A 576,716-nucleotide genomic window follows, 5' to 3' on the forward strand; every position below is an offset into this window, starting at 1 on the left:
AACTGAGACATATTTGAACACGTCTCCCGATCACACGGTTGATCATACTCTGGGTTCCACATGCATGTTTTAGCTGAAGGAAGAATCCCTTAAACCTGGAGAGTTGAGACCCGTGGAATGAGTACCATGCAATATGACTTCAAAGGGTCTTCATTTGCTCACCGAACCTCTCCAATCCTATCACTGCTGCGTTTATGCCCCTGTACACATGCTTGATTCTCTTTCGGAGACATAGCAATCCATAGGTTTTAAGATACTTACTAGTCAGGTACATTCTTAGGCGTTTAATATGGGGTGTTGTGTCCATTTCGTTGAGCAAGGAGTAGCTCTTGTCTATTACATATCTGGCATAAGGAACTTTATCTGTGCTCATTTCAATCTCTGGTTTTATGCAGCACCCCAACTCACCTTTCCCCTTAAGCAAGCATAAGTTGGTTTTCTACATTTGAGACCCTGTTCTGTTTTGTAATTCAGTTCCTGTGTAGCCAAGTTTACATTCCGTGTATTAGTGATATCTTATGATGTTTCTTTTTCTGTGTGACTTATTTCAGTTAGAATCATCATACCTGAATCCACTCATTATGCTGCTATGGGCCTGATGACATAGATTTCATTGCCGAGTGATATTGCATTGTATGTAAGTACCAGAACTTCTTTATCCATTTTTCGCTTTCTGCGATATTGAACTTGTACCGTAAACGAGGTTCTTGTAAACAGAGCCATCCCAAACTTTGGGGTGGCTGTGTCTTTTTGATTTTAATTTCCCTAAGCTATAGGACCATAAGTGGAAGTGCCCTAGGCTCTGTTGCTTTGTTTTTTAGTTGTTTCAGGAAACACCATACACTTCTCCCCAGTGGTTGTTGGCAATTTACCTCCCGTCCATTAGCATAACAAGGCTCCCAGTTCTCCATGGCCTGTCCTGCCTTTCTGGATTTTACACTTTTTTCAGATGGCCCTTTTGAATGGGGGGCAAGTGAGACTTCATTGTAGTGCAGATTTCCTTTGCAAGCTTGCTTGGTTGGCCGAAAAGGGCGTATGCGTTTTTTCCTGAATATATTCAGGAAAAAACGCATACGCCCTTTTTGGCCAAGTGAATCATTGTTGACGTTCTGCCTCTTTTCCTATGCTTTAAATGCAATTCCAGTCTACCTCCTGAAATCGGTTTCCTGCAATTCTGCCTTGCTTTCAATGCCTCTTCATAGCCTTACCTCAATATATTTTTTGAATATATTTGGCCTTTATAACTCTGCAGGTTTTTGAATTGCAGTGGCCCTTAGCTCCATTTTTCAGCTCTTATTTTTTTGATCTTGCCTCATAACCACAGGATTCCTTCAGGCCCTATTTTTCTTCTGGGGCACCTTGCTGTGCCTTTGGTTTATTCTTCTTACTGATGTGAAATTAGAGAGACATGTGCCCATTGAAACCGCTACAGCTAGTTTCTCACTGGTTCCCCCTATTCCCATTCATCTTCCGCACTAACTGTAGACTGTGCGATACCAGAACTTAAAGGCATTGACTCTCCATGTGGGGATGTTTTTAGTAAAGCAGCTGGAATGTCGATCCGGAGTCCCAGGAGAGGAAAAATGAGGTGCATTTTAGAAACCTTTCCCGATCCTATGGTATACCAGTCGCTGGGTTTCCCAAGCATGGTTTAGCTGTAGGAAGATTCCCTTCAACCTGGAGTGTTGGGACCCTTGGAATGAGTAGCATGAAGTATTGCATTAAACTTTTGGCAGTTGCTCACCAAAGCTCACCAATCCTCTCATCCCCAAGTGTCCAGCCTTATGTCTTATCCAGCTGTGGGTTTACATGTGGTCAATCCAGGTTGCATCACAGCCCCTGAGCGAATTTTGTAAGAATTTTTCTCTCTTTCATTGTTTCTGCGTTTTGTTTTTAAAATTTATTTCTATAATGGGGTTTAGCTCATTTTCACTGCTGTGTTTGTGCCGCTCTGCACACATTTGATTCCCTTATGGAGATATATCAATACATGGGTTTTAAGATTCTTATTACTCAGATATATTTCTCTGCAGTGTATAGGGTGTGTTGAGGCCAGTTCATTGAGCAAGGTGTAGATCTTGTCTAATATCTATTTGGTTTATTGAACGGTATCTGTGCTAATTTCAAACTCTGGTTTTATGCATCACCCCACCTCTCCTTTCCCCTTAAGCTGACATAAGTGTGTTTTCTAAATGTGAGACACTGTTCTGTTCTGTAATTCATTTCTTGTGCAGCCATATTTACCCTCCCTCTATAAGTGATATCTTATGATATGTTTCTTTTTCTGTTTGACTTATTTCAAGTAGTATTATCGGACCTAAATCCACTCTTTATCCTTCTACTAACCTTATTACATTGATTTCATGGTGAAGAGATATTCCATTGTACATAAGTACCACATCTTCTTTATCCATTGTTCTCTTTCCTGGGATATTTAAGGTGTACTGAAGTTGAGGTTCTTGTAAACAGAGTAGCCCTAAACTGTGGTGTGCTTGTGTCTTGTTGATTTTTAGACTTCCCTAGATATACTCCCATGATTGGAAGTGTCCTATGCTCTGTAGCTCTGTTTTTTAGATGATTTAGGAACCACCATACACTTCTCCAGAGTGGCTCTCGGCAGTTCACACACTGCCCATCAGCGTATAAAGGCTCCCTGTTCTCCATGGCCTGTCCTGCATTTCTGGTTTTTACAATTTTTTAGGATGGCCCTTTTGACCGGTGGGAAATGAGACTTCTTTGTTGTGCACATTTGCATTGCTTGCTTGCTTCGTTGCCCATAAAGTGCGTATGCGTTTTTTCCTGGATATAATCAGGAAAAAACGCATACGCCCTTTTGGGTCAACTGCATCATTGTCGAAATTCTGCCGCTTTTCATGTGCTTTAAAGACGAGTCCAATCTATCTCTTGAAATCTGTTTCTTGCAATTCTGTCTTGCATTCAGATCCTCTTCTTTGCCTTACCTCAACATATTTTTGGACGTTAGTTTTCATTTATAACTCTGCAGGTTTGTGAATTGCAGTGACCCTGAGCTCCATTTTTTAAGTTGCTCTTTTGTGAGCTGGCCTCAAACCCGCAGGATTGCTTCAGGCCCTATTTTGGCTCCGGCGAGGCGGGCTGAGCCTTTTTTCAATTCTTATTCTTAATGGGAAATTAGAGTGATATGTGCCCGTCCAAACCCCTACAACTATTCTCTCATTGGTTCCCCCTCTTCCCGTTCATCCTCCTCACAATTTGCAAAATGTGTGAAACAGAAGTTGAAATGTGCTGATTCTCCAAGTGGGGAGATTCTAAGTAACGTGGCTGGAATGGTGAACAGGAGCACCAGGAGAGGATAAATGAGCTGCATTTTAGACACATCTCCCGATCACATGGTGTACAGTCCTCTGGGTTTTCCATGCATGTTTTAGCTGTAGGAAGATCCCTTGAACCTGCAGATGTGGGACCCATTGAATGGGTACCAGGTAGTATTACTTTAAAGGGTGTGCATTTCCTCACCCAACCTCACATTTCTCTTAGTGCAAACAGTTTCCAGCCTTATGTCTCATCCTGCTGTGGGTCTAGATGTGTTCAATCCATGTTGCATCACCGTCCCTGAGGAAAAGTTGTAAGAGGTTTTCTCTGTCTCTCTGTCGTTTATTTTTTCAATTTATTACTATATTGGTTACAGCTGATTTTCAAAGCTCTGTTTCTTGCTGCTGTACATCCACTTGATTCACGTACAGAGAGACATCAGTAAATTCTTTTTCAGATTCTTACCAGTCGTATATATTCTTTTCCGGTGACTTGAGTGTGCTGAGTGCAGTTCTTTCAGCTACCGTGTAGGTCTTGTTGATTATCAGTTTGGTATTTGGAATGGTATCTTTGCTAATTTCAACCTCCTGGATGATGCCTCACCCCTCCCCACCTTTCCCGTTTAGCAGCCTTATGCGTGTTTTCTACATATTTGACTATGTTTTTGTTTTGTAATTTATTTCATGTGTAGCCATTTTGGATTCCACCTTTAAGTGATATCTTATGATATGTGTCTTTTTCTTTTTGAATTATGTCACTTAGAATGATCATACGTAACTCCTCCAGAGTTGTTACAACTGGCCATATTTCATTGATTTCCAGGCTGAATAATATTCCACTCTACCTAAGTACCACATCTCTATCCATTTTTTCTCTCCAGAGACATTTAAGTTATATCCTAGTCGAGGATCTTTTAAACAGAGAGGGGGTAAACATTGGGGTGCCTGTGTCCTCTCGATTTTTGTTTTTCCCAAGATATACGCCCATGAGTGCAAGTGCCCTATGCTCTGTAGCTCATTTTTTAGATGCTTTAGTAAACACAATACACTTCTCCAGAATGGCCGTTGGCAATATACATTTCCACTATAAGTCTCACAGGGCTCCCTCTTCTCCTTGCCCTGTCCTGCATTTCTGTTGTTTATGCTTTATGAGGATGGCTCTTCTGACTGATGCGAAGTGATATCTTTTGTAGTATTGACTTCCAGTGCCCACCTCTTTGGTTGGCTAAAAAAGTGTATGCCCTTTTCTTGAATATATACAGAAAAAAACGCATACACCCTTTTTGGCCAACTGCAATGTTGGCAATGTTGGCAATGTTCAGCTCCTTTTCTTGTGCTTAATGGCGAGTCCTTTCTACCTCCTCAAATCCCTTTCCTGCCATTCTCCCTTGCTTACAAGTCCTTTTCTCTGACTTTCCTCAAGACATTTTTCAGTGATAGATATTTTCAACTCTGCAGTTTCGTGAATTTTACTGCCCCTGAGTTCCATTGTTCAACTTGTGTTTATGGGAACTGGTCACAAAGCAGTGGGATTTCCTCAAGCCCTATACTGTTTCCATGGGCAACCCTAGCCTTTGGTCAATTCGTCTTCCTGATTGGAAATTAGAGTGACATGTGCCTGTCTGAACACCTAGGACTTGTCTCTCATTGTTCCTCATCCTTCCGCTTCATCCTCTGGACAAATTCCAAACTGTACGCAACAGGATGTTGACAGTGCTGACCTCTCCAAGTGGGGAGACTGTTAGTAAAGACGCCGGAGGGGTGAACCCGAGCACCAGGAGATGAGGAGATGAGATGCCTTTTCCAAACTCTTCCCGATCAGACGGTATACCATCCTCTGGGTGTGACAGACATGTTTTAGCAGTAGGAAGAGTCCCATTCATGTAAGGAGAACACCAGGGCTTTTTCAAAATCAGTGTCTCCCCGAAACCCAAACTGGGGAATTTTTTAAGCTACGGCTACACATATGTTCATTAAGGGCCTTGGGAAGTAGGCAGAGTCCAAACTTTAGATGATTGAAGTCTTCAGGGTCCGAAGCACTCACCACCAGCTTCCCTTAGGTTACACTTTAACTGTCATTGATAGATGATGTCAATAAAAATATCTATCCTTTTTCAGATTATTTCCCCTTATAGGTTATTGCAAAATGTTGAGTGTAGTTCCCTGTGCTATACAGTAGTTCCTTGTTGATGATCTATTTTATACATAGCAGTGTGTATGTGTTAATCCCAAACTGTTAATTTATCCCTCCTCCCACCTTTCCCCTTTGGTAATAATAAATTATAAGATTTTATACTTCTCAGAAATGGGGGAGCTGAAAGAGCGGTATCATTTTCAATGGAAAAGCATTTAAAACAAGATTGAAGCTTTAACCAAGATTATTAGATGTACATCCTTGGAAAGAAATCACTTCGTTTCTCTAATATTGACCTGACAAATAAGACAAACCTTTTCACTGAACTTGCTTATAATAAAGTGATGGAAATATCAAATGGAAGTGTTAGAAACATCTTATTTTACCCGAGCCTTATACACTGTTCTATGTTAACTACAGTTTGGCTCACACATCTGTTCATTGAGGTTACAATAGTCTCAATTTCTGTTACTGATCCTCCAGAGTGGACCCCAACAAGTGTCCCCCTGCCCAGTGTCATTGGGGCCAACAGATCGAGACTGAGTTTGGTTCACAAGCAAAGGAAACTTTATATTTTGATCAGAGAATGGAGAGGTGAGAGCATGCACTACCCCGTGGGCTGTGGGCTGGGCTGCTGTGTAGAGATCCTGTCAGAGTCAGTAGGAGGGAGGGGGCGGAGCTCTCGAGGGCCGGGTTGGCTGCAGCTCAGGCTCTATATCGCGGAGTCTGCACTGGGCCCCAGGAGCTGAGGTGTCGTCCCAGCCATTCTGCACTAGGAAATCTGGTCTGAAGTGCCGGGTGTGGAACCTCTGCATGCGGGACCCTAGGAGCACATGAAATTAGACAAAGCACAAAGGATAAAAAAGGTTAGACTTGACTTTATTGCCCAGATTCTATTTTTATCTCCCAGGGATTTTTAATGGGCTTTGCTGGGGACAAACCCCTCCTCTGCCTTTTGTCCCGTTCCTCATTCTTGGAGTGCTGAGGGTGCAGACCCTTCTTCTGTAACTGCTGAGTGCTGAGTTGGGAGCCCTCATACACGGGGGCGAGGGTCAGAGCTTCTCCCCAGCAGCCTCCAGGTGACGTTGATTGTCCCCAGGCCCCCTGCCTCCCTGCTCGTCCACCTGAGCACCAGCATTGGAAGTGTTATAGATTCTAATGACCTTTAAGGGTCCAGGAAAGAGATGTGCAGAGACGCTGTGGGGGCCGGTTTCACCCCGCCCCACATTTGTTTGGCCACCTTAGGCTGACCGTTTCTGCCAGCCTAGATGCTCTGACCAGTAGTCTGCGCTTTCTTCAATTAGGCCCCTGAATTAACGTACAAACAGCACCAGGTGTCAGAGCCCTGCCCGCTCAACTCCCAGACAGTCCAGGGTCAGTGGTGATCAAGGACCATGATGGCCACTGAGTCAACAGCCTTTTGAAGTAAACAGGAGTCCAGCCGGTCTTATTGGCCACCATCATCACGGTGTCTGTAGGCTTTTCTATGGTGACAGTGTGGTATACGGTTCCCCCGCCAAGATTATTAGCTCCCCTCTGGGTGCAGTAAGTCCTGCAAGCAGTAGTCTACTCTTTTGGGACACACTCTTGTTGTTTTATGAGAGAAACTCCAGGTCAAGTGATGTTCACACGAGTCGTCATGGTGCCCTGTTGCCCCCGGTTATCTCTCTGGATGTTGGAGTTGGAGGGCCTCCTCACTCGAGGTTGGTGTGCCCACGGAGCGAACCCTGCAACTTCAGGGCATGGTTGGTGGTTAGGATCACCACGTGGGGTCCTTTTCCCTTAGGAGGGAGGTGGCCTTTTGGGCTGCTGATTTCCAGGTTTTTAGATACTGCCAGTATCTTGGCCAGATGTGGCAGTGGGCCAAACCCCTTGGTGACCGTAGTTTATCCTACCTGGATGGCATTCTTGCATTGTTCCATTTCAAGTGGTCCCAGTTTTTGCACTAATTCTCCAATGGCGATTCACCTTTCACCGGGAATGTAAAGGTCAAAGGGTTTAGCTAAATTAGGGAGTTCCAGGGCAAGGGTCTGAATTGACTGCTCTTTCCATTCTTGAAAGGCCACTTCTGGATTCTATTCAAAAGGATCATCATCTTTTCCTTTCAGTGTTTCATATAGAGGCCCAGCTAGTAGACTGTAGTTAGGGATCCAGAAGCAGCAAACCCTGGCCTCCCCAGGAACCCCTAAGCTGTCTTCTAGTTTTAGAAAGGGGTAAGGCTGCAAATGGTTTCTTCCCTTTCCTGGGATGGGCTTCTCCGACCTTCTGTGAGAATGAAGCCCAGGCAGGTCACCGCAGTCTGTGATATTTGAGCTTTTTCTTGGACTTCTATCCTTTATTGGCTTGGTAGTTCAGAGGCCTCCTTAGTAGGGCTGGCGATCAGAATGTCGTCTGCGTACTGAAGGAGGATTTCCTTTTCCAGAGGTAGAACTTTTAGGTCTTTAGCTAAGCTTTCCCCAAAGATGGTGTGGGAATTTTTGCACCCTTGGGGCAAGACGGCCCGGAAGTATTGTTTTAGTTGTACGTTGAGTCCTGCCACTCACAAGCCAAAATTTCTTGTGACTCTGGGACTAATGGAATACAAAAGAAGGCATCATTGAAGACTAATACAGAATACCATGTCCTGGTGGTTGGTAGAATGACCAGCAGGGTGTAGGAATTAGGAGCAGCTGGAGGTATATCCTCGGTGGCTTCACTGACTGTCCTGACATCCTTTACCAGGTCCCCAGCAGCCCATGGGGCTCTCGTGGTCAGACCAATCCCAGAATATGGAGCTCACCTGGGCAGGTACCCCACCCCCACCCCAGCCCACGGGGCTCTTGTGGTCAGGCCCCTCCCAGGATACAGAGCTACCCTTGCAGGTACCGTGGCAGGGCTGGGCACACAGGAACTGTGTACATAGCCCTCATTGCAGAGCACCCCCAGCTCACCTGTCGCTCAGAGCTGACACAGAGCACCTCAGAGCAGGACTTGAACTAACAAACAGCAGCTGCGACAGGTCTGTGACCCTGGGCATCACTCTGTGCGGCCTCCCTCCACCTGGTCTTCCAGAGACTTCCACTGCACCCGGGGCACCAGGCCTCTGTCTCCAACCACCACCCACCCCTCCTCTCCCTGACTCCTGGGTTCCTCTCATTAGGAGAGGGTTTTCTTGAAGTTGTCTCCCACTCATGGGCCAGATAAAATGATTAGAAAACAAGCCAAAGCTGCAGCCCCTTGTCTATCCTGACTCTCAGGAGCCCACACCTGTTCCTTGGACCTGGCCGGTTCAGCAAGTTCCATTTTCTGCAACTGTGAGCCCCTGAGGGGTGATGATTGGCTGACCTGGGCAGCCTTACCGTGCCGGCCAGCCCTCCCCAGGTGTGCCTGGGTTGAGATCAATATAAATACCACTCCAGGCAGCAAGAGCCCCTGCAGCCGTGCCTGACGCCATTTTCTCTGCCCTGTCAGCAGTCTCGGGGCTGGGCTGGTGGGAGGGAGTGAGAGGCCACGGCTTTGTGGGTGGCCCAGTGTGAGTGGGGCTCTGCTGGACTTTCTGCAGCAGTTGCCAGGCTGCCACCTGCTAAAGAAGAGGATGTGTCACCCATACCTGCTGCTGGAATTTCTCCCTGGGCAGAGGTGAGGAAGGAAAAAAGCAGTGGGGGCAGGGACAGGACGGGTATCTCAGGCAGGGAAATGGAAATCTTCCAGAAGAGCACCCAGGGCCAGGACCATCCTGGCTGGCCTGCAGGCACCAAGTCGGCCGGCATGCTGTCACTCGTGTGGCTCTATGGCCCTTCCTCTAGGCTTTCAAGTCCTTGTATATATTCAGGTGTTTTACCTGGGACGGGTGGGAATAGTTCAGCAGCAACTGGCCTGGGGCTCAGCTCACGTTTACTCACAGATGCCTCGGCACGGTGCCCCAGCTTTGCAATGAGGACGCTTGTTGCGTGGGGGCTTCTGGCTGAATGGGAGACGATTCCCCACCACTGGCCAACTTCAGAATTGTTTACAACTGGAGCAAGTGCCCTGATACGGTTTTCCTCTGTGGAACTGGTGGGTTCTGTGTTTTTTTTCTCTTTTTCGTTTTTGGTTCAAGGTAGATTTTATTCCTCTTTTTTGTATTTACAGATATAAGCATGGAAATAATTTATTCATATAAATACATGTATGTGAAGGGAATAATTGTTTTTACTGTTTTATTTTTTAAATTTTATTTCTTTCTAATTTTGAATTTTATTTTATATTTTTATACAGCAGGTTCTTATTGGTTATCTATTTTATACATATAAATGTATACATGCCAATCCCAGTCTCTCAACTCCTCCCACCACCACCCCCCCAACAGCTTTCCCCCTTGTTGTCCATACGTTTGTTGTCTACATCTGTTGCTCTATTTATGCCTTGCAAAATGGTTAATCTGTACAGTTTTTCTAGGTTCCACATATATGCATGAATATACAAGATTTGTTTTTCTCTTTCTGACTTACTTCACTCTGTATGACAGTCTCTAGATCCATCGACGTCTCTACAAATGACCCAATTTCATTCCTTTTCATGGCTTAGTAATATTCCATTTTATATATGTACCACAGCTTTATGCATTCGTCTGTCTGTGGGCATTTAGGTTGCTTCCATTACCTCGATATTGTAAAGAGTGAGGCAATGAACATTGCGGTGAATGTCTCTTTTTGATTTATGGTTTTGTCTGGGTATATGTCCAGTACTGGGATTGCTGTATCATATGGTAATTCTATTGTTAGTTTCTTAAGAAACTCCATATTGTTCTCCATAGTGACTGTATCAATTTATATTCCCAACAATAGTGGAAGAGGGTTCCTTTTCTCCACACCCTTTCCAGCATTTTTTGTTTGTAGATTTTCTGATGATGCCCATTCTATCAGGTGTGAGGTGATACCTCATTGTGGAGTCCATTTTGTTGAGCAAGGGGTAGGTCTTGTCTATTACATATTTGGCTGATGGAACGGTATCTGTGCTAAATTCAAACTCTGGTTTTATGCAGCACCCCAACTCACCTTCCCCCTTAAGCAAGCATAAGTTGGTTTTCTAAACTTGAGACCCTGTTCTGTTTTGTAACTCAGTTCATGTGTAGCCAAGTTCACATTCCGTGTATTAGTGATACCTTATGATGTTTCTTTTTCTGTGTCACTTTTTTCACTTAGAATCACCGTGCCTCAATCCACTCATTATGCTGGTACGGGCCTGGTGACATAGTTTTCATTGCTGAGAGGTATTCTGTTGTACGTAAGTACCGCAACTTCTTTATCCATTATTTGCTATCTGGCATATTTAACTTGTGCTACAGAAGAGGTTCCTGTAAACAGAGCCGTCCCAAATTTTGGGGTGGCTGTGTCTTTTTGAATTTAATTTGCCTAAGCTATAGGACCATAAGTGGAAGTGCCCTAGGCTCTGTTGCTTTGTTTTTTAGATGTTTCAGGAAACACCATACACTTCTCCCGAGTGGCTGTTGGCAATTTACATCCCGCCCATCAGCATAACAAGGCTCCCAGTTCTCCATGGCCTGTCCTGCCTTTCTGGATTTTACACATTTTTCAGATGGCCCTTTTGACCGGGGGAAGTGAGACTTCATTGTAGTGCAGATTTCCTTTGCAAGCTTGCTTGTTTGGCCAAAAAGGGCATATGCGTTTTTTCCTGAATATATTCAGGAGAAAATGCATATGCCCTTTTTGGCCAAGTGCATCATTGTGGACGTTCTGCCTCTTTTCCTATGCTTTAAATGCAATTCCAGTCTACCTCCTGAAATCGGTTTCCTGCAATTCTGCCCTGCTTTCAAGTCCTCTTGGCAGCCTTACTTCAGTATATTTTTGGACGATAGCTGTCATTTATAACTCTGCAGGTTTGTGAATTACAGTGCCCCTGAGCTCCTTTCTTCAACTCGCTTTCTTGTGAGCTGGCCGCAACACCGCAGGATTGCTTCAGGCCCTAATCTGGTTCCGGCACAGCACGCTGAGCCTTTGGTTAATTCCTCTTCATGGTGGGAAATGAGAGTTAAATTTGCCCATCCAGACACCTCCAGCTAGTCTCTCATTGGTTCTCCCTATTCCTGTTCATCTTCCGCAGAAATTGCAAACTGGGCCAAACAGGAGGTTAAAGGCACTGACTCTCCAAGTTGGGAGAGTGTTAGTAAAGCGTCTGGAATGTTGCACTTGAGTACCAGGGGACAAGAACTGAGACATATTGGAACACGTCTCCCGATCACACGGTTGATCATACTCTGGGTTCCACATGCATGTTTTAGCTGAATGAAGAATCCGTTAAACCTGGAGAGTTGAGACCCGTGGAGTGGGTACCACGCAATATGACTTCAAAAGGTCTTCATTTGCTCACCGAACCTCTCCAAACCTATCACTCCTGCGTTTATGCCCCTGTACACACGCTTGATTCTCTTTCGGAGACATAGCAATCCATAGGTTTTAAGATACTTCCTAGTCAGGTACATTCTTAGGCGTTTAATATGGGGTGTTGAGTGCATTTCGTTGAGCAAGGAATAGCTCTTGTCTATTACATATTTGGCTTAAGGAACTTTATCTGTGCTCATTTCAAATCTGGTTTTATGCAGCACCACAACTCCCCTTTCCCCTTAAGCAAGCATAAGTTGGTTTTCGAAATTTGAGACCCTGTTCTGTTTTGTAATCCAGTTCCTGTGTAGCCAAGTTTACATTCCGTGTATTAGTGATATCTTATGATGTTTCTTTTTCTGTGTGACTTATTTCATTGAGAATCATTATACCTGAATCCACTCATTATGCTGTTACGGGCCTGATGACATAGATTTCATTGCTGAGTGATATTGCATTGTACGTAAGTACCACAACTTCTTTATCCATTTTTCACTCTCTGCGATATTGAACTTGTACCGTAAACGAGGTTTTTGTAAACAGAGCCGTCCCAAACTTTGGGGTGGCTGTGTCTGTTTGATTTTAATTTCCCTAAGCTATAGGACCATAAGTGGAAGTGCCCTAGGCTCTGTTGCTCTGTTTTTTAGATGTTTCAGGAAACACCATACACTTCTCCCGAGTGGCTGTTGGCAATTTACATCCCGCCCATCAGCATAACAAGGCTCCCAGTTCTCCATGGCCTGTCCTGCCTTTCTGGATTTTACACTTTTTTCAGATGGCCCTTTTGACCGGGGGGAAGTGCGACTTCATTGTAGTTCAGATTTCCTTTGCAAGCTTGCTTGGTTGGCCAAAAAGGGCGTATGCGTTTTTTCCTGAATATATTCAGGAAAAAACGCATACGCCCTTTTTGGCCAAGTGCATCATTGTGGACGTTCTGCCTCTTTTCCTATGCTTTCAATGCAATTCCAGTCTACCTCCTGAAATCGGTTGCCTGCAATTCTGCCCCGCTTTCAAGTCCTCTTGGCAGCCTTACTTCAGTATATTTTTGGACGATAGCTGTCATTTATAACTCTGCAGGTTTGTGAATTACAGTGCCCCTGAGCTCCTTTCTTCAACTCGCTTTCTTGTGAGCTGGCCGCAACACCGCAGGATTGCTTCAGTCCCTAATCTGGTTCCGGCACGGCACGCTGAGCCTTTGGTTAATTCCTCTTCCTGGTGGGAAATGAGAGTTAAATTTGCCCGTCCAGACACCTCCAGCTAGTCTCTCATTGGTTCTCCCTATTCCTGTTCATCTTCCGCAGAAATTGCAAACTGGGCCAAACAGGAGGTTAAAGGCACTGACTCTCCAAGTCGGGAGAGTGTTAGTAAAGCATCTGGAATGTTGCACCCGAGTACCAGGGGACGAAAACTGAGACATATTGGAACACGTCTCCCGATCACATGGTTGATCATACTCTGGGTTCCACATGCATGTTTTAGCTGAAGGAAGAATCCGTTAAACCTGGAGAGTTGAGACCCGTGGAATGGGTACCATGCAATATGACTTCAAAGGGTCTTCATTTGCTCACCGAAACTCTCCACTCCTTTCACTGCTGCGTTTACGCCCCTGTACACACGATTGATTCTCTTTCGGAGACATAGCAATCCATAGGTTTTAAGATACTTACTAGTCAGGTACATTCTTAGGCGTTTAATAGGGGGTGTTGAGTCCATTTCGTTGAGCAAGGTGTAGCTCTTGTCTATTACATATTTGGCTTAAGGGACTTTATCTGTGCTCATTTCAAATCTGGTTTTATGTAGCACCCCAACTCACCTTTCCCCTTAAGCAAGCATAAGTTGGTTTTCTCAATTTGAGACCCTGTTCTGTTTTGTAATTCAGTTCCTGTGTAGCCAAGTTTACATTCCGTGTATTAGTGATATCTTATGATGTTTCTTTTTCTGTGTGACTTATTTCATTGAGAATCATTATACCTGAATCCACTCATTATGCTGTTACGGGCCTGATGACATAGATTTCATTGCTGAGTGATATTGCATTGTACGTAAGTACCAGAACTTCTTTATCCATTTTTCACTTTCTGCGATATTGAACTTGTACCGTAAACGAGGTTCTTGTAAAGAGGGCCATCCCAAACTTTGGGGTGGCTGTGTCTTTTTGATTTTAATTTCCCTAAGCTATAGGACCATAAGTGGAAGTGCCCTAGGCTCTGTTGCTTTGTTTTTTAGATGTTTCAGGAAACACCATACACTTCTCCCCAGTGGCTGTTGGCAATTTACATCCCGCCCATCAGCATAACAAGGCTCCCAGTTCTCCATGGCCTGTCCTGCCTTTCTGGGTTTTACACTTTTTTCAGATGGCCCTTTTGACTGGGGGGAAGTGAGACTTCATTGTAGTTCAGATTTCCTTTGCAAGCTTGCTTGGTTGGCCAAAAAGGGCGTATGCGTTTTTTCCTGAATATATTCAGGAAAAAACGCATACGCCCTTTTTGGCCAAGTGCATCATTGTGGACGTTCTGCCTCTTTTCCTATGCTTTCAATGCAATTCCAGTCTACCTCCTGAAATCGGTTGCCTGCAATTCTGCCCCGCTTTCAAGTCCTCTTGGCAGCCTTACTTCAGTATATTTTTGGACGATAGCTGTCATTTATAACTCTGCAGGTTTGTGAATTACAGTGCCCCTGAGCTCCTTTCTTCAACTCGCTTTCTTGTGAGCTGGCCGCAACACCGCAGGATTGCTTCAGTCCCTAATCTGGTTCCGGCACGGCACGCTGAGCCTTTGGTTAATTCCTCTTCCTGGTGGGAAATGAGAGTTAAATTTGCCCGTCCAGACACCTCCAGCTAGTCTCTCATTGGTTCTCCCTATTCCTGTTCATCTTCCGCAGAAATTGCAACCTGGGCCAAACAGGAGGTTAAAGGCACTGACTCTCCAAGTCGGGAGAGTGTTAGTAAAGCATCTGGAATGTTGCACCCGAGTACCAGGGGACGAAAACTGAGACATATTGGAACACGTCTCCCGATCACATGGTTGATCATACTCTGGGTTCCACATGCATGTTTTAGCTGAAGGAAGAATCCGTTAAACCTGGAGAGTTGAGACCCGTGGAATGGGTACCATGCAATATGACTTCAAAGGGTCTTCATTTGCTCACCGAAACTCTCCACTCCTTTCACTGCTGCGTTTACGCCCCTGTACACACGATTGATTCTCTTTCGGAGACATAGCAATCCATAGGTTTTAAGATACTTACTAGTCAGGTACATTCTTAGGCGTTTAATAGGGGGTGTTGAGTCCATTTCGTTGAGCAAGGTGTAGCTCTTGTCTATTACATATTTGGCTTAAGGGACTTTATCTGTGCTCATTTCAAATCTGGTTTTATGTAGCACCCCAACTCACCTTTCCCCTTAAGCAAGCATAAGTTGGTTTTCTAAATTTGAGACCCTGTTCTGTTTTGTAATTCAGTTCCTGTGTAGCCAAGTTTACATTCCGTGTATTAGTGATATCTTATGATGTTTCTTTTTCTGTGTGACTTATTTCATTGAGAATCATTATACCTGAATCCACTCATTATGCTGTTACGGGCCTGATGACATAGATTTCATTGCTGAGTGATATTGCATTGTACGTAAGTACCAGAACTTCTTTATCCATTTTTCACTTTCTGCGATATTGAACTTGTACCGTAAACGAGGTTCTTGTAAAGAGGGCCATCCCAAACTTTGGGGTGGCTGTGTCTTTTTGATTTTAATTTCCCTAAGCTATAGGACCATAAGTGGAAGTGCCCTAGGCTCTGTTGCTTTGTTTTTTAGATGTTTCAGGAAACACCATACACTTCTCCCCAGTGGCTGTTGGCAATTTACATCCCGCCCATCAGCATAACAAGGCTCCCAGTTCTCCATGGCCTGTCCTGCCTTTCTGGGTTTTACACTTTTTTCACATGGCCCTTTTGACCGGGGGGAAGTGAGACTTCATTGTAGTTCAGATTTCCTTTGCAAGCTTGCTTGGTTGGCCAAAAAGGGCGTATGCGTTTTTTCCTGAATATATTCAGGAAAAAACGCATACGCCCTTTTTGGCCAAGTGCATCATTGTGGACGTTCTGCCTCTTTTCCTATGCTTTAAATGCAATTCCAGTCTACCTCCTGAAATCGGTTGCCTGCTATTCTGCCCCGCTTTCAAGTCCTCTTGGCAGCCTTACTTCAGTATATTTTTGGACGATAGCTGTCATTTATAACTCTGCAGGTTTGTGAATTACAGTGCCCCTGAGCTCTTTTCTTCAACTCGCTTTCTTGTGAGCTGGCCGCAACACCACAGGATTGCTTCAGGCCCTAATCTGGTTGCGGCACGGCACGCTGAGCCTTTGGTTAATTCCTCTTCCTGGTGGGAAATGACAGTTAAATTTGCCCGTCCAGACACCTCCAGCTAGCCTCTCATTGGTTCTCCCTATTCCTGTTCATCTTCCGCAGAAATTGCAAACTGGGCCAAACAGGAGGTTAAAGGCACTGACTCTCCAAGTCGGGAGAGTGTTAGTAAAGCGTCTGGAATGTTGCACCCGAGTACCAGGGGACAAGAACTGAGATATATTGGAACACGTCTCCCGATCACATGGTTGATCATACTCTGGGTTCCACATGCATGTTTTAGCTGAAGGAAGAATCCCTTAAACCTGGAGAGTTGAGACCCGTGGAATGGGTACCATGCAATATGACTTCAAAGGGTCTTCATTTGCTCACCGAAACTCTCCAATCCTATCACTCCTGCGTTTATGCCCCTGTACACACGCTTGATTCTCTTTCGGAGACATAGCAATCCATAGGTTTTAAGATACTTAGTAGTCACGTACATTCTTAGGCGTTTAATATGGGGTGTTGAGTGCATTTCATTGAGCAAGGAGTAGCTCTTGTCTATTCCATATTTGGCTTAAGGAACTTTATCTGTGCTCATTTCAATCTCTGGTTTTATGCAGCACCCCAACTCACCTTTCCCCTTAAGCAGGCATATGTTGGTTTTCTACGTTTGAGACCCTGTTCTGTTTGTAATTCAGTTCCTGTGTAGCCAAGTTTACATTCCATGTATTAGTGATATCTTATGATGTTTCTTTTTCTGTGTGACTTATTTCAGTTAGAATCATCATACCTGAATCCACTCATTATGCTGCTACGGGCCTGATGACATAGATTTCATTGCTGAGTGATATTGCATTGTACGTAAGTACCACAACTTCTTTATCCAGTTTTCACTTTCTGCGATATTGAACTTGTTCCGTAAACGAGGTTCTCGTAAACAGAGCCATCCCAAACTTTGGGGTGGCTGTGTCTTTTTGATTTTAAATTCCCTAAGCTATAGGACCATAAGTGGAAGTGCCCTAGGCTCTGTTGCTCTGTTTTTTAGATGTTTCAGGAAACACCATACACTTCTCCCGAGTGGCTGTTGGCAATTTACATCCCGCCCATCAGCATAACAAGGCTCCCAGTTCTCCATGGCCTGTCCTGCCTTTCTGGATTTTACACTTTTTTCACATGGCCCTTTTGACTGGGGGGAAGTGAGACTTCATTGTAGTGCAGATTTCCTTTGCAAGCTTGCTTGGTTGGCCAAAAAGGGCGTATGCGTTTTTTCCTGAATATATTCAGGAAAAAACGCATATGCCCTTTTTGGCCAAGTGCATCATTGTCGACGTTCTGCCTCTTTTCCTATGCTTTCAATGCAATTCCAGTCTACCTCCTGAAATCGGATTCCTGTAATTCTGCCCCGCTTTCAAGTCCTCTTGGCAGCCTTACTTGAGTATATTTTTGGACGATAGCTGTCATTTATAACTCTGCAGTTTGTGAATTACAGTGCCACTGAGCTCCTTTCTTCAACTCGTTTTCTTGTGAGCTGGCCGCAACACCGCAGGATTGCTTCAGGTCCTAATCTTGTTCCGGCACAGCACGCTGAGCCTTTGGTTAATTCCTCTTCATGGTGGGAAATGAGAGTTAAATTTGCCCCTCCAGACACCTCCAGCTAGTCTCTCATTGGCTCTCCCTATTCCTGTTCATCTTTTGCAGAAATTGCAAACTGGGCCAAACAGGAGGTTAAAGGCACTGACTCTCCAAGTCGGGAGAGTGTTAGTAAAGCATCTGGAATGTTGCACCCGAGTACCAGGGGACGAGAACTGAGACATATTGGAACACGTCTCCCGATCACACGGTTGATCATACTCTGGGTTCCACATGCATGTTTTAGCTGAAGGAAGAATCCCTTAAACCTGGAGAGTTGAGACCCGTGGAATGGGTACCATGCAATATGACTTCAAAGGGTCTTCCTTTGCTCACCGAACCTCTCCAATCCTATCACTGCTGCTTTTATGCCCCTGTGCACACGCTTGATTGTCTTACGGAGACATAGCAATCCATAGGTTTTAAGATACTTACTAGTCAGGTACATTCTTAGGCGTTTAATATGGGGTGTTGAATCCATTTCGTTGAGCAAGGAGTAGCTCTTGTCTATTCCATATTTGGCTTAAGGAACTTTATCTGTGCTCATTTCAATCTCTGGTTTTATGTAGCACCCCAACTCACCTTTCCCCTTAAGCAAGCATAAGTTGGTTTTCTAAATTTGAGACCCCCTTCTGTTTTGTAATCCAGTTCCTGTGTAGCCAAGTTTACATTCCATGTATTAGTGATATCTCATGATGTTTCTTTTTCTGTGTGACTTATTTCAGTTAGAATCATCATACCTGAATCCACTCATTATGCTGCTACGGGCCTGATGACATAGATTTCCTTGCTGAGTGATATTGCATTGTACGTAAGTACCACAACTTCTTTATCCATTTTTCGCTTTCTGTGAGATTGAACTTGTACTGTAAACGAGGTTCTTGTAAACAGAGCCGTCCCAAAGTTTGGGGTGGCTGTGTCTTTTTGATTTTAATTTCCCTAAGCTATAGGACCATAAGTAGAAGTGCCCTAGGCTCTGTTGCTTTGTTTTTTAGATGTTTCTGGAAACACCATACACTTCTCTCGAGTGGCTGTTGGCAATTTACATCCCGCCCATCAGCATAACAAGGCTCCCAGTTCTCCATGGCCTGTCCTGCCTTTCTGGATTTTACACTTTTTTCAGATGGCCCTTTTCACCGGGGGGAAGTGAGACTTCATTGTAGTGCAGATTTCCTTTGCAAGCTTGCTTGGGTGGCCAAAAAGGGCGTATGCGTTTTTTCCTGAATATATTCAGGAAAAAACGCATACGGCCTTTATGGCCAAGTGCATCATTGTGGACGTTCTGCCTCTTTTCCTATGCTTTAAATGCAATTCCAGTCTACCTCCTGAAATCGGTTGCCTGCTTTCTGCCCCGCTTTCAAGTCCTCTTGGCAGCCTTACTTCAGTATATTTTTGGACGATAGCTGTCATTTATAACTCTGCAGGTTTGTGAATTACAGTGCCCCTGAGCTCCTTTCTTCAACTCGCTTTCTTGTGAGCTGGCCGCAACACCGCAGGATTGCTTCAGGCCCTAATCTGGTTCCGGCACGGCACGCTGAGCCTTTGGTTAATTCCTCTTCCTGGTGGGAAATGAGAGTTAAATTTGCCCGTCCAGACACCTCCAGCTAGTCTCTCATTGGTTCTCCCTATTCCTGTTCATCTTCCGCAGAAATTTCAAACTGGGCCAAACAGGAGGTTAAAGGCACTGACTCTCCAAGTCGGGAGAGTGTTAGTAAAGCGTCTGGAATGTTGCACCCGAGTACCAGGGGACGAGAACTGAGACATATTGGAACACGTCTCCCGATCACACGGTTGATCATACTCTGGGTTCCACATGCATGTTTTAGCTGAAGGAAGAATCCCTTAAACCTGGAGAGTTGAGACCCGTGGAATGGGTACCATGCAATATGACTTCAAAGGGTCTTCATTTGCTCACCGAACCTCTCCACTCCTATCACTGCTGCGTTTACGCCCCTGTACACATGATTGATTCTCTTTCGGAGACATAGCAATCCATAGGTTTTAAGATACTTACTAGTCAGGTACATTCTTAGGCGTTTAATATGGGGTGTTGAGTCCATTTCGTTGAGCAAGGAGTAGCTCTTGTCTATTCCATATTTGGCTTAAGGAACTTTATCTGTGCTCATTTCAAATCTGGTTTTATGTAGCACCCCAACTCACCTTTCCCCTTAAGCAAGCATGTTGGTTTTCTAAATTTGAGACCCTCTTCTGTTTTGTAATCTAGTTCCTGTGTAGCCAAGATTACATTCCGTGTATTAGTGATATCTTATGATGTTTATTTTTCTGTGTGACTTATTTCAGTTAGAATCATCATACCTGAATCCACTCATTATGCTGCTACGGGCCTGATGACATAGATTTCATTGCTGAGTGATATTGCATTGTACGTAAGTACCACAACTTCTTTATCCATTTTTCACTCTCTGCGATATTGAACTTGTACCGTAAACGAGGTTTTTGTAAACAGAGCCGTCCCAAACTTTGGGGTGGCTGTGTCTGTTTGATTTTAATTTCCCTAAGCTATAGAACCATAAGTGGAAGTGCCCTAGGCTCTGTTGCTTTGTTTTTTAGATGTTTCCGGAAACACCATACACTTCTCCCCAGTGGCTGTTGGCAATTTACATCCCGCCCATCAGCATAACAAGGCTCCCAGTTCTCCATGGCCTGTCCTGCCTTTCTGGATTTTACACTTTTTTCAGATGGCCCTTTTGACCGGGGGGAAGTGAGACTTCATTGTAGTGCAGATTTCCTTTGCAAGCTTGCTTGGTTGGCCAAAAAGGCCGTATGCGTTTTTTCCTAAATATATTCAGGAAAAAACGCATACGCCCTTTTTCGCCAAGTGCATCATTGTCGACGTTCTGCCTCTTTTCCTATGCTTTAAATGCAATTCCAGTCTACCTCCTGAAATCGGTTTCCTGTAATTCTGCCCCGCTTTCAAGTCCTCTTGGCAGCCTTACTTCAGTATATTTTTGGACGATAGCTGTCATTTATAACTCTGCAGGTTTGTGAATTACATTGACCCTGAGCTCCTTTCTTCAACTCGCTTTCTTGTGAGCTGGCCGCAACACCGCAGGATTGCTTCAGGCCCTAATCTGGTTCTGGCACGGCACACTGAGCCTTTGGTTAATTCCTCTTCTGGTTGGAAATGAGAGGTAAATTTGCCCGTCCAGACACCTCCAGCTAGTCTCTCATTGGTTCTCCCTATTACTGTTCATCTTCCGCAGAAATTGCAAACTGGGCCAAACAGGAAGTTAAAGGCACTGACTCTCCAAGTCGGGAGAGTGTTAGTAAAGCGTCTGGAATGTTGCACCCGAGTAGCAGGGGACGAGAACTGAGACATATTTGAACACGTCTCCCAATCACACGGTTGATCATACTCTGGGTTACACATAAATGTTTTACCTGAAGGAAGAATCCCTTAAACCTGGAGAGTTGAGACCCATGGAATGGGTACCATGCAATATGACTTCAAACGGTCTTCATTTACTCACTGAACCTCTCCAATCCTATCACTGCTGCGTTTATGCCCCTGTACACACGCTTGATTCTCTTACGGAGACATAGCAATCCATAGGTTTTAAGATACTTACTGGTCAGGTACATTCTTAGGCATTTAATATGGGGTGTTGAGTCCCTATCTTTGAGCAAGGAGTAGCTCTTGTCTAATACATATTTGGCTTAAGGAACTATATCTGTGCTCATTTCAATCTCTGGTTTTATGCAGCACCCCAACTCACCTTTCCCCTTAAGCAAGCATGTTGGTTTTCTAAATTTGAGACCCTCTTCTGTTTTGTAATCCAGTTCCTGTGTAGCCAAGTTTACGTTCCGTGTATTAGTGATATCTTATGATGTTGCTTTTTCTGTGTGACTTATTCCAGTTAGAATTTTCATACTGAATCCACTCATTATGCTGCTATGGCCCAGATGACATAGATTTCATTGCTGAGTGATATTGTATTGTCCGTAAGTACCACAACTTCTTAATCCATTTTTCACTTTCTGCGATATTGAAATTGTACCGTAAACGAGGTTCTTGTAAACAGAGCCGTCCCAAACTTTGGGGTGGCTGTGTCTGTTTGATTTTAATTTCCCTAAGCTATAGGACCATAAGTGGAAGTCCCTTAGGCTCTGTTGCTCTGTTTTTTAGATGTTTCAAGAAATACCATACACTTCTCCTGAGTGGCTGTTGGCAATTTACATGCCGCCCATCAGCATAACAAGGCTCCCAGTTCTCCATGGCCTGTCCTGCCTTTCTGGATTTTACACTTTTTTCAGATGGCCCTTTTTACCAGGGGGAAGTGAGACTTCATTGTAGTGCAGATTTCCTTTGCAAGCTTGCTTGGTTGGCCAAAAAGGGCGTATGCGTTTTTTCCTGAATATATTCAGGAAAAAACGCATACGCCCTTTTTGGCCAAGTGCATCATTGTCGACGTTCTGCCTCTTTTCCTATGCTTTCAATGCAATTCCAGTCTACCTCCTGAAATCTGTTTCCTGCAGTTCTGCCCCACTTTCAAGTCCTCTTGGCAGTCTTACTTCAGTACATTTTTGGATGATAGCTATGATTTACAACTCTGCAGGTTTGTGAATTACAGTGCCCCTGAGCTCCTTTCTTCAACTCGTTTTCTTGTGAGCTGGCAGCAACACCGCAGGATTGCTTCAGGCCCTAATCTGGTTGCGGCACGGCACGCTGAGCCTTTGGTTAATTCCTCATCCTGGTGCGAAATGAGAGTTAAATTTGCTCGTCCAGACACCTCCAACTAGTCTCTCATTAGTTCTCCCTATTCCTGTTCATCTTCCACAGAAATTGCAAACTGGGCCAAAAAGGAGGTTAAAGGCACTGACTCTCCAAGTCGGGAGAGTGTTAGTTAAGCATCTGGAATGTTGCACCTGAGTACCAGGGGATGAAAACTGAGACATATTTGAACACGTCTCCCGATCACACGGTTGATCATACTCTGGGTTCCACATGCATGTTTTAGCTGAAGGAAGATTCCCTTAAACATGGAGAGTTGAGACCCGTGGAATGGGTACCATGCAGTATGACTTCAAAGGGTCTTCATTTGCTCACCGAACCTCTCCAATCCTATCACTGCTGCGTTTATACCCCTGTACACACGCTTGATTCTCTTTCGGAGACATAGCAATCCATAGGTTTTAAGATACTTACTAGTCAGGTACATTCTTAGGCGTTTAATATGGGGTGTTGAGTCCATTTCGTTGAGCAAGGAGTAGCTCTTGTCTATTCCATATTTGGCTTAAGGAACTTTATCTGTGCTCATTTCAATCTCTGGTTTTATGCAGCACCCCAACTCACCTTTCCCCTTAAGCAAGCATAAGTTGGTTTTCTACATTTGAGACCCTGTTCTGTTTTGTAATCCAGTTCCTGTGTAGCCAAGTTTACATTCCGTGTATTAGTGATATCTTATGATATTTCTATTTCTTTGTGACTTATTTCAGGTAGAATCATCATACCTGAATCCACTCATTATGCTGCTATGGGCCTGATCACATAGATTTCATTGCTGAGTGATATCGCATTGTACGTAAGTACCACAACTTCTTTATCCATTTTTCGCTTTCTGCGATATTGAACTTGTACCGTAAACGAGGTTCTTGTAAACAGAGCCGTCCCAAACTTTGGGGTGGCTGTGTCTTTTTGATTTTAATTTCCCTAAGCTATAGGACCATAAGTGGAAGTGCCCTAGGCTCTGTTGCTTTGTTTTTTAGATGTTTCAGGAAACACCATACACTTCTCCCGAGTGGCTGTTGGCAATTTACATCCCGCCCATCAGCATAACAAGGCTCCCAGTTCTCCATGGCCTGTCCTGCCTTTCTGGATTTTACACTTTTTTCAGATGGCCCTTTTGACCGGGGGGAAGTGAGACTTCATTGTAGTGCAGATTTCCTTTGCAAGCTTGCTTGGTTGGCCAAAAAGGGCGTATGCGTTTTTTCCTGAATATATTCAGGAAAAAACATATACGTCCTTTTTGGGCAAGTGCATCATTGTGGACGTTCTGCCTCTTTTCCTATGCTTTCAATGCAATTCCAGTCTACCTCCTGAAATCGGTTTCCTGCAATTCTGCCCCGCTTTCAAGTCCTCTTGGCAGCCTTACTTCAGTATATTTTTGGACGATAGCTGTCATTTATAACTCTGCAGGTTTGTGAATTACAGTGCCCCTGAGCTCCTTTCTTCAACTCGCTTTCTTGTGAGCTGGCCGAAACACCGCAGGATTGCTTCAGGTCCTATTCTTGTTCCGGCACAGCACGCTGAGCCTTTGGTTAATTCCTCTTCATGGTGGGAAATGAGAGTTAAATTTGCCCATCCAGACACCTCCAGCTAGTCTCTCATTGGCTCTCCCTATTCCTGTTCATCTTCTGCAGAAATTGCAAATTGTGGCAAACAGGAGGTTAAAGGCACTGACTCTCCAAGTCGGGAGAGTTTTAGTAAAGCGTCTGGAATGTTGCACCCGAGTACCAGGGGCCGAGAACTGAGACATATTGGAACACGTCTCCCGATCACTCGGTTGATCATACTCTGGGTTCCACATGCATGTTTTAGCTGAAGGAAGAATCCCTTAAACCTGGAGAGTTGAGACCCGTGGAATGGGTACCATGCAATATGACTTCAAAGGGTCTTCCTTTGCTCACCGAACCTCTCCAATCCTATCACTGCTGCTTTTATGCCCCTGTACACACGCTTGATTCTCTTACGGAGACATAGCAATACATAGGTTTAAAGATACTTACTAGTCAGGTACATTCTTAGGCGTTTAATATGGGGTGTTGAATCCATTTCGTTGAGCAAGGAGTAGCTCTTGTCTATTCCATATTTGGCTTAAGGAACTTTATCTGTGCTCATTTCAATCTCTGGTTTTATGTAGCACCCCAACTCACCTTTCCCCTTAAGCAAGCATAAGTTGCTTTACTAAATTTGAGACCCTGTTCTGTTTTGTAATCCAGTTCCTGTGTAGCCAAGTTTACATTCCATGTATTAGTGATATCTCATGATGTTTCTTTTTCTGTGTGACTTATTTCAGTTAGAATCATCATACCTGAATCCACTCATTATGCTGCTACGGGCCTGATGACATAGATTTCATTGCTGAGTGATATTGCATTGTACGTAAGTACCACAACTTCTTTATCCATTTTTCGCTTTCTGTGAGATTGAACTTGTACTGTAAACGAGGTTCTTGTAAACAGAGCCGTCCCAAAGTTTGGGGTGGCTGTGTCTTTTTGATTTTAATTTCCCTAAGCTATAGGACCATAAGTAGAAGTGCCCTAGGCTCTGTTGCTTTGTTTTTTAGATGTTTCTGGAAACACCATACACTTCTCTCGAGTGGCTGTTGGCAATTTACATCCCGCCCATCAGCATAACAAGGCTCCCAGTTCTCCATGGCCTGTCCTGCCTTTCTGGATTTTACACTTTTTTCAGATGGCCCTTTTCACCGGGGGGAAGTGAGACTTCATTGTAGTGCAGATTTCCTTTGCAAGCTTGCTTGGGTGGCCAAAAAGGGCGTATGCGTTTTTTCCTGAATATATTCAGGAAAAAACGCATACGGCCTTTATGGCCAAGTGCATCATTGTGGACGTTCTGCCTCTTTTCCTATGCTTTAAATGCAATTCCAGTCTACCTCCTGAAATCGGTTGCCTGCTATTCTGCCCCGCTTTCAAGTCCTCTTGGCAGCCTTACTTCAGTATATTTTTGGACGATAGCTGTCATTTATAACTCTGCAGGTTTGTGAATTACAGTGCCCCTGAGCTCCTTTCTTCAACTCGCTTTCTTGTGAGCTGGCCGCAACACCGCAGGATTGCTTCAGGCCCTAATCTGGTTCCGGCACGGCACGCTGAGCCTTTGGTTAATTCCTCTTCCTGGTGGGAAATGAGAGTTAAATTTGCCCGTCCAGACACCTCCAGCTAGTCTCTCATTGGTTCTCCCTATTCCTGTTCATCTTCCGCAGAAATTTCAAACTGGGCCAAACAGGAGGTTAAAGGCACTGACTCTCCAAGTCGGGAGAGTGTTAGTAAAGCGTCTGGAATGTTGCACCCGAGTACCAGGGGACGAGAACTGAGACATATTGGAACACGTCTCCCGATCACACGGTTGATCATACTCTGGGTTCCACATGCATGTTTTAGCTGAAGGAAGAATCCCTTAAACCTGGAGAGTTGAGACCCGTGGAATGGGTACCATGCAATATGACTTCAAAGGGTCTTCATTTGCTCAGCGAACCTCTCCAATCCTATCACTGCTGCGTTTACGCCCCTGTACACATGATTGATTCTCTTTCGGAGACATAGCAATCCATAGGTTTTAAGATACTTACTAGTCAGGTACATTCTTAGGCGTTTAATATGGGGTGTTGAGTCCATTTCGTTGAGCAAGGAGTAGCTCTTGTCTATTCCATATTTGGCTTAAGGAACTTTATCTGTGCTCATTTCAAATCTGGTTTTATGTAGCACCCCAACTCACCTTTCCCCTTAAGCAAGCATGTTGGTTTTCTAAATTTGAGACCCTGTTCTGTTTTGTAATCTAGTTCCTGTGTAGCCAAGATTACATTCCGTGTATTACTGATATCTCATGTTGTTTCTTTTTCTGTGTGACTTATTTCAGTTAGAATCATCATACCTGAATCCACTCATTATGCTGCTACGGGCCTGATGACATAGATTTCATTGCTGAGTGATATTGCATTGTACGTAAGTACCACAACTTCTTTATCCATTTTTCGCTTTCTGCGATATTGAACTTGTACCGTAAACGAGGTTCTTGTAAACAGAGCCGTCCCAAACTTTGGGGTGGCTGTGTCTTTTTGATTTTAATTTCCCTAAGCTATAGGACCATAAGTGGAAGTGCCCTAGGCTCTGTTGCTTTGTTTTTTAGATGTTTCAGGAAACACCATACACTTCTCCCGAGTGGCTGTTGGCAATTTACATCCCGCCCATCAGCATAACAAGGCTCCCAGTTCTCCATGGCCTGTCCTGCCTTTCTGGATTTTACACTTTTTTCAGATGGCCCTTTTGACCGGGGGGAAGTGAGACTTCATTGTAGTGCAGATTTCCTTTGCAAGCTTGCTTGGTTGGCCAAAAAGGGCGTATGCGTTTTTTCCTGAATATATTCAGGAAAAAACATATACGTCCTTTTTGGGCAAGTGCATCATTGTGGACGTTCTGCCTCTTTTCCTATGCTTTCAATGCAATTCCAGTCTACCTCCTGAAATCGGTTTCCTGCAATTCTGCCCCGCTTTCAAGTCCTCTTGGCAGCCTTACTTCAGTATATTTTTGGACGATAGCTGTCATTTATAACTCTGCAGGTTTGTGAATTACAGTGCCCCTGAGCTCCTTTCTTCAACTCGCTTTCTTGTGAGCTGGCCGAAACACCGCAGGATTGCTTCAGGTCCTATTCTTGTTCCGGCACAGCACGCTGAGCCTTTGGTTAATTCCTCTTCATGGTGGGAAATGAGAGTTAAATTTGCCCATCCAGACACCTCCAGCTAGTCTCTCATTGGCTCTCCCTATTCCTGTTCATCTTCTGCAGAAATTGCAAATTGTGGCAAACAGGAGGTTAAAGGCACTGACTCTCCAAGTCGGGAGAGTTTTAGTAAAGCGTCTGGAATGTTGCACCCGAGTACCAGGGGCCGAGAACTGAGACATATTGGAACACGTCTCCCGATCACTCGGTTGATCATACTCTGGGTTCCACATGCATGTTTTAGCTGAAGGAAGAATCCCTTAAACCTGGAGAGTTGAGACCCGTGGAATGGGTACCATGCAATATGACTTCAAAGGGTCTTCCTTTGCTCACCGAACCTCTCCAATCCTATCACTGCTGCTTTTATGCCCCTGTACACACGCTTGATTCTCTTACGGAGACATAGCAATACATAGGTTTAAAGATACTTACTAGTCAGGTACATTCTTAGGCGTTTAATATGGGGTGTTGAATCCATTTCGTTGAGCAAGGAGTAGCTCTTGTCTATTCCATATTTGGCTTAAGGAACTTTATCTGTGCTCATTTCAATCTCTGGTTTTATGTAGCACCCCAACTCACCTTTCCCCTTAAGCAAGCATAAGTTGCTTTACTAAATTTGAGACCCTGTTCTGTTTTGTAATCCAGTTCCTGTGTAGCCAAGTTTACATTCCATGTATTAGTGATATCTCATGATGTTTCTTTTTCTGTGTGACTTATTTCAGTTAGAATCATCATACCTGAATCCACTCATTATGCTGCTACGGGCCTGATGACATAGATTTCATTGCTGAGTGATATTGCATTGTACGTAAGTACCACAACTTCTTTATCCATTTTTCGCTTTCTGTGAGATTGAACTTGTACTGTAAACGAGGTTCTTGTAAACAGAGCCGTCCCAAAGTTTGGGGTGGCTGTGTCTTTTTGATTTTAATTTCCCTAAGCTATAGGACCATAAGTAGAAGTGCCCTAGGCTCTGTTGCTTTGTTTTTTAGATGTTTCTGGAAACACCATACACTTCTCTCGAGTGGCTGTTGGCAATTTACATCCCGCCCATCAGCATAACAAGGCTCCCAGTTCTCCATGGCCTGTCCTGCCTTTCTGGATTTTACACTTTTTTCAGATGGCCCTTTTCACCAGGGGGAAGTGAGACTTCATTGTAGTGCAGATTTCCTTTGCAAGCTTGCTTGGGTGGCCAAAAAGGGCGTATGCGTTTTTTCCTGAATATATTCAGGAAAAAACGCATACGGCCTTTATGGCCAAGTGCATCATTGTGGACGTTCTGCCTCTTTTCCTATGCTTTAAATGCAATTCCAGTCTACCTCCTGAAATCGGTTGCCTGCTATTCTGCCCCGCTTTCAAGTCCTCTTGGCAGCCTTACTTCAGTATATTTTTGGACGATAGCTGTCATTTATAACTCTGCAGGTTTGTGAATTACAGTGCCCCTGAGCTCCTTTCTTCAACTCGCTTTCTTGTGAGCTGGCCGCAACACCGCAGGATTGCTTCAGGCCCTAATCTGGTTCCGGCACGGCACGCTGAGCCTTTGGTTAATTCCTCTTCCTGGTGGGAAATGAGAGTTAAATTTGCCCGTCCAGACACCTCCAGCTAGTCTCTCATTGGTTCTCCCTATTCCTGTTCATCTTCCGCAGAAATTTCAAACTGGGCCAAACAGGAGGTTAAAGGCACTGACTCTCCAAGTCGGGAGAGTGTTAGTAAAGCGTCTGGAATGTTGCACCCGAGTACCAGGGGACGAGAACTGAGACATATTGGAACACGTCTCCCGATCACACGGTTGATCATACTCTGGGTTCCACATGCATGTTTTAGCTGAAGGAAGAATCCCTTAAACCTGGAGAGTTGAGACCCGTGGAATGGGTACCATGCAATATGACTTCAAAGGGTCTTCATTTGCTCAGCGAACCTCTCCACTCCTATCACTGCTGCGTTTACGCCCCTGTACACATGATTGATTCTCTTTCGGAGACATAGCAATCCATAGGTTTTAAGATACTTACTAGTCAGGTACATTCTTAGGCGTTTAATATGGGGTGTTGAGTCCATTTCGTTGAGCAAGGAGTAGCTCTTGTCTATTCCATATTTGGCTTAAGGAACTTTATCTGTGCTCATTTCAAATCTGGTTTTATGTAGCACCCCAACTCACCTTTCCCCTTAAGCAAGCATGTTGGTTTTCTAAATTTGAGACCCTGTTCTGTTTTGTAATCTAGTTCCTGTGTAGCCAAGATTACATTCCGTGTATTAGTGATATCTTATGATGTTTATTTTTCTGTGTGACTTATTTCAGTTAGAATCATCATACCTGAATCCACTCATTATGCTGCTACGGGCCTGATGACATAGATTTCATTGCTGAGTGATATTGCATTGTACGTAAGTACCACAACTTCTTTATCCATTTTTCACTCTCTGCGATATTGAACTTGTACCGTAAACGAGGTTTTTGTAAACAGAGCCGTCCCAAACTTTGGGGTGGCTGTGTCTTTTTGATTTTAATTTCCCTAAGCTATAGAACCATAAGTGGAAGTGCCCTAGGCTCTGTTGCTTTGTTTTTTAGATGTTTCAGGAAACACCATACACTTCTCCCGAGTGGCTGTTGGCAATTTACATCCCGCCCATCAGCATAACAAGGCTCCCAGTTCTCCATGGCCTGTCCTGCCTTTCTGGATTTTACACTTTTTTCAGATGGCCCTTTTGACCGGGGGGAAGTGAGACTTCATTGTAGTGCAGATTTCCTTTGCAAGCTTGCTTGGTTGGCCAAAAAGGCCGTATGCGTTTTTTCCTAAATATATTCAGGAAAAAACGCATACGCCCTTTTTCGCCAAGTGCATCATTGTCGACGTTCTGCCTCTTTTCCTATGCTTTAAATGCAATTCCAGTCTACCTCCTGAAATCGGTTTCCTGTAATTCTGCCCCGCTTTCAAGTCCTCTTGGCAGCCTTACTTCAGTATATTTTTGGACGATAGCTGTCATTTATAACTCTGCAGGTTTGTGAATTACATTGACCCTGAGCTCCTTTCTTCAACTCGCTTTCTTGTGAGCTGGCCGCAACACCGCAGGATTGCTTCAGGCCCTAATCTGGTTCTGGCACGGCACACTGAGCCTTTGGTTAATTCCTCTTCTGGTTGGAAATGAGAGGTAAATTTGCCCGTCCAGACACCTCCAGCTAGTCTCTCATTGGTTCTCCCTATTACTGTTCATCTTCCGCAGAAATTGCAAACTGGGCCAAACAGGAAGTTAAAGGCACTGACTCTCCAAGTCGGGAGAGTGTTAGTAAAGCGTCTGGAATGTTGCACCCGAGTAGCAGGGGACGAGAACTGAGACATATTTGAACACGTCTCCCAATCACACGGTTGATCATACTCTGGGTTCCACATAAATGTTTTACCTGAAAGAAGAATCCCTTAAACCTGGAGAGTTGAGACCCGTGGAATGGGTACCATGCAATATGACTTCAAACGGTCTTCATTTACTCACTGAACCTCTCCAATCCTATCACTGCTGCGTTTATGCCCCTGTACACACGCTTGATTCTCTTACGGAGACATAGCAATCCATAGGTTTTAAGATACTTACTCGTCAGGTACATTCTTAGGCATTTAATATGGGGTGTTGAGTCCATTTCGTTGAGCAAGGAGTAGCTCTTGTCTATTCCATATTTGGCTTAAGGAACTTTATCTGTGCTCATTTCAATCTCTGGTTTTATGTAGCACCCCAACTCACCTTTCCCCTTAAGCAAGCATAAGTTGCTTTACTAAATTTGAGACCCTGTTCTGTTTTGTAATCCAGTTCCTGTGTAGCCAAGTTTACATTCCATGTATTAGTGATATCTCATGATGTTTCTTTTTCTGTGTGACTTATTTCAGTTAGAATCATCATACCTGAATCCACTCATTATGCTGCTACGGGCCTGATGACATAGATTTCATTGCTGAGTGATATTGCATTGTACGTAAGTACCACAACTTCTTTATCCATTTTTCGCTTTCTGTGAGATTGAACTTGTACTGTAAACGAGGTTCTTGTAAACAGAGCCGTCCCAAAGTTTGGGGTGGCTGTGTCTTTTTGATTTTAATTTCCCTAAGCTATAGGACCATAAGTAGAAGTGCCCTAGGCTCTGTTGCTTTGTTTTTTAGATGTTTCTGGAAACACCATACACTTCTCTCGAGTGGCTGTTGGCAATTTACATCCCGCCCATCAGCATAACAAGGCTCCCAGTTCTCCATGGCCTGTCCTGCCTTTCTGGATTTTACACTTTTTTCAGATGGCCCTTTTCACCGGGGGGAAGTGAGACTTCATTGTAGTGCAGATTTCCTTTGCAAGCTTGCTTGGGTGGCCAAAAAGGGCGTATGCGTTTTTTCCTGAATATATTCAGGAAAAAACGCATACGGCCTTTATGGCCAAGTGCATCATTGTGGACGTTCTGCCTCTTTTCCTATGCTTTAAATGCAATTCCAGTCTACCTCCTGAAATCGGTTGCCTGCTATTCTGCCCCGCTTTCAAGTCCTCTTGGCAGCCTTACTTCAGTATATTTTTGGACGATAGCTGTCATTTATAACTCTGCAGGTTTGTGAATTACAGTGCCCCTGAGCTCCTTTCTTCAACTCGCTTTCTTGTGAGCTGGCCGCAACACCGCAGGATTGCTTCAGGCCCTAATCTGGTTCCGGCACGGCACGCTGAGCCTTTGGTTAATTCCTCTTCCTGGTCGGAAATGAGAGTTAAATTTGCCCGTCCAGACACCTCCAGCTAGTCTCTCATTGGTTCTCCCTATTCCTGTTCATCTTCCGCAGAAATTGCAAACTGGGCCAAACAGGAAGTTAAAGGCACTGACTCTCCAAGTCGGGAGAGTGTTAGTAAAGCGTCTGGAATGTTGCACCCGAGTAGCAGGGGACGAGAACTGAGACATATTTGAACACGTCTCCCAATCACACGGTTGATCATACTCTGGGTTCCACATAAATGTTTTACCTGAAGGAAGAATCCCTTAAACCTGGAGAGTTGAGACCCGTGGAATGGGTACCATGCAATATGACTTCAAACGGTCTTCATTTACTCACTGAACCTCTCCAATCCTATCACTGCTGCGTTTATGCCCCTGTACACACGCTTGATTCTCTTACGGAGACATAGCAATCCATAGGTTTTAAGATACTTACTGGTCAGGTACATTCTTAGGCATTTAATATGGGGTGTTGAGTCCCTATCTTTGAGCAAGCAGTAGCTCTTGTCTAATACATATTTGGCTTAAGGAACTTTATCTGTGCTCATTTCAATCTCTGGTTTTATGCAGCACCCCAACTCACCTTTCCCCTTAAGCAAGCATGTTGGTTTTCTAAATTTGAGACCCTCTTCTGTTTTGTAATCCAGTTCCTGTGTAGCCAAGTTTACATTCCGTGTATTAGTGATATCTTATGATGTTGCTTTTTCTGTGTGACTTATTCCAGTAAGAATCATCATACTGAATCCACTCATTATGCTGCTATGGCCCAGATGACGTAGATTTCATTGCTGAGTGATATTGCATTGTCCGTAAGTACCACAACTTCTTAATCCATTTTTCACTTTCTGCGATATTGAAATTGTACCGTAAACGAGGTTCTTGTAAACAGAGCCGTCCCAAACTTTGGGGTGGCTGTGTCTGTTTGATTTTAATTTCCCTAAGCTATAGGACCATAAGTGGAAGTCCCTTAGGCTCTGTTGCTCTGTTTTTTAGATGTTTCAAGAAACACCATACACTTCTCCTGAGTGGCTGTTGGCAATTTACATCCCGCCCATCAGCATAACAAGGCTCCCAGTTCTCCATGGCCTGTCCTGCCTTTCTGGATTTTACACTTTTTTCAGATGGCCCTTTTTACCAGGGGGAAGTGAGACTTCATTGTAGTGCAGATTTCCTTTGCAAGCTTGCTTGGTTGGCCAAAAAGGGCGTATGCGTTTTTTCCTGAATATATTCAGGAAAAAACGCATACGCCCTTTTTGGCCAAGTGCATCATTGTGGACGTTCTGCCTCTTTTCCTATGCTTTCAATGCAATTCCAGTCTACCTCCTGAAATCTGTTTCCTGCAGTTCTGCCCCACTTTCAAGTCCTCTTGGCAGTCTTACTTCAGTACATTTTTGGACGATAGCTATGATTTATAACTCTGCAGGTTTGTGAATTACAGTGCCCCTGAGCTCCTTTCTTCAACTCGCTTTCTTGTGAGCTGGCCGCAACACCGCAGGATTGCTTCAGGCCCTAATCTGGTTCCGGCACGGCACGCTGAGCCTTTGGTTAATTCCACTTCCTGGTGGGAAATGAGAGTTAAATTTGCCCGTCCAGTCACCTCCAGCTAGTCTCTCATTGGTTCTCCCTATTCCTGTTCATCTTCCGCAGAAATTGCAAACTGGGCCAAACAGGAGGTTAAAGGCACTGACTCTCCAAGTCGGGAGAGTGTTAGTAAAGCATCTGGAATGTTGCACCCGAGTACCAGGGGTCGAAAACTGAGACATATTTGAACATGTCTCCTGATCACACGGTTGATCATACTCTGGGTTCCACATGCATGTTTTAGCTGAAGGAAGAATCCCTTAAACCTGGAGAGTTGAGACCCGTGGAATGGGTACCATGCAATATGACTTCAAAGGGTCTTCATTTGCTCACCGAACCTCTCCAATCCTATCACTGCTGCTTTTATGCCCGTGTATACATGCTGGATTCTCTTTCACAGACATAGCTATCTATAGGTTTTAAGATACTTACTAGTCAGGTACATTCTTAGGCATTTAATATGGGGTGTTGAGTCCATTTCGTTGAGCAAGGAGAAGCTCTTGTCTATTCTATATTTGACTTAAGGAACTTTATCTGTGCTCATTTCAATCTCTGGTTTTATGCAGCACCCCAACTCACCTTTCCCCTTAAGCAAGCATGTTGGTTTTCTAAATTTGAGACCCTGTTCTGTTTTGTAATCCAGTTCCTGTGTAGCCAAGTTTACATTCCGTGTATTAGTGATATCTTATGATGTTTCTTTTTCTGTGTGACTTATTTCAGTTAGAATCATCATACCTGAATCCACTCATTATGCTGCTATGGGCCTGATGACAGATTTCATTGCTGAGTGATATTGCATTGTACGTAAGTACCACAACTTCTTTATCCATTTTTCACTCTCTGCGATATTGAACTTGTACCGTAAACGAGGTTTTTGTAAACAGAGCCGTCCCAAACTTTGGGGTGGCTGTGTCTGTTTCATTTTAATTTCCCTAAGCTATAGGACCATAAGTGGAAGTGCCCTAGGCTCTGTTGCTCTGTTTTTTAGATGTTTCAGGAAACACCATACACTTCTCCGGAGTGGCTGTTGGCAATTTACATCCCGCCCATCAGCATAACAAGGCTCCCAGTTCTCCATGGCCTGTCCTGCCTTTCTGGATTTTACACTTTTTTCAGATGGCCCTTTTGACCGGGGGGAAGTGCGACTTCATTGTAGTGCAGATTTCCTTTGCAAGCTTGCTTGGTTGGCCAAAAAGTGCGTATGCGTTTTTTCCTGAATATATTCAGGAAAAAACGCATACGCCCTTTTTCGCCAAGTGCATCATTGTCGATGTTCTGCCTCTTTTCCTATGCTTTAAATGCAATTCCAGTCTACCTCCTGAAATCGGTTTCCTGCAATTCTGCCTTGCTTTCAATGCCTCTTCATAGCCTTACCTCAATATATTTTTTGAAAATACTTGGCCTTTATAACTCTGCAGGTTTTTGAATTGCAGTGGCCCTTAGCTCCATTTTTCAGCTCTTATTTTTGTGATCTTGCCTCATAACCACAGGATTCCTTCAGGCCCTATTCTTCTTCTGGGTCACCTTGCTGTGCCTTTGGTTTATTCTTCTTACTGATGTGAAATTAGAGTGACATGTGCCCATTGAAACCGCTACAGCTAGTTTCTCACTGGTTCCGCCTATTCCCATTCATCCTCCGCACTAACTGCAGACTGTGCGATACCAGAACTTAAAGGCATTGACTCTCCATGTGGGGATGTTGTTAGTAAAGCGGCTGGAATGTCGATCCGGAGTCCCAGAAGAGGAAAAATGAGGTGCATTTTAGAAACCTTTCCCGATCCTATGGTATACCAGTCGCTGGGTTTCCCAAGCATGGTTTAGCTGTAGGAAGATTCCCTTCAACCTGGAGTGTTGGGACCCTTGGAATGAGTAGCATGAAGTATTGCATTAAACTTTTGGCAGTTGCTCACCAAAGCTCACCAATCCTCTCATCCCCAAGTGTCCAGCCTTATGTCTTATCCAGCTGTGGGTTTATATGTGGTCAATCCAGGTTGCATCACAGCCCCTGAGCAAATTTTGTAAGAATTTTTCTCTCTTTCATTGTTTCTGTGTTTTGTTTTTAAAATTTATTTCTATAATGGGGTTTAGCTCATTTTCACTGCTGTGTTTGTGCCGCTCTGCACACACTTGATTCCCTTATGGAGATATATCAATACATGGGTTTTAAGATTCTTGTTACTCAGATATATTTCTCTGCGGTGTATAGGGTGTGTTGAGGCCAGTTCATTGAGCAAGGTGTAGATCTTGTCTAATATCTATTTGGTTTATTGAACGGTATCTGTGCTAATTTCAAACTCTGGTTTTATGCATCACCCCACCTCTCCTTTCCCCTTAAGCTGACATAAGTGTGTTTTCTAAATGTGAGACACTGTTCTGTTCAGTAATTCATTTCTTGTGCAGCCATATTTACCCTCCCTCTATAAGTGATATCTTATGATATGTTTCTTTTTCTGTTTGACTTATTTCAAGTAGTATTATCGGACCTAAATCCATTCTTTATCCTTCTACTAACCTTATTACATTGATTTCATGGTGAAGAGATATTCCATTGTACATAAGTACCACATCTTCTTTATCCATTGTTCTCTTTCCTGGGATATTTAAGGTGTACTGAAGTTGAGGTTCTTGTAAACAGAGTAGCCCTAAACTGTGGTGTGCTTGTGTCTTGTTGATTTTTAGACTTCCCTAGATATACTCCCATGATTGGAAGTGTCCTATGCTCTGTAGCTCTGTTTTTTAGATGATTTAGGAACCACCATACACTTCTCCAGAGTGGCTCTCGGCAGTTCGCACACTGCCCATCAGCGTATAAAGGCTCCCTGTTCTCCATGGCCTGTCCTGCATTTCTGTTTTTTACAATTTTTTAGGATGGCCCTTTTGACCGGTGGGAAATGAGACTTCTTTGTTGTGCACATTTGCATTGCTTGCTTGCTTCGTTGCCCATAAAGTGCGTATGCGTTTTTTCCTGGGTATAATCAGGAAAAAACGCATACGCCCTTTTGGGCCAACTGCATCATTGTCGAAATTCTGCCGCTTTTCATGTGCTTTAAAGACGAGTCCAATCTATCTTTTGAAATCTGTTTCTTGCAATTCTGTCTTGCATTCAGATCCTCTTCTTTGCCTTACCTCAACATATTTTTGGACGTTAGTTTTCATTTATAACTCTGCAGGTTTGTGAATTGCAGTGACCCTGAGCTCCATTTTTTAAGTTGCTCTTTTGTGAGCTGGCCTCAAACCCGCAGGATTGCTTCAGGCCCTATTTTGGCTCCGGCGAGGCGGGCTGAGCCTTTTTTCAATTCTTATTCTTAATGGGAAATTAGAGTGATATGTGCCCGTCCAAACCCCTACAACTATTCTCTCATTGGTTCCCCCTCTTCCCGTTCATCCTCCTCACAATTTGCAAAATGTGTGAAACAGAAGTTGAAATGTGCTGATTCTCCAAGTGGGGAGATTCTAAGTAACGTGGCTGGAATGGTGAACAGGAGCACCAGGAGAGGATAAATGAGCTGCATTTTAGACACATCTCCCGATCACATGGTGTACAGTCCTCTGGGTTTTCCATGCATGTTTTAGCTGTAGGAAGATCCCTTGAACCTGCAGATTTGGGACCCATTGAATGGGTACCAGGTAGTATTACTTTAAAGGGTGTGCATTTCCTCACCCAACCTCACATTTCTCTTAGTGCAAACAGTTTCCAGCCTTATGTCTCATCCTGCTGTGGGTCTAGATGTGTTCAATCCATGTTGCATCACCATCCCTGAGGAAAAGTTGTAAGAGGTTTTCTCTGTCTCTCTGTCGTTTATTTTTTTCAATTTATTACTATATTGGTTACAGCTGATTTTCAAAGCTCTGTTTCTTGCTGCTGTACATCCACTTGATTCACGTACAGAGAGACATCAGTAAATTCTTTTTCAGATTCTTACCAGTCGTATATATTCTTTTCCGGTGACTTGAGTGTGCTGAGTGCAGTTCTTTTAGCTACCGTGTAGGTCTTGTTGATTATCAGTTTGGTATTTGGAATGGTATCTTTGCTAATTTCAACCTCCTGGATGATGCCTCACCCCTCCCCACCTTTCCCGTTTAGCAGCCTTATGCGTGTTTTCTACATATTTGTCTATGTTTTTGTTTTGTAATTTATTTCATGTGTAGCCATTTTGGATTCCACCTTTAAGTGATATCTTATGATATGTGTCTTTTTCTTTTTGAATTATGTCACTTAGAATGATCATACGTAACTCCTCCGGAGTTGTTACAACTGGCCATATTTCATTGATTTCCAGGCTGAATAATATTCCACTCTACCTAAGTACCACATCTCTATCCATTTTTTCTCTCCAGAGGCATTTAAGTTATATCCTAGTCGAGGATCTTTTAAACAGAGAGGGGGTAAACATTGGGGTGCCTGTGTCCTCTCGATTTTTGTTTTTCCCAAGATATACGCCCATGAGTGCAAGTGCCCTATGCTCTGTAGCTCATTTTTTAGATGCTTTAGTAAACACAATACACTTCTCCAGAATGGCCGTTGGCAATATACATTTCCACTATAAGTCTCACAGGGCTCCCTCTTCTCCTTGCCCTGTCCTGCATTTCTGTTGTTTACGCTTTATGAGGATGGCTCTTCTGACTGATGCGAAGTGATATCTTTTGTAGTATTGACTTCCAGTGCCCACCTGTTTGGTTGGCTAAAAAAGTGTATGCCCTTTTCTTGAATATATACACAAAAAACGCATACACCCTTTTTGGCCAACTGCAATGTTGGCAATGTTCAGCTCCTTTTCTTGTGCTTAATGGCGAGTCCTTTCTACCTCCTCAAATCCCTTTCCTGCCATTCTCCCTTGCTTACAAGTCCTCTTCTCTGACTTTCCTCAAGACATTTTTCAGTGATGGATATTTTCAACTCTGCAGTTTCGTGAATTTTACTGCCCCTGAGTTCCATTGTTCAACTTGTGTTTATGGGAACTGGCCACAAAGCAGCGGGATTTCCTCAAGCCCTATACTGTTTCCATGGGCAACCCTAGCCTTTGGTCAATTCGTCTTCCTGATTGGAAATTAGAGTGACATGTGCCTGTCTGAACACCTAGGACTTGTCTCTCATTGTTCCTCATCCTTCCGCTTCATCCTCTGGACAAATTCCAAACTGTACGCAACAGGATGTTGACAGTGCTGACCTCTCCAAGTGGGGAGACTGTTAGTAAAGACGCTGGAGGGGTGAACCCGAGCACCAGGAGATGAGGAGATGAGATGCCTTTTCCAAACTCTTCCCGATCAGACGGTATACCATCCTCTGGGTGTGACAGACATGTTTTAACAGTAGGAAGAGTCCCATTCATGTAAGGAGAACACCAGGGCTTTTTCAAAATCAGTGTCTCCCCGAAACCCAAACTGGGGAATTTTTTAAGCTACGGCTACACATATGTTCATTAAGGGCCTTGGGAAGTAGGCAGAGTCCAAACTTTAGATGATTGAAGTCTTCAGGGTCAGAAGCACTCACCACCAGCTTCCCTTAGGTTACACTTTAACTGTCATTGATAGATGATGTCAATAAAAATATCTATTCTTTTTCAGATTATTTCCCCTTATAGGTTATTGCAAAATGTTGAGTGTAGTTCCCTGTGCTATACAGTAGTTCCTTGTTGATGATCTATTTTATACATAGCAGTGTGTATGTGTTAATCCCAAACTGTTAATTTATCCCTCCTCCCACCTTTCCCCTTTGGTAATAATAAATTATAAGATTTTATACATCTCAGAAATGGGGGAGCTGAAAGAGAGGTATCATTTTCAATGGAAAAGCATTTAAAACAAGATTGAAGCTTTAACCAAGATTATTAGATGTACATCCTTGGAAAGAAATCACTTCGTTTCTCTAATATTGACCTGACGAATAAGACAAACCTTTTCACTGAACTTGCTTATAATAAAGTGATGGAAATATCAAATGGAAGTGTTAGAAACATCTTATTTTACCCGAGCCTTATACACTGTTCTATGTTAACTACAGTTTGGCTCACACATCTGTTCATTGAGGTTACAATAGTCTCAATTTCTGTTACTGATCCTCCAGAGTGGACCCCAACAAGTGTCCCCCTGCCCAGTGTCATTGGGGCCAACAGATCGAGACTGAGTTTGGTTCACAAGCAAAGGAAACTTTATATTTTGATCAGAGAATGGAGAGGTGAGAGCATGCACTACCCCACGGGCTGTGGGCTGGGCTGCTGTGTAGAGATCCTGTCAGAGTCAGTGGGAGGGAGGGGGCGGAGCTCTCGAGGGCCGGGTTGGCTGCAGCTCAGGCTCTATATCGCGGAGTCTGCACTGGGCCCCAGGAGCTGAGGTGTTGACCCAGCCGTTCTGCACTAGGAACTCTGGTCTGAAGTGCCGGGTGTGGAACCTCTGCATGCGGGACCCTAGGAGCACATGAAATTAGACAAAGCACAAAGGATAAAAAAGGTTAGACTTGACTTTATTGCCCAGATTCTATTTTTATCTCCCAGGGATTTTTAATGTGCTTTGCTGGGGACAAACCCCTCCTCTGCCTTTTGTCCCGTTCCTCATTCTTGGAGTGCTGAGGGTGCAGACCCTTCTTCTGTAACTGCTGAGTGCTGAGTTGGGAGCCCTCATACCCGGGGTCGAGGGTCAGAGCTTCTCCCCAGCAGCCTCCAGGTGACGTTGATTGTCCCCAGGCCCCCAGCCTCCCTGCTCGTCCACCTGAGCACCAGCATTGGAAGTGTTATAGATTCTAATGACCTTTAAGGGTCCAGGAAAGAGATGTGCAGAGACGCTGTGGGGGCCGGTTTCACCCCGCCCCACATTTGTTCGGCCACCTTAGGCTGACCGTTTCTGCCAGCCTAGATGCTCTGACCAGTAGTCTGCGCTTTCTTCAATTAGGCCCCTGAATTAACGTACAAACAGCACCAGGTGTCAGAGCCCTGCCCGCTCAACTCCCAGACAGTCCAGGGTCAGTGGTGATCAAGGACCATGATGGCCACTGAGTCAACAGCCTTTTGAAGTAAACAAGAGTCCAGCCGGTCTTATTGGCCACCATCATCACGGTGTCTGTAGGCTTTTCTATGGTGACAGTGTGATATACGGTTCCCCCGCCAAGATTATTAGCTCCCCTCTGGGTGCAGTAAGTCCTGCAAGCAGTAGTCTACTCTTTTGGGACACACTCTTGTTGTTTTATGAGAGAAACTCCAGGTCAAGTGATGTTCACACGAGTCGTCATGGTGCCCTGTTGCCCCCGGTTATCTCTCTGGATGTTGGAGTTGGAGGGCCTCCTCACTCGAGGTTGGTGTGCCCACGGAGCAAACCCTGCAACTTCAGGGCATGGTTGGTGGTTAGGATCACCACGTGGGGTCCTTTTCCCTTAGGAGGGAGGTGGCCTTTTGGGCTGCTGATTTCCAGGTTTTTAGATACCGCCAGTATCTTGGCCAGATGTGGCAGTGAGCCAAGCCCCTTGGTGACCGTAGTTTATCCTACCTGGATGGCATTCTTGCATTGTTCCATTTCAAGTGGTCCCAGTTTTTGCACTAATTCTCCAATGGCGATTCACCTTTCACCGGGAATGTAAAGGTCAAAGGGTTTAGCTAAATTAGGGAGTTCCAGGGCAAGGGTCTGAATTGACTGCTCTTTCCATTCTTGAAAGGCCACTTCTGGATTCTATTCAAAAGGATCATCATCTTTTCCTTTCAGTGTTTCATATAGAGGCCCAGCTAGTAGACTGTAGTTAGGGATCCAGAAGCAGCAAACCCTGGCCTCCCCAGGAACCCCTAAGCTGTCTTCTAGTTTTAGAAAGGGGTAAGGCTGAAAATGGTTTCTTCCCTTTCCTGGGATGGGCTTCTCCGATCTTCTGTGAGAATGAAGCCCAGGCAGGTCACCGCAGTCTGTGATATTTGAGCTTTTTCTTGGACAACTTCTATCCTTTATTGGCTTGGTAGTTCAGAGGCCTCCTTAGTAGGGCTGGCGATCAGAATGTCGTCTGCGTACTGAAGGAGGGTTTCCTTTTCCAGAGGTAGAACTTTTAGGTCTTTAGCTAAGCTTTCCCCAAAGACGGTGTGGGAATTTTTGCACCCTTGGGGCAAGACGGCCCGGAAGTATTGTTTTAGTTGTATGTTGAGTCCTGCCACTCACAAGCCAAAATTTCTTGTGACTCTGGGACTAATGGAATGCAAAAGAAGGCATCATTGAAGACTAATACGGAATACCATGTCCTGGTGGTTGGTAGAATGACCAGCAGGGTGTAGGAATTAGGAGCAGCTGGAGGTATATCCTCGGTGGCTTCACTGACTGTCCTGACATCCTTTACCAGGTCCCCAGCAGCCCATGGGGCTCTCGTGGTCAGACCAATCCCAGAATATGGAGCTCACCTGGGCAGGTACCCCACCCCCACCCCAGCCCACGGGGCTCTCGTGGTCAGGCCCCTCCCAGGATACAGAGCTACCCTTGCAGGTACCGTGGCAGGGCTGGGCACACAGGAACCGTGCACATAGCCCTCATTGCAGAGCACCCCCAGCTCACCTGTCGCTCAGAGCTGACACAGAGCACCTCAGAGCAGGACTTGAACTAACAAACAGCAGCTGCGACAGGTCTGTGACCCTGGGCATCACTCTGTGTGGCCTCCCTCCACCTGGTCTTCCAGAGACTTCCACTGCACCCGGGGCACCAGGCCTCTGTCTCCAACCACCACCCACCCCTCCTCTCCCTGACTCCTGGGTTCCTCTCATTAGGAGAGGGTTTTCTTGAAGTTGTCTCCCACTCATGGGCCAGATAAAATGATTAGAAAACAAGCCAAAGCTGCAGCCCCTTGTCTATCCTGACTCTCAGGATCCCACACCTGTTCCTTGGACCTGGCCGGTTCAGCAAGTTCCATTTTCTGCAATTGTGAGCCCCTGAGGGGTGATGATTGGCTGACCTGGGCAGCCTTACCGTACTGGCCAGCCCTCCCCATCTGTGCCTGTGTTGAGATCAATATAAATACCACTCCAGGCAGCAAGAGCCCCTGCAGCCGTGCCTGACGCCATTTTCTCTGCCCCGTGAGCAGTCTCGGGGCTGGGCTGGTGGGAGGGAGGGAGAGGCCATGGCTTTGTGGGTGCCCAGTGTTAGTGGGGCTCTGCTGGACTTTCTGCAGCAGTTGCCAGGCTGCCACCTGCTAAAGAAGAGGATGTGTCACCCATACCTGCTGCTGGAATTTCTCCCTGGGCAGAGCTGGGGAAGGAAAAATGCAGTGGGGGCAGGGACAGGACGGGTATCTCAGGCAGGGAAATGGAAATCTTCCAGAAGAGCACCCAGGGCCAGGACCATCCTGGCTGGCCTGCAGGCACCAAGTCGGCCGGCATGCTGTCACTCGTGTGGCTCTATGGCCCTTCCTCTAGGCTTTCAAGTCCTTGTATATATTCAGGTGTTTTACCTGGGACGGGTGGGAATAGTTCAGCAGCAACTGGTCTGGGGCTCAGCTCACATTTACTCACAGATGCCTCGGCACGGTGCCCCAGTTTTGCAGTGAGGACGCTTGTTACGTGGGGGCTGCTGGCTGAATGGGAGACGATTCCCCACCACTGACCAACTTCAGAATTGTTTACAACTGGAGCAAGTGCCCTGATACGGTTTTCCTCTGTGGAACTGGTGGGTTCTGTGTTTTTTTTCTCTTTTTCGTTTTTGGTTCAAGGTAGATTTTATTCCTCTTTTTTGTATTTACAGATATAAGCATGGAAATAATTTATTCATATAAATACATGTATGTGAAGGGAATAATTGTTTTTTCTGTTTTATTTTTTAAATTTTATTTCTTTCTAATTTTGAATTTTATTTTATATTTTTATACAGCAGGTTCTTATTGGTTATCTATTTTACACATATAAATGTATACATGCCAATCCCAGTCTCTCAACTCCTCCCACCACCACCCCCCCAACAGCTTTCCCCCCTTGTTGTCCATACATTTGTTGTCTACATCTTTTACTCTATTTATGCCTTGCAAAATGGTTAATCTGTACAGTTATTCTAGGTTCCACATATATGCATGAATATACAAGATTTGTTTTTCTCTTTCTGACTTACTTCACTCTGTATGACAGTCTCTAGATCCATCGACGTCTCTACAAATGACCCAATTTCATTCCTTTTCATGGCTTAGTAATATTCCATTTTATATATGTACCACAGCTTTATGCATTCGTCTGTCTGTGGGCATTTAGGTTGCTTCCATTACCTCGATATTGTAAATAGTGATGCAATGAACATTGCGGTGAATGTCTCTTTTTGATTTATGGTTTTGTCTGGGTATATGTCCAGTACTGGGATTGCTGTATCATATGGTAATTCTATTGTTAGTTTCTTAAGAAACTCCATATTGTTCTCCATAGTGACTGTATCAATTTATATTCCCAACAATAGTGGAAGAGGGTTCCTTTTCTCCACACCCTTTCGGACATTTTTTGTTTGTAGAATTTCTGATGATACCCATTCTATCAGGTATGAGATGATACCTCATTGTTGAGTCCATTTTGTTGAGCAAGGGGTAGGTCTAGTCTATTACATATTTGGCTTATGGAACGGTATCTGTGTTAAATTCAAACTATGGTTTCATGCAGCACCCCAACTCACCTTCCCCCTTAAGCAAGCATAAGTTGGTTTTCTAAACATGAGACCCTGTTCTGTTTTGTAACTCAGTTCATGTGTAGCCAAGTTCACATTCCTTGTATTAGTGATATCTTATGATGTTTCTTTTTCTGTGTGACTTATTTCCGTTAGAATCATCATACCTGAATCCACTCATTATGCTGCTACCGGCCTGATGACATAGATTTCATTGCTGAGTGATATTACATTGTACGTAAGTACCACAACTTCTTTATCCATTTTTCACTTTCTGCGATATTGAACTTGTACCGTAAACGAGGTTCTTGTAAACAGAGCCGTCCCAAACTTTTGGGTGGCTGTGTCTTTTTGATTTTAATTTCCCTAAGCTATAGGACCATAAGTGGAAGTGCCCTAGGCTCTGTTGCTTTGTTTTTTAGATGTTTCAGGAAACACCATACACTTCTTCTGAGTGGCTGTTGGCAATTTACATCCCGCCCATCAGCATAAAAAGGCTCCCAGTTCTCCATGGCCTGTCCTGCCTCTCTGGTTTTTACACTTATTTCAGATGGCCCTCTTGACCGGGGGGAAGTGAGACTTCATTGTAGTGCAGATTTCCTTTGCAAGCTTGCTTGGTTGGCCAAAAAGGGCGTATGCGTTTTTTCCTGAATATATTCAGGAAAAAACGCAAACACACTTTTTGGCCAAGTGCATCATTGTGGACGTTCTGCCTCTTTTCCTATGCTTTAAATGCAATTCCAGTCTATCTCCTGAAATCGGTTTCCTGCAATTCTGCCCCGCTTTCAAGTCCTCTTGGCAGCCTTACTTCAGTATATTTTTGGACGATAGCTGTCATTTATAACTCTGCAGGTTTGTGAATTACAGAGCCCCTGAGCTCCTTTCTTCAACTTGCTTTCTTGTGAGCTGGCCGCAACACCGCACGATTGCTTCAGGCCCTAATCTGGTTCCGGCATGGCACGCTGAGCCTTTGGTTAATTCCTCTTCCTGGTGGGAAATGAGAGTTAAATTTGCCCGTCCAGACACCTCCAGCTAGTCTCTCATTGGTTCTCCCTATTCCTGTTCATCTTCCGCAGAAATTGCAAACTGGGCCAAACAGGAGGTTAAAGGCACTGACTCTCCAAGTCAGGAGAGTGTTAGTAAAGCGTCTGGAATGTTGCACCCGAGTACCAGGGGATGAAAACTGAGACATAATTGAACACGTCTCCCGATCACACGGTTGATCATACTATTGGCTCCACATGCATGTTTCAGCTGAAGGAAGAATCCCTTAAACCTGGAGAGTTGAGACCCGTGGAATGGGTACCATGCAATATGACTTCAAAGGGTCTTCATTTGCTCACCGAACCTCTCCAATCCTATCACTGCTGCGTTTATGCCCCTGTACACACGCTTGATTCTCTTTTGGAGACATAGCAATCCATAGGTTTTAAGGTACTTACTAGTCATGTACATATTTAGGCGTTTAATATGGGGTGTTGAGTCCATTTCGTTGAGCAAGGAGTAGCTCTTGTCTATTCCATATTTGGCTTAAGGAACTTTATCTGTGCTCATTTCAATCTCTGGTTTTATGCAACACCCCAACTCACCTTTCCCCTGAAGCAAGCATAAGTTGGTTTTCTACATTTGAGACCCTCTTCTGTTTTGTAATCCAGTTCCTGTGTAGCCAAGTTTACATTCCGTGTATTAGTGATATCTTATGATGTTTCTTTTTCTGTGTGACTTATTTCAGTTAGAATCATCATACCTGAATCCACTCATTATGCTGCTATGGGCCTGATGACATAGATTTCATTGCTGAGTGATATTCCATTGTACGTAAGTACCACAACTTCTTTTTCCATTTTTCACTTCCTGCGATATTGAACTTGTACCGTAAACGAGGTTCTTGTAAACAGAGCCGTCCCAAACTTTGAGGTGGCTGTGTCTTTTTGATTATAATTTCCCTAATCTATAGGACCATAAGTGGAAGTGCCCTAGGCTCTGTTGCTTTGTTTTTTAGATGTTTCAGGAAACACCATACACTTCTCCCGAGTGGCTGTTGGCAATTTACATCCCGCCCATCAGCATAACAAGGCTCCCAGTTCTCCATGGCCTGTCCTGCCTTTCTGGATTTTACACTTTTTTCAGATGGCCCTTTTGACCGGGGGGAAGTGAGACTTCATTGTAGTGCAGATTTCCTTTGCAAGCTTGCTTGGTTGGCCAAAAAGGGCGTATGTTTTTTCCTGAATATATTCAGGAAAAAACGCATACGCCCTTTTTGGCCAAGTGCATCATTGTCGACGTTCTGCCTCTTTTCCTATGCTTTAAATGTAATTCCAGTCTACCTCCTGAAATCGGTTTCCTGCAATTCTGCCTTGCTTTCAATGCCTCTTCATAGCCTTACCTCAATATATTTTTTGAAAATACTTGGCCTTTATAACTCTGCAGGTTTTTGAATTGCAGTGGCCCTTAGCTCCATTTTTCAGCTCTTATTTTTGTGATCTTGCCTCATAACCACAGGATTCCTTCAGGCCCTATTCTTCTTCTGGGGCACCTTGCTGTGCCTTTGGTTTATTCTTCTTACTGATGTGAAATTAGAGTGACATGTGCCCATTGAAACCGCTACAGCTAGTTTCTCACTGGTTCCCCCTATTCCCATTCATCCTCCGCACTAACTGCAGACTGTGCGATACCAGAACTTAAAGGCATTGACTCTCCATGTGGGGATGTTGTTAGTAAAGCGGCTGGAATGTCGATCCGGAGTCCCAGGAGAGGAAAAATGAGGTGCATTTTAGAAACCTTTCCCGATCATATGGTATACCAGTCGCTGGGTTTCCCAAGCATGGTTTAGCTGTAGGAAGATTCCCTTCAACCTGGAGTGTTGGGACACTTGGAATGAGTAGCATGAAGTATTGCATTAAACTTTTGGCAGTTGCTCACCAAAGCTCACCAATCCTCTCATCCCCAAGTGTCCAGCCTTATGTCTTATCCAGCTGTGGGTTTATATGTGGTCAATCCAGGTTGCATCACAGCCCCTGAGCAAATTTTGTAAGAATTTTTCTCTCTTTCATTGTTTCTGTGTTTTGTTTTTAAAATTTATTTCTATAATGGGGTTTAGCTCATTTTCACTGCTGTGTTTGTGCCGCTCTGCACACACTTGATTCCCTTATGGAGATATATCAATACATGGGTTTTAAGATTCTTATTACTCAGATATATTTCTCTGCGGTGTATAGGGTGTGTTGAGGCCAGTTCATTGAGCAAGGTGTAGATCTTGTCTAATATCTATTTGGTTTATTGAATGGTATCTGTGCTAATTTCAAACTCTGGTTTTATGCATCACCCCACCTCTCCTTTCCCCTTAAGCTGACATAAGTGTGTTTTCTAAATGTGAGACACTGTTCTGTTCAGTAATTCATTTCTTGTGCAGCCATATTTACCCTCCCTCTATAAGTGATATCTTATGATATGTTTCTTTTTCTGTTTGACTTATTTCAAGTAGTATTATCGGACCTAAATCCACTCTTTATCCTTCTACTAACCTTATTACATTGATTTCATGGTGAAGAGATATTCCATTGTACATAAGTACCACATCTTCTTTATCCATTGTTCTCTTTCCTGGGATATTTAAGGTGTACTGAAGTTGAGGTTCTTGTAAACAGAGTAGCCCTAAACTGTGGTGTGCTTGTGTCTTGTTGATTTTTAGACTTCCCTAGATATACTCCCATGATTTGAAGTGTCCTATGCTTTGTAGCTCTGTTTTTTAGATGATTTAGGAACCACCATACACTTCTCCAGAGTGGCTCTCGGCAGTTCGCACACTGCCCATCAGCGTATAAAGGCTCCCTGTTCTCCATGGCCTGTCCTGCATTTCTGGTTTTTACAATTTTTTAGGATGGCCCTTTTGACCGGTGGGAAATGAGACTTCTTTGTTGTGCACATTTGCATTGCTTGCTTGCTTCGTTGCCCATAAAGTGCATATGCGTTTTTTCCTGGGTATAATCAGGAAAAAACGCATACGCCCTTTTGGGCCAACTGCATCATTGTCGAAATTCTGCCGCTTTTCATGTGCTTTAAAGACGAGTCCAATCTATCTTTTGAAATCTGTTTCTTGCAATTCTGTCTTGCATTCAGATCCTCTTCTTTGCCTTACCTCAACATATTTTTGGACGTTAGTTTTCATTTATAACTCTGCAGGTTTGTGAATTGCAGTTACCCTGAGCTCCATTTTTTAAGTTGCTCTTTTGTGAGCTGGCCTCAAACCCGCAGGATTGCTTCAGGCCCTATTTTGGCTCCAGCGAGGCGGGCTGAGCCTTTTTTCAATTCTTATTCTTAATGGGAAATTAGAGTGATATGTGCCCGTCCAAACCCCTACAACTATTCTCTCATTGGTTCCCCCTCTTCCCGTTCATCCTCCTCACAATTTGCAAAATGTGTGAAACAGAAGTTGAAATGTGCTGATTCTCCAAGTGGGGAGATTCTAAGTAACGTGGCTGGAATGGTGAACAGGAGCACCAGGAGAGGATAAATGAGCTGCATTTTAGACACATCTCCCGATCACATGGTGTACAGTCCTCTGGGTTTTCCATGCATGTTTTAGCTGTAGGAAGATCCCTTGAACCTGCAGATTTGGGACCCATTGAATGGGTACCAGGTAGTATTACTTTAAAGGGTGTGCATTTCCTCACCCAACCTCACATTTCTCTTAGTGCAAACAGTTTCCAGCCTTATGTCTCATCCTGCTGTGGGTCTAGATGTGTTCAATCCATGTTGCATCACCATCCCTGAGGAAAAGTTGTAAGAGGTTTTCTCTGTCTCTCTGTCGTTTATTTTTTTCAATTTATTACTATATTGGTTACAGCTGATTTTCAAAGCTCTGTTTCTTGCTGCTGTACATCCACTTGATTCACGTACAGAGAGACATCAGTAAATTCTTTTTCAGATTCTTACCAGTCGTATATATTCTTTTCCGGTGACTTGAGTGTGCTGAGTGCAGTTCTTTTAGCTACCGTGTAGGTCTTGTTGATTATCAGTTTGGTATTTGGAATGGTATCTTTGCTAATTTCAACCTCCTGGATGATGCCTCACCCCTCCCCACCTTTCCCGTTTAGCAGCCTTATGCGTGTTTTCTACATATTTGACTATGTTTTTGTTTTGTAATTTATTTCATGTGTAGCCATTTTGGATTCCACCTTTAAGTGATATCTTATGATATGTGTCTTTTTCTTTTTGAATTATGTCACTTAGAATGATCATACGTAACTCCTCCGGAGTTGTTACAACTGGCCATATTTCATTGATTTCCAGGCTGAATAATATTCCACTCTACCTAAGTACCACATCTCTATCCATTTTTTCTCTCCAGAGGCATTTAAGTTATATCCTAGTCAAGGATCTTTTAAACAGAGAGGGGGTAAACATTGGGGTGCCTGTGTCCTCTCGATTTTTGTTTTTCCCAAGATATACGCCCATGAGTGCAAGTGCCCTATGCTCTGTAGCTCATTTTTTAGATGCTTTAGTAAACACAATACACTTCTCCAGAATGGCCGTTGGCAATATACATTTCCACTATAAGTCTCACAGGGCTCCCTCTTCTCCTTGCCCTGTCCTGCATTTCTGTTGTTTACGCTTTATGAGGATGGCTCTTCTGACTGATGCGAAGTGATATCTTTTGTAGTATTGACTTCCAGTGCCCACCTCTTTGGTTGGCTAAAAATGTGTATGCCCTTTTCTTGAATATATACACAAAAAAACGCATACACCCTTTTTGGCCAACTGCAATGTTGGCAATGTTCAGCTCCTTTTCTTGTGCTTAATGGCGAGTCCTTTCTACCTCCTCAAATCCCTTTCCTGCCATTCTCCCTTGCTTACAAGTCCTCTTCTCTGACTTTCCTCAAGACATTTTTCAGTGATGGATATTTTCAACTCTGCAGTTTCGTGAATTTTACTGCCCCTGAGTTCCATTGTTCAACTTGTGTTTATGGGAACTGGCCACAAAGCAGCGGGATTTCCTCAAGCCCTATACTGTTTCCATGGGCAACCCTAGCCTTTGGTCAATTCGTCTTCCTGATTGGAAATTAGAGTGACATGTGCCTGTCTGAACACCTAGGACTTGTCTCTCATTGTTCCTCATCCTTCCGCTTCATCCTCTGGACAAATTCCAAACTGTACGCAACAGGATGTTGACAGTGCTGACCTCTCCAAGTGGGGAGACTGTTAGTAAAGACGCTGGAGGGGTGAACCCGAGCACCAGGAGATGAGGAGATGAGATGCCTTTTCCAAACTCTTCCCGATCAGACGGTATACCATCCTCTGGGTGTGACAGACATGTTTTAGCAGTAGGACGAGTCCCATTCATGTAAGGAGAACACCAGGGCTTTTTCAAAATCAGTGTCCCCGAAACCCAAACTGGGGAATTTTTTAAGCTACGGCTACACATATGTTCATTAAGGGCCTTGGGAAGTAGGCAGAGTCCAAACTTTAGATGATTGAAGTCTTCAGGGTCAGAAGCACTCACCACTAGCTTCCCTTAGGTTACACTTTAACTGTCATTGATAGATGATGTCAATAAAAATATCTATTCTTTTTCAGATTATTTCCCCTTATAGGTTATTGCAAAATGTTGAGTGTAGTTCCCTGTGCTATACAGTAGTTCCTTGTTGATGATCTATTTTATACATAGCAGTGTGTATGTGTTAATCCCAAACTGTTAATTTATCCCTCCTCCCACCTTTCCCCTTTGGTAATAATAAATTATAAGATTTTATACATCTCAGAAATGGGGGAGCTGAAAGAGAGGTATCATTTTCAATGGAAAAGCATTTAAAACAAGATTGAAGCTTTAACCAAGATTATTAGATGTACATCCTTGGAAAGAAATCACTTCGTTTCTCTAATATTGACCTGACAAATAAGACAAACCTTTTCACTGAACTTGCTTATAATAAAGTGATGGAAATATCAAATGGAAGTGTTAGAAACATCTTATTTTACCCGAGCCTTATACACTGTTCTATGTTAACTACAGTTTGGCTCACACATCTGTTCATTGAGGTTACAATAGTCTCAATTTCTGTTACTGATCCTCCAGAGTGGACACCAACAAGTGTCCCCCTGCCCAGTGTCATTGGGGCCAACAGATCGAGACTGAGTTTGGTTCACAAGCAAAGGAAACTTTATATTTTGATCAGAGAATGGAGAGGTGAGAGCATGCACTACCCCGTGGGCTGTGGGCTGGGCTGCTGTGTAGAGATCCTGTCAGAGTCAGTGGGAGGGAGGGGGCGGAGCTCTCGAGGGCCGGGTTGGCTGCAGCTCAGGCTCTATATCGCGGAGTCTGCACTGGGCCCCAGGAGCTGAGGTGTCGACCCAGCCATTCTGCACTAGGAACTCTGGTCTGAAGTGCCGGGTGTGGAACCTCTGCATGCGGGACCCTAGGAGCACATGAAATTAGACAAAGCACAAAGGATAAAAAAGGTTAGTCTTGACTTTATTGCCCAGATTCTATTTTTATCTCCCAGGGATTTTTAATGGGCTTTGCTGGGGACAAACCCCTCCTCTGCCTTTTGTCCCGTTCCTCATTCTTGGAGTGCTGAGGGTGCAGACCCTTCTTCTGTAACTGCTGAGTGCTGAATTGGGAGCCCTCATACCCGGGGGCGAGGGTCAGAGCTTCTCCCCAGCAGCCTCCAGGTGACGTTGATTGTCCCCAGGCCCCCTGCCTCCCTGCTCGTCCACTTGAGCACCAGCATTGGAAGTGTTATAGATTCTAATGACCTTTAAGGGTCCAGGAAAGAGATGTGCAGAGACGCTGTGGGGGTCGGTTTCACCCCGCCCCACATTTGTTCGGCCACCTTAGGCTGATCGTTTCTGCCAGCCTAGATGCTCTGACCAGTAGTCTGCGCTTTCTTCAATTAGGCCCCTGAATTAACGTACAAACAGCACCAGGTGTCAGAGCCCTGCCCGGTCAACTACCAGACAGTCCAGGGTCAGTGGTGGTCAAGGACCATGATGGCCACTGAGTCAACAGCCTTTTGAAGTAAACAGGAGTCCAGCCAGTCTTATTGGCCACCATCATCACAATGTCTGTAGGCTTTTCTATGGTGACAGTGTGATATACGGTTCCCCCGCCAAGATTATTAGCTCCCCTCTGGGTGCAGTAAGTCCTGCAAGCAGTAGTCTACTCTTTTGGGACACACTCTTGTTGTTTTATGAGAGAAACTCCAGGTCAAGTGATGTTCACACGAGTCGTCATGGTGCCCTGTTGCCCCCGGTTATCTCTCTGGATGTTGGAGTTGGAGGGCCTCCTCACTCGAGGTTGGTGTGCCCACGGAGCGAACCCTGTAACTTCAGGGCATGGTTGGTGGTTAGGATCACCACGTTGGGTCCTTTTCCCTTAGGAGAGAGGTGGCCTTTTGGGCTGCTGATTTCCAGGTTTTTAGATACCGCCAGTATCTTGGCCAGATGTGGCAGTGGGCCAAGCCCCTTGGTGACCGTAGTTTATCCTACCTGGATGGCATTCTTGCATTGTTCCATTTCAAGTGGTCCCAGTTTTTGCACTAATTCTCCAATGGCGATTCACCTTTCACCGGGAATGTAAAGGTCAAAGGGTTTTGCTAAATTAAGGAGTTCCAGGGCAAGGGTCTGAATTGACTGCTCTTTCCATTCTTGAAAGGCCACTTCTGGATTCTATTCAAAAGGATCATCATCTTTTCCTTTCAGTGTTTCATATAGAGGCCCAGCTAGTAGACTGTAGTTAGGGATCCAGAAGCAGCAAACCCTGGCCTCCCCAGGAACCCCTAAGCTGTCTTCTAGTTTTAGAAAGGGGTAAGGCTGAAAATGGTTTCTTCCCTTTCCTGGGATGGGCTTCTCCGACCTTCTGTGAGAATGAAGCCCAGGCAGGTCACCGCAGTCTGTGATATTTGAGCTTTTTCTTGGACAACTTCTATCCTTTATTGGCTTGGTAGTTCAGAGGCCTCCTTAGTAGGGCTGGCGATCAGAATGACATCTGCGTACTGAAGGAGGGTTTCCTTTTCCAGAGGTAGAACTTTTAGGTCTTTAGCTAAGCTTTCCCCAAAGATGGTGTGGGAATTTTTGCACCCTTGGGGCAAGACGGCCCGGAAGTATTGTTTTAGTTGTATGTTGAGTCCTGCCACTCACAAGCCAAAATTTCTTGTGACTCTGGGACTAATGGAATGCAAAAGAAGGCATCATTGAAGACTAATACGGAATACCATGTCCTGGTGGTTGGTAGAATGACCAGCAGGCTGTAGGAATTAGGAGCAACTGGAGGTATATCCTCGGTGGCTTCACTGACTGTCCTGACATCCTTTACCAGGTCCCCAGCAGCCCATGGGGCTCTCGTGGTCAGACCAATCCCAGAATATGGAGCTCACCTGGGCAGGTACCCCACCCCCACCCCAGCCCACGGGGCTCTTGTGGTCAGGCCCCTCCCAGGATACAGAGCTACCCTTGCAGGTACCGTGGCAGGGCTGGGCACACAGGAACCGTGCACATAGCCCTCATTGCAGAGCACCCCCAGCTCACCTGTCGCTCAGAGCTGACACAGAGCACCTCAGAGCAGGACTTGAACTAACAAACAGCAGCTGCGACAGGTCTGTGACCCTGGGCATCATTCTGTGTGGCCTCCCTCCACCTGGTCTTCCAGAGACTTCCACTGCACCCGGGGCACCAGGCCTCTGTCTCCAACCACCACCCACCCCTCCTCTCCCTGACTCCTGGGTTCCTCTCATTAGGAGAGGGTTTTCTTGAAGTTGTCTCCCACTCATGGGCCAGATAAAATGATTAGAAAACAAGCCAAAGCTGCAGCCCCTTGTCTATCCTGACTCTCAGGAGCCCACACCTGTTCCTTGGACCTGGCCAGTTCAGCAAGTTCCATTTTCTGCAACTGTGAGCCCCTGAGGGGTGATGATTGGCTGACCTGGGCAGCCTACCATGCCGGCCAGCCCTCCCCAGGTGTGCCTGGGTTGAGATCAATATAAATACCACTCCAGGCAGCAAGAGCCCCTGCAGCCGTGCCTGACGCCATTTTCTCTGCCCTGTCAGCAGTCTCGGGGCTGGGCTGGTGGGAGGGAGTGAGAGGCCACGGCTTTGTGGGTGGCCCAGTGTGAGTGGGCCTCTGCTGGACTTTCTGAAGCAGTTGCCAGGCTGCCACCTGCTAAAGAAGAGGATATGTCACCCATACCTGCTGCTGGAATTTCTCCCTGGGCAGAGGTGAGGAAGGAAAAAAGCAGTGGGGGCAGGGACAGGACGGGTATCTCAGGCAGGGAAATGGAAATCTTCCAGAAGAGCAGGGCCAGAACCATCCTGGCTGGCCTGCAGGCACCAAGTCGGCCGGCATGCTGTCACTTGTGTGGCTCTATGGCCCTTCCTCTAGGCTTTCAAGTCCTTGTATATATTCAGGTGTTTTACCTGGGACGGGTGGGAATAGTTCAGCAGCAACTGGCCTGGGGCTCAGCTCACGTTTACTCACAGATGCCTCGGCACGGTGCCCCAGCTTTGCAATGAGGACGCTTGTTGCGTGGGGGCTGCTGGCTGAATGGGAGACGATTCCCCACCACTGACCAACTTCAGAATTGTTTACAACTGGAGCAAGTGCCCTGATACGGTTTTCCTCTGTGGAACTGGTGGGTTCTGTGTTTTTTTTCTCTTTTTCGTTTTTGGTTCAAGGTAGATTTTATTCCTCTTTTTTGTATTTACAGATATAAGCATGGAAATAATTTATTCATATAAATACATGTATGTGAAGGGAATAATTGTTTTTTCTGTTTTATTTTTTAAATTTTATTTCTTTCTAATTTTGAATTTTATTTTATATTTTTATATAGCAGGTTCTTATTGGTTATTTATTTTACACATATAAATGTATACATGCCAATCCCAGTCTCTCAACTCCTCCCACCACCACCCCCCCAACAGCTTTCCCCCCTTGTTGTCCATACATTTGTTGTCTACATCTGTTGCTCTATTTATGCCTTCCAAAATGGTTAATCTGTACAGTTTTTCTAGGTTCCACATATATGCATGAATATACAAGATTTGTTTTTCTCTTTCTGACTTACTTCACTCTGTATGACAGTCTCTAGATCCATCGACGTCTCTACAAATGACCCAATTTCATTCCTTTTCATGGCTTAGTAATATTCCATTTTATATATGTACCACGGCTTTATGCATTCGTCTGTCTGTGGGCATTTAGGTTGCTTCCATTACCTCGATATTGTAAAGAGTGAGGCAATGAACATTGCGGTGAATGTCTCTTTTTCATTTATGGTTTTGTCTGGGTATATGTCCAGTACTGGGATTGCTGTATCATATGGTAATTCTATTGTTAGTTTCTTAAGAAACTCCATATTGTTCTCCATAGTGACTGTATGAATTTATATTCCCAACAATAGTGGAAGAGGGTTCCTTTTCTCCACACCCTTTCCAGCATCTTTTGATTGTAGATTTTCTGATGATGCCTATTTTATCAAGTGTGAGGTGATACCTCATTGTTGAGTCCATTTTGTTGAGCAAGGGGTAGGTCTTGTCTATTACATATTTGGCTTATGGAACGGTATCTGCGCTAAATTCAAACTCTGGTTTTATGCAGCACCCCAACTCACCTTCCCCCTTAAGAAAGCATAAGTTGGTTTTCTAAACTTGAGACCCTGTTCTGTTTTGTAACTCAGTTCATGTGTAGCCAAGTTCACATTCCGTGTATTAGTGATATCTTATGATGTTTCTTTTTCTGTGTGACTTATTTCAGTTAGAATCATCATACCTGAATCCACTCATTATGCTGCTACCGGCCTGATGACATAGATTTCATTGCTGAGTGATATTGCATTGTACGTAAGTACCACAACTTCTTTATCCATTTTTGACTTTCTGCGATATTGAACTTGTACCGTAAACGAGGTTCTTGTAAACAGAGCCGTCCCAAACTTTGGGGTGGCTGTGTCTTTTTTATTTTAATTTCCCTAAGCTATAGGACCATAAGTGGAAGTGCCCTAGGCTCTGTTGCTTTGTTTTTTAGATGTTTCAGGAAACACTATACACTTCTCCCGAGTGGCTGTTGGCAATTGACATCCCGCCCATCAGCATAAAAAGGCTCCCAGTTCTCCATGGCCTGTCCTGCCTTTCTGGTTTTTACACTTATTTCAGATGGCCCTTTTGACCGGGGGGAAGTGAGACTTCATTGTAGTGCAGATTTCTTTGCAAGCTTGCTTGGTTGGCCAAAAAGTGCGTATGCGTTTTTTCCTGAATATATTCAGGAAAAAACGCATACGCACTTTTTGGCCAAGTGCATCATTGTGGACGTTCTGCCTCTTTTCCTATGCTTTAAATGCAATTCCAGTCTACCTCCTGATATCGGTTGCCTGCAATTCTGCCCCGCTTTCAAGTCCTCTTGGCAGCCTTACTTCAGTATATTTTTGGACGATAGCTGTCATTTATAACTCTGCAGGTGTGTGAATTACAGTGCCCCTGAGCTCCTTTCTTCAACTCGTTTTCTTGTGAGCTGGCCGCAACACCGCAGGATTGCTTCAGGCCCCAATCTGGTTCTGGCACGGCATGCTGAGCCTTTGGTTAATTCCTCTTCCTGGTGGGAAATGAGAGTTAAATTTGCCCGTCCAGACACCTCCAGCTTGTCTCTCATTGGTTCTCCCTATTCCTGTTCATCTTCTGCAGAAATTGCAAACTGGGCCAAACAGGAGGTTAAAGGCACTGACTCCTCAAGTTGGGAGAGTGTTAGTAAAGCATCTGGAATGTTGCAACCGAGTACCAGTGGAGGAAAACTGAGACATATTGGAACACGTCTCCCGATCACACAGTTGATCATACTCTGGGTTCCAAATGCATGCTTTGGCTGAAGGAAGAATCCCTTAAACCTGAAGAGTTGAGACCCGTGGAATGGGTACCATGCAATATGACTTCAAAGGGTCTTCATTTGCTCACCGAACCTCTCCAATCCTATCACTGCTGCGTTTATGCCCCTGTACACACGCTTGATTCTCTTTCGGAGACATAGCAATCCATAGGTTTTAAGATACTTACTAGTCAGGTATATTCTTAGGCGTTTAATATGGGGTGTTGAGTCCACTTCGTTGAGCAAGGAGTAGCTCTTGTCTATTCCATATTTGGCTTAAGGAGCTTTATCTGTGCTCATTTCAATCTCTGGTTTTATGCAGCACCCCAACTCACCTTTCCCCTTAAGCCAGCATAAGTTGGTTTTCTAAATTTGAGACCCTCTTCTGTTTTGTAATCCAGTTCCTGTGTAGCCAAGTTTACATTCCGTGTATTAGTGATATCTTATGATGTTTCTTTTTCTGTGTGACTTATTTCAGTTAGAATCATCATACCTGAATCCACTCATTATGCTGCTACAGGCTTGATGACATAGTTTTCATTGCTGAGTGATATTGCATTGTACGTAAGTACCACAACTTCTTTATCCATTTTTCACTTTCTGCGATATTGAACTTGTACCGTAAACGAGGTTCTTGTAAACAGAGCTGTCCGAAACTTTGGGGTGGCTTTTCCTTTTTGATTTTAATTTCCCTAAGCTATAGGACCATAAGTGGACGTGCCCTAGGCTCTGTTGCTTTGTTTTTTAGATGTTTCAGGAAACACCATACACTTCTCCAAAGTGGCTGTTGGCAATTTACATCCCGCCCATCAGCATAACAAGGCTCCCAGTTCTCCATGGCCTGTCCTGCCTTTCTGGATTTTACACTTCTTTCAGATGGCCCTTTTGACAGGGGGAAGTGAGACTTCATTGTAGTGCAGATTTCCTTTGCAAGCTTGCTTGGTTGGCCAAAAAGGGCGTATGCGTTTTTTCCTGAATATATTCAGGAAAAAACGCATACGCCCTTTTTGGCCAAGTGCATCATTGTGGACGTTCTGCCTCTTTTCCTATGCTTTAAATGCAATTCCAGTCTACCTCCTGAAATGGGTTTCCTGCAATTCTGCCCCGCGTTCAAGTCCTCTTGGCAGCATTACTTCAGTATATTTTTGGACGATAGCTGTCATTTATAACTCTGCAGGTTTGTGAATTACAGTGCCCCTGAGCTCCTTTCTTCAACTCGCTTTCTTGTGAGCTGGCCGCAACACCGCAGGATTGCTTCAGGCCCTAATCTGGTTCCGGCACGGCACGCTGAGCCTTTGGTTAATTCCTCTTCCTGGTGGGAAATGAGAGTTAAATTTGCCCGTCCAGACACCTCCAGCTAGTCTCTCATTGGTTCTCCCTATTCCTGTTCATCTTCCGCAGAAATTGCAAACTGGGCCAAACAGGAGGTTAAAGGCACTGACTCTCCAAGTCAGGAGAGTGTTAGTAAAGCCTCTGGAATGTTGCACCCGAGTACCAGGGGATGAAAACTGAGATATATTTGAACACGTCTCCCGATCACACGGTTGATCATACTCTGGGTTCCACATGCATGTTTTAGCTGAAGGAAGAATCCCTTAAACCTGGAGAATTGAGACCCGTGGAATGGGTACCATGCAATATGACTTCAAAGGGTCTTCATTTGCTCACTGAACCTCTCCAATCCTATCACTGTTGCGTTTATGCCCATGTACACACGCTTGATTCTCTTTCAGAGACATAGCAATCCATAGGTTTTAAGATACTTACTAGTCAGGTACATTCTTAGGCGTTTAATATGGGGTGTTGAGTCCATTTCGTTGAGCAAGGAGTAGCTCTTGTCTATTCCATATTTGGCTTAAGGACCTTTATCTGTGCTCATTTCAATCTCTGGTTTTATGCAGCACCCCAACTCACCTTTCCCGTTAAGCCAGCATAAGTTGGTTTTCTAAATTTGAGACCCCCTTCTGTTTTGTAATCCAGTTCCTGTGTAGCCAAGTTTACATTCCGTGTATTAGTGATATCTTATGATGTTTCTTTTTCTGTGTGACTTATTTCAGTTAGAATCATCATACCTGAATCCACTCATTATGCTGCTACGGGCCTGATGACATAGATTTCATTGCTGAGTGATATTGCATTGTACGTAAGTACCACAGCTTATTTATCCATTTTTTAACTTTCTGTGATATTGAACTTGTACCGTAAACACGGTTCTTGTAAACAGAGCCGTCCCAAACTTTGGGGTGGCTGTGTCTTTTTGATTTTAATTTCCCTAAGCTATAGGACCATAAGTGGAAGTGCCCTAGGCTCTGTTGCTTTGTTTTTTAGATGTTTCAGGAAACACCATACACTTCTCCCAAGTGGCTGTTGGCAATTTACATCCTGCCCATCAGCATAACAATGCTCCCAGTTCTCCATGGCCTGTCCTGCCTTTCTGGATTTTACACTTTATTCAGATGTCCCTTTTGACCGGGGGGAAGTGAGACTTCATTGTAGTGCAGATTTCCTTTGCAAGCTTGCTTGGTTGGCCAAAAAGGGCGTATGCGTTTTTCCCTGAATATATTCAGGAAAAAACGCAGACGCCCTATTTGGCCAAGTGCATCATTGTCGACGTTCTGTCTCTTTTCCTATGCTTTCAATGCAATTCCAGTCTACCTCCTGAAATCGGTTTCCTGCAATTCTACCCCGCTTTCAAGTCCTCTTGGCAGCCTTACTTCAGTATATTTTTGGACGATAGCTGTCATTTATAACTCTGCAGGTTTGTGAATTACAGTGTCCCTGAGCTCCTTTCTTCAACTCGCTTTCTTGTGAGCTGGCAGCAACACCACAGGATTGCTTCAGGCCCTAATCTGGTCCTGGCACGGCACGCTGAGCCTTTGGTGAATTCCTCTTCCTGGTGGGAAATGAGAGTTAAATTTGCCCGTCCAGACACCTCCAGCTAGTCTCTCATTGGTTCTCCCTATTCCTGTTCATCTTCCGCAGAAATTGCAAACTGGGCCAAACAGGAGGTTAAAGGCACTGACTCTCCAAGTCAGGAGAGTGTTAGTAAAGCATCTGGAATGTTGCAGCCGAGTACCAGGGGACGAAAACTGAGACATATTGGAACACGACTCCCGATCACACGGTTGATCATAGTCTGGGTTCCACATGCATGTTTTAGCTGAAGGAAGAATCCCTTAAACCTGGAGAGTTGAGACCCGTGGAATGGGTACCATGCAATATGACTTCAAAGGGTCTTCATTTGCTCACCGAACCTCTCCAATCCTATCACTGCTGCGTTTATGCCCCTGTACACACGCTTGATTCTCTTTCAGAGACATAGCAATCCATAGGTTTTAAGATACTTACTAGTCAGGTACATTCTTAGGCGTTTAATATGGGGTGTTGAGTCCATTTCGTTGAGCAAGGAGTAGCTCTTGTCTATTCCATATTTGGCTTAAGGAACTTTATCTGTGCTCATTTCAATCTCTGGTTTTATGCAGGACCCCAACTCACCTTTCCCCTTAAGCCAGCATAAGTTGGTTTTCTAAATTTGAGACCCTCTTCTGTTTTGTAATCCAGTTCCTGTGTAGCCAAGTTTACATTCCGTGTATTAGTGATATCTTATGATGTTTCTTTTTCTGTGTGACTTATTTCAGTTAGAATCATCATACCTGAATCCACTCATTATGCTGCTACAGGCCTGATGACATAGTTTTCATTGCTGAGTGATATTGCATTGTACGTAAGTACCACAATTTCTTTATCCATTTTTCACTTTCTGCGATATTGAACTTGTACCGTAAACGAGGTTCTTGTAAACAGAGCTGTCCGAAACTTTGGGGTGGCTTTTCCTTTTTGATTTTAATTTCCGTAAGCTATAGGACCATAAGTGGAAGTGCCCTAGGCTCTGTTGCTTTGCTTTTTAGATGTTTCAGGAAACACCATACACTTCTCCCGAGTGGTTGTTGGCAATTTACATCCCGCCCATCAGCATAACAAGGCTCCCAGTTCTCCATGGCCTGTCCTGCCTTTCTGGATTTTACACTTTTTTCAGATGGCCCTTTTGACAGGGGGAAGTGAGACTTCATTGTAGTGCAGATTTCCTTTGCAAGCTTGCTTGGTTGGCCAAAAAGGGCGTATGCGTTTTTTCCTGAATATATTCAGGAAAAAACGCATACGCCCTTTTTGGCCAAGTGCATCATTGTGGACGTTCTGCCTCTTTTCCTATGCTTTAAATGCAATTCCAGTCTACCTCCTGAAATGGGTTTCCTGAAATTCTGCCCCGCGTTCAAGTCCTCTTGGCAGCATTACTTCAGTATATTTTTGGACGATAGCTGTCATTTATAACTCTGCAGGTTTGTGAATTACAGTGCCCCTGAGCTCCTTTCTTCAACTCGCTTTCTTGTGAGCTGGCCGCAACACCGCAGGATTGCTTCAGGCCCTAATCTGGTTCTGGCACGGCACGCTGAGCCTTTGGTTAATTCCTCTTCCTGGTGGGAAATGAGAGTTAAATTTGCCCATCCAGACACCTCCAGCTAGTCTCTCATTGGTTCTCCCTATTCCTGTTCATCTTCCGCAGAAATTGCAAACTGGGCCAAACAGGAGGTTAAAGGCACTGACTCTCCAAGTCAGGAGAGTGTTAGTAAAGCATCTGGAATGTTGCACCCGAGGACCAGGGGACGAAAACTGAGATATATTTGAACACGTCTCCCAATCACACGGTTGATCATACTCTGGGTTCCACATGCATGTTTTAGCTGAAGGAAGAATCCCTTAAACCTGGAGAATTGAGACCCGTGGAATGGGTACCATGCAATATGACTTCAAAGGGTCTTCATTTGCTCACTGAACCTCTCCAATCCTATCACTGCTGCGTTTATGCCCCTGTACACACGCTTGATTCTCTTTCAGAGACATAGCAATCCAAAGGTTTTAAGATACTTACTAGTCAGGTACATTCTTAGGCGTTTAATATGGGGTGTTGAGTCCATTTCGTTGAGCAAGGAGTAGCTCTTGTCTATTCCATATTTGGCTTAAGGAACTTTATCTGTGCTCATTTCAATCTCTGGTTTTATGCAGCACCCCAACTCACCTTTCCCGTTAAGCCAGCATAAGTTGGTTTTCTAAATTTGAGACCCCTTCTGTTTTGTAATCCAGTTCCTGTGTAGCCAAGTTTACATTCCGTGTATTAGTGATATCTTATGATGTTTCTTTTTCTGTCTGACTTATTTCAGTTAGAATCATCATACCTGAATCCACTCATTATGCTGCTACGGGCCTGATGACATAGATTTCATTGCTGAGTGATATTGCATTGTACGTAAGTACCACAACTTCTTTATCCATTTTTCACTTTCTGTGATATTGAACTTGTACCGTAAACACGGTTCTTGTAAACAGAGCCGTCCCAAACTTTGGGGTGGCTGTGTCTTTTTGATTTTAATTTCCCTAAGCTATAGGACCATAAGTGGAAGTGCCCTAGGCTCTGTTGCTTTGTTTTTTAGATGTTTCAGGAAACACCATACACTTCTCCCAAGTGGCTGTTGGCAATTTACATCCTGCCCATCAGCATAACAAGGCTCTCAGTTCTCCATGGCCTGTCCTGCCTTTCTGGATTTTACACTTTATTCAGATGGCCCTTTTGACCGGGGGGAAGTGAGACTTCATTGTAGTGCAGATTTCCTTTGCAAGCTTGCTTGGTTGGCCAAAAAGGGCGTATGCGTTTTTTCCTGAATATATTCAGGAAAAAACGCATACGCCCTATTTGGCCAAGTGCATCATTGTCGACGTTCTGTCTCTTTTCCTATGCTTTCAATGCAATTCCAGTCTACCTCCTGAAATCGGTTTCCTGCAATTCTGCCCCGCTTTCAAGTCCTCTTGGCAGCCTTACTTGAGTATATTTTTGGACGATAGCTGTCATTTATAACTCTGCAGGTTTGTGAATTACAGTGCCCCTGAGCTCCTTTCTTCAACTCGCTTTCTTGTGAGCTGGCCGCAACACCGCAGGATTGCTTCAGGCCCTAATCTGGTTCTGGCACGGCACGCTGAGCCTTTGGTGAATTCCTCTTCCTGGTGGGAAATGAGAGTTAAATTTGCCCGTCCAGACACCTCCAGCTAGTCTCTCATTGGTTCTCCCTATTCCTGTTCATCTTCCGCAGAAATTGCAAACTGGGCCAAACAGGAGGTTAAAGGCACTGACTCTCCAAGTCGGGAGAGTGTTAGTAAAGCATCTGGAATGTTGCACCCGAGTACCAGGGGACGAAAACTGAGACATATTGGAACACGTCTCCCGATCACACGGTTGATCATAGTCTGGGTTCCACATGCATGTTTTAGCTGAAGGAAGAATCCCTTAAACCTGGAGAGTTGAGACCCGTGGAATGGGTACCATGCAATATGACTTCAAAGGGTCTTCATTTGCTCACCGAACCTCTCCAATCCTATCACTGCTGCGTTTATGCCCCTATACACACACTTGATTCTCTTTCAGAGACATAGCAATCCATAGGTTTTAAGGTACTTACTAGTCAGGTACATTCTTAGGCGTTTAATATGGGGTGTTGAGTCCATATCGTTGAGCAAGGAGTAGCTCTTGTCTATTCCATATTTGACTTAAGGAACTTTATCTGTGCTCATTTCAATCTCTGGTTTTATGCAGCACCCCAACTCACCTTTCCCCTTAAGCAAGCATGTTGGTTTTCTAAATTTGAGACCCTCTTCTGTTTTGTAATCCAGTTCCTGTGTAGCCAAGTTTACATTCCGTGTATTAGTGATATCTTATGATGTTTCTTTTTCTGTGTGACTTATTTCAGTTAGAATCATCATACCTGAATCCACTCATTATGCTGCTACAGGCCTGATGACATAGTTTTCATTGCTGAGTGATATTGCATTGTACGTAAGTACCACAACTTCTTTATCCATTTTTCACTTTCTGCGATATTGAACTTGTACCGTAAACGAGGTTCTTGTAAACAGAGCTGTCCGAAACTTTGGGGTGGCTTTTCCTTTTTGATTTTAATTTCCGTAAGCTATAGGACCATAAGTGGAAGTGCCCTAGGCTCTGTTGCTTTGTTTTTTAGATGTTTCAGGAAACACCATACACTTCTGCCGAGTGGCTGTTGACAATTTACATCCCGCCCATCAGCATAACAAGGCTCCCAGTTCTCCATGGCCTGTCCTGCCTTTCTGGATTTTACACTTTTTTCAGATGGCCCTTTTGACCGGGGGAAGTGAGACTTCATTGTAGTGCAGATTTCCTTTGCAAGCTTGCTTGGTTGGCCAAAAAGGGCGTATGCGTTTTTTCCTGAATATATTCAGGAAAAAACGCATACGCCCTTTTTGGCCAAGTGCATCATTGTGGACGTTCTGCCTCTTTTCCTATGCTTTAAATGCAATTCCAGTCTACCTCCTGAAATGGGTTTCCTGCAATTCTGCCCCGCGTTCAAGTCCTCTTGGCAGCCTTACTTCAGTATATTTTTGGACGATAGCTGTCATTTATAACTCTGCAGGTTTGTGAATTACAGTGCCCCTGAGCTCCTTTCTTCAACTCGCTTTCTTGTGAGCTGGCCGCAACACCGCAGGATTGCTTCAGGCCCTAATCTGGTTCCGGCACGGCACGCTGAGCCTTTGGTTAATTCCTCTTCCTGGTGGGAAATGAGAGTTAAATTTGCCCGTCCAGACACCTCCAGCTAGTCTCTCATTGGTTCTCCCTATTCCTGTTCATCTTCCGCAGAAATTGCAAACTGGGCCAAACAGGAGTTTAAAGGCACTGACTCTCCAAGTCGGGAGAGTGTTAGTAAAGCCTCTGGAATGTTGCACCCGAGTACCAGGGGACGAAAACTGAGATATATTTGAACACGTCTCCCGATCACACGGTTGATCATACTCTGGGTTCCACATGCATGTTTTAGCTGAAGGAAGAATCCCTTAAACCTGGAGAATTGAGACCCGTGGAATGGGTACCATGCAATATGACTTCAAAGGGTCTTCATTTGCTCACTGAACCTCTCCAATCCTATCACTGCTGCGTTTATGCCCCTGTACACACGCTTGATTCTCTTTCAGAGACATAGCAATCCATAGGTTTTAAGATACTTACTAGTCAGGTACATTCTTAGGCGTTTAATATGGGGTGTTGAGTCCATTTCGTTGAGCAAGGAGTAGCTCTTGTCTATTCCATATTTGGCTTAAGGAACTTTATCTGTGCTCATTTCAATCTCTGGTTTTATGCAGCACCCCAACTCACCTTTCCCGTTAAGCCAGCATAAGTTGGTTTTCTAAATTTGAGACCCCCTTCTGTTTTGTAATCCAGTTCCTGTGTAGCCAAGTTTACATTCCGTGTATTAGTGATATCTTATGATGTTTCTTTTTCTGTGTGACTTATTTCAGTTAGAATCATCATACCTGAATCCACTCATTATGCTGCTACGGGCCTGATGACATAGATTTCATTGCTGAGTGATATTGCATTGTACGTAAGTACCACAACTTCTTTATCCATTTTTCACTTTCTGCGATATTGAACTTGTACCGTAAACGAGGTTCTTGTAAACAGAGCCGTCCCAAACTTTGGGGTGGCTGTGTCTTTTTGATTTTAATTTCCCTAAGCTATAGGACCATAAGTGGACGTGCCCTAGGCTCTGTTGCTTTGTTTTTTAGATGTTTCAGGAAACACCATACACTTCTCCCAAGTGGCTGTTGGCAATTTACATCCCGCCCATCAGCATAACAAGGCTCCCAGTTCTCCATGGCCTGTCCTGCCTTTCTGGATTTTACACTTTATTCAGATGGCCCTTTTGACCGGGGGGAAGTGAGACTTCATTGTAGTGCAGATTTCCTTTGCAAGCTTGCTTGGTTGGCCAAAAAGGGCGTATGCGTTTTTTCCTGAATATATTCAGGAAAAAACGCATACGCCCTTTTTGGCCAAGTGCATCATTGTCGACGTTCTGTCTCTTTTCCTATGCTTTCAATGCAATTCCAGTCTACCTCCTGAAATCGGTTTCCTGCAATTCTACCCCGCTTTCAAGTCCTCTTGGCAGCCTTACTTGAGTATATTTTTGGACGATAGCTGTCATTTATAACTCTGCAGGTTTGTGAATTACAGTGCCCCTGAGCTCCTTTCTTCAACTCGCTTTCTTGTGAGCTGGCCGCAACACCGCAGGATTGCTTCAGGCCCTAATCTGGTTCTGGCACGGCACGCTGAGCCTTTGGTGAATTCCTCTTCCTGGTGGGAAATGAGAGTTAAATTTGCCCGTCCAGACACCTCCAGCTAGTCTCTCATTGGTTCTCCCTATTCCTGTTCATCTTCCGCAGAAATTGCAAACTGGGCCAAACAGGAGGTTAAAGGCACTGACTCTCCAAGTCGGGAGAGTGTTAGTAAAGCATCTGGAATGTTGCACCCGAGTACCAGGGGACGAAAACTGAGACATATTTGAACACGTCTCCCGATCACACGGTTGATCATAGTCTGGGTTCCACATGCATGTTTTAGCTGAAGGAAGAATCCCTTAAACCTGGAGAGTTGAGACCCGTGGAATGGGTACCATGCAATATGACTTCAAAGGGTCTTCATTTGCTCACCGAACCTCTCCAATCCTATCACTGCTGCGTTTATGCCCCTATACACACACTTGATTCTCTTTCAGAGACATAGCAATCCATAGGTTTTAAGGTACTTACTAGTCAGGTACATTCTTAGGCGTTTAATATGGGGTGTTGAGTCCATATCGTTGAGCAAGGAGTAGCTCTTGTCTATTCCATATTTGACTTAAGGAACTTTATCTGTGCTCATTTCAATCTCTGGTTTTATGCAGCACCCCAACTCACCTTTCCCGTTAAGCCAGCATAAGTTGGTTTTCTAAATTTGAGACCCTCTTCTGTTTTGTAATCCAGTTCCTGTGTAGCCAAGTTTACATTCCGTGTATTAGTGATATCTTATGATGTTTCTTTTTCTGTGTGACTTATTTCAGTTAGAATCATCATACCTGAATCCACTCATTATGCTGCTACAGGCCTGATGACATAGTTTTCATTGCTGAGTGATATTGCATTGTACGTAAGTACCACAACTTCTTTATCCATTTTTCACTTTCTGCGATATTGAACTTGTACCGTAAACGAGGTTCTTGTAAACAGAGCTGTCCGAAACTTTGGGGTGGCTTTTCCTTTTTGATTTTAATTTCCGTAAGCTATAGGACCATAAGTGGAAGTGCCCTAGGCTCTGTTGCTTTGTTTTTTAGATGTTTCAGGAAACACCATACACTTCTGCCGAGTGGCTGTTGACAATTTACATCCCGCCCATTAGCATAACAAGGCTCCCAGTTCTCCATGGCCTGTCCTGCCTTTCTGGATTTTACACTTTTTTCAGATGGCCCTTTTGACCGGGGGAAGTGAGACTTCATTGTAGTGCAGATTTCCTTTGCAAGCTTGCTTGGTTGGCCAAAAAGGGCGTATGCGTTTTTTCCTGAATATATTCAGGAAAAAACGCATACGCCCTTTTTGGCCAAGTGCATCATTGTGGACGTTCTGCCTCTTTTCCTATGCTTTAAATGCAATTCCAGTCTACCTCCTGAAATCGGTTTCCTGCAATTCTGCCCCGCGTTCAAGTCCTCTTGGCAGCCTTACTTCAGTATATTTTTGGACGATAGCTGTCATTTATAACTCTGCAGGTTTGTGAATTACAGTGCCCCTGAGCTCCTTTCTTCAACTCGCTTTCTTGTGAGCTGGCCGCAACACCGCAGGATTGCTTCAGGCCCTAATCTGGTTCCGGAACGGCACGCTGAGCCTTTGGTTAATTCCTCTTCCTGGTGGGAAATGAGAGTTAAATTTGCCCGTCCAGACTCCTCCAGCTAGTCTCTCATTGGTTCTCCCTATTCCTGTTCATCTTCCGCAGAAATTGCAAACTGGGCCAAACAGGAGGTTAAAGGCACTGACTCTCCAAGTCAGGAGAGTGTTAGTAAAGCCTCTGGAATGTTGCACCCGAGTACCAGGGGACGAAAACTGAGATATATTTGAACACGTCTCCCGATCACACGGTTGATCATACTCTGGGTTCCACATGCATGTTTTAGCTGAAGGAAGAATCCCTTAAACCTGGAGAATTGAGACCCGTGGAATGGGTACCATGCAATATGACTTCAAAGGGTCTTCATTTGCTCACTGAACCTCTCCAATCCTATCACTGCTGCGTTTATGCCCCTGTACACACGCTTGATTCTCTTTCAGAGACATAGCAATCCATAGGTTTTAAGATACTTACTAGTCAGGTACATTCTTAGGCGTTTAATATGGGGTGTTGAGTCCATTTCGTTGAGCAAGGAGTAGCTCTTGTCTATTCCATATTTGGCTTAAGGAACTTTATCTGTGCTCATTTCAATCTCTGGTTTTATGCAGCACCCCAACTCACCTTTCCCGTTAAGCCAGCATAAGTTGGTTTTCTAAATTTGAGACCCCCTTCTGTTTTGTAATCCAGTTCCTGTGTAGCCAAGTTTACATTCCGTGTATTAGTGATATCTTATGATGTTTCTTTTTCTGTGTGACTTATTTCAGTTAGAATCATCATACCTGAATCCACTCATTATGCTGCTACGGGCCTGATGACATAGATTTCATTGCTGAGTGATATTGCATTGTACGTAAGTACCACAACTTCTTTATCCATTTTTCACTTTCTGCGATATTGAACTTGTACCGTAAACGAGGTTCTTGTAAACAGAGCCGTCCCAAACTTTGGGGTGGCTGTGTCTTTTTGATTTTAATTTCCCTAAGCTATAGGACCATAAGTGGACGTGCCCTAGGCTCTGTTGCTTTGTTTTTTAGATGTTTCAGGAAACACCATACACTTCTCCCAAGTGGCTGTTGGCAATTTACATCCCGCCCATCAGCATAACAAGGCTCCCAGTTCTCCATGGCCTGTCCTGCCTTTCTGGATTTTACACTTTATTCAGATGGCCCTTTTGACCGGGGGGAAGTGAGACTTCATTGTAGTGCAGATTTCCTTTGCAAGCTTGCTTGGTTGGCCAAAAAGGGCATATGCGTTTTTTCCTGAATATATTCAGGAAAAAACGCATACGCCCTTTTTGGCCAAGTGCATCATTGTCGACGTTCTGTCTCTTTTCCTATGCTTTCAATGCAATTCCAGTCTACCTCCTGAAATCGGTTTCCTGCAATTCTGCCCCGCTTTCAAGTCCTCTTGGCAGCCTTACTTGAGTATATTTTTGGACGATAGCTGTCATTTATAACTCTGCAGGTTTGTGAATTACAGTGCCCCTGAGCTCCTTTCTTCAACTCGCTTTCTTGTGAGCTGGCCGCAACACCGCAGGATTGCTTCAGGCCCTAATCTGGTTCTGGCACGGCACGCTGAGCCTTTGGTGAATTCCTCTTCCTGGTGGGAAATGAGAGTTAAATTTGCCCGTCCAGACACCTCCAGCTAGTCTCTCATTGGTTCTCCCTATTCCTGTTCATCTTCCGCAGAAATTGCAAACTGGGCCAAACAGGAGGTTAAAGGCACTGACTCTCCAAGTCGGGAGAGTGTTAGTAAAGCATCTGGAATGTTGCACCCGAGTACCAGGGGACGAAAACTGAGACATATTTGAACACGTCTCCCGATCACACGGTTGATCATAGTCTGGGTTCCACATGCATGTTTTAGCTGAAGGAAGAATCCCTTAAACCTGGAGAGTTGAGACCCGTGGAATGGGTACCATGCAATATGACTTCAAAGGGTCTTCATTTGCTCACCGAACCTCTCCAATCCTATCACTGCTGCGTTTATGCCCCTATACACACACTTGATTCTCTTTCAGAGACATAGCAATCCATAGGTTTTAAGGTACTTACTAGTCAGGTACATTCTTAGGCGTTTAATATGGGGTGTTGAGTCCATATGGTTGAGCAATGAGTAGCTCTTGTCTATTCCATATTTGACTTAAGGAACTTTATCTGTGCTCATTTCAATCTCTGGTTTTATGCAGCACCCCAACTCACCTTTCCCGTTAAGCCAGCATAAGTTGGTTTTCTAAATTTGAGACCCTCTTCTGTTTTGTAATCCAGTTCCTGTGTAGCCAAGTTTACATTCCGTGTATTAGTGATATCTTATGATGTTTCTTTTTCTGTGTGACTTATTTCAGTTAGAATCATCATACCTGAATCCACTCATTATGCTGCTACAGGCCTGATGACATAGTTTTCATTGCTGAGTGATATTGCATTGTACGTAAGTACCACAACTTCTTTATCCATTTTTCACTTTCTGCGATATTGAACTTGTACCGTAAACGAGGTTCTTGTAAACAGAGCTGTCCGAACTTTGGGGTGGCTTTTCCTTTTTGATTTTAATTTCCGTAAGCTATAGGACCATAAGTGGAAGTGCCCTAGGCTCTGTTGCTTTGTTTTTTAGATGTTTCAGGAAACACCATACACTTCTGCCGAGTGGCTGTTGACAATTTACATCCCGCCCATCAGCATAACAAGGCTCCCAGTTCTCCATGGCCTGTCCTGCCTTTCTGGATTTTACACTTTTTTCAGATGGCCCTTTTGACCGGGGGAAGTGAGACTTCATTGTAGTGCAGATTTCCTTTGCAAGCTTGCTTGGTTGGCCAAAAAGGGCGTATGCGTTTTTTCCTGAATATATTCAGGAAGAAACGCATACGCCCTTTTTGGCCAAGTGCATCATTGTGGACGTTCTGCCTCTTTTCCTATGCTTTAAATGCAATTCCAGTCTACCTCCTGAAATCGGTTTCCTGCAATTCTGCCCCGCGTTCAAGTCCTCTTGGCAGCCTTACTTCAGTATATTTTTGGACGATAGCTGTCATTTATAACTCTGCAGGTTTGTGAATTACAGTGCCCCTGAGCTCCTTTCTTCAACTCGCTTTCTTGTGAGCTGGCCGCAACACCGCAGGATTGCTTCAGGCCCTAATCTGGTTCCGGCACGGCACGCTGAGCCTTTGGTTAATTCCTCTTCCTGGTGGGAAATGAGAGTTAAATTTGCCCGTCCAGACACCTCCAGCTAGTCTCTCATTGGTTCTCCCTATTCCTGTTCATCTTCCGCAGAAATTGCAAACTGGGCCAAACAGGAGGTTAAAGGCACTGACTCTCCAAGTCAGGAGAGTGTTAGTAAAGCCTCTGGAATGTTGCACCCGAGTACCAGGGGATGAAAACTGAGATATATTTGAACACGTCTCCCGATCACACGGTTGATCATACTCTGGGTTCCACATGCATGTTTTAGCTGAAGGAAGAATCCCTTAAACCTGGAGAATTGAGACCCGTGGAATGGGTACCATGCAATATGACTTCAAAGGGTCTTCATTTGCTCACTGAACCTCTCCAATCCTATCACTGTTGCGTTTATGCCCATGTACACACGCTTGATTCTCTTTCAGAGACATAGCAATCCATAGGTTTTAAGATACTTACTAGTCAGGTACATTCTTAGGCGTTTAATATGGGGTGTTGAGTCCATTTCGTTGAGCAAGGAGTAGCTCTTGTCTATTCCATATTTGGCTTAAGGACCTTTATCTGTGCTCATTTCAATCTCTGGTTTTATGCAGCACCCCAACTCACCTTTCCCGTTAAGCCAGCATAAGTTGGTTTTCTAAATTTGAGACCCCCTTCTGTTTTGTAATCCAGTTCCTGTGTAGCCAAGTTTACATTCCGTGTATTAGTGATATCTTATGATGTTTCTTTTTCTGTGTGACTTATTTCAGTTAGAATCATCATACCTGAATCCACTCATTATGCTGCTACGGGCCTGATGACATAGATTTCATTGCTGAGTGATATTGCATTGTACGTAAGTACCACAACTTCTTTATCCATTTTTCACTTTCTGCGATATTGAACTTGTACCGTAAACGAGGTTCTTGTAAACAGAGCCGTCCCAAACTTTGGGGTGGCTGTGTCTTTTTGATTTTAATTTCCCTAAGCTATAGGACCATAAGTGGACGTGCCCTAGGCTCTGTTGCTTTGTTTTTTAGATGTTTCAGGAAACACCATACACTTCTCCCAAGTGGCTGTTGGCAATTTACATCCCGCCCATCAGCATAACAAGGCTCCCAATTCTCCATGGCCTGTCCTGCCTTTCTGGATTTTACACTTTTTTCAGATGGCCCTTTTGACCGGGGGGAAGTGAGACTTCATTGTAGTGCAGATTTCCTTTGCAAGCTTGCTTGGTTGGCCAAAAAGGGCGTATGCGTTTTTTCCTGAATATATTCAGGAAAAAACGCATACGCCCTATTTGGCCAAGTGCATCATTGTCGACGTTCTGTCTCTTTTCCTATGCTTTCAATGCAATTCCAGTCTACCTCCTGAAATCGGTTTCCTGCAATTCTGCCCCGCTTTCAAGTCCTCTTGGCAGCCTTACTTCAGTATATTTTTGGACGATAGCTGTCATTTATAACTCTGCAGGTTTGTGAATTACAGTGCCCCTGAGCTCCTTTCTTCAACTCGCTTTCTTGTGAGCTGGCCGCAACACCGCAGGATTGCTTCAGGCCCTAATCTGGTTCCGGCACGGCACGCTGAGCCTTTGGTGAATTCCTCTTCCTGGTGGGAAATGAGAGTTAAATTTGCCCGTCCAGACACCTCCAGCTAGTCTCTCATTGGTTCTCCCTATTCCTGTTCATCTTCCGCAGAAATTGCAAACTGGGCCAAACAGGAGGTTAAAGGCACTGACGCTCCAAGTCGAGAGAGTGTTAGTAAAGCATCTGGAATGTTGCACCCGAGTACCAGGGGACGAAAACTGAGACATATTGGAACACGTCTCCCGATCACACGGTTGATCATAGTCTGTGTTCCACATGCATGTTTTAGCTGAAGGAAGAATCCCTTAAACCTGGAGAGTTGAGACCCGTGGAATGGGTACCATGCAATATGACTTCAAAGGGTCTTCATTTGCTCACCGAACCTCTCCAATCCTATCACTGCTGCGTTTATGCCCCTGTACACATGCTTGATTCTCTTTCAGAGACATAGCAATCCATAGGTTTTAAGATACTTACTAGTCAGGTACATTCTTAGGCGTTTAATATGGGGTGATGAGTCCATTTCGTTGAGCAAGGAGTAGCTCTTGTCTATTCCATATTTGGCTTAAGGAACTTTATCTGTGCTCATTTCAATCTCTGGTTTTATGCAGCACCCCAACTCACCTTTCCCGTTAAGCCAGCATAAGTTGGTTTTCTAAATTTGAGACCCCCTTCTGTTTTGTAATCCAGTTCCTGTGTAGCCAAGTTTACATTCCGTGTATTAGTGATATCTTATGATGTTTCTTTTTCTGTGTGACTTATTTCAGTTAGAATCATCATACCTGAATCCACTCATTATGCTGCTACAGGCCTGATGACATAGTTTTCATTGCTGAGTGATATTGCATTGTACGTAAGTACCACAACTTCTTTATCCATTTTTCACTTTCTGCGATATTGAACTTGTACCGTAAACGAGGTTCTTGTAAACAGAGCTGTCCGAACTTTGGGGTGGCTTTTCCTTTTTGATTTTAATTTCCGTAAGCTATAGGACCATAAGTGGAAGTGCCCTAGGCTCTGTTGCTTTGTTTTTTAGATGTTTCAGGAAACACCATACACTTCTGCCGAGTGGCTGTTGACAATTTACATCCCGCCCATCAGCATAACAAGGCTCCCAGTTCTCCATGGCCTGTCCTGCCTTTCTGGATTTTACACTTTTTTCAGATGGCCCTTTTGACCGGGGGAAGTGAGACTTCATTGTAGTGCAGATTTCCTTTGCAAGCTTGCTTGGTTGGCCAAAAAGGGCGTATGCGTTTTTTCCTGAATATATTCAGGAAAAAACGCATACGCCCTTTTTGGCCAAGTGCATCATTGTGGACGTTCTGCCTCTTTTCCTATGCTTTAAATGCAATTCCAGTCTACCTCCTGAAATCGGTTTCCTGCAATTCTGCCCCGCGTTCAAGTCCTCTTGGCAGCCTTACTTCAGTATATTTTTGGACGATAGCTGTCATTTATAACTCTGCAGGTTTGTGAATTACAGTGCCCCTGAGCTCCTTTCTTCAACTCGCTTTCTTGTGAGCTGGCCGCAACACCGCAGGATTGCTTCAGGCCCTAATCTGGTTCCGGCACGGCACGCTGAGCCTTTGGTTAATTCCTCTTCCTGGTGGGAAATGAGAGTTAAATTTGCCCGTCCAGACACCTCCAGCTAGTCTCTCATTGGTTCTCCCTATTCCTGTTCATCTTCCGCAGAAATTGCAAACTGGGCCAAACAGGAGGTTAAAGGCACTGACTCTCCAAGTCAGGAGAGTGTTAGTAAAGCCTCTGGAATGTTGCACCCGAGTACCAGGGGATGAAAACTGAGATATATTTGAACACGTCTCCCGATCACACGGTTGATCATACTCTGGGTTCCACATGCATGTTTTAGCTGAAGGAAGAATCCCTTAAACCTGGAGAATTGAGACCCGTGGAATGGGTACCATGCAATATGACTTCAAAGGGTCTTCATTTGCTCACTGAACCTCTCCAATCCTATCACTGTTGCGTTTATGCCCCTGTACACACGCTTGATTCTCTTTCAGAGACATAGCAATCCATAGGTTTTAAGATACTTACTAGTCAGGTACATTCTTAGGCGTTTAATATGGGGTGTTGAGTCCATTTCGTTGAGCAAGGAGTAGCTCTTGTCTATTCCATATTTGGCTTAAGGACCTTTATCTGTGCTCATTTCAATCTCTGGTTTTATGCAGCACCCCAACTCACCTTTCCCGTTAAGCCAGCATAAGTTGGTTTTCTAAATTTGAGACCCCCTTCTGTTTTGTAATCCAGTTCCTGTGTAGCCAAGTTTACATTCCGTGTATTAGTGATATCTTATGATGTTTCTTTTTCTGTGTGACTTATTTCAGTTAGAATCATCATACCTGAATCCACTCATTATGCTGCTACGGGCCTGATGACATAGATTTCATTGCTGAGTGATATTGCATTGTACGTAAGTACCACAACTTCTTTATCCATTTTTCACTTTCTGCGATATTGAACTTGTACCGTAAACGAGGTTCTTGTAAACAGAGCCGTCCCAAACTTTGGGGTGGCTGTGTCTTTTTGATTTTAATTTCCCTAAGCTATAGGACCATAAGTGGACGTGCCCTAGGCTCTGTTGCTTTGTTTTTTAGATGTTTCAGGAAACACCATACACTTCTCCCAAGTGGCTGTTGGCAATTTACATCCCGCCCATCAGCATAACAAGGCTCCCAATTCTCCATGGCCTGTCCTGCCTTTCTGGATTTTACACTTTTTTCAGATGGCCCTTTTGACCGGGGGGAAGTGAGACTTCATTGTAGTGCAGATTTCCTTTGCAAGCTTGCTTGGTTGGCCAAAAAGGGCGTATGCGTTTTTTCCTGAATATATTCAGGAAAAAACGCATACGCCCTATTTGGCCAAGTGCATCATTGTCGACGTTCTGTCTCTTTTCCTATGCTTTCAATGCAATTCCAGTCTACCTCCTGAAATCGGTTTCCTGCAATTCTGCCCCGCTTTCAAGTCCTCTTGGCAGCCTTACTTCAGTATATTTTTGGACGATAGCTGTCATTTATAACTCTGCAGGTTTGTGAATTACAGTGCCCCTGAGCTCCTTTCTTCAACTCGCTTTCTTGTGAGCTGGCCGCAACACCGCAGGATTGCTTCAGGCCCTAATCTGGTTCCGGCACGGCACGCTGAGCCTTTGGTGAATTCCTCTTCCTGGTGGGAAATGAGAGTTAAATTTGCCCGTCCAGACACCTCCAGCTAGTCTCTCATTGGTTCTCCCTATTCCTGTTCATCTTCCGCAGAAATTGCAAACTGGGCCAAACAGGAGGTTAAAGGCACTGACGCTCCAAGTCGAGAGAGTGTTAGTAAAGCATCTGGAATGTTGCACCCGAGTACCAGGGGACGAAAACTGAGACATATTGGAACACGTCTCCCGATCACACGGTTGATCATAGTCTGTGTTCCACATGCATGTTTTAGCTGAAGGAAGAATCCCTTAAACCTGGAGAGTTGAGACCCGTGGAATGGGTACCATGCAATATGACTTCAAAGGGTCTTCATTTGCTCACCGAACCTCTCCAATCCTATCACTGCTGCGTTTATGCCCCTGTACACATGCTTGATTCTCTTTCAGAGACATAGCAATCCATAGGTTTTAAGATACTTACTAGTCAGGTACATTCTTAGGCGTTTAATATGGGGTGATGAGTCCATTTCGTTGAGCAAGGAGTAGCTCTTGTCTATTCCATATTTGGCTTAAGGAACTTTATCTGTGCTCATTTCAATCTCTGGTTTTATGCAGCACCCCAACTCACCTTTCCCGTTAAGCCAGCATAAGTTGGTTTTCTAAATTTGAGACCCCCTTCTGTTTTGTAATCCAGTTCCTGTGTAGCCAAGTTTACATTCCGTGTATTAGTGATATCTTATGATGTTTCTTTTTCTGTGTGACTTATTTCAGTTAGAATCATCATACCTGAATCCACTCATTATGCTGCTACGAGCCTGATGACATAGATTTCATTGCTGAGTGATATTGCATTGTACGTAAGTACCACAACTTCTTTATCCATTTTTCACTTTCTGCGATATTGAACTTGTACCGTAAACGAGGTTCTTGTAAACAGAGCCGTCCCAAACTTTGAGGTGGCTGTGTCTTTTTGATTTTAATTTCCCTAAGCTATAGGACCATAAGTGGACATGCCCTAGGCTCTGTTGCTTTGTTTTTTAGATGTTTCAGGAAACACCATACACTTCTCCCAAGTGGCTGTTGGCAATTTACATCCCGCCCATCAGCATAACAAGGCTCCCAGTTCTCCATGGCCTGTCCTGCCTTTCTGGATTTTACACTTTTTTCAGATGGCCCTTTTGACCGGGGGAAGTGAGACTTCATTGTAGTGCAGATTTCCTTTGCAAGCTTGCTTGGTTGGCCAAAAAGGGCGTATGCGTTTTTTCCTGAATATATTCAGGAAAAAACGCATACGCCCTTTTTGGCCAAGTGCATCATTGTGGACGTTCTGCCTCTTTTCCTATGCTTTCAATGCAATTCCAGTCTACCTCCTGAAATGGGTTTCCTGCAATTCTGCCCCGCGTTCAAGTCCTCTTGGCAGCCTTACTTCAGTATATTTTTGGACGATAGCTGTCATTTATAACTCTGCAGGTTTGTGAATTACAGTGCCCCTGAGCTCCTTTCTTCAACTCGCTTTCTTGTGAGCTGGCCGCAACACCGCAGGATTGCTTCAGGCCCTAATCTGGTTCCGGCACGGCACGCTGAGCCTTTGGTTAATTCCACTTCCTGGTGGGAAATGAGAGTTAAATTTGCCCGTCCAGACACCTCCAGCTAGTCTCTCATTGGTTCTCCCTATTCCTGTTCATCTTCCGCAGAAATTGCAACCTGGGCCAAACAGGAGGTTAAAGGCACTGACTCTCCAAGTCAGGAGAGTGTTAGTAAAGCATCTGGAATGTTGCACCCGAGTACCAGGGGATGAAAACTGAGATATATTTGAACACGTCTCCCGATCACACGGTTGATCATACTCTGGGTTCCACATGCATGTTTTAGCTGAAGGAAGAATCCCTTAAACCTGGAGAATTGAGACCCGTGGAATGGGTACCATGCAATATGACTTCAAAGGGTCTTCATTTGCTCACTGAACCTCTCCAATCCTATCACTGCTGCGTTTATGCCCCTGTACACACGCTTGATTCTCTTTCAGAGACATAGCAATCCATAGGTTTTAAGATACTTACTAGTCAGGTACATTCTTAGGCGTTTAATATGGGGTGTTGAGTCCATTTCGTTGAGCAAGGAGTAGCTCTTGTCTATTCCATATTTGGCTTAAGGAACTTTATCTGTGCTCATTTCAATCTCTGGTTTTATGCAGCACCCCAACTCACCTTTCCCCTTAAGCCAGCATAAGTTGGTTTTCTAAATTTGAGACCCCCTTCTGTTTTGTAATCCAGTTCCTGTGTAGCCAAGTTTACATTCCGTGTATTAGTGATATCTTATGATGTTTCTTTTTCTGTGTGACTTATTTCAGTTAGAATCATCATACCTGAATCCACTCATTATGCTGCTACGGGCCTGATGACATAGATTTCATTGCTGAGTGATATTGCATTGTACGTAAGTACCACAACTTCTTTATCCATTTTTCACTTTCTGCGATATTGAACTTGTACCGTAAACGAGGTTCTTGTAAACAGAGCTGTCCCAAACTTTGGCGTGGCTGTGTCTTTTTGATTTTAATTTCCCTAAGCTATAGGACCATAAGTGGAAGTGCCCTAGGCTCTGTTTCTTTGTTTTTTAGATGTTTCAGGAAACACCATACACTTCTCCCGAGTGGCTGTTGGCAATTTACATCCCGCCCATCAGCATAACAAGGCTCCCAGTTCTCCATGGCCTGTCCTGACTTTCTGGATTTTACACTTTTTTCAGGTGGCCCTTTTGACCGGGGGAAGTGAGACTTCATTGTAGTGCAGATTTCCTTTGCAGGCTTGCTTGGTTGGCCAAAAAGGGCGTATGTGTTTTTTCCTGAATATATTCAGGAAAAAACGCATACGCCCTTTTTGGCCAAGTGCATCGTTGTGGACGTTCTGCCTCTTTTCCTATGGTTTAAATGCAATTCCAGTCTACCTCCTGAAATCGGTTTCCTGCAATTCTGCCCCACTTTCAAGTCCTCTTGGCAGCCTTACTTCAGTATGTTTTTGGAGGATAGCTGTCATTTATAACTCTGCAGGTTTGTGAATTACAGTGCCCCTGAGCTCCTTTCTTCAACTCGTTTTCTTGTGAGCTGGCCGCATCACCACACGATTGCTTCAGGCCCTAATCTGGTTCTGGCACGGCACGCTGAGCCTTTGGTTAATTCCTCTTCCTGGTCGGAAATGAGAGTTAAATTTTCCCATCCAGACACCTCCAGCTAGTCTCTCATTGGTTCTCCTATTCCTGTTCATCTTCCGCAGAAATTGCAAACTGGGCCAAACAGGAGGTTAAAGGCACTGACTCTCCAAGTCGGGAGAGTGTTAGTAAAGCATCTGGAATGTTGCAACCGAGTACCAGGGGATGAGAACTGAGACATACCGGAACACGTCTCCCGATCACACGGTTGATCATACTCTCGGTTCCACATGCATGTTTTAGCTGTAGGAAGAATCCCTTAAACCAGGAGAGTTGAGACCCGTGGAATGGGTACCGTGCAATATGACTTCAAAGGGTCTTCATTTGCTCACCGAACCTCTCCAATCCTATCACTGCTGCGTTTATACCCCTGTACACACGCTTGATTCTCTTTTGGAGGCATAGCAATCCATAGGTTTTAAGATACTTACTAGTCAGGTACATTCTTAGGCGTTTAATATGGGGTGTTGAGTCCATTTCGTTGAGCAAGGAGTAGCTCTTGTCTATTCCATATTTGGCTTAAGGAACTTTATCTGTGCTCATTTCAATCTCTGGTTTTATGCAGCACCCCAACTCACCTTTCCCCTTAAGCAAGCGTAAGTTGGTTTTCTACATTTGAGACCCTCTTCTCTTTTGTAATCCAGTTCCTGTGTAGCCAAGTTTACATTCCGTGTATTAGTGATATCTTATAATGTTTCTTTTTCTCTGTGACTTATTTCAGTTAGCATCATCATACCTGAATCCACTCATTATGCTGCTACGGGCCTGATGACATAGATTTCATTGCTGAGTGGTATTGCATTGTATGTCAGTACCAGAACATCTTTATCCATTTTTCACTTTCTGCGATATTGAACTTGTACCGTAAACGAGATTCTTGTAAACAGAGCCATCCCAAACTTTGGGGTGGCTGTGTCTTTTTGATTTTAATTTCCCTAAGCTATAGGACCATAAGTGGAAGTGCCCTAGGTTCTGTTGCTTTATTTTTTAGATGTTACAGGAAACACCATACACTTCTCCCGAGTGGCTGTTGGCAATTTACATTCCGCCCATCAGCATAACAAGGCTCCCAGTTCTCCATGGCCTGTCCTGCCTTTCTGGATTTTACACTTTTTTCAGATGGCCATTTTGACCGGGGGGAAGTGAGACTTCATTGTAGTGCAGATTTCCTTTGCAAGCTTGCTTGGTTGGCCAAAAAGGGCGTATGCGTTTTTTCCTGAATATATTCAGGAAAAAACGCATACGCCCTTTTTGGCCAAGTGCATCATTGTGGACGTTCTGCCTCTTTTCCTATGCTTTAAATGCAATTCCAGTCTACCTCCTGAAATCGGTTTCCTGCAATTCTGCCCCGCTTTCAAGTCCTCTTGGCAGCCTTACTTCAGTATGTTTTTGGAGGATAGCTGTCATTTATAACTCTGCAGGTTTGTGAATTACAGTGCCCTGAGCTCCTTTCTTCAACTCGCTTTCTTGTGAGCTGGCCGCAACACCGCAGGATTGCTTCAGGCCCTAATCTGGTTCCGGCACGGCACGCTGAGCCTTTGGTGAATTCCTCTTCCTGGTGGGAAATGAGAGTTAAATTTGCCCGTCCAGACACCTCCAGCTAGTCTCTCATTGGTTCTCCCTATTCCTGTTCATCTTCCGCAGAAATTGCAAACTGGGAGAAACAGGAGGTTAAAGGCACTGACTCTCCAAGTCGGGAGAGTGTTAGTAAAGCATCTGGAATGTTGCACCCGAGTACCAGGGGACGAAAACTGAGACATATTGGAACACGTCTCCCGATCACACGGTTGATCATAGTCTGGGTTCCACATGCATGTTTTAGCTGAAGGAAGAATCCCTTAAACCTGGAGAGTTGAGACCCGTGGAATGGGTACCATGCAATATGACTTCAAAGGGTCTTCATTTGCTCACCGAACCTCTCCAATCCTATCACTGCTGCGTTTATGGCCCTATACACACACTTGATTCTCTTTCAGAGACATAGCAATCCATAGGTTTTAAGATACTTACTAGTCAGGTACATTCTTAGGCGTTTAATATGGGGTGTTGAGTCCATTTCGTTGAGCAAGGAGTAGCTCTTGTCTATTCCATATTTGGCTTAAGGAACTTTATCTGTGCTCATTTCAATCTCTGGTTTTATGCAGCACCCCAACTCACCTTTCCCCTTAAGCCAGCATAAGTTGGTTTTCTAAATTTGAGACCCTCTTCTGTTTTGTAATCCAGTTCCTGTGTAGCCAAGTTTACATTCCGTGTATTAGTGATATCTTATGATGTTTCTTTTTCTGTGTGACTTATTTCAGTTAGAATCATCATACCTGAATCCACTCATTATGCTGCTACGGGCCTGATGACATAGTTTTCATTGCTGAGTGATATTGCATTGTACGTAAGTACCACAACTTCTTTATCCATTTTTCACTTTCTGCGATATTGAACTTGTACCATAAACGAGGTTCTTGTAAACAGAGGTGTCCGAAACTTTGGGGTGGCTTTTCCTTTTTGATTTTAATTTCCGTAAGCTATAGGACCATAAGTGGAAGTGCCCTAGGCTCTGTTGCTTTGTTTTTTAGATGTTTCAGGAAACACCATACACTTCTCCTGAGTGGCTGTTGGCAATTTACATCCCACCCATCAGCATAACAAGGCTCCCAGTTCTCCATGGCCTGTCCTGCCTTTCTGGATTTTACACTTTTTTCAGATGGCCCTTTTGACCGGGGGGAAGTGAGACTTCATTGTAGTGCTGATTTCCTTTGCAAGCTTGCTTGGTTGGCCAAAAAGGGCGTATGCGTTTATTCCTGAATATATTCAGGAAAAAACGCATACGCCCTTTTTGGCCAAGTGCATCATGTCGACGTTCTGCCTCTTTTCCTATGCTTTAAATGCAATTCCAGTCTACCTCCTGAAATGGGTTTCCTGCAATTCTGCCCCGCGTTCAAGTCCTCTTGGCAGCCTTACTTCAGTATATTTTTGGACGATAGCTGTCATTTATAACTCTGCAGGTTTGTGAATTACAGTGCCCCTGAGCTCCTTTCTTCAACTCGCTTTCTTGTGAGCTGGCCGCAACACCGCAGGATTGCTTCAGGCCCTAATCTGGTTCCGGCACGGCACGCTGAGCCTTTGGTTAATTCCTCTTCCTGGTGGGAAATGAGAGTTAAATTTGCCCGTCCAGACACCTCCAGCTAGTCTCTCATTGGTTCTCCCTATTCCTGTTCATCTTCCGCAGAAATTGCAAACTGGGCCAAACAGGAGGTTAAAGGCACTGACTCTCCAAGTCGGGAGAGTGTTAGTAAAGCATCTGGAATGTTGCACCCGAGTACCAGGGGACGAAAACTGAGACATATTGGAACACGTCTCCCGATCACACGGTTGATCATAGTCTGGGTTCCACATGCATGTTTTAGCTGAAGGAAGAATCCCTTAAACCTGGAGAGTTGAGACCCGTGGAATGGGTACCATGCAATATGACTTCAAAGGGTCTTCATTTGCTCACTGAACCTCTCCAATCCTATCACTGCTGCGTTTATGCCCCTGTACACACGCTTGATTCTCTTTCAGAGACATAGCAATCCATAGGTTTTAAGATACTTACTAGTCAGGTACATTCTTAGGCGTTTAATATGGGGTGTTGAGTCCATTTCGTTGAGCAAGGAGTAGCTCTTGTCTATTCCATATTTGGCTTAAGGAACTTTATCTGTGCTCATTTCAATGTCTGGTTTTATGCAGCACCCCAACTCACCTTTCCCGTTAAGCCAGCATAAGTTGGTTTTCTAAATTTGAGACCCCCTTCTGTTTTGGAATCCAGTTCCTGTGTAGCCAAGTTTTCATTCCGTGTATTAGTGATATCTTATGATGTTTCTTTTTCTGTGTGACTTATTTCAGTTAGCATCATCATACCTGAATCCACTCATTATGCTGCTACGGGCCTGATGACATAGATTTCATTGCTGAGTGGTATTGCATTGTATGTCAGTACCAGAACATCTTTATCCATTTTTCACTTTCTGCGATATTGAACTTGTACCGTAAACGAGATTCTTGTAAACAGAGCCATCCCAAACTTTGGGGTGGCTGTGTCTTTTTGATTTTAATTTCCCTAAGCTATAGGACCATAAGTGGAAGTGCCCTAGGCTCTGTTGCTTTATTTTTTAGATGTTACAGGAAACACCATACACTTCTCCCGAGTGGCTGTTGGCAATTTACATTCCGCCCATCAGCATAACAAGGCTCCCAGTTCTCCATGGCCTGTCCTGCCTTTCTGGATTTTACACTTTTTTCAGATGGCCATTTTGACCGGGGGGAAGTGAGACTTCATTGTAGTGCAGATTTCCTTTGCAAGCTTGCTTGGTTGGCCAAAAAGGGCGTATGCGTTTTTTCCTGAATATATTCAGGAAAAAACGCATACGCCCTTTTTGGCCAAGTGCATCATTGTGGACGTTCTGCCTCTTTTCCTATGCTTTAAATGCAATTCCAGTCTACCTCCTGAAATCGGTTTCCTGCAATTCTGCCCCGCTTTCAAGTCCTCTTGGCAGCCTTACTTCAGTATGTTTTTGGAGGATAGCTGTCATTTATAACTCTGCAGGTTTGTGAATTACAGTGCCCCTGAGCTCCTTTCTTCAACTCGCTTTCTTGTGAGCTGGCCGCAACACCGCAGGATTGCTTCAGGCCCTAATCTGGTTCTGGCACGGCACGCTGAGCCTTTGGTGAATTCCTCTTCCTGGTGGGAAATGAGAGTTAAATTTGCCCGTCCAGACACCTCCAGCTAGTCTCTCATTGGTTCTCCCTATTCCTGTTCATCTTCCGCAGAAATTGCAAACTGGGAGAAACAGGAGGTTAAAGGCACTGACTCTCCAAGTCGGGAGAGTGTTAGTAAAGCATCTGGAATGTTGCACCCGAGTACCAGGGGACGAAAACTGAGACATATTGGAACACGTCTCCCGATCACACGGTTGATCATAGTCTGGGTTCCACATGCATGTTTTAGCTGAAGGAAGAATCCCTTAAACCTGGAGAGTTGAGACCCGTGGAATGGGTACCATGCAATATGACTTCAAAGGGTCTTCATTTGCTCACCGAACCTCTCCAATCCTATCACTGCTGCGTTTATGGCCCTATACACACACTTGATTCTCTTTCAGAGACATAGCAATCCATAGGTTTTAAGATACTTACTAGTCATGTACATTCTTAGGCGTTTAATATGGGGTGTTGAGTCCATTTCGTTGAGCAAGGAGTAGCTCTTGTCTATTCCATATTTGGCTTAAGGAACTTTATCTGTGCTCATTTCAATCTCTGGTTTTATGCAGCACCCCAACTCACCTTTCCCCTTAAGCCAGCATAAGTTGGTTTTCTAAATTTGAGACCCTCTTCTGTTTTGTAATCCAGTTCCTGTGTAGCCAAGTTTACATTCCGTGTATTAGTGATATCTTATGATGTTTCTTTTTCTGTGTGACTTATTTCAGTTAGAATCATCATACCTGAATCCACTCATTATGCTGCTACGGGCCTGATGACATAGTTTTCATTGCTGAGTGATATTGCATTGTACGTAAGTACCACAACTTCTTTATCCATTTTTCACTTTCTGCGATATTGAACTTGTACCATAAACGAGGTTCTTGTAAACAGAGGTGTCCGAAACTTTGGGGTGGCTTTTCCTTTTTGATTTTAATTTCCGTAAGCTATAGGACCATAAGTGGAAGTGCCCTAGGCTCTGTTGCTTTGTTTTTTAGATGTTTCAGGAAACACCATACACTTCTCCTGAGTGGCTGTTGGCAATTTACATCCCACCCATCAGCATAACAAGGCTCCCAGTTCTCCATGGCCTGTCCTGCCTTTCTGGATTTTACACTTTTTTCAGATGGCCCTTTTGACCGCGGGGAAGTGAGACTTCATTGTAGTGCAGATTTCCTTTGCAAGCTTGCTTGGTTGGCCAAAAAGGGCGTATGCGTTTTTTCCTGAATATATTCAGGAAAAAACGCATACGCCCTTTTTGGCCAAGTGCATCATGTCGACGTTCTGCCTCTTTTCCTATGCTTTAAATGCAATTCCAGTCTACCTCCAGAAATGGGTTTCCTGCAATTCTGCCCCGCGTTCAAGTCCTCTTGGCAGCCTTACTTCAGTATATTTTTGGACGATAGCTGTCATTTATAACTCTGCAGGTTTGTGAATTACAGTGCCCCTGAGCTCCTTTCTTCAACTCGCTTTCTTGTGAGCTGGCCGCAACACCGCAGGATTGCTTCAGGCCCTAATCTGGTTCCGGCACGGCACGCTGAGCCTTTGGTGAATTCCTCTTCCTGGTGGGAAATGAGAGTTAAATTTGCCCGTCCAGACACCTCCAGCTAGTCTCTCATTGGTTCTCCCTATTCCTGTTCATCTTCCGCAGAAATTGCAAACTGGGCCAAACAGGAGGTTAAAGGCACTGACTCTCCAAGTCGGGAGAGTGTTAGTAAAGCATCTGGAATGTTGCACCCGAGTACCAGGGGACGAAAACTGAGACATATTGGAACACGTCTCCCGATCACACGGTTGATCATAGTCTGGGTTCCACATGCATGTTTTAGCTGAAGGAAGAATCCCTTAAACCTGGAGAGTTGAGACCCGTGGAATGGGTACCATGCAATATGACTTCAAAGGGTCTTCATTTGCTCACTGAACCTCTCCAATCCTATCACTGCTGCGTTTATGCCCCTGTACACACGCTTGATTCTCTTTCAGAGACATAGCAATCCATAGGTTTTAAGATACTTACTAGTCAGGTACATTCTTAGGCGTTTAATATGGGGTGTTGAGTCCATTTCGTTGAGCAAGGAGTAGCTCTTGTCTATTCCATATTTGGCTTAAGGAACTTTATCTGTGCTCATTTCAATCTCTGGTTTTATGCAGCACCCCAACTCAGCTTTCCCCTTAAGCCAGCATAAGTTGGTTTTCTAAATTTGAGACCCCCTTCTGTTTTGTAATCCAGTTCCTGTGTAGCCAAGTTTACATTCCGTGTATTAGTGATATCTTATGATGTTTCTTTTTCTGTGTGACTTATTTCAGTTAGAATCATCATACCTGAATCCACTCATTATGCTGCTACGGGCCTGATGACATAGATTTCATTGCTGAGTGATATTGCATTGTACGTAAGTACCACAACTTCTTTATCCATTTTTCACTTTCTGCGATATTGAACTTGTACTGTAAACGAGGTTCTTGTAAACAGAGCCATCCCAAACTTTGGGGTGGCTGTGTCTTTTTGATTTTAATTTCCCTAAGCTATAGGACCATAAGTGGACGTGCCCTAGGCTCTGTTGCTTTGTTTTTTAGATGTTTCAGGAAACACCATACACTTCTCCCAAGTGGCTGTTGGCAATTTACATCCCACCCATCAGCATAACAAGGCTCCCAGTTCTCCATGGCCTGTCCTGCCTTTCTGGATTTTACACTTTTTTCAGATGGCCCTTTTGACCGGGGGGAAGTGAGACTTCATTGTAGTGCAGATTTCCTTTGCAAGCTTGCTTGGTTGGCCAAAAAGGGCGTATGCGTTTTTTCCTGAATATATTCAGGAAAAAACGCATATGCCCTTTTTGGCCAAGTGCATCATTGTGGACGTTCTGCCTCTTTTCCTATGCTTTAAATGCAATTCCAGTCTACCTCCTGAAATGGGTTTCCTGCAATTCTGCCCCGCGTTCAAGTCCTCTTGGCAGCCTTACTTCAGTATATTTTTGGACGATAGCTGTCATTTATAACTCTGCAGGTTTGTGAATTACAGTGCCCCTGAGCTCCTTTCTTCAACTCGCTTTCTTGTGAGCTGGCCGCAACACCGCAGGATTGCTTCAGGCCCTAATCTGGTTCCGGCACGGCCGCTGAGCCTTTGGTTAATTCCTCTTCCTGGTGGGAAATGAGAGTTAAATTTGCCCGTCTAGACACCTCCAGCTAGTCTCTCATTGGTTCTCCCTATTCCTGTTCATCTTCCGCAGAAATTGCAAACTGGGCCAAACAGGAGGTTAAAGGCACTGACTCTCCAAGTCGGGAGAGTGTTAGTAAAGCATCTGGAATGTTGCACCCGAGTACCAGGGGACGAAAACTGAGATATATTTGAACACGTCTCCCGATCACACGGTTGATCATAGTCTGGGTTCCACATGCATGTTTTAGCTGAAGGAAGAATCCCTTAAACCTGGAGAGTTGAGACCCGTGGAATGGGTACCATGCAATATGACTTCAAACGGTCTTCATTTGCTCACTGAAACTCTCAAATCCTATCACTGCTGCGTTTATGCCCCTGTACACACGCTTGATTCTCTTTCAGAGACATAGCAATCCATAGGTTTTAAGATACTTACTAGTCAGGTACATTCTTAGGCGTTTAATATGGGGTGTTGAGTCCATTTCGTTGAGCAAGGAGTAGCTCTTGTCTATTCCATATTTGGCTTAAGGAACTTTATCTGTGCTCATTTCAATCTCTGGTTTTATGCAGCACCCCAACTCACCTTTCCCGTTAAGCCAGCATAAGTTGGTTTTCTAAATTTGAGACCCCCTTCTGTTTTGTAATCCAGTTCCTGTGTAGCCAAGTTTACATTCCGTGTATTAGTGATATCTTATGATGTTTCTTTTTCTGTGTGACTTATTTCAGTTAGAATCATCATACCTGAATCCACTCATTATGCTGCTACGGGCCTGATGACATAGATTTCATTGCTGAGTGATATTGCATTGTACGTAAGTACCACAACTTCTTTATCCATTTTTCACTTTCTGTGATATTGAACTTGTACCGTAAACGAGGTTCTTGTAAACAGAGCAGTCCCAAACTTTGGGGTGGCTGTGTCTTTTTGATTTTAATTTCCCTAAGCTATAGGACCATAAGTGGAAGTGCCCTAGGCTCTGTTGCTTTGTTTTTTAGATGTTTCAGGAAACACCATACACTTCTCCCGAGTGGCTGTTGGCAATTTACATCCCGCCCATCAGCATAACAAGGCTCCCAGTTCTCCATGGCCTGTCCTGCCTTTCTGGATTTTACACTTTTTTCAGATGGCCCTTTTGACCGGGGGGAAGTGAGAGTTCATTGTAGTGCAGATTTCCTTTGCAAGCTTGCTTGGTTGGCCAAAAAGGGCGTATGCGTTTTTTCCTGAATATATTCAGGAAAAAACGCATACGCACTTGTTGGCCAAGTGCATCATTGTGGACGTTCTGCGTCTTTTCCTATGCTTTAAATGCAATTCCAATCTACCTCCTGAAATCGGTTTCCTGCAATTCTACCCCGCTTTCAAGTCCTCTTGGTAGCCTTACCTCAGTATATTTTTGGACGATAGCTGTCATTTATAACTCTGCAGGTTTGTGAATTACAGTGCCCCGAGCTCCTTTCTTCAACTCGCTTTCTTGTGAGCTGGCCGCAACACCGCAGGATTGCTTCAGGCCCTAATCTGGTTCCGGCACGGCACGCTGAGCCTTTGGTTAATTCCTCTTCCTGGTGGGAAATGAGAGTTAAATTTGCCCGTCCACACACCTCCAACTAGTCTCTCATTGGTTCTCCCTATTCCTGTTCATCTTCCGCAGAAACTGCAAACTGGGCCAAACAGGAGGTTAAAGGCACTGACTCTCCAAGTCGGGAGAGTGTTAGTAAAGCGTCTGGAATGTTGCACCCGAGTACCAGGGTACGAGAACTGAGACATACTTGAACACGTCTCACGATCACATGGTTGATCATACTCAGGGTTCCACATGCATGTTTTAGCTGAAGGAAGAATCCCTTAATCCTGGAGAGTTGAGACCCTTGGAATGTGTACCATGCAATATGACTTCAAAGGGTCTTCATTTGCTCACCGAACCTCTCCAATCCTATCACTGCTGCGTTTATGCCCCTTTACACACGCTTGATTCTCTTTTGGAGACATAGCAATCCATAGGTTTTAAGATACTTACTAGTCAGGTACATTCTTAGGCGTTTAATATGGAGTGTTGAGTCCATTTCGTTGAGCAAGGAGTAGCTCTTGTCTATTCCATATTTGGTTTAATGAATTTTATCTGTGCTCATTTCGATCTCTGGTTTTATGCAGCACCCCAACTCACCTTTCCCCTTAAGCCAGCATAAGTTGGTTTTCTAAATTTGAGACCCTCTTCTGTTTTGTAATCCAGTTCTTGTGTAGCCAAGTTTACATTCCGTGTATTAGTGATATCTTATGATTTTTCTTTTTCTGTGTGACTTATTTCAGTTAGAATCATCATACCTGAATCCACTCATTATGCTGCTACGGGCCTGATGACATAGATTTCATTGCTGAGTGATATTGCATTGTACGTAAGTACCACAACTTCTTTATCCATTTTTCACTTTCTGCGATATTGTACTTGTACCGTAAACGAGGTTCTTGTAAACAGAGCCGTCCCAATTTTGGGGTGGCTGTGTCTTTTTGATTTTAATTTCCCTAAGCTATAGGACCATAAGTGGAAGTGCGCTAGACTCTGTTGCTTTGTTTTTTAGATGTTTCAGGAAACACCATACACTTCTACAGAGTGGCTGTTGGCAATTTACATCCCACCCATCAGCATAACAAGGCTCCCAGTTCTCCATGGCCTGTCCTGCCTTTCTGGATTTTACACTTTTTTCAGATGGCCCTTTTGACCAGGGGGAAGTGAGACTTCATTGTAGTGCAGATTTCCTTTGCAAGGTTGCTTGGTTGGCCAAAAAGGGCGTATGCGTTTTTTCCTGAATATATTCAGGAAAAAATGCATACGCCCTTTTTGGCCAAGTGCATCATTGTCGACGTTCTGCCTCTTTTCCTATGCTTTAAATGCAATTCCAGTCTACCTCCTGAAATGGGTTTCCTGCAATTCTGCCCCGCGTTCAAGTCCTCTTGGCAGCCTTACTTCAGTATATTTTTGGACGATAGCTGTCATTTATAACTCTGCAGGTTTGTGAATTACAGTGCCCCTGAGCTCCTTTCTTCAACTCGCTTTCTTGTGAGCTGGCCACAACACCGCAGGATTGCTTCAGGCCCTAATCTGGTTCCGGCACGGCACGCTGAGCCTTTGGTTAATTCCTCTTCCTGGTGGGAAATGAGAGTTAAATTTGCCCGTCCACACACCTCCAGCTAGTCTCTCATTGGTTCTCCCTATGCCTGTTCATCTTCCGCAGAAATTGCAAACTGGGCCAAACAGGAGGTTAAAGGCACTGACTCTCCAAGTCGGGAGAGTGTTAGTAAAGCATCTGGAATGTTGCACCCGAGTACCAGGGGACGAAAACTGAGATATATTTGAACACGTCTCCCGATCACACGGTTGATCATAGTCTGGGTTCCACATGCATGTTTTAGCTGAAGGAAGAATCCCTTAAACCTGGAGAGTTGAGACCCGTGGAATGGGTACCATGCAATATGACTTCAAAGGGTCTTCATTTGCTCACCGAACCTCTCCAATCCTATCACTGCTGCGTTTATGCCCCTGTACACACGCTTGATTCTCTTTCAGAGACATAGCAATCCATAGGTTTTAAGATACTTACTAGTCAGGTACATTCTTAGGCGTTTAATATGGGGTGTTGAGTCCATTTCGTTGAGCAAGGAGTAGCTCTTGTCTATTCCATATTTGGCTTAAGGAACTTTATCTGTGCTCATTTCAATCTCTGGTTTTATGCAGCACCCCAACTCACCTTTCCCGTTAAGCCAGCATAAGTTGGTTTTCTAAATTTGAGACCCCCTTCTGTTTTGTAATCCAGTTCCTGTGTAGCCAAGTTTACATTCCGTGTATTAGTGATATCTTATGATGTTTCTTTTTCTGTGTGACTTATTTCAGTTAGAATCATCATACCTGAATCCACTCATTATGCTGCTACGGGCCTGATGACATAGATTTCATTGCTGAGTGATATTGCATTGTACGTAAGTACCACAACTTCTTTATCCATTTTTCACTTTCTGTGATATTGAACTTGTACCGTAAACGAGGTTCTTGTAAACAGAGCAGTCCCAAACTTTGGGGTGGCTGTGTCTTTTTGATTTTAATTTCCCTAAGCTATAGGACCATAAGTGGAAGTGCCCTAGGCTCTGTTGCTTTGTTTTTTAGATGTTTCAGGAAACACCATACACTTCTCCCGAGTGGCTGTTGGCAATTTACATCCCGCCCATCAGCATAACAAGGCTCCCAGTTCTCCATGGCCTGTCCTGCCTTTCTGGATTTTACACTTTTTTCAGATGGCCCTTTTGACCGGGGGGAAGTGAGAGTTCATTGTAGTGCAGATTTCCTTTGCAAGCTTGCTTGGTTGGCCAAAAAGGGCGTATGCGTTTTTTCCTGAATATATTCAGGAAAAAACGCATACGCACTTGTTGGCCAAGTGCATCATTGTGGACGTTCTGCGTCTTTTCCTATGCTTTAAATGCAATTCCAATCTACCTCCTGAAATCGGTTTCCTGCAATTCTACCCCGCTTTCAAGTCCTCTTGGTAGCCTTACCTCAGTATATTTTTGGACGATAGCTGTCATTTATAACTCTGCAGGTTTGTGAATTACAGTGCCCCGAGCTCCTTTCTTCAACTCGCTTTCTTGTGAGCTGGCCGCAACACCGCAGGATTGCTTCAGGCCCTAATCTGGTTCCGGCACGGCACGCTGAGTCTTTGGTTAATTCCTCTTCCTGGTGGGAAATGAGAGTTAAATTTGCCCGTCCACACACCTCCAACTAGTCTCTCATTGGTTCTCCCTATTCCTGTTCATCTTCCGCAGAAACTGCAAACTGGGCCAAACAGGAGGTTAAAGGCACTGACTCTCCAAGTCGGGAGAGTGTTAGTAAAGCATCTGGAATGTTGCACCCGAGTACCAGGGTACGAGAACTGAGACATACTTGAACACGTCTCACGATCACATGGTTGATCATACTCAGGGTTCCACATGCATGTTTTAGCTGAAGGAAGAATCCCTTAATCCTGGAGAGTTGAGACCCTTGGAATGTGTACCATGCAATATGACTTCAAAGGGTCTTCATTTGCTCACCGAACCTCTCCAATCCTATCACTGCTGCGTTTATGCCCCTTTACACACGCTTGATTCTCTTTTGGAGACATAGCAATCCATAGGTTTTAAGATACTTACTAGTCAGGTACATTCTTAGGCGTTTAATATGGAGTGTTGAGTCCATTTCGTTGAGCAAGGAGTAGCTCTTGTCTATTCCATATTTGGTTTAATGAATTTTATCTGTGCTCATTTCAATCTCTGGTTTTATGCAGCACCCCAACTCACCTTTCCCCTTAAGCCAGCATAAGTTGGTTTTCTAAATTTGAGACCCTCTTCTGTTTTGTAATCCAGTTCTTGTGTAGCCAAGTTTACATTCCGTGTATTAGTGATATCTTATGATTTTTCTTTTTCTGTGTGACTTATTTCAGTTAGAATCATCATACCTGAATCCACTCATTATGCTGCTACGGGCCTGATGACATAGATTTCATTGCTGAGTGATATTGCATTGTACGTAAGTACCACAACTTCTTTATCCATTTTTCACTTTCTGCGATATTGTACTTGTACCGTAAACGAGGTTCTTGTAAACAGAGCCGTCCCAATTTTGGGGTGGCTGTGTCTTTTTGATTTTAATTTCCCTAAGCTATAGGACCATAAGTGGAAGTGCGCTAGACTCTGTTGCTTTGTTTTTTAGATGTTTCAGGAAACACCATACACTTCTACAGAGTGGCTGTTGGCAATTTACATCCCACCCATCAGCATAACAAGGCTCCCAGTTCTCCATGGCCTGTCCTGCCTTTCTGGATTTTACACTTTTTTCAGATGGCCCTTTTGACCAGGGGGAAGTGAGACTTCATTGTAGTGCAGATTTCCTTTGCAAGGTTGCTTGGTTGGCCAAAAAGGGCGTATGCGTTTTTTCCTGAATATATTCAGGAAAAAATGCATACGCCCTTTTTGGCCAAGTGCATCATTGTGGACGTTCTGCCTCTTTTCCTATGCTTTAAATGCAATTCCAGTCTACCTCCTGAAATGGGTTTCCTGCAATTCTGCCCCGCGTTCAAGTCCTCTTGGCAGCCTTACTTCAGTATATTTTTGGACGATAGCTGTCATTTATAACTCTGCAGGTTTGTGAATTACAGTGCCCCTGAGCTCCTTTCTTCAACTCGCTTTCTTGTGAGCTGGCCACAACACCGCAGGATTGCTTCAGGCCCTAATCTGGTTCCGGCACGGCACGCTGAGCCTTTGGTTAATTCCTCTTCCTGGTGGGAAATGAGAGTTAAATTTGCCCGTCCACACACCTCCAGCTAGTCTCTCATTGGTTCTCCCTATGCCTGTTCATCTTCCGCAGAAATTGCAAACTGGGCCAAACAGGAGGTTAAAGGCACTGACTCTCCATGTCGGGAGAGTGTTAGTAAAGCATCTGGAATGTTGCACCCGAGTACCAGGGGACGAAAACTGAGATATATTTGAACACGTCTCCCGATAACACGGTTGATCATACTCTGGGTTCCACATGCATGTTTTAGCTGAAGGAAGAATCCCTTAAACCTGGAGAATTGAGACCTGTGGAATGGGTACCATGCAATATGACTTCAAAGGGTCTTCATTTGCTCACTGAACCTCTCCAATTCTATCACTGCTGCGTTTATGTCCCTGTACACATGCTTGATTCTCTTTCAGAGACATAGCAATCCATAGGTTTTAAGATACTTACTAGTCAGGTACATTCTTAGGCGTTTAATATGGGGTGTTGAGTCCATTTCGTTGAGCAAGGAGTAGCTCTTGTCTATTCCATATTTGGTTTAAGGAACTTTATCTGTGCTCATTTCAATGTCTGGTTTTATGCAGCACCCCAACTCACCTTTCCCCTTAAGCCAGCATAAGTTGGTTTTCTAAATTTGAGACCCTCTTCTGTTTTGTAATCCAGTTCCTGTGTAGCCAAGTTTACATTCCGTGTATTAGTGATATCTTATGATGTTTCTTTTTCTGTGTGACTTATTTCAGTTAGAATCATCATACCTGAATCCACTCATTATGCTGCTACGGGCCTGATGACATAGATTTCATTGCTGAGTGATATTGCATTGTACGTAAGTACCACAACTTCTTTATCCATTTTTCACTTTCTGCGATATTGAACTTGTACCGTAAACGAGGTTCTTGTAAACAGAGCCATCCCAAACTTTGGGGTGGCTGTGTCTTTTTGATTTTAATTTCCCTAAGCTATAGGACCATAAGTGGACGTGCCCTAGGCTCTGTTGCTTTGTGTTTTAGATGTTTCAGGAAACACCATACACTTCTCCCGAGTGGCTGTTGGCAATTTACATCCCGCCCATCAGCATAACAAGGCTCCCAGTTCTCCATGGCCTGTCCTGCCTTTCTGGATTTTACACTTTTTTCAGATGGCCCTTTTGACCGGGGGAAGTGAGACTTCATTGTAGTGCAGATTTCCTTTGCAAGCTTGCTTGGTTGGCCAAAAAGGGCGTATGCGTTTTTTCCTGAATATATTCATGAAAAAACGCATACGCCCTTTTTGGCCAAGTGCATCATTGTGGACGTTCTGCCTCTTTTCCTATGCTTTAAATGCAATTCCAGTCTACCTCCTGAAATCGGTTTCCTGCAATTCTGCCCCGCTTTCAAGTCCTCTTGGCAGCCTTACTTCAGTATGTTTTTGGAGGATAGCTGTCATTTATAACTCTGCAGGTTTGTGAATTACAGTGCCCCTGAGCTCCTTTCTTCAACTCGCTTTCTTGTGAGCTGGCCGCAACACCGCAGGATTGCTTCAGGCCCTAATCTGGTTCCGGCACGGCACGCTGAGCCTTTGGTTAATTCCTCTTCCTGGTGGGAAATGAGAGTTAAATTTGCCCGCCCAGACACCTCCAGCTAGTCTCTCATTGGTTCTCCCTATGCCTGTTCATCTTCCGGAGAAATTGCAAACTGGGCCAAACACGAGGTTAAAGGCACTGACTCTCCAAGTCGGGAGAGTGTTAGTAAAGCATCTGGAATGTTGCACCCGAGTACCAGGGGACGAAAACTGAGACATATTTGAACACGTCTCCCGATAACATGGTTGATCATACTCTGGGTTCCACATGCATGTTTTAGCTGAAGGAAGAATCCCTTAAACCTGGAGAATTGAGACCTGTGGAATGGGTACCATGCAATATGACTTCAAAGGGTCTTCATTTGCTCACTGAACCTCTCCAATTCTATTACTGCTGCGTTTATGCCCCTGTACACACGCTTGATTCTCTTTCAGAGACATAGCAATCCATAGGTTTTAAGATACTTACTAGTCAGGTACATTCTTAGGCGTTTAATATGGGGTGTTGAGTCCATTTCGTTGAGCAAGGAGTAGCTCTTGTCTATTCCATATTTGGCTTAAGGAACTTTATCTGTGCTCATTTCAATCTCTGCTTTTATGCAGCACCCCAACTCACCTTTTCCGTTAAGCCAGCATAAGTTGGTTTTCTAAATTTGAGACACCCTTCTGTTTTGTAATCCAGTTCCTGTGTAGCCAAGTTTACATTCCGTGTATTAGTGATATCTTATGATGTTTCTTTTTCTGTGTGACTTATTTCAGTTAGAATCATCCTACCTGAATCCACTCATTATGCTGCTACGGGCCTGATGACATAGATTTCATTGCTGAGTGATATTGCATTGTACGTAAGTACCACAACTTCTTTATCCATTTTTCACTTTCTGCGATATTGAACTTGTACCGTAAACGAGGTTCTTGTAAACAGAGCCGTCCCAAACTTTGGGGTGGCTGCGTCTTTTTGATTTTAATTTCCCTAAGCTATAGGACCATAAGTGGAAGTGCCCTAGGCTCTGTTTCTTTGTTTTTTAGATGTTTCAGGAAACACCATACACTTCTCCCGAGTGGCTGTTGGCAATTTACATCCCGCCCATCAGCATAACAAGGCTCCCAGTTCTCCATGGCCTGTCCTGCCTTTCTGGATTTTACACTTTTTTCAGATGGCCCTTTTGACCGCGGGGAAGTGAGACTTCATTGTAGTGCAGATTTCCTTTGCAAGCTTGCTTGGTTGGCCAAAAAGGGCGTATGCGTTTTTTCCTGAATATATTCAGGAAAAAACGCATACGCACTTTTTGGCCAAGTGCATCATTGTGGACGTTCTGCGTCTTTTCCTATGCTTTAAATGCAATTCCAATCTACCTCCTGAAATCGGTTTCCTGCAATTCTACCCCGCGTGCAAGTCCTCTTGGCAGCCTTACTTCAGTATATTTTTGGACCATAGCTGTCATTTATAACTCTGCAGGTTTGTGAATTACAGTGCCCCTGAGCTCCTTTCTTCAACTCGCTTTCTTGTGAGCTGGCCGCAACACCGCAGGATTGCTTCAGGCCCTAATCTGGTTCCGGCACGGCACGCTGAGTCTTTGGTTAATTCCTCTTCCTGGTGGGAAATGAGAGTTAAATTTGCCCGTCCACACACCTCCAACTAGTCTCTCATTGGTTCTCCCTATTCCTGTTCATCTTCCGCAGAAACTGCAAACTGGGCCAAACAGGAGGTTAAAGGCACTGACTCTCCAAGTCGGGAGAGTGTTAGTAAAGCATCTGGAATGTTGCACCCGAGTACCAGGGTACGAGAACTGAGACATACTTGAACACGTCTCACGATCACATGGTTGATCATACTCAGGGTTCCACATGCATGTTTTAGCTGAAGGAAGAATCCCTTAATCCTGGAGAGTTGAGACCCTTGGAATGTGTACCATGCAATATGACTTCAAAGGGTCTTCATTTGCTCACCGAACCTCTCCAATCCTATCACTGCTGCGTTTATGCCCCTTTACACACGCTTGATTCTCTTTTGGAGACATAGCAATCCATAGGTTTTAAGATACTTACTAGTCAGGTACATTCTTAGGCGTTTAATATGGAGTGTTGAGTCCATTTCGTTGAGCAAGGAGTAGCTCTTGTCTATTCCATATTTGGTTTAATGAATTTTATCTGTGCTCATTTCAATCTCTGGTTTTATGCAGCACCCCAACTCACCTTTCCCCTTAAGCCAGCATAAGTTGGTTTTCTAAATTTGAGACCCTCTTCTGTTTTGTAATCCAGTTCTTGTGTAGCCAAGTTTACATTCCGTGTATTAGTGATATCTTATGATTTTTCTTTTTCTGTGTGACTTATTTCAGTTAGAATCATCATACCTGAATCCACTCATTATGCTGCTACGGGCCTGATGACATAGATTTCATTGCTGAGTGATATTGCATTGTACGTAAGTACCACAACTTCTTTATCCATTTTTCACTTTCTGCGATATTGTACTTGTACCGTAAACGAGGTTCTTGTAAACAGAGCCGTCCCAATTTTGGGGTGGCTGTGTCTTTTTGATTTTAATTTCCCTAAGCTATAGGACCATAAGTGGAAGTGCGCTAGACTCTGTTGCTTTGTTTTTTAGATGTTTCAGGAAACACCATACACTTCTACAGAGTGGCTGTTGGCAATTTACATCCCACCCATCAGCATAACAAGGCTCCCAGTTCTCCATGGCCTGTCCTGCCTTTCTGGATTTTACACTTTTTTCAGATGGCCCTTTTGACCAGGGGGAAGTGAGACTTCATTGTAGTGCAGATTTCCTTTGCAAGGTTGCTTGGTTGGCCAAAAAGGGCGTATGCGTTTTTTCCTGAATATATTCAGGAAAAAATGCATACGCCCTTTTTGGCCAAGTGCATCATTGTGGACGTTCTGCCTCTTTTCCTATGCTTTAAATGCAATTCCAGTCTACCTCCTGAAATGGGTTTCCTGCAATTCTGCCCCGCGTTCAAGTCCTCTTGGCAGCCTTACTTCAGTATATTTTTGGACGATAGCTGTCATTTATAACTCTGCAGGTTTGTGAATTACAGTGCCCCTGAGCTCCTTTCTTCAACTCGCTTTCTTGTGAGCTGGCCACAACACCGCAGGATTGCTTCAGGCCCTAATCTGGTTCCGGCACGGCACGCTGAGCCTTTGGTTAATTCCTCTTCCTGGTGGGAAATGAGAGTTAAATTTGCCCGTCCACACACCTCCAGCTAGTCTCTCATTGGTTCTCCCTATGCCTGTTCATCTTCCGCAGAAATTGCAAACTGGGCCAAACAGGAGGTTAAAGGCACTGACTCTCCATGTCGGGAGAGTGTTAGTAAAGCATCTGGAATGTTGCACCCGAGTACCAGGGGACGAAAACTGAGATATATTTGAACACGTCTCCCGATAACACGGTTGATCATACTCTGGGTTCCACATGCATGTTTTAGCTGAAGGAAGAATCCCTTAAACCTGGAGAATTGAGACCTGTGGAATGGGTACCATGCAATATGACTTCAAAGGGTCTTCATTTGCTCACTGAACCTCTCCAATTCTATCACTGCTGCGTTTATGTCCCTGTACACATGCTTGATTCTCTTTCAGAGACATAGCAATCCATAGGTTTTAAGATACTTACTAGTCAGGTACATTCTTAGGCGTTTAATATGGGGTGTTGAGTCCATTTCGTTGAGCAAGGAGTAGCTCTTGTCTATTCCATATTTGGTTTAAGGAACTTTATCTGTGCTCATTTCAATGTCTGGTTTTATGCAGCACCCCAACTCACCTTTCCCCTTAAGCCAGCATAAGTTGGTTTTCTAAATTTGAGACCCTCTTCTGTTTTGTAATCCAGTTCCTGTGTAGCCAAGTTTACATTCCGTGTATTAGTGATATCTTATGATGTTTCTTTTTCTGTGTGACTTATTTCAGTTAGAATCATCATACCTGAATCCACTCATTATGCTGCTACGGGCCTGATGACATAGATTTCATTGCTGAGTGATATTGCATTGTACGTAAGTACCACAACTTCTTTATCCATTTTTCACTTTCTGCGATATTGAACTTGTACCGTAAACGAGGTTCTTGTAAACAGAGCCATCCCAAACTTTGGGGTGGCTGTGTCTTTTTGATTTTAATTTCCCTAAGCTATAGGACCATAAGTGGACGTGCCCTAGGCTCTGTTGCTTTGTGTTTTAGATGTTTCAGGAAACACCATACACTTCTCCCGAGTGGCTGTTGGCAATTTACATCCCGCCCATCAGCATAACAAGGCTCCCAGTTCTCCATGGCCTGTCCTGCCTTTCTGGATTTTACACTTTTTTCAGATGGCCCTTTTGACCGGGGGAAGTGAGACTTCATTGTAGTGCAGATTTCCTTTGCAAGCTTGCTTGGTTGGCCAAAAAGGGCGTATGCGTTTTTTCCTGAATATATTCATGAAAAAACGCATACGCCCTTTTTGGCCAAGTGCATCATTGTGGACGTTCTGCCTCTTTTCCTATGCTTTAAATGCAATTCCAGTCTACCTCCTGAAATCGGTTTCCTGCAATTCTGCCCCGCTTTCAAGTCCTCTTGGCAGCCTTACTTCAGTATGTTTTTGGAGGATAGCTGTCATTTATAACTCTGCAGGTTTGTGAATTACAGTGCCCCTGAGCTCCTTTCTTCAACTCGCTTTCTTGTGAGCTGGCCGCAACACCGCAGGATTGCTTCAGGCCCTAATCTGGTTCCGGCACGGCACGCTGAGCCTTTGGTTAATTCCTCTTCCTGGTGGGAAATGAGAGTTAAATTTGCCCGCCCAGACACCTCCAGCTAGTCTCTCATTGGTTCTCCCTATGCCTGTTCATCTTCCGGAGAAATTGCAAACTGGGCCAAACACGAGGTTAAAGGCACTGACTCTCCAAGTCGGGAGAGTGTTAGTAAAGCATCTGGAATGTTGCACCCGAGTACCAGGGGACGAAAACTGAGACATATTTGAACACGTCTCCCGATAACATGGTTGATCATACTCTGGGTTCCACATGCATGTTTTAGCTGAAGGAAGAATCCCTTAAACCTGGAGAATTGAGACCTGTGGAATGGGTACCATGCAATATGACTTCAAAGGGTCTTCATTTGCTCACTGAACCTCTCCAATTCTATTACTGCTGCGTTTATGCCCCTGTACACACGCTTGATTCTCTTTCAGAGACATAGCAATCCATAGGTTTTAAGATACTTACTAGTCAGGTACATTCTTAGGCGTTTAATATGGGGTGTTGAGTCCATTTCGTTGAGCAAGGAGTAGCTCTTGTCTATTCCATATTTGGCTTAAGGAACTTTATCTGTGCTCATTTCAATCTCTGCTTTTATGCAGCACCCCAACTCACCTTTTCCGTTAAGCCAGCATAAGTTGGTTTTCTAAATTTGAGACACCCTTCTGTTTTGTAATCCAGTTCCTGTGTAGCCAAGTTTACATTCCGTGTATTAGTGATATCTTATGATGTTTCTTTTTCTGTGTGACTTATTTCAGTTAGAATCATCCTACCTGAATCCACTCATTATGCTGCTACGGGCCTGATGACATAGATTTCATTGCTGAGTGATATTGCATTGTACGTAAGTACCACAACTTCTTTATCCATTTTTCACTTTCTGCGATATTGAACTTGTACCGTAAACGAGGTTCTTGTAAACAGAGCCGTCCCAAACTTTGGGGTGGCTGCGTCTTTTTGATTTTAATTTCCCTAAGCTATAGGACCATAAGTGGAAGTGCCCTAGGCTCTGTTTCTTTGTTTTTTAGATGTTTCAGGAAACACCATACACTTCTCCCGAGTGGCTGTTGGCAATTTACATCCCGCCCATCAGCATAACAAGGCTCCCAGTTCTCCATGGCCTGTCCTGCCTTTCTGGATTTTACACTTTTTTCAGATGGCCCTTTTGACCGCGGGGAAGTGAGACTTCATTGTAGTGCAGATTTCCTTTGCAAGCTTGCTTGGTTGGCCAAAAAGGGCGTATGCGTTTTTTCCTGAATATATTCAGGAAAAAACGCATACGCACTTTTTGGCCAAGTGCATCATTGTGGACGTTCTGCGTCTTTTCCTATGCTTTAAATGCAATTCCAATCTACCTCCTGAAATCGGTTTCCTGCAATTCTACCCCGCGTGCAAGTCCTCTTGGCAGCCTTACTTCAGTATATTTTTGGACCATAGCTGTCATTTATAACTCTGCAGGTTTGTGAATTACAGTGCCCCTGAGCTCCTTTCTTCAACTCGCTTTCTTGTGAGCTGGCCGCAACACCGCAGGATTGCTTCAGGCCCTAATCTGGTTCCGGCACGGCACGCTGAGCCTTTGGTTAATTCCTCTTCCTGGTGGGAAATGAGAGTTAAATTTGCCCGTCCAGACACCTCCAGCTAGTCTCTCATTGGTTCTCCCTATTCCTGTTCATCTTCCGCAGAAATTGCAAACTGGGCCAAACAGGAGGTTAAAGGCACTGACTCTCCAAGTCGGGAGAGTGTTAGTAAAGCGTCTGGAATGTTGCTCCCGAGTACCAGGGGATGAAAACTGAGACATATTTGAACACGTCTCCCGATCACATGTTTGATCATACTCTGGGTTCCACATGCATGTTTTAGCTGAAGGAAGAATCTCTTAATCCTGGAGAGTTGAGACCCGTGGAATGGGTACCATGCAATATGACTTCAAAGGGTCTTCATTTGCTCACTGAACCTCTCCAATCCTATCACTGCTGCGTTTATGCCCCTGTATACACGCTTGATTCTCTTTCAGAGACATAGCAATCCATAGGTTTTAAGATACTTACTAGTCAGGTACATTCTTAGGCGTTTAATATGGGGTGTTGAGTCCATTTCGTTGAGCAAGGAGTAGCTCTTGTCTATTCCATATTTGGCTTAAGGAACTTTATCTGTGCTCATTTCAATCTCTGGTTTTATGCAGCACCCCAACTCACCTTTCCCGTTAAGCCAGCATAAGTTGGTTTTCTAAATTTGAGACCCCCTTCTGTTTTGTAATCCAGTTCCTGTGTAGCCAAGTTTACATTCCGTGTATTAGTGATATCTTATGATGTTTCTTTTTCTGTGTGACTTATTTCAGTTAGAATCATCCTACCTGAATCCACTCATTATGCTGCTACGGGCCTGATGACATAGATTTCATTGCTGAGTGATATTGCATTGTACGTAAGTACCACAACTTCTTTATCCATTTTTCACTTTCTGTGATATTGAACTTGTACCGTAAACGAGGTTCTTGTAAACAGAGCAGTCCCAAACTTTGGGGTGGCTGTGTCTTTTTGATTTTAATTTCCCTAAGCTATAGGACCATAAGTGGAAGTGCCCTAGGCTCTGTTGCTTTGTTTTTTAGATGTTTCAGGAAACACCATACACTTCTCCCGAGTGGCTGTTGGCAATTTACATCCCGCCCATCAGCATAACAAGGCTCCCAGTTCTCCATGGCCTGTCCTGCCTTTCTGGATTTTACACTTTTTTCAGATGGCCCTTTTGACCGGGGGGAAGTGAGAGTTCATTGTAGTGCAGATTTCCTTTGCAAGCTTGCTTGGTTGGCCAAAAAGGGCGTATGCGTTTTTTCCTGAATATATTCAGGAAAAAACGCATACGCACTTGTTGGCCAAGTGCATCATTGTGGACGTTCTGCGTCTTTTCCTATGCTTTAAATGCAATTCCAATCTACCTCCTGAAATCGGTTTCCTGCAATTCTACCCCGCTTTCAAGTCCTCTTGGTAGCCTTACCTCAGTATATTTTTGGACGATAGCTGTCATTTATAACTCTGCAGGTTTGTGAATTACAGTGCCCCGAGCTCCTTTCTTCAACTCGCTTTCTTGTGAGCTGGCCGCAACACCGCAGGATTGCTTCAGGCCCTAATCTGGTTCCGGCACGGCACGCTGAGCCTTTGGTTAATTCCTCTTCCTGGTGGGAAATGAGAGTTAAATTTGCCCGTCCACACACCTCCAACTAGTCTCTCATTGGTTCTCCCTATTCCTGTTCATCTTCCGCAGAAACTGCAAACTGGGCCTAACAGGAGGTTAAAGGCACTGACTCTCCAAGTCGGGAGAGTGTTAGTAAAGCGTCTGGAATGTTGCACCCGAGTACCAGGGTACGAGAACTGAGACATACTTGAACACGTCTCACGATCACATGGTTGATCATACTCAGGGTTCCACATGCATGTTTTAGCTGAAGGAAGAATCCCTTAATCCTGGAGAGTTGAGACCCTTGGAATGTGTACCATGCAATATGACTTCAAAGGGTCTTCATTTGCTCACCGAACCTCTCCAATCCTATCACTGCTGCGTTTATGCCCCTTTACACACGCTTGATTCTCTTTTGGAGACATAGCAATCCATAGGTTTTAAGATACTTACTAGTCAGGTACATTCTTAGGCGTTTAATATGGGGTGTTGAGTCCATTTCGTTGAGCAAGGAGTAGCTCTTGTCTATTCCATATTTGGTTTAATGAATTTTATCTGTGCTCATTTCAATCTCTGGTTTTATGCAGCACCCCAACTCACCTTTCCCCTTAAGCCAGCATAAGTTGGTTTTCTAAATTTGAGACCATCTTCTGTTTTGTAATCCAGTTCTTGTGTAGCCAAGTTTACATTCCGTGTATTAGTGATATCTTATGATTTTTCTTTTTCTGTGTGACTTATTTCAGTTAGAATCATCATACCTGAATCCACTCATTATGCTGCTACGGGCCTGATGACATAGATTTCATTGCTGAGTGATATTGCATTGTACGTAAGTACCACAACTTCTTTATCCATTTTTCACTTTCTGCGATATTGTACTTGTACCGTAAACGAGGTTCTTGTAAACAGAGCCGTCCCAATTTTGGGGTGGCTGTGTCTTTTTGATTTTAATTTCCCTAAGCTATAGGACCATAAGTGGAAGTGCGCTAGACTCTGTTGCTTTGTTTTTTAGATGTTTCAGGAAACACCATACACTTCTCCAGAGTGGCTGTTGGCAATTTACATCCCACCCATCAGCATAACAAGGCTCCCAGTTCTCCATGGCCTGTCCTGCCTTTCTGGATTTTACACTTTTTTCAGATGGCCCTTTTGACCAGGGGGAAGTGAGACTTCATTGTAGTGCAGATTTCCTTTGCAAGGTTGCTTGGTTGGCCAAAAAGGGCGTATGCGTTTTTTCCTGAATATATTCAGGAAAAAATGCATATGCCCTTTTTGGCCAAGTGCATCATTGTCGACGTTCTGCCTCTTTTCCTATGCTTTAAATGCAATTCCAGTCTACCTCCTGAAATGGGTTTCCTGCAATTCTGCCCCGCGTTCAAGTCCTCTTGGCAGCCTTACTTCAGTATATTTTTGGACGATAGCTGTCATTTATAACTCTGCAGGTTTGTGAATTACAGTGCCCCTGAGCTCCTTTCTTCAACTCGCTTTCTTGTGAGCTGGCCACAACACCGCAGGATTGCTTCAGGCCCTAATCTGGTTCCGGCACGGCACGCTGAGCCTTTGGTTAATTCCTCTTCCTGGTGGGAAATGAGAGTTAAATTTGCCCGTCCACACACCTCCAGCTAGTCTCTCATTGGTTCTCCCTATGCCTGTTCATCTTCCGCAGAAATTGCAAACTGGGCCAAACAGGAGGTTAAAGGCACTGACTCTCCAAGTCGGGAGAGTGTTAGTAAAGCATCTGGAATGTTGCACCCGAGTACCAGGGGACGAAAACTGAGATATATTTGAACACGTCTCCCGATAACACGGTTGATCATACTCTGGGTTCCACATGCATGTTTTAGCTGAAGGAAGAATCCCTTAAACCTGGAGAATTGAGACCTGTGGAATGGGTACCATGCAATATGACTTCAAAGGGTCTTCATTTGCTCACTGAACCTCTCCAATTCTATCACTGCTGCGTTTATGTCCCTGTACACATGCTTGATTCTCTTTCAGAAACATAGCAATCCATAGGTTTTAAGATACTTACTAGTCAGGTACATTCTTAGGCGTTTAATATGGGGTGTTGAGTCCATTTCGTTGAGCAAGGAGTAGCTCTTGTCTATTCCATATTTGGTTTAAGGAACTTTATCTGTGCTCATTTCAATGTCTGGTTTTATGCAGCACCCCAACTCACCTTTCCCCTTAAGCCAGCATAAGTTGGTTTTCTAAATTTGAGACCCTCTTCTGTTTTGTAATCCAGTTCCTGTGTAGCCAAGTTTACATTCCGTGTATTAGTGATATCTTATGATGTTTCTTTTTCTGTGTGACTTATTTCAGTTAGAATCATCATACCTGAATCCACTCATTATGCTGCTACGGGCCTGATGACATAGATTTCATTGCTGAGTGATATTGCATTGTACGTAAGTACCACAACTTCTTTATCCATTTTTCACTTTCTGCGATATTGAACTTGTACCGTAAACGAGGTTCTTGTAAACAGAGCCATCCCAAACTTTGGGGTGGCTGTGTCTTTTTGATTTTAATTTCCCTAAGCTATAGGACCATAAGTGGACGTGCCCTAGGCTCTGTTGCTTTGTGTTTTAGATGTTTCAGGAAACACCATACACTTCTCCCGAGTGGCTGTTGGCAATTTACATCCCGCCCATCAGCATAACAAGGCTCCCAGTTCTCCATGGCCTGTCCTGCCTTTCTGGATTTTACACTTTTTTCAGATGGCCCTTTTGACCGGGGGAAGTGAGACTTCATTGTAGTGCAGATTTCCTTTGCAAGCTTGCTTGGTTGGCCAAAAAGGGCGTATGCGTTTTTTCCTGAATATATTCATGAAAAAACGCATACGCCCTTTTTGGCCAAGTGCATCATTGTGGACGTTCTGCCTCTTTTCCTATGCTTTAAATGCAATTCCAGTCTACCTCCTGAAATCGGTTTCCTGCAATTCTGCCCCGCTTTCAAGTCCTCTTGGCAGCCTTACTTCAGTATGTTTTTGGAGGATAGCTGTCATTTATAACTCTGCAGGTTTGTGAATTACAGTGCCCCTGAGCTCCTTTCTTCAACTCGCTTTCTTGTGAGCTGGCCGCAACACCGCAGGATTGCTTCAGGCCCTAATCTGGTTCCGGCACGGCACGCTGAGCCTTTGGTTAATTCCTCTTCCTGGTGGGAAATGAGAGTTAAATTTGCCCGCCCAGACACCTCCAGCTAGTCTCTCATTGGTTCTCCCTATGCCTGTTCATCTTCCGGAGAAATTGCAAACTGGGCCAAACAGGAGGTTAAAGGCACTGACTCTCCAAGTCGGGAGAGTGTTAGTAAAGCATCTGGAATGTTGCACCCGAGTACCAGGGGACGAAAACTGAGACATATTTGAACACGTCTCCCGATAACATGGTTGATCATACTCTGGGTTCCACATGCATGTTTTAGCTGAAGGAAGAATCCCTTAAACCTGGAGAATTGAGACCCGTGGAATGGGTACCATGCAATATGACTTCAAAGGGTCTTCATTTGCTCACTGAACCTCTCCAATTCTATTACTGCTGCGTTTATGCCCCTGTACACACGCTTGATTCTCTTTCAGAGACATAGCAATCCATAGGTTTTAAGATACTTACTAGTCAGGTACATTCTTAGGCGTTTAATATGGGGTGTTGAGTCCATTTCGTTGAGCAAGGAGTAGCTCTTGTCTATTCCATATTTGGCTTAAGGAACTTTATCTGTGCTCATTTCAATCTCTGGTTTTATGCAGCACCCCAACTCACCTTTTCCGTTAAGCCAGCATAAGTTGGTTTTCTAAATTTGAGACCCCCTTCTGTTTTGTAATCCAGTTCCTGTGTAGCCAAGTTTACATTCCGTGTATTAGTGATATCTTATGATGTTTCTTTTTCTGTGTGACTTATTTCAGTTAGAATCATCCTACCTGAATCCACTCATTATGCTGCTACGGGCCTGATGACATAGATTTCATTGCTGAGTGATATTGCATTGTACGTAAGTACCACAACTTCTTTATCCATTTTTCACTTTCTGCGATATTGAACTTGTACCGTAAACGAGGTTCTTGTAAACAGAGCCATCCCAAACTTTGGGGTGGCTGTGTCTTTTTGATTTTAATTTCCCTAAGCTATAGGACCATAAGTGGACGTGCCCTAGGCTCTGTTGCTTTGTGTTTTAGATGTTTCAGGAAACACCATACACTTCTCCCGAGTGGCTGTTGGCAATTTACATCCCGCCCATCAGCATAACAAGGCTCCCAGTTCTCCATGGCCTGTCCTGCCTTTCTGGATTTTACACTTTTTTCAGATGGCCCTTTTGACCGGGGGAAGTGAGACTTCATTGTAGTGCAGATTTCCTTTGCAAGCTTGCTTGGTTGGCCAAAAAGGGCGTATGCGTTTTTTCCTGAATATATTCATGAAAAAACGCATACGCCCTTTTTGGCCAAGTGCATCATTGTGGACGTTCTGCCTCTTTTCCTATGCTTTAAATGCAATTCCAGTCTACCTCCTGAAATCGGTTTCCTGCAATTCTGCCCCGCTTTCAAGTCCTCTTGGCAGCCTTACTTCAGTATGTTTTTGGAGGATAGCTGTCATTTATAACTCTGCAGGTTTGTGAATTACAGTGCCCCTGAGCTCCTTTCTTCAACTCGCTTTCTTGTGAGCTGGCCGCAACACCGCAGGATTGCTTCAGGCCCTAATCTGGTTCCGGCACGGCACGCTGAGCCTTTGGTTAATTCCTCTTCCTGGTGGGAAATGAGAGTTAAATTTGCCCGCCCAGACACCTCCAGCTAGTCTCTCATTGGTTCTCCCTATGCCTGTTCATCTTCCGGAGAAATTGCAAACTGGGCCAACAGGAGGTTAAAGGCACTGACTCTCCAAGTCGGGAGAGTGTTAGTAAAGCATCTGGAATGTTGCACCCGAGTACCAGGGGACGAAAACTGAGACATATTTGAACACGTCTCCCGATAACATGGTTGATCATACTCTGGGTTCCACATGCATGTTTTAGCTGAAGGAAGAATCCCTTAAACCTGGAGAATTGAGACCCGTGGAATGGGTACCATGCAATATGACTTCAAAGGGTCTTCATTTGCTCACTGAACCTCTCCAATTCTATTACTGCTGCGTTTATGCCCCTGTACACACGCTTGATTCTCTTTCAGAGACATAGCAATCCATAGGTTTTAAGATACTTACTAGTCAGGTACATTCTTAGGCGTTTAATATGGGGTGTTGAGTCCATTTCGTTGAGCAAGGAGTAGCTCTTGTCTATTCCATATTTGGCTTAAGGAACTTTATCTGTGCTCATTTCAATCTCTGGATTTATGCAGCACCCCAACTCACCTTTTCCGTTAAGCCAGCATAAGTTGGTTTTCTAAATTTGAGACCCCCTTCTGTTTTGTAATCCAGTTCCTGTGTAGCCAAGTTTACATTCCGTGTATTAGTGATATCTTATGATGTTTCTTTTTCTGTGTGACTTATTTCAGTTAGAATCATCCTACCTGAATCCACTCATTATGCTGCTACGGGCCTGATGACATAGATTTCATTGCTGAGTGATATTGCATTGTACGTAAGTACCACAACTTCTTTATCCATTTTTCACTTTCTGCGATATTGAACTTGTACCGTAAACGAGGTTCTTGTAAACAGAGCCGTCCCAAACTTTTGGGTGGCTGCGTCTTTTTGATTTTAATTTCCCTAAGCTATAGGACCATAAGTGGAAGTGCCCTAGGCTCTGTTTCTTTGTTTTTTAGATGTTTCAGGAAACACCATACACTTCTCCCGAGTGGCTGTTGGCAATTTACATCCCGCCCATCAGCATAACAAGGCTCCCAGTTCTCCATGGCCTGTCCTGCCTTTCTGGATTTTACACTTTTTTCAGATGGCCCTTTTGACCGCGGGGAAGTGAGACTTCATTGTAGTGCAGATTTCCTTTGCAAGCTTGCTTGGTTGGCCAAAAAGGGCGTATGCGTTTTTTCCTGAATATATTCAGGAAAAAACGCATACGCACTTGTTGGCCAAGTGCATCATTGTGGACGTTCTGCGTCTTTTCCTATGCTTTAAATGCAATTCCAATCTACCTCCTGAAATCGGTTTCCTGCAATTCTACCCCGCGTGCAAGTCCTCTTGGCAGCCTTACTTCAGTATATTTTTGGACGATAGCTGTCATTTATAACTCTGCAGGTTTTTGAATTACAGTGCCCCTGAGCTCCTTTCTTCAACTCGCTTTCTTGTGAGCTGGCCGCAACACCGCAAGATTGCTTCAAGCCCTAATCTGGTTCCGGCACGGCACGCTGAGCCTTTGGTTAATTCCTCTTCCTGGTGGGAAATGAGAGTTAAATTTGCCCGTCCAGACACCTCCAGCTAGTCTCTCATTGGTTCTCCCTATTCCTGTTCATCTTCCGCAGAAATTGCAAACTGGGCCAAACAGGAGGTTAAAGGCACTGACTCTCCAAGTCGGGAGAGTGTTAGTAAAGCATCTGGAATGTTGCACCCGAGTACCAGGGGACGAAAACTGAGATATATTTGAACACGTCTCCCGATCACACGGTTGATCATACTCTGGGTTCCACATGCATGTTTTAGCTGAAGGAAGAATCCCTTAAACCTGGAGAATTGAGACCCGTGGAATGGGTACCATGCAATATGACTTCAAAGGGTTTTCTTTTGCTCACTGAACCTCTGCAATCCTATCACTGCTGCGTTTATGCCCCTGTACACACGCTTGTTTCTCTTTCAGAGACATAGCAATCCATAGGTTTTAAGATACTTACTAGTCAGGTACATTCCTAGGCGTTTAATATGGGGTGTTGAGTCCATTTCGTTGAGCAAGGAGTAGCTCTTGTCTATTCCATATTTGGCTTAAGGAACTTAATCTGTGCTCATTTCAATCTCCGGTTTTATGCAGCACCCCAACTCACCTTTCCCGTTAAGCCAGCATAAGTTGGTTTTCTAAATTTGAGACCCTCTTCTGTTTTGTAATCCAGTTCCTGTGTAGCCAAGTTTACATTCCGTGTATTAGTGATATCTTATGATGTTTCTTTTTCTGTGTGACTTATTTCAGTTAGAATCGTCATACCTGAATTCACTCATTATGCTGCTACGGGCCTGATGACATAGATTTCATTGCTGAGTGATATTGCATTGTACGTAAGTACCACAACTTCTTTATCCATTTTTCACTTTCTGCGATATTTAACTTGTACCATAAAGGAGGTTCTTGTAATCTGAGCCGTCCCAAACTTTGGGGTGGCTGTGTCTTTTTGATTTTAATTTCCCTAAGCTATAGGACCATAAGTGGAAGTGCCCTAGGCTCTGTTTCTTTGTTTTTTAGATGTTTCAGGAAACACCATACACTTCTCCCCAGTGGCTGTTGGCAATTTACATCCCGCCCATCAGCATAACAAGGCTCCCAGTTCTCCATGGCCTGTCCTGCCTTTCTGGATTTTACACTTTTTTCAGATGGCCCTTTTGACCGGGGGAAGTGAGACTTCATTGTAGTGCAGATTTCCTTTGCAAGCTTGCTCGGTTGGCCAAAAAGGGCGTATGCGTTTTTTCCTGAATATATTCATGAAAAAACGCATACGCCCTTTTTGGCCAAGTGCATCATTGTGGACGTTCTGCCTCTTTTCCTATGCTTTAAATGCAATTCCAGTCTACCTCCTGAAATCGGTTTCCTGCAATTCTGCCCCGCTTTCAAGTCCTCTTGGCAGCCTTACTTCAGTATGTTTTTGGAGGATAGCTGTCATTTATAACTCTGCAGGTTTGTGAATTACAGTGCCCCTGAGCTCCTTTCTTCAACTCGCTTTCTTGTGAGCTGGCCGCAACACCGCAGGATTGCTTCAGGCCCTAATCTGGTTCCGGCACGGCACGCTGAGCCTTTGGTTAATTCCTCTTCCTGGTGGGAAATGAGAGTTAAATTTGCCTGTCCAGACACCTCCAGCTAGTCTCTCATTGGTTCTCCCTATTCCTGTTCATCTTCCGCAGAAATTGCAAACTGGGCCAAACAGGAGGTTAAAGGCACTGACTCTCCAAGTCGGGAGAGTGTTAGTAAAGCGTCTGGAATGTTGCACCCAAGTACCAGGGGATGAAAACTGAGACATATTTGAACACGTCTCCTGATCACATGGTTGATCATACTCTGGGTTCCACATGCATGTTTTAGCTGAAGGAAGAATCCCTTAATCCTGGAGAGTTGAGACCCGTGGAATGGGTACCATGCAATATGACTTCAAAGGGTCTTCATTTGCCCACCGAACCTCTCCAATCCTATCACTGCTGCGTTTATGCCCCTGTACACACGCTTGATTCTCTTTCAGAGACATAGCAATCCATAGGTTTTAAGATACTTACTAGTCAGGTACATTCTTAGGCGTTTAATATGGGGTGTTTAGTCCATTTCGTTGAGCAAGGAGTAGCTCTTGTCTATTCCATATTTGGTTTAAGGAACTTTATCTGTGCTCATTTCAATGTCTGGTTTTATGCAGCACCCCAACTCACCTTTCCCGTTAAGCAAGCATAAGTTATTTTTCTAAATTTGAGACCCTCTTCTGTTTTGTAATCCAGTTCCTGTGTAGCCAAGTTTACATTCCGTGTATTAGTGATATCTTATGATGTTTCTTTTTCTGTCTGACTTATTTCAGTTAGTATCATCATACCTGGATCCACTCATTATGCTGCTACGGGCCTGATGACATAGATTTCATTGCTGAGTGATATTGCATTGTACGTAAGTACCACAACTTCTTTATCCATTTTTCACTTTCTGCGATATTGAACTTGTACCGTAAACGAGGTTCTTGTAAACAGAGCCGTCCCAAAGTTTGGGGTGGCTGTGTCTTTTTGATTTTAATTTCCCTAAGCTATAGGACCATAAGTGGAAGTGCCCTAAGCTCTGTTGCTTTGTTTTTTAGATGTTTCAGGAAACACCATACACTTCTCCCCAGTGGCTGTTGGCAATTTACATCCCGCCCATCAGCATAACAAGGCTCCCAGTTCTCCATGGCCTGTCCTGCCTTTCTGGATTTTACACTTTATTCAGATGGCCCTTTTGACCAGGGGGAAGTGAGACTTCATTGTAGTGCAGATTTCCTTTGCAAGCTGGCTTGGTTGGCCAAAAAAGGCGTATGCGTTTTTTCCTGAATATATTCAGGAAAAAACGCATACGCACTTTTTGGCCAAGTGCATCATTGTGGACGTTCTGCCTCTTTTCCTATGCTTTAAAAGCAATTCCTGTCTACCTCCTGAAATGGGTTTCCTGCAATTCTGCCCCGCGTTCATGTCCTCTTGGCAGCCTTACTTCAGTATATTTTTGGACGATAGCTGTCATTTATAACTCTGCAGGTTTGTGAATTACAGTGCCCCTGAACTCCTTTCTTCAAGTCGCTTTCTTGTGAGGTGGCCGCAACACCGCAGGATTGCTTCAGGCCCTAATCTGGTTCCGGCACGGCACGCTGAGCCTTTGGTTAATTCCTCTTCCTGGTGGGAAATGAGAGTTAAATTTGCCCGTCCAGACACCTCCAGCTAGTCTCTCATTGGTTCTCCCTATTCCTGTTCATCTTCCACAGAAATTGCAAACTGGGCCAAACAGGAGGTTAAAGGCACTGACTCTCCAAGTCGGGAGAGTGTTAGTAAAGCATCTGAAATGTTGCACCCGAGTACCAGGGGACGAAAACTGAGATATATTTGAACACGTCTCCCGATCACACGGTTGATCATACTCTGGGTTCCACATGCATGTTTTAGCTGAAGGAAGAATCCCTTAAACCTGGAGAGTTGAGAACCGTGGAATGGGTACCACGCAATATGACTTCAAAGGGTCTTCATTTGCTCACCGAACCTCTCCAATCCTATCACTGCTGCCGTTATGCCCCTGTACACACGCTTGATTCTCTTTCAGAGACATAGCAATCCATAGGTTTTAAGATACTTACTAGTCAGGTACATTCTTAGGCGTTTAATATGGGGTGTTGAGTCCATTTCGTTGAGCAAGGAGTAGCTCTTGTCTATTCCATATTTGGCTTAAAGAACTTTCTCTGTGCACATTTCAATCTCTGGTTTTATGCAGCACGCCAACTCTCCTTTCCCTTAAGCAAGCATAAGATGGTTTTCTCAATTTGAGACCCTGTTCTGTTTTGTAATCCACTTCCTGAGTAGCCAAGTTTACATTCCGTGTATTAGTGACATCTTATGATGTTTCTTTTTCTGTGTGACTTATTTCAGTTAGAATCATCATACCTGAATCCACTCATTATGCTGCTACGGGCCTGATGACATAGATTTCATTGCTGAGTGATATTGCATTGTATGTAAGTACCACAACTTCTTTATCCATTTTTCACTTTCTGCGATATTGAACTTGTACCGTAAACGAGGTTCTTGTAAACAGAGCCATCCCAAACTTTGGGGTGGCTGTGTCTTTTTGATTTTAATTTCCCTAAGCTATAGGACCATAAGTGGAAGTGCCCTAGGCTCTGTTGCTTTGTTTTTTAGATGTTTCAGGAAACACCATACTCTTCTCCCCAGTGGCTGTTGGCAATTTACATCCCGCCCATCAGCATAACAAGGCTCCCAGTTCTCCATGGCCTGTCCTGCCTTTCTGGATTTTACACTTTTTTCAGATGCCCCCTTTGACCGGGGGGAAGTGAGACTTCATTGTAGTGCAGATTTCCTTTGCAAGCTTGCTTGGTTGGCCAAAAGGGGCGTATGCTTTTCTTCCTGAATATATTCAGGAAAAAACGCATACGCCCTTTTTGGCCAAGTGCATCATTGTGGACGTTCTGCGTCTTTTCCTATGCTTTAAATGCAATTCCAGTCTACCTCCTGAAATCGGTTTCCTGAAATTCTGCCCTGCATTCAAGACCTCTTGGCAGCCTTACTTCAGTATATTTTTCGACGATAGCTGTCATTTATAACTCTGCAGGTTTGTGAATTACAGTGCCCCTGAGCTCCTTTCTTCAACTCGCTTTCTTGTGAGCTGGCCGCAACAGCGCACGATTGCTTTAGGCCCTAATCTGGTTCCGGCACGGCACGCTGAGCCTTTGGTTAATTCCTCTTCCTGGTCGGAAATGAGAGTTAAATTTGCCCGTCCAGACACCTCCAGCTAGTCTCTCATTGGTTCTCCCTATTCCTGTTCATCTTCCGCAGAAATTGCAAACTGGGCCAAACAGGAGGTTAAAGGCACTGACTCTCCAAGTCGGGAGAGTGTTAGTAAAGCATCTGGAATGTTGCACCCGAGTACCAGGGGATGAGAACTGAGACATACTGGAACACGTCTCCCGATCACACGGTTGATCATACTCTGGGTTCCACATGCATGTTTTAGCTGTAGGAAGAATCCCTTAAACCTGGAGAGTTGAGACCCGTGGAATGGGTACCGTGCAATATGACTTCAAAGGGTCTTCATTTGCTCACCGAACCTCTCCAATCCTATCACTGCTGCGTTTATGCCCGTGTACACACGCTTGATTCTCTTTCGGAGACATAGCAATCCATAGGTTTTTTTTTTTTTTTTTTTTTTTTTTTGCGGTACTTGGACCTCTCACTCCTGTGGCCTCTCCCGTTGCGGAGCACAGGCTCCGGACGCGCAGGCTCAGCGGCCATGGCTCACGGGCCCAGCCGCTCCGCGGCATGTGGGATCTTCCCGGACCGAGGCACGAACACATGTCCCCTGCATCGGCAGGCGGACTCTCAACCACTGCGCCACGAGTGAAGCCCAATCCATAGGTTTTAAGATACTTACTAGTCAGGTACATTCTTAGGCGTTTAATATGTGGTGTTGAGTCCATTTCGTTGAGCAAGGAGTAGCTCTTGTCTATTCCATATTTGGCTTAAGGAACTTTATCTGTGCTCATTTCAGTCTCTGGTTTTATGCAGCACCCCAACTCACCTTTCCCCTTAAGCAAGCATAAGTTGGTTTTCTACATTTGAGACCCTGTTCTGTTTTGTAATCCAGTACCTGTGTAGCCAAGTTTACATTCCGTGTATTAGTGATATCTTATGATGTTTCCTTTTCTGTGTGACTTATTTCAGTTAGAATCATCATACCTGAATCCACTCATTATGCTGCTATGGGCCTGATGACATAGATTTCATGGCTGAGTGATATTGCATTGTACGTAAGTACCACAACTTCTTTATCTATTTTTCACTTTCTGCGATATTGAACTTGTACCGTAAACGAGGTTCTTGTAAACAGAGCTGTCCCTAACTTTGGGGTGGCTGTGTCTTTTTGATTTTAATTTCCCTAAGCTATAGGACCATAAGTGGAAGTGCCCTAGGCTCTATTGCTTTGTTTTTTAGATGTTTCAGGAAACACCATACACTTCTCCCGAGTGGCTGTTGGCAATTTACATCCCGTCCATCAGCATAACAAGGCTCCCAGTTCTCCATGGCCTGTCCTGCCTTTCTGGATTTTACACTTTTTTCAGATGGCCCTTTTGACCGGGGGAAGTGAGACTTCATTGTAGTGCAGATTTCCTTTGCAAGCTTGCTTGGTTGGCCAAAAAGGGCGTATGTGTTTTTTCATGAATATATTCAGGAAAAAACTCATATGCCTTTTTTGGCCAAGTGCATCATTGTGGACGTTCTGCCTCTTTTCCTATGCTTTCAATGCAATTCCAGTCTACCTCCTGAAATCAGTTTCCTGCAATTCTGCCCCGCTTTCAAGTCCTCTTGGCAGCCTTACTTCAGTATAATTTTGGACGAAAGCTGTCATTTATAACTCTGCAGGTTTGTGAATTACAGTGCCCCTGAGCTCCTTTCTTCAACTCGCTTTCTTGTGAGCTGGCCGCAACACCGCAGGATTGCTTCAGGCCCTAATCTTGTTCCGGCACGGCATGCTGAGCCTTTGGTTAATTCCTCTTCCTGGTGGGAAATGAGAGTTAAATTTGCCCGTCCAGACACCTCCAGCTAGTCTCTCATTGGTTCTCCCTATTCCTGTTCATCTTCCGCAGAAATTGCAAACTGGGCCAAACAGGAGGTTAAAGGCACTGACTCTCCAAGTCGGGAGAGTGTTAGTAAAGCATCTGGAATGTTGCACGCGAGTACCAGGGGACGAGAACTGAGACATATTGGAACACGTCTCCCGATCACATGGTTGATCATACTCTGGGTTCCACATGCATGTTTTAGCTGAAGGAAGAATCCCTTAAACCTCGACAATTGAGACCCGTGGAATGGGTGCCATGCAATATGACTTCAAAGGGTCTTCATTTGCTCACCAAACCTCTACAATCCTATCACTGCTGCGTTTATGCCCCTTTACACATGCTTCATTCTCTTTCAGAGACATAGCAATCCATAGGTTTTAAGATACTTACTAGTCAGGTACATTCTTAGGCGTTTAATATGGGGTGTTGAGTCCATTTCATAGAGCAAGGAGTAGCTCTTGTCTATTCCATATTTGGCTTAAGTAACTTTATCTGTGCTCATTTCAATCTCTGGTTTTATGCAGCACCCCAACTCACCTGTCCCCTTAAGCAAGCATAAGTTGGTTTTCTAAATTTGAGACCCTGTTCTGTTTTGTAATCCACTTCCTGTGTAGCCAAGTTTACATTCCGTGTATTAGTGATATCTTATGATGTTTCTTTTTCTGTGTGACTTATTTCACTTAGAATCATCATACCTGAATCCACTCATTATGCTGCTACGGGCCTGATGACATAGATTTCATTGCTGAGTGATATTGCATTGTACGTCAGTACCACAACTTTTTTATCCATTTTTTGTTTCTGCGATATTGAACTTGTACCGTAAACGAGGTTCTTGTAAACAGAGCCGTCCCAAACTTTGGGGTGGCTGTGTCTTTTTGATTTTAATTTCCCTAAGTTATAGGACCATAAGAGGATGTGCCCTAGGCTCTGTTCGTTTGTTTTTTAGATGTTTCAGGAAACACCATACAGTTCTCCCAGGTGGCTGTTGGCAATTTACATCCTGCCCATCAGCATAACAAGGCTCCCAGTTCTCCATGGCCTGTCCTGCCTTTCTGGATTTTAAACTTTTTTCAGATGGCCCTTTTTACTGGGGGGAAGTGAGACTTCATTGTAGTGCAGATTTCCTTTGCAAGCTTGCTTGGTTGGCCATAAAGGGCGTATGTGTTTTTTCCTGAATATATTCAGGAAAAAACGCATACGCCCTTTTTGGCCAAGTGCATCATTGTGGACGTTCTGCCTCTTTTCCTATGCTTTCAATGCAATTCCAGTCTACCTCCTGAAATCGGTTTCCTGCAATTCTGCCCCGCTTTCAAGTCCTCTTGGCAGCCTTACTTCAGTATATTTTTGGACGATAGCTGTCATTTATAACTCTGCAGGTTTGTGAATTACAGTGCCCCTGAGCTCCTTTCTTCAACTCGCTTTCTTGTGAGCTGGCCGCAACACCGCAGGATTGCTTCAGGCCCTAATCTGGTTCCGGCACGGCACGCTGAGCCTTTGGTTAATTCCTCTTCCTGGTGGGAAATGAGAGTTAAATTTGCCCGTCCAGACACCTCGAGCTAGTCTCTCATTTGTTCTCCCTATTCCTGTTCATCTTCCGCAGAAATTGCAAACTGGGCCAAACAGGAGGTTAAAGGCACTGACTCTCCAAGTCGGGAGAGTGTTAATAAAGCATCTGGAATATTGCACCCGAGTAACAGGGGATGAGAACTGAGACATATTTGAACACGTCTCCCGATCACACGGTTGATCATACTCTGGGTTCCACATGCATGTTTTAGCTGAAGGAAGAATCCCTTAAACCTGGAGAATTGAGACCCGTGGAATGGGTACCATGCAATATGACTTCAAAGGGTCTTCATTTGCTCACCGAACCTCTCCAATCCTATCACTGCTGCGTTTATTCCCCTGTACACATGCTTGATTCTCTTTCGGAGACATAGCAATCCATAGGTTTTAAGATACTTACTAGTCAGGTACATTCTTAGGCGTTTAATATGGGGTGTTGAGTCCATTTCGTTGAGCAAGGAGTAGCTCTTGTCTATTCCATATTTGGCTTAAGGATCTTTATTTGTGCTCATTTCAATCTCTGGTTTTATGCAGCACCTCAACTCAACTTTCCCCTTAAGCAAGCATAAGCTGGTTTTCTAAATTTGAGACCCTGTTCTGTTTTGTAATTTAGTTCCTGTGTAGCCAAATTTACATTCCATGTATTAGTGATATCTTATGATGTTTCTTTTTCTGTGTGACTTATTTCAGTTAGAATCATCATACCTGAATACACTCATTATGCTGCTACGGGCCTGATGACATAGATTTCATGGCTGAGTGATATTGCATTGTACATAAGTACCACAACTTCTTTATCCATTTTTCACTTTCTGCGATATTGAACTTGTTCCGTAAACGAGGTTCTTGTAAACAGAGCTGTCCCAATTTTTGGCGTGGCTGTGTCTTTTTGATTTTAATTTCCCTAAGCTATACGACCATAAGTGGAAGTGCCCTAGGCTCTGTTGCTTTGTTTTTTAGATGTTTCAGGAAACACCATACACTTCTCCCCAGTGGCTGTTGGCAAATTACATCCCTTCCATCAGCATAACAAGGCTCCCAGTTCTCCATGGCCTGTCCTGCCTTTCTGGATTTTACACTTTTTTCAGATGGCCCTTTTGGGCGGGGTGAAGTGAGACTTCATTGTAGTGCAGATTTCCTTTGCAAGCTTGCTTGGTTGGCCAAAAAGGGCGTATGCATTTTTTCCTGAATATATTCAGGAAAAAACTCATACGCCCTTTTTGGCCAAGTGCATCATTGTGGACGTTCTGCCTCTTTTCCTATGCTTTCAATGCAATTCCAGTCTACCTCCTGAAATCGGTTTCCTGCAATTCTGCCCCGCTTTCAAGTCCTCTTGGCAGCCTTACTTCAGTATATTTTTGGACGATAGCTGTCATTTATAACTCTGCAGGTTTGTGAATTACAGTGCTCCTGAGCTCCTTTCTTCAACTCGCTTTCTTGTGAGCTGGCCGCAACACCGCAGGATTGCTTCAGGCCCTAATCTGGTTCCGGCACGGCACGCTGAGCCTTTGGTTAATTCCTCTTCCTGGTGGGAAATGAGAGTTAAATTTGCCCGTCCAGACACCTCCAGCTAGTCTCTCATTGGTTCTCCCTATTCCTGTTCATCTTCCGCATAAATTGCAAACTGGGCCAAACAGGAGGTTAAAGGCACTGACTCTCCAAGTCGAGAGAGTGTTAGTAAAGCGTCTGGAATGTTGCACCCGAGTACCAGGGGACGAGAACTGAGACATATTTGAACACGTCTCCCGATCACATGGTTGATAATACTCTGGGTTCCACATGCATGTTTTAGCTGAAAGAAGAATCCCTTAAACCTGGAGAGTTGAGACCCGTGGAATGGGTACCATGCAATATGACTTCAAAGGATCTTCATTTGCTCACCGAACCTCTCCAATCCTATCACTGCTGCGTTTATGCCCCTGTACACATGCTTGATTCTCTTTCGGAGACAGAGTAATCCATAGGTTTTAAGATACTTACTAGTCAGGTACATTCTTAGGCGTTTAATATGGTGTGTTGTGTCCATTTCGTTGAGCAAGGAGTAGCTCTTGTCTATTCCATATTTGGCTTAAGGAACTTTATCTGTGCTCATTTCAATCTCTGGTTTTATGCAGCACCCCAACTGACCTTTCCCCTTAAGCAAGCATAAGTTGGTTTTCTAAATTTGAGACCCTCTTCTGTTTTGTAATTCAGTTCCTGTGTAGTCAAGTTTACATTCTGTGTATTAGTGATATCTTATGATGTTTCTTTTTCTGTTTGCCTTATTTCAGTTGAAATCATCATAGCTGAATCCACTCATTATGCTGCTACGGGCCTGTTGACATACATTTGATTGCTGAGTGATATTGCATTGTACGTAAGTACCACAACTTCTTTGTCCATTTTTCACTTTCTGCGATATTGAACTTGTACCGTATACGAGGTTCTAGTAAACAGAGCCGTCCCAAACTTTGGGGTGGCTGTGTCTTTTTGAGTTTAATTTCCCTAAGCTATAGGACCATAAGTGGAAGTGCCCTAGGCTCTGTTGCTTTGTTTTTAGATGTTTCAGGACACACCATACACTTCTCCTGAGTGGCTGTTGGCAATTTACATCCCGCCCATCAGCATAACAAGGCTCCCAGTTCTCCATGGCCTGTCCTGCCTTTCAGGATTTTACACTTTTTTCAGATGGCCCTTTTGACCGGGGGAAAGTGAGACTTCATTGTAGTGCAGATTTCCTTTGCAACCTTGCTTGGTTGGCCAAAAAGTGCGTATGCGTTTTTTCCTGAATATATTCAGGAAAAAACGCATAAGCCCTTTTTGGCCAAGTGCATCATTGTCGACATTCTGCCTCTTTTCCTATGCTTTAAATGCAATTCCAGTCTACCTTCTGAAATCACTTTCCTGCAATTCTGCCCCGCTTTCAAGTCCTCCTGGCAGCCTTACTTCAGTATATTTTTGGAAGATAGCTGTCATTTATAACTCTGCAGGTTTGTGAATTACAGTGTCCCTGAGCTCCTTTCTTTAACTCGCTTTCTTGTGAGCTGGCCGCAACACCGCAGGATTGCTTCAGGCCCTAATCTGTTTCCGGCATGGCACGCTGAGCCTTTGGTTAATTCCTCTTCCTGGTGGGAAATGAGAGTTAAAATTGCCCGTCCAGACACCTCCAGCTAGTCTCTCATTGGTTCTCCCTATTCCTGTTCATCTTCGGCAGAAATTGCAAACTGGGCCAAACAGGAGGTTAAAGGCACTGAGTCTCCAAGTGGGGAGAGTGTTAGTTAAGCGTCTGGAATGTTGCACCCGAGTACCAGGGGTCGAAAACTGAGACATATTAGAACACGTCTCCCGATCACACCGTTGATCATACTGTGGGTTCCACATGCATGTTTGAGCTGAAGGAAGAATCCTTTAAACCTGGAGAGTTGAGACCCGTGGAATGGGTACCATGCAATATGACTTCAAAGGGTCTTCATTTGCTCACCGAAACTCTCCAATCCTATCACTGCTGCGTTTATGCCCCTGTACACACGCTTGATTCTCTTTCGGAGACATAGCAATCCATAGGTTTTAAGATACTTACTAGTCATGAACATTCTTAGGCGTTTAATATGGGGTGTTGAGTCCATTTCGTTGAGCAAGGAGTAGCTCTTGTCTATTCCATATTTGGCTTAAGGAACTTTATCTGTGCTCATTCCAATCTCTGGTTTTATGCAGCACCCCAACTCACCTTTCCCCTTAAGCAAGCATAAGTTGGTTTTCTAAATTTGAGACCCTGTTCTGTTTTGGAATTCAGTTCCTGGGTAGCCAAGTTTACATTCCGTGTATTAGTGATATCTTATGATGTTTCTTTTTCTGTGTGACTTATTTCAGTTAGAATCATCATACCTGAATCCACACATTATGCTGCTACGGGCCTGATGACATAGATTTCATTACTGAGTGATATTGCATTGTAAGTAAGTACCACAACTTCTTTATCCATTTTTCACTTTCTGCGATATTGAACTTGTACCGTAGACGAGGTTCTTGTAAACAGAGCCGTCCCAAACTTTGGGGTGGCTGTGTCTTTTTGATTTTAATTTCCCTAAGCTATAGGACCATAAGTGGAAGTGCCCTAGGCTCTGTTGCTTTGTTTTTTACATGTTTCAGGAAACATCATACACTTCTCCCGAGTGGCTGTTGGCAATTTACATCCCGCCCATCAGCATAAAAAGGCTCCCAGTTCTCCATGGCCTGTCCTGCCTTTCTGGATTTTACACTTTTTTCAGTTGGCCCTTTTGACCGGGGGGAAGTGAGACTTCATTGTAGTGCAGATTTCCTTTGCAAGCTTGCTTGGTTGGCCAAAAAGGGCGTTTGCGTTTTTTCCTGAATATATTCAGGAAAAAACGCATACGCCCTTTTTGGCCAAGTGCATCATTGTCGACGTTCTGCCTCTTTTCCTATGCTTTCAATGCAGTTGCAGTCTACCTCTTGAAATCGGTTTCCTGCAATTCTGCCCCGCTTTCAAGTCCTCTTGGCAGCCTTACTTCAGTATATTTTTGGACGATAGCTGTCATTTATAACTCTGCAGATTTGTGAATTACAGTTCCCCTGAGCTCCTTTCTTCAACTCGCTTTCTTGTGAGCTGGTCGCAACACCGCAGGATTGCTTCAGGCCCTAAACTGGTTCTGGCACGGCACGCTGAGACTTTGGTTAATTCCTCTTCCTGGTGGGAAATGAGAGTTAAATTTGCCCGTCCAGACACCTCCAGCTAGTCTCTCATTGGTTCTCCCTATTCCTGTTCATCTTCCGCAGAAATTGCAAACTGGGCCAAACAGGAGGTTAAAGGCACTGACTCTCCAAGTCGGGAGAGTGTTAGTAAAGCGTCTGGAATGTTACACCCGAGTACCAGGGGAGGAGAACTGAGACATATTAGAACACGTCTCCTGATCACACGGTTGATCATACTCTGGGTTCCACATGCATGTTTTAGCTGAAGGAAGAATCCCTTAAACCTGGAGAGTTGAGACCCGTGGAATGGGTACCATGCAATATGACTTCAAAGGGTCTTCATTTGCTCACCGAACCTCTCCAATCCTATCACTGCTGCGTTTATGCCCCTGGAAACACGCTTGATTCTCTTTCGGAGACATAGCTATCCATAGGTTTTAAGATACTTACTAGTCAGGTACATTCTTAGGCGTTTAATATGGGGTGTTGAGTGCATTTCGTTGAGCAAGGAGTAGCTCTTGTCTATTCCATATTTGGCTCAAGGAACTTTATCTGTGCTCATTTCAATCTCTGGTTTTATGCAGCACCCCAACTCACCTTTCCCCTTAAGCAAGCGTAAGTTGGTTTTCTAAATCTGAAACCCTGTTCTGTTTTGTAATTCAGTTCCTGTGTAGCCAAGTTTACATTCCGTGTATTAGTGATATCTTATGATGTTTCTTTTTCTGTGTGACTTATTTCAGTTAGAATCATCATACCTGAATCCAGTCACTGTGCTGCTACGGGCCTGATGACATAGATTTCATTGCTGAGTGATATTGCATTGTACATAAGTACGACAACTTCTTTATCCATTTTTCACTTTCTGTGATATTGAACTTGTACCATAAACGAGGTTCTTGTAAACAAAGCCGTCCCAAACATAGGTGTGGCTGTGTCTTTTAGATTTTAATTTCCCTAAGCTATAGGACCATAAGTGGAAGTGCCCTAGGCTCTGTTGCTTTGTTTCCTAGATGTTTCAGGAAACACCATACACTTCTCCCCAGTGGCTGTTGGCAATTTACATCCCGCCCATCAGCATAACAAGGCTCCCAGTACTCCATGGCCTATCCTGCCTTTCTGGATTTTACACATTTTTCAGATGGCCCTTTTAACCGGGGGAAGTGAGACTTCATTGTAGTGCAGATTTCCTTTGCAAGCTTGCTTGGTTGGCCAAAAAGGGCGTATGCGTTTTTTCCTGAATATATTCAGGAAAAAACGCATACGCCATTTTTGGCCAAGTACATCATTGTCGACCTTCTGCCTCTTTTCCTATGCTTTAAATGCAATTCCAGTGTACCTCCTGAAATCGGTTTCCTGCAATTCTGCCCCGCTTTCAAGTCCTCTTGGCAGCCTTACTTCAGTATATTTTTGGACGATAGCTGTCATTTATAACTCTGCAAGTTTGGGAATTACAGTGCCCCTGAGCTCCTTTCTTCAACTCGCTTTCTTGTGAGCTGGCCGCAACACCACAGGATTGCTTCAGGCCCTAATCTGGTTCTGGCACGGCACGCTGAGCCTTTGGTTAATTCCTCTTCCTGGTGGGAAATGAGAGTTAAATTTGCCCGTTCAGACACTTCCAGCTAGTCTCTCACTGGTTTTCCCTATTCCTGTTCATCTTGCGCAGAAATTGCAAACTGGGCCAAACAGGAGGTTAAAGGCACTGACTCTCCAAGTCGGGAGAGTGTTAGGAAAGTGTCTGGAATGTTGCACCTGAGTACCAGGGGACGAGAACTGAGACATATTTGAACACGTCTCCCTATCACATGGTTGATCATACTCTGAGTTCCACATGCATGTTTTAGCTGAAGGAAGAATCCCTTAAACCTGGAGAGTTGAGACCCGTGGAATGGGTACCATGCAATATGACTTCAAAGGGTCTTCATTTGCTCACCGAACCTCTCCAATCCTATCACTGCTGCGTTTATGCCTCTGTACACATGCTTGATTCTCTTTCGGAGACATAGCAATCCATAGGTTTTAAGATACTTACTAGTCAGGTACATTCTTAGGCGTTTAATATGGGGTGTTGAGTGCATTTCGTTGAGCAAGGAGTAGCTCTTGTCTATTCCATATTTGGCTCAAGGAACTTTATCTGTGCTCATTTCAATCTCTGGTTTTATGCAGCACCCCAACTCACCTTTCCCCTTAAGCAAGCGTAAGTTGGTTTTCTAAATCTGAAACCCTGTTCTGTTTTGTAATTCAGTTCCTGTGTAGCCAAGTTTACATTCCGTGTATTAGTGATATCTTATGATGTTTCTTTTTCTGTGTGACTTATTTCAGTTAGAATCATCATACCTGAATCCAGTCACTGTGCTGCTACGGGCCTGATGACATAGATTTCATTGCTGAGTGATATTGCATTGTACATAAGTACGACAACTTCTTTATCCATTTTTCACTTTCTGTGATATTGAACTTGTACCATAAACGAGGTTCTTGTAAACAAAGCCGTCCCAAACATAGGTGTGGCTGTGTCTTTTAGATTTTAATTTCCCTAAGCTATAGGACCATAAGTGGAAGTGCCCTAGGCTCTGTTGCTTTGTTTCCTAGATGTTTCAGGAAACACCATACACTTCTCCCCAGTGGCTGTTGGCAATTTACATCCCGCCCATCAGCATAACAAGGCTCCCAGTACTCCATGGCCTATCCTGCCTTTCTGGATTTTACACATTTTTCAGATGGCCCTTTTAACCGGGGGAAGTGAGACTTCATTGTAGTGCAGATTTCCTTTGCAAGCTTGCTTGGTTGGCCAAAAAGGGCGTATGCGTTTTTTCCTGAATATATTCAGGAAAAAACGCATACGCCATTTTTGGCCAAGTACATCATTGTCGACCTTCTGCCTCTTTTCCTATGCTTTAAATGCAATTCCAGTGTACCTCCTGAAATCGGTTTCCTGCAATTCTGCCCCGCTTTCAAGTCCTCTTGGCAGCCTTACTTCAGTATATTTTTGGACGATAGCTGTCATTTATAACTCTGCAAGTTTGGGAATTACAGTGCCCCTGAGCTCCTTTCTTCAACTCGCTTTCTTGTGAGCTGGCCGCAACACCACAGGATTGCTTCAGGCCCTAATCTGGTTCTGGCACGGCACGCTGAGCCTTTGGTTAATTCCTCTTCCTGGTGGGAAATGAGAGTTAAATTTGCCCGTTCAGACACTTCCAGCTAGTCTCTCACTGGTTTTCCCTATTCCTGTTCATCTTGCGCAGAAATTGCAAACTGGGCCAAACAGGAGGTTAAAGGCACTGACTCTCCAAGTCGGGAGAGTGTTAGGAAAGTGTCTGGAATGTTGCACCTGAGTACCAGGGGACGAGAACTGAGACATATTTGAACACGTCTCCCTATCACATGGTTGATCATACTCTGAGTTCCACATGCATGTTTTAGCTGAAGGAAGAATCCCTTAAACCTGGAGAGTTGAGACCCGTGGAATGGGTACCATGCAATATGACTTCAAAGGGTCTTCATTTGCTCACCGAACCTCTCCAATCCTATCACTGCTGCGTTTATGCCTCTGTACACATGCTTGATTCTCTTTCGGAGACATAGCAATCCATAGGTTTTAAGATACTTACTAGTCAGGTACATTCTTAGGCGTTTAATATGGGGTGTTGAGTCAATCTCGTTGAGCAAGGAGTAGCTCTTGTCTATTCCATATTTGGCTTAAGGAACTTTATCTGTGCTCATTTCAATCTCTGGTTTTATGCAGCACCCCAACTCACCTTTCCCCTTAAGCAAGCATAAGTTGGTTTTCTAAATTTGAGACCCTGTTCTGTTTTGTAATCCAGTTCCTGTGTAGCCAAGTTTACATTCCGTGTATTAGTGATATCTCATGATGTTTCTCTTTCTGTGTGACTTATTTCAGTTAGAATCATCATACCTGAATGCACTCATTATGCTGCTACGGGCCTGATGACATAGATTTCATTGCTGAGTGATATTGCATTGTACGTAAGTACCACCACTTCTTTATCCATTTTTCGCTTTCTGCGATATTGAACGTGTTCCGTAAACGAGGTTCTTGTAAACAGAGCCGTCCCAAACTTTGGGGTGGCTGTGTCTTTTTGATTTTAATTTTCCTAAGCTATAGGACCATAAGTGGAAGTGCCCTAGGCTCTGTTGCTTTGTTTTTTAGATGTTTCAGGAAACACCATACACTTCTCCCCAGTGGCTGTTGGCAAATTACATACCGCCCATCAGCATAACAAGGCTCGCAGTTCTCCATGGCCTGTCCTGCCTTTCTGGATTTTACACTTTTTTCAGATGGCCCTTTTGACCGGGGGGAAGTGAGACTTCATTGTAGTGCAGATTTCCTTTACAAGCTTGCTTGGTTGCCCAAAAAGCACGTATGCGTTTTTTCATGAATATATTCAGGAAAAAACGCATACGCCCTTTTTGGCCAAGTGCATCATTGTCGACGTTCTGCCTCTTTTCCTATGCTTTAAATGCAATTCCGGTCTACCTCCTGAAATCGGTTTCCTGCAATTCTGCCTTGCTCTCAATGCCTCTTCATAGCCTTCCCTCAATATATTTTTTGAAAATAGTTGGCCTTTATAACTCTGCATGTTTTTGAATTGCAGTGGCCCTTAGCTCCATTTTTCAGCTCTTATTTTTGTGATCTTGCCTCATAACCACAGGATTCCTTCAGGCCCTATTCTTCTTCTGGGTCACCTTGCTGTGCCTTTGGTTTATTCTTCTTACTGATGTGAAATTAGAGTGACATGTGCCCATTGAAACCACTACAGCTAGTTTCTCACTTGTTCGCCCCATTCCCATTCATCCTCCGCACTAACTGCAGACTGTGCGGTAGCAGAACTTAAAGACATTGACTCTCCATGTGTGGATATTGTTAGTAAAGCGGCTGGAATGTCGATCCGGAGCCCCAGGGGAGGAAAAATGAGGTGTGTTTTAGAAACCTTTCCCGATCATATGGTATACCAGTCACTGGGTTTCCCAAGCATGGTTTAGCTGCAGGAAGATTTCCTTCAACCTGGAGTGTTGGGACCCTTGGAATGAGTAGCATGAAGTATTGCATTAAACTTTTGGCAGTTGCTCACCAAAGCTCACCAATCCTCTCAGCCCCAAGTGTCCAGCCTTATGTCTTATCCAGCTGTGGGTTTATATGTGGTCAATCCAGGTTGCATCACAGCCCCTGAGCAAATTTTGTAAGAATTTTTCTCTCTTTCATTGTTTCTGCGTTTTGTTTTTAAAATTTATTTCTATAATGGGGTTTAGCTCATTTTCACTGCTGTGTTTGTGCCGCTCTGCACACACTTGATTCCCTTATGGAGATATATCAATACATGGGTTTTAAGATTCTTATTACTCAGATATATTTCTCTGCAGTGTATAGGGTGTGTTGAGGCCAGTTCATTGAGCAAGGTGTAGATCTTGTCTAATATCTATTTGGTTTATTGAACGGTATCTGTGCTAATTTCAAACTCTGGTTTTATGCATCACCCCACCTCTCCTTTCCCCTTAAGCTGACATAAGTGTGTTTTCTAAATGTGAGACACTGTTCTGTTCTGTAATTCATTTCTTGTGCAGCCATATTTACCCTCCCTCTATAAGTGATATCTTATGATATGTTTCTTTTTCTGTTTGACTTATTTCAAGTAGTATTATCGGACCTAAATCCACTCTTTATCCTTCTACTAGCCTTATTATATTGATTTCATGGTGAAGAGATATTCCATTGTACATAAGTACCACACCTTCTTTATCCATTGTTCTCTTTCCTGGGATATTTAAGGTGTACTGAAGTTGAGGTTCTTGTAAACAGAGTAGCCCTAAACTGTGGTGTGCTTGTGTCTTGTTGATTTTTAGACTTCCCTAGATATACTCCCATGATTGGAAGTGTCCTATGCTCTGTAGCTCTGTTTTTTAGATGATTTAGGAACCACCATACACTTCTCCAGAGTGGCTCTCGGCAGTTCACACACTGCCCATCAGTGTATAAAGGCTCCCTCTTCTCCATGGCCTGTCCTGCATTTCTGGTTTTTACAATTTTTTAGGATGGCCCTTTTGACCGGTGGGAAATGAGACTTCTTTGTTGTGCACATTTGCATTGCTTGCTTGCTTCGTTGCCCATAAAGTGCATATGCGTTTTTTCCTGGATATAATCAGGAAAAAACGCATACGCCCTTTTGGGCCAACTGCATCATTGTCGAAATTCTGCCGCTTTTCATGTGCTTTAAAGACGAGTCCAATCTATCTCTTGAAATCTGTTTCTTGCAATTCTGTCTTGCATTCAGATCCTCTTCTTTGCCTTACCTCAACATATTTTTGGACGTTAGTTTTCATTTATAACTCTGCAGGTTTGTGAATTGCAGTGACCCTGAGCTCCATTTTTTAAGTTGCTCTTTTGTGAGCTGGCCTCAAACCCGCAGGATTGCTTCAGGCCCTATTTTGGCTCCGGCGAGGCGGGCTGAGCCTTTTTTCAATTCTTATTCTTAATGGGAAATTAGAGTGATATGTGCCCGTCCAAACCCCTACAACTATTCTCTCATTGGTTCCCCCTCTTCCCGTTCATCCTCCTCACAATTTGCAAAATGTGTGAAACAGAAGTTGAAATGTGCTGATTCTCCAAGTGGGGAGATTCTAAGTAACGTGGCTGGAATGGTGAACAGGAGCACCAGGAGAGGATAAATGAGCTGCATTTTAGACACATCTCCCGATCACATGGTGTACAGTCCTCTGGGTTTTCCATGCATGTTTTAGCTGTAGGAAGATCCCTTGAACCTGCAGATTTGGGACCCATTGAATGGGTACCAGGTAGTATTACTTTAAAGGGTGTGCATTTCCTCACCCAACCTCACATTTCTCTTAGTGCACACAGTTTCCAGCCTTATGTCTCATCCTGCTGTGGGTCTAGATGTGTTCAATCCATGTTGCATCACCGTCCTTGAGGAAAAGTTGTAAGAGGTTTTCTCTGTCTCTCTGTCGTTTATTTTTTTCAATTTATTACTATATTGGTTACAGCTGATTTTCAAAGCTCTGTTTCTTGCTGCTGTACATCCACTTGATTCACGTACAGAGAGACATCAGTAAATTCTTTTTCAGATTCTTACCAGTCGTATATATTCTTTTCCGGTGACTTGAGTGTGCTGAGTGCAGTTCTTTTAGCTACCGTGTAGGCCTTGTTGATTATCAGTTTGGTATTTGGAATGGTATCTTTGCTAATTTCAACCTCCTGGATGATGCCTCACCCCTCCCCACCTTTCCCGTTTAGCAGCCTTATGCGTGTTTTCTACATATTTGACTATGTTTTTGTTTTGTAATTTATTTCATGTGTAGCCATTTTGGATTCCACCTTTAAGTGATATCTTATGATATGTGTCTTTTTCTTTTTGAATTATGTCACTTAGAAAGATCATACGTAACTCCTCCGGAGTTGTTACAACTGGCCATATTTCATTGATTTCCAGGCTGAATAATATTCTACTCTACCTAAGTACCACATCTCTATCCATTTTTTCCCTCCAGAGACATTTAAGTTATATCCTAGTTGAGGATCTTTTAAACAGAGAGGGGGTAAACATTGGGGTGTCTGTGTCCTCTCGATTTTTGTTTTTCCCAAGATATACGCCCATGAGTGCAAGTGCCCTATGCTCTGTAGCTCATTTTTTAGATGCCTTAGTAAACACAATACACTTCTCCAGAACGGCCGTTGGCAATATACATTTCCACTATAAGTCTCACAGGGCTCCCTCTTCTCCTTGCCCTGTCCTGCATTTCTGTTGTTTACGCTTTATGAGGATGGCTCTTCTGACTGATGCGAAGTGATATCTTTTGTAGTATTGACTTCCAGTGCCCACCTGTTTGGTTGGCTAAAAAAGTGTATGCCCTTTTCTTGAATATATACAGAAAAAAACGCATACACCATTTTTGGCCAACTGCAATGTTGGCAATGTTCAGCTCCTTTTCTTGTGCTTAATGGCGAGTCCTTTCTACCTCCTCAAATCCCTTTCCTGCCATTCTCCCTTGCTTACAAGTCCTTTTCTCTGACTTTCCTCAAGACATTTTTCAGTGATGGATATTTTCAACTCTGCAGTTTCGTGAATTTTACTGCCCCTGAGTTCCATTGTTCAACTTGTGTTTATGGGAACTGGTCACAAAGCAGTGGGATTTCCTCAAGCCCTACACTGTTTCCATGGGCAACCCTAGCCTTTGGTCAATTCGTCTTCCTGATTGGAAATTAGAGTGACATGTGCCTGTCTGAACACCTAGGACTTGTCTCTCATTGTTCCTCATCCTTCCGCTTCATCCTCTGGACAAATTCCAAACTGTACGCAACAGGATGTTGACAGTGCTGACCTCTCCAAGTGGGGAGACTGTTAGTAAAGACGCTGGAGGGGTGAACCCGAGCACCAGGAGATGAGGAGATGAGATGCCTTTTCCAAACTCTTCCCGATCAGACGGTATACCATCCTCTGGGTGTGACAGACATGTTTTAGCAGTAGGAAGAGTCCCATTCATGTAAGCAGAACACCAGGGCTTTTTCAAAATCAGTGTCTCCCCGAAACCCAAACTGGGGAATTTTTTAAGCTACGGCTACACATATGTTCATTAAGGGCCTTGGGAAGTAGGCAGAGTCCAAACTTTAGATGATTGAAGTCTTCAGGGTCAGAAGCACTCACCACCAGCTTCCCTTAGGTTACACCTTAACTGTCATTGATAGATGATGTCAATAAAAATATCTATTCTTTTTCAGATTATTTCCCCTTATAGGTTATTGCAAAATGTTGAGTGTAGTTCCCTGTGCTATACAGTAGTTCCTTGTTGATGATCTATTTTATACATAGCAGTGTGTATGTGTTAATCCCAAACTGTTAATTTATCCCTCCTCCCACCTTTCCCCTTTGGTAATAATAAATTATAAGATTTTATACTTCTCAGAAATGGGGGAGCTGAAAGAGAGGTATCATTTTCAATGGAAAAGCATTTAAAACAAGATTGAAGCTTTAACCAAGATTATTAGATGTACATCCTTGGAAAGAAATCACTTCGTTTCTCTAATATTGACCTGACAAATAAGACAAACCTTTTCACTGAACTTGCTTATAATAAAGTGATGGAAATATCAAATGGAAGTGTTAGAAACATCTTATTTTACCCGAGCCTTATACACTGTTCTATGTTAACTACAGTTTGGCTCACACATCTGTTCATTGAGGTTACAATAGTCTCAATTTCTGTTACTGATCCTCCAGAGTGGACCCCAACAAGTGTCCCCCTGCCCAGTGTCATTGGGGCCAAAAGATCGAGACTGAGTTTGGTTCACAAGCAAAGGAAACTTTATATTTTGATCAGAGAATGGAGAGGTGAGAGCATGCACTACCCCGTGGGCTGTGGGCTGGGCTGCTGTGTAGAGATCCTGTCAGAGTCAGTGGGAGGGAGGGGGCGGAGCTCTCGAGGGCCGGGTTGGCTGCAGCTCAGGCTCTATATCGCGGAGTTTGCACTGGGCCCCAGGAGCTGAGGTGTCGACCCAGCCATTCTGCACTAGGAAATCTGGTCTGAAGTGCCGGGTGTGGAACCTCTGCATGCGGGACCCTAGGAGCACATGAAATTAGACAAAGCACAAAGGATAAAAAAGGTTAGACTTGACTTTATTGCCCAGATTCTATTTTTATCTCCCAGGGATTTTTAATGGGCTTTGCTGGGGACAAACCCCTCCTCTGCCTTTTGTCCCGTTCCTCATACTTGGAGTGCTGAGGGTGCAGACCCTTCTTCTGTAACTGCTGAGTGCTGAGTTGGGAGCCCTCATACCCGGGGGCGAGGGTCAGAGCTTCTCCCCAGCAGCCTCCAGGTGACGTTGATTGTCCCCAGGCCCCCTGCCTCCCTGCTCGTCCACCTGAGCACCAGCATTGGAAGTGTTATAGATTCTAATGACCTTTAAGGGTCCAGGAAAGAGATGTGCAGAGACGCTGTGGGGGCCGGTTTCACCCCACCCCACATTTGTTTGGCCACCTTAGGCTGACCGTTTCTGCCAGCCTAGATGCTCTGACCAGTAGTCTGCGCTTTCTTCAATTAGGCCCCTGAATTAACGTACAAACAGCACCAGGTGTCAGAGCCCTGCCCGCTCAACTCCCAGACAGTCCAGGGTCAGTGGTGATCAAGGACCATGATGGCCACTGAGTCAACAGCCTTTTGAAGTAAACAGGAGTCCAGCCGGTCATATTGGCCACCATCATCACGGTGTCTGTAGGCTTTTCTATGGTGACAGTGTGATATACGGTTCCCCTGCCAAGATTATTAGCTCCCCTCTGGTTGCAGTAAGTCCTGCAAGCAGTAGTCTACTCTTTTGGGACACACTCTTGTTGTTTTATGAGAGAAACTCCAGGTCAAGTGATGTTCACACGAGTCGTCATGGTGCCCTGTTGCCCCCGGTTATCTTTCTGGATGTTGGAGTTGGAGGACCTCCTCACTCGAGGTTGGTGTGCTCACGGAGCAAACCCTGCAACTTCAGGGCATGGTTGGTGGTTAGGATCACCACGTGGGGTCCTTTTCCCTTAGGAGGGAGGTGGCCTTTTGGGCTGCTGATTTCCAGGTTTTTAGATACCGCCAGTATCTTGGCCAGATGTGGCAGTGGGCCAAACCCCTTGGTGACCGTAGTTTATCCTACCTGGATGGCATTCTTGCATTGTTCCATTTCAAGTGGTCCCAGTTTTTGCACTAATTCTCCAATGGCGATTCACCTTTCACCGGGAATGTAAAGGTCAAAGGGTTTAGCTAAATTAGGGAGTTCCAGGGCAAGGGTCTGAATTGACTGCTCTTTCCATTCTTGAAAGGCCACTTCTGGATTCTATTCAAAAGGATCATCATCTTTTCCTTTCAGTGTTTCATATAGAGGCCCAGCTAGTAGACTGTAGTTAGGGATCCAGAAGCAGCAAACCCTGGCCTCCCCAGGAACCCGTAAGCTGTCTTCTAGTTTTAGAAAGGGGTAAGGCTGAAAATGGTTTCTTCCCTTTCCTGGGATGGGCTTCTCCGACCTTCTGTGAGAATGAAGCCCAGGCAGGTCACCGCAGTCTGTGATATTTGAGCTTTTTCTTGGACAACTTCTATCCTTTATTGGCTTGGTAGTTCAGAGGCCTCCTTAGTAGGGCTGGCGATCAGAATGTCGTCTCCGTACTGAAGGAGGATTTCCTTTTCCAGAGGTAGAACTTTTAGGTCTTTAGCTAAGATTTCCCCAAAGATGGTGTGGGAATTTTTGCACCCTTGGGGCAAGAGGGCCCAGAAGTATTGTTTTAGTTGTATGTTGAGTCCTGCCACTCACATGCCAAAATTTCTTGTGACTCTGGGACTAATGGAATACAAAAGAAGGCATCATTGAAGACTAATACAGAATACCATGTCCTGGTGGTTGGTAGAATGACCAGCAGGGTGTAGGAATTAGGAGCAGCTGGAGGTATATCCTCGGTGGCTTCACTGACTGTCCTGACATCCTTTACCAGGTCCCCAGCAGCCCATGGGGCTCTCGTGGTCAGACCAATCCCAGAATATGGAGCTCACCTGGGCAGGTACCCCACCCCCACCCCAGCCCACGGGGCTCTCATGGTCAGGCCCCTCCCAGGATACAGAGCTACCCTTGCAGGTACCGTGGCAGGGCTGGGCACACAGGAACTGTGCACATAGCCCTCATTACAGAGCACCCCCAGCTCACCTGTCGCTCAGAGCTGACACAGAGCACCTCAGAGCAGGACTTGAAGTAACAAACAGCAGCTGCGACAGGTCTGTGACCCTGGGCATCACTCTGTGCGGCCTCCCTCCACCTGGTCTTCCAGAGACTTCCACTGCACCCGGGGCACCAGGCCTCTGTCTCCAACCACCACCCACCCCTCCTCTCCCTGACTCCTGGGTTCCTCTCATTAGGAGAGGGTTTTCTTGAAGTTGTCTCCCACTCATGGGCCAGATAAAATGATTAGAAAACAAGCCAAAGCTGCAGCCCCTTGTCTATCCTGACTCTCAGGAGCCCACACCTGTTCCTTGGACCTGGCCGGTTCAGCAAGTTCCATTTTCTGCAACTGTGAGCCCCTGAGGGGTGATGATTGGCTGACCTGGGCAGCCTTACCGTGCCGGCCAGCCCTCCCCAGGTGTGCCTGGGTTGAGATCAATATAAATACCACTCCAGGCAGCAAGAGCCCCTGCAGCCGTGCCTGACGCCATTTTCTCTGCCCTGTCAGCAGTCTCGGGGCTGGGCTGGTGGGAGGGAGTGAGAGGCCACGGCTTTGTGGGTGGCCCAGTGTGAGCGGGGCTCTGCTGGACTTTCTGCAGCAGTTGCCAGGCTGCCACCTGCTAAAGAAGAGGATGTGTCACCCATACCTGCTGCTGGAATTTCTCCCTGGGCAGAGGTGGGGAAGGAAAAAAGCAGTGGGGGCAGGGACAGGACGGGTATCTCAGGCAGGGAAATGGAAATCTTCCAGAAGAGCACCCAGGGCCAGGACCATCCTGGCTGGCCTGCAGGCACCAAGTCGGCCGGCATGCTGTCACTCGTGTGGCTCTATGGCCCTTCCTCTAGGCTTTCAAGTCCTTGTATATATTCAGGTGTTTTACCTGGGACGGGTGGGAATAGTTCAGCAGCAACTGGCCTGGGGCTCAGCTCACGTTTACTCACAGATGCCTCGGCACGGTGCCCCAGCTTTGCAATGAGGACGCTTGTTGCGTGGGGGCTGCTGGCTGAATGGGAGACGATTCCCCACCACTGACCAACTTCAGAATTGTTTACAACTGGAGCAAGTGCCCTGATACGGTTTTCCTCTGTGGAACTGGTGGGTTCTGTGTTTTTTTTCTCTTTTTCGTTTTTGGTTCAAGGTAGATTTTATTCCTCTTTTTTGTATTTACAGATATAAACATGGAAATAATTTATTCATATAAATACATGTATGTGAAGGGAATAATTGTTTTTTCTGTTTTATTTTTTAAATTTTCTTTTTAATTTTGAATTTTATTTTATATTTTTATACAGCAGGTTCTTATTGGTTATCTATTTTATACATATAAGTGTATACAGGCCAATCCCAGTCTCTCAACTCCTCCCACCACCACCGTCCCAACAGCTTTCCCCCCTTGTTGTCCATACGTTTGTTGTCTACATCTGTTGCTCTATTTATGCCTTGCAAAATGGTTAATCTGTACAGTTTTTCTAGGTTCCACATATATGCATGAATATACAAGATTTGTTTTTCTCTTTCTGACTTACTTCACTCTGTATGACAGTCTCTAGATCCATCGACATCTCTACAAAACCCAATTTCATTCCTTTTCATGGCTTAGTAATATTCCATTTTATATATGTACCACAGCTTTATGCATTCGTCTGTCTGTGGGCATTTAGGTTGCTTCCATTACCTCGATATCGTAAAGAGTGAGGCAATGAACATTGCGGTGAATGTCTCTTTTTGATTTATGGTTTTGTCTGGGTATATGTCCAGTACTGGGATTGCTGTATCATATGGTAATTCTATTGTTAGTTTCTTAACAAACTCCATATTGTTCTCCATAGTGACTGTATCAATTTATATTCCCAACAATAGTGGAAGAGGGTTCCTTTTCTCCACACCCTTTCCAGCATTTTTTGTTTGTAGATTTTCTGATGATGCCCATTCTATCAGGTGTGAGGTGATACCTCATTGTGGAGTCCATTTTGTTGAGCAAGGGGTAGGTCTTGTCTATTACATATTTGGCTTATGGAACGGTATCTGTGCTAAATTCAAACTCTGGTTTTATGCAGCACCCCAACTCACCTTCCCCCTTAAGCAAGCATAAGTTGGTTTTCTAAACTTGACACCCTGTTCTGTTTTGTAACTCAGTTCATGTGTAGCCAAGTTCACATTCCGTGTATTAGTGATGTCTTATGATATTTCTATTTCTGTGTGACTTATTTCAGTTAGAATCATCATACCTCAATGCACTCATTATGCTGCTACGGGCCTGATGACATTGATTTCATTGCTGAGTGATATTGCATTGTACGTAAGTACCACAGATTCTTTATCCATTTTTCACTTTCTGCGATATTGAACTTGTACCGTAAATGAGTTTCTTGTAAACAGAGCCATCCCAAACTTTGGCGTGGCTGTGTCTTTTTGATTTTAATTTCCCTAAGCTATAGGACCATAAGTGGAATTGCCCTAGGCTCTGTTGCTTTGTTTTTTAGATGTTTCAGGAAACACCATACACTTCTCCCGAGTGGCTGTTGGCATTTCACATCCCGCCCATCAGCATAACGAGGCTCCCAGTTCTCCATGGCCTGTCCTGCCTTTCTGGATTTTACACCTTTTTCAGATGGCCCTTTTGACCGGGGGAAGTGAGACTTCATTGTAGTGCAGATTTCGTTTGCAAGCTTGCTTGGTTGGCCACAAAGCGCGTATGCGTTTTTTCCTGAATATATTCAGGAAAAAACGCATACGCCCTTTTTGGCCAAGTGCATCATTGTGGACGTTCTGCCTCTTTTCCTATGCTTTCAATGCAATTCCAGTCTACCTCCTGAAATCGGATTCCTGCAATTCTGCCCCGCTTTCAAGTCCTCTTGGCAGCCTTACTTCAGTATATTTTTGGACGATAGCTGTCATTTATAACTCTGCAGGTTTGTGAATTACAGTGCCCCTGGGCTCCTTTCTTCAACTCACTTTCTTGTGAGCTGGCCGCAACACCGCAGGATTGCTTCAGGTCCTAATCTGGTTCCGGCACGGCACGCTGAGCCTTTGGTTAATTCCACTTCCTGGTGGGAAATGAGAGTTAAATTTGCCCGTCCAGACACCTCCAGCTAGTCTCTCATTGGTTCTCCCTATTCCTGTTCATCTTCCGCAGAAATTGCAAACTGGGCCAAACAGGAGGTTAAAGGCACTGACTCTCCAAGTCGGGAGAGTGTTAGTAAAGCATCTGGAATGTTGCACCCGAGTACCAGGGGACGAAAACTGATTCATATTTGAACACGTCTCCCGATCACACGGTTGATCATACTCTGGGTTCCACATGCATGTTTTAGCTGAAGGAAGAATCCCTTAAACCTGGAGAGTTGAGACCCGTGGAATGGGTACCATGCAATATGACTTCAAAGGGTCTTCATTTGCTCACCGAACCTCTCCAATCCTATCACTGCTGCGTTTATGCCCCTGTACACACGCTTGATTCTCTTTCGGAGACATAGCAATCCATAGGCTTTAAGATACTTACTAGTCAGGTACATTCTTAGGCGTTTAATATGGGGTGTTGAGTCCATTTCGTTGAGCAAGGAGTAGCTCTTGTCTATTCCATATTTGGCTTAAGGAACTTTATCTGTGCTCATTTCAATCTCTGGTTTTATGCAGCACCCCAACTCACCTTTCCCCTTAAGCAAGCATAAGTTGGTTTTCTTCATCAGAGACCCTCTTCTGTTTTGTAATCCAGTTCCTGTGTAGCCAAGTTTACATTCCGTGTATTAGTGATGTCTTATGATGTTTCTATTTCTGTGTGACTTATTTCAGTTAGAATCATCATACCTGAATCCACTCATTATGCTGCTATGGGCCTGATGATATAGATTTCATTGCTGAGTGATATTGCATTGTACGTAAGTACCACAATTTCTTTATCCAGTTTTCACTTTCTGCGATATTGACTTGTACCGTAAACGAGGTTCTTGTAAACAGAGCCGTCCCAATCTTTGGCGTGGCTGTGTCTTTTTGATTTTAATTTCCCTAAGCTATAGGACCATAAGTGGAAGTCCCGTAGGCTCTGTTGCTTTGTTTTTTAGATGTTTCAGGAAACACCATACACTTCTCCCGAGTGGCTGTTGGCAATTTACATCCCGCCCATCAGCATAACAAGGCTCCCAGTTCTCCATGGCCTGTCCTGCCTTTCTGGATTTTACACTTTTTTCAGATGGCCCTTTTGACCGGGGGGAAGTGAGACTTCATTGTAGTGTAGATTTCCTTTGCAAGTTTGCTTGGTTGGCCAAAAAGGGCGTATGCGTTTTTTCCTGTATATATTCAGGAAAAAACGCATACGCCCTTTATGGCCAAGTGCATCATTGTGGACGTTCTGCCTCTTTTCCTATGCTTTAAATGCAATTCCAGTCTACCTCCTGAAATCGGTTTCCTGCAATTCTGCCCTGCATTCAAGTCCTCTTGGCAGCCTTACTTCTGTATATTTTTGGACGATAGCTGTCATTTATAACTCTGCAGGTTTGTGAATTACAGTGCCACTGAGCTCCTTTCTTCAACTCGCTTTCTTGTGAGCTGGCCGCAACACCGCAGGATTGCTTCAGGCCCTAATCTGGTTCCGGCATGGCACGCTGAGCCTTTGGTTAATTCCTCTTCCTGGTGGGAAATGAGAGTTAAATTTGCCCGTCCAGACACTTCCAGCTAGTCTCTCATTGGTTCTCCCTATTCCTGTTCATCTTCCGCAGAAATTGCAAACTGGGCCAAACAGGATGTTAAAGGCACTGACTCTCCAAGTCGGGAGAGTGATAGTAAAGCATCTGGAATGTTGCACCCGAGTACCAGGGGATGAAAACTGAGACATATTTGAACACGTCTCCCGATCACACGGCTGATCATACTCTGGGTTCCACATGCATGTTTTAGGTGAAGGAAGAATCCCTTAAACCTGGAGAGTTGAGACCCGTGGAATGGGTACCATGCAATATGACTTCAAAGGGTCTTCATTTGCTCACCGAACCTCTCCAATCCTATCACTGCTGCGTTTATGCCCCTGTACACACGCTTGATTCTCTTTCGGAGACATAGCAATCCATAGGTTTTAAGATACTTACTAGTCAGGTACATTCTTAGGTGTTTAATATGGGGTGTTGAGTCCATTTCGTTGAGCAAGGAGTAGCTCTTGTCTATTCCATATTTGGCTTAAGGAACTTTATCTGTGCTCATTTCAATCTCTGGTTTTATGCAGCACCCCAACTCACCGTTCCCCTTAAGCAAGCATAAGTTTGTTTTCTACATTTGAGAACCTGTTCTGTTTTGTAATCCAGTTCCTGTGTAGCCAAGTTTACATTACGTGTATTAGTGATATCTTATGATGTTTCTTTTTCTGTGTGACTTATTTCAGTTAGAATCATCATACCTGAATCCACTCATTATGCTGCTATGGGCCTGTTGACATAGATTTCATTGCTGAGTGATATTGCATTATACGTAAGTACCCCAATTTCTTTATCCATTTTTCACTTTCTGTGATATTGAACTTGTACTGTAAATGAGGTTCTTGTAAACAGAGCAGTCCCAATCTTTGGCGTGGCTGTGTCTTTTTTATTTTAATTTCCCTAAGCTATAGGACCATAAGTGGAAGTGCCCTAGGCTCTGTTTCTCTGTTTTTTAGATGTTTCAGGAAACACCATACACTTCTCCCGAGTGGCTGTTGGCAATTTACATCCCGCCCATCAGCATAACAAGGCTCCCAGTTCTCCATGGCCTGTCCTGCCTTTCTGGATTTTACACTTTTTTCAGATGGCCCTTTTGACCGGGGGGAAGTGAGACTTCATTGTAGTGCAGATTTCCTTTGCAAGCTTGCTTGGTTGGCCAAAAAGCGCGTATGCGTTTTTTCCTGAATATATTCAGGAAAAAACGCATACGCCCTTTTTGGCCAAGTGCATCATTGTGGACGTTCTGCCTCTTTTCCTATGCTTTCAATGCAATTCCAGTCTACCTCCTGAAATCGGTTGCCTGCAATTCTGCCCCGCTTTCAAGTCCTCTTGGCAGCCTTACTTCAGTATATTTTTGGACGATAGCTGTCATTTATAACTCTGCAGGTTTGTGAATTACAGTGCCCCTGAGCTCCTTTCTTCAACTCGCTTTCTTGTGAGCTGGCCGCAACACCACAGAATTGCTTCAGGCCCTAATCTGGTTCCGGCACGGCACGCTGAGCCTTTGGTTAATTCCTCTTCCTGTTGGGAAATGAGAGTTAAATTTGCCCGTCCAGACACCTCCAGCTAGTCTCTCATTGGTCCTCCCTATTCCTGTTCATCTTCCGCAGAAATTTCAAACTGGGCAAAACAGGAGGTTAAAGGCACTGACTCTCCAAGTCGGGAGAGTGTTAGTAAAGTATCTGCAATATTGCACCCGAGTACCAGGGGACGAAAGCTGAGACATATTTGAACACGTCTCCCGATCACACGATTGATCATACTCTGGGTTCCACATGCATGTTTTAGCTGAAGGAAGAATCCCTTAAACCTGGAGAGTTGAGACCCGTGGAATGGGTACCATGCAATATGACTTCCAAGGGTCTTCATTTGCTCACCGAACCTCTCCAATCCTATCACTGCTGCCGTTATGCCCCTGTACACACGCTTGATTCTCTTTCAGAGCCATAGTAATCCATAGGTTTTAAGATACTTACTAGTCAGGTACATTCTTAGGCGTTTAATATGGGGTGTTGAGTCCATTTCATTGAGCAAGGAGTAGCTCTTGTCTATTCCATATTTGGCTTAAGGAACTTTATCTGTGCTCATTTCAATCTCTGGTTTTATGCAGCACCCCAACTCACCTTTCCCCTTAAGCAAGCATAAGTTGGTTTTCTAAATTTGAGACACTGTTCTGTTTTGTAATTCAGTTCCTGTGTAGCCAAGATTACATTCCGTGTATTAGTGATATCTTATGATGTTTCTTTTTCTGTGTGACTTATTTCAGTTAGAATCATCATACCTGAATCCACTCATTATGCTGCTTCGGGCCTGATGACATAGATTTCATTGCTGAGTGATATTGCATTGTACGTAAGTTCCACAACTTCCTTATCCATTTTTCACTTTCTGCGATCTTGAACTTGTACCGTAAACGAGGTTCTTGTAAACAGAGCCGTCCCAAACTTTGGGGTGGCTGTGTCTTTTTGAGTTTAATTTCCCTAAGCTATAGGACCATAAGTGGAAGTGCCCTAGGCTCTGTTTCTCTGTTTTTTAGATGTTTCAGGAAACACCATACACTTCTCCCGAGTGGCTGTTGGCAATTTACATCCCGTCCATCCACATAACAAGGCTCCCAGTTCTCCATGGCCTGTCCTGCCTTTCTGGATTTTAAACTTTTTTCACATGGCCCTTTTGACCCGGGGGAAGTGAGACTTCATTGTAGTGCAGATTTCCTTTGCAAGCTTGCTTGGTTGGCCAAAAAGGCCGTATGCGTTTTTTCCTGAATATATTCAGGAAAAAACGCATATGCCCTTTTTGGCCAAGTGCATCATTGTGGACTCTCTGCCTCTTTTCCTATGCTTTAAATGCAATTCCAGTCTACCTCCTGAAATCGGTTTCCTGCAATTCTGCCCCGCTTTCAAGTCCTCTTGGCAGCCTTACTTCAGTATATTTTTGGACGATAGCTGTCATTTATAACTCTGCAGGTTTGTGAATTACAGTGCCCCTGAGCTCCTTTCTTCAACTCGCTTTCTTGTGAGCTGGCCGCAACACCGCAGGATTGCTTCAGGCCCTAATCTGGTTCCGGCACGGCACGCTGAGCCTTTGGTTAATTCCACTTCTTGGTGGGAAATGAGAGTTAAATTTGCCCGTCCACTCACCTCCAGCTAGTCTCTCCTTGGTTCTCCCTATTCCTGTAAATCTTCCCTAGAAATTGCAAACTGGGCCAAACAGGAGGTTAAAGGCACTGACTCTGCAAGTCGGGAGAGTGTTAGTAAAGCATCTGGAATGTTGCACCCGAGTACCAGGGGTCGAAAACTGAGACATATTTGAACACGTCTCCCGATCACATGGTTGATCATACTCTCGGTTCCACATACATGTTTTAGCTGAAGGAAGAATCCCTTAAACCTGGAGAGTTGAGACCCGTGGAATGGGTACCATGCAATATGACTTCAAAGGGTCTGCATTTGCTCACCGAACCTCTCCAATCCTATCACTGCTGCGTTTATGCCCCTGTACACACGCTTGATTCTCTTTCGGAGACATAGCAATCCATAGGGTTTAAGATACTTACTAGTCAGGTACATTCTTAGGCGTTTAATATGGGGTGTTGAGTCCATTTTGTTGAGCAAGGAGTAGCTCTTGTCTATTCCATATTTGGCTTAAGGAACTTTATCTGTGCTCATTTCAATCTCTGGTTTTATGCAGCACCCCAACTCACCTTTCCCCTTAAGCAAGCATAAGTTGGTTTTCTACATTTGAGACCCTGTTCTGTTTTGTAATCCAGTTCCTGTGTAGCGAAGTTTACATTCCGTGTATTAGTGATGTCTTATGATATTTCTATTTCTGTGTGACTTATTTCAGTTAGAATCATCATACCTCAATGCACTCATTATGCTGCTACGGGCCTGATGACATAGATTTCATTGCTGAGTGATATTGCATTGTACGTAAGTACCACAGATTCTTTATCCATTTTTCACTTTCTGCGATATTGAACTTGTACCGTAAATGAGGTTCTTGTAAACAGAGCCATGCCAAACTTTGGCGTGGCTGTGTCTTTTTTATTTTAATTTCCCTAAGCTATAGGACCATAAGTGGAAGTGCCCTAGGCTCTGTTGCTCTGTTTTTTAGATGTTTCAGGAAACACCATACACTTCTCCCCAGTGGCTGTTGGCAATTTACATCCCGCCCATCAGCATAACAAGGCTCCCAGTTCTCCATGGCCTGTCCTGCCTTTCTGGATTTTACACTTTTTTCAGATGGCCCTTTTGACCGGGGGGAAGTGAGACTTCATTGTAGTGCAGATTTCCTTTGCAAGCTTGCTTGGTTGGCCAAAAAGTGCGTATTCGTTTTTTCCTGAATATATACAGAAAAAAACGCATACGCCCTTTTTGGCCAAGTGCATCATTGTGGACGTTCTGCCTCTTTTCCTATGCTTTAAATGCAATTCCAGTCTACCTCCTGAAATCGGTTGCCTGCAATTCTGCCCCGCTTTCAAGTCCTCTTGGCAGCCTTACTTCAGTATATTTTTGGACGATAGCTGTCATTTATAACTCTGCAGGTTTGTGAATTACAGTGCCCCTGAGCTCCTTTCTTCAACTCGCTTTCTTGTGAGCTGGCCGCAACACCGCAGGATTGCTTCAGGCCCTAATCTGGTTCCGGCACGGCACGCTGAGCCTTTGGTTAATTCCTCTTCCTGGTGGGAAATGAGAGTTAAATTTGCCCGTCCAGACACCTCCAGCTAGTCTCTCAATGGTTCTCCCTATTCCAGTTCATCTTCCGCAGAAATTGCCAAATGGGCCAAACAGGAGGTTAAAGGCACTGACTCTCCAAGTCAGGAGAGTGTTAGTAAAGCATCTGTAATTTTGCACCCGAGTACCAGGGGACGAAAACTGAGACATCTTTGAACACGTCTCCCGATCACACGGTTGATCATACTCTGGGTTCCACATGCATGTTTTAGCTGAAGGAAGAATCCCTTAAACATGGAGAGTTGAGACCCGTGGAATGGGTACCATGCAATATGACTTCAAAGGGTCTTCATTTGCTCACCGAACCTCTCCAATCCTATCACTGCTGCATTTATTCCCCTGTACACACGCTTGATTCTCTTTCGGAGACATAGCAATCTATAGGTTTTAAGATACTTACTAGTCGGGTACATTCTTAGGCGTTTAATATGGGGTGTTGAGTCCATTTCGTTGAGCAAGGAGTAGCTCTTGTCTATTCCATATTTGGCTTAAGGAACTTTATCTGTGCTCATTTCAATCTCTGGTTTTATACAGCACCCCAACTCACCTTTCCCCTTAAGCCAGCATAAGTTGGTTTTCTAAATTTGAGACCCTGTTCTGTTTTGTATTTCAGTTCCTGTGTAGCCAAGTTTACATTCCGTGTATTAGTGATATCTTATGATGTTTCTTTTTCTGTGTGACATATTTCAGTTAGAATCATCATACCTGAATCCACTCATTATGCTGCTACGGGCCTAATTACATAGATTTCATTGTTGAGTGATATTGCATTGTACGTAAGTACCACAATTTCTTTATCCATTTTTCATTTTCTGCGATATTGAACTTGTACTTTAAAGGAGGTTCTTGTAAACAGAGCTGTCGCAAACATTGGGGTGTTGGTGTCTTTTTGAATTTAATTTACCTAAGCTATAGGACCATAAGTGGAAGTGCCCTAGCCTCTGTTGCTTTGTTTTTTAGATGTTTCAGGAAACACCATACACTTCTCCCGAGTGGCTGTTGGCAATTTACATCCCGCCCATCAGCATAACAAGGCTCCCAGTTCTCCATGGCCTGTCCTGCCTTTCTGGATTTTACACTTTGTTCAGATGGCCCTTTTGACCCGGGGGAAGTGAGACTTCATTGTAGTGCAGATTTCCTTTGCAAGCTTGCTTTGTTGGCCAAAAAGTGCGTATGAGTTTTTTCCTGAATATATTCAGAAAAAAACGCATACGCCCTTTTTGGCCAAGTGCATCATTGTGGACGTTCTGCCTCTTTTCCTATGCTTTAAATGCAATTCCAGTCTACCTCCTGAAATCGGTTTCCTGCAATTCTGCCCCGCTTTCAAGTCCTCTTGGCAGCCTTACTTCAGTATATTTTTGGACGATAGCTGTCCTTTATAACTCTGTAGGTTTGTGAATTACAGTGCCCCTGAGCTCCTTTCTTCAACTCGCTTTCTTGTGAGCTGGCCGCAACACCACAGGATTGCTTCAGGGCCTAATGTGGTTCTGGCACGGCACGCTGAGCTTTCCGTTAATTCCTCTTCCTGGTGGGAAATGAGAGTTAAATTTGTCCGTCCAGACACCTCCAGCTAGTCTCTCCTTGGTTTTCCCTATTCCTGTTCATCTTCCCTAGAAATTGCAAACTGGGCCAAACAGGAGGTTAAAGGCACTGACTCTCCAAGTCGGGAGAGTGTTAGTAAAGCATCTGGAATGTTGCACCCGAGTACCAGGGGACAAAAACTGAGACATATTTGAACACGTCTCCCGATCACACGGTTGATCATACTCTGTGTTCCACATGCATGTTTTAGCTGAACGAAGAATCCCTTAAACCTGGAGAGTTGAGACCCGTGGAATGGGTACCATGCAATATGACTTCAAAGGGTCTTCATTTGCTCACCGAACCTCTCCAATCCTATCACTGCTGCCATTATGCCCCTGTACACAAGCTTGATTCTCTTTCAGAGACATAGTAATCCATAGGTTTTAAGATACTTACTAGTCAGCTACATTCTTAGGCGTTTAATATGGGGTGTTGAGTTTATCTCGTTGAGCAAGGAGTAGCTCTTGTCTATTCCATATTTGGCTTAAGGAACTTTATCTGTGCTCATTTCAATCTCTGGTTTTATGCAGCACCCCAACTCACCTTTCCCCTTAAGCAAGCATAAGTTGGTTTTCTAAATTTGAGACCCTCTTCTCTTTGTAATTCAGTTCCTGTGTAGCCAAGTTTACATTCCGTGTATTAGTGATATCTTATGATGTTTCTTTTTCTGTGTGACTTATTTCAGTTAGAATCATCATACCTGAATCCACTCATTATGCTGCTATGGGCCTGATGACATAGATTTCATTGCTGAGTGATATTGCATTTTACGTAAGTACCACAACTTCTTTATCCATTTTTCACTTTCTGCGATATTGAACTTGTACTGTAAATTAGTTTCTTGTAAACAGAGCCGTCCCAAACTTTGGGGTGGCTGTGTCTTTTTGATTTTAATTTCCCTAAGCTATAGGACCATAAGTGGAAGTGCCCTAGGCTCTGTTGCTTTGTTTTTAGATGTTTCAGGAAACACCATACACTTCTCCCCAGTGGCTGTTGGCAAATTACATCCCACCCATCAGCATAACAAGGCTCCCAGTTCTCCATGGCCTGTCCTGCCTTTCTGGATTTTACACTTTTTTCAGATGGCCCTTTTTACCGGGGGGAAGTGAGACTTCATTGTAGTGCAGATTTCTTTGCAAGCTTGCTTGGTTGGCCAAAAAGGGCGTATGCGTTTTTTCCTGAATATATTCAGGAAAAAACGCATACGCCCTTTTTGGCCAAGTGCATCATTGTCGACGTTCTGCCTCTTTTCCTATGCTTTAAATGCAATTCCAGTCTACCTCCTGAAATTGGTTTCCTGCAATTCTGCCCCGCTTTCAAGTCCTCTTGGCAGCCGTACTTCAGTATATTTTTGGACGATAGCTGTCATTTATAACTCTGCAGGTTTGTGAATTACAGTGCCCCTGAGCTCCTTTCTTCAACTCGCTTTCTTGTGAGCTGGCCGCAACACCGCAGGATTGCTTCAGGCCCTAATCTGGTTCCGGCACGGCACGCTGAGCCTTTGGTTAATTCCTCTTCCTGGTGGGAAATGAGAGTTAAATTTGCCCGTCCAGACACCTCCAGCTAGTCTCTCATTGGTTCTCCCTATTCCTGTTCATCTTCTGCAGAAATTGCAAACTGGGCCAAACAGGATGTTAAAGGCACTGACTCTCCAAGTCGGGAGATTGTTAGTAAAGCATCTGGAATATTGCACCCGAGTACCAGGGGACGAGAACTGAGACATATTTGAACACGTCTCCCAATCACATGGTTGATCATACTCTGGGTTCCACATGCATGTTTTAGCTGAAGGAAGAATCCCTTAAACATGGAGAGTTGAGACCCGTGGAATGGGTACCATGCAATATGACTTCAGAGGGTCTTCATTTGCTCACCGAACCTCTCCAATCCTATCACTGCTGCCGTTATGCCCCTGTACACATGCTTGATTCTCTTTCAGAGCCATAGTAATCCATAGGTTTTAAGATACTTACTAGTCAGGTACATTCTTAGGCGTTTAATATGGTGTGTTGAGTCCATTTCGTTGAGCAAGGAGTAGCTCTTGTCTATTCCATATTTGGCTTAAGGAACTTTATCTGTACTCATTTCAATGTCTGGTTTTATGCAGCACCCCAACTCACCTTTCCCCTTAAGCAAGCATAAGTTGGTTTTCTAAATTTGAGACCCTGTTCTGTTTTGTAATTCAGTTCCTGTGTAGCCAAGATTACATTCCGTGTATTAGTGATATCTTATGATGTTTCTTTTTCTGTGTGACTTATTTCAGTTAGAATCATCATACCTGAATCCACTCATTATGCTGCTATGGGCCTGATGACATAGATTTCATTGCTGAGTGATATTGCATTGTACGTAAGTACCACAACTTCTTTATCCATTTTTCACTTTCTGCGATATTGAACTTGTACCGTAAACGAGGTTCTTGTAAACAGAGCCGTCCCAAACTTTGGGGTGGCTGTGTCTTTTTTATTTTAATTTCCCTAAGCTATAGGGCCATAAGTGGAAGTGCCCTAGGCTCTGTTGCTTTGTTTTTAGATGTTTCAGGAAACACCATACCCTTCTCAGGAGTGGCTGTTGGCAATTTACATTCCACCCATCAGCATAACAAGGCTCCCAGTTCTCCATGGCCTGTCCTGCCTTTCTGGATTTTACACTTTTTTCAGATGGCCCTTTTGACCGGGGGGAAGTGAGACTTCATTGTAGTGCAGATTTCCTTTGCAAGCTTGCTTGGTTGGCCAAAAAGGGCGTATGCGTTTTTTCCTGAATATATTCAGGAAAATGCGCATACGCCCTTTTTAGCCAAGTGCATCACTGTCGACGTTCTGCCTCTTTTCCTATGCTTTAAATGCAATTCCAGTCTACCTCCTGAAATCGGTTTCCTGCAATTCTGCCCCGTTTTCAAGTCCTCTTGGCAGCCTTACTTCAGTATATTTTTGGACGATAGCTGTCATTTATAACTCTGCAGGTTTGTGAATTACAGTGCCCCTGAGCTCCTTTCTTCAACTCGCTTTCTTGTGAGCTGGCCGCAACACCGCACGATCGCTTCAGGCCCTAATCTGGTTCCGGCACGGCACGCTGAGCCTTTGGTTAATTCCTCTTCCTGGTGGAAATGAGAGTTAAATTTGCCCGTCCAGACACCTCCAGCTAGTCTCTCATTGGTTCTCCCTATTCCTGTTCATCTTCCGCAGAAATTGCAAACTGGGCCAAACAGGAGGTTAAAGGCACTGACTCTCCAAGTCGGGAGAGTGTTAGTAAAGTGTCTGGAATGTTGCACCCGAGTACCAGGGGACGAAAACTGAGACATATTAGAACACGTCTCCCGATCACATGGTTGATCATACTCTGGGTTCCACATGCATGTTTTAGCTGAAGGAAGAATCCCTTAAACCTGGAGAGTTGAGACCCGTGGAATGGGTACCATGCAATATGCCTTCAAAGGGTCTTCATTTGCTCACCTAACCTCTCCAATCCTATCACTGCTACGTTTATGCCCCTGTACATATGCTTGATTCTCTTTCGGAGACATAGCAATCCATAGGTCTTAAGATACTTACTAGTCAGGTACATTCTTAGGCGTTTAATATGGGGTGTTGAGTTCATTTCGGTCAGCAAGGAGTAGCTCTTGTCTATTCCATATTTGGCTTAAGGAACTTTATCTGTGCTCATTTCAGTCTCTGGTTTTATGCAGCACCCCAACTCACCTTTCCACTTAAGCAAGCATAAGTTGGTTTTCTAAATTTGAGACCCTGTTCTGTTTTGTAATCCAGTTCCTGTGTAGCCAAGATTACATTCCGTGTATTAGTGATGTCTTATGATGTTTCTTTTTCTGTGCGACTTATTTCAGTTAGAATCATCATACCCGAATCCACTCATTATGCTGCTACGGGCCTGATGACATAGATTTCATTGCTGAGTGATATTGCATTGTACGTAAGTACCACAACTTCTTTATCCATTTTTCACTTTCTGCGATATTTAACTTGTACTGCAAACGAGGTTCTTGTAAACAGAGCTGTCCCAAACTTTGTGGTGGCTGTTTCTTTTTGATTTTAATTTCCCTAAGCTATAGGACCATAAGTGGAAGTGCCCTAGGCTCTGTTGCTTTGTTTTTTAGATGTTTCAGGAAACACCATACACTTCTCCCCAGTGGCTGTTGGCAATTTACATCCCGCCCATCAGCATAACAAGGCTCCCAGTTCTCCATGGCCTGTCCTGCCTTTCTGGATTTTACACTTTATTCAGATGGCCCTTTTGACAGGGGGGAAGTGAGACTTCATTGTAGTGCAGATTTCCTTTGCAAGCTTGCTTGGTTGGCAAAAAAGGGCGTATGCATTTTTTCCTGAATATATTCAGGAAAAAACGCATACGCCCTTTTTGCCCAAGTGCATCATTGTGGACGTTCTGCCTCTTTTCCTATGCTTTCAATGCAATTCCAGTCTACCTCCTGAAATCGGTTTCCTGCAATTCTGCCCCGCTTTCAAGTCCTCTTGGCAGCCTTACTTCAGTATATTTTTGGACGATAGCTGTCATTTATAACTCTGCAGCTTTGTGAATTACAGTGTCCCTGAGCTCCTTTCTTCAACTCGCTTTCTTGTGAGCTGGCCGCAACACCGCAGGATTGCTTCAGGCCCTAATCTGGTTCCGGCACGGCACGCTGAGCCTTTGGTTAATTCCTCTTCCTGGTGGGAAATGAGAGTTAAATTTGTCCGTCAAGACACCTCCAGCTAGTCTCTCATTGGTTCTCCCTATTCCTGTTCATCTTCCGCAGAAATTGCAAATTGGCCAAACAGGATGTTAAAGGCACTGACTCTCCAAGTCGGGAGAGTGTTAGTAAAGCATCTGGAATGTTGCGCCCGAGTACCAGGGGATGAAAACTGAGACATATTTTAACACTTCTCCCGATCACACGGTTGATCATACTCTGGGTTCCACATGCATGTTTTAGCTGAAGGAAGAATCCCTTAAACCTGGGGAGTTGAGACCCGTGGAATGGGTACCATGCAATATGACTTCAAAGGGTCTTCATTTGCTCACCGAACCTCTCCAATCCTATCACTTCTGTGTTTATGCCCCTGTACACACGCTTGATTCTCTTTCGGAGACATAGCAATCCATAGGTTTTAAGATATTTACTAGTCAGGTACATTCTTAGGCGTTTAATATGGGGTGTTGAGTCCATTTCGTTGAGCAAGGAGTAGCTCTTGTCTATTCTATATTTGGCTTAAGGAACTTTATCGGTGCTCATTTCAATCTCTGGTTTTATGCAGCACCCCAACTCACCTTTCCGCTTAAGCAAGCATAAGTTGGTTTTCTACATTTGAGACCCTGTTCTGTTTTGTAATCCACTTCCTGTGTAGCCAAGTTTACATTCCGTGTATTAGTGATGTCTTATGATGTTTCTATTTCTGTGTGACTTATTTCAGTTAGAATCATCATACCTGAATCCACTCATTATGATGCTACGGGCCTGATGACATAGATTTCATTGCTGAGTGATATTGCATTGTACGTAAGTACCACAAATTCTTTATCCATTTTTCGCTTTCTGCGATATTGAACGTGTACCGTAAACGAGGTTCTTGTAAAGAGAGCCGTCCCAAACTTTGGGGTGGCTGTGTCTTTTTGATTTTAATTTCCCTACGCTATAGGATCATAAGTGGAAGTGCCCTAGGCTCTGTTGCTTTGTTTTTTCGATGTTTCAGGAAACACCATACACTTCTCCCGAGTGGCTGTTGGCAATTTACATCCCGCCCATCAGCATAACAAGGCTCCCAGTTCTCCATGGCCTGTCCTGCCTTTCTGGATTTTACAGTTTTTTCAGATGGCCCTTTTGACCGGGGGGAAGTGAGACTTCATTGTAGTGCAGATTTCCTTTGCAAGCTTGCTTGGTTGGACAAAAAGGGCGTATGCATTTTTTCCTGAATATATTCAGGAAAAGACGCATATGCCCTTTTTGGCCAAGTGCATCATTGTGGACGTTCTGCCTCTTTTCCTATGCTTTAAATGCAAATCCAGTGTACGTCCTGAAATTGGTTTCCTGCAATTCTGCCGCGCTTTCAACTCCTCTTGGCAGCCTTACTTCAGTATATTTTTGGACGATAGCTGTCATTTATAACTCTGCAGGTTTGTGAATTACAGTGCCCCTGAGCTCCTTTCTTCAACTCGCTTTCTTGTGAGCTGGCCGCAACACCGCAGGATTGCTTCAGGCCCTAATCTGGTTCCGGCACGGCACGCTGAGCCTTTGGTTAATTCCTCTTCCTGGTGGGAAATGAGAGTTAAATTTGTCCGTCAAGACACCTCCAGCTAGTCTCTCATTGGTTCTCCCTATTCCTGTTCATCTTCCGCAGAAATTGCAAACTGGGCCAAACAGGAGGTTAAAGGCACTGACTCTCCAAGTCGGAAGAGTGTTAGTAAAGCATCTGGAATATTGCACCCGAGTACCAGGGGAGGAGAACTGATACATATTTGAACACGTCTCCCAATCACACGGTTGATCATACTCTGGGTTCCACATGCATGTTTTAGCTGAAGGAAGAATCCCTTAAACCTTGAGAGTTGAGACCCGTGGAATGGGTACCATGCAATATGACTTCAAAGGGTCATCATATGCTCACCGAAACTCTCCAATCCTATCACTGCTGCCGTTATGCCCCTGTACACACGCTTGATTCTCTTTCAGAGCCATAGTAATCCATAGGTTTTAAGATACTTACTAGTCAGGTACATTCTTAGGCGTTTAATATGGGGTGTTGAGTCCATTTCGTTGAGCAAGGAGTAGCTCTTGTCTATTCCATATTTGGCTTAAGGAACTTTATCTGTGCTCATTTCAATCTCTGGTTTTATGCAGCACCCCAACTCACCTTTCCCCTTAAGCAAGCATATGTTTGTTTTCTAAATTTGAGACACTGTTCTGATTTGTAATTCAGTTCCTGTGTAGCCAAGATTACATTCCGTGTATTAGTGATATCTTATGATTCTTTTTCTGTGTGACTTATTTCAGTTAGAATCATCATACCTGAATCCACTCATTATGCTGCTACGGGCCTGATGACATAGCTTTCATTGCTGAGTGATATTGCATTGTACGTAAGTACCACAACTTCTGTATCCATTTTTCACTTTCTGCGATATTGAACTTGTACTGTAAATGAGGTTCTTGTAAACAGAGCCGTCCCAAACTTTGGGGTGGCTGTGTCTTTTTGATTTTAATTTCCCTAAGCTATAGGACCATAATTGGAAGTGCCCTAGGCTCTGTTGCTCTGTTTTTTAGATGTTTCAGGAAACACCATACACTTCTCCCGAGTGGCTGTTGGCAATTTACATCCCGCCCTTCAGCATAACAAGGCTCCCAGTTCTCCATGGCCTATCCTGCGTTTCTGGATTTTACACTTTTTCCAGATGGCCCTTTTGACCGGGGTGAAGTGAGACTTCATTGTAGTGCAGATTTCCTTTGCAAGCTTGCTTGGTTGGCCAAAAAGGGCGTATGCGTTTTTTCCTGAATATGTTCAGGAAAAAACGCATACGCCCTTTTTGGCCAAGTGCATCATTGTGGACGTTCTGCCTCTTTTCCTATGCTTTCAATGCAATTCCAGTCTACCTCCTGAAATCGGTTTCCTGCAATTCTGCCCCGCTTTCAAGTCCTCTAGGCAGCCTTACTTCAGTATATTTTTGGACGATAGCTGTCATTTATAACTCTGCACTTTTGTGAATTACAGTGCCCCTGAGCTCCTTTCTTCAACTCGCTTTCTTGTGAGCTGGCCGCAACACCGCAGGATTGCTTCAGGCCCTAATCTGGTTCCGGCAAGGCACGCTGAGCCTTTGGTTAATTCCTCTTCCTGGTGGGAAATGAGAGGTAAATTTGCCCGTCCAGACACCTCCAGCTAGTCTCTCATTGGTTCTCCCTATTCCTCTTCATCTTCCGCAGAAATTGCAAACTGGGCCAAACAGGAGGTTAAAGACACTGACTCTCCAAGTGGGGAGAGTGTTAGTAAAGCATCTGGAATATTGCACCCGAGTACCAGGGGACGAGAACTGAGACATATTTGAACACGTCTCCCAATCACACGGTTGATCATACTCTGGGTTCCACATGCATGTTTTAGCTGAAGGAAGAATCCCTTAAACCTGGAGAGTTGAGACCCGTGGAATGGGTACCATGCAATATGACTTCAAAGGGTCTTCATTTGCTCACCGAACCTCTCCAATCCTATCACTGCTGCGTTTATGCCCCTGTACACACACTTGATTCTCTTTTGGAGACATAGCAATCTACAGTATTTAAGATACTTACTAGTCAGGTACATTCTTAGGCGTTTATTATGGGGTGTTGAGACCATTTCGTTGAACAAGGAGTAGCTCTTGTCTATTCCATATTTGGCTTAAGGAACTTTCTCTGTGCTCATTTCAGTCTCTGGTTTTATGCAGAACCCCAACTCACCTTTCCCCTTAAGCAAGCATAAGTTGGTTTTCTACATTTGAGACCCTGTTCTGTTTTGTAATCTAGTTCCTGTGTAGCCAAGTTTACATTCCCTGTATTAGTGATATCTTATGATGTTTCTTTTTCTGTGTGACTTATTTCAGTTAGAATCATCATACCTGAATACACTCATTATGCTGCTACGGGCCTGATGACATAGATTTCATTGCTGAGTGATATTGCATTGTACGTAAGTACCACAAATTCTTTATCCATTTTTCACTTTCTGCGATATTGAACTTGTACCGTAAACGAGGTTCTTGTAAACAGAGCCGTCCCAAACTTTGGGGTGGCTGTGTCTTTTTGATTTTAATTTCCCTAAGCTATAGGACCATAAGTGGAAGTGCCCTAGGCTCTGTTGCTTTGTTTTTTAGATGTTTCAGGAAACACCATACACTTCTCCCGAGTGGCTGTTGGCAATTTACATCCCGCCCATCAGCATAACAAGGCTCCCAGTTCTCCATGGCCTGTCCTGCCTTTCTGGATTTTACACTTTTTTCAGATGGCCCTTTTGACCGGGGGGAAGTGAGACTTCATTGTAGTGCAGATTTCCTTTGCAAGCTTGCTTGGTTGGCCAAAAAGGGCGTATGCGTTTATTCCTGAATATGTTCAGGAAAAAACGCATACTCCCTTTTTGTCCAAGTGCATCATTGTGGACGTTCTGCCTCTTTTCCTATGCTTTCAATGCAATTCCAGTCTACCTCCTGAAATCGGTTTCCTGCAATTCTGCCCCGCTTTCAAGTCCTCTTGGCACCTTACTTCAGCAAATTTTTGGACGATAGCTGTCATTTATAACTCTGCAGGTTTGTGAATTACAGTGCCCCTGAGCTCCTTTCTTCAACTCGTTTTCTTGTGAGCTGGCCGCAACACCGCAGGATTGCTTCAGGCCCTAATCTGGTTCCGGCACGGCACGCTGAGCCTTTGGTTAATTCCTCTTCCTGGTGGGAAATGAGAGTTAAATTTGCCCGTCCAGACACCTCCAGCTAGTCTCTCATTGGTTCTCCCTATTCCTGTTCATCTTCCGCAGAAATTTCAAACTGGGCCAAACAGGAGGTTAAAGGCACTGACTCTCCAAGTCGGGAGAGTGCTAGTAAAGCATCTGGAATGTTGCACCCGAGTACCAGGGGACGAAAACTGAGACATATTTGAACACGTCTCCCGATCACACGGTTGATCATACTCTGGGTTCCACATGCATGTTTTAGGTGAAGGAAGAATCCCTTAAACCTGGAGAGTTGAGACTCGTGGAATGAGAACCATGCAATATGACTTCAAAGGGTCTTCATTTGCTCACCGAACTTCTCCAATCCTATCACTGCTGCGTTTATGCCCCTGTACACACGCTTGATTCTCTTTTGGAGACATAGCAATCTATAGGATTTAAGATACTTACTAGTCAGGTACATTCTTAGGCGTTTAATATGGGGTGTTGAGACCATTTCGTTGAGCAAGGAGTAGCTCTTGTCTATTCCATATTTGGCTTAAGGAACTTTATCTGTGCTCATTTCAGTCTCTGGTTTTATGCAGCACCCCAACTCACCTTTCCCCTTAAGCAAGCATAAGTTGGTTTTCTACATTTGAGACCCTGTTCTGTTTTGTAATCCAGTTCCTGTGTAGCCAAGTTTACATTCCGTGTATTAGTGATGTCTTATGATATTTCTATTTCTGTGTGACTTATTTCAGTTAGAATCATCATACCTGAATCCACTCATTATGCTGCTACGGGCCTGATGACATAGATTTCATGCTGAGTGATATTGCATTGTACGTAAGTACCACAACTTCTTTATCCATTTTTCCCTTTCTGCGATATTGAACTTGTACCGAAAACGAGGTTCTTGTAAACAGAGCCGTCCCAAACTTTGTGGTGGCTGTGTCTTTTTGATTTTAATTTCCCTAAGCTATAGGACCATAAGTGGAAGTGCCCTAGGCTCTGTTGCTTTGTTTTTTAGATGTTTCAGGAAACACCATACACTTCTCCCAAGTGGCTGTTGGCAATTTATATCATGCCCATCAGCATAACAAGGCTCCCAGTTCTCCATGGCCTGTCGTGCCTTTCTGGATTTTACACTTTTTTCACATTGCCCTTTTGACTGGGGGGAAGTGAGACTTCATTGTAGTGCAGAATTCCTTTGCAAGCTTGCTTGGTTAGCCAAAAAGGGCGTATGCGTTTTTTCCTGAATATATTCAGGAAAAAACGCATACGCCCTTTTTGGCCAAGTGCATCATTGTCGACGTTCTGCCTCTTTTCCTATGCTTTCAATGCAATTCCAGTGTACCTCCTGAAATTGGTTTCCTGCAATTCTTCCCCGCTTTCAAGTCCTCTTGGCAGCCTTACTTCAGTATATTTTTGGACGATAGCTGTCATTTATAACTCTGCAGGTTTGTGAATTACAGTGCCCCTGAGCTCCTTTCTTCAACTCGCTTTCTTGTGAGCTGGCCGCAACACCGCAGGATTGCTTCAGGCCCTAATCTGGTTCCGGCATGGCACGGTGAGCCTTTGGTTAATTCCTCTTCCTCTTGGGAAATGAGAGTTAAATTTGCCCGTCCAGACACCTCCAGCTAGTCTCTCATTGGTTCTCCCTATTCCTGTTCATCTTCCGCAGAAATTGCAAACTGGGCCAAACAGAAGGTTAAAGGCACTGACTCTCCAAATCGGGAGAGTGTTAGTAAAGCGTCTGGAATATTGCACCCGAGTACCAGGGAACGAAAACTGAGACATATTTGAACACGTCTCCTGATCACACGGTTGATCATACTCTGGGTTCCACATGCATGTTTTAGCTGAAGGAAGAATCACTTAAACCTGGAGAGTTGAGACCCGTGGAATGGGTACCATGAAATATGACTTCCAAGGGTCTTCATTTGCTCACCGAACCTCTCCAATCCTATCACTGCTGCGTTTATGCCCCTGTACACACGCTTGATTCTCTTTCGGAGACATGGCAATCCATAGGTTTTAAGATACTTACTAGTCAGGTACATTCTTAGGCATTTAATATGGGGTGTTGAGTCCATCTCGTTGAGCAAGGAGTAGCTCTTGTCTATTCCATATTTGGCTTAAGGAACTTTATCTGTGCTCATTTCAATCTCTGGTTTTATGCAGCACCCAAACTCACCTTTCCCCTTAAGCAAGCATAAGTTGGTTTTCTAAATTTGAGACCCTGTTCTGTTTTGTAATTTAGTTCCTGTGTAGCCAAGTTTACATTCCCTGTATTAGTGATATCTTATGATGTTTCTTTTTCTGTGTGACTTATTTCAGTTAGAATCATCATACCCGAATCCACTCATTATGCTGCTATGGGCCTGATGACATAGATTTCATTGCTGAGTGATATTGCATTGTACGTAAGTACCACAACTTCTTTATCCATTTTTCGCTTTCTGCGATATTGAACTTGTACCGTAAACGAGGTTCTTGTAAACAGAGCCGTCCCAAACTTTGGGGTGGCTGTGTCTTTTTGATTTTAATTTCCCTAAGCTATAGGACCATAAGTGGACGTGCCCTAGGCTCTGTTGCTTTGTTTTTTAGATGTTTCAGGAAACACCATACACTTCTCCCAAGTGGCTGTTGGCAATTTACATCCCGCCCATCAGCATAACAAGGCTCCCAGTTCTCCATGGCCTGTCTTGCCTTTCTGGATTTTACACTTTTTTCAGATGGCCCTTTTGACTGGGGGGAAGTGAGACTTCATTGTAGTGCAGATTTCCTTTGCAAGCTTGCTTGGTTGGCCAAAAAGGGCGTATGCATTTTGTCCTGAATATATTCAGGAAAAAACGCATACGCCCTTTTTGGCCAAGTGCATCATTGTCGACGTTCTGCCTCTTTTCCTATGCTTTCAGTGCAATTCCAGTCTACCTCCTGAAATCGGTTTCCTGCAATTCTGCCCCGCTTTCAAGTCCTCTTGGCAGCCTTACTTCAGTATATTTTGGGACGATAGCTGTCATTTATAACTCTGCAGGTTTGTGAATTACAGTGCCCCTGAGCTCCTTTCTTTAACTCGCTTTCTTGTGAGCTGGCCGCAACCTCGCAGGATTGCTTCAGGCCTTAATCTGGTTCCGGCACGGCACGCTGAGCCTTTGGTTAATTCCTCTTCCTGGTGGGAAATGAGAGTTAAATTTGCCTGTCCAGACACCTCCAGCTAGTCTATCATTGGTTCTCCCTATTCCTGTTCATCTTCCGCAGAAATTGCAAACTGGGCCAAACAGGAGTTTAAAGGCACTGACTCTCCAAGTCAGGAGAGTGTTAGTAAAGCGTCTGGAAAGTTGCACCCGACTACCAGGGGACGAGAACTGAGACATATTGGAACACGTCTCCCGATCACACGGTTGATTATACTCTGGGTTCCACATGCATGTTTTAGCTGAAGGAAGTATCCTTTAAACCTGGAGAGTTGAGACCCGTGGAATGGGTACCATGCAATATGACTTCAAAGGGTCTTCATTTGCTCACCGAACCTCTCCAATCCTATCACTGCTGCCTTTATGCCCCTGTACACATGCTTGATTCTCTTTCGGAGACATGGCAATCCATAGGTTTTAAGATACTTACTAGTCAGGTACATTCTTAGGTGTTTAATATGGGGTGTTGAGTCAATCTCGTTGAGCAAGGAGTAGCTCTTGTCTATTCCATATTTGGCTTAAGGAGCTTTATCTGTGCTCATTTCAATCTCTGGTTTTATGCAGCACCCCAACTCACCTTTCCCCTTAAGCAAGCATAAGTTGGTTTTCTACATTTGAGACCCTGTTCTGTTTTGTAATCCACTTCCTGTGTAGCCAACTTTACATTCCGTGTATTAGTGATATCTTATGATGTTTCTTTTTCTCTGTGACTTATTTCAGTTAGAATCATCATACCTGTATCCACTCATTATGCTGCTACGGGTCTGATGACATAGATTTCATTGCTGAGTCATATTGCATTGTACGTAAGTACCACAACTTCTTTATCCGTTTTTCACTTTCTGCGATATTGAACTTGTACCGTAAACGAGGTTCTTGTAAACAGAGCAGTCCCAAACTTTGGGGTGGCTGTGTCTTTTTGATTTTAATTTCCCTAAGCTATAGGACCATAAGTGGAAGTGCCCTAGGCTCTGTTGCTTTGTTTTTTCGATGTTTCAGGAAACACCATACACTTCTCCCAAGTGGCTGCTGGCAATTTTTATCCCGCCCATCAGCATAACAAGGCTCCCAGTTCTCCATGGCCTGTCCTGCCTTTCTGGATTTTACAGTTTTTTCAGATGGCTCTTTTGATCGGGGGGAAGTGAGACTTCATTGTAGTGCAGATTTCCTTTGCAAGCTTGCTTAGTTGGCCAAAAAGGGCGTATGCGTTTTTTCCTGAATATATTCAGGAAAAAACGCATATGCCCTTTTTGGCCAAGTGCATCATTGTCGACGTTCTGCCTCTTTTCCTATGCTTTAAATGCAATTCCAGTCTACCTCCTGAAATCCGTTTCCTGCAATTCTGCCTTGCTTTCAAAGCCTCTTCATAGCCTTACCTCAATATATTTTTTGAATATAGTTGGCCTTTATAACTCTGCAGTTTTTTGAATTGCAGTGGCCCTTAGCTCCATTTTTCAGCTCTTATTTTTGTGATCTTGCCTCATAACCTCAGGATTCCTTCAGGCCCTATTCTTCTTCTGGGGCACCTTGCTGTGCCTTTGGTTTATTCTTCTTACTGATGTGAATTTAGAGTGACATGTGCCCATTGAAACCGCTACAGCTAGTTTCTCACTGGTTCCCCCTATTCCCATTCATCCTCCGCACTAACTGCAGACTGTGCGATACCAGAACTTAAAGGCATTGACTCTCCATGTGGGGATGTTTTTAGTAAAGCGACTGGAATTTTGATCCAGAGTCCCAGGAGAGGAAAAATGAGGTGCATTTTGGAAACCTTTCCTGATCATATGGTATACCATTCGCTGGGTTTCCCAAGCATGGTTTAGCTGTAGGAAGATTCCCTTCAACCTGGAGTGTTGGGACCCTTGGAATGAGTAGCATGAAGTATTGCATTAAACTTTTGGCAGTTGCTCACCAAAGCTCACCAATCCTCTCATCCCCAAGTGTCCAGCCTTATGTCTTATCCAGCTGTGGGTTTACATGTGGTCAATCCAGGTTGCATCACAGCCCCTGAGCAAATTTTGTAAGAATTTTTCTCTCTTTCATTGTTTCTGCGTTTTGTTTTTAAAATTTATTTCTATAATGGGGTTTAGCTCATTTTCACTGCTGTGTTTGTGCCGCTCTGCACACACTTGATTCCCTTATGGAGATATATCAATACATGGGTTTTAAGATTCTTATTACTCAGATATATTTCTCTGCGGTGTATAGGGTGTGTTGAGGCCAGTTCATTGAGCAAGGTGTAGATCTTGTCTAATATCTATTTGGTTTATTGAATGGTATCTGTGCTAATTTCAAACTCTGGTTTTATGCATCACCCCACCTCTCCTTTCCCCTTAAGCTGACATAAGTGTGTTTTCTAAATGTGAGACACTGTTCTGTTCTGTAATTCATTTCTTGTGCAGCCATATTTACCCTCCCTCTATAAGTGATATCTTATGATATGTTTCTTTTTCTGTTTGACTTATTTCAAGTAGTATTATCAGACCTAAATCCACTCTTTATCCTTGTACTAACCTTATTACATTGATTTCATGGTGAAGAGATATTCCATTGTACATAAGTACCACATCTTCTTTATCCATTGTTCTCTTTCCTGGGATATTTAAGGTGTACTGAAGTTGAGGTTCTTGTAAACAGAGTAGCCCTAAACTGTGGTGTGCTTGTGTCTTGTTGATTTTTAGACTTCCCTAGATATACTCCCATGATTGGAAGTGTCCTATGCTCTGTAGCTCTGTTTTTTAGATGATTTAGGAACCACCATACACTTCTCCAGAGTGGCTCTCGGCAGTTCACACACTGCCCATCAACGTATAAAGGCTCCCTCTTCTCCATGGCCTGTCCTGCATTTCTGGTTTTTACAATTTTTTCGGATGGCCCTTTTGACCGGTGGGAAATGAGACTTCTTTGTTGTGCACATTTGCATTGCTTGCTTGCTTCGTTGCCCATAAAGTGCATATGCGTTTTTTCCTGGATATAATCAGGAAAAAACACATACGCCCTTTTGGGCCAACTGCATCATTGTCGAAATTCTGCCGCTTTTCATGTGCTTTAAAGACGAGTCCAATCTATCTCTTGAAATCTGTTTCTTGCAATTCTGTCTTGCATTCAGATCCTCTTCTTTGCCTTACCTCAACATATTTTTGGACGTTAGTTTTCATTTATAACTCTGCAGGTTTGTGAATTGCAGTGACCCTGAGCTCCATTTTTTAAGTTGCTCTTTTGTGAGCTGGCCTCAAACCCGCAGGATTGCTTCAGGCCCTATTTTGGCTCCGGCGAGGCGGGCTGAGCCTTTTTTCAATTCTTATTCTTAATGGGAAATTAGACTGATATGTGCCCGTCCAAACCCCTACAACTATTCTCTCATTGGTTCCCCCTCTTCCCGTTCATCCTCCTCACAAGTTGCAAAATGTGTGAAACAGAAGTTGAAATGTGCTGATTCTCCAAGTGGGGAGATTCTAAGTAACGTGGCTGGAATGGTGAGCAGGAGCACCAGGAGAGGATAAATGAGCTGCATTTTAGACACATCTCCCGATCACATGGTGTACAGTCCTCTGGGTTTTCCATGCATGTTTTAGCTGTAGGAAGATCCCTTGAACCTGCAGATTTGGGACCCATTGAATGGGTACCAGGTAGTATTACTTTAAAGGGTGTGCATTTCCTCACCCAACCTCACATTTCTCTTAGTGCAAACAGTTTCCAGCCTTATGTCTCATCCTGCTGTGGGTCTAGATGTGTTCAATCCATGTTGCATCACCGTCCCTGAGGAAAAGTTGTAAGAGGTTTTCTCTGTCTCTCTGTCGTTTATTTTTTTCAATTTATTACTATATTGGTTACAGCTGATTTTCAAAGCTCTGTTTCTTGCTGCTGTACATCCACTTGATTCACGTACAGAGAGACATCAGTAAATTCTTTTTCAGATTCTTACCAGTCGTATATATTCTTTTCCGGTGACTTGAGTGTGCTGAGTGCAGTTCTTTCAGCTACCGTGTAGGCCTTGTTGATTATCAGTTTGGTATTTGGAATGGTATCTTTGCTAATTTCAACCTCCTGGATGATGCCTCACCCCTCCCCACCTTTCCCGTTTAGCAGCCTTATGCGTGTTTTCTACATATTTGACTATGTTTTTGTTTTGTAATTTATTTCATGTGTAGCCATTTTGGATTCCACCTTTAAGTGATATCTTATGATATGTGTCTTTTTCTTTTTGAATTATGTCACTTAGAATGATCATACGTAACTCCTCCGGAGTTGTTACAACTGGCCATATTTCATTGATTTCCAGGCTGAATAATATTCCACTCTACCTAAGTACCACATCTCTATCCATTTTTTCTCTCCAGAGACATTTAAGTTATATCCTAGTCGAGGATCTTTTAAACAGAGAGGGGGTAAACATTGGGGTGCCTGTGTCCTCTCGATTTTTGTTTTTCCCAAGATATACGCCCATGAGTGCAAGTGCCCTATGCTCTGTAGCTCATTTTTTAGATGCTTTAGTAAACACAATACACTTCTCCAGAATGGCCGTTGGCAATATACATTTCCACTATAAGTCTCACAGGGCTCCCTCTTCTCCTTGCCCTGTCCTGCATTTCTGTTGTTTACGCTTTATGAGGATGGCTCTTCTGACTGATGCGAAGTGATATCTTTTGTAGTATTGACTTCCAGTGCCCACCTGTTTGGTTGGCTAAAAAAGTGTATGCCCTTTTCTTGAATATATACAGAAAAAAACGCATACACCCTTTTTGGCCAACTGCAATGTTGGCAATGTTCAGCTCCTTTTCTTGTGCTTAACGGCGAGTCCTTTCTACCTCCTCAAATCCCTTTCCTGCCATTCTCCCTTGCTTACAAGTCCTTTTCTCTGACTTTCCTCAAGACATTTTTCAGTGATGGATATTTTCAACTCTGCAGTTTCGTGAATTTTACTGCCCCTGAGTTCCATTGTTCAACTTGTGTTTATGGGAACTGGCCACAAAGCAGCGGGATTTCCTCAAGCCCTATACTGTTTCCATGGGCAACCCTAGCCTTTGGTCAATTCGTCTTCCTGATTGGAAATTAGAGTGACATGTGCCTGTCTGAACACCTAGGACTTGTCTCTCATTGTTCCTCATCCTTCCGCTTCATCCTCTGGACAAATTCCAAACTGTACGCAACAGGATGTTGACAGTGCTGACCTCTCCAAGTGGGGAGACTGTTAGTAAAGACGCTGGAGGGGTGAACCCGAGCACCAGGAGATGAGGAGATGAGATGCCTTTTCCAAACGCTTCCCGATCAGACGGTATACCATCCTCTGGGTGTGACAGACATGTTTTAGCAGTAGGAAGAGTCCCATTCATGTAAGGAGAACACCAGGGCTTTTTCAAAATCAGTGTCTCCCCGAAACCCAAACTGGGGAATTTTTTAAGCTACGGCTACACATATGTTCATTAAGGGCCTTGGGAAGTAGGCAGAGTCCAAACTTTAGATGATTGAAGTCTTCAGGGTCAGAAGCACTCACCACCAGCTTCCCTTAGGTTACACCTTAACTGTCATTGATAGATGATGTCAATAAAAATATCTATTCTTTTTCAGATTATTTCCCCTTATAGGTTATTGCAAAATGTTGAGTGTAGTTCCCTGTGCTATACAGTAGTTCCTTGTTGATGATCTATTTTATACATAGCAGTGTGTATGTGTTAATCCCAAACTGTTAATTTATCCCTCCTCCCACCTTTCCCCTTTGGTAATAATAAATTATAAGATTTTATACTTCTCAGAAATGGGGGAGCTGAAAGAGAGGTATCATTTTCAATGGAAAAGCATTTAAAACAAGATTGAAGCTTTAACCAAGATTATTAGATGTACATCCTTGGAAAGAAATCACTTCGTTTCTCTAATATTGACCTGACAAATAAGACAAACCTTTTCACTGAACTTGCTTATAATAAAGTGATGGAAATATCAAATGGAAGTGTTAGAAACATCTTATTTTACCCGAGCCTTATACACTGTTCTATGTTAACTACAGTTTGGCTCACACATCTGTTCATTGAGGTTACAATAGTCTCAATTTCTGTTACTGATCCTCCAGAGTGGACCCCAACAAGTGTCCCCCTGCCCAGTGTCATTGGGGCCAACAGATCGAGACTGAGTTTGGTTCACAAGCAAAGGAAACTTTATATTTTGATCAGAGAATGGAGAGGTGAGAGCATGCACTACCCCGTGGGCTGTGGGCTGGGCTGCTGTGTAGAGATCCTGTCAGAGTCAGTGGGAGGGAGGGGGCGGAGCTCTCGAGGGCTGGGTTGGCTGCAGCTCCGGCTCTATATCGCAGAGTCTGCACTGGGCCCCAGGAGCTGAGGTGTCGACCCAGCCATTCTGCACTAGGAAATCTGGTCTGAAGTGCCGGGTGTGGAACCTCTGCATGCGGGACCCTAGGAGCACATGAAATTAGACAAAGCACAAAGGATAAAAAAGGTTAGACTTGACTTTATTGCCCAGATTCTATTTTTATCTCCCAGGGATTTTTAATGGGCTTTGCTGGGGACAAACCCCTCCTCTGCCTTTTGTCCCGTTCCTCATTCACCACCATCATCACGGTGTTTGTAGGCTTTTCTATGGTGACAGTGTGATATATGGTTCCCCCGCCAAGATTATTAGCTCCCCTCTCGGTGCAGTAAGTCCTGCAAGCAGTAGTCTACTCTTTTGGGACACACTCTTGTTGTTTTATGAGAGAAACTCCAGGTCAAGTGATGTTCACACGAGTCGTCATGGTGCCCTGTTGCCCCAGGTTATCTCTCTGCATGTTGGAGTTGGAGGGTCTCCTCACTCGAGGTTGGTGGGCCCACGGAGCGAACCCTGCAACTTCAGAGCATGGTTGGTGGTTAGGATCACCACGTGGGGTCCTTTTCCCTTAGGAGGGAGGTGGCCTTTTGGGCTGCTGATTTCCAGGTTTTTAGATACCGCCAGTATCTTGGCCAGATGTGGCAGTGGGCCAAGCCCCTTGGTGACCGTAGTTTATCCTACCTGGATGGCATTCTTGCATTGTTCCATTTCAAGTGGTCCCAGTTTTTGCACTAATTCTCCAATGGCGATTCACCTTTCACCGGGAATGTAAAGGTCAAAGGGTTTAGCTAAATTAGGGAGTTCCAGGGCAAGGGTCTGAATTGACTGCTCTTTCCATTCTTGAAAGGCCACTTCTGGATTCTATTCAAAAGGATCATCATCTTTTCCTTTCAGTGTTTCATATAGAGGCCCAGCTAGTAGACTGTAGTTAGGGATCCAGAAGCAGCAAACCCTGGCCTCCCCAGGAACCCCTAAGCTGTCTTCTAGTTTTAGAAAGGGGTAAGGCTGCAAATGGTTTCTTCCCTTTCCTGGGATGGGCTTCTCCGACCTTCTGTGAGAATGAAGCCCAGGCAGGTCACCGCAGTCTGTGATATTTGAGCTTTTTCTTGGACAACTTCTATCCTTTATTGGCTTGGTAGTTCAGAGGCCTCCTTAGTAGGGCTGGTGATCAGAATGTCGTCTGCATACTGAAGGAGGATTTCCTTTTCCAGAGGTAGAACTTTTAGGTCTTTAGCTAAGCTTTCCCCAAAGATGGTGTGGGAATTTTTGCACCCTTGGGGCAAGACGGCCCGGAAGTATTGTTTTAGTTGTACGTTGAGTCCTGCCACTCAGAAGCCAAAATTTCTTGTGACTCTGGGACTAATGGAATACAAAAGAAGGCATCATTGAAGACTAATACAGAATACCATGTCCTGGTGGTTGGTAGAATGACCAGCAGGGTGTAGGAATTAGGAGCAGCTGGAGGTATATCCTCGGTGGCTTCACTGACTGTCCTGACATCCTTTGCCAGGTCCCCAGCAGCCCATGGGGCTCTCGTGGTCAGACCAATCCCAGAATATGGAGCTCACCTGGGCAGGTACCCCACCCCCACCCCAGCCCACGGGGCTCTTGTGGTCAGGCCCCTCCCAGGATACAGAGCTACCCTTGCAGGTACCGTGGCAGGGCTGGGCACACAGGAACTGTGCACATAGCCCTCATTGCAGAGCACCCCCTGCTCACCTGTCGCTCAGAGCTGACACAGAGCACCTCAGAGCAGGACTTGAACTAACAAACAGCAGCTGCGACAGGTCTGTGACCCTGGGCATCACTCTGTGCGGCCTCCCTCCACCTGGTCTTCCAGAGACTTCCACTGCACCCGGGGCACCAGGCCTCTGTCTCCAACCACCACCCACCCCTCCTCTCCCTGACTCCTGGGTTCCTCTCATTAGGAGAGGGTTTTCTTGAAGTTGTCTCCCACTCATGGGCCAGATAAAATGATTAGAAAACAAGCCAAAGCTGCAGCCCCTTGTCTATCCTGACTCTCAGGAGCCCACACCTGTTCCTTGGACCTGACCGGTTCAGCAAGTTCCATTTTCTGCAACTGTGAGCCCCTGAGGGGTGATGATTGGCTGACCTGGACAGCCTTACCGTGCCGGCCAGCCCTCCCCAGGTGTGCCTGGGTTGAGATCAATATAAATACCACTCCAGGCAGCAAGAGCCCCTGCAGCCGTGCCTGACGCCATTTTCTCTGCCCTGTCAGCAGTCTCGGGGCTGGGCTGGTGGGAGGGAGTGAGAGGCCACGGCTTTGTGGGTGGCCCAGTGTGAGCGGGGCTCTGCTGGACTTTCTGCAGCAGTTGCCAGGCTGCCACCTGCTAAAGAAGAGGATGTGTCACCCATACCTGCTGCTGGAATTTCTCCCTGGGCAGAGGTGAGGAAGGAAAAAAGCAGTGGGGGCAGGGACAGGACGGGTATCTCAGGCAGGGAAATGGAAATCTTCCAGAAGAGCACCCAGGGCCAGGACCATCCTGGCTGGCCTGCAGGCACCAAGTCGGCCGGCATGCTGTCACTCGTGTGGCTCTATGGCCCTTCCTCTAGGCTTTCAAGTCCTTGTATATATTCAGGTGTTTTACCTGGGACGGGTGGGAATAGTTCAGCAGCAACTGGCCTGGGGCTCAGCTCACGTTTACTCACAGATGCCTTGGCACGGTGCCCCAGCTTTGCAATGAGGACGCTTGTTGCGTGGGGGCTGCTGGCTGAATGGGAGACGATTCCCCACCACTGACCAACTTCAGAATTGTTTACAACTGGAGCAAGTGCCCTGATACGGTTTTCCTCTGTGGAACTGGTGGGTTCTGTGTTTTTTTTCTCTTTTTCGTTTTTGGTTCAAGGTAGATTTTATTCCTCTTTTTTGTATTTACAGATATAAGCATGGAAATAATTTATTCATATAAATACATGTATGTGAAGGGAATAATTGTTTTTTCTGTTTTATTTTTTAAATTTTATTTCTTTCTAATTTTGAATTTTATTTTATATTTTTATACAGCAGGTTCTTATTGGTTATCTATTTTATACATATAAATGTATACATGCCAATCCCAGTCTCTCAACTCCTCCCACCACCACCCCCCCAACAGCTTTCCCCCCTTGTTGTCCATACGTTTGTTGTCTACATCTGTTGCTCTATTTATGCCTTGCAAAATGGTTAATCTGTACAGTTTTTCTAGGTTCCACATATATGCATGAATATACAAGATTTGTTTTTCTCTTTCTGACTTACTTCACTCTGTATGACAGTCTCTAGATCCATCGACGTCTCTACAAATGACCCAATTTCATTCCTTTTCATGGCTTAGTAATATTCCATTTTATATATGTACCACAGCTTTATGCATTCGTCTGTCTGTGGGCATTTAGGTTGCTTCCATTACCTCGATATTGTAAAGAGTGAGGCAATGAACATTGCGGTGAATGTCTCTTTTTGATTTATGGTTTTGTCTGGGTATATGTCCAGTACTGGGATTGCTGTATCATATGGTAATTCTATTGTTAGTTTCTTAACAAACTCCATATTGTTCTCCATAGTGACTGTATCAATTTATATTCCCAACAATAGTGGAAGAGGGTTCCTTTTCTCCACACCCTTTCCAGCATTTTTTGTTTGTAGATTTTCTGATGATGCCCATTCTATCAGGTGTGAGGTGATACCTCATTGTGGAGTCCATTTTGTTGAGCAAGGGGTAGGTCTTGTCTATTACATATTTGGCTTATGGAACGGTATCTGTGCTAAATTCAAACTCTGGTTTTATGCAGCACCCCAACTCACCTTCCCCCTTAAGCAAGCATAAGTTGGTTTTCTAAACTTGACACCCTGTTCTGTTTTGTAACTCAGTTCATGTGTAGCCAAGTTCACATTCCGTGTATTAGTGATACCTTATGATGTTTCTTTTTCTGTGTGACTTTTTTCACTTAGAATCACCGTGCCTCAATCCACTCATTATGCTGGTACGGGCCTGGTGACATAGATTTCATTGCTGAGAGGTATTCTGTTGTACGTAAGTACCGCAACTTCTTTATCCATTATTTGCTATCTGGCATATTTAACTTCTGCTACAGAAGAGGTTCCTGTAAACAGAGCCGTCCCAAATTTTGGGGTGGCTGTGTCTTTTTGATTTTAATTTCCCTAAGCTATAGGACCATAAGTGGAAGTGCCCTAGGCTCTGTTGCTTTGTTTTTTAGATGTTTCAGGAAACACCATACACTTCTCCCCAGTGCCTGTTGGCAATTTACATCCCGCCCATCAGCATAACAAGGCTCCCAGTTCTCCATGGCCTGTCCTGCCTTTCTGGATTTTACACTTTTTTCAGATGGCCCTTTTGACCGGGGGGAAGTGAGACTTCATTGTAGTGCAGATTCCCTTTGCAAGCTTGCTTGTTTGGCCAAAAAGGGCGTATGCGTTTTTTCCTGAATATATTCAGGAAAAAACGCATACGCCCTTTTTGGCCAAGTGCATCATTGTCCACGTTCTGCCTCTTTTCCTATGCTTTCAATGCAATTCCAGTCTACCTCCTGAAATCGGTTTCCTGCAATTCTGCCCCGCTTTCAAGTCCTCTTGGCAGCCTTACTTCAGTATATTTTTGGACGATAGCTGTCATTTATAACTCTGCAGGTTTGTCAATTACAGTGCCCCTGAGCTCCTTTCTTCAACTCGCTTTCTTGTGAGCTGGCCGCAACACCGCAGGATTGCTTCAGGCTCTAATCTAGTTCCGGCACGGCACGCTGAGCCTTTGGTTAATTCCTCTTCCTGGTGGGAAATGAGAGTTAAATTTGCCCGTCCAGACACCTCCAGCTAGTCTCTCATTGGTTCTCCCTATTCCTGTTCATCTTCCGCAGAAATTGCAAACTGGGCCAAACAGGAGGTTAAAGGCACTGACTCTCCAAGTCGGGAGAGTGTTAGTAAAGCGTCTGGAAAGTTGCACCCGAGTACCAGGGGACGAGAACTGAGACATATTGGAACACGTCTCCCGATCACATGGTTGATTATACTCTGGGTTCCACATGCATGTTTCACCTGAAGGAAGTATCCCTTAAACCTGGAGAGTTGAGACCCGTGGAATGGGTACCATGCAATATGACTTCAAAGGGTCTTCGTTTGCTCACCGAACCTCTCCAATCCTATCACTGCTGCGTTTATGCCTCTGTACACATGCTTGATTCTCTTTCAGAGACATGGCAATCCATAGGTTTTAAGATACTTACTAGTCAGGTACATTCTTAGGCGTTTAATATGGGGTGTTGAGTCCATTTCATTGAGCAAGGAGTAGCTCTTGTCTATACCATATTTGGCTTAAGGAACTTTATCTGTGCTCATTTCAATCTCTGGTTTTATGCAGCACCCCAACTCACCTTTCCCCTTAAGCCAGCATAAGTTGGTTTTCTAAATTTGAGACCCTGTTCTGTTTTGTAATTGAGTTCCTATGTAGCCAAGTTTACATTCCGTGTATTAGTGATATCTTATGATGTTTCTTTTTCTGTGTGACTTATTTCAGTTAGAATCATCATACCTGAATCCACTCATTATGCTGCTATGGGCCTGATGACATAGATTTCATTGCTGAGTGATATTGCATTGTCCGTAAGTACCACAACTTCTTTATCCATTTTTCACTTTCTGCGATATTGAACTTGTACCGTAAATGATGTACTTGTAAACAGAGCCGTCCCAAATTTGGGGTGGCTGTGTCTTTTTGATTTTAATTTCCGTAAGCTATAGGACCATAAGTGGAAGTGCCCTATGCTCTGTTGCTTTGTTTTTTAGATGTTTCAGGAAACACCATACACTTCTCCCGAGTGGCTGTTGGCAATTTACATCCCGCCCATCAGCATAACAAGGCTCCCAGTTCTCCATGGCCTGTCCTGCCTTTCTGGATTTTACACTTTTTTCAGATGGCTCTTTTGATCGGGGGGAAGTGAGACTTCATTGTAGTGCAGATTTCCTTTGCAAGCTTGCTTGGTTGGCCAAAAAGGGCGTATGCGTTTTTTCCTGAATATATTCAGGAGAAAACGCATACGCCCTTTTTGGCCAAGTGCATCATTGTTGACGTTCTGCCTCTTTTCCTATGCTTTGAATGCAATTCCAGTCTACCTCCTGAAATCGGTTGCCTGCAATTCTGCCCCCCTTTCAAGTCCTCTTGGCAGCCTTACTTCAGTATATTTTTGGACGATAGCTGTCATTTATAACTCTGCAGGTTTGTCAATTACAGTGCCCCTGAGCTCCTTTCTTCAACTCGCTTTCTTGTGAGCTGGCCGCAACACCGCAGGATTGCTTCAGGCTCTAATCTAGTTCCGGCACGGCACGCTGAGCCTTTGGTTAATTCCTCTTCCTGGTGGGAAATGAGAGTTAAATTTGCCCGTCCAGACACCTCCAGCTAGTCTCTCATTGGTTCTCCCTATTCCTGTTCATCTTCCGCAGAAATTGCAAACTGGGCCAAACAGGAGGTTAAAGGCACTGACTCTCCAAGTCGGGAGAGTGTTAGTAAAGCGTCTGGAAAGTTGCACCCGAGTACCAGGGGACGAGAACTGAGACATATTGGAACACGTCTCCCGATCACATGGTTGATTATACTCTGGGTTCCACATGCATGTTTCACCTGAAGGAAGTATCCCTTAAACCTGGAGAGTTGAGACCCGTGGAATGGGTACCATGCAATATGACTTCAAAGGGTCTTCGTTTGCTCACCGAACCTCTCCAATCCTATCACTGCTGCGTTTATGCCTCTGTACACATGCTTGATTCTCTTTCAGAGACATGGCAATCCATAGGTTTTAAGATACTTACTAGTCAGGTCCATTCTTAGGCGTTTAATATGGGGTGTTGAGTCCATTTCATTGAGCAAGGAGTAGCTCTTGTCTATACCATATTTGGCTTAAGGAACTTTATCTGTGCTCATTTCAATCTCTGGTTTTATGCAGCACCCCAACTCACCTTTCCCCTTAAGCCAGCATAAGTTGGTTTTCTAAATTTGAGACCCTGTTCTGTTTTGTAATTGAGTTCCTATGTAGCCAAGTTTACATTCCGTGTATTAGTGATATCTTATGATGTTTCTTTTTCTGTGTGACTTATTTCAGTTAGAATCATCATACCTGAATCCACTCATTATGCTGCTACGGGCCTGGTGACATAGATTTCATTGCTGAGTGATATTGCATTGTCCCTAAGTACCACAACTTCTTTATCCATTTTTCACTTTCTGCGATATTGAACTTGTACCGTAAATGAGGTTCTTGTAAACAGAGCCGTCCCAAACTTTGGGGTGGCTGTGTCTTTTTGATTTTAATTTCCCTAAGCTATAGGACCATAAGTGGAAGTGCCCTAGGCTCTGTTGCTCTGTTTTTTCGATGTTTCAGGAAACACCATACACTTCTCCCGAGTGGCTGTTGGCAATTTACATGCCGCCCATCAGCATAACAAGGCTCCCAGTTCTCCATGGCCTGTCTTGCCTTTCTGGATTTTACACTTTTTTCAGATGGCCCTTTTGACCGGTGGGAAGTGAGACTTCATTGTAGTGCAGATTTCCTTTGCAAGCTTGCTTGGTTGGCCAAAAAGGGCGTATGCGTTTTGTCCTGAATATATTCAGGAAAAAACGCATACGCCCTTTTTGGCCAAGTGCATCATTGTCGACGTTCTGCCTCTTTTCCTATGCTTTAAATGCAATTCCAGTCTACCTCCTGAAATCGGTTTCCTGCAATTCTGCCCCGCTTTCAAGTCCTCTTGGCAGCCTTACTTCAGTATATTTTGGGACGATAGCTGTCATTTATAACTCTGCAGGTTTGTGAATTACAGTGCCCCTGAGCTCCTTTCTTCAACTCGCTTTATTGTGAGTTGGCCGCAACACCGCAGGATTGCTTCAGGCCTTAATCTGGTTCCCGCACGGCACGCTGAGCCTTTGGTTAATTCCTCTTCCTGGTGGGAAATGAGAGTTAAATTTGCCCGTCCAGACACCTCCAGCTAGTCTCTCACTGTTTCTCCCTATTCCTGTTCATCTTCCGCAGAAATTGCAAACTGGGCCAAACAGGAGTTTAAAGGCACTGACTCTCCAAGTCAGGAGAGTGTTAGTAAAGCATCTGGAAAGTTGCACCCGAGTACCAGTGGACGAGAACTGAGACATATTGGAACACGTCTCCCGATCACACGGTTGATTATACTCTGGGTTCCACATGCATGTTTTAGCTGAAGGAAGTATCCTTTAAACCTGGAGAGTTGAGACCCGTGGAATGGGTACCATGCAATATGACTTCAAAGGGTCTTCATTTGCTCACCGAACCTCTCCAATCCTATCACTGCTGCATTTATGCCCCTGTACACACACTTGATTCTCTTTCAGAGACATGGCAATCCATAGGTTTTAAGATACTTACTAGTCAGGTACATTCTTAGGTGTTTAATATGGGGTGTTGAGTCAATCTCGTTGAGCAAGGAGTAGCTCTTGTCTATTCCATATTTGGCTTAAGGAACTTTATCTGTGCTCATTTCAATCTCTGGTTTTATGCAGCACCCCAACTCACCTTTCCCCTTAAGCAAGTATAACTTGGTTTTCTACATTTGAGACCCTGTTCTGTTTTGTAATCCACTTCCTGTGTAGCCAAGTTTACATTCCGTGTATTAGTGATATCTTATGATGTTTCTTTTTCTGTGTGACTTATTTCATTTAGAATCATCATACCTGAATCCACTCATTATGCTGCTACGGGTCTGATGACATAGATTTCATTGCTGAGTCATATTGCATTGTACGTAATTACCACAACTTCTTTATCCGTTTTTCACTTTCTGCGATATTGAACTTGTACCGTAAACGAGGTTTTTGTAAACAGAGCAGTCCCAAACTTTGGGGTAGCTCTGTCTTTTTTATTTTAATTTCCCTAAGCTATAGGACCATAAGTGGAAGTGCCCTAGTCTCTGTTGCTTTGTTTTTTCGATGTTTCAGGAAACACCATACACTTCTCCCGAGTGGCTGTTGGCAATTTTTATCCCGCCCATCAGCATAACAAGGCTCCCAGTTCTCCATGGCCTGTCCTGCCTTTCTGGATTTTACACTTTTTTCAGATGGCTCTTTTGATCGGGGGGAAGTGAGACTTCATTGTAGTGCAGATTTCCTTTGCAAGCTTGCTTGGTTGGCCAAAAAGGGCGTATGCGTTTTTTCCTGAATATATTCAGGAAAAAACGCATACGCCCTTTTTGGCCAAGTGCATCATTGTCGACGTTCTGCCTCTTTTCGTATGCTTTAAATGCAATTCCAGTCTACCTCCTGAAATCCGTTTCCTGCAATTCTGCCTTGCTTTCAAAGCCTCTTCATAGCCTTACCTCAATATATTTTTTGAATATAGTTGGCCTTTATAACTCTGCAAGTTTTTGAATTGCAGTGGCCCTTAGCTCCATTTTTCAGCTCTTATTTTTGTGATCTTGCCTCATAACCACAGGATTCCTTCAGGCCCTATTCTTCTTCTGGGGCACCTTGCTGTGCCTTTGGTTTATTCTTCTTACTGATGTGAATTTAGAGTGACATGTGCCCATTGAAACCGCTACAGCTAGTTTCTCACTGGTTCCCCCTATTCCCATTCATCCTCCGCACTAACTGCAGACTGTGCGATACCAGAACTTAAAGGCATTGACTCTCCATGTGGGGATGTTTTTAGTAAAGCGGCTGGAAGGTTGATCCAGAGTCCCAGGAGAGGAAAAATGAGGTGCATTTTAGAAACCTTTCCTGATCATATGGTATACCATTCGCTGGGTTTCCCAAGCATGGTTTAGCTGTAGGAAGATTCCCTTCAACCTGGAGTGTTGGGACCCTTGGAATGAGTAGCATGAAGTATTGCATTAAACTTTTGGCAGTTGCTCACCAAAGCTCACCAATCCTCTCATCCCCAAGTGTCCAGCCTTATGTCTTATCCAGCTGTGGGTTTACATGTGGTCAATCCAGGTTGCATCACAGCCCCTGAGCAAATTTTGTAAGAATTTTTCTCTCTTTCATTGCTTCTGCGTTTTGTTTTTAAAATTTATTTCTATAATGGGGTTTAGCTCATTTTCACTGCTGTGTTTGTGCCGCTCTGCACACACTTGATTCCCTTATGGAGATATATCAATACATGGGTTTTAAGATTCTTATTACTCAGATATATTTCTCTGCGGTGTATAGGGTGTGTTGAGGCCAGTTCATTGAGCAAGGTGTAGATCTTGTCTAATATCTATTTGGTTTATTGAACAGTATCTGTGCTAATTTCAAACTCTGGTTTTATGCATCACCCCACCTCTCCTTTCCCCTTAAGCTGACATAAGTGTGTTTTCTAAATGTGAGACACTGTTCTGTTCTGTAATTCATTTCTTGTGCAGCCATATTTACCCTCCCTCTATAAGTGATATCTTATGATATGTTTCTTTTTCTGTTTGACTTATTTCAAGTAGTATTATCAGACCTAAATCCACTCTTTATCCTTGTACTAACCTTATTACATTGATTTCATGGTGAAGAGATATTCCATTGTACATAAGTACCACATCTTCTTTATCCATTGTTCTCTTTCCTGGGATATTTAAGGTGTACTGAAGTTGAGGTTCTTGTAAACAGAGTAGCCCTAAACTGTGGTGTGCTTGTGTCTTGTTGATTTTTAGACTTCCCTAGATATACTCCCATGATTGGAAGTGTCCTATGCTCTGTAGCTCTGTTTTTTAGATGATTTAGGAACCACCATACACTTCTCCAGAGTGGCTCTCGGCAGTTCACACACTGCCCATCAGCGTATAAAGGCTCCCTCTTCTCCATGGCCTGTCCTGCATTTCTGGTTTTTACAATTTTTTAGGATGGCCCTTTTGACCGGTGGGAAATGAGACTTCTTTGTTGTGCACATTTGCATTGCTTGCTTGCTTCGTTGCCCATAAAGTGCGTATGCGTTTTTTCCTGGATATAATCAGGAAAAAACGCATACGCCCTTTTGGGCCAACTGCATCATTGTCGAAATTCTGCCGCTTTTCATGTGCTTTAAAGACGAGTCCAATCTATCTCTTGAAATCTGTTTCTTGCAATTCTGTCTTGCATTCAGATCCTCTTCTTTGCCTTACCTCAACATATTTTTGGACGTTAGTTTTCATTTATAACTCTGCAGGTTTGTGAATTGCAGTGACCCTGAGCTCCATTTTTTAAGTTGCTCTTTTGTGAGCTGGCCTCAAACCCGCAGGATTGCTTCAGGCCCTATTTTGGCTCCGGCGAGGCGGGCTGAGCCTTTTTTCAATTCTTATTCTTAATGGGAAATTAGACTGATATGTGCCCGTCCAAACCCCTACAACTATTCTCTCATTGGTTCCCCCTCTTCCCGTTCATCCTCCTCACAAGTTGCAAAATGTGTGAAACAGAAGTTGAAATGTGCTGATTCTCCAAGTGGGGAGATTCTAAGTAACGTGGCTGGAATGGTGAACAGGAGCACCAGGAGAGGATAAATGAGCTGCATTTTAGACACATCTCCCGATCACATGGTGTACAGTCCTCTGGGTTTTCCATGCATGTTTTAGCTGTAGGAAGATCCCTTGAACCTGCAGATTTGGGACCCATTGAATGGGTACCAGGTAGTATTACTTTAAAGGGTGTGCATTTCCTCACCCAACCTCACATTTCTCTTAGTGCAAACAGTTTCCAGCCTTATGTCTCATCCTGCTGTGGGTCTAGATGTGTTCAATCCATGTTGCATCACCGTCCCTGAGGAAAAGTTGTAAGAGGTTTTCTCTGTCTCTCTGTCGTTTATTTTTTTCAATTTATTACTATATTGGTTACAGCTGATTTTCAAAGCTCTGTTTCTTGCTGCTGTACATCCACTTGATTCACGTACAGAGAGACATCAGTAAATTCTTTTTCAGATTCTTACCAGTCGTATATATTCTTTTCCGGTGACTTGAGTGTGCTGAGTGCAGTTCTTTCAGCTACCGTGTAGGCCTTGTTGATTATCAGTTTGGTATTTGGAATGGTATCTTTGCTAATTTCAACCTCCTGGATGATGCCTCACCCCTCCCCACCTTTCCCGTTTAGCAGCCTTATGCGTGTTTTCTACATATTTGACTATGTTTTTGTTTTGTAATTTATTTCATGTGTAGCCATTTTGGATTCCACCTTTAAGTGATATCTTATGATATGTGTCTTTTTCTTTTTGAATTATGTCACTTAGAATGATCATACGTAACTCCTCCGGAGTTGTTACAACTGGCCATATTTCATTGATTTCCAGGCTGAATAATATTCCACTCTACCTAAGTACCACATCTCTATCCATTTTTTCTCTCCAGAGACATTTAAGTTATATCCTAGTCGAGGATCTTTTAAACAGAGAGAGGGTAAACATTGGGGTGCCTGTGTCCTCTCGATTTTTGTTTTTCCCAAGATATACGCCCATGAGTGCAAGTGCCCTATGCTCTGTAGCTCATTTTTTAGATGCTTTAGTAAACACAATACACTTCTCCAGAATGGCCGTTGGCAATATACATTTCCACTATAAGTCTCACAGGGCTCCCTCTTCTCCTTGCCCTGTCCTGCATTTCTGTTGTTTACGCTTTATGAGGATGGCTCTTCTGACTGATGCGAAGTGATATCTTTTGTAGTATTGACTTCCAGTGCCCACCTGTTTGGTTGGCTAAAAAAGTGTATGCCCTTTTCTTGAATATATACAGAAAAAAACGCATACACCCTTTTTGGCCAACTGCAATGTTGGCAATGTTCAGCTCCTTTTCTTGTGCTTAACGGCGAGTCCTTTCTACCTCCTCAAATCCCTTTCCTGCCATTCTCCCTTGCTTACAAGTCCTTTTCTCTGACTTTCCTCAAGACATTTTTCAGTGATGGATATTTTCAACTCTGCAGTTTCGTGAATTTTACTGCCCCTGAGTTCCATTGTTCAACTTGTGTTTATGGGAACTGGCCACAAAGCAGCGGGATTTCCTCAAGCCCTATACTGTTTCCATGGGCAACCCTAGCCTTTGGTCAATTCGTCTTCCTGATTGGAAATTAGAGTGACATGTGCCTGTCTGAACACCTAGGACTTGTCTCTCATTGTTCCTCATCCTTCCGCTTCATCCTCTGGACAAATTCCAAACTGTACGCAACAGGATGTTGACAGTGCTGACCTCTCCAAGTGGGGAGACTGTTAGTAAAGACGCTGGAGGGGTGAACCCGAGCACCAGGAGATGAGGAGATGAGATGCCTTTTCCAAACGCTTCCCGATCAGACGGTATACCATCCTCTGGGTGTGACAGACATGTTTTAGCAGTAGGAAGAGTCCCATTCATGTAAGGAGAACACCAGGGCTTTTTCAAAATCAGTGTCTCCCCGAAACCCAAACTGGGGAATTTTTTAAGCTACGGCTACACATATGTTCATTAAGGGCCTTGGGAAGTAGGCAGAGTCCAAACTTTAGATGATTGAAGTCTTCAGGGTCAGAAGCACTCACCACCAGCTTCCCTTAGGTTACACCTTAACTGTCATTGATAGATGATGTCAATAAAAATATCTATTCTTTTTCAGATTATTTCCCCTTATAGGTTATTGCAAAATGTTGAGTGTAGTTCCCTGTGCTATACAGTAGTTCCTTGTTGATGATCTATTTTATACATAGCAGTGTGTATGTGTTAATCCCAAACTGTTAATTTATCCCTCCTCCCACCTTTCCCCTTTGGTAATAATAAATTATAAGATTTTATACTTCTCAGAAATGGGGGAGCTGAAAGAGAGGTATCATTTTCAATGGAAAAGCATTTAAAACAAGATTGAAGCTTTAACCAAGATTATTAGATGTACATCCTTGGAAAGAAATCACTTCGTTTCTCTAATATTGACCTGACAAATAAGACAAACCTTTTCACTGAACTTGCTTATAATAAAGTGATGGAAATATCAAATGGAAGTGTTAGAAACATCTTATTTTACCCGAGCCTTATACACTGTTCTATGTTAACTACAGTTTGGCTCACACATCTGTTCATTGAGGTTACAATAGTCTCAATTTCTGTTACTGATCCTCCAGAGTGGACCCCAACAAGTGTCCCCCTGCCCAGTGTCATTGGGGCCAACAGATCGAGACTGAGTTTGGTTCACAAGCAAAGGAAACTTTATATTTTGATCAGAGAATGGAGAGGTGAGAGCATGCACTACCCCGTGGGCTGTGGGCTGGGCTGCTGTGTAGAGATCCTGTCAGAGTCAGTGGGAGGGAGGGGGCGGAGCTCTCGAGGGCTGGGTTGGCTGCAGCTCGGGCTCTATATCGCAGAGTCTGCACTGGGCCCCAGGAGCTGAGGTGTCGACCCAGCCATTCTGCACTAGGAAATCTGGTCTGAAGTGCCGGGTGTGGAACCTCTGCATGCGGGACCCTAGTAGCACATGAAATTAGACAAAGCACAAAGGATAAAAATGGTTAGACTTGACTTTATTGCCCAGATTCTATTTTTATCTCCCAGGGATTTTTAATGGGCTTTGCTGGGGACAAACCCCTCCTCTGCCTTTTGTCCCGTTCCTCATTCACCACCATCATCACGGTGTCTGTAGGCTTTTCTATGGTGACAGTGTGATATATGGTTCCCCCGCCAAGATTATTAGCTCCTCTCTGGGTGCAGTAAGTCCTGCAAGCAGTAGTCTACTCTTTTGGGACACACTCTTGTTGTTTTATGAGAGAAACTCCAGGTCAAGTGATGTTCACACGAGTCGTCATGGTGCCCTGTTGCCCCAGGTTATCTCTCTGCATGTTGGAGTTGGAGGGTCTCCTCACTCGAGGTTGGTGGGCCCACGGAGCGAACCCTGCAACTTCAGGGCATGGTTGGTGGTTAGGATCACCACGTGGGGTCCTTTTCCCTTAGGAAGGAGGTGGCCTTTTGGGCTGCTGATTTCCAGGTTTTTAGATACCGCCAGTATCTTGGCCAGATGTGGCAGTGGGCCAAGCCCCTTGGTGACCGTAGTTTATCCTACCTGGATGGCATTCTTGCATTGTTCCATTTCAAGTGGTCCCAGTTTTTGCACTAATTCTCCAATGGCGATTCACCTTTCACCGGGAATGTAAAGGTCAAAGGGTTTAGCTAAATTAGGGAGTTCCAGGGCAAGGGTCTGAATTGACTGCTCTTTCCATTCTTGAAAGGCCACTTCTGGATTCTATTCAAAAGGATCATCATCTTTTCCTTTCAGTGTTTCATATAGAGGCCCAGCTAGTAGACTGTAGTTAGGGATCCAGAAGCAGCAAACCCTGGCCTCCCCAGGAACCCCTAAGCTGTCTTCTAGTTTTAGAAAGGGGGTAAGGCTGCAAATGGTTTCTTCCCTTTCCTGGGATGGGCTTCTCTGACCTTCTGTGAGAATGAAGCCCAGGCAGGTCACCGCAGTCTGTGATATTTGAGCTTTTTCTTGGACAACTTCTATCCTTTATTGGCTTGGTAGTTCAGAGGCCTCCTTAGTAGGGCTGGCGATCAGAATGTCGTCTGCGTACTGAAGGAGGATTTCCTTTTCCAGAGGTAGAACTTTTAGGTCTTTAGCTAAGCTTTCCCCAAAGATGGTGTGGGAATTTTTGCACCCTTGGGGCAAGACGGCCCGGAAGTATTGTTTTAGTTGTACGTTAAGTCCTGCCACTCACAAGCCAAAATTTCTTGTGACTCTGGGACTAATGGAATACAAAAGAAGGCATCATTGAAGACTAATACAGAATACCATGTCCTGGTGGTTGGTAGAATGACCAGCAGGGTGTAGGAATTAGGAGCAGCTGGAGGTATATCCTCGGTGGCTTCACTGACTGTCCTGACATCCTTTGCCAGGTCCCCAGCAGCCCATGGGGCTCTCGTGGTCAGACCAATCCCAGAATATGGAGCTCACCTGGGCAGGTACCCCACCCCCACCCCAGCCCACGGGGCTCTTGTGGTCAGGCCCCTCCCAGGATACAGAGCTACCCTTGCAGGTACCGTGGCAGGGCTGGGCACACAGGAACTGTGCACATAGCCCTCATTGCAGAGCACCCCCTGCTCACCTGTCGCTCAGAGCTGACACAGAGCACCTCAGAGCAGGACTTGAACTAACAAACAGCAGCTGCGACAGGTCTGTGACCCTGGGCATCACTCTGTGCGGCCTCCCTCCACCTGGTCTTCCAGAGACTTCCACTGCACCCGGGGCACCAGGCCTCTGTCTCCAACCACCACCCACCCCTCCTCTCCCTGACTCCTGGGTTCCTCTCATTAGGAGAGGGTTTTCTTGAAGTTGTCTCCCACTCATGGGCCAGATAAAATGATTAGAAAACAAGCCAAAGCTGCAGCCCCTTGTCTATCCTGACTCTCAGGAGCCCACACCTGTTCCTTGGACCTGACCGGTTCAGCAAGTTCCATTTTCTGCAACTGTGAGCCCCTGAGGGGTGATGATTGGCTGACCTGGGCAGCCTTACCGTGCCGGCCAGCCCTCCCCAGGTGTGCCTGGGTTGAGATCAATATAAATACCACTCCAGGCAGCAAGAGCCCCTGCAGCCGTGCCTGACGCCATTTTCTCTGCCCTGTCAGCAGTCTCGGGGCTGGGCTGGTGGGAGGGAGTGAGAGGCCACGGCTTTGTGGGTGGCCCAGTGTGAGCGGGGCTCTGCTGGACTTTCTGCAGCAGTTGCCAGGCTGCCACCTGCTAAAGAAGAGGATGTGTCACCCATACCTGCTGCTGGAATTTCTCCCTGGGCAGAGGTGAGGAAGGAAAAAAGCAGTGGGGGCAGGGACAGGACGGGTATCTCAGGCAGGGAAATGGAAATCTTCCAGAAGAGCACCCAGGGCCAGGACCATCCTGGCTGGCCTGCAGGCACCAAGTCGGCCGGCATGCTGTCACTCGTGTGGCTCTATGGCCCTTCCTCTAGGCTTTCAAGTCCTTGTATATATTCAGGTGTTTTACCTGGGACGGGTGGGAATAGTTCAGCAGCAACTGGCCTGGGGCTCAGCTCACGTTTACTCACAGATGCCTCGGCACGGTGCCCCAGCTTTGCAATGAGGACGCTTGTTGCGTGGGGGCTGCTGGCTGAATGGGAGACGATTCCCCACCACTGACCAACTTCAGAATTGTTTACAACTGGAGCAAGTGCCCTGATACGGTTTTCCTCTGTGGAACTGGTGGGTTCTGTGATTTTTTTCTCTTTTTCGTTTTTGGTTCAAGGTAGATTTTATTCCTCTTTTTTGTATTTACAGATATAAGCATGGAAATAATTTATTCATATAAATACATGTATGTGAAGGGAATAATTGTTTTTTCTGTTTTATTTTTTAAATTTTATTTCTTTCTAATTTTGAATTTTATTTTATATTTTTATACAGCAGGTTCTTATTGGTTATCTATTTTATACATATAAATGTATACATGCCAATCCCAGTCTCTCAACTCCTCCCACCACCACCCCCCCAACAGCTTTCCCCCCTTGTTGTCCATACGTTTGTTGTCTACATCTGTTGCTCTATTTATGCCTTGCAAAATGGTTAATCTGTACAGTTTTTCTAGGTTCCACATATATGCATGAATATACAAGATTTGTTTTTCTCTTTCAGACTTACTTCACTCTGTATGACAGTCTCTAGATCCATCGACGTCTCTACAAATGACCCAATTTCATTCCTTTTCATGGCTTAGTAATATTCCATTTTATATATGTACCACAGCTTTATGCATTCGTCTGTCTGTGGGCATTTAGGTTGCTTCCATTACCTCGATATCGTAAAGAGTGAGGCAATGAACATTGCGGTGAATGTCTCTTTTTGATTTATGGTTTTGTCTGGGTATATGTCCAGTACTGGGATTGCTGTATCATATGGTAATTCTATTGTTAGTTTCTTAACAAACTCCATATTGTTCTCCATAGTGACTGTATCAATTTATATTCCCAACAATAGTGGAAGAGGGTTCCTTTTCTCCACACCCTTTCCAGCATTTTTTGTTTGTAGATTTTCTGATGATGCCCATTCTATCAGGTGTGAGGTGATACCTCATTGTGGAGTCCATTTTGTTGAGCAAGGGGTAGGTCTTGTCTATTACATATTTGGCTTATGGAACGGTATCTGTGCTAAATTCAAACTCTGGTTTTATGCAGCACCCCAACTCACCTTCCCCCTTAAGCAAGCATAAGTTGGTTTTCTAAACTTGACACCCTGTTCTGTTTTGTAACTCAGTTCATGTGTAGCCAAGTTCACATTCCGTGTATTAGTGATACCTTATGATGTTTCTTTTTCTGTGTGACTTTTTTCACTTAGAATCACCGTGCCTCAATCCACTCATTATGCTGGTACGGGCCTGGTGACATAGTTTTCATTGCTGAGAGGTATTCTGTTGTACGTAAGTACCGCAACTTCTTTATCCATTATTTGCTATCTGACATATTTAACTTATGCTACAGAAGACGTTCCTGTAAACAGAGCCGTCCCAAATTTTGGGGTGGCTGTGTCTTTTTGATTTTAATTTCCCTAAGCTATAGGACCATAAGTGGAAGTGACCTAGGCTCTGTTGCTTTGTTTTTTAGATGTTTCAGGAAACACCATACACTTCTCCCGAGTGGCTGTTGGCAATTTACATCCCGCCCATCAGCATAACAAGGCTCCCAGTTCTCCATGGCCTGTCCTGCCTTTCTGGATTTTACACTTTTTTCAGATGGCCCTTTTGACCGGGGGGAAGTGAGACTTCATTGTAGTGCAGAGTTCCTTTGCAAGCTTGCTTGGTTGGCCAAAAAGGGCGTATGCGTTTTTTCCTGAATATATTCAGGAAAAAACGCATACGCCCTTTTTGGCCAAGTGCATCATTGTCGACGTTCTGCCTCTTTTCGTATGCTTTAAATGCAATTCCAGTCTACCTCCTGAAATCCGTTTCCTGCAATTCTGCCTTGCTTTCAAAGCCTCTTCATAGCCTTACCTCAATATATTTTTTGAATATAGTTGGCCTTTATAACTCTGCAGGTTTTTGAATTGCAGTGGCCCTTAGCTCCATTTTTCAGCTCTTATTTTTGTGATCTTGCCTCATAACCACAGGATTCCTTCAGGCCCTATTCTTCTTCTGGGGCACCTTGCTGTGCCTTTGGTTTATTCTTCTTACTGATGTGAATTTAGAGTGACATGTGCCCATTGAAACCGCTACAGCTAGTTTCTCACTGGTTCCCCCTATTCCCATTCATCCTCCGCACTAACTGCAGACTGTGCGATACCAGAACTTAAAGGCATTGACTCTCCATGTGGGGATGTTTTTAGTAAAGCGGCTGGAAGGTTGATCCAGAGTCCCAGGAGAGGAAAAATGAGGTGCATTTTAGAAACCTTTCCTGATCATATGGTATACCATTCGCTGGGTTTCCCAAGCATGGTTTAGCTGTAGGAAGATTCCCTTCAACCTGGAGTGTTGGGACCCTTGGAATGAGTAGCATGAAGTATTGCATTAAACTTTTGGCAGTTGCTCACCAAAGCTCACCAATCCTCTCATCCCCAAGTGTCCAGCCTTATGTCTTATCCAGCTGTGGGTTTACATGTGGTCAATCCAGGTTGCATCACAGCCCCTGAGCAAATTTTGTAAGAATTTTTCTCTCTTTCATTGCTTCTGCGTTTTGTTTTTAAAATTTATTTCTATAATGGGGTTTAGCTCATTTTCACTGCTGTGTTTGTGCCGCTCTGCACACACTTGATTCCCTTATGGAGATATATCAATACATGGGTTTTAAGATTCTTATTACTCAGATATATTTCTCTGCGGTGTATAGGGTGTGTTGAGGCCAGTTCATTGAGCAAGGTGTAGATCTTGTCTAATATCTATTTGGTTTATTGAACAGTATCTGTGCTAATTTCAAACTCTGGTTTTATGCATCACCCCACCTCTCCTTTCCCCTTAAGCTGACATAAGTGTGTTTTCTAAATGTGAGACACTGTTCTGTTCTGTAATTCATTTCTTGTGCAGCCATATTTACCCTCCCTCTATAAGTGATATCTTATGATATGTTTCTTTTTCTGTTTGACTTATTTCAAGTAGTATTATCAGACCTAAATCCACTCTTTATCCTTGTACTAACCTTATTACATTGATTTCATGGTGAAGAGATATTCCATTGTACATAAGTACCACATCTTCTTTATCCATTGTTCTCTTTCCTGGGATATTTAAGGTGTACTGAAGTTGAGGTTCTTGTAAACAGAGTAGCCCTAAACTGTGGTGTGCTTGTGTCTTGTTGATTTTTAGACTTCCCTAGATATACTCCCATGATTGGAAGTGTCCTATGCTCTGTAGCTCTGTTTTTTAGATGATTTAGGAACCACCATACACTTCTCCAGAGTGGCTCTCGGCAGTTCACACACTGCCCATCAGCGTATAAAGGCTCCCTCTTCTCCATGGCCTGTCCTGCATTTCTGGTTTTTACAATTTTTTCGGATGGCCCTTTTGACCGGTGGGAAATGAGACTTCTTTGTTGTGCACATTTGCATTGCTTGCTTGCTTCGGTGCCCATAAAGTGCGTATGCGTTTTTTCCTGGATATAATCAGGAAAAAACGCATACGCTCTTTTGGGCCAACTGCATCATTGTCGAAATTCTGCCGCTTTTCATGTGCTTTAAAGATGAGTCCAATCTATCTCTTGAAATCTGTTTCTTGCAATTCTGTCTTGCATTCAGATCCTCTTCTTTGCCTTACCTCAACATATTTTTGGACGTTAGTTTTCATTTATAACTCTGCAGGTTTGTGAATTGCAGTGACCCTGAGCTCCATTTTTTAAGTTGCTCTTTTGTGAGCTGGCCTCAAACCCGCAGGATTGCTTCAGGCCCTATTTTGGCTCCGGCGAGGCGGGCTGAGCCTTTTTTCAATTCTTATTCTTAATGGGAAATTAGACTGATATGTGCCCGTCCAAACCCCTACAACTATTCTCTCATTGGTTCCCCCTCTTCCCGTTCATCCTCCTCACAAGTTGCAAAATGTGTGAAACAGAAGTTGAAATGTGCTGATTCTCCAAGTGGGGAGATTCTAAGTAACGTGGCTGGAATGGTGAACAGGAGCACCAGGAGAGGATAAATGAGCTGCATTTTAGACACATCTCCCGATCACATGGTGTACAGTCCTCTGGGTTTTCCATGCATGTTTTAGCTGTAGGAAGATCCCTTGAACCTGCAGATTTGGGACCCATTGAATGGGTACCAGGTAGTATTACTTTAAAGGGTGTGCATTTCCTCACCCAACCTCACATTTCTCTTAGTGCAAACAGTTTCCAGCCTTATGTCTCATCCTGCTGTGGGTCTAGATGTGTTCAATCCATGTTGCATCACCGTCCCTGAGGAAAAGTTGTAAGAGGTTTTCTCTGTCTCTCTGTCGTTTATTTTTTTCAATTTATTACTATATTGGTTACAGCTGATTTTCAAAGCTCTGTTTCTTGCTGCTGTACATCCACTTGATTCACGTACAGAGAGACATCAGTAAATTCTTTTTCAGATTCTTACCAGTCGTATATATTCTTTTCCGGTGACTTGAGTGTGCTGAGTGCAGTTCTTTCAGCTACCGTGTAGGCCTTGTTGATTATCAGTTTGGTATTTGGAATGGTATCTTTGCTAATTTCAACCTCCTGGATGATGCCTCACCCCTCCCCACCTTTCCCGTTTAGCAGCCTTATGCGTGTTTTCTACATATTTGACTATGTTTTTGTTTTGTAATTTATTTCATGTGTAGCCATTTTGGATTCCACCTTTAAGTGATATCTTATGATATGTGTCTTTTTCTTTTTGAATTATGTCACTTAGAATGATCATACGTAACTCCTCCGGAGTTGTTACAACTGGCCATATTTCATTGATTTCCAGGCTGAATAATATTCCACTCTACCTAAGTACCACATCTCTATCCATTTTTTCTCTCCAGAGACATTTAAGTTATATCCTAGTCGAGGATCTTTTAAACAGAGAGGGGGTAAACATTGGGGTGCCTGTGTCCTCTCGATTTTTGTTTTTCCCAAGATATACGCCCATGAGTGCAAGTGCCCTATGCTCTGTAGCTCATTTTTTAGATGCTTTAGTAAACACAATACACTTCTCCAGAATGGCCGTTGGCAATATACATTTCCACTATAAGTCTCACAGGGCTCCCTCTTCTCCTTGCCCTGTCCTGCATTTCTGTTGTTTACGCTTTATGAGGATGGCTCTTCTGACTGATGCGAAGTGATATCTTTTGTAGTATTGACTTCCAGTGCCCACCTGTTTGGTTGGCTAAAAAAGTGTATGCCCTTTTCTTGAATATATACAGAAAAAAACGCATACACCCTTTTTGGCCAACTGCAATGTTGGCAATGTTCAGCTCCTTTTCTTGTGCTTAACGGCGAGTCCTTTCTACCTCCTCAAATCCCTTTCCTGCCATTCTCCCTTGCTTACAAGTCCTTTTCTCTGACTTTCCTCAAGACATTTTTCAGTGATGGATATTTTCAACTCTGCAGTTTCGTGAATTTTACTGCCCCTGAGTTCCATTGTTCAACTTGTGTTTATGGGAACTGGCCACAAAGCAGCGGGATTTCCTCAAGCCCTATACTGTTTCCATGGGCAACCCTAGCCTTTGGTCAATTCGTCTTCCTGATTGGAAATTAGAGTGACATGTGCCTGTCTGAACACCTAGGACTTGTCTCTCATTGTTCCTCATCCTTCCGCTTCATCCTCTGGACAAATTCCAAACTGTACGCAACAGGATGTTGACAGTGCTGACCTCTCCAAGTGGGGAGACTGTTAGTAAAGACGCTGGAGGGGTGAACCCGAGCACCAGGAGATGAGGAGATGAGATGCCTTTTCCAAACGCTTCCCGATCAGACGGTATACCATCCTCTGGGTGTGACAGACATGTTTTAGCAGTAGGAAGAGTCCCATTCATGTAAGGAGAACACCAGGGCTTTTTCAAAATCAGTGTCTCCCCGAAACCCAAACTGGGGAATTTTTTAAGCTACGGCTACACATATGTTCATTAAGGGCCTTGGGAAGTAGGCAGAGTCCAAACTTTAGATGATTGAAGTCTTCAGGGTCAGAAGCACTCACCACCAGCTTCCCTTAGGTTACACCTTAACTGTCATTGATAGATGATGTCAATAAAAATATCTATTCTTTTTCAGATTATTTCCCCTTATAGGTTATTGCAAAATGTTGAGTGTAGTTCCCTGTGCTATACAGTAGTTCCTTGTTGATGATCTATTTTATACATAGCAGTGTGTATGTGTTAATCCCAAACTGTTAATTTATCCCTCCTCCCACCTTTCCCCTTTGGTAATAATAAATTATAAGATTTTATACTTCTCAGAAATGGGGGAGCTGAAAGAGAGGTATCATTTTCAATGGAAAAGCATTTAAAACAAGATTGAAGCTTTAACCAAGATTATTAGATGTACATCCTTGGAAAGAAATCACTTCGTTTCTCTAATATTGACCTGACAAATAAGACAAACCTTTTCACTGAACTTGCTTATAATAAAGTGATGGAAATATCAAATGGAAGTGTTAGAAACATCTTATTTTACCCGAGCCTTATACACTGTTCTATGTTAACTACAGTTTGGCTCACACATCTGTTCATTGAGGTTACAATAGTCTCAATTTCTGTTACTGATCCTCCAGAGTGGACCCCAACAAGTGTCCCCCTGCCCAGTGTCATTGGGGCCAACAGATCGAGACTGAGTTTGGTTCACAAGCAAAGGAAACTTTATATTTTGATCAGAGAATGGAGAGGTGAGAGCATGCACTACCCCGTGGGCTGTGGGCTGGGCTGCTGTGTAGAGATCCTGTCAGAGTCAGTGGGAGGGAGGGGGCGGAGCTCTCGAGGGCTGGGTTGGCTGCAGCTCGGGCTCTATATCGCAGAGTCTGCACTGGGCCCCAGGAGCTGAGGTGTCGTCCCAGCCATTCTGCACTAGGAAATCTGGTCTGAAGTGCCGGGTGTGGAACCTCTGCATGCGGGACCCTAGTAGCACATGAAATTAGACAAAGCACAAAGGATAAAAATGGTTAGACTTGACTTTATTGCCCAGATTCTATTTTTATCTCCCAGGGATTTTTAATGGGCTTTGCTGGGGACAAACCCCTCCTCTGCCTTTTGTCCCGTTCCTCATTCACCACCATCATCACGGTGTCTGTAGGCTTTTCTATGGTGACAGTGTGATATATGGTTCCCCCGCCAAGATTATTAGCTCCTCTCTGGGTGCAGTAAGTCCTGCAAGCAGTAGTCTACTCTTTTGGGACACACTCTTGTTGTTTTATGAGAGAAACTCCAGGTCAAGTGATGTTCACACGAGTCGTCATGGTGCCCTGTTGCCCCAGGTTATCTCTCTGCATGTTGGAGTTGGAGGGTCTCCTCACTCGAGGTTGGTGGGCCCACGGAGCGAACCCTGCAACTTCAGGGCATGGTTGGTGGTTAGGATCACCACGTGGGGTCCTTTTCCCTTAGGAAGGAGGTGGCCTTTTGGGCTGCTGATTTCCAGGTTTTTAGATACCGCCAGTATCTTGGCCAGATGTGGCAGTGGGCCAAGCCCCTTGGTGACCGTAGTTTATCCTACCTGGATGGCATTCTTGCATTGTTCCATTTCAAGTGGTCCCAGTTTTTGCACTAATTCTCCAATGGCGATTCACCTTTCACCGGGAATGTAAAGGTCAAAGGGTTTAGCTAAATTAGGGAGTTCCAGGGCAAGGGTCTGAATTGACTGCTCTTTCCATTCTTGAAAGGCCACTTCTGGATTCTATTCAAAAGGATCATCATCTTTTCCTTTCAGTGTTTCATATAGAGGCCCAGCTAGTAGACTGTAGTTAGGGATCCAGAAGCAGCAAACCCTGGCCTCCCCAGGAACCCCTAAGCTGTCTTCTAGTTTTAGAAAGGGGGTAAGGCTGCAAATGGTTTCTTCCCTTTCCTGGGATGGGCTTCTCCGACCTTCTGTGAGAATGAAGCCCAGGCAGGTCACCGCAGTCTGTGATATTTGAGCTTTTTCTTGGACAACTTCTATCCTTTATTGGCTTGGTAGTTCAGAGGCCTCCTTAGTAGGGCTGGCGATCAGAATGTCGTCTGCGTACTGAAGGAGGATTTCCTTTTCCAGAGGTAGAACTTTTAGGTCTTTAGCTAAGCTTTCCCCAAAGATGGTGTGGGAATTTTTGCACCCTTGGGGCAAGACGGCCCGGAAGTATTGTTTTAGTTGTACGTTGAGTCCTGCCACTCACAAGCCAAAATTTCTTGTGACTCTGGGACTAATGGAATACAAAAGAAGGCATCATTGAAGACTAATACAGAATACCATGTCCTGGTGGTTGGTAGAATGACCAGCAGGGTGTAGGAATTAGGAGCAGCTGGAGGTATATCCTCGGTGGCTTCACTGACTGTCCTGACATCCTTTGCCAGGTCCCCAGCAGCCCATGGGGCTCTCGTGGTCAGACCAATCCCAGAATATGGAGCTCACCTGGGCAGGTACCCCACCCCCACCCCAGCCCACGGGGCTCTTGTGGTCAGGCCCCTCCCAGGATACAGAGCTACCCTTGCAGGTACCGTGGCAGGGCTGGGCACACAGGAACTGTGCACATAGCCCTCATTGCAGAGCACCCCCTGCTCACCTGTCGCTCAGAGCTGACACAGAGCACCTCAGAGCAGGACTTGAACTAACAAACAGCAGCTGCGACAGGTCTGTGACCCTGGGCATCACTCTGTGCGGCCTCCCTCCACCTGGTCTTCCAGAGACTTCCACTGCACCCGGGGCACCAGGCCTCTGTCTCCAACCACCACCCACCCCTCCTCTCCCTGACTCCTGGGTTCCTCTCATTAGGAGAGGGTTTTCTTGAAGTTGTCTCCCACTCATGGGCCAGATAAAATGATTAGAAAACAAGCCAAAGCTGCAGCCCCTTGTCTATCCTGACTCTCAGGAGCCCACACCTGTTCCTTGGACCTGACCGGTTCAGCAAGTTCCATTTTCTGCAACTGTGAGCCCCTGAGGGGTGATGATTGGCTGACCTGGGCAGCCTTACCGTGCCGGCCAGCCCTCCCCAGGTGTGCCTGGGTTGAGATCAATATAAATACCACTCCAGGCAGCAAGAGCCCCTGCAGCCGTGCCTGACGCCATTTTCTCTGCCCTGTCAGCAGTCTCGGGGCTGGGCTGGTGGGAGGGAGTGAGAGGCCACGGCTTTGTGGGTGGCCCAGTGTGAGCGGGGCTCTGCTGGACTTTCTGCAGCAGTTGCCAGGCTGCCACCTGCTAAAGAAGAGGATGTGTCACCCATACCTGCTGCTGGAATTTCTCCCTGGGCAGAGGTGAGGAAGGAAAAAAGCAGTGGGGGCAGGGACAGGACGGGTATCTCAGGCAGGGAAATGGAAATCTTCCAGAAGAGCACCCAGGGCCAGGACCATCCTGGCTGGCCTGCAGGCACCAAGTCGGCCGGCATGCTGTCACTCGTGTGGCTCTATGGCCCTTCCTCTAGGCTTTCAAGTCCTTGTATATATTCAGGTGTTTTACCTGGGACGGGTGGGAATAGTTCAGCAGCAACTGGCCTGGGGCTCAGCTCACGTTTACTCACAGATGCCTCGGCACGGTGCCCCAGCTTTGCAATGAGGACGCTTGTTGCGTGGGGGCTGCTGGCTGAATGGGAGACGATTCCCCACCACTGACCAACTTCAGAATTGTTTACAACTGGAGCAAGTGCCCTGATACGGTTTTCCTCTGTGGAACTGGTGGGTTCTGTGATTTTTTTCTCTTTTTCGTTTTTGGTTCAAGGTAGATTTTATTCCTCTTTTTTGTATTTACAGATATAAGCATGGAAATAATTTATTCATATAAATACATGTATGTGAAGGGAATAATTGTTTTTTCTGTTTTATTTTTTAAATTTTATTTCTTTCTAATTTTGAATTTTATTTTATATTTTTATACAGCAGGTTCTTATTGGTTATCTATTTTATACATATAAATGTATACATGCCAATCCCAGTCTCTCAACTCCTCCCACCACCACCCCCCCAACAGCTTTCCCCCCTTGTTGTCCATACGTTTGTTGTCTACATCTGTTGCTCTATTTATGCCTTGCAAAATGGTTAATCTGTACAGTTTTTCTAGGTTCCACATATATGCATGAATATACAAGATTTGTTTTTCTCTTTCAGACTTACTTCACTCTGTATGACAGTCTCTAGATCCATCGACGTCTCTACAAATGACCCAATTTCATTCCTTTTCATGGCTTAGTAATATTCCATTTTATATATGTACCACAGCTTTATGCATTCGTCTGTCTGTGGGCATTTAGGTTGCTTCCATTACCTCGATATCGTAAAGAGTGAGGCAATGAACATTGCGGTGAATGTCTCTTTTTGATTTATGGTTTTGTCTGGGTATATGTCCAGTACTGGGATTGCTGTATCATATGGTAATTCTATTGTTAGTTTCTTAACAAACTCCATATTGTTCTCCATAGTGACTGTATCAATTTATATTCCCAACAATAGTGGAAGAGGGTTCCTTTTCTCCACACCCTTTCCAGCATTTTTTGTTTGTAGATTTTCTGATGATGCCCATTCTATCAGGTGTGAGGTGATACCTCATTGTGGAGTCCATTTTGTTGAGCAAGGGGTAGGTCTTGTCTATTACATATTTGGCTTATGGAACGGTATCTGTGCTAAATTCAAACTCTGGTTTTATGCAGCACCCCAACTCACCTTCCCCCTTAAGCAAGCATAAGTTGGTTTTCTAAACTTGACACCCTGTTCTGTTTTGTAACTCAGTTCATGTGTAGCCAAGTTCACATTCCGTGTATTAGTGATACCTTATGATGTTTCTTTTTCTGTGTGACTTTTTTCACTTAGAATCACCGTGCCTCAATCCACTCATTATGCTGGTACGGGCCTGGTGACATAGTTTTCATTGCTGAGAGGTATTCTGTTGTACGTAAGTACCGCAACTTCTTTATCCATTATTTGCTATCTGACATATTTAACTTATGCTACAGAAGACGTTCCTGTAAACAGAGCCGTCCCAAATTTTGGGGTGGCTGTGTCTTTTTGATTTTAATTTCCCTAAGCTATAGGACCATAAGTGGAAGTGCCCTAGGCTCTGTTGCTTTGTTTTTTAGATGTTTCAGGAAACACCATACACTTCTCCCGAGTGGCTGTTGGCAATTTACATCCCGCCCATCAGCATAACAAGGCTCCCAGTTCTCCATGGCCTGTCCTGCCTTTCTGGATTTTACACTTTTTTCAGATGGCCCTTTTGACCGGGGGGAAGTGAGACTTCATTGTAGTGCAGAGTTCCTTTGCAAGCTTGCTTGGTTGGCCAAAAAGGGCGTATGCGTTTTTTCCTGAATATATTCAGGAAAAAACGCATACGCCCTTTTTGGCCAAGTGCATCATTGTCGACGTTCTGCCTCTTTTCGTATGCTTTAAATGCAATTCCAGTCTACCTCCTGAAATCCGTTTCCTGCAATTCTGCCTTGCTTTCAATGCCTCTTCATAGCCTTACCTCAATATATTTTTTGAATATAGTTGGCCTTTATAACTCTGCAGGTTTTTGAATTGCAGTGGCCCTTAGCTCCATTTTTCAGCTCTTATTTTTGTGATCTTGCCTCATAACCACAGGATTCCTTCAGGCCCTATTCTTCTTCTGGGGCACCTTGCTGTGCCTTTGGTTTATTCTTCTTACTGATGTGAATTTAGAGTGACATGTGCCCATTGAAACCGCTACAGCTAGTTTCTCACTGGTTCCCCCTATTCCCATTCATCCTCCGCACTAACTGCAGACTGTGCGATACCAGAACTTAAAGGCATTGACTCTCCATGTGGGGATGTTTTTAGTAAAGCGGCTGGAATGTTGATCCAGAGTCCCAGGAGAGGAAAAATGAGGTGCATTTTAGAAACCTTTCCTGATCATATGGTATACCATTCGCTGGGTTTCCCAAGCATGGTTTAGCTGTAGGAAGATTCCCTTCAACCTGGAGTGTTGGGACCCTTGGAATGAGTAGCATGAAGTATTGCATTAAACTTTTGGCAGTTGCTCACCAAAGCTCACCAATCCTCTCATCCCCAAGTGTCCAGCCTTATGTCTTATCCAGCTGTGGGTTTACATGTGGTCAATCCAGGTTGCATCACAGCCCCTGAGCCAATTTTGTAAGAATTTTTCTCTCTTTCATTGCTTCTGCGTTTTGTTTTTAAAATTTATTTCTATAATGGGGTTTAGCTCATTTTCACTGCTGTGTTTGTGCCGCTCTGCACACACTTGATTCCCTTATGGAGATATATCAATACATGGGTTTTAAGATTCTTATTACTCAGATATATTTCTCTGCGGTGTATAGGGTGTGTTGAGGCCAGTTCATTGAGCAAGGTGTAGATCTTGTCTAATATCTATTTGGTTTATTGAACAGTATCTGTGCTAATTTCAAACTCTGGTTTTATGCATCACCCCACCTCTCCTTTCCCCTTAAGCTGACATAAGTGTGTTTTCTAAATGTGAGACACTGTTCTGTTCTGTAATTCATTTCTTGTGCAGCCATATTTACCCTCCCTCTATAAGTGATATCTTATGATATGTTTCTTTTTCTGTTTGACTTATTTCAAGTAGTATTATCAGACCTAAATCCACTCTTTATCCTTGTACTAACCTTATTACATTGATTTCATGGTGAAGAGATATTCCATTGTACATAAGTACCACATCTTCTTTATCCATTGTTCTCTTTCCTGGGATATTTAAGGTGTACTGAAGTTGAGGTTCTTGTAAACAGAGTAGCCCTAAACTGTGGTGTGCTTGTGTCTTGTTGATTTTTAGACTTCCCTAGATATACTCCCATGATTGGAAGTGTCCTATGCTCTGTAGCTCTGTTTTTTAGATGATTTAGGAACCACCATACACTTCTCCAGAGTGGCTCTCGGCAGTTCACACACTGCCCATCAGCGTATAAAGGCTCCCTCTTCTCCATGGCCTGTCCTGCATTTCTGGTTTTTACAATTTTTTCGGATGGCCCTTTTGACCGGTGGGAAATGAGACTTCTTTGTTGTGCACATTTGCATTGCTTGCTTGCTTCGGTGCCCATAAAGTGCGTATGCGTTTTTTCCTGGATATAATCAGGAAAAAACGCATACGCTCTTTTGGGCCAACTGCATCATTGTCGAAATTCTGCCGCTTTTCATGTGCTTTAAAGACGAGTCCAATCTATCTCTTGAAATCTGTTTCTTGCAATTCTGTCTTGCATTCAGATCCTCTTCTTTGCCTTACCTCAACATATTTTTGGACGTTAGTTTTCATTTATAACTCTGCAGGTTTGTGAATTGCAGTGACCCTGAGCTCCATTTTTTAAGTTGCTCTTTTGTGAGCTGGCCTCAAACCCGCAGGATTGCTTCAGGCCCTATTTTGGCTCCGGCGAGGCGGGCTGAGCCTTTTTTCAATTCTTATTCTTAATGGGAAATTAGAGTGATATGTGCCCGTCCAAACCCCTACAACTATTCTCTCATTGGTTCCCCCTCTTCCCGTTCATCCTCCTCACAAGTTGCAAAATGTGTGAAACAGAAGTTGAAATGTGCTGATTCTCCAAGTGGGGAGATTCTAAGTAACGTGGCTGGAATGGTGAACAGGAGCACCAGGAGAGGATAAATGAGCTGCATTTTAGACACATCTCCCGATCACATGGTGTACAGTCCTCTGGGTTTTCCATGCATGTTTTAGCTGTAGGAAGATCCCTTGAACCTGCAGATTTGGGACCCATTGAATGGGTACCAGGTAGTATTACTTTAAAGGGTGTGCATTTCCTCACCCAACCTCACATTTCTCTTAGTGCAAACAGTTTCCAGCCTTATGTCTCATCCTGCTGTGGGTCTAGATGTGTTCAATCCATGTTGCATCACCGTCCCTGAGGAAAAGTTGTAAGAGGTTTTCTCTGTCTCTCTGTCGTTTATTTTTTTCAATTTATTACTATATTGGTTACAGCTGATTTTCAAAGCTCTGTTTCTTGCTGCTGTACATCCACTTGATTCACGTACAGAGAGACATCAGTAAATTCTTTTTCAGATTCTTACCAGTCGTATATATTCTTTTCCGGTGACTTGAGTGTGCTGAGTGCAGTTCTTTCAGCTACCGTGTAGGCCTTGTTGATTATCAGTTTGGTATTTGGAATGGTATCTTTGCTAATTTCAACCTCCTGGATGATGCCTCACCCTTCCCCACCTTTCCCGTTTAGCAGCCTTATGCGTGTTTTCTACATATTTGACTATGTTTTTGTTTTGTAATTTATTTCATGTGTAGCCATTTTGGATTCCACCTTTAAGTGATATCTTATGATATGTGTCTTTTTCTTTTTGAATTATGTCACTTAGAATGATCATACGTAACTCCTCCGGAGTTGTTACAACTGGCCATATTTCATTGATTTCCAGGCTGAATAATATTCCACTCTACCTAAGTACCACATCTCTATCCATTTTTTCTCTCCAGAGACATTTAAGTTATATCCTAGTCGAGGATCTTTTAAACAGAGAGGGGGTAAACATTGGGGTGCCTGTGTCCTCTCGATTTTTGTTTTTCCCAAGATATACGCCCATGAGTGCAAGTGCCCTATGCTCTGTAGCTCATTTTTTAGATGCTTTAGTAAACACAATACACTTCTCCAGAATGGCCGTTGGCAATATACATTTCCACTATAAGTCTCACAGGGCTCCCTCTTCTCCTTGCCCTGTCCTGCATTTCTGTTGTTTACGCTTTATGAGGATGGCTCTTCTGACTGATGCGAAGTGATATCTTTTGTAGTATTGACTTCCAGTGCCCACCTGTTTGGTTGGCTAAAAAAGTGTATGCCCTTTTCTTGAATATATACAGAAAAAAACGCATACACCCTTTTTGGCCAACTGCAATGTTGGCAATGTTCAGCTCCTTTTCTTGTGCTTAACGGCGAGTCCTTTCTACCTCCTCAAATCCCTTTCCTGCCATTCTCCCTTGCTTACAAGTCCTTTTCTCTGACTTTCCTCAAGACATTTTTCAGTGATGGATATTTTCAACTCTGCAGTTTCGTGAATTTTACTGCCCCTGAGTTCCATTGTTCAACTTGTGTTTATGGGAACTGGCCACAAAGCAGCGGGATTTCCTCAAGCCCTATACTGTTTCCATGGGCAACCCTAGCCTTTGGTCAATTCGTCTTCCTGATTGGAAATTAGAGTGACATGTGCCTGTCTGAACACCTAGGACTTGTCTCTCATTGTTCCTCATCCTTCCGCTTCATCCTCTGGACAAATTCCAAACTGTACGCAACAGGATGTTGACAGTGCTGACCTCTCCAAGTGGGGAGACTGTTAGTAAAGACGCTGGAGGGGTGAACCCGAGCACCAGGAGATGAGGAGATGAGATGCCTTTTCCAAACGCTTCCCGATCAGACGGTATACCATCCTCTGGATGTGACAGACATGTTTTAGCAGTAGGAAGAGTCCCATTCATGTAAGGAGAACACCAGGGCTTTTTCAAAATCAGTGTCTCCCCGAAACCCAAACTGGGGAATTTTTTAAGCTACGGCTACACATATGTTCATTAAGGGCCTTGGGAAGTAGGCAGAGTCCAAACTTTAGATGATTGAAGTCTTCAGGGTCAGAAGCACTCACCACCAGCTTCCCTTAGGTTACACCTTAACTGTCATTGATAGATGATGTCAATAAAAATATCTATTCTTTTTCAGATTATTTCCCCTTATAGGTTATTGCAAAATGTTGAGTGTAGTTCCCTGTGTTATACAGTAGTTCCTTGTTGATGATCTATTTTATACATAGCAGTGTGTATGTGTTAATCCCAAACTGTTAATTTATCCCTCCTCCCACCTTTCCCCTTTGGTAATAATAAATTATAAGATTTTATACTTCTCAGAAATGGGGGAGCTGAAAGAGAGGTATCATTTTCAATGGAAAAGCATTTAAAACAAGATTGAAGCTTTAACCAAGATTATTAGATGTACATCCTTGGAAAGAAATCACTTCGTTTCTCTAATATTGACCTGACAAATAAGACAAACCTTTTCACTGAACTTGCTTATAATAAAGTGATGGAAATATCAAATGGAAGTGTTAGAAACATCTTATTTTACCCGAGCCTTATACACTGTTCTATGTTAACTACAGTTTGGCTCACACATCTGTTCATTGAGGTTACAATAGTCTCAATTTCTGTTACTGATCCTCCAGAGTGGACCCCAACAAGTGTCCCCCTGCCCAGTGTCATTGGGGCCAACAGATCGAGACTGAGTTTGGTTCACAAGCAAAGGAAACTTTATATTTTGATCAGAGAATGGAGAGGTGAGAGCATGCACTACCCCGTGGGCTGTGGGCTGGGCTGCTGTGTAGAGATCCTGTCAGAGTCAGTGGGAGGGAGGGGGCGGAGCTCTCGAGGGCTGGGTTGGCTGCAGCTCGGGCTCTATATCGCAGAGTCTGCACTGGGCCCCAGGAGCTGAGGTGTCGACCCAGCCATTCTGCACTAGGAAATCTGGTCTGAAGTGCCGGGTGTGGAACCTCTGCATGCGGGACCCTAGTAGCACATGAAATTAGACAAAGCACAAAGGATAAAAATGGTTAGACTTGACTTTATTGCCCAGATTCTATTTTTATCTCCCAGGGATTTTTAATGGGCTTTGCTGGGGACAAACCCCTCCTCTGCCTTTTGTCCCGTTCCTCATTCACCACCATCATCACGGTGTCTGTAGGCTTTTCTATGGTGACAGTGTGATATATGGTTCCCCCGCCAAGATTATTAGCTCCTCTCTGGGTGCAGTAAGTCCTGCAAGCAGTAGTCTACTCTTTTGGGACACACTCTTGTTGTTTTATGAGAGAAACTCCAGGTCAAGTGATGTTCACACGAGTCGTCATGGTGCCCTGTTGCCCCAGGTTATCTCTCTGCATGTTGGAGTTGGAGGGTCTCCTCACTCGAGGTTGGTGGGCCCACGGAGCGAACCCTGCAACTTCAGGGCATGGTTGGTGGTTAGGATCACCACGTGGGGTCCTTTTCCCTTAGGAAGGAGGTGGCCTTTTGGGCTGCTGATTTCCAGGTTTTTAGATACCGCCAGTATCTTGGCCAGATGTGGCAGTGGGCCAAGCCCCTTGGTGACCGTAGTTTATCCTACCTGGATGGCATTCTTGCATTGTTCCATTTCAAGTGGTCCCAGTTTTTGCACTAATTCTCCAATGGCGATTCACCTTTCACCGGGAATGTAAAGGTCAAAGGGTTTAGCTAAATTAGGGAGTTCCAGGGCAAGGGTCTGAATTGACTGCTCTTTCCATTCTTGAAAGGCCACTTCTGGATTCTATTCAAAAGGATCATCATCTTTTCCTTTCAGTGTTTCATATAGAGGCCCAGCTAGTAGACTGTAGTTAGGGATCCAGAAGCAGCAAACCCTGGCCTCCCCAGGAACCCCTAAGCTGTCTTCTAGTTTTAGAAAGGGGGTAAGGCTGCAAATGGTTTCTTCCCTTTCCTGGGATGGGCTTCTCCGACCTTCTGTGAGAATGAAGCCCAGGCAGGTCACCGCAGTCTGTGATATTTGAGCTTTTTCTTGGACAACTTCTATCCTTTATTGGCTTGGTAGTTCAGAGGCCTCCTTAGTAGGGCTGGCGATCAGAATGTCGTCTGCGTACTGAAGGAGGATTTCCTTTTCCAGAGGTAGAACTTTTAGGTCTTTAGCTAAGCTTTCCCCAAAGATGGTGTGGGAATTTTTGCACCCTTGGGGCAAGACGGCCCGGAAGTATTGTTTTAGTTGTACGTTGAGTCCTGCCACTCACAAGCCAAAATTTCTTGTGACTCTGGGACTAATGGAATACAAAAGAAGGCATCATTGAAGACTAATACAGAATACCATGTCCTGGTGGTTGGTAGAATGACCAGCAGGGTGTAGGAATTAGGAGCAGCTGGAGGTATATCCTCGGTGGCTTCACTGACTGTCCTGACATCCTTTGCCAGGTCCCCAGCAGCCCATGGGGCTCTCGTGGTCAGACCAATCCCAGAATATGGAGCTCACCTGGGCAGGTACCCCACCCCCACCCCAGCCCACGGGGCTCTTGTGGTCAGGCCCCTCCCAGGATACAGAGCTACCCTTGCAGGTACCGTGGCAGGGCTGGGCACACAGGAACTGTGCACATAGCCCTCATTGCAGAGCACCCCCTGCTCACCTGTCGCTCAGAGCTGACACAGAGCACCTCAGAGCAGGACTTGAACTAACAAACAGCAGCTGCGACAGGTCTGTGACCCTGGGCATCACTCTGTGCGGCCTCCCTCCACCTGGTCTTCCAGAGACTTCCACTGCACCCGGGGCACCAGGCCTCTGTCTCCAACCACCACCCACCCCTCCTCTCCCTGACTCCTGGGTTCCTCTCATTAGGAGAGGGTTTTCTTGAAGTTGTCTCCCACTCATGGGCCAGATAAAATGATTAGAAAACAAGCCAAAGCTGCAGCCCCTTGTCTATCCTGACTCTCAGGAGCCCACACCTGTTCCTTGGACCTGACCGGTTCAGCAAGTTCCATTTTCTGCAACTGTGAGCCCCTGAGGGGTGATGATTGGCTGACCTGGGCAGCCTTACCGTGCCGGCCAGCCCTCCCCAGGTGTGCCTGGGTTGAGATCAATATAAATACCACTCCAGGCAGCAAGAGCCCCTGCAGCCGTGCCTGACGCCATTTTCTCTGCCCTGTCAGCAGTCTCGGGGCTGGGCTGGTGGGAGGGAGTGAGAGGCCACGGCTTTGTGGGTGGCCCAGTGTGAGCGGGGCTCTGCTGGACTTTCTGCAGCAGTTGCCAGGCTGCCACCTGCTAAAGAAGAGGATGTGTCACCCATACCTGCTGCTGGAATTTCTCCCTGGGCAGAGGTGAGGAAGGAAAAAAGCAGTGGGGGCAGGGACAGGACGGGTATCTCAGGCAGGGAAATGGAAATCTTCCAGAAGAGCACCCAGGGCCAGGACCATCCTGGCTGGCCTGCAGGCACCAAGTCGGCCGGCATGCTGTCACTCGTGTGGCTCTATGGCCCTTCCTCTAGGCTTTCAAGTCCTTGTATATATTCAGGTGTTTTACCTGGGACGGGTGGGAATAGTTCAGCAGCAACTGGCCTGGGGCTCAGCTCACGTTTACTCACAGATGCCTCGGCACGGTGCCCCAGCTTTGCAATGAGGACGCTTGTTGCGTGGGGGCTGCTGGCTGAATGGGAGACGATTCCCCACCACTGACCAACTTCAGAATTGTTTACAACTGGAGCAAGTGCCCTGATACGGTTTTCCTCTGTGGAACTGGTGGGTTCTGTGATTTTTTTCTCTTTTTCGTTTTTGGTTCAAGGTAGATTTTATTCCTCTTTTTTGTATTTACAGATATAAGCATGGAAATAATTTATTCATATAAATACATGTATGTGAAGGGAATAATTGTTTTTTCTGTTTTATTTTTTAAATTTTATTTCTTTCTAATTTTGAATTTTATTTTATATTTTTATACAGCAGGTTCTTATTTGTTATCTATTTTATACATATAAATGTATACATGCCAATCCCAGTCTCTCAACTCCTCCCACCACCACCCCCCCAACAGCTTTCCCCCCTTGTTGTCCATACGTTTGTTGTCTACATCTGTTGCTCTATTTATGCCTTGCAAAATGGTTAATCTGTACAGTTTTTCTAGGTTCCACATATATGCATGAATATACAAGATTTGTTTTTCTCTTTCAGACTTACTTCACTCTGTATGACAGTCTCTAGATCCATCGACGTCTCTACAAATGACCCAATTTCATTCCTTTTCATGGCTTAGTAATATTCCATTTTATATATGTACCACAGCTTTATGCATTCGTCTGTCTGTGGGCATTTAGGTTGCTTCCATTACCTCGATATTGTAAAGAGTGAGGCAATGAACATTGCGGTGAATGTCTCTTTTTGATTTATGGTTTTGTCTGGGTATATGTCCAGTACTGGGATTGCTGTATCATATGGTAATTCTATTGTTAGTTTCTTAACAAACTCCATATTGTTCTCCATAGTGACTGTATCAATTTATATTCCCAACAATAGTGGAAGAGGGTTCCTTTTCTCCACACCCTTTCCAGCATTTTTTGTTTGTAGATTTTCTGATGATGCCCATTCTATCAGGTGTGAGGTGATACCTCATTGTGGAGTCCATTTTGTTGAGCAAGGGGTAGGTCTTGTCTATTACATATTTGGCTTATGGAACGGTATCTGTGCTAAATTCAAACTCTGGTTTTATGCAGCACCCCAACTCACCTTCCCCCTTAAGCAAGCATAAGTTGGTTTTCTAAACTTGACACCCTGTTCTGTTTTGTAACTCAGTTCATGTGTAGCCAAGTTCACATTCCGTGTATTAGTGATACCTTATGATGTTTCTTTTTCTGTGTGACTTTTTTCACTTAGAATCACCGTGCCTCAATCCACTCATTATGCTGGTACGGGCCTGGTGACATAGTTTTCATTGCTGAGAGGTATTCTGTTGTACGTAAGTACCGCAACTTCTTTATCCATTATTTGCTATCTGACATATTTAACTTATGCTACAGAAGACGTTCCTGTAAACAGAGCCGTCCCAAATTTTGGGGTGGCTGTGTCTTTTTGATTTTAATTTCCCTAAGCTATAGGACCATAAGTGGAAGTGCCCTAGGCTCTGTTGCTTTGTTTTTTAGATGTTTCAGGAAACACCATACACTTCTCCCGAGTGGCTGTTGGCAATTTACATCCCGCCCATCAGCATAACAAGGCTCCCAGTTCTCCATGGCCTGTCCTGCCTTTCTGGATTTTACACTTTTTTCAGATGGCCCTTTTGACCGGGGGGAAGTGAGACTTCATTGTAGTGCAGAGTTCCTTTGCAAGCTTGCTTGGTTGGCCAAAAAGGGCGTATGCGTTTTTTCCTGAATATATTCAGGAAAAAATGCATACGCCCTTTTTGGCCAAGTGCATCATTGTCGACGTTCTGCCTCTTTTCCTATGCTTTAAATGCAATTCCAGTCTACCTCCTGAAATCGGTTTCCTGCAATTCTGCCCCGCTTTCAAGTCCTCTTGGCAGCCTTACTGCAGTATATTTTTGGACGATAGCTGTCATTTATAACTCTGAAGGTTTGTGAATTACAGTGCCCCTGAGCTCCTTTCTTCAACTCGCTTTCTTGTGAGCTGGCCGCAACACCGCAGGATTGCTTCAGGCCCTAATCTGGTTCTGGCACGGCACGCTGAGCCTTTGGTTAATTCCTCTTCCTGGTGGGAAATGAGAGTTAAATTTGCCCGTCCAGACACCTCCAGCTAGTCTCTCATTGGCTCTCCCTATTTCTGTTCATCTTCCGCAGAAATTGCAAACTGGGCCAAACAGGAGGTTAAAGGCACTGACTCTCCAAGTCGGGAGAGTGTTAGTAAAGCGTCTGGAATGTTGCACCCGAGTACCAGGGGACGAGAACTGAGACATATTGGAACACGTCTCCCGATCACACGGTTGATCATACTCTGGGTTCCACATGCATGTTTTAGCTGAAGGAAGAATCCCTTAAACCTGGAGAGTTGAGACCCGTGGAATGGGTACCATGCAATATGACTTCAAAGGGTCTTCATTTGCTCACCGAACCTCTCCAATCCTATCACTGCTGCGTTTATGCCCCTGTACACATGCTTGATTCTCTTTCGGAGACATACCAATCCATAGGTTTTAAGATACTTACTAGTCAGGTACATTCTTAGGCGTTTAATATGGGGTGTTGAGTCCATTTCATTGAGCAAGGAGTAGCTCTTGTCTATTCCATATTTGGCTTAAGGAACTTTATCTGTGCTCATTTCAATCTCTGGATTTATGCAGCACCCCAACTCACCTTTCCCCTTAAGCAAGCATAAGTTGGTTTTCTAAATTTGAGACACTGTTCTGTTTTGTAATTCACTTCCTGTGTAGCCAAGTTTACATTCCGTGTATTAGTGATATCTTATGATGTTTCTTTTTCTGTGTGACTTATTTCAGTTAGAATCATCATACCTGAATCCACTCATTATGCTGCTACGGGCCTGATGACATAGATTTCATTGCTGAGTGATATTGCATTGTCCGTAAGTACCACAACTTCTTTATCCATTTTTCGCTTTCTGCAATATTGAATTTGTACCGTAAACGAGGTTCTTGTAAACAGAGCCGTCCCAAACTTTGGGGTGGCTGTGTCTTTTTGATTTTAATTTCCCTAAGCTATAGGACCATAAGTGGAAGTGCCCTAGGCTCTGTTGCTTTGTTTTTTAGATGTTTCAGGAAACACCATACACTTCTCCCCAGTGGCTGTTGGCAATTTACATCCCGCCCATCAGCATAACAAGGCTCCCAGTTCTCCATGGCCTGTCCTGCCTTTCTGGATTTTACACTTTTTTCAGATGGCCCTTTTGACCGGGGGGAAGTGAGACTTCATTGTAGTGCAGAGTTCCTTTGCAAGCTTGCTTGGTTGGCCAAAAAGGGCGTATGCGTTTTTTCCTGAATATATTCAGGAAAAAATGCATACGCCCTTTTTGGCCAAGTGCATCATTGTCGACGTTCTGCCTCTTTTCCTATGCTTTAAATGCAATTCCAGTCTACCTCCTGAAATCGGTTTCCTGCAATTCTGCCCCGCTTTCAAGTCCTCTTGGCAGCCTTACTGCAGTATATTTTTGGACGATAGCTGTCATTTATAACTCTGAAGGTTTGTGAATTACAGTGCCCCTGAGCTCCTTTCTTCAACTCGCTTTCTTGTGAGCTGGCCGCAACACCGCAGGATTGCTTCAGGCCCTAATCTGGTTCTGGCACGGCACGCTGAGCCTTTGGTTAATTCCTCTTCCTGGTGGGAAATGAGAGTTAAATTTGCCCGTCCAGACACCTCCAGCTAGTCTCTCATTGGCTCTCCCTATTTCTGTTCATCTTCCGCAGAAATTGCAAACTGGGCCAAACAGGAGGTTAAAGGCACTGACTCTCCAAGTCGGGAGAGTGTTAGTAAAGCGTCTGGAATGTTGCACCCGAGTACCAGGGGACGAGAACTGAGACATATTGGAACACGTCTCCCGATCACACGGTTGATCATACTCTGGGTTCCACATGCATGTTTTAGCTGAAGGAAGAATCCCTTAAACCTGGAGAGTTGAGACCCGTGGAATGGGTACCATGCAATATGACTTCAAAGGGTCTTCATTTGCTCACCGAACCTCTCCAATCCTATCACTGCTGCGTTTATGCCCCTGTACACATGCTTGATTCTCTTTCGGAGACATACCAATCCATAGGTTTTAAGATACTTACTAGTCAGGTACATTCTTAGGCGTTTAATATGGGGTGTTGAGTCCATTTCATTGAGCAAGGAGTAGCTCTTGTCTATTCCATATTTGGCTTAAGGAACTTTATCTGTGCTCATTTCAATCTCTGGTTTTATGCAGCACCCCAACTCACCTTTCCCCTTAAGCAAGCATAAGTTGGTTTTCTGAATTTGAGACACTGTTCTGTTTTGTAATTCACTTCCTGTGTAGCCAAGTTTACATTCCGTGTATTAGTGATATCTTATGATGTTTCTTTTTCTGTGTGACTTATTTCAGTTAGAATCATCATACCTGAATCCACTCATTATGCTGCTACGGGCCTGATGACATAGATTTCATTGCTGAGTGATATTGCATTGTCCGTAAGTACCACAACTTCTTTATCCATTTTTCGCTTTCTGCAATATTGAATTTGTACCGTAAACGAGGTTCTTGTAAACAGAGCCGTCCCAAACTTTGGGGTGGCTGTGTCTTTTTGATTTTAATTTCCCTAAGCTATAGGACCATAAGTGGAAGTGCCCTAGGCTCTGTTGCTTTGTTTTTTAGATGTTTCAGGAAACACCATACACTTCTCCCCAGTGGCTGTTGGCAATTTACATCCCGCCCATCAGCATAACAAGGCTCCCAGTTCTCCATGGCCTGTCCTGCCTTTCTGGATTTTACACTTTTTTCAGATGGCCCTTTTGACCGGGGGGAAGTGAGACTTCATTGTAGTGCAGAGTTCCTTTGCAAGCTTGCTTGGTTGGCCAAAAAGGGCGTATGCGTTTTTTCCTGAATATATTCAGGAAAAAATGCATACGCCCTTTTTGGCCAAGTGCATCATTGTCGACGTTCTGCCTCTTTTCCTATGCTTTAAATGCAATTCCAGTCTACCTCCTGAAATCGGTTTCCTGCAATTCTGCCCCGCTTTCAAGTCCTCTTGGCAGCCTTACTGCAGTATATTTTTGGACGATAGCTGTCATTTATAACTCTGAAGGTTTGTGAATTACAGTGCCCCTGAGCTCCTTTCTTCAACTCGCTTTCTTGTGAGCTGGCCGCAACACCGCAGGATTGCTTCAGGCCCTAATCTGGTTCTGGCACGGCACGCTGAGCCTTTGGTTAATTCCTCTTCCTGGTGGGAAATGAGAGTTAAATTTGCCCGTCCAGACACCTCCAGCTAGTCTCTCATTGGCTCTCCCTATTTCTGTTCATCTTCCGCAGAAATTGCAAACTGGGCCAAACAGGAGGTTAAAGGCACTGACTCTCCAAGTCGGGAGAGTGTTAGTAAAGCGTCTGGAATGTTGCACCCGAGTACCAGGGGACGAGAACTGAGACATATTGGAACACGTCTCCCGATCACACGGTTGATCATACTCTGGGTTCCACATGCATGTTTTAGCTGAAGGAAGAATCCCTTAAACCTGGAGAGTTGAGACCCGTGGAATGGGTACCATGCAATATGACTTCAAAGGGTCTTCATTTGCTCACCGAACCTCTCCAATCCTATCACTGCTGCGTTTATGCCCCTGTACACATGCTTGATTCTCTTTCGGAGACATACCAATCCATAGGTTTTAAGATACTTACTAGTCAGGTACATTCTTAGGCGTTTAATATGGGGTGTTGAGTCCATTTCATTGAGCAAGGAGTAGCTCTTGTCTATTCCATATTTGGCTTAAGGAACTTTATCTGTGCTCATTTCAATCTCTGGATTTATGCAGCACCCCAACTCACCTTTCCCCTTAAGCAAGCATAAGTTGGTTTTCTAAATTTGAGACACTGTTCTGTTTTGTAATTCACTTCCTGTGTAGCCAAGTTTACATTCCGTGTATTAGTGATATCTTATGATGTTTCTTTTTCTGTGTGACTTATTTCAGTTAGAATCATCATACCTGAATCCACTCATTATGCTGCTACGGGCCTGATGACATAGATTTCATTGCTGAGTGATATTGCATTGTCCGTAAGTACCACAACTTCTTTATCCATTTTTCGATTTCTGCAATATTGAATTTGTACCGTAAACGAGGTTCTTGTAAACAGAGCCGTCCCAAACTTTGGGGTGGCTGTGTCTTTTTGATTTTAATTTCCCTAAGCTATAGGACCATAAGTGGAAGTGCCCTAGGCTCTGTTGCTTTGTTTTTTAGATGTTTCAGGAAACACCATACACTTCTCCCCAGTGGCTGTTGGCAATTTACATCCCGCCCATCAGCATAACAAGGCTCCCAGTTCTCCATGGCCTGTCCTGCCTTTCTGGAGTTTACACTTTTTTCAGATGGCTCTTTTGATCGGGGGGAAGTGAGACTTCATTGTAGTGCAGATTTCCTTTGCAAGCTTGCTTGGTTGGCCAAAAAGTGCGTATACGTTTTTTCCTGAATATATTCAGGAAAAAATGCATACGCCCTTTTTGGCCAAGTGCATCATTGTCGACGTTCTGCCTCTTTTCCTATGCTTTAAATGCAATTCCAGTCTACCTCCTGAAATCGGTTTCCTGCAATTCTGCCCCGCTTTCAAGTCCTCTTGGCAGCCTTACTGCAGTATATTTTTGGACGATAGCTGTCATTTATAACTCTGAAGGTTTGTGAATTACAGTGCCCCTGAGCTCCTTTCTTCAACTCGCTTTCTTGTGAGCTGGCCGCAACACCGCAGGATTGCTTCAGGCCCTAATCTGGTTCCGGCAGGGCACGCTGAGCCTTTGGTTAATTCCTCTTCCTGGTGGGAAATGAGAGTTAAATTTGCCCGTCCAGACACCTCCAGCTAGTCTCTCATTGGCTCTCCCTATTTCTGTTCATCTTCCGCAGAAATTGCAAACTGGGCCAAACAGGAGGTTAAAGGCACTGACTCTCCAAGTCGGGAGAGTGTTAGTAAAGCGTCTGGAATGTTGCACCCGAGTACCAGGGGACGAGAACTGAGACATATTGGAACACGTCTCCCGATCACACGGTTGATCATACTCTGGGTTCCACATGCATGTTTTAGCTGAAGGAAGAATCCCTTAAACCTGGAGAGTTGAGACCCGTGGAATGGGTACCATGCAATATGACTTCAAAGGGTCTTCATTTGCTCACCGAACCTCTCCAATCCTATCACTGCTGCGTTTATGCCCCTGTACACATGCTTGATTCTCTTTCGGAGACATACCAATCCATAGGTTTTAAGATACTTACTAGTCAGGTACATTCTTAGGCGTTTAATATGGGGTGTTGAGTCCATTTCATTGAGCAAGGAGTAGCTCTTGTCTATTCCATATTTGGCTTAAGGAACTTTATCTTTGCTCATTTCAATCTCTGGATTTATGCAGCACCCCAACTCACTTTTCCCCTTAAGCAAGCATAAGTTGGTTTTCTAAATTTGAGACACTGTTCTGTTTTGTAATTCACTTCCTGTGTAGCCAAGTTTTCATTCCGTGTATTAGTGATATCTTATGATGTTTCTTATTCTGTGTGACTTATTTCAGTTAGAATCATCATACCTGAATCCACTCATTATGCTGCTACGGGCCTGATGACATAGATTTCATTGCTGAGTGATATTGCATTGTCCGTAAGTACCACAACTTCTTTATCCATTTTTCGCTTTCTGCAATATTGAATTTGTACCGTAAACGAGGTTCTTGTAAACAGAGCCGTCCCAAACTTTGGGGTGGCTGTGTCTTTTTGATTTTAATTTCCCTAAGCTATAGGACCATAAGTGGAAGTGCCCTAGGCTCTGTTGCTTTGTTTTTTAGATGTTTCAGGAAACACCATACACTTCTCCCCAGTGCCTGTTGGCAATTTACATCCCGCCCATCAGCATAACAAGGCTCCCAGTTCTCCATGGCCTGTCCTGCCTTTCTGGATTTTACACTTTTTTCAGATGGCTCTTTTGATCGGGGGGAAGTGAGACTTCATTGTAGTGCAGATTTCCTTTGCAAGCTTGCTTGGTTGGCCAAAAAGGGCGTATACGTTTTTTCCTGAATATATTCAGGAAAAAACGCATACGCCCTTTTTGGGCAAGTGCATCATTGTGCACGTTCTGCCTCTTTTCCTATGCTTTAAATGCAATTCCAGTCTACCTCCTGAAATCGGTTGCCTGCAATTCTGCCCCGCTTTCATGTCCTCTTGGCAGCCTTACTTCAGTATATTTTTGGACGATAGCTGTCATATATAACTCTGCAGGTTTGTGAATTACAGTGCCCCTGAGCTCCTTTCTTCAACTCGCTTTCTTGTGAGCTGGCCGCAACACCGCAGGATTGCTTCAGGCCCTAATCTGGTTCCGGCAAGGCACGCTGAGCCTTTGGTTAATTCCTCTTCCTGGTGGGAAATGAGAATTAAATTTGCCCGTCCAGACACCTCCAGCTAGTCTCTCATTGGTTCTCCCTATTCCTTTTCATCTTCCGCAGAAATTGCAAACTGGGCCAAACAGGAGGTTAAAGGCACTGACTCTCCAAGTCGGGAGAGGGTTAGTAAAGCGTCTGGAATGTTGCACCCGAGTACCAGGGGATGAAAACTGAGACATATTTGAACACGTCTCCTGATCACACGGTTGATCATACTCTGGGTTCCACATGCATGTTTTAGCTGAAGGAAGAATCCCTTAAACCTGGAGAGTTGAGACCCGTGGAATGGGTACCATGCAATATGACTTCAAAGGGTCTTCATTTGCTCACCGAACCTCTCCAATCCTATCACTGCTGCCGTTATGCCCCTGTACACATGCTTGATTCTCTTTCAGAGCCATAGTAATCCATAAGTTTTAAGATACTTACTAGTCAGGTACATTCTTAGGCTTTTAATATGGGGTGTTGAGTCCATTTCGTTGAGCAAGGAGTAGCTCTTGTCTATTCCATATTTGGGTTAAGGAACTTTATCTGTGCTCATTTCAATCTCTGGTTTTATGCCGCACCCCAACTCACCTTTCCCCTTAAGCAAGCATAAGTTGGTTTTCTAAATTTGAGACACTGTTCTGTTTGTAATTCAGTTCCTGTGTAGCCAAGATTACATTCCGTGTATTAGTGATATCTTATGATGTTTCTTTTTCTGTTTGACTTATTTCAGTTAGAATCATCATACCTGAATCCACTCATTATGCTGCTAAGGGCCTGATGACATACATTTCATTGCTGAGTGATATTGCATTGTATGTAAGTACCACAACTTCTTTATCCATTTTTCACTTTCTGCGATATTTAACTTGTACTGTAAAGGAGGTTCTTGTAATCTGAGCCGTCCCAAACTTTGGGGTGGCTGTGTCTTTTTGATTTTAATTTCCCTAAGCTATAGGACCATAAGTGGAAGTGCCCTAGGCTCTGTTGCTTTGTTTTTTAGATGTTTCAGGAAACACCATACACTTCTCCCGAGTGGCTGTTGGCAATTTACATCCCGCCCATCAGCATAGCAAGGCTCCCAGTTCTCCATGGCCTGTCCTGCCTTTCTGGATTTTACACTTTTTTCAGATGGCCCTTTTGACCGGGGGGAAGTGAGACTTCATTGTAGTGCAGATTTCCTTTGCAAGCTTGCTTGGTTGTCCAAAAAGGGCGTATGCGTTTTTTCCTGAATATATTCAGGAAAAAACGCATACGCCCTTTTTGGCCAAGTGCATCATTGTCCACGTTCTGCCTCTTTTCCTATGCTTTCAATGCAATTCCAGTCTACCTCCTGAAATCGGTTTCCTGCAATTCTGCCCCGCTTTCAAGTCCTCTTGGCAGCCTTACTTCAGTATATTTTTGGACGATACCTGTCATTTATAACTCTGCAGGTTTGTGAATTACAGTGCCCCTGAGCTCCTTTCTTCAACTCGCTTTCTTGTGAGCTGTCCGCAACACCGCGGGATTGCTTCAGGCCCTAATCTGGTTCTGGCATGGAACGCTGATCCTTTGGTAAATTCCTCTTCCTGGTGGGAAATGAGAGTTAAATTTGCCCGTCCAGACACCTCCAGCTAGTCTCTCATTGGTTCTCCCTATTCCTGTTAATCTTCCGCAGAAATTCCAAACTGGGCCAAACAGGAGGTTAAAGGTACTGACTCTCCAAGTCAGGAGAGTGTTAGTAAAGCGTCTGGAATGTTGCACCCGAATACCAGGGGACGAGAACTGAGACATATTGGAACACGTCTCCCGATCACATGGTTGATCATACTCTGGGTTCCACATGCATGTTTTAGCTGAAGGAAGAATCCCTTAATCCTGGAGAGTTGAGACCCGTGGAATGGGTACCATGCAATAAGACTTCAAAGGGTCTTCATTTGCTCACTGAACCTCTCCAATCCTATCACTGCTGCGTTTATGCCCCTGTACACACGCTTGATTCTCTTTCGGAGACATAGCAATCCATAGGTTTTAAGATACTTATTAGTCAGGTACATTCTTAGGCGTTTAATATGGGGTGTTGAGTCCATTTCGTTGAGCAAGGAGTAGCTCTTGTCTATTCCATATTTGGCTTAAGGAACTTTATCTGTGCTCATTTCAATCTCTAGTTTTATGCAGCACCCCAACTCACCTTTCCCCTTAAGCAAGCATAAGTTGGTTTTCTAAATTTGAAACCCTGTTCTGTTTTGTAATTCAGTTCCTGTGTAGCCAAGTTTACATTCCGTGTATTAGTGATATCTTATGATGTTTCTTTTTCTGTGTGACTTATTTCAGTTAGAATCATCATACCTGAATCCACTCATTATGCTGCTATGGGCCTGATGACATAGATTTCATTGCTGAGTGATATTGCATTGTACGTAAGTACCACAACTTCTTTATCCATTTGTCACTTTCTGTGATATTGAACTTGTACCATAAATGAGGTTCTTGTAAACAGAGCCGTCCTAAACTTTGGGGTGGCTGTGTCTTTTTGATTTTAATTTCCCTAAGCTATAGGACCATAAGTGGAAGTGCCCTAGACTCTGTTGCTTTGTTTTTTAGATGTTTCAGGAAACACCATACACTTCTCCCGAGTGGCTGTTGGCAATTTACATCCCGCCCATCAGCATAACAAGGCTCCCAGTTCTCCATGGCCTGTCCTGCCTTTCTGGATTTTACACTTTTTTCAGATGTCCCTTTTGACCGGGGGGAAGTGAGACTTCATTGTAGTGCAGATTTCCTTTGCAAGCTTGCTTGGTTGGCCAAAAAGGGCGTATGCGTTTTTTCCTGAATATATTCAGGAAAAAACGCATACGCCCTATTTGGCCAAGTGCATCATTGTCGACGTTCTGTCTCTTTTCCTATGCTTTCAATGCAATTCCAGTCTACCTCCTGAAATCCGTTTCCTGCAATTCTGCCTTGCTTTCAAAGCCTCTTCATAGCCTTACCTCAATATATTTTTTGAATATAGTTGGCCTTTATAACTCTGCAGGTTTTTGAATTGCAGTGGCCCTTAGCTCCATTTTTCAGCTCTTATTTTTGTGATCTTGCCTCATAACCTCAGGATTCCTTCAGGCCCTATTCTTCTTCTGGGGCACCTTGCTGTGCCTTTGGTTTATTCTTCTTACTGATGTGAAATTAGAGTGACATGTGCCCATTGACACCGCTACAGCTAGTTTCTCACTGGTTCCCCCTATTCCCATTCATCCTCCGCACTAACTGCAGACTGTGCGATACCAGAACTTAAAGGCATTGACTCTCCATGTGGGGATGTTTTTAGTAAAGCGGCTGGAATGTTGATCCAGAGTCCCAGGAGAGGAAAAATGAGGTGCATTTTAGAAACCTTTCCTGATCATATGGTATACCATTCGCTGGGTTTCCCAAGCATGGTTTAGCTGTAAGAAGATTCCCTTCAACCTGGAGTGTTGGGACCCTTGGAATGAGTAGCATGAAGTATTGCATTAAACTTTTGGCAGTTGCTCACCAAAGCTCACCAATCCTCTCATCCCCAAGTGTCCAGCCTTATGTCTTATCCAGCTGTGGGTTTACATGTGGTCAATCCAGGTTGCATCACAGCCCCTGAGCAAATTTTGTAAGAATTTTTCTCTCTTTCATTGTTTCTGCGTTTTGTTTTTAAAATTTATTTCTATAATGGGGTTTAGCTCATTTTCACTGCTGTGTTTGTGCCGCTCTGCACACACTTGATTCCCTTATGGAGATATATCAATACATGGGTTTTAAGATTCTTATTACTCAGATATATTTCTCTGCGGTGTATAGGGTGTGTTGAGGCCAGTTCATTGAGCAAGGTGTAGATCTTGTCTAATATCTATTTGGTTTATTGAACGGTATCTGTGCTAATTTCAAACTCTGGTTTTATGCATCACCCCACCTCTCCTTTCCCCTTAAGCTGACATAAGTGTGTTTTCTAAATGTGAGACACTGTTCTGTTCTGTAATTCATTTCTTGTGCAGCCATATTTACCCTCCCTCTATAAGTGATATCTTATGATATGTTTCTTTTTCTGTTTGACTTATTTCAAGTAGTATTATCAGACCTAAATCCACTCTTTATCCTTCTACTAACCTTATTACATTGATTTCATGGTGAAGAGATATTCCATTGTACATAAGTACCACATCTTCTTTATCCATTGTTCTCTTTCCTGGGATATTTAAGGTGTACTGAAGTTGAGGTTCTTGTAAACAGAGTAGCCCTAAACTGTGGTGTGCTTGTGTCTTGTTGATTTTTAGACTTCCCTAGATATACTCCCATGATTGGAAGTGTCCTATGCTCTGTAGCTCTGTTTTTTAGATGATTTAGGAACCACCATACACTTCTCCAGAGTGGCTCTCGGCAGTTCACACACTGCCCATCAGCGTATAAAGGCTCCCTCTTCTCCATGGCCTGTCCTGCATTTCTGGTTTTTACAATTTTTTCGGATGGCCCTTTTGACCGGTGGGAAATGAGACTTCTTTGTTGTGCACATTTGCATTGCTTGCTTGCTTCGTTGCCCATAAAGTGCGTATGCGTTTTTTCCTGGATATAATCAGGAAAAAACGCATACGCCCTTTTGGGCCAACTGCATCATTGTCGAAATTCTGCCGCTTTTCATGTGCTTTAAAGACGAGTCCAATCTATCTCTTGAAATCTGTTTCTTGCAATTCTGTCTTGCATTCAGATCCTCTTCTTTGCCTTACCTCAACATATTTTTGGACGTTAGTTTTCATTTATAACTCTGCAGGTTTGTGAATTGCAGTGACCCTGAGCTCCATTTTTTAAGTTGCTCTTTTGTGAGCTGGCCTCAAACCCGCAGGATTGCTTCAGGCCCTATTTTGGCTCCGGCGAGGCGGGCTGAGCCTTTTTTCAATTCTTATTCTTAATGGGAAATTAGACTGATATGTGCCCGTCCAAACCCCTACAACTATTCTCTCATTGGTTCCCCCTCTTCCCGTTCATCCTCCTCACAAGTTGCAAAATGTGTGAAACAGAAGTTGAAATGTGCTGATTCTCCAAGTGGGGAGATTCTAAGTAACGTGGCTGGAATGGTGAACAGGAGCACCAGGAGAGGATAAATGAGCTGCATTTTAGACACATCTCCCGATCACATGGTGTACAGTCCTCTGGGTTTTCCATGCATGTTTTAGCTGTAGGAAGATCCCTTGAACCTGCAGATTTGGGACCCATTGAATGGGTACCAGGTAGTATTACTTTAAAGGGTGTGCATTTCCTCACCCAACCTCACATTTCTCTTAGTGCAAACAGTTTCCAGCCTTATGTCTCATCCTGCTGTGGGTCTAGATGTGTTCAATCCATGTTGCATCACCGTCCCTGAGGAAAAGTTGTAAGAGGTTTTCTCTGTCTCTCTGTCGTTTATTTTTTTCAATTTATTACTATATTGGTTACAGCTGATTTTCAAAGCTCTGTTTCTTGCTGCTGTACATCCACTTGATTCACGTACAGAGAGACATCAGTAAATTCTTTTTCAGATTCTTACCAGTCGTATATATTCTTTTCCGGTGACTTGAGTGTGCTGAGTGCAGTTCTTTCAGCTACCGTGTAGGCCTTGTTGATTATCAGTTTGGTATTTGGAATGGTATCTTTGCTAATTTCAACCTCCTGGATGATGCCTCACCCCTCCCCACCTTTCCCGTTTAGCAGCCTTATGCGTGTTTTCTACATATTTGACTATGTTTTTGTTTTGTAATTTATTTCATGTGTAGCCATTTTGGATTCCACCTTTAAGTGATATCTTATGATATGTGTCTTTTTCTTTTTGAATTATGTCACTTAGAATGATCATACGTAACTCCTCCGGAGTTGTTACAACTGGCCATATTTCATTGATTTCCAGGCTGAATAATATTCCACTCTACCTAAGTACCACATCTCTATCCATTTTTTCTCTCCAGAGACATTTAAGTTATATCCTAGTCGAGGATCTTTTAAACAGAGAGAGGGTAAACATTGGGGTGCCTGTGTCCTCTCGATTTTTGTTTTTCCCAAGATATACGCCCATGAGTGCAAGTGCCCTATGCTCTGTAGCTCATTTTTTAGATGCTTTAGTAAACACAATACACTTCTCCAGAATGGCCGTTGGCAATATACATTTCCACTATAAGTCTCACAGGGCTCCCTCTTCTCCTTGCCCTGTCCTGCATTTCTGTTGTTTACGCTTTATGAGGATGGCTCTTCTGACTGATGCGAAGTGATATCTTTTGTAGTATTGACTTCCAGTGCCCACCTGTTTGGTTGGCTAAAAAAGTGTATGCCCTTTTCTTGAATATATACAGAAAAAAACGCATACACCCTTTTTGGCCAACTGCAATGTTGGCAATGTTCAGCTCCTTTTCTTGTGCTTAATGGCGAGTCCTTTCTACCTCCTCAAATCCCTTTCCTGCCATTCTCCCTTGCTTACAAGTCCTTTTCTCTGACTTTCCTCAAGACATTTTTCAGTGATGGATATTTTCAACTCTGCAGTTTCGTGAATTTTACTGCCCCTGAGTTCCATTGTTCAACTTGTGTTTATGGGAACTGGCCACAAAGCAGCGGGATTTCCTCAAGCCCTATACTGTTTCCATGGGCAACCCTAGCCTTTGGTCAATTCGTCTTCCTGATTGGAAATTAGAGTGACATGTGCCTGTCTGAACACCTAGGACTTGTCTCTCATTGTTCCTCATCCTTCCGCTTCATCCTCTGGACAAATTCCAAACTGTACGCAACAGGATGTTGACAGTGCTGACCTCTCCAAGTGGGGAGACTGTTAGTAAAGACGCTGGAGGGGTGAACCCGAGCACCAGGAGATGAGGAGATGAGATGCCTTTTCCAAACTCTTCCTGATCAGACGGTATACCATCCTCTGGGTGTGACAGACATGTTTTAGCAGTAGGAAGAGTCCCATTCATGTAAGGAGAACACCAGGGCTTTTTCAAAATCAGTGTCTCCCCGAAACCCAAACTGGGGAATTTTTTAAGCTACGGCTACACATATGTTCATTAAGGGCCTTGGGAAGTAGGCAGAGTCCAAACTTTAGATGATTGAAGTCTTCAGGGTCAGAAGCACTCACCACCAGCTTCCCTTAGGTTACACCTTAACTGTCATTGATAGATGATGTCAATAAAAATATCTATTCTTTTTCAGATTATTTCCCCTTATAGGTTATTGCAAAATGTTGAGTGTAGTTCCCTGTGCTATACAGTAGTTCCTTGTTGATGATCTATTTTATACTTAGCAGTGTGTATGTGTTAATCCCAAACTGTTAATTTATCCCTCCTCCCACCTTTCCCCTTTGGTAATAATAAATTATAAGATTTTATACTTCTCAGAAATGGGGGAGCTGAAAGAGAGGTATCATTTTCAATGGAAAAGCATTTAAAACAAGATTGAAGCTTTAACCAAGATTATTAGATGTACATCCTTGGAAAGAAATCACTTCGTTTCTCTAATATTGACCTGACAAATAAGACAAACCTTTTCACTGAACTTGCTTATAATAAAGTGATGGAAATATCAAATGGAAGTGTTAGAAACATCTTATTTTACCCGAGCCTTATACACTGTTCTATGTTAACTACAGTTTGGCTCACACATCTGTTCATTGAGGTTACAATAGTCTCAATTTCTGTTACTGATCCTCCAGAGTGGACCCCAACAAGTGTCCCCCTGCCCAGTGTCATTGGGGCCAACAGATCGAGACTGAGTTTGGTTCACAAGCAAAGGAAACATTATATTTTGATCAGAGAATGGAGAGGTGAGAGCATGCACTACCCCGTGGGCTGTGGGCTGGGCTGCTGTGTAGAGATCCTGTCAGAGTCAGTGGGAGGGAGGGGGCGGAGCTCTCGAGGGCTGGGTTCGCTGCAGCTCGGGCTCTATATCCCGGAGTCTGCACTGGGCCCCAGGAGCTGAGGTGTCGACCCAGCCATTCTGCACTAGGAAATCTGGTCTGAAGTGCCGGGTGTGGAACCTCTGCATGCGGGACCCTAGTAGCACATGAAATTAGACAAAGCACAAAGGATAAAAATGGTTAGACTTGACTTTATTGCCCAGATTCTATTTTTATCTCCCAGGGATTTTTAATGGGCTTTGCTGGGGACAAACCCCTCCTCTGCCTTTTGTCCCGTTCCTCATTCACCACCATCATCACGGTGTTTGTAGGCTTTTCTATGGTGACAGTGTGATATATGGTTCCCCCGCCAAGATTATTAGCTCCTCTCTGGGTGCAGTAAGTCCTGCAAGCAGTAGTCTACTCTTTTGGGACACACTCTTGTTGTTTTATGAGAGAAACTCCAGGTCAAGTGATGTTCACACGAGTCGTCATGGTGCCCTGTTGCCCCAGGTTATCTCTCTGCATGTTGGAGTTGGAGGGTCTCCTCACTCGAGGTTGGTGGGCCCACGGAGCGAACCCTGCAACTTCAGGGCATGGTTGGTGGTTAGGATCACCACGTGGGGTCCTTTTCCCTTAGGAGGGAGGTGGCCTTTTGGGCTGCTGATTTCCAGGTTTTTAGATACCGCCAGTATCTTGGCCAGATGTGGCAGTGGGCCAAGCCCCTTGGTGACCGTAGTTTATCCTACCTGGATGGCATTCTTGCATTGTTCCATTTCAAGTGGTCCCAGTTTTTGCACTAATTCTCCAATGGCGATTCACCTTTCACCGGGAATGTAAAGGTCAAAGGGTTTAGCTAAATTAGGGAGTTCCAGGGCAAGGGTCTGAATTGACTGCTCTTTCCATTCTTGAAAGGCCACTTCTGGATTCTATTCAAAAGGATCATCATCTTTTCCTTTCAGTGTTTCATATAGAGGCCCAGCTAGTAGACTGTAGTTAGGGATCCAGAAGCAGCAAACCCTGGCCTCCCCAGGAACCCCTAAGCTGTCTTCTAGTTTTAGAAAGGGGTAAGGCTGCAAATGGTTTCTTCCCTTTCCTGGGATGGGCTTCTCCGACCTTCTGTGAGAATGAAGCCCAGGCAGGTCACCACAGTCTGTGATATTTGAGCTTTTTCTTGGACAACTTCTATCCTTTATTGGCTTGGTAGTTCAGAGGCCTCCTTAGTAAGGCTGGTGATCAGAATGTCGTCTGCGTACTGAAGGAGGATTTCCTTTTCCAGAGGTAGAACTTTTAGGTCTTTAGCTAAGCTTTCCCCAAAGATGGTGTGGGAATTTTTGCACCCTTGGGGCAAGACGGCCCGGAAGTATTGTTTTAGTTGTACGTTGAGTCCTGCCACTCACAAGCCAAAATTTCTTGTGACTCTGGGACTAATGGAATACAAAAGAAGGCATCATTGAAGACTAATACAGAATACCATGTCCTGGTGGTTGGTAGAATGACCAGCAGGGTGTAGGAATTAGGAGCAGCTGGAGGTATATCCTCGGTGGCTTCACTGACTGTCCTGACATCCTTTACCAGGTCCCCAGCAGCCCATGGGGCTCTCGTGGTCAGACCAATCCCAGAATATGGAGCTCACCTGGGCAGGTACCCCACCCCCACCCCAGCCCACGGGGCTCTTGTGGTCAGGCCCCTCCCAGGATACAGAGCTACCCTTGCAGGTACCGTGGCAGGGCTGGGCACACAGGAACTGTGCACATAGCCCTCATTGCAGAGCACCCCCTGCTCACCTGTCGCTCAGAGCTGACACAGAGCACCTCAGAGCAGGACTTGAACTAACAAACAGCAGCTGCGACAGGTCTGTGACCCTGGGCATCACTCTGTGCGGCCTCCCTCCACCTGGTCTTCCAGAGACTTCCACTGCACCCGGGGCACCAGGCCTCTGTCTCCAACCACCACCCACCCCTCCTCTCCCTGACTCCTGGGTTCCTCTCATTAGGAGAGGGTTTTCTTGAAGTTGTCTCCCACTCATGGGCCAGATAAAATGATTAGAAAACAAGCCAAAGCTGCAGCCCCTTGTCTATCCTGACTCTCAGGAGCCCACACCTGTTCCTTGGACCTGACCGGTTCAGCAAGTTCCATTTTCTGCAACTGTGAGCCCCTGAGGGGTGATGATTGGCTGACCTGGGCAGCCTTACCGTGCCGGCCAGCCCTCCCCAGGTGTGCCTGGGTTGAGATCAATATAAATACCACTCCAGGCAGCAAGAGCCCCTGCAGCCGTGCCTGACGCCATTTTCTCTGCCCTGTCAGCAGTCTCGGGGCTGGGCTGGTGGGAGGGAGTGAGAGGCCACGGCTTTGTGGGTGGCCCAGTGTGAGTGGGGCTCTGCTGGACTTTCTGCAGCAGTTGCCAGGCTGCCACCTGCTAAAGAAGAGGATGTGTCACCCATACCTGCTGCTGGAATTTCTCCCTGGGCAGAGGTGAGGAAGGAAAAAAGCAGTGGGGGCAGGGACAGGACGGGTATCTCAGGCAGGGAAATGGAAATCTTCCAGAAGAGCACCCAGGGCCAGGACCATCCTGGCTGGCCTGCAGGCACCAAGTCAGCCAGCATGCTGTCACTCGTGTGGCTCTATGGCCCTTCCTCTAGGCTTTCAAGTCCTTGTATATATTCAGGTGTTTTACCTGGGACGGGTGGGAATAGTTCAGCAGCAACTGGCCTGGGGCTCAGCTCACGTTTACTCACAGATGCCTCGGCACGGTGCCCCAGCTTTGCAATGAGGACGCTTGTTGCGTGGGGGCTGCTGGCTGAATGGGAGACGATTCCCCACCACTGACCAACTTCAGAATTGTTTACAACTGGAGCAAGTGCCCTGATACGGTTTTCCTCTGTGGAACTGGTGGGTTCTGTGTTTTTTTTCTCTTTTTCGTTTTTGGTTCAAGGTAGATTTTATTCCTCTTTTTTGTATTTACAGATATAAGCATGGAAATAATTTATTCATATAAATACATGTATGTGAAGGGAATAATTGTTTTTTCTGTTTTATTTTTTAAATTTTATTTCTTTCTAATTTTGAATTTTATTTTATATTTTTATACAGCAGGTTCTTATTGGTTATCTATTTTATACATATAAATGTATACATGCCAATCCCAGTCTCTCAACTCCTCCCACCACCACCCCCCCAACAGCTTTCCCCCCTTGTTGTCCATACGTTTGTTGTCTACATCTGTTGCTCTATTTATGCCTTGCAAAATGGTTAATCTGTACAGTTTTTCTAGGTTCCACATATATGCATGAATATACAAGATTTGTTTTTCTCTTTCTGACTTACTTCACTCTGTATGACAGTCTCTAGATCCATCGACGTCTCTACAAATGACCCAATTTCATTCCTTTTCATGGCTTAGTAATATTCCATTTTATATATGTACCACAGCTTTATGCATTCGTCTGTCTGTGGGCATTTAGGTTGCTTCCATTACCTCGATATTGTAAAGAGTGAGGCAATGAACATTGCGGTGAATGTCTCTTTTTGATTTATGGTTTTGTCTGGGTATATGTCCAGTACTGGGATTGCTGTATCATATGGTGATTCTATTGTTAGTTTCTTAAGAAACTCCATATTGTTCTCCATAGTGACTGTATCAATTTATATTCCCAACAATAGTGGAAGAGGGTTCCTTTTCTCCACACCCTTTCCAGCATTTTTTGTTTGTAGATTTTCTGATGATGCCCATTCTATCAGGTGTGAGGTGATACCTCATTGTGGAGTCCATTTTGTTGAGCAAGGGGTAGGTCTTGTCTATTACATATTTGGCTTATGGAACGGTATCTGTGCTAAATTCAAACTCTGGTTTTATGCAGCACCCCAACTCACGTTCCCCCTTAAGCAAGCATAAGTTGGTTTTCTAAACTTGAGACCCTGTTCTGTATTGTAACTCAGTTCATGTGTAGCCAAGTTCACATTCCGTGTATTAGTGATACCTTATGATGTTTCTTTTTCTGTGTGACTTTTTTCACTTAGAATCACCGTGCCTCAATCCACTCATTATGCTGGTACGGGCCTGGTGACATAGTTTTCATTGCTGAGAGGTATTCTGTTGTACGTAAGTACCGCAACTTCTTTATCCATTATTTGCTATCTGGCATATTTAACTTGTGCTACAGAAGAGGTTCCTGTAAACAGAGCCATCCCAAATTTTGGGGTGGCTGTGTCTTTTTGATTTTAATTTCCCTAAGCTATAGGACCATAAGTGGAAGTGCCCTAGGCTCTGTTGCTTTGTTTTTTAGATGTTTCAGGAAACACCATACACTTTTCCCGAGTGGCTGTTGGCAATTTACATCCCGCCCATCAGCATAACAAGGCTCCCAGTTCTCCATGGCCTGTCCTGCCTTTCTGGATTTTACACTTTTTTCAGATGGCCCTTTTGACTGGGGGGAAGTGAGACTTCATTGTAGTGCAGATTTCCTTTGCAAGCTTGCTTGGTTGGCCAAAAAGGGCATATGTGTTTTTTCCTGAATATATTCAGGAAAAAACGCATACGCCCTTTTTGGCCAAGTGCATCATTGTCGACGTTCTGCCTCTTTTCCTGTGCTTTAAATGCAGTTCCATCTACCTCCTGAAATCGGTTGCCTGCAATTCTGCCCCGCTTTCAAGTGCTCTTCGCAGCCTTACTTCAGTATATTTTTGGACGATAGTTGTCATTTATAAGTCTGCAGGTTTGTGAATTACAGTGCCCCTGAGCTCCTTTCTTCAACTCGCTTTCTTGTGAGCTGGCAACAACACCGCAGGATTGCTTCAGGCCCTAATCTGGTTCCGGCACGGCTTGCTGAGCCTTTGGTTAATTCCTCTTCCTGGTGGGCAATGAGAGTTAAATTTGCCCGTCCAGACACCTCCAGCTAGTCTCTCATTGGTTCTCCCTATTCCTGTTCATCTTCCGCAGAAATTGCAAACTGGGCCAAACAGGAGGTTAAAGGCACTGACTCTCCAAGTCGGGAGAGTGTTAGTTAACCATCTGGAATGTTGCACCTGAGTACCAGGGGACTAAAACTGAGACATATTTGAACACGTCTCCCGATCACACGGTTGATCATACTCTGGGTTCCACATGCATGTTTTAGTTGAAGGAAGAATCCCTTAAACCTGGAGAGTTGAGACCCGTGGAATGGGTACCATGCAATATGACTTCAAAGGGTCTTCATTTGCTCACCGAACCTCTCCAATCCTATCACTGCTGCGTTTATGCCCCTGTACACACGCTTGATTCTCTTTCGGAGACATAGCAATCCATAGGTTTTAAGATACTTACTAGTCAGGTACATTCTTAGGCGTTTAATATGGGGTGTTGAGTCCATTTCGTTGAGCAAGGAGTAGCTCTTGTCTATTCCATATTTGGCTTAAGGAACTTTATCTGTGCTCATTTCAATCTCTGGTTTTATGCAGCACCCCAACTCACCTTTCCCCTTAAGCAAGCGTAAGTTGGTTTTCTACATTTGAGACCCTCTTCTGTTTTGTAATCCAGTTCCTGTGTAGCCAAGTTTACATTCCGTGTATTAGTGATGTCTTATGATATTTCTATTTCTTTGTGACTTATTTCAGTTAGAATCATCATACCTGAATCCACTCATTATGCTGCTGCGGGCCTGATGACATAGATTTCATTGCTGAGTGATATTTCATTGTACGTAAGTACCACAACTTCTTTATCCATTTTTCACTTTCTGAGATATTGACCTTGTACCGTAAATGAGGTACTTGTAAACAGAGCCGTTCCAAACTTTGGGGTGGCTGTGTCTTTTTTATTTTAATTTCCCTAAGCTATAGGACCATAAGTGGAAGTGCCCTAGGGTCTGTTGCTTTGTTTTTTAGATGTTTCAGGAAACACCATACACTTCTCCCCAGTGGCTGTTGGCAATTTACATCCCACCCATCAGCATAAGAAGGCTCCCAGTTCTCCATGGCCTGTCCTGCCTTTCTGGATTTTACACTTTATTCAGATGGCCCTTTTGACCGGGGGGAAGTGAGACTTCATTGTAGTGCAGAGTTCCTTTGCAAGCTTGCTTGGTTGGCGAAAAAGGGCGTATGCGTTTTTTCCTGAATATATTCAGGAAAAAACGCATACGCCCTTTTTGGCCAAGTGCATCATTGTGGACGTTCTGCCTCTTTTCCTATGCTTTCAATGCAATTCCACTCTACCTCCTGAAATCGGTTTCCTGCAATTCTGCCCCGCTTCAAGTCCTCTTGGCAGCCCTACTTCAGTATATTTTTGGACGATAGCTGTCATTTATAACTCTGCAGGTTTGTGAATTACAGTGCCCCTGAGCTCCTTTCTTCAACTCGCTTTCTTGTGAGCTGGCCGCAACACCGCAGGATTGCTTCAGGCCCTAATCTGGTTCCGGCACGGCACGCTGAGCCTTTGGTTAATTCCTCTTCCTGGTGGGAAATGAGAGTTAAATTTGCCCGTCCAGACACCTCCAGCTAGTCTCTCATTGGTTCTCCCTATTCCTGTTCATCTTCCGCAGAAATTGCAAACTGGGCCAAACAGGAGGTTAAAGGCACTGACTCTCCAAGTCAGGAGAGCGTTAGTAAAGCATCTGGAATGTTGCACCCGACTACCAGTGGTCAAAAACTGAGACATATTTGAACACGTCTCCCGATCACATGGTTGATCATACTCTGGGTTCCACATGCATGTTTTAGCTGAAGGAAGAATCCCTTAAACCTGGAGAGTTGAGACCCGTGGATTGGGTACCGTGAAATATGATTTCAAAGGGTCTTCATTTCCTCACCGAACCTCTCCAATCCTATCACTGCTGCGTTTATGCCCGTGTACACAAGCTTGATTCTCTTTCAGAGACATAGCAATCTATAGGTTTTAAGATACTTAATAGTCAGGTACATTCTTAGGCGTTTAATATGGGGTGTTGAGTCCATTTCGTTGAGCAAGGAGTAGCTCTTGTCTATTCCATATTTGGCTTAAGGAACTTTATCTGTGCTCATTTCAATCTCTGGTTTTATGCAGCACCCCAACTCACCTTTCCCCTTAAGCAAGCATAAGTTGGTTTTCTGCATTTGAGACCCTGTTCTGTTTTGTAATCCAGTTCCTGTGTAGCCAAGTTTACATTCCGTGTATTAGTGATATCTTATGATGTTTCTTTTTCTGGGTGACTTATTTCAGTTAGAATCATCATACCTGAATCCACTCATTATGCTGCTACGGGCCTGATGACATAGATTTCATTGCTGAGTGATATTGCATTGTACGTAAGTACCACAACTTCTTTATCCATTTTTCACTTTCTGCGATATTGAACTTGTACCGTAAACGAGGTTCTTGTAAACAGAGCTGTCCCAAACTTTGGGGTGGCTGTGTCTTTTTGATTTTAATTTCCCTAAGCTATAGGACCATAAGTGGAAGTGCCCTAGGCTCTGTTGCTTTGTTTTTTAGATGTTTCAGGAAACACCATACACTTCTCCCGAGTGGCTGTTGGCAATTTACATCCCGCCCATCAGCATAACAAGGCTCCCAGTTCTCCATGGCCTGTCCTGCCTTTCTGGATTTTACACTTTTTTCAGATGGCCCTTTTGACCGGGGGAAGTGAGACTTCATTGTAGTGCAGATTTCCTTTGCAAGGTTGCTTGGTTGGCCAAAAAGGGCGTATGTGTTTTTTCCTGAATGTATTCAGGAAAAAGCGCATACGCCCTTTTTGGCCAAGTGCATCATTGTCGACATTCTGCCTCTTTCCTGTTCTTTCAATGCAATTCCCGTCTACCTCCTGAAATCGGTTTCATGCAATTCTGCCCCGCTTTCAAGTCCTCTTGGCAGCCTTACTTCAATATATTTTTGGACGATAGTTGTCATTTATAAGTCTGCAGGTTTGTGAATTACAGTGCCCCTGAGCTCCTTTCTTCAACTCGCTTTCTTGTGAGCTGGCCGCAACACCGCAGGATTGCTTCAGGCCTTAATCTGGTTCCGGCACGGCCCGCTGAACCTTTGGTTAATTCCACTTCCTGGTGGGAAATGAGAGTTAAATTTGCCCGTCCAGACACCTCCAGCTAGTCTCTCATTGTTTCTCCCTATTCCTGTTCATCTTCCACAGAAATTGCAAACTGGGCCAAACAGGAGGGTAAAGGCACTGACTCTCCAAGTCGGGAGAGTGTTAGTAAAGCATCTGGAATGTTGCACCCGAGTACCAGGGGACGAAAACTGAGACATATTTGAACACGTCTCCCGATCACATGGTTGATCATACTCTGGGTTCCACATGCATGTTTTATCTGAAGGAAGAATCCCTTAATCTTGGAGAGTTGAGACCCGTGGAATGGGTATCATGCAATATGACTTCAAAGGGTCTTTATTTGCTCACCGAACCTCTCCAATCCTATCACTGCTGCGTTTATGCCCCTGTACACATGCTTGATTCTCTTTCAGAGACATAGCAATCCATAGGTTTTAAGATACTTACTAGTCAGGTACATTCTTAGGCGTTTCATATGGGGTGTTGAGTCCATTTCGTTGAGCAAGGAGTAGCTCTTGTCTATTCCATATTTGGCTTAAGGAACTTTATCTGTGCTCATTTCACTCTATGGTTTTATGCAGCACCCCAACTCACCTTTCCCCTTAAGCCAGCATAAGTTGGTTTTCTAAATTTGAGACCCTGTTCTGTTTTGTAATCCAGTTCCTGTGTAGCCAAGTTTACATTCCGTGTATTAGTGATATCTTATGATGTTTCTTTTTCTGTGTGACTTATTTCAGTTAGAATCATCATACCTGAATCCACTCATTATGCTGCTACGGGCCTGATGACATAGATTTCATTGCTGAGTGATATTGCATTGTACGTAAGTACCACATCTTCTTTATCCATTTTTCACTTTCTGCGATATTGAACTTGTACCGTAAACGAGGTTCTTGTGAACAGAGCCATCCCAAACTTTGGGGTGGTTGTCTCTTTTTGATTTTAATTTCCCTAAGCTATAGGACCATAAGTGGAAATGCCCTAGGCTCTCTTGCTTTGTTTTTTAGATGTTTCAGGAAACACCATACACTTCTCCCGAGTGGCTGTTGGCAATTTACATCCCGCCCATCAGCATAACAAGGCTCCCAGTTCTCCATGGCCTGTCCTGCCTTTCTGGATTTTACACTTTTTTCAGATGGCCCTTTTGACCGGGGGGAAGTGAGACTTCATTGTAGTGCAGATTTCCTTTGCAAGCTTGCTTGGTTGGCCAAAAAGGGCGTATGCGTTTTTTCCTGAATATATTCAGGAAAAAACGCATACGCCCTTTTTGGCCAAGTGCATCATTGTGGACGTTCTGCCTCTTTTCCTATGCTTTAAATGCAATTCCAGTCTACCTCCTGAAATCGGTTTCCTGCAATTCTGCCCCGCATTCAAGTCCTCTTGGCAGCCTTACTTCAGTATATTTTTGGACGATAGCTGTCATTTATAACTCTGCTGGTTTGTGAATTACAGTGCCCCTGAGCTCCTTTCTTCAACTCGCTTTCTTGTGAGCTGGCCGCAACACTGCCGGATTGCTTCAGGCCCTAATCTGGTTCCAGCACGGCATGCTGAGCCTTTTGTTAATTCCTCTTCCTGGTGGGAAATGAGAGGTAAATTTCCCCATCCAGACACCTCCAGCTAGTCTCTCATTGGTTCTCCCTATTCCTGTACATCTTCCGCAGAAATTGCAAACTGGGCCAAACAGGAGGTTAAAGGCACTGACTCTCCAAGTCGGGAGAGTGTTAGTAAAGCATCTGGAATGTTGCACCCGAGTACCAAGGGACGAAAACTGAGACATATTTGAACACGTCTCCCGATCACACAGTTGATCATACTCTGGGTTCAACATGCATGTTTTAGCTGAAGGAAGAATCCCTTAAACCTGGAGAGTTGAGACCCGTGGAATGGGTACCATGCAATATGACTTCAAAGGGTCTTCATTTGCTCACCGAACCTCTCAAATCCTATCACTGCTGCGTTTCTGCCCCTGTACACACGCTTGATTCTCTTTCGGAGACATAGCAATCCATAGGGTTTAAGATACTTACTAGTCAGGTACATTCTTAGGCATTTAATGTGGGGTTTTGAGTCCATTTGGTTGAGCAAGGAGTAGCTCTTGTCTATTCCATATTTGGCTTAAGGAACTTTATCTGTGCTCATTTCAATCTCTGGTTTTATGCAGCACCCCAACTCACCTTTCCCCTTAAGCAAGCATGTTGGTTTTCTAAATTTGAGACCCTCTTCTATTTTGTAATCCAGTTCCTGTGTAGCCAAGTTTACATTCCATGTGTTAGTGATATCTTATGATGTTTCTTTTTCTCTGTGACTTATTTCAGTTAGAATCATCATACCTGAATCCACTCATTATGCTGCTACGGGCCTGATGACATAGATTTCATTGCTGAGTGATATTGCATTGTACGTAAGTACCCCAATTTCTTTATCCATTTTTCACTTTCTGCGATATTGAACTTGTACTGTAAATGAGGTTCTAGTAAACAGAGCCGTCCCAAACATTGGCGTGGCTGTGTCTTTTTTATTTTAATTTCCCTAAGGTATAGAACCATAAGTGGAAGTGCCCTAGGCTCTGTTTCTCTGTTTTTTAGATGTTTCAGGAAACACCATACACTTCTCCCGAGTGGCTGTTGGCAATTTACATCCCGCCCATCAGCATAACAAGGCTCCCAGTTCTCCATGGCCTGTCCTGTCTTTCTGGATTTTACACTTTTTTCAGATGGCCCTTTTGACCGGGGGGAAGTGAGACTTCATTGTAGTGCAGATTTCCTTTGCAAGCTTGCTTGGTTGGCCAAAAAGTGCTTATGCGTTTTTTCCTGAATATATTCAGGAAAAAACGCATACGCCCTTTTTGGCCAAGTGCATCATTGTCGACGTTCTGCCTCTTTTCCTATGCTTTAAATGCAATTCCAGTCTACCTCCTGAAATCGGTTTCCTGCAATTCTGCCCCGCTTTCAAGTCCTCTTGGCAGCCTTACTTCAGTATATTTTTGGACGATAGCTGTCATTTATAACTCTGCAGGTTTGTGAATTACAGTGCCCCTGAGCTCCTTTCTTCAACTCGCTTTCTTGTGAGCTGACCGCAACACCGCAGGATTGCTTCTGGCCCTAATCTGGTTCCAGCACGGCACGCTGAGCCTTTGGTTAATTCCACTTCCTGGTGGGAAATGAGAGTTAAATTTGCCCGTCCACTCACCTCCAGCTAGTCTCTCATTGGTTCTCCCTATTCCTGTTCATCTTCCACAGAAATTGCAAACTGGGCCAAACAGGAGGTTAAAGGCACTGACTCTCCAAGTCGGGAGAGTGTTAGTAAAGCGTCTGGAATGTTGCACCCGAGTACCAGGGGTCGAAAACTGAGACATATTTGAACACGTCTCCCGATCACATGGTTGATCGTACTCTGGGTTCCACGTACATGTTTTAGCTGAAGGAAGAATCCCTTAAACCTGGAGAGTTGAGACCCGTGGAATGGGTACCATGCAATATGACTTCAAAGGGTCTGCATTTGCTCACCGAACCTCTCCAATCCTATCACTGCTGCGTTTATGCCCCTGAACACACGCTTGATTCTCTTTCAGAGACATAGCAATCCATAGGTTTTAAGATACTTACTTGTCAGGTACATTCTTTGGCATTCAATATGGGGTGTTGAGTCCATTTTGTTGAGCAAGAAGTAGCTCTTGTCTATTCCATATTTGGCTTAAGGAACTTTATCTGTGCTCATTTCAATCTCTGCTTTTATGCAGCACCCCAACTCAACTTTCCCCTTAAGCAAGCATAAGTTGGTTTTCTACATTTGAGACACTGTTCTGTTTTGTAATCCAGTTCCTGTGTAGCCAAGTTTACATTCCGTGTATTAGTGATGTCTTATGATATTTCTATTTCTGTGTGACTTATTTCAGTTAGAATCATCATACCTTAATCCACTCATTATGCTGCTACGGGCCTGATGACATAGATTTCATTGCTGAGTGATGTTGCATTGTACGTAAGTACCAAAAATTCTTTATCCATTTTTCACTTTCTGTGATATTGAACTTGTACCATTAACGAGGTTCTTGTAAACAGAGCCGTCCCAAACTTTGGGGTGGCTGTGTCTTTTTGATTTTAATTTCCCTAAGCTATAGGACCATAAGTGGAAGTGCCCTAGGCTCTGTTGCTCTGTTGTTTAGATGTTTCAGGAAACACCATACACTTCTCCCGATTGGCTGTTGGCAATTTACATCCCACCCATCAGCATAACAAGGCTCCCAGTTCTCCATGGCCTGTCCTGCCTTTCTGGATTTTACACTTTTTTCAGATGGCCCTTTTGACCAGCGGGAAGTGAGACTTCATTGTAGTGCAGATTTCCTTTGCAAGCTTGCTTGCTTGGCCAAAAAGGGCGTATGCGTTTTTTCCTGAATATATTCAGGAAAAAACGCATACTCCCTTTTTGGCCAAGTGCATCATTGTGGACGTTCTGCCTCTTTTCCTATGCTTTAAATGCAATTCCAGTCTACCTCCTGAAATCGGTTTCCTGCAATTCTGCCCCGCTTTCAAGTCCTCTTGGCAGCCTTACTTCAGTATATTTTTGGACGATAGCTGTCATTTATAACTCTGCAGGTTTGTGAATTACAGTGACCCTGAGCTCCTTTCTTCAACTCGCTTTCTTGTGAGCTGGCCGCAACACTGCAGGATTTCTTCAGGCCCTAATATGGTTCCGGCACGGCACGCTAAGCCTTTGGTTAATTCCACTTCCTGGTGGGAAATGAGAGTTAAATTTGCCCGTCCACTCACCTCCAGCTAGTCTCTCATTGGTTCTCCCTATTCCTGTTCATCTTCCACAGAAATTGCAAACTGGGCCAAACAGGAGGTTAAAGGCACTGACTCTCCAAGTCGGGAGAGTGTTAGTAAAGCATCTGGAATGTTGCACCCAAGTACCAGGGGACGAAAACTGAGACATATTTGAACACGTCTCCCGATCACACGGTTGATCATACTCTGGGTTCCACATGCATGTTTTAGCTGAAGGAAGAATCCCTTAAACCTGGAGAGTTGAGACCCGTGGAATGGGTACCATGCAATATGACTTCAAAGGTTCTTCATTTGTTCACCGAACCTCTCCAATTCTATCACTGCTCCGTTTATGCCCCTGTACACACGCTTGATTCTCTTTCGGAGACATAGCAATCCATAGGTTTTAAGATACTTACTAGTCAGGTACATTCTTAGGCGTTTAATATGGGGTGTTGAGTCCATTTTGTTGAGCAACGAGTAGCTCTTGTCTATTCCATATTTGGCTTAAGGAACTTTATCTGTGCTCATTTCAATCTCTGGTTTTATGCAGTACCCCAACTCACCTTTCCCCTTAAGCAAGCATAAGTTGGTTTTCTAAATTTGAGACCCTGTTCTGTTTTGTAATCCAGTTCCTGTGTAGCCAAGTTTACATTCCGTGTATTAGTGATGTCTTATGATATTTCTATTTCTGTGTGACTTATTTCAGTTAGAATCATCATACCTGAATCCACTCATTATGCTGCTACGGGCCTGATGACATAGATTTCATTGCTGAGTGATATTGCATTGTACGTAAGTACCACAACTTCTTTATCCATTTTTCACTTTCTGCGATATTGAACTTGTACCGTAAACGAGGTTCTTGTGAACAGAGCCATCCCAAACTTTGGGGTGGTTGTCTCTTTTTGATTTTAATTTCCCTAAGCTATAGGACCATAAGTGGAAATGCCCTAGGCTCTCTTGCTTTGTTTTTTAGATGTTTCAGGAAACACCATACACTTCTCCCGAGTGGCTGTTGGCAATTTACATCCCGCCCATCAGCATAACAAGGCTCCCAGTTCTCCATGGCCTGTCCTGCCTTTCTGGATTTTACACTTTTTTCAGATGGCCCTTTTGACCGGGGGGAAGTGAGACTTCATTGTAGTGCAGATTTCCTTTGCAAGCTTGCTTGGTTGGCCAAAAAGGGCGTATGCGGTTTTTCCTGAATATATTCAGGAAAAAACGCATACGCCCTTTTTGGCCAAGTGCATCATTGTGGACGTTCTGCCTCTTTTCCTATGCTTTCAATGCAATTCCAGTCTACCTCCTGAAATCGGTTTCCTGCAATTCTGCCCCGCATTCAAGTCCTCTTGGCAGCCTTACTTCAGTATATTTTTGGACGATAGCTGTCATTTATAACTCTGCAGGTTTGTGAATTACAGTGCCCCTGAGCTCCTTTCTTCAACTCGCTTTCTTGTGAGCTGGCCGCAACACTGCCGGATTGCTTCAGGCCCTAATCTGGTTCCGGCACGGCACGCTGAGCCTTTGGTTAATTCCTCTTCCTGGTGGGAAATGAGAGTTAAATTTGCCCGTCCAGACACCTCCAGCTAGTCTCTCATTGGTTCTCCCTATTCCTGTTCATCTTCCGCAGAAATTGCAAACTGGGCCAAACAGGAGGTTAAAGGCACTGACTCTCCAAGTCGGGAGAGTGTTAGTAAAGCATCTGGAATGTTGCACCCGAGTACCAGGGGTCGAAAACTGAGACATATTTGAACACGTCTCCCGATCACATGGTTGATCGTACTCTGGTTTCCACATACATGTTTTAGCTGAAGGAAGAATCCCTTAAACCTGTAGAGTTGAGACCCGTGGAATGGGTACCATGCAGTATGACTTCAAAGGGTCGGCATTTGCTCACCGAACCTCTCCAATCCTATCACTGCTGCGTTTATGCCCCTGAACACACGCTTGATTCTCTTTCAAAGACATAGCAATCCATAGGTTTTAAGATACTTACTAGTCAGGTACATTCTTTGGCATTCAATATGGGGTGTTGAGTCCATTTTTTTGAGCAAGGAGTAGCTCTTGTCTATTCCATATTTGGCTTAAGGAACTTTATCTGTGGTCATTTCAATCTCTGCTTTTATGCAGCACCCCAACTCACCTTTCCCCTTAAGCAAGCATAAGTTGGTTTTCTACATTTGAGACCCTGTTCTGTTTTGTAATCCAGTTCCTGTGTAGCCAAGTTTCCATTCCGTGTATTAGTGATGTCTTATGATATTTCTATTTCTGTGTGACTTATTTCAGTTAGAATCATCATACCTTAATCCACTCATTATGCTGCTACGGGCCTGATGACATAGATTTCACTGCTGAGTGATATTGCATTGTACGTAAGTACCAAAAATTCTTTATCCATTTTTCACTTTCTGCGATATTGAACTTGTACCATTAACGAGGTTCTTGTAAACAGAGCTGTCCCAAACTTTGGGGTGGCTGTGTCTTTTTTATTTTAATTTCCCTAAGCTATAGAACCATAAGTGGAAGTGCCCTAGGCTCTGTTGCATTGTTTTTTAGATGTTTCAGGAAACACCATACACTTCTCTCTAGTGGCTGTTGGCAATTTACATCCCGCCCATCAGCATAACAAGGCTCCCAGTTCTCCATGGCCTGTCCTGCCTTTCTGGATTTTACACTTTTTTCAGATGGCCGTTTTGACCGGGGGGGAAGTGAGACTTCATTGTAGTGCAGATTTCCTTTGCAAGCTTGCTTGGTTGGCCAAAAAGTGCATATGCGTTTTTTCCTGAATATATTCAGGAAAAAACGCATACGCCCTTTTTGGCCAAGTGCATCATTGTGGACATTCTGCCTCTTTTCCTATGCTTTAAATGCAATTCCAGTCTACCTCCTGAAATCGGTTTCCTGCAATTCTGCCCCGCTTTCAAGTCCTCTTGGCAGCCTTACTTCAGTATATTTTTGGACGATAGCTGTCATTTATAACTCTGCAGGTTTGTGAATTACAGTGCCCCTGAGCTCCTTTCTTCAACTCTCTTTCTTGTGAGCTGGCCGTAACACCGCAGGATTTCTTCAGGCCCTAATCTGGTTCCGGCACGGCACGCTGAGCCTTTGGTTAATTCCTCTTCCTGGTGGGAAATGAGAGTTAAATTTGCCCGTCCAGACACCTCCAGCTAGTCTCTCATTGGTTCTCCCTATTCCTGTTCATCTTCCGCAGAAATTGCAAACTGGGCCAAAGAGGAGGTTAAAGGCACTGACTCTCCAAGTCGGGAGAGTGTTAGTAAAGCATCTGGAATGTTGCACCCCAGTACCAGGGGACGAAAACTGAGACATATTTGAACACGTCTCCCGATCACACGGTTGATCATACTCTGGGTTCCACATGCATGTTTTAGCTGAAGGAAGAATCCCTTAAACCTGGAGAGTTGAGACCCGTGGAATGGTTACCATGCAATATGACTTCAAAGGGTCTTCATTTGCTCACCGAACCTCTCCAATCCTATCACTGCTGCGTTTATGTCCCTGTAAACACGCTTGATTCTCTTTCGGAGACATAGCAATCCATAGGTTTTAAGATACTTACTAGTAGGTACATTCTTAGGCGTTTAATATGGGGTGTTGAATCCATTTCGTTGAGCAAGGAGTAGATCTTGTCTATTCCATATTTGGCTTAAGGTACTTTATCTGTGCTCATTTCAATCTCTGGTTTTATGCAGCACCCCAACTCACCTTTCCCCTTAAGCAAGCATAAGTTTGTTTTCTACATTTGAGAACCTTTTCTGGTTTGTAATCCAGTTCCTGTGTAGCCAAGCTTACATTCCATGTATTAGTGATATCTTATGATGTTTCTTTTTCTGTGTGACTTATTTCAGTTAGAATCATCATACCTGGATCGACTCGTTATGCTGCTACGGACCTGTTGACATAGATTTCATTGCTGAGTGATATTGCATTGTACGTAAGTACCCCAACTTCTTTATCCATTTTTCACTTTCTGTGATATTGAACTTGTACCGTAAATGAGGTTCTTGTAAACAGAGCCGTCCCAAACTTTGGCGTGGCTGTGTGATTTTTATTTTAATTTCCCTAAGCTATAGGACCATAAGTGCAAGTGCCCTAGGCTCTGTTGCTTTGTTTTTTAGATGTTTCAGGAAAAACCATACACTTATGCCAAGTGGCTGTTGGCAATTTACATCCCGCCCATCAGCATAACAAGGCTCCCACTTCTCCATGGCCTGTCCTGCCTTTCTGGATTTTACACTTTTTTCAGATGGCCGTTTTGACCGGGGGGAAGTGAGACTTCATTGTAGTGCAGATTTCCTTTGCAAGCTTGCTTGGTTGTCCAAAAAGGGCGTATGTGTTTTTTCCTGAATATATTCAGGAAAAAACGCATACGCCCTTTTTGGCCAAGTGCATCATTGTCGACGTTCTACCTCTTTTCCTATGCTTTAAATGCAATTCCAGTCTACCTCCTGAAATCGGTTTCCTGCAATTCTGCCCCGCTTTCAAGTCCTCTTGGCAGCCTTACTTCAGTATATTTTTGGACGATAGCTGTCATTTATAACTCTGCAGGTTTGTGAATTACAGTGCCCCTGAGCTCCTTTCTTCAACTCGCTTTCTTGTGAGCTGGCCGCAACACCGCAGGATTGCTTCAGACCCTAATCTGGTTCCGGCACGGCACGCTGAGCCTTTGGTTAATTCCTCTTCCTGGTGGGAAATGAGAGTTAAATTTGCCCGTCCAGACACCTCCAGCTAGTCTCTCATTGGTTCTCCCTATTCCTGTTCATCTTCCGCAGAAATTGAAAACTGGGCCAAACAGAGGTTAAAGGCACTGACTCTCCAAGTCGGGAGAGTGTTAGTAAAGTGTCTGGAATGTTGCACCCAAGTACCAGGGGACGAGAACTGAGACATATTTGAACACATCTCCCGATCACACGGTTGATCATACTCTGGGTTCCACATGCATGTTTTAGCTGAAGGAAGAATCCCTTAAACCTGGAGAGTTGAGACCCGTGGAAAGGGTACCATGCAATATGACTTTAAAGGGTCTTCATTTACTCACCGAACCTCTCCAATCCTATCACTGCTGCGTTTATGCCCCTGTACACATGCTTGATTCTCTTTCGGAGACATAGCTATCCATAGGTTTTAAGATACTTACTAGTCAGGTACATTCTTAGGCGTTTAATATGGGGTGTTGAGTCCATTTCATTGAGCAAGGAGTAGCTCTTGTCTATTCCATATTTGGCTTAAGGAACTTTATCTGTGCTCATTTCAATCTCTGGTTTTATGCAGCACCCCAACTCACCTTTCCCCTTAAGCAAGCATAAGTTGGTTTTCTACATTTGAGACCCTGTTCTGTTTTGTAATCCAGTTCCTGTGTAGCCAAGTTTACATTCCGTGTATTAGTGATGTCTTATGATATTTCTATTTCTGTGTGACTTATTTCAGTTAGAATCATCATACCTGAATCCACTCATTATGCTGCTACGGGCCTGATGACATAGATTTCATTGCTGAGTGATATTGCATTGTACGTAAGTACCACAACTTCTTTATCCATTTTTCACTTTCTGCGATATTGAACTTGTACCGTAAACGAGGTTCTTGTAAACAGAGCCGTCCCAAACTTTGGGGTGGCTGTGTCTTTTTGATTTTAATTTCCCTAAGCTATAGGACCATAAGTGGAAGTGCCCTAGGCTCTGTTGCTTTGTTTTTTAGATGTTTCAGGAAACATCATACACTTCTCCCCAGTGGCTGTTGGCAATTTACATCCCGCCCATCAGCATAACAAGGCTCCCAGTTCTCCATGGCCTGTCCTGCCTTTCTGGATTTTACACTTTTTTCAGATGGCCCTTTTGACCGGGGGGAAGTGAGACTTCATTGTAGTGCAGATTTCCTTTGCAAGCTTGCTTGGTTGGCCAAATAGTGTGTATGCGTTTTTTCCTGAATATATTCAGGAAAAAACGCCTATGCACTTTTTGGCCAAATGCATCATTGTGGACGTTCTGCCTCTTTTCCTATGCTTTAAATGCAATTCCAGTCTACCTCCTGAAATTGGTTTCCTGCAATTCTGCCCCGCTTTCAAGTCCTCTTGGCAGCCTTACTTCAGTATATTTTTGGACGATAGCTGTAATTTATAACTCTGCAGGTTTGTGAATTACAGTGCCCCTGAGCTCCTTTCTTCAACACGCTTTCTTGTGAGCTGGCCGCAACACCGCAGGATTGCTTCAGGCCCTAATCTGGTTCCGGCACGTCACACTGAGCCTTTGGTTAATTCCTCTTCCTGGTGGGAAATGAGAGTTAAATTTGCCCGTCCAGACACCTCCAGCTAGTCTCTCATTGGTTCTCCCTATTCCTGTTCATCTTCCGCAGAAATTGCAAACTGGGCCAAACAGGAGGTTAAAGGCACTGACTCTCCAAGTCGGGAGAATGTTAGTAAAGCATCTGGAATGTTGCACCCGAGTACCAGGGGACGAGAATTGAGACATATTTGAACACGTCTCCCGATCACACGGTTGATCATACTCTGGGTTCCACATGCTTGTTTTAGCTGAAGGAAGAAACCCTTAAACCTGGAGAGTTGAGACCCGTGGAATGGGTACCATGCAATATGTCTTCAAAGGGTCTTCATTTGCTCACCAAACCTCTCCAATCCTATCACTGCTGCATTTATGCCCCTGTACACATGCTTGATTCTCTTTTGGAGACACAGCAATCCATAGGTTTTAAGATACTTACTAGTCAGGTACATTCTTAGGCGTTTAATATGGGGTGTTGAGTCCATTTCGTTGAGCAAGGAGTAGCTCTTGTCTATTCCATATTTGGCTTGAGGAACTTTATCTGTGCTGATTTCAGTCTCTGGTTTTATGCAGCACCCCAACTCACCTTTCCCCTTAAGCAAGCATAAGTTGGTTTTCTACATTTGAGACCCTGTTCTGTTTTGTAATCCAGTTCCTGTGTAGCCAAGATTACATTCCGTGTATTAGTGATGTCTTATGATATTTCTATTTCTGTGTGACTTATTTCAGTTAGAATCATCATACCTGAATCCACTCATTATGCTGCTACGGGCCTGATGACATAGATTTCATTGCTGAGTGATATTGCATTGTACATAAGTACCACAACTTCTTTATCCATTTTTCACTTTCTGCGATATTGAACTTGTACCGTAAACGAGGTTCTTGTAAACAGAGCCGTCCCAAACTTTGGGGTGGCTGTGTCTTTTTGATTTTAATTTCCCTAAGCTATAGGACCATAAGTGGAAGTGCCCTAGGCTCTGTTGCTTTGTTTTTTAGATGTTTCAGGAAACACCATACACTTCTCCCGAGTGGCTGTTGGCAATTTACATCCCACCCATCAGCATAACAAGGCTCCCAGTTCTCCATGGCCTGTCCTGCCTTTCTGGATTTTACACTTTTTTCAGATGGCCCTTTTGACCGGGGGGAAGTGAGACTTCATTGTAGTGCAGATTTCCCTTGCAAGCTTGCTTGGTTGGCCAAATAGTGCGTATGCGTTTTTTCCTGAATATATTCAGGAAAAAACGCCTATGCACTTTTTGGCCAAATGCATCATTGTGGACGTTCTGCCTCTTTTCCTATGCTTAAAATGCAATTCCAGTCTACCCCTGAAATCGGTTTCCTGCAATTCTGCCCCGCTTTCAAGTCCTCTTGGCAGCCTTACTTCAGTATATTTTTGGACTATAGCTGTCATTTATAACTCTACAGGTTTGTGAATTACAGTGCCCCTGAGCTCCTTTCTTCAACTCGCTTTCTTGTGAGCTGGCCGCACACCACAGGATTGCTTCAGGCCCTAATCTGTTTCTGGCACGGCATGCTGAGCCTTTGGTTAATTCCTCTTCCTGGTGGGAAATGAGAGTTAAATTTGCCCGTCCAGACACCTCCAGCTAGTCTCTCATTGGTTCTCCCTATTCCTGTTCATCTTCCGCAGAAATTGCAAACTGGGCCAAACAGGAGGTTAAAGGCACTGACTCTCCAAGTCGGGAGAGTGTTAGTAAAGCATCTGGAATGTTGCACCCGAGTACCAGGGGACGAGAACTGAGACATATTGGAACACGTCTCCCGATCACACGGTTGATCATACTCTGGGTTCCACATGCATGTTTTAGCTGAAGGAAGAATCCCTTAAACCTGGAGAGTTGAGACCCGTGGAATGGGTTCCATGCAATATGACTTCAAAGGGTCTTCATTTGCTCACCGAACCTCTCCAATCCTATCACTGCTGTGTTTATGCCCCTGTACACACGCTTGATTCTCTTTCGGAGACATAGCAATCCATAGGTTTTAAGATACTTACTAGTCAGGTACATTCTTAGGCGTTTAATATGGGGTGTTGAGTCCATTTCGTTGAGCAAGGAGTAGCTCTTGTCTATTCCATATTTGGCTTAAGGAACTTTATCTGTGCTCATTTCAGTCTCTGGTTTTATGCAGAACCCCAACTCACCTTTCCCCTTAAGCAAGCATAAGTTGGTTTTCTGAATTTGAGACCCTGTTCTGTTTTGTAATCCAGTTCCTGTGTAGCCAAGTTTACATTCTGTGTATTAGTGACATCATATGATGTTTCTTTTTCTGTGTGACTTATTTCAGTTAGAATCATCATACCTGAATCCACTCATTATGCTGCTACGGGCCTGATGACATAGATTTCATCCCTGAGTGATATTGCATTGTACGTAAGTACCACAACTTCTTTACCCATTTTTCGCTTTCTGCGATATTGAACTTGTACCGTAAACGAGGTTCTTGTAAACAGAGCCGTCCCAAACTTTGGGGTGGCTGTGTCGTTTTGATTTTAATTTCCCTAACCTATAGGGCCATAAGTGGAAGTGCCCTAGGCTCTGTTGCTTTGTTTTTTAGATGTTTCAGGAAACACCATACACTTCTCCCGAGTGGCTGTTGGCATTTTACATCCCGCCCATCAGCATAACAAGGCTCCCAGTTCTCCATGGCCTGTCCTGCCTTTCTGGATTTTATACTTTTTTCAGATGGCCCTTTTGACCGGGGGGATGTGAGACTTCATTGTAGTGCAGGTTCCCTTTGCAAGCTTGCTTGGTTGGCCAAAAAGTGCGGATGCGTTTTTTCCTGAATATATTCAGGAAAAAACGCATACACCCTTTTTGGCCAAGTGCATCATTGTCGACGTTGTGCCTCTTTGCTTATGCTTTAAATGCAATTCCAGTCTACCTCCTGAAATCGGCTTCCTGCAATTCTGCCCCGCTTTCAAGTCCTCTTGGCAGCCTTACTTCAGTATATTTTTGGACGATAGCTGTCATTTATAACTCTGCAGGTTTGTGAATTACAGTGCCCCTGAGCTCCTTTCTTCAACTCGCTTTCTTGTGAGCTAGCCGCAACACTGCAGGATTGCTTCAAGCCCTAAACTGGTTCCGGCACGGCACGCTGAGCCTTTGGTTAATTCCTCTTCCTGGTGGGAAATGAGAGTTAAATTTGCCCGTCCAGACACCTCCAGCTAGTCTCTCATTGGTTCTCCCTATTCCTGTTCATCTTCCGCAGAAATAGCAAACTGGGCCAAACAGGAGGTTAAAGGCACTGACTCTCCAAGTCGGGAGAGTGTTAGTAAAGCATCTGGAATGTTGCACCCGAGTACCAGGGGACGAAAACTTAGACATATTTGAACACGTCTCCCGATCACACGGTTGATCATACTCTGGGTTCCACATGCATGTTTTAGCTGAAGGAAGAATCCCTTAAACCTGGAGAGTTGAGACCCGTGGAATGGGTACCATGCAATATGACTTCAAAGGGTCTTCATTTGCTCACCGAACCTCTCCAATCCTATCACTGCTGCGTTTATGGCCCTGTACACACGCTTGATTCTCTTTCGGAGACATAGCAATCCATAGGTTTTAAGATACTTATTAGTCAGGTGCATTCTTAGGCATTTAATATGGGGTGTTGAGTCCATTTCGTTGAGCAAGGAGTAGCTCTTGTCTATTCCATATTTGGCTTAAGGAACTTTATCTGTGCTCATTTAAATCTCTGGTTTTATGCAGCACCGCAACTCACCTTTACCCTTAAGCAAGCATAAGTTGGTTTTCTACATTGGAGACCCTGTTCTGTTTTGTAATCCAGTTCCTGTGTAGCCAGGTTTACATTCCGTGTATTAGTGATGTCTTATGATATTTCTTTTTCTGTGTGACTTATTTCAGTTAGAATCATCATACCTGAATCCACTCATTATGCTGCTACGGGCCTGATGACATAGATTTCATCCCTGAGTGATATTGCATTGTACGTAAGTACCACAACTTCTTTATCCATTTTTCGCTTTCTGCGATATTGAACTTGTACCGTAAACGAGGTTCTTGTAAACAGAGCCGTCCCAAACTTTGGGGTGGCTGTGTCGTTTTGATTTTAATTTCCCTAACCTATAGGGCCATAAGTGGAAGTGCCCTAGGCTCTGTTGCTTTGTTTTTTAGATGTTTCAGGAAACACCATACACTTCTCCCGAGTGGCTGTTGGCAATTTACATCCCGCCCATCAGCATAACAAGGCTCCCAGTTCTCCATGGCCTGTCCTGCCTTTCTGGATTTTACACTTTTTTCAGATGGCCCTTTTGACCGGGGGGAAGTGAGACTTCATTGTAGTGCAGATTTCCTTTGCAAGCTTGCTTGGTTGGCCAAATAGTGCGTACGCGTTTTTTCCTGAATATATTCAGGAAAAAACGCCTACGCACTATTTGGCCAAATGCATCATTGTGGACGTTCTGCCTCTTTTCCTATGCTTTAAATGCAGTTCCAGTCTACCTCCTGAAATCGGTTTCCTGCAATTCTGCCCCGCTTTCAAGTCCTCTTGGCAGCCTTACTTCAGTATATTTTTGGACGATAGCTGTCATTTATAACTCTGCAGGTTTGTGAATTACAGTGCCCCTGAGCTCCTTTCTTCAACTCGCTTTCTTGTGAGCTGGCCGCACACCGCAGGATTGCTTCAGGCCCTAATCTGTTTCTGGCACGGCATGCTGAGCCTTTGGTTAATTCCTCTTCCTGGTGGGAAATGAGAGTTAAATTTGCCCATCCAGACACCTCCAGCTAGTCTCTCATTGGTTCTCCCTATTCCTGGATATATTCCGCAGTAATTGCAAACTGGGCCAAACAGGAGGTTAAAGGCACTGACTCTCCAAGACGGCAGAGTGTTAGTAAAGCGTCTGGAATGTTGCACCCGAGTACCAGGGGACGAAAAATGAGACATATTGGAACACGTCTCCCGATCACACGGTTGATCATACTCTGGGTTCCACATGCATGTTTTAGCTGAAGGAAGAATCCCTTAAACCTGGAGAGTTGAGACCCGTGGAAAGGGTACCATGCAATATGACTTCAAAGGGTCTTCATTTGCTCACCGAACCTCTCCAATCCTATCACTGCTGCGTTTATGCCCCTGTACACAGGCTGGATTCTCTTTCGGAGACATAGCAATCCATAAGTTTTAACAAACTTACTAGTCAGGTACATTCTTAGGCGTTTAATATGGCGTGTTGAGTCCATTTCGTTGAGCAAGGAGTAGCTCTTGTCTATTCCATATTTGGCTTAAGGAACTTTATCTGTGCTCATTTCAATCTCTGGTTTTCTGTAGCACCCCAACTCACCTTTCCCCTTAAGCAAGCATAAGTTGGTTTTCTTAATTTGAGACCCTGTTCTGTTTTGTAATCCAGTTCCTGTGTAGCCAAGTTTACATTCCGTGTATTAGTGACAACTTATATTGTTTCTTTTTCTGTGTGACTTATTTCAGTTAGAATCATCATACCTGAATCCACTCATTATGCTGCTACGGGCCTGATGACATAGATTTCATTCCTGAGTGATATTGCATTGTACGTAAGTACCACAACTTCTTTATCCATTTTTCGCTTTCTGCGATATTGAACTTGTACCGTAAACGAGGTTCTTGTAAACAGAGCCGTCCCAAACTTTGGGGTGGCCGTGTCGTTTTGATTTTAATATCCCTAAGCTCTAGGACCATAAGTGGAAGTGCCCTAGGCTCTGTTGCTTTGTTTTTTAGATGTTTCAGGAAACACCATACACTTCTCCCGAGTGGCTGTTGGCAATTTACATCCTGCCCATCAGCATAACAAGGCTCCCAGTTCTCCATGGCCTGTCCTGCCTTTCTGGATTTTACACTTTTTTCAGATGGCCCTTTTGACCCGGGGGAAGTGAGACTTCTTTGTAGTGCAGATTTCCTTTGCAAAATTGCTTGGTTGACCAAAAAGGGCGTATGCGTTTTTTCCTGAATATATTCAGGAAAAATCGAATACACCCTTTTTGGCCAAGTGCATCATTGTCCACGTTCTGCCTCTTTTCCTATGCTTTAAATGCAATTCCAGTCTACCTCCTGAAATTGGTTTCCTGCAATTCTGCCCCGATTTCAAGTCCTCTTGGCAGCCTTACTTCAGTATATTTTTGGACGATAGCTGTCATTTATAACTCTGCAGGTTTGTGAATTACAGTGCCCCTGAGCTCCTTTCTTCAACTCGATTTCTTGTGAGATGGCCGCAACACCGCAGGATTGCTTCAGGCCCTAATCTTGTTCCGGCATGGCATGCTGAGCCTTTGGTTAATTCCTCTTCCTGGTGGGAAATGAGAGTTAAATTTGCCCATCCAGACACCTCCAGCTAGTCTCTCATTGGTTCTCCCTATTGCTGTTCATCTTCTGCAGAAATTGCAAACTGGGCCAAACAGGAGGTTAAAGGCACTGACTCTCCAAGTCGGGAGAGTGTTAGTTAAGCATCTGCAATGTTGCACCCGAGTACCAGTGGATGAAAACTGAGACATATTTGAACACGTCTCCCGATCACACGGTTGATCATACTCTGGGTTCCACATGCATGTTTTAGCTGAAGGAAGAATCCGTTAAACCTGGAGAGTTGAGACCCGTGGAATGGGTACCATGCAATATCACTTCAAAGGGTGTTCGTTGGCTCACCGAACCTTTCCAATCCTATCACTGCTGTTTTTATGCCCCTGTACACACGCTTGATTCTCTTTCGGAGACATAGCAATCCATAGGTTTTAAGATACTTACTAGTCAGGTACATTCTTAGGCGTTTAATAGGGGGTGTTGAGTGCATTTCGTTGAGCAAGGAGTAGCTCTCGTCTATTACATATTTGGCTTAAGGAACTTTATCTGTGCTCATTTCAATCTCTGGTTTTATGCAGCACCCCAACTCACCTTTCCCCTTAAGCAAGCAAAAGTTGGTTTTCTGAATTTGAGAACCTGTTCTGTTTTGTAATCCAGTTCCTGTGTAGCCAAGTTTACATTCTGTGTATTAGTGACATCATATGATGTTTCTTTTTCTGTGTGACTTATTTCAGTTAGAATCATCATACCTGAATCCACTCATTATGCTGCTACGGGCCTGATGACATAGATTTCATCCCTGAGTGATATTGCATTGTACGTAAGTACCACAACTTCTTTATCCATTTTTCGCTTTCTGCGATATTGAACTTGTACCGTAAACGAGGTTCTTGTAAACAGAGCCGTCCCAAACTTTGGGGTGGCTGTGTCGTTTTGATTTTAATTTCCCTAACCTATAGGGCCATAAGTGGAAGTGCCCTAGGCTCTGTTGCTTTGTTTTTTAGATGTTTCAGGAAACACCATACACTTCTACCGAGTTGCTGTTGGCAATTTACATCCCGCCCATCAGCATAACAAGGCTCCCAGTTCTCCATGGCCTGTCCTGCCTTTCTGGATTTTATACTTTTTTCAGATGGCCCTTTTGACCGGGGGGATGTGAGACTTCATTGTAGTGCAGATTCCCTTTGCAAGCTTGCTTGGTGGGCCAAAAAGTGCGGATGCGTTTTTTCCTGAATATATTCAGGAAAAAACGCATACACCCTTTTTGGCCAAGTGCATCATTGTCGACGTTGTGCCTCTTTGCTTATGCTTTAAATGCAATTCCAGTCTACCTCCTGAAATCGGCTTCCTGCAATTCTGCCCCGCTTTCAAGTCCTCTTGGCAGCCTTACTTCAGTATATTTTTGGACGATAGCTGTCATTTATAACTCTGCAGGTTTGTGAATTACAGTGCCCCTGAGCTCCTTTCTTCAACTCGCTTTCTTCTGAGCTAGCCGCAACACCGCAGGATTGCTTCAAGCCCTAAACTGGTTCCGGCATGGCACGCTGAGCCTTTGGTTAATTCCTCTTCCTGGTGGGAAATGAGAGTTAAATTTGCCCGTCCAGACACCTCCAGCTAGTCTCTCATTGGTTCTCCCTATTCCTGTTCATCTTCCGCAGAAATAGCAAACTGAGCCAAACAGGAGGTTAAAGGCACTGACTCTCCAAGTCAGGAGAGTGTTAGTAAAGCATCTGGAATGTTGCACCCGAGTACCAGGGGACGAAAACTTAGACATATTTGAACACGTCTCCCGATCACACGGTTGATCATACTCTGGGTTCCACATGCATGTTTTAGCTGAAGGAAGAATCCCTTAAACCTGGAGAGTTGAGACCCGTGGAATGGGTACCATGCAATATGACTTCAAAGGGTCTTCATTTGCTCACCGAACCTCTCCAATCCTATCACTGCTGCGTTTGTGGCCCTGTACACACGCTTGATTCTCTTTCAGAGACATAGCAATCCATAGGTTTTAAGATACTTATTAGTCAGGTGCATTCTTAGGCATTTAATATGGGGTGTTGAGTGCATTTCGTTGAGCAAGGAGTAGCTCTCGTCTGTTACATATTTGGCTTAAGGAACTATATCTGTGCTCATTTCAATCTCTGGTTTTATGCAGCACGCCATCTCATCTTTCCCTTAAGCAAGCATAAGTTGGTTTTCTACATTTGAGACCCTCTTCTGTTTTGTAATTCAGTTCCTGTGTAGCCAAGTTTACATTCCATGTATTAGTGATATCTTATGATGTTTCTTTTTCTGTGTGACTTATTTCAGTTAGAATCATCATACCTGAATCCACTCATTGTGCTGCTATGGGCCTGATGACATAGATTTCATTGCTGAGTGATATAGCATTGTACATAAGTACCACAACTTGTTTATCCATTTTTTGCTTTCTGCGATATTGAAGTTGTACCGTTAACGAGGTTCTTATACACAGAGCCGTCCCAAACTTTTGGGTGGCTGTGTCTTTTTGCTTTTAATTTCCCTAAGCTATAGGACCATAAGTGGAAGTGCCCTAGGCTCTGTTGCTTTGTTTTTTAGATGTTTCAGGAAACACCATACACTTCTCCAGAGTGGCTGTTGGCAATTTACATCCCGCCCATCAGCATAACAAGGCTCCCAGTTCTCCATGGCCTGTCCTGCCTTTCTGGATTTTACACTTTTTTCAGATGGCCCTTTTGACCGGGGGGAAGTGAGACTTCATTGTAGTGCAGATTTCCTTTGCAAGCTTGCTTGGTTGGCCAAAAAGGGCGTATGCGTTTTTTCCTGAATATATTCAGGAAAAAATGCCTACGCACTTTTTAGCCAAGTGCATCATTGTCGACGTTCTGCCTCTTTTCCTATTCTTTAAATGCAATTCCAGTCTACCTCCTGAAATCGGTTTCCTGCAATTCTGCCCCGCTTTCAAGTCCTCTTGGCAGCCTTACTTCAGTATATTTTTGGACGATAGCTGTCATTTATAACTCTGCAGGTTTGTGAATTACAGTGCCCCTGAGCTCCTTTCTTCAACTCGCTTTCTTGTGAGCTGGCCGCAACACCGCAGGATTGCTTCAGGACCTAATCTGGTTCGGGAACGACACGCTGAGCCTTTGGTTAATTCCTCTTCCTGGTGGGAAATGAGAGTTAAATTTTCCCGTCCAGACACCTCCAGCTAGTCTATCATTGGTCCTCCCTATTCCTGTTCATCTTCCGCAGAAACTGCAAACTGGGCCAAACAGGAGGTTCAAGGCACTGACTCACCAAGTCGGGAGAGTGTTAGTAAAGCGTCTGGAATGTTGCACCCGAGTACCAGGGGACGAAAACGGAGACATAGTAGAACACGTCTCCCGATCACATGGTTGATCATACTCTGGGTTCCACATGCATGTTTTACCTGAAGGAAGAATCCCTTAAACCTGGAGAGATGAGACCCGTGGAATGGGTACCATGCAATATGACTTCAAACGGTCTTCGTTTGCTCACTGAACCTCTCCAATCCTATCACTGCTGCGTTTATGCCCCTGTACACACGCTGGATTCTCTTTCAGAGACATAGCAATACATAGGTTTTAAGATACTTACTAGTCAGGTACATTATTAGTCGTTAAATATGGGGTGTTGAGTCCATCTCGTTGAGGAAGGAGTAGGTCTTGTATATTACATATTAGGCTTAAGGAACTTTATCTGTGCTCATTTCAATCTCTGGTTTTATGCAGCACCCCAACTCACCTTTCCCCTTAAGCAAGCATAAGTTGGTTTTCTGAATTTGAGACCCTGTTCTGTTTTGTAATCCAGTTCCTGTGTAGCCAAGTTTACATTCTGTGTATTAGTGACATCTTATGATGTTTCTTTTTCTGTGTGACTTATTTCAGTTAGAATCATCATACCTGAATCCACTCATTATGCTGCTACGGGCCTGATGACATAGATTTCATCCCTGAGTGATATTGCATTGTACGTAAGTACCACAACTTCTTTATCCATTTTTCGCTTTCTGCGATATTGAACTTGTACCGTAAACGAGGTTCTTGTAAACAGAGCCGTCCCAAACTTTGGGGTGGCTGTGTCGTTTTGATTTTAATTTCCCTAACCTATAGGGCCATAAGTGGAAGTGCCCTAGGCTCTGTTGCTTTGTTTTTTAGATGTTTCAGGAAACACCATACACTTCTCCCGAGTGGCTGTTGGCAATTTACATCCCACCCATCAGCATAACAAGGCTCCCAGTTCTCCATGGCCTGTCCTGCCTTTCTGGATTTTATACTTTTTTCAGATGGCCCTTTTGACCGGGGGGAAGTGAGACTTCATTGTAGTGCAGATTCCCTTTGCAAGCTTGCTTGGTTGGCCAAAAAGTGCGGATGCGTTTTTTCCTGAATATATTCAGGAAAAAACGCATACACCCTTTTTGGCCAAGTGCATCATTGTCGACGTTGTGCCTCTTTGCTTATGCTTTAAATGCAATTCCAGTCTAGCTCCTGAAATCGGCTTCCTGCAATTCTGCCCTGCTTTCAAGTCCTCTTGGCAGCCTTACTTCAGTATATTTTTGGACGATAGCTGTCATTTATAACTCTGCAGGTTTTTGAATTACAGTGCCCCTGAGCTCCTTTCTTCAACTCGCTTTCTTGTGAGCTGGCCGCAACACCGCAGGATTGCTTCAGGCCCTAATCTGGTTCCGGCAAGGCACGCTGAGCCTTTGGTTAATTCCTCTTCCTGGTGGGAAATGAGAGTTAAATTTGCCCATCCAGACACCTCCAGCTAGTCTCTCATTGGTTCTCCCTATTCCTGGAAATATTCCGCAGTAATTGCAAACTGGGCCAAACAGGAGGTTAAAGGCACTGACTCTCCAAGTCGGGAGAGTGTTAGTAAAGCGTCTGGAATGTTGCACCCGAGTACCAGGGGACGAAAACTGAGACATATTGGAACAGGTCTCCCAATCACACGGTTGATCATACTCTGGGTTCCACATGCATGTTTTAGCTGAAGGAAGAATCCCTTAAACCTGGAGAGTTGAGACCCGTGGAATGGGTACCATGCAATATGACTTCAAAGGGTCTTCATTTGCTCACCGAACCTCTCCAATCCTATCACTGCTGCGTTTGTGCCCCTGTACACAGGCTGGATTCTCTTTCAGAGACATAGCAATCCATAGGTTTTAAGATACTTACTAGTCGGGTACATTCTTAGGCGTTTAATATAGGGTGTTGAGTCCATTTCGTTGAGCAAGGAGTAGCTCTTGTCTATTCCATATTTGGCTTAAGGAACTTTATCTGTGCTCATTTCAATCTCTGGTTTTATGCAGCACCCCAACTTACCTTTCCCCTTAAGCAAGCATAAGTTGGTTTTCTAAATTTGAGACCCTGTTTTGTTTTGTAATTCAGTTCTTGTGTAGCAAAGTTTACATTCCGTGTATTAGTGATATCTTATGATGTTTCTTTTTCTGTGTGACTTATTTCAGTTAGAATCATCATACCTGAATCCACTCATTATGCTGCTACGGGCCTGATGACATAGATTTCATTCCTGAGTGATATTGCATTCTACGTAAGTACCACAACTTCTTTATCCATTTTCCACTTTCTGCGATATTGAACTTGTACCATATACGCGGTTCTTGTAAACAGAGCCGTCCCAAATTTTGGGGTGGCTGTGTCTTTTTGATTTTAATTTCCCTAAGCTATAGGACCATAAGTGGAAGTGCCCTAGGCTCTGTTGCTTTGTTTTTTAGATGTTTCAGGAAACACCATACACTTCTCCCGAGTGGCTGTTGGCTATTTACATCCCGCCCATCAGCATAAGAAGGCTCCCAGTTCTCCGTGGCCTGTCCTGCCTTTCTGGATTTTACACTATTTTCAGATGGCCCTTTTGACCCGGGGTAAGTGAGACTTCATTGTAGTGCAGATTCCTTTGCAAAATGGCTTGGTTGACCAAAAAGGGCGTATGCGTATTTTCCTGAATATATTCAGGCAAAAAGGCATACGCCCTTTTTGGCCAAGTGCATCATTGTCCACGTTCTGCCTCTTTTCCTCTGCTTTCAATGCAATTCCAGTCTACCTCCTGAAATCGGTTTCCTGCAATTCTGCCCCGCTTTCAAGTCCTCTTGGCAGCCTTACTTCAGTATATTTTTGGACGATAGCTGTCATTTATAACTCTGCAGGTTTGTGAATTACAGTGCCCCTGAGCTCCTTTCTTCAACTCGCTTTCTTGTGAGCTGGCCGCAACACCACAGGATTGCTTCAGGCCCTAATCTTGTTCCGGCACGGCACGCTGAGCCTTTGGTTAATTCCTCTTCCTGGTGGGAAATGAGAGTTAAATTTGCCCATCCAGACACCTCCAGCTAGTCTCTCATTGGTTCTCCCTATTCCTGGAAATATTCCGCAGAAATTGCAAACTGGCCAAACAGGAGGTTAAAGGCACTGACTCTCCAAGTCGGGAGAGTGTTAGTAAAGCGTCTGGAATGTTGCACCCGAGAACCAGGGGACGAGAACTGAGACATATTGGAACACGTCTCCCGATCACACGGTTGATCATACTCTGGGTTCCACATGCATGTTTTAGCTGAAGGAAGAATCCCTTAAACCTTGAGAGTTGAGACCCGTGAAATGGGTACCATACAATATGACTTCAAAGGGTCTTCATTTGCTCACCAAACCTCAACAATCCTATCACTGCTGCGTTTATGCCCCTGTACACATGCTTGATTCTCTTTCAGAGACATAGCAATCCATAGGTTTTAAGATACTTACTAGTCAAGTACATTTTTAGGCGTTTAATATGGGGTGTTGAGTCCATTTTGTTGAGCAAGGAGTAGCTCTTGTCTATTCCATATTTGGCTTAAGGAACTTTATCTGTGCTCATTTCAATCTCTGGTTTTATGCAGCACCCCAACTCACCTTTCCCCTTAAGCAAGCATAAGTTGGTTTTCTACATTTGAGACCCTGTTCTGTTTTGTAATCCAGTTCCTGTGTAGCCAAGTTTACATTCCGTGTATTAGTGATGTCTTATGATGTTTCTTTTTCTGTGTGACTTATTTCAGTTAGAATCATCATACCTGAATCCCCTCATTATGCTGCTACGGGCCTGATGACATAGATTTCATTGCTGAGTGATATTGCATTGTACGTAAGTACCAAAAATTCTTTATCCATTTTTCACTTTCTGCGATATTGACCTTGTACCGTAAACGAGGTTCTTGTAAACAGAGCCGTCGCAAACTTTGGGGTGGCTGTGTCTTTTTGATTTTAATTTCCCTAAGCTATAGGACCATAAGTGGAAGTGCCCTAGGCTCTGTTGCTTTGTTTTTTAGATGTTTCAGGAAACACCATACACTTCTCCCAAGTGGCTGTTGGCAATTTACATCCCGCCCATCAGCATAACAAGGCTCCCAGTTCTCCATGGCCTGTCCTGCCTTTCTGGATTTTACACTTTTTTCAGATGGCCCTTTTGACCGGGGGGAAGTGAGACTTAATTGTAATGCAGATTTCCTTTGCAAAATTGCTTGGTTGACCAAAAAGGGAGTATGCGTGTTTTCCTGAATATATTCAGGAAAAATCGCATACGCCCTTTTTGGCCAAGTGCATCATTGTCGACGTTCTGCCTCTTTTCCTATGCTTTCAATGCAATTCCAGTCTACCTCCTGAAATCGGTTTCCTGCAATTCTGCCCCGCTTTCAAGTCCTCTTGGCAGCCTTACTTCAGTATATTTTTGGATGATAGCTGTCATTTATAACTCTGCAGGTTTGTGAATTTCAGTGCCCCTGAGCTCCTTTCTTCAACTCTCTTTCTTGTGAGCTGGCCGCAACACCGCACCATTGCTTCAGGCCCTAATCTTGTTCCGGCATGGCACGCTGAGCCTTTGGTTAATTCCTCTTCCTGGTGGGAAATGAGAGTTAAATTTGCCCATCCAGACACCTCCAGCTAGTCTCTCATTGGTTCTCCCTATTCCTGGAAATATTCCGCAGAAATTGCAAACTGGCCAAACAGGAGGTTAAAGGCACTGACTCTCCAAGTCGGGAGAGTGTTAGTAAAGTGTCTGGAAAGTTGCACCCGAGTACCAGGGGACAAAAACTGAGACATATTGGAACAGGTCTCCCGATCACACAGTTGATCATACTCTGGGTTCCACATGCATGTTTTAGCTGAAGGAAGAATCCCTTAAACCTGGAGAGTTGAGACCCGTGGAATGGGTACCATGCAATATGACTTCAAAGGGTCTTCATTTGCTCACCGAACCTCAACAATCCTATCACTGCTGCGTTTATGCCCCTGTACACATGCTTGATTCTCTTTCAGAGACATAGCAATCCATAGGTTTTAAGATACTTACTAGTCAGGTACATTCTTAGGCGTTTAATATGGGGTGTTGAGTCCATTTCGTTGAGCAAGGAGTAGCTCTTGTCTATTACATATTTGGCTTAAGGAACTTTATCTGTGCTCATTTCAATCTCTGGTTTTCTGCAGCACCCCAACTCACCTTTCCCCTTAAGCAAGCATGTTGGTTTTCTAAATTTGAGACCCTGTTCTGTTTTGTAATCCAGTTCCTGTGTAGCCAAGTTTACATTCCGTGTATTAGTGATATCTTATGATGTGTCTTTTTCTGTGTGACTTAGTTAGAATGTTCATTCCTGAGTCCACTCATTATGCTGCTACGGGCCTGATGACATAGATTTCATTGCTGAGTGATATTGCATTGTACGTAAGTACCACAACTTCTTTATCCATTTTTCACTTTCTGCGATATTGAACTTGTACCGTAAACAAGGTTCTTGTAAACAGAGCCATCCCAAACTTTGGGGTGGCTGTGTCTTTTTGATTTTAATTTCCCTAAGCTATAGGACCATAAGTGGAAGTGCCCTAGGCTCTGTTGCTTTGTTTTTTAGATGTTTCAGGAAACACCATACACTTCTCCCGAGTGGCTGTTGGCAATTTACATCCCGCCCATCAGCATAACAAGGCTCTCAGTTCTCCATGGCCTGTCCTGCCTTTCTGGATTTTACACTTTTTTCAGATGGCCCTTTTGACCAGGGGGGAAGTGAGACTTCATTGTAGTGCAGATTTCCTTTGCAAGCTTGCTTGGTTGGCCGAAAAGGGCATATGAGTTTTTTCCTGAATATATTCAGGAAAAAACGCATACGCCCTTTTTGGCCAAGTGCATCATTGTCCACGTTCTGCCTCTTTTCCTATGCTTTAAATGCAATTCCAGTCTACCTCCTGAAATCGGTTTCCTGCAATTCTGCCCCACTTTCAAGTCCTCTTGTCAGCCTTACTTCACTATATTTTTGGACGACAGCTTTCATTTATAACTCTGCAGGTTTGTGAATTACAGTGCCCCTGAGCTCCTTTCTTCAACTCGATTTCTTGTGAGATGGCCGCAACACCGCAGGATTGCTTCAGGCTGTAATCTAGTTGCGGCACGGCACGCTGAGGCTTTGGTTAATTCCTCTTCCTGGTGGGAAATGAGAGTTAAATTTGCCCGTCCAGACACCTCCAGCTAGTCTCTCATTGGTTCTCCCTATTCCTGTTCATCTTCCGCAGAAATTGCAAACTGGGCCAAACAGGAGGTTAAAGGCACTGACTCTCCAAGTCAGGAGAGTGTTAGTTAAGCGTCTGGAATGTTGCACCCGATTACCAGGGGACGAAAACTGAGATATATTTGAACACGTCTCCCGATCACACAGTTGATCATACTGTGGGTTCCACATGCATGTTTTAGCTGAAGGAAGAATCCCTTAAATTGGAGAGTTGAGACCCGTGGAATGGGTACCATGCAATATGATTTCAAAGGGTCTTCATTTGCTCACCGAACCTCTCCAATCCTATCACTGCAGCCTTTTTGCCCCTGTACACACGCTTGATTCTCTTTCGGAGACATAGCAATCCATAGGTTTTAAGATACTTACTTGTCAGGTACATTCTTATGCGTTTAATATGGGGTGTTGAGTCCATTTCGTTGAGCAAGGAGTAGCTCTTGTCTATTCCATATTTGGCTTAAGGAACTTTATCTGTGCTCATTTCAATCTCTGGTTTTATGCAGCACCCCAACTCACCTTTCCCCTTAAGCAAGCATAAGTTGGTTTTCTAAATTTGAGAACCTGTTCTGTTTTGTAATCCAGTTCCTGTGTAGCCAAGTTTACATTCCGTGTATTAGTGATATCTTATGATGTTTCTTTTTCTGTGTGACTTATTTCAGTTAGAATGTTCATACCTGAGTCCACTCATTATGCTGCTATGGGCCTGATGACATAGATTTCATTGCTGAGTGATATTGCATTGTACGTAAGTACCACAACATCTTTATCCATTTTTCACTTTCTGCAATATTGAACTTGTACTGTAAAGGAGGTTCTTGTAATCTGAGCCGTCCCAAACTTTGGGGTGGCTGTGTCTTTTCGATTTTAATTTCCCTAAGCTATAGGACCATAAGTGGAAGTGCCCTAGGCTCTGTTGCTTTGTTTTTTAGATGTTTCAGGAAACACCATACACTTCTCCCGAGTGGCTGTTGGCAATTTACATCCCACCCATCAGCATAACAAGGCTCCCAGTTCTCCATGGCCTGTCCTGCCTTTCTGGATTTTACACTTTTTTCAGATGGCCCTTTTGACCGGGGGGAAGTGAGACTTCATTGTAGTGCAGATTTCCTTTGCAAGCTTGCTTGGTTGGCCAAAGAGGGCGTATGCGTTTTTTCCTGAATATATTCAGGAAAAAACGCATACGCCCTTTTTGGCCAAGTGCATCATTGTCGACATTCTGCCTCTTTTCCTATGCTTTCAATGCAATTCCAGTCTACCTCCTGAAATCGGTTTCTTGCAATTCTGCCCCGCTTTCAAGTCCTCTTGGCAGCCTTACTTCAGTATATTTTTGTACGATAGGTGTCATTTATAACTCTGCAGGTTTGTGAATTACAGTGCCCCTGAGCTCCTTTCTTCAACTCGCTTTCTTGTGAGCTGGCCGCAATACCGCAGGATTGTTTCAGGCTCTAATCTGGTTCCGGCACGGCACGCTGAGCCTTTGGTTAATTCCTCTTCCTGGTGGGAAATGAGAGTTAAATTTGCCCGTCCAGACACCTCCAGCTAGTCTCTCATTGGTTCTCCCTATTCCTGTTCATCTTCCACAGAAATTGCAAACTGGGCCAAACAGGAGGTTAAAGGCACTGACTCTCCAAGTCGGGAGAGTGTTAGTAAAGCATCTGGAATGTTGCACACGACTACCAGTGGTCAAAAACTGAGACATATTTGAACACGTCTCCCGATCACACGGTTGATCATACTCTGGGTTCCACATGCATGTTTTAGCTGAAGGAAGAATCCCTTAAACCTGGAGAGTTGAGACCCGTGGAATGGGTACCATGCAATATGATTTCAAAGGGTCTTCATTTGCTCACCAAACTTCTCCAGTCCTATCACTGCTGCGTTTATGCCCCTGTACACACGCTTGATTCTCTTTCGGAGACATAGCAATCCATAGGTTTTAAGATACTTACTAGTCAGGTACATTCTTAGGCGTTTAATATGGGGTGTTGAGGCCATTTCGTTGAGCAAGGAGTAGCTCTTGTCTATTCCATATTTGGCTTAAGGAACTTTATCTGTGCTCATTTCAATCTCTGGTTTTATGCAGCACCCCAACTCACCTTTCCCCTTAAGCAAGCATAAGTTATTTTTCTAAATTTGAGACCGTGTTCTGTTTTGTAATCCAGTTCCTGTGTAGCCAAGTTTACATTCCGTGTATTAGTGATATCTTATGATGTTTCTTTTTCTGTGTGACTTATTTCAGTTAGAATCTTCATACCTGAATCCACTCATTCTGCTGCTAAGTGCCTGATGACATAGATTTCATTGCTGAGTGATATTGCATTGTACGTAAGTACCACAACTTCTTTATCCATTTTTCACTTTCTGCGATATTGAACTTGTACCGAAAACGAGGTTCTTGTAAACAGAGCCGTACCAAACTTTGGGGTGGCTGTGTCGTTTTGATTTTAATTTCCCTAAGCTATAGGACCATAAGTGGAAGTGCCCTAGGCTCTGTTGCTTTGTTTTTTAGATGTTTCAGGAAACACCATACATTTCTCCTGAGTGGCTGTTGGCAATTTACATCCCACCCATCAGCATAACAAGGCTCCCAGTTCTCCATGGCCCGTCCTGCCTTTCTGGATTTTACACTTTTTTCAGATGGCCCTTTTGACCGGGGGAAATGAGACTTCATTGTAGTGCAGATTTCCTTTGCAAGCTTGCTTGGTTGACCAAAAATGGCGTATGCGTTTTTTCCTGAATATATTCAGGAAAAAACGCATACACACTTTTTGGCCAAGTGCATCATTCTCGACGTTCTGCCTCTTTTCCTATGCTTTAAATGCAATTCCAGTCTACCTCCTGAAATCGGTTTCCTGTAATTCTGTCCCGCTTTCAAGTCCTCTTGGCAGCCTTACTTCAGTATATTTTTGGACGATAGCTGTCATTTATAACTCTGCAGGTTTGTGAATTACAGTGCCCCTGAGCTCCTTTCTTCAACTCGCTTTCTTGTGAGCTGTCCGCAACACCGCACGATTGCTTCAGACCCTAATCTGGTTCCGGCACGGCACGCTGAGCCTTTGGTTAATTCCTCTTCCTGGTGGGAAATGAGAGTTAAATTTGCCCGTCCAGACACCTCCAGCTAGTCTCTCATTGGTTCTCCCTATTCCTGTTCATCTTCCGCAGAAATTGCAAACTGGGCCAAACAAGAGGTTAAAGGCACTGACTCTCCAAGTCGGGAGAGTGTTAGTAAAGCATCTGGAATATTGCACCCGAGTACCAGGGGACGAAAACTGAGACATATTTGAACACGTCTCCCAATCACACGGTTGATCATACTCTGGGTTCCACATGCATGTTTTAGCTGAAGGAAGAATCCCTTAAACCTGGAGAGTTGAGACCCGTGGAATGGGTAACATGCAATATGACTTCAAAGGGTCTTCATTTGCTCACCAAACTTCTCCAGTCCTATCACTGCTGCGTTTATGCCCCTGTACACAAGCTTGATTCTCTTTCAGAGACATAGTAATCCATAGGTTTTAAGATACTTACTACTCAGGTACATTCTTAGGCGTTTAATATGGGGTGTTGAGTCCATTTCGTTGAGCAAGGAGTAGCTCTTGTCTATTACATATTTGGCTTAAGGAAATTTATCTGTGCTCATTTCAATCTCTGGTTTTATGCAGTACCCCAACTCAACTTTCCCCTTAAGCAAGCATAAGTTGGTTTTCTAAATTTGAGACTCTGTTCTGTTTTGTAATTCAGTACCTGTGTAGACAAGTTTACATTTCATGTATTAGTGATATCTTATGATGTTTCATTTTCTGTGTGACTTATTTCAGTTAGAATCATCATACGTGAATCCACTCAGTATGCTGCTACGGGCCTGATGACATAGATTTCATTGCTGAGTGATATTGCATTGTACGTAAGTACCACAATTTCTTTATCCATTTTTCGCTTTCTGCGATATTGAACTTGTACCGTAAATGAGGTTCTTGTAAACAGAGCCGTACCAAACTTTGGGGTGGCTGTCTCTTTTTGATTTTAATTTCCCTAAGCTATAGGACCATAAGTGGAAGTGCCCTAGGCTCTGTTGCTTTGTTTTTTAGATGTTTCAGGAAACACCATACACTTCTCCCGAGTGGCTGTTGGCAATTTACATCCCACCCATCAGCATAACAAGGCTCCCAGTTCTCCATGGCCCGTCCTGCCTTTCTGGATTTTACACTTTTTTCAGATGGCCATTTTGACCGGGGGGAAGTGAGACTTCATTGTAGTGCAGATATCCTTTGCAAGCTTGCTTGGTTGGCCAAAAAGGGCCTATGCGTTTTTTCCTGAATATATTCAGGAAAAAACGCATAGGCCCTTTTTGGCCAAGTGCATCATTGTCAACGTTCTGCCTCTTTTCCTATGCTTTAAATGCAATTCCAGTCTACCTCCTGAAATCAGTTTCCTGCAATTCTGCTCCGCTTTCAAGTCCTTTTGGCAGCCTTACTTCAGTATATTTTTGGACGATAGCTGTCATTTATAACTCTGCAGGTTTGTGAATTACAGTGCCCCTGAGCTCCTTTCTTCAACTCGCTTTCTTGTGAGCTGGCCGCAACTCCGCAGGATTGCTTCAGGCCCTAATCTAGTTCCGGCACGGCACATTGAGCCTTTGGTTAATTCCTCTTCCTGGTGGGAAATGAGAGTTAAATTTGCCCGTCCAGACACCTCCAGCTAGTCTCTCATTGGTTCTCCATACTCCTGTTAATCTTCTGTAGCAATTGCAAACTGGGCCAAACAGGAGGTTAAAGGCACTGACTCTCCAAGTCGGGAGAGTGTTAGTAAAGCGTCTGGAATGTTGCACCCGAGTACCAGGGGACGAGAACTGAGACATATTGGAACACGTCTCCCGATCACACGGTTGATCATACTCTGGGTTCCACATACATGTTTTTGCTGAAGGAAGAATCCCTTAAACCTGGAGAGTTGAGACCCGTGGAATGGGTACCATGCAATATGACTTCAAAGGGTCTTCATTTGCTCACCGAACCTCTCCAATCCTATCACTGCTGCTTTTATGCCCCTGTACACACGCTGGATTCTCTTTCAGAGACATAGAAATCCATAGGTTTTAAGATACTTACTAGTCAGGTACATTCTTAGGCGTTTGATATGGGGTGTTGAGTCCATTTCGTTGAACAAGGAGTAGCTCTTGTCTATTCCATATTTGGCTTAAGGAACTTTATCTGTGCTCATTTCAATCTCTGGTTTTATGCAGCACCCCAACTCACCTTTCCCCTTAAGCAAGCATAAGTTGGTTTTCTAAATAGAGAGACACCCTGTTCTGTTTTGTAATCCAGTTCCTGTGTAGCCAAGTTTACATTCCGTGTATTAGTGATATCTTATGATGTTTCTTTTTCTGTGTGACTTATTTCAGTTAGAATCATCATACCTGAATACACTCATTATGCTACTACGGGCCTGATGACATAGATTTCATTGCTGAGTGATATTGCATTGTACGTAAGTACCACAACTTCTTTACCCATTTTGCTCTTTCTGCGATATTGAACTTGTACTGTAAACGAGGTTCTTGTAAACAGAGCTGTCCCAAACTTTGGGGTGGCTGTGTCTTTTTGATTTTCATTTCCCTAAGCTATAGGACCATAAGTGGATGTGCCCTAGGCTCTGTTGCTTTGTTTTTTAGATGTTTCAGGAAACACCATACACTTCTCCCGAGTGGCTGTTGGCAATTTACATCCCACCCATCAGCATAACAAGGCTCCCAGTTCTCCATGGCCTGTCCTGCCTTTCTGGATTTTACACTTTTTTCAGATGGCCCTTTTGACTGGGGGGAAGTGAGACTTCATTGTAGTGCAGATTTCCTTTGCAAGCTTGCTTGGTTGGCCAAAAAGGGCGTATGCGTGTTTTCCTGAATATATTCAGGAAAAAACGCATACGCCCTTTTTGGCCAAGTGCATCATTGTGGAGGATCTGCCTCTTTTCCTCTGCTTTCAATGCAATTCCAGTCTACCTCCTGAAATCGGTTTCCTGCAATTCTGCCCCGCTTTCAAGTCCTCTTGGCAGCCTTACTTCAGTATATTTTTGGACGATAGCTGTCATTTATAACTCTGCAGGTTTGTGAATTACAGTGCCCCTGAGCTCCTTTCTTCAACTCGCTTTCTTGTGAGCTGGCCGCAACACCACAGGATTGCTTCAGGCCCTAATCTGGTTCCGGCACGGCACGCTGAGCCTTTGGTTAATTCCTCTTCCTGGTGGGAAATGAGAGTTAAATTTGCCCATCCAGACACCTCCAGCTAGTCTCTCATTGGTTCTCCCTATTCCTGGAAATATTCCGCAGTAATTGCAAACTGGGCCAAACAGGAGGTTAAAGACACTGACTCTCCAAGTCGGGAGAGTGTTAGTAAAGCGTCTGGAATGTTGCACCCGAGTACCAGGGGACGAAAACTGAGACATATTGGAACAGGTCTCCCGATCACACGGTTGATCATACTCTGGGTTCCACATGCATGTTTTAGCTGAAGGAAGAATCCCTTAAACCTGGAGAGTTGAGACCCGTGGAATGGGTACCATGCAATATGACTTCAAAGGGTCTTCATTTGCTCACCGAACCTCTCCAATCCTATCACTGCTGCGTTTGTGCCCCTGTACACAGGCTGGATTCTCTTTCAGAGACATAGCAATCCATAGGTTTTAAGATACTTACTAGTCGGGTACATTCTTAGGCGTTTAATATGGGGTGTTGAGTCCATTTCGTTGAGCAAGGAGTAGCTCTTGTCTATTCCATATTTGGCTTAAGGAACTTTATCTGTGCTCATTTCAGTCTCTGGTTTTATGCAGCACCCCAACTCACCTTTCCCCTTAAGCAAGCATAAGTTGGTTTTCTACATTTGAGACCCTGTTCTGTTTTGTAATCCAGTTCCTGTGTAGCCAAGATTACATTCCGTGTATTAGTGATGTCTTATGATATTTCTATTTCTGTGTGACTTATTTCAGTTAGAATCATCATACCTGAATCCACTCATTATGCTGCTACGGGCCTGATGACATAGATTTCATTGCTGAGTGATATTGCATTGTACATAAGTACCACAACTTCTTTATCCATTTTTCACTTTCTGCGATATTGAACTTGTACCGTAAACGAGGTTCTTGTAAACAGAGCCGTCCCAAACTTTGGGGTGGCTGTGTCTTTTTGATTTTAATTTCCCTAAGCTATAGGACCATAAGTGGAAGTGCCCTAGGCTCTGTTGCTTTGTTTTTTAGATGTTTCAGGAAACACCATACACTTCTCCCGAGTGGCTGTTGGCAATTTACATCCCACCCATCAGCATAACAAGGCTCCCAGTTCTCCATGGCCTGTCCTGCCTTTCTGGATTTTACACTTTTTTCAGATGGCCCTTTTGACCGGGGGGACGTGAGACTTCATTGTAGTGCAGATTTCCTTTGCAAGCTTGCTTGGTGGGCCAAAAAGGGCGTATGCATTTTTTCCTGAATATATTCAGGAAAAAACGCATACGCCCTTTTTGGCCAATGGCATCATTGTCGACGTTCTGCCTCTTTTCCTATGCTTTAAATGCAATTCCAGTCTACCTCCTGAAATCGGTTTCCTGCAATTCTGCCCCACTTTCAAGTCCTCTTGGCAGCCTTACTTCAGTACATTTTTGGACGATAGCTGTCATTTATAACTCTGCAGGTTTGTGAATTACAGTGCCCCTGAGCTCCTTTCTTCAACTCGCTTTCTTGTGAGCTGGCCGCAACACCGCACGATTGCTTCAGGCCCTAATCTGGTTGCGGCACGGCACGCTGAGCCTTTGGTGAATTCATCATCCTGGTGGGAAATGAGAGTTAAATTTGCCCGTCCAGAAACCTCCAGCTAGTCTCTCATTGGTTCTCCCTATTCCTGTTCATCTTCCGCAGAAATTGCAAACTGGGCCAAACAGGAGGTTAAAGGCACTGACTCTCCAAGTTGGGAGAGCGTTAGTAAAGCGTCTGGAATGTTGCACCCGAGTACCAGGGGTCGAAAACTGAGACATATTTGAACACGTCTCCCGATCACACGGTTGGTCATACTCTGGGTTCCACATGCATGTTTTAGCTGAAGGAAGAATCCCTTAAACCTGGAGAGTTGAGACCCGTGGAATGGGTACCATGCAATATGACTTCAAAGGGTCTTCATTTGCTCACCGAACCTCTCCAATCCTATCACTGCAGCCTTTTTGCCCCTGTACACACGCTTGATTCTCTTTCGGAGACATAGCAATCCATAGGTTTTAAGATACTTACTTGTCAGGTACATTCTTAGGCGTTTAATATGGGGTGTTGAGTAAATTTCATTGAACAAGGAGTAGCTCTTGTCTATTCCATATTTGGCTTAAGGAACTTTATCTGTGCTCATTTCAATCTCTGGTTTTATGCAGCACCCCAACTCACCTTTCCCCTTAAGCAATCATAAGTTGGTTTTCTAAATTTGAGAACCTGTTCTGTTTTGTAATCCAGTTCCTGTGTAGCCAAGTTTACATTCCGTGTATTAGTGATATCTTATGATGTTTCTTTTTCTGTGTGACTTATTTCAGTTAGAATGTTCATACCTGAGTCCACTCATTATGCTGCTACGGGCCTGATGACATAGATTTCATTGCTGAGTGATATTGCATTGTACGTAAGTACCACGACTTCTTTATCCATTTTTCACTTTCTGCGATATTGAACTTGTACCGTAAAGGAGGTTCTTGTAATCTGAGCCGTCCCAAACTTTGGGGTGGCTGTGTCTTTTTTATTTTAATTTCCCTAAGCTATAGGACCATAAGTGGAAGTGCCCTAGGCTCTGTTGCTTTGTTTTTTAGATGTTTCAGGAAACACCATACACTTCTCACGAGTGGCTGTTGGCAAATTACATCCCCCCCATCAGCATAACAGGGCTCCCAGTTCTCCATGGCCTGTCCTGCCTTTCTGGATTTTACACTTTTTTCAGATGGCCCTTTTGACCGGGGGGAAGTGAGACTTCATTGTAATGCAGATTTCCTTTGCAAAATTGCTTGGTTGACCAAAAAGGGCGTATGCGTGTTTTCCTGAATATATTCAGGAAAAATCGCATACGCACTTTTTGGCCAAGTGCATCATTGTCGACGTTCTGCCTCTTTTCCTATGCTTTAAATGCAATTCCAATCTACCTCCTGAAATCGGTTTCCTGCAATTCTGCCCCGCTTTCAAGTCCTCCTGGCAGCCTTACTTCAGTATATTTTTGGACGATAGCTGTCATTTATAACTATGCAGGTTTGTGAATTACAGTGCCCCTGAGCTCCTTTCTTCAACTCGCTTTTTTGTGAGCTGGCCGCAACACCGCAGGATTGCTTCAGGCCCTAATCTGGTTCTGGCAAGGCACGCTGAGCCTTTGGTTAATTCCTCTTCCTGGTGGGAAATGAGAGTTAAATTTGCCCGTCCAGACACCTCCAGCTAGTCTCTCATTGGTTCTCCCTATTCCTGTTCATCTTCCGCAGAAATTGCAAACTGGGACAAACAGGAGGTTAAAGGCACTGTCTCTCGAAGACGGGAGAGTGTTAGTAAAGCGTCTGGAATGTTGCACCCGAGTACCAGCGGACCAGAACTGAGACATATTGGAACACGTCTCCCGATCACACGGTTGATCATATTCTGGGTTCCACATACATGATTTAGCTGAAGGAAAAATCCCTTAAACCTGGAGAGTTGAGACCCGTGGAATGGGTACCATGCAATATGACTTCAAAGGGTCTTCATTTGCTCACCGAACCTCTCCAATCCTATCACTGCTGCGTTTATGCCCCTGTACACACGCTTGATTCTCTTTCGGAGCCATAGCGATCCATAGGTTTTAAGATACTTACTAGTAGGGTACATTCTTAGGCGTTTAATATGGGGTCTTGAGTCCATTTCGTTGAGCAAGGAGTAGCTCTCGTCTATTATATATTTGGCTTAAGGAACTTTATCTGTACTCATTTCAATCTCTGGTTTTATGCAGAACCCCTACTCACCTTTCCCCTTAAGGAAGCATAAGTTGGTTTTCTAAATTTGAGACCCTGTTCTCTTTTGTAATCCAGTTCCTGTGTAGCCAAGTTTACATTCCGTGTATTAGTGATATCTTATGATGTTTCTTTTCCTGTGTGACTTATTTCAGTTAGAATCATCATACCTGAATCCACTCATTATGCTGCTATGGGCCAGATGATATAGATATCATTGCTGAGTGATATTGCATTGTACGTAAGTACCACAACTTCTTTATCCATTTTTCACTTTCTGCGATATTGAACTAGTCCCGTAAACGAGTTTCTTGTAAACAGAGCTGTCCCAAACTTATGGGTGGCTGTGTCTTTTTGATTTTATTTTCCCTAAGCTATAGGGCCATAAGTGGAAGTGCCCTAGGCTCTGTTGCTTTGTTGTTTAGATGTTTCAGGAAACACCATACACTTCTCCCGAGTGGCTGTTGGCAATATACATCCCGCCCATCAGCATAACAAGGCTCCCAGTACTCCATGGCCTGTCCTGCCTTTCTGGATTTTACACTTATTTCAGATGGCCCTTTTGACTGGGGGGAAGTGAGACTTCATTGTAGTGCAGATTTCCTTTGCAAGCCTGCTTGGTTGGCCAAAAAGGGCGTATGCGTTTTTTCCTGAATATATTCAGGAAAAAACGCATACGCCCTTTTTGGCCAAATGCATCATTGTCGACGCTCTGCCTCTTTTCCTATGCTTTAAATGCAATTCCAGTCTACCTCCTGAAATCGGTTTCCTGCAATTCTGCCCCGCTTTGAAGTCCTCTTGGCAGCCTTACTTCACTATATTTTTGGACGATAGCTGTCATTTATAACTCTGCAGGTTTGTGAATTACAGTGCCCCTGAGCTCCTTTCTTCAACTCGCTTTCTTGTGAGCTGCCCGCAACACCGCAGGATTGCTTCAGGCCCTAATCTGGTTCCAGCACGGCATGCTGAGCCTTCGGTTAATTCCTCTTCCTGGTGGGAAATGAGAGTTAAATTTGCCCGTCCAGACACCTCCAGCTAGTCTCTCATTGGTTCTCCCTATTCCTGTTCATCTTCCGCAGAAATTGCAAACTGGGCCAAGCAGGAGGTTAAAGGCACTGACTCTCCAAGTCGGGAGAGTGTTAGTAAAGCATCTGGAATGTTGCACCCGAGTACCAGGGGACCAGAACTGAGACATATTGGAACACGTCTCCCGATCACATGGTTGATCATATTCTGGGTTCCACATACATGATTTATCTGAAGGAAAAATCCCTTAAACCTGGAGAGTTGAGACCCGTGGAATGGGTACCATGCAATATGACTTCAAAGGGTCTTCATTTGCTCACCGAACCTCTCCAATCCTATCACTGCTGCGTTTATGCCCCTGTACACACGCTTGATTCTCTTTCGGAGCCATAGCGATCCATAGGTTTTAAGATACTTACAAGTAGGGTACATTCTTAGGCGTTTAATATGGGGTGTTGAGTCCATTTCGTTGAGCAAGGAGTAGCTCTCGTCTATTATATATTTGGTTTAAGGAACTTTATCTGTACTCATTTCAATCTCTGGTTTTATGCAGAACCCCTACTCACCTTTCCCCTTAAGCAAGCATAAGTTGGTTTTCTAAATTTGAGACCCTGTTCTCTTTTGTAATCCAGTTCCTGTGTAGCCAAGTTTACATTCCGTGTATTAGTGATATCTTATGATGTTTCTTTTCCTGTGTGACTTATTTCAGTTAGAATCATCATACCTGAATCCACTCATTATGCTGCTACGGGCCTGATGACATAGATTTCATTGCTGAGTGATATTGCATTGTACGTAAGTACCACAACTTCTTTATCCATTTTTCACTTTCTGCGATATTGAACTAGTCCCGTAAACGAGTTTCTTGTAAACAGAACCGTCCCAAACTTTTGGGTGGCTGTGTCTTTTTGATTTTAATTTCCCTAAGCTATAGGGCCATAAGTGGAAGTGCCCTAGGCTCTGTTGCTTTGTTGTTTAGATGTTTCAGGAAACACCATACACTTCTCCGGAGTGGCTGTTGGCAATATACATCCCGCCCATCAGCATAACAAGGCTCCCAGTTCTCCATGGCCTGTCCTGCCTTTCTGGATTTTACACTTTTTTCAGATGGCCCTTTTGACCTGGGGGAAGTGAGACTTCATTGTAGTGCAGATTTCCTTTGCAAGCTTGCTTGCTTGGCCAAAAAGGGCGTATGCGTTTTTTCCTGAATATATTCAGGAAAAAACGCATACGCCCTTTTTGGCCAAGTGCATCATTGTCGACGTTCTGCCTCTTTTCCTATGCTTTAAATGCAATTCCAGTCTACCTCCTGAAATCGGTTTCCTGCAATTCTGCCCCGCTTTCAAGTCCTCTTATCAGCCTTACTTCAGTATATTTTTGGACGATAGCTGTCATTTATAACTCTGCAGGTTTGTGAATTACAGTGCCCCTGAGCTCCTTTCTTCAACGCGCTTTCTTGTGAGCTGACCGCAACACCGCAGGATTGCTTCAGGCCCTAATCTGCTTCCAGCACGGCACGCTGAGCCTTCGGTTAATTCCTCTTCCTGGTGGGAAATGAGAGTTAAATTTGCCCGTCCAGACACCTCCCGCTAGTCTCTCATTGGTTCTCCCTATTCCTGTTCATCTTCCGCAGAAATTGCAAACTGGGCCAAACAGGAGGTTAAAGGCACTGACTCTCGAAGACGGGAGAGTGTTAGTAAAGCGTCTGGAATGTTGCACCCGAGTAACAGGGGACCAGAACTGAGACATATTGGAACACGTCTCCCGATCACACGGTTGATCATATTCTGGGTTCCACATACATGACTTAGCTGAAGGAAAAATCCCTTAAACCTGGAGAGTTGAGACCCGTGGAATGGGTACCATGCAATATGACTTCAAAGGGTCTTCATTTGCTCACCGAACCTCTCCAATCCTATCACTGCTGCGTTTATGCCCCTGTACACACGCTTGATTCTCTTTCGGAGCCATAGCGATCCATAGGTTTTAAGATACTTACTAGTCAGGTACATTCTTAGGCGTTTAATATGGGGTGTTGAGTCCATTTCGTTGAGCAAGGAGTAGCTCTTGTCTATTACATATTTGGCTTAAGGAACTTTATCTGTGCTCATTTCAATGTCTGGTTTTATGCAGCACCCCAACTCACCTTTCCCCTTAAGCAAGCATAAGTTGGTTTTCTAAATTTGAGACCCTGTTCTCTTTTGTAATCCAGTTCCTCTGTAGCCAAGTTTACATTCCGTGTATTAGTGATATCTTATGATGTTTCTTTTCCTGTGTGACTTATTTCAGTTAGAATCATCATAACTGAATCCACTCATTATGCTGCTATGGGCCTGATGACATATATTTCATTGCTGATTGATATTGCATTGTACGTAAGTACCACAACTGCTTTATCCATTTTTCACTTTCTGCGATATTGAACTAGTCCCGTAAACGAGTTTCTTGTAAACAGAGCCGTCCCAAATTTAGGGGTGGCTGTGTATTTTTTATTTTATATTCCTTAGCTATAGGACCATATGTGGAAGTGCCCTAGGCACTGTTGCTTTGTTTTTTAGATGTTTCAGGAAACACCATACACTTCTCCCCCGTGGCTGTTGGCAATTTACATCCCGCCCATCAGCATAACAAGGCTCCCAGTTCTCCATGGCCTGTACTGCCTTTCTGGATTTTACACTTTTATCAGATGGCCCTTTTGACCAGGGGGAAGTGAGACTTCATTGTAGTGCAGATTTCCTTTGCAATCTTGCCTGGTTGGCCAAAAAGGGCGTATGCGTTTTTTCCTGAATATATTCAGGAAAAAACGCATACGCCCTTTTTGGCCAAGTGCATCATTGTCGACGTTCTGACTCTTTTCCTATGCTTTAAGTGCAATTCCAGTCTACCTCCTGAAATCGGTTTCCTGCAATTCTGCCCCGCTTTCAAGTCCTCTTGGCAGCCTTACTTCAGTATATTTTTGGACGATAGCTGTCATTTATAACTCTGCAGGTTTGTGAATTACAGTGCCCCTGAGCTCCTTTCTTCAACTCGCTTTCTTGTGAGCTGGCGGCAACACCGCAGGATTGCTCCAGGCCCTAATCTGGTCCCAGCACGGCACGCTGAGCCTTTGGTTAATTCCTCTTCCTGGTGGGAAATGAGAGTTAAATTTGCCCGTCCAGACACCTCCAGCTAGTCTCTCATTGGTTCTCCCTATTCCTGTTCATCTTCCGCAGAAATTGCAAACTGGACCAAACAGGAGGTTAAAGGCACTGACTCTGCAAGACGGGAGAGTGTTAGTAAAGCGTCTGGAATGTTGCACCCGAGTACCAGGGGACGAGAACTGAGACATATTGGAACACGTCTCCTGATCACACGGTTGATCATACTCTGGGTTCCACATGCATGATTTAGCTGAAGGAAGAATCCCTTAAACCTGGAGCGTTGAGACCCGTGGAATGGGTACCATGCAATATGACTTCAAAGGGTCTTCATTTGCTCACCGAACCTCTCCAATCCTATCACTGCTGCGTTTATGCCCCTGTACACACGCTTGATTCTCTTTCGGAGACATAGCGATCCATAGGTTTTAAGATACTTACTAGTCAGGAACATTCTTAGGCGTTTAATATGGGGTGTTGAGTCCATTTCGTTGAGCAAGGAGTAGGTATTGTCTATTCCATATTTGGCTTAAGGAACTTTATCTGTGCTCATTTCAATCTCTGGTTTCATGCAGCACCCCAACTCACCTTTCCCCTTAAGCAAGCATAAGTTGGTTTTCTAAATTTGAGACCCTGTTCTCTTTTGCAATCCAGTTGCTGTGTAGCCAAGTTTACATTCCATGTATTAGTGATATCTTATGATGTTTCTTTTCCTGTGTGACTTATTTCAGTTAGAATCATCATACCTGAATCCACTCATTATGCTGCTACGGGCCTGATGACATAGATTTCATTGCTGAGTGATATTGCATTGTACGTAAGTACCACAACTTCTTTATCCATTTTTCACTTTCTGCGATTTTGAACTTGTACCGTAAACGTGGGTCTTGTAAACAGAGCCATCCCAAATTTTGGGGTGGCTGTGTCTTTTTGATTTTAATTTCCCTAAGCTATAGGACCATAAGTGGAAGTGCCCTAGGCTCTGTTGCTTTGTTTTTTAGATGTTTCAGGAAACACCATACATTTCTCCCGAGTGGCTGTTGGCAATTTACATCCCGCCCATCAGCATAACAAGGCTCCCAGTTCTCCATGGCCTGTCCTGCCTTTCTGGATTTTACACTTTTTTCAGATGGCCCTTTTGACCTGGGGGAAGTGAGACTTCATTGTAGTGCAGATTTCCTTTGCAAGCTTGCTTGGTTGGCCATATTCAGGAAAAAACGCATACGCCCTTTTTGGCCAAGTGCATCATTGTCGACGTTCTGCCTCTTTTCCTATTCTTTAAATGCAATTCCAGTCTACCTTCTGAAATCCATTTCCTGCAATTCTGCCCCGCTTTCAAGTCCTCTTGGCAGCCTTACTTCACTATATTTTTGGACGATAGCTGTCATTTATAACTCTGCAACTTTGTGATTTATAGTGCCCCTGAGCTCCTTTCTTCAACTCGCTTTCTTGTGAGCTGGCCGCAACACCGCAGGATTGCTTCAGGCCCTAATCTTGTTCCAGCACGGCACGCTGAGCCTTCGGTTAATTCCTCTTCCTGGTGGGAAATGAGAGTTAAATTTGCCCGTCCAGACACCTCCAGCTAGTCTCTCATTGGTTCTCCCTATTCCTGTTCATCTTCCGCAGAAATTGCAAACTGGGCCAAACAGGAGGTTAAAGGCACTGACTCTCCAAGTCGGGAGAGTGTTAGTAAAGCGTCTGGAATGTGGCACCCGAGTACCAGGGGACGAGAACTGAGACATATTGGAACACGTCTCCCGATCACACGGTTGATCATACTCTGGGTTCCACATACATGATTTATCTGAAGGAAGAATCCCTTAAACCTGGAGAGTTGAGACCCGTGGAATGGGTACCATGCAATATGACTTCAAAGGGTCTTCATTTGCTCACCGAACCTCTCCAATCCTATCACTGCTGCGTTTATGCCCCTGTACACACGCTTGATTCTCTTTCGGAGCCATAGCAATCCATAGGTTTTAAGATACTTACTAGTAGGGTACATTCTTAGGCGTTTAATATGGGGTGTTGATTCCATTTCATTGAGCAAGGAGTAGCTCTCGTCTATTACATATTTGGCTTAAGGAACTTTATCTGTGCTCATTTCAATCTCTGGTTTTGTGCAGCACCCCGACTCACCTTTCCCCTTAAGCAAGCATAAGTTGGTTTTCTAAATTTGAGACCCTGTTCTCTTTTGTAATCCAGTTCCTGTGTAGCCAAGTTTACATTCCGTGTATTAGTGATACCTTATGATGTTTCTTTTCCTGTGTGGCTTATTTCAGTTAGAATCATCATACCTGAATCCACTCATTATGCTGCTACGGGCCTGATGACATAGATTTCATTGCTGAGTGATATTGCATTGTACGTAAGTACCACAACTGCGTTATCCATTTTTCACTTTCTGCGATATTGAACTAGTCCCGTAAACGAGTTTCTTGTAAACAGAGCTTTCCCAAACTTAGGGGTGGCTGTGTCTTTTTGATTTTAATTTCCCTAAGCTATAGGGCCATAAGTGGAAGTGCCCTAGGCTCTGTTGCTTTGTTTTTTAGATGTTTCAGGAAACACCATACACTTCTCCCGAGTGGCTGTTGGCAATATACATCCCGCCCATCAGCATAACAAGGCTCCCAGTTCTCCATGGCCTGTCCTGCCTTTCTGAATTTTACACTTTTTTCAGATGGCCCTTTTGACCGGGGGGAAGTGAGACTTCATTGTAGTGCAGATCTCCTTTGCAAGCTTGCTTGGTTGGCCAAAAAGGGCGTATGCATTTTTTCCTGAATATATTCAGGAAAAAACGCATACGCCCTTTTAGGCCAAGTGCATCATTGTCGACGTTCTGCCTCTTTTCCTATGCTTTAAATGCAATTCCAGTCTACCTCCTGAAATCGGTTTCCTGCAATTCTGCCCCGCTTTCAAGTCCTCTTGGCAGCCTTACTTCAGTATTTTTTTGGACGATAGCTGTCATTTATAACTCTGCAGGTTTGTGAATTACAGTGCCCCTGAGCTCCTTTCTTCAACTCGCTTTCTTGTGAGCTGGCCACAACACCGCAGGATTGCTTCAGGCCCTAATCTGGTTCCGGCACGGCACGCTGAGCCTTTGGTTAATTCCTCTTCCTGGTGGGAAATGAGAGTTAAATTTGCCCGTCCAGACACCTCCAGCTAGTCTCTCATTGGTTCTCCCTATTCCTGTTCATCTTCCACAGAAATTGCAAACTGGGCCAAACAGGAGGTTAAAGGCACTGACTCTCCAAGTCGGGAGAGTGTTAGTAAAGCGTCTGGAATGTTGCACCCGAGTACCAGGGGACGAGAACTGACACATATTGGAACACGTCTCCCGATCACACGGTTGATCATACTCTGGGTTCCACATGCATGCTTTAGCTGAAGGAAGAATCCCTTAAACCTGGAGAGTTGAGACCCGTGGAATGGGTACCATGCAATATGACTTCAAAGGGTCTTCATTTGCTCACCGAAACTCTCTAATCCTATCACTGCTGCATTTATGGCCCTGAACACACGCTTGATTTTCTTTCGGAGACATAGCGCTCCATAGGTTTTAAGATACTTACTAGTCAGGTACATTCTTAGGCATTTAATATGGGGTGTTGAGTCCATTTCGTTGAGCAAGGAGTAGCTCTTGTCTATTACATATTTGGCTTAAGGAACTTTATCTGTGCTCATTTCAATCTCTGGTTTTATGCAGCACCCCAACTCACCTTTCCCCTTAAGCAAGCATAAGTTGGTTTTCTAAATTTGAGACCCTGTTCTGTTTTGTAATTCAGTTCCTGTGTAGCCAAATTTACATTCCGTGTATTAGTGATATCTTATGATGTTTCTTTTTCTGTGTGACTTATTTCAGTTAGAATCATCATACCTGAATGCACTCATTATGCTGCTACAGGCCTGATGACATAGATTTCATTGCTGAGTGATATTGCATTGTACGTAAGTACCACAACTTCTTTATCCATTTTTCGCTTTATGCGATATTGAAGTTGTTCCTTAAACGAGGTTCTTGTAAACAGAGCCGTCTCAAACTTTGGGGTGGCTGTGTCTTTTTGATTTTAATTTCCCTAAGCTATAGGACCATAAGTGGAAGTGCCCTAGGCTCTGTTGCTTTGTTTTTTAGATGTTTCAGGAAACACCGTACACTTCTCCCGAGTGGCTGTTGGCAATATACATCCCGCCCATCAGCATAACAAGGCTCCCAGTTCTCCATGGCCTGTCCTGCCTTTCTGGATTTTACACATTTTTCAGTTGGCCCTTTTGACCGGGGGCAAGTGAGACTTCATTGTAGTGCAGATTTCCTTTGCAAGCTTGCTTCCTTGGCCAAAAAGGGCGTATGCGTTTTTTCCTGAATATATTCAGGAAAAAACGCATACGCCCTTTTTGGCCAAGTGCATCATTGTGGACGTTCTGCCTCTTTTCCTATGCTTTAAATGCAATTCCAGTGTACCTCCTGAAATTGGTTTCCTGCAATTCTGCCCCGCTTTCAAGTCCTCTTGTCAGCCTTACTTCAGTATATTTTTGGACGATATCTGTCATTTATAACTCTGCAGGTTTGTGAATTACAGTGCCCCTGAGCTCCTTTCTTCAACTCGCTTTCTTGTGAGCTGGCTGCAACACCGCAGGATTGCTTCAGGCCCTAATCTGGTTCCGGCATGGTACGCTGAGCCTTTGGTTAATTCCTCTTCCTGGTGGGAAATGAGAGTTAAATTTGCCCGTCCAGACACCTCCAGCTAGTCTCTCATTGGTTCTCCCTATTCCTGTTCATCTTCCGCAGAAATTGCAAACTGGGCCAAACAGGAGGTTAAAGGCACTGACTCTCCAAGTCGGGAGAGTGTTAGTAAAGCGTCTGGAATGTTGCACCCGAGTACCAGGGGACGAGAACTGAGACATATTTGAACACGTCTCCCGATCACACGGTTGATCATACTATGGGTTCCACATGCATGATTTAGCTGAAGGAAGAATCCCTTAAACCTGGAGAGTTGAGACCCGTGGAATGGGTACCATGCAATATGACTTCAAAGGGTCTTCATTTGCTCACCGAACCTCTCCAATCCTATCACTGCTGCGTTTATGCCCCTGTACACACGCTTGATTCTCTTTCGGAGCCATAGCAATCCATAGGTTTTAAGATACTTACTAGTAGGGTACATTCTTAGGCGTTTAATATGGGGTGTTGAGTCTATTTCATTGAGCAAGGAGTAGCTCTCGTCTATTACATATTTGGCTTAAGGAACTTTATCTGTGCTCATTTCAATCTCTGGTTTTGTGCAGCACCCCAACTCACCTTTCCCCTTAAGCAAGCATAAGTTGGTTTTCTAAATTTGAGACCCTGTTCTCTTTTGTAATCCAGTTCCTGTGTAGCCAAGTTTACATTCCGTGTATTAGTGATACCTTATGATGTTTCTTTTCCTGTGTGGCTTATTTCAGTTAGAATCATCATACCTGAATCCACTCATTATGCTGCTACGGGCCTGATGACATAGATTTCATTGCTGAGTGATATTGCATTGTACGTAAGTACCACAACTGCGTTATCCATTTTTCACTTTCTGCGATATTGAACTAGTCCCGTAAACGAGTTTCTTGTAAACAGAGCTTTCCCAAACTTAGGGGTGGCTGTGTCTTTTTGATTTTAATTTCCCTAAGCTATAGGGCCATAAGTGGAAGTGCCCTAGGCTCTGTTGCTTTGTTGTTTAGATGTTTCAGGAAACACCATACACTTCTCCCGAGTGGCTGTTGGCAATATACATCCCAACCATCAGCATAACAAGGCTCCCAGTTCTCCATGGCCTGTCCTGCCTTTCTGGATTTTACACTTTTTTCAGGTGGCACTTTTGACCGGGGGGAAGTGAGACTTCATTGTAGTGCAGATTTCCTTTGCAAGCTTGCTTGGTTGGCCAAAAAGGGCGTATGCGTGTTTTCCTGAATATATTCAGGAAAAAACGCATACGCCCTTTTTGGCCAAGTGCATCATTGTCGACTTTCTGACTCTATTCCTATGCTTTAAGTGCAATTCCAGTCTACCTCCTGAAATCGGTTTCCTGCAATTCTGCCCCGCTTTCAAGTCCTCTTGGCAGCCCTACTTCACTATATTTTTGGACGATAGCTGTCATTTATAACTCTGCAGGTTTGTGAATTACAGTGCCCCTGAGCTCCTTTCTTCAACTCGCTTTCTTGTGAGCTGGCCGCAACACCGCAGGATTGCTTCAGGCCCTAATCATGTTCTGGCACGGCACGCTGAGCCTTTGGTTAATTCCTCTTCCTGGTGGGAAATGAGAGTTAAATTTGCCCGTCCAGACACCTCCAGCTAGTCTCTCATTGGTTCTCCCTATTCCTGTTCATCTTCCGCAGAAATTGCAAACTGGGCCAAACAGGAGGTTAAAGGCACTGACTCTCCAAGACGGGAGAGTGTTAGTAAAGCGTCTGGAATGTGGCACCCGAGTACCAGGGGACCAGAACTGAGACATATTGGAACACGTCTCCCGATCACACGGTTGATCATACTCTGGGTTCCACATAAATGATTTATCTGAAGGAAGAATCCCTTAAACCTGGAGAGTTGAGACCCGTGGAATGGGTACCATGCAATATGACTTCAAAGGGTCTTCATTTGCTCACCGAACCTCTCCAATCCTATCACTGCTGCGTTTATTCCCCTGTACACACGCTTGATTCTCTTTCGGAGCCATAGCAATCCATAGGTTTTAAGATACTTACTAGTAGGGTACATTCTTAGGCGTTTAATATGGGGTGTTGAGTCCATTTCGTTGAGCAAGGAGTAGCTCTCGTCTATTAAATATTTGGCTTAAGGAACTTTATCTGTGCTCATTTCAATCTCTGGTTTTATGCAGCACCCCAACTCACCTTTCCCCTTAAGCAAGCATAAGTTGGTTTTCTACATTTGAGACCCTGTTCTCTTTTGTAATCCAGTTCCTGTGTAGCCAAGTTTACATTCCGTGTATTAGTGATATCTTATGATGTTTCTTTTTCTGTGTGACTTATTTCAGTTAGAATCATCATACCTGAATCCACTCATTATGGTGCTACGGGTCTGATGACATAGATTTCATTGCTGAGTGATATTGCATTGTACGTAAGTACCACAACTTCTTTATCCATTTTTCACTTTCTGCGATATTGAACTAGTCCCGTAAACGAGTTTCTTGTAAACAGAGCTGTCCCAAACTTAGGGGTGGCTGTGTCTTTTTGATTTTAATTTCCCTAAGCTATAGGGCCATAAGTGGAAGTGCCCTAGGCTCTGTTGCTTTGTCTTTTATATGTTTTAGGAAACACCATACACTTCTCCCGAGTGGCTGTTGGCAATATACATCCCGCCCATCAGCATAACAAGGCTCCCAGTTCTCCATGGCCTGTCCTGCCTTTCTGGATTTTACACTTTTTTCAGATGGCCCTTTTGACCGGGGGGAAGTGAGACTTCATTGTAGTGCAGATCTCCTTTGCAAGCTTGCTTGGTTGGCCAAAAAGGGCGTATGCATTTTTTCCTGAATATATTCAGGAAAAAACGCATACGCCCTTTTAGGCCAAGTGCATCATTGTCGACGTTCTGCCTCTTTTCCTATGCTTTAAATGCAATTCCAGTCTACCTCCTGAAATCGGTTTCCTGCAATTCTGCCCCGCTTTCAAGTCCTCTTGGCAGCCTTACTTCAGTATTTTTTTGGACGATAGCTGTCATTTATAACTCTGCAGGTTTGTTAATTACAGTGCCCCTGAGCTCCTTTCTTCAACTCGCTTTCTTGTGAGCTGGCCACAACACCGCAGGTTTGCTTCAGGCCCTAATCTGGTTCCGGCACGGCACGCTGAGCCTTTGGTTAATTCCTCTTCCTGGTGGGAAATGAGAGTTAAATTTGCCCGTCCAGACACCTCCAGCTAGTCTCTCATTGGTTCTCCCTATTCCTGTTCATCTTCCACAGAAATTGCAAACTGGGCCAAACAGGAGGTTAAAGGCACTGACTCTCCAAGTCGGGAGAGTGTTAGTAAAGCGTCTGGAATGTTGCACCCGAGTACCAGGGGACGAGAACTGACACATATTGGAACACGTCTCCCGATCACACGGTTGATCATACTCTGGGTTCCACATGCATGCTTTAGCTGAAGGAAGAATCCCTTAAACCTGGAGAGTTGAGACCCGTGGAATGGGTACCATGCAATATGACTTCAAAGGGTCTTCATTTGCTCACCGAAACTCTCTAATCCTATCACTGCTGCATTTATGGCCCTGAACACACGCTTGATTTTCTTTCGGAGACATAGCGCTCCATAGGTTTTAAGATACTTACTAGTCAGGTACATTCTTAGGCATTTAATATGGGGTGTTGAGTCCATTTCGTTGAGCAAGGAGTAGCTCTTGTCTATTACATATTTGGCTTAAGGAACTTTATCTGTGCTCATTTCAATCTCTGGTTTTATGCAGCACCCCAACTCACCTTTCCCCTTAAGCAAGCATAAGTTGGTTTTCTAAATTTGAGACCCTGTTCTGTTTTGTAATTCAGTTCCTGTGTAGCCAAATTTACATTCCGTGTATTAGTGATATCTTATGATGTTTCTTTTTCTGTGTGACTTATTTCAGTTAGAATCATCATACCTGAATGCACTCATTATGCTGCTACAGGCCTGATGACATAGATTTCATTGCTGAGTGATATTGCATTGTACGTAAGTACCACAACTTCTTTATCCATTTTTCGCTTTATGCGATATTGAAGTTGTACCTTAAACGAGGTTCTTGTAAACAGAGCCGTCTCAAAATTTGGGGTGGCTGTGTCTTTTTGATTTTAATTTCCCTAAGCTATAGGACCATAAGTGGAAGTGCCCTAGGCTCTGTTGCTTTGTTTTTTAGATGTTTCAGGAAACACCGTACACTTCTCCCGAGTGGCTGTTGGCAATATACATCCCGCCCATCAGCATAACAAGGCTCCCAGTTCTCCATGGCCTGTCCTGCCTTTCTGGATTTTACACATTTTTCAGTTGGCCCTTTTGACCGGGGGCAAGTGAGACTTCATTGTAGTGCAGATTTCCTTTGCAAGCTTGCTTCCTTGGCCAAAAAGGGCGTATGCGTTTTTTCCTGAATATATTCAGGAAAAAACGCATACGCCCTTTTTGGCCAAGTGCATCATTGTGGACGTTCTGCCTCTTTTCCTATGCTTTAAATGCAATTCCAGTGTACCTCCTGAAATTGGTTTCCTGCAATTCTGCCCCGCTTTCAAGTCCTCTTGTCAGCCTTACTTCAGTATATTTTTGGACGATATCTGTCATTTATAACTCTGCAGGTTTGTGAATTACAGTGCCCCTGAGCTCCTTTCTTCAACTCGCTTTCTTGTGAGCTGGCTGCAACACCGCAGGATTGCTTCAGGCCCTAATCTGGTTCCGGCATGGTACGCTGAGCCTTTGGTTAATTCCTCTTCCTGGTGGGAAATGAGAGTTAAATTTGCCCGTCCAGACACCTCCAGCTAGTCTCTCATTGGTTCTCCCTATTCCTGTTCATCTTCCGCAGAAATTGCAAACTGGGCCAAACAGGAGGTTAAAGGCACTGACTCTCCAAGTCGGGAGAGTGTTAGTAAAGCGTCTGGAATGTTGCACCCGAGTACCAGGGGACGAGAACTGAGACATATTTGAACACGTCTCCCGATCACACGGTTGATCATACTATGGGTTCCACATGCATGATTTAGCTGAAGGAAGAATCCCTTAAACCTGGAGAGTTGAGACCCGTGGAATGGGTACCATGCAATATGACTTCAAAGGGTCTTCATTTGCTCACCAAACCTCTCCAATCCTATCACTGCTGCGTTTATGCCCCTGTACACACGCTTGATTCTCTTTCGGAGCCATAGCAATCCATAGGTTTTAAGATACTTACTAGTAGGGTACATTCTTAGGCGTTTAATATGGGGTGTTGAGTCCATTTCATTGAGCAAGGAGTAGCTCTCGTCTATTACATATTTGGCTTAAGCAACTTTATCTGTGCTCATTTCAATCTCTGGTTTTGTGCAGCACCCCAACTCACCTTTCCCCTTAAGCAAGCATAAGTTGGTTTTCTAAATTTGAGACCCTGTTCTCTTTTGTAATCCAGTTCCTGTGTAGCCAAGTTTACATTCCGTGTATTAGTGATACCTTATGATGTTTCTTTTCCTGTGTGGCTTATTTCAGTTAGAATCATCATACCTGAATCCACTCATTATGCTGCTACAGGCCTGATGACATAGATTTCATTGCTGAGTGATATTGCATTGTACGTAAGTACCACAACTTCTTTATCCATTTTTCACTTTCTGCGATATTGAAGTTGTACCGTAAATGAGGTTCTTGTAAACAGAGCCGTCTCAAACTTTGGGGTGGCTGTGTCTTTTTGATTTTAATTTCCCTAAGCTATAGGACCATAAGTGGAAGTGCCCTAGGCTCTGTTGCTTTGTTTTTTAGATGTTTCAGGAAGCACCATACACTTCTCCCGAGTGGCTGTTGGCAATTTACATCCCGCCCATCAGCATAACAAGGCTCCCAGTTCTCCATGGCCTTTCCTGCCTTTCTGGATTTTACACTTTTTTCAGTTGGCCCTTTTGACCGGGGGGAAGTGAGACTTCATTGTAGTGCAGATTTCCTTTGCAAGCTTGCTTGGTTGGCCAAAAAGGGCGTATGCGTTTTTTCCTGAATATATTCAAGAAAAAACGCATACGCCCTTTTTGGCCAAGTGCATCATTGTCGACTTTCTGACTCTTTTCCTATGCTTTAAGTGCAATTCCAGTCTACCTCCTGAAATCGGTTTCCTGCAATTCTGCCCCGCTTTCAAGTCCTCTTGGCAGCCTTACTTCAGTATATTTTTGGACGATAGCTGTCATTTATAACTCTGCAGGTTTGTGAATTACAGTGCCCCTGAGCTCCTTTCTTCAACTCGCTTTCTTGTGAGCTGGCCGCAACACCGCAGGATTGCTTCAGGCCCTAATCTGGTTCCGGCACGGCACGCTGAGCCTTTGGTTAATTCCTCTTCCTGGTGGGAAATGAGAGTTAAATTTGCCCGTCCAGACACCTCCAGCTAGTCTCTCATTGGTTCTCCCTATTCCTGTTCATCTTCCGCAGAAATTGCAAACTGGGCCAAACAGGAGGTTAAAGGCACTGACTCTCCAAGTCGGGAGAGTGTTAGTAAAGCGTCTGGAATGTTTCACCCGAGTACCAGGGGACGAGAACTGAGACATATTGGAACACGTCTCCCGATCACACAGTTGATCATACTATGGGTTCCACATGCATGATTTAGCTGAAGGAAGAATCCCTTAAACCTGGAGAGTTGAGACCCGTGGAATGGGTACCATGCAATATGACTTCAAAGGGTCTTCATTTGCTCATCGAACCTCTCCAATCCTATCATTGCTGCATTTATGCCCCTGTACACACGCTTTATTCTCTTTCGGAGACATAGCAATCCATAGGTTTAAAATACTTACAAGTCAGGTACATTCTTAGGCGTTTAATATGGGGTGTTGAGTCCATTTCGTTGAGCAAGGAGTAGCTCTTGTCTATTACATATTTGGCTTAAGGAACTTTATCTGTGCTCATTTCAATCTCTGGTTTTATGCAGCACCCCAACTCACCTTTCCCCTTAAGCAAGCATAAGTTGGTTTTCTAAATTTGAGACCCTGTTCTGTTTTGTAATTCAGTTCCTGTGTAGCCAAATTTACATTCCGTGTATTAGTGATATCTTATGATGTTTCTTTTTCTGTGTGACTTATTTCAGTTAGAATCATCATACCTGAATCCACTCATTATGCTGCTACGGGCCTGATGACATAGATTTCATTGCTGAGTCATATTCAATTGTACATAAGTACCACAACTTCTTTATCCATTTTTCGCTTTATGCGATATTGAAGTTGTACCTTAAACGAGGTTCTTGTAAACAGAGCCGTCTCAAACTTTGGGGTGGCTGTGTCTTTTTGATTTTAATTTCCCTAAGCTATAGGACCATAAGTGGAAGTGCCATAGGCTCTGTTGCTTTGTTTTTTAGATGTTTCAGGAAACACCGTACACTTCTCCCGAGTGGCTGTTTGCAATATACATCCCGCCCATCAGCATAACAAGGCTCCCAGTTCTCCATGGCCTGTCCTGCCTTTCTGGATTTTACACATTTTTCAGTTGGCCCTTTTGACCGGGGGCAAGTGAGACTTCATTGTAGTGCAGATTTCCTTTGCAAGCTTGCTTCCTTGGCCAAAAAGGGCGTATGCGTTTTTTCCTGAATATATTCAGGAAAAAACGCATACGCCCTTTTTGGCCAAGTGCATCATTGTGGACGTTCTGCCTCTTTTCCTATGCTTTAAATGCAATTCCAGTGTACCTCCTGAAATTGGTTTCCTGCAATTCTGCCCCGCTTTCAAGTCCTCTTGTCAGCCTTACTTCAGTATATTTTTGGACGATATCTGTCATTTATAACTCTGCAGGTTTGTGAATTACAGTGCCCCTGAGCTCCTTTCTTCAACTCGCTTTCTTGTGAGCTGGCTGCAACACCGCAGGATTGCTTCAGGCCCTAATCTGGTTCCGGCACGGTACGCTGAGCCTTTGGTTAATTCCTCTTCCTGGTGGGAAATGAGAGTTAAATTTGCCCGTCCAGACACCTCCAGCTAGTCTCTCATTGGTTCTCCCTATTCCTGTTCATCTTCCGCAGAAATTGCAAACTGGGCCAAACAGGAGGTTAAAGGCACTGACTCTCCAAGTCGGGAGAGTGTTAGTAAAGCGTCTGGAATGTTGCACCCGAGTACCAGGGGACGAGAACTGAGACATATTTGAACACGTCTCCCGATCACACGGTTGATCATACTATGGGTTCCACATGCATGATTTAGCTGAAGGAAGAATCCCTTAAACCTGGAGAGTTGAGACCCGTGGAATGGGTACCATGCAATATGACTTCAAAGGGTCTTCATTTGCTCACCGAACCTCTCCAATCCTATCACTGCTGCGTTTATGCCCCTGTACACACGCTTGATTCTCTTTCGGAGCCATAGCAATCCATAGGTTTTAAGATACTTACTAGTAGGGTACATTCTTAGGCGTTTAATATGGGGTGTTGAGTCCATTTCATTGAGCAAGGAGTAGCTCTCGTCTATTACATATTTGGCTTAAGGAACTTTATCTGTGCTCATTTCAATCTCTGGTTTTGTGCAGCACCCCAACTCACCTTTCCCCTTAAGCAAGCATAAGTTGGTTTTCTAAATTTGAGACCCTGTTCTCTTTTGTAATCCAGTTCCTGTGTAGCCAAGTTTACATTCCGTGTATTAGTGATACCTTATGATGTTTCTTTTCCTGTGTGGCTTATTTCAGTTAGAATCATCATACCTGAATCCACTCATTATGCTGCTACAGGCCTGATGACATAGATTTCATTGCTGAGTGATATTGCATTGTACGTAAGTACCACAACTTCTTTATCCATTTTTCACTTTCTGCGATATTGAAGTTGTACCGTAAACGAGGTTCTTGTAAACAGAGCCGTCTCAAACTTTGGGGTGGCTGTGTCTTTTTGATTTTAATTTCCCTAAGCTATAGGACCATAAGTGGAAGTGCCCTAGGCTCTGTTGCTTTGTTTTTTAGATGTTTCAGGAAGCACCATACACTTCTTCCGAGTGGCTGTTGGCAATTTACATCCCGCCCATCAGCATAACAAGGCTCCCAGTTCTCCATGGCCTTTCCTGCCTTTCTGGATTTTACACTTTTTTCAGTTGGCCCTTTTGACCGGGGGGAAGTGAGACTTCATTGTAGTGCAGATTTCCTTTGCAAGCTTGCTTGGTTGGCCAAAAAGGGCGTATGCGTTTTTTCCTGAATATATTCAAGAAAAAACGCATACGCCCTTTTTGGCCAAGTGCATCATTGTCGACTTTCTGACTCTTTTCCTATGCTTTAAGTGCAATTCCAGTCTACCTCCTGAAATCGGTTTCCTGCAATTATGCCCCGCTTTCAAGTCCTCTTGGCAGCCTTACTTCAGTATTTTTTTGGACGATAGCTGTCATTTATAACTCTGCAGTTTTGTGAATTACAGTGCCCCTGAGCTCCTTTCTTCAACTCGCTTTCTTGTGAGCTGGCCGCAACACCGCAGGATTGCTTCAGGCCCTAATCTGGTTCCGGCATGGCACGCTGAGCCTTTGGTTAATTCCTCTTCCTGGTGGGAAATGAGAGTTAAATTTGCCCGTCCAGACACCTCCAGCTAGTCTCTCATTGGTTCTCCCTATTCCTGTTCATCTTCCGCAGAAATTGCAAACTGGGCCAAACAGGAGGCTAAAGGCACTGACTCTCCAAGTCGGGAGAGTGTTAGTAAAGCGTCTGGAATGTTGCACCCGAGTACTAGGGGACGAGAACTGAGACATATTGGAACACGTCTCCCGATCACACGGTTGATCATACTATGGGTTCCACATGCATGATTTAGCTGAAGGAAGAATCCCTTAAACCTGGAGAGTTGAGACCCGTGGAATGGGTACCATGCAATATGACTTCAAAGGGTCTTCATTTGCTCATCGAACCTCTCCAATCCTATCATTGCTGCATTTATGCCCCTGTACACACGCTTGATTCTCTTTCGGAGACATAGCAATCCATAGGTTTAAAATACTTACAAGTCAGGTACATTCTTAGGCGTTTAATATGGGGTGTTGAGTCCATTTCGTTGAGCAAGGAGTAGCTCTTGTCTATTACATATTTGGCTTAAGGAACTTTATCTGTGCTCATTTCAATCTCTGGTTTTATGCAGCACCCCAACTCACCTTTCCCCTTAAGCAAGCATAAGTTGGTTTTCTAAATTTGAGACCCTGTTCTGTTTTGTAATTCAGTTCCTGTGTAGCCAAATTTACATTCCGTGTATTAGTGATATCTTATGATGTTTCTTTTTCTGTGTGACTTATTTCAGTTAGAATCATCATACCTGAATCCACTCATTATGCTGCTACGGGCCTGATGACATAGATTTCATTGCTGAGTCATATTCAATTGTACATAAGTAGCACAACTTCTTTATCCATTTTTCACTTTCTGCGATATTGAACTTGTCCCGTAAACGAGGTTCTTGTAAACAGAGCCTTCCCAAACTTAGGGGTGGCTGTGTTTTTTTTATTTTAATTTCCCTAAGCTATAGGACCATATGTGGAAATGCCCTAGGCTCTGTTGCTTTGTTTTTTAGATGTTTCAGGAAACACCATACACTTCTCCCGAGTGGCTGTTGGCAAGTTACATCCCACCCATCAGCATAACAAGGCTCCCAGTTCTCCATGGCCTGTCCTGCCTTTCTGGATTTTACACTTTTTTCCGATGGCCCTTTTCACCGGGGGGAAGTGAGACTTCATTGTAGTGCAGATCTCCTTTGCAAGCTTGCTTGGTTGGCCAAAAAGGGCGTATGCGTTTTTTCATGAATATATTCAGGAAAAAACGCATACGCCCTTTTTGGCCAAGTGCATCATTGTGGACGTTCTGCCTCTTTTCCTATGCTTTAAATGCAATTCCAGTCTACCTCCTGAAATCGGTTTCCTGCAATTCTGCCCCGCTTTCAAGTCCTCTTGGCAGCCTTACTTCAGTATTTTTTTGGACGATAGCTGTCATTTATAACACTGCAGGTTTGTTAATTACAGTGCCCCTGAGCTCCTTTCTTCAACTCGCTTTCTTGTGAGCTGGCCACAACACCGCAGGATTGCTTCAGGCCCTAATCTGGTTCCAGCACGGCACGCTGAGCCTTTGGTTAATTCCTCTTCCTGGTGGGAAATGAGAGTTAAATTTGCCCGTCCAGACACCTCCATCTAGTCTCTCATTGGTTCTCCCTATTCCTGTTCATCTTCCACAGAAATTGCAAACTGGGCCAAACAGGAGGTTAAAGGCACTGACTCTCCAAGTCAGGAGAGTGTTAGTAAAGCGTCTGGAATGTTGCACCCGAGTACCAGGGGACGAGAACTGACACATATTGGAACACGTCTCCCGATCACACGGTTGATCATACTCTGGGTTCCACATGCATGCTTTAGCTGAAGGAAGAATCCCTTAAACCTGGAGAGTTGAGACCCGTGGAATGGGTACCATGCAATATGACTTCAAAGGGTCTTCATTTGCTCACCGAACCTCTCCAATCCTATCACTGCTGCGTTTATGCCCCTGTACACACGCTTGATTCTCTTTCGGAGCCATAGCGATCCATAGGTTTTAAGATACTTACTAGTAGGGTACATTCTTAGGCGTTTAATATGGGGTGTTGAGTCCATTTCGTTGAGCAAGGAGTAGCTCTCGTCTATTACATATTTGGCTTAAGGAACTTTATCTGTGCTCATTTCAATCTCTGGTTATATGCAGCACCCCAACTCACCTTTCCCCTTAAGCAAGCATAAGTTGGTTTTCTAAATTTGAGACCCTGTTCTCTTTTGTAATCCAGTTCCTGTGTAGCCAAGTTTACATTCCGTGTATTAGTGATATCTTATGATGTTTCTTTTCCTGTGTGACTTATTTCAGTTAGAATCATCATACCTGAATCCACTCATTATGCTGCTACAGGCCTGATGACATAGATTTCATTGCTGAGTGATATTGCATTGTACGTAAGTACCACAACTTCTTTATCCATTTTTCACTTTCTGCGATATTGAAGTTGTACCGTAAACGAGGTTCTTGTAAACAGAGCCGTCTCAAACTTTGGGTTGGCTGTGTCTTTTTGATTTTAATTTCCCTAAGCTATAGGACCATAAGTGGAAGTGCCCTAGGCTCTGTTGCTTTGTTTTTTAGATGTTTCAGGAAGCACCATACACTTCTTCCGAGTGGCTGTTGGCAATTTACATCCCGCCCATCAGCATAACAAGGCTCCCAGTTCTCCATGGCCTGTCCTGCCTTTCTGGATTTTACACTTTTTTCAGATGGCCCTTTTGACCAGGGGGAAGTGAGACTTCATTGTAGTGCAGATTTCCTTTGCAAGCTTGCTTGCTTGGCCAAAATGGCGTATGCGTTTTTTCCTGAATATATTCAGGAAAAGACGCATACGCCCTTTTTGGCCAAGTGCATCATTGTCGACTTTCTGACTCTTTTCCTATGCTTTAACTGCAATTCCAGTCTACCTCCTGAAATCGGTTTCCTGCAATTCTGCCCCGCTTTCAAGTCCTCTTGGCAGCCTTACTTCACTATATTTTTGGACGATAGCTGTCATTTATAACTCTGCAGTTTTGTGAATTACAGTGCCCCTGAGCTCCTTTCTTCAACTCGCTTTCTTGTGAGCTGGCCGCAACACCGCAGGATTGCTTCAGGCCCTAATCTGGTTCCGGCACGGCACGCTGAGCCTTTGGTTAATTCCTCTTCCTTGTGGGAAATGAGAGTTAAATTTGCCCGTCCAGACACCTCCAGCTAGTCTCTCATTGGTTCTCCCTATTCCTGTTCATCTTCCGCAGAAATTGCAAACTGGGCCAAACAGGAGGCTAAAGGCACTGACTCTCCAAGTCGGGAGAGTGTTAGTAAAGCGTCTGGAATGTTGCACCCGAGTACCAGGGGACGAGAACTGAGACATATTGGAACACGTCTCCCGATCACACGGTTGATCATACTATGGGTTCCACATGCATGATTTACCTGAAGGAAGAATCCCTTAAACCTGGAGAGTTGAGACCCGTGGAATGGGTACCATGCAATATGACTTCAAAGGGTCTTCATTTGCTCATCGAACCTCTCCAATCCTATCATTGCTGCATTTATGCCCCTGTTCACACGCTTGATTCTCTTTCGGAGACATAGCAATCCATAGGTTTAAAATACTTACAAGTCAGGTACATTCTTAGGCGTTTAATATGGGGTGTTGAGTCCATTTCGTTGAGCAAGGAGTAGCTCTTGTCTATTACATATTTGGCTTAAGGAACTTTATCTGTGCTCATTTCAATCTCTGGTTTTATGCAGCACCCCAACTCACCTTTCCCCTTAAGCAAGCATAAGTTGGTTTTCTAAATTTGAGACCCTGTTCTGTTTTGTAATTCAGTTCCTGTGTAGCCAAATTTACATTCCGTGTATTAGTGATATCTTATGATGTTTCTTTTTCTGTGTGACTTATTTCAGTTAGAATCATCATACCTGAATCCACTCATTATGCTGCTACGGGCCTGATGACATAGATTTCATTGCTGAGTCATATTCAATTGTACATAAGTACCACAACTTCTTTATCCATTTTTCACTTTCTGCGATATTGAACTTGTCCCGTAAACGAGGTTCTTGTAAACAGAGCCTTCCCAAACTTAGGGGTGGCTGTGTTTTTTTTATTTTAATTTCCCTAAGCTATAGGACCATATGTGGAAATGCCCTAGGCTCTGTTGCTTTGTTTTTTAGATGTTTCAGGAAACACCATACACTTCTCCCGAGTGGCTGTTGGCAATTTACATCCCGCCCATCAGCATAACAAGGCTCCCAGTTCTCCATGGCCTGTCCTGCCTTTCTGGATTTTACACTTTTTTCCGATGGCCCTTTTCACCGGGGGGAAGTGAGACTTCATTGTAGTGCAGATCTCCTTTGCAAGCTTGCTTGGTTGGCCAAAAAGGGCGTATGCGTTTTTTCATGAATATATTCAGGAAAAAACGCATACGCCCTTTTTGGCCAAGTGCATCATTGTGGACGTTCTGCCTCTTTTCCTATGCTTTAAATGCAATTCCAGTCTACCTCCTGAAATCGGTTTCCTGCAATTCTGCCCCGCTTTCAAGTCCTCTTGGCAGCCTTACTTCAGTATTTTTTTGGACGATAGCTGTCATTTATAACACTGCAGGTTTGTTAATTACAGTGCCCCTGAGCTCCTTTCTTCAACTCGCTTTCTTGTGAGCTGGCCACAACACCGCAGGATTGCTTCAGGCCCTAATCTGGTTCCAGCACGGCACGCTGAGCCTTTGGTTAATTCCTCTTCCTGGTGGGAAATGAGAGTTAAATTTGCCCGTCCAGACACCTCCATCTAGTCTCTCATTGGTTCTCCCTATTCCTGTTCATCTTCCACAGAAATTGCAAACTGGGCCAAACAGGAGGTTAAAGGCACTGACTCTCCAAGTCAGGAGAGTGTTAGTAAAGCGTCTGGAATGTTGCACCCGAGTACCAGGGGACGAGAACTGACACATATTGGAACACGTCTCCCGATCACACGGTTGATCATACTCTGGGTTCCACATGCATGCTTTAGCTGAAGGAAGAATCCCTTAAACCTGGAGAGTTGAGACCCGTGGAATGGGTACCATGCAATATGACTTCAAAGGGTCTTCATTTGCTCACCGAACCTCTCCAATCCTATCACTGCTGCGTTTATGCCCCTGTACACACGCTTGATTCTCTTTCGGAGCCATAGCGATCCATAGGTTTTAAGATACTTACTAGTAGGGTACATTCTTAGGCGTTTAATATGGGGTGTTGAGTCCATTTCGTTGAGCAAGGAGTAGCTCTCGTCTATTACATATTTGGCTTAAGGAACTTTATCTGTGCTCATTTCAATCTCTGGTTATATGCAGCACCCCAACTCACCTTTCCCCTTAAGCAAGCATAAGTTGGTTTTCTAAATTTGAGACCCTGTTCTCTTTTGTAATCCAGTTCCTGTGTAGCCAAGTTTACATTCCGTGTATTAGTGATATCTTATGATGTTTCTTTTCCTGTGTGACTTATTTCAGTTAGAATCATCATACCTGAATCCACTCATTATGCTGCTACAGGCCTGATGACATAGATTTCATTGCTGAGTGATATTGCATTGTACGTAAGTACCACAACTTCTTTATCCATTTTTCACTTTCTGCGATATTGAAGTTGTACCGTAAACGAGGTTCTTGTAAACAGAGCCGTCCCAAACTTTGGGGTGGCTGTGTCTTTTTGATTTTAATTTCCCTAAGCTATAGGACCATAAGTGGAAGTGCCCTAGGCTCTGTTGCTTTGTTTTTTAGATGTTTCAGGAAGCACCATACACTTCTCCCGAGTGGCTGTTGGCAATTTACATCCCGCCCATCAGCATAACAAGGCTCCCAGTTCTCCATGGCCTGTCCTGCCTTTCTGGATTTTACACTTTTTTCAGATGGCCCTTTTGACCAGGGGGAAGTGAGACTTCATTGTAGTGCAGATTTCCTTTGCAAGCTTGCTTGCTTGGCCAAAAATGGCGTATGCGTTTTTTCCTGAATATATTCAGGAAAAAACGCATACACCCTTTTTGGCCAAGTGCATCATTGTCGACTTTCTGACTCTTTTCCTATGCTTTAAGTGCAATTCCAGTCTACCTCCTGAAATCGGTTTCCTGCAATTCTGCCCCGCTTTCAAATCCTCTTGGCAGCCTTACTTCAGTTTATTTTTGGACGATAGCTGTCATTTATAACTCTGCAGGTTTGTGAATTACAGTGCCCCTTAGCTCCTTTCTTCAACTCGCTTTCTTGTGAGCTGGCCGCAACACCGCAGGATTGCTTCAGGCCCTAATCTGGTTCCGGCACGGCACGCTGAGCCTTTGGTTAATTCCTCTTCCTTGTGGGAAATGAGAGTTAAATTTGCCCGTCCAGACACCTCCAGCTAGTCTCTCATTGGTTCTCCCTATTCCTGTTCATCTTCCGCAGAAATTGCAAACTGGGCCAAACAGGAGTCTAAAGGCACTGACTCTCCAAGTCGGGAGAGTGTTAGTAAAGCGTCTGGAATGTTGCACCCGAGTACCAGGGGACGAGAACTGAGACATATTGGAACACGTCTCCCGATCACACGGTTGATCATACTCTGGGTTTCACATGCATGATTTAGCTGAAGGAAGAATCCCTTAAACCTGGAGAGTTGAGACCCGTGGAATGGGTAACATGCAATATGACTTCAAAGGGTCTTCATTTGCTCATCGAACCTCTCCAATCCTATCATTGCTGCATTTATGCCCCTGTACACACGCTTGATTCTCTTTCGGAGACATAGCAATCCATAGGTTTAAAATACTTACAAGTCAGGTACATTCTTAGGCGTTTAATATGGGGTGTTGAGTCCATTTCGTTGAGCAAGGAGTAGCTCTTGTCTATTACATATTTGGCTTAAGGAATTTTATCTGTGCTCATTTCAATCTCTGGTTTTATGCAGCACCCCAACTCACCTTTCCCCTTAAGCAAGCATAAGTTGGTTTTCTAAATTTGAGACCCTGTTCTCTTTTGTAATCCAGTTCCTGTGTAGCCAAGTTTACATTCCGTGTATTAGTGATATCTTACGATGTTTCTTTTCCTGTGTGACTTATTTCAGTTAGAATCATCATACCTGAATCCACTCATTATGCTGCTACGGGCCTGATGACATAGATTTCATTGCTGAGTGATATTGCATTGTACGTAAGTACCACAACTTCTTTATCCATTTTTCACTTTCTGCGATATTGTGCTTGTACCGTAAACCAGGTTCTTTTAAACATAGCCGTCCCAAACTTTGGGGTGGCTGTGTCTTTTTGATTTAAATTTCCCTAAGCTATAGGGCCATAAGTGGAAGTGCCCTAGGCTCTGTTGCTTTGTTTTTTAGATGTTTCAGGAAACACCATACACTTCTCCCGAGTGGCTGTTGGCAATATACATCCCGCCCATCAGCATAACAAGGCTCCCAGTTCTCCATGGCCTGTCCTGCCTTTCTGGATTTTACACTTTTCTCAGATAGCCCTTTTGACCGGGGGCAAGTGAGACTTCATTGTAGTGCAGATTTCCTTTGCAAGCTTGCTTGCTTGGCCAAAAAGGGCGTATGTGTTTTTTCATGAATATATTCAGGAAAAAACGCATACGCCCTTTTTGGCCAAGTGCATCATTGTGGACGTTCTGCCTCTTTTCCTATACTTTAAATGCAATTCCAGTCTACCTCCTGAAATCGGTTTCCTGCAATTCTGCCCCGCTTTCAAGTCCTCTTGTCAGCCTTACTTCAGTATTTTTTTGGACGATAGCTGTCATTTATAACACTGCAGGTTTGTTAATTACAGTGCCCCTGAGCTCCTTTCTTCAACTCTCTTTCTTGTGAGCTGGCCACAACACCGCAGGATTGCTTCAGGCCCTAATCTGGTTCCCGCACGGCACGCTGAGCCTTTGGTTAATTCCTCTTCCTGGTGGGAAATGAGAGTTAAATTTGCCCGTCCAGACACCTCCATCTAGTCTCTCATTGGTTCTCCCTATTCCTGTTCATCTTCCACAGAAATTGCAAACTGGGCCAAACAGGAGGTTAAAGGCACTGACTCTCCAAGTCAGGAGAGTGTTAGTAAAGCGTCTGGAATGTTGCACCCGAGTACCAGGGGACGAGAACTGACACATATTGGAACACGTCTCCCGATCACACGGTTGATCATACTCTGGGTTCCACATGCATGATTTACCTGAAGGAAGAATCCCTTAAACCTGGAGAGTTGAGACCCGTGGAATGGGTACCATGCAATATGACTTCAAAGGGTCTTCATTTGCTCACCGAACCTCTCCAATCCTATCACTGCTGCGTTTATGCCCCTGTACACACGCTTGATTCTCTTTCGGAGCCATAGCGATCCATAGGTTTTAAGATATTACTAGTAGGGTACATTCTTAGGCGTTTAATATGGGGTGTTGAGTCCATTTCGTTGAGCAAGGTGTAGCTCTCGTCTATTACATATTTGGCTTAAGGAACTTTATCTGTGCTCATTTCAATCTCTGGTTATATGCAGCACCCCAACTCACCTTTCCCCTTAAGCAAGCATAAGTTGGTTTTCTAAATTTGAGACCCTGTTCTCTTTTGTAATCCAGTTCCTGTGTAGCCAAGTTTACATTCCGTGTATTAGTGATATCTTATGATGTTTCTTTTCCTGTGTGACTTATTTCAGTTAGAATCATCATACCTGAATCCACTCATTATGCTGCTACAGGCCTGATGACATAGATTTCATTGCTGAGTGATATTGCATTGTACGTAAGTACCACAACTTCTTTATCCATTTTTCACTTTCTGCGATATTGAAGTTGTACCGTAAACGAGGTTCTTGTAAACAGAGCCGTCTCAAACTTTGGGGTGGCTGTGTCTTTTTGATTTTAATTTCCCTAAGCTATAGGACCATAAGTGGAAGTGCCGTAGGCTCTGTTGCTTTGTTTTTTAGATGTTTCAGGAAGCACCATACACTTCTCCCGAGTGGCTGTTGGCAATTTACATCCCGCCCATCAGCATAACAAGGCTCCCAGTTCTCCATGGCCTGTCCTGCCTTTCTGGATTTTACACTTTTTTCAGATGGCCCTTTTGACCAGGGGGAAGTGAGACTTCATTGTAGTGCAGATTTCATTTGCAAGCTTGCTTGCTTGGCCAAAAATGGCGTATGCGTTTTTTCCTGAATATATTCAGAAAAAAACGCATACACCCTTTTTGGCCAAGTGCATCATTGTCGACTTTCTGACTCTTTTCCTATGCTTTAAGTGCAATTCCAGTCTACCTCCTGAAATCGGTTTCCTGCAATTCTGCCCCGCTTTCAAATCCTCTTGGCAGCCTTACTTCAGTTTATTTTTGGACGATAGCTGTCATTTATAACTCTGCAGGTTTGTGAATTACAGTGCCCCTTAGCTCCTTTCTTCAACTCGCTTTCTTGTGAGCTGGCCGCAACACCGCAGGATTGCTTCAGGCCCTAATCTGGTTCCGGCACGGCACGCTGAGCCTTTGGTTAATTCCTCTTCCTTGTGGGAAATGTGAGTTAAATTTGCCCGTCCAGACACCTCCAGCTAGTCTCTCATTGGTTCTCCCTATTCCTGTTCATCTTCCGCAGAAATTGCAAACTGGGCCAAACAGGAGTCTAAAGGCACTGACTCTCCAAGTCGGGAGAGTGTTAGTAAAGCTTCTGGAATGTTGCACCCGAGTACCAGGGGACGAGAACTGAGACATATTGGAACACGTCTCCCGATCACACGGTTGATCATACTCTGGGTTCCACATGCATGATTTAGCTGAAGGAAGAATCCCTTAAACCTGGAGAGTTGAGACCCGTGGAATGGGTAACATGCAATATGACTTCAAAGGGTCTTCATTTGCTCATCGAACCTCTCCAATCCTATCATTGCTGCATTTATGCCCCTGTACACACGCTTGATTCTCTTTCGGAGACATAGCAATCCATAGGTTTTAAGATACTTTCTAGTCAGCTACATTCTTAGGCGTTTAATATGGGGTGTTGAGTCCATTTCGTTGAGCAAGGAGTAGCTCTTGTCTATTACATATTTGGCTTAAGGAACTTTATCTGTGCTCATTTCAATCTCTGGTTTTATCCAGCACCCCAACTCACCTTTCCACTTAAGCAAGCATAAGTTCGTTTTCTAAATTTGAGACCCTCTTCTGTTTTGTAATCCAGTTCCTGTGTAGCCAAGTTTACATTCCGTGTATTAGTGATATCTTATGATGTTTCTTTTTCTTGTGACTTATTTCAGATAGAATCATCGTACCTGAATCCACTCATTATGCTGCTACGGGCCTGATGACATAGATTTCATTGCTGAGTGATATTGCATTGTACTTAAGTACCACAACTGCGTTATCCATTTTTCACTTTCTGCGATATTGAACTTGTCCCGTAAACGAGTTTCTTGTAAACAGAGCCGTCCCAAACTTTTGGGTGGCTGTGTCTTTTTGATTTTAATTTCCCTAAGCTATAGGACCATATGTGGAAGTGCCCTAGGTTCTGTTGCTTTGTTTTTTAGATGTTTCAGGAAACACCATACACTTCTCCCGAGTGGCTGTTGGCAATTTACATCCCGCCCATCAGCGTAGCAAGGCTCCCAGTTCTCCATGGCCTGTCCTGCCTTTCTGGATTTTACACTTTTTTCAGATGGCCCTTTTGACCAGGGTGAAGTGAGACTTCATTGTAGTGCAGATTTCCTTTGCAAGCTTGCTTGGTTGGCCAAAAAGCGCATATGTGTTTTTTCCTGAATATATTCAGGAAAAAACATATACGCCCTTTTTGGCCAAGTGCATCATTGTCGACATTCTGCCTCTTTTCCTATGCTTTAAGTGCAATTCCAGTCTACCTCCTGAAATCGGTTTCCTGCAATTCTGCCCCGCTTTCAAGTCCTCTTGGCAGCCTTACTTCACTATATTTTTGGACGATAGCTGTCATTTATAACTCTGCAGGTTTGTGAATTACAGTGCCCCTGAGCTCCTTTCTTCAACTCGCTTTCTTGTGAGCTGGCCGCAACACCGCAGGATTGCTTCAGGCCCTAATCTGGTTCCGGTACTGCCCGCTGAGCCTTTGGTTAATTCCTCTAACTGGTGGGAAATGAGAGTTAAATTTGCCCGTCCAGACACCTCCAGCTAGTCTCTCGTTGGTTCTCCCTATTCCTGTTCATCTTCCGCAGAAATTGCAAACTGGGCCAAACAGGAGGTTAAAGGCACTGACTCTCCAAGTCGGGAGAGTGTTAATAAAGTGTCTGGAATGTTGCACCCGAGTACCAGGGGACAAGAACTGAGACCTATTGGAACACGTCTCCCTATCACACGGTTGATTATACTCTGGGTTCCACATGCATGCTTTAGCTGAAGGAAGAATCCCTTAAACCTGGAGAGTTGAGACCCGTAGAATGGGTACCACGCAATATGACTTCAAAGGGTCTTCATTTGCTCACCGAACCTCTACAATCCTATCACTGCTGCGTTTACGCCCCTGTACACACGCTTGATTCTCTTTCGGAGACATAGCAATCCATAGGTTTTAAGATACTTACTAGTCAGGTACATTCTTAGGCGTTTAATATGGGGTGTTGAGTCCACTTCATTGAGCAAGGAGTAGCTGTTGTGTATTACATATTTGGCTTAAGGAACTTTATCTGTGCTCATTTCAATCTCTGGTTTTATGCAGCACCCCAACTCACCTTTCCCCTTAAGCAAGCATAAGTTGGTTTTCTAAATTTGAGACCCTGTTGTGTTTTGTAATCCAGTTCCTGTGTAGCCAAGTTTACATTCTGTGTATTAGTGATATCTTATGATGTTTCTTTTTCTGTGTGACTTATTTCAGTTAGAATCATCATACCTGAATCCACTCATTATGCTGCTACGGGCCTGATGACATACATTTCATTGCTGAGTGATATTGCATTGTACGTAAGTACCACAACTTCTTTATCCATTTTTCACTTTCTGCGATATTGAACTTGTCCCGTAAACGAGTTTCTTGTAAACAGAGCCGTCCCAAACTTTGGGGTGGCTGTGTCTTTTTGATTTTAATTTCCCTAAGCTATAGGACCATAAGTGGAAGTGCCCTAGGCTCTGTTGCTTTGTTTCTTAGATGTTTCAGGAAACACCATACACTTCTCCCAAGTGGCTGTTGGCAATTTACATCACGCCCATCAGCATAACAAGGCTCCCAGTTCTCCATGGCCTGTCCTGCCTTGCTGGATTTTACACTTTTTTCATATGGCCCTTTTGACCGGGGGGAATTGAGACTTCATTGTAGTGCAGATTTCCTTTGCAAGCTTGCTTTGTTGGCCAAAAAGGGCGTATGCGTTTTTTCCTGAATATATTCAGGAAAAAACGCATACGCCCTTTTTGGTCAACTGCATCATTGTCGACGTTCTGCCTCTTTTCCTATGCTTTAAATGCAATTCCAGTCTACCTCCTGAAATCGGTTTCCTGCAATTCTGCCCCGCTTTCAAGTCCTCTTGGCAGCTTTACTTCAGTATATTTTTGGACGATAGCTGTCATTTATAACTCTGCAGGTTTGTGAATTACAGTGCCCCTGAGCTCCTTTCTTCAACTCGCTTTCTTGTGAGCTGGCCGCAACACCGCAGGATTGCTTCAGGCCCTAAGCTTGTTCTGGCATGGCCCGCTGAGCCTTTGGTTAATTCCTCTTCCTGGTGGGAAATGAGAGTTAAATTTGCCCGTCCAGACACCTCCAGCTAGTCTCTCATTGGTTCTCCCTATTCCTGTTCATCTTCCGCAGAAATTGCAAATTGGGCCAAACAGGAGGTTAAAGGTACTGACTCTCCAACTCGGGAGAGTGTTAGTAAAGCGTCTGGAATGTTGCACCCGAGTACCAGGGGACGAGAACTGACACATATTGGAACACGTCTCCCGATCACACGGTTGATCATACTCTGGGTTCCACATGCATGCTTTAGCTGAAGGAAGAATCCCTTAAACGTGGAGAGTTGAGACCCATGGAATGGGTGTCATGCAGTATGACTTCAAAGGGTCTTCATTTGCTCACCGAACCTCTCCAATCCTATCACTGCTGCGTTTATGCCCCTGTACACACGCTTGATTCTCTGTTGGAGACATAGCAATCCATAGATTTTAAGATACTTTCTAGTCAGCTACATTCTTAGGCGTTTAATATGGGGTGTTGAGTCCATTTCATTGAGCAAGGAGTAGCTCTTGTGTATTACATATTTGGCTTAAGGAACTTTATCTGTGCTCATTTCAATCTCTGGTTTTATGCAGCACCCCAACTCACCTTTCCCCTTAAGCAAGCATAAGTTGATTTTCTAAATTTGAGACACTGTTGTGTTTTATAATCCAGTTCCTGTGTAGCCAAGTTTACATTCCGTGTATTAGTGATATCTTATGATGTTTCTTTTTCTTGTGACTTATTTCAGTTAGAATCATCATACCTGAATCCACTCATTATGCTGCACGGGCCTGATGACATAGATTTCATTGCTGAGTGATATTGCACTGTACGTAAGTACCACAACTTCTTTATCCATTTTTCACTTTCTGCGATATTGAACTTGTCCCGTAAACGAGGTTCTTGTAAACAGAGCCGTCCCAAACTTTGGGGTGGCTGTGTCTTTTTGATTTTAATTTCCCTAAGCTATGGGACCATAAGGGGAATTAACCTAGGCTCTGTTGCTTTGATTTTTAGATGTTTCAGGAAACACAATACACTTCTCCCGAGTGGCTGTTGGCAATATACATCCCGCCCATCAGCATAACAAGGCTTCCAGTTCTCCATGGCCTGTCCTGCCTTTCTGGATTTTACACTTTTTTCAGATGGCCCTTTTGACCGGGGGGAATTGCGACTTCATTGTAGTGCAGATTTCCTTTGCAAGCTTGCTTGGTTGGCCAAAAAGGGCGTATGCGTTTTTTCCTGAATATACTCAGGAAAGAACGCATACGCCCGTTTTGGCCAAGTGCATCATTGTCGACGTTCTGACTATTTTCCTATGCTTTAAGTGAAATTCCAGTCTACCTCCTGAAATCGGTTTCCTGCAATTCTGCCCCGCTTTCAAGTCCTCTTGGCAGCCTTACTTCAGTATATTTTTGGACGATAGCTGTCATTTATAACTCTGCAGGTTTGTGAATTACAGTGCCCCTGAGCTCCTTTCTTCAACTCGCTTTCTTGTGAGCTGGCCGCAACACCGCAGGATTGCTTCAGGCCCTAATCTGGTTCCAGCACGGCACGCTGAGCCTTTGGTTAATTCCTCTTCCTGGTGGGAAATGAGAGTTAAATTTGCCCGTCCAGACACCTCCAGCTAGTCTCTCATTGGTTCTCCCTATTCCTGTTCATCTTCCGCAGAAATTGCAAACTAGCCCAAACAGGAGGTTAAAGGAACTGACTCTCCAAGTCGGGAGAGTGTTAGTAAGGCGTCTGGAATGTTGCACCCGAGTACCAGGGGACGAGAACTGAGACATATTGGAACACGTCTCCCGATCACATGGTTGATCATACTCTGGGTTCCACATGCATGCTTTAGCTGAAGGAAGAATCCCTTAAACGTGGAGAGTTGAGACCCTTGGAATGGGTACCATGCAATGTGACTTCAAAGGTCTTAATTTGTTCACCGAACCTCTCCAATCCTATCACTGCTGCGTTTATGCCCCTGTACACACTCTTGATTCTCTTTTGGAGACATAGCAATCCATAGGTTTTAAGATACTTACTAGTCAGGTACATTCTTAGTCGTTTAATATGGGATGTTGAGCCCATTTCGTTGAGCAAGGAGTAGCTCTTGTGTATTACATATTTTGCTTAAGAAACTTTATCTGTGCTCATTTCAATCTCTGGTTTTATGCAGCACCCCAACTCACCTTTCCCCTTAAGCAAGCATAAGTTGGTTTTCTAAATTTGAGACCCTGTTCTCTTTTGTAATCCAGTTCCTGTGTAGCCAAGTTTACATTCCGTGTATTAGTGATATCTTATGATGTTTGTTTTTCTGTGTGACTTATTTCACATATAATCATCATACCTGAATCCACTCATTATGCTGCTACGGGCCTGATGACATACATTTCATTGCTGAGTGATATTGCATTGTACGTAAGTACCACAACTGCTTTATCCATTTTTCACTTTCTGCGATATTGAACTTGTCCCGTAAACGAGGTTCTTGTAAACAGAGCCGTCCCAAACTTTGGGGTGGCTGTGTCTTTTTGATTTTAATTTTCCTAAGCTATGAGACCATAAGGGGAATTAACCTAGGCTCTGTTGCTTTGTTTTTTACATGTTTCAGGAAACACCATACACTTCTCCCGAGTGTCTGTTGGCAATTTACATCCCGCCCATCAGCATAACAAGGCTCCCAGTTCTCCATGGCCTGTCCTGCCTTTCTGGATTTTACACTTTTTTCAGATGTCCCTTTTGACCGGGGGAAGTGAGACTTCATTGTAGTGCAGATTCCCTTTGCAAGCTTGCTTGGTTGGCCAAAAAGGGCGTATGCGTTTTTTCCTGAATATATTCAGGAAAGAACGCATACGCCCTTTTTGGCCAAGTGCATCATTGTCGACGTTTTGCCTCTTTTCCTATGCTTTAAATGCAATTCCAGTGAACCTCCTGAAATCGGTTTCCTGCAATTCTGCCCCGCTTTCAAGTCCTCTTGGCAGCCTTACTTCAGTATATTTTTGGACGATAGCTGTCATTTATAACACTGCAGATTTGTGAATTACAGTGCCCCTGAGTTCCTTTCTTCAACTCGCTTTCTTGTGAGCTGGCCGCAACTCCGCAGGATTGCTTCAGGCCCTAATCTGGTTCCGGCACGGCACGCTGAGCCTTTGGTTAATTCCTCTTCCTGGTGGGAAATGAGAGTTAAATTTGCCCGTCCAGACACCTCCAGCTAGTCTTTCATTGGTTCTCCCTATTCCTGTTCATCTTCCGCAGAAATTGCAAACTGGGCCAAACAGGAGGTTAAAGGCACTGACTCTCCAAGTCGGGAGAGTGTTAGTAAAGCATCTGGAATGTTGCACCCGAGTACCAGGGGACGAGAACTGAGACATATTGGAACACGTCTCCCTATCACACGGTTGATCATACTCTGGGTTCCACATGCATGATTTAGCTGAAGGAAGAATCCCTTAAACCTGGAGAGTTGAGACCCGTGGAATGGGTACCATGCAATATGACTTCAAAGGGTCTTCATTTGCTCACCGAACCTCTCCAATCCTATCACTGCTGCGTTTATGCCCCTGTACACACGCTTGATTCTGTTTCGGAGACATAGCGATCCATAGGTTTTAAGATACTTACAAGTCAGGTACATTCTTAGGCGTTTAATATGGGGTGTTGAGTCCATTTCGTTGAGCAAGGAGTAGCTCTTGTCTATTACATATTTGGCTTAAGGAACTTTATGTGTGCTCATTTCAATCTCTGGTTTTATGCAGCACCCCAACTCACCTTTCCCCTTAAGCAAGCATAAGTTGGTTTTCTAAATTTGAGACCCTGTTGTGTTTTGTAATCCAGTTCCTGTGTAGCCAAGTTTACATTCCGTGTATTAGTGATATCTTATGATGTTTCTTTTTCTGTGTGACTTATTTCAGTTAGAATCATCATACCTGAATCCACTCATTATGCTGCTACGGGCCTGATGACATAGATTTCATTGCTGAGTGATATTGCATTGTACGTAAGTACCACAACTTCTTTATCCATTTTTCACTTTCTGTGATATTGAACTTGTCCCGTAAACGAGTTTCTTGTAAACAGAGCCGTCCCAAACTTTGGGGTGGCTGTGTCTTTTTGATTTTAATTTCCCTAAGCTATAGGGCCATAAGTGGCAGTGCCCTAGGCTCTGTTGCTTTGTTTTTTAGATGTTTCAGGAAACACCATACACTTCTCCCGAGTGGCTGTTGGCAATATACATCCCGCCCATCAGCATAACAAGGCTCCCAGTTCTCCATGGCCTGTCCTGCCTTTCTGGATTTTACACTTTTTTCAGTTGGCCCGTTTGACCGGGGGGAAGTGAGACTTCATTGTAGTGCAGATATCCTTTGCAAGCTTGCTTGGTTGGCCAAAAAGTGCGTATGCGTTTTTTCCTGAATATACTCAGGAAAGAACGCATACGCCCTTTTTGGCCAAGTGCATCATTGTCGACGTTCTGACTATTTTCCTATGCTTTAAGTGCAATTCCAGTCTACCTCCTGAAATCGGTTTCCTGCAATTCTGCCCCGCTTTCAAGTCCTCTTGGCAGCCTTACTTCAGTATATTTTTGGACGATAGCTGTCATTTATAACTCTGCAGGTTTGTGAATTACAGTGCCCCTGAGCTCCTTTCTTCAACTCGCTTTCTTGTGAGCTGGCCGCAACACCGCAGGATTGCTTCAGGCCCTAATCTGGTTCCAGCACGGCACGCTGAGCCTTTGGTTAATTCCTCTTCCTGGTGGGAAATGAGAGTTAAATTTGCCCGTCCAGACACCTCCAGCTAGTCTCTCATTGGTTCTCCCTATTCCTGTTCATCTTCCGCAGAAATTGCAAACTAGCCCAAACAGGAGGTTAAAGGAACTGACTCTCCAAGTCGGGAGAGTGTTAGTAAGGCGTCTGGAATGTTGCACCCGAGTACCAGGGGACGAGAACTGAGACATATTGGAAAACGTCTCCCGATCACATGGTTGATCATACTCTGGGTTCCACATGCATGCTTTAGCTGAAGGAAAAATCCCTTAAACCTGGAGAGTTGAGACCCGTGGAATGGGTACCATGCAATATGACTTCAAAGTGTCTTCATTTGCTCACCAAACCTCTCCAATCCTATCACTGCTGCATTTATGCCCCTGTACACACGCTTGATTCTCTTTCAGAGACATAGCAATCCTAAGGTTTTAACATACTTACTAGTCAGGTACATTCTTAGGCGTTTAATATGGGGTGTTGAGTCCATTTCGTTGAGCAAGGACTAGCTCTTTTCTATTCCATATTTGGCTTAAGGAACTTTATCTGTGCTCATTTCAATCTCTGGTTTTATGCAGCACCCCAACTCACCTTTCCCCTTAAGCAAGCATAAGTTGGTTTTCTAAATTTGAGACCCTGTTCTGTTTTGTAATCCAGTTCCTGTGTAGCCAAGTTTACATTCCGTGTATTAGTGATATCTTATGATGTTTCTTTTTCTGTGTGACTTATTTCAGTTAGAATCATCATACCTGAATCCACTCATTATGCTGCTACGGGCCTGATGACATAGATTTCATTGCTGAGTCATATTCAATTGTACATAAGTACCACAACTTCTTTATCCATTTTTCACTTTCTGCGATATTGAACTTGTCCCGTAAACGAGGTTCTTGTAAACAGAGCCTTCCCAAACTTAGGGGTGGCTGTGTTTTTTTTATTTTAATTTCCCTAAGCTATAGGACCATATGTGGAAATGCCCTAGGCTCTGTTGCTTTGTTTTTTAGATGTTTCAGGAAACACCATACACTTCTCCCGAGTGGCTGTTGGCAATTTACATCCCGCCCATCAGCATAACAAGGCTCCCAGTTCTCCATGGCCTGTCCTGCCTTTCTGGATTTTACACTTTTTTCCGATGGCCCTTTTCACCGGGGGGATGTGAGACTTCATTGTAGTGCAGATCTCCTTTGCAAGCTTGCTTGGTTGGCCAAAAAGGGCGTATGCGTTTTTTCATGAATATATTCAGGAAAAAACGCATACGCCCTTTTTGGCCAAGTGCATCATTGTGGACGTTCTGCCTCTTTTCCTATGCTTTAAATGCAATTCCAGTCTACCTCCTGAAATCGGTTTCCTGCAATATTGCCCCGCTTTCAAGTCCTCTTGGCAGCCTTACTTCAGTATTTTTTTGGACGATAGCTGTCATTTATAACACTGCAGGTTTGTTAATTACAGTGCCCCTGAGCTCCTTTCTTCAACTCGCTTTCTTGTGAGCTGGCCACAACACCGCAGGATTGCTTCAGGCCCTAATCTGGTTCCAGCACGGCACGCTGAGCCTTTGGTTAATTCCTCTTCCTGGTGGGAAATGAGAGTTAAATTTGCCCGTCCAGACACCTCCATCTAGTCTCTCATTGGTTCTCCCTATTCCTGTTCATCTTCCACAGAAATTGCAAACTGGGCCAAACAGGAGGTTAAAGGCACTGACTCTCCAAGTCGGGAGAGTGTTAGTAAAGCGTCTGGAATGTGGCACCCGAGTACCAGGGGACGAGAACTGAGACATATTGGAACACGTCTCCCGATCACACGGTTGATCATACACTGGGTTTACATGCATGTTTTAGCTGAAGGAAGAATCCCTTAAACCTGGAGAGTTGAGACCCGTGGAATGGGTACCATGCAATATGACTTCAAAGGGTCTTCATTTGCTCACCGAACCTCTCCAATCCTATCACTGCTGCGTTTATGCCCCTGTACACACGCTTGATTCTCTTTCGGAGCCATAGCTATCCATAGGTTTTAAGATACTTACTAGTAGGGTACATTCTTAGGCGTTTAATATGGGGTGTTGAGTCCATTTCGTTGAGCAAGGAGTAGCTCTCGTCTATTACATATTTGGCTTAAGGAACTTTATCTGTGCTCATTTCAATCTCTGGTTATATGCAGCACCCCAACTCACCTTTCCCCTTAAGCAAGCATAAGTTGGTTTTCTAAATTTGAGACCCTGTTCTCTTTTGTAATCCAGTTCCTGTGTAGCCAAGTTTACATTCCGTGTATTAGTGATATCTTATGATGTTTCTTTTCCTGTGTGACTTATTTCAGTTAGAATCATCATACCTGAATCCACTCATTATGCTGCTACAGGCCTGATGACATAGATTTCATTGCTGAGTGATATTGCATTGTACGTAAGTACCACAACTTCTTTATCCATTTTTCACTTTCTGCGATATTGAAGTTGTACCGTAAACGAGGTTCTTGTAAACAGAGCCGTCTCAAACTTTGGGGTGGCTGTGTCTTTTTGATTTTAATTTCCCTAAGCTATAGGACCATAAGTGGAAGTGCCCTAGGCTCTGTTGCTTTGTTTTTTAGATGTTTCAGGAAGCACCATACACTTCTCCCGAGTGGCTGTTGGCAATTTACATCCCGCCCATCAGCATAACAAGGCTCCCAGTTCTCCATGGCCTGTCCTGCCTTTCTGGATTTTACATTTTTTTCAGATGGCCCTTTTGACCAGGGGGAAGTGAGACTTCATTGTAGTGCAGATTTCCTTTGCAAGCTTGCTTGCTTGGCCAAAAAGGGCGTATGCGTTTTTTCCTGAATATATTCAGGAAAAAACGCATACGCCCTTTTTGGCCAAGTGCATGATTGTCGACTTTCTGACTCTTTTCCTATGCTTTAAGTGCAATTCCAGTCTACCTCCTGAAATCGGTTTCCTGCAATTCTGCCCCGCTTTCAAGTCCTCTTGGCAGCCTTACTTCAGTATATTTTTGGACGATAGCTGTCATTTATAACTCTGCAAGTTTGTGAATTACAGTGCCCCTGAGCTCCTTTCTTCAACTCGCTTTCTTGTGAGCTGGCCGCATCACCGCAGGATTGCTTCAGGCCCTAATCTGGTTCCGGCACGGTACGCTGAGCCTTTGGTGAATTCCTCTTCCTTGTGGGAAATGAGAGTTAAATTTGCCCGTCCAGACACCTCCAGCTAGTCTCTCATTGGTTCTCCCTATTCCTGTTAATCTTCCGCAGAAATTGCAAACTGGGCCAAACAGGAGGCTAAAGGCACTGACTCTCCAAGTCGGGAGAGTGTTAGTAAAGCGTCTGGAATGTTGCACCCGAGTACCAGGGGACGAGAACTGAGACATATTGGAACACGTCTCCCGATCACACGGTTGATCATACTATGGGTTCCACATGCATGATTTAGCTGAAGGAAGAATCCCTTAAACCTAGAGAGTTGAGACCCGTGGAATGGGTACCATGCAATATGACTTCAAAGGGTCTTCATTTGCTCATCGAACCTCTCCAATCCTATCATTGCTGCATTTATGCCCCTGTACACACGCTTGATTCTCTTTCGGAGACATAGCAATCCATAGGTTTAAAATACTTACAAGTCAGGTACATTCTTAGGCTTTTAATATGGGGTGTTGAGTCCATTTTGTTGAGCAAGGAGTAGCTCTTGTCTATTACATATTTGGCTTAAGGAACTTTATCTGTGCTCATTTCAATCTCTGGTTTTATGCAGCACCCCAACTCACCTTTCCCCTTAAGCAAGCATAAGTTGGTTTTCTAAATTTGAGACCCTGTTCTGTTTTGTAATTCAGTTCCTGTGTAGCCAAATTTACATTCCGTGTATTAGTGATATCTTATGATGTTTCTTTTTCTGTGTGACTTATTTCAGTTAGAATCATCATACCTGAATCCACTCATTATGCTGCTACGGGCCTGATGACATAGATTTCATTGCTGAGTCATATTCAATTGTACATAAGTACCACAACTTCTTTATCCATTTTTCACTTTCTGCGATATTGACCTTGTCCCGTAAACGAGGTTCTTGTAAACAGAGCCTTCCCAAACTTAGGGGTGGCTGTGTTTTTTTTATTTTAATTTCCCTAAGCTATAGGACCATATGTGGAAATGCCCTAGCCTCTGTTGCTTTGTTTTTTAGATGTTTCAGGAAACACCATACACTTCTCCCGAGTGGCTGTTGGCAATTTACATCCCGCCCATCAGCATAACAAGGCTCCCAGTTCTCCATGGCCTGTCCTGCCTTTCTGGATTTTACACTTTTTTCCAATGGCCCTTTTCACCGGGGGGATGTGAGACTTCATTGTAGTGCAGATCTCCTTTGCAAACTTGCTTGGTTGGCCAAAAAGGGCGTATGCGTTTTTTCATGAATATATTCAGGAAAAAACGTATACACCCTTTTTGGCCAAGTGCATCATTGTGGACGTTCTGCCTCTTTTCCTATGCTTTAAATGCAATTCCAGTCTACCTCCTGAAATCGGTTTCCTGCAATATTGCCCCGCTTTCAAGTCCTCTTGGCAGCCTTACTTCAGTATTTTTTTGGACGATAGCTATCATTTATAACACTGCAGGTTTGTTAATTACAGTGCCCCTGAGCTCCTTTCTTCAACTCGCTTTCTTGTGAGCTGGCCACAACACCGCAGGATTGCTTCAGGCCCTAATCTGGTTCCAGCATGGCACGCTGAGCCTTTGGTTAATTCCTCTTCCTGGTGGGAAATGAGAGTTAAATTTGCCCGTCCAGACACCTCCATCTAGTCTCTCATTGGTTCTCCCTATTCCTGTTCATCTTCCACAGAAATTGCAAACTGGGCCGAACAGGAGGTTAAAGGCACTGACTCTCCAAGTCGGGAGAGTGTTAGTAAAGCGTCTGGAATGTGGCACCCGAGTACCAGGGGACGAGAACTGAGACATATTGGAACACGTCTCCCGATCACACGGTTGATCATACACTGGGTTCCACATGCATGTTTTAGCTGAAGGAAGAATCCCTTAAACCTGGAGAGTTGAGACCCGTGGAATGGGTACCATGCAATATGACTTCAAAGGGTCTTCATTTGCTCACCGAACCTCTCCAATCCTATCACTGCTGCGTTTATGCCCCTGTACACACGCTTGATTCTCTTTCGGAGCCATAGCGATCCATAGGTTTTAAGATACTTACTAGTAGGGTACATTCTTAGGCGTTTAATATGGGGTGTTGAGTCCATTTCGTTGAGCAAGGAGTAGCTCTCGTCTATTACATATTTGGCTTAAGGAACTTTATCTGTGCTCATTTCAATCTCTGGTTATATGCAGCACCCCAACTCACCTTTCCCCTTAAGCAAGCATAAGTTGGTTTTCTAAATTTGAGACCCTGTTCTCTTTTGTAATCCAGTTCCTGTGTAGCCAAGTTTACATTCCGTGTATTAGTGATATCTTATGATGTTTCTTTTCCTGTGTGACTTATTTCAGTTAGAATCATCATACCTGAATCCACTCATTATGCTGCTACAGGCCTGATGACATAGATTTCATTGCTGAGTGATATTGCATTGTACGTAAGTACCACAACTTCTTTATCCATTTTTCACTTTCTGCGATATTGAAGTTGTACCGTAAACGAGGTTCTTGTAAACAGAGCCGTCTCAAACTTTGGGGTGGCTGTGTCTTTTTGATTTTAATTTCCCTAAGCTATAGGACCATAAGTGGAAGTGCCCTAGGCTCTGTTGCTTTGTTTTTTAGATGTTTCAGGAAGCACCATACACTTCTCCCGAGTGGCTGTTGGCAATTTACATCCCGCCCATCAGCATAACAAGGCTCCCAGTTCTCCATGGCCTTTCCTGCTTTTCTGGATTTTACACTTTTTTCAGATGGCCCTTTTGACCAGGGGGAAGTGAGACTTCATTGTAGTGCAGATTTCCTTTGCAAGCTTGCTTGCTTGGCCAAAAAGGGCGTATGCGTTTTTTCCTGAATATATTCAGGAAAAAACGCATACGCCCTTTTTGGCCAAGTGCATGATTGTCGACTTTCTGACTCTTTTCCTATGCTTTAAGTGCAATTCCAGTCTACCTCCTGAAATCGGTTTCCTGCAATTCTGCCCCGCTTTCAAGTCCTCTTGGCAGCCTTACTTCAGTATATTTTTGGACGATAGCTGTCATTTATAACTCTGCAGGTTTGTGAATTACAGTGCCCCTGAGCTCCTTTCTTCAACTCGCTTTCTTGTGAGCTGGCCGCAACACTGCAGGATTGCTTCAGGCCCTAATCTGGTTCCGGCACGGCACGCTGAGCCTTCGGTTAATTCCTCTTCCTTGTGGGAAATGAGAGTTAAATTTGCCCGTCCAGACACCTCCAGCTAGTCTCTCATTGGTTCTCCCTATTCCTGTTCATCTTCCGCAGAAATTGCAAACTGGGCCAAACAGGAGGCTAAAGGCACTGACTCTCCAAGTCGGGAGAGTGTTAGTAAAGCGTCTGGAATGTTGCACCCGAGTACCAGGGGACGAGAACTGAGACATATTGGAACACGTCTCCCGATCACACGGTTGATCATACTATGGGTTCCACATGCATGATTTAGCTGAAGGAAGAATCCCTTAAACCTAGAGAGTTGAGACCCGTGGAATGGGTACCATGCAATATGACTTCAAAGGGTCTTCATTTGCTCATCGAACCTCTCCAATCCTATCATTGCTGCATTTATGCCCCTGTACACACGCTTGATTCTCTTTCGGAGACATAGCAATCCATAGGTTTAAAATACTTACAAGTCAGGTACATTCTTAGGCGTTTAATATGGGGTGTTGAGTCCATTTCGTTGAGCAAGGAGTAGCTCTTGTCTATTACATATTTGGCTTAAGGAACTTTATCTGTGCTCATTTCAATCTCTGGTTTTATGCAGCACCCCAACTCACCTTTCCCCTTAAGCAAGCATAAGTTGGTTTTCTAAATTTGAGAACCTGTTCTGTTTTGTAATCCAGTTCCTGTGTAGCCAAATTTACATTCCGTGTATTAGTGATATCTTATGATGTTTCTTTTTCTGTGTGACTTATTTCAGTTAGAATCATCATACCTGAATCCACTCATTATGCTGCTACGGGCCTGATGACATAGATTTCATTGCTGAGTCATATTCAATTGTACATAAGTACCACAACTTCTTTATCCATTTTTCACTTTCTGCGATATTGTGCTTGTACCGTAAACCAGGTTCTTTTAAACAGAGCCGTCCCAAACTTTGGGGTGGCTGTGTCTTTTTGATTTTAATTTCCCTAAGCTATAGGGCCATAAGTGGAAGTGCTCTAGGCTCTGTTGCTTTGTTTTTTAGATGTTTCAGGAAACACCATACACTTCTCCCGAGTGGCTGTTGGCAATATACATCCCGCCCATCAGCATAACAAGGCTCCCAGTTCTCCATGGCCTGTCCTGCCTTTCTGGATTTTACACTTTTCTCAGATAGCCCTTTTGACCGGGGGCAAGTGAGACTTCATTGTAGTGCAGATCTCCTTTGCAAGCTTGCTTGGTTGGCCAAAAAGGGCGTATGCGTTTTTTCCTGAATATATTCAGGAAAAAAAGTATACACCCTTTTTGGCCAAGTGCATCATTGTCGACGATTTGCCTCTTTTCCTATGCTTTAAATGCAATTCCAGTGTACCTCCTGAAATTGGTTTCCTGCAATTCTGCCCCGCTTTCAAGTCCTCTTGGCAGCCTTACTTCAGTATATTTTTGGACGATAGCTGTCATTTATAACTCTGCAGGTTTGTGAATTACAGTGCCCCTGAGTTCCTTTCTTCAACTCGCTTTCTTGTGAGCTGGCAGCAACACCGCAGGATTGCTTCAGGCCCTAATCTGGTTCCGGCACGGCACGCTGAGCCTTTGGTTAATTCCTCTTCCTGGTGGGAAATGAGAGTTAAATTTGCCCGTCCAGACACCTCCAGCTAGTCTCTCATTGGTTCTCCCTATTCCTGTTCATCTTCCGCAGAAATTGCAAACTGGGCCAAACAGGAGGTTAAAGGCACTGACTCTCCAAGTCGGGAGACTGTTAGTAAAGCGTCTGAAATGTTGCACCCGAGTACCAGGGGACGAGAACTGAGACATATTGGAAAACGTATCCCGGTCACACGGTTGATCATACTCTGGGTTCCACAGGCATGCTTTAGCTGAAGGAAGAATCCCTTAAACCTGGAGAGTTGAGACCCGTGGAATGGGTACCATGCAATATGACTTCAAAGGGTCTTCATTTGCTCACCGAACCTCTCCAATCCTATCACTGCTGCGTTTATGCCCCTGTACACACGCTTGATTCTCTTTCGGAGACATAGCGATCCATAGGTTTAAAATACTTACAAGTCAGGTACATTCTTAGGTGTTTAATATGGGGTGTTGAGTCCATTTCGTTGAGCAAGGAGTAGCTCTTGTCTATTACATATTTGGCTTAAGGAACTTTATCTGTGCTCATTTCAACCTCTGCTTTTATGCAGCACCCCAACTCACCTTTCCCCTTAAGCAAGCATAAGTTGGTTTTCTAAATTTGAGACCCTGTTCTCTTTTGTAATCCAGTTTATGTATAGCCAAGTTTACATTCCGTGTATTAGTGATATCTTATGATGTTTCTTTTTCTGTGTGACTTATTTCAGTTAGAATCATCATACCTGAGTCCACTCATTATGCTGCTATGGGCCTGATGATATAGATTTCATTGCTGAGTGATATTGCATTGTACGTAAGTACCACAACTTCTTTATACATTTTTCACTTTCTGCGATATTGAACTTGTCCCGTAAACGAGGTTCTTGTAAACAGAGCCTTCCCAAACTTAGGGGTGGCTGTGTTTTATTTATTTTAATTTCCCTAAGCTATAGGACCATATGTGGAAGTGCCCTAGGCTCTGTTGCTTTGTTTTTTAGATGTTTCAGGAAACACCATACACTTCTCCCAAGTGGCTGTTGGCAATTTACATCCCGCCCATCAGCATAACAAGGCTCCCAGTTCTCCATGGCCTGTCCTGCCTTTCTGGATTTTACAATTTTTTCAGATGGCCCTTTTGACCAGGGGGAAGTGAGACTTCATTGTAGTGCAGATTTCCTTTGCAAGCTTGCTTGCTTGGCCAAAAAGGGCGTATGCGTTTTTTCCTGAATATATTCAGGAAAAAACGCATACACACTTTTTGGCCAAGTGCATCATTGTCGACTTGCTGACTCTTTTCCTATGCTTTAAGTGCAATTCCAGTCTACCTCCTGAAATCGGTTTCCTGCAATTCTGCCCCGCTTTCAAGTCCTCTTGGCAGCCTTACTTCAGTATATTTTTGGACGATAGCTGTCCTTTATAACTCTGCAGGTTTGTGAATTACAGTGCCCCTGAGCTCCTTTCTTCAACTCGCTTTCTTGTGAGCTGGCCGCAACACCGCAGGATTGCTTCAGGCCCTAATCTGGTTCCGGCATGGCACGCTGAGCCTTTGGTTAATTCCTCTTCGTGGTGGGAAATGAGAGTTAAATTTGCCCGTCCAGACACCTCCAGCTAGTCTCTCATTGGTTCTCCCTATTCCTGTTCATCTTCCGCAGAAATTGCAAACTGGGCCAAACAGGAGGCTAAAGGCACTGACTCTCCAAGTCGGGAGAGTGTTAGTAAAGCGTCTGGAATGTTGCACCTGAGTACCAGGGGACGAGAACTGAGACATATTGGAACAAGTCTCCCGATCACACAGTTGATCATACTATGCGTTCCACATGCATGATTTAGCTGAAGGAAGAATCCCTTAAACCTGGAGAGTTGAGACCCGTGGAATGGGTACCATGCAATATGACTTCAAAGGGTCTTCATTTGCTCACCGAACCTCTCCAGTCCTATCATTGCTGCATTTATGCCCCTGTACACACGCTTGATTCTCTTTTGGAGACATAGCAATCCATAGGTTTAAAATACTTACAAGTCAGGTACATTCTTAGGCGTTTAATATGGGGTGTTGAGTCCATTTCGTTGAGCAAGGAGTAGCTCTTGTCTATTACATATTTGGCTTAAGGAACTTTATCTGTGCTCATTTCAATCTCTGGTTTTATGCAGCACCCCAACTCACCTTTCCCCTTAAGCAAGCATAAGTTGGTTTTCTAAATTTGAGACACTGTTCTGTTTTGTAATCCAGTTCCTGTGTAGCCAAGTTTACATTCCGTGTATTAGTGATATCTTATGATGTTTCTTTTTCTGTGTGACTTATTTCAGTTAGAATCATCATACCTGAATCCACTCATTATGCTGCTACGGGCCTGATGACATAGATTTCATTGCTGAGTGATATTGCATTGTACGTAAGTACCACAACTTCTTTATCCATTTTTCACTTTCTGCGATATTGTGCTTGTACCGTAAACCAGGTTGTTTTAAACAGAGCCGTCCCAAACTTTGGGGTGGCTGTGTCTTTTTTATTTTAATTTCCCTAAGCTATAGGGCCATAAGTGGAAGTGCCTCAGGCTCTGTTGCTTTGTTTTTTAGATGTTTCAGGAAACACCATACACTTCTCCCGAGTGGCTGTTGGCAATATACATCCCGCCCATCAGCATAACAAGGCTCCCAGTCCTCCATGGCCTGTCCTGCCTTTCTGGATTTTACACTTTTCTCAGATAGCCCTTTTGACCGGGGGCAAGTGAGACTTCATTGTAGTGCAGATCTCCTTTGCAAGCTTGCTTGGTTGGCCAAAAAGGGCGTATGCGTTTTTTCCTGAATATATTCAGGAAAAAAAGTATACACCCTTTTTGGCCAAGTGCATCATTGTCGACGATTTGCCTCTTTTCCTATGCTTTAAATGCAATTCCAGTGTACCTCCTGAAATTGGTTTCCTGCAATTCTGCCCCGCTTTCAAGTCCTCTTGGCAGCCTTACTTCAGTATATTTTTGGACGATAGCTGTCATTTATAACTCTGCAGGTTTGTGAATTACAGTGCCCCTGAATTCCTTTCTTCAACTCGCTTTCTTGTGAGCTGGCGGCAACACCGCAGGATTGCTTCAGGCCCTAATCTGGTTCCGGCACGGCACGCTGAGCCTTTGGTTAATTCCTCTTCCTGGTGGGAAATGAGAGTTAAATTTGCCCGTCCAGACACCTCCAGCTAGTCTCTCATTGGTTCTCCCTATTCCTGTTCATCTTCCGCAGAAATTGCAAACTGGGCCAAACAGGAGGTTAAAGGCACTGACTCTCCAAGTCGGGAGACTGTTAGTAAAGCGTCTGAAATGTTGCACCCGAGTACCAGGGGACGAGAACTGAGACATATTGGAAAACGTATCCCGGTCACACGGTTGATCATACTCTGGGTTCCACAGGCATGCTTTAGCTGAAGGAAAAATCCCTTAAACCTGGAGAGTTGAGACCCGTGGAATGGGTACCATGCAATATGACTTCAAAGGGTCTTCATTTGCTCACCGAACCTCTCCAATCCTATCACTGCTGCGTTTATGCCCCTGTACACACGCTTGATTCTCTTTCGGAGACATAGCGATCCATAGGTTTAAAATACTTACAAGTCAGGTACATTCTTAGGTGTTTAATATGGGGTGTTGAGTCCATTTCGTTGAGCAAGGAGTAGCTCTTGTCTATTACATATTTGGCTTAAGGAACTTTATCTGTGCTCATTTCAACCTCTGCTTTTATGCAGCACCCCAACTCACCTTTCCCCTTAAGCAAGCATAAGTTGGTTTTCTAAATTTGAGACCCTGTTCTCTTTTGTAATCCAGTTTATGTATAGCCAAGTTTACATTCCGTGTATTAGTGATATCTTATGATGTTTCTTTTTCTGTGTGACTTATTTCAGTTAGAATCATCATACCTGAGTCCACTCATTATGCTGCTATGGGCCTGATGATATAGATTTCATTGCTGAGTGATATTGCATTGTACGTAAGTACCACAACTTCTTTATACATTTTTCACTTTCTGCGATATTGAACTTGTCCCGTAAACGAGGTTCTTGTAAACAGAGCCTTCCCAAACTTAGGGGTGGCTGTGTTTTATTTATTTTAATTTCCCTAAGCTATAGGACCATATGTGGAAGTGCCCTAGGCTCTGTTGCTTTGTTTTTTAGATGTTTCAGGAAACACCATACACTTCTCCCAAGTGGCTGTTGGCAATTTACATCCCGCCCATCAGCATAACAAGGCTCCCAGTTCTCCATGGCCTGTCCTGCCTTTCTGGATTTTACAATTTTTTCAGATGGCCCTTTTGACCAGGGGGAAGTGAGACTTCATTGTAGTGCAGATTTCCTTTGCAAGCTTGCTTGCTTGGCCAAAAAGGGCGTATGCGTTTTTTCCTGAATATATTCAGGAAAAAACGCATACACACTTTTTGGCCAAGTGCATCATTGTCGACTTGCTGACTCTTTTCCTATGCTTTAAGTGCAATTCCAGTCTACCTCCTGAAATCGGTTTCCTGCAATTCTGCCCCGCTTTCAAGTCCTCTTGGCAGCCTTACTTCAGTATATTTTTGGACGATAGCTGTCCTTTATAACTCTGCAGGTTTGTGAATTACAGTGCCCCTGAGCTCCTTTCTTCAACTCGCTTTCTTGTGAGCTGGCCGCAACACCGCAGGATTGCTTCAGGCCCTAATCTGGTTCCGGCATGGCACGCTGAGCCTTTGGTTAATTCCTCTTCGTGGTGGGAAATGAGAGTTAAATTTGCCCGTCCAGACACCTCCAGCTAGTCTCTCATTGGTTCTCCCTATTCCTGTTCATCTTCCGCAGAAATTGCAAACTGGGCCAAACAGGAGGCTAAAGGCACTGACTCTCCAAGTCGGGAGAGTGTTAGTAAAGCGTCTGGAATGTTGCACCTGAGTACCAGGGGACGAGAACTGAGACATATTGGAACAAGTCTCCCGATCACACAGTTGATCATACTATGCGTTCCACATGCATGATTTAGCTGAAGGAAGAATCCCTTAAACCTGGAGAGTTGAGACCCGTGGAATGGGTACCATGCAATATGACTTCAAAGGGTCTTCATTTGCTCACCGAACCTCTCCAGTCCTATCATTGCTGCATTTATGCCCCTGTACACACGCTTGATTCTCTTTTGGAGACATAGCAATCCATAGGTTTAAAATACTTACAAGTCAGGTACATTCTTAGGCGTTTAATATGGGGTGTTGAGTCCATTTCGTTGAGCAAGGAGTAGCTCTTGTCTATTACATATTTGGCTTAAGGAACTTTATCTGTGCTCATTTCAATCTCTGGTTTTATGCAGCACCCCAACTCACCTTTCCCCTTAAGCAAGCATAAGTTGGTTTTCTAAATTTGAGACACTGTTCTGTTTTGTAATCCAGTTCCTGTGTAGCCAAGTTTACATTCCGTGTATTAGTGATATCTTATGATGTTTCTTTTTCTGTGTGACTTATTTCAGTTAGAATCATCATACCTGAATCCACTCATTATGCTGCTACGGGCCTGATGACATAGATTTCATTGCTGAGTGATATTGCATTGTACGTAAGTACCACAACTTCTTTATCCATTTTTCACTTTCTGCGATATTGTGCTTGTACCGTAAACCAGGTTGTTTTAAACAGAGCCGTCCCAAACTTTGGGGTGGCTGTGTCTTTTTTATTTTAATTTCCCTAAGCTATAGGGCCATAAGTGGAAGTGCCTCAGGCTCTGTTGCTTTGTTTTTTAGATGTTTCAGGAAACACCATACACTTCTCCCGAGTGGCTGTTGGCAATATACATCCCGCCCATCAGCATAACAAGGCTCCCAGTTCTCCATGGCCTGTCCTGCCTTTCTGGATTTTACACTTTTCTCAGATAGCCCTTTTGACCTGGGGCAAGTGAGACTTCATTGTAGTGCAGATCTCCTTTGCAAGCTTGCTTGGTTGGCCAAAAAGGGCGTATGCGTTGTTTTCTGAATATATTCAGGAAAAAAAGTATACACCCTTTTTGGCCAAGTGCATCATTGTCGACGATTTGCCTCTTTTCCTATGCTTTAAATGCAATTCCAGTGTACCTCCTGAAATTGGTTTCCTGCAATTCTGCCCCGCTTTCAAGTCCTCTTGGCAGCCTTACTTCAGTATATTTTTGGACGATAGCTGTCATTTATAACTCTGCAGGTTTGTGAATTACAGTGCCCCTGAGTTCCTTTCTTCAACTCGCTTTCTTGTGAGCTGGCCGCAACACCGCAGTATTGCTTCAGGCCCTAATCTGGTTCCGGCACGGCACGCTGAGCCTTTGGTTAATTCCTCTTCCTGGTGGGAAATGAGAGTTAAATTTGCCCGTCCAGACACCTCCAGCTAGTCTCTCATTGGTTCTCCCTATTCCTGTTCATCTTCCGCAGAAATTGCAAACTGGGCCAAACAGGAGGTTAAAGGCACTGACTCTCCAAGTCGGGAGAGTGTTAGTAAAGCGTCTGAAATGTTGCACCCGAGTACCAGGGGACGAGAACTGAGACATATTGGAAAACGTATCCCGGTCACACAGTAGATCATACTCTGGGTTCCACAGGCATGCTTTAGCTGAAGGAAGAATCCCTTAAACCTGGAGAGTTGAGACCCGTGGAATGGGTACCATGCAATATGACTTCAAAGGGTCTTCATTTGCTCACCGAACCTCTCCAATCCTATCACTGCTGCGTTTATGCCCCTGTACACATGCTTGATTCTCTTTCGGAGACATAGCGATCCATAGGTTTAAAATACTTACAAGTCAGGTACATTCTTAGGCGTTTAATATGGGGTGTTGAGTCCATTTCGTTGAGCAAGGAGTAGCTCTTGTCTATTACATATTTGGCTTAAGGAACTTTATCTGTGCTCATTTCAATCTCTGGTTTTATGCAGCACCCCAACTCACCTTTCCCCTTAAGCAAGCGTAAGTTGGTTTTCTAAATTTGAGACCCTGTTCTCTTTTGTAATCCAGTTTATGTATAGCCAAGTTTACATTCCGTGTATTAGTGATATCTTATGATGTTTCTTTTTCTGTGTGACTTATTTCAGTTAGAATCATCATACCTGAATCCACTCATTATGCTGCTACGGGCCTGATGACATAGATTTCATTGCTGAGTGATATTGCATTGTACGTAAGTACCACAACTTCTTTATCCATTTTTCACTTTCTGCGATATTGAACTTGTCCCGTAAACGAGGTTCTTGTAAACAGAGCCTTCCCAAACTTAGGGGTGGCTGTGTCTTTTTTATTTTAATTTCCCTAAGCTATAGGACCATATGTGGAAATGCCCTAGGCTCTCTTGCTTTGTTTTTTAGATGTTTCAGGAAACACCATACACTTCTCCGGAGTGGCTGTTGGCAATTTACATCCCGCCCATCAACATAACAAGGCTCCCAGTTCTCCATGGCCTGTCCTGCCTTTCTGGATTTTACACTTTTTTCAGATGGCCCTTTTGACCAGGGGGAAGTGAGACTTCATTGTAGTGCAGATTTCCTTTGCAAGCTTGCTTGCTTGGCCAAAAAGGGCGTATGCGTTTTTTCCTGAATATATTCAGGAAAAAACGCATACACACTTTTTGGCCAAGTGCATCATTGTCGACTTGCTGACTCTTTTCCTATGCTTTAAGTGCAATTCCAGTCTACCTCCTGAAATCGGTTTCCTGCAATTCTGCCCTGCTTTCAAGTCCTCTTGGCAGCCTTACTTCAGTATATTTTTGGACGATAGCTGTCATTTATAACTCTGCAGGTTTGTGAATTACAGTGCCCCTGAGCTCCTTTCTTCAACTCGCTTTCTTGTGAGCTGGCCGCAACACCGCAGGATTGCTTCAGGCCCTAATCTGGTTGCGGCATGGCACGCTGAGCCTTTGGTTAATTCCTCTTCGTTGTGGGAAATGAGAGTTAAATTTGCCCGTCCAGACACCTCCAGCTAGTCTCTCATTGGTTCTCCCTATTCCTGTTCATCTTCCGCAGAAATTGCAAACTGGGCCAAACAGGAGGCTAAAGGCACTGACTCTCCAAGTCGGGAGAGTGTTAGTAAAGCGTCTGGAATGTTGCACCTGAGTACCAGTGGACGAGAACTGAGACATATTGGAACAAGTCTCCCGATCACACAGTTGATCATACTATGCGTTCCACATGCATGATTTAGCTGAAGGAAGAATCCCTTAAACCTGGAGAGTTGAGACCCGTGGAATGGGTACCATGCAATATGACTTCAAAGGGTCTTCATTTGCTCACCGAACCTCTCCAGTCCTATCATTGCTGCATTTATGCCCCTGTACACACGCTTGATTCTCTTTCGGAGACATAGCAATCCATAGGTTTAAAATACTTACAAGTCAGGTACATTCTTAGGCGTTTAATATGGGGTGTTGAGTCCATTTCGTTGAGCAAGGAGTAGCTCTTGTCTATTACATATTTGGCTTAAGGAACTTTATCTGTGCTCATTTCAATCTCTGGTTTTATGCAGCACCCCAACTCACCTTTCCCCTTAAGCAAGCATAAGTTGGTTTTCTAAATTTGAGACCCTGTTCTGTTTTGTAATCCAGTTCCTGTGTAGCCAAGTTTACATTCCGTGTATTAGTGATATCTTATGATGTTTCTTTTTCTGTGTGACTTATTTCAGTTAGAATCATCATACCTGAATCCACTCATTATGCTGCTACGGGCCTGATGACATAGATTTCATTGCTGAGTGATATTGCATTGTACGTAAGTACCACAACTTCTTTATCCATTTTTCACTTTCTGCGATATTGTGCTTGTACCGTAAACCAGGTTCTTTTAAACAGAGCCGTCCCAAACTTTGGGGTGGCTGTGTCTTTTTTATTTTAATTTCCCTAAGCTATTGGACCATAAGTGGAAGTGCCCTAGGCACTGTTGCTTTGTTTTTTAGATGTTTCAGGAAACACCATACACTTCTCCCGAGTGGCTGTTGGCAATTTACATCCTGCCCATCAGCATAACAAGGCTCCCAGTTCTCCATGGCCTGTCCTGCCTTTCTGGATTTTACACTTTTTTCAGATGGCCCTTTTGACCGGGGGATAGTGAGACTTCATTGTAGTGCAGATTTCCTTTGCAAGCTTGCTTGGTTGGCCAAAAAGGGCGTATGCGTTTTTTCCTGAATATATTCAGGAAAAAACGCATACGCCCTTTTTGGACAAGTGCATCATTGTCGACGTTCTGCCTCTTTTCCTATGCTTTAAATGCAATTCCAGTGTACCTCCTGAAATTGGTTTCCTGCAATTCTGCCCCGCTTTCAAGTCCTCTTGGCAGCCTTAGTTCAGTATATTTTTGGACGATAGCTGTCATTTATAACTCTGCAGGTTTGTGAATTACAGTGCCCCTGAGCTCCTTTCTTCAACTCGCTTTCTTGTGAGCTGGCCGCAACACCGCAGGATTGCTTCAGGCCCTAACCTGGTTCCAGCACAGCACGCTGAGCCTTTGGTTAATTCCTCTTTCTGGTGGGAAATGAGAGTTAAATTTGCCCGTCCAGACACCTCCAGCTAGTCTCTCATTGGTTCTCCCTATTCCTGTTCATCTTCCGCAGAAATTGCAAACTAGCCCAACAGAAGGTTAAAGGCACTGACTCTCCAAGTCGGGAGAGTGTTAGTAAAGCGTCTGGAATGTTGCACCTGAGTACCAGGGGACGAGAACTGAGACATATTGGAACACGTCTCCCGATCACACGGTTGATCATACTCTGGGTTCCACATGCATGCTTTAGCTGAAGGAAGAATCCCTTAAACGTAGAGAGTTGAGACCCGTGGAATGGGTACCATGCAATTTGACTTCAAAGGGTCTTCATTTGCTCACCGAACCACTCCAATCCTATCACTGCTGTGTTTTTGCCCCTGTACACACGCTTGATTCTCTTTTGGAGACATAGCAATCCATAGGTTTTAAGATACTTACTAGTCAGCTACATTCTTAGGCGTTTAATATGGGGTGTTGAGTCCATTTCGTTGAGCAAGGAGTAGCTCTTGTCTATTCCATATTTGGCTTAAGGAACTTTATCTGTGCTCATTTCAATCTCTAGTTTTATGCAGCACCCCAACTCACCTTTCCCCTTAAGCAAGCATAAGTTGGTTTTCTAAATTTGAGACCCTGTTCTGTTTTGTAATCCAGTTCCTGTGTAGCCAAGTTTACATTCCGTGTATTAGTGATATCTTATGATGTTTCTTTTTCTGTGTGACTTATTTCAGATAGAATCATCATACCTGAATCCACTCATTATGCTGCTACGGGCCTGATGACATAGATTTCATTGCTGAGTGATATTGCATTGTACGTTAGTACCACAACTTCTTTATCCATTTTTCACTTTCTGCGATATTGAACTTGTCCCGTAAACGAGTTTCTTGTAAACAGAGCCGTCCCAAACTTAGGGGTGGCTGTGTATTTTTTATTTTAATTTCCCTAATCTATAGGACCATATGTGGAAGTGCCCTAGGCTCTGTTGCTTTGCTTTTTAGATGTTTCAGGAAACACCATACACTTCTCCCGAGTGGCTGTTGGCAATTTACATCCCGCCCATCAGCATAACAAGGCTCCCAGTTCTCCATGGCCAGCCCTGCCTTTCTGGATTTTACACTTTTTTCAGATGGCCCTTTGGACCAGGGGGAAGTGAGACTTCATTGTAGGGCAGATTTCCTTTGAAAGCTTGCTTGGTAGGCCAAAAAGGGCGTATGCGTTTTTTCCTGAATATATTCAGGAAAAAACGCATACGCCCTTTTTGGCCAAGTGCATCATTGTCAACGTTCTGCCTCTTTTCCTATGCTTTAAGTGCAATTCCAGTCTACCTCCTGAAATCGGTTTCCTGCAATTCTGCCCCGCTTTCAAGTCCTCTTGGCACCCTTACTTCAGTATATTTTTGGACGATGGCTGTCATTTATAACTCTGCAGGTTTGTGAATTACAGTGCCCCTGAGCTCCTTTCTTCAACTCGCTTTCTTGTGAGCTGGCCGCAACACCGCAGGATTGCTTCAGGCCCTAATCTTGTTCTGGAACAACACGCTGAGCCTTTGGTTAATTCCTCTTCCTGGTGGGAAATGAGAGTTAAATTTGCCCGTTCAGACACCTCCAGCTGGTCTCTCATTGGTTCTCCCTATTCCTGTTCATCTTCCACAGAAATTGCTAACTGGGCCAAACAGGAGGTTAAAGGCACTGACTCTCCAAGTCGGGAGAGTGTTAGTAAAGCATCTGGAATGATGCACCCGAGTACCAGGAGACGAGAACTGAGACATATTGGAACAAGTCTCCCGATCACACAGTTGATCATACTATGCGTTCCACATGCATGATTTAGCTGAAGGAAGAATCCCTTAAACCTGGAGAGTTGAGACCCGTGGAATGGGTACCATGCAATATGACTTCAAAGGGTCTTCATTTGTTCACCGAACCTCTCCAATCCTATCACTGCTGCGTTTATGTCCCTGTACACACGCTTGATTCTCTTTTGGAGACATAGCAATCGATAGGTTTTAAGATACTTACTAGTCAGGTACATTCTTAGGCGTTTAATATGGGGTGTTGAGTCCATTTCGTTGAGCAAGGAGTAGCTCTTGTCTATTACATATTTGGCTTAAGGAACTTTATCTGTACTCATTTCAATCTCTGGTTTTATGCAGCACCCCAACTCACCTTTCCCCTTAAGCAAGCATAAGTAGGTTTTCTAAATTTGAGACCCTGTTCTGTTTTGTAATCCAGTTCCTGTGTAGCCAAGTTTACATTCCGTGTATTAGTGATATCTTATGATGTTTCTTTTTCTGTGTGACTTATTTCAGTTAGAATCATCATACCTGAATCCACTCATTATGCTGCTACGGGCCTGATGACATAGATGTCATGGCTAAGTGATATTGCATTGTACGTAAGTACCACAACTTCTTTATCCATTTTTCACTTTCTGCGATATTGAACTTGTACCGTAAATGAGGTTCTTGTAAACAGAGCCATCCCAAACTTTGGGGTGGCTGTGTCTTTTTGATTTTAATTTCTCTAAGCTATAGGACCATAAGTGAAGTGCCCTAGGCTCTCTTGCTTTGTTTTTTAGATGTTTCAGGAAACACCATACACTTCTCCCGAGTGGCTGTTGGCAATTTACATCCCACCCATCAGCATAACAAGGCTCCCAGTTCTCCATGGCCTGTCCTGCCTTTCTGGATTTTACACTTTTTTCAGATGGCCCTTTTGACCGGGGCGAAGTGAGACTTCATTGTAGTGCAGATTTCCTTTGCAAGCTTGCTTGGTTGGCCAAAAAGGGCGTATGCGTTTTTTCCTGAATATATTCAGGAAAAAACGCATACGCCCTTTTTGGCCAAGTGCATCATTGTCGACGTTCTGCCTCTTTTCCTATGCTTTAAATGCAATTCCAGTCTACCTCCTGAAATTGGTTTCCTGCAATTGTGCCTTGCTTTCAATGCCTCTTCATAGCCTTACCTCAATATATTTTTTGAAAATAGTTGGCCTTTATAACTCTGCAGGTTTTTGAATTGCAGTGGCCCTTAGCTCCATTTTTCAGCTCTTATTTTTGTGATCTTGCGTCATAACCACAGGATTCCTTCAGGCCCTATTCTTCTTCTGGGGCACCTTGCTGTGCCTTTGGTTTATTCTTCTTACTGATGTGAAATTAGAGTGACATGTGCCCATTGAAACCGCTACAGCTAGTTTCTCACTGGTTCCCCCTATTCCCATTCATCCTCCGCACTAACTGCAGACTGTGCGATACCAGAACTTAAAGGCATTGACTCTCCTTGTGGGGATATTGTTAGTAAAGCGGCTGGAATGTCGATCTGGAGCCCCAGGAGAGGAAAAATGAGGTGCGTTTTAGAAACCTTTCCCGATCATATGGTATACCAGTCGCTGGGTTTCCCAAGCATGGTTTAGCTCTAGGAAGATTCCCTTCAACCTGGAATGTTGGGACCCTTGGAATGAGTAGCATGAAGTATTGCATTAAACTTTTGGCAGTTGCTCACCAAAGCTCACCAATCCTCTCAGCTCCAAGTGTCCAGCTTTATGTCTTATCCAGCTGTGGGTTTATATGTGGTCAATCCAGGTTGCATCACAGCCCCTGAGTGAATTTTGTAAGAATTTTTCTCTCTTTCATTGTTTCTGCGTTTTGTTTTTAAAATTTATTTCTATAATGGGGTTTAGCTCATTTTCACTGCTGTGTTTGTGCCGCTCTGCACACACTTGATTCCCTTATGGAGATATATCAATACATGGATTTTAAGATTCTTATTACTCAGATATATTTCTCTACGGTGTATAGGGTGTGTAGAGGCCAGTTCATTGAGCAAGGTGTAGATCTTGTCTAATATCTATTTGGTTTATTGAACGGTATCTGTGCTAATTTCAAACTCTGGTTTTATGCATCACCCCACCTCTCCTTTCCCCTTAAGCTGACATAAGTGTGTTTTCTAAATGTGAGACACTGTTCTGTTCTGTAATTCATTTCTTGTGCAGCCATATTTACCCTCCCTCTATAAGTGATATCTTATGATATGTTTCTTTTTCTGTTTGACTTATTTCAAGTAGTATTATCGGACCTAAATCCACTCTTTATCCTTCTACTAGCCTTATTACATTGATTTCATGGTGAAGAGATATTCCATTGTACATAAGTACCACATCTTCTTTATCCATTGTTCTCTTTCCTGGGATATTTAAGGTGTACTGAAGTTGAGGTTCTTGTAAACAGAGTAGCCCTAAACTGTGGTGTGCTTGTGTCTTGTTGATTTTTAGACTTCCCTAGATATATTCCCATGATTGGAAGTGTCCTATGCTCTGTAGCTCTGTTTTTTAGATGATTTAGGAACCACCATACACTTCTCCAGAGTGGCTCTCGGCAGTTCACACACTGCCCATCAGCGTATAAAGGCTCCCTCTTCTCCATGGCCTGTCCTGCATTTCTGGTTTTTACAATTTTTTAGGATGGCCCTTTTGACCGGTGGGAAATGAGACTTCTTTGTTGTGCACATTTGCATTGCTTGCTTGCTTCGTTGCCCATAAAGTGCGTATGCGTTTTTTCCTGGATATAATCAGGAAAAACGCATACGCCCTTTTGGGCCAACTACATCATTGTCGAAATTCTGCTGCTTTTCATGTGCTTTAAAGACGAGTCCAATCTATCTCTTGAAATCTGTTTCTTGCAATTCTGTCTTGCATTCAGATCCTCTTCTTTGCCTTACCTCCACATAGTTTTGGACGTTAGTTTTCATTTATAACTCTGCAGGTTTGTGAATTGCAGTGACCCTGAGCTCCATTTTCTAAGTTGCTCTTTTGTGAGCTGGCCTCAAACCCGCAGGATTGCTTCAGGCCCTATTTTGGCTCCGGCGAGGCGGGCTGAGCCTTTTTTCAATTCTTATTCTTAATGGGAAATTAGAGTGATATGTGCCCGTCCAAACCCCTACAACTATTCTCTCATTGGTTCCCCCTCTTCCCGTTCATCCTCCTCACAATTTGCAAAATGTGTGAAACAGAAGTTGAAATGTGCTGATTCTCCAAGTGGGGAGATTCTAAGTAACGTGGCTGGAATGGTGAACAGGAGCACCAGGAGAGGATAAATGAGCTGCATTTTAGACACATCTCCCGATCACATGGTGTACAGTCCTCTGGGTTTTCCATGCATGTTTTAGCTGTAGGAAGATCCCTTGAACCTGCAGATTTGGGACCCATTGAATGGGTACCAGGTAGTATTACTTTAAAGGGTGTGCATTTCCTCACCCAACCTCACATTTCTCTTAGTGCAAACAGTTTCCAGCCTTATGTCTCATCCTGCTGTGGGTCTAGATGTGTTCAATCCATGTTGCATCACCGTCCCTGAGGAAAAGTTGTAAGAGGTTTTCTCTGTCTCTCTGTCGTTTATTTTTTTCAATTTGTTACTATATTGGTTACAGCTGATTTTCAAAGCTCTGTTTCTTGCTGCTGTACATCCACTTGATTCACGTACAGAGAGACATCAGTAAATTCTTTTTCAGATTCTTACCAGTCGTATATATTCTTTTCCGGTGACTTGAGTGTGCTGAGTGCAGTTCTTTTAGCTACCGTGTAGGCCTTGTTGATTATCAGTTTGGTATTTGGAATGGTATCTTTGCTAATTTCAACCTCCTGGATGATGCCTCACCCCTCCCCACCTTTCCCGTTTAGCAGCCTTATGCGTGTTTTCTACATATTTGACTATGTTTTTGTTTTGTAATTTATTTCATGTGTAGCCATTTTGGATTCCACCTTTAAGTGATATCTTATGATATGTGTCTTTTTCTTTTTGAATTATGTCACTTAGAATGATCATACGTAACTCCTCCGGAGTTGTTACAGCTGGCCATAGTTCATTGATTTCCAGGCTGAATAATATTCCACTCTACCTAAGTACCACATCTCTATCCATTTTTTCCCTCCAGACACATTTAAGTTATATCCTAGTCGAGGATCTTTTAAACAGAGAGGGGGTAAACATTGGGGTGCCTGTGTCCTCTCGATTTTTGTTTTTCCCAAGATATACGCCCATGAGTGCAAGTGCCCTATGCTCTGTAGCTCATTTTTTAGATGCTTTAGTAAACACAATACACTTCTCCAGAATGGCCGTTGGCAATATACATTTCCACTATAAGTCTCACAGGGCTCCCTCTTCTCCTTGCCCTGTCCTGCATTTCTGTTGTTTACGCTTTATGAGGATGGCTCTTCTGACTGATGCGAAGTGATATCTTTTGTAGTATTGACTTCCAGTGCCCACCTGTTTGCTTGGCTAAAAAAGTGTATGCCCTTTTCTTGAATATATACAGAAAAAAACGCATACACCCTTTTTGGCCAACTGCAATGTTGGCAATGTTGGCAATGTTCAGCTCCTTTTCTCGTGCTTAATGGCGAGTCCTTTCTACCTCCTCAGATCCCTTTCCTGCCATTCTCCCTTGCTTACAAGTCCTTTTCTCTGACTTTCCTCAAGACATTTTTCAGTGATGGATATTTTCAACTCTGCAGTTTCGTGAATTTTACTGCCCCTGAGTTCCATTGTTCAACTTGTGTTTATGGGAACTGGCCACAAAGCAGTGGGATTTCCTCAAGCCCTATACTGTTTCCATGGGCAACCCTAGCCTTTGGTCAATTCGTCTTCCTGATTGGAAATTAGAGTGACATGTGCCTGTCTGAACACCTAGGACTTGTCTCTCATTGTTCCTCATCCTTCCGCTTCATCCTCTGGACAAATTCCAAACTGTACGCAACAGGATGTTGACAGTGCTGACATCTCCAAGTGGGGAGACTGTTAGTAAAGACGCTGGAGGGGTGAACCCGAACACCAGGAGATGAGGAGATGAGATGCCTTTTCCAAACTCTTCCCGATCAGACGGTATACCATCCTCTGGGTGTGACAGACATGTTTTAGCAGTAGGAAGAGTCCCATTCATGTAAGGAGAACACCAGGGCTTTTTCAAAATCAGTGTCTGCCCGAAACCCAAACTGGGGAATTTTTTAAGCTACGGCTACACATATGTTCATTAAGGGCCTGGGGAAGTAGGCAGAGTCCAAACTTTAGATGATTGAAGTCTTCAGGGTCAGAAGCACTCACCACCAGCTTCCCTTAGGTTACACTTTAACTGTCATTGATAGATGACAATGACAATAACAATATCTATTCTTTTCCAGATTATTTCCCCTTATAGCTTATTGCAAAATGTTGAGTGTAGTTCCCTGTGCTATACAGTAGTTCCTTGTTGATGATCTATTTTATACATAGCAGTGTGTATGTGTTAATCCCAAACTGTTAATTTATCCCTCCTCCCACCTTTCCCCTTTGGTAATAATAAATTATAAGATTTTATACTTCTCAGAAATGGGGGAGCTGAAAGAGAGGTATCATTTTCAATGGAAAAGCATTTAAAACAAGATTGAAGCTTTAACCAAGATTATTAGATGTACATCCTTGGAAAGAAATCACTTCGTTTCTCTAATATTGACCTGACAAATAAGACAAACCTTTTCACTGAACTTGCTTATAATAAAGTGATGGAAATATCAAATGGAAGTGTTAGAAACATCTTATTTTACCCGAGCCTTATACACTGTTCTATGTTAACTACAGTTTGGCTCACACATCTGTTCATTGAGGTTACAATAGTCTCAATTTCTGTTACTGATCCTCCAGAGTGGACCCCAACAAGTGTCCCCCTGCCCAGTGTCATTGGGGCCAACAGATCGAGACTGAGTTTGGTTCACAAGCAAAGGAAACTTTATATTTTGATCAGAGAATGGAGAGGTGAGAGCATGCACTACCCCGTGGGCTGTGGGCTGGGCTGTTGTGTAGAGATCCTGTCAGAGTCAGTGGGAGGGAGGGGGCGGAGCTCTCGAGGGCCGGGTTGGCTGCAGCTCAGGCTCTATATCGCGGAGTCTGCACTGGGCCCCAGGAGCTGAGGTGTCGTCCCAGCCATTCTGCACTAGGAAATCTGGTCTGAAGTGCCGGGTGTGGAACCTCTGCATGCGGGACCCTAGGAGCACATGAAATTAGACAAAGCACAAAGGATAAAAAAGGTTAGACTTGACTTTATTGCCCAGATTCTATTTTTATCTCCCAGGGATTTTTAATGGGCTTTGCTGGGGACAAACCCCTCCTCTGCCTTTTGTCCCGTTCCTCATTCTTGGAGTGCTGAGGGTGCAGACCCTTCTTCTGTAACTGCTGAGTGCTGAGTTGGGAGCCCTCATACCCGGGGGCGAGGGTCAGGGCTTCTCCCCAGCAGCCTCCAGGTGACGTTGATTGTCCCCAGGCCCCCTGCCTCCCTGCTCGTCCACCTGAGCACTAGCATTGGAAGTGTTATAGATTCTAATGACCTTTAAGGGTCCAGGAAAGAGATGTGCAGAGACGCTGTGGGGGCCGGTTTCACCCCGCCCCACATTTGTTCGGCCACCTTAGGCTGACCGTTTCTGCCAGCCTAGATGCTCTGACCAGTAGTCTGCGCTTTCTTCAATTAGGCCCCTGAATTAATGTACAAACGGCACCAGGTGTCAGAGCCCTGCCTGCTCAACTCCCAGACAGTCCAGGGTCAGTGGTGATCAAGGACCATGATGGCCACTGAGTCAACAGCCTTTTGAAGTAAACAGGAGTCCAGCTGGTCTTATTGGCCACCATCATCACGGTGTCTGTAGGCTTTTCTATGGTGACAGTGTGATATACGGTTCCCCCGCCAAGATTATTAGCTCCCCTCTGGGTGCAGTAAGTCCTGCAAGCAGTAGTCTACTCTTTTGGGACACACTCTTGTTGTTTTATGAGAGAAACTCCAGGTCAAGTGATGTTCACACGAGTCGTCATGGTGCCCTGTTGCCCCCGGTTATCTCTCTGGATGTTGGAGTTGGAGGGCCTCCTCACTCGAGGTTGGTGTGCCCACGGAGCGAACCCTGCAACTTCAGGGCATGGTTGGTGGTTAGGATCACCACGTGGGGTCCTTTTCCCTTAGGAGGGAGGTGGCCTTTTGGGCTGCTGATTTCCAGGTTTTTAGATACCGCCAGTATCTTGGCCAGATGTGGCAGTGGGCCAAGCCCCTTGGTGCCCGTAGTTTATCCTACCTGGATGGCATTCTTGCATTGTTCCATTTCAAGTGGTCCCAGTTTTTGCACTAATTCTCCAATGGCGATTCACCTTTCACCGGGAATGTAAAGGTCAAAGGGTTTAGCTAAATTAGGGAGTTCCAGGGCAAGGGTCTGAATTGACTGCTCTTTCCATTCTTGAAAGGCCACTTCTGGATTCTATTCAAAAGGATCATCATCTTTTCCTTTCAGTGTTTCATATAGAGGCCCAGCTAGTAGACTGTAGTTAGGGATCCAGAAGCAGCAAACCCTGGCCTCCCCAGGAACCCCTAAGCTGTCTTCTAGTTTTAGAAAGGGGTAAGGCTGAAAATGGTTTCTTCCCTTTCCTGGGATGGGCTTCTCCGACCTTCTGTGAGAACGAAGCCCAGGCAGGTCACCGCAGTCTGTGATATTTGAGCTTTTTCTTGGACAACTTCTATCCTTTATTGGCTTGGTAGTTCAGAGGCCTCCTTAGTAGGGCTGGCGATCAGAATGTCGTCTGCGTACTGAAGGAGGGTTTCCTTTCCCAGAGGTAGAACTTTTAGGTCTTTAGCTAAGCTTTCCCCAAAGATGGTGTGGGAATTTTTGCACCCTTGGGGCAAGACGGCCCGGAAGTATTGTTTTAGTTGTATGTTGAGTCCTGCCACTCACAAGCCAAAATTTCTTGTGACTCTGGGACTAATGGAATACAAAAGAAGGCATCATTGAAGACTAATACAGAATACCATGTCCTGGTGGTTGGTAGAATGACCAGCAGGGTGTAGGAATTAGGAGCAGCTGGAGGTATATCCTCAGTGGCTTCACTGACTGTCCTGACATCCTTTACCAGGTCCCCAGCAGCCCATGGGGCTCTCGTGGTCAGACCAATCCCAGAATATGGAGCTCACCTGGGCAGGTACCCCACCCCCACCCCAGCCCATGGGGCTCTCGTGGTCAGGCCCCTCCCAGGATACAGAGCTACCCTTGCAGGTACCGTGGCAGGGCTGGGCACACAGGAACCGTGCACATAGTCCTCATTGCAGAGCACCCCCAGCTCACCTGTCGCTCAGAGCTGACACAGAGCACCTCAGAGCAGGACTTGAACTAACAAACAGCAGCTGCGACAGGTCTGTGACCCTGGGCATCACTCTGTGCGGCCTCCCTCCACCTGGTCTTCCAGAGACTTCCACTGCACCCGGGGCACCAGGCCTCTGTCTCCAACCACCACCCACCCCTCCTCTCCCTGACTCCTGGGTTCCTCTCATTAGGAGAGGGTTTTCTTGAAGTTGTCTCCCACTCATGGGCCAGATAAAATGATTAGAAAACAACCCAAAGCTGCAGCCCCTTGTCTATCCTGACTCTCAGGAGCCCACACCTGTTCCTTGGACCTGGCCGGTTCAGCAAGTTCCATTTTCTGCAACTGTGAGCCCCTGAGGGGTGATGATTGGCTGACCTGGGCAGCCTTACCATGCCGGCCAGCCCTCCCCAGGTGTGCCTGGGTTGAGATCAATATAAATACCACTCCAGGCAGCAAGAGGCCCTGCAGCCATGCCTGACGCCATTTTCTCTGCCCTGTCAGCAGTCTCGGGGCTGGGCTGGTGGGAGGGAGTGAGAGGCCACGGCTTTGTGGGTGGCCCAGTGTGAGTGGGGCTCTGCTGGACTTTCTGCAGCAGTTGCCAGGCTGCCACCTGCTAAAGAAGAGGATGTGTCACCCATACCTGCTGCTGGAATTTCTCCCTGGGCAGAGGTGAGGAAGGAAAAAAGCAGTGGGGGCAGGGACAGGACGGGTATCTCAGGCAGGGAAATGGAAATCTTCCAGAAGAGCACCCAGGGCCAGGACCATCCTGGCTGGCCTGCAGGCACCAAGTCGGCCGGTATGCTGTCACTCGTGTGGCTCTATGGCCCTTCCTCTAGGCTTTCAAGTCCTTGTATATATTCAGGTGTTTTACCTGGGACGGGTGGGAATAGTTCAGCAGCAACTGGCCTGGGGCTCAGCTCACGTTTACTCACAGATGCCTCGGCACGGTGCCCCAGCTTTGCAATGAGGACGCTTGTTGCATGGGGGCTGCTGGCTGAATGGGAGACGATTCCCCACCACTGACCAACTTCAGAATTGTTTAAAACTGGAGCAAGTGCCCTGATACGGTTTTCCTCTGTGGAACTGGTGGGTTCTGTGTTTTTTTTCTCTTTTTCGTTTTTGGTTCAAGGTAGATTTTATTCCTCTTTTTTGTATTTACAGATATAAGCATGGAAATAATTTATTCATATAAATACATGTATGTGAAGGGAATAATTGTTTTTTCTGTTTTATTTTTTAAATTTTATTTCTTTTTAATTTTGAATTTTATTTTATATTTTTATACAGCAGGTTCTTATTGGTTATCTATTTTATACATATAAATGTATACATGCCAATCCCAGTCTCTCAACTCCTCCCACCACCACCCCCCCAACAGCTTTCCCCCCTTGTTGTCCATACGTTTGTTGTCTACATCTGTTGCTCTATTTATGCCTTGCAAAATGGTTAATCTGTACAGTTTTTCTAGGTTCCACATATATGCATGAATATACAAGATTTGTTTTTCTCTTTCTGACTTACTTCACTCTGTATGACAGTCTCTAGATCCATCGACGTCTCTACAAATGACCTAATTTCATTCCTTTTCATGGCTTAGTAATATTCCATTTTATATATGTACCACTGCTTTATGCATTCGTCTGTCTGTGGGCATTTAGGTTGCTTCCATTACCTCGATATTGTAAAGAGTGATACAATGAACATTGCGGTGAATGTCTCTTTTTGATTTATGGTTTTGTATGGGGATATGTCCAGAACTGGGATTGCTGTATCATATGGTAATTCTACTGTTAGTTTCTTAAGAAACTCCATATTGTTCTCCATAGTGACTGTATCAATTTATATTCCCAACAATAGTGGAAGAGGGTTCCTTTTCTCCACACATTTCCAGCATTTTTTGTTTGAAGATTTTCTGATGATGCCCATTCTACCAGGTGTGAGGTGATACCTCATTGTTGAGTCCATTTTGTTGAGCAAGGGGTAGGTCTTGTCTATTACATATTTAGCTTACGGAACGGTATCTGTGCTAATTTCAAACTCTGCTTTTATGCAGCACCACAACTCACCTTACCCCTTAAGCAAGCATAAGTTGGTTTTCTAAACATGAGACCCTGTTCTGTTTTGTAATTCAGTTCATGTGTAACCAAGTTCACATTCCATGTATTAGTGATACCTTATGATGTTTCTCTTTCTGTGTGACTTTTTTCACTTAGAATCACCGTGCCTCAATCCACTCATTATGCTGGTACGGGCCTGGTGACATAGTTTTCATTGCTGAGAGGTATTCTGTTGTACGTAAGTACCGCAACTTCTTTATCCATTATTTGTTCTCTGGCATATTTAACTTGTGCTGAAGAAGAGGTTCCTGTAAAAGAGCTGTCCCAAATTTTGGAGTGGCTGTGTCTTTTTGATTTTAATTTCCCTAAGCTATAGGACCATAAGTGGAAGTGCCCTAGGCTCTGTTGCTTTGTTTTTTAGATGTTTCAGGAAACACCATACACTTCTCCCGAGTGGCTGTTGGCAATATACATCCCGCCCATCAGCATAACAAGGCTCCCAGTTCTCCATGGCTTGTCCTGCCTTTCTGGATTTTACACTTTTTTCAGATGGCCCTTTTGACTGGGGGAAGTGAGACTTCATTGTAGTGCAGATTTCCTTTGCAAGCTTGCTTGGTTGGCCAAAAAGGGCGTATGCGTTTTCTCCTGAATATATTCAGGAAAAAACGCATACGCCCTTTTTGTCCAAGTGCATCATTGTGGACGTTCTGCCTCTTTCCCTATGCTTCAAATGCAATTCCAGTCTACCTCCTGAAATCGGGTTCCTGCAATTCTGCCCCGCTTTCAAGTCCTCTTTGCAGCCTTACTTCAGTATATTTTTGGATGATAGCTGTCATTTATAACTCTGCAGGTTTGTGAATTACAGTGCCCTTGAGCTCCTTTCTTCAACTCGCTTTCTTGTGAGCTGCCCGGAACACCGCAGGATTGATTCAGGCCCTAATCTGGTTCCGCCATGGCATGCTGAGCCTTTGGTTAATTCCTCTTCCTGGTCGGAAATGAGAGTTAAATTTGCCCGTCCAGACACCTCCAGCTAGTCTCTCATTGGTTCTCCCTATTCCTGTTCATCTTCCGCAGAAATTGCAAACGGGGCCAAACAGGAGGTTAAAGGCACTGACTCTCCAAGTCGGGAGAGTGTTAGTGAAGCATCTGGAATGTTGCACCCAAGTACCAGGTGACAAGAAATGAGACATATTTGAACACGTCTCCCGATCACACGGTTGATCATACTCTGGGTTCCACATGCGTGTTTTAGCTGAAGGAAGAATCCCTTAAACCTGGAGAGTTGAGACCCGTGGAATAGGTACCATGCAACATGACTTCAAAGGGTCTTCATTTGCTCACTGAACCTCTGCAATCATATCACTGCTGCATTTTTGCCCCTGTACACACGCTTGATTCTCTTTCGGAGACATAGCAATCCATAGGTTTTAAGATACTTACTAGTCAGGTACATACTTAGGCGTTTAATATGGGGTGTTGAGTCCATCTCGTTGAGCAAGGAGTAGCTCTTGTCTATTACATATTTGGCTTAAGGAACTTTATCTGTGCTCATTTCAATCTGTGTTTTTGTGCAGCACCCCAACTCACCTTTCCGCTTAAGCAAGCATAAGTTGGTTTTCTAAATTTGAGACCTTATTCTGTTTTGTAATTCAGTTCCTGTGTAGCAAGTTTATATTCCGTGTATTAGTGATATCTTATGATGTTTCTTTTTCTTGTGACTTATTTCAGTTAGAATCATCATACCTGAATCCACTCATTATGCTGCTACGGGCCTGATGACATAGATTTCATTGCTTAGTGATATTGCATTGTACGTAAGTACCAAAACTTCTTTATCCATTTTTCACTTTCTGCGATATTGAACTTGTCCCGTAAACGATGTTCTTGTAAACAGAGCCGTCCCAAAATTTGGGGTGGCTGTGTCTTTTTGATTTTAATTTCCCTAAGCTATAGGACCATAAGTGGAAGTGCCCTAGGCTCTGTTCCTCTGTTTTTTAGATGTTTCAGGAAACACCATACACTTCTCCCGAGTGGCTGTTGGCAATTTACATCCTGCCCATCAGCATAACAAGGCTCCCAGTTCTCCATGGCCTGTCCTGCCTTTCTGGATTTTACACTTTTTTCAGATGGCCCTTTTGACCCGGGGGAAGTAAGACTTCATTGTAGTGCAGATTTCCTTTGCAAGCTTGCTTGGTTGGCCAAAAAGGGCGTATGTGTTTTTTCCTGAATATATTCAGGAAAAAACGCATACGCCCTTTTGGGCCAAGTGCATCATTGTGGACGTTCTGCCTCTTTTCCTATGCTTTAAATGCAATTCCAGTCTACCTCCTGAAATCGGTTTCCTGCAATTCTGCCCCGCTTTGAAGTCCTCTTGGCAGCCTTACTTCACTATATTTTAGGACGATAGCTGTCATTTATAACTCTGCAGGTTTGTGAATTACAGTGCCCCTGAGCTCCTTTCTTCAACTCGCTTTCTAGTGAGATGACCGCAACACCGCAGGATTGCTTCAGGTCCTAATCTGGTTCCGGCACGGCATGCTGAGCCTTCGGTTAATTCCTCTTCCTGGTGGGAAATGAGAGTTAAATTTGCCCGTCCAGAAACCTCCAGCTAGTCTCTCATTGGTTCTCCCTATTCCTGTTCATCTTCCGCAGAAATTGCAAACTGGGCCAAACAGGAGGTTAAAGGCACTGACTCTCCAAGTCGGGAGAGTGTTAGTAAAGCGTCTGGAATGTTGCACCCGAGTACCAGGGGACCAGAACTGAGACATATTGGAACACGTCTCCCGATCACACGGTTGATCATACTCTGGGTTCCACATGCATGATTTAGCTGAAGGAAGAATCCCTTAAACCTGGAGAGTTGAGACCCGTGGAATGGGTACCATGAAATATGACTTCAAAGGGTCTTCATTTGCTCACCGAACCTCTCCAATCCTATCACTGCTGCGTTTATGCCCCTGTACACACGCTTGATTCTCTTTCGGAGACATAGCGATCCATAGGTTTTAAGATACTTACTAGTCAGGTACATTCTTAGGCGTTTAATATGGGGTGTTGAGTCCATTTCGTTGAGCAAGGAGTAGCTCTTGTCTATTCCATATTTGGCTTAAGGAAGTTTATCTGTGCTCATTTCAATCTCTGGTTTTATGCAGCACCCCAACTCACCTTTCCCCTTAAGCAAGCATAAGTTGGTTTTCTACCTTTGAGACCCTCTTCTGAATTGTAATACAGTTCCTGTGTAGCCAAGTTTACATTCCGTGTATTAGTGATATCTTATGATGTTTCTTTTCCTGTGTGACATATTTCAGTTAGAATCATCATACCTGAATCCACTCATTATGCTGCTACGGGCCTGATGACATAGATTTCATTGCTGAGTGATATTGCATTGTACGTAAGTACCACAAATTCTTTATCCATTTTTCACTTTCTGCGATATTGAACTAGTACTGTAAACGAGGTTCTTGTAAACAGAGCTGTCCCAGACTTTGGGGTGGCTGTGTCTTTTTGACTTTAATTTCCCTAAGCTATAGGACCATAAGTGGAAGTGCCCTAGGCTCTGTTGCTTTGTTTTTTAGATGTTTCAGGAAACACCATACACTTCTCCCCAGTGGCTGTTGGCAATTTACATCCCGCCCATCAGCATAACAAGGCTCCAAGTTCTCCATGGCCTGTCCTGCCTTTCTGGATTTTACACTTTTTTCAGATGGCCCTTTTGACCGGGGGGAAGTGAGACTTCACTGTAGTGCAGATTTCCTTTGCAAGCTTGCTTGGTTGGCCAAAAAGGGCGTATGCATTTTTTCCTGAATATATTCAGGAAAAAACGCATACGCACTTTTTGGCCAAGTGCATCATTGTCGACGTTCTGCCTCTTTTGCTATGCTTTAAATGCAATTCCAGTCTACCTCCTGAAATCGGTTTCCTGCAATTCTGCCCCGCTTTCAAGTCCTCTTGGCAGCCTTACTTCAGTATATTTTTGGACGATAGCTGTCATTTATAACTCTGCAGGTTTGTGAATTACAGTGCCCCTGAGCTACTTTCTTCAACTCGCTTTCTTGTGAGCTGGCTGCAACACCGCAGGATTGTTTCAGGCCCTAATCTAGTTCCGGTATGGCAGGCTGAGCCTTTGGTTAATTCCTCTTCCTGGTGGGAAATGAGAGTTAAATTTGCCCGTCCAGACACCTCCAGCTAGTCTCTCATTGGTTCTCCCTATTCCTGTTCATCTTCCGCAGAAATTGCAAACTGGGCCAAAGAGGAGGTTAAAGGCACTGACTCTCCAAGTCGGGAGAGTGTTAGTAAAGCATCTGGAATGTTGCACCCGAGTACCAGGGGACGAGAACTGAGACATATTGGAACACGTCTCCCGATCACACGGTTGATCATACTCTGGGATCCACATGCATGCTTTAGCTGAAGGAAGAATCCGTTAAACCTGGAGAGTTGAGACCCGTGGAATGGGTACCATGCAATATGACTTCAAAGGGTCTTCATTTGCTCACCGAACCTCTCCAATCCTATCACTGCTGCGTTTATGCCCCTGTACACACGCTTGATTCTCTTGGAGACATAGCAATCCATAGGTTTTAAGATAATTACTAGAGAGCTACATTCTTAGGCGTTTAATATGGGGTGTTGAGTCCATTTCATTGAGCAAGGAGTAGCTCTTGTCTATTACATATTTGGCTTAAGGAACTTTATCTGTGCTCATTTCAATCTCTGGTTTTATGCAGCACCCCAACTCACCTTTCCCCTTAAGCAAGCATAAGTTGGTTTTCTAAATTTGAGACCCTGTTCTGTTTTGTAATCCAGTTTCTGTGTAGCCAAGTTTACATTCCGTGTATTAGTGATATCTTATGATGTTTCTTTTTCTGTGTGACTTATTTCAGTTAGAATCATCATACCTGAATCCACTCATTATGCTGCTACGGGCCTGATGACATAGATTTCGTTGCTGAGTGATATTGCATTGTACGTAAGTACCACAACTGCGTTATCCATTTTTCACTTTCTGCGATATTGAACTAGTCCCGTAAACGAGTTTCTTGTAAACAGAGCTTTCCCAAACTTAGGGGTGGCTGTGTCTTTTTGATTTTAATTTCCCTAAGCTATAGGGCCATAAGTGGAAGTGCCCTAGGCTCTGTTGCTTTGTTGTTTAGATGTTTCAGGAAACACCATACACTTCTCCCGAGTGGCTGTTGGCAATATACATCCCGCCCATCAGCATAACAAGGCTCCCAGTTCTCCATGGCCTGTCCTGCCTTTCTGGATTTTACACTTATTTCAGATGGCCCTTTTGACCGGGGGGAAGTGAGACTTCATTGTAGTGCAGATTTCCTTTGCAAGCTTGCTTGGTTGGCCAAAAAGGGCGTATGCGTTTTTTCCTGAATATATTCAGGAAAAAACGCATACGCCCTTTTTGGCCAAGTGCATCATTGTCGTCGTTCTGCCTCTTTTCCTATGCTTTAAATGCAATTCCAGTCTACCTCCTGAAATCGGTTTCCTGCAATTCTGCCCCGCTTTCAAGTCCTCTTGGCAGCCTTACTTCACTATATTTTTGGACGATAGCTGTCATTTATAACTCTGCAGGTTTGTGAATTACAGTGCCCCTGAGCTCCTTTCTTCAACTCGCTTTCTTGTGAGCTGGCCGCAACACCGCAGGATTGCTTCAGGCCCTAATCTGTTTCCGGCACGGCACGCTGAGACTTCGGTTAATTCCTCTTCCTGGTGGGAAATGAGAGTTAACTTTGCCCGTCCATACACCTCCAGGAAGTCTCTCATTGGTCCTCCCTATTCCTGTTCATCTTCCGCAGAAATTGCAAACTGGGCCAAACAGGAGGTTAAAGGCACTGACTCTCGAAGTCGGGAGAGTGTTAGTAAAGCGTCTGGAATGTTGCACCCGAGTACCAGGGGACCAGAACTGAGACATATTGGAACACGTCTCCCGATCACGGTTGATCATACTCTGGGTTCCACATACATGATTTAGCTGAAGGAAGAATCCCTTAAACCTGGAGAGTTGAGACCCGTGGAATGCGTACCATGCAATATGACTTCAAAGGGTCTTCATTTGCTCACCGAACCTCTCCAATCCTATCACTGCTGCGTTTATGCCCCTGTACACACACTTGATTCTCTTTCGGAGACATAGCGATCCATAGGTTTTAAGATACTTACTAGTAGGGTACATTCTTAGGCGTTTAATATGGGGTGTTGAGTCCATTTCGTTGAGCAAGGAGTAACTCTCGTCTGTTACATATTTGGCTTAAGGAACTTTATCTGTGCTCATTTCAATCTCTGGTTTTATGCAGCACCCCAACTCACCTTTCCCCTTAAGCAAGCATAAGTTGGTTTCTACATTTGAGACCCTGTTCTCTTTTGTAATCCAGTTCCTGTGTAGCCAAGTTTACATTCCGTGTATTAGTGATATCTTATGATTTTTCTGTTTCTGTGTGACTTATTTCAGTTAGAATCATCATACCTGAATCCACTCATTATGCTGCTACGGGCCTGATGACATAGATTTCATTGCTGAGTGATATTGCATTGTACGTAAGTACCACAACTTCTTTATCCATTTTTCACTGTCTGCGATATTGAACTAGTCCCGTAAACGAGTTTCTTGTAAACAGAGCTGTCCCAAACTTAGGGGTGGCTGTGTCTTTTTGATTTTAATTTCCCTAAGCTATAGGGCCATAAGTGGAAGTGCCCTAGGCTCTGTTGCTTTGTTGTTTAGATGTTTCAGGAAACACCATACACTTCTCCCGAGTGGCTGTTGGCAATATACATCCCACCCATCAGCATAACAAGGCTCCCAGTTCTCCATGGCCTGTCCTGCCTTTCTGGATTTTACACTTTTTTCAGATGGCCCTTTTGACCGGGGGGAAATGAGACTTCATTGTAGTGCAGATTTCCTTTGCAAGCTTGCTTGGTTGGCCAAAAAGTGCGTATGCGTTTTTTCCTGAATATATTCAGGAAAAAACGCATACGCCCTTTTTGGCGAAGTGCATCATTGTCGACGTTCTGCCTCTTTTCCTATGCTTTAAATGCAATTCCAGTCTACCTCCTGAAATCGGTTTCCTGCAATTCTGCCCCGCTTTCAAGTCCTCTTGGCAGCCTTACTTCAGTATATTTTTGGACGATAGCTGTCATTTATAACTCTGCAGGTTTGTGAATTACAGTGCCCCTGAGCTCCTTTCTTCAACTCGCTTTCTTGTGAGCTTGCCGCAACACCGCAGGATTGCTTCAGGCCCTAATCTGGTTCCGGCACGGCACGCTGAGCCTTCCGTTAATTCCTCTTCCTGGTGGGAAATGAGAGTTAAATTTACCCGTCCAGACACCTCCAGCTAGTCTCTCATTGGTTCTCCCTATTCCTGTTCATCTTCCGCAGAAATTGCAAACTGGACCAAACAGGAGGTTAAAGGCACTGACTCTCGAAGTCGGGAGAGTGTTAGTAAAGCATCTGGAATGTTGCACCCGAGTACCAGGGAACGAGAACTGAGACATATTGGAACACGTCTCCCGATCCCATGGTTGATCATACTCTGGGTTCCACATGCATGATTTAGCTGAAGGAAGAATCCCATAAAGCTGGAGAATTGAGACCCGTGGAATGGGTACCATGCAATATGACTTCAAAGGGTCTTCATTTGCTCACCGAACCTCTCCAATCCTATCACTGCTGCGTTTATGCCCTTGTACACACGCTTGATTCTCTTTCGGAGCCATAGCGATCCATAGGTTTTAAGATACTTACTAGTCAGGTACATTCTTAGGCGTTTAATATGGGGTGTTGAGTCCATTTCGTTGAGCAAGGAGTAGCTCTTGTCTATTCCATATTTGGCTTAAGGAACTTTATCTGTGCTCATTTCAATCTCTGGTTTTATGCAGCACCCCAACTCACCTTTCCCCTTAAGCAAGCATAAGTTGGTTTTCTAAATTTGAGACCCTCTTCTGATTTGTAATCCAGTTCCTGTGTAGCCAAGTTTACATTCCGTGTATTAGTGATATCTTATGATGTTTCTTTTTCTGTGTGACTTATTTCAGTTAGAATCATCATACCTGAATCCACTCATTATGCTGCTACTGGCCTGATGACATAGATTTCATTGCTGAGTGATATTGCATTGTACGTAAGTACCACAACTTCTTTATCCATTTTTCACTTTCTGCGATATTGAACTTGTCCCGTAAACAAGTTTCTTGTAAACAGAGCCGTCCCAAACTTTGGGGTGGCTGTGTCTTTTTGATTTTAATTTCCCTAAGCTATAGGACCATAAGTGGAAGTGCCCTAGGCTCTGTTGCTTTGTTTTTTACATATTTCAGGAAACACCATACACTTCTCCCGAGTGGCTGTTGGGAATTTACATCCCGCCCATCAGCATAACAAGGCTCCCAGTTCTCCATGGCCTGTCCTGCTTTTCTGGATTTTACACTTTTTTCAGATGGCCCTTTTGACCGGGGGGAAGTGAGACTTCATTGTAGTGCAGATTTCCTTTGCAAGCTTGCTTGGTTGGCCAAAAAGGGCGTATGCGTTTTTTCCTGAATATATTCAGGAAAAAACGCATACGCCCTTTTTGGCCAAGTGCATCATTGTGCACGTTCTGCCTCTTTTCCTATGCTTTAAATGCAATTCCAGTCTACCTCCTGAAATCGGTTTCCTGCAATTCTGCCCCGCTTTCAAGTCCTCTTGGCAGCCTTACTTCAGTATATTTTTGGACGATAGCTGTCATTTATAACTCTGCAGGTTTGTGAATTACAGTGCCCCTGAGTTCCTTTCTTCAACTCGCTTTCTTGTGAGCTGGCCGCAACACCGGAGGATTGCTTCAGATCCTAATCTGGTTCCGGCACGGCACGCTGAGCCTTTGGTTAATTCCTCTTCCTGGTGGGAAATGAGAGTTAAATTTGCCCGTCCAGACACCTCCAGCTAGTCTCTCATTGGTTCTCCCTATTCCTGTTCATCTTCCGCAGAAATTGCAAACTGGGCCAAACAGGAGGTTAAAGGCACTGACTCTCCAAGTCGGGAGAGTGTTAGTAAAGCATCTGGAATACTGCACCGGAGTAACAGGGGATGAGAACTGAGACATATTGGAACACGTCTCGCGATCACACGGTTGATCATACTCTGGGTTCCACATGCATGTTTTAGCTAAAGGAAGAATCCCTTAAACCTGGAGAGTTGAGACCCTTGGAATGGGTACCATGCAATATGACTTCAAAGGGTCTTCATTTGCGCACCGAACATCTCCAATCCTATCACTGCTGCATTTATGCCCCTGTACACATGCTTGATTCTCTTTCGGGGACATAGTGATCCATAGCTTTTAAGATACTTACTAGTCAGGTACATTCTTAGGCGTTTAATATGGGGTGTTGAGTCCATTTCGTTGAGCAAGGAGTAGCTCTTGTCTATTACATATTTGGCTTAAGGAACTTTATCTGTGCTCATTTCAATCTCTGGTTTTATGCAGCACCCCAACTCACCTTTCCCCTTAAGCAAGCATAAGTTGGTTTTCTAAATTTGAGACCCTGTTCTGTTTTGTAATTCGGTTCCTGTGTAGCCAAATTTACATTCCGTGTATTAGTGATATCTTATGATGTTTCTTTTTCTGTGTGACTTATTTCAGTTAGAATCATCATACCTGAATCCACTCATTATGCTGCTACGGGCCTGATGACATAGATTTCATTGCTGAGTGATATTGCATTGTACGTAAGTACCACAACTTCTTTATCCAATTTTAGCTTTATGCGATATTGAACTTGTACCGTAAACGAGGTTTTTGTAAACAGAGCCGTCCCAAACTTTGGGGTGGCTGTGTCTTTTTGATTTTAATTTCCCTAAGCTATAGGACCATAAGTGGAAGTGCCCTGGGCTCTGTTACTTTGTTTTTTAGATGTTTCAGGAAACACCATACACTTCTCCCCAGTGGCTGTTGGCAATTTACATCCCGCCCATCAGCATAACAAGGCTCCCAGTCCTCCATGGCCTGTCCTGCCTTTCTGGATTTTACACTTTTTTCAGTTGGCCCTTTTGACCGGGGGGAAGTGAGACTTCATTGTAGTGCAGATTTCCTTTGCAAGCTTGCTTGGTTGGCCAAAAAGTGCGTATGCGTTTTTTCCTGAATATATTCAGGAAAAAACGCATACGCCCTTTTTGGCCAAGTGCATCATTGTCGACTTTCTGACTCTTTTCCTATGCTTTAAGTGCAATTCCAGTCTACCTCCTGAAATCGGTTTCCTGCAATTCTGCCCCGCTTTCAAGTCCTCTTGGCAGCCTTACTTCAGTATATTTTTGGACGATAGCTGTCATTTATAACTCTGCAGGTTTGTGAATTACAGTGCCCCTGAGCTCCTTTCTTCAACTCGCTTTCTTGTGAGCTGGCCGCAACACCGCAGGATTGCTTCAGGCCCTAATCTGGTTCCGGCACGGCACGCTGAGCCTTTGGTTAATTCCTCTTCCTGGTGGGAAATGAGAGTTAAATTTGCCCGTCCAGACACCTCCAGCTAGTCTCTCATTGGTTCTCCCTATTCCTGTTCATCTTCCGCAGAATTTGCAAACTGGGCCAAACAGGAGGCTAAAGGCACTGACTCTCCAAGTCGGGAGAGTGTTAGTAAAGCGTCTGGAATGTTGCACCCGAGTACCAGGGGACGAGAACTGAGACATATTGGAACACGTCTCCCGATCACATGGTTGATCATACTCTGGGTTCCACATGCATGTTTTAGCTGAAGGAAGAATCCCTTAAAGCTGGAGAATTGAGACCCGTGGAATGGGTACCATGCAATATGACTTCAAAGGGACTTCATTTGCTCACCGAACCTCTCCAATCCTATCACTGCTGCGTTTATGCCCCTGTACACACGCTTGATTCTCTTTTGGAGACATAGCTATCCATAGCTTTTAAGATACTTACTAGTCAGGTACATTCTTAGGTGTTTAATATGGGGTGTTGAGTCCATTTCGTTGAGCAAGCAGTAGCTCTTGTCTATTACATATTTGGCTTAAGGAACTTTATCTGTGCTCATTTCAATCTCTGGTTTTATGCAGCACCCCAACTCACCTTTCCCCTTAAGCAAGCATAAGTTGGTTTTCTAAATTTGAGACCCTGTTCTGTTTTGTAATTCCGTTCCTGTGTAGCCAAGTTTACATTCTGTGTATTAGTGATATCTTATGATGTTTCTTTTTCTGTGTGACTTATTTCAGTGAGAATCATCATACCTGAATCCACTCATTATGCTGCTATGGGCCTGATGACATAGATTTCGTTGCTGAGTGATATTGCATTGTACGTAAGTACCACAACTTCTTTATCCATTTTTCACTTTCTGCGATATTGTACTTGTACCGTAAACAAGGTTCTTGTAAACAGAGCCGTCCCAAATTTTGGGGTGGCTGTGTCTTTTTGATTTTAATTTCCCTAAGCTATAGGGCCATAAGTGGAAGTGCCCTAGGGTCTGTTGCTTTGTTGTTTAGATGTTTCAGGAAACACCATACACTTCTCCCGAGTTGCTGTTGGCAATATACATCTCGCCCATCAGCATAACAAGGCTCCCAGTTCTCCATGGCCTGTCCTGCCTTTCTGGATTTTACACTTTTTTCAGATGGCCCTTTTGACCGGGGGGAAGTGAGACTTCATTGTAGTGCAGATTTCCTTTGCAAGCTTGCTTGGTTGGCCAAAAAGGGCGTATGCGTTTTTTCCTGAATATATTCAGGAAAAAACGCATACGCCCTTTTTGGCCAAGTGCATCATTGTCGACGTTCTGCCTCTTTTCATATGCTTTAAAAGCAATTCCAGTCTACCTCCTGAAATTGGTTTCCTGCAATTCTGCCCCGCTTTCAAGTCCTCTTGGCAGCCTTACTTCAGTATATTTTTGGACGATAACTGTCATTTATAACTCTGCAGGTTTGTGAATTACAGTGCCCCTGAGCTCCTTTCTTCAACTCGCTTTCTTGTGAGCTGGCCGCAACACCACAGGATTGCTTCAGGCCCTAATCTGGTTCCGGCACAGCACGATGAGCCTTTGGTTAATTCCTCTTCCTGGTGGGAAATGAGAGTTAAATTTGCCTGTCCAGACACCTCCAGCTAGTCTCTCATTGGTTCTCCCTATTCCTGTTCATCTTCCGCAGAAATTGCAAACTGGGCCAAAGAGGAGGTTTAAGGCACTGACTCTCCAAGTCGGGAGAGTGTTAGTTAAGCGTCTGGAATGTTGCACCCGAGTACCAGGGGACGAGAACTGAGACATATTGGAACACATCTCCCAATCACACGGTTGATCATACTCTGGGTTCCACATGCATCTTGTAGCTGAAGGAAGAATCCCTTAAAGCTGGAGAATTGAGACCCGTGGAATGGGTACCATGCAATATGACTTCAAAGGGACTTCATTTGCTCACCGAACCTCTCCAATCCTATCACTGCTGCGTTTATGCCCCTGTACACACGCTTGATTCTCTTTTGGAGACATAGCTATCCATAGCTTTTAAGATACTTACTAGTCAGGTACATTCTTAGGTGTTTAATATGGGGTGTTGAGTCCATTTCGTTGAGCAAGCAGTAGCTCTTGTCTATTACATATTTGGCTTAAGGAACTTTATCTGTGCTCATTTCAATCTCTGGTTTTATGCAGCACCCCAACTCACCTTTCCCCTTAAGCAAGCATAAGTTGGTTTTCTAAATTTGAGACACTGTTCTGTTTTGTAATTCCGTTCCTGTGTAGCCAAGTTTACATTCTGTGTATTAGTGATATCTTATGATGTTTCTTTTTCTGTGTGACTTATTTCAGTGAGAATCATCATACCTGAATCCACTCATTATGCTGCTATGGGCCTGATGACATAGATTTCGTTGCTGAGTGATATTGCATTGTACGTAAGTACCACAACTTCTTTATCCATTTTTCACTTTCTGCGATATTGTACTTGTACCGTAAACAAGGTTCTTGTAAACAGAGCCGTCCCAAATTTTGGGGTGGCTGTGTCTTTTTGATTTTAATTTCCCTAAGCTATAGGGCCATAAGTGGAAGTGCCCTAGGGTCTGTTGCTTTGTTGTTTAGATGTTTCAGGAAACACCATACACTTCTCCCGAGTTGCTGTTGGCAATATACATCTCGCCCATCAGCATAACAAGGCTCCCAGTTCTCCATGGCCTGTCCTGCCTTTCTGGATTTTACACTTTTTTCAGATGGCCCTTTTGACCGGGGGGAAGTGAGACTTCATTGTAGTGCAGATTTCCTTTGCAAGCTTGCTTGGTTGGCCAAAAAGGGCGTATGCGTTTTTTCCTGAATATATTCAGGAAAAAACGCATACGCCCTTTTTGGCCAAGTGCATCATTGTCGACGTTCTGCCTCTTTTCATATGCTTTAAAAGCAATTCCAGTCTACCTCCTGAAATTGGTTTCCTGCAATTCTGCCCCGCTTTCAAGTCCTCTTGGCAGCCTTACTTCAGTATATTTTTGGACGATAGCTGTCATTTATAACTCTGCAGGTTTGTGAATTACAGTGCCCCTGAGCTCCTTTCTTCAACTCGCTTTCTTGTGAGCTGGCCGCAACACCACAGGATTGCTTCAGGCCCTAATCTGGTTCCGGCACAGCACGATGAGCCTTTGGTTAATTCCTCTTCCTGGTGGGAAATGAGAGTTAAATTTGCCTGTCCAGACACCTCCAGCTAGTCTCTCATTGGTTCTCCCTATTCCTGTTCATCTTCCGCAGAAATTGCAAACTGGGCCAAAGAGGAGGTTTAAGGCACTGACTCTCCAAGTCGGGAGAGTGTTAGTTAAGCGTCTGGAATGTTGCACCCGAGTACCAGGGGACGAGAACTGAGACATATTGGAACACATCTCCCAATCACACGGTTGATCATACTCTGGGTTCCACATGCATCTTGTAGCTGAAGGAAGAATCCCTTAAACCTGGAGAGTTGAGACCCGTGGAATGGGTACCAGGCAATATGACTTCAAAGGGTCTTCATTTGCTCACCGAATGTCTCCAATCCTATCATTGCTGCATTTATGCCCCTGTACACACGCTTGATTCTCTTTCGGAGACATAGCAATCCATAGCTTTTAAGATACTTACAAGTCAGGTACATTCTTAGGCGTTTAATATGGGGTGTTGAGTCCATTTCGTTGAGCAAGGAGTAGCTCTCGTCTGTTACATATTTGGCTTAAGGAACTTTATCTGTGCTCATTTCAATCTCTGGTTTTATGCAGCACCCCAACTCACCTTTGCCCTTAAGCAAGCATAAGTTGGTTTTCTAAATTTGAGACCATGTTCTCTTTTGTAATCCAGTTCCTGTGTAGCCAAGTTTACATTCCGTGTATTAGTGATATCTTATGATGTTTCTTTTTCTGTGTGACTTATTTCAGTTAGAATCATCATACCTGAATCCACTCATTATGCTGCGACGGGCCTGATGACATAGATTTCCTTGCTGAGTCATATTCAATTGTACATAAGTACCACAACTTCTTTATCCATTTTTCACTTTCTGCGATATTGTGCTTGTACCGTGAATGAGGTTCTTGTAAACAGAGCCGTCCCAAACATTGGGGTGGCTGTGTCTTTTTTATTTTAATTTCCCTAAGCTATAGGACCCTAAGTGGAAGTGCCCTAGGCTCTGTTGCTTTGTTTTTTAGATGTTTCAGGAAACACCATACACTTCTCTCCAGTGGCTGTTGGCAATTTACATCCCGCCCATCAGCATAACAAGGCTCCCAGTTCTCCATGGCCTGTCCTGCCTTTCTGGATTTTACACTTTTTTCAGATGGCCCTTTTCACCGGGGGGAAGTGAGACTTCATTGTAGTGCAGATTTCCTTTGCAAGCTTGCTTGGTTGACCAAAAAGTGCGTATGCATTTTTTCCTGAATATATTCAGGAAAATACACATACACCCTTTTTGGCCAAGTGCATCATTGTCGACGTTCTGCCTCTTTTCCTATGCTTTAAATGCAATTCCAGTCTACCTCCTGAAATTGGTTTCCTGCAATTCTGCCCCGCTTTCAAGTCCTCTTGGCAGCCTTACTTCAGTATATTTTTGGACGATAGCTGTCATTTATAACTCTGCAGGTTTGTGAATTACAGTGCCCCTGAGCTCCTTTTTCAACTCGCTTTCTTGTGAGCTGGCCGCAACACCGCAGGATTGCTTCAGGCCCTAATCTGGTTCTGGCACGGCATGCTGAGCCTTTGGTTAATTCCTCTTTCTGGTGGGAAATGAGAGTTAGATTTGCCCATCCAGACACCTCCAGCTAGTCTCTCATTGGTTCTCCCTATTCCTGTTCATCTTCCGCAGAAATTGCAAACTGGGCCAAACAGGAGGTTAAAGGCACTGACTCTCCAAGTCGGGAGAGTGTTAGTAAAGCATCTGGAATGTTGCACCCGAGTACCAGGGCACGAGAACTGAGACATATTGGAACACGTCTCCCGATCACACGGTTGATCATACTCTGGGTTCCACATGCATGTATTAGCTGAAGGAAGAATCCCTTAAACCTGGCGAGTTGAGACCCGTGGAATGGGTACCATGCAATATGACTTCAAAGGGTCTTCATTTGCTCACCGAACCTCTCCAATCCTATCACTGCTGCGTTTATGCCCCTGTACACACGCTTGATTCTCTTTCGGAGACATAGCGATCCATAGCTTTTAAGGTACTTACTAGTCAGGTACATTCTTAGGTGTTTAATATGGGGTGTTGAGTCCATTTCCTTGAGCAAGGAGTAGCTCTTGTCTGTTACATATTTGGCTTAAGGAACTTTATCTGTGCTCATTTCAATCTCTGGTTTTATGCAGCACCCCAACTCACCTTTCCCCTTAAGCAAGCATATGTTGGTTTTCTAAATTTGAGACCCTGTTGTCTTTTGTAATCCAGTTCCTGTGTAGCCAAGTTTACATTCCGTGTATTAGTGATATCTTATGATGTTTCTTTTTCTGTGTGACTTATTTCAGTTAGAATCATCATACCTGAATCCACTCATTATGCTTCTACGGGCCTGATGACATAGATTTCATTACTGAGTGATATTGCATTGTACGTAAGTACCACAACTTCTTTATCCATTTTTCACTTTCTGCGATATTGAACTAGTCCCGTAAACGAGTTTCTTGTAAACGGAGCCGTCCCAAACTTAGGGGTGGCTGTGTCTTTTTGATTTTAATTTCCCTAAGCTATAGGGCCATAAGTGGCAGTGCCCTAGGCTCTGTTGCTTTGTTTTTTAGATGTTTCAGGAAACACCATACACTTTTCCCGAGTGGCTGTTGGCAATTTACATCCCGCCCCTCAGCATAACAAGGCTCCCAGTTCTCCATGGCCTGTCCTGCCTTTCTGGGTTTTACACTTTTTTCAGATGGCCCTTTTGACCGGGGGCAAGTGAGACTTCATTGTAGTGCAGATTTCCTTTGCAAGCTTGCTTGGTTGGCCAAAAAGGGCGTATGCGTTTTTTCCTGAATATATTCAGGAAAAAACGTATACGCCCTTTTTGGCCAAGTGCATCATTGTCGACGTTCTGCCTCTTTTCCTATGCTTTAAATGCAATTCCAGTGTACCTCCTGAAATTGGTTTCCTGCAATTCTGCCCCGCTTTCAAGTCCTCTTGGCAGCCTTACTTCAGTATATTTTTGGACGATAGCTGTCATTTATAACTCTGCAGGTTTGTGAATTACAGTGCCCCTGAGTTCCTTTCTTCAACTCGCTTTCTTGTGAGCTGGCCGCAACACCGCAGGATTGCTTCAGGCCCTATTCTGGTTCTGGCACGGCACGCTGAGCCTTTGGTAAATTCCTCTTCCTGGTGGGAAATGAGAGTTAAATTCGCACGTCCAAACACCTCCAGCTAGTCTCTCATTGGTTCTCCCTATTCCTGTTCATCTTCCGCAGAAATTGCAAACTGGGCCAAACAGGAGGTTAAAGGCACTGACTCTCCAAGTCGGGAGAGTGTTAGTGAAGCGTCTGGAATGTTGCACCCGAGTACCAGGGGACGAGAACTGAGACATATTGGAACACGTCCCGCGATCACACAGTTGATCATACTCTGGGTTCCACATGCATGATTTAGCTGAAGGAAGAATCCCTTAAACCTGGAGAGTTGAGACCCGTGGAATGGGTACCATGCAACATGACTTCAAAGGGTCTTCATTTGCTCACCGAATGTCTCCAATCCTATCATTGCTGCATTTATGCCCCTGTACGCACGCTTGATTCTCTTTCGGAGACATAGCAATCCATAGATTTTAAGATACTTACTAGTCAGGTACATTCTTAGGTGTTTAATATGGGGTGTTGAGTCCATTTCGTTGAGCAAGGAGTAGCTCTTGTCTATTACATATTTGGCTTAAGGAACTTTATCTGTGCTCATTTCAATCTCTGGTTTTATGCAGCACCCCAACTCACCTTTCCCCTTAAGCAAGCATAAGTTGGTTTTCTAAATTTGAGACCCTCTTCTGATTTGTAATCCATCTCCTGTGTAGCCAAGTTTACATTCCGTGTATTAGTGATATCTTATGATGTTTCTTTTTCTGTGTGACTTATTTCAGTTAGAATCATCACACCTGAATCCACTCATTATGCTGCTACGGGCCTGATGACATAGATTTCATTGCTGAGTGATATTTCATTCTACGTAAGTACCAAACTTCTTTATCCATTTTTCACTTTCTGCGATATTGAACTTGTACCGTGAATGAGGTTCTTGTAAACAGAGCCGTCCCAAACATTGAGGTGGCTGTATCTTTTTGATTTTAACTTCCCTAAGCTATAGGACCCTAAGTGGAAGTGCCCTAGGCTCTGTTGCTTTGTTTCTTAGGTGTTTCAGGAAACACCATACACTTCTCTCCAGTGGCTGTTGGCAATTTACATCCCGCCCATCAGCATAACAAGGCTCCCAGTTCTCCATTGCCTGTCCTGCCTTTCTGGATTTTACACTTTTTTCAGATGGCCCTTTTGACCGGGGGGAAGTGAGACTTCATTGTAGTGCAGATTTCCTTTGCAAGCTTGCTTGGTTGGCCAAAAAGGGCGTATGCTTTTTTTCCTGAATATATTCAGGAAAAAACGCATACGCCGTTTTTGGCCAAGTGCATCATTCTCGACGTTCTGCCTCTTTTCCTATGCTTTAAATGCAATTCCGGTGTACCTCCTGAAATTGGTTTCCTGCACTTCTGGCCCGCTTTCAAGTCCTCTTGGCAGCCTTACTTCAGTATATTTTTGGACGATAGCTGTCATTTATAACTCTGCAGGTTTGTGAATTACAGTGCCCCTGAGTTCCTTTCTTCAACTCGCTTTCTTGTGAGCTGGCCGCAACACCGCAGGATTGCTTCAGGCCCTAATCTGGTTCCGGCACGGCACGCTGAGCCTTTGGTTAATTCCTCTTCCTTGTGGAAAATGAGAGTTAAATTTGCCCGTCCAGACACCTCCAGCTAGTCTCTCATTGGTTCTCCCTATTCCTGTTCATCTTCCGCAGAAATTGCAAACTGGGCCAAACAGGAGGTTAAAGGCACTGACTCTCCAAGTCGGGAGAGTGTTAGTAAAGCATCTGGAATGTTGCACCCGAGTACCAGGGGTTGAGAACTGAGACATATTGGAACACGTCTCCCGATCACACGGTTGATCATACTCTGGGTTCCACATGCATGTTTTAGCTGAAGGAAGAATCCCTTAAACCTGGAGAGTTGAGACCCTTGGAATGGGTACCATGCAATATGACTTCAAAGGGTCTTCATTTGCTCACCGAACCTCTCCAATCCTATCACTGCAGCGTTTATGCCCCTGTACACACGCTTGATTCTCTTTTGGAGACATAGCAATCCATAGCTTTTAAGATACTTACTAGTCAGGTACATTCTTAGGCGTTTAATATGGGGTTTCAGTCCATTTCGTTGAGCAAGGAGTAGCTCTTGTCTATTATATATTTGGCTTAAGGAACTTTATCTGTGCTCATTTCAATCTCTGGTTTTATGCAGCACCCCAACTCACCTTTCCCCTTAAGCAAGCATAAGTTGGTTTTCTAAATTTGAGACCCTGTTCTGTTTTGTAATCCAGTTCCTGTGTAGCCAAGTTTACATTCCGTGTATTAGTGATATCTTATGATGTTTCTTTTTCTGTATGACTTATTTCAGATAGAATCATCATACCTGAATCCACTCATTATGCTGCTATGGGCCTGATGACATAGATTTCATTGCTGAGTGATATTACATTGTACGTAAGTACCACAACTGCTTTATCCATTTTTCACTTTCTGTGATATTGAACTTGTCCCGTAAATGAGTTTCTTGTAAACAGAGCCGTCCCAAACTTAGGGGTGGCTGTGTCTTTTGGATTTTAATTTCCATAAGCTATAGGACCATATGTGGAAGTGCCCTAGGCTCTGTTGCTTTGTTTTTTAGATGTTTCAGGAAACACCATACACTTCTCCCCAGTGGCTGTTGGCAATTTCCATCCCGCCCATCAGCATAACAAGGCTCCCAGTTCTCCATGGCCTGTCCTGCCTTTCTGGATTTTACACTTTTTTCACATGGCCCTTTTTACCGGGGGGAAGTGAGACTTCATTGTAGTGCAGATTTCCTTTGCAAGCTTGCTTGGTTGGCCAAAAAGGGCGTATGCGTTTTTTCCTGAATATATTCAGGAAAAAACGCATACGCCCTTTTTGGCCAAGTGCATCATTGTCGACGTTCTGCCTCTTTTCCTATGCTTTAAATGCAATTCCAGTCTACCTCCTGAAATCGGTTTCCTGCACTTCTGGCCCGCTTTCAAGTCCTCTTGGCAGCCTTGCTTCAGTATATTTTTGGACGATAGCTCTCATTTATAACTCTGCAGGTTTGTGAATTACAGTGCCCCTGAGCTCCTTTCTTCAACTCGCTTTCTTGTGAGCTGGCTGCAACACCACAGGATTGCTTCAGGCCCTAATCTGGTTCCGGCACGGCACGCTGAGCCTTTGGTTAATTCCTCTTCCTGGTGGGAAATGAGAGTTAAATTTGCCCGTCCAGACACCTCCAGCTAGTCTCTCATTGGTTCTCCCTATTCCTGTTCATCTTCCGCAGAAATTGCAAACTGGGCCAAACAGGAGGTTAAAGGCACTGACTCTCCAAGTCGGGAGAGTGTTAGTAAAGCCTCTGGAATGTTGCACCCGAGTACCAGGGGACGAGAACTGAGACATATTGGAACACGTCTCCCGATCACACGGTTGATCATACTCTGGGTTCCACATGCAAGATTTAGCTGAAGGAAGAATCCCTTAAACCTGGAGAGTTGAGACCCGTGGAATGGGTACCATGTAATATGACTTCAAAGGGTCTTCATTTGCTCACCGAACCTTTCCAATCCTATCACTGCTGCGTTTATGCCCCTGTACACACGCTTGATTCACTTTCGGAGACATAGCGATCCATAGGTTTAAAGATACTTACTAGTCAGGTACATTCTTAGGCGTTTAATATGGGGTGTTGAGTCCATTTCGTTGAGTAAGGAGTAGCTCTTGTCTGTTACATATTTGGCTTAAGGAACTTTATCTGTGCTCATTTCAATCTCTGGTTTTATGCAGCACCCCAACTCACCTTTCCCCTTAAGCAAGCATAAGTTGGTTTTCTAAATTTGAGACCCTGTTCTGTTTTGTAATCCAGTTCCTGTGTAGCCAAGTTTACATTCCGTGTATTAGTGATATCTTATGATGTTTCTTTTTCTTGTGACTTATTTCAGATAGAATCATCATACCTGAATCCACTCATTATGCTGCTATGGGCCTGATGACATAGATTTCATTGCTGAGTGATATTGCATTGTACGTAAGTACCACAACTGCTTTATCCATTTTTCACTTTCTGCGACAATGAACTTGTCCCGTAAATGAGTTTCTTGTAAACAGAGCCGTCCCAAACTTTGGGGTGGCTGTGTCTTTTTGATTTTAATTTCCCTAAGCTATAGGACCATATGTGGAAGTGCCCTAGGCTCTGTTGCTTTGTTTTTTAGATGTTTCAGGAAACACCATACACTTCTCCCCAGTGGCTGTTGGCAATTTCCATCCCGCCCATCAGCATAACAAGGCTCCCAGTTCTCCATGGCCTGTCCTGCCTTTCTGGATTTTACACTTTTTTCAGATGGCCCTTTTTACCTGGGGGAAGTGAGACTTCATTGTAGTGCAGATTTCCTTTGCAAGCTTGCTTGGTTGGCCAAAAAGGGCGTATGCGTTTTTTCCTGAATATATTCAGGAAAAAACGCATACGCCCTTTTTGGCCAAGTGCATCATTGTTGACGTTCTGCCTCTTTTCCTATGCTTTAAATGCAATTCCAGTCTACCTACTGAAATCGGTTTCCTGCACTTCTGGCCCGCTTTCAAGTCCTCTTGGCAGCCTTACTTCAGTATATTTTTGGACGATAGCTGTCATTTATAACTCTGCAGGTTTGTGAATTACAGTGCCCCTGAGCTCCTTTCTTCAACTCGCTTTCTTGTGAGCTGGCTGCAACACCGCAGGATTGCTTCAGGCCCTAATCTAGTTCCGGCACGGCACGCTGAGCCTTTGGTTAATTCCTCTTCCTGGTGGGAAATGAGAGTTAAATTTGCCCATCCAGACAACTCCAGCTAGTCTCTCATTGGTTCTCCCTATTCCTGTTCATCTTCCGCAGAAATTGCAAACTGGGCCAAACAGGAGGTTAAAGGCACTGACTCTCCAAGTCGGGAGAGTGTTAGTAAAGCATCTGGAATGTTGCACCCGAGTAACAGGGTACCAGAACCGAGACATATTGGAACACGTCTCCCGATCACACGGTTGATCATACTCTGGGTTCCACATACATGATTTATCTGAAGGAAGAATCTCTTAAACCTGGAGAGTTGAGACCCGTGGAATGTGTACCATGCAATATGACTTCAAAGGGTCTTCATTTGCTCACCGAACCTCTCCAATCCTATCACTGCTGCGTTTATGCCCCTGTACACACACTTGATTCTCTTTCGGAGACATAGCGATCCATAGGTTTTAAGATACTTACTAGTCAGGTACATTCTTAGGCGTTTAATATGGGGTGTTGAGTCCATTTCGTTGAGCAAGGAGTAGCTCTTGTCTATTCCATATTTGGCTTAAGGAACGTTATCTGTGCTCATTTCAATCTCTGGTTTTATGCAGCACACCAACTCACCTTTCCCCTTAAGCAAGCATAAGTTGATTTTCTGAATTTGAGACCCTGTTCTGTTTTGTAATTCAGTTCCTGTGTAGCCAAGTTTACATTCCGTGTATTAGTGATATCTTATGATGTTTCTTTTCCTGTGTGACATATTTCAGTTAGAATCATCATACCTGAATCCACTCATTATGCTGCTACGGGCCTGATGACATAGATTTCATTGCTGAGTGATATTGCATTGTACGTAAGTACCACAACTGCTTTATCCATTTTTCACTTTCTGCGATATAGAACTAGTCCCGTAAAGGAGTTTCTTGCAAACAGAGCCATCCCAAACTTAGCGGTGGCTGTATCTTTTTTATTTTAATTTCCCTAAGCTATAGTGCCATAAGTGGAAGTGCCCTAGGCTCTGTTGCTTTGTTTTTTAGATGTTTCAGGAAACACCATACACTTCTCCCGAGTGGCTGTTGGCAATATACATCCAGCCCATCAGCATAACAAGGCTCCCAGTTCTCCATGGCCTGTCCTGCCTTTCTGGATTTTACACTTTTTTCAGTTGGCCCTTTTGACCGGGGGGAAGTGAGACTTCATTGTAGTGCAGATTTCCTTTGCAAGCTTGCTTGGTTGGCCAAAAAGAGCGTATGCGTTTTTTCCTGAATATATTCAGGAAAAAACGCATACGCCCTTTTTGGCCAAGTGCATCATTGTCGACGTTCTGCCTCTTTTCCTATGCTTTAAATGCAATTCCAGTCTACCTCCTGAAATTGGTTTCCTGCAATTCTGCCCTGCTTTCAAGTCCTCTTCGCAGCCTTACTTCAGTATATTTTTGGACGATAGCTGTCATTTATAACTCTGCAGGTTTGTGAATTACAGTGCCCCTGAGCTCCTTTCTTCAACTCGCTTTCTTGTGAGCTGGCCGCAACACCGCAGGATTGCTTCAGGCCCTAATCTGGTTCCGGCACAGCACGCTGAGCCTTTGGTTAATTCCTCTTCCTGGTGGGAAATGAGAGTTAAATTTGCCCGTCCAGACACCTCCAGCTAGTCTCTAATTGGTTCTCCTTATTCCTGTTCATCTTCCGCAGAAATTGCAAACTGGGCCAAACAGGAGGTTAAAGGCACTCACTGTCCAAGTCGGGAGAGTGTTAGTAAAGCGTCTGGAATGTTGCACCCGAGTACCACGGCACAAGAACTGAGACATATTGGAACACGTCTCCCGATCACATGGTTGATTGTACTCTGGGTTCCACCTGCATGATTTAGCTGAAGGAAGAATCCCTTAAACCTGGAGAGTTGAGACCCGTGGAATGGGTACCATGCAATATGACTTCAAAGGGTCTTCATTTGCTCACCGAACCTCTCCAATCCTATCACTGCTGCGTTTATGCCCCTGTACACACGCTTGATTCTCTTTCGGAGACATAGCAAGCCATAGGTTTTAAGATACTTTCTAGTCAGGTACATTCTTAGGCGTTTAATATGGGGTGTTGAGTCCATTTCGTTGAGCAAGGAGTAGCTCTTGTCTATTCCATATTTGGCTTAAGGAACTTTATCTGTGCTCATTTCAACCTCTGCTTTTATGCAGCACTCCAACTCACCTTTCCCCTTAAGCAAGCATAAGTTGGTTTTCTTAATTTGAGACCCTGTTCTCTTTTGTAATCCAGTTCCTGTGTAGCCAAGTTTACATTCCGTGTATTAGTGATATCTTATGATGTTTCTTTTTCTGTGTGACTTATTTCAGATAGAATCATCATACCTGAATCCACTCATTATGCTGCTATGGGCCTGATGACATAGATTTCATTGCTGAGTGATATTGCATTGTACGTAAGTACCACAACTGCTTTATGCATTTTTCACTTTCTGCGATATTGAACTTGTCCCGTAAACGAGTTTCTTATAAACAGAGCCGTCCCAAACTTTGGGGTGGCTGTGTCCTTTTGATTTTAATTTCCCTAAGCTATAGGACCATAAGTGGAAGTGCCCTAGGCTCTGTTGCTTTGTTTCTTTGATGTTTCAGGAAACACCATACACTTCTCCGGAGTGGCTGTTGGCAATATACATCCCGCCCATCAGCATAACAAGGCTCCCAGTTCTCCATGGCCTGTCCTGCCTTTCTGGATTTTACACTTTTTTCAGATGGCCCTTTTGACCGGGGGGAAGTGAGACTTCATTGTAGTGCAGATTTCCTTTGCAAGCTTGCTTGGTTGGCCAAAAAGGCCGTATGCGTTTTTTCCTGAATATATTCAGGAAAAAACGCATACGCCCTTTTTGGCCAAGTGCATCATTGTCGTCGTTCTGCCTCCTTTCCTATGCTTTAAATGCAATTCCAGTCTACCTCCTGAAATCGGTTTCCTGCAATTCTGCCCCGCTTTCAAGTCCTCTTGGCAGCCTTACTTCAGTATATTTTTGGACGATAGCTGTCATTTATAACTCTGCAGGTTTGTGAATTACAGTGCCACTGAGCTCCTTTCTTCAACTCGCTTTCTTGTGAGCTGGCCGCAACACCGCAGGATTGCTTCAGGCCCTAATCTGGTTCCGGCACGGCACGCTGAGCCTTTGGTTAATTCCTCTTCCTGGTGGGAAATGAGAGTTAAATTTGCCCGTCCAGACACCTCCAGCTAGTCTCTCATTGGTTCTCCCTATTCCTGTTCATCTTCCGCAGAAATTGCAAACTGGGCCAAACAGGAGGTTAAAGGCACTGACTCTCCAAGTTGGGAGAGTGTTAGTAAAGCATCTGGAATGTTGCACCCGAGTACCAGGGGACCAGAACTGAGACATATTGGAAGACGTCTCCCGATCACATGGTTGATCATACTCTGGGTTCCACATGCATGATTTAGCTGAAGGAAGAATCCCTTAAACCTGGAGAGTTGAGACCCGTGGAATGGGTACCATGCAATATGACTTCAAAGGGTCTTCATTTGCTCACCGAACCTCTCCAATCCTATCACTGCTGCGTTTATGCCCCTGTACACACGCTTGATTCTCTTTCGGAGACATAGCGATGCATAGGTTTTAAGATACTTACTAGTCAGGTACATTCTTAGGCGTTTAATATGGGGTGTTGTGTCCAATTCGTTGAGCAAGGAGTAGCTCTTGTCTATTACATATTTGGCTTAAGGAACTTTATCTGTGCTCATTTCAATCTCTGGTTTTATGCAGCACACCAACTCACCTTTCCCCTTAAGCAAGCATAAGTTGGTTTTCTAAATTTGAGACCCTGTTCTCATTTGTAATCCAGTTCCTGTGTAGCCAAGTTTACATTCCGTGTATTAGTGATATCTTATGATGTTTCTTTTTCTGTGTGACTTATTTCAGTTAGAATCATCATACCTGAATCCACTCATTATGCTGCTACGGGCCTGATGACATAGATTTCATTGCTGAGTGATATTGCATTGTACGTAAGTACCACAACTTCTTTATCCATTTTTCACTTTCTGCGATATTGAACTAGTCCCGTAAACGAGTTTCTTGTAAGCAGAGCCGTCCCAAACTTTGGGGTGGCTGTGTCTTTTTGATTTTAATTTCCCTAAGCTATAGGGCCATAAGTGGAAGTGCCCTAGGCTCTGTTGCTTTGTTTCTTAGATGTTTCAGGAAACACCATACACTTCTCCCGAGTGGCTGTTGGCAATATACATCCGGCCCATCAGCATAACAAGGCTCCCAGTTCTCCATGGCCTGTCCTGCCTTTCTGGATTTTACACTTTTTTCAGTTGGCCCTTTTGACCGGGGGGAAGTGAGACTTCATTGTAGTGCAGATTTCCTTTGCAAGCTTGCTTGGTTGGCCAAAAAGGGCGTATGCGTTTTTTCCTGAATATATTCAGGAAAAAACGCATACGCCGTTTTTGGCCAAGTGCATCATTGTCGATGTTCTGCCTCTTTTCCTATGCTTTAAATGCAATTCCAGTCTACCTCCTGAAATCGGTTTCCTGCAATTCTGCCCCGCTTTCAAGTCCTCTTGGCAGCCTTACTTCAGTATATTTTTGGACGATAGCTGTCATTTATAACTCTGCAGGTTTGTGAATTACAGTGCCCCTGAGCTCCTTTCTTCAACTCACTTTCTTGTGAGCTGCCCGCAACACCGCAGGATTGCTTCAGACCCTAATCTGGTTCCGGCACGGCATGCTGAGCCTTTGGTTAATTCCTCTTCCTGGTGGGAAATGAGAGTTAAATTTGCACGTCCAGACACCTCCAGCTTGTCTCTCATTGGTTCTCCCTATTCCTGTTCATCTTCCGCGGAATTTGCAAACTGGGCCAAACAGGAGGTTAAAGGCACTGACTCTCCAAGTTGGGAGAGAGTTAGTAAAGCGTCTGGAATGTTGCACCTGAGTACCAGGGGACGAGAACTGAGACATATTGGAACACATCTCCCGATCACATGGTTGATCATACTCTGGGTTCCACATGCATGTTTTAGCTGAAGGAAGAATCCCTTAAACCTGGATAGTTGAGACCCGTGGAATGGGTACCATGCAATATGACTTCAAAGGGTCTTCATTTGCTCACCGAACCTCTCCAATCCTATCACTGCTGCGTTTATGCCCCTGTACACACGCTTGATTCTCTTTCGGAGACATAGTAATCCATAGCTTTTAAGATACTTTCTAGTCAGCTACATTCCTAGGCGTTTAATATGGGGTGTTGAGTCCATTTCGTTGAGCAAGGAGTAGCTCTTGTGTATTACATATTTGGCTTAAGGAACTTTATCTGTGCTCATTTCAATCTCTGGTTTTATGCAGAACCCCAACTCACCTTTCCCCTTATGCAAGTATAAGTTGATTTTCTAAATTTGAGACCCTGTTCTCTTTTGTAATCCAGTTCCTGTGTAGCCGAGTTTACATTCCGTGTATTAGTGATATCTTATGATGTTTCTTTTTCTTGTGACTTATTTCAGTTAGAATCATCATACCTGAATCCACTCATTATGCTGCACGGGCCTGATGACATAGATTTCATTGCTGAGTGATATTGCATTGTACGTAAGTACCACAACTTCTTTATCCATTTTTCACTTTCTGCGATATTGTACTTGTACCGTAAACAAGGTTCTTGTAAACAGAGCCGTCCCAAACTTTGGGGTGGCTGTGTCTTTTTGATTTTAATTTCCCTAAGCTATAGGACCATATGTGGAAGTGCTCTAGGCTCTGTTGCTTTGTTTTTTAGATGTTTCAGGAAACACCATACACTTCTCCCCAGTGGCTGTTGGCAATATACATCCAGCCCATCAGCATAACAAGTCTCCCAGTTCTCCATGGCCTGACCTGCCTTTCTGGATTTTACACTTTTTTCAGATGGCCCTTTTGACTGGGGGGAAGTGAGACTTCATTGTAGTGCAGATATCCTTTGCAAGCTTGCTTGGTTGGCCAAAAAGGGCGTAGGCGTTTTTTCCTGAATATACTCAGGAAAAAACGCATACGCCCTTTTTGGCCAAGTGCATCATTGTCGACGTTCTGCCTCTTTTCCTATGCTTTAAATGCAAATCCAGTGTACCTCCTGAAATCGGTTTCCTGCAATTCTGCCCCGCTTTCAAGTCCTCTTGGCAGCCTTACTTCAGTATATTTTTGGACGATAGCTGTCATTTATAACTCTGCAGGTTTGTGCATTACAGTGCCCCTGAGCTCCTTTCTTCAACTCACTTTCTTGTGAGCTGGCCGCAACACCGCAGGATTGCTTCAGGCCCTAATCTGGTTCCGGCACGGCACGCTGAGCCTTTGGTTAATTCCACTTCCTGGTAGGAAATGAGAGTTAAATTTGCCCGTCCAGACACCTCCAGCTAGTCTCTCATTGGTTCTCCCTATTCCTGTTCATCTTCCGCAGAAATTGCAAACTGGGCCAAACAGGAAGTTAAAGGCACTGACTCTCCAAGTCGGCAGAGCGTTAGTAAAGCGTCTGGAATGTTGCACCCGAGTATCAGGGGACGAGAACTGAGACATATTGGAACACGTCTCCCGATCACACGGTTGATCATACTCTGGGTTCCACAAGCATGTTTTAGCTGAAGGAAGAATCCCTTAAACCTGGAGAATTGAGACCCCTGGAATGGGTACCATGCAATATGACTTCAAAGGGTCTTCATTTGCTCACCGAACCTCTCCAATCCTATCACTGCTGCATTTATGCCCCTGTACACATGCCTGATTCTCTTTCGGAGACATAGCAATCCATAGGTTTTAAGATACTTACTAGTCAGGTACATACTTCGTCGTTTAATATGGGGTGTTGAGTCCATTTCGTTGAGCAAGGAGTAGCACTTGTCTAATACATAAGTGGCTTAAGGAACTTTATCTGTGCTCATTTTAATCTCTGTTTTTATGCAGCACCCCAACTCACCTTTCCCCTTAAGCAAGCATAAGTTGGTTTTCTAAATTTGAGACCCTGTTTTGTTTTGTAATTCAGTTCCTGTGTAGCAAGTTTACATTCCGTGTATTAATGATATCTTATGATGTTTCTTTTTCTTGTGACTTATTTCAGTTAGAATCATCATACTTGAATTAACTCATTATGCTGCTACGGGCCTGATGACATAGATTTCATTGCTGAGTGATATTGCATTGTACGTAAGTACCACAACTTCTTTATCCATTTTTCACTATCTGCGATATTGATCTTGTCCTGTAAACGAGGTTCTTGTAAACAGAGCCGTCCCAATCTTTGTGGTGGCTGTGTCTTTTTGATTTTAATTTCCCTAAGCTATAGGACCATAAGTGGAATTGCCCTAAGCTCTGTTGCTTTGTTTCTCAGATGTTTCAGGAAACACCATACACTTCTCCCTAGTGGCTGTTGGCAATTTCCATCCTGCCCATCAGCATAACAAGGCTCCCAGTTCTCCATGGCCTGTCCTGACTTTCTGGATTTTACACTTTTTTCAGATGGCCCTTTTGACCGGGGGGAAGTGAGACTTCATTGTAGTGCAGATTTCCTTTGCAAGCTTGCTTGGTTGGCCAAAAAGGGCGTATGCGTTTTTTCCTGAATATATTCAGGAAAAAATGCATACGCCCTTTTTGACAAGTGCATCATTGTTTACGTTCTGCCTCTTTTCCTATGCTTTAAATGCAATTCCAGTCTACCTCCTGAAATCGGTTTCCTGCAATTCTGCCCCGCTTTCAAGTCCGCTTGGCAGCCTTACTTCAGTATATTTTTGGACGATAGCTGTCATTTATAACTCTGCATGTTTGTGAATTACAGTGCCCCTGAGCTCTTTTCTTCAACTCGCTTTCTCGTGAGCTGGCCGCAACACCGCAGGATTGCTTCAGGCCCTAATCTGGTTCCGGCATGGCCCGCTGAGCCTTTGGTTAATTCCACTTCCTGGTGGGAAATGAGAGTTAAATTTGCCCGTCCAGACACCTCCAGCTAGTCTCTCATCGGTTCTCCCTATTCCTGTTCATCTTCCGCAGAAATTGCAAACTGGGCCAAAAAGGAGGTTAAAGGCACTGACTCTCCAAGTCGGGAGAGTGTTAATAAAGCGTCTGGAATGTTGCACCCGAGTACCAGGGGACGAGAACTGAGACATATTGCAACACGTCTCCTGATCACATGGTTGATCATACTCTGGGTTCCACATGCATGCTTTAGCTGAAGGAAGAATCCCTTAAACCTGGAGAGTTGAGACCCGTGGAATGGGTACCATGCAATATGACTTCAAAGGGTCTTCATTTGCTCACTGAACCTCTCCAATCCTACCACTGCTGCGTTTATACCCCTGTACACACGCTTGATTCTCTTTCGGAGACATAGCAATCCATAGGTTTTAAGATACTTACTAGTCAGGCACATTCTTAGGCATTTAATATGGGGTGTTGAGTCCATTTCGTTGAGCAAGGAGTAGCTCTTGTCTATTACATATTTGGCTTAAGGAACTTTATCTGTGCTCATTTCAATCTCTGGTTTTATGCAGCACCCCAACTCACCTTTCCCCTTAAGCAAGCATAAGTTGGTTTTCTAAATTTCAGACCCTGTTTGTTTTGTAATTCAGTTCCTGTGTAGCAAGTTTACATTCCGTGTATTAGTGATATCTTATGATGTTTCTTTTTCTGTGTGACTTATCTCAGTTAGAATCGTCATACCTGAATCCACTCATTATCCTGCTACGGGCCTGATGACGTAGATTTCATTGCTGAGTGATATTGCATTGTACGTAAGTACCAAAACTTCTTTATCCATTTTTTGCTTTCTGCGATATTGAACTTGTACCGTAAACGAGGTTCTTGTAAACAGAGCCGTCCCAAACTTTGGCGTGGCTGTGCCTTTTTGATTTTAATTTCCCTAAGCTATAGGACCATAAGTGGAAGTGCCGGAGGCTCTGTTCCTCTGTTTTTTAGATGTTTCAGGAAGCACCATACACTTCTCCCCAGTGGCTGTTGGCAATTTACATCCCGCCCATCAGCATAACAAGGCTCCCAGTTCTCCATGGCCTGTCCTGACTTTCTGGATTTTACACTTTCTTCAGATGGCCCTTTTGACCGGGGGGAAGTGAGACTTCATTGTAGTGCAGATTTCCTTTGCAAGCTTGCTTGGTTGGCCAAAAAGGGCGTATGCGTTTTTTCCTGAATATATTCAGGAAAAAACGCATACGCCCTTTTTGGCCAAGTGCATCATTGAGGAGGTTCTGCCTCTTTTCCTATGCTTTAAATGCAATTCCAGTCTACCTCCTGAAATCGGTTTCCTGCAATTCTGCCCCGCTTTCAAGTCCTCTTGGCAGCCTTACTTCAGTATATTTTTGGACGATAGCTGTCATTTATAACTCTGCAGGTTTGTGAATTACAGTGCCCCTGAGCTCCTTTCTTCAACTCGCTTTCTTGTGAGCTGGCCGCAACACCGCAGGATTGCTTCAGGCCCTAATTTGGTTCCGGCATGGGATGCTGAGCCTTTGGTTAATTCCTCTTCCTGGTGGGAAATGAGAGTTAAATTTGCCCGTCCAGACACCTCCAGCTAGTCTCTCATTGGTCCTCCCTATTCCTGTTCATCTTCCGCAGAAATTGCAAACTGGGCCAAACAGGAGGTTAAAGGCACTGACTCTCCAAGTCGGGAGAGTGTTAGTAAAGCATCTGGAATGTTGCACCCGAGTACCAGGGGACGAGAACTGAGACATATTGGAACACGTCTCCCGATCACACGGTTGATCATACTCTGGGTTCCACATGCATGTTTTAGCTGAAGGAAGAATCCCTTAAACCTGGAGAGTTGAGAACCGTGGAATGGGTACCATGCAATATGAGTTCAAAGGGTCTTCATTTGCTCACTGAACCTCTCCAATCCTATCACTGCTGCGTTTATGCCCCTGTACACACGCTTGATGCTCTTTCGGAGACATAGCGATCAATAGGTTTTAAGATACTTACTAGACAGGTACATTCTTAGGCGTTTAATATGGGGTGTTGAGTCCATTTCGTTGAGCAAGGAGTAGCTCTTGTCTATTACATATTTGGCTTAAGGAACTTTATCTGTGTTCATTTCAATCTATTGTTTTATGCAGCACCCCAACCCACCTTTCCCCTTAAGGAAGCATAAGTTGGTTTTGTAAATTTGAGACCCTGTTCTGTTTTTTAATTCAGTTCCTGTGTAGCCAGGTTTACATTCCGTGTATTACTGATAAATTATGATGTTTCTTTTTCTTTGTGACTTATTTCACTTAGAATCATCATACCTGAATCCACTCATTATGCTGCTACGGGCCTGATGACATAGATTTCATTGCTGAGTGATATTGCATTGTACGTAAGTACCACAACTTCTTTATCCATTTTCCGCTTTCTGCGAAATTGAACTTGTACCATAAACAAGGTTCTTGTAAACAGAGCCGTCCCAAACATTGGGGTGGCTGTGTCTTTTTGATTTTAATTTCCCTAAGCCATAGGACCATAAGTGGAAGTGCCCTAGGCTCCGTTGCTTTGCTTTTTAGATGTTTCAGGAAACACCATACACTTCTCCTGAGTGGCTGTTGGCAAGTTACATCCCACCCATCAGCATAACAAGGCTCCCAGTTCTCTATGGCCTGTCCTGCCTTTCTGGATTTTACAATTTTTTCAGATGGCCCTTTTGACTGGGTGGAAGTGAGACTTCATTGTAGTGCAGATTTCCTTTGCAAGCTTGCTTGGTTGGCCAAAAAGTGCGTATGCGTTTTTTCCTGAATATATTCAGGAAAAAACGCATATGCCCTTTTTGGCCAAGTGCATCATTGTCAACGTTCTGCCTCTTTTCCTATGTTTTAAATGCAATTCCAGTCTACCTCCTGAAATCGGTTTCCTGCAATTCTGCCCCGCTTTCATGTCCTCTTGGCAGCCTTACTTCACTATATTTTTGGACGATAGCTGTCATTTATAACTCTGCAGGTTTGTGAATTACAGTGCCCCTGAGCTCCTTTCTTCAACTCGCTTTCTTGTGAGCTGGCCGCAAAACCGCAGGATTGCTTCAGGCCCTAATCTGGTTCCGGCACGGCACGCTGAACGTTTGGTTAATTCCTCTTCCTGGTGGGAAATGAGAGTTAAATGTGCCCGTCCAGACACCTCCAGGAAGTCTCTCATTGGTTCTCCCTATTCCTGTTCATCTTCCGCAGAAATTGCAAACTGGGCCAAACAGGAGGTTAAAGGCACTGACTCTCCAAGTCGGGAGAGTGTTAGTAAAGCATCTGGAATGTTGCACCCGAGTACCAGGGGACGAGAACTGAGACATATTTGAACAAGTCTCCCGATCACACGGTTGATCATACTCTGGGTTCCACATGCATGTTTTAGCTGAAGGAAGAATCCCTTAAACCTGGAGAGTTGAGACCCGTGGAATGGGTACCATGCAATATGACTTCAAAGGGTCTTCATTTGCTCACCAAAACTCTCCAATCCTATCACTGCTGCGTTTTTGCCCCTGTACTCACGATTGATTCACTTTCAGAGACATAGCAATCCATAGGTTTTAAGATACTTACTAGTCAGGTACATTATTAGGCGTTTAATATGGGGTTTTGAGTCCATTTCGTTGAGCAAGGAGTAGCTCTTGTCTATTCCATATTTGGCTTAAGGAACTTTATCTGTGCTCATTTCAATCTCTGGTTTTATGCAGCACCCCAACTCACCTTTCCCCTTAAGCAAGCATAAGTTGGTTTTCTAAATTTGGGACCATGTTCTGTTTTGAAATTCAGTTCCTGTGTAGCCAAGTTTACATTCCGTGTATTAGTGATATCTTATGATGTTTCTTTTTCTGTGTGACTTATTTCAGTTAGAATCATCATACCTGAATCCACTCATTATGCTGCTATGGGGCTGATGACATAGATGTCATTGCTGAGTGATATTGCATTGTACGTAAGTACCACAACTTCTTTATCCATTTTTCGCTTTATGCGATATTGAACTTGTACCGTAAACGAGTTTCTTGTAAACAGAGCCATCCCAAACTTTGGGGTGGCTGTGTCTTTTTGATTTTAATTTCCCTAAGCTATAGGACCATAAGTGGAAGTGCCCTAGGCTCTGTTGCTTTGTTTTTTAGATGTTTCAGGAAACACCATACACTTCTCCCGAGTGGCTGTTGGCAATTTACATCCCGCCCATCAGCATAACAAGGCTCCCAGTTCTCCATGGCCTCTCCTGACTTTCTGGATTTTACACTTTTTTCAGATGGCCCTTCTGACGGGGGGGAAGTGAGACTTCATTGTAGTGCAGATTTCCTTTGCAAGCTTGCTTGGTTGGCCAAAAAGGGCGTATGCGTTTTTTCCTGAATATATTCAGGAAAAAACGCATACGCCCTTTTTGGCCAAGTGCATCATTGTCGACGTTCTGCCTCTTTTCCTATGCTTTAAATGAAATTCCAGTCTACATCCTGAAATTGGTTTCCTGCAATTCTGCCCTGCATCAAGACCTCTCGGCAGCCTTACTTCAGTATATTTTTGGACGATAGCTGTCATTTATAACTCTGCAGGTTTGTGAATTACAGTGCCCCTGAGCTCCTTTCTTCAACTCGCTTTCTTGTGGGCTGGCCGCAACACCGCAGGATTGCTTCAGGCCCTAATCTGGTTCCGACACGGCACACGGAGATTTTGGTTAATTCCTCTCTCTGGTGGGAAATGAGAGTTAAATTTGCCCGTCCAGACAACTGCAGCTAGTCTCTCATTGGTTCTCCCTATTCCTGTTCATCTTCCGCAGAAATTGCAAACTGGGCCAAACAGGAGGTTAAAGGCACTGACTCTCCAAGTTGGGAGAGAGTTAGTAAAGTGTCTGGAATGTTGCACCCGAGTACCAGGGGACAAGAACTGAGACATATTGGAACACGTCTCCCGATCACACGGTTGATCATACTCTGGGTTCCACATGCATGTTTTAGCTGAAGGAAGAATCCCTTAAACCTGGAGAGTTGAGACCCGTGGAATGGGTACCATGCAATATGATTTCAAAGGGTCTTCATTTGCTCACCGAACCTCTCCAATCCTATCACTGCTGCGTTTATGACCCTGTACACACGCTTGATTCTCTTTCGGAGACATAGCAATCCATAGGTTTTAAGATACTTACTAGTCAGGTACATTCTTAGGCATTTAATATGGGGTGTTGACTCCATTTCGTTGAGCAAGGAGTAGCTCTTGTGTATTACATATTTGGCTTAAGGAACTTTATCTGTGCTCATTTCAATCTCTGGTTTTATGCAGCACCCCAACTCACCTTTCCCCTTAAGCAAGCATAAATTGGTTTTCTACATTTGAGAACCTGTTGTGTTTTGTAATCCAGTTCCTGTGTAGCCAAGTTTACATTCCGTGTATTAGTGATATCTTATGATGTTTCTTATTCTGTGTGACTTATTTCAGTTAGAATCATCATACCTGAATCCACTCTATGCTGCTACGGGCCTGATGACATAGATTTCATTGCTGAGTGATATTGCGTTGTACGTAAGTACCACAACTTCTTTATCCATTTTTCACTTTCTGTGATATTGAACTTGTACCGTAAACAAGGTTCTTGTAAACAGAGCCGTCCCAAACATTGGGGTGGCTGTGTCTTTTTGATTTTAATTTCCCTAAGCTGCAGGACCATAAGTGGAAGTGCCCTAGGCTCTGTTGCTTTGTTTTAGATGTTCCAGGAAACACCATACACTTCTCCTGAGTGGCTGTTGGCAAGTTACATCCCACCCATCAGCATAACAAGGCTCCCAGTTCTCTATGGCCTGTCCTGCCTTTCTGGATTTTACAATTTTTTCAGATGGCCCTTTTGACTGGGTGGAAGTGAGACTTCATTGTAGTGCAGATTTCCTTTGCAAGCTTGCTTGGTTGGCCAAAAAGTGCGTATGCGTTTTTTCCTGAATATATTCAGGAAAAAACGCATATGCCCTTTTTGGCCAAGTGCATCATTGTCAACGTTCTGCCTCTTTTCCTATGTTTTAAATGCAATTCCAGTCTACCTCCTGAAATCGGTTTCCTGCAATTCTGCCCCGCTTTCATGTCCTCTTGGCAGCCTTACTTCACTATATTTTTGGACGATAGCTGTCATTTATAACTCTGCAGGTTTGTGAATTACAGTGCCCCTGAGCTCCTTTCTTCAACTCGCTTTCTTGTGAGCTGGCCGCAACACCGCAGGATTGCTTCAGGCCCTAATCTGGTTCCGGCACGGCACGCTGAACGTTTGGTTAATTCCTCTTCCTGGTGGGAAATGAGAGTTAAATGTGCCCGTCCAGACACCTCCAGGAAGTCTCTCATTGGTTCTCCCTATTCCTGTTCATCTTCCGCAGAAATTGCAAACTGGGCCAAACAGGAGGTTAAAGGCACTGACTCTCCAAGTCGGGAGAGTGTTAGTAAAGCATCTGGAATGTTGCACCCGAGTACCAGGGGACGAGAACTGAGACATATTTGAACAAGTCTCCCGATCACACGGTTGATCATACTCTGGGTTCCACATGCATGTTTTAGCTGAAGGAAGAATCCCTTAAACCTGGAGAGTTGAGACCCGTGGAATGGGTACCATGCAATATGACTTCAAAGGGTCTTCATTTGCTCACCAAAACTCTCCAATCCTATCACTGCTGCGTTTTTGCCCCTGTACTCACGATTGATTCACTTTCAGAGACATAGCAATCCATAGGTTTTAAGATACTTACTAGTCAGGTACATTATTAGGCGTTTAATATGGGGTTTTGAGTCCATTTCGTTGAGCAAGGAGTAGCTCTTGTCTATTACATATTTGGCTTAAGGAACTTTATCTGTGCTCATTTCAATCTCTGGTTTTATGCAGCACCCCAACTAACCTTTCCCCTTAAGCAAGCATAAGTTGGTTTTCTAAATTTGGGACCATGTTCTGTTTTGAAATTCAGTTCCTGTGTAGCCAAGTTTACATTCCGTGTATTAGTGATATCTTATGATGTTTCTTTTTCTGTGTGACTTATTTCAGTTAGAATCATCATACCTGAATCCACTCATTATGCTGCTATGGGGCTGATGACATAGATGTCATTGCTGAGTGATATTGCATTGTACGTAAGTACCACAACTTCTTTATCCATTTTTCGCTTTATGCGATATTGAACTTGTACCGTAAACGAGTTTCTTGTAAACAGAGCCATCCCAAACTTTGGGGTGGCTGTGTCTTTTTGATTTTAATTTCCCTAAGCTATAGGATCATAAGTGGAAGTGCCCTAGGCTCTGTTGCTTTGTTTTTTAGATGTTTCAGGAAACACCATACACTTCTCCCGAGTGGCTGTTGGCAATTTACATCCCGCCCATCAGCATAACAAGGCTCCCAGTTCTCCATGGCCTGTCCTGACTTTCTGGATTTTACACTTTTTTCAGATGGCCCTTCTGACGGGGGGGAAGTGAGACTTCATTGTAGTGCAGATTTCCTTTGCAAGCTTGCTTGGTTGGCCAAAAAGGGCGTATGCGTTTTTTCCTGAATATATTCAGGAAAAAACGCATACGCCCTTTTTGGCCAAGTGCATCATTGTCGACCTTCTGCTTCTTTTCCTATGCTTTAAATGCAATTCCAGTCTACCTCCTGAAATTGGTTTCCTGCAATTCTGCCCGGCTTTCAAGTCCTCTTGGCAGCCTTACTTCAGTATATTTTTGGATGATAGCTGTCATTTATAACTCTGCAGGTTTGTGAATTACAGTGCCCCTGAGCTCCTTTCTTCAACTCGCTTTATTGTGAGCTGGCCGCAACACCGCAGGATTGCTTCAGGCCCTAATCTGGTTCCGGCATGGCACGCTGAGCCTTTGGTTAATTCCTCTTCCTGGTGGGAAATGAGAGTTAAATTTTCCCGTCCAGACACCTCCAGCTAGTCTCTCATTGGTTCTCCCTATTCCTGTTCATCTTCCGCGGAATTTGCAAACTGGGCCAAACAGGAGGTTAAAGGCACTGACTCTCCAAGTCGGGAGAGTGTTAGTAAAGCATCTGGAATGTTGCACCCGAGTACCAGGGGACGAGAACTGAGACATATTGGAACTCGTCTCCCGATCACACGGTTGATCATACTCTGGGATCCACATGCATGCTTTAGCTGAAGGAAGAATCCGTTAAACGTGGAGAGTTGAGACCCGTGGAATGGGTACCATGCAATATGACTTCAAAGGGTCTTCATTTGCTCACCGAACATCTCCAATCCTATCACTGCTGCGTTTATGCCCCTGTACACACGCTTGATTCTCTTTTGGAGACATAGCAATCCATAGGTTTTAAGATAATTACTAGAGAGCTACATTCTTAGGCGTTTAATATGGGGTGTTGAGTCCATTTCATTGAGCAAGGAGTAGCTCTTGTCTATTACATATTTGGCTTAAGGAACTTTATCTGTGCTCATTTCAATCTCTGGTTTTATGCAGCACCCCAACTCACCTTTCCCCTTAAGCAAGCATAAGTTGGTTTTCTAAATTTGAGACCCTGTTCTGTTTTGTAATCCAGTTCCTGTGTAGCCAAGTTTACATTCCGTGTATTAGTGATATCTTATGATGTTTCTTTTTCTGTGTGACTTATTTCAGATAGAATCATCATACCTGAATCCACTCATTATGCTGGTACGGGCCTGATGACATAGATTTCATTGCTGAGTGATATTGCATTGTACGTAAGTACCACAACTTCTTTATCCATTTTTCGCTTTATGCGATATTGAATTTGTACCGTAAACAAGGTTCTTGTAAACAGAGCCATCACAAACTTTGGGGTGGCTGTGTCTTTTTGCTTTTAATTTCCCTAAGCTATAGGACCATAAGTGGAAGTGCCCTAGGCTCTGTTGCGTTGTTTTTTAGATATTTCAGGAAACACCATACACTTCTCCCGAGTGGCTGTTGGGAATTTACATCCCGCCCATCAGCATAACAAGGCTCCCAGTCCTCCATGGCCTGTCCTGCCTTTCTGGATTTTACACTTTTTTCAGATGGCCCTTTTGACCGGGGGGAAGTGAGACTTCATTGTAGTGCAGATTTCCTTTGCAAGCTTGCTTGGTTGGCCAAAAAGGGCGTATGCGTTTTTTCCTGAATATATTCAGGAAAAAACGCGTACGACCTTTTTGGCCAAGTGCATCATTGTGCACGTTCTGCCTCTTTTCCTATGGTTTAAATGCAATTCCAGTCTACCTCCTGAAATCGGTTTCCTGCAATTCTGCCCGGCTTTCAAGTCCTCTTGGCAGCCTTACTTCAGTATATTTTTGGACGATAGCTGTCATTTATAACTCTGCAGGTTTGTGAATTACAGTGCCCCTGAGCTCCTTTCTTCAACTCGCTTTCTTGTGAGCTGGCTGCAACACCACAGGATTGCTTCAGGCCCTAATCTGATTCCGGCACAGCACACTGAGCCTTTGGTTAATTCCTCTTCCTGGTGGGAAATGAGAGTTAAATTTGCCTGTCCAGACACCTCCAGCTAGTCTCTCATTGGTTCTCCCTATTCCTGTTCATCTTCCGCAGAAATTGCAAACTGGGCCAAACAGGAGGTTAAAGGCACTGACTCTCCAAGTCGGGAGAGTGTTAGTAAAGCATCTGGAATACTGCACAGGAGCACCAGGGGATGAGAACTGAGACATATTGGAACACGTCTCCCGATCACACGGTTGATCATACTCTGGGTTCCACATGCATGTTTTAGCTGAAGGAAGAATCCCTTAAACCTGGAGAGTTGAGACCCGTGGAATGGGTACCATACAATATGACTTCAAAGGGTCTTCATTTGCTCACCGAACCTCTCCAATCCTATCACTGCTGCGTTTATGCCCCTGTACACACGCTTGATTCTCTTTCGGAGACATAGCAATCCATAGCTTTTAAGATACTTACTAGTCAGGTACATTCTTAGGCGTTTAATATGGGGTGTTGAGTCCATTTCGTTGAGCAAGGAGTAGCTCTTGTCTATTACATATTTGGCTTAAGGAACTTTATCTGTGCTCATTTCAATCTCTGGTTTTATGCAGCACCCCAACTCACCTTTCCCCTTAAACAAGCATAAGTTGGTTTTCTAAATTTGAGACCCTGTTCTGTTTTGTAATCCAGTTCCTGTGTAGCCAAATTTACATTCCGTGTATTAGTGATATCTTATGATGTTTCTTTTTCTGTGTGACTTATTTCAGTTAGAATCATCATACCTGAATCCACTCATTATGCTGCTACGGGCCTGATGACATAGATTTCATTGCTGAGTCATATTCAATTATACATAAGTACCACAATTTCTTTATCCATTTTTCACTTTCTGCGATATTGAACTAGTACTGTAAATGAGGTTCTTGTAAACAGAACTGTCCCAAACTTAGGGGTGGCTGTGTCTTTTTGATTTTAATTTCCCTAAGCTATAGGGCCATAAGTGGAAGTGCCCTAGGCTCTGTTGCTTTGTTGTTTAGATGTTTCAGGAAACACCATACACTTCTCCCGAGTGGCTGTTGGCAATATACATCCCGCCCATCAGCATAACAAGGCTCCCAGTTCTCCATGGCCTGTCCTGCCTTTCTGGATTTTACACTTTTTTCAGATGGCCCTTTTGACCGGGGGGAAGTGACACTTCATTGTAGTGCAGATTTCCTTTGCAAGCTTGCTTGGTTGGCCAAAAGGGGCGTATGCGTTTTTTCCTGAATATATTCAGGAAAAAACGCATACGCCCTTTTTGGCCAAGTGCATCATTGTCGACGTTCTGCCTCTTTTCCTATGCTTTAAATGCAATTCCAGTCTACCTCCTGAAATCGGTTTCCTGCAATTCTGCCCCGCTTTCAAGTCCTCTTGGCAGCCTTACTTCAGTATATTTTTGGACGATAGCTGTCATTTATAACTCTGCAGCTTTGTGAATTACAGTGCCCCTGAGCTCCTTTCTTCAACTCGCTTTCTTGTGAGCTGGCCGCAACCTCGCAGGATTGCTTCAGGCCCTAATCTGGTTCCGGCACGGCAGGCTGAGCCTTCGGTTAATTCCTCTTCCTGGTGGGAAATGAGAGTTAAATTTGCCCGTCCAGACACCTCCAGCTAGTCTCTCATTGGTTCTCCCTATTCCTGTTCATCTTCCGCAGAAATTGCAAACTGGGCCAAACAGGAGGTTAAAGACACTGACTCTCCAAGTCGGGAGAGTGTTAGTAAAGCGTCTGGAATGTTGCACCCGAGTACCAGGGGACCAGAACTGAGACATATTGGAACACGTCTCCCGATCACACGGTTGATCATACTCTGGGTTCCACATACATGATTTAGCTGAAGGAAGAATCCCTTAAACCTGGAGAGTTGAGACCCGTGGAATGGGTACCATGCAATATGATTTCAAAGGGTCTTCATTTGCTCACCGAACCTCTCCAATCCTATCACTGCTGCGTTTATACCCCTGTACACACACTTGATTCTCTTTCGGAGCCATAGTGATCCATAGGTTTTAAGATACTTACTAGTAGGGTACATTCTTAGGCCTTTAATATGGGGTGTTGAGTCCATTTCGTTGAGCAAGGAGTAGCTCTCGTCTATTACATATTTGGCTTAAGGAACTTTATCTGTGCTCATTTCAATCTCTGGTTTTATGCAGCACCCCAACTCACCTTTCCCCTTAAGAAAGCATAAGTTGGTTTTCTAAATTTGAGACCCTGTTCTCTTTTGTAATCCAGTTCCTGTGTAGCCAAGTTTACATTCTGTGTATTAGTGATATCTTATGATGTTTCTTTTCCTGTGTGACTTATTTCAGTTAGAATCATCATACCTGAATCCACTCATTATGCTGCTACGGGCCTGATGACATAGATTTCGTTGCTGAGTGATATTGCATTGTATGTAAGTACCAAAACTTCTTTATCCATTTTTCACTTTCTGCGATATTGAACTAGTCCCGTAAATGAGTTTCTTGTAAACAGAGCCGTCACAAACTTAGGGGTGGTTGTATCTTTTTGATTTTAATTTCCCTAAGCTATAGGGCCATAAGTGGAAGTGTCCTAGGGTCTGTTGCTTTGTTTTTTAGATGTTTGAGGAAACACCATACACTTCTCCCGAGTGGCTGTTGGCAATATACATCCCACCCATCAGCATAACAAGGCTCCCAGTTCTCCATGGCCTCTCCTGACTTTCTGGATTTTACACTTATTTCAGATGGCCCTTTTGACCGGGGGGAAGTGAGACTTCATTGTAGTGCAGATTTCCTTTGCAAGCTTGCTTGGTTGGCCAAAAAGGGCGTATGCGTTTTTTCCTGAATATATTCAGGAAAAAACGCATACGCACTTTTTGGCCAAGTGCATCATTGTCGTCGTTCTGCCTCTTTTCCTATGCTTTAAATGCAATTCCAGTCTACCTCCTGAAATCGGTTTCCTGCAATTCTGCCCCGCTTTCAAGTCCTCTTGGCAGCCTTACTTCACTATATTTTTGGACGATAGCTGTCATTTATAACTCTGCATGTTTGTGAATTACAGTGCCCCTTGAGCTCCTTTTTTCAACTCGCTTTCTTGTGAGCTGGCCGCAACACCGCAGGATTGCTTCAGGCCCTAATCTGGTTCCGGCACGGCACGCTGAGACTTCGGTTAATTCCTCTTCCTGGTGGGAAATGAGAGTTAACTTTGCCCGTCCAGACACCTCCAGGAAGTCTCTCATTGGTCCTCCCTATTCCTGTTCATCTTCCGCAGAAATTGCAAACTGGGCCAAACAGGAGGTTAAAGGCACTGACTCTCCAAGTCGGGAGAGTGTTAGTAAAGCGTCTGGAATGTTGCACCCGAGTACCAGGGGACCAGAACTGAGACATATTGGAACACGTCTCCCGATCACACGGTTGATCATACTCTGGGTTCCACATACATGATTTAGCTGAAGGAAGAATCCCTTAAACCTGGAGAGTTGAGACCCGTGGAATGCGTACCATGCAATATGACTTCAAAGGGTCTTCATTTGCTCACCGAACCTCTCCAATCCTATCACTGCTGCGTTTATGCCCCTGTACACACACTTGATTCTCTTTCGGAGCCATAGCGATCCATAGGTTTTAAGATACTTACTAGTAGGGTACATTCTTAGGCGTTTAATATGGGGTGTTGAGTCCATTTCGTTGAGCAAGGAGTAACTCTCGTCTGTTACATATTTGGCATAAGGAACTTTATCTGTGCTCATTTCAATCTCTGGTTTTATGCAGCACCCCAACTCACCTTTCCCCTTAAGCAAGCATAAGTTGGTTTCTACATTTGAGACCCTGTTCTCTTTTGTAATCCAGTTCCTCTTTAGCCAAGTTTACATTCCGTGTATTAGTGATATCTTATGATTTTTCTTTTTCTGTGTGACTTATTTCAGTTAGAATCATCATACCTGAATCCACTCATTATGCTGCTACGGGCCTGATGACATAGATTTCATTGCTGAGTGATATTGCATTGTACGTAAGTACCACAACTTCTTTATCCATTTTTCACTGTCTGCGATATTGAACTAGTCCCATAAACGAGTTTCTTGTAAACAGAGCTGTCCCAAACTTAGGGGTGGCTGTGTCTTTTTGATTTTAATTTCCCTAAGCTATAGGGCCATAAGTGGAAGTGCCCTAGGCTCTGTTGCTTTGTTGTTTAGATGTTTCAGGAAACACCATACACTTCTCCCGAGTGGCTGTTGGCAATATACATCCCACCCATCAGCATAACAAGGCTCCCAGTTCCCCATGGCCTTTCCTGCCTTTCTGGATTTTACACTTTTTTCAGATGGCCCTTTTGACCGGGGGGAAATGAGACTTCATTGTAGTGCAGATTTCCTTTGCAAGCTTGCTTGGTTGGCCAAAAAGTGCGTATGCGTTTTTTCCTGAATATATTCAGGAAAAAACGCATACGCCCTTTTTGGCCAAGTGCATCATTGTGGACGTTCTGCCTCTTTTCCTATGCTTTAAATGCAATTCCAGTCTACCTCCTGAAATCGGTTTCCTGCAATTCTGCCCCGCTTTCAAGTCCTCTTGGCAGCCTTACTTCACTATATTTTTGGACGATAGCTGTCATTTATAACTCTGCAGGTTTGTGAATTACAGTGCCCCTGAGCTCCTTTCTTCAACTCGCTTTCTTGTGAGCTGGCCACAACACCGCAGGATTGCTTCAGGCCCTAATCTGGTTCCGGCACGGCATGCTGAGCCTTTGCTTAATTCCTCTTCCTGGTGGGAAATGAGAGTTAAATTTGCCCGTCCAGACACCTCCAGCTAGTCTCTCATTTGTTCTCCCTATTCCTGTTCATCTTCCGCAGAAATTGCAAACTGGACCAAACAGGAGGTTAAAGGCACTGACTCTCGAAGTCGGGAGAGTGTTAGTAAAGCATCTGGAATGTTGCACCCGAGTACCAGGGGACGAGAACTGAGACATATTGGAACACGTCTCCCGATCCCATGGTTGATCATACTCTGGGTTCCACATACATGATTTAGCTGAAGGAAGATCCCTTAAACCTAGAGAATTGAGACCCATGGAATGGGTACCATACAATATGACTTCAAAGGGTCTTTATTTGCTCACCGAACCTCTCCAATCCTATCACTGCTGCGTTTATGCCCTTGTACACACGCTTGATTCTCTTTCGGAGCCATAGCGATCCATAGGTTTTAAGATACTTACTAGTCAGGTACATTCTTAGGCGTTTAATATGGGGTGTTGAGTCCATTTCGTTGAGCAAGGAGTAGCTCTTGTCTATTCCATATTTGGCTTAAGGAACTTTATCTGTGCTCATTTCAATTTCTGGCTTTATGCAGCACCCCAACTCACCTTTCCCCTTAAGGAAGCATAAGTTGGTTTTCTAAATTTGAGACCCTCTTCTGATTTGTAATCCAGTTCCTGTGTAGCCAAGTTTACATTCCGTGTATTAGTGATATCTTATGATGTTTCTTTTTCTGTGTGACTTATTTCAGTTAGAATCATCATACCTGAATCCACTTATTATGCTGCTATGGGCCTGATGACACAGATTTCATTGCTGAGTGATATTGCATTGTACGTAAGTACCACAACTTCTTTATCCATTTTTCACTTTCTGCGATATTGAACTTGTCCCGTAAACGAGTTTCTTGTAAACAGAGCCGTCCCAAACTTTGGGGTGGCTGTGTCTTTTTGATTTTAATTTCCCTAAGCTATAGGACCATAAGTGGAAGTGCCCTAGGCTCTGTTGCTTTGTTTTTTAGATGTTTCAGGAAACACCATACACTTCTCCCGAGTGGCTGTTGGCAATATACATCCCGCCCATCAGCATAACAAGGCTCCCATTTCTCCATGGCCTGTCCTGCCTTTCTGGATTTTACACTTTTTTCAGTTGGCCCTTGTGACCGGGGGGAAGTGAGACTTCATTGTAGTGCAGATTTCCTTTGCAAGCTTGCTTGGTTGGCCAAAAAGGGCGTATGCGTTTTTTCCTGAATATATTCAGGAAAAAACGCATACGCCCTTTTTGGCCAAGTGCATCATTGTCAACCTTCTGCCTCTTTTCCTATGCTTTAAATGCAATTCCAGTCTACCTCCTGAAATTGGTTTCCTGCAATTCTGCCCCGCTTTCAAGTCCTCTTGGCAGCCTTACTTCAGTATATTTTTGGACGATAGCTGTCATTTATAACTCTGCAGGTTTGTGAATTACAGTGCCCCTGAGCTCCTTTCTTCAACTCGCTTTCTTGTGAGCTGGCTGCAACACCACAGGATTGCTTCAGGCCCTAATCTGGTTCCGGCACAGCACGATGAGCCTTTGGTTAATTCCTCTTCCTGGTGGGAAATGAGAGTTAAATTTGCCTGTCCAGACACCTCCAGCTAGTCTCTCATTGGTTCTCCCTATTCCTGTTCATCTTCCGCAGAAATTGCAAACTGGGCCAAACAGGAGGTTAAAGGCACTGACTCTCCAAGTCGGGAGAGTGTTAGTTAAGCGTCTGGAATGTTGCACCCGAGTACCAGGGGACGAGAACTGAGACATATTCGAACACATCTCCCAATCACACGGTTGATCATACTCTGGGTTCCACATGCATCTTGTAGCTGAAGGAAGAATCCCTTAAACCTGGAGAGTTGAGACCCGTGGAATGGGTACCATGCAATATGACTTCAAAGGGTCTTCGTTTGCTCACCGAACCTCTCCAATCCTATCACTGCTGCGTTTATGCCCCTGTACACACGCTTGATTCTCTATCGGAGACATAGCAATCCATAGGTTTTAAGATGCTTACTAGTCAGGTACATTCTTAGGCGTTTAATATGGGGTTTTGAGTCCATTTCGTTGAGCAAGGAGTAGCTCTTGTCTATTACATATTTGGCTTAAGGAACTTTATCTGTGCTCATTTCAATCTCTGGTTTTATGCAGCACCCCAACTCACCTTTCCCCTTAAGCAAGCATAAGTTGGTTTTCTAAATTTGAGACCCTGTTCTGTTTTGTAATTCCGTTCCTGTATAGCCAAGTTTACATTCCGTGTATTACTGATATCTTATGATGTTTCTTTTTCTGTGTGACTTATTTCAGTTAGAATCATCATACCTGAATCCACTCATTATGCTGCTACGGGCCTGATGACATAGATTTCATTGCTGAGTGATATTGCATTGTACGTAAGTACCACAACTTCTTTATCCATTTTTCGCTTTATGCGATATTGAATTTGTACCGTAAACAAGGTTCTTGTAAACAGAGCCATCACAAACTTTGGGGTGGCTGTGTCTTTTTGCTTTTAATTTCCCTAAGCTATAGGACCATAAGTGGAAGTGCCCTAGGCTCTGTTGCGTTGTTTTTTAGATATTTCAGGAAACACCATACACTTCTCCCGAGTGGCTGTTGGGAATTTACATCCCGCCCATCAGCATAACAAGGCTCCCAGTCCTCCATGGCCTGTCCTGCCTTTCTGGATTTTACACTTTTTTCAGATGGCCCTTTTGACCGGGGGGAAGTGAGACTTCATTGTAGTGCAGATTTCCTTTGCAAGCTTGCTTGGTTGGCCAAAAAGGGCGTATGCGTTTTTTCCTGAATATATTCAGGAAAAAACGCGTACGCCCTTTTTGGCCAAGTGCATCATTGTGCACGTTCTGCCTCTTTTCCTATGCTTTAAATGCAATTCCAGTCTACCTCCTGAAATCAGTTTCCTGCAATTCTGCCCCGCTTTCAAGTCCTCTTGGCAGCCTTACTTCAGTATATTTTTGGACGATAGCTGTCATTTATAACTCTGCAGGTTTGTGAATTACAGTGCCCCTGAGCTCCTTTCTTCAACTCGCTTTCTTGTGAGCTGGCTGCAACACCACAGGATTGCTTCAGGCCCTAATCTGGTTCTGGCACAGCACACTGACCCTTTGGTTAATTCCTCTTCCTGGTGGGAAATGAGAGTTAAATTTGCCTGTCCAGACACCTCCAGCTAGTCTCTCATTGGTTCTCCCTATTCCTGTTCATCTTCCGCAGAAATTGCAAACTGGGCCAAACAGGAGGTTAAAGGCACTGACTCTCCAAGTCGGGAGAGTGTTAGTAAAGCATCTGGAATACTGCACAGGAGCACCAGGGGATGAGAACTGAGACATATTGGAACACGTCTCCCGATCACACGGTTGATCATACTCTGGGTTCCACATGCATGTTTTAGCTGAAGGAAGAATCCCTTAAACCTGGAGAGTTGAGACCCGTGGAATGGGTACCATGCAATATGACTTCAAAGGGTCTTCATTTGCTCACCGAACCTCTCCAATCCTATCACTGCTGCGTTTATGCCCCTGTACACACGCTTGATTCTCTTTCGGAGACATAGCAATCCATAGCTTTTAAGATACTTACTAGTCAGGTACATTCTTAGGCGTTTAATATGGGGTGTTGAGTCCATTTCGTTGAGCAAGGAGTAGCTCTTGTCTATTACATATTTGGCTTAAGGAACTTTATCTGTGCTCATTTCAATCTCTGGTTTTATGCAGCACCCCAACTCACCTTTCCCCTTAAGCAAGCATAAGTTGGTTTTCTAAATTTGAGACCCTGTTCTGTTTTGTAATCCAGTTCCTGTGTAGCCAAATATACATTCCGTGTATTAGTGATATCTTATGATGTTTCTTTTTCTGTGTGACTTATTTCAGTTAGAATCATCATACCTGAATCCACTCATTATGCTGCTACGGGCCTGATGACATAGATTTCATTGCTGAGTCATATTCAATTATACATAAGTACCACAATTTCTTTATCCATTTTTCACTTTCTGCGATATTGAACTAGTACTGTAAATGAGGTTCTTGTAAACAGAGCTGTCCCAAACTTAGGGGTGGCTGTGTCTTTTTGATTTTAATTTCCCTAAGCTATAGGGCCATAAGTGGAAGTGCCCTAGGCTCTGTTGCTTTGTTGTTTAGATGTTTCAGGAAACACCATACACTTCTCCCGAGTGGCTGTTGGCAATATACATCCCGCCCATCAGCATAACAAGGCTCCCAGTTCTCCATGGCCTGTCCTGCCTTTCTGGATTTTACACTTTTTTCAGATGGCCCTTTTGACCGGGGGGAAGTGACACTTCATTGTAGTGCAGATTTCCTTTGCAAGCTTGCTTGGTTGGCCAAAAGGGGCGTATGCGTTTTTTCCTGAATATATTCAGGAAAAAACGCATACGCCCTTTTTGGCCAAGTGCATCATTGTCGACGTTCTGCCTCTTTTCCTATGCTTTAAATGCAATTCCAGTCTACCTCCTGAAATCGGTTTCCTGCAATTCTGCCCCGCTTTCAAGTCCTCTTGGCAGCCTTACTTCACTATATTTTTGGACGATAGCTGTCATTTATAACTCTGCAGCTTTGTGAATTACAGTGCCCCTGAGCTCCTTTCTTCAACTCGCTTTCTTGTGAGCTGGCCGCAACCTCGCAGGATTGCTTCAGGCCCTAATCTGGTTCCGGCACGGCAGGCTGAGCCTTCGGTTAATTCCTCTTCCTGGTGGGAAATGAGAGTTAAATTTGCCCGTCCAGACACCTCCAGCTAGTCTCTCATTGGTTCTCCCTATTCCTGTTCATCTTCCGCAGAAATTGCAAACTGGGCCAAACAGGAGGTTAAAGACACTGACTCTCCAAGTCGGGAGAGTGTTAGTAAAGCGTCTGGAATGTTGCACCCGAGTACCAGGGGACAAGAACTGAGACATATTGGAACACGTCTCCCGATCACACGGTTGATCATACTCTGGGTTCCACATGCATGTTTTAGCTGAAGGAAGAATCCCTTAAACCTGGAGAGTTGAGACCCGTGGAATGGGTACCATGCAATATGATTTCAAAGGGTCTTCATTTGCTCACCGAACCTCTCCAATCCTATCACTGCTGCGTTTATGACCCTGTACACACGCTTGATTCTCTTTCGGAGACATAGCAATCCATAGGTTTTAAGATACTTACTAGTCAGGTACATTCTTAGGCATTTAATATGGGGTGTTGACTCCATTTCGTTGAGCAAGGAGTAGCTCTTGTGTATTACATATTTGGCTTAAGGAACTTTATCTGTGCTCATTTCAATCTCTGGTTTTATGCAGCACCCCAACTCACCTTTCCCCTTAAGCAAGCATAAATTGGTTTTCTACATTTGAGAACCTGTTGTGTTTTGTAATCCAGTTCCTGTGTAGCCAAGTTTACATTCCGTGTATTAGTGATATCTTATGATGTTTCTTTTTCTGTGTGACTTATTTCAGTTAGAATCATCATACCTGAATCCACTCATTATGCTGCTACGGGCCTGATGACATAGATTTCATTGCTGAGTGATATTGCATTGTACGTAAGTACCACAACTTCTTTATCCATTTTTCACTTTCTGCGATATTGAACTTGTCCCGTAAATGAGTTTCTTGTAAACAGAGCCGTCTCAAACTTAGGGGTGGCTGTGTCTTTTTGATTTTAATTTCCCTAAGCTATAGAACCATAAGTGGAAGTGCCCTAGGCTCTGTTGGTTTGTTTTTTAGATGTTTCAGGAAACAACATACACTTCTCCCGAGTGGCTGTTGGCAATTTACATCCCGCCCATCAGCATAACAAGGCTCCCAGTTCTCCATGGCCTGTCCTGCCTTTCTGGATTTTACACTTTTTCACATGGCTCTTTTGATGGGGGGGAAGTGAGACTTCATTGTAGTGCAGATTTCCTTTCCAAGCTTGCTTGGTTGGCCAAAAAGGGCGTATGCGTTTTTTCCTGAATATATTCAAGAAAAAACGCATACGCACTTTTTGGCCAAGTGCATCATTGTCGACGTTCTGCCTCTTTTCCTATGCTTTAAATGCAATTCCAGTCTACCTCCTGAAATCGGTTTCCTGCAATTCTGCCCCGCTTTCAAGTCCTCTTGGCAGCCTTACTTCAGTATATTGTTGGACGATAGCTGTCATTTATAACTCTGCAGGTTTGTGAATTACAGTGCCCCTGAGCTCCTTTCTTCAACTCGCTTTCTTGTGAGCTGGCCGCAACACCGCAGGATTGCTTCAGGCCCTAATCTGGTTCCGGCACGGCACGCTGAGCCTTTGGTTAATTCCTCTTCCTGGTGGGAAATGAGAGTTAAATTTGCCTGTCCAGACACCTCCAGCTAGTCTCTCATTGGTTCTCCCTATTCCTGTTCATCTTCCGCAGAAATTGCAAACTGGGCCAAACAGGAGGTTAAAGGCACTGACTCTCCTAGTCGGGAAAGTGTTAGTTAAGCGTCTGGAATGTTGCACCCAAGTACCAGGGGACGAGAACTGAGCCATATTTGAACACATCTCCCGATCACACAGTTGATCATACTCTGGGCTCCACATGCATGTTTTAGCTGAATGAAGAATCCCTTAAACCTGGAGAGTTGAGAACCGTGGAATGGGTACCATGCAATATGAGTTCAAAGGGTCTTCATTTGCTCACTGAACCTCTCCAGTCCTATCACTGCTGCGTTTATGCCCCTGTACACATGCTTGATTCTCTTTCGGAGACACAGCAATCCATAGGTTTTAAGATACTTACTAGACAGGTACATTCTTAGGCGTTTAATATGGGGTGTTGAGTCCATTTCGTTGAGCAAGGAGTAGCTCTTGTCTATTCCATATTTGGCTTAAGGAACTTTATCTGTGTTCATTTCAATCTATTGTTTTATGCAGCACCCCAACCCACCTTTCCCCTTAAGCAAGCATAAGTTGGTTTTGTAAATTTGAGACCCTGTTCTGTTTTGTAATTCAGTTCCTGTGTAGCCAGGTTTACATTCCGTGTATTACTGATAAATTATGATGTTTCTTTTTCTGTGTGACTTATTTCACTTAGAATCATCATACCTGAATCCACTCATTATGCTGCTACGGGCCTGATGACATAGATTTCATTGCTGAGTGATATTGCATTGTACGTAAGTACCACTTCTTGTTTATCCATTTCTCACTTTCTGCGATATTGAACTTGTATAGTAAACGAGGTTCTTTTAAACAGAGACGTCCCAAACATTTGGGTGGCTGTGTCTTTTTGATTTTAATTTCCCTAAGCCATAGGACCATAAGTGGAAGTGCCCTAGGCTCTGTTGCTTTGCTTTTTAGATATTTCAGGAAACACCATACACTTCTCCCGAGTGGCTGTTGGCAATTTACATCCCGCCCATCAGCATAACAAGGCTCGCAGTTCTCAATGGCCTGTCCGGCCTTTCTGGATTTTACACTTTTTTCACATGGCCCTTTTGACCGGGGGGAAGTGAGACTTCATTGTAGCGCAGATTTCCTTTGCAAGCTTGCTTGGTTGGCCAAAAAGGGCGTATGAGTTTTTTCCTGAATATATTCAGGAAAAAATGCATACGCCCTTTTTGGCCAATTGCATCATTGTCGACGTTCTGCCTCTTTTCCTATGCTTTAAATGCAATTCCAGTCTACCTCCTGAAATTGGTTTCCTGCAATTCTGCCCTGCATTCAAGACCTCTTGGCAGCCTTACTTCTGTATATTTTTGGACGATAGCTGTCATTAATAACTCTGCAGGTTTGTGAATTACAGTGCCCCTGAGATCCTTTCTTCAACTCGCTTTCTTGTGAGCTTGCCGCAACACCGCAGGATTGCTTCAGGCCCTAATCTGGTTCCGGCATGGCACGCTGAGCCTTTGGTTAATTCCTCTTCCTGGTGGGAAATGAGAGTTAAATTTTCCAGTCCAGACACCTCCAGCTAGTCTCTCATTGGTTCTCCCTATTCCAGTTCATCTTCCGCAGAAATTGCAAACTGGGCCAAGCAGGAGGTTAAAGGCACTGACTCTCCAAGTCGGGAGAGTGTTAGTAAAGCGTCTGGAATGTTGCACCCGAGTACCAGGGGAAGAAAACTGAGACATATTTGAACAGGTCTCCCGATCACACAGTTGATCATACTCTGGGCTCCACATGCATGTTTTAGCTGAAGGAAGAATCCCTTAAACCTGGAGAGTTGAGACCCGTGGAATGGGTACCATGCAATATGTCTTCAAAGGGTCTTCATTTGCTCACTGAACCTCTCCAATCCTATCACTGCTACGTTTATGCCCCTGTACACACGCTTGATGCTCTTTCGGAGACATAGCGATCCATAGGTTTTAAGATACTTACTAGTCAGGTACATTCTTAGGCTTTTAATATGGGGTGTTGAGTCCGTTTTGTTGAGCAAGGAGTAGCTCTTGTCTATTACATATTTGGCTTAAGGAACTTTATCTGTGTTCATTTCAATCTATGGTTTTATGCAGCACCCCAACTCACCTTTCCCCTTAAGCAAGCATAAGTTGGTTTTCTAAATTTGAGACCCTGTTCTGTTTTGTAATCCAGTTCCTGTGTAGCCAAGTTTACATTCCGTGTATTAGTGATATCTTATGATGTTTCTTTTTCTGTGTGACTTATTCCAGTTAGAATCATCATACCTGAATCCACTCATTATGCTGCTAAGTGCCTGATGACATAGATTTCATTGCTGAGTGATATTGCATTGTACGTAAGTACCACAACTTCTTTATCCATTTTCCGCTTTCTGCGAAATTGAACTTGTACCATAAACAAGGTTCTTGTAAACAGAGCCGTCCCAAACATTGGGGTGGCTGTGTCTTTTTGATTTTAATTTCCCTAAGCCATAGGACCATAAGTGGAAGTGCCCTAGGCTCCGTTGCTTTGCTTTTTAGATGTTTCAGGAAACACCATACACTTCACCCGAGTGGCTGTTGGCAGTTTACATCCTGCCCATCAGCATAACAAGGCTCCCAGTTCTCCATGGCCTGTCCTGCCTTTCTGGATTTTACACTTTTTTCAGATGGCCCTTCTGACGGGGGGGAAGTGAGACTTCATTGTAGTGCAGATTTCCTTTGCAAGCTTGCTTGGTTGGCCAAAAAGGGCGTATGCGTTTTTTCCTGAATATATTCAGGAAAAAACGCATACGCCCTTTTTGGCCAAGTGCATCATTGTCGACCTTCTGCTTCTTTTCCTATGCTTTAAATGCAATTCCAGTCTACCTCCTGAAATTGGTTTCCTGCAATTCTGCCCGGCTTTCAAGTCCTCTTGGCAGCCTTACTTCAGTATATTTTTGGATGATAGCTGTCATTTATAACTCTGCAGGTTTGTGAATTACAGTGCCCCTGAGCTCCTTTCTTCAACTCGCTTTCTTGTGAGCTGGCCGCAACACCGCAGGATTGCTTCAGGCCCTAATCTGGTTCCGGCATGGCACGCTGAGCCTTTGGTTAATTCCTCTTCCTGGTGGGAAATGAGAGTTAAATTTTCCCGTCCAGACACCTCCAGCTAGTCTCTCATTGGTTCTTCCTATTCCTGTTCATCTTCCGCGGAATTTGCAAACTGGGCCAAACAGCAGGTTAAAGGCACTGACTCTCCAAGTCGGGAGAGTGTTAGTAAAGCATCTGGAATGTTGCACCCGAGTACCAGGGGACGAGAACTGAGACATATTTCAACACGTCTCCCGATCACACGGTTGATCATACTCTGGGTTCCACATGCATGTTTTAGCTGAAGGAAGAATCCCTTAAACCTGGAGAGTTGAGACCCGTGGAATGGGTACCATGCAATATGACTTCAAAGGGTCTTCATTTGCTCACCAAAACTCTCCAATCCTATCACTGCTGCGTTTTTGCCCCTGTACTCACGATTGATTCACTTTCAGAGACATAGCAATCCATAGGTTTTAAGATACTTACTAGTCAGGTACATTATTAGGCGTTTAATATGGGGTTTTGAGTCCATTTCGTTGAGCAAGGAGTAGCTCTTGTCTATTACATATTTGGCTTAAGGAACTTTATCTGTGCTCATTTCAATCTCTGGTTTTATGCAGCACCCCAACTCACCTTTCCCCTTAAGCAAGCATAAGTTGATTTTCTAAATTTGGGACCATGTTCTGTTTTGAAATTCAGTTCCTGTGTAGCCAAGTTTACATTCCGTGTATTAGTGATATCTTATGATGTTTCTTTTTCTGTGTGACTTATTTCAGTTAGAATCATCATACCTGAATCCACTCATTATGCTGCTATGGGCCTGATGACATAGATGTCATTGCTGAGTGATATTGCATTGTACGTAAGTACCACAACTTCTTTATCCATTTTTCGCTTTATGCGATATTAAACTTGTACCGTAAACGAGTTTCTTGTAAACAGAGCCATCCCAAACTTTGGGGTGGCTGTGTCTTTTTGATTTTAATTTCCCTAAGCTATAGGACCATAAGTGGAAGTGCCCTAGGCTCTGTTGCTTTGTTTTTTAGATGTTTCAGGAAACACCATACACTTCTCCCGAGTGGCTGTTGGCAATTTACATCCCGCCCATCAGCATAACAAGGCTCCCAGTTCTCCATGGCCTGTCCTGTCTTTCTGGATTTTACACTTTTTTCAGATGGCCCTTTTGACCGGGGGGAAGTGAGACTTCATTGTAGTGCAGATTTCCTTTGCAAGCTTGCTTGGTTGGCCAAAAAGGGCGTATGCGTTTTCTCCTGAATATATTCAGGAAAAAACGCATACGCCCTTTTTGGCCAAGTGCATCATTGTCGACCTTCTGCCTCTTTTCCTATGCTTTAAATGCAATTCCAGTCTACCTCCTGAAATCGGTTTCCTGCAATTCTGCCCCGCTCTCAAGTCCTCTTGGCAGCCTTACTTCAGTATATTTTTGGACGATAGCTGTCATTTATAACTCTGCAGGTTTGTGAATTACAGTGCCCCTGAGCTCCTTTCTTCAACTCGCTTTCTTGTGAGCTGGCTGCAACACCGCAGGATTGCTTCAGGCCCTAATCTAGTTCCGGCACGGCAGGCTGAGCCTTTGGTTAATGCCTCTTCCTGGTGGGAAATGAGAGTTAAATTTGCCCGTCCAGACACCTCCAACTAGTCTCTCATTGGTTCTCCCTATTCCTGTTCATCTTCCGCAGAAATTGCAAACTGGGCCGAAGAGGAGGTTAAAGGCACTGACTCTCCAAGTCGGGAGAGTGTTAGTAAAGCATCTGGAATGTTGCACCCGAGTACCAGGGGACGAGAACTGAGACATATTGGAACTCGTCTCCCGATCACACGGTTGATCATACTCTGGGATCCACATGCATGCTTTAGCTGAAGGAAGAATCCGTTAAACGTGGAGAGTTGAGACCCGTGGAATGGGTGCCATGCAATATGACTTCAAAGGGTCTTCATTTGCTCACCGAACATCTCCAATCCTATCACTGCTGCGTTTATGCCCCTGTACACATGCTTGATTCTCTTTTGGAGACATAGCAATCCATAGGTTTTAAGATAATTACTAGAGAGCTACATTCTTAGGCGTTTAATATGGGGTGTTGAGTCCATTTCATTGAGCAATGAGTAGCTCTTGTCTATTACATATTTGGCTTAAGGAACTTTATCTGTGCTCATTTCAATCTCTGGTTTTATGCAGCACCCCAACTCACCTTTCCCCTTAAGCAAGCATAAGTTGGTTTTCTAAATTTGAGACCCTGTTCTGTTTTGTAATCCAGTTCCTGTGTAGCCAAGTTTACATTCCGTGTATTAGTGATATCTTATGATGTTTCTTTTTCTGTGTGACTTATTTCAGATAGAATCATCATACCTGAATCCACTCATTATGCTGGTACGGGCCTGATGACATAGATTTCATTGCTGAGTGATATTGCATTGTACGTAAGTACCACAACTTCTTTATCCATTTTTCGCTTTATGCGATATTGAATTTGTACCGTAAACAAGGTTCTTGTAAACAGAGCCATCACAAACTTTGGGGTGGCTGTGTCTTTTTGCTTTTAATTTCCCTAAGCTATAGGACCATAAGTGGAAGTGCCCTAGGCTCTGTTGCATTGTTTTTTAGATATTTCAGGAAACACCATACACTTCTCCCGAGTGGCTGTTGGGAATTTACATCCCGCCCATCAGCATAACAAGGCTCCCAGTCCTCCATGGCCTGTCCTGCCTTTCTGGATTTTACACTTTTTTCAGATGGCCCTTTTGACCGGGGGGAAGTGAGACTTCATTGTAGTGCAGATTTCCTTTGCAAGCTTGCTTGGTTGGCCAAAAAGGGCGTATGCGTTTTTTCCTGAATATATTCAGGAAAAAACGCGTACGACCTTTTTGGCCAAGTGCATCATTGTGCACGTTCTGCCTCTTTTCCTATGCTTTAAATGCAATTCCAGTCTACCTCCTGAAATCGGTTTCCTGCAATTCTGCCCCGCTTTCAAGTCCTCTTGGCAGCCTTACTTCAGTATATTTTTGGACGATAGCTGTCATTTATAACTCTGCAGGTTTGTGAATTACAGTGCCCCTGAGCTCCTTTCTTCAACTCGCTTTCTTGTGAGCTGGCTGCAACACCACAGGATTGCTTCAGGCCCTAATCTGGTTCCGGCACAGCACACTGAGCCTTTGGTTAATTCCTCTTCCTGGTGGGAAATGAGAGTTAAATTTGCCTGTCCAGACACCTCCAGCTAGTCTCTCATTGGTTCTCCCTATTCCTGTTCATCTTCCGCAGAAATTGCAAACTGGGCCAAACAGGAGGTTAAAGGCACTGACTCTCCAAGTCGGGAGAGTGTTAGTAAAGCATCTGGAATACTGCACAGGAGCACCAGGGGATGAGAACTGAGACATATTGGAACACGTCTCCCGATCACACGGTTGATCATACTCTGGGTTCCACATGCATGTTTTAGCTGAAGGAAGAATCCCTTAAACCTGGAGAGTTGAGACCCGTGGAATGGGTAACATACAATATGACTTCAAAGGGTCTTCATTTGCTCACCGAACCTCTCCAATCCTATCACTGCTGCGTTTATGCCCCTGTACACACGCTTGATTCTCTTTCGGAGACATAGCAATCCATAGCTTTTAAGATACTTACTAGTCAGGTACATTCTTAGGCGTTTAATATGGGGTGTTGAGTCCATTTCTTTGAGCAAGGAGTAGCTCTTGTCTATTACATATTTGGCTTAAGGAACTTTATCTGTGCTCATTTCAATCTCTGGTTTTATGCAGCACCCCAACTCACCTTTCCCCTTAAGCAAGCATAAGTTGGTTTTCTAAATTTGAGACCCTGTTCTGTTTTGTAATCCAGTTCCTGTGTAGCCAAATTTACATTCCGTGTATTAGTGATATCTTATGATGTTTCTTTTTCTGTGTGACTTATTTCAGTTAGAATCATCATACCTGAATCCACTCATTATGCTGCTACGGGCCTGATGACATAGATTTCATTGCTGAGTCATATTCAATTATACATAAGTACCACAATTTCTTTATCCATTTTTCACTTTCTGCGATATTGAACTAGTACTGTAAATGAGGTTCTTGTAAACAGAGCTGTCCCAAACTTAGGGGTGGCTGTGTTTTTTTGATTTTAATTTCCCTAAGCTATAGGGCCATAAGTGGAAGTGCCCTAGGCTCTGTTGCTTTGTTGTTTAGATGTTTCAGGAAACACCATACACTTCTCCCGAGTGGCTGTTGGCAATATACATCCCGCCCATCAGCATAACAAGGCTCCCAGTTCTCCATGGCCTGTCCTGCCTTTCTGGATTTTACACTTTTTTCAGATGGCCCTTTTGACCGGGGGGAAGTGACACTTCATTGTAGTGCAGATTTCCTTTGCAAGCTTGCTTGGTTGGCCAAAAGGGGCGTATGCGTTTTTTCCTGAATATATTCAGGAAAAAACGCATACGCCCTTTTTGGCCAAGTGCATCATTGTCGACGTTCTGCCTCTTTTCCTATGCTTTAAATGCAATTCCAGTCTACCTCCTGAAATCGGTTTCCTGCAATTCTGCCCCGCTTTCAAGTCCTCTTGGCAGCCTTACTTCACTATATTTTTGGACGATAGCTGTCATTTATAACTCTGCAGCTTTGTGAATTACAGTGCCCCTGAGCTCCTTTCTTCAACTCGCTTTCTTGTGAGCTGGCCGCAACCTCGCAGGATTGCTTCAGGCCCTAATCTGGTTCCGGCACGGCAGGCTGAGCCTTCGGTTAATTCCTCTTCCTGGTGGGAAATGAGAGTTAAATTTGCCCGTCCAGACACCTCCAGCTAGTCTCTCATTGGTTCTCCCTATTCCTGTTCATCTTCCGCAGAAATTGCAAACTGGGCCAAACAGGAGGTTAAAGACACTGACTCTCCAAGTCGGGAGAGTGTTAGTAAAGCGTCTGGAATGTTGCACCCGAGTACCAGGGGACCAGAACTGAGACATATTGGAACACGTCTCCCGATCACACGGTTGATCATACTCTGGGTTCCACATACATGATTTAGCTGAAGGAAGAATCCCTTAAACCTGGAGAGTTGAGACCCGTGGAATGGGTACCATGCAATATGACTTCAAAGGGTCTTCATTTGCTCACCGAACCTCTCCAATCCTATCACTGCTGCGTTTATACCCCTGTACACACACTTGATTCTCTTTCGGAGCCATAGCGATCCATAGGTTTTAAGATACTTACTAGTAGGGTACATTCTTAGGCCTTTAATATGGGGTGTTGAGTCCATTTCGTTGAGCAAGGAGTAGCTCTCGTCTATTACATATTTGGCTTAAGGAACTTTATCTGTGCTCATTTCAATCTCTGGTTTTATGCAGCACCCCAACTCACCTTTCCCCTTAAGCAAGCATAAGTTGGTTTTCTAAATTTGAGACCCTGTTCTCTTTTGTAATCCAGTTCCTGTGTAGCCAAGTTTACATTCCGTGTATTAGTGATATCTTATGATGTTTCTTTTCCTGTGTGACTTATTTCAGTTAGAATCATCATACCTGAATCCACTCATTATGCTGCTACGGGCCTGATGACATAGATTTCGTTGCTGAGTGATATTGCATTGTATGTAAGTACCAAAACTTCTTTATCCATTTTTCACTTTCTGCGATATTGAACTAGTCCCGTAAATGAGTTTCTTGTAAACAGAGCCGTCACAAACTTAGGGGTGGTTGTATCTTTTTGATTTTAATTTCCCTAAGCTATAGGGCCATAAGTGGAAGTGTCCTAGGGTCTGTTGCTTTGTTTTTTAGATGTTTGAGGAAACACCATACACTTCTCCCGAGTGGCTGTTGGCAATATACATCCCGCCCATCAGCATAACAAGGCTCCCAGTTCTCCATGGCCTCTCCTGACTTTCTGGATTTTACACTTATTTCAGATGGCCCTTTTGACCGGGGGGAAGTGAGACTTCATTGTAGTGCAGATTTCCTTTGCAAGCTTGCTTGGTTGGCCAAAAAGGGCGTATGCGTTTTTTCCTGAATATATTCAGGAAAAAACGCATACGCACTTTTTGGCCAAGTGCATCATTGTCGTCGTTCTGCCTCTTTTCCTATGCTTTAAATGCAATTCCAGTCTACCTCCTGAAATCGGTTTCCTGCAATTCTGCCCCGCTTTCAAGTCCTCTTGGCAGCCTTACTTCACTATATTTTTGGACGATAGCTGTCATTTATAACTCTGCAGGTTTGTGAATTACAGTGCCCCTTGAGCTCCTTTCTTCAACTCACTTTCTTGTGAGCTGGCCGCAACACCGCAGGATTGCTTCAGGCCCTAATCTGGTTCCGGCACGGCACGCTGAGACTTCGGTTAATTCCTCTTCCTGGTGGGAAATGAGAGTTAACTTTGCCCGTCCAGACACCTCCAGGAAGTCTCTCATTGGTCCTCCCTATTCCTGTTCATCTTCCGCAGAAATTGCAAACTGGGCCAAACAGGAGGTTAAAGGCACTGACTCTCCAAGTCGGGAGAGTGTTAGTAAAGCGTCTGGAATGTTGCACCCGAGTACCAGGGGACCAGAACTGAGACATATTGGAACACGTCTCCCGATCACACGGTTGATCATACTCTGGGTTCCACATACATGATTTAGCTGAAGGAAGAATCCCTTAAACCTGGAGAGTTGAGACCCGTGGAATGCGTACCATGCAATATGACTTCAAAGGGTCTTCATTTGCTCACCGAACCTCTCCAATCCTATCACTGCTGCGTTTATGCCCCTGTACACACACTTGATTCTCTTTCGGAGCCATAGCGATCCATAGGTTTTAAGATACTTACTAGTAGGGTACATTCTTAGGCGTTTAATATGGGGTGTTGAGTCCATTTCGTTGAGCAAGGAGTAACTCTCGTCTGTTACATATTTGGCATAAGGAACTTTATCTGTGCTCATTTCAATCTCTGGTTTTATGCAGCACCCCAACTCACCTTTCCCCTTAAGCAAGCATAAGTTGGTTTCTACATTTGAGACCCTGTTCTCTTTTGTAATCCAGTTGCTCTGTAGCCAAGTTTACATTCCGTGTATTAGAGATATCTTATGATTTTTCTTTTTCTGTGTGACTTATTTCAGTTAGAATCATCATACCTGAATCCACTCATTATGCTGCTACGGGCCTGATGACATAGATTTCATTGCTGAGTGATATTGCATTGTACGTAAGTACCACAACTTCTTTATCCATTTTTCACTGTCTGCGATATTGAACTAGTCCCATAAACGAGTTTCTTGTAAACAGAGCTGTCCCAAACTTAGGGGTGGCTGTGTCTTTTTGATTTTAATTTCCCTAAGCTATAGGGCCATAAGTGGAAGTGCCCTAGGCTCTGTTGCTTTGTTGTTTAGATGTTTCAGGAAACACCATACACTTCTCCCGAGTGGCTGTTGGCAATATACATCCCACCCATCAGCATAACAAGGCTCCCAGTTCTCCATGGCCTTTCCTGCCTTTCTGGATTTTACACTTTTTTCAGATGGCCCTTTTGACCGGGGGGAAATGAGACTTCATTGTAGTGCAGATTTCCTTTGCAAGCTTGCTTGGTTGGCCAAAAAGTGCGTATGCGTTTTTTCCTGAATATATTCAGGAAAAAACGCATACGCCCTTTTTGGCCAAGTGCATCATTGTGGACGTTCTGCCTCTTTTCCTATGCTTTAAATGCAATTCCAGTCTACCTCCTGAAATCGGTTTCCTGCAATTCTGCCCCGCTTTCAAGTCCTCTTGGCAGCCTTACTTCACTATATTTTTGGACGATAGCTGTCATTTATAACTCTGCAGGTTTGTGAATTACAGTGCCCCTGAGCTCCTTTCTTCAACTCGCTTTCTTGTGAGCTGGCCGCAACACCGCAGGATTGCTTCAGGCCCTAATCTGGTTCCGGCACGGCATGCTGAGCCTTTGCTTAATTCCTCTTCCTGGTGGGAAATGAGAGTTAAATTTGCCCGTCCAGACACCTCCAGCTAGTCTCTCATTGGTGTTCCCTATTCCTGTTCATCTTTTGCAGAAATTGCAAACTGGGCCAAACAGGAGGCTAAAGGCACTGACTCTCAAAGTCGGGAGAGTGTTAGTAAAGCGTCTGGAATGTTGCACCCGAGTACCAGGGGACGAGAACTGAGACATATTGGAACACGTCTCCCGATAACACGGTTGATCATACTCTGGGTTCCACATACATGATTTAGCTGAAGGAAGAATCCCTTAAACCTGGAGAGTTGAGACCCCTGGAATGGGTACCATGCAATATGACTACAAAGGGTCTACATTTGCTCACCGAACCTCTCCAATCCTATCACTGCTGTGTTTATGCCCCTGTACACACGCTTGATTCTCTTTTGGAGACATAGCGATCCATAGGTTTTAAGATACTTACTAGTCAGATACATTCTTAGGCGTTTAATATGGGGTGTTGAGTCCATTTCGTTGAGCAAGGAGTAGCTCTTGTCTGTTACATATTTGGCTTAAGGAACTTTATCTGTGCTCATTTCAATCTCTGGTTTTATGCAGCACCCCAACTCACCTTTCCCCTTAAGCAAGCATAAGTTGGTTTTCTAAATTTGAGACCCTGTTCTCTTTTGTAATCCAGTTTATGTATAGCCAATTTTACATTCCGTGTATTAGTGATATCTTATGATGTTTCTTTTTCTGTGTGACTTATTTCAGTTAGAATCATCATACCTGAATCCACTCATTATGCTGCTATGGGCCTGATGACATAGATTTCATTGCTGAGTGATATGCATTGTATGTAAGTACCACAAATTCTTTATCCATTTTTTGCTTTATGCGATATTGAAGTTGTACCGTAAACGAGGTTCTTGTAAACAGAGCCGTCCCAAACTTTGGGGTGGCTGTGTCTTTTTGATTTTAATTTCCCTAAGCTATAGGACCATAAGTGGAAGTGCCCTAGGCTGTGTTGCTTTGTTTTTTAGATGTTTCAGGAAACACCATACACTTCTCCCCAGTGACTGTTGGCCATTTACATCCCGCCCATCAGCATAACAAGGCTCCCAGTTCTCCATGGCCTGTCCGGCCTTTCTGGATTTTACACTTTTTTCAGATGGCCCTTTTGACCGGGGGGAAGTGAGACTTCATTGTAGTGCAGATTTCCTTTGCAAGCTTGCTTGGTTGGCCAAAAAGTGCGTATGCGTTTTTTCCTGAACATATTCAGGAAAAAACGCATACGCCCTTTTTGGCCAAGTGCATCATTGTGGACGTTCTGCCTCTTTTCCTATGCTTTAAATGCAATTCCAGTCTACCTCCTGAAATCGGTTTCCTGCAATTCTGCCCCGCTTTCAAGTCCTCTTGGCAGCCTTACTTCAGTATATTTTTGGACGATAGCTGTCATTTATAACTCTGCAGGTTTGTGAATTACAGTGCCCCTGAGCTCCTTTCTTCAACTCGCTTTCTTGTGAGCTGGCCGCAACACCGCAGGATTGCTTCAGGCCCTAATCTGGTTCCGGCACGGCACGCTGAGCCTTTGGTTAATTCCTCTTCCTGGTGGGAAATGAGAGTTAAATTTGCCCGTCCAGACACCTCCAGCTAGGCTCTCATTGGTTCTCCCTATTCCTGTTCATCTTCCGCAGAAATTGCAAACTGGGCCAAACAGGAGGTTAAAGGCACTGACTCTCCAAGTCGGGAGAGTGTTAGTAAAGTGTCTGGAATGTTGCACCCGAGTACCAGGGGTAGAGAACTGAGACATATTGGAACACGTCTCCCGATCACACGGTTGATCATACCCTGGGTTCCACATGCATGATTTAGCTGAAGGAAGAATCCCTTAAACCTGGAGAGTTGAGACCCGTGGAAGGGGAACCATGCAATATGACTTCAAGGGGTCTCATTTGCTCACTGAACCTCTCCAATCCTATCACTGCTGCGTTTATGCCCCTCTACTCATGCTTGATTCTCTTTCGGAGACATAGCAATCCATAGGTTTTAAGATACTTACTAGTCAGGTACATTCTTAGGCGTTTAATATGGGGTGTTGAGTCCATTTCGTTGAGCAAGGAGTAGCTCTTGTCTATTCCATATTTGGCTTAAGGAACTTTATCTGTGCTCATTTCAATCTCTGGTTTTATGCAGCACCCCAACTCACCTTTCCCCTTAAGCAAGCATAAGTTGGTTTTCTAAATTTGAGACCCTGTTCTGTTTTGTAATCCAGTTCCTGTGTAGCCAAGTTTACATTCCGTGTATTAGTGATATCTTATGATGTTTCTTTTTCTGTGTGACTTATTTCAGTTAGAATCATCATACCTGAATCCACTCATTATGCTGCTACGGGCCTGATGACATAGATTTCATTGCTGAGTTATATTGCATTGCACGTAAGTACCACAACTTCTTTATCCATTTTTCACTTTCTGCGATATTGAACTTGTCCCGTAAAAGAGTTTCTTGTAAACAGAGCCGTCCCAAACTTTGGGGTGGCTGTGTCTTTTTGATTTTAATTTCCCTAAGCTATAGGACCATAAGTGGAAGTGCCCTAGGCTCTGTTGCTTTGTTTTTTAGATGTTTCAGGAAACACCATACAATTCTCCCGAGTGGCTGTTGGCAATTTACATCCCGCCCATCAGCATAACAAGGCTCCCAGTTCTCCATGGCCTGTCCGGCCTTTCTGGATTTTACACTTTTTTCAGATGGCCCTTTTGACCGGGGGGAAGTGAGACTTCATTGTAGTGCAGATTTCCTTTGCAAGGTTGCTTGGTTGGCCAAAAAGTGCATATGCGTTTTTTCCTGAACATATTCAGGAAAAAACGCATACGCACTTTTTGGCCAAGTGCATCATTGTCGACGTTCTGCCTCTTTTCCTATGCTTTAAATGCAATTCCAGTCTACCTCCTGAAATCGGTTTCCTGCAATTCTGCCCCGCTTTCAAGTCCTCTTGGCAGCCTTACTTCAGTATATTTTTGGACGATAGCTGTCATTTATAACTCTGCAGGTTTGTGAATTACAGTGCCCCTGAGCTCCTTTCTTCAACTCGCTTTCTTGTGAGCTGGCCGCAACACCGCAGGATTGCTTCAGGCCCTAATCTTGTTCTGGCACGGCAGGCTGAGCCTTTGGTTAATTCCTCTTCCTGGTGGGAAATGAGAGTTAAATTTGCCCGTCCAGACACCTCCATCTAGTCTCTCATTGGTTCTCCCTATTCCTGTTCATCTTCCGCAGAAATTGCAAACTGGGCCAAACAGGAGGTTAAAGGCACTGACTCTCCAAGTCGGGAGAGTGTTAGTAAAGCGTCTGGAATGTTGCACCCGAGTACCAGGGGACGAATACTGAGACGTATTGGAACACATCTCCCGATCACACGGTTGATCATAATCTGGGTTCCACATGCATGTTTCAGCTGAAGGAAGAATCCCTTAAACCTGGAGAGTTGAGACCCGTGGAATGGGTACCATGCAATATGACTTCAAAGGGTCTTCATTTGCTCACCGAAGCTCTCCAATCCTATCACTGCTGCGTTTATGCCCCTGTACTCACGCTTGATTCTCTTTCAGAGACATAGCAATCCATAGGTTTTAAGATAGTTACTAGTCAGGTACATTCTTAGGCGTTTAATATGGGGTGTTGAGTCCATTTCGTTGAGCAAGGAATAGCTCTTGTCTGTTACATATTTGGCTTAAGGAACATTATCTGTGCTCATTTCAATCTCTGGTTTTATGCAGCACCCCAACTCACCTTTCCCCTTAAGCAAGCATAAGTTGGTTTTCTAAATTTGAGACCCTGTTCTGTTTTGTAATTCAGTTCCTGTGTAGCCAAGTTTACATTCCGTGTATTAGTGATATCTTACGATGTTTCTTTTTCTGTGTGACTTATTTCAGTTAGAATCATCATACCTGAATCCACTCATTATGCTGCTACGGCCCTGATGACATAGATTTCATTGCTGAGTGATATTGCATTGTACGTAAGTACCACAACTTCTTTATCCATTTTTCACTTTCTGCGATATTGAACTTGTCCCGTAAAAGAGTTTCTTGTAAACAGAGCCGTCCCAAACATTGGGGTGGCTGTGTCTTTTTGATTTTAATTTCCCTAAGCTATAGGACCATAAGTGGAAGTGCCCTAGGCTCTGTTGCTTTGTTTTTTAGATGTTTCAGGAAACACCATACACTTCTCCCGAGTGGCTGTTGGCAATTTACATCCCGCCCATCAGCATAACAAGGCTCCCAGTTCTCCATGGCCTGTCCGGCCTTTCTGGATTTTACACTTTTTTCAGATGGCCCTTTTGACCGGGGGGAAGTGAGACTTCATTGTAGTGCAGATTTCCTTTGCAAGGTTGCTTGGTTGGCCAAAAAGTGCATATGCGTTTTTTCCTGAACATATTCAGGAAAAAACGCATACGCCCTTTTTGGCCAAGTGCATCATTGTCGACGTTCTGCCTCTTTTCCTATGCTTTAAATGCAATTCCAGTCTACCTCCTGAAATCGGTTTCCTGCAATTCTGCCCCGCTTTCAAGTCCTCTTGGCAGCCTTACTTCAGTATATTTTTGGACGATAGCTGTCATTTATAACTCTGCAGGTTTGTGAATTACAGTGCCCCTGAGCTCCTTTCTTCAACTCGCTTTCTTGTGAGCTGGCCGCAACACCGCAGGATTGCTTCAGGCCCTAATCTTGTTCTGGCACGGCAGACTGAGCCTTTGGTTAATTCCTCTTCCTGGTGGGAAATGAGAGTTAAATTTGCCCGTCCAGACACCTCCAGCTAGTCTCTCATTGGTTCTCCCTATTCCTGTTCATCTTCCGCAGAAATTGCAAACTGGGCCAAACAGGAGGTTAAAGGCACTGACTCTCCAACTCGGGAGAGTGTTAGTAAAGTGTCTGGAATGTTGCACCCGAGTACCAGGGGACAAGAACTGTGACATATTTGAACCCGTCTCTCGATCACATGGTTGATCACAATCTGGTTTCCACATGCATGTTTTAGCTGAAGGAAGAATCCCTTAAACCTGGAGAGTTGAGACCCGTGGAATGGGTACCATGCAATATGAATTCAAAGGGTCTTCATTTGCTCACCGAAGCTCTCCAATCCTATCATAGCTGCGTTTATGCCCCTGTACTCACGCTTGATTCTCTTTCAGAGACATAGCAATCCATAGGTTTTAAGATACTTACTAGTCAGGTACATTCTTAGGCGTTTAATATGGGGTGTTGAGTCCATTTCGTTGAGCAAGGAGTAGCTCTTGTCTGTTCCATATTTGGCTTAAGGAACTTTACCTGTGCTCATTTCAATCTCTGGCTTTATGCAGCACCCCAACTCACCTTTCCCCTTAAGCAAGCATAAGTTGGTTTTCTAAATTTGAGACCCTGTTCTGTTTTGTAATTCAGTTCCTGTGTAGCCAAGTTTACATTCCGTGTATTAGTGATATCTTATGATGTTTCTTTTTCTGTGTGACTTATTTCAGTTAGAATCATCATACCTGAATCCACTCTATGCTGCTACGGGCGTGATGACATAGATTTCATTGCTGAGTGTTATTGCATTGTAGGTAAGTACCACAACTTCTTTATCCATTTTTCACTTTCTGCGATATTGAACTTGTACCGTAAACGAGGTTCTTGTAAACAGAGCCGTCCCAAACTTTGGGGTGGCTGTGTCTTTTTGATTTTAATTTCCCTAAGCTATAGGACCATAAGTGGAAGTGCCCTAGGCTCTGTTGCTTAGTTTTTTAGATGTTTCAGGAAACACCATACACTTCTCCTGAGTGGCTGTTGGCAATTTACATCCCACCCATCAGCATAAAAAGGCTCCCAGTTCTCCATTGCCTGTCCTGCCTTTCTGGATTTTACACTTTTTTCAGATGGCCCTTTTGACCGGGGGGAAGTGAGACTTCATTGTAGTGCAGATTTCCTTTGCAAGCTTGCTTGGTTGGCCAAAAAGCGCGTTTGCGTTTTTTTCCTGAATATATTCAGGAAAAAACGCATACGCCCTTTTTGGCCAAGTGCATCTTTGTGGACGTTCTGCCTCTTTTCCTATGCTTTAAATGCAATTCCTGTCTACCTCCTGAAATAGGTTTCCTGCAATTCTGCCTTGCTTTCAATGCCTCTTCATAGCCTTACCTCAATATAGTTTTTTAAAATAGTTGGCCTTTATAACTCTGCCTTTTTTGAATTGCAGTGGCCCTTAGCTCCATTTTTCAGCTCTTATTTTTGTGATCTTGCCTCATAACCACAGGATTCCTTCAGGCCCTATTCTTCTTCTGGGGTACCTTGCTGTGCCTTTGGTTTATTCTTCTTACTGATGTGAAATTAGAGTGACATGTGCCCATTGAAACCGCTACAGCTTGTTTCTCACTGGTTCCCCCTATTCCCATTCATCCTCCGCACTAACTGCAGAATGTGCGATACCAGAACTTAAAGGCATTGACTCTCCATGGGGGGATGTTGTTAGTAAAGTGGCTGGAATGTCGATCCGGAGCCCCAGGAGAGGAAAAATGAGGTGCGTTTTAGAAACCTTTCCCGATCATATGGTATACCAGTCGCTGGGTTTCCCAAGCATGGTTTAGCTGTAGGAAGATTCCCTTCAACCTGGATTGTTGGGACCCTTGGAATGAGTAGCATGAAGTATTGCATTAAACTTTTGGCAGTTGCTCACCAAAACTCACCAATCCTCTCAGCCCCAAGTGTCCAGCCTTATGTGTTATCCAGCTGTGGGTTTATATGTGGTCAATCCAGGTTGCATCACAGCCCCTGAGCAAATTTTGTAAGAATTTTTCTCTCTTTCATTGTTTCTGCATTTTGTTTTTAAAATTTATTTCTATAATGGGGTTTAGCTCATTTTCACTGCTGTGTTTGTGCCACTCTGCACACACTTGATTCCCTTATGGAGATATATCAATACATGGATTTTAAGATTCTTATTACTCAGATATATTTCTCTGCGGTTTATAAGGTGTGTTGAGGCCAGTTCATTGAGCAAGGTGTAGATCTTGTCTAATATCTATTTGGTTTATTGAACGGTATCTGTGCTAATTTCAAACTCTGGTTTTATGCATCACCCCACCTCTCCTTTCCCCTTAAGCTGACATAAGTGTGTTTTCTAAATGTGAGACACTGTTCTGTTCTGTAATTCATTTCTTGTGCAGCCATATTTACCCTCCCTCTATAAGTGATATCTTATGATATGTTTCTTTTTCTGTTTGACTTATTTCAAGTAGTATTACCGGACCTAAATCCACTCTTTATCCTTCTACTAGCCTTATTACATTGATTTCATGGTGAAGAGATATTCCATTGTACATAAGTACCACATCTTCTTTATCCATTGTTCTCTTTCCTGGGATATTTAAGGTGTACTGAAGTTGAGGTTCTTGTAAACAGAGTAGCCCTAAACTGTGGTGTGCTTGTGTCTTGTTGATTTTTAGACTTCCCTAGATATATTCCCATGATTGGAAGTGTCCTATGCTCTGTAGCTCTGTTTTTTAGATGATTTAGGAACCACCATACACTTTTCCAGAGTGGCTCTCGGCAGTTCACACACTGCCCATCAGTGTATAAAGGCTCCCTGTTCTCCATGGCCTGTCCTGCATTTCTGGATTTTACAATTTTTTAGGATGGCCCTTTTGACCGGTGGGAAATGAGACTTCTTTGTTGTGCACATTTGCATTGCTTGCTTGCTTCGTTGCCCATAAAGTGCGTATGCGTTTTTTCCTGGATATAATCAGGAAAAACGCATACGCCCTTTTGGGCCAACTGCATCATTGTCGAAATTCTGCCGCTTTTCATGTGCTTTAAAGGCGAGTCCAATCTATCTCTTGAAATCTGTTTCTTGCAATTCTGTCTTGCATTCAGATCCTCTTCTTTGCCTTACCTCAACATAGTTTTGGACGTTAGTTTTCGTTTATAACTCTGCAGGTTTGTGAATTGCAGTGACCCTGAGCTCCATTTTTTAAGTTGCTCTTTTGTGAGCTGGCCTCAAACCCACAGGATTGCTTCAGGCCCTATTTTGGCTCCGGCGAGGTGGGCTGAGCCTTTTTTCAATTCTTATTCTTAATGGGAAATTAGAGTGATATGTGCCCGTCCAAACCCCTACAACTATTCTCTCATTGGTTCCCCCTCTTCCCGTTCATCCTCCTCACAATTTGCAAAATGTGTGAAACAGAAGTTGAAATGTGCTGATTCTCCAAGTGGGGAGATTCTAAGTAACGTGGCTGGAATGGTGAACAGGAGCACCAGGAGAGGATAAATGAGCTGCATTTTAGACACATCTCCCGATCACATGGTGTACAGTCCTCTGGGTTTTCCATGCATGTTTTAGCTGTAGGAAGATCCCTTGAACCTGCAGATTTGGGACCCATTGAATGGGTACCAGGTAGTATTACTTTAAAGGGTGTGCATTTCCTCACCCAACCTCACATTTCTCTTAGTGCAAACAGTTTCCAGCCTTATGTCTCATCCTGCTGTGGGTCTAGATATGTTCAATCCATGTTGCATCACCGTCCCTGAGGAAAAGTTGTAAGAGGTTTTCTCTGTCTCTCTGTCGTTTATTTTTTTCAATTTATTACTATATTGGTTACAGCTGATTTTCAAAGCTCTGTTTCTTGCTGTTGTACATCCACTTGATTCACGTACAGAGAGACATCAGTAAATTCTTTTTCAGATTCTTACCAGTCGTATATATTCTTTTCCGGTGACTTGAGTGTGCTGAGTGCAGTTCTTTTAGCTACCGTGTGGGCTTTGTTGATTATCAGTTTGGTATTTGGAATGGTATCTTTGCTAATTTCAACCTCCTGGATGATGCCTCACCCCTCCCCACCTTTCCCGTTTAGCAGCCTTATGCGTGTTTCCTACATATTTGACTATGTTTTTGTTTTGTAATTTATTTCATGTGTAGCCATTTTGGATTCCACCTTTAAGTGATATCTTATGATATGTGTCTTTTTCTTTTTGAATTATGTCACTTAGAATGATCATACGTAACTCCTCCGGAGTTGTTACAACTGGCCATAGTTCATTGATTTCCAGGCTGAATAATATTCCACTCTACCTAAGTACCATATCTCTATCCATTTTTTCTCTCCAGAGACATTTAAGTTATATCCTAGTCGAGGATCTTTTAAACAGAGAGGGGGTAAACATTGGGGTGCCTGTGTCCTCTCGATTTTTGTTTTTCCCAAGATATACGCCCATGAGTGCAAGTGCCCTATGCTCTGTAGCTCATTTTTTAGATGCTTTAGTAAACACAATACACTTCTCCAGAATGGCCGTTGGCAATATATATTTCCACTATAAGTCTCACAGGGCTCCCTCTTCTCCTTGCCCTGTCCTGCATTTCTGTTGTTTACGCTTTATGAGGATGGCTCTTCTGACTGATGCGAAGTGATATCTTTTGTAGTATTGACTTCCAGTGCCCACCTGTTTGCTTGGCTAAAAAAGTGTATGCCCTTTTCTTGAATATATACAGAAAAAAACGCATACACCCTTTTTGGCCAACTGCAATGTTGGCAATGTTCAGCTCCTTTTCTCGTGCTTAATGGCGAGTCCTTTCTACCTCCTCAGATCCCTTTCCTGCCATTCTCCCTTGCTTACAAGTCCTTTTCTCTGACTTTCCTCAAGACATTTTTCAGTGATGGATATTTTCAACTCTGCAGTTTCGTGAATTTTACTGCCCCTGAGTTCCATTGTGCAACTTGCGTTTATGGGAACTGACCACAAAGCAGCGGGATTTCCTCAAGCCCTATACTGTTTCCATGGGCAACCCTAGCCTTTGGTCAATTCGTCTTCCTGATTGGAAATTAGAGTGACATGTGCCTGTCTGAACACCTAGGACTTGTCTCTCATTGTTCCTCATCCTTCCGCTTCATCCTCTGGACAAATTCCAAACTGTACGCAACAGGATGTTGACAGTGCTGACATCTCCAAGTGGGGAGACTGTTAGTAAAGACGCTGGAGGGGTGAACCCGAGCACCAGGAGATGAGGAGATGAGATGCCTTTTCCAAACTCTTCCCGATCAGACGGTATACCATCCTCTGGGTGTGACAGACATGTTTTAGCAGTAGGAAGAGTCCCATTCATGTAAGGAGAACACCAGGGCTTTTTCAAAATCAGTGTCTGCCCGAAACCCAAACTGGGGAATTTTTTAAGCTACGGCTACACATATGTTCATTAAGGGCCTTGGGAAGTAGGCAGAGTCCAAACTTTAGATGATTGAAGTCTTCAGGGTCAGAAGAACTCACCACCAGCTTCCCTTAGGTTACACTTTAACTGTCATTGATAGATGACAATGACAATAAAAATATCTATTCTTTTCCAGATTATTTCCCCTTATAGGTTATTGCAAAATGTTGAGTGTAGTTCCCTGTGCTATACAGTAGTTCCTTGTTGATGATCTATTTTATACATAGCAGTGTGTATGTGTTAATCCCAAACTGTTAATTTATCCCTCCTCCCACCTTTCCCCTTTGGTAATAATAAATTATAAGATTTTATACTTCTCAGAAATGGGGGAGCTGAAAGAGAGGTATCATTTTCAATGGAAAAGCATTTAAAACAAGATTGAAGCTTTAACCAAGATTATTAGATGTACCTCCTTGGAAAGAAATCACTTCGTTTCTCTAATATTGACCTGACAAATAAGACAAACCTTTTCACTGAACTTGCTTATAATAAAGTGATGGAAATATCAAATGGAAGTGTTAGAAACATCTTATTTTACCCGAGCCTTATACACTGTTCTATGTTAACTACAGTTTGGCTCACACGTCTGTTCATTGAGGTTACAATAGTCTCAATTTCTGTTACTGATCCTCCAGAGTGGACCCCAACAAGTGTCCCCCTGCCCAGTGTCATTGGGGCCAACAGATCGAGACTGAGTTTGGTTCACAAGCAAAGGAAACTTTATATTTTGATCAGAGAATGGAGAGGTGAGAGCATGCACTACCCCGTGGGCTGTGGGCTGGGCTGTTGTGTAGAGATCCTGTCAGAGTCAGTGGGAGGGAGGGGGCGGAGCTCTCGAGGGCCGGGTTGGCTGCAGCTCAGGCTCTATATCGCGGAGTCTGCACTGGGCCCCAGGAGCTGAGGTGTCGTCCCAGCCATTCTGCACTAGGAAATCTGGTCTGAAGTGCCGGGTGTGGAACCTCTGCATGCGGGACCCTAGGAGCACATGAAATTAGACAAAGCACAAAGGATAAAAAAGGTGAGACTTGACTTTATTGCCCAGATTCTATTTTTATCTCCCAGGGATTTTTAATGGGCTTTGCTGGGGACAAACCCCTCCTCTGCCTTTTGTCCCGTTCCTCATTCTTGGAGTGCTGAGGGTGCAGACCCTTCTTCTGTAACTGCTGAGTGCTGAGTTGGGAGCCCTCATACCTGGAGGCGAGGGTCAGAGCTTCTCCCCAGCAGCCTCCAGGTGACGTTGATTGTCCCCAGGCCCCCTGCCTCCCTGCTCGTCCACCTGAGCACCAGCATTGGAAGTGTTATAGATTCTAATGACCTTTAAGGGTCCAGGAAAGAGATGTGCAGAGACGCTGTGGGGGCCGGTTTCACCCCGCCCCACATTTGTTCGGCCACCTTAGGCTGACCGTTTCTGCCAGCCTAGATGCTCTGACCAGTAGTCTGCGCTTTCTTCAATTAGGCCCCTGAATTAACGTACAAACAGCACCAGGTGTCAGAGCCCTGCCTGCTCAACTCCCAGACAGTCCAGGGTCAGTGGTGATCAAGGACCATGATGGCCACTGAGTCAACAGCCTTTTGAAGTAAACAGGAGTCCAGCTGGTCTTATTGGCCACCATCATCACGGTGTCTGTAGGCTTTTCTATGGTGACAGTGTGATATACGGTTCCCCCGCCAAGACTATTAGCTCCCCTCTGGGTGCAGTAAGTCCTGCAAGCAGTAGTCTACTCTTTTGGGACACACTCTTGTTGTTTTATGAGAGAAACTCCAGGTCAAGTGATGTTCACACGAGTCTTCATGGTGCCCTGTTGCCCCCGGTTATCTCTCTGGATGTTGGAGTTGGAGGGCCTCCTCACTCGAGGTTGGTGTGCCCACGGAGCGAACCCTGCAACTTCAGGGCATGGTTGGTGGTTAGGATCACCACGTGGGGTCCTTTTCCCTTAGGAGGGAGGTGGCCTTTTGGGCTGCTGATTTCCAGGTTTTTAGATACCGCCAGTATCTTGGCCAGATGTGGCAGTGGGCCAAGCCCCTTGGTGCCCGTAGTTTATCCTACCTGGATGGCATTCTTGCATTGTTCCATTTCAAGTGGTCCCAGTTTTTGCACTAATTCTCCGATGGCGATTCACCTTTCACCGGGAATGTAAAGGTCAAAGGGTTTAGCTAAATTAGGGAGTTCCAGGGCAAGGGTCTGAATTGACTGCTCTTTCCATTCTTGAAAGGCCACTTCTGGATTCTATTCAAAAGGATCATCATCTTTTCCTTTCAGTGTTTCATATAGAGGCCCAGCTAGTAGACTGTAGTTAGGGATCCAGAAGCAGCAAACCCTGGCCTCCCCAGGAACCCCTAAGCTGTCTTCTAGTTTTAGAAAGGGGTAAGGCTGAAAATGGTTTCTTCCCTTTCCTGGGATGGGCTTCTCCGACCTTCTGTGAGAACGAAGCCCAGGCAGGTCACCTCAGTCTGTGATATTTGAGCTTTTTCTTGGACAACTTCTATCCTTTATTGGCTTGGTAGTTCAGAGGCCTCCTTAGTAGGGCTGGCGATCAGAATGTCGTCTGCGTACTGAAGGAGGGTTTCCTTTTCCAGAGGTAGAACTTTTAGGTCTTTAGCTAAGCTTTCCCCAAAGATGGTGTGGGAATTTTTGCACCCTTGGGGCAAGACGGCCCGGAAGTATTGTTTTAGTTGTATGTTGAGTCCTGCCACTCACAAGCCAAAATTTCTTGTGACTCTGGGACTAATGGAATACAAAAGAAGGCATCATTGAAGACTAATACAGAATACCATGTCCTGGTGGTTGGTAGAATGACCAGCAGGGTGTAGGAATTAGGAGCAGCTGGAGGTATATCCTCGGTGGCTTCACTGACTGTCCTGACATCCTTTACCAGGTGCCCAGCAGCCCATGGGGCTCTCGTGGTCAGACCAATCCCAGAATATGGAGCTCACCTGGGCACGTACCCCACCCCCACCCCAGCCCACGGGGCTCTCGTGGTCAGGCCCCTCCCAGGATACAGAGCTACCCTTGCAGGTACCGTGGCAGGGCTGGGCACACAGGAACCGTGCACATAGCCCTCATTGCAGAGCACCCCCAGCTCACCTGTCACTCAGAGCTGACACAGAGCACCTCAGAGCAGGACTTGAACTAACAAACAGCAGCTGCGACAGGTCTGTGACCCTGGGCATCACTCTGTGCGGCCTCCCTCCACCTGGTCTTCCAGAGACTTCCACTGCACCCGGGGCACCAGGCCTCTGTCTCCAACCACCACCCACCCCTCCTCTCCCTGACTCCTGGGTTCCTCTCATTAGGAGAGGGTTTTCTTGAAGTTGTCTCCCACTCATGGGCCAGATAAAATGATTAGAAAACAAGCCAAAGCTGCAGCCCCTTGTCTATCCTGACTCTCAGGAGCCCACACCTGTTCCTTGGACCTGGCCGGTTCAGCAAGTTCCATTTTCTGCAACTGTGAGCCCCTGAGGGGTGATGATTGGCTGACCTGGGCAGCCTTACCGTGCCGGCCAGCCCTCCCCAGGTGTGCCTGGGTTGAGATCAATATAAATACCACTCCAGGCAGCAAGAGGCCCTGCAGCCGTGCCTGACGCCATTTTCTCTGCCCTGTCAGCAGTCTCGGGGCTGGGCTGGTGGGAGGGAGTGAGAGGCCACGGCTTTGTGGGTGGCCCAGTGTGAGTGGGGCTCTGCTGGACTTTCTGCAGCAGTTGCCAGGCTGCCACCTGCTAAAGAAGAGGATGTGTCACCCATACCTGCTGCTGGAATTTCTCCCTGGGCAGAGGTGAGGAAGGAAAAAAGCAGTGGGGGCAGGGACAGGACGGGTATCTCAGGCAGGGAAATGGAAATCTTCCAGAAGAGCACCCAGGGCCAGGACCATCCTGGCTGGCCTGCAGGCACCAAGTCGGCCAATATGCTGTCACTCGTGTGGCTCTATGGCCCTTCCTCTAGGCTTTCAAGTCCTTGTATATATTCAGGTGTTTTACCTGGGACGGGTGGGAATAGTTCAGCAGCAACTGGCCTGGGGCTCAGCTCACGTTTACTCACAGATGCCTCGGCACGGTGCCCCAGCTTTGCAATGAGGACGCTTGTTACGTGGGGGCTGCTGGCTGAATGGGAGACGATTCCCCACCACTGACCAACTTCAGAATTGTTTACAACTGGAGCAAGTGCCCTGATACGGTTTTCCTCTGTGGAACTGGTGGGTTCTGTGTTTTTTTTCTCTTTTTCGTTTTTGGTTCAAGGTAGATTTTATTCCTCTTTTTTGTATTTACAGATATAAGCATGGAAATAATTTATTCATATAAATACATGTATGTGAAGGGAATAATTGTTTTTTCTGTTTTATTTTTTAAATTTTATTTCTTTTTAATTTTGAATTTTATTTTATATTTTTATACAGCAGGTTCTTATTGGTTATCTATTTTATACATATAAATGTATACATGCCAATCCCAGTCTCTCAACTCCTCCCACCACCACCCCCCCAACAGCTTTCCCCCCTTGTTGTCCATACGTTTGTTGTCTACATCTGTTGCTCTATTTATGCCTTGCAAAGTGGTTAATCTGTACAGTTTTTCTAGGTTCCACATATATGCATGAATATACAAGATTTGTTTTTCTCTTTCTGACTTACTTCACTCTGTATGACAGTCTCTAGATCCATCGACGTCTCTACAAATGACCTAATTTCATTCCTTTTCATGGCTTAGTAATATTCCATTTTATATATGTACCACAGCTTTATGCATTCGTCTGTCTGTGGGCATTTAGGTTGCTTCCATTACCTCGATATTGTAAAGAGTGATACAATGAACATTGCGGTGAATGTCTCTTTTTGATTTATGGTTTTGTCTGGGTATATGTCCAGAACTGGGATTGCTGTATCATATGGTAATTCTACTGTTAGTTTCTTAAGAAACTCCATATTGTTCTCCATAGTGACTGTATCAATTTATATTCCCAACAATAGTGGAAGAGGGTTCCTTTTATCCACACATTTCCAGCATTTTTTGTTTGTAGATTTTCTGATGATGCCCATTCTACCAGGTGTGAGGTGATACCTCATTGTTGAGTCCATTTTGTTGAGCAAGGGGTAGGTCTTGTCTATTACATATTTAGCTTATGGAACGGTATCTGTGCTAATTTCAAACTCTGCTTTTATGCAGCACCACAACTCACCTTCCCCCTTAAGCAAGCATAAGTTGGTTTTCTAAACATGAGACCCTGTTCTGTTTTGTAATTCAGTTCATGTGTAACCAAGTTCACATTCCATGTATTAGTGATACCTTATGATGTTCCTCTTTCTGTGTGACTTTTTTCACTTAGAATCACCGTGCCTCAATCCACTCATTATGCTGGTACGGGCCTGGTGACATAGTTTTCATTGCTGAGAGGTATTCTGTTGTACATAAGTACCGCAACTTCTTTATCCATTATTTGCTCTCTGGCATATTTAACTGGTGCTGAAGAAGAGGTTCCTGTAAAAGAGCCATCCGAAATTTCGGGGTGGCTGTGTCTTTTTGATTTTAATTTCCCTAAGCTATAGGACCATAAGTGGAAGTGCCCTAGGCTCGGTTGCTTTGTTTTTTAGATGTTTCAGGAAACACCATACACTTCTCCCCAGTGGCTGTTGGCAATTTACATCCCGCCCATCAGCATAAAAAGGCTCCCAGTTCTCCATGGCCTGTCCTGCCTTTCTGGATTTTACACTTTTTTCAGATGGCCCTTTTGACTGGGGGAAGTGAGACATCATTGTAGTGCAGATTTCCTTTGCAAGCTTGCTTGGTTGGCCAAAAAGGGCGTATGCGTTTTTTCCTGAATATATTCAGGAAAAAACGCATACGCCCTTTGTGGTCAAGTGCATCATTGTGGACGTTCTGCCTCTTTTCCTATGCTTTAAATGCAATTCAAGTCTACCTCCTGAAATTGGTTTCCTGCAATTCTGCCCCGCTTTCAAGTCCTCTTGGCAGCCTTACTTCAGTATATTTTTGGATGATAGCTGTCATTTATAACTCTGCAGTTTGTGAATTACAGTGCCCCTGAGCTCCTTTCTTCAACTCGCTTTCTTGTGAGCTGGCCGCAATACCGCAGGATTGCTTCAGGCCCTAATCTGGTTCCGGCACGGCATGCTGAGCCTTTGGTTAATTCCTCTTCCTTGTGGGAAATGACAGTTAAATTTGCCAGTCCAGACACCTCCATCTAGTCTCTCATTGGTTCTCCCTATTCCTGTTCATCTTCCACAGAAATTGCAAACTGGGCCAAACAGGAGGTTAAAGGCACTGACTCTCCAAGTCGGGAGAGTGTTAGTAAAGAGTCTGGAATGTTGTTCCCGAGTACCAGGGGACGAGAACTGAGACATATTGGAACACGTCTCCCGATCACACGGTTGATCATATTCTGGGTTCCACATGCATGATTTAGCTGAAGGAAGAATCCCTTAAACCTGGAGAGTTGAGACCCGTGGAATGGGTACCATGCAATATGACTTCAAAGGGTCTTCATTTGCTCACCGAACCTCTCCAATCCTATCACTGCTGCGTTTATGCCCCTGTACACACGCTTGATTCTCTTTCGGAGACAGAGCGATCCATAGCTTTTAAGATACTTACTAGTCAGGTACATTCTTAGGCGTTTAATATGGGGTGTTGAGTCCATTTCGTTGAGCAAGGAGTAGCTCTTGTCTATTCCATATTTGGCTTAAGGAACTTTATCTGTGCTCATTTCAATCTCTGGTTTTATGCAGCACCCCAACTCACCTTTCCCCTTAAGCAAGCATAAGTTGGTTTTCTGAATTTGAGACCCTGTTCTGTTTTGTAATCCAGTTCCTGTGTAGCCAAGTTTACATTCCGTGTATTAGTGATATCTTACGATGTTTCTTTTTCTGTGTAACTTATTTCAGTTAGAATCATCATACCTGAATCCACTCATTATGCTGCTACGGGCCTGATGACATAGATTTCATTGCTCAGTGATATTGCATTGTACGTAAGTACCACAACTTCTTTATCCATTTTTCACTTTCTGCGATATTGAACTTGTCCCGTAAACGAGGTTCTTGTAAACAGAGCCGTCCCAAACTTTGGGGTGGCTGTGTCTTTTTGATTTTAATTTCCCTAAGCTATAGGACCATAAGTGGAAGTGCCCTAGGCTGTGTTGCTTTGTTTTTTAGATGTTTCAGGAAACACCATACACTTCTCCCCAGTGGCTGTTGGAAATTTACATCCCACCCATCACCATAACAAGGCTCCCAGTTCTCCATGGCCTGTCCTGCCTTTCTGGATTTTACACTTTTTTCAGATGGCCCTTTTTGACCGGGGGGAAGTGAGACTTCATTGTAGTGCAGATTTCCTTTGCAAGCTTGCTTGGTTGGCCAAAAAGGGCGTATGCGTTTTTTCCTGAATATATTCAGGAAAAAACGCATACGCCCTTTTTGGCCAAGTGCATCATTGAGGAGGTTCTGCCTCTTTTCCTATGATTTAAATGCAATTCCAGTCTATCTCCTGAAATCGGTTTCCTGCAATTCTGCCCCGCTTTCAAGTCCTCTTGGCAGCCTTACTTCAGTATATTTTTGGACGATAGCTGTCATTTATAACTCTGCAGGTTTGTGAATTACAGTGCCCCTGAGCTCCTTTCTTCAACTCGCTTTCTTGTGAGCTGGCCGCAACACCGCAGGATTGCTTCAGGCCCTAATCTGGTTCCGGCACGGGATGCTGAGCCTTTGGTTAATTCCTCTTCCTGGTGGGAAATGAGAGTTAAAATTGCCCGTCCAGACACCTCCAGCTAGTCTCTCATTGGTCCTCCCTATTCCTGTTCATCTTCCGCAGAAATTGCAAACGTGGCCAAACAGGAGGTTAAAGGCACTGACTCTCCAAGTCGGGAGAGTGTTAGTAAAGCATTTGGAATGTTGCACCCGAGTACAAGGGGACGGGAACTGAGACATATTTGAACATATCTCCCGATCACACGGTTGATCATACTCTGGGTTCCACATGCGTGTTTTAGCTGAAGGAAGAATCCCTTAAACCTGGAGAGTTGAGACCCGTCGAATAGGTACCATGCAATATGACTTCAAAGGGTCTTCATTTGCTCACCGAACCTCTCCAATCCTATCACTGCTGCGTTTATGCCCCTGTACACACGCTTGATTCTCTTTCGGAGACATAGCAATCCATAGGTTTCAAGATACTTACTAGTCAGGTACATACTTATGCGTTTAATATGGGGTGTTGAGTCCATCTCGTTGAGCAATTAGTAGCTCTTGTCTATTACATATTTGGCTTAAGGAACTTTATCTGTGCTCATTTCAATCTCTGGTTTTATGCAGCACCCCAACTCACCTTTCCCCTTAAGCAAGCATAATTTGGTTTTCTAAATTTGAGACCCTGTTCTGTTTTGTAATCCAGTTCCTGTGTAGCCAAGTTTACATTCCGTGTATTAGTGATATCTTACGATGTTTCTTTTTCTGTGTAACTTATTTCAGTTAGAATCATCATACCTGAATCCACTCATTATGCTGCTACGGGCCTGATGACATAGATTTCATTGCTGAGTGATATTGCATTGTACGTAAGTACCACAACTGCTTTATCCATTTTTCACTTTCTGCGATATTGAACTTGTACCGTAAACGAGGTTCCTGTAAACAGAGCCGTCCCAAACTTTGGGGTGGCTGTGTCTTTTTGATTTTAATTTCCCTAATCTATAGGACCATAAGAGGAAGGGCCCTAGGCTCTGTTGCTTTGTTTTTTAGATGTTGCAGTAAACACCATACACTTCTCCCAAGCAGCTGTTGGCAATTTACATCCCGCCCATCAGCATAACAGGGCTCACAGTTCTCCATGGCCTGTCCTGCCTTTCTGGATTTTACACTTTTTTCAGATGGCCCTTTTTACAGGGGGGAAGTGAGACTTCATTGTAGTGCAGATTTCATTTGCAAGCATGCTTGGTTGGCCAAAAAGGGCGTATGCGTTTTTTCCTGAATATATTCAGGAATAAATGCATACGCCCTTTTTGGCCAAGTGCATCATTGTCAACGTTCTGCCTCTTTTCCTATGCTTTAAATGCAATTCCAGTCTACCTCCTTAAATCGGTTTCCTGCAATTCTGCCCCGCTTTCAAGTCCTCTTGGCAGCCTTACTTCAGTATATTTTTGGACGATAGCTGTCATTTATAACTCTGCAGGTTTGTGAATTACAGTGCCCCTGAGCTCCTTTCTTCAACTCGCTTTCTTGTGAGCTGGCTGCAACACCACAGGATTGCTTCAGGCCCTAATCTGGTTCCGGCACGGCACGCTGAGCCTTTGGTTAATTCCTCTTCCTGGTGGTAAATGAGAGTTAAATTTGCCCGTCCAGACACCTCCAGCTAGTCTGTCATTGGTTCTCCCTATTCCTGTTCATCTTCCGCAGAAATTGCAAACTGGGCCAAACAGGAGGTTAAAGGCACTGACTCTCCAAGTCAGGAGAGTGTTAGTAAAGCATCTGGAATGTTGCACCCGAGTACCAGGGGACGAGAACTGAGACATATTGGAACACGTCTCCCGATCACACGGTTGATCATACTCTGGGTTCCACATGCATGATTTAGCTGAAGGAAGAATCCCTTAAACCTGGAGAGTTGAGACCCGTGGAATGGGTACCATGCAATATGACTTCAAAGGGTCTTCATTTGCTAACCGAACCTCTCCAATCCTATCATTGCTGCATTTACGCCCCTGTACACACGCTTGATTCTCTTTCGGAGACATAGCAATCTATAGGTTTAAAATACTTAAAAGGCAGGTACATTCTTAGGCGTTTAAGATGGGGTGTTGAGTCCATTTCGTTGAGCAAGGTGTAGCTCTTGTGTATTACATATTTGGCTTAAGGAACTTTTTCTGTGCTCATTTCAATCTCTGGTTTTATGCAGCACCCCAACTCACCTTTCCCCTTAAACAAGCATAAGTTGGTTTTCTAAATTTGAGACCCTGTTCTCTTTTGTAATCCAGTTCCTGTGTAGCCAAGTTTACATTCCGTGTATTAGTGATATCTTATGATGTTTCTTTTTCTGTGTGACTTACTTCAGATAGAATCATCATACCTGAATCCACTCATTATGCTGCTACGGGCCTGATGACATAGATTTCATTGCTGAGTGATATTGCATTGTACGTAAGTACCACAGCTTCTTTATCCATTTTTCACTTTCTGCAATATTGTACTTGTACCGTAAACAAGGTTCTTGTAAACAGAGCCATCCCAAACTTTGGGGTGGCTATGTCTTTTTGATTTTAATTTCCCTAAGCTATAGGACCATAAGTGGAAGTGCCCTAGGCTCTGTTGCTTTCTTTTTTAGATGTTTCAGGAAACACCATACACTTCTCCCGAGTGGCTGTTGGCAATTTACATCCCGCCCATCAGCATAACAAGGCTCCCAGTTCTCCATGGCCTGTCCTGCCTTTCTGGATTTTACACTTTTTTCAGATAGCTCTTTTGACCAGGGGGATGTGAGACTTCATTGTAGTGCACATATCCTTTGCAAGCTTGCTTGGTTGGCCAAAAAGGGCGTATGCGTTTTTTCCTGAATATATTCAGGAAAAAACGCATATGCCCTATTTAGCCAAAGCATCATTGTCGACGTTTTGCCTCTTTTCCTATGCTTTAAATGCAATTCCAGTGTACCTCCTGAAATTGGTTTCCTGCAATTCTGCCCCGCTTTCAAGTCCTCTTGGCAGCCTTACTTCAGTATATTTTTGGACGATAGCTGTCATTTATAACTCTGCATGTTTGTGAATTACAGTGCCCCTGATTTCCTTACTTCAACTCGCTTTCTTGTGAGCTGGCCGCAACACCGCAGGATTGCTTCAGGCCCTAATCTGGTTCTGGCACGGCATGCTGAGCCTTTGGTTAATTCCTCTTCCTGGTGGTAAATGAGAGTTAAATTTTCCCGTCCAGACACCTCCAGCTAGTCTCTCATTGGTTCTCCCTATTCCTGTTCATATTCCGCAGAAATTGCAAACTGGGCGAAACAGGAGGTTAAAGGCACTGACTCTCCAAGTCGGGAGAGTGTTAGTAAAGCGTCTGGAATGTTGCACCCGAGTACCAGGGGACGAGAACTGAGACATATTGGAACACGTCTCCCGATCACATGGTTGATCATACTCTGGGTTCCACATGCATGTTTCAGCTGAAGGAAGAATCCCTTAAACCTGGAGAGTTGAGACCCGTGGAATGGGTACCATGCAATATGACTTCAAAGGGTCTTCATTTGCTCACCGAACCTCTCCAATCCTATCACTGCTGCGTTTATGCCCCTGTACACACGCTTGATTCTCTTTCAAAGACATAGTGATCCATAGCTTTTAAGATACTTACTAGTCAGGTACATTCTTAGGCGTTTAATATGGGGTGTTGAGTCCATTTCGTTGAGCAAGGAGTAGCTCTTGTCTATTACATATTTGGCTTAAGGAAATTTATCTGTGCTCATTTCAATCTCTGGTTTTATGCAGCACCCCAACTCACCTTTCCCCTTAAGCAAGCATAAGTTGGTTTTCTGAATTTGAGACCCTGTTCTGTTTTGTAATTCAGTTCCTGTGTAGCCAAGTTTACATTCCGTGTATTAGTGATATCTTATGATATTTATTTTTCTGTGTGACTTATTTCAGTTAGAATCATCATACCTGAACCCACTCATTTTCTGCTACAGGCCTGATGACATAGATTTCATTGCAGAGTGATATTGCATTGTACGTAAGTACCACAACTGCTTTATCCATTTTTCACTATCTGCGATATTGAACTTGTCCCGTAAACGAGGTTCTTGTAAACAGAGCCGTCCCAAACTTTGGGTTGGCTGTGTCTTTTTGATTTTATTTTCCCTAAGCTATAGGACCATAAGTGGAAGTGCCCTAGGCTCTGTTGCTTTTTTTCTTAGATGTTTCCGGAAACACCATACACTTCTCCCAAGCGGCTGTTGGCAATTTACATCCCGCCCATCAGCATAACAGGGCTCACAGTTCTCCATGGCCTGTCCTGCCTTTCTGGATTTTACACATTTTTCAGATGGCCCTTTTTACAGGGGGGAAGTGAGACTTCATTGTAGTGCAGATTTCCTTTGCAAGCTTGCTTGGTTGGCCACAAAGGGCGTATGCGTTTTTTCCTGAATATATTCAGGAAAAAACGCATACGCCCTTTTTGGCCAAGTGCATCATTGTCGACCTTCTGCCTCTTTTCCTATGCTTTAAATGCAATTCCAGTCTACCTCCTGAAATCGGTTTCCTGCAATTCTGCCCCGCTTTCAAGTCCTCTTGGCAGCCTTACTTCAGTATATTTTTGGACGATAGCTGTCATTTATAACTCTGCAGGTTTGTGAATTACAGTGCCCCTGAGCTACTTTCTTCAACTCGTTTTCTTGTGAGCTGGCCGCAACACCGCAGTTTTGCCTCAGGCCCTAATCTTGTTATGGCACGGCCCGCTGAGCCTTTGGTTAATTCCTCTTCCTGGTGGGAAATGAGAGTTAAATTTGCCAGTCCAGACACCTCCAGCTAGTCTCTCATTGGTTCTCCCTATTCCTGTTCATCTTCCGCAGAAATTGCAAACTGGGCCAAACAGGAGGTTAAAGGCACTGACTCTCCAAGTCGGGAGAGTGTTAGTAAAGCGTCTGGAATGTTGCACCCGAGTATCAGGGGACGAGAACTGACACATATTGGAACACGTCTCCCGATCACACGGCTGATCATACTCTGGGTTCCACATGCATGTTTCAGCTGAAGGAACAATCCCTTAAACGTGGAGAGTTGAGACCCGTGGAATGGGTACCATGCAATATGACTTCAAAGGGTCTTCATTTGCTCACCGAACCTCTCCAATCCTATCACTGCTGCGTTTATGCCACTGTACACACGCTTGATTCTCTTTTGGAGACATAGCATTCCATAGGTTTTAAGATACTCTCTAGTCAGGTACATTCTTAGGCGTTTAATATGGGGTGTTGAGTCCATTTCGTTGAGCAAGGAGTAGCTCTTGTCTATTACATATTTGGCTTAAGGAACTTTATATGTGCTCATTTCAATCTCTGGTTTTATGCAGCACCCCAACTCACCTTTCCCCTTAAGCAAGCATAAGTTGGTTTTCTAAATTTGAGACCCTGTTCTCTTTTGTAATCCAGTTCCTGTGTACCCAAGTTTACATTCCGTGTATTGGTGATATCTTATGATGTTTCTTTTTCTGTGTGACTTATTTCAGTTAGAATCATCATACCTGAATCCACTCATTATGCTGCTACGGGCCTGATGACATAGATTTCATTGCTGAGTGATATTGCATTGTACATAAGTACCAAAACTTCTTTATCCATTTTTCACTTTCTGCGATATTGAACTTGTCCCGTAAATGAGGTTCTTGTAAACAGAGCCGTACCAAACTTTGGGGTGGCTGTGTCTTTTTGATTTTAATTTCCCTAAGCTATAGGACCATAATTGGAAGTGCCCTAGGTTCTGTTGCTTTGTTTCTCAGATGTTTCAGGAAACACCATACGGTTCTCCCAAGTGGCTGTTGTCAATTTACATCCCGCCCATCAGCATAACAAGGCTCCCAGGTCTCCATGGCCTGTCCTGCCTTTCTGGATTTTACACTTTTTTCAGTTGACCCTTTTGACCGGGGGGAAGTGAGACTTCATTGTAGTGCAGATTTCATTTGCAAGCATGCTTGGTTGGCCAAAAAGGGCGTATGCGTTTTTTCCTGAATATATTCAGGAATAAATGCATACGCCCTTTTTGGCCAAGTGCATCATTGTCAACGTTCTGCCTCTTTTCCTATGCTTTAAATGCAATTCCAGTCTACCTCCTTAAATCGGTTTCCTGCAATTCTGCCCCGCTTTCAAGTCCTCTTGGCAGCCTTACTTCAGTATATTTTTGGACGATAGCTGTCATTTATAACTCTGCAGGTTTGTGAATTACAGTGCCCCTGAGCTCCTTTCTTCAACTCGCTTTCTTGTGAGCTGGCTGCAACACCACAGGATTGCTTCAGGCCCTAATCTGGTTCCGGCACAGCACGCTGAGCCTTTGGTTAATTCCTCTTCCTGGTGGTAAATGAGAGTTAAATTTGCCCGTCCAGACACCTCCAGCTAGTCTGTCATTGGTTCTCCCTATTCCTGTTCATCTTCCGCAGAAATTGCAAACTGGGCCAAACAGGAGGTTAAAGGCACTGACTCTCCAAGTCAGGAGAGTGTTAGTAAAGCATCTGGAATGTTGCACCCGAGTACCAGGGGACGAGAACTGAGACATATTGGAACACGTCTCCCGATCACACGGTTGATCATACTCTGGGTTCCACATGCATGATTTAGCTGAAGGAAGAATCCCTTAAACCTGGAGAGTTGAGACCCGTGGAATGGGTACCATGCAATATGACTTCAAAGGGTCTTCATTTGCTAACCGAACCTCTCCAATCCTATCATTGCTGCATTTACGCCCCTGTACACACGCTTGATTCTCTTTCGGAGACATAGCAATCTATAGGTTTAAAATACTTAAAAGGCAGGTACATTCTTAGGCGTTTAAGATGGGGTGTTGAGTCCATTTCGCTGAGCAAGGTGTAGCTCTTGTGTATTACATATTTGGCTTAAGGAACTTTTTCTGTGCTCATTTCAATCTCTGGTTTTATGCAGCACCCCAACTCACCTTTCCCCTTAAACAAGCATAAGTTGGTTTTCTAAATTTGAGACCCTGTTCTCTTTTGTAATCCAGTTCCTGTGTAGCCAAGTTTACATTCCGTGTATTAGTGATATCTTATGATGTTTCTTTTTCTGTGTGACTTACTTCAGATAGAATCATCATACGTGAATCCACTCATTATGCTGCTACGGGCCTGATGACATAGATTTCATTGCTGAGTGATATTGCATTGTACGTAAGTACCACAGCTTCTTTATCCATTTTTCACTTTCTGCAATATTGTACTTGTACCGTAAACAAGGTTCTTGTAAACAGAGCCATCCCAAACTTTGGGGTGGCTATGTCTTTTTGATTTTAATTTCCCTAAGCTATAGGACCATAAGTGGAAGTGCCCTAGGCTCTGTTGCTTTCTTTTTTAGATGTTTCAGGAAACACCATACACTTCTCCCGAGTGGCTGTTGGCAATTTACATCCCGCCCATCAGCATAACAAGGCTCCCAGTTCTCCATGGCCTGTCCTGCCTTTCTGGATTTTACACTTTTTTCAGATAGCTCTTTTGACCAGGGGGATGTGAGACTTCATTGTAGTGCACATATCCTTTGCAAGCTTGCTTGGTTGGCCAAAAAGGGCGTATGCGTTTTTTCCTGAATATATTCAGGAAAAAACGCATATGCCCTATTTAGCCAAAGCATCATTGTCGACGTTTTGCCTCTTTTCCTATGCTTTAAATGCAATTCCAGTGTACCTCCTGAAATTGGTTTCCTGCAATTCTGCCCCGCTTTCAAGTCCTCTTGGCAGCCTTACTTCAGTATATTTTTGGACGATAGCTGTCATTTATAACTCTGCATGTTTGTGAATTACAGTGCCCCTGAGTTCCTTACTTCAACTCGCTTTCTTGTGAGCTGGCCGCAACACCGCAGGATTGCTTCAGGCCCTAATCTGGTTCCGGCACGGCATGCTGAGCCTTTGGTTAATTCCTCTTACTGGTGGTAAATGAGAGTTAAATTTTCCCGTCCAGACACCTCCAGCTAGTCTCTCATTGGTTCTCCCTATTCCTGTTCATATTCCGCAGAAATTGCAAACTGGGCGAAACAGGAGGTTAAAGGCACTGACTCTCCAAGTCGGGAGAGTGTTAGTAAAGCGTCTGGAATGTTGCACCCGAGTACCAGGGGACGAGAACTGAGACATATTGGAACACGTCTCCCGATCACATGGTTGATCATACTCTGGGTTCCACATGCATGTTTCAGCTGAAGGAAGAATCCCTTAAACCTGGAGAGTTGAGACCCGTGGAATGGGTACCATGCAATATGACTTCAAAGGGTCTTCATTTGCTCACCGAACCTCTCCAATCCTATCACTGCTGCGTTTATGCCCCTGTACACACGCTTGATTCTCTTTCAAAGACATAGTGATCCATAGCTTTTAAGATACTTACTAGTCAGGTACATTCTTAGGCGTTTAATATGGGGTGTTGAGTCCATTTCGTTGAGCAAGGAGTAGCTCTTGTCTATTACATATTTGGCTTAAGGAACTTTATCTGTGCTCATTTCAATCTCTGGTTTTATGCAGCACCCCAACTCACCTTTCCCCTTAAGCAAGCATAAGTTGGTTTTCTGAATTTGAGACCCTGTTCTGTTTTGTAATTCAGTTCCTGTGTAGCCAAGTTTACATTCCGTGTATTAGTGATATCTTATGATATTTATTTTTCTGTGTGACTTATTTCAGTTAGAATCATCATACCTGAACCCACTCATTTTCTGCTACAGGCCTGATGACATAGATTTCATTGCAGAGTGATATTGCATTGTACGTAAGTACCACAACTGCTTTATCCATTTTTCACTATCTGCGATATTGAACTTGTCCCGTAAACGAGGTTCTTGTAAACAGAGCCGTCCCAAACTTTGGGGTGGCTGTGTCTTTTTGATTTTATTTTCCCTAAGCTATAGGACCATAAGTGGAAGTGCCCTAGGCTCTGTTGCTTTTTTTCTTAGATGTTTCCGGAAACACCATACACTTCTCCCAAGCGGCTGTTGGCAATTTACATCCCGCCCATCAGCATAACAGGGCTCACAGTTCTCCATGGCCTGTCCTGCCTTTCTGGATTTTACACATTTTTCAGATGGCCCTTTTTACAGGGGGGAAGTGAGACTTCATTGTAGTGCAGATTTCCTTTGCAAGCTTGCTTGGTTGGCCACAAAGGGCGTATGCGTTTTTTCCTGAATATATTCAGGAAAAAACGCATACGCCCTTTTTGGCCAAGTGCATCATTGTCGACCTTCTGCCTCTTTTCCTATGCTTTAAATGCAATTCCAGTCTACCTCCTGAAATCGGTTTCCTGCAATTCTGCCCCGCTTTCAAGTCCTCTTGGCAGCCTTACTTCAGTATATTTTTGGACGATAGCTGTCATTTATAACTCTGCAGGTTTGTGAATTACAGTGCCCCTGAGCTACTTTCTTCAACTCGTTTTCTTGTGAGCTGGCCGCAACACCGCAGTTTTGCCTCAGGCCCTAATCTTGTTATGGCACGGCCCGCTGAGCCTTTGGTTAATTCCTCTTCCTGGTGGGAAATGAGAGTTAAATTTGCCAGTCCAGACACCTCCAGCTAGTCTCTCATTGGTTCTCCCTATTCCTGTTCATCTTCCGCAGAAATTGCAAACTGGGCCAAACAGGAGGTTAAAGGCACTGACTCTCCAAGTCGGGAGAGTGTTAGTAAAGCGTCTGGAATGTTGCACCCGAGTATCAGGGGACGAGAACTGACACATATTGGAACACGTCTCCCGATCACACGGCTGATCATACTCTGGGTTCCACATGCATGTTTCAGCTGAAGGAACAATCCCTTAAACGTGGAGAGTTGAGACCCGTGGAATGGGTACCATGCAATATGACTTCAAAGGGTCTTCATTTGCTCACCGAACCTCTCCAATCCTATCACTGCTGCGTTTATGCCACTGTACACACGCTTGATTCTCTTTTGGAGACATAGCATTCCATAGGTTTTAAGATACTTTCTAGTCAGGTACATTCTTAGGCGTTTAATATGGGGTGTTGAGTCCATTTCGTTGAGCAAGGAGTAGCTCTTGTCTATTACATATTTGGCTTAAGGAACTTTATATGTGCTCATTTCAATCTCTGGTTTTATGCAGCACCCCAACTCACCTTTCCCCTTAAGCAAGCATAAGTTGGTTTTCTAAATTTGAGACCCTGTTCTCTTTTGTAATCCAGTTCCTGTGTAGCCAAGTTTACATTCCGTGTATTGGTGATATCTTATGATGTTTCTTTTTCTGTGTGACTTATTTCAGTTAGAATCATCATACCTGAATCCACTCATTATGCTGCTACGGGCCTGATGACATAGATTTCATTGCTGAGTGATATTGCATTGTACATAAGTACCAAAACTTCTTTATCCATTTTTCACTTTCTGCGATATTGAACTTGTCCCGTAAATGAGGTTCTTGTAAACAGAGCCGTACCAAACTTTGGGGTGGCTGTGTCTTTTTGATTTTAATTTCCCTAAGCTATAGGACCATAATTGGAAGTGCCCTAGGTTCTGTTGCTTTGTTTCTCAGATGTTTCAGGAAACACCATACGGTTCTCCCAAGTGGCTGTTGTCAATTTACATCCCGCCCATCAGCATAACAAGGCTCCCAGGTCTCCATGGCCTGTCCTGCCTTTCTGGATTTTACACTTTTTTCAGTTGACCCTTTTGACCGGGGGGAAGTGAGACTTCATTGTAGTGCAGATTTCATTTGCAAGCATGCTTGGTTGGCCAAAAAGGGCGTATGCGTTTTTTCCTGAATATATTCAGGAATAAATGCATACGCCCTTTTTGGCCAAGTGCATCATTGTCAACGTTCTGCCTCTTTTCCTATGCTTTAAATGCAATTCCAGTCTACCTCCTTAAATCGGTTTCCTGCAATTCTGCCCCGCTTTCAAGTCCTCTTGGCAGCCTTACTTCAGTATATTTTTGGACGATAGCTGTCATTTATAACTCTGCAGGTTTGTGAATTACAGTGCCCCTGAGCTCCTTTCTTCAACTCGCTTTCTTGTGAGCTGGCTGCAACACCACAGGATTGCTTCAGGCCCTAATCTGGTTCCGGCACGGCACGCTGAGCCTTTGGTTAATTCCTCTTCCTGGTGGTAAATGAGAGTTAAATTTGCCCGTCCAGACACCTCCAGCTAGTCTGTCATTGGTTCTCCCTATTCCTGTTCATCTTCCGCAGAAATTGCAAACTGGGCCAAACAGGAGGTTAAAGGCACTGACTCTCCAAGTCAGGAGAGTGTTAGTAAAGCATCTGGAATGTTGCACCCGAGTACCAGGGGACGAGAACTGAGACATATTGGAACACGTCTCCCGATCACACGGTTGATCATACTCTGGGTTCCACATGCATGATTTAGCTGAAGGAAGAATCCCTTAAACCTGGAGAGTTGAGACCCGTGGAATGGGTACCATGCAATATGACTTCAAAGGGTCTTCATTTGCTAACCGAACCTCTCCAATCCTATCATTGCTGCATTTACGCCCCTGTACACACGCTTGATTCTCTTTCAGAGACATAGCAATCTATAGGTTTAAAATACTTAAAAGGCAGGTACATTCTTAGGCGTTTAAGATGGGGTGTTGAGTCCATTTCGTTGAGCAAGGTGTAGCTCTTGTGTATTACATATTTGGCTTAAGGAACTTTTTCTGTGCTCATTTCAATCTCTGGTTTTATGCAGCACCCCAACTCACCTTTCCCCTTAAACAAGCATAAGTTGGTTTTCTAAATTTGAGACCCTGTTCTCTTTTGTAATCCAGTTCCTGTGTAGCCAAGTTTACATTCCGTGTATTAGTGATATCTTATGATGTTTCTTTTTCTGTGTGACTTACTTCAGATAGAATCATCATACGTGAATCCACTCATTATGCTGCTACGGGCCTGATGACATAGATTTCATTGCTGAGTGATATTGCATTGTACGTAAGTACCACAGCTTCTTTATCCATTTTTCACTTTCTGCAATATTGTACTTGTACCGTAAACAAGGTTCTTGTAAACAGAGCCATCCCAAACTTTGGGGTGGCTATGTCTTTTTGATTTTAATTTCCCTAAGCTATAGGACCATAAGTGGAAGTGCCCTAGGCTCTGTTGCTTTCTTTTTTAGATGTTTCAGGAAACACCATACACTTCTCCCGAGTGGCTGTTGGCAATTTACATCCCGCCCATCAGCATAACAAGGCTCCCAGTTCTCCATGGCCTGTCCTGCCTTTCTGGATTTTACACTTTTTTCAGATAGCTCTTTTGACCAGGGGGATGTGAGACTTCATTGTAGTGCACATATCCTTTGCAAGCTTGCTTGGTTGGCCAAAAAGGGCGTATGCGTTTTTTCCTGAATATATTCAGGAAAAAACGCATATGCCCTATTTAGCCAAAGCATCATTGTCGACGTTTTGCCTCTTTTCCTATGCTTTAAATGCAATTCCAGTGTACCTCCTGAAATTGGTTTCCTGCAATTCTGCCCCGCTTTCAAGTCCTCTTGGCAGCCTTACTTCAGTATATTTTTGGACGATAGCTGTCATTTATAACTCTGCATGTTTGTGAATTACAGTGCCCCTGAGTTCCTTACTTCAACTCGCTTTCTTGTGAGCTGGCCGCAACACCGCAGGATTGCTTCAGGCCCTAATCTGGTTCCGGCATGGCACGCTGAGCCTTTGGTTAATTCCTCTTCCTGGTGGTAAATGAGAGTTAAATTTTCCCGTCCAGACACCTCCAGCTAGTCTCTCATTGGTTCTCCCTATTCCTGTTCATATTCCGCAGAAATTGCAAACTGGGCGAAACAGGAGGTTAAAGGCACTGACTCTCCAAGTCGGGAGAGTGTTAGTAAAGCTTCTGGAATGTTGCACCTGAGTACCAGGGGACGAGAACTGAGACATATTGGAACACGTCTCCCGATCACATGGTTGATCATACTCTGGGTTCCACATGCATGTTTCAGCTGAAGGAAGAATCCCTTAAACCTGGAGAGTTGAGACCCGTGGAATGGGTACCATGCAATATGACTTCAAAGGGTCTTCATTTGCTCACCGAACCTCTCCAATCCTATCACTGCTGCGTTTATGCCCCTGTACACACGCTTGATTCTCTTTCAAAGACATAGTGATCCATAGCTTTTAAGATACTTACTAGTCAGGTACATTCTTAGGCGTTTAATATGGGGTGTTGAGTCCATTTCGTTGAGCAAGGAGTAGCTCTTGTCTATTACATATTTGGCTTAAGGAACTTTATCTGTGCTCATTTCAATCTCTGGTTTTATGCAGCACCCCAACTCACCTTTCCCCTTAAGCAAGCATAAGTTGGTTTTCTGAATTTGAGACCCTGTTCTGTTTTGTAATTCAGTTCCTGTGTAGCCAAGTTTACATTCCGTGTATTAGTGATATCTTATGATATTTATTTTTCTGTGTGACTTATTTCAGTTAGAATCATCATACCTGAACCCACTCATTATGCTGCTACAGGCCTGATGACATAGATTTCATTGCAGAGTGATATTGCATTGTACGTAAGTACCACAACTGCTTTATCCATTTTTCACTATCTGCGATATTGAACTTGTCCCGTAAACGAGGTTCTTGTAAACAGAGCCGTCCCAAACTTTGGGGTGGCTGTGTCTTTTTGATTTTATTTTCCCTAAGCTATAGGACCATAAGTGGAAGTGCCCTAGGCTCTGTTGCTTTTTTTCTTAGATGTTTCCGGAAACACCATACACTTCTCCCAAGCGGCTGTTGGCAATTTACATCCCGCCCATCAGCATAACAGGGCTCACAGTTCTCCATGGCCTGTCCTGCCTTTCTGGATTTTACACATTTTTCAGATGGCCCTTTTTACAGGGGGGAAGTGAGACTTCATTGTAGTGCAGATTTCCTTTGCAAGCTTGCTTGGTTGGCCACAAAGGGCGTATGCGTTTTTTCCTGAATATATTCAGGAAAAAACGCATACGCCCTTTTTGGACAAGTGCATCATTATCGACGTTCTGCCTCTTTTCCTATGCTTTAAATGCAATTCCAGTCTACCTCCTGAAATCGGTTTCCTGCAATTCTGCCCCGCTTTCAAGTCCTCTTGGCAGCCTTACTTCAGTATATTTTTGGACGATAGCTGTCATTTATAACTCTGCAGGTTTGTGAATTACAGTGCCCCTGAGCTCCTTTCTTCAACTCGCTTTCTTGTGAGCTGGCCGCAACACCGTAGGTTTGCCTCAGGCCCTAATCTTGTTCTGGCACGGCCCGCTGAGCCTTTGGTTAATTCCTCTTCCTGGTGGGAAATGAGAGTTAAATTTGCCAGTCCAGACACCTCCAGCTAGTCTCTCATTGGTTCTCCCTATTCCTGTTCATCTTCCGCAGAAATTGCAAACTGGGCCAAACAGGAGGTTAAAGGCACTGACTCTCCAAGTCGGGAGAGTGTTAGTAAAGCGTCTGGAATGTTGCACCCGAGTATCAGGGGACGAGAACTGACACATATTGGAACACGTCTCCCGATCACACGGTTGATCATACTCTGGGTTCCACATGCATGTTTTAGCTGAAGGAAGAATCCCTTAAACCTGGAGAGTTGAGACCCGTGGAATGGGTACCATGCAATATGACTTCAAAGGGTCTTCATTTGCTCACCGAACCTCTCCAATCCTATCACTGCTGCGTTTATGCCCCTGTACACACGCTTGATTCTCTTTCGGAGACATAGCGATCCATAGATTTCAAGATACTTACTAGTAAGTTACATTCTTAGGCGTTTAATATGGGGTGTTGAGTCCATTTCGTTGAGCAAGGAGTAGCTCTTGTGTATTACATATTTGGCTTAAGGAACTTTATCTGTGCTCATTTCAATCTCTGGTTTTATGCAGCACCCCAACACACCTTTCCCCTTAAGCAAGCATAAGTTTGTTTTCTAAATTTGAGACCCTGTTGTGTTTTGTAATCCAGTTCCTGTGTAGCCAAGTTTACATTCTGTGTATTAGTGATATCTTATGATGTTTCTTTTTCTGTGTGACTTATTTCAGTTAGAATCATCATACCTGAATCCACTCATTATGCTGCTATGGGACTGATGACATAGATTTCATTGCTGAGTGATATTGCCCTGTACCTAAGTACCACAACTTCTTTATCCATTTTTCACTTTCTGCGATATTGAACTTGTCCCGTAAACGAGTTTCTTGTAAACAGAGCCGTCCCAAACTTTGGGGTGGCTGTGTCTTTTTGATTTTAATTTCCCTAAGCTATAGGACCATAAGTGGAAGTGCCCTAGGCTCTGTTGCTTTGTTTCTTAGGTGTTTCAGGAAACACCATACACTTCTCCCCAGTGGCTGTTGGCCATTTACATCCCGCCCATCAGCATAACAAGGCTCCCAGTTCTCCATGGCCTGTCCTGCCTTTCTGGATTTTACACTTTTTTCAGATGTCCCATTTGACCGGGGGGAATTGAGACTTCATTGTAGTGCAGATTTCCATTGCAAGCTTGCTTGCTTGGCCAAAAAGGGCGTATCCGTTTTTTACTGAGTATATTCAGGAAAAAACGCATACGCCCTTTTTGGCCAAGTGCATCATTGTCGACGTTCTGACTCTTTTCCTATGCTTTAAGTGCAATTCCAGTCTACTTCCTGAAATCGGTTTCCTGCAATTCTGCCCCGCTTTCAAGTCCTCTTGGCAGCCTTACTTCAGTATATTTTTGGACGATAGCTGTCATTTATAACTCTGCATGTTTGTGCATTACAGTGCCCCTGAGCTCCTTTCTTCAACTCGCTTTCTTGTGAGCTGGCCGCAACACCGCAGGATTGCTTCAGGCCCTAATCTGGTTCCGGCACGGCACGCTGAGCCTTTGGTTAATTCCTCTTTCTGGTGGCAAATGAGAGTAAAATTTGCCCGTCCAGGCACCTCCCGCTAGTCTCTCATTGGTTCTCCCTATTCCTGTTCATCTTCCGCAGAAATTGCAAACTAACCCAACAGGAGGTTAAAGGCACTGACTCTCCAAGTCGGGAGAGTGTTAGTAAAGCATCTGGAATGTTGCACCCTAGTACCAGGGGATGGGAACTGAGACATATTTGAACACATCTCCCGATCACACGGTTGATCATACTCTGGGTTCCACATGCGTGTTTTAGCTGAAGGAAGAATCCCTTAAACCCGGAGAGTTGAGACCCGTCGAATAGGTACCATGCAATATGACTTCAAAGGGTCTTCATTTGCTCACCGAACCTCTCCAATCCTATCACTGCTGCGTTTATGCCCCTGTACACACGCTTGATTCTCTTTCGGAGACATAGCAATCCATAGGTTTTAAGATACTTACTAGTCAGGTACATACTTAGGCGTTTAATATGGGGTGTTGAGTCCATCTCATTGAGCAATTAGTAGCTCTTGTGTATTACATATTTGGCTTAAGGAACTTTATCTGTGCTCATTTCAATCTCTGGTTTTATGCAGCACCCCAACTCACCTTTCCCCTTAAGCAAGCATAAGTTGGTTTTCTAAATTTGAGACCTTATTCTGTTTTGTAATCCAGTTCCTGTGTAGCCAAGTTTACATTCCGTGTATTAGTGATATCTTATGATATTTATTTTTCTGTGTGACTTATTTCAGTTAGAATCATCATACCTGAATCCACTCATTATGCTGCTATGGGACTGATGACATAGATTTCATTGCTGAGTGATATTGCATTGTACGTAAGTACCAAAACTGCTTTATCCATTTTTCACTTTCTGCGATATTGAACTTGTCCCGTAAACGAGTTTCTTGTAAACAGAGCCGTCCCAAATTTAGGGGTGGCTGTGTCTTTTTGATTTTAATTTCCCTAAGCTATAGGACCATAAGTGGAAGTGCCCTAGGCTCTGTTGCTTTGTTTTTTAGATGTTTGAGGAAACACCATACACTTCTCCCGAGTGGCTGTTGGCAATATACATCCCGCCCATGAGCATAACAAGGCTCCCAGTTCTCCATGGCCTGTCCTGCCTTTCTGGATTTTACACTTTTCTCAGATGGCCCTTTTGACCGGGGGGAAGTGAGACTTCATTGTAGTGCAGATTTCCTTTGCAAGCTTGCTTGGTTGGCCAAAAAGGGCATATGCGTTTTTTCCTGAATATATTCAGGAAAAAACGCATATGCCCTTTTTGGCCAAGTGCATCATTGTCGACGTTCTGCCTCTTTTCCTATGCTTTAAATGCAATTCCAGTCTACCTCCTGAAATCGGTTTCCTGCAATTCTGCCCCGCTTTCAAGTCCTCTTGGCAGCCTTACTTCAGTATATTTTTGGACGATAGCTGTCATTTATAACTCTGCAGGTTTGTGAATTACAGTGCCCCTGAGCTCCTTTCTTCAACTCGCTTTCTTGTGGGCTGGCCGCAACACCGCAGGATTGCTTAGGCCCTAATCTAGTTCTGGCATGGCACGCTGAGCCTTTGGTTAATTCCTCTTCCTGGTGGGAAAAGAGAGTTAAATTTTCCAGTCCAGACACTTCCAGCTAGTCTCTCATTGGTTCTCCCTATTCCTCTTCATCTTCCGCAGAAATTGCAAACTGGGCCAAACAGGAGGTTAAAGCCACTGACTCTCCAAGTCGGTAGAGTGTTAGTAAAGCGTCTGGAAGGTTGCACCCGAGTACCAGGGGACGAGAACGGAGAAATCTTTGAACACGTCTCCCGATCACACGGTTGATCATACTTTGGGTTCCACATGCATGTTTTAGGTGAAGGAAGAATCCCTTAAACCTGGAGAGTTGAGACCTGTGGAATGGGTACCATGCAATATGATTTCAAAGGGTCTTCATTTGCTCACCGAACCTCTCCAATCCTATCACTGCTGCGTTTGTGCCCCTGTACACATGCTTGATTCTCTTTCAGAGACATAGCAATCCATAGGTTTTAAGATACTTACTAGTCAGGTACATTCTTAGGCGTTTAATATGGGGTGTTGAGTCCATTTCGTTGAGCAAGGAGTAGCTCTTGTCTATTACATATTTGGCTTAAGGAACTTTATCTGTGCTCATTTCAATCTCTGGTTTTATGCAGCACCCCAACTCACCTTTCCCCTTAAGCAAGCATAAGTTGTTTTTCTAAATTTGAGAACCTGTTCTGTTTTGTAATCCAGTTCCTGTGTAGCCAAGTTTACATTCCGTGTATTAGTGATATCTTATGATGTTTCTTTTTCTGTGTGACTTATTTCAGTTAGAATCATCATACCTGAATCCACTCATTATGCTGCTATGGGCCTGATGACATAGATGTCATTGCTGAGTGATATTGCATTGTACGTAAGTACCACAACTTCTTTATCCATTTTTCGCTTTATGCGATATTGAACTTGTACCGTAAACGAGTTTCTTGTAAACAGATCCATCCCAAACTTTGGGGTGGCTGTGTCTTTTTGATTTTAATTTCCCTAAGCTATAGGACCATAAGTGGAAGTGCCCTAGGCTCTGTTGCTTTGTTTTTTAGATGTTTCAGGAAACACCATACACTTCTCCCGAGTGGCTGTTGGCAAGTTACATCCCGCCCATCAGCATAACAAGGCTCCCAGTTCTCCATGGCCTGTCCTGCCTTTCTGGATTTTACACTTTTTTCTGATGGCCCTTTTGACGGGGGGGAAGTGAGACTTCATTGTAGTGCAGATTTCCTTTGCAAGCTTGCTTGGTTGGCCAAAAAGGGCGTATGCGTTTTTTCTTGAATATATTCAGGAAAAAACGCATACGCCCTTTTTGGCCAAGTGCATCATTGTCGACGTTTTGCCTCTTTTCCTATGCTTTAAATGCAATTCCAGTCTACCTCCTGAAATCGGTTTCCTGCAATTCTGCCCCGCTTTCAAGTCCTCTTGGCAGCCTTACTTCACTATATTTTTGGACGATAGCTGTCATTTATAACTCTGCAGCTTTGTGAATTACAGTGCCCCTGAGCTCCTTTCTTCAACTCGCTTTCTTGTGAGCTGGCCGCAACCTCGCAGGATTGCTTCAGGCCCTAATCTGGTTCCGGCACGGCACGCTGAGCCTTCGCTTAATTCCTCTTCCTGGTGGGAAATGAGAGTTAAATTTGCCCGTCCAGACACCTCCAGCTAGTCTCTCATTGGTTCTCCCTATTCCTGTTCATCTTCCGCAGAAATTGCAAACTGGGCCAAACAGCAGGTTAAAGACACTGACTCTCCAAGTCGGGAGAGTGTTAGTAAAGCGTCTGGAATGTTGCACCCGAGTACCAGGGGACCAGAACTGAGACATATTGGAACACGTCTCCCGATCACACGGTTGATCATACTCTGGGTTCCACATACATGATTTAGCTGAAGGAAGAATCCCTTAAACCTGGAGAGTTGAGACCCGTGGAATGGGTACCATGCAATATGACTTCAAAGGGTCTTCATTTGCTCACCGAACCTCTCCAATCCTATCACTGCTGCGTTTATACCCCTGTACACACACTTGATTCTCTTTCGGAGCCATAGCGATCCATAGGTTTTAACATACTTACTAGTAGGGTACATTCTTAGGCCTTTAATATGGGGTGTTGAGTCCATTTCGTTGAGCAAGGAGTAGCTCTCGTCTATTACATATTTGGCTTAAGGAACTTTATCTGTGCTCATTTCAATCTCTGGTTTTATGCAGCACCCCAACTCACCTTTCCCCTTAAGCAAGCATAAGTTGGTTTTCTAAATTTGAGACCCTGTTCTCTTTTGTAATCCAGTTCCTTGTAGCCAAGTTTACATTCCGTGTATTAGTGATATCTTATGATGTTTCTTTTCCTGTGTGACTTATTTCAGTTAGAATCATCATACCTGAATCCACTCATTATGCTGTTACGGGCCTGATGACATAGATTTCATTGCTGAGTGATATTGCATTGTACGTAAGTACCAAAACTTCTTTATCCATTTTTCACTTTCTGCGATATTGAACTAGCCCCGTAAATGAGTTTCTTGTAAACAGAGCCGTCACAAACTTAGGGGTGGTTGTATCTTTTTGATTTTAATTTCCCTAAGCTATAGGGCCATAAGTGGAAGTGTCCTAGGGTCTGTTGCTTTGTTTTTTAGATGTTTGAGGAAACACCATACACTTCTCCCGAGTGGCTGTTGGCAATATACATCCCGCCCATCAGCATAACAAGGCTCCCAGTTCTCCATGGCCTCTCCTGACTTTCTGGATTTTACACTTATTTCAGATGGCCCTTTTGACCGGGGGGGAAGTGAGACTTCATTGTAGTGCAGATTTCCTTTGCAAGCTTGCTTGGTTGGCCAAAAAGGGCGTATGCGTTTTTTCCTGAATATATTCAGGAAAAAACGCATACGCCCTTTTTGGCCAAGTGCATCATTGTCGACGTGTTGCCTCTTTTCCTATGCTTTAAATGCAATTCCAGTCTACCTCCTGAAATCGGTTTCCTGCAATTCTGCCCCGCTTTCAAGTCCTCTTGGCAGCCTTACTTCACTATATTTTTGGACGATAGCTGTCATTTATAACTCTGCAGCTTTGTGAATTACAGTGCCCCTGAGCTCCTTTCTTCAACTCGCTTTCTTGTGAGCTGGCCGCAACCTCGCAGGATTGCTTCAGGCCCTAATCTGGTTCCGGCACGGCACGCTGAGCCTTCGCTTAATTCCTCTTCCTGGTGGGAAATGAGAGTTAAATTTGCCCGTCCAGACACCTCCAGCTAGTCTCTCATTGGTTCTCCCTATTCCTGTTCATCTTCCGCAGAAATTGCAAACTGGGCCAAACAGCAGGTTAAAGACACTGACTCTCCAAGTCGGGAGAGTGTTAGTAAAGCGTCTGGAATGTTGCACCCGAGTACCAGGGGACCAGAACTGAGACATATTGGAACACGTCTCCCGATCACACGGTTGATCATACTCTGGGTTCCACATACATGATTTAGCTGAAGGAAGAATCCCTTAAACCTGGAGAGTTGAGACCCGTGGAATGGGTACCATGCAATATGACTTCAAAGGGTCTTCATTTGCTCACCGAACCTCTCCAATCCTATCACTGCTGCGTTTATACCCCTGTACACACACTTGATTCTCTTTCGGAGCCATAGCGATCCATAGGTTTTAACATACTTACTAGTAGGGTACATTCTTAGGCCTTTAATATGGGGTGTTGAGTCCATTTCGTTGAGCAAGGAGTAGCTCTCGTCTATTACATATTTGGCTTAAGGAACTTTATCTGTGCTCATTTCAATCTCTGGTTTTATGCAGCACCCCAACTCACCTTTCCCCTTAAGCAAGCATAAGTTTGTTTTCTAAATTTGAGACCCTGTTCTGTTTTGTAATCCAGTTCCTGTGTAGCCAAGTTTACATTCCGTGTATTAGTGATATCTTATGATGTTTCTTTTCCTGTGTGACTTATTTCAGTTAGAATCATCATACCTGAATCCACTCATTATGCTGCTACGGGCCTGATGACATAGATTTCATTGCTGAGTGATATTGCATTGTACGTAAGTACCAAAACTTCTTTATCCATTTTTCACTTTCTGCGATATTGAACTAGCCCCGTAAATGAGTTTCTTGTAAACAGAGCCGTCACAAACTTAGGGGTGGTTGTATCTTTTTGATTTTAATTTCCCTAAGCTATAGGGCCATAAGTGGAAGTGTCCTAGGGTCTGTTGCTTTGTTTTTTAGATGTTTGAGGAAACACCATACACTTCTCCCGAGTGGCTGTTGGCAATATACATCCCGCCCATCAGCATAACAAGGCTCCCAGTTCTCCATGGACTCTCCTGACTTTCTGGATTTTACACTTATTTCAGATGGCCCTTTTGACCGGGGGGAAGTGAGACTTCATTGTAGTGCAGATTTCCTTTGCAAGCTTGCTTGGTTGGCCAAAAAGGGCGTATGCGTTTTTTCCTGAATATATTCAGGAAAAAACGCATACGCCCTTTTTGGCCAAGTGCATCATTGTCGACGTTTTGCCTCTTTTCCTATGCTTTAAATGCAATTCCAGTCTACCTCCTGAAATCGGTTTCCTGCAATTCTGCCCCGCTTTCAAGTCCTCTTGGCAGCCTTACTTCACTATATTTTTGGACGATAGCTGTCATTTATAACTCTGCAGCTTTGTGAATTACAGTGCCCCTGAGCTCCTTTCTTCAACTCGCTTTCTTGTGAGCTGGCCGCAACCTCGCAGGATTGCTTCAGGCCCTAATCTGGTTCCGGCACAGCACGATGAGCCTTCGCTTAATTCCTCTTCCTGGTGGGAAATGAGAGTTAAATTTGCCCGTCCAGACACCTCCAGCTAGTCTCTCATTGGTTCTCCCTATTCCTGTTCATCTTCCGCAGAAATTGCAAACTGGGCCAAACAGCAGGTTAAAGACACTGACTCTCCAAGTCGGGAGAGTGTTAGTAAAGCGTCTGGAATGTTGCACCCGAGTACCAGGGGACCAGAACTGAGACATATTGGAACACGTCTCCCGATCACACGGTTGATCATACTCTGGGTTCCACATACATGATTTAGCTGAAGGAAGAATCCCTTAAACCTAGAGAATTGAGACCCGTGGAATGGGTACCATGCAATATGACTTCAAAGGGTCTTTATTTGCTCACCGAACCTCTCCAATCCTATCACTGCTGCGTTTATGCCCTTGTACACACGCTTGATTCTCTTTCGGAGCCATAGCGATCCATAGGTTTTAAGATACTTACTAGTCAGGTACATTCTTAGGCGTTTAATATGGGGTGTTGAGTCCATTTCGTTGAGCAAGGAGTAGCTCTTGTCTATTCCATATTTGGCTTAAGGAACTTTATCTGTGCTCATTTCAATTTCTGGCTTTATGCAGCACCCCAACTCACCTTTCCCCTTAAGGAAGCATAAGTTGGTTTTCTACATTTGAGACCCTCTTCTGATTTGTAATCCAGTTCCTGTGTAGCCAAGTTTACATTCCGTGTATTAGTGATATCTTATGATGTTTCTTTTTCTGTGTGACTTATTTCAGTTAGAATCATCATACCTGAATCCACTCATTATGCTGCTATGGGCCTGATGACACAGATTTCATTGCTGAGTGATATTGCATTGTACGTAAGTACCACAACTTCTTTATCCATTTTTCACTTTCTGCGATATTGAACTTGTCCCGTAAACGAGTTTCTTGTAAACAGAGCCGTCCCAAACTTTGGGGTGGCTGTGTCTTTTTGATTTTAATTTCCCTAAGCTATAGGACCATAAGTGGAAGTGCCCTAGGCTGTGTTGCTTTGTTTTTTAGATGTTACAGGAAACACCATACACTTCTCCCGAGTGGCTGTTGGCAATATACATCCCGCCCATCAGCATAACAAGGCTCCCAGTTCTCCATGGCCTGTCCTGCCTTTCTGGATTTTACACTTTTTTCAGTTGGCCCTTGTGACCGGGGGGAAGTGAGACTTCATTGTAGTGCAGATTTCCTTTGCAAGCTTGCTTGGTTGGCCAAAAAGTGCGTATGCGTTTTTTCCTGAATATATTCAGGAAAAAACGCATACGCCCTTTTTGGCCAAGTGCATCATTGTCGACCTTCTGCCTCTTTTCCTATGCTTTAAATGCAATTCCAGTCTACCTCCTGAAATTGGTTTCCTGCAATTCTGCCCCGCTTTCAAGTCCTCTTGGCAGCCTTACTTCAGTATATTTTTGGACGATAGCTGTCATTTATAACTCTGCAGGTTTGTGAATTACAGTGCCCCTGAGCTCCTTTCTTCAACTCGCTTTCTTGTGAGCTCCCCGCAGCACGGCAGGATTGCTTCAGGCCCTAATCTGGTTCCGGCACGGGATGCTGAGCCTTTGGTTAATTCCTCTTCCGGGTGGGAAATGAGAGTTAAATTTGCCCGTCCAGACACCTCCAGCTAGTCTCTCATTGGTCCTCCCTATTCCTGTTCATCTTCCGCAGAAATTGCAAACTTGGCCAAACAGGAGGTTAAAGGCACTGACTCTCCACGTCGGGAGAGTGTTAGTAAAGCATCTGGAATACTGCACCCGAGTACCAGGGGACGCGAACTGAGACATATTTGAACACATCTCCCGATCACACGGTTGATCATACTTTGGGTTCCACATGCGTGTTTTAGCTGAAGGAAGAATCCCTTAAACCTGGAGAGTTGAGACCCGTCGAATAGGTACCATGCAATATGACTTCAAAGGGTCTTCATTTGCTCACCGAACCTCTCCAATCCTATCACTGCTGCGTTTATGCCCCTGTACACACGCTTGATTCTCTTTCGGAGACATAGCAATCCATAGGTTTTAAGATATTTACTAGTCAGGTACATTCTTAGGCGTTTAATATGGGGTGTTGAGTCCATTTCGTTGAGCAAGGAGTAGCTCTTGTCTATTCCATATTTGGCTTAAGGAACTTTATCTGTGCTCATTTCAATCTCTGGTTTTATGCAGCACCCCAACTCACCTTTCCCCTTAAGCAAGCATAAGTTGGTTTTCTAAATTTGAGACCTTATTCTGTTTTGTAACTCTGTACCTGTGTAGCAAGTTTACATTCCGTGTATTAGTGATATCTTATGATGTTTCTTTTTCTGTGTGACTTATTTCAGTTAGAATCATCATACCTGAATCCACTCATTATGCTGCTACGGGCCTGATGACATAGATTTCATTGCTGAGTGATATTGCATTGTACGTAAGTACCACAACTTCTTTATCCATTTTTCACTTTCTGCGATATTGAACTTGTACCGTAAACGAGGTTCTTGTAAACATAGCCGTCCCAAACTTTGGGGTGGCTGTGTCTTTTTGATTTTAATTTCCCTAAGCTATAGGACCATAAGTGGAAGTGCCCTAGGCTCTGTTGCTTTGTTTTTTAGATGTTTCAGGAAACACCATACAGTTCTTCTGAGTGGCTGTTGGCAATTTACATCCCACCCATCAGCATAAAAAGGCTCCCAGTTCTCCATTGCCTGTCCTGCCTTTCTGGATTTTACACTTTTTTCAGATGGCACTTTTGACCGGGGGGAAGTGAGACTTCATTGTAGTGCAGATTTCCTTTGCAAGCTTGCTTGGTTGGCCAAATAGCGCGTTTGCGTTTTTTTCCTGAATATATTCAGGAAAAAACGCATACGCCCTTTTTGGCCAAGTGCATCATTGTGGACGTTCTGCCTCTTTTCCTATGCTTTAAATGCAATTCCTGTCTACCTCCTGAAATAGGTTTCCTGCAATTCTGCCTTGCTTTCAATGCCTCTTCATAGCCTTACCTCAATATAGTTTTTTAAAATAGTTGGCCTTTATAACTCTGCCTTTTTTGAATTGCAGTGGCCCTTAGCTCCATTTTTCAGCTCTTATTTTTGTGATCTTGCCTCATAACCACAGGATTCCTTCAGGCCCTATTCTTCTTCTGGGGTACCTTGCTGTGCCTTTGGTTTATTCTTCTTACTGATGTGAAATTAGAGTGACATGTGCCCATTGAAACCGCTACAGCTTGTTTCTCACTGGTTCCCCCTATTCCCATTCATCCTCCACACTAACTGCAGAATGTGCGATACCAGAACTTAAAGGCATTGACTCTCCATGGGGGGATGTTGTTAGTAAAGCGGCTGGAATGTCGATCCGGAGCCCCAGGAGAGGAAAAATGAGGTGCGTTTTAGAAACCTTTCCCGATCATATGGTATACCAGTCGCTGGGTTTCCCAAGCATGGTTTAGCTGTAGGAAGATTCCCTTCAACCTGGATTGTTGGGACCCTTGGAATGAGTAGCATGAAGTATTGCATTAAACTTTTGGCAGTTGCTCACCAAAACTCACCAATCCTCTCAGCCCCAAGTGTCCAGCCTTATGTGTTATCCAGCTGTGGGTTTATATGTGGTCAATCCAGGTTGCATCACAGCCCCTGAGCAAATTTTGTAAGAATTTTTCTCTCTTTCATTGTTTCTGCATTTTGTTTTTAAAATTTATTTCTATAATGGGGTTTAGCTCATTTTCACTGCTGTGTTTGTGCCACTCTGCACACACTTGATTCCCTTATGGAGATATATCAATACATGGATTTTAAGATTCTTATTACTCAGATATATTTCTCTGCGGTTTATAAGGTGTGTTGAGGCCAGTTCATTGAGCAAGGTGTAGATCTTGTCTAATATCTATTTGGTTTATTGAACGGTATCTGTGCTAATTTCAAACTCTGGTTTTATGCATCACCCCACCTCTCCTTTCCCCTTAAGCTGACATAAGTGTGTTTTCTAAATGTGAGACACTGTTCTGTTCTGTAATTCATTTCTTGTGCAGCCATATTTACCCTCCCTCTATAAGTGATATCTTATGATATGTTTCTTTTTCTGTTTGACTTATTTCAAGTAGTATTACCGGACCTAAATCCACTCTTTATCCTTCTACTAGCCTTATTACATTGATTTCATGGTGAAGAGATATTCCATTGTACATAAGTACCACATCTTCTTTATCCATTGTTCTCTTTCCTGGGATATTTAAGGTGTACTGAAGTTGAGGTTCTTGTAAACAGAGTAGCCCTAAACTGTGGTGTGCTTGTGTCTTGTTGATTTTTAGACTTCCCTAGATATATTCCCATGATTGGAAGTGTCCTATGCTCTGTAGCTCTGTTTTTTAGATGATTTAGGAACCACCATACACTTTTCCAGAGTGGCTCTCGGCAGTTCACACACTGCCCATCAGTGTATAAAGGCTCCCTGTTCTCCATGGCCTGTCCTGCATTTCTGGTTTTTACAATTTTTTAGGATGGCCCTTTTGACCGGTGGGAAATGAGACTTCTTTGTTGTGCACATTTGCATTGCTTGCTTGCTTCGTTGCCCATAAAGTGCGTATGCGTTTTTTCCTGGATATAATCAGGAAAAAAGCATACGCCCTTTTGGGCCAACTGCATCATTGTCGAAATTCTGCCGCTTTTCATGTGCTTTAAAGACGAGTCCAATCTATCTCTTGAAATCTGTTTCTTGCAATTCTGTCTTGCATTCAGATCCTCTTCTTTGCCTTACCTCAACATAGTTTTGGACGTTAGTTTTCGTTTATAACTCTGCAGGTTTGTGAATTGCAGTGACCCTGAGCTCCATTTTTTAAGTTGCTCTTTTGTGAGCTGGCCTCAAACCCGCAGGATTGCTTCAGGCCCTATTTTGGCTCCGGCGAGGTGGGCTGAGCCTTTTTTCAATTCTTATTCTTAATGGGAAATTAGAGTGATATGTGCCCGTCCAAACCCCTACAACTATTCTCTCATTGGTTCCCCCTCTTCCCGTTCATCCTCCTCACAATTTGCAAAATGTGTGAAACAGAAGTTGAAATGTGCTGATTCTCCAAGTGGGGAGATTCTAAGTAACGTGGCTGGAATGGTGAACAGGAGCACCAGGAGAGGATAAATGAGCTGCATTTTAGACACATCTCCCGATCACATGGTGTACAGTCCTCTGGGTTTTCCATGCATGTTTTAGCTGTAGGAAGATCCCTTGAACCTGCAGATTTGGGACCCATTGAATGGGTACCAGGTAGTATTACTTTAAAGGGTGTGCATTTCCTCACCCAACCTCACATTTCTCTTAGTGCAAACAGTTTCCAGCCTTATGTCTCATCCTGCTGTGGGTCTAGATATGTTCAATCCATGTTGCATCACCGTCCCTGAGGAAAAGTTGTAAGAGGTTTTCTCTGTCTCTCTGTCGTTTATTTTTTTCAATTTATTACTATATTGGTTACAGCTGATTTTCAAAGCTCTGTTTCTTGCTGCTGTACATCCACTTGATTCACGTACAGAGAGACATCAGTAAATTCTTTTTCAGATTCTTACCAGTCGTATATATTCTTTTCCGGTGACTTGAGTGTGCTGAGTGCAGTTCTTTTAGCTACCGTGTAGGCCTTGTTGATTATCAGTTTGGTATTTGGAATGGTATCTTTGCTAATTTCAACCTCCTGGATGATGCCTCACCCCTCCCCACCTTTCCCGTTTAGCAGCCTTATGCGTGTTTCCTACATATTTGACTATGTTTTTGTTTTGTAATTTATTTCATGTGTAGCCATTTTGGATTCCACCTTTAAGTGATATCTTATGACATGTGTCTTTTTCTTTTTGAATTATGTCACTTAGAATGATCATACGTAACTCCTCCGGAGTTGTTACAACTGGCCATAGTTCATTGATTTCAGGCTGAATAATATTCCACTCTACCTAAGTACCATATCTCTATCCATTTTTTCTCTCCAGAGACATTTAAGTTATATCCTAGTCGAGGATCTTTTAAACAGAGAGGGGGTAAACATTGGGGTGCCTGTGTCCTCTCGATTTTTGTTTTTCCCAAGATATACGCCCATGAGTGCAAGTGCCCTATGCTCTGTAGCTCATTTTTTAGATGCTTTAGTAAACACAATACACTTCTCCAGAATGGCCGTTGGCAATATATATTTCCACTATAAGTCTCACAGGGCTCCCTCTTCTCCTTGCCCTGTCCTGCATTTCTGTTGTTTACGCTTTATGAGGATGGATCTTCTGACTGATGCGAAGTGATATCTTTTGTAGTATTGACTTCCAGTGCCCACCTGTTTGCTTGGCTAAAAAAGTGTATGCCCTTTTCTTGAATATATACAGAAAAAAACGCATACACCCTTTTTGGCCAACTGCAATGTTGGCAATGTTCAGCTCCTTTTCTCGTGCTTAATGGCGAGTCCTTTCTACCTCCTCAGATCCCTTTCCTGCCATTCTCCCTTGCTTACAAGTCCTTTTCTCTGACTTTCCTCAAGACATTTTTCAGTGATGGATATTTTCAACTCTGCAGTTTCGTGAATTTTACTGCCCCTGAGTTCCATTGTTCAACTTGCGTTTATGGGAACTGGCCACAAAGCAGCGGGATTTCCTCAAGCCCTATACTGTTTCCATGGGCAACCCTAGCCTTTGGTCAATTCGTCTTCCTGATTGGAAATTAGAGTGACATGTGCCTGTCTGAACACCTAGGACTTGTCTCTCATTGTTCCTCATCCTTCCGCTTCATCCTCTGGACAAATTCCAAACTGTACGCAACAGGATGTTGACAGTGCTGACATCTCCAAGTGGGGAGACTGTTAGTAAAGACGCTGGAGGGGTGAACCCGAGCACCAGGAGATGAGGAGATGAGATGCCTTTTCCAAACTCTTCCCGATCAGACGGTATACCATCCTCTGGGTGTGACAGACATGTTTTAGCAGTAGGAAGAGTCCCATTCATGTAAGGAGAACACCAGGGCTTTTTCAAAATCAGTGTCTGCCCGAAACCCAAACTGGGGAATTTTTTAAGCTACGGCTACACATATGTTCATTAAGGGCCTTGGGAAGTAGGCAGAGTCCAAACTTTAGATGATTGAAGTCTTCAGGGTCAGAAGAACTCACCACCAGCTTCCCTTAGGTTACACTTTAACTGTCATTGATAGATGACAATGACAATAAAAATATCTATTCTTTTCCAGATTATTTCCCCTTATAGGTTATTGCAAAATGTTGAGTGTAGTTCCCTGTGCTATACAGTAGTTCCTTGTTGATGATCTATTTTATACATAGCAGTGTGTATGTGTTAATCCCAAACTGTTAATTTATCCCTCCTCCCACCTTTCCCCTTTGGTAATAATAAATTATAAGATTTTATCCTTCTCAGAAATGGGGGAGCTGAAAGAGAGGTATCATTTTCAATGGAAAAGCATTTAAAACAAGATTGAAGCTTTAACCAAGATTATTAGATGTACCTCCTTGGAAAGAAATCACTTCGTTTCTCTAATATTGACCTGACAAATAAGACAAACCTTTTCACTGAACTTGCTTATAATAAAGTGATGGAAATATCAAATGGAAGTGTTAGAAACATCTTATTTTACCCGAGCCTTATACACTGTTCTATGTTAACTACAGTTTGGCTCACACATCTGTTCATTGAGGTTACAATAGTCTCAATTTCTGTTACTGATCCTCCAGAGTGGACCCCAACAAGTGTCCCCCTGCCCAGTGTCATTGGGGCCAACAGATCGAGACTGAGTTTGGTTCACAAGCAAAGGAAACTTTATATTTTGATCAGAGAATGGAGAGGTGAGAGCATGCACTACCCCGTGGGCTGTGGGCTGGGCTGTTGTGTAGAGATCCTGTCAGAGTCAGTGGGAGGGAGGGGGCGGAGCTCTCGAGGGCCGGGTTGGCTGCAGCTCAGGCTCTATATCGCGGAGTCTGCACTGGGCCCCAGGAGCTGAGGTGTCGTCCCAGCCATTCTGCACTAGGAAATCTGGTCTGAAGTGCCGGGTGTGGAACCTCTGCATGCGGGACCCTAGGAGCACATGAAATTAGACAAAGCACAAAGGATAAAAAAGGTTAGACTTGACTTTATTGCCCAGATTCTATTTTTATCTCCCAGGGATTTTTAATGGGCTTTGCTGGGGACAAACCCCTCCTCTGCCTTTTGTCCCGTTCCTCATTCTTGGAGTGCTGAGGGTGCAGACCCTTCTTCTGTAACTGCTGAGTGCTGAGTTGGGAGCCCTCATACCCGGAGGCGAGGGTCAGAGCTTCTCCCCAACAGCCTCCAGGTGACGTTGATTGTCCCCAGGCCCCCTGCCTCCCTGCTCGTCCACCTGAGCACCAGCATTGGAAGTGTTATAGATTCTAATGACCTTTAAGGGTCCAGGAAAGAGATGTGCAGAGACGCTGTGGGGGCCGGTTTCACCCCGCCCCACATTTGTTCGGCCACCTTAGGCTGACCGTTTCTGCCAGCCTAGATGATCTGACCAGTAGTCTGTGCTTTCTTCAATTAGGCCCCTGAATTAACGTACAAACAGCACCAGGTGTCAGAGCCCTGCCTGCTCAACTCCCAGACAGTCCAGGGTCAGTGGTGATCAAGGACCATGATGGCCACTGAGTCAACAGCCTTTTGAAGTAAACAGGAGTCCAGCTGGTCTTATTGGCCACCATCATCACGGTGTCTGTAGGCTTTTCTATGGTGACAGTGTGATATACGGTTCCCCCGCCAAGACTATTAGCTCCCCTCTGGGTGCAGTAAGTCCTGCAAGCAGTAGTCTACTCTTTTGGGACACACTCTTGTTGTTTTATGAGAGAAACTCCAGGTCAAGTGATGTTCACACGAGTCGTCATGGTGCCCTGTTGCCCCCGGTTATCTCTCTGGATGTTGGAGTTGGAGGGCCTCCTCACTCGAGGTTGGTGTGCCCACGGAGCGAACCCTGCAACTTCAGGGCATGGTTGGTGGTTAGGATCACCACGTGGGGTCCTTTTCCCTTAGGAGGGAGGTGGCCTTTTGGGCTGCTGATTTCCAGGTTTTTAGATACCGCCAGTATCTTGGCCAGATGTGGCAGTGGGCCAAGCCCCTTGGTGCCCGTAGTTTATCCTACCTGTATGGCATTCTTGCATTGTTCCATTTCAAGTGGTCCCAGTTTTTGCACTAATTCTCCGATGGCGATTCACCTTTCACCGGGAATGTAAAGGTCAAAGGGTTTAGCTAAATTAGGGAGTTCCAGGGCAAGGGTCTGAATTGACTGCTCTTTCCATTCTTGAAAGGCCACTTCTGGATTCTATTCAAAAGGATCATCATCTTTTCCTTTCAGTGTTTCATATAGAGGCCCAGCTAGTAGACTGTAGTTAGGGATCCAGAAGCAGCAAACCCTGGCCTCCCCAGGAACCCCTAAGCTGTCTTCTAGTTTTAGAAAGGGGTAAGGCTGAAAATGGTTTCTTCCCTTTCCTGGGATGGGCTTCTCCGACCTTCTGTGAGAACGAAGCCCAGGCAGGTCACGGCAGTCTGTGATATTTGAGCTTTTTCTTGGACAACTTCTATCCTTTATTGGCTTGGTAGTTCAGAGGCCTCCTTAGTAGGGCTGGCGATCAGAATGTCGTCTGCGTACTGAAGGAGGGTTTCCTTTTCCAGAGGTAGAACTTTTAGGTCTTTAGCTAAGCTTTCCCCAAAGATGGTGTGGGAATTTTTGCACCCTTGGGGCAAGACGGCCCGGAAGTATTGTTTTAGTTGTATGTTGAGTCCTGCCACTCACAAGCCAAAATTTCTTGTGACTCTGGGACTAATGGAATACAAAAGAAGGCATCATTGAAGACTAATACAGAATACCATGTCCTGGTGGTTGGTAGAATGACCAGCAGGGTGTAGGAATTAGGAGCAGCTGGAGGTATATCCTCGGTGGCTTCACTGACTGTCCTGACATCCTTTACCAGGTGCCCAGCAGCCCATGGGGCTCTCGTGGTCAGACCAATCCCAGAATATGGAGCTCACCTGGGCAGGTACCCCACCCCCACCCCAGCCCACGGGGCTCTCGTGGTCAGGCCCCTCCCAGGATACAGAGTTACCCTTGCAGGTACCGTGGCAGGGCTGGGCACACAGGAACCGTGCACATAGCCCTCATTGCAGAGCACCCCCAGCTCACCTGTCGCTCAGAGCTGACACAGAGCACCTCAGAGCAGGACTTGAACTAACAAACAGCAGCTGCGACAGGTCTGTGACCCTGGGCATCACTCTGTGCGGCCTCCCTCCACCTGGTCTTCCAGAGACTTCCACTGCACCCGGGGCACCAGGCCTCTGTCTCCAACCACCACCCACCCCTCCTCCCCTGACTCCTGGGTTCCTCTCATTAGGAGAGGGTTTTCTTGAAGTTGTCTCCCACTCATGGGCCAGATAAAATGATTAGAAAACAAGCCAAAGCTGCAGCCCCTTGTCTATCCTGACTCTCAGGAGCCCACACCTGTTCCTTGGACCTGGCCGGTTCAGCAAGTTCCATTTTCTGCAACTGTGAGCCCCTGAGGGGTGATGATTGGCTGACCTGGGCAGCCTTACCGTGCCGGCCAGCCCTCCCCAGGTGTGCCTGGGTTGAGATCAATATAAATACCACTCCAGGCAGCAAGAGGCCCTGCAGCCGTGCCTGATGCCATTTTCTCTGCCCTGTCAGCAGTCTCGGGGCTGGGCTGGTGGGAGGGAGTGAGAGGCCACGGCTTTGTGGGTGGCCCAGTGTGAGTGGGGCTCTGCTGGACTTTCTGCAGCAGTTGCCAGGCTGCCACCTGCTAAAGAAGAGGATGTGTCACCCATACCTGCTGCTGGAATTTCTCCCTGGGCAGAGGTGAGGAAGGAAAAAAGCAGTGGGGGCAGGGACAGGACGGGTATCTCAGGCAGGGAAATGGAAATCTTCCAGAAGAGCACCCAGGGCCAGGACCATCCTGGCTGGCCTGCAGGCACCAAGCTGGCCGGTATGCTGTCACTCGTGTGGCTCTATGGCCCTTCCTCTAGGCTTTCAAGTCCTTGTATATATTCAGGTGTTTTACCTGGGACGGGTGGGAATAGTTCAGCAGCAACTGGCCTGGGGCTCAGCTCACGTTTACTCACAGATGCCTCGGCACGGTGCCCCAGCTTTGCAATGAGGACGCTTGTTACATGGGGGCTGCTGGCTGAATGGGAGACGATTCCCCACCACTGACCAACTTCAGAATTGTTTACAACTGGAGCAAGTGCCCTGATACGGTTTTCCTCTGTGGAACTGGTGGGTTCTGTGTTTTTTTTCTCTTTTTCGTTTTTGGTTCAAGGTAGATTTTATTCCTCTTTTTTGTATTTACAGATATAAGCATGGAAATAATTTATTCATATAAATACATGTATGTGAAGGGAATAATTGTTTTTTCTGTTTTATTTTTTAAATTTTATTTCTTTTTAATTTTGAATTTTATTTTATATTTTTATACAGCAGGTTCTTATTGGTTATCTATTTTATACATATAAATGTATACATGCCAATCCCAGTCTCTCAACTCCTCCCACCACCAACCCCCCCAACAGCTTTCCCCCCTTGTTGTCCATACGTTTGTTGTCTACATCTGTTGCTCTATTTATGCCTTGCAAAATGGTTAATCTGTACAGTTTTTCTAGGTTCCACATATATGCATGAATATACAAGATTTGTTTTTCTCTTTCTGACTTACTTCACTCTGTATGACACTCTCTAGATCCATCGACGTCTCTACAAATGACCTAATTTCATTCCTTTTCATGGCTTAGTAATATTCCATTTTATATATGTACCACAGCTTTATGCATTCGTCTGTCTGTGGGTATTTAGGTTGCTTCCATTACCTCGATATTGTAAAGAGTGATACAATGAACATTGCGGTGAATGTCTCTTTTTGATTTATGGTTTTGTCTGGGTATATGTCCAGAACTGGGATTGCTGTATCATATGGTAATTCTACTGTTAGTTTCTTAAGAAAGTCCATATTGTTCTCCATAGTGACTGTATCAATTTATATTCCCAACAATAGTGGAAGAGGGTTCCTTTTCTCCACATATTTCCAGCATTTTTTGTTTGTAGATTTTCTGATGATGCACATTCTACCAGGTGTGAGGTGATACCTCATTGTTGAGTCCATTTTGTTGAGCAAGGGGTAGGTCTTGTCTATTACATATTTAGCTTATGGAATGGTTTCTGTGCTAATTTCAAACTCTGCTTTTATGCAGCACCACAACTCACCTTCCCCCTTAAGCAAGCGTAAGTTGGTTTTCTAAACATGAGACCCTGTTCTGTTTTGTAATTCAGTTCATGTGTAACCAAGTTCACATTCCATGTATTAGTGATACCTTATGATGTTTCTCTTTCTGTGTGACTTTTTTCACTTAGAATCACCGTGCCTCAATCCACTCATTATGCTGGTACGGGCCTGGTGACATAGTTTTCATTGCTGAGAGGTATTCTGTTGTACGTAAGTACCGCAACTTCTTTATCCATTATTTGCTCTCTGGCATATTTAACTGGTGCTGAAGAAGAGGTTCCTGTAAAAGAGCCATCCCAAATTTTGGGGTGGCTGTGTCTTTTTGATTTTAATTTCCCTAAGCTATAGGACCATAAGTGGAAGTGCCCTAGGCTCGGTTGCTTTTTTATATTCAGGAAAAAACGCATACGCCCTTTGTGGTCAAGTGCATCATTGTCGACGTTCTGCCTCTTTTCCTATGCTTTAAATGCAATTCCAGTCTACCTCCTGAAATCGGTTGCCTGCAATTCTGCCCCGCTTTCAAGTCCTCTTGGCAGCCTTACTTCAGTATATTTTTGGATGATAGCTGTCATTTATAACTCTGCAGTTTGTGAATTACAGTGCCCCTGACCTCCTTTCTTCAACTCGCTTTCTTGTGAGCTGGCCGCAACACCGCAGGATTGCTTCAGGCCCTAATCTGGTTCCGGCACGGCATGCTGCCCCTTTGGTTAATTCCTCTTCCTGGTGGGAAATGACAGTTAAATTTGCCAGTCCAGACACCTCCATCTAGTCTCTCATTGGTTCTCCCTATTCCTGTTCATCTTCCGCAGAAATTGCAAACTGTGCCAAACAGGAGGTTAAAGGCACTGACTCTCCAAGTCGGGAGAGTGTTAGTAAAGAGTCTGGAATGTTGTACCCGAGTACCAGGGGACGAGAACTGAGACATATTGGAACACGTCTCCCGATCACACTGTTGATCATATTCTGGGTTCCACATGCATGATTTAGCTGAAGGAAGAATCCCTTAAACCTGGAGAGTTGAGACCCGTGGAATGGGTACCATGCAATATGACTTCAAAGGGTCTTCATTTGCTCACCGAACCTCTCCAATCCTATCACTGCTGCGTTTATGCCCCTGTACACACGCTTGATTCTCTTTCGGAGACAGAGCGATCCATAGCTTTTAAGATACTTACTAGTCAGGTACATTCTTAGGTGTTTAATATGGGGTGTTGAGTCCATTTCGTTGAGCAAGGAGTAGCTCTTGTCTATTCCATATTTGGCTTAAGGAACTTTATCTGTGCTCATTTCAATCTCTGGTTTTATGCAGCACCCCAACTCACCTTTCCCCTTAAGCAAGCATAAGTTGGTTTTCTAAATTTGAGACCCTCTTCTGATTTGTAATCCAGTTCCTGTGTAGCCAAGTTTACATTCCGTGTATTAGTGATATCTTACGATGTTTCTTTTTCTGTGTGACTTATTTCAGTTAGAATCATCATACCTGAATCCACTCATTATGCTGCTACGGGCCTGATGACATAGATTTCATTGCTGAGTGATATTGCGTTGTACGTAAGTACCACAACTTCTTTATCCATTTTTCACTTTCTGCGATATTGAACTTGTACCGTAAACGAGGTTCTTGTAAACAGAGCCGTACCAAACTTTGGGGTGGCTGTGTCTTTTTGATTTTAATTTCCCTAAGCTGTAGGACCATAAGTGGAAGTGCCCTAGGCTCTGTTGCTTTGTTTTTTAGATGTTTCAGGAAACACCATACACTTCTGCCGAGTGGCTGTTGGCAATTTACATCCCACCCATCAGCATAACAAGGCTCCCAGTTCTCCATGGCCTGTCCTGCCTTTCTGGATTTTACACTTTTTTCAGATGGCCCTTTTGACCGGGGGGAAGTGAGACTTCATTGTAGTGCAGATTTCCTTTGCAAGCTTGCTTGGTTGGCCAAAAAGGGCGTATGCGTTTTTTCCTGAATATATTCAGGAAAAAACGCATACGCCCTTTTTGGCCAAGTGCATGATTGTCGACGTTCTGCCTCTTTTCCTATGCTTTAAATGCAATTCCAGTCTACCTCCTGAAATCGGTTTCCTGCAATTCTGCCCCACTTTCAAGTCCTCTTGGCAACCTTACCTCAGTATATTTTTGGACGATAGCTGTCATATAACTCTGCAGGTTTGTGAATTACAGTGCCCCTGAGCTCCTTTCTTCAACTCGCTTTCTTGTGAGCTGCCCGCAGCACCGCAGGATTGCTTCAGGCCCTAATCTGGTTCCGGCACGGGATGCTGAGCCTTTGGTTAATTCCTCTTCCTGGTGGGAAATGAGAGTTAAATTTGCCCGTCCAGACACCTCCAGCTAATCTCTCATTGGTCCTCCCTATTCCTGTTCATCTTCTGCAGAAATTGCAAACTTGGCCAAACAGGAGGTTAAAGGCACTGACTCTCCAAGTCGGGAGAGTGTTAGTAAAGCGTCTGGAATGTTGCACCCGAGTACCAGGGGACGAATACTGAGACATATTTGAACACATCTCCCGATCACACGGTTGATCATACTTTGGGTTCCACATGCGTGTTTTAGCTGAAGGAAGAATCCCTTAAACCTGGAGAGTTGAGACCCGTCGAATAGGTACCATGCAATATGACTTCAAAGGGTCTTCATTTGCTCACCGAACCTCTCCAATCCTATCACTGCTGCGTTTATGCCCTTGTACACACGCTTGATTCTCTTTCAGAGACATAGCAATCCATAGGTTTTAAGATACTTACTAGTCAGGTACATATTTAGGCGTTTAATATGGGGTGTTGAGTCCATCTCGTTGAGCAATTAGTAGCTCTTGTCTATTACATATTTGGCTTAAGGAACTTTATCTGTGCTCATTTCAATCTCTGGTTTTATGCAGCACCCCAACTCACCTTTCCCCTTAAGCAAGCATAAGTTGGTTTTCTAAATTTGAGACCTTATTCTGTTTTGTAACTCTGTACCTGTGTAGCAAGTTTACATTCCGTGTATTAGTGATATCTTATGATGTTTCTTTTTCTGTGTGACTTATTTCAGTTAGAATCATCATACCTGAATCCACTCATTATGCTGCTACGGGCCTGATGACATAGATTTCATTGCTGAGTGATATTGCATTGTACGTAAGTACCACAACTGCTTTATCCATTTTTCACTTTCTGCGATATTGAACTTGTACCGTAAACGAGGTTCTTGTAAACATAGCCGTCCCAAACTTTGGGGTGGCTGTGTCTTTTTGATTTTAATTTCCCTAAGCTATAGGACCATAAGTGGAAGTGCCCTAGGCTCTGTTGCTTTGTTTTTTAGATGTTTCAGGAAACACCATACACTTCTCCTGAGTGGCTGTTGGCAATTTACATCCCACCCATCAGCATAAAAAGGCTCCCAGTTCTCCATTGCCTGTCCTGCCTTTCTGGATTTTACACTTTTTTCAGATGGCCCTTTTGAGTGGGGGGAAGTGAGACTTCATTGTAGTGCAGATTTCCTTTGCAAGCTTGCTTGGTTGGCCAAAAAGCGCGTATTCGTTTTTTTCCTGAATATATTCAGGAAAAAACGCATACACCCTTTTTGGCCAAGTGCATCATTGTCGACGTTCTGCCTCTTTTCCTATGCTTTAAATGCAATTCCTGTCTACCTCCTGAAATAGGTTTCCTGCACATCTGTCTTGCTTTCAATGCCTCTTCATAGCCTTACCTCAATATAGTTTTTTAAAATAGTTGGCCTTTATAACTCTGCACGTTTTTGAATTGCAGTGGCCCTTAGCTCCATTTTTCAGCTCATATTTTTGTGATCTTGCCTCATAACCACAGGATTCCTTCCGGCCCTATTCTTCTTCTGGGGCACCTTGCTGTGCCTTTGGTTTATTCTTCTTACTGATGTGAAATTAGAGTGACATGTGCCCATTGAAACCGCTACAGCTTGTTTCTCACTGGTTCCCCCTATTCCCATTCATCCTCCGCACTAACTGCAGACTGTGCGATGCCAGAACTTAAAGGCATTGACTCTCCATGGGGGGATGTTGTTAGTAAAGTGGCTGGAATGTCGATCTGGAGCCCCAGGAGAGGAAAACTGAGGTGCGTTTTAGAAACCTTTCCCGATCATATGGTATACCAGTCGCTGAGTTTCCCAAGCATGGTTTAGCTGTAGGAAGATTCCCTTCAACCTGGATTGTTGGGACCCTTGGAATGAGTAGCATGAAGTATTGCATTAAACTTTTGGCAGCTGCTCACCAAAACTCACCAATCCTCTCAGCCCCAAGTGTCCAGCCTTATGTGTTATCCAGCTGTGGGTTTATATGTGGTCAATCCAGGTTGCATCACAGCCCCTGAGCAAATTTTGTAAGAATTTTTCTCTCTTTCATTGTTTCTGCATTTTGTTTTTAAAATTTATTTCTATAATGGGGTTTAGCTCATTTTCACTGCTGTGTTTGTGCCACTCTGCACACACTTGATTCCCTTATGGAGATATATCAATACATGGATTTTAAGATTCTTATTACTCAGATATATTTCTCTGCAGTTTATAAGGTGTGTTGAGGCCAGTTCATTGAGCAAGGTGTAGATCTTGTCTAATATCTATATGGTTTATTAAACGGTATCTGTGCTAATTTCAAACTCTGGTTTTATGCATCACCCCACCTCTCCTTTCCCCTTAAGCTGACATAAGTGTGTTTTCTAAATGTGAGACACTGTTCTGTTCTGTAATTCATTTCTTGTGCAGCCATATTTACCCTCCCTCTATAAGTGATATCTTATGATATGTTTCTTTTTCTGTTTGACTTATTTCAAGTAGTATTATCGGACCTAAATCCACTCTTTATCCTTCTACTAGCCTTATTACATTGATTTCATGGTGAAGAGATATTCCATTGTACATAAGTACCACATCTTCTTTATCCATTGTTCTCTTTCCTGGGATATTTAAGGTGTACTGAAGTTGAGGTTCTTGTAAACAGAGTAGCCCTAAACTGTGGTGTGCTTGTGTCTTGTTGATTTTTAGACTTCCCTAGATATATTCCCACGATTGGAAGTGTCCTATGCTCTGTAGCTCTGTTTTTTAGATGATTTAGGAACCACCATACACTTTTCCAGAGTGGCTCTCGGCAGTTCACACACTGCCCATCAACGTATAAAGGCTCCCTGTTCTCCATGGCCTGTCCTGCATTTCTGGTTTTTACAATTTTTTAGGATGGCCCTTTTGACTGGTGGGAAATGAGACTTCTTTGTTGTGCACATTTGCATTGCTTGCTTGCTTCGTTGCCCATAAAGTGCGTATGCGTTTTTTCCTGGATATAATCAGGAAAAAAGCATATGCCCTTTTGGGCCAACTGCATCATTGTCGAAATTCTGCCGCTTTTCATGTGCTTTAAAGACGAGTCCAATCTATCTCTTGAAATCTGTTTCTTGCAATTCTGTCTTGCATTCAGATCCTCTTCTTTGCCTTACCTCAACATAGTTTTGGATGTTAGTTTTCATTTATAACTCTGCAGGTTTGTGAATTGCAGTGACCCTGAGCTCCATTTTTTAAGTTGCTTTTTTGTGAGCTGGCCTCAAACCCGCAGGATTGCTTCAGGCCCTATTTTGGCTCCGGCGAGGTGGGCTGAGCCTTTTTTCAATTCTTATTCTTAATGGGAAATTAGAGTGATATGTGCCCGTCCAAACCCCTACAACTATTCTCTCATTGGTTCCCCCTCTTCCCGTTCATCCTCCTCACAATTTGCAAAATGTGTGAAACAGAAGTTGAAATGTGCTGATTCTCCAAGTGGGGAGATTCTAAGTAACGTGGCTGGAATGGTGAACAGGAGCACCAGGAGAGGATAAATGAGCTGCATTTTAGACACATCTCCCGATCACATGGTGTACAGTCCTCTGGGTTTTCCATGCATGTTTTAGCTGTAGGAAGATCCCTTGAACCTGCAGATTTGGGACCCATTGAATGGGTACCAGGTAGTATTACTTTAAAGGGTGTGCATTTCCTCACCCAACCTCACATTTCTCTTAGTGCAAACAGTTTCCAGCCTTATGTCTCATCCTGCTGTGGGTCTAGATATGTTCAATCCATGTTGCATCACCGTCCCTGAGGAAAAGTTGTAAGAGGTTTTCTCTGTCTCTCTGTCGTTTATTTTTTTCAATTTATTACTATATTGGTTACAGCTGATTTTCAAAGCTCTGTTTCTTGCTGCTGTACATCCACTTGATTCACGTACAGAGAGACATCAGTAAATTCGTTTTCAGATTCTTACCAGTCGTATATATTCTTTTCCGGTGACTTGAGTGTGCTGAGTGCAGTTCTTTTAGCTACCGTGTAGGCCTTGTTGATTATCAGTTTGGTATTTGGAATGGTATCTTTGCTAATTTCAACCTCCTGGATGATGCCTCACCCCTCCCCACCTTTCCCGTTTAGCAGCCTTATGCGTGTTTCCTACATATTTGACTATGTTTTTGTTTTGTAATTTATTTCATGTGTAGCCATTTTGGATTCCACCTTTAAGTGATATCTTATGATATGTGTCTTTTTCTTTTTGAATTATGTCACTTAGAATGATCATACGTAACTCCTCTGGAGTTGTTACAACTGGCCATATTTCATTGATTTCCAGGCTGAATAATATTCCACTCTACCTAAGTACCACATCTCTATCCATTTTTTCTCTCCAGAGACATTTAAGTTATATCCTAGTCGAGGATCTTTTAAACAGAGAGGGGGTAAACATTGGGGTGCCTGTGTCCTCTCGATTTTTGTTTTTCCCAAGATATACGCCCATGAGTGCAAGTGCCCTATGTTCTGTAGCTCATTTTTTAGATGCTTTAGTAAACACAATACACTTCTCCAGAATGGCCGTTGGCAATATATATTTCCACTATAAGTCTCACAGGGCTCCCTCTTCTCCTTGCCCTGTCCTGCATTTCTGTTGTTTACGCTTTATGAGGATGGCTCTTCTGACTGATGCGAAGTGATATCTTTTGTAGTATTGACTTCCAGTGCCCACCTGTTTGCTTGGCTAAAAAAGTGTATGCCCTTTTCTTGAATATATACAGAAAAAAACGCATACACCCTTTTTGGCCAACTGCAATGTTGGCAATGTTCAGCTCCTTTTCTCGTGCTTAATGGCGAGTCCTTTCTACCTCCTCAGATCCCTTTCCTGCCATTCTCCCTTGCTTACAAGTCCTTTTCTCTGACTTTCCTCAAGACATTTTTCAGTGATGGATATTTTCAACTCTGCAGTTTCGTGAATTTTACTGCCCCTGAGTTCCATTGTTCAACTTGCGTTTATGGGAACTGGCCACAAAGCAGCGGGATTTCCTCAAGCCCTATACTGTTTCCATGGGCAACCCTAGCCTTTGGTCAATTCGTCTTCCTGATTGGAAATTAGAGTGACATGTGCCTGTCTGAACACCTAGGACTTGTCTCTCATTGTTCCTCATCCTTCCGCTTCATCCTCTGGACAAATTCCAAACTGTACGCAACAGGATGTTGACAGTGCTGACATCTCCAAGTGGGGAGACTGTTAGTAAAGACGCTGGAGGGGTGAACCCGAGCACCAGGAGATGAGGAGATGAGATGCCTTTTCCAAACTCTTCCCGATCAGACGGTATACCATCCTCTGGGTGTGACAGACATGTTTTAGCAGTAGGAAGAGTCCCATTCATGTAAGGAGAACACCAGGGCTTTTTCAAAATCAGTGTCTCCCCGAAACCCAAACTGGGGAATTTTTTAAGCTACGGCTACACATATGTTCATTAAGGGCCTTGGGAAGTAGGCAGAGTCCAAACTTTAGATGATTGAAGTCTTCAGGGTCAGAAGAACTCACCACCAGCTTCCCTTAGGTTACACTTTAACTGTCATTGATAGATGACAATGACAATAAAAATATCTATTCTTTTCCAGATTATTTCCCCTTATAGGTTATTGCAAAATGTTGAGTGTAGTTCCCTGTGCTATACAGTAGTTCCTTGTTGATGATCTATTTTATACATAGCAGTGTGTATGTGTTAATCCCAAACTGTTAATTTATCCCTCCTCCCACCTTTCCCCTTTGGTAATAATAAATTATAAGATTTTATACTTCTCAGAAATGGGGGAGCTGAAAGAGAGGTATCATCTTCAATGGAAAAGCATTTAAAACAAGATTGAAGCTTTAACCAAGATTATTAGATGTACATCCTTGGAAAGAAATCACTTCGTTTCTCTAATATTGACCTGACAAATAAGACAAACCTTTTCACTGAACTTGCTTATAATAAAGTGATGGAAATATCAAATGGAAGTGTTAGAAACATCTTATTTTACCCGAGCCTTATACACTGTTCTATGTTAACTACAGTTTGGCTCACACGTCTGTTCATTGAGGTTACAATAGTCTCAATTTCTGTTACTGATCCTCCAGAGTGGACCCCAACAAGTGTCCCCCTGCCCAGTGTCATTGGGGCCAACAGATCGAGACTGAGTTTGGTTCACAAGCAAAGGAAACTTTATATTTTGATCAGAGAATGGAGAGGTGAGAGCATGCACTACCCTGTGGGCTGTGGGCTGGGCTGTTGTGTAGAGATCCTGTCAGAGTCAGTGGGAGGGAGGGGGCGGAGCTCTCGAGGGCCGGGTTGGCTGCAGCTCAGGCTCTATATCGCGGAGTCTGCACTGGGCCCCAGGAGCTGAGGTGTCGTCCCAGCCATTCTGCACTAGGAAATCTGGTCTGAAGTGCCGGGTGTGGAACCTCTGCATGCGGGACCCTAGGAGCACATGAAATTAGACAAAGCACAAAGGATAAAAAAGGTGAGACTTGACTTTATTGCCCAGATTCTATTTTTATCTCCCAGGGATTTTTAATGGGCTTTGCTGGGGACAAACCCCTCCTCTGCCTTTTGTCCCGTTCCTCATTCTTGGAGTGCTGAGGGTGCAGACCCTTCTTCTGTAACTGCTGAGTGCTGAGTTGGGAGCCCTCATACCCGGAGGCGAGGGTCAGAGCTTCTCCCCAGCAGCCTCCAGGTGACGTTGATTGTCCCCAGGCCCCCTGCCTCCCTGCTCGTCCACCTGAGCACCAGCATTGGAAGTGTTATAGATTCTAATGACCTTTAAGGGTCCAGGAAAGAGATGTGCAGAGACGCTGTGGGGGCCGGTTTCACCCCGCCCCACATTTGTTCGGCCACCTTAGGCTGACCGTTTCTGCCAGCCTAGATGCTCTGACCAGTAGTCTGCGCTTTCTTCAATTAGGCCCCTGAATTAACGTACAAACAGCACCAGGTGTCAGAGCCCTGCCTGCTCAACTCCCAGACAGTCCAGGGTCAGTGGTGATCAAGGACCATGATGGCCACTGAGTCAACAGCCTTTAGAAGTAAACAGGAGTCCAGCTGGTCTTATTGGCCACCATCATCACGGTGTCTGTAGGCTTTTCTATGGTGACAGTGTGATATATGGTTCCCCCGCCAAGACTATTAGCTCCCCTCTGGGTGCAGTAAGTCCTGCAAGCAGTAGTCTACTCTTTTGGGACACACTCTTGTTGTTTTATGAGAGAAACTCCAGGTCAAGTGATGTTCACACGAGTCGTCATGGTGCCCTGTTGCCCCCGGTTATCTCTCTGGATGTTGGAGTTGGAGGGCCTCCTCACTCGAGGTTGGTGTGCCCACGGAGCGAACCCTGCAACTTCAGGGCATGGTTGGTGGTTAGGATCACCACGTGGGGTCCTTTTCCCTTAGGAGGGAGGTGGCCTTTTGGGCTGCTGATTTCCAGGTTTTTAGATACCGCCAGTATCTTGGCCAGATGTGGCAGTGGGCCAAGCCCCTTGGTGCCCGTAGTTTATCCTACCTGGATGGCATTCTTGCATTGTTCCATTTCAAGTGGTCCCAGTTTTTGCACTAATTCTCCGATGGCGATTCACCTTTCACCGGGAATGTAAAGGTCAAAGGGTTTAGCTAAATTAGGGAGTTCCAGGGCAAGGGTCTGAATTGACTGCTCTTTCCATTCTTGAAAGGCCACTTCTGGATTCTATTCAAAAGGATCATCATCTTTTCCTTTCAGTGTTTCATATAGAGGCCCAGCTAGTAGACTGTAGTTAGGGATTCAGAAGCAGCAAACCCTGGCCTCCCCAGGAACCCCTAAGCTGTCTTCTAGTTTTAGAAAGGGGTAAGGCTGAAAATGGTTTCTTCCCTTTCCTGGGATGGGCTTCTCCGACCTTCTGTGAGAACGAAGCCCAGGCAGGTCACCGCAGTCTGTGATATTTGAGCTTTTTCTTGGACAACTTCTATCCTTTATTGGCTTGGTAGTTCAGAGGCCTCCTTAGTAGGGCTGGCGATCAGAATGTCGTCTGCGTACTGAAGGAGGGTTTCCTTTTCCAGAGGTAGAACTTTTAGGTCTTTAGCTAAGCTTTCCCCAAAGATGGTGTGGGAATTTTTGCACCCTTGGGGCAAGACGGCCCGGAAGTATTGTTTTAGTTGTATGTTGAGTCCTGCCACTCACAAGCCAAAATTTCTTGTGACTCTGGGACTAATGGAATACAAAAGAAGGCATCATTGAAGACTAATACAGAATACCATGTCCTGGTGGTTGGTAGAATGACCAGCAGGGTGTAGGAATTAGGAGCAGCTGGAGGTATATCCTCGGTGGCTTCACTGACTGTCCTGACATCCTTTACCAGGTGCCCAGCAGCCCATGGGGCTCTCGTGGTCAGACCAATCCCAGAATATGGAGCTCACCTGGGCAGGTACCCCACCCCCACCCCAGCCCACGGGGCTCTCGTGGTCAGGCCCCTCCCAGGATACAGAGCTACCCTTGCAGGTACCGTGGCAGGGCTGGGCACACAGGAACCGTGCACATAGCCCTCATTGCAGAGCACCCCCAGCTCACCTGTCGCTCAGAGCTGACACAGAGCACCTCAGAGCAGGACTTGAACTAACAAACAGCAGCTGCGACAGGTCTGTGACCCTGGGCATCACTCTGTGCGGCCTCCCTCCACCTGGTCTTCCAGAGACTTCCACTGCACCCGGGGCACCAGGCCTCTGTCTCCAACCACCACCCACCCCTCCACTCCCTGACTCCTGGGTTCCTCTCATTAGGAGAGGGTTTTCTTGAAGTTGTCTCCCACTCATGGGCCAGATAAAATGATTAGAAAACAAGCCAAAGCTGCAGCCCCTTGTCTATCCTGACTCTCAGGAGCCCACACCTGTTCCTTGGACCTGGCCGGTTCAGCAAGTTCCATTTTCTGCAACTGTGAGCCCCTGAGGGGTGATGATTGGCTGACCTGGGCAGCCTTACCGTGCCGGCCAGCCCTCCCCAGGTGTGCCTGGGTTGAGATCAATATAAATACCACTCCAGGCAGCAAGAGGCCCTGCAGCCGTGCCTGATGCCATTTTCTCTGCCCTGTCAGCAGTCTCGGGGCTGGGCTGGTGGGAGGGAGTGAGAGGCCACGGCTTTGTGGGTGGCCCAGTGTGAGTGGGGCTCTGCTGGACTTTCTGCAGCAGTTGCCAGGCTGCCACCTGCTAAAGAAGAGGATGTGTCACCCATACCTGCTGCTGGAATTTCTCCCTGGGCAGAGGTGAGGAAGGAAAAAAGCAGTGGGGGCAGGGACAGGACGGGTATCTCAGGCAGGGAAATGGAAATCTTCCAGAAGAGCACCCAGGGCCAGGACCATCCTGGCTGGCCTGCAGGCACCAAGTCGGCTGATATGCTGTCACTCGTGTGGCTCTATGGCCCTTCCTCTAGGCTTTCAAGTCCTTGTATATATTCAGGTGTTTTACCTGGGACGGGTGGGAATAGTTCAGCAGCAACTGGCCTGGGGCTCAGCTCACGTTTACTCACAGATGCCTCGGCACGGTGCCCCAGCTTTGCAATGAGGACGCTTGTTACGTGGGGGCTGCTGGCTGAATGGGAGACGATTCCCCACCACTGACCAACTTCAGAATTGTTTACAACTGGAGCAAGTGCCCTGATACGGTTTTCCTCTGTGGAACTGGTGGGTTCTGTGTTTTTTTTCTCTTTTTCGTTTTTGGTTCAAGGTAGATTTTATTCCTCTTTTTTGTATTTACAGATATAAGCATGGAAATAATTTATTCATATAAATACATGTATGTGAAGGGAATAATTGTTTTTTCTGTTTTATTTTTTAAATTTTATTTCTTTTTAATTTTGAATTTTATTTTATATTTTTATACAGCAGGTTCTTATTGGTTATCTATTTTATACATATAAATGTATACATGCCAATCCCAGTCTCTCAACTCCTCCCACCACCAACCCCCCCAACAGCTTTCCCCCCTTGTTGTCCATACGTTTGTTGTCTACATCTGTTGCTCTATTTATGCCTTGCAAAGTGGTTAATCTGTACAGTTTTTCTAGGTTCCACATATATGCATGAATATACAAGATTTGTTTTTCTCTTTCTGACTTACTTCACTCTGTATGACACTCTCTAGATCCATCGACGTCTCTACAAATGACCTAATTTCATTCCTTTTCATGGCTTAGTAATATTCCATTTTATATATGTACCACAGCTTTATGCATTCGTCTGTCTGTGGGCATTTAGGTTGCTTCCATTACCTCGATATTGTAAAGAGTGATACAATGAACATTGCGGTGAATGTCTCTTTTTGATTTATGGTTTTGTCTGGGTATATGTCCAGAACTGGGATTGCTGTATCATATGGTAATTCTACTGTTAGTTTCTTAAGAAACTCCATATTGTTCTCCATAGTGACTGTATCAATTTATATTCCCAACAATAGTGGAAGAGGGTTCCTTTTATCCACACATTTCCAGCATTTTTTGTTTGTAGATTTTCTGATGATGCCCATTCTACCAGGTGTGAGGTGATACCTCATTGTTGAGTCCATTTTGTTGAGCAAGGGGTAGGTCTTGTCTATTACATATTTAGCTTATGGAACGGTATCTGTGCTAATTTCAAACTCTGCTTTTATGCAGCACCACAACTCACCTTCCCCCTTAAGCAAGCATAAGTTGGTTTTCTAAACATGAGACCCTGTTCTGTTTTGTAATTCAGTTCATGTGTAACCAAGTTCACATTCCATGTATTAGTGATACCTTATGATGTTCCACTTTCTGTGTGACTTTTTTCACTTAGAATCACCGTGCCTCAATCCACTCATTATGCTGGTACGGGCCTGGTGACATAGTTTTCATTGCTGAGAGGTATTCTGTTGTACATAAGTACCGCAACTTCTTTATCCATTATTTGCTCTCTGGCATATTTAACTGGTGCTGAAGAAGAGGTTCCTGTAAAAGAGCCATCCGAAATTTCGGGGTGGCTGTGTCTTTTTGATTTTAATTTCCCTAAGCTATAGGACCATAAGTGGAAGTGCCCTAGGCTCGGTTGCTTTGTTTTTTAGATGTTTCAGGAAACACCATACACTTCTCCCCAGTGGCTGTTGGCAATTTACATCCCGCCCATCAGCATAACAAGGCTCCCAGTTCTCCATGGCCTGTCCTGCCTTTCTGGATTTTACACTTTTTTCAGATGGCCCTTTTGACTGGGGGAAGTGAGACATCATTGTAGTGCAGATTTCCTTTGCAAGCTTGCTTGGTTGGCCAAAAAGGGCGTATGCGTTTTTTCCTGAATATATTCAGGAAAAAACGCATACGCCCTTTGTGGTCAAGTGCATCATTGTGGACGTTCTGCCTCTTTTCCTATGCTTTAAATGCAATTCCAGTCTACCTCCTGAAATTGGTTTCCTGCAATTCTGCCCCGCTTTCAAGTCCTCTTGGCAGCCTTACTTCAGAATATTTTTGGACGATAGTTGTCATTTATAACTCTGCAGGTTTGTGAATTACAGTGCCCCTGAGCTCCTTTCTTCAACTCGCTTTCTTGTGAGCTGGCCGCAATACCGCAGGATTGCTTCAGGCCCTAATCTGGTTCTGGCACGGCATGCTGAGCCTTTGGTTAATTCCTCTTCCTGGTGGGAAATGACAGTTAAATTTGCCAGTCCAGACACCTCCATCTAGTCTCTCATTGGTTCTCCCTATTCCTGTTCATCCTCCACAGAAATTGCAAACTGGGCCAAACAGGAGGTTAAAGGCACTGACTCTCCAAGTCGGGAGAGTGTTAGTAAAGAGTCTGGAATGTTGTTCCCGAGTACCAGGGGACGAGAACTGAGACATAGTGGAACACGTCTCCCGATCACACGGTTGATCATATTCTGGGTTCCACATGCGTGTTTTAGCTGAAGGAAGAATCCCTTAAACCTGGAGAGTTGAGACCCGTCGAATAGGTACCATGCAATATGACTTCAAAGGGTCTTCATTTGCTCACCGAACCTCTCCAATCCTATCACTGCTGCGTTTATGCCCCTGTACACACGCTTGATTCTCTTTCAGAGACATAGCAATCCATAGGTTTTAAGATACTTACTAGTCAGGTACATACTTATGCGTTTAATATGGGGTGTTGAGTCCATCTCGTTGAGCAATTAGTAGCTCTTGTCTATTACATATTTGGCTTAAGGAACTTTATCTGTGCTCATTTCAATCTCTGGTTTTATGCAGCACCCCAACTCACCTTTCCCCTTAAGCAAGCATAATTTGGTTTTCTAAATTTGAGACCCTGTTCTGTTTTGTAATCCAGTTCCTGTGTAGCCAAGTTTACATTCCGTGTATTAGTGATATCTTACGATGTTTCTTTTTCTGTGTGACTTATTTCAGTTAGAATCATCATACCTGAATCCACTCATTATGCTGCTACGGGCCTGATGACATAGATTTCATTGCTGAGTGATATTGCATTGTACGTAAGTACCACAACTGCTTTATCCATTTTTCACTTTCTGCGATATTGAACTTGTACCGTAAATGAGGTTCCTGTAAACAGAGCCGTCCCAAACTTTGGGGTGGCTGTGTCTTTTTTATTTTAATTTCCCTAAGCTATAGGACCATAAGTGGAAGTGCCCTAGGCTCTGTTGCTTTGTTTTTTAGATGTTGCAGGAAACACCATACACTTCTCCCCAGTGGCTGTTGGCAATTTACATCCCACCCATCAGCATAACAAGGCTCCCAGTTCTCCATGGCCTGTCCTGCCTTTCTGGATTTTACACTTTTTTCAGATGGCCCTTTTGACCGGGGGGAAGTGAGACTTCATTGTAGTGCAGATTTCCTTTGCAAGCTTGCTTGGTTGGCCAAAAAGGGCGTATGCGTTTTTTCCTGAATATATTTAGGAAAAAACGCATACGCCCTTTTTGGCCAAGTGCATCATTGAGGAGGTTCTGCCTCTTTTCCTATGCTTTAAATGCAATTCCAGTCTACCTCCTGAAATCGGTTTCCTGCAATTCTGCCCCGCTTTCAAGTCCTCTTGGCAGCCTTACTTCAGTATATTTTTGGACGATAGCTGTCATTTATAACTCTGCAGGTTTGTGAGATACAGTGCCCCTGAGCTCCTTTCTTCAACTCGCTTTCTTGTGAGCTGGCCGCAAGACCGCAGGATTGCTTCAGGCCCTAATCTGGTTCCGGCACGGCATGCTGAGCCTTTGGTTAATTCCTCTTCCTGGTGGGAAATGAGAGTTAAATTTGCCCGTCCAGACACCTCCAGCTAGTCTCTCATTGGTCCTCCCTATTCCTGTTCATCTTCCGCAGAAATTGCAAACGTGGCCAAACAGGAGGTTAAAGGCACTGACTCTCCAAGTCAGGAGAGTGTTAGTAAAGCATCTGGAATGTTGCACCTGAGTACCAGGGGACGGGAACTGAGACATATTTGAACACATCTCCCGATCACATGGTTGATCATACTCTCGGTTCCACATGCGTGTTTTAGCTGAAGGAAGAATCCCTTAAACCTGGACAGTTGACACCCGTCGAATAGGTACCATGCAATATGACTTCAAAGGGTCTTCATTTGCTCACCGAACCTCTCCAATCCTATCACTGCTGCGTTTATGCCACTGTACACACGCTTGATTCTCTTTCGGAGACATAGCAATCCATAGGTTTTAAGATACTTACTAGTCAGGTACATACTTAGGCGTTTAATATGGGGTGTTGAGTCCATTTTGTTGAACAAGGAGTAGCTCTTGTCTATTACATATTTGGCTTAAGGAACTTTATCTGTGCTCATTTCAATCTCTGGTTTTATGCAGCACCCCAACTCACCTTTCCGCTTAAGCAAGCATAAGTTGGTTTTCTAAATTTGAGACCTTATTCTGTTTTGTAACTCTGTTCCTGTGTAGCAAGTTTACATTCCGTGTATTTGTGATATCTTATGATGTTTCTTTTTCTGTGTGACTTATTTCAGTTAGAATCATCATACCTGAATCCACTCATTATGCTGCTACGGGCCTGATGACATAGATTTCATTGCTGAGTGATATTGCATTGTACGTAAGTACCACAACTTCTTTATCCATTTTGCACTTTCTGCGATATTGAACTTGCACCTTAAACGAGGTTCTTGTAAACATAGCCGTCCCAAACTTTGGGGTGGCTGTGTCTTTTTGATTTTAATTTCCCTAAGCTATAGGACCATAAGTGGAAGTGCCCTAGGCTCTGTTGCTTTGTTTTTTAGATGTTTCAGGAAACACCATACACTTCTCCCCAGTGGCTGTTGGAAATTTACATCCCACCCATCAGCATAACAAGGCTCCCAGTTCTCCATGGCCTGTCCTGCCTTTCTGGATTTTACACTTTTTTCAGATGGCCCTTTTGACCGGGGGGAAGTGAGACTTCATTGTAGTGCAGATTTCCTTTGCAAGCTTGCTTGGTTGGCCAAAAAGGGCGTATGCGTTTTTTCCTGAATATATTCAGGAAAAAACGCATACGCCCTTTTTGGCCAAGTGCATCATTGAGGAGGTTCTGCCTCTTTTCCTATGCTTTAAATGCAATTCCAGTCTACCTCCTGAAATCGGTTTCCTGCAATTCTGCCCCGCTTTCAAGTCCTCTTGGCAGCCTTACTTCAGTATATTTTTGGACGATAGCTGTCATTTATAACTCTGCAGGTTTGTGAATTACAGTGCCCCTGAGCTCCTTTCTTCAACTCGCTTTCTTGTGAGCTGGCCGCAACACCGCAGGATTGCTTCAGGCCCTAATCTGGTTCCGGCATGGGATGCTGAGCCTTTGGTTAATTCCTCTTCCTGGTGGGAAATGAGAGTTAAATTTGCCCGTCCAGACACCTCCAGCTAGTCTCTCATTGGTCCTCCCTATTCCTGTTCATCTTCCGCAGAAATTGCAAACGAGGCCAAACAGGAGGTTAAAGGCACTGACTCTCCAAGTCGGGAGAGTGTTAGTAAAGCATTTGGAATGTTGCACCCGAGTACCAGGGGACGGGAACTGAGACATATTTGAACACATCTCCCGATCACACGGTTGATCATCCTCTGGGTTCCACATGCGTGTTTTAGCTGAAGGAAGAATCCCTTAAACCTGGAGAGTTGAGACCCGTCGAATAGGTACCATGCAATATGACTTCAAAGGGTCTTCATTTGCTCACCGAACCTCTCCAATCCTATCACTGCTGCGTTTATGCCCCTGTACACACGCTTGATTCTCTTTCGGAGACATAGCAATCCATAGGTTTTAAGATACTTACTAGTCAGGTACATACTTATGCGTTTAATATGGGGTGTTGAGTCCATCTCGTTGAGCAATTAGTAGCTCTTGTCTATTACATATTTGGCTTAAGGAACTTTATCTGTGCTCATTTCAATCTCTGGTTTTATGCAGCACCCCAACTCACCTTTCCCCTTAAGCAAGCATAATTTGGTTTTCTAAATTTGAGACCCTGTTCTGTTTTGTAATCCAGTTCCTGTGTAGCCAAGTTTACATTCCGTGTATTAGTGATATCTTACGATGTTTCTTTTTCTGTGTGACTTATTTCAGTTAGAATCATCATACCTGAATCCACTCATTATGCTGCTACGGGCCTGATGACATAGATTTCATTGCTGAGTGATATTGCATTGTACGTAAGTACCACAACTGCTTTATCCATTTTTCACTTTCTGCGATATTGAACTTGTACCGTAAATGAGGTTCCTGTAAACAGAGCCGTCCCAAACTTTGGGGTGGCTGTGTCTTTTTTATTTTAATTTCCCTAAGCTATAGGACCATAAGTGGAAGTGCCCTAGGCTCTGTTGCTTTGTTTTTTAGATGTTGCAGGAAACACCATACACTTCTCCCCAGTGGCTGTTGGCAATTTACATCCCACCCATCAGCATAACAAGGCTCCCAGTTCTCCATGGCCTGTCCTGCCTTTCTGGATTTTACACTTTTTTCAGATGGCCCTTTTGACCGGGGGGAAGTGAGACTTCATTGTAGTGCAGATTTCCTTTGCAAGCTTGCTTGGTTGGCCAAAAAGGGCGTATGCGTTTTTTCCTGAATATATTTAGGAAAAAACGCATACGCCCTTTTTGGCCAAGTGCATCATTGAGGAGGTTCTGCCTCTTTTCCTATGCTTTAAATGCAATTCCAGTCTACCTCCTGAAATCGGTTTCCTGCAATTCTGCCCCGCTTTCAAGTCCTCTTGGCAGCCTTACTTCAGTATATTTTTGGACGATAGCTGTCATTTATAACTCTGCAGGTTTGTGAGATACAGTGCCCCTGAGCTCCTTTCTTCAACTCGCTTTCTTGTGAGCTGGCCGCAAGACCGCAGGATTGCTTCAGGCCCTAATCTGGTTCCGGCACGGCATGCTGAGCCTTTGGTTAATTCCTCTTCCTGGTGGGAAATGAGAGTTAAATTTGCCCGTCCAGACACCTCCAGCTAGTCTCTCATTGGTCCTCCCTATTCCTGTTCATCTTCCGCAGAAATTGCAAACGTGGCCAAACAGGAGGTTAAAGGCACTGACTCTCCAAGTTAGGAGAGTGTTAGTAAAGCATCTGGAATGTTGCACCCGAGTACCAGGGGACGGTAACTGAGACATATTTGAACACATCTCCCGATCACATGGTTGATCATACTCTGGGTTCCACATGCGTGTTTTAGCTGAAGGAAGAATCCCTTAAACCTGGACAGTTGAGACCCGTCGAATAGGTACCATGCAATATGACTTCAAAGGGTCTTCATTTGCTCACCGAACCTCTCCAATCCTATCACTGCTGCGTTTATGCCACTGTACACACGCTTGATTCTCTTTCGGAGACATAGCAATCCATAGGTTTTAAGATACTTACTAGTCAGGTACATACTTAGGCGTTTAATATGGGGTGTTGAGTCCATTTTGTTGAACAAGGAGTAGCTCTTGTCTATTACATATTTGGCTTAAGGAACTTTATCTGTGCTCATTTCAATCTCTGGTTTTATGCAGCACCCCAACTCACCTTTCCGCTTAAGCAAGCATAAGTTGGTTTTCTAAATTTGAGACCTTATTCTGTTTTGTAACTCTGTTCCTGTGTAGCAAGTTTACATTCCGTGTATTTGTGATATCTTATGATGTTTCTTTTTCTGTGTGACTTATTTCAGTTAGAATCATCATACCTGAATCCACTCATTATGCTGCTACGGGCCTGATGACATAGATTTCATTGCTGAGTGATATTGCATTGTACGTAAGTACCACAACTTCTTTATCCATTTTTCACTTTCTGCGATATTGAACTTGCACCTTAAACGAGGTTCTTGTAAACATAGCCGTCCCAAACTTTTGGGTGGCTGTGTCTTTTTGATTTTAATTTCCCTAAGCTATAGGACCATAAGTGGAAGTGCCCTAGGCTCTGTTGCTTTGTTTTTTAGATGTTTCAGGAAACACCATACACTTCTCCCGAGTGGCTGTTGGCAAATTACATCCCGCCCATCAGCATAACAACGCTCCCAGTTCTCCATGGCCTGTCCTGCCTTTCTGGATTTTACACTTTTTTCAGATGGCCCTTTTGACCTGGGCGAAGTGAGACTTCATTGTAGTGCAGATTTCCTTTGCAAGCTTGCTTGGTTGGCCAAAAAGGGCGTATGCGTTTTTTCCTGAATATATTCAGGAAAAACCGCATACGCCCTTTTTGGCCAAGTGCATGATTGTCGACGTTCTGCCTCTTTTCCTATGCTTTAAATGCAATTCCAGTGTACCTCCTGAAATCGGTGTCCTGCAATTCTGCCCCGCTTTCAAGTCCTCTTGGCAACCTTACCTCAGTATATTTTTGGACGATAGCTGTCATTTATAACTCTGCAGGTTTGTGAATTACAGTGCCCCTGAGCTCCTTTCTTCAACTCGCTTTCTTGTGAGCTGGCCGCAACACCACAGGATTGCTTCAGGCCCTAATCTTGTTCTGGCACGGCATGCTGAGCCTTTGGTGAATTCCTCTTCCTGGTGGGAAATGAGAGTTAAATTTGCCCGTCCAGACACCTCCATCTAGTCTCTCATTGGTTCTACCTATTCCTGTTCATCTTCCACAGAAATTTCAAACTGGGCCAAACAGGAGGTTAAAGGCACTGACTCTCCAAGTTGGGAGAGTGTTAGTAAAGCGTCTGGAATGTTGCACCGGAGTACCAGGGGACGAACACTGAGACATATTTGAAAACGTCTCCCGATCACATGGTTGAACATACTCTGGGTTCCACATGCATGTTTTAGCTGAAGGAAGAATCCCTTAAACCTGGAGAGTTGAGACCCGTGGAATGGGTACCATGCACTATGACTTCAAAGGGTCTTCGTTAGCTCACCGAACCTCTCCAGTCCTATCACTGCTGCGTTTATGCCCCTGTACACACACTTGATTCTCTTCGGAGACATAGCAATCCATAGGTTTTAAGATACTTACTAGTCAGGTACATTCTTAGGCGTTTAATATGGGGTGTTGAGTCCATTTCGTTGAACAAGGAGTAGTTCTTGTCTATTACATATTTGGCTTAAGGAACTCTATCTGTGCTCATTTAAATGTCTGGTTTTATGCAGCACCCCAACTCACCTTTCCCTTAAGCAAGCATAAGTTTGTTTTCTAAATTTGAGACCCTGTTCTGTTTTGTAATTCAGTTCCTATGTAGCCAAGTTTACATTCCGTGTATTAGTGATATCTTATGATATTTATTTTTCTGTGTGACTTATTTCAGTTAGAATCATCATACCTGAACCCACTCATTTTCTGCTACAGGCCTGATGACATAGATTTCATTGCTGAGTGATATTGCATTGTACGTAAGTACCACAAATTCTTTATCCATTTTTCACTTTCTGTGATATTGAACTTGTACCATAAACGAGGTTCTTGTAAACAGAGCCATCCCAAACTTTGGGGTTGGCTGTGCCTTTTTGATTTTAATTTCCCTAATCTATAGGATCATAAGTGGAAGTACCCTAGGCTCTGTTGCTTTGTTTTTTAGATGTTTCAGGAAACACCATACACTTCTCCTGAGTGGCTGTTGGCAATTTACATGCCGCCCATCAGCATAACAAGGCTCCCAGATCTCCATGGCCTGTCCTGCCTTTCTGGATTTTACACTTTTTTCAGATGGCCCTTTTGACCGGGGGGAAGTGAGACTTCATTGTAGTGCAGATTTCCTTTGCAAGCTTGCTTGGTTGGCCAAAAAGGGCGTATGCGTTTTTTCCTGAATATATTCAGGAAAAAACGCATACGCCCTTTTAGGCCAAGTGCATCATTGAGGAGGTCCTGCCTCTTTTCCTATGCTTTAAATGCAATTCCAGTCTACCTCCTGAAATCGGGTTCTTGCAATTCTGCCCCACATTCAAGTCCTCTTGGCAGCCTTACTTCAGTATATTTTTGGACGATAGCTGTCATTTATAACTCTGCAGGTTTGTGAATTACAGTGCCCCTGAGCTCCTTTCTTCAACTCGCTTTCTTGTGAGCTGGCCGCAACACCGCAGGATTGCCTCAGGCCCTAATCTGGTTCCGCCACGGCACGCTGAGCCTTTGATTAATTCCTCTTCCTGGTGGGAAATGAGAGTTAAATTTGCCCGTCCAGACACGTCCAGCTACTCTCTCATTGGTTCTCCGTATTCCTGTTCATCTTCCGCAGACATTGCAAACTGGGCCAAACAGGAGGTTAAAGGCACTGACTCTCCAAGTCGGGAGAGTGTTAGTAAAGCGTCTGGAATGTTGCACCCGAGTACCAGGGGACGAGAACTGAGACATAGTTGAACACAACTCCCGATCACATGGTTGGTCATACTCTGGGTTCCACATGCATGTTTTAGCTGAAGGAAGAATCCCTTAAACCTGGAGAGTTGAGACCCTTGGTATGGGTACCATGCAATATGACTTCAAAGGGTCTTCATTTGCTCACCGAACCTCTCCAATCCTATCACTGCTGCGTTTATGCCCCTGTACACACGCTTGATTCTCTTTCGGAGACATAGCAATCCATAGGTTTTAAGATACTTACTAGTCAGGTACATTCTTTGGTGTTTAATATGGGGTGTTGAGTCCATTTCGTTGAGCAAGGAGTAGCTCTTGTCTATTACATATTTGGCTTAAGGAACTTTATCTGTGTTCATTTCAATCTCTGGTTTTATGCAGTACCCCAACTCACCTTTCCCCTTAAGCAAGCATAAGTTTGTTTTCTAAATTTGAGACCTTGTTCTGTCTTGTAATCCAGTTCCTGTGTAGCCAAGTTTACATTCCGTGTATTAGTGATATCTTATGATGTTTCTTTTTCTGTGTGACTTATTTCAGTTAGAATCATCATACCTGAATCCACTCATTATGCTGCTACGGGTCTGATGACATAGATTTCATTGCTGAGTGATATTGCATTGTACGTAAGTACCACAACTTCTTTATCCATTTTTCACTTTCTGCGATATTGAACTTGTACCGTAAACGAGGTTCTTGTAAACAGAGCCGTCCCAACTTTGGGGTGGCTGTGTCTTTTTGATTTTAATTTCCCTAAGCTATAGGAACATAAGTGGAAGTGCCCTAGCCTCTGTTGCTTTGTTTTTTAGATGTTTCAGGAAACACCATACACTTCTCCCGAGTGGCTGTTGGCAATTTACATCCCGCCCATCAGCATAACAAGGCTCCCAGTTCTCCATGGCCTGTCCTGCCTTTCTGGATTTTACACTTTTTTCAGATGGCCCTTTTGACCGGGGGGAAGTGAGACTTCATTGTAGTGCAGATTTACTTTGCAAGCTTGCTTGGTTGGCCAAAAAGTGCGTATGCGTTTTCTCCTGAATATATTCAGGAAAAAACGCATACGCCCTTTTTGGCCAAGTGCATCATTGTCGACGTTCTGCCTCTTTTCCTATGCTTTAAATGCAATTCCAGTCTATCTCCTTAAATTGGTTTCCTGCAATTCTGCCCCGCTTTCAAGTCCTCTTGGCAGCCTTACTTCAGTATATTTTTGGACAATAGCTGTCATTTATAACTCTGCAGGTTTGTGAATTACAGTGCCCCTGAGCTCCTTTCTTCAACTCGCTTTCTTGTGAGCTGGCCGCAACACCGCAGGATTGCTTCAGGCCCTAATCTGGTTCCGCCACAGCACGCTGAGCCTTTGGTTAATTCCTCTTCCTGGTGGGAAATGAGAGTTAAATTTGCCCGTCCAGGTACCTCCAGCTAATCTCTCATTAGTTCTCCCTATTCCTGTTCATCTTCCGCAGAAATTACAAACTGGGCCAAACAGGAGGTTAAAGGCACTGACTCTCCAAGTCGGGAGAGTGTTAGTAAAGCGTCTGGAATGTTGCACCCGAGTATCAGGGGACGAGAACTGACACATATTGGAACACGTCTCCCGATCACTCGGCTGATCATACTCTGGGTTCCACATGCATGTTTCAGCTGAAGGAACAATCCCTTAAACGTGGAGAGTTGAGACCCGTGGAATGGGTACCATGCAATATGACTTCAAAGGGTCTTCATTTGCTCACCGAACCTCTCCAATCCTATCACTGCTGCGTTTATGCCCCTGTACACACGCTTGATTCTCTTTCGGAGACATAGCGATCCATAGCTTTCAAGATACTTACTAGTAAGTTACATTCTTAGGCGTTTAATATGGGGTGTTGAGTCCATTTCGTTGAGCAAGGAGTAGCTCTTGTGTATTACATATTTGGCTTAAGGAACTTTATCTGTGCTCATTTCAATCTCTGGTTTTATGCAGCACCCCAACTCACCTTTCCCCTTAAGCAAGCATAAGTTGGTTTTCTAAATTTGAGACCCTGTTGTGTTTTGTAATCCAGTTCCTGTGTAGCCAAGTTTACATTCTGTGTATTAGTGATATCTTATGATGTTTCTTTTTCTGTGTGACTTATTTCAGTTAGAATCATCATACCTGAATCCACTCATTATGCTGCTATGGGACTGATGACATAGATTTCATTGCTGAGTGATATTGCCCTGTACCTAAGTACCACAACTTCTTTATCCATTTTTCACTTTCTGCGATATTGAACTTTTCCCGTAAACGAGTTTCTTGTAAACAGAGCCGTCGCAAACTTTGGGGTGGCTGTGTCTTTTTGATTTTAATTTCCCTAAGCTATAGGACCATAAGTGGAAGTGCCCTAGGCTCTGTTGCTTTTTTTCTTAGATGTTTCCGGAAACACCATACACATCTCCCGAGTGGCTGTTGGCAATTTACATCCCGCCCATCAGCATAACAAGGCTCCCAGTTCTCCATGGCCTGTCCTGCCTTTCTGGATTTTACACTTTTTTCAGATGGCCCTTTTGACCGGGGGGAATTGAGACTTCATTGTAGTGCTGATTTCCATTGCAATCTTGCTTGCTTGGCCAAAAAGGGCGTATCCGTTTTTTCCTGAGTATATTCAGGAAAAAACGCATACGCACTTTTTGGCCAAGTGCATCATTGTCGACGTTCTGACTCTTTTCCTATGCTTTAAGTGCAATTCCAGTCTACTTCCTGAAATCGGTTTCCTGCAATTCTGCCCCGCTTTCAAGTCCTCTTGGCAGCCTTACTTCAGTATATTTTTGGACGATAGCTGTCATTTATAACTCTGCATGTTTGTGCATTACAGTGCCCCTGAGCTCCTTTCTTCAACTCGCTTTCTTGTGAGCTGGCCGCAACACCGCAGGATTGCTTCAGGCCCTAATCTGGTTCCGGCACGGCACGCTGAGCCTTTGGTTAATTCCTCTTTCTGGTGGCAAATGAGAGTAAAATTTGCCCGTCCAGGCACCTCCCGCTAGTCTCTCATTGGTTCTCCCTATTCCTGTTCATCTTCCGCAGAAATTGCAAACTAGCCCAACAGGAGGTTAAAGGCACTGACTCTCCAAGTCGGGAGAGTGTTAGTAAAGCGTCTGGAATGTTGCACCCGAGTACCAGGGGATGAGAACTGAGATATATTGGAACACGTCTCCCGATCACACGGTTGATCATACTCTGGGTTCCACATGCATGCTGTAGCTGAAGGAAAAATCCCTTAAACGTGGAGAGTTGAGACCCGTGGAATGGGTACCATGCAATGTGACTTCAAAGGGTCTTCATTTGCTCACCGAACCTCTCCAATCCTATCACTGCTGCGTTTATGCCCCTGTACACACGCTTGATTCTCTTTTGGAGACATAGCAATCCATAGGTTTTAAAATACTTACTAGTCAGCTACATTCTTAGGCGTTTAATAAGGGGTGTTGAGTCCATTTCGTTGAGCAAGGTGTAGCTCTTGGCTATTCCATATTTGGCTTAAGGAACTTTATCTGTGCTCATTTCAATCTCTAGTTTTATGCAGCACCCCAACTCACCTTTCCCCTTAAGCAAGCATAAGTTTGTTTTCTAAATTTGAGACCCTGTTCTGTTTTGTAATCCAGTTCCTGTGTAGCCAAGTTTACATTCCGTGTATTAGTGATATCTTATGATGTTTCTTTTTCTATGTGACTTACTTCAGATAGAATCTTCATGCCTGAATCCACTCATTATGCTGCTACGGGCCTCATGACATAGATTTCATTGCTGAGTGATATTGCATTGTACGTAAGTACCACAACTTCTTTATCCATTTTTCACTTTCTGCGAAATTGAACTTGTACCGTAAACAAGGTTCTTGTAAACAGAGTCGTCCCAAACTTTGGGGTGGCTATGGCTTTTTGATTTTAATTTCCCTAAGCTATAGGACCATAAGTGGAAGTGCCCTAGGCTCTGTTGCTTTGTTTTTTAGATGTTTCAGGAAACACCATACACTTCTCCCGAGTGGCTGTTGGCAATTTACATCCTGACCATCAGCATAACAAGGTTCCCAGTTCTCCATGGCCTGTCCTGCCTTTCTGGATTTTACACTCTTTTCAGATGGCCCTTTTGACCAGGGGGATGTGAGACTTCATTGTAGTGCAGATATCCTTTGCAAGCTTGCTTGGTTGGCCAAAAAGGGCGTATGCGTTTTCTCTTGAATATACTCAGGAAAGAACGCATACGCACTTTTTGGCCAAGTGCATCATTGTCGACGTTCTGCCTCTTTTCCTATGCTTTAAATGCAATTCCAGTCTACCTCCTGAAATCGGTTTCCTGCAATTCTGCCCCGCTTTCAAGTCCTCTTGGCAGCCTTACTTCAGTATATTTTTGGACGATAGCTGTCATTTATAACTCTGCAGGTTTGTGAATTACAGTGCCCCTGAGCTCCTTTCTTCAACTCGCTTTCTTGTGAGCTGGCTGCAACACCGCAGGATTTCTTCAGGCCCTAATCTGGTTCCGGCACGGCACGCTGAGCCTTTGGTTAATTCCTCTTCCTGGTGGGAAATGAGAGTTAAATTTGCCTGTCCAGACACCTCCAGCTAGTCTCTCATTGGTTCTCCCTATTCCTGTTCATCTTCCACAGAAATTGTGAACTGGGCCAAACAGGAGGTTAAAGGCACTGACTCTCCAAGTCGGGAGAGCGTTAGTAAAGCATATGGAATGTTGCACCCGAGTACCAGGGGACGAGAACTGAGACATATTGGAACACGTCTCCCGATCACACGGTTGATCATACTCTGGGTTCAAAATGCATGATTTAGCTGAAGGAAGAATCCCTTAAACCTGGAGAGTTGAGACCCGTGGAATGGGTACCATGCAATATGACTTCAAAGGGTCTTCATTTGCTCACCGAACCTCTCCAATCCTATCATTGCTGCATTTATGCCCCTGTACACACGCTTGATTCTCTTTCGGAGACATAGCAATCCATAGGTTTAAAATACTTACAAGGCAGGTACATTCTTAGGCGTTTAAGATGGGGTGTTGAGTCCATTTCGTTGAGCAAGGTGTAGCTCTTGTGTATTCCATATTTGGCTTAAGGAACTTTATCTGTGCTCATTTCAATCCCTGGTTTTATGCAGCTCCCCAACTGACCTTTCCCCTTAAGCAAGCATATTGGTTTTCTAAATTTGAGAACCTGTTCTGTTTTGTAATCCAGTTCCTGTGTAGCCAAGTTTACATTCCGTGTATTAGTGATATCTTATGATGTTTCTTTTTCTGTGTGACTTATTTCAGTTAGAATCATCATACCTGAATCCACTCATTATGCTGCTACTGGCCTGATGACATAGATTTCATTGCTGAGTGATATTGCATTGTACGTAAGTACCACAACTTCTTTATCCGTTTTCCACTTTCTGCGATATTTAACTTGTACCATAAATGCGGTTCTTGTAAACAGAGCCGTCCCAAACTTTGGGGTGGCTGTGTCTTTTTGATTTTAATTTCCCTAAGCTATAGGACCATAAGTGGAAGTGCCCTAGGCTCTGTTGCTTTGTTTTTTAGATGTTTCAGGAAACACCATACACTTCTCCCGAGTGGCTGTTGGCAATTTACATCCCACCCATCAGCATAAATAGGCTCCCAGTTCTCCATGGCCTGTCCTGCCTTTCTGGATTTTACACTTTTTCAGATGGCCGTTTTGACCGGGGGGAAGTGAGACTTCATTGTAGTGCAGATTTCCTTTGCAAGCTTCCTTGGTTGGCCAAAAAGGGCGTATGCGTTTTTTCCTGAATATATTCAGGAAAAAACGCATACGCCCTTTTAGGCCAAGTGCATCATTGAGGAGGTTCTGCCTCTTTTCCTATGCTTTAAATGCAATTCCAGTCTACCTCCTGAAATCGGTTTCCTGCAATTCTGCCCCGCTTTCAAGTCCTCTTGGCAGCCTTACTTCAGTATATTTTTGGACGATACCTGTCATTTATAACTCTGCAGGTTTGTGAATTACAGTGCCCCTGAGCTCCTTTCTTCAACTCGCTTTCTTGTGAGCTGGCCGCAACACCGCAGGATTGCTTCAGGCCCTAATCTGGTTCCGCCACGGCCTGCTGAGCCTTTGGTTAATTCCTCTTCCTGGTGGGAAATGAGAGTTAAATTTGCCCGTCCAGACACCTCCAGCTAGTCTCTCATTGGTCCTCCCTATTCCTGTTCATCTTCCGCAGAAATTGCAAACTGGGCCAAACAGGAGGTTAAAGGCACTGACTCTCCAAGTCGGGAGAGTGTTATTAAAGCATCTGGATTGTTGCACCCTAATACCAGGGGATGGGAACTGAGACATATTTGAACACATCTCCCGATCACACGGTTGATCATACTCTGGGTTCCACATGCGTGTTTTAGCTGAAGGAAGAATCCCTTAAACCTGGAGAGTTGAGACCCGTCGAATAGGTACCATGCAATATGACTTCAAAGGGTCTTCATTTGCTCACCGAACCTCTCCAATCCTATCACTGCTGCGTTTATGCCCCTGTACACACGCTTGATTCTCTTTCGGAGACATAGCAATCCATAGGTTTTAAGATACTTACTAGTCAGGTACATACTTAAGCGTTTAATATGGGGTGTTGAGTCCATCTCATTGAGCAATTAGTAGCTCTTGTGTATTACATATTTGGCTTAAGGAACTTTATCTGTGCTCATTTCAATCTCTGGTTTTATGCAGCACCCCAACTCACCTTTCCCCTTAAGCAAGCATAAGTTGGTTTTCTAAATTTGAGACCTTATTCTGTTTTGTAATCCAGTTCCTGTGTAGCCAAGTTTACATTCCGTGTATTAGTGATATTTTATGATATTTATTTTTCTGTGTGACTTATTTCAGTTAGAATCATCATACCTGAATCCACTCATTATGCTGCCTCGGGCCTGATGACATAGATTTCATTGCTGAGTGATATTGCATTGTACGTAAGTACCACAACTTCTTTATCCATTTTTCACTTTCTGCGATATTGATCTTGTACCATAAACGAGGTTCTTGTAAACAGAGCCATGCCAAACGTTGGGGTGGCTGTGTCTTTTTGATTTTACTTTCCCTAAGCTATAGGACCATAAGTGGAAGTGCCCTAGGCTCTGTTGCTTTGTTTTTTAGATGTTTCAGGAAACACCATACACTTCTCCCGAGTGGCTGTTGGCAATTTACATCCCACCCATCAGCATAACAAGGCTCCCAGTTCTCCATGGCCTGTCCTGCCTTTCTGGATTTTACACTTTTTTCAGATGGCCCTTTTGACCGGGGGGAAGTGAGACATCATTGTAGTGCAGATTTCCTTTGCAAGCTTGCTTGGTTGGCCAAAAAGGGCGTATGCGTTTTCTCCTGAATATATTCAGGAGAAAACGCATACGCCCTTTTTGGCCAAGTGCATCATTGTGGACGTTCTGCCTCTTTTCCTATGCTTTAAATGCAATTCCAGTCTACCTCCTGAAATCGGTTTCCTGCAATTCTGCCCCGCTTTCAAGTGCTCTTGGCAGCCTTCCTTCAGTATATTTTTGGACGATAGCTGTCATTTATAACTCTGCAGGTTTGTGAATTACAGTGCCCCTGAGCTCCTTTCTTCAACTCGCTTTCTTGTGAGCTGGCTGCAACACCGCAGGATTGCTTCAGGCCCTAATCTGGTTCCGGCACAGCATGCTGAGCCTTTGGTTAATTCCTCTTCCTGGTGGGAAATGAGAGTTAAATTTGCCCGTCCAGGCACCTCCAGCTAATCTCTCATTAGTTCTCCCTATTCCTGTTCATCTACCGCGGAATTTGTAAACTGGGCCAAACAGGAGGTTAAAGGCACTGACTCTCCAAGTCGGGAGAGTGTTAGTAAAGCGTCTGGAATGTTGCATCCGAGTACTAGGGGACGAGAACTGAGACATATTGGAACACGTCTCCCGATTACACGGTTGGTCATACTCTGGGTTCCACATGCATGTTTTAGCTGAAGGAAGAATTCCTTAAAACTGGAGAGTTGAGACCGTGGAATGGGTACCATGCAATATGACTTCAAAGGGTCTTCATTTGCTCACCGAACCTCTCCAATCCTATCACTGCTGCGTTTATGCCCCTGTACACATGCTTCATTCTCTTTCAAAGACATAGCAATCCATAGGTTTTAAGATACTTACTAGTCAGGTACATTCTTAGGCGTTTAATATGGGGTGTTGAGTCCATTTCGTTGAACAAGGAGTAGCTCTTGTCTATTATATATTTGGCTTAAGGAACTTTAATTGTGCTCATTTCAATCTCTATTTTTATGCAGCAACCCAACTCCCCTTTCCCCTTAAGCAAGCATAAGTTGGTTTTCTGAATTTGAGACCCTGTTCTGTTTTGTAATTCAGTTCCTGTGTAGCCAAGTTTACATTCCGTGTATTAGTGATATCTTATGATATTTATTTTTCTGTGTGACTTATTTCAGTTAGAATCATCATACCTGAACCCACTCATTTTCTGCTACAGGCCTGATGACATAGATTTCATTGCAGAGTGATATTGCATTGTACGTAAATACCGCAAATTCTTTATCCATTTTTCACTATCTGCGATATTGAACTTTTCCCGTAAATGAGGTTCTTGTAAACAGAGCCGTCCCAAACTTTGGGGTGGCTGTGTCTTTTTTATTTTATTTTCCCTAAGCTATAGGACCATAAGTGGAAGTGCCCTAGGCTCTGTTGCTTTGTTTCTTAGATGTTTCCGGAAACACCATACACTTCTCCCAAGCGGCTGTTGGCAATTTACATCCCGCCCATCAGCATAACAGGGCTCACAGTTCTCCATGGCCTGTCCTAACTTTCTGGATTTTACACTTTTTTCAGATGGCCCTTTTTACAGGGGGGAAGTGAGACTTCATTGTAGTGCAGATTTCCTTTGCAAGCTTGCTTGGTTGGCCACAAAGGGCGTATGCGTTTTTTCCTGAATATATTCAGGAAAAAACGCATACGCCCTTTTTGGCCAAGTGCATCATTGTCGACGTTCTGCCTCTTTTCCTATGCTTTAAATGCAATTCCAGTCTACATCCTGAAATTGGTTTCCTGCAATTCTGCCCTGCATCAAGACCTCTCGGCAGCCTTACTTCAGTATATTTTTGGATGATAGCTGTCATTTATAACTCTGCAGGTTTGTGAATTACAGTGCCCCTGAGCTCCTTTCTTCAACTCGCTTTCTTGTGGGCTGGCCGCAACACCGCAGGATTGCTTCAGGCCCTAATCTAGTTCTGGCATGGCACGCTGAGCCTTTGGTTAATTCCTCTTCCTGGTGGGAAAAGAGAGTTAAATTTTCCCGTCCAGACACCTCCAGCTAGTCTCTCATTGGTTCTCCCTATTCCTGTTCATCTTCCGCAGAAATTGCAAACTGGGCCAAACAGGAGGTTAAAGCCACTGACTCTCCAAGTCGGGAGAGTGTTAGTAAAGCATCTGGAATGTTGTACCCGAGTACCAGGGGACGAGAACTGAGACATATTTCAACACGTCTCCCTATCACACGGTTGATCATACTCTGGGTTCCACATGCATGTTTTAGCTGAAGAAAGAATCCCTTAAACCTGGAGAGTTGAGACCCGTGGAATGGGTACCATGCAATATGACTTCAGAGGGTCTTCATTTGCTCACCAAAACTCTCCAATCCTATCACTGCTGCATTTATGCCCCTCTACACACGCTTGATTCACTTTCAGAGACATAGCAATCCATAGGTTTTAAGATACTTACTAGTCAGGTACATTATTAGGCGTTTAATATGGGGTTTTGAGTCCATTTCGTTGAGCAAGGAGTAGCTCTTGTCTATTACATATTTGGCTTAAGGAACTTTATCTGTGCTCATTTCAATCTCTGGTTTTATGCAGCACCCCAACTCACCTTTCCCCTTAAGCAAGCATAAGTTGGTTTTCTAAATTTGGGACCATGTTCTGTTTTGAAATTCAGTTCCTGTGTAGCCAAGTTTACATTCCGTGTATTAGTGATATCTTATGATGTTTCTTTTCCTCTGTGACTTATTTCAGTTAGAATCATCATACCTGAATCCACTCATTATGCTGCTATGGGCCTGATGACATAGATGTCATTGCTGAGTGATATTGCATTGTACGTAAGTACCACAACTTCTTTATCCATTTTTCGCTTTATGCGATATTGAACTTGTACCGTAAACGAGTTTCTTGTAAACAGAGCCATCCCAAACTTTGGGGTGGCTGTGTCTTTTTGATTTTAATTTCCCTAAGCTATAGGACCATAAGTGGAAGTGCCCTAGGCTCTGTTGCTTTGTTTTTTAGATGTTTCAGGAAACACCATACACTTCTCCCCAGTGGCTGTTGGCAATTTACATCCCGCCCATCAGCATAACAAGGCTCCCAGTTCTCCATGGCCTGTCCTGCCTTTCTGGATTTTACACTTTTTTCAGATGGCCCTTTTGACGGGGGGGAAGTGAGACTTCATTGTAGTGCAGATTTCCTTTGCAAGCTTGCTTGGTTGGCCAAAAAGGGCGTATGCGTTTTTTCCTGAATATATTCAGGAAAAAACGCATACGCCCTTTTTGGCCAAGTGCATCATTGTCGACCTTCTGCCTCTTTTCCTATGCTTTAAATGCAATTCCAGTCTACCTCCTGAAATCGGTTTCCTGCAATTCTGCCCGGCTTTCAAGTCCTCTTGGCAGCCTTACTTCAGTATATTTTTGGATGATAGCTGTCATTTATAACTCTGCAGGTTTGTGAATTACAGTGCCCCTGAGCTCCTTTCTTCAACTCGCTTTCTTGTGAGCTGGCCGCAACACCGCAGGATTGCTTCAGGCCCTAATCTGGTTCCGGCATGGCACGCTGAGCCTTTGGTTAATTCCTCTTCCTGGTGGGAAATGAGAGTTAAATTTTCCCGTCCAGACACCTCCAGCTAGTCTCTCATTGGTTCTCCCTATTCCTGTTCATCTTCCGCGGAATTTGCAAACTGGGCCAAACAGGAAGTTAAAGGCACTGACTCTCCAAGTCGGGAGAGTGTTAGTAAAGCATCTGGAATGTTGCACCCGAGTACCAGGGGACGAGAACTGAGACATATTTGAACACGTCTCCCGATCACACGGTTGATCATACTCTGGGTTCCACATGCATGTTTTAGCTGAAGGAAGAATCCCTTAAACCTGGAGAGTTGAGACCCGTGGAATGGGTACCATACAATATGACTTCAAAGGGTCTTCATTTGCTCACCAAAACTCTGCAATCCTATCACTGCTGCGTTTTTGCCCCTGTACTCACGATTGATTCACTTTCAGAGACATAGCAATCCATAGGTTTTAAGATACTTACTAGTCAGGTACATTATTAGGCGTTTAATATGGGGTTTTGAGTCCATTTCGTTGAGCAAGGAGTAGCTCTTGTCTATTACATATTTGGCTTAAGGAACTTTATCTGTGCTCATTTCAATCTCTGGTTTTATGCAGCACCCCAACTCACCTTTCCCCTTAAGCAAGCATAAGTTGGTTTTCTAAATTTGGGACCATGTTCTGTTTTGAAATTCAGTTCCTGTGTAGCCAAGTTTACATTCCGTGTATTAGTGATATCTTATGATGTTTCTTTTTCTGTGTGACTTATTTCAGTTAGAATCATCATACCTGAATCCACTCATTATGCTGCTATGGGCCTGATGACATAGATGTCATTGCGGAGTGATATTGCATTGTACGTAAGTACCACAACTTCTTTATCCATTTTTCGCTTTATGCGATATTGAACTTGTACCATAAACGAGTTTCTTGTAAACAGAGCCATCCCAAACTTTGGGGTGGCTGTGTCTTTTTGATTTTAATTTCCCTAAGCTATAGGACCATAAGTAGAAGTGCCCTAGGCTCTGTTGCTTTGTTTTTTAGATGTTTCAGGAAACACCATACACTTCTCCCGAGTGGCTGTTGGCAGTTTACATCCCGCCCATCAGCATAACAAGGCTCCCAGTTCTCCATGGCCTGTCCTGCCTTTCTGGATTTTACACTTTTTTCAGATGGCCCTTTTGACTGGGGGGGAAGTGAGACTTCATTGTAGTGCAGATTTCCTTTGCAAGCTTGCTTGGTTGGCCAAAAAGGGCGTATGCGTTTTTTCCTGAATATATTCAGGAAAAAACGCATACGCCCTTTTTGGCCAAGTGCATCATTGTCGACCTTCTGCCTCTTTTCCTATGCTTTAAATGCAATTCCAGTCTACCTCCTGAAATCGGTTTCCTGCAATTCTGCCCCGCTTTCAAGTCCTCTTGGCAGCCTTACTTCACTATATTTTTGGACGATAGCTGTCATTTATAACTCTGCAGGTTTGTGAATTACAGTGCCCCTGAGCTCCTTTCTTCAACTCGCTTTCTTGTGAGCTGGCCGCAACACCGCAGGATTGCTTCAGGCCCTAATCTGGTTCCGGCATGGCACGCTGAGCCTTTGGTTAATTCCTCTTCCTGGTGGGAAATGAGAGTTAAATTTTCCCGTCCAGACACCTCCAGCTAGTCTCTCATTGGTTCTCCTTATTCCTGTTCATCTTCCGCGGAATTTGCAAACTGGGCCAAACAGGAGGTTAAAGGCACTGACTCTCCAAGTCGGGAGAGTGTTAGTAAAGCATCTGGAATGTTGCACCCGAGTACCAGGGGACGAGAACTGAGACATATTTCAACACGTCTCCCGATCACACGGTTGATCATACTCTGGGTTCCACATGCATGTTTTAGCTGAAGGAAGAATCCCTTAAACCTGGAGAGTTGAGACCCGTGGAATGGGTACCATGCAATATGACTTCAAAGGGTCTTCATTTGCTCACCAAAACTCTCCAATCCTATCACTGCTGCGTTTTTGCCCCTGTACTCACGATTGATTCACTTTCAGAGACACAGCAATCCATAGGTTTTAAGATACTTACTAGTCAGGTACATTATTAGGCGTTTAATATGGGGTTTTGAGTCCATTTCGTTGAACAAGGAGTAGCTCTTGTCTATTACATATTTGGCTTAAGGAACTTTATCTGTGCTCATTTCAATCTCTGGTTTTATGCAGCACCCCAACTCACCTTTCCCCTTAAGCAAGCATAAGTTGATTTTCTAAATTTGGGACCATGTTCTGTTTTGAAATTCAGTTCCTGTGTAGCCAAGTTTACATTCCGTGTATTAGTGATATCTTATGATGTTTCTTTTTCTGTGTGACTTATTTCAGTTAGAATCATCATACCTGAATCCACTCATTATGCTGCTATGGGCCTGATGACATAGATGTCATTGCTGAGTGATATTGCATTGTACGTAAGTACCACAACTTCTTTATCCATTTTTCGCTTTATGCGATATTGAACTTGTACCGTAAACGAGTTTCTTGTAAACAGAGCCATCCCAAACTTTGGGGTGGCTGTGTCTTTTTGATTTTAATTTCCCTAAGCTGCAGAACCATAAGTGGAAGTGCCCTAGGCTCTGTTGCTTTGTTTTTTAGATGTTTCAGGAAACACCATACATTTCTCCCGAGTGGCTGTTGGCAATTTACATCCCGCCCATCAGCATAACAAGGCTCCCAGTTCTCCATGGCCTGTCCTGCCTTTCTGGATTTTACACTTTTTTCAGATGGCCCTTTTGACGGGGGGGGGGGGGGAAGTGAGACTTCATTGTAGTGCAGATTTCCTTTGCAAGCTTGCTTGGTTGGCCAAAAAGGGCGTATGCGTTTTTTCCTGAATATATTCAGGAAAAAACGCATACGCCCTTTTTGGCCAAGTGCATCATTGTCGACCTTCTGCCTCTTTTCCTATGCTTTAAATGCAATTCCAGTCTACCTCCTGAAATCGGTTTCCTGCAATTCTGCCCGGCTTTCAAGTCCTCTTGGCAGCCTTACTTCAGTATATTTTTGGATGATAGCTGTCATTTATAACTCTGCAGGTTTGTGAATTACAGTGCCCCTGAGCTCCTTTCTTCAACTCGCTTTCTTGTGAGCTGGCCGCAACACCGCAGGGTTGCTTCAGGCCCTAATCTGGTTCCGGCATGGCACGCTGAGCCTTTGGTTAATTCCTCTTCCTGGTGGGAAATGAGAGTTAAATTTTCCCGTCCAGACACCTCCAGCTAGTCTCTCATTGGTTCTCCCTATTCCTGTTCATCTTCCGTGGAATTTGCAAACTGGGCCAAACAGGAGGTTAAAGGCACTGACTCTCCAAGTCGGGAGAGTGTTAGTAAAGCATCTGGAATGTTGCACCCGAGTACCAGGGGACGAGAACTGAGACATATTTCAACACGTCTCCCGATCACACGGTTGATCATACTCTGGGTTCCACATGCATGTTTTAGCTGAAGGAAGAATCCCTTAAACCTGGAGAGTTGAGACCCGTGGAATGGGTACCATGCAATATGACTTCAAAGGGTCTTCATTTGCTCACCAAAACTCTCCAATCCTATCACTGCTGCGTTTTTGCCCCTGTACTCACGATTGATTCACTTTCAGAGACATAGCAATCCATAGGTTTTAAGATACTTACTAGTCAGGTACATTATTAGGCGTTTAATATGGGGTTTTGAGTCCATTTCGTTGAACAAGGAGTAGCTCTTGTCTATTACATATTTGGCTTAAGGAACTTTATCTGTGCTCATTTCAATCTCTGGTTTTATGCAGCACCCCAACTCACCTTTCCCCTTAAGCAAGCATAAGTTGATTTTCTAAATTTGGGTCCATGTTCTGTTTTGAAATTCAGTTCCTGTGTAGCCAAGTTTACATTCCGTGTATTAGTGATATCTTATGATGTTTCTTTTTCTGTGTGACTTATTTCAGTTAGAATCATCATACCTGAATCCACTCATTATGCTGCTATGGGCCTGATGACGCAGATTTCATTGCTGAGTGATATTGCATTGTACGTAAGTACCACAACTTCTTTATCCATTTTTCACTTTCTGCGATATTGAACTTGTCCCGTAAACGAGTTTCTTGTAAACAGAGCCATCCCAAACTTTGGGGTGGCTGTGTCTTTTTGATTTTAATTTCCCTAAGCTATAGGACCATAAGTGGAAGTGCCCTAGGCTCTGTTGCTTTGTTTTTTAGATGTTTCAGGAAACACCATACACTTCTCCCGAGTGGCTGTTGGCAATATACATCCCGCCCATCAGCATAACAAGGCTCCCAGTTCTCCATGGCCTGTCCTGCCTTTCTGGATTTTACACTTTTTTCAGTTGGCCCTTGTGACCGGGGGGAAGTGAGACTTCATTGTAGTGCAGATTTCCTTTGCAAGCTTGCTTGGTTGGCCAAAAAGGGCGTATGCGTTTTTTCCTGAATATATTCAGGAAAAAACGCATACGCCCTTTTTGGCCAAGTGCATCATTGTCGACCTTCTGCCTCTTTTCCTATGCTTTAAATGCAATTCCAGTCTACCTCCTGAAATTGGTTTCCTGCAATTCTGCCCCGCTTTCAAGTCCTCTTGGCAGCCTTACTTCAGTATATTTTTGGACGATAGCTGTCATTTATAACTCTGCAGGTTTGTGAATTACAGTGCCCCTGAGCTCCTTTCTTCAACTCGCTTTCTTGTGAGCTGGCTGCAACACCACAGGATTGCTTCAGGCCCTAATCTAGTTCCGGCACAGCACGATGAGCCTTTGCTTAATTCCTCTTCCTGGTGGGAATTGAGAGTTAAATTTGCCTGTCCAGACACCTCCAGCTAGTCTCTCATTGGTTCTCCCTATTCCTGTTCATCTTCCGCAGAAATTGCAAACTGGGCCAAACAGGAGGTTAAAGGCACTGACTCTCCAAGTCGGGAGAGTGTTAGTTAAGCGTCTGGAATGTTGCACCCGAGTACCAGGGGACGAGAACTGAGACATATTTCAACACGTCTCCCGATCACACGGTTGATCATACTCTGGGTTCCACATGCATGTTTTAGCTGAAGGAAGAATCCCTTAAACCTGGAGAGTTGAGACCCGTGGAATGGGTACCATGCAATATGACTTCAAAGGGTCTTCATTTGCTCACCAAAACTCTCCAATCCTATCACTGCTGCGTTTTTGCCCCTGTACTCACGATTGATTCACTTTCAGAGACATAGCAATCCATAGGTTTTAAGATACTTACTAGTCAGGTACATTATTAGGCGTTTAATATGGGGTTTTGAGTCCATTTCGTTGAGCAAGGAGTAGCTCTTGTCTATTACATATTTGGCTTAAGGAACTTTATCTGTGCTCATTTCAATCTCTGGTTTTATGCAGCACCCCAACTCACCTTTCCCCTTAAGCAAGCATAAGTTGGTTTTCTAAATTTGGGACCATGTTCTGTTTTGAAATTCAGTTCCTGTGTAGCCAAGTTTACATTCCGTGTATTAGTGATATCTTATGATGTTTCTTTTTCTGTGTGACTTATTTCAGTTAGAATCATCATACCTGAATCCACTCATTATGCTGCTATGGGCCTGATGACATAGATGTCATTGCTGAGTGATATTGCATTGTACGTAAGTACCACAACTTCTTTATCCATTTTTCGCTTTATGCGATATTGAACTTGTACCGTAAACGAGTTTCTTGTAAACAGAGCCATCCCAAACTTTGGGGTGGCTGTGTCTTTTTGATTTTAATTTCCCTAAGCTATAGGACCATAAGTGGAAGTGCCCTAGGCTCTGTTGCTTTGTTTTTTAGATGTTTCAGGAAACACCATACACTTCTCCCGAGTGGCTGTTGGCAATTTACATCCCGCCCATCAGCATAACAAGGCTCCCAGTTCTCCATGGCCTGTCCTGCCTTTCTGGATTTTACACTTTTTTCAGATGGCCCTTTTGACGGGGGGGAAGTGAGACTTCATTGTAGTGCAGATTTCCTTTGCAAGCTTGCTTGGTTGGCCAAAAAGGGCGTATGCGTTTTTTCCTGAATATATTCAGGAAAAAACGCATACGCCCTTTTTGGCCAAGTGCATCATTGTCGACCTTCTGCCTCTTTTCCTATGCTTTAAATGCAATTCCAGTCTACCTCCTGAAGTCGGTTTCCTGCAATTCTGCCCCGCTTTCAAGTCCTCTTGGCAGCCTTACTTCACTATATTTTTGGACGATAGCTGTCATTTATAACTCTGCAGGTTTGTGAATTACAGTGCCCCTGAGCTCCTTTCTTCAACTCGCTTTCTTGTGAGCTGGCCGCAACACCGCAGGATTGCTTCAGGCCCTAATCTGGTTCCGGCATGGCACGCTGAGCCTTTGGTTAATTCCTCTTCCTGGTGGGAAATGAGAGTTAAATTTTCCCGTCCAGACACCTCCAGCTAGTCTCTCATTGGTTCTCCCTATTCCTGTTCATCTTCCGCGGAATTTGCAAACTGGGCCAAACAGGAGGTTATAGGCACTGACTCTCCAAGTCGGGAGAGTGTTAGTAAAGCATCTGGAATGTTGCACCCGAGTACCAGGGGACGAGAACTGAGACATATTTCAACACGTCTCCCGATCACACGGTTGATCATACTCTGGGTTCCACATGCATGTTTTAGCTGAAGGAAGAATCCCTTAAACCTGGAGAGTTGAGACCCGTGGAATGGGTACCATGCAATATGACTTCAAAGGGTCTTCATTTGCTCACCAAAACTCTCCAATCCTATCACTGCTGCGTTTTTGCCCCTGTACTCACGATTGATTCACTTTCAGAGACACAGCAATCCATAGGTTTTAAGATACTTACTAGTCAGGTACATTATTAGGCGTTTAATATGGGGTTTTGAGTCCATTTCGTTGAGCAAGGAGTAGCTCTTGTCTATTACATATTTGGCTTAAGGAACTTTATCTGTGCTCATTTCAATCTCTGGTTTTATGCAGCACCCCAACTCACCTTTCCCCTTAAGCAAGCATAAGTTGATTTTCTAAATTTGGGACCATGTTCTGTTTTGAAATTCAGTTCCTGTGTAGCCAAGTTTACATTCCGTGTATTAGTGATATCTTATGATGTTTCTTTTTCTGTGTGACTTATTTCAGTTAGAATCATCATACCTGAATCCACTCATTATGCTGCTATGGGCCTGATGACATAGATGTCATTGCTGAGTGATATTGCATTGTACGTAAGTACCACAACTTCTTTATCCATTTTTCGCTTTATGCGATATTGAACTTGTACCGTAAACGAGTTTCTTGTAAACAGAGCCATCCCAAACTTTGGGGTGGCTGTGTCTTTTTGATTTTAATTTCCCTAAGCTGCAGAACCATAAGTGGAAGTGCCCTAGGCTCTGTTGCTTTGTTTTTTAGATGTTTCAGGAAACACCATACACTTCTCCCCAGTGGCTGTTGGCAGTTTACATCCCGCCCATCAGCATAACAAGGCTCCCAGTTCTCCATGGCCTGTCCTGCCTTTCTGGATTTTACACTTTTTTCAGATGGCCCTTCTGACGGGGGGGGAAGTGAGACTTCATTGTAGTGCAGATTTCCTTTGCAAGCTTGCTTGGTTGGCCAAAAAGGGCGTATGCGTTTTTTCCTGAATATATTCAGGAAAAAACGCATACGCCCTTTTTGGCCAAGTGCATCATTGTCGACCTTCTGCCTCTTTTCCTATGCTTTAAATGCAATTCCAGTCTACCTCCTGAAATCGGTTTCCTGCAATTCTGCCCGGCTTTCAAGTCCTCTTGGCAGCCTTCCTTCAGTATATTTTTGGATGATAGCTGTCATTTATAACTCTGCAGGTTTGTGAATTACAGTGCCCCTGAGCTCCTTTCTTCAACTCGCTTTCTTGTGAGCTGGCCGCAACACCGCAGGATTGCTTCAGGCCCTAATCTGGTTCCGGCATGGCACGCTGAGCCTTTGGTTAATTCCTCTTCCTGGTGGGAAATGAGAGTTAAATTTTCCCGTCCAGACACCTCCAGCTAGTCTCTCATTGGTTCTCCCTATTCCTGTTCATCTTCCGCGGAATTTGCAAACTGGGCCAAACAGGAGGTTAAAGGCACTGACTCTCCAAGTCGGGAGAGTGTTAGTAAAGCATCTGGAATGTTGCACCCGAGTACCAGGGGACGAGAACTGAGACATATTTCAACACGTCTCCCGATCACACGGTTGATCATACTCTGGGTTCCACATGCATGTTTTAGCTGAAGGAAGAATCCCTTAAACCTGGAGAGTTGAGACCCGTGGAATGGGTACCATGCAATATGACTTCAAAGGGTCTTCATTTGCTCACCAAAACTCTCCAATCCTATCACTGCTGCGTTTTTGCCCCTGTACTCACGATTGATTCACTTTCAGAGACATAGCAATCCATAGGTTTTAAGATACTTACTAGTCAGGTACATTATTAGGCGTTTAATATGGGGTTTTGAGTCCATTTCGTTGAGCAAGGAGTAGCTCTTGTCTATTACATATTTGGCTTAAGGAACTTTATCTGTGCTCATTTCAATCTCTGGTTTTATGCAGCACCCCAACTCACCTTTCCCCTTAAGCAAGCATAAGTTGATTTTCTAAATTTGGGACCATGTTCTGTTTTGAAATTCAGTTCCTGTGTAGCCAAGTTTACATTCCGTGTATTAGTGATATCTTATGATGTTTCTTTTCCTGTGTGACTTATTTCAGTTAGAATCATCATACCTGAATCCACTCATTATGCTGCTATGGGCCTGATGACATAGATGTCATTGCTGAGTGATATTGCATTGTACGTAAGTACCACAAATTCTTTATCCATTTTTCGCTTTTTGCGATATTGAACTTGTACCGTAAACGAGTTTCTTGTAAACAGAGCCATCCCAAACTTTGGGGTGGCTGTGTCTTTTTGATTTTAATTTCCCTAAGCTATAGGACCATAAGTGGAAGTGCCCTAGGCTCTGTTGCTTTGTTGTTTAGATGTTTCAGGAAACACCATACACTTCTCCCGAGTGGCTGTTGGCAATTTACATCCCGCCCATCAGCATAACAAGGCTCCCAGTTCTCCATGGCCTGTCCTGCCTTTCTGGATTTTACACTTTTTTCAGATGGCCCTTTTGACGGGGGGGGGGGGGGGAAGTGAGACTTCATTGTAGTGCAGATTTCCTTTGCAAGCTTGCTTGGTTGGCCAAAAAGGGCGTATGCGTTTTTTCCTGAATATATTCAGGAAAAAACGCATACGCCCTTTTTGGCCAAGTGCATCATTGTCGACCTTCTGCCTCTTTTCCTATGCTTTAAATGCAATTCCAGTCTACCTCCTGAAATCGGTTTCCTGCAATTCTGCCCGGCTTTCAAGTCCTCTTGGCAGCCTTACTTCAGTATATTTTTGGATGATAGCTGTCATTTATAACTCTGCAGGTTTGTGAATTACAGTGCCCCTGAGCTCCTTTCTTCAACTCGCTTTCTTGTGAGCTGGCCGCAACACCGCAGGGTTGCTTCAGGCCCTAATCTGGTTCCGGCATGGCACGCTGAGCCTTTGGTTAATTCCTCTTCCTGGTGGGAAATGAGAGTTAAATTTTCCCGTCCAGACACCTCCAGCTAGTCTCTCATTGGTTCTCCCTATTCCTGTTCATCTTCCGTGGAATTTGCAAACTGGGCCAAACAGGAGGTTAAAGGCACTGACTCTCCAAGTCGGGAGAGTGTTAGTAAAGCATCTGGAATGTTGCACCCGAGTACCAGGGGACGAGAACTGAGACATATTTCAACACGTCTCCCGATCACACGGTTGATCATACTCTGGGTTCCACATGCATGTTTTAGCTGAAGGAAGAATCCCTTAAACCTGGAGAGTTGAGACCCGTGGAATGGGTACCATGCAATATGACTTCAAAGGGTCTTCATTTGCTCACCAAAACTCTCCAATCCTATCACTGCTGCGTTTTTGCCCCTGTACTCACGATTGATTCACTTTCAGAGACATAGCAATCCATAGGTTTTAAGATACTTACTAGTCAGGTACATTATTAGGCGTTTAATATGGGGTTTTGAGTCCATTTCGTTGAACAAGGAGTAGCTCTTGTCTATTACATATTTGGCTTAAGGAACTTTATCTGTGCTCATTTCAATCTCTGGTTTTATGCAGCACCCCAACTCACCTTTCCCCTTAAGCAAGCATAAGTTGATTTTCTAAATTTGGGTCCATGTTCTGTTTTGAAATTCAGTTCCTGTGTAGCCAAGTTTACATTCCGTGTATTAGTGATATCTTATGATGTTTCTTTTTCTGTGTGACTTATTTCAGTTAGAATCATCATACCTGAATCCACTCATTATGCTGCTATGGGCCTGATGACGCAGATTTCATTGCTGAGTGATATTGCATTGTACGTAAGTACCACAACTTCTTTATCCATTTTTCACTTTCTGCGATATTGAACTTGTCCCGTAAACGAGTTTCTTGTAAACAGAGCCATCCCAAACTTTGGGGTGGCTGTGTCTTTTTGATTTTAATTTCCCTAAGCTATAGGACCATAAGTGGAAGTGCCCTAGGCTCTGTTGCTTTGTTTTTTAGATGTTTCAGGAAACACCATACACTTCTCCCGAGTGGCTGTTGGCAATATACATCCCGCCCATCAGCATAACAAGGCTCCCAGTTCTCCATGGCCTGTCCTGCCTTTCTGGATTTTACACTTTTTTCAGTTGGCCCTTGTGACCGGGGGGAAGTGAGACTTCATTGTAGTGCAGATTTCCTTTGCAAGCTTGCTTGGTTGGCCAAAAAGGGCGTATGCGTTTTTTCCTGAATATATTCAGGAAAAAACGCATACGCCCTTTTTGGCCAAGTGCATCATTGTCGACCTTCTGCCTCTTTTCCTATGCTTTAAATGCAATTCCAGTCTACCTCCTGAAATTGGTTTCCTGCAATTCTGCCCCGCTTTCAAGTCCTCTTGGCAGCCTTACTTCAGTATATTTTTGGACGATAGCTGTCATTTATAACTCTGCAGGTTTGTGAATTACAGTGCCCCTGAGCTCCTTTCTTCAACTCGCTTTCTTGTGAGCTGGCTGCAACACCACAGGATTGCTTCAGGCCCTAATCTAGTTCCGGCACAGCACGATGAGCCTTTGCTTAATTCCTCTTCCTGGTGGGAATTGAGAGTTAAATTTGCCTGTCCAGACACCTCCAGCTAGTCTCTCATTGGTTCTCCCTATTCCTGTTCATCTTCCGCAGAAATTGCAAACTGGGCCAAACAGGAGGTTAAAGGCACTGACTCTCCAAGTCGGGAGAGTGTTAGTTAAGCGTCTGGAATGTTGCACCCGAGTACCAGGGGACGAGAACTGAGACATATTTCAACACGTCTCCCGATCACACGGTTGATCATACTCTGGGTTCCACATGCATGTTTTAGCTGAAGGAAGAATCCCTTAAACCTGGAGAGTTGAGACCCGTGGAATGGGTACCATGCAATATGACTTCAAAGGGTCTTCATTTGCTCACCAAAACTCTCCAATCCTATCACTGCTGCGTTTTTGCCCCTGTACTCACGATTGATTCACTTTCAGAGACATAGCAATCCATAGGTTTTAAGATACTTACTAGTCAGGTACATTATTAGGCGTTTAATATGGGGTTTTGAGTCCATTTCGTTGAGCAAGGAGTAGCTCTTGTCTATTACATATTTGGCTTAAGGAACTTTATCTGTGCTCATTTCAATCTCTGGTTTTATGCAGCACCCCAACTCACCTTTCCCCTTAAGCAAGCATAAGTTGGTTTTCTAAATTTGGGACCATGTTCTGTTTTGAAATTCAGTTCCTGTGTAGCCAAGTTTACATTCCGTGTATTAGTGATATCTTATGATGTTTCTTTTTCTGTGTGACTTATTTCAGTTAGAATCATCATACCTGAATCCACTCATTATGCTGCTATGGGCCTGATGACATAGATGTCATTGCTGAGTGATATTGCATTGTACGTAAGTACCACAACTTCTTTATCCATTTTTCGCTTTATGCGATATTGAACTTGTACCGTAAACGAGTTTCTTGTAAACAGAGCCATCCCAAACTTTGGGGTGGCTGTGTCTTTTTGATTTTAATTTCCCTAAGCTATAGGACCATAAGTGGAAGTGCCCTAGGCTCTGTTGCTTTGTTTTTTAGATGTTTCAGGAAACACCATACACTTCTCCCGAGTGGCTGTTGGCAATTTACATCCCGCCCATCAGCATAACAAGGCTCCCAGTTCTCCATGGCCTGTCCTGCCTTTCTGGATTTTACACTTTTTTCAGATGGCCCTTTTGACGGGGGGGAAGTGAGACTTCATTGTAGTGCAGATTTCCTTTGCAAGCTTGCTTGGTTGGCCAAAAAGGGCGTATGCGTTTTTTCCTGAATATATTCAGGAAAAAACGCATACGCCCTTTTTGGCCAAGTGCATCATTGTCGACCTTCTGCCTCTTTTCCTATGCTTTAAATGCAATTCCAGTCTACCTCCTGAAGTCGGTTTCCTGCAATTCTGCCCCGCTTTCAAGTCCTCTTGGCAGCCTTACTTCACTATATTTTTGGACGATAGCTGTCATTTATAACTCTGCAGGTTTGTGAATTACAGTGCCCCTGAGCTCCTTTCTTCAACTCGCTTTCTTGTGAGCTGGCCGCAACACCGCAGGATTGCTTCAGGCCCTAATCTGGTTCCGGCATGGCACGCTGAGCCTTTGGTTAATTCCTCTTCCTGGTGGGAAATGAGAGTTAAATTTTCCCGTCCAGACACCTCCAGCTAGTCTCTCATTGGTTCTCCCTATTCCTGTTCATCTTCCGCGGAATTTGCAAACTGGGCCAAACAGGAGGTTATAGGCACTGACTCTCCAAGTCGGGAGAGTGTTAGTAAAGCATCTGGAATGTTGCACCCGAGTACCAGGGGACGAGAACTGAGACATATTTCAACACGTCTCCCGATCACACGGTTGATCATACTCTGGGTTCCACATGCATGTTTTAGCTGAAGGAAGAATCCCTTAAACCTGGAGAGTTGAGACCCGTGGAATGGGTACCATGCAATATGACTTCAAAGGGTCTTCATTTGCTCACCAAAACTCTCCAATCCTATCACTGCTGCGTTTTTGCCCCTGTACTCACGATTGATTCACTTTCAGAGACACAGCAATCCATAGGTTTTAAGATACTTACTAGTCAGGTACATTATTAGGCGTTTAATATGGGGTTTTGAGTCCATTTCGTTGAGCAAGGAGTAGCTCTTGTCTATTACATATTTGGCTTAAGGAACTTTATCTGTGCTCATTTCAATCTCTGGTTTTATGCAGCACCCCAACTCACCTTTCCCCTTAAGCAAGCATAAGTTGATTTTCTAAATTTGGGACCATGTTCTGTTTTGAAATTCAGTTCCTGTGTAGCCAAGTTTACATTCCGTGTATTAGTGATATCTTATGATGTTTCTTTTTCTGTGTGACTTATTTCAGTTAGAATCATCATACCTGAATCCACTCATTATGCTGCTATGGGCCTGATGACATAGATGTCATTGCTGAGTGATATTGCATTGTACGTAAGTACCACAACTTCTTTATCCATTTTTCGCTTTATGCGATATTGAACTTGTACCGTAAACGAGTTTCTTGTAAACAGAGCCATCCCAAACTTTGGGGTGGCTGTGTCTTTTTGATTTTAATTTCCCTAAGCTGCAGAACCATAAGTGGAAGTGCCCTAGGCTCTGTTGCTTTGTTTTTTAGATGTTTCAGGAAACACCATACACTTCTCCCCAGTGGCTGTTGGCAGTTTACATCCCGCCCATCAGCATAACAAGGCTCCCAGTTCTCCATGGCCTGTCCTGCCTTTCTGGATTTTACACTTTTTTCAGATGGCCCTTCTGACGGGGGGGGAAGTGAGACTTCATTGTAGTGCAGATTTCCTTTGCAAGCTTGCTTGGTTGGCCAAAAAGGGCGTATGCGTTTTTTCCTGAATATATTCAGGAAAAAACGCATACGCCCTTTTTGGCCAAGTGCATCATTGTCGACCTTCTGCCTCTTTTCCTATGCTTTAAATGCAATTCCAGTCTACCTCCTGAAATCGGTTTCCTGCAATTCTGCCCGGCTTTCAAGTCCTCTTGGCAGCCTTCCTTCAGTATATTTTTGGATGATAGCTGTCATTTATAACTCTGCAGGTTTGTGAATTACAGTGCCCCTGAGCTCCTTTCTTCAACTCGCTTTCTTGTGAGCTGGCCGCAACACCGCAGGATTGCTTCAGGCCCTAATCTGGTTCCGGCATGGCACGCTGAGCCTTTGGTTAATTCCTCTTCCTGGTGGGAAATGAGAGTTAAATTTTCCCGTCCAGACACCTCCAGCTAGTCTCTCATTGGTTCTCCCTATTCCTGTTCATCTTCCGCGGAATTTGCAAACTGGGCCAAACAGGAGGTTAAAGGCACTGACTCTCCAAGTCGGGAGAGTGTTAGTAAAGCATCTGGAATGTTGCACCCGAGTACCAGGGGACGAGAACTGAGACATATTTCAACACGTCTCCCGATCACACGGTTGATCATACTCTGGGTTCCACATGCATGTTTTAGCTGAAGGAAGAATCCCTTAAACCTGGAGAGTTGAGACCCGTGGAATGGGTACCATGCAATATGACTTCAAAGGGTCTTCATTTGCTCACCAAAACTCTCCAATCCTATCACTGCTGCGTTTTTGCCCCTGTACTCACGATTGATTCACTTTCAGAGACATAGCAATCCATAGGTTTTAAGATACTTACTAGTCAGGTACATTATTAGGCGTTTAATATGGGGTTTTGAGTCCATTTCGTTGAGCAAGGAGTAGCTCTTGTCTATTACATATTTGGCTTAAGGAACTTTATCTGTGCTCATTTCAATCTCTGGTTTTATGCAGCACCCCAACTCACCTTTCCCCTTAAGCAAGCATAAGTTGATTTTCTAAATTTGGGACCATGTTCTGTTTTGAAATTCAGTTCCTGTGTAGCCAAGTTTACATTCCGTGTATTAGTGATATCTTATGATGTTTCTTTTCCTGTGTGACTTATTTCAGTTAGAATCATCATACCTGAATCCACTCATTATGCTGCTATGGGCCTGATGACATAGATGTCATTGCTGAGTGATATTGCATTGTACGTAAGTACCACAAATTCTTTATCCATTTTTCGCTTTTTGCGATATTGAACTTGTACCGTAAACGAGTTTCTTGTAAACAGAGCCATCCCAAACTTTGGGGTGGCTGTGTCTTTTTGATTTTAATTTCCCTAAGCTATAGGACCATAAGTGGAAGTGCCCTAGGCTCTGTTGCTTTGTTTTTTAGATGTTTCAGGAAACACCATACACTTCTCCCGAGTGGCTGTTGGCAATTTACATCCCACCCATCAGCATAACAAGGCTCCCAGTTCTCCATGGCCTGTCCTGCCTTTCTGGATTTTACACTTTTTTCAGATGGCCCTTTTGACGGGGGGGAAGTGAGACTTCATTGTAGTGCAGATTTCCTTTGCAAGCTTGCTTGGTTGGCCAAAAAGGGCGTATGCGTTTTTTCCTGAATATATTCAGGAAAAAACGCATACGCCCTTTTTGGCCAAGTGCATGATTGTCGACCTTCTGCCTCTTTTCCTATGCTTTAAATGCAATTCCAGTCTACCTCTTGAAATCGGTTTCCTGCAATTCTGCCCGGCTTTCAAGTCCTCTTGGCAGCCTTACTTCAGTATATTTTTGGATGATAGCTGTCATTTATAACTCTGCAGGTTTGTGAATTACAGTGCCCCTGAGCTCCTTTCTTCAACTCGCTTTCTTGTGAGCTGGCCGCAACACCGCAGGATTGCTTCAGGCCCTAATCTGGTTCCGGCATGGCACGCTGAGCCTTTGGTTAATTCCTCTTCCTGGTGGGAAATGAGAGTTAAATTTTCCCGTCCAGACACCTCCAGCTAGTCTCTCATTGGTTCTCCCTATTCCTGTTCATCTTCCGCGGAATTTGCAAACTGGGCCAAACAGGAGGTGAAAGGCACTGACTCTCCAAGTCGGGAGAGTGTTAGTAAAGCGTCTGGAATGTTGCACCCGAGTACCAGGGGACGAGAACTGAGACATATTTCAACACGTCTCCCGATCACACGGTTGATCATACTCTGGGTTCCACATGCATGTTTTAGCTGAAGGAAGAATCCCTTAAACCTGGAGAGTTGAGACCCGTGGAATGGGTACCATGCAATATGACTTCAAAGGGTCTTCATTTGCTCACCAAAACTCTCCAATCCTATCACTGCTGCGTTTTTGCCCCTGTACTCACGATTGATTCACTTTCAGAGACATAGCAATCCATAGGTTTTAAGATACTTACTAGTCAGGTACATTATTAGGCGTTTAATATGGGGTTTTGAGTCCATTTCGTTGAGCAAGGAGTAGCTCTTGTCTATTACATATTTGGCTTAAGGAACTTTATCTGTGCTCATTTCAATCTCTGGTTTTATGCAGCACCCCAACTCACCTTTCCCCTTAAGCAAGCATAAGTTGGTTTTCTAAATTTGGGACCATGTTCTGTTTTGAAATTCAGTTCCTGTGTAGCCAAGTTTACATTCCGTGTATTAGTGATATCTTATGATGTTTCTTTTTCTGTGTGACTTATTTCAGTTAGAATCATCATACCTGAATCCACTCATTAGGCTGCTATGGGCCTGATGACATAGATGTCATTGCTGAGTGATATTGCATTGTACGTAAGTACCACAACTTCTTTATCCATTTTTCGCTTTATGCGATATTGAACTTGTACCGTAAACGAGTTTCTTGTAAACAGAGCCATCCCAAACTTTGGGGTGGCTGTGTCTTTTTGATTTTAATTTCCCTAAGCTATAGGACCATAAGTGGAAGTGCCCTAGGCTCTGTTGCTTTGTTTTTTAGATGTTTCAGGAAACACCATACACTTCTCCCGAGTGGCTGTTGGCAATTTACATCCCGCCCATCAGCATAACAAGGCTCCCAGTTCTCCATGGCCTGTCCTGCCTTTCTGGATTTTACACTTTTTTCAGATGGCCCTTTTGATGGGGGGGAAGTGAGACTTCATTGTAGTGCAGATTTCCTTTGCAAGCTTGCTTGGTTGGCCAAAAAGGGCGTATGCGTTTTTTCCTGAATATATTCAGGAAAAAACGCATACGCCCTTTTTGGCCAAGTGCATCATTGTCGACCTTCTGCCTCTTTTCCTATGCTTTAAATGCAATTCCAGTCTACCTCCTGAAATCGGTTTCCTGCAATTCTGTCCCGCTTTCAAGTCCTCTTGGCAGCCTTACTTCACTATATTTTTGGACGATAGCTGTCATTTATAACTCTGCAGGTTTGTGAATTACAGTGCCCCTGAGTTCCTTTCTTCAACTCGCTTTCTTGTGAGCTGGCCGCAACACCGCAGGATTGCTTCAGGCCCTAATCTGGTTCCGGCACAGCATGATGAGCCTTTGCTTAATTCCTCTTCCTGGTGGGAAATGAGAGTTAAATTTGCCTGTCCAGACACCTCCAGCTAGTCTCTCATTGGTTCTCCCTATTCCTGTTCATCTTCCGCAGAAATTGCAAACTGGGCCAAACAGGAGGTTAAAGGCACTGACTCTCCAAGTCGGGAGAGTGTTAGTTAAGCGTCTGGAATGTTGCACCCGAGTACCAGGGGCGAGAACTGAGACATATTGGAACACATCTCCCAATCACACGGTTGATCATACTCTGGGTTCCACATGCATCTTGTAGCTGAAGGAAGAATCCCTTAAACCTGGAGAGTTGAGACCCGTGGAATGGGTACCATGCAATATGACTTCAAAGGGTCTTCGTTTGCTCAGCGAACCTCTCCAATCCTATCACTGCTGCGTTTATGCCCCTGTACACACGCTTGATTCTCTATCGGAGACATAGCAATCCATAGGTTTTAAGATGCTTACTAGTCAGGTACATTCTTAGGCGTTTAATATGGGGTTTTGAGTCCATTTCGTTGAGCAAGGAGTAGCTCTTGTCTATTCCATATTTGGCTTAAGGAACTTTATCTGTGCTCATTTCAATCTCTGGTTTTATGCAGCACCCCAACTCACCTTTCCCCTTAAGCAAGCATAAGTTGGTTTTCTAAATTTGAGACCCTGTTCTGTTTTGTAATTCAGTTCCTGTATAGCCAAGTTTACATTCCGTGTATTACTGATATCTTATGATGTTTCTTTTTCTGTGTGACTTATTTCAGTTAGAATCATCATACCTGAATCCACTCATTATGCTGCTACGGGCCTGATGACATAGATTTCATTGCTGAGTGATATTGCATTGTACGTAAGTACCACAACTTCTTTATCCATTTTTCGCTTTATGCGATATTGAATTTGTACCGTAAACAAGGTTCTTGTAAACAGAGCCATCACAAACTTTGGGGTGGCTGTGTCTTTTTGCTTTTAATTTCCCTAAGCTATAGGACCATAAGTGGAAGTGCCCTAGGCTCTGTTGCGTTGTTTTTTAGATATTTCAGGAAACACCATACACTTCTCCCGAGTGGCTGTTGGGAATTTACATCCCGCCCATCAGCATAACAAGGCTCCCAGTCCTCCATGGCCTGTCCTGCCTTTCTGGATTTTACACTTTTTTCAGATGGCCCTTTGACCGGGGGGAAGTGAGACTTCATTGTAGTGCAGATTTCCTTTGCAAGCTTGCTTGGTTGGCCAAAAAGGGCGTATGCGTTTTTTCCTGAATATATTCAGGAAAAAACGCATACGCCCTTTTTGGCCAAGTGCATCATTGTACACGTTCTGCCTCTTTTCCTATGCTTTAAATGCAATTCCAGTCTACCTCCTGAAATCGGTTTCCTGCAATTCTGCCCCGCTTTCAAGTCCTCTTGGCAGCCTTACTTCAGTATATTTTTGGACGATAGCTGTCATTTATAACTCTGCAGGTTTGTGAATTACAGTGCCCCTGAGTTCCTTTCTTCAACTCGCTTTCTTGTGAGCTGGCCGCAACACCGCAGGATTGCTTCAGGTCCTAATCTGGTTCCGGCACGGCACGCTGAGCCTTTGGTTAATTCCTCTTCCTGGTGGGAAATGAGAGTTAAATTTTCCCGTCCAGACACCTCCAGCTAGTCTCTCATTGGCTCTCCCTATTCCTGTTCATCTTCCGCAGAAATTGCAAACTGGGCCAAACAGGAGGTTAAAGGCACTGACTCTCCAAGTCGGGAGAGTGTTAGTAAAGCGTCTGGAATGTTGCACCCGAGTACCAGGGGTAGAGAACTGAGACATATTGGAACACGTCTCCCGATCACATGGTTGATCATACTCTGTGTTCCACATGCATGCTTTAGCTGAAGGAAGAATCCCTTAAACGTGGAGAGTTGAGAGCCGTGGAATGGGTACCATGCAATATGACTTCAAAGGTCTTCATTTGCTCACCGAAACTCTCCAATCCTATCACTGCTGCATTTATGGCCCTGTACACACGCTTGATTCTCTTTCGGAGACATAGTGATCCATAGGTTTTAAGATACTTACTAGTCAGGTACATTCTTAGGCGTTTAATATGGGGTGTTGAGTCCATTTCGTTGAGCAAGGAGTAGCTCTTGTCTATTTCATATTTGGCTTAAGGAACTTTATCTGTGCTCATTTCAATCTCTGGTTTTATGCAGCACCCCAACTCACCTTTCCCCTTAAGCAAACATAAATTGGTTTTCTAAATTTGAGACCCTGTTCTCTTTTGTAATCCAGTTTATGTATAGCCAAGTTTACATTCCGTGTATTAGTGATATCTTATGATGTTTCTTTTTCTGTGTGACTTATTTCAGTTAGAATCATCATACCTGAATCCACTCATTATGCTGCTATGGGCCTGATGACATAGATGTCATTGCTGAGTGATATTGCATTGTACGTAAGTACCACAACTTCTTTATCCATTTTTAGCTTTATGCGATATTGAAGTTGTACTGTAAACGAGGTTCTTATAAACAGAGCCGTCCCAAACTTTGGGGTGGCTGTGTCTTTTTGATTTTAATTTCCCTAAGCTATAGGACCATAAGTGGAAGTGCCCGAGGCTCTGTTGCTTTGTTTTTTAGATGTTTCAGGAAACACCATACACTTCTCCCGAGTGGCTGTTGGGAATTTACATCCCGCCCATCAGCATAACAAGGCTCCCAGTCCTCCATGGCCTGTCCTGCCTTTCTGGATTTTACACTTTTTTCAGTTGGCCCTTTTGACCTGGGGGAAGTGAGACTTCATTGTAGTGCAGATTTCCTTTGCAAGCTTGCTTGGTTGGCCAAAAAGGGCGTATGCGTTTTTTCCTGAATATATTCAGGAAAAAACGCATACGCCCTTTTTGGCCAAGTGCATCATTGTCGACGTTTTGCCTCTTTTCCTATGCTTTAAATGCAATTCCAGTGTACCTCCTGAAATTGGTTTCCTGCAATTCTGCCCCGCTTTCAAGTCCTCTTGGCAGCCTTACTTCAGTATATTTTTGGACGAAAGCTGTCATTTATAACTCTGCAGGTTTGTGAATTACAGTGCCCCTGAGCTCCTTTCTTCAACTCGCTTTCTTGTGAGCTGGCCGCAACACCGCAGGATTGCTTCAGGCCCTAATCTGGTTCCGGCACGGCACGCTGAGCCTTTGGTTAATTCCTCTTCCTGGTGGGAAATGAGAGTTAAATTTGCCCGTCCAGACACCTCCAGCTAGTCTCTCATTGGTTCTCCCTATTCCTGTTCATCTTTTGCAGAAATTGCAAACTGGGCCAAACAGGAGGCTAAAGGCACTGACTCTCCAAGTCAGGAGAGTGTTAGTAAAGCGTCTGGAATGTTGCACCCGAGTACCAGGGGACGAGAACTGAGACATATTGGAACACGTCTCCCGATAACACGGTTGATCATACTCTGGGTTCCACATGCATGATTTAGCTGAAGGAAGAATCCCTTAAACATGGAGAGTTGAGACCCGTGGAATGGGTACCATGCAATATGACTTCAAAGGGTCTTCATTTGCTCACCGAACCTCTCCAATCCTATCACTGCTGTGTTTATGCCCCTGTACACACGCTTGATTCTCTTTTGGAGACATAGCGATCCATAGGTTTTAAGATACTTACTAGTCAGATACATTCTTAGGCGTTTAATATGGGGTGTTGAGTCCATTTCGTTGAGCAAGGAGTAGCTCTTGTCTGTTAAATATTTGGCTTAAGGAACTTTATCTGTGCTCATTTCAATCTCTGGTTTTATGCAGCACCCCAACTCACCTTTCCCCTTAAGCAAGCATAAGTTGGTTTTCTAAATTTGAGACCCTGTTCTCTTTTGTAATCCAGTTTATGTATAGCCAAGTTTACATTCCGTGTATTAGTGATATCTTATGATGTTTCTTTTTCTGTGTGACTTATTTCAGTTAGAATCATCATACCTGAATCCACTCATTATGCTGCTACGGGCCTGATGACATAGATTTCATTGCTGAGTGATATTGCATTGTACGTAAGTACCACAAATTCTTTATCCATTTTTCACTTTCTGCGATATTGAACTTGTACCGTAAACGAGGTTCTTGTAAACAGAGCCGTCCCAAACTTTGGGGTGGCTGTGTCTTTTTGATTTTAATTTCCCTAAGCTATAGGACCATAAGTGGAAGTGCCCTAGGCTCTGTTGCTTAGTTTTTTAGATGTTTCAGGAAACACCATACACATCTCAGGAGTGGCTGTTGGCAATTTACTTCCCACCCATCAGCATAACAAGGCTCCCAGTTCTCCATGGCCTGTCCTGCCTTTCTGGATTTTACACTTTTTTCAGATGGCCCATTTGACCGGGGGGAAGTGAGAGTTCATTGTAGTGCAGATTTCCTTTGCAAGCTTGCTTGGTTGGCCAAACAGGGCGTATGCGTTTTTTCCTGAATATATTCAGGAAAAAACGCATACGCCCTTTTTGGCCAAGTTCATCATTGTCGACGTTCTGCCTCTTTTCCTAAGCTTTAAATGCAATTCCAGTCTACCTCCTGAAATCGGTTTCCTGCAATTCTGCCCCGCTTTCAAGTCCTCTTGGCAGCCTTACTTCAGTATATTTTTGGAAGATAGCTGTCATTTATAACTCTGCAGGTTTGTGAATTACAGTGCCCCTGAGCTCCTTTCTCCAACTCGCTTTCTTGTGAGTTGTCCGCAGCACCGCAAGATTGCTTCAGGCCCTAATCTTGTTCTGACATGGCACGCTGAGCCTTTGGTTAACTCCTCTTCCTGGTGGGAAATGAGAGTTAAATTTGCCCGTCCAGACACCTCCAGGTAGTCTCTCATTGGTTCTCCCTATTCCTGTTCATCTTCTGCAGAAATTGCAAACTGGGCCAAACAGGAGGTTAAAGGCACTGACTCTCCAAATTGGGAGAGTGTTAGTAAAGCGTCTGGAATGTTGCACCCGAGTACCAGGGGACGAGAACTTAGACATAGTGGAACACGTCTCCCGATCACACGGTTGATCATACTCCTGGTTCCACATGCATGCTTTAGCTGAAGGAAGAATCCCTTAAACCTGGAGAGTTGAGACCCGTGGAATGGGTACCATGCAATATGACTTCAAAGGGTCTTCATTTGCTCACCGAACCTCTCCAATCCTATCACTGCTGCGTTTATGTCCCTGTACTCACGCTTGATTCTCTTTCAGCGACATAGCAATCCATAAGTTTTAAGATACTTACTAGTCAGGTACATTATTAGGTGTTTAATATGGGGTTTTGAGTCCATTTCGTTGAGCAAGGAGTAGCTCTTGTCTGTTTCATATTTGGCTTAAGGAACTTTATCTGTGCTCATTTCAATCTCTGGTTTTATGCAGCACCCCAACTCACCTTTCCCCTTAAGCAAGCATAAGTTGGTTTTCTAAATTTGAGACCCTGTTCTGTTTTGTAATCCAGTTCCTGTGTATCCAAGTTTACACTCCGTGTATTAGTGTTATCTTATGATGTTTCTTTTTCTGTGTGACATATTTCAGTTAGAATCATCATACCTGAATCCACTCTATGCTTTACAGGCCTGATGACATAGATTTCATTGCTGAGTGATATTGCATTGTACGTAAGTACCACAACTTCTTTATCCATTTTTCACTTTATGCAGTATTGAACTTGTACCGTGAATGAGGTCCTTGTGAACAGAGCTGTCCCAAACTTTGGGGTGGCTGTGTCTTTTTTATTTTAATTTCCCTAAGCTATAGGACCATAAGTGGAAGTGCCCTAGGCTCTGTTCCTCAGTTTTTTAGATGTTTCAGGAAACACCATACACTTCTCCCTAGTGTCTGTTGGCAATTTAAATCCCGCCCATCAGCATAACAAGGCTCCCAGTTCTCCATGGCCTGTCCTGCCTTTCTGGATTTTACACTTTTTTCAGATGGCCCTTTTGACTGTGGGGAAGTGAGACTTCATTGTAGTGCAGATTTCCTTTGCAAGCTTGCTTGGTTGGCCAAAAAGTGCGTATGTGTTTTGTCCTGAATATATTCAGGAAAAAACGCATACGCCATTTTTGGCCAAGTGCATCATTGTGGACGTTCTGCCTCTTTTCCTATGCTTTAAATGCAATTCCAGTCTACCTCCTGAAATCAGTTTCCTGCAATTCTGCCCCGCTTTCAAGTCCTCTTGGCAGCCTTACTTCAGTATATTTTTGGACGATAGCTGTCATTTATAACTCTGCAGATTTGTGAATTACAGTGCCCCTGAGCTCCTTTCTTCAACTCGCTTTCTTGTGAGCTGGCCGCAACACCGCAGGATTGCTTCAGGCCTTAATCTGGTTCCGGCACGGTATGCTGAGCCTTTGGTTAATTCCTCTTCCTGGTGGGAAATGAGAGTTAAATTCGCCCGTCCAGACACCTCCAACTAGTCTCTCATTTGTTCTCCCTATTCCTGTTCATCTTCCACAGAAATTGCAAACTGGGCCAAACAGGAGGTTAAAGGCACTGACTCTCCAAGACGGGAGAGTGTTAGTAAAGCGTCTGGAATGTTGCACCCGAGTACCAGGGGACGAGAACTTAGACATAGTGGAACACGTCTCCCGATCACACGGTTGATCATACTCCTGGTTCCACATGCATGCTTTAGCTGAAGGAAGAATCCCTTAAACCTGGAGAGTTGAGACCCGTGGAATGGGTACCATGCAATATGACTTCAAAGGGTCTTCATTTGCTCACCGAACCTCTCCAATCCTATCACTGCTGCGTTTATGTCCCTGTACTCACGCTTGATTCTCTTTCAGCAACATAGCAATCCATAAGTTTTAAGATACTTACTAGTCAGGTACATTATTAGGTGTTTAATATGGGGTGTTGAGTCCATTTCGTTGAGCAAGGAGTAGCTCTTGTCTGTTTCATATTTGGCTTAAGGAACTTTATCTGTGCTCATTTCAATCTCTGGTTTTATGCAGCACCCCAACTCACGTTTCCCCTTAAGCAAGCATAAGTTGGTTTTCTAAATTTGAGACCCTGTTCTGTTTTGTAATCCAGATCCTGTGTAGCCAAGTTTACATTCCGTGTATTAGTGATATCTTACGATGTTTCTTTTTCTGTGTGACTTATTTCAGTTAGAATCATCATACCTGAATCCACTCATTATGCTGCTACGGGCCTGATGACATAGATTTCATTGCTGAGTGATATTGCATGTACGTAAGTCCCACAACTTCTTTATCCATTTTTCACTTTCTGCGATATTGAACTTGTACTGTAAACGAGGTTCTTGTAAACAGAGCCGTACCAAACTTTGGGGTGGCTGTGTCTTTTTGATTTTAATTTCCCTAAGCTGTAAGACCATAAGTGGAAGTGCCCTAGGCTCTGTTGCTTTGTTTTTTAGATGTTTCAGGAAACACCATACACATCTCCCGAGTGGCTGTTGGCAATTTACATCCCACCCATCAGCATAACAAGGCTCCCAGTTCTCCATGGCCTGTCCTGCCTTTCTGGATTTTACACTTTTTTCAGATGGCCCTTTTGACCGGGGGGAAGTGAGACTTCATTGTAGTGCAGATTTCCTTTGCAAGCTTGCTTGGTTGACCAAAAAGGGCGTATGCGTTTTTTCCTGAATATATTCAGGAAAAAACGCATACGCCCTTTTTGGCCAAGTGCATGATTGTCGACGTTCTGCCTCTTTTCCTATGCTTTAAATGCAATTCCAGTCTACCTCCTGAAATCGGTTTCCTGCAATTCTGCCCCGCTTTCAAGTCCTCTTGGCAACCTTACCTCAGTATATTTTTGGACGATAGCTGTCATTTATAACTCTGCAGGTTTGTGAATTACAGTGCCCCTGAGCTCCTTTCTTCAACTCGCTTTCTTGTGAGCTGGCCGCAACACCCCAGGATTGCTTCAGGCCCTAATCTTGTTCTGGCACGGCATGCTGAGCCTTTGGTTAATTCTTCTTCCTGGTGGGAAATGAGAGTTAAATTTGCCCGTCCAGACACCTCCATCTAGTCTCTCATTGGTTCTACCTATTCCTGTTCATCTTCCGCAGAAATTGCAAACTGGGCCAAACAGGAGGTTAAAGGCACTGACTCTCCAAGTCGGGAGAGTGTTAGTAAAGCGTCTGGAATGTTGCACCCGAGTACCAGGGGACGAACACTGAGACATAGTGGAACACGTCTCCCGATCACACGGTTGATCATACTCTGGGTTCCACATGCATGTTTTAGCTGAAGGAAGAATCCCTTAAACCTGGAGAGTTGAGACCCGTGGAATGGGTACCATGCACTATGACTTCAAAGGGTCTTCGTTAGCTCACCGAACCTCTCCAATCCTATCACTGCTGCGTTTATGCCCCTGTACACACACTTGATTCTCTTCGGAGACATAGCAATCCATAGGTTTTAAGATACTTACTAATCAGGTACATTCTTAGGCGTTTAATATGGGGTGTTGAGTCCATTTCGTTGAACAAGGAGTAGTTCTTGTCTATTACATATTTGGCTTAAGGAACTCTATCTGTTCTCATTTCAATCTCTGGTTTTATGCAGCACCCCAACTCACCTTTCCCTTAAGCAAGCATAAGTTTGTTTTCTAAATTTGAGACCCTGTTCTGTTTTGTAATTCAGTTCCTATGTAGCCAAGTTTACATTCCGTGTATTAGTGATATCTTATGATGTTTCTTTGTCTGTGTGACTTATTTCAGTTAGAATCATCATACCTGAATCCACTCATTATGTTGCTACAGGCCTGATGACATAGATTTCATTCCTGAGTGATATTGCATTGTACGTAAGTACCACAACTTCTTTATCCATTTTTCACTTTCTGCGATATTGAACTTGTACCGTAAATGGGGTTCTTGTAAACAGAGCCGTCAGAAACTTTTGGGTGACTGTGTCTTTTTGATTTTAATTTCCCTAAGCTATAGGACCATAAGTGGAAGTGCCCTAGGCTCTGTTGCTTAGTTTTTTAGATGTTTCAGGAAACACCATACACATCTCAGGAGTGGCTGTTGGCAATTTACTTCCCACCCATCAGCATAACAAGGCTCCCAGTTCTCCATGGCCTGTCCTGCCTTTCTGGATTTTACACTTTTTTCAGATGGCCCATTTGAACGGGGGGAAGTGAGAGTTCATTGTAGTGCAGATTTCCTTTGCAAGCTTGCTTGGTTGGCCAAACAGGGCGTATGCGTTTTTTCCTGAATATATTCAGGAAAAAACGCATACGCCCTTTTTGGCCAAGTTCATCATTGTTGACGTTCTGCCTCTTTTCCTAAGCTTTAAATGCAATTCCAGTCTACCTCCTGAAATCGGTTTCCTGCAATTCTGCCCCGCTTTCAAGTCCTCTTGGCAGCCTTACTTCAGTATATTTTTGGAAGATAGCTGTCATTTATAACTCTGCAGGTTTGTGAATTACAGTGCCCCTGAGCTCCTTTCTCCAACTCGCTTTCTTGTGAGTTGTCCGCAGCACCGCAAGATTGCTTCAGGCCCTAATCTTGTTCTGGCATGGCACGCTGAGCCTTTGGTTAACTCCTCTTCCTGGTGGGAAATGAGAGTTAAATTTGCCCGTCCAGACACCTCCAGGTAGTCTCTCATTGGTTCTCCCTATTCCTGTTCATCTTCTGCAGAAATTGCAAACTGGGCCAAACAGGAGGTTAAAGGCACTGACTCTCCAAGTTGGGAGAGTGTTAGTAAAGCGTCTGGAATGTTGCACCCGAGTACCAGGGGACGAGAACTTAGACATAGTGGAACACGTCTCCCGATCACACGGTTGATCATACTCCTGGTTCCACATGCATGCTTTAGCTGAAGGAAGAATCCCTTAAACCTGGAGAGTTGAGACCCGTGGAATGGGTACCATGCAATATGACTTCAAAGGGTCTTCATTTGCTCACTGAACCTCTCCAATCCTATCACTGCTGCGTTTATGTCCCTGTACTCACGCTTGATTCTCTTTCAGTGACATAGCAATCCATAAGTTTTAAGATACTTACTAGTCAGGTACATTATTAGGTGTTTAATACGGGGTTTTGAGTCCATTTCGTTGAGCAAGGAGTAGCTCTTGTCTGTTTCATATTTGGCTTAAGGAACTTTATCTGTGCTCATTTCAATCTCTGGTTTTATGCAGCACCCCAACTCACCTTTCCCCTTAAGCAAGCATAAGTTGGTTTTCTAAATTTGGGAGCATGTTCTGTTTTGAAATCCAGTTCCTGTGTAGCCAAGTTTACATTCCGTGTATTAGTGATATCTTATGATGTTTCTTTTTCTGTGTGACTTATTTCAGTTAGAATCATCATACCTGAATCCACTCATTATGCTGCTATGGGCCTGATGACATAGATGTCATTGCTGAGTGATATTGCATTGTACGTAAGTACCACAACTTCTTTATCCATTTTTCGCTTTGTGCGATATTGAACTTGTCCCGTAAACGAGTTTCTTGTAAACAGAGCCATCCCAAACTTTGGGGTGGCTGTGTCTTTTTGATTTTAATTTCCCTAAGCTCTAGGACCATAAGTGGAAGTGCCCTAGGCTCTGTTGCTTTGTTTTTTAGATGTTTCAGGAAACACCATACACTTCTCCCGAGTGGCTGTTGGCAAGTTACATCCCGCCCATCAGCATAACAAGGCTCCCAGTTCTCCATGGCCTGTCCTGCCTTTCTGGATTTTACACTTTTTTCAGATGGCCCTTTTGACGGGGGTGAAGTGAGACTTCATTGTAGTGCAGATTTCCTTTGCAAGCTTGCTTGGTTGGCCAAAAAGGGCGTATGCGTTTTTTCCTGAATATATTCAGGAAAAAACGCATACGCCCTTTTTGGCCAAGTGCATCATTGTCGACCTTCTGCCTCTTTTCCTATGCTTTAAATGCAATTCCAGTCTACCTCCTGAAATCGGTTTCCTGCAATTCTGCCCGGCTTTCAAGTCCTCTTGGCAGCCTTACATCAGTATATTTTTGGATGATAGCTGTCATTTATAGCTCTGCAGGTTTGTGAATTACAGTGCCCCTGAGCTCCTTTCTTCAACTCGCTTTCTTGTGAGCTGGCCGCAACACCGCAGGATTGCTTCAGGCCCTAATCTTGTTCCGGCACGGCACGCTGAGCCTTTGGTTAATTCCTCTTCCTGGTGGGAAATGAGAGTTAAATTTGCCCGTCCAGACATCTCCAGCTAGTCTCTCATTTGTTCTCCCTATTCCTGTTCATCTTCCGCGGAATTTGCAAACTGGGCCAAACAGGAGGTAAAAGGCACTGACTCTCCAAGTCGGGAGAGTGTTAGTAAAGCGTCTGGAGTGTTGCACCCGAGTACCAGGGACGAGAACTGAGACATATTTCAACACGGCTCCCGATCACGTGGTTGATCATACTCTGGGTTCCACATGCATGATTTAGCTGAAGGAAGAATCCCTTAAACCTGGAGAGTTGAGACCCGTGGAATGGGTACCATGCAATATGACTTCAAAGGGTCTTCATTTGCTCACCGAACCTCTCCAATCCTATCACTGCTGCGTTTATGCCCCTGTACTCACGCTTGATTCTCTTTCAGAGACATAGCAATCCATAGGTTTTAAGATACTTACTAGTCAGGTACATTATTAGGCGTTTAATATGGGGTTTTGAGTCCATTTCGTTGAGCAAGGAGTAGCTCTTGTCTATTCCATATTTGGCTTAAGGAACTTTATCTGTGCTCATTTCAATCTCTGGTTTTATGCAGCACCCCAACTCACCTTTCCCCTTAAGCAAGCATAAGTTGGTTTTCTAAATTTGAGACCCTGTTCTGTTTTGTAATCCAGTTCCTGTGTAGCCAAGTTTACATTCCGTGTATTAGTGATATCTTATGATGTTTCTTTTTCTGTGTGACTTATTTCAGTTAGAATCATCATACCTGAATCCACTCATTATGCTGCTACGGGCCTGATGACATAGATTTCATTGCTGAGTGTTATTGCATTGTACGTAAGTACCACAAGTTCTTTATCCATTTTTCGCTTTGTGCGATATTGAACTTGTCCCGTAAACGAGTTTCTTGTAAACAGAGCCATCCCAAACTTTGGGGTGGCTGTGTCTTTTTGATTTTAATTTCCCTAAGCTCTAGGACCATAAGTGGAAGTGCCCTAGGCTCTGTTGCTTTGTTTTTTAGATGTTTCAGGAAACACCATACACTTCTCCCAAGTGGCTGTTGGCAATTTACATCCCACCCATCAGCATAACAAGGCTCCCAGTTCTCTATGGCCTGTCCTGCCTTTCTGGATTTTACACTTTTTTCAGATGGCCCTTTTGACCAGGGGGAAGTATGACTTCATTGTAGTGCAGATTTCCTTTGCAAGCTTGCTTGGTTGGCCAAAAAGGGAGTATGCTCTTTTTCCTGAATATATTAAGGAAAAAAACGCATACGCCCTTTTTGGCCAAGTGCATCATTGTCGACGTTCTGCCTCTTCTCCTATGCTTTAAATGCAATTCCAGTCTACCTCCTGAAATCGGTTTCCTGCAATTCTGCCTCATTTCAAGTCCTCTTGGCAGCCTTATTTCAGTATATTTTTGGACGATAGCTGTCATTTATAACTCTGCAGGTTTGTGAATTACAGTGCCCCTGAGCTCCTTTCTTCAACTCGCTTTCTTGTGAGCTGGCCGCAACACCGCAGGATTGCTTCAGGCCCTAATCTTGTTCTGGCACGGCACGCTGAGCCTTTGGTTAATTCCTCTTCCTGGTGGGAAATGGGAGTTAAATTTGCCCGTCCAGACACCTCCAGCTAGTCTCTCATTGGTTCTCCCTATTCCTGTTCATCTTCCGCGGAATTTGCAAACTGGGCCAAAGAGGAGGTTAAAGGCACTGACTCTCCAAGTCGGGAGAGTGTTAGTAAAGCGTCTGGAATGTTGCACCCGAGTACCAGGGGACGAGAACTGAGACATATTTCAACACGTCTCCCGACCACATGGTTGATCATACTCTGGGTTCCACATGCATGTTTTAGCTGAAGGAAGAATCCCTTAAACCTGGAGAGGTGAGACCCGTGGAATGGGTACCATGCAATATGACTTCAAAGGGTCTTCATTTCCTCACCGAACCTCTCCAATCCTATCACTGCTGCGTTTATGCCCCTGTACTCATGCTTGATTCTCTTTCAGAGACATAGCAATCCATAGGTTTTAAGATACTTACCAGTCAGGTACATATAAGGTGTTTAACATGGGGTTTTGAGTCCATTTCGTTGAGCAAGGAGTAGCTCTTGTCTATTACATATTTGGCTTAAGGAACTTTATCTGTGCTCATTTCAATCTCTGGTTTTATGCAGCACCCCAACTCACCTTTCCGCTTAAGCAAGCATAAGTTGGTTTTCTAAATTTGAGACCCTGTTCTGTTTTGTAATCCAGTTCCTGCGTAGCCAAGTTTACATTCCGTGTATTAGTGATATCTTATGATGTTTCTTTTTCTGTGTGACTTATTTCAGTTAGAATCATCATACCTGAACCCACTCATTTTCTGCTACAGGCCTGTTGACAGAGATTTCATTGCTGAGTGATATTGCATTCTACATAAGTACCACAACTTCTTTATCCATTTTTCACTTTCTGCGATATTGAACTTATACCATAAACGAGGTTCTTGTAAACAGAGCCGTCCCAAACTTTGGGGTGGCTGTGTCTTTTTGATTTTAATTTCCCTAAGCTATAGGACCATAAGTGGAAGTGCCCTAGACTCTGTTGCTTTGTTTTTTAGATGTTTCAGGAAACACCATACACTTCTCCCGAGTGGCTGTTGGCAATTTACATCCCGCCCATCAGCATAACAAGGCTCCCAGTTCTCCATGGCCTGTCCTGCCTTTCTGGATTTTACACTTTTTTCAGATGGCCCTTTTGACGGGGGGGAAGTGAGACTTCATTGTAGTGCAGATTTCCTTTGCAAGCTTGCTTGGTTGGCCAAAAAGGGCGTATGCGTTTTTTCCTGAATATATTCAGGAAAAAACGCATACGCCCTTTTTGGCCAAGTGCATCATTGTCGACCTTCTGCCTCTTTTCCTATGCTTTAAATGCAATTCCAGTCTACCTCCTGAAATCGGTTTCCTGCAATTCTGCCCGGCTTTCAAGTCCTCTTGGCAGCCTTACTTCAGTATATTTTTGGATGATAGCTGTCATTTATAACTCTGCAGGTTTGTGAATTACAGTGCCCCTGAGCTCCTTTCTTCAACTCGCTTTCTTGTGAGCTGGTCGCAACACCGCAGGATTGCTTCAGGCCCTAATCTGGTTCCGGCATGGCACGCTGAGCCTTTGGTTAATTCCTCTTCCTGGTGGGAAATGAGAGTTAAATTTTCCCGTCCAGACACCTCCAGCTAGTCTCTCATTGGTTCTCCCTATTCCTGTTCATCTTCCGCGGAATTTGCAAACTGGGCCAAACAGGAGGTTAAAGGCACTGACTCTCCAAGTCGGGAGAGTGTTAGTAAAGCATCTGGAATGTTGCACCCGAGTACCAGGGGACGAGAACTGAGACATATTTCAACACGTCTCCCGATCACACGGTTGATCATACTCTGGGTTCCACATGCATGTTTTAGCTGAAGGAAGAATCCCTTAAACCTGGAGAGTTGAGACCCGTGGAATGGGTACCATGCAATATGACTTCAAAGGGTCTTCATTTGCTCACCAAAACTCTCCAATCCTATCACTGCTGCGTTTTTGCCCCTGTACTCACGATTGATTCACTTTCAGAGACATAGCAATCCATAGGTTTTAAGATACTTACTAGTCAGGTACATTATTAGGCGTTTAATATGGGGTTTTGAGTCCATTTCGTTGAGCAAGGAGTAGCTCTTGTCTATTACATATTTGGCTTAAGGAACTTTATCTGTGCTCATTTCAATCTCTGGTTTTATGCAGCACCCCAACTCACCTTTCCCCTTAAGCAAGCATAAGTTGGTTTTCTAAATTTGAGACTCTGTTCTGTTTTGTAATCCAGTTCCTGTGTAGCCAAGTTTACATTCTGTGTATTAGTGATATCTTATGATGTTTCTTATTCTGTGTGACTTATTTCAGTTAGAATCATCATACCTGAATCCACTCATTATGCTGCTATGGGCCTGATGACATAGATGTCATTGCTGAGTGATATTGCATTGTACGTAAGTACCACAACTTCTTTATCCATTTTTCGCTTTATGCGATATTGAACTTGCACCGTAAATGAGTTTCTTGTAAACAGAGCCATCCCAAACTTTGGGGTGGCTGTGTCTTTTTGATTTTAATTTCCCTAAGCTATAGGACCATAAGTGGAAGTGCCCTAGGCTCTGTTGCTTTGTTTTTTAGATGTTTCAGGAAACACCATACACTTCTCCCGAGTGGCTGTTGGCAAGTTACATCCCGCCCATCAGCATAACAAGGCTCCCAGTTCTCCATGGCCTGTCCTGCCTTTCTGGATTTTACACTTTTTTCAGATGGCCCTTTTGACGGGGGGGAAGTGAGACTTCATTGTAGTGCAGATTTCCTTTGCAAGCTTGCTTGGTTGGCCAAAAAGGGCGTATGCGTTTTTTCCTGAATATATTCAGGAAAAAACGCATACGCCCTTTTTGGCCAAGTGCATCATTGTCGACCTTCTGCCTCTTTTCCTATGCTTTAAATGCAATTCCAGTCTACCTCCTGAAATCGGTTTCCTGCAATTCTGCCCGGCTTTCAAGTCCTCTTGGCAGCCTTACTTCAGTATATTTTTGGATGATAGCTGTCATTTATAACTCTGCAGGTTTGTGAATTACAGTGCCCCTGAGCTCCTTTCTTCAACTCGCTTTCTTGTGAGCTGGCCGCAACACCGCAGGATTGCTTCAGGCCCTAATCTGGTTCCGGCATGGCACGCTGAGCCTTTGGTTAATTCCTCTTCCTGGTGGGAAATGAGAGTTAAATTTTCCCGTCCAGACACCTCCAGCTAGTCTCTCATTGGTTCTCCCTATTCCTGTTCATCTTCCGCGGAATTTGCAAACTGGGCCAAACAGGAGGTTAAAGGCACTGACTCTCCAAGTCGGGAGAGTGTTAGTAAAGCATCTGGAATGTTGCACCCGAGTACCAGGGGACGAGAACTGAGACATATTTCAACACGTCTCCCGATCACACGGTTGATCATACTCTGGGTTCCACATGCATGTTTTAGCTGAAGGAAGAATCCCTTAAACCTGGAGAGTTGAGACCCGTGGAATGGGTACCATGCAATATGACTTCAAAGGGTCTTCATTTGCTCACCAAAACTCTCCAATCCTATCACTGCTGCGTTTTTGCCCCTGTACTCACGATTGATTCACTTTCAGAGACATAGCAATCCATAGGTTTTAAGATACTTACTAGTCAGGTACATTATTAGGCGTTTAATATGGGGTTTTGAGTCCATTTCGTTGAGCAAGGAGTACCTCTTGTCTATTACATATTTGGCTTAAGGAACTTTATCTGTGCTCATTTCAATCTCTGGTTTTATGCAGCACCCCAACTCACCTTTCCCCTTAAGCAAGCATAAGTTGGTTTTCTAAATTTGGGACCATGTTCTGTTTTGAAATCCAGTTCCTGTGTAGCCAAGTTTACATTCCGTGTATTAGTGATATCTTATGATGTTTCTTTTTCTGTGTGACTTATTTCAGTTAGAATCATCATACCTGAATCCACTCATTATGCTGCTATGGGCCTGATGACATAGATGTCATTGCTGAGTGATATTGCATTGTACGTAAGTACCACAACTTCTTTATCCATTTTTCGCTTTATGCGATATTGAACTTGTACCGTAAACGAGTTTCTTGTAAACAGAGCCATCCCAAACTTTGGGGTGGCTGTGTCTTTTTGATTTTAATTTCCCTAAGCTATAGGACCATAAGTGGAAGTGCCCTAGGCTCTGTTGCTTTGTTTTTTAGATGTTTCAGGAAACACCATACACTTCTCCCGAGTGGCTGTTGGCAAGTTACATCCCGCCCATCAGCATAACAAGGCTCCCAGTTCTCCATGGCCTGTCCTGCCTTTCTGGATTTTACACTTTTTTCAGATGGCCCTTTTGACGGGGGGGAAGTGAGACTTCATTGTAGTGCAGATTTCCTTTGCAAGCTTGCTTGGTTGGCCAAAAAGGGCGTATGCGTTTTTTCCTGAATATATTCAGGAAAAAACGCATACGCCCTTTTTGGCCAAGTGCATCATTGTCGACCTTCTGCCTCTTTTCCTATGCTTTAAATGCAATTCCAGTCTACCTCCTGAAATCGGTTTCCTGCAATTCTGCCCGGCTTTCAAGTCCTCTTGGCAGCCTTACTTCAGTATATTTTTGGATGATAGCTGTCATTTATAACTCTGCAGGTTTGTGAATTACAGTGCCCCTGAGCTCCTTTCTTCAACTCGCTTTCTTGTGAGCTGGCCGCAACACCGCAGGATTGCTTCAGGCCCTAATCATGTTCCGGCACGGCACGCTGAGCCTTTGGTTAATTCCTCTTCCTGGTGGGAAATGGGAGTTAAATTTGCCCGTCCAGACATCTCCAGCTAGTCTCTCATTTGTTCTCCCTATTCCTGTTCATCTTCCACGGAATTTGCAAACTGGGCCAAACAGGAGGTAAAAGGCACTGACTCTCCAAGTCGGGAGAGTGTTAGTAAAGCGTCTGGAATGTTGTACCCGAGTACCAGGGACGAGAACTGAGACATATTTCAACACGGCTCCCGATCACGTGGTTGATCATACTCTGGGTTCCACATGCATGATTTAGCTGAAGGAAGAATCCCTTAAACCTGGAGAGTTGAGACCCGTGGAATGGGTACCATGCAATATGACTTCAAAGGGTCTTCATTTGCTCACCGAACCTCTCCAATCCTATCACTGCTGCGTTTATGCCCCTGTACTCACGCTTGATTCTCTTTCAGAGACATAGCAATCCATAGGTTTTAAGATACTTACTAGTCAGGTACATTATTAGGCGTTTAATATGGGGTTTTGAGTCCATTTCGTTGAGCAAGGAGTAGCTCTTGTCTATTCCATATTTGGCTTAAGGAACTTTATCTGTGCTCATTTCAATCTCTGGTTTTATGCAGCACCCCAACTCACCTTTCCCCTTAAGCAAGCATAAGTTGGTTTTCTAAATTTGAGACCCTGTTCTGTTTTGTAATCCAGTTCCTGTGTAGCCAAGTTTACATTCCGTGTATTAGTGATATCTTATGATGTTTCTTTTTCTGTGTGACTTATTTCAGTTAGAATCATCATACCTGAATCCACTCATTATGCTGCTACGGGCCTGATGACATAGATTTCATTGCTGAGTGTTATTGCATTGTACGTAAGTACCACAAGTTCTTTATCCATTTTTCGCTTTCTGCGATATTGAACTTGTCCCGTAAACGAGTTTCTTGTAAACAGAGCCGTCCCAAACTTTGGGGTGGCTGTGTCTTTTTGATTTTAATTTCCCTAAGCTCTAGGACCATAAGTGGAAGTGCCCTAGGCTCTGTTGCTTTGTTTTTTAGATGTTTCAGGAAACACCATACACTTCTCCCAAGTGGCTGTTGGCAATTTACATCCCACCCATCAGCATAACAAGGCTCCCAGTTCTCTATGGCCTGTCCTGCCTTTCTGGATTTTACACTTTTTTCAGATGGCCCTTTTGACCAGGGGGAAGTATGACTTCATTGTAGTGCAGATTTCCTTTGCAAGCTTGCTTGGTTGGCCAAAAAGGGAGTATGCTCTTTTTCCTGAATATATTAAGGAAAAAAACGCATACGCCCTTTTTGGCCAAGTGCATCATTGTCGACGTTCTGCCTCTTCTCCTATGCTTTAAATGCAATTCCAGTCTACCTCCTGAAATCGGTTTCCTGCAATTCTGCCTCATTTCAAGTCCTCTTGGCAGCCTTATTTCAGTATATTTTTGGACGATAGCTGTCATTTATAACTCTGCAGGTTTGTGAATTACAGTGCCCCTGAGCTCCTTTCTTCAACTCGCTTTCTTGTGAGCTGGCCGCAACACCGCAGGATTGCTTCAGGCCCTAATCTTGTTCTGGCACGGCACGCTGAGCCTTTGGTTAATTCCTCTTCCTGGTGGGAAATGGGAGTTAAATTTGCCCGTCCAGACACCTCCAGCTAGTCTCTCATTGGTTCTCCCTATTCCTGTTCATCTTCCGCGGAATTTGCAAACTGGGCCAAAGAGGAGGTTAAAGGCACTGACTCTCCAAGTCGGGAGAGTGTTAGTAAAGCGTCTGGAAAGTTGCACCCGAGTACCAGGGGACGAGAACTGAGACATATTTCAACACGTCTCCCGATCACATGGTTGATCATACTCTGGGTTCCACATGCATGTTTTAGCTGAAGGAAGAATCCCTTAAACCTGGAGAGGTGAGACCCGTGGAATGGGTACCATGCAATATGACTTCAAAGGGTCTTCATTTCCTCACCGAACCTCTCCAATCCTATCACTGCTGCGTTTATGCCCCTGTACTCATGCTTGATTCTCTTTCAGAGACATAGCAATCCATAGGTTTTAAGATACTTACCAGTCAGGTACATATAAGGTGTTTAACATGGGGTTTTGAGTCCATTTCGTTGAGCAAGGAGTAGCTCTTGTCTATTACATATTTGACTTAAGGAACTTTATCTGTGCTCATTTCAATCTCTGGTTTTATGCAGCACCCCAACTCACCTTTCCGCTTAAGCAAGCATAAGTTGGTTTTCTAAATTTGAGACCCTGTTCTGTTTTGTAATCCAGTTCCTGCGTAGCCAAGTTTACATTCCGTGTATTAGTGATATCTTATGATGTTTCTTTTTCTGTGTGACTTATTTCAGTTAGAATCATCATACCTGAACCCACTCATTTTCTGCTACAGGCCTGTTGACAGAGATTTCATTGCTGAGTGATATTGCATTGTACATAAGTACCACAACTTCTTTATCCATTTTTCACTTTCTGCGATATTGAACTTATACCATAAACGAGGTTCTTGTAAACAGAGCCGTCCCAAACTTTGGGGTGGCTGTGTCTTTTTGATTTTAATTTCCCTAAGCTATAGGACCATAAGTGGAAGTGCCCTAGGCTCTGTTGCTTTGTTTTTTAGATGTTTCAGGAAACACCATACACTTCTCCCGAGTGGCTGTTGGCAATTTACATCCCGCCCATCAGCATAACAAGGCTCCCAGTTCTCCATGGCCTGTCCTGCCTTTCTGGATTTTACACTTTTTTCAGATGGCCCTTTTGACCAGGGGGAAGTGAGACTTCATTGTAGTGCAGATTTCTTTTGCAAGCTTGCTTGGTTGGGCAAAATGGCATATGCGTTTTTTCCTGAATATATTCAGGAAAAAACGCATATGCCCTTTTTGGCCAAGTGCATCATTGTGGACGTTCTGCCTCTTTTCCTATGCTTTAAATGCAATTCCAGTCTACCTCCTGAAATCGGTTTCCTGCAATTCTTCCCCACTTTCAAGTCCTCTTGGCAGCCTTACTTCAGTATATTTTTGGACGATAGCTGTCATTTATAACTCTGCAGGTGTGTGAATAACAGTGCCCCTGAGCTCCTTTCTTCAACTCGCTTTCTTGTGAGCTGGCCACAACACCGCAGGATTGCTTCAGGCTCTAATCTGGTTGCGGCACGGCACGCTGAGCCTTTGGTTAATTCCTCTTCCTGGTGGGAAATGAGAGTTAAATTTGCCCGTCCAGACACCTCCAGCTAGTCTCTCATTGGTTCTCCCTATTCCTGTTCATCTTCCGCAGAAATTGCAAACTGGGCCAAACAGGAGGTTAAAGGCACTGACTCTCCAAGTCGGGAGAGTGTTAGTAAAGCGTCTGGAATGTTGCACCCGAGTACCAGGGGTCGAAAACTGAGACATATTTGAACACGTCTCCCGATCACATGGTTGATCATACTCTGGGTTCCACATGCATGTTTTAGCTGAAGGAAGAATCCCCTAAACATGGAGAGTTGAGACCCGTGGAATGGGTACCATGCAATATGACTTCAAAGGGTCTTCATTTGCTCACCGAACCTCTCCAATCCTCTCACTGCTGCGTTTATGTCCCTGTACTCACTCTTGATTCTCTTTCAGAGACATAGCAATCCATAGGTTTTAAGATACTTACTAGTCAGGTACATTCTTAGGCCTTTAATATGGGGTTTTGAGTCCATTTCGTTGAGCAAGGAGTAGCTCTTGTCTATTACATATTTGGCTTGTGTATTGTAATCCAGTTCCTGTGTAGCAAGTTTACATTCCGTGTATTAGTGATATCTTATGATGTTTCTTTTTCTGTGTGACTTATTTCAGTTAGAATCATCATACCTGAATCCACTCATTATGCTGCGACGGACCTGATGACATAGATTTCATTGCTGAGTGATATTGCACTGTACGTAAGTACCACAACTTCTTTATCCATTTTTCACTTTCTGCGATATTGAACTTGTACCGTAAACGAGGTTCTTGTAAACAGAGCCGTCCCAAACTTTGGGGTGGCTGTGTCTTTTTGATTTTAATTTCCCTAAGCTCTAGGACCATAAGTGGAAGTGCCCTAGGCTCTGTTGCTTTGTTTTTTAGATGTTTCAGGAAACACCATACACTTCTCCCAAGTGGCTGTTGGCAATTTACATCCCACCCATCAGCATAACAAGGCTCCCAGTTCTCTATGGCCTGTCCTGCCTTTCTGGATTTTACACTTTTTTCAGATGGCCCTTTTGACCAGGGGGAAGTATGACTTCATTGTAGTGCAGATTTCCTTTGCAAGCTTGCTTGGTTGGCCAAAAAGGGAGTATGCTCTTTTTCCTGAATATATTAAGGAAAAAAACGCATACGCCCTTTTTGGCCAAGTGCATCATTGTCGACGTTCTGCCTCTTCTCCTATGCTTTAAATGCAATTCCAGTCTACCTCCTGAAATCGGTTTCCTGCAATTCTGCCTCATTTCAAGTCCTCTTGGCAGCCTTATTTCAGTATATTTTTGGACGATAGCTGTCATTTATAACTCTGCAGGTTTGTGAATTACAGTGCCCCTGAGCTCCTTTCTTCAACTCGCTTTCTTGTGAGCTGGCCGCAACACCGCAGGATTGCTTCAGGCCCTAATCTTGTTCCGGCACGGCACGCTGAGCCTTTGGTTAATTCCTCTTCCTGGTGGGAAATGGGAGTTAAATTTGCCCGTCCAGACACCTCCAGCTAGTCTCTCATTGGTTCTCCCTATTCCTGTTCATCTTCCGCGGAATTTGCAAACTGGGCCAAAGAGGAGGTTAAAGGCACTGACTCTCCAAGTCGGGAGAGTGTTAGTAAAGCGTCTGGAATGTTGCACCCGAGTACCAGGGGACGAGAACTGAGACATATTTCAACACGTCTCCCGATCACATGGTTGATCATACTCTGGGTTCCACATGCATGTTTTAGCTGAAGGAAGAATCCCTTAAACCTGGAGAGGTGAGACCCGTGGAATGGGTACCATGCAATATGACTTCAAAGGGTCTTCATTTCCTCACCGAACCTCTCCAATCCTATCACTGCTGCGTTTATGCCCCTGTACTCATGCTTGATTCTCTTTCAGACACATAGCAATCCATAGGTTTTAAGATACTTACCAGTCAGGTACATATAAGGTGTTTAACATGGGGTTTTGAGTCCATTTCGTTGAGCAAGGAGTAGCTCTTGTCTATTACATATTGGGCTTAGGGAACTTTATCTGTGCTCATTTCAATCTCTGGTTTTATGCAGCACCCCAACTCACCTTTCCGCTTAAGCAAGCATAAGTTGGTTTTCTAAATTTGAGACCCTGTTCTGTTTTGTAATCCAGTTCCTGCGTAGCCAAGTTTACATTCCGTGTATTAGTGATATCTTATGATGTTTCTTTTTCTGTGTGACTTATTTCAGTTAGAATCATCATACCTGAACCCACTCATTTTCTGCTACAGGCCTGTTGACAGAGATTTCATTGCTGAGTGATATTGCATTCTACATAAGTACCACAACTTCTTTATCCATTTTTCACTTTCTGCGATATTGAACTTATACCATAAACGAGGTTCTTGTAAACAGAGCCGTCCCAAACTTTGGGGTGGCTGTGTCTTTTTGATTTTAATTTCCCTAAGCTATAGGACCATAAGTGGAAGTGCCCTAGGCTCTGTTGCTTTGTTTTTTAGATGTTTCAGGAAACACCATACACTTCTCCCGAGTGGCTGTTGGCAATTTACATCCCGCCCATCAGCATAACAAGGCTCCCAGTTCTCCATGGCCTGTCCTGCCTTTCTGGATTTTACACTTTTTTCAGATGGCCCTTTTGACCAGGGGGAAGTGAGACTTCATTGTAGTGCAGATTTCTTTTGCAAGCTTGCTTGGTTGGGCAAAATGGCATATGCGTTTTTTCCTGAATATATTCAGGAAAAAACGCATATGCCCTTTTTGGCCAAGTGCATCATTGTGGACGTTCTGCCTCTTTTCCTGTGCTTTAAATGCAATTCCAGTCTACCTCCTGAAATCGGTTTCCTGCAATTCTTCCCCACTTTCAAGTCCTCTTGGCAGCCTTACTTCAGTATATTTTTGGACGATAGCTGTCATTTATAACTCTGCAGGTGTGTGAATAACAGTGCCCCTGAGCTCCTTTCTTCAACTCGCTTTCTTGTGAGCTGGCCACAACACCGCAGGATTGCTTCAGGCTCTAATCTGGTTGCGGCACGGCACGCTGAGCCTTTGGTTAATTCCTCTTCCTGGTGGGAAATGAGAGTTAAATTTGCCCGTCCAGACACCTCCAGCTAGTCTCTCATTGGTTCTCCCTATTCCTGTTCATCTTCCGCAGAAATTGCAAACTGGGCCAAACAGGAGGTTAAAGGCACTGACTCTCCAAGTCGGGAGAGTGTTAGTAAAGCGTCTGGAATGTTGCACCCGAGTACCAGGGGTCGAAAACTGAGACATATTTGAACACGTCTCCCGATGACATGGTTGATCATACTCTGGGTTCCACATGCATGTTTTAGCTGAAGGAAGAATCCCCTAAACATGGAGAGTTGAGACCCGTGGAATGGGTACCATGCAATATGACTTCAAAGGGTCTTCATTTGCTCACCGAACCTCTCCAATCCTCTCACTGCTGCGTTTATGTCCCTGTACTCACTCTTGATTCTCTTTCAGAGACATAGCAATCCATAGGTTTTAAGATACTTACTAGTCAGGTACATTCTTAGGCGTTTAATATGGGGTTTTGAGTCCATTTCGTTGAGCAAGGAGTAGCTCTTGTCTATTACATATTTGGCTTGTGTATTGTAATCCAGTTCCTGTGTAGCAAGTTTACATTCCGTGTATTAGTGATATCTTATGATGTTTCTTTTTCTGTGTGACTTATTTCAGTTAGAATCATCATACCTGAATCCACTCATTATGCTGCGACGGACCTGATGACATAGATTTCATTGCTGAGTGATATTGCACTGTACGTAAGTACCACAACTTCTTTATCCATTTTTCACTTTCTGCGATATTGAACTTGTACCGTAAACGAGGTTCTTGTAAACAGAACCGTCCCAAACTTTGGGGTGGCTGTGTCTTTTTGATTTTAATTTCCCTAAGCTATAGGACCATAAGTGGAAGTGCCCTAGGCTCTGTTGCTTTGTTTTTTAGATGTTTCAGGAAACACCATACACTTCTCCCGAGTGGCTGTTGGCAATTTACATCCCGCCCATCAGCATAACAAGGCTCCCAGTTCTCCATGGCCTGTCCTGCCTTTCTGGATTTTACACTTTTTTCAGATGGCCCTTTTGACCGGGGGGAAGTGAGACTTCATTGTAGTGCAGATTTCCTTAGCAAGCTTGCTTGGTTGGCCAAATAGAGCGTTTGTGTTTTTTCCTGTATATATTCAGGAAAAAACGCATACGCCCTTTTTGGCCAAGTGCATCATTGTCCACGTTCTGCCTCTTTTCCTATGCTTTAAATGCAATTCCAGTCTACCTACTGAAATCAGTTTCCTGCAATTCTGCCCCGCTTTCAACTCCTCTTGGCAGCCTTACTTCAGTATATTTTTGGACGATAGCTGTCATTTATAACTCGGCAGGTTTGTGAATTACAGTGCCCCTGAGCTCCTTTCTTCAACTCGCTTTCTTGTGAGCTGGCGCAACACCGCAGGATTGCTTCAGGCCCTAATCTGGTTCCGGCACGGCACGCTGAGCCTTTGGTTAATTCCTCTTCCTGGTGGGAAATGAGAGTTAAATTTGCCCGTCCAGACACCTCCAGCTAGTCTCTCATTGGTTCTCCCTATTCCTGTTCATCTTCCGCAGAAACTGCAAACTGGGCCAAACAGGAGGTTAAAGTCACTGACTCTCCAAGTCGGGAGAGTGTTAGTGAAGCGTCTGGAATGTTGCACCCGAGTACCAGGGGACAAGAATTGAGACATATTTGAACACGTCTCCCGATCACACGGTTGATCATACTCTGGGTTCCACATGCATGTTTTAGCTGAAGGAAGAATCCCTTAAACCTGGAGAGGTGAGACCCGTGGAATGGGTACCATGCAATATGACTTCAAAGGGTCTTCATTTCCTCACCGAACCTCTCCAATCCTATCACTGCTGCGTTTATGCCCCTGTACTCATGCTTGATTCTCTTTCAGAGACATAGCAATCCATAGGTTTTAAGATACTTACCAGTCAGGTACATATAAGGTGTTTAACATGGGGTTTTGAGTCCATTTCGTTGAGCAAGGAGTAGCTCTTGTCTATTACATATTTGGCTTAAGGAACTTTATCTGTGCTCATTTCAATCTCTGGTTTTATGCAGCACCCCAACTCACCTTTCCGCTTAAGCAAGCATAAGTTGGTTTTCTAAATTTGAGACCCTGTTCTGTTTTGTAATCCAGTTCCTGCGTAGCCAAGTTTACATTCCGTGTATTAGTGATATCTTATGATGTTTCTTTTTCTGTGTGACTTATTTCAGTTAGAATCATCATACCTGAACCCACTCATTTTCTGCTACAGGCCTGTTGACAGAGATTTCATTGCTGAGTGATATTGCATTGTACATAAGTACCACAACTTCTTTATCCATTTTTCACTTTCTGCGATATTGAACTTATACCATAAACGAGGTTCTTGTAAACAGAGCCGTCCCAAACTTTGGGGTGGCTGTGTCTTTTTGATTTTAATTTCCCTAAGCTATAGGACCATAAGTGGAAGTGCCCTAGGCTCTGTTGCTTTGTTTTTTAGATGTTTCAGGAAACACCATACACTTCTCCCGAGTGGCTGTTGGCAATTTACATCCCGCCCATCAGCATAACTAGGCTCCCAGTTCTCCATGGCCTGTCCTGCCTTTCTGGATTTTACACTTTTTTCAGATGGCCCTTTTGACCAGGGGGAAGTGAGACTTCATTGTAGTGCAGATTTCTTTTGCAAGCTTGCTTGGTTGGGCAAAATGGCATATGCGTTTTTTCCTGAATATATTCAGGAAAAAACGCATACGCCCTTTTTGGCCAAGTGCATCATTGTGGACGTTCTGCCTCTTTTACTATGCTTTAAATGCAATTCCAGTCTACCTCCTGAAATCGGTTTCCTGCAATTCTTCCCCACTTTCAAGTCCTCTTGGCAGCCTTACTTCAGTATATTTTTGGACGATAGCTGTCATTTATAACTCTGCAGGTTTGTGAATTACAGTGCCCCTGAGCTCCTTTCTTCAACTCGCTTTCTTGTGAGCTGGCCGCAACACCGCAGGATTGCTTCAGGCCCTAATCTGGTTCCGGCATGGCACGCTGAGCCTTTGGTTAATTCCTCTTCCTGGTGGGAAATGAGAGTTAAATTTTCCCGTCCAGACACCTCCAGCTAGTCTCTCATTGGTTCTCCCTATTCCTGTTCATCTTCCGCGGAATTTGCAAACTGGGCCAAACAGGAGGTTAAAGGCACTGACTCTCCAAGTCGGGAGAGTGTTAGTAAAGCATCTGGAATGTTGCACCCGAGTACCAGGGGACGAGAACTGAGACATATTTCAACACGTCTCCCGATCACACGGTTGATCATACTCTGGGTTCCACATGCATGTTTTAGCTGAAGGAAGAATCCCTTAAACCTGGAGAGTTGAGACCCGTGGAATGGGTACCATGCAATATGACTTCAAAGGGTCTTCATTGGCTCACCAAAACTCTCCAATCCTATCACTGCTGCGTTTTTGCCCCTGTACTCACGATTGATTCACTTTCAGACACATAGCAATCCATAGGTTTTAAGATACTTACTAGTCAGGTACATTATTAGGCGTTTAATATGGGGTTTTGAGTCCATTTCGTTGAGCAAGGAGTAGCTCTTGTCTATTACATATTTGGCTTAAGGAACTTTATCTGTGCTCATTTCAATCTCTGGTTTTATGCAGCACCCCAACTCACCTTTCCCCTTAAGCAAGCATAAGTTGGTTTTCTAAATTTGGGACCATGTTCTGTTTTGAAATTCAGTTCCTGTGTAGCCAAGTTTACATTCCGTGTATTAGTGATATCTTATGATGTTTCTTTTTCTGTGTGACTTATTTCAGTTAGAATCATCATACCTGAATCCACTCATTATGCTGCTATGGGCCTGATGACATAGATGTCATTGCTGAGTGATATTGCATTGTACGTAAGTACCACAACTTCTTTATCCATTTTTCGCTTTATGCGATATTGAACTTGTACCGTAAACGAGTTTCTTGTAAACAGAGCCATCCCAAACTTTGGGGTGGCTGTGTCTTTTTGATTTTAATTTCCCTAAGCTATAGGACCATAAGTGGAAGTGCCCTAGGCTCTGTTGCTTTGTTTTTTAGATGTTTCAGGAAACACCATACACTTCTCCCGAGTGGCTGTTGGCAAGTTACATCCCGCCCATCAGCATAACAAGGCTCCCAGTTCTCCATGGCCTGTCCTGCCTTTCTGGATTTTACACTTTTTTCTGATGGCCCTTTTGACGGGGGGGAAGTGAGACTTCATTGTAGTGCAGATTTCCTTTGCAAGCTTGCTTGGTTGGCCAAAAAGGGCGTATGCGTTTTTTCCTGAATATATTCAGGAAAAAACGCATACGCCCTTTTTGGCCAAGTGCATCATTGTCGACCTTCTGCCTCTTTTCCTATGCTTTAAATGCAATTCCAGTCTACCTCCTGAAATCGGTTTCCTGCAATTCTGCCCGGCTTTCAAGTCCTCTTGGCAGCCTTACTTCAGTATATTTTTGGATGATAGCTGTCATTTATAACTCTGCAGGTTTGTGAATTACAGTGCCCCTGAGCTCCTTTCTTCAACTCGCTTTCTTGTGAGCTGGCCGCAACACCGCAGGATTGCTTCAGGCCCTAATCTTGTTCTGGCACGGCACGCTGAGCCTTTGGTTAATTCCTCTTCCTGGTGGGAAATGGGAGTTAAATTTGCCCGTCCAGACACCTCCAGCTAGTCTCTCATTGGTTCTCCCTATTCCTGTTCATCTTCCGCGGAATTTGCAAACTGGGCCAAAGAGGAGGTTAAAGGCACTGACTCTCCAAGTCGGGAGAGTGTTAGTAAAGCGTCTGGAATGTTGCACCCGAGTACCAGGGGACGAGAACTGAGACATATTTCAACACGTCTCCCGATCACATGGTTGATCATACTCTGGGTTCCACATGCATGTTTTAGCTGAAGGAAGAATCCCTTAAACCTGGAGAGGTGAGACCCGTGGAATGGGTACCATGCAATATGACTTCAAAGGGTCTTCATTTCCTCACCGAACCTCTCCAATCCTATCACTGCTGCGTTTATGCCCCTGTACTCATGCTTGATTCTCTTTCAGAGACATAGCAATCCATAGGTTTTAAGATACTTACCAGTCAGGTACATATAAGGTGTTTAACATGGGGTTTTGAGTCCATTTCGTTGAGCAAGGAGTAGCTCTTGTCTATTACATATTTGGCTTAAGGAACTTTATCTGTGCTCATTTCAATCTCTGGTTTTATGCAGCACCCCAACTCACCTTTCCGCTTAAGCAAGCATAAGTTGGTTTTCTAAATTTGAGACCCTGTTCTGTTTTGTAATCCAGTTCCTGCGTAGCCAAGTTTACATTCCGTGTATTAGTGATATCTTATGATGTTTCTTTTTCTGTGTGACTTATTTCAGTTAGAATCATCATACCTGAACCCACTCATTTTCTGCTACAGGCCTGTTGACAGAGATTTCATTGCTGAGTGATATTGCATTGTACATAAGTACCACAACTTCTTTATCCATTTTTCACTTTCTGCGATATTGAACTTATACCATAAACGAGGTTCTTGTAAACAGAGCCGTCCCAAACTTTGGGGTGGCTGTGTCTTTTTGATTTTAATTTCCCTAAGCTATAGGACCATAAGTGGAAGTGCCCTAGGCTCTGTTGCTTTGTTTTTTAGATGTTTCAGGAAACACCATACACTTCTCCCGAGTGGCTGTTGGCAATTTACATCCCGCCCATCAGCATAACAAGGCTCCCAGTTCTCCATGGCCTGTCCTGCCTTTCTGGATTTTACACTTTTTTCAGATGGCCCTTTTGACCAGGGGGAAGTGAGACTTCATTGTAGTGCAGATTTCTTTTGCAAGCTTGCTTGGTTGGGCAAAATGGCATATGCGTTTTTTCCTGAATATATTCAGGAAAAAACGCATATGCCCTTTTTGGCCAAGTGCATCATTGTGGACGTTCTGCCTCTTTTCCTATGCTTTAAATGCAATTCCAGTCTACCTCCTGAAATCGGTTTCCTGCAATTCTTCCCCACTTTCAAGTCCTCTTGGCAGCCTTACTTCAGTATATTTTTGGACGATAGCTGTCATTTATAACTCTGCAGGTTTGTGAATTACAGTGCCCCTGAGCTCCTTTCTTCAACTCGCTTTCTTGTGAGCTGGCCGCAACACCGCAGGATTGCTTCAGGCCCTAATCTGGTTCCGGCATGGCACGCTGAGCCTTTGGTTAATTCCTCTTCCTGGTGGGAAATGAGAGTTAAATTTTCCCGTCCAGACACCTCCAGCTAGTCTCTCATTGGTTCTCCCTATTCCTGTTCATCTTCCGCGGAATTTGCAAACTGGGCCAAACAGGAGGTTAAAGGCACTGACTCTCCAAGTCGGGAGAGTGTTAGTAAAGCATCTGGAATGTTGCACCCGAGTACCAGGGGACGAGAACTGAGACATATTTCAACACGTCTCCCGATCACACGGTTGATCATACTCTGGGTTCCACATGCATGTTTTAGCTGAAGGAAGAATCCCTTAAACCTGGAGAGTTGAGACCCGTGGAATGGGTACCATGCAATATGACTTCAAAGGGTCTTCATTGGCTCACCAAAACTCTCCAATCCTATCACTGCTGCATTTTTGCCCCTGTACTCACGATTGATTCACTTTCAGAGACATAGCAATCCATAGGTTTTAAGATACTTACTAGTCAGGTACATTATTAGGCGTTTAATATGGGGTTTTGAGTCCATTTCGTTGAGCAAGGAGTAGCTCTTGTCTATTACATATTTGGCTTAAGGAACTTTATCTGTGCTCATTTCAATCTCTGGTTTTATGCAGCACCCCAACTCACCTTTCCCCTTAAGCAAGCATAAGTTGGTTTTCTAAATTTGGGAGCATGTTCTGTTTTGAAATCCAGTTCCTGTGTAGCCAAGTTTACATTCCGTGTATTAGTGATATCTTATGATGTTTCTTTTTCTGTGTGACTTATTTCAGTTAGAATCATCATACCTGAATCCACTCATTATGCTGCTATGGGCCTGATGACATAGATGTCATTGCTGAGTGATATTGCATTGTACGTAAGTACCACAACTTCTTTATCCATTTTTCGCTTTATGCGATATTGAACTTGTACCGTAAACGAGTTTCTTGTAAACAGAGCCATCCCAAACTTTGGGGTGGCTGTGTCTTTTTGATTTTAATTTCCCTAAGCTATAGGACCATAAGTGGAAGTGCCCTAGGCTCTGTTGCTTTGTTTTTTAGATGTTTCAGGAAACACCATACACTTCTCCCGAGTGGCTGTTGGCAAGTTACATCCCGCCCATCAGCATAACAAGGCTCCCAGTTCTCCATGGCCTGTCCTGCCTTTCTGGATTTTACACTTTTTTCAGATGGCCCTTTTGACGGGGGGGAAGTGAGACTTCATTGTAGTGCAGATTTCCTTTGCAAGCTTGCTTGGTTGGCCAAAAAGGGCGTATGCGTTTTTTCCTGAATATATTCAGGAAAAAACGCATACGCCCTTTTTGGCCAAGTGCATCATTGTGGACGTTCTGCCTCTTTTCCTATGCTTTAAATGCAATTCCAGTCTACCTCCCGATATCGGTTTCCTGCAAATCTGCCCGGCTTTCAAGTCCTCTTGGCAGCCTTACTTCAGTATATTTTTGGATGATAGCTGTCATTTATAACTCTGCAGGTTTGTGAATTACAGTGCCCCTGAGCTCCTTTCTTCAACTCGCTTTCTTGTGAGCTGGCCGCAACACCGCAGGATTGCTTCAGGCCCTAATCTTGTTCCGGCACGGCACGCTGAGCCTTTGGTTAATTCCTCTTCCTGGTGGGAAATGGGAGTTAAATTTGCCCGTCCAGACATCTCCAGCTAGTCTCTCATTTGTTCTCCCTATTCCTGTTCATCTTCCGCGGATTTGCAAACTGGGCCAAACAGGAGGTAAAAGGCACTGACTCTCCAAGTCGGGAGAGTGTTAGTAAAGCGTCTGGAGTGTTGCACCCGAGTACCAGGGACGAGAACTGAGACATATTTCAACACGGCTCCCGATCACGTGGTTGATCATACTCTGGGTTCCACATGCATGATTTAGCTGAAGGAAGAATCCCTTAAACCTGGAGAGTTGAGACCCGTGGAATGGGTACCATGCAATATGACTTCAAAGGGTCTTCATTTGCTCACCGAACCTCTCCAATCCTATCACTGCTGCGTTTATGCCCCTGTACTCACGCTTGATTCTCTTTCAGAGACATAGCAATCCATAGGTTTTAAGATACTTACTAGTCAGGTACATTATTAGGCGTTTAATATGGGGTTTTGAGTCCATTTCGTTGAGCAAGGAGTAGCTCTTGTCTATTCCATATTTGGCTTAAGGAACTTTATCTGTGCTCATTTCAATCTCTGGTTTTATGCAGCACCCCAACTCACCTTTCCCCTTAAGCAAGCATAAGTTGGTTTTCTAAATTTGAGACCCTGTTCTGTTTTGTAATCCAGTTCCTGTGTAGCCAAGTTTACATTCCGTGTATTAGTGATATCTTATGATGTTTCTTTTTCTGTGTGACTTATTTCAGTTAGAATCATCATACCTGAATCCACTCATTATGCTGCTACGGGCCTGATGACATAGATTTCATTGCTGAGTGTTATTGCATTGTACGTAAGTACCACAAGTTCTTTATCCATTTTTCGCTTTCTGCGATATTGAACTTGTCCCGTAAACGAGTTTCTTGTAAACCGAGCCGTCCCAAACTTTGGGGTGGCTGTGTCTTTTTGATTTTAATTTCCCTAAGCTATAGGACCATAAGTGGAAGTGCCCTAGGCTCTGTTGCTTTGTTTTTTAGATGTTTCAGGAAACACCATACACTTCTCCCGAGTGGCTGTTGGCAAGTTACATCCCGCCCATCAGCATAACAAGGCTCCCAGTTCTCCATGGCCTGTCCTGCCTTTCTGGATTTTACACTTTTTTCAGATGGCCCTTTTGATGGGGGGGAAGTGAGACTTCATTGTAGTGCAGATTTCCTTTGCAAGCTTGCTTGGTTGGCCAAAAAGGGCGTATGCGTTTTTTCCTGAATATATTCAGGAAAAAACGCATACGCCCTTTTTGGCCAAGTGCATCATTGTGGACGTTCTGCCTCTTTTCCTATGCTTTAAATGCAATTCCAGTCTACCTCCTGAAATCGGTTTCCTGCAATTCTGCCCGGCTTTCAAGTCCTCTTGGCAGCCTTACTTCAGTATATTTTTGGATGATAGCTGTCATTTATAACTCTGCAGGTTTGTGAATTACAGTGCCCCTGAGCTCCTTTCTTCAACTCGCTTTCTTGTGAGCTGGCCGCAACACCGCAGGATTGCTTCAGGCCCTAATCTTGTTCTGGCACGGCACGCTGAGCCTTTGGTTAATTCCTCTTCCTGGTGGGAAATGGGAGTTAAATTTGCCCGTCCAGACACCTCCAGCTAGTCTCTCATTGGTTCTCCCTATTCCTGTTCATCTTCCGCGGAATTTGCAAACTGGGCCAAACAGGAGGTTAAAGGCACTGACTCTCCAAGTCGGGAGAGTGTTAGTAAAGCGTCTGGAATGTTGCACCCGAGTACCAGGGGACGAGAACTGAGACATATTTCAACACGTCTCCCGATCACATGGTTGATCATACTCTGGGTTCCACATGCATGTTTTAGCTGAAGGAAGAATCCCTTAAACCTGGAGAGGTGAGACCCGTGGAATGGGTACCATGCAATATGACTTCAAAGGGTCTTCATTTCCTCACCGAACCTCTCCAATCCTATCACTGCTGCGTTTATGCCCCTGTACTCATGCTTGATTCTCTTTCAGAGACATAGCAATCCATAGGTTTTAAGATACTTACCAGTCAGGTACATATAAGGTGTTTAACATGGGGTTTTGAGTCCATTTCGTTGAGCAAGGAGTAGCTCTTGTCTATTACATATTTGGCTTAAGGAACTTTATCTGTGCTCATTTCAATCTCTGGTTTTATGCAGCACCCCAACTCACCTTTCCGCTTAAGCAAGCATAAGTTGGTTTTCTAAATTTGAGACCCTGTTCTGTTTTGTAATCCAGTTCCTGCGTAGCCAAGTTTACATTCCGTGTATTAGTGATATCTTATGATGTTTCTTTTTCTGTGTGACTTATTTCAGTTAGAATCATCATACCTGAACCCACTCATTTTCTGCTACAGGCCTGTTGACAGAGATTTCATTGCTGAGTGATATTGCATTGTACATAAGTACCACAACTTCTTTATCCATTTTTCACTTTCTGCGATATTGAACTTATACCATAAACGAGGTTCTTGTAAACAGAGCCGTCCCAACCTTTGGGGTGGCTGTGTCTTTTTGATTTTAATTTCCCTAAGCTATAGGACCATAAGTGGAAGTGCCCTAGACTCTGTTGCTTTGTTTTTTAGATGTTTCAGGAAACACCATACACTTCTCCCGAGTGGCTGTTGGCAATTTACATCCCACCCATCAGCATAACAAGGCTCCCAGTTCTCCATGGCCAGTCCTGCCTTTCTGGATTTTACACTTTTTTCAGATGGCCCTTTTGACGGGGGGGAAGTGAGACTTCATTGTAGTGCAGATTTCCTTTGCAAGCTTGCTTGGTTGGCCAAAAAGGGCGTATGCGTTTTTTCCTGAATATATTCAGGAAAAAACGCATACGCCCTTTTTGGCCAAGTGCATCATTGTCGACCTTCTGCCTCTTTTCCTATGCTTTAAATGCAATTCCAGTCTACCTCCTGAAATCGGTTTCCTGCAATTCTGCCCGGCTTTCAAGTCCTCTTGGCAGCCTTACTTCAGTATATTTTTGGATGATAGCTGTCATTTATAACTCTGCAGGTTTGTGAATTACAGTGCCCCTGAGCTCCTTTCTTCAACTCGCTTTCTTGTGAGCTGGCCGCAACACCGCAGGATTGCTTCAGGCCCTAATCTGGTTCCGGCATGGCACGCTGAGCCTTTGTTTAATTCCTCTTCCTGGTGGGAAATGAGAGTTAAATTTTCCCGTCCAGACACCTCCAGCTAGTCTCTCATTGGTTCTCCCTATTCCTGTTCATCTTCCGCGGAATTTGCAAACTGGGCCAAACAGGAGGTTAAAGGCACTGACTCTCCAAGTCGGGAGAGTGTTAGTAAAGCATCTGGAATGTTGCACCCGAGTACCAGGGGACGAGAACTGAGACATATTTCAACACGTCTCCCGATCACACGGTTGATCATACTCTGGGTTCCACATGCATGTTTTAGCTGAAGGAAGAATCCCTTAAACCTGGAGAGTTGAGACCCGTGGAATGGGTACCATGCAATATGACTTCAAAGGGTCTTCATTGGCTCACCAAAACTCTCCAATCCTATCACTGCTGCGTTTTTGCCCCTGTACTCACGATTGATTCACTTTCAGAGACATAGCAATCCATAGGTTTTAAGATACTTACTAGTCAGGTACATTATTAGGCGTTTAATATGGGGTTTTGAGTCCATTTCGTTGAGCAAGGAGTAGCTCTTGTCTATTACATATTTGGCTTAAGGAACTTTATCTGTGCTCATTTCAATCTCTGGTTTTATGCAGCACCCCAACTCACCTTTCCCCTTAAGCAAGCATAAGTTGGTTTTCTAAATTTGGGACCATGTTCTGTTTTGAAATTCAGTTCCTGTGTAGCCAAGGTTACATTCCATGTATTAGTGATATCTTATGATGTTTCTTTTTCTGTGTGACTTATTTCAGTTAGAATCATCATACCTGAATCCACTCATTATGCTGACACGGGCCTGATGAAATAGATTTCTTTGCTGAGTGTATTGCATTGTACGTAAGTACCACAACTTCTTTATCCATTTTTCGCTTTCTGCGATATTGAACTTGTACCGTAAACGAGGTTCTTGTAAACAGAGCCGTCCCAAACTTTGGGGTGGCTGTGTCTTTTTGATTTTAATTTCCCTAAGCTAAAGGACCATAAGTGGAATTGACCTAGGCTCTGTTGCTTTGTTTTTTAGATGTTTCAGGAAACAGCATACACTTCTCCCCAGTGGCTGTTGGCAATTTACATCCCACCCATCAGCATAACAAGTCTCCCAGTTCTCCATGGCCTGTCCTGCCTTTCTGGATTTTACACATTTTTCATATGGCCCTTTTGACCGGGGGGAAGTGAGACTTCTTTGTAGTGCAGATTTCCTTTGCAAGCTTGCCTGGTTGGCCAAAAAGGGCGTATGCGCTTTTTCCTGAATATATCCAGGAAAAAACGCATACGCCCTTTTTGGCCAAGTGCATCATTGTGGCCGTTCTGCCTCTTTTCCTATGCTTTAAATGCAATTCCAGTCTACCTCCCGATATCGGTTTACTGCAATTCTGCCCCGCTTTCCAGTCCTCTTGGCAGCCTTAATTCAGTATATTTTTGGACGATAGCTATCATTTATAACTCTGCAGGTTTGTGAATTACAGTGCCCCTGAGCTCCTTTCTTCAACTCGCTTTCTTGTGAGCTGGCCGCAACACCGCAGGATGGCTTCAGGCCCTAATCTGGTTTCGGCACGGCACGCTGAGCCTTTGGTTAATTCCTCTTCCTGGTGGGAAATGAGAGTTAAACTTGCCCGTCCAGACACCTCCAGCTAGTCTCTCATTGGTCCTCCCTATTCCTGTTCATCTTCCGCAGAAATTGCAAACTGGGCCAAACAGGAGGTTAAAGGCACTGACTCTCCAAGTCGGGAGAGTGTTAGTAGAGCGTCTGGAATGATGCACCCGAGAACCAGGGGATGAAAACTGAGACATATTTGAACACGTCTCCTGATCACACAGTTGATCATACTCTGGGTTCCACATGCATGATTTAGCTGAAGGAAGAATCCCTTAAACCTGGAGCGTTGAGACCCGTGGAATGGGTACCATGCAATATGACTTCAAAGGGTCTTCATTTGCTCACCGAACCTCTACAATCTTATCACTGCTGCGTTTATGCCCCTGTACACATGCTTGATTCTCTTTCGGAGCCATAGCGATCCATAGGTTTTAAGATACTTACTAGTCAGGTACATTCTTAGGCGTTAAATATGGGGTGTTGAGTCCATTTCGTTGAGCAAGGAGTAGCTCTTGTCTATTCCATATTTGCTTAAGGAACTTTATCTGTGCTCTTTTCAATCTCTGGTTTTATGCAGCACCCCAACTCACCTTTCCCCTTAAGCAAGCATAAGTTGGTTTTCTAAATTTGAGACCCTGTTCTGTTTTGTAATCCAGTTCCTGTGTAGCCAAGTTTACATTCCATGTATTAGTGATATCTTATGATGTTTCTTTTTCTGTGTGACTTATTTCAGATAGAATCATCATACCGGTATCCACTTTATGCTGCTACGGGCCTGATGACATAGATTTCATTGCTGAGTGATATTGCATTGTACGTAAGTACCAAAACTTCTTTATCCATTTTTCACTTTCTGCGATATTGAACTTGTCCCGTAAACGAGGTTCTTGTAAACAAAACCATCTCAAACTTTGGGGTGGCTGTGTCTTTTTGATTTTAATTTCCCTAAGCTATAGGACCATAAGTGGAAGTGCCCTAGGCTCTGTTGCTTTGTTTCTTAGATGTTTCAGGAAACACCATACACTTCTCCCGAGTGGCTGTTGGCAATTTACATCCCGCCCATCAGCATAACAAGGCTCCCAGTTCTCCATGGCCTGTCATGCTTTTCTGGATTTTACACTTTTTTCAGATGGCCCTTTTGACCGGGGGGAAGTGAGACTTCTTTGTAGTGCAGATTTCCTTTGCAAGCTTGCCTGGTTGGCCAAAAAGGGCGTATGCGCTTTTTCCTGAATATATTCAGGAAAAAACGCATAAGCCCTTTTTGGCCAAGTGCATCATTGTCGACGTTCTGCCTGTTTTCCTATGCTTTAAATGCAATTCCAGTCTACCTCCTGAAATCGGTTTCCTGCAATTCTGCCCCGCTTTCAAGTCCTCTTCGCAGCCTTACTTCAGTATATTTTTGGACGATAGCTGTCATTTATAACTCTGCAGGTTTGTGAATTACAGTGCCCCTGAGCTCCTTTCTTCAACTCGCTTTCTTGTGAGCTGGCCACAACACCGCAGGATGGCTTCAGGCCCTAATCTGGTTTCGGCACGGCACGCTGAGCCTTTGGTTAATTCCTCTTCCTGGTGGGAAATGAGAGTTAAACTTGCCCGTCCAGACACCTCCAGCTAGTCTCTCATCGGTTCTCCCTATTCCTGTTCATCTTCCGCAGAAATTGCAAACTGGACCAAACAGGAGGTTAAAGGCACTGACTCTCCAAGTTGGGAGAGTGTTAGTAAAGCGTCTGGAATGTTGCACCCGAGTTACAGGGGACGAGAACTGAGACATATTGGAACCCGTCTCCCGATCACACGGTTGATCATACTCTGGGTTCCACATGCATGATTTAGCTGAAGGAAGGATCCCTTAAACCTGGAGAGTTGAGACCCGTGGAATGGGTACCATGCAATATGACTTCAAAGGGTCTTCATTTGCTCACCGAACTCCTCCAATCCTATCACTGCTGTGTTTATGCCCCTGTACACACGCTTGATTCTCTTTCGGAGACATAGCGATCCGTAGGTTTTAAGATACTTACTAGTCAGGTACATTCTTAGGTGTTTAGTATGGGGTGTTTTGTCCATTTCATTGAGCAAGGAGTAGCACTTGTCTATTACATATTTGGCTTCAGGAACTTTATCTGTGCTCATTTCAATCTCTGGTTTTATGCAGCACCCCAACTCACCTTTCCCCTTAAGCAAGCATAAGTTGGTTTTCTAAATTTGAGACCCTGTTCTGTTTTTTAATCCAGTTCCTGTGTAGCCAAGTTTACATTCCGTGTATTAATGATATCTTATGATGTTTCTTTTTCTTGTGACATATTTCAGTTAGAATCATCATACCTGAATCCACTCATTATGCTGCTACGGGCCTGATGACATAGATTTCATTGCTGAGTGATATTGCATTGTACGTAAGTACCAAAACTTCTTTATCCATTTTTCACTTTCTGCGATATTGAACTCGTCCCGTAAACGAGGTTCTTGTAAGCAGAGCCGTCCCAAATTTTGGGGTGGCTGTGTCTTTTTGATTTTAATTTCCCTAAGCTATAGGACCATAAGTGGAAGTGCCCTAGGCTCTGTTGCTTTGTTTCTTAGATGTTTCAGGAAACACCATACACTTCTCCCAAGTGGCTGTTGGCAATTTACATCCCGCCCATCAGCATAACAAGGCTCCCAGTTCTTCATGGCCTGTCCTGCCTTTCTGGATTTTACACTTTTTTCAAATGGCCCTTTTGACCGGGGGGAAGTGAGACTTCATTGTAGTGCAGATTTCCTTTGCAAGCTTTCTTGTTTGGCCAAAATGGGCGTATGCGTTTTTTCCTGAATATATTCAGGAAAAAACGCATACGCCCTTTTTGGCCAAGTGCATCATTGTGGACGTTCTGCCTCTTTTCCTATGCTTTAAATGCAATTCCAGTCTACCTCCTGAAATTGGTTTCCTGCAATTCTGCCCCGCTTTCAAGTCCTCTTGGCAGCCTTACTTCAGTATATTTTTGGACGATAGCTGTCATTTATAACTCTGCAGGTTTGTGAATTACAGTGCCCCTGAGCTCCTTTCTTCAACTCGCTTTCTTGTGAGCTGGCCGCAACACCGCAGGATTGCTTCAGGCCCTAATCTGGTTCCGGCACGGCATGCTGAGCCTTTGGTTAATTCCTCTTCCTGGTGGGAAATGAGAGTTAAATTTGCCCGTCCAGACACCTCAAGCTAGTCTCTCATTGTTTCTCGTTATTCCTGTTCATCTTCCGCAGAAATTGGAAACTGGGCCAAACAGGAGGTTAAAGGCACTGACTCTCCAAGTCGGGAGAGTGTTAGTAAAGCGTCTGGAATGTTGCACCCGAGTACCAGGGGACGAGAACTGAGACATATTGGAACACGTCTCCCGATCACACGGTTGATCATACTCTGGGTTCCACATTAATGCTTTAGCTGAAGGAAGAATCCCTTAAACCTGGAGAGTTGAGACCCGTGGAATGGGTACCATGCAATATGACTTCAAAGGGTCTTCATTTGCTCACCGAACCTCTGCAATCCTATCACTGCTGCGTTTATGTCCCTGTACACACGCTTGATTCTCTTTCGGAGACATAGCGATCCATAGGTGTTAAGATACTTACTAGTCAGGTACATTCTTAGGCGTTTAATATGGGGTGTTGAGTCCATTTCGTTGAGCAAGGAGTAGCTCTTGTCTATTCCATATTTGGCTTAAGGAACTTTATCTGTGCTCATTTCAATCTCTGGCTTTATGCAGCACCCCAACTCACGTTTCCCCTTAAGCAAGCATAAGTTGGTTTTCTAAATTTGAGACCCTGTTCTCTTTTGTAATCCAGTTCCTGTGTAGCCAAGTTTACATTCCGTGTATTAGTGATATCTTATGATGTTTCTTTTTCTGTGTGACTTATTTCAGTTAGAATCATCATACCTGAATCCACTCATTATGCTGCTACGGGCCTGATGACATCGATTTCATTGCTGAGTGATATTGCATTGTACGTAAGTACCACAACTTCTTTATCCATTTTTCACTTTCTGCGATATTGAACTTGTCCCATAAACGAGTTTCTTGTAAACAGAGCCGTCCCAAACTTAGGGGTGGCTGTGTCTTTTCGATTTTAATTTCCCTAAGCTATAGGACCATAAGTGGAAGTGCCCTAGCCTCTGTTGCTTTGTTTTTTAGATGTTTCAGGAAACACCATACACTTCTCCCTAGTGGCTGTTGGCAATATACATCCCGCCCATCAGCAAAACAAGGCTCCCAGTTCTCCATGGCCTGTCCTGCCTTTCTGGATTTTACACTTTTTTCAGATGGCCCTTTTGACCGGGGGGAAATGAGACTTCATTGTAGTGCAGATTTCCTTTGCAAGCTTGCTTGGTTGGCGAAAAAGTGCGTATGCGTTTTTTCCTGAATATATTCAGGAAAAAACGCATACGCCCTTTTTGGCCAAGTGCATCATTGTCGACGTTTTGCCTCTTTTCCTATGCTTTAAATGCATTTCCAGTGTACCTCCTGAAATTGGTTTCCTGCAATTCTGCCCCGCTTTCAAGTCCTCTTGGCAGCCTTACTTCAGTATATTTTTGGACGATAGCTGTCATTTATAACTCTGCAGGTTTGTGAATTACAGTGCCCCTGAGTTCCTTTCTTCAACTCGCTTTCTTGTGAGCTGGCCGCAACACCGCAGGATTGCTTCAGGCCCTAATCTGGTTCCAGCATGGCACGCTGAGCCTTTGGTTAATTCCTCTTCCTGGTGGGAAATGAGAGTTAAATTTGCCCGTCCCGACACCTCCAGCTAGTCTCTCATTGGTTCTCCCTATTCCTGTTCATCTTCCGCAGAAAGTGCAAACTTGGTCAAACAGGAGGTTAAAGGCACTGATTCTCCAAGTCGGGAGAGTGTTAGTAAAGCGTCTGGAATATTGCACCCGAGTACCAGGGGACGAGAACTGAGACATATTGGAACACGTCTCCCGATAACACGGTTGATCATACTCTGGGTTCCACATGCATGCTTTAGCTGAAGGAAGAATCCCTTAAACCTGGAGAGTTGAGACCCGTGGAATGGGTACCATGCAATATGACTTCAAAGGGTCTTCATTTGCTCACCGAACCTCTCCAATCCTATCACTGCTGCGTTTATGCCCCTGTACACCTGCTGGATTCTCTTTCGGAGTCATAGCGATCAATAGGTTTTAAGATACTTACTAGTCAGGTACATTCTTAGGTGTTTAATATAGGGTTTGAGTCCATTTTGTTGAGCAAGGAGTAGCTCTTGTCTATTACATATTTGGCTTCAGGAACTTTATCTGTGCTCATTTCAATCTCTGGTTTTATGCAGCACCCCAACTCACCTTTCCCCTTAAGCAAGCATAAGTTGGTTTTCTAAATTTAAGACCCTGTTCTGTTTTGTAATTCAGTTCCTGTGTAGCCAAGTTTACATTCCGTGTATTAGTGATATCTTATGATGTTTCTTTTTCTGTGTGACTTATTTCAGTTAGAATCATCATACCTGAATCCACTCATTATGCTGCTATGGGCCTGATGACATAGATTTCATTGCTGAGTGATATTGCATTGTACGTAAGTACCACAACTTCTTTATCCATTTTTCACTTTCTGCGATATTGAACTAGTCCCGAAAACGAGTTTTTTCTAAACAGAGCTGTTCCAAACTTAGGGGTGGCTGTGTCTTTTTGATTTTAATTTCCCTAAGCTATAGGGCCATAAGTGGAAGTGCCCTAGGCTCTGTTGCTTTGTTTTTTAGATGTTTCAGGAAACACCATACACTTCTCCCTAGTGGCTGTTGGCAATATACATTCCGCCCATCAGCAAAACAAGGCTCCCAGTTCTCCATGGCCTGTCCTGCCTTTCTGGATTTTACACTTTTTTCAGATGGCCCTTTTGACCGGGGGGAAGTGAGACTTCATTGTAGTGCAGATTTCCTTTGCAAGCTTGCTTGGTTGGCGAAAAAGTGCGTATGCGTTTTTTCCTGAATATATTCAGGAAAAAACGCATACGCCCTTTTTGGCCAAGTGCATCATTGTGGACGTCCTGCCTCTTTTCCTATGCTTTAAATGCAATTCCACTCTACGTCCCGATATCGGTTTCCTGCAATTCTGCCCAACTTTCAAGTCCTCTTGGCAGCCTTACTTCAGTATATTTTTGGACGATAGCTGTCATTTATAACTCTGCAGGTTTGTGAATTACAGTGCCCCTGAGCTCCTTTCTTCAACTCGCTTTCTTGTGAGCTGGCCGCAACACCGCAGGATTGCTTCAGGCCCTAATCTGCTTCCGGCATGGCACGCTGAGCCTTTGGTTAATTCCTCGTCCTGGCGGGAAATGAGAGTTAAACTTGCCCGTCCAGACACCTCCAGCTAGTCTCTCATTGGTCCTCCCTATTCCTGTTCATCTTCCCCAGAAATTGCAAACTGGGCCAAACAGGAGGTTAAAGGCACTGACTCTCCATGTCGGGAGAGTGTTAGTAAAGCGTCTGGAATGTTGAACCCGAGTACCAGGGGACGAAAAGTGAGACATATTTGAACACGTCTCCTGATCACACGGTTGATCATACTCTGGGTTCCACATGCATGTTTCAGCTGAAGGAAGAATCCCTTAAACATGGAGAGTTGAGACCAGTAGAATGGGTACCATGCAATATGACTTCAAAGGGTCTTCATTTGCTCACCGAACCTCTCCAATCCTATCACTGCTGCGTTTATGCCCCTGTACACACGCTTGATTCTCTTTCAGAGACATAGCAATCCATAGGTTTTAAGATACGTACTAGTCAGGTACATTCTTAGGCGTTTAATATGGGGTGTTGAGTCCATTTCGTTGAGCAAGGAGTAGCTCTTGTCTATTACATATTTGGCTTAAGGAACTTTATCTGTGCTCATTTCAGTCTCTGGTTTTATGCAGCACCCCAACTCACCTTTCCCCTTACGCAAGCATAAGTTGGTTTTCTAAATTTGAGACCCTGTTCTCTTTTGTAATCCAGTTCCTGTGTAGCCAAGTTTACATTCCGTGTATTAGTGATATCTTATGATGTTTCTTTTTCTGTGTGACTTATTTCAGTTAGAATCATCATACCTGAATCCACTCGTTATGCTGCTATGGGCCTGATGACATAGATTTCATTGCTGAGTGATATTGCATTGTACGTAAGTACCACAACTTCTTTATCCATTTTTCGCTTTCTGCGATATTGAACTTGTACCGTAAATGAGGTTCTTGTAAACAGAGCCGTCCCAAACTTTGGGGTGGCTGTGTCTTTTTGATTTTAATTTCCCTAAGCTATAGGACCATAAGTGGAATTGACCTAGGCTCTGTTGCTTTGTTTTTTAGATGTTTCAGGAAACAGCATACACTTCTCCCCAGTGGCTGTTGGCAATTTACATCCCGCCCATCAGCATAACAAGGCTCCCAGTTCTCCATGGCCTGTCCTGCCTTTCTGGATTTTACACATTTTTCAGATGGCCCTTTTGACCGGGGGGAAGTGAGACTTCATTGTAGTGCAGATTTCCTTTGCAAGCTTGCTTGGTTGGCCAAAAAGGGCGTATGCGTTTTTTCCTGAATATATTCAGGAAAAAACGCATACGCCCTTTTTGGCCAAGTGCATCATTGTGGACGTTCTGCCTCTTTTCCTATGCTTTAAATGCAATTCCAGTCTACCTCCCGATATCGGTTTCCTGCAATTCTGCCCAACTTTCCAGTCCTCTTGGCAGCCTTAATTCAGTATATTTTTGGACGATAGCTATCATTTATAACTCTGCAGGTTTGTGAATTACAGTGCCCCTGAGCTCCTTTCTTCAACTCGCTTTCTTGTGAGCTGGCCGCAACACCGCAGGATGGCTTCAGGCCCTAATCTGGTTCCGGCATGGCACGCTGAGCCTTTGGTTAATTCCTCTTCCTGGTGGGAAATGAGAGTTAAACTTGCCCGTCCAGACACCTCCAGCTAGTCTCTCATTGATCCTCCCTATTCCTGTTCATCTTCCGCAGAAATTGCAAACTGGGCCAAACAGGAGGTTAAAGGCACTGACTCTCCATGTCGGGAGAGTGTTAGTAAAGCGTCTGGAATGATGCACCCGAGAACCAGGGGATGAAAACTGAGACATATTTGAACACGTCTCCTGATCACACGGTTGATCATACTCTGGGTTCCACATGCATGTTTCAGCTAAAGGAAGAATCCCTTAAACCTGGAGAGTTGAGACCCGTGGAATGGGTACCATGCAATATGACTTCAAAGGGTCTTCATTTGCTCACCGAACCTCTCCAATCCTATCACTGCTGCGTTTATGCCCCTGTACACACGCTTGATTCTCTTTCGGAGACAGAGCAATCCATTGGTTTTAAGATACTTACTAGTCAGGTACATTCTTAGGCGTTTAATATGGGGTGTTGAGTCCATTTCGTTGAGCAAGGAGTAGCTCTTGTCTATTCCATATTTGGCTTAAGGAACTTTATCTGTGCTCATTTCAATCTCTGGTTTTATGCAGCACCCCAACTCACCTTTCCCCTTACGCAAGCATAAGTTGGTTTTCTAAATTTGAGACCCTGTTCTGTTTTGTAATTCAGTTCCTGTGTAGCCAAGGTTACATTCCGTGTATTAGTGATATCTTATGATGTTTCTTTTTCTGTGTGACTTATTTCAGTTAGAATCATCATACCTGAATCCACTCATTATGCTGCTATGGGCCTGATGAAATAGATTTCTTTGCTGAGTGATATTGCATTGTACGTAAGTACCACAACTTCTTTATCCACTTTTCGCTTTCTGCGATATTGAACTTGTACCGTAAACGAGGTTCTTGTAATCAGAGCCGTCCCAAACTTTGGGGTGGCTGTGTCTTTTTGATTTTAATTTCCCTAAGCTATAGGACCATAAGTAGAATTGACCTAGACTCTGTTGCTTTGTTTTTAGATGTTTCAAGAAACACCATACACTTCTCCCCAGTGGCTGTTGGCCATTTACATCCCGCCCATCAGCATAACAAGGCTCCCAGTTCTCCATGGCCTGTCCTGCCTTTCTGGATTTTACACTTTTTTCAGATGGCCCTTTTGAAGGGGGGAAGTGAGACTTCATTGTAGTGCAGATTTCCTTTGCAAGCTTGCTTGGTTGGTCAAAAAGGGCGTATGCGTTTTCTCCTGAATATATTCAGGGGAAAATGCATACGCCCTTTTTGGCCAAGTGCATCATTGTGGACGTCCTGCCTCTTTTCCTATGCTTTAAATGCAATTCCACTCTACGTCCCGATATCGGTTTCCTGCAATTCTGCCCAACTTTCAAGTCCTCTTGGCAGCCTTACTTCAGTATATTTTTGGACGATAGCTGTCATTTATAACTCTGCAGGTTTGTGAATTACAGTGCCCCTGAGCTCCTTTCCTCAACTCGCTTTCTTGTGAGCTGGCCGCAACACCGCAGGATTGCTTCAGGCCCTAATCTGGTTCCAGCATGGCACGCTGAGCCTTTGGTTAATTCCTCGTCCTGGCGGGAAATGAGAGTTAAACTTGCCCGTCCAGACACCTCCAGCTAGTCTCTCATTGGTCCTCCCTATTCCTGTTCATCTTCCCCAGAAATTTCAAACTGGGCCAAACAGGAGGTTAAAGGCACTGACTCTCCATGTCGGGTGAGTGTTAATAAAGCGTCTGGAATGTTGCACCCGAGTACCAGGGGACGAAAACTGAGACATATTTGAACACGTCTCCTGATCACACGGTTGATGATACTCTGGGTTCCACATGCATGTTTCAGCTGAAGGAAGAATCCCTTAAACCTGGAGAGTTGAGACCCGTGGAATGGGTACCATGCAATATGACTTCAAAGGGTCTTCATTAGCTCACCGAACCTCTCCAATCCTATCACTGCTGCGTTTATGCCCCTGTACACACGCTTGATTCTCTTTCGGAGACAGAGCAATCCATTGGTTTTAAGATACTTACTAGTCAGGTACATTCTTAGGCGTTTAATATGGGGTGTTGAGTCCATTTCGTTGAGCAAGGAGTAGCTCTTGTCTATTACATATTTGGCTTAAGGAACTTTATCTGTGCTCATTTCAATCTCTGGTTTTATGCAGCACCCCAACTCACCTTTCCCCTTACGCAAGCATAAGTTGGTTTTCTAAATTTGAGACCCTGTTCTGTTTTGTAATTCAGTTCCTGTGTAGCCAAGGTTACATTCCGTGTATTAGTGATATCTTATGATGTTTCTTTTTCTGTGTGACTTATTTCAGTTAGAATCATCATACCTGAATCCACTCATTATGCTGCTACGGGCCTGATGAAATAGATTTCTTTGCTGAGTGATATTGCATTGTACGTAAGTACCACAACTTCTTTATCCATTTTTCGCTTTCTGCGATATTGAACTTGTACCGTAAACGAGGTTCTTGTAAACAGAGCCGTCTCAAACTTTGAGGTGGCTGTGTCTTTTTGATTTTAATTTCCCTAAGCTATAGGACCATAAGTGGAATTGACCTAGACTCTGTTGCTTTGTTTTTTAGATGTTTCAGGAAACACCATACACTTCTCCCCAGTGGCTGTTGGCCATTTACATCCCGCCCATCAGCATAACAAGGCTCCCAGTTCTCCATGGCCTGTCGTGCCTTTCTGGATTTTACACTTTTTTCAGATGGCCCTTTTGACCGGGGGGAAGTGAGACTTCATTGTAGTGCAGATTTCCTTTGCAAGCTTGCTTGGTTGGCCAAAAAGGGCGTATGCGTTTTTTCCTGAATATATTCAGGCAAAAACGCATACGCCCTTTTTGGCCAAGTGCATCATTGTGGACGTCCTGCCTCTTTTCCTATGCTTTAAATGCAATTCCACTCTACGTCCCGATATCGGTTTCCTGCAATTCTGCCCAACTTTCAAGTCCTCTTGGCAGCCTTACTTCAGTATATTTTTGGACGATAGCTGTCATTTATAACTCTGCAGGTTTGTGAATTACAGTGCCCCTGAGCTCCTTTCCTCAACTCGCTTTCTTGTGAGCTGGCCGCAACACTGCAGGATTGCTTCAGGCCCTAATCTGGTTCCGGCATGGCACGCTGAGCCTTTGGTTAATTCCTCGTCCTGGCAGGAAATGAGAGTTAAACTTGCCCGTCCAGACACCTCCAGCTAGTCTCTCATTGGTCCTCCCTATTCCTGTTCATCTTCCCCAGAAATTTCAAACTGGGCCAAACAGGAGGTTAAAGGCACTGACTCTCCATGTCGGGAGAGTGTTAGTAAAGCGTCTGGAATGTTGCACCCGAGTACCAGGGGACGAAAACTGAGACATATTTGAACACGTCTCCTGATCACACGGTTGATGATACTCTGGGTTCCACATGCATGTTTCAGCTGAAGGAAGAATCCCTTAAACCTGGAGAGTTGAGACCCGTGGAATGGGTACCATGCAATATGACTTCAAAGCGTCTTCATTTGCTCACCGAACCTCTCCAATCCTATCACTGCTGCGTTTATGCCCCTGTACACACGCTTGATTCTCTTTCGGAGACAGAGCAATCCATTGGTTTTAAGATACTTACTAGTCAGGTACATTCTTAGGCGTTTAATATGGGGTGTTGAGTCCATTTCGTTGAGCAAGGAGTAGCTCTTGTCTATTACATATTTGGCTTAAGGAACTTTATCTGTGCTCATTTCAATCACTGGTTTTATGCAGCACCCCAACTCACCTTTCCCCTTACGCAAGCATAAGTTGGTTTTCTAAATTTGAGACCCTGTTCTGTTTTGTAATTCAGTTCCTGTGTAGCCAAGGTTACATTCCATGTATTAGTGATATCTTATGATGTTTCTTTTTCTGTGTGACTTATTTCAGTTAGAATCATCATACCTGAATCCACTCATTATGCTGCTACGGGCCTGATGAAATAGATTTCTTTGCTGAGTGATATTGCATTGTACGTAAGTACCACAACTTCTTTATCCATTTTTCGCTTTCTGCGATATTGAACTTGTACCGTAAACGAGGTTCTTGTAAACAGAGCCGTCCCAAACTTTGGGGTGGCTGTGTCTTTTTGATTTTAATTTCCCTAAGCTATAGGACCATAAGTGGAATTGACCTAGGCTCTGTTGCTTTGTTTTTTAGATGTTTCAGGAAACAGCATACACTTCTCCCCAGTGGCTGTTGGCCATTTACATCCCGCCCATCAGCATAACAAGTCTCCCAGTTCTCCATGGCCTGTCCTGCCTTTCTGGATTTTACACTTTTTTCAGATGGCCCTTTTGAAGGGGGGAAGTGAGACTTCATTGTAGTGCAGATTTCCTTTGCAAGCTTGCTTGGTTGGCCAAAAAGGGCGTATGCGTTTTTTCCTGAATATATTCAGGAAAAAACGCATACGCCCTTTTTGGCCAAGTGCATCATTGTGGACGTTCTGCCTCTTTTCCTATGCTTTAAATGCAATTCCAGTCTACCTCCCGATATCGGTTTCCTGCAATTCTGCCCAACTTTCCAGTCCTCTTGGCAGCCTTAATTCAGTATATTTTTGGACGATAGCTATCATTTATAACTCTGCAGGTTTGTGAATTACAGTGCCCCTGAGCTCCTTTCTTCAACTCGCTTTCTTGTGAGCTGGCCGCAACACCGCAGGATGGCTTCAGGCCCTAATCTGGTTCCGGCATGGCACGCTGAGCCTTTGGTTAATTCCTCGTCCTGGCGGGAAATGAGAGTTAAACTTGCCCGTCCAGACACCTCCAGCTAGTCTCTCATTGGTCCTCCCTATTCCTGTTCATCTTCCCCAGAAATTGCAAACTGGGTCAAACAGGAGGTTAAAAGCACTGACTCTCCATTTCGGGAGAGTGTTAGTAAAGCGTCTGGAATGTTGCACCCGAGTACCAGGGGACGAAAACCGAGACATATTTGAACACGTCTCCTGATCACACGGTTGATCATACTCTGGGTTCCACATGCATGTTTCAGCTGAAGGAAGAATCCCTTAAACCTGGAGAGTTGAGACCCGTGGAATGGGTACCATGCAATATGACTTCAAAGGGTCTTCATTTGCTCACCGAACCTCTCCAATCCTATCACTGCTGCGTTTATGCCCCTGTACACACGCTTGATTCTCTTTCAGAGACATAGCGATCCTTAGGTTTTAAGATACTTACTAGTCAGGTACATTCTTAGGCGTTTAATATGGGGTGTTGAGTCCATTTCGTTGAGCAAGGAGTAGCTCTTGTCTATTACGTATTTGGCTTAAGGAACTTTATCTGTGCTCATTTCAATCTCTGGTTTTATGCAGCACCCCAACTCACCTTTCCCCTTAAGCAAGCATGAGTTGGTTTTCTACATTTGAGACACTGTTCTGTTTTGTAATCCAGTTCCTGTGTAGCCAAGTTTACATTCCGTGTATTAGTGATATCTTATAATGTTTCTTTTTCTGTGTGACTTATTTCAGTTAGAATCATCATACCTGAATCCACTCATTATGCTGCTACGGGCCTGATGACATAGATTTCATTCCTGAGTGATATTGCATTGTACGTAAGTACCACAACTTCTTTATCCAGTTTTCACATTCTGCGATATTGAACTTGTACCGTAAACGAGGTTCTTGTAAACAGACCCATCCCAAAATTTGGGTGGCTGTGTGTTTTTGATTTTAATTTCCCTAAGCTATAGGAGAATAAGTGGAAGTGCCCTAGGCTCTGTTGCTTTGTTTTTTAGATGTTTAAGGAAACACCATAAACTTCTCCCTAGTGGCTGTTGGCAATTTACATCCCGCCCATCAGCATAACAAGACTCCCTGTTCTCCATGGCCTGTCCTGCCTTTCTGGATTTTACACTTTTTTCAGATGGCCCTTTTGAAGGGGGAAAGTGGGACTTCATTGTAGTGCAGATTTCCTTTGCAAGCTTGCTTGGTTGGCCAAAAAGGGCGTATGCGTTTTTTCCTTAATATATTCAGGAAAAAACGCATACGCCCTTTTTGGCCAAGTGCATCATTGTGGACCTTCTGCCTCTTTTCCTATGCTTTAAATGCAATTCCAGTCTACCTCCTGAAATCGGTTTCCTGCAATTCTGCCCTGCTTTAAAGTCCTCTTGGCAGCCTTACTTCAGTATATTTTTGGACGATAGCTGTCATTTATAACTCTGCAGGTTTGTGAATTACAGTGCCCCTGAGCTCCTTTCTTCAACTCGCTTTCTTGTGAGCTGGCCACAACACCGCAGGATTGCTTCAGGCCCTAATCTGGTTCCGGCACGGCACGCTGAGCCTTTGGTTAATTCCTCTACCTGGTTGGAAATGAGAGTTAAATTTGCCCGTCCAGACACCTCCAGCTAGTCTCTCATTGGTTCTCCCTATTCCTGTTCATCTTCCGCAGAAATTGCAAACTGGGCCAAACAGGGGGTTAAAGGCACTGACTCTCCAAGTCGGGAGAGTGTTAGTAAAGCATCTGGAATATTGCCCCCGACTACCAGGGGACGAGAACTGAGACATATTGGAACACATCTCCCGATCACACCGTTGATCATACTCTGGGTTCCACATGCATGTTTTAGCTGAAGGAAGAATCCCTTAAACCTGGAGAGTTGAGACCCGTGGAATGGGTACCATGCAATATGACTTCAAAGGGTCTTCATTTGCTCACCAAACCTCTCCAATCCTATCACTGCTGCGTTTATGCCCCTGTACACACGCTTGATTCTCTTTCGGAGACATAGCAATCCATAGGTTTTAAGATACTTACTAGTCAGGTACATTCTTAGGCGTTTAATATGGGGTGTTGAGTCCTTTTCTTTGAGCAAGGAGTAGCTCTTCTCTATTACATATTTGGCTTAAGGAAATTTATCTGTGCTCATTTCAATCTCTGGTTTTATGCAGCACCCCAACTCACCTTTCCCCTTAAGCAAGCATAAGTTGGTTTTCTAAATTTGAGACCCTCTTCTGTTTCGTAATCCTGTTCCTGTGTAGCCAAGTTTACATTCCGTGTATTACTGATATCTTATGATGTTTCTTTTTCTGTGTGACTTATTTCAGTTAGAATCATCATACCTGAATCCACTCATTATGCTGCTATGGGCCTGATGACATAGATTTCATTGCTGAGTGATATTGCTTTGTACGTAAGTACCACAACTTATTTATCCATTTTTCGCTTTCTGCGATATTGAACTTGTACCATAAACGAGGTTCTTGTAAACAGAGCCGTCCCAAACTTTTGGGTGGCTGTGTCTTTTTGATTTTAATTTCCCTAAGCTATAGGACCATAAGTGGAAGTGCCCTAGGCTCTGTTGCTTTGTTTTTTAGATGTTTCAGGAAACACCATACACTTCTCCCCAGTGGCTGTTGGCAATTTACATCCCGCCCATCAGCATAACAAGGCTCCCAGTTCTCCATGTCCTGTCCTGCCTTTCTGGATTTTACACTTTTATCAGATGGCCCTTTTGACTGGGGTGAAGTGAGACTTCATTGTAGTGCAGATTTCCTTTGCAAGCTTGCTTGGTTCGCCAAAAAGGGCATATGCGTCTTTTCCTGAATATATTCAGGGGAAAACGCATACGCCCGTTTTGGCCAAGTGCATCATTGTGGACGTTCTGCGTCTTTTCCTATGCTTTAAATGCAATTCCAGTCTACCTCCTGAAATCGGATTCCTGCAATTCTGCCCCGCTATCAAGTCCTCTTGGCAGCCTTACTTCAGTATATTTTTGGACGATAGCTGTCATTTATAACTCTGCAGGTTTGTGATTACAGTGCCCCTGAGCTCCTTTCTTCAACTCGCTTTCTTGTGAGCTGGCCGCAACTCCGCAGGATTTCTTCAGGCCCTAAACTGGTTCCGGCACGGCTCAGTGAGCCTTTGGTTAATTCCTCCTCCTGGGGGAAAATGAGAGTTAAATTTGCCCATCCAGACACCTACAGCTAGTCTCTCATTGATTCTCCCTATTCCTGTTCATCTTTCACAGAAATTGCAAACTGGGCCAAACAGGAGGTTAAAGGCACTGACTCTCCAAGTCGGGAGAGTGTTAGTAAAGCATCTGGAATGTTGCACCCAATTACCAGGGGAGGAAAACTGAGTTATATTGGAACACGTCTCCCGATCACACGGTTGATCATACTCTGGGTTCCACATGCATATTTTAGCTGAAGGAAGAATCCCTTAAACCTGGACAGTTGAGACCCGTGGAATGGGTACCATGCAATATGACTTCAAAGGGTCTTCATTTGCTCACCGAACTTCTCCAATCCTATCACTGCTGCGTTTATGCCTCTGTACACACGCTTGATTCTCTATCGGAGACATAGCAATCCATAGGTTTTAAGATGCTTACTAGTCATGTACATTCTTAAGCGTTTAATATGGGGTGTTGAGCCCATTTCGTTGAGCAAGGAGTAGCTCTTGTCTATTCCATATTTGGCTTAAGGAACTTTATCTGTGCTCATTTCAATCTCTGGTTTTTTGCAGCACCCCAACTCACCTTTCCCCTTAAGCAAGCATAAGTTGGTTTTCTAAATTTGAGACCCTGTTCTGTTTTGTAATTCAGTTCCTGTGTAGCCAAGTTTACATTCCGTGTATTAGTGATATCTTATGATGTTTCTTTTTCTGTGTGACTTATTTCAGTTAGAATCATCATACCTGAATCCACTCATTATGCTGCTACGGGCCTGATGACATAGATTTCATTGCTGAGTGATATTGCATTGTACTTAAGTACCACAACTTCTTTATCCATTTTTCACTTTCTGCGATATTGAACTTGTACCATAAATGAGGTTCTTGTAAACAGAGCCGTCCCAAACTTTGGGGTGGCTGTGTCTTTTTGATTTTAATTTCCCTAAGCTATAGGACCATAATTGGAAGTGCCCTAGGCTCTGTTGCTTTGTTTTTTAGATGTTTCAGGAAACACCATACACTTCTCCCGAGTGGCTGTTGGCAATTTACATTCCACCCATCAGCATAACAAGGCTCCCAGTTCTCCATGGCCTGTCCTGCCTTTCTGGATTTTACACTTTTTTCAGATGGCCCTTTTGACCAGGGGGAAGTGAGACTTCATTGTAGTGCAGATTTCCTTTGCAAGCTTGCTTGGTTGGCCAAAAAGGGCGTGTGCGTTTTTTCCTGAATATATTCAGGAATATATTCAGGAAAAAACGCATACGCCCTTTTTGGCCAAGTGCATCATTGTGGACGTTCTGCCTCTTTTCCTATGCTTTAAATGCAATTCCTGTCTACCTCCTGAAATCGGTTTCCTGCAATTCTGCCCCACTTTCAAGTCCTCTTGGCAGCCTTACTTCAGTATATTTTTGAGTGATAACTGTCATTTATAACTCTGCATGTTTGTGTATTACAGTGCCCCTGAGCTCCTTTCTTCAACTCGCTTTCTTGTGAGCTGGCCGTAACACTGCACGATTGCTTCAGACCCTAATCTGGTTCCGGCACGGCATGCTGAGCCTTTGGATAATTCCTCTTCCTGGTGGGAAATGAGAGTTAAATTTACCCGTCCAGACACCTCCAGCTAGTCTCTCATTGGTTCTCCCTATTCCTGTTCATCTTCCGCAGAAATTGCAAACTGGGCCAAACAGGGGGTTAAAGGCACTGACTCTCCAAGTCGGGAGAGTGTTAGTAAAGCATCTGGAATATTGCCCCCGACTACCAGGGGACGAGAATTGCGACATATTGGAACACGTCTCCCGATCACACCGTTGATCATACTCTGGGTTCCACATGCATGTTTTAGCTGAAGGAAGAATCCCTTAAACCTGGAGAGCTGAGAATCGTGGAATGGGTACCATGCAATATGACTTCAAAGGTTCTTCATTTGCTCACCGAACCTCTCCAATCCTATCACTGCTGCGTTTTTGCCCCTGTACTCACGCTTGATTCTCTTTTGGAGACATAGCAATCCATAGGTTTTAAGATACTTACTAGTCAGGTACATTCTTAGGCGTTTAATATGGGGTGTTGAGTCCATTTCGTTGAGCAAGGAGTAGCTCTTGTCTATTCCATATTTGGCTTAAGGAACTTTATCTGTGCTCATTTCAATCTCTGCTTTTATGCAGCACCCCAACTCACCTTTTCCCTCAAGCAAGCATAAGTTGGTTTTCTAAATTTGAGACCCTCTTCTGTTTTGTAATCCAGTTCCTGTGTATCCAAGTTTACATTCCGTGTATTAGTGATATCTTACGATGTTTCTTTTTCTGTGTGACTTATTTCAGTTAGAATCATCATACCTGAATCCACTCATTATGCTGCTACGGGCCTGATGACATAGATTTCATTGCTGAGTGATATTGCATTGTACGTAAGTACCACAACTTCTTTATCCATTTTTCACTTTCAGCGATATTGAACTTGTACCCTAAATGAGGTTCTTGTAAACAGAGCCGTCCCAAACCTTGCGGTGGCTGTGTCTTTTTGATTTTAATTTCCCTAAGCTATAGGACCATAAGTGGAAGTGCGCTAGGCTCTGTTGCTTTGTTTTTTAGATATTTCAGGAAACACCATACACTTCTCCCGAGTGGCTGTTGGCAATTTACATCCCGCCCATCAGCATAACAAGGCTCCCAGTGCTCCATGGCCTGTCCTGCCTTTCTGGATTTTACACTTTTTTCAGATGGCCCATTTGACCGGGGGGAAGTGAGACTTCATTGTACTGCAGATATCGTTTGCAAGCTTGCTTGGTTGGCCAAAAAGGGCGTATGCGTTTTTTCCTGAATATATTCAGGAAAAAACGCATACGCCCTTTTTCTCCAAGTGCATCATTGTCGAAGTTCTGCCTCTTTTCCTATGCTTTAAATGCAATTCCAGTCTACCTCCTGAAATCGGTTTCCTGCAATTCTGTGCCACTTTCAAGTCCTCTTGGCAGCCTTACTTCAGTATATTTTTGGACGATAGCTGTCATTTATAACTCTGCAGGTATGTGAATTACAGTGCCCCTGAGCTCCTTTCTTCAACTCGCTTTCTTGTGAGCTGGCCGCAACACCGCAGGATTGCTTCAGCCCCTAATCTGGTTCCGGCACGGCACACTGAGCCTTTGGTTAATTCCTCTTCCTGGTGGGAAATGAGAGTTAAATTTGCCCGTCCAGACACCTCTAGCTAGTCTCTCATTGGTTCTCCCTATTCCTGTTCATCTTCCGCAGAAATTGCAAACTGGGCCAAACAGGAGGTTAAAGGCACTGACTCTCCAAGTCGGGAGAGTGTTAGTAAAGCGTCTGGAATGTTGCACCCGAGTACCAGGGGACGAGAACTGAGACATATTGGAACACGTCTCCCAATCACACGGTTGATAATACTCTGGGTTCCACATGCATGATTTAGCTGAAGGAAGAATCCCTTAAACCTGGAGCGTTGAGACCCGTGGAATGGGTACCATGCAATATGACTTCAAAGGGTCTTCATTTGCTCACCGAACCTCTCCAATCCTATCACTGCTGCGTTTATGCCCCTGTACACACGCTTGATTCTCTGTCGGAGACATAGTGATCCATAGGTTTTAAGATACTTACTAGTCAGGTACATTCTTAGGCGTTTAATATGGGGTGTTGAGTCCAGTTCGTTGAGCAAGGAGTAGCTCTTGTCTATTCCATATTTGGCTTAAGGAACTTTATCTGTGCTCATTTCAATCTCTGGTTTTATGCAGCACCCCAACTCACCTTTCCCCTTAAGCAAGCATAAGTTGGTTTTCTAAATTTGAGACCCTCTTCTGTTTTGTAATCCAGTTCCTGTGTAGCCAAGTTTACATTCCGTGTATTAGTGATATCTTACAATGTTTCTCTTTCTGTGTGACTTATTTCAGTTAGAATCATCATACCTGAATCCACTCATTATGCTGCTATGGGCCTGATGACATAGATGTCATTGCTGAGTGATATTGCATTGTACGTAAGTACCACAACTTCTTTATCCATTTTTCACTTTCTGCGATATTGAACTTGTACCGTAAACGAGGTTCTTGTAAACAGAGCCGTCCCAAACTTTGGGGTGGCTGTGTCTTTTTGATTTTAATTTCCCTAAGCTATAGGACCATAAGTGGAAGTGCCCTAGGCTCTGTTGCTTGGTTTTTTAGATGTTTCAGGAAACACCATACACTTCTCCCGAGTGGCTGTTGGCAATTTACATCCCGCCCTTCAGCATAACAAGGCTCCCAGTGCTCCATGGCCTGTCCTGCCTTTCTGGATTTTACACTTTTTTCAGATGGCCCTTTTGACCGGGGGGAAGTGAGACTTCATTGTAGTGCAGATTTCCTTTGCAAGCTTGCTTGGTTGGCCAAAAAGGGCGTATGCGTTTTTTCCTGAATATATTCAGGAAAAAACGCATACGCCCTTTTTGGCCAAGTGCATCATTGTTGACGTTCTGCCTCTTTTCCTATGCTTTAAATGCAATTCCAGTCTACCTCCTGAAATCGGTTTCCTGCAATTCTGCGCCGCTTTCAAGTCCTCTTGGCAGCCTTACTTCAGTATATTTTTGGATGATAGCTATCATTTATAACTCTGCAGGTTTGTGAATTACAGTGCCCCTGAGCTCCTTTCTTGAACTCGCTTTCTCGTGAGCTGGCCACAACACCGCAGGATTGCTTCAGGCCCTAATCTGGTTGCGGCACGGCATGCTGAGCCTTTGTTTAATTCCTCTTCCTGGTGGGAAATGAGAGTTAAATTTGCCCGTCCAGACACCTCCAGCTAGTCTCTCATTGGTTATCCCTATTCCTGTTCATCTTCCGCAGAAATTGCAATCTGGGCCAAACAGGAGGTAAAAGACACTGACTCTCCAAGTTGGGAGAGTGTTAGTAAAGCATCTGGAATGTTGCACCTGAGTACCAGGGGAGGAAAACTGAGATATATTTGAACACGTGTCCTGATCACACGGCTGATCATACTCTGGGTTCCACATGCATGTTTTAGCTGAAGGAAGAATCCCTTAAACCTGGAGAGTTGAGACCCGTGGAATGGGTACCATGCAATATGACTTCAAAGGGTCTTCATTTGCTCACCGAACCTCTCCAATCCTATCACTGCTGCGTTTATGCCCCTGTACACACGCTTGATTCTCTTTTGGAGACATAGCGATCCATAGGTTTTAAGATACTTACTAGTCAGGTACATTCTTAGGCGTTTAATATGGGGTGTTGAGTCCATTTCTTTGAGCAAGGAGTAGCTCTTGTCTATTACATATTTGGCTTAAGGAAATTTATCTGTGCTCATTTCAATCTCTGGTTTTATGCAGCACCCCAACTCCCCTTTCCCCTTAAGCAAGCATAAGTTGGTTTTCTACATTTGAGACCCTCTTCTGTTTCGTAATCCAGTTCCTGTGTAGCCAAGTTTACATTCCGTGTATTACTGATATCTTATGATGTTTCTTTTTCTGTGTGACTTATTTCAGTTAGAATCATCATACCTGAATCCACTCATTATGCTGCTACGGGCCTGATGACATAGATTTCATTGCTGAGTGACATTGCTTTGTACGTAAGTACCACAACTTCTTTATCCATTTTTCGCTTTCTGCGATATTGAACTTGTACCATAAACGAGGTTCTTGTAAACAGAGCTGTCCCGAACTTTTGGGTGGCTGTGTCTTTTTGATTGTAATTTCCCTAAGCTATAGGACCATAAGTGGAAGTGCCCTAGGCTCTGTTGCTTTGTTTTTTAGATGTTTCAGGAAACACAATACACTTCTCCCCAGTGGCTATTGGCAATTTACATCCCGCCCATCAGCAAAACAAGGCTCCAAGTTCTCCATGTCCTGTCCTGCCTTTCTGGATTTTACACTTTTATCAGATGCCCCTTTTGACCGGGGTGAAATGAGACTTCATTGTAGTGCAGATTTCCTTTGCAAGCTTGCTTGGTTGGCCAAAAAGGGCGTATGCGTCTTTTCCTGAATCTGTTCAGGAGAAAACGCATACGCCCGTTTTGGCCAAGTGCATCATTGTGGACGTTCTGCGTCTTTTCCTATGTTTTAAATGCAATTCCAGTCTACCTCCTGAAATCGGTTTCCTGCAATTCTGCCCCGTTTTCAAGTCCTCTTGGCAGCCTTACTGCAGTATATTTTTGGACGATAGCTGTCATTTATAACTCTGTAGGTTTGTGAATTACAGTGCCCCTGAGCTCCTTTCTTCAACTCGCTTTCTTGTGAGCTGGCCGCAACACAGCAGGATTGCTTCAGGCCCTAATTTGGTTCCAGCATGGCACGCTGAGCCTTTGGTTAATTCCTCTTCCTGGTGGGAAATGGGAGTTAAATTTGCCCGTCCAGACACCTCCAGCTAGTCTCTCATTGGTCCTCCCTATTCCTGTTCATCTTCCGCAGAAATTGCAAACTGGGCCAAACAGGAGGTCAAAGGCACTGTCTCTCCAAGTCGGAAGAGTGTTAGTAAAGCGTCTGGAATGTTGCACCCGAGTACCAGGGGACGAGAACTGAGACATATTTCAACACGTCTCCCGATCACACGGTTGATCATACTCTGGGTTCCACATGCATGTTTCAGCTGAAGGAAGAATCCCTTAAACCTGGAGCGTTGAGACCCGTGGAATGGGTACCATGCAATATGACTTCAAAGGGTCTTCATTTGCTCACCGAACCTCTCCAATCCTATCACTGCTGCGTTTATGCCCCTGTACTCACGCTTGATTCTCTTTCAGAGACATAGCAATTTTAGGTTTTAAGATACTTACTTGTCAGGTACATTATAAGGTGTTTAACATGGGGTTTTGAGTCCATTTCGTTGAGCAAGGAGTAGCTCTTGTGTATTCCATATTTGGCTTAAGGAACTTTATCTGTGCTCATTTCAATCTCTGGTTTTATGCAGCACCCCAACTCACCTTTCCCCTTAAGCAAGCATAAGTTGGTTTTCTAAATTTGAGACCCTGTTCTGTTTTGTAATTCAGTTCCTGTGTAGCCAAGTTTACATTCCGTGTATTAGTGATATCTTATGATGTTTCTTTTTCTGTGTGACTTATTTCAGTTAGAATCATCATACCTGAACCCACTCATTTTCTGCTACAGGCCTGTTGACATAGATTTCATTGCTGAGTGATATTGCATTGTACGTAAGTAGCACAAATTCTTTATCCATTTTTCACTTTCTGCGATATTGAACTTGTCCCGTAAACGAGGTTCTTGTAAACAGAGCCGTCCCAAACTTTGGGGTGGCTGTGTGTTTTTGATTTTAATTTCCCTAAGCTATAGGACCATAAGTGGAAGTGCCCTAGGCTCTGTTGCTTTGTTTTTTAGATGTTTCAGGAAACACCATACACTTCTCCCTAGTGGCTGTTGGCAATTTACATCCCGCCCATCAGCATAACAAGGCTCCCAGTTCTCCATGGCCTGTCCTGCCTTTCTGGATTTTACACTTTTTTCAGATGGCCCTGTTGACCGGGGGGAAGTGAGACTTCATTGTAGTGCAGATTTCCTTTGCAAGCTTGCTTGGTTGGCCAAAAAGAGCGTATGCGTTTTTTCCTGAATATATTCAGGAAAAAACGCATACGCCCTTTGTGGCCAAGTGCGTCATTGTCGACGTTCTGCCTCTTTTCCTATGCTTTCAATGCAATTCCTGTCTACCTCCTGAAATCGGTTTCCTGCAATTCTGCCTTGCTTTCGATGCCTCTTTATAGCCTTACCTCAATATATTTTTTGAAATTAGTTGGTCTTTATAACTCTGCACGTTTTTGAATTGCAGTGGCCCTTAGCTCCATTTTTCAGCTCATATTTTTGTGATCTTGCCTCATAACCACAGGATTCCTTCAGGCCCTATTCTTCTTCTGGGGCACCTTGCTGTGCCTTTGGTTTATTCTTCTTACTGATGTGAAATTAGAGTGACATGTGCCCATTGAAACCGCTACAGCTAGTTTCTCACTGGTTCCCCCTATTCCCATTCATCCTCCACACTAACTGCAGACTGTGCGATACCAGAACTTAAAGACATTGACTCTCCATGTGGGGATGTTGTTAGTAAAGCAGCTGGAATGTCGATCCGGAGCCCCAGGAGAGGAAAAATGAGGTGCGTTTTAGAAACCTTTCCTGATCATATGGTATACCAGTCGCTGGGTTTCCCAAGCATGGTTTAGCTGTAGGAAGATTCCCTTCAACCTGGATTGTTGGGACCCTTGGAATGAGTAGCATGAAGTATTGCATTAAACTTTTGGCAGTTGCTCACCAAACCTCACCAATCCTCACAGCCCCAAGTGTCCAGCCTTATGTCTTATCCAGCTGTGGGTTTATATGTGGTCAATCCAGGTTGCATCACAGCCCCTGAGCAAATTTTGTAAGAATTTTTCTCTTTCATTGTTTCTGCGTTTTATTTTTAAAATTTATTTCTATAATGGGGTTTAGCTCATTTTCACTGCTGTGTTTGTGCCGCTCTGCACACACTTGATTCCCTTATGGAGATATATCAATACATGGATTTTAAGATTCTTATTACTCAGATATATTTCTCTGCAGTGTATAAGGTGTGTTGAGGCCAGTTCATTAAGCAAGGTGTAGATCTTGTCTAATATCTATTTGGTTTATTGAACGGTATCTGTGCTAATTTCAAACTCTGGTTTTATGCATCACCCCACCTCTCCTTTCCCCTTAAGCTGACATAAGTGTGTTTTCTACATGTGAGACACTGTTCTGTTCTGTAATTCATTTCTTGTGCAGCCATATTTACCCTCCCTCTATAAGTGATATCTTATGATATGTTTCTTTTTCTGTTTGACTTATTTCAAGTAGTATTATCGGACCTAAATCCACTCTTTATCCTTCTACTAGCCTTATTACATTGATTTCATGGTGAAGAGATATTCCATTGTACATAAGTACCACATCTTCTTTATCCATTGTTCTCTTTCCTGGGATATTTAAGGTGTACTGAAGTTGAGGTTCTTGTAAACAGAGTAGCCCTAAACTGTGGTGTGCTTGTGTCTTGTTGATTTTTAGACTTCCCTAGATATACTCCCATGATTGGAAGTGTCCTATGCTCTGTAGCTCTGATTTTTAGATGATTTAGGAACCACCATACACTTCTCCAGAGTGGCTCTCGGCAGTTCACACACTGCCCATCAGCGTATAAAGGCTCCCTGTTCTCCATGGCCTGTCCTGCATTTCTGGTTTTTACAATTTTTTAGGATGGCCCTTTTGACCGGTGGGAAATGAGACTTCTTTGTTGTGCACATTTGCATTGCTTGCTTGCTTCGTTGCCCATAAAGTGCGTATGCGTTTTTTCCTGGATATAATCAGGAAAAAACGCATACGCCCTTTTGGGCCAACTGCATCATTGTCGAAATTCTGCCGCTTTTCATGTGCTTTAAAGACGAGTCCAATCTATCTCTTGAAATCTGTTTCTTGCAATTCTGTCTTGCATTCAGATCCTCTTCTTTGCCTTACCTCAACATATTTTTGGACGTTAGTTTTCATTTATAACTCTGCAGGTTTGTGAATTGCAGTGACCCTGAGCTCCATTTTTTAAGTTGCTCTTTTGTGAGCTGGCCTCAAACCCACAGGATTGCTTCAGGCCCTATTTTGGCTCCGGCGAGGCGGGCTGAGCCTTTTTTCAATTCTTATTCTTAATGGGAAATTAGAGTGATATGTGCCCGTCCAAACCCCTACAACTATTCTCTCATTGGTTCCCCCTCTTCCCGTTCATCCTCCTCACAATTTGCAAAATGTGTGAAACAGAAGTTTAAATGTGCTGATTCTCCAAGTGGGGAGATTCTAAGTTACATGGCTGGAATGGTGAACAGGAGCACCAGGAGAGGATAAATGAGCTGCATTTTAGACACATCTCCCGATCACATGGTGTACAGTCCTCTGGGTTTTCCATGCATGTTTTAGCTGTAGGAAGATCCCTTGAACCTGCAGATTTGGGACCCATTGAATGGGTACCAGGTAGTATTACTTTAAAGGGTGTGCATTTCCTCACCCAACCTCACATTTCTCTTAGTGCAAACAGTTTCCAGCCTTATGTCTCATCCTGCTGTGGGTCTAGATGTGTTCAATCCATGTTGCATCACCGTCCCTGAGGAAAAGTTGTAAGAGGTTTTCTCTGTCTCTCTGTCGTTTATTTTTTTCAATTTATTACTATATTGGTTACAGCTGATTTTCAAAGCTCTGTTTCTTGCTGCTGTACATCCACTTGATTCACGTACAGAGAGACATCAGTAAATTCTTTTTCAGATTCTTACCAGTCGTATATATTCTTTTCCGGTGACTTGAGTGTGCTGAGTGCAGTTCTTTTAGCTACCGTGTAGGCCTTGTTGATTATCAGTTTGGTATTTGGAATGGTATCTTTGCTAATTTCAACCTCCTGGATGATGCCTCACCCCTCCCCACCTTTCCCGTTTAGCAGCCTTATGCGTGTTTTCTACATATTTGACTATGTTTTTGTTTTGTAATTTATTTCATGTGTAGCCATTTTGGATTCCACCTTTAAGTGATATCTTATGATATGTGTCTTTTTCTTTTTGAATTATGTCACTTAGAAAGATCATACGTAACTCCTCCGGAGTTGTTACAACTGGCCATAGTTCATTGATTTCCAGGCTGAATAATATTCCACTCTACCTAAGTACCACATCTCTATCCATTTTTTCTCTCCAGAGACATTTAAGTTATATCCTAGTCGAGGATCTTTTAAACAGAGAGGGGGTAAACATTGAGGTGCCTGTGTCCTCTCGATTTTTGTTTTTCCCAAGATATACGCCCATGAGTGCAAGTGCCCTATGCTCTGTAGCTCATTTTTTAGATGCTTTAGTAAACACAATACACTTCTCCAGAATGGCCGTTGGCAATATACATTTCCACTATAAGCCTCACAGGGCTCCCTCTTCTCCTAGCCCTGTCCTGCATTTCTGTTGTTTACGCTTTATGAGGCTGGCTCTTCTGACTGATGCGAAGTGATATCTTTTGTAGTATTGACTTCCAGTGCCCACCTGTTTGCTTGGCTAAAAAAGTGTATGCCCTTTTCTTGAATATATACAGAAAAAAACGCATACACCCTTTTTGGCCAACTGCAATGTTGGCAATGTTCAGCTCCTTTTCTTGTGCTTAATGGCGAGTCCTTTCTACCTCCTCAGATCCCTCTCCTGCCATTCTCCCTTGCTTACAAGTCCTTTTCTCTGACTTTCATCAAGACATTTTTCAGTGATGGATATTTTCAACTCTGCAGTTTCGTGAATTTTACTGCCCCTGAGTTCCATTGTTCAACTTGTGTTTATGGGAACTGGCCACAAAGCAGCGGGATTTCCTCAAGCCCTATACTGTTTCCATGGGCAACCCTAGCCTTTGGTCAATTCGTCTTCCTGATTGGAAATTAGAGTGACATGTGCCTGTCTGAACACCTAGGACTTGTCTCTCATTGTTCCTCATCCTTCCGCTTCATCCTCTGGACAAATTCCAAACTGTACGCAACAGGATGTTGACAGTGCTGACATCTCCAAGTGGGGAGACTGTTAGTAAAGACGCTGGAGGGGTGAACCCGAGCACCAGGAGATGAGGAGATGAGATGCCTTTTCCAAACTCTTCCCGATCAGACAGTATACCATCCTTTGGGTGTGACAGACATGTTTTAGCAGTAGGAAGAGTCCCATTCATGTAAGGAGAACACCAGGGCTTTTTCAAAATCAGTGTCTCCCCGAAACCCAAACTGGGGAATTTTTTAAGCTACGGCTACACATATGTTCATTAAGGGCCTTGGGAAGTAGGCAGAGTCCAAACTTTAGATGATTGAAGTCTTCAGGGTCAGAAGCACTCACCACCAGCTTCCCTTAGGTTACACTTTAACTGTCATTGATAGATGATGTCAATAAAAATATCTATTCTTTTCCAGATTATTGCCCCTTATAGGTTATTGCAAAATATTGAGTGTAGTTCCCTGTGCTATACAGTAGTTCCTTGTTGATGATCTATTTTATACATGGCAGTGTGTATGTGTTAATCCCAAACTGTTAATTTATCCCTCCTCCCACCTTTCCCCTTTGGTAATAATAAATTATAAGATTTTATACTTCTCAGAAATGGGGGAGCTGATAGAGAGGTATCATTTTCAATGGAAAAGCATTTAAAACAAGATTGAAGTTTTAACCAAGATTATTAGATGTACATCCTTGGAAAGAAATCACTTCGTTTCTCTAATATTGACCTGACAAATAAGACAAACCTTTTCACTGAACTTGCTTATAATAAAGTGATGGAAACATCAAATGGAAGTGTTAGAAACATCTTATTTTACCTGAGCCTTATACTCTGTTCTATGTTAACTACAGTTTGGCTCACACATCTGTTCATTGAGGTTACAATAGTCTCAATTTCTGTTACTGATCCTCCAGAGTGGACCCCAACAAGTGTCCCCCTGCCCAGTGTCATTGGGGCGAACAGATCGAGACTGAGTTTGGTTCACAAGCAAAGGAAATTTTATATTTTGATCAGAGAATGGAGAAGTGAGAGCATGCACTACCCCGTGGGCTGTGGGCTGGGCTGTTGTGTAGAGATCCTGTCAGAGTCAGTGGGAGGGAGGGGGCGGAGCTCTAGAGGGCCGGGTTAGCTGCAGTTCAGGCTCTATATCGCGGAGTCTGCACTGGGCCCCAGGAGCTGAGGTGTCGTCCCAGCCATTCTGCACTAGGAAATCTGGTCTGAAGTGCCGGGTGTGGAACCTCTGCATGCGGGACCCTAGGAGCACATGAAATTAGACAAAGCACAAAGGATAAAAAAGGTTAGACTTGACTTTATTGCCCAGATTCTATTTTTATCTCCCAGGGATTTTTAATGGGCTTTGCTGGGGACAAACCCCTCCTCTGCCTTTTGTCCCGTTCCTCATTCTTGGAGTGCTGAGGGTGCAGACCCTTCTTCTGTAACTGCTGAGTGCTGAGTTGGGAGCCCTCATACCCGGGGGCAAGGGTCAGAGCTTCTCCCCAGCAGCCTCCAGGTGACGTTGATTGTCCCCAGGCCCCCTGCCTCCCTGCTCGTCCACCTGAGCACCAGCATTGGAAGTGTTATAGATTCTAATGACCTTTAAGGGTCCAGGAAAGAGATGTGCAGAGACGCCTTGGGGGCCGGTTTCACCCCGCCCCACATTTGTTCGGCCACCTTAGGCTGACCGTTTCTGCCAGCCTAGATGCTCTGACCAGTAGTCTGCGCTTTCTTCAATTAGGCCCCTGAATTAACGTACAAACAGCACCAGGTGTCAGAGCCCTGCCTGCTCAACTCCCAGACAGTCCAGGGTCAGTGGTGATCAAGGACCATGATGGCCACTGAGTCAACAGCCTTTTGAAGTAAACAGGAGTCCAGCCGGTCTTATTGGCCACCATCATCACGGTGTCTGTAGGCTTTTCTATGGTGACAGTGTGATATACGGTGCCCCCGCCAAGATTATTAGCTCCCCTCTGGGTGCAGTAAGTCCTGCAAGCAGTAGTCTACTCTTTTGGGACACACTCTTGTTGTGTTTTGAGAGAAACTCCAGGTCAAGTGATGTTCACACGAGTCGTCATGGTGCCCTGTTGCCCCCGGTTATCTCTCTGGATGTTGGAGTTGGAGGGCCTCCTCACTCGAGGTTGGTGTGCCCACGGAGCGAACCCTGCAACTTCAGGGCATGGTTGGTGGTTAGGATCACCACGTGGGGTCCTTTTCCCTTAGGAGGGAGGTGGCCTTTTGGGCTGCTGATTTCCAGGTTTTTAGATACCGCCAGTATCTTGGCCAGATGTGGCAGTGGGCCAAGCCCCTTGGTGCCCGTAGTTTATCCTACCTGGATGGCATTCTTGCATTGTTCCATTTCAAGTGGTCCCAGTTTTTGCACTAATTCTCCAATGGCGATTCACCTTTCACCGGGAATGTAAAGGTCAAAGGGTTTAGCTAAATTAGGGAGTTCCAGGGCAAGGGTCTGAATTGACTGCTCTTTCCATTCTTGAAAGGCCACTTCTGGATTCTATTCAAAAGGATCATCATCTTTTCCTTTCAGTGTTTCATATAGAGGCCCAGCTAGTAGACTGTAATTAGGGATCCAGAAGCAGCAAACCCTGGCCTCCCCAGGAACCCCTAAGCTGTCTTCTAGTTTTAGAACGGGGTAAGGCTGAAAATGGTTTCTTTCCTTTCCTGGGATGGGCTTCTCCAACCTTCTGTGAGAATGAAGCCCAGGCAGGTCACCGCAGTCTGTGATATTTGAGCTTTTTCTTGGACAACTTCTATCCTTTATTGGCTTGGTAGTTCAGAGGCCTCCTTAGTAGGGCTGGCGATCAGAATGTGGTCTGTGTACTGAAGGAGGGTTTCCTTTTCCAGAGGTAGAACTTTTAGGTCTTTAGCTAAGCTTTCCCCAAAGATGGTGTGGGAATTTTTGCACCCTTGGGGCAAGACGGCCCGGAAGTATTGTTTTAGTTGTATGTTGAGTCCTGCCACTCACAAGCCAAAATTTCTTGTGACTCTGGGACTAATGGAATACAAAAGAAGGCATCATTGAAGACTAATACAGAATACCATGTCCTGGTGGTTGGTAGAATGACCAGCAGGGTGTAGGAATTAGGAGCAGCTGGAGGTATATCCTCGGTGGCTTCACTGACTGTCCTGACATCCTTTACCAGGTCCCCAGCAGCCCATGGGGCTCTCGTGGTCAGGCCAATCCCAGAATATGGAGCTCACCTGGGCAGGTACCCCACCCCCACCCCAGCCCACGGGGCTCTCGTGGTCAGGCCCCTCCCAGGATACAGAGCTACCCTTGCAGGTACCGTGGCAGGGCTGGGCACACAGGAACCGTGCACATAGCCCTCATTGCAGAGCACCCCCAGCTCACCTGTCGCTCAGAGCTGACACAGAGCACCTCAGAGCAGGACTTGAACTAACAAACAGCAGCTGCGACAGGTCTGTGACCCTGGGCATCACTCTGTGTGGCCTCCCTCCACCTGGTCTTCCAGAGACTTCCACTGCACCCGGGGCACCAGGCCTCTGTCTCCAACCACCACCCACCCCTCCTCTCCTTGACTCCTGGGTTCCTCTCATTAGGAGAGGGTTTTCTTGAAGTTGTCTCCCACTCATGGGCCAGATAAAATGATTAGAAAACAAGCCAAAGCTGCAGCCCCTTGTCTATCCTGACTCTCAGGAGCCCACACCTGTTCCTTGGACCTGGCCGGTTCAGCAAATTCCATTTTCTGCAACTGTGAGCCCCTGAGGGGTGATGATTGGCTGACCTGGGCAGCCTTACCGTGCCGGCCAGCCCTCCCCAGGTGTGCCTGGGTTGAGATCAATATAAATACCACTCCAGGCAGCAAGAGGCCCTGCAGCCATTCCTGACGCCATTTTCTCTGCCCTGTCAGCAGTCTCGGGGCTGGGCTGGTGGGAGGGAGTGAGAGGCCACGGCTTTGTGGGTGGCCCAGTGTGAGTGGGGCTCTGCTGGACTTTCTGCAGCAGTTGCCAGGCTGCCACCTGCTAAAGAAGAGGATGTGTCACCTATACCTGCTGCTGGAATTTCTCCCTGGGCAGAGGTGAGGAAGGAAAAAAGCAGTGGGGGCAGGGACAGGACGGGTATCTCAGGCAGGGAAATGGAAATCTTCCAGAAGAGCACCCAGGGCCAGGACCATCCTGGCTGGCCTGCAGGCACCAAGTCGGCCGGCATGCTGTCACTCGTGTGGCTCTATGGCCCTTCCTCTAGGCTTTCAAGTCCTTGTATATATTCAGGTGTTTTACCTGGGACGGGTAGGAATAGTTCAGCAGCAACTGGCCTGGGGCTCAGCTCACGTTTACTCACAGATGCCTCGGCACGGTGCCCCAGCTTTGCAATGAGGACGCTTGTTGCGTGGGGGCTGCTGGCTGAATGGGAGACGATTCCCCACCACTGACCAACTTCAGAATTGTTTACAACTGGAGCAAGTGCCCTGATACGGTTTTCCTCTGTGGAACTGGTGGGTTCTGTGTTTTTTTTCTCTTTTTCGTTTTTGGTTCAAGGTAGATTTTATTCCTCTTTTCTGTATTTACAGATATAAGCATGGAAATAATTTATTCATATAAATACATGTATGTGAAGGGAATAATTGTTTTTTCTGTTTTTTTTTTAAATTTTATTTCTTTTTAATTTTGAATTTTATTTTATATTTTTATACAGCAGGTTCTTATTGGTTATCTATTTTATACATATAAATGTATACATGCCAATCCCAGTCTCTCAACTCCTCCCACCACCACCCCCCCAACAGTTTTCCCCCCTTGTTGTCCATACGTTTGTTGTCTACATCTGTTGCTCTATTTATGCCTTGCAAAATGGTTAACCTGTACAGTTTTTCTAGGTTCCACATATATACATGAATATACAAGATTTGTTTTTCTCTTTCTGACTTACTTCACTCTGTATGACAGTCTCTAGATCCATCGACGTCTCTACAAATGACCCAATTTCATTCCTTTTCATGTCTTAGTAATATTCCATTTTATATATATACCACAGCTTTATGCATTCGTCTTTCTGTGGGCATTTAGGTTGCTTCCATTACCTCGATATTGTAAAGAGTGAGGCAATGAACATTGCGGTGAATGTCTCTTTTTGATTTATGGTTTTGTCTGGGTATATGTCCAGAACTGGGATTGCTGTATCATATGGTAATTCTACTGTTAGTTTCTTAAGAAACTCCATATTGTTCTCCATAGTGACTGTATCAATTTATATTCCCAACAGTAGTGGAAGAGGGTTCCATTTCTCCACACGCTTTCCAGCATTTTTTGTTTGTAGATTTTCTGATGATGCCCATTCTACCAGGTGTGAGGTGATATCTCATTGTTGAGTCCATTTCCTTGAGAAAGGGGTAGGTCTTGTCTATTACATATTTAGCTTATGGAACGGTATCTGTGCTAATTTCAAACACAGGTTTTATGCAGCACCCCAACTAACCTTCCCCCTTAAGCAAGCATAAGTTGGTTTTCTAAACATGAGACCCTGTTCTGTTTTGTAATTCAGTTCATGTGTAGCCAAGTTCGCATTCCATGTATTAGTGGTACCGTATCAGGTTTCTTTTTCTGTGTGACTTTTTTCACTTAGAATCACCGTGCCTCATCCACTCATTATGCTGGTACGGGCCTGGTGACATAGTTTTCATTGCTGAGAGGTATTCTGTTGTACGTAAGTACCGCAACTTCTTTATCCATTATTTACTCTCTGGCATATTTAACTTGTGCTGCAGAAGAGGTTCCTGTAAAGAGAGCCGTACCAAATTTTGGGGTGGCTGTGTCTTTTTGATTTTAATTTCCCTAAGCTACAGGACCATAAGTGGAAGTGCCCTAGGCTCTGTTGCTTTGTTTTTTAGATGTTTCAGGAAACACCATACACTTCTCCCCAGTGGCTGTTGGCAATTTACATCCCGCCCATCAGCATAACAAGGCGCCCTGTTCTCCATGGCCTGTCCTGCCTTTCTGGATTTTACACTTTTTTCAGATGGCCCTTTTGACCGGGGGTAAGTGAGACTTCATTGTACTGCAGATTTCTTTTGCAAGCTTGCTTGGTTGGCCAAAAAGGGCGTATGCGTTTTTTCCTGAATATATTCAGGAAAAAAAACATACGCCCTTTTTGGCCAAGTGCATTATTGTGGACGTTCTGCCTCTTTTCCTATGCTTTAAATGCAATTCCAGTCTACCTCCTGAAATCGGTTTCCTGCAATTCTGCCCCGCTATCAAGTCCTCTTCGCAGCCTTACTTCAGTATATTTTTGGACGATAGCTGTCATTTATAACTCTGCAGCTTTGTGAATTACAGTGTCCCTGAGCTCCTTTCTTCAACTCGATTTCTTGTGAGCTGGCCGCAACACCGCAGGATTGCTTCATTCCCTAATCTGGTTCCGGCACAGCAAGCTGAGCCTTTGGTTAATTCCTCTTCCTGGTGGGAAATGAGAGTTATATTTGCCCGTCCAGACACCTCCAGCTAGTCTCATTGGTTCTCCCTATTCCTGTTCATCTTCCGCAGAAATTGCAAACTGGGCCAAACAGGAGGTTAAAGGCACTGACTCTCCAAATCGGGACAGTGTTAGTAAAGCGTCTGGAATGTTGCACCCGAGTACCGGGGGTCAAAAACTGAGACATATTTGAACATTTCTCCCGATCACACGGTTGATCATACTCTGGGTTCCACATGCATGTTTTAGCTGAAGGAAGAATCCCTTAAACCAGGAGAGTTGAGACCCGTGGAATGGGTACCATGCAATATGACTTCAAAGGGTGTTCATTTGCACACCGAACCTCTCCAATCCTGTCACTGCTGCATTTATGCCCCTGTACTCACGCTTGATTCTCTTTCAGAGACATAGCAATCCATAGGTTTTAAGATACTTACTAGTCAGGTACATTCTTAGGCGTTTAATATGGGGTGTTGAGTCCATTTCGTTGAGCAAGGAGTAGCTCTTGTCTATTACATATTTGGCTTAAGGAACTTTATCTGTGCTCATTTCAATCTCTGGTTTTATGCAGCACCCCAAATCACCTTTGCCCTTAAGCAAGCATAAGTTGGTTTTCTAAATTTGAGACCCTGTTCTCTTTTGTAATCCAGTTCCTGTGTAGCCAAGTTTACATTCCGTGTATTAGTGATATCTTATGATGTTTCTTTTTCTCTGTGACTTATTTCAGTTAGAATCATCATACCTGAACCAACTCATTTTCTGCTATAGGCCTGTTGACATAGATTTCATTGCTGAGTGATATTGCATTGTACGTAACAACCACAAATTCTTTATCCATTTTTCACTTTCTGTGATATTGAACTTGTACCATAAACGAGGTTCTTGTAAACAGAGCCGTCCCAATATTTGGGTGGCTGTGTCTCTTTGATTTCAATTTCCCTAAGCTATAGGACCATAAGTGGAAGTGCCCTACGCTCTGTTGCTTTGTTTTTTAGATGTTTCAGGAAACACCATACACTTCTCCAGAGTGGCTGTTGGCAATTTACATCCCGCCCATCAGCATAACAACGCTCCCAGTTCTCCATGGCCTGTCCTGCCTTTCTGGATTTTACACTTTTTTCAGATGGCCCTTTTGACCGGAGGGAAGTGAGACTTCATTGTAGTGCAGATTTCCTTTGCAAGCTTGCTTGGTTGGCCAAAAAGGGCGTATGCGTTTTTTCCTGAATATATTCAGGAAAAAACGGATACGCCCTTTTTGGCCAGGTGCATCATTGTCGACGTTCTGACTCTTTTCCTATGCTTTAAATGCAATTCCAGTCTACATCCTGAAATTGGTTTCCTGCAATTCTGCCCCGCTTTCAAGTCCTCTTGGCAGCCTTACTTCAGTATATTTTTGGACGATAGCTGTCATTTATAACTCTGCAGGTTTGTGAAATACAGTGCCCCTGAGCTCCTTTGTTCAACTCGCTTTCTTTTGAGCTGGCCGCAACACCGCCAGATTGCTTCTGGCCCTAATCTGGTTCTGGCACGGCACGCTGAGCCTTTGGTTAATTCCTCTTCCTGGTGGGAAATGAGAGTTAAATTTGCCCGTCCAGACACCTCCAGCTAGTCTCTCATTGGTTCTCCCTATTCCTGTTCATCTTCCGCAGAAATTGCAAACTGGGCCAAACAGGAGGTTAAAGGCACTGACTCTCCAAGTCGGGAGAGTGTTAGTAAAGCGTCTGGAATGTTGCACCCCAGTACCAGGGGATGAAAACTGAGACATATTTGAACACGTCTCCTGATCACAAGGTTGATCATACTCTGGGTTCCACATGCATGTTTCAGCTGAATGAAGAATCGCTTAAACCTGGAGAGTTGAGACCCGTGTAATGGGTACCATGCAATATGAGTTCAAAAGGTCTTCGTTTGCTCACCGAACCTCTCCAATCCTATCACTGCTGCGTTTATGCCCCTGTACACACACTTGATTCTCTTTCGGAGACATAGCAATCCATAGGTGTTAAGATACTTACTAGTCAGGTACATTCTTAAGCGTTTAATATGGGGTGTTGAGTCCATCTCCTTGAGCAAGGAGTAGCTCTTGTCTATTCCATATTTGGCTTAAGGAACTTTATCTGTGCTCATTTCAATCTCTGGTTTTATGCAGCACCCCAACTCACCTTTCCCTTTAAGCAAGCATAAGTTGGTTTTCTAAATTTGAGACCTTATTCTGTTTTGTAACTCAGTTCCTGTGTAGCAAGTTTACATTCCGTGTATTAGTGATATCTTATGATGTTTCTTTTTTTGTGTGACTTATTTCAGTTAGAGTCATCATACCTGAATCCACTCATTATGCTGCTACGGGCCTGATGACATAGATTTCATTGCTGAGTGATATTGCATTGTACGTAAGTACCACAACTTCTTTATCCATTTTTCACTTTCTGCGATATTGAACTTGTACCATAAACGAGGTTCTTGTAAACAGAGCCGTCCCAAACTTTGGGGTGGCTGTGTCTTTTTGAATTTAATTTCCCTAAGCTATACGACCATATGTGGAAGTGCCCTAGGCGCTGTTGCTTTGTTTTTTAGATGTTTCAGGAAACACCATACACTTCTCCAGAGTGGCTGTTGGCAATTTACATCCCGCCCATCAGCATAACAACGCTCCCAGTTCTCCATGGCCTGTCCTGCCTTTCTGGATTTTACACTTTTTTCAGATGGCCCTTTTGACCAGGTGGAAGTGAGATTTCATTGTAGTGCAGATTTCCTTTGCGAGCTTTCTTGGTTGGCCAAAAAGGGCGTATGCGTTTTTTCCTGAATATATTCAGGAAAAAACGCATACGCCCTTTTTGGCCAAGTGCATCATTGTCGACGTTCTGACTCTTTTCCTATGCTTTAAGTGCAATTCCAGTCTACCTCCTGAAATCGGTTTCCTGCAATTCTGCCCCGCTTTCAAGTCCTCTTGGCAGCCTTACTTCAGTATATTTTTGGACGATAGCTGTCATTTATAACTCTGCAGGTTTGTGAATTACAGTGCCCCTGAGCTCCTTTCTTCAACTCACTTTCTTGTGAGCTGGCCGCAACACCGCAGGATTGCTTCAGGCCCTAATCTTGTTCCGGCACGGCACGCTGAGCCTTTGGTTAATTCCTCTTCCTGGTGGGAAATGAGAGTTAAATTTGCCCGTCCAGACACCTCCAGCTAGTCTCTCATTGGTTCTCCCTATTCCTCTTCATCTTCCGCAGAAATTGCAAACTGGGCTAAACAGGAGGTTAAAGGCACTGACTCTCCAAGTCGAGAGAGTGTTAGTAAAGCGTCTGGAATGTTGCACCCGAGTACCAGGGGACGAGAACTGAGATGTATTGGAACACATCTCCCGATCACACGGTTGATCATACTCTGGGTTCCACATGCATTCTTTAGCTGAAGGAAGAATCCCTTAAACGTGGAGAGTTGAGACCCGTGGAATGGGTACCATGCAATATGACTTCAAAGGGTCCTCATTTGCTCACCGAACCTCTCCAATCCTATCACTCCTATGTTTATGCCCCTGTACACATGCTTGATTCTCTTTCAGAGACATAGCGATCCATAGGTTTAAAGATACTTACTAGTCAGGTACATTCTTAGGCGTTTAATATGGGGTGTTGAGTCCATTTCGTTGAGCAAGGAGTAGCTCTTGTGTATTCCATATTTGGCTTAAGGAACTTTATCTGTGCTCATTTCAATCTCTGGTTTTATGCAGCACCCCAACTCACCTTTCCCCTTAAGAAGCATAAGTTGCTTTTCTAAATTTGAGACCCTGTTCTCTTTTGTAATCCAGTTCCTGTGTAGCCAAGTTTACATTCCGTGTATTAGTGATATCTTATGATGTTTCTTTTTCTGTGTGACTTATTTCAGTTAGAATCATCATACCTGAATCCACTCATTATGCTGCTACGGGCCTGATGACATAGATTTCACTGCTGAGTGATATTGCATTGTACGTAAGTACCACAACTTCTTTATCCGTTTTTCACTTTCTGCGATATTGAACTAGTCCCGTAAAGGAGTTTCTTGTAAACAGAGCCGTCCCAAACATAGCGGTGGCTGTGCCTTTTTGATTTTAATTTCCCTAAGCTATAGGGTCATAAGTGGAATTGCCCTAGGCTCTGTTGCTTTGTTTTTTAGATGTTTCAGGAAACACCATACACTTCTCCCGAGTGGCTGTTGGCCATTTTCATACCGCCCATCAGCATAACAAGGCTCCCAGTTCTCCATGGCCTGTCCTGCCTTTCTGGATTTTACACTTTTTTCAGATGGCCCTTTTGAGTGGGGGGAAGTGAGACTTCATTGTAGTGCAGATTTCCTTTGCAAGCTTGCTTGGTTGGCCAAAAAGGGGGTATGCGTTTTTTCCTGAATATATTCAGGAAAAAATGCATACGCCCTTTTTGGCCAAGTGCATCATTGTCGACGTTCTGCCTCTTTTCCTATGCTTTAAATGCAATTCCAGTCTACCTCCTGAAATCGGTTTCCTGTAATTCTGTCCCGCTTTCAAGTCCTCTTGGCAGCCTTCCTTCAGTATATTTTTGGACGATAGCTGTCATTTATAACTCTGCAGGTTTGTGAATTACAGTGCCCCTGAGCTCCTTTCTTCAACTCGCTTTCTTGTGAGCTGGTCGCAACACCGCAGGATTGCTTCAGGCCCTAATCTGGTTCTGGCACGGCATGCTGACCCTTTGGTTAATTCCTCTTCCTGGTGGCAAATGAGAGTTAAATTTGCCTGTCCAGACACCTCCAGCTAGTCTCTCATTGGTTCTCCCTATTCCTGTTCATCTTCCGCGGAATTTGCAAACTGGGCCAAACAGGAGGTTAAAGGCACTGACTCTCCAAGTCAGGAGAGTGTTAGTAAAGCGTCTGGAATGTTGCACCCGAGTACCAGGGGATGAGAAAGGAGACATATTGGAACACGTCTCCCGATCACAAGCTTGATCATACTCTGGGTTCCACATGCATTCTTTAGCTGAAGGAAGAATCCCTTAAACGTGGAGAGTTGAGACCCGTGGAATGGGTACCATGCAATATGACTTCAAAGGGTCCTCATTTGCTCACCGAACCTCTCCAATCCTATCACTCCTATGTTTATGCCCCTGTACACATGCTTGATTCTCTTTCAGAGACATAGCGATCCATAGGTTTAAAGATACTTACTAGTCAGGTACATTCTTAGGCGTTTAATATGGGGTGTTGAGTCCATTTCGTTGAGCAAGGAGTAGCTCTTGTGTATTCCATATTTGGCTTAAGGAACTTTATCTGTGCTCATTTCAATCTCTGGTTTTATGCAGCACCCCAACTCACCTTTCCCCTTAAGAAGCATAAGTTGCTTTTCTAAATTTGAGACCCTGTTCTCTTTTGTAATCCAGTTCCTGTGTAGCCAAGTTTACATTCCGTGTATTAGTGATATCTTATGATGTTTCTTTTTCTGTGTGACTTATTTCAGTTAGAATCATCATACCTGAATCCACTCATTATGCTGCTACGGGCCTGATGACATAGATTTCACTGCTGAGTGATATTGCATTGTACGTAAGTACCACAACTTCTTTATCCGTTTTTCACTTTCTGCGATATTGAACTAGTCCCGTAAAGGAGTTTCTTGTAAACAGAGCCGTCCCAAACATAGCGGTGGCTGTGCCTTTTTGATTTTAATTTCCCTAAGCTATAGGGTCATAAGTGGAATTGCCCTAGGCTCTGTTGCTTTGTTTTTTAGATGTTTCAGGAAACACCATACACTTCTCCCGAGTGGCTGTTGGCCATTTTCATACCGCCCATCAGCATAACAAGGCTCCCAGTTCTCCATGGCCTGTCCTGCCTTTCTGGATTTTACACTTTTTTCAGATGGCCCTTTTGAGTGGGGGGAAGTGAGACTTCATTGTAGTGCAGATTTCCTTTGCAAGCTTGCTTGGTTGGCCAAAAAGGGGGTATGCGTTTTTTCCTGAATATATTCAGGAAAAAATGCATACGCCCTTTTTGGCCAAGTGCATCATTGTCGACGTTCTGCCTCTTTTCCTATGCTTTAAATGCAATTCCAGTCTACCTCCTGAAATCGGTTTCCTGTAATTCTGTCCCGCTTTCAAGTCCTCTTGGCAGCCTTCCTTCAGTATATTTTTGGACGATAGCTGTCATTTATAACTCTGCAGGTTTGTGAATTACAGTGCCCCTGAGCTCCTTTCTTCAACTCGCTTTCTTGTGAGCTGGTCGCAACACCGCAGGATTGCTTCAGGCCCTAATCTGGTTCTGGCACGGCATGCTGACCCTTTGGTTAATTCCTCTTCCTGGTGGCAAATGAGAGTTAAATTTGCCTGTCCAGACACCTCCAGCTAGTCTCTCATTGGTTCTCCCTATTCCTGTTCATCTTCCGCGGAATTTGCAAACTGGGCCAAACAGGAGGTTAAAGGCACTGACTCTCCAAGTCAGGAGAGTGTTAGTAAAGCGTCTGGAATGTTGCACCCGAGTACCAGGGGATGAGAAAGGAGACATATTGGAACACGTCTCCCGATCACAAGCTTGATCATACTCTGGGTTTCACATGCATGTTTAGGTGAAGTAAGAATCCCTTAAACCTTGAGAGTTGAGACCCGTGGAATGGGTACCATGCAATATGATTTCAAAGGGTCTTCATTTGCTCACTGAACCTCTCCAATCCTATCACTGCTGCATTTATTCCCCTGTACGCATGCTTGATTCTCTTTCGGAGACATAGCAATCCATAGGTTTTAAGATACTTACTAGTCAGGTACATTCTTTGGCGTTTAATATGGGGTGTTGAGTCCATTTCGTTGAAAAAGGAGTAGCTCTTGTCTATTACATATTTGGCTAAAGGAACTTTATCTGTGCTCATTTCAATCTCTGGTTTTATGCAGCACCCCAACTCACCTTTCCCCTTAAGCAAGCATAAGTTGGTTTTCTAAATTTGAGACCTCTTCTGTTTTGTAATCCAGTTCCTGTGTAGCCAAGTTTACATTCTGTGTATTAGTGATATCTTATGATGTTTCTTTTTCTGTGTGACTTATTTCAGTTAGAATCATCATACCTGAATCCACTCATTATGCTGCTATGGGCCTTATGACATAGATTTCATTGCTGAGTGATATTGCATTGTACGTAAGTACCACAACTTCTTTATCCATTTTTCACTTTCTGCGATATTGAACTTGTACCGTAAATGAGTTTCTTGTAAACAGAGCCGTCCCAAACTTTGGGGTGGCTGTGTCTTTTTGATTTTAATTTCCCTAAGCTATAGGACCATATGTGGAAATGCCCTAGGCTCTGTTGCTTTGTTTTTTAGATGTTTCAGGAAATACCATACACTTCTCCCCAGTGGCTGTTGGCAATATACATCCCGCCCATCAGCATAACAAGGCTCCCAGTTCTCCATGGCCTGTCCTGCCTTTCTGGATTTTAGAGTTTTTTCAGATGGCCCTGTTGACCGGGGGGAAGTGAGACTTCATTGTAGTGCAGATTTCCTTTGCAAGCTTGCTTGGTTGGCCAAAAAGGGCGTATGTGTTTTTTCCTGAATATATTCAGGAAAAAACGCATACGCCCTTTTTGTCCAAGTGCATCATTGTGGACGTTCTGCCTCTTTTCCTATGCTTTAAATGCAATTCCAGTCCAGCTCCTGAAATCGGTTTCCTGCAATTCTGCCCCGCTTTCAAGTCCTCTTGGCAGCCTTACTTCAGTATATTTTTGGACGATAGCTGTCATTTATAACTCTGCAGGTTTGTGAATTACAGTGCCCCTGAGCTCCTTTCTTCAACTCGCTTTCTTGTGAGCCGGCCGCAACACCGCAGGATTTCTTCAGGCCCTAATCTTGTTCTGGCACGGCATGCTGAGCCTTTGTTTAATTCCTCTTCCTGGTTTGAAATGAGAGTTAAATTTGCCCGTCCAGACACCTCCAGCTATTCTCTCATTGGTTCTCCCTATTCCTGTTCATCTTCCGCAGAAATTGCAAACTGGGCCAAACAGGAGGTTAAAGGCACTGACTATCCAAGTCGGGAGAGTGTTAGTAAAGTGTCTGGAATGTTGCACCCGAGTACCAGGGGACGAGAACTGAGACATATTGGAACACGTCTCCCGATCACACGGTTGATCATACTCTGGGTTCCACATGCATGTTTTAGCTGAAGGAAGAATCCCTTAAACCTGGAGAGTTGAGACCCGTGGAATGGGTACCATGCAATATGACTTCAAAGGGTCTTCATTTGCTCACCGAACCTCTCCAATCCTATCACTGCTGCGTTTATGCCCCTGTACACACGCTTGATTCTCTTTCAGAGACATAGCAATCCATAGGTTTTAAGACACTTACTAGTCAGGTACATTCTTAGGCGTTTAATATGGGGTGGTGAGTCCATTTCGTTGAGCAAGGAGTAGCTCTTGTGTATTCCATATTTGGCTTAAGGAAGTTTATCTGTGCTCATTTCAATCTCTGGTTTTATGCAGCACCCCAACTCACCTTTCCCCTTAAGCAAGCATAAGTTGGTTTTCTAAATTTGAGACCCTGTTCTCTTTTGTAATCCAGTTCCTGTGTAGCCAAGTTTACATTCCGTGTATTAGTGATATCTTATGATGTTTCTTTTTCTGTGTGACTTATTTCAGTTAGAATCATCATACCTGAATCCACTCATTATGCTGCTACGGGCCTGATGACATAGATTTCATTGCTGAGTGATATTGCATTGTACATAAGTTCCACAACTTCTTTATCCATTTTTCACTTTCTGTGATATTGAACCTGTCCCGTAAAAGAGTTTCCTGTAAACAGAGCCGTCCCAAACTTTGGGGTGGCTGTGTCTTTTTGATTTTAATTTCCCTAAGCTATAGGACCATAAGTGGAAGTGCCCTAGGCTCTGTTGCTTTGTTTTTTAGATGTTTCAGGAAACACCATACACTTCTCCCGAGTGGCTGTTGGCAATATACATCCCGCCCATCAGCATAACAAGGCTCCCAGTTCTCCATGGCCTGTCCTGCCTTTCTGGATTTTACACTTTTTTCAGATGGCCCTTTTGACCGGGGGGAAGTGAGACTTCATTGTAGTGCAGATTTCCTTTGCAAGCTTGCTTGGTTGGCCAAAAAGGGCGTATGCGTTTTTTCCTGAATATATTCAGGAAAAAACGCATACGCCCTTTTTGGCCAAGTGCATCATTGTGGACGTTCTGCCTCTTTTCCTATGCTTTAAATGCAATTCCAGTCCACCTCCTGAAATCGGTTTCCTGCAATTCTGCCCCGCTTTCAAGCCCTCTTGGCAGCCTTACTTCAGTATATTTTTGGACGATAGCTGTCATTTATAACTCTGCAGGTTTGTGAATTGCAGTGCCCCTGAGCTCCTTTCTTCAAGTCGGTTTCTTGTGAGCTGGCCGCAACACAACAGGATTGCTTCAGGCCCTATTCTGGTTACGGCACGGCACGCTGAACCTTTGGTTAATTCCTCTTCCTGGTGGGAAATGAGAGTTAAATTTGCCCGTCCAGACACCTCCAGCTAGTCTCTCATTGGTTCTCCCTATTCCTGTTCATCTTCCGCAGAAATTGCAAACTGGGCCAAACAGGAGGTTAAAGGCACTGACTCTCCAAGTCGGGAGAGTGTTAGTTAAGCGTCTGGAATGTTGCACCCGAGTACCAGGGGACGAGAACTGAGACATATTGGAACATGTCTCCCGATCTCACGGTTGATCATACTCTGAGTTCCACATGCATGTTTTAGCTGAAGGAAGAATCCCTTAAATCTGGAGAGTTGAGACCCGTGGAATGGGTACCATGCAATATGACTTCAAAGGGTCTTCATTTGCTCACCGAACCTCTCCAATACTATCACTGCTGCGTTTATGCCCCTGTACACATGCTTGATTCTCTTTCAGAGACATAGCGATCGATAAGTTTTAAGATACTTACTAGTCAGGTACATTCTTAGGCGTTTAATATGGGGTGTTGAGTCCATTTCATTGAGCAAGGAGTAGCTCTTGTCTATTCCATATTTGGCTTAAGGAACTTTATCTGTGCTCATTTCAATCTCTGGTTTTATGCAGCACCCCAACTCACCTTTCCCCTTAAGCAAGCATAAGTTGGGTTTCTAAATTTGAGACCCTGTTCTCTTTTGTAATCCAGTTCCTGTGTAGCCAAGTTTACATTCCGTGTAGTAGTGATATCTTATGATGTTTCTTTTTCTGTGTGACTTATTTCAGTTAGAGTCATCATACCTGAATCCACTCATTATGCTGCTACGGGCCTGATGACATAGATTTCATTGCTGAGTGATATTGCATTGTACGTAAGTTCCACAAATTCTTTATCTATTTTTCACTTTCTGCGATATTGAACCTGTCCCATAATAGAGTTTCTTGTAAACAGAGCCGTCCCAAACTTTGGGGTGGCTGTGTCTTTTTGATTTTAATTTCCCTAAGCTATAGGGCCATAAGTGGAAGTGCCCTAGGCTCTGTTGCTTTGTTTTTTTGATGTTTCAGGAAACACCATACACTTCTCCCGAGTGGCTGTTGGCAATTCACATCCTGCCCATCAGCATAACAAGGCTCCCAGTTCTCCATGGCCTGTCCTGCCTTTCTGGATTTTACACTTTTTTCAGATGGCCCTTTTGACCGGGGGGAAGTGAGACTTCATTGTAGTGCAGATTTCCTTTGCAAGCTTGCTTGGTTGGCCAAAAAGGGCGTATGTGTTTTTTCCTGAATATATTCAGGAAAAAACGCATACGCCCTTTTTGTCCAAGTGCATCATTGTGGACGTTCTGCCTCTTTTCCTACGCTTTAAATGCAATTCCAGTCCAGCTCCTGAAATCGGTTTCCTGCAATTCTGCCCCGCTTTCAAGTCCTCTTGGCAGCCTTACTTCAGTATATTTTTGGACGATAGCTGTCATTTATAACTCTGCAGGTTTGTGAATTACAGTGCCCCTGAGCTCCTTTCTTCAACTCGCTTTCTTGTGAGCCGGCCGCAACACCGCAGGATTTCTTCAGGCCCTAATCTTGTTCTGGCACGGCACGCTGAGCCTTTGTTTAATTCCTCTTCCTGGTGGGAAATGAGAGTTAAATTTGCCCGTCCAGACACCTCCAGCTAGTCTCTCATTGGTTCTCCCTATTCCTGTTCATCTTCCGCAGAAATTGCAAACTGGGCCAAACAGGAGGTTAAAGGCACTGACTCTCCAAGTCGGGAGAGTGTTAGTAAAGTGTCTGGAATGTTGCACCCGAGTACCAGGGGACGAGAACTGAGACATATTGGAACACGTCTCCCGATCACACGGTTGATCATACTCTGGGTTCCACATGCATGTTTTAGCTGAAGGAAGAATCCCTTAAACCTGGAGAGTTGAGACCCGTGGAATGGGTACCATGCAATATGACTTCAAAGGGTCTTCATTTGCTCACCGAACCTCTCCAATCCTATCACTGCTGCGTTTATGCCCCTGTACACACGCTTGATTCTCTTTCAGAGACATAGCAATCCATAGGTTTTAAGATACTTACTAGTCAGGTACATTCTTAGGCGTTTAATATGGGGTGTTGAGTCCATTTCGTTGAGCAAGGAGTAGCTCTTGTGTATTCCATATTTGGCTTAAGGAAATTTATCTGTGCTCATTTCAATCTCTGGTTTTATGCAGCACCCCAACTCACCTTTCCCCTTAAGCAAGCATAAGTTGGTTTTCTAAATTTGAGACCCTGTTCTCTTTTGTAATCCAGTTCCTGTGTAGCCAAGTTTACATTCTGTGTATTAGTGATATCTTATGATGTTTCTTTTTCTGTGTGACTTATTTCAGTTAGAATCATCATACCTGAATCCACTCATTATGCTGCTACGGGCCTGATGACAGAGATTTCATTGCTGAGTGATATTGCATTGTACATAAGTTCCACAACTTCTTTATCCATTTTTCACTTTCTGTGATATTGAACCTGTCCCGTAAAAGAGTTTCTTGTAAACAGAGCCGTCCCAAACTTTGGGGTGGCTGTGTCTTTTGGATTTTAATTTCCCTAAGCTATAGGACCATAAGTGGAAGTGCCCTAGGCTCTGTTGCTTTGTTTTTTAGATGTTTCAGGAAACACCATACACTTCTCCCGAGTGGCTGTTGGCAATATACATCCCGCCCATCAGCATAACAAGGCTCCCAGTTCTCCATGGCCTGTCCTGCCTTTTGGATTTTACACTTTTTTCAGATGGCCCTTTTGACCGGGGGGAAGTGAGACTTCATTGTAGTGCAGATTTCCTTTGCAAGCTTGCTTGGTTGGCCAAAAAGGGCGTATGCGTTTTTTCCTGAATATATTCAGGAAAAAACGCATACGCCCTTTTTGGCCAAGTGCATCATTGTGGACGTTCTGCCTCTTTTCCTATGCTTTAAATGCAATTCCAGTCCACCTCCTGAAATCGGTTTCCTGCAATTCTGCCCCGCTTTCAAGCCCTCTTGGCAGCCTTACTTCAGTATATTTTTGGACGATAGCTGTCATTTATAACTCTGCAGGTTTGTGAATTGCAGTGCCCCTGAGCTCCTTTCTTCAAGTCGGTTTCTTGTGAGCTGGCCGCAACACAACAGGATTGCTTTAGGCCCTATTCTGGTTCCGGCACGGCACGCTGAGCCTTTGGTTAATTCCTATTCCTGGTGGGCAATGAGAGTTAAATTTGCCCGTCCAGACACCTCCAGCTAGTCTCTCATTGGTTCTCCCTATTCCTGTTCATCTTCCGCAGAAATTGCAAACTGGGCCAAACAGGAGGTTAAAGGCACTGACTCTCCAAGTCGGGAGAGTGTTAGTTAAGCGTCTGGAATGTTGCACCCGAGTACCAGGGGACGAGAACTTAGACATATTGGAACATGTCTCCCGATCTCACGGTTGATCATACTCTGAGTTCCACATGCATGTTTTAGCTGAAGGAAGAATCCCTTAAATCTGGAGAGTTGAGACCCGTGGAATGGGTACCATGCAATATGACTTCAAAGGGTCTTCATTTGCTCACCGAACCTCTCCAATACTATCACTGCTGCGTTTATGCCCCTGTACACACGCTTGATTCTCTTTCAGAGACATAGCAATCCATAGGTTTTAAAATACTTACTAGTCAGGTACATTCTTAGGCGTTTAATATGGGGTGTTGAGTCCATTTCGTTGAGCAAGGAGTAGCTCTTGTGTATTCCATATTTGGCTTAAGGAAATTTATCTGTGCTCATTTCAATCTCTGGTTTTATGCAGCACCCCAACTCACCTTTCCCCTTAAGCAAGCATAAGTTGGTTTTCTAAATTGAGACCCTGTTCTCTTTTGTAATCCAGTTCCTGTGTAGCCAAGTTTACATTCTGTGTATTAGTGATATCTTACGATGTTTCTTTTTCTGTGTGACTTATTTCAGTTAGAATCATCATACCTGAATCCACTCATTATGCTGCTACGGGCCTGATGACATAGATTTCATTGCTGAGTGATATTGCATTGTACATAAGTTCCACAACTTCTTTATCCATTTTTCACTTTCTGTGATATTGAACCTGTCCCGTAAAAGAGTTTCTTGTAAACAGAGCCGTCCCAAATTTTGGGGTGGCTGTGTCTTTTGGATTTTAATTTCCCTAAGCTATAGGACCATAAGTGGAAGTGCCCTAGGCTCTGTTGCTTTGTTTTTTAGATGTTTCAGGAAACACCATACACTTCTCCAGAGTGGCTGTTGGCAATATACATCCCGCCCATCAGCATAACAAGGCTCCCAGTTCTCCATGGCCTGTCCTGCCTTTCTGGATTTTACACTTTTTTCAGATGGCCCTTTTGACCGGGGAGAAGTGAGACTTCATTGTAGTGCAGATTTCCTTTGCAAGCTTGCTTGGTTGGCCAAAAAGGGCGTATGCGTTTTTTCCGGAAAAAACTCATACGCACCATTTGGCCAAGTGCATCATTGTTAACGTTCTGCCTCTTTTCCTATGCTTTAAATGCAATTCCAGTCCTCCTCCTGAAATCGGATTCCTGCAATTGTGCCCCGCTTTCAAGTCCTTTGGCAGCCTTCCTTCAGTATATTTTTGGACGATAGCTGTCATTTATAACTCTGCAGGTTTGTGAATTACAGTGCCCCTGAGCTCCTTTCTTCAACTCGCTTTCTTGTGAGCTGGCCGCAACACCGCAGGATTGCTTCAGGCCCTAATCTGGTTCCGGCACGGCCCGCTGAGCCTTTGTTTAATTCCTCTTCCTGGTGGGAAATGAGAGTTAAATTTGCCCGTCCAGACACCTCCAGCTAGTCTCTCATTGGTTCTCCCTATTCCTGTTCACCTTCCGCAGAAATTGCAAACTGGGCCAAACAGGAGGTTAAAGGCACTGACTCTCCAAGTCGGGAGAGTGTTAGTTAAGCGTCTGGAATGTTGCACCCGAGTACCAGGGGACGAGAACTGAGACATATTGGAACATGTCTCCCGATCTCACGGTTGATCATACTCTGAGTTCCACATGCATGTTTTAGCTGAAGGAAGAATCCCTTAAATCTGGAGAGTTGAGACCCGTGGAATGGGTACCATGCAATATGACTTCAAAGGGTCTTCATTTGCTCACCGAACCTCTCCAATACTATCACTGCTGCGTTTATGCCCCTGTACACATGCTTGATTCTCTTTCGGAGACATAGCGATCGATAGGTTTTAAGATACTTACTAGTCAGGTACATTCTTAGGCGTTTAATATGGGGTGTTGAGTCCATTTCGTGGAGCAAGGAGTAGCTCTTGTCTATTCCATATTTGGCTTAAGGAACTTTATCTGTGCTCATTTCAATCTCTGGTTTTATGCAGCACCCCAACTCACCTTTCCCCTTAAGCAAGCATAAGTTGGTTTTCTAAATTTGAGACCCTGTTCTCTTTTGTAATCCAGTTCCTGTGTAGCCAAGTTTACATTCCGTGTATTAGTGATATCTTATGATGTTTCTTTTTCTGTGTGACTTATTTCAGTTAGAATCATCATACCTGAATCCACTCATTATGCTGCTACGGGCCTGATGACATAGATTTCATTGCTGAGTGATATTGCATTGTACGTAAGTACCACAACTTCTTTATCCATTTTTCACTTTCTGCGATATTGAACTTGTCCCGTAAACGAGGTTCTTGTAAACAGAGCTGTCCCAAACTTTGGGGTGGCTGTGTCTTTTTGATTTTATTTCCCTAAGCTATAGGGCCATAAGTGGAAGTGCCCTAGGCTCTGTTGCTTTGTTTTTTAGATGTTTCAGGAAACACCATACACTTCTCCAGAGTGGCTGTTGGCAATATACATCCCGCCCATCAGCATAACAAGACTCCCAGTTCTCCATGGCCTGTCCTGCCTTTCTGGATTTTACACTTTTTTCAGATGGCCTTTTTGACCGGGGGGAAGTGAGACTTCATTGTAGTGCAGATTTCCTTTGCAAGCTTGCTTGGTTGGCCAAAAAGGGCGTATGCGTTTTTTCCTGAATATATTCAGGAAAAAACGCATACGCCCTTTTTTTCCAAGTGCATCATTGTGGACGTTCTGCCTCTTTTCCTATGCTTTAAATGCAATTCCAGTCTACCTCCTGAAATTGGTTTCCTGCAATTCTGCCCCGCTTTCAAGTCCTCTTCTCAGGCTGCCTTCAGTATATTTTTGGACGATAGCTGTCATTCATAACTCTGCAGGTTTGTGAATTACAGTGCCCCTGAGCTCCTTTCTTCAACTCGCTTTCTTGTGAGCTGGCTGCAACACCGCAGGATTGCTTCAGGCCCTAATCTTGTTCTGGAACAGCACGCTGAGCCTTTGGTTAATTCCTCTTCCTTGTGGGAAATGAGAGTTATATTTGCCCGTCCAGACACCTCCAGTTAGTCTCTCATTGGTTCTCCCTATTCCTGTTCATCTTCCGCAGAAATTGCAAACTGGGCCAAACAGGAGGTTAAAGGCACTGACTCTCCAAGTCGGGAGAGTGTTAGTAAAGCGTCTGGAATGTTGCACCCGAGTACCAGGGGACGAGAACTGAGACATATTGGAACACGTCTCCTGATCACACGGTTGATCATACCCTGGGTTCCTCATGCATGATTTAGCTGAAGGAAGAATCCCTTAAACCTGGAGAGTTGAGACCCGTGGAATGGGTACCATGCAATATGACTTCAAAGGGTCTTCATTTGCTCACCGAACCTCTCCAATCCTATCACTGCTTCGTTTATGCCCCTGTACACACGCTTGATTCTCTTTCAGAGACATAGCGATCGATAGTTTTTAAGATACTTACTAGTCAGGTACATTCTTAGGCGTTTAATATGGGGTGTTGAGTCCATTTCGTTGAGCAAGGAGTGGCTCTTGTCTATTACATATTTGGCTTAAGGAACTTTATCTGTGCTCATTTCAATCTCTGGTTTTATGCAGCACCCCAACTCACCTTTCCCCTTAAGCAAGCATAAGTTGGTTTTCTAAATTTGAGACCCTGTTCTCTTTTGTAATCCAGTTCCTGTGTAGCCAAGTTTACATTCCGTGTATTAGTGATATCTTATAATATTTCTTTTTCTGTGTGACTTATTTCAGTTAGAATCGTCATACCTGAATCCACTCATTATGCTGCTACAGGCCTGATGACATAGATTTCATTGCTGAGTGATATTGCGTTGTACGTAAGTACCACAACTTCTTTATCCATTTTTCACTTTCTGCGATATTGAACCTGTCCCGTAAAAGAGTTTCTTGTAAACAGAGCCGTCCCAAACTTTGGGGTGGCTGTGTCTTTTTGATTTTAATTTCCCTAAGCTATAGGGCCATAAGTGGAAGTGCCCTAGGCTCTGTTGCTTTGTTTTTTAGATGTTTCAGGAAACACCATGCACTTCTCCAGAGTGGCTGTTGGCAATATACATCCCGCCCATCAGCATAACAAGACTCCCAGTTCTCCATGGCCTGTCCTGCCTTTCTGGATTTTACACTTTTTTCAGGTGGCCCTTTTGACCGGGGGGAAGTGAGGCTTCATTGTAGTGCAGATTTCGTTTGCAAGCTTGCTTGGTTGGCCAAAAAGTGCGTATGCGTTTTTTCCGGAAAAAACTCCTACGCCCTTTTTGGCCAAGTGCATCATTGTCAACGTTCTGCCTCTTTTCCTATGCTTTAAATGCAATTCCAGTCTACCTCCTGAAAGCGGTTTGCTGTAATTCTGCCCCGCTTTCAAGTCCTCTTGGCAGCCTTACTTCAGTATATTTTTGGACGATAGCTGTCATTTATAACTCTGCAGGTTTGTGAATTACAGTGCCCCTGAGCTCCTTTCTTCAACTCGCTTTCTTGTGAGCTGGCCGCAACATCGCAGGATTGCTTCAGGCCCTAATCTGATTCCGGCACGGCACGCTGAGCCTTTGGTTAATTCCTCTTCCTGGTGGGAAATGAGAGTTAAATTTGCCCGTCCAGACACCTCCAGCTAGTCTGTCATTGGTTCTCCCTATTCCTGTTCATCTTCCGCAGAAATTGCAAACTGGGCCAAACAGGAGGTTAAAGGCACTGACTCTCCAAGTCAGGAGAGGTTTAGTAAAGCGTCTGGAATGTTGCACCCGAGTACCAGGGCCCGAGA

General features: G+C 44.1%; 1 long non-coding RNA gene across 11 annotated transcripts; it reads left to right on the plus strand.

Annotated features, from left to right (window-relative positions):
• The first annotated feature begins 5,934 nt into the window (after nt 1–5,934).
• Nucleotides 5,935–447,610, plus strand: LOC125963368 (uncharacterized). Of its 11 annotated transcripts, none has more exons than XR_007475234.1 (3): nt 5,935–6,018; nt 208,540–208,621; nt 321,333–321,435. It is a non-coding gene; the product is annotated as an uncharacterized LOC125963368 (long non-coding RNA). The 11 variants fall into 11 exon arrangements; XR_007475235.1 differs by lacking the exon at nt 5,935–6,018 and adding an exon at nt 39,628–39,711; XR_007475236.1 differs by lacking the exon at nt 5,935–6,018 and adding an exon at nt 51,229–51,312.
• Nucleotides 447,611–576,716: the final 129,106 nt, after the last annotated feature.

The sequence above is a fragment of the Orcinus orca genome, unplaced genomic scaffold (assembly GCF_937001465.1).
Source record: "Orcinus orca unplaced genomic scaffold, mOrcOrc1.1 scaffold_61, whole genome shotgun sequence".
Lineage (NCBI taxonomy): Eukaryota > Metazoa > Chordata > Mammalia > Artiodactyla > Delphinidae > Orcinus > Orcinus orca.